We start from the raw sequence: 517,431 nt of genomic DNA, 5'->3' as shown, positions 1-517,431 counted from the left end.
CTTCTACAAGTTCAGCATTTCTTACTTACCAGTTTATGCGGACGTCCCCCAACCATAGGGATCTAGCTTGTTTCTGGTTCCTTGTTACCACAAACAAGAACTGCCGTGGGTATTTTGGCGTATATTGGACGTTCTTTGCGGCATGACCCCTTTCTAACTGTATCGATCGCATTAATAAGCAGGTCAGGAGGTGCAGAGAGTATCCCTCGCCATCATCAAGGGCAAGACATGGAGGATACCCAGAAAGGCAGGTGTTTAAAAACAAAATGCCTGCTCTGCGGTATCAGGAGCAATGATACCGAGGGAAATTGTTTTCAAAGCTAACTACTTCCCAGGTGACATCATAGCAATTATCCAGTGGCCCCATTTGGTGTCAAGGTTTATATCATTTAAAAGGGACTTCAAGCAGGGGAAGCAATACATCATATATTATATATAGTGTTATATATAGTGAGTTGTCTAGAGAGATTTGAGCGAGATCAAGATAGAGAAGTGCATTATTACTAAGTGTGCTGATAGGATAAAGCTGAGGAATGAACACGTTGGATCTCAAGAGGCTAAACATGGGGCTAATGAGATGAAACTTAATTAAATATAAAGTCTTGCATTGGAGTTCCAAAAATCAATTTCACAATCACGAGGGAGGAAGTACGGTTAGTTAGCAGTTTGTCTGAAAAAGATCTCGGACTTCAGCTCAATCCGAATACAAGCTATGATGTGTCAGCCAAAAGACAAAAACAAAAAAACACCCCCAAGTCTAATGCAAACCTGGGCAGCCTTAAGAAAGGGCTAACTTCTGGGAAGCTAAAAAATACTCATGTGAACTTGGTCAGCCTCAAGAAAGGGACAGCTTCTGGGAAGAAGGAGGAGATCGTCCCTCTGTATTCTGCCAGGACCAACATGTGTAGAGTATTATGTTGACTTCCAGGAGCCATATTTAAGATAGGACATTGATAAACTGGGGAGGGTTTTAAGGAGGGCAACCAAAATAGTGATGTTCTTAGGGAGGATGGGTCGAAGGAAATGGAGTGTTTGTTCTAGAGAAGAGAAGGCTCGGAGCACATGAGCTCTCTCCTCAAAGACTCGCAAGGTTGCCACGTGGAAGAGGGAATGCTCAGTAGGCTCGTTTGCTTTTGCTCCAGAGAGCAGAACTAGGAATCGTGAGTGAAGCTGGATGGAGAAGCAGCTTCATTTTCAGTGGAAGGAAAAACTTGATCACAATTAAATCTATTTCTAAGTGGATTGAGCTGTAGTGGGAGGGAGTGGATCCTCTCCCATGGGATGTCTCTGACGGGGATCTGGATGACTACTAGAGATGTGTGTGGAAATAAGAATCTCACCATTCCAAGCGACTTAAATGGCTGCATAATCAGTAGCTGAAAAGTCAGAGTGGGGAAGAAGCATTTATCAAGTGCCTACTATGTGCCAGGAAGTCTGCCAATCACTCTATAAATGTTATCTCATTCGATCAAAGAAATTCATCAATTCAACTGCCAATCGAGTGGAAGAGTCTTCTGCTAATCAGGTCAATCTCCATCACTAGCCTGGACCAGTGCCTAGTCAATGTCAGGTTGTCTCAGAAGTGGGTTGGATGGGGATAAGCTACCATTATGCAGACTCACCCATAACCCCCTTCTGCCATTCATCTACCATCCAGGAGCCATTTGGGCAGTTTCTTTATATATATATATATATATATATATATATATATTTTTATTTACAAGATATATGCATGGGTAATTTTTCAGCATTGGTAATTGTTTTGTTCCAAACTTTTTGTTCCAACTTTTCCCCTCCTTTTCCCCACCCCCTCCCCCAGATGGCAGATTGACCAATACATGTTAAATATGTTAAAGTATGTTAAATACAATATATGTATACTCGTCCAAACAGTTATTTTGTTGCACAAGAAGAATCAGACTCTGAAATAGTGGACAATTAGCCTGTGAAGAAAATCAAAAATGCAGGTGGACAAAAATAGAGGCTTTGGGAATTCTATGTCATGGTTCTTAGTCATCTTCCAGAGTTCTTTCACTGGGTGTAGCTGGTTCAGTTCATTACTGCTCCATTGGAACCGATTTGGTTCATCTCATTGCTGAGAATGGCCACGTCCATCAGAATTGATCATCAAATAGTATTGTTGTTGAAGTAAATAATGATCTCCTGGTCCTGCTCATTTCACTCAGCATCAGTTCATGTCAGTCTCTCCAGGCCTTTCTGAAATCATCCTGTTGGTCATTTCTTACCGAACAATAATATTCCATAACATTCATATACCATGATTTATTCAGCTATTCTCCAATTGATGGGCACCCACTCAGTTTCCAGTTTCTGGCTACTACAAAGAGGGCTGTTGGGCAGTTTCTAAAGAGTAAGCTTTCAGTTTTTATACAACTTACCATCCACCTGTGATTTTAAAGCATAGCATTTCAGTCTGTTTTTCTATTAGCCATAAATTCAGAGATTTATATGTAATTTAAAAGCATTTGTGATCTATTTTTTGAGAGGTAGAGATCATAATCTCTGTTTTACCATTGAAATTGAAGAGTAGAATTTTAATACACTTTGGTTTAGTTCTATAATGTATAAAAATACAAAATGATGAAGGAAAGAATAAAATGAGGGGGCTGGACTAAATCTGAAATCCATTTTAGTGCTAAATCTGTGATCCATTGACCTTCTGCCGGGTATGGGGAGACCAAGACAAAAATACCCCAAACAATCCTGGTCCTCAAGGAGTTCTGGAGTTGGCGTATCATGGAATCAGAGGCAGAGCTGGAGAGAAACTTGGAGATCATCTCATTCAAGCTCTGCCTTGTTACGGAGAAGACTGAGACCAGAGAGGAACAGTGCGGTGGCGAGTGACAGAAACAGGGCTTGGACGGGCAGGATGGCGTCATACTTGCAGTCAGTTTTATTTTATGCTGGTACAAAGCTGGGCACTTGGGTCACAAACAGGAAAACAAACTAGGCCTTGTCTTCAGGCAGCGCCCATTCTACTGGGGGAAAACAGCATTTACACCGAATTAAATTCAAATTAGACACAAAGTGATTTCTGGATAGAGAATAAGGAGGGAAAGGGAATAAACATATAGTGCCCACTCTGAACTGGGCACTGTACTAAGGGCTTTACAAAGCAAGCGCTCCCGAGGTGGTCAGAAAAAGCAATACAAGGACACCTCCAAGGTCTCTCTTAAGAACTTTAGAATGGATTAGACGGCATGGGAATCACTGGCCCAGGAGCACCCAGCGCCCTCGTCAGGGAAGGTGCTGGGCTCTATGAGCAAAGCACGATGGGATTAGCCAAAGGAAACATGAGTTACACAAAATTAGAGAAGCCCCTTCCCCAAAAAAAAAAAATATTCACAGGGACTATTTGTGTCAGACCTGTGGCAAAGCATTCCGCCTGAATTGGTCTGATCAGCCCCAGTTGGACACAGGGTGACTGGATTTCCATTCTAACCTCGTGATGTCATTTTGGTTCTTTTGGAAAATGAAGGAAAATGAAGCTGGGTGGCGCAATGGTTAGAGCCCCAGCCCAGAAGTCAGGAGGACCTGAGTTCGAATTTGGCCTCAGACACTTAACACTTCCTGGCTGTGTGACCCTGGGCAAGTCACTTAACCCCTAATTGCCTCAGGGGGAAAAAAGAAAATGAAGGACAAACAACCATATTGCATACGTGTGTGTGTGTGTGTGTGTGTGTGTGTGTATTAATTGGGATTAAGTGACTTCCCTAGGGTCCCACAGCTAATATGTTAAGTGTAAGATGGATTTGAACTCAGGTCCTCCTGACTTCAGAGCTGGTGCTCTAACCACTGCACCACCCGGCTGCCCCCCACTTTACAAATAGTGTTTCCTTTGCTAACAGAAATTTGGTGGGAGGAGAAGGAAGAGAAAGCAGGCCTGACTTCCTAAAGAGAAAGTGACCCAAGCTGATCCTTAAGAGAATCAAGGATTCTTCAAACTGCAGGTGGGAAGGGAGGGCATTTGAGACACGGGCAAAAGCGTGGAGGTGGGAGATGGAAGGTCGGGTATCTCGGAGCGGGAGCAGCAGGCCGGCCAGGTGACCAGGAAAGGCGTGGGTGAGAGGGGGAGGGTGGGTGATCACCTTGGAAAGATTGGGGCCGGTTTCTGAAGGGTTTTCGATGTCAAACGGAAGTTTGCCGTCTCTGTCACACAAGGCCGAGGGTGAATGAGATGATCCCTGAGTTTCTCTCCCGCTCTGTCTCTGATTCCATGATACGTCGACTCCAGAACTCCCTGAGGACCGGGATTGTTTGGGGTATTTTCATCTTGGTCTCCCCGGTACCGGCAGAAGGCGGGATCGTTGGATCTCAGACTGACATTTTGTCCTCCACAAAGGGTCACTAACGCTTCATAAATGTAAGTAATGTCGTGGCCAGATCTGCCGTTCTTTGATATTTCATGCTGTCCCTTAAGGAATGCCCACCCGGCAGAAGGGCAGATTGGAGAAAAGAAAGATGGACGATGGGGAAAGGAGCTAGGAGGCTGTTACATTAGCCCAGGGGAGAGGTGACGGGGACTCCAACTAGAGTGTGGCCGTGTGAGTGTTGAGAGGAGGGCAGCATCTGTCTTACCTTTTGACTTCAGTTTTCTCATCTGTAGAATGGGGATAATAATAGCCCTCACTTCCCAAGGTGGTTGTGAAGATCAAATGACAATATTTGAAAAGGACTTAGCACTTACTAGTCAGGTGACCTTACACATATAACTCAACCTCAGTTTCCTTATCTGTAAAATGGGGATAATTATAGCACTGAATCCCCATCACCTCTCATCCATACATCATAATCCCATCCTACAACAGATGCTCTATAAATGCTATCTACTATTTCCTACCTATCCATTTGTTTGATCTATTTACCTGTGTCTGTCTACCTGTCTATCCATCCATCTATCTACCTACCTACCCATCTATCTGCACCTAGGTGCTACAGTGGATAGAGCTTCTGGACTAGGATCAAGAAGATGTTATTTCAAAACCTACCTCAGACACTTACTAGTCAGGTGACCTTGCACATATAACTCAACCTCAGTTTCCTTACCTGTAAAATGGGGATAATAATAGCACTGAATCCCCAAGATTATTGTGAGGATCAAATGAAAATATTTATAAAGTGTTTAGCACAGTGCCTGGCACATAATGGGCACTATAGAAATGCAATCTATTATTGCTTCTCCATCCATCCATCTGTCTCTGTCTGTCAGTCTCTTAATCTGCCTACCTACCAGCCTGCCTATACAATGAACTTGCTCTCTCTCTCTCTCTCTCTCTCTCTCTCTCTCTCTCTCTCTCTCTCTTTCTGTCTTTTTCTGTTTCTCTCTCTCTCTCTCTTTTTTCTCTCTGTCTCTCTATCTCTCTCTCTCTTCTCTCTGTCTCTCTGTCTCTCTCTGTCTCTGTCTCTGTCTCTGTCTCTCTGTCTGTCTCTCTCTGTGTCTCTGTTTCTCTCTCTCTCTCTTCTCTCTGTCTCTCTGTCTCTGTCTCCGTCTCTCTCTCTCTCTTCTTCTCTCTCTCTCTCTCTTTCTTCTCTCTCTCTCTCTGTCTCTCTCTGTCTCTGTCTCTGTCTCTCTCTCTCTCTCTGTTTCTTTCTCTCTCTCTCTTCTCTCTGTCTCTCTGTCTCTCTCTGTCTCTGTCTCTGTCTCCGTCTCTCTCTCTCTGTCTCTGTTTCTCTCTCTCTTCTCTCTGTCTCCTTCTCTCTCTCTCTCTCTCTCTCTCTCTCTCTCTCTCTCTCTCTCTCTCTCTCTCTCTCTCTCTCTCTTCTCTCTCTCTCTCTCTCTCTCAAAATAAATAGGAGACCGAGAGAGAGAATCAAGGCTGATTCTGAGGCTGGGAACCTGGGTGACTGGCAGAATGATGCCTTCAACACAGAGAGAGTTTGGGGAGATGAAGATGCAGAGTTCTGTTTTGGTTTGGTCAAGTTTGAGATAGGCTTAAAACGGACTGAGAAGGGGCCAGACAGGGAGGAAGAGAGCAGTATCCCAGAAACTCCAGAGGGAGAGGTGATCAACAATGTTAAAGGGGCTTGAAAGCCGCCAAGCTGAAGGAGCTGGAAGGTCAAGATAGACCCAGCCCACCGGACTGAGCAATTTAGAAATCATTGGCAGTTTTGTGGAGAGGAATTTCAGATGAGTGAGAAAGTAGAGATCCGAACGGTAAGGGCCTGAGAAATAAGTAAGATGAGAGGAAGCAGAGGCAGGAAGACATTTTGCCTTTGCTGAGTAGAGAACCTTGAGCGGGTCGCGTACTTTCTTTAGACTCTAGGCAGCTCTCAGAGACAATGGATGATTCTGACCACAGCAATGACGTGTGTTTTGAAACACTGGGGGATTTTCTATCCTGTACCAGTAAAATCACATGTCCAAAATGATCGACTAGAAATAGGTGTGGGGACAAAATCACAAGGTCTGATGGAGCTGGGGACTATACGTGAATGATCCAAGTGTGGTCTAGAATGCCAGTCACAGATAGTATTTCTTCTCCTTTTTATTTCTTTCTCTTCCTCCTTTTCCCAATTTTTTTCCTCCCCAGTTCCTCTACCCTTTCCCTGTTCCTCCTTCTCTCCCTCCTTTTCCCTTCTCCTTCTTTTTCCTTTCTTCTTTTTTTCTCTTTTTTCTCCTAATTCTTTCTCTTTATTTCCTCCTTTATCTGCTTCTATTCTTCCTCCTTTCCTCCTTCTTTATCTGCTTCATCTCCTCCCTCCTTCTTTTTGAAAGGCAGATTGGCGTAGTGGTTAGGGTGTCAGACCTGGAGTCAGGAAAACCTGAATTCAAATCCTGCCTCAAGGACTCACTCACCATGTAACTGTAAGTCTTTTCTCAGCTTGACTTTGATCATCGTTAAAATGCTATTATTGTGATGATCCAATGAGTGAAGTTTTAAGTTATTAAAGCTTAAAATGTTTAAGTGTCCCCTGCATATGTAAAGTGCTTTGCAAACCTCATAGTATTCCCTAGGTGGTTTTGTTATTCAGTCATGTCTGATTTTCTGTGGTGCCATTTTGGAGTTTTCTTGGCAGAGATACTGGAGTGTTTGGCCATTTCCTTCTCTAGCTCATTTTACATATGAGGAAACTGAGGCAAACAGGGCTAAGACTTGCCCATGGACACACTGCTAATAAGTGTCTGTGACTGGATTTGAACTCATGAAGCCCAACACACTGTAGCCCACCACCTGCAATGAGGATGTTGCTATTTTCCCTCCCAATTTCTCTTCCTTTCTCTTTTCTTCTCCCCTCCCTTCTTTTCTCCTCTTGTTTTATTCCTTTCATACTCTTATTTCTAACATAACAGGGGAGCACAGAGCTTCATCCTTTGCTTGCCTCGCTTTTTCAGACTGACCCCAAAGACCAGAGTATCTGAGAGAAAGGCGTTAGCAACTTTGACAGTCTTAGAACACTATCAAAATTTGAACCTTCGCTCTGGCACCAGTCTAGGAACATAGTCATGAGGACTCACTGGGAAGGGTAAAGTTAATCTCCCAGCACTCCCAGGCACTAGTCCTGCCCTTTTTTGCCCCATGTCTTCCATGTCTTTCTTACCCTATGTCCACCCCGGACACACACACACACACACACACACACACACACACACACACACAAGCTCTTTTCTTGAAAGAAGATGAAGAATTCATCCATGTTCGAGGCAAATTGAAAACTCCAAACATGGAGTTACACAAGGCTGGGTTGTATCTTTGACAGCTCTAAACTCTGTAATTTGGGGTCAGTCACTCAGCACCTTTGAGCCACAGCTTCCTCCCCTTCTGGGTTAGGTTAAGACTATTTACCCAATCTTCTTACGGGGTTATTCTGAGGATCAAAGTAGGTACAAGTAGAATGAAAACCACAGAATGCTCCATTATTACATAACATTTTTATTAAGACATGGAGACCAGTGGAGCAAAGCTGATTGCGTTACCACCACTACTTAGTGCCTTACCACTAATAAAGCCGCACTTTTCTATACTTCACCACCCCTGTGAGGTAGGCTTGATTACGGGTCGTAAGATCAGAGGTTTAACACAGTGAAGGTTATCTCTCCAACATTTTATTTCAGAGTGAGGGAAATTATATAGAGAGTTTATGGGAAAGAAGTCAGAATTCAAATTCAGATCCTCTCTCTTCAAATTCGGGGTTCATTCCATTGTGCCACTCATCCCTGACCCTGAGAAATGAATTGATTGGCCCAAAGTCACCCAGGTGGTAAATATTAGACATGGAATTTGAAACCCACACCCTCTGCCTTCAAATCCAGTGCTTTTTTCAGATTATCAATAATGAGTTTTTTGGAAGGCAAAGGATCTCTCTCAGAATAAGTCCACCAATCTGATAAAGGCCTCATTTCCAAAATATATAGAGAATTGACTCTAATCTATAAGAAATCAAACCATTCTCCAATTGATAAATGGTCAAAGGATATGAACAGACAATTCTCAGATGATGAAATTGAAATTATTTATAGACATATGAAAATATGCTCCAAATCATTATTAATCAGAGAAATGCAAATTAAGACAACTCTGAGATACCACTACACACCTGTCAGATTGGCTAGAATGTCAGGAAAAGATAATGTGGAATGTTGGAGGGGATGAGGGAAAACAGGGACACTGATACATTGTTGGTGGAATTGTGAACACATCCAGCCATTCTGGAGAGCAATTTGGAACTATGCTCAAAAAGTTATCAAACAGTGCATACCCTTTGATCCAGCAGTGCTACTACTGGGCTTATATCCCAAAGAGATACTAAAGAAGGGAAAGGGACCTGTATGTGCCAAAATGTTTGTGGCAGCCCTGTTTGTAGTGGCTAGAAACTGGAAAATGAATGGATGCCCATCAATTGGAGAATGGTTGAGTAAATTGTGGTATATGAATGTTATGGAATATTGTTTTTCTGTAAGAAATGACCAGCAGGATGAATACAGAGAGGACTGGCGAGACTTACATGAACTGATGCTAAGTGAGATGAGCAGAACCAGGAGATCATTATATACTTCAACAACGATACTGTATGAGGATGTATTCTGATGGAAGTGGATCTCTTCGATAAAGAGAGCTTTAATTGATCAATGATGGACAGAAGCAGCTACACCCAAAGAAAGAACACTGGGAAATGAATATAAACTGCTTGCATTTTTGTTTTTCTTCCCGGGTTATTTCTACCTTCTGAATCCAATTCTCCCTGTGCAACAAGAGAACCGTTCGGTTCTGCAAACATATATTGTATCTAGGATATACTGCAACCTATTCATCATGTAAAGGACTGCTTGCCATCTGGGGGAGGGGGTGGAGGGAGGGAGGGGAAAAATCAGAACAGAAGTGAATGCAAGGGATAATGCTGTAAAAAATGACCCTGGCATGCGTTCTATCAATAAAAAGTTATTAAAAAAAAAAAAAGAATAAGTCCACCAAGGTCAATCATACTTCCCTGCCTTACCCAGCAGGCCACGGAAAATGGATCGTCAACCAGAAACTAAGGAGATGTCCATCAAATAGAGAATGACTGAGCAAATGACAGCGTAGGAATATCATGCAATATTATGCTATGAGAAAGAAAGAGGGTTTCCGAAAACTTGGGAAGACTTGTATGAACTGATGCAGAATGAAGCGAGCAGAACCAGAAGAACAATTTATATATAACAACAACATTGTCAAGACAATTTTGAAAAACTTGAGAATTCTATCAGCCCAATCCGTGATTCTAGGAAACCCGTGGTGAAACATATTGCCCATCTCTGGACAGAAAGATGATGCCCTCGGAGAAGATTTAGGCAATTTTCCAAACATAGCCAATGAGGGAATTCGCTTTGTTTGACTTTGTATATTTGTATATTCCCCCACCTATGGGGGGAAGGAAAAGAAGTTGTGAGTGAGAGAGAATATTTTTTGTTGTCAAATAAAAGAATGGATTTAATTTTAAAAGGTGGAATTGCCTCAATAGGTAGCATGGCCCTATGGAGAATCAGGAAGACCTGCATTCAAATCCTACCTCAGACACTCATTAGCTATGTGACTTTGGACAAATCACTTGATCTCTCCGTGTCTTAATTTGCTCAACTATAAAATGGGAATCTTATAGCTCTTCCTCCCCGTGATCCAGTCAGGTGACATTTGCAAACCTTCTGTGTCGGCTATTTGCAGGTCCACCCTATCTTTGCTCCGAACATATTGTCCAGGGCACAGTTCTCCCATCCCGGGAACCTCAGGTTGGGCTCTCGGAAAACCATCTGGGATTGAAATCTTCCGCACTGAGTCAGCCTGGAACTGGGAGAGCATCACAGCTGAGACAGTCCCCAGGCTATCGCTGACCTCCATTTTGCCTTTGAAGGTCTGCAGACAATAGAAACCAATTTACTGGCAGGAAGGAGGCAAGTGAGAACAGAGAACGTGTCACTTCGAGACCAAACATGACCCCAAACAGGTTCTGTATTCTATTTAAAGTTGAAAGCAACAGGCAGCTTTCCCTCAGTGCCCAGAAGGACTTTGAGCCAGCGTTTTGTCCAAGAGCCACAGGGCCCATGGATGGCCCTGCAAGATGCACCAAGTGGCTGCCCCAAGCCCTGGAGGACCAAATGACCTTTCTCGATTCAGAAGCAGAGCTCTCCATCTCCTCCTTTCTTTGTTATTCTCAATTGTCAGTAAGTTCAGGAGAGTATAAGGTCTTCTAACCGTTGGACCACTCTGCCCCCACATCATATCGATTTATGCTTCTCCCTTTTGGGAGCTGTACAGGAAGTTCAAAAATACTAGAGGACTGGCTCTGAAGTCAAAGGCCCTGGATTCGAATCCCACCTCTGATGTGATCTTGGGCAACTCATGACCTTCCAAGATCATATATAGAATGAGAGGCTTTGACTAGATCCTTTCCAATGAGAAATCAGCAATCCTATAATCCTTCTGGCCAACTGCCCTCTGCCCCTTTTGTCTCTATGACCTTTCGAGAATGCAGTGTGATGCTGCCCAAAGAATGTTACTCTCAGAGATCTGGGTTCGAATTTTAGCTCTATCACTTTCTGTCAGCCTCTTTTCTTCTCTGGGCCTCATTTTTCTGAAAAATGGGGAGAGGTCAGGACTAGATAATATCTAAGGTCCAGAGGTAAAATCATGCCCTGCTCTGAATCCCAGAATCATATAATCCCAGATTTGGAACTGGAAGGGATCATAGAGATCAGAAAATCATGGCTCTAGACCCAGAAGAAACTTCATTGAGTCCAGCCTTCTCATTGTACAGTTGGAGAAACTGAGGCCCACAGCTACTCATGACCCTCTCAAAGTCACACAGGTAAAATTGTAAAGCCAGCTTCCTTCCTTCCTTTCCCTTCTTCCTTTCTTCCTTTCTTTTTCTCTTTCTCTTTCTCTTCTTTTCTTTCTTTTTCTCTCTCCCCCTTTTTTTCTTTCCTTCTTTCTTCCTTCCTTCCTTCTTTTCTTTCTTTCCTTCCTTCTTTCTTTTTTCTTTTTTCTGTCTGTCTTCCTTCCTTTCTTCCTTTCTTTCCTTCTTTCCTTCCTTCCTTCCTTCCTTCCTTCCTTCCTTCCTTCCTTCCTTCCTTCCTTCCTTCTTCCTTGCTTTCTTTCTTTCTTTCTCTCTCTTTCTTTCTCTCTTTCTTTCTCTCTCTTTCTTTCTCTCTTTCTTCTCTCTCTCTTCTTCCTTGGAGGCTATTGGGGTGAAATAACTTGTCTGAGATCATACAGCTAGTAGACTAGACTTGAACTCAGCTGTTCTCTGTCTACTGCACCACCTAGCTGCCCAGACCTCGGATTTGAAATCCTGACTTTTTCCCACTGTTCCACCCTCCCTGCCAGATGCATCAAATCAGCTCCCCCACTGGAGCCCATTTTATACCCCCATCTCACCCCACCCACTCCAGGAAGTATATACCAGTTTGAACTACACTAAGATGAAAGAAACCCGGTTTTTCTTCCTCTCACTGGTGTCTAGAAGCTCCTGCAGCCTGTGAGCAGACCTGAGCCTGTGGGGCACCTGGGGTAGGTTTGGGGGACTCTTGAATGGGCATTATAAATGTCACACACATCCCCTCCAGCCCAGGCATAGTCAGAAAGGAAGTGACAGCAGGCAAACCGGCCCAGGGTTCCCCACTCAACAGAGTCACTGCTTTGAGGCTGTTGGCCTTCTGGGGTATGCAGAGCCAGTTCCTTTCTGGGAGGGTGTGACCCCCAGAGGAAATTGTCTCCCCCATTTTCTCCTACACTCTTTGCGAAGGCTTCCGAAGTGAGGGTTTTACAGAGCTGGGTGCAGCTGATTTTCCACTGGGTTTTTGTTTTGTTTTGTTTTGTTTTGTTTTTTGCTTCAGGGACACATTCGCAGCTGAGCTTTTCTGGGCCTCCTCCTTAAGGGAAACTCCTTGGCGTGAGGGCGGATTGTAGCCTCCTGACCACAAAGACGAGGAGAGAGAAAATTCGGAAGCCCAGGAGATCACCTCATGGGAATCCCTGAGCTGTGTTTCCACTTCCCTGTCCAGAGCCTCTGCCCCCACCATCCCAGAACGAGAAGCCCAAGGAACAGAAGAAGCAGACGGTTTTCCCGTGGGTGTCCATCTGTGCCATCTTTCCCGGGACACAATAGTGGGGCAGGAGGGGAGGCAGAACAGAGCTCAGACTGTCTCACAATAGCCCTCGCCTGGCCCAGCTTCCTTCCTTCTTAAAACAAAGGTTATTTTCAGCTAGATTGTACACGCTGGGAGGGCAGGCATCCGGCTTTGGCTTTTGGTTATTGTTATTTTTTGAAAATAATTCCCATTGGCCCTCCCTTCCCTCAGCAAATCAAAGGGACATCACACACAGAAGATGTTCATCAAAGGCATATGGCGGGGCTAACGGTTCTGCCTTAGTTAAATCCAATTTATGCACAATCCAAAAGGTTCCATAGAGGGGCAGCTGGATGGTGCAGTGGATAGCGCACTGGTCCTGAACAAACTTCAGATTCAAATTCGGCCTCAGACACTTACCAGCTGTGTGACTCTGGATAAGTCACTGAACCTGTTTTCTCCCCAAAACAAACCAAAAAACCTATAGAATGAGCTTGTGCTAGATGAGCCTTTCCACTTTGGAGGGAAGTTAAGAGAGCACAGTCAAGTAATTCCTTGCTTCTTTCCCCCAAAGAGGATTTCATTCAAACAAATTGGGTCATCCCAGAGTCAGAAAAAAACCTGAACTGGAAAATTACTTCATATATTTACTAGTTGTGTGATCTCGCACATCACGATCTCTCTCAACCTCAGTTTCCTCGGCTGTCAAATGAGAAGTTTGACTTACTGGTTTTTAAAATCTCTTTCAGCTCTGAATCTCAATATTTCATTTTTTGAGTTGTGTCTGAGCCTCTGTAACAGGATTTGGAGGGGCGTTCTTGGCAGAGATACTGAAATGCTTCCTTCTCTAGCTCATTTGACAGATGAGGAAACTGAGAAAAACAAAGTGACTTGTCCAGGATCACACAGTTAGTTAATGTCTGAGGCCAGATTGAACTCAGGTATTGCTGACTCCTGGCCTGGTACTTTACCCACTGCTCCTTCCATCACGGGATTATTTATGAGGTAAAAGTGAAATCATAGGGAATTATTATTACTAGCCTATTTTCCCATCAATCCCATAGAAGAGGCAGTATTGCCTAATGGATAGAGAACTGGTCTGAATGTCAGAAAATCCTGACTTCTGCTCTTGCACCGGCTGTGTGACCTGGACAGCCTCTCAGTGTCCTAGACAAGCCTCCTAGACCAGAAGGTGGAGGTAGGAGTCTTCTAGGTCAGGGAAATCACAGTTTCCATCCCTTTCATAAGTTCGAGGACCTCTCCCTGGGACCCCCAGATCACTCTTTGAGAACCCCTGCATTTGATCATTTAATCATCATCAATTCCTGTTCATCACTAATCTAAATAATAATTTTGGAGCTGCTTGTTTTCCATTTCACATGAGCTAAGTGGCTTTTTTAAGTTTAAAATTTTGTTCTTCCTGTATATGTCCTCTGTGACAATCTTCCTCTCTCCTCCCCTTAGTCATCACCGAGTGCTAACACCGAGAGGGAAATTGTGATCATTTCGCACTGCTCTGCAACTGACCGCTCAGCCCCCCTCCCTTCCCTTCCATCTTTGTTCTTTCCATCAGAGGCTCTTGGGTGCGAGAAAAGACCACAGGCACTCTCCAGTCGGTTCCTGGCATCTCACCAAGGAGGAAGTGGGTGAGGGAGGCTCCCGCCCACAAGATCACACAGCTGCTTAGCAATGGAGCGGAGGCCGAAGCCCAGGTCTCCTTGCCTCCCAGCCCAGACCTTTTTCCTCAACTGATCCTGGAGGGAAGGAATGGGATCATGGGAGTTAGAATACTGGCAGAGACATTCTGGGGCTGGTGGAAAGAACGTTGGATTTGAAAGGACCAGAGTTCAAATCCTGCTTCTATCATTTATTATATAATCCTAGCCAAGTCTCCCACTTTTTCTGTGACTAGTTTCCTTAGCTGTAAAGTAGAGGGAAAGGATTCTGACGGTCTTCAAGGTCTCTTTCAGCTGTAAATCTATGATCCCATGATCTAGTTGATCTGAACTGAGTTTCAGAGAAATGGAAGCTGAAGGGAATCAAGCGATCAGCATTTATTAAGCACCTAATATTTTGTCAGACCTCTGCAAAGAACTGGAAGTGACTTGTCCGAGGTCACGGATCTGGTTAGAACTGTTACCTTTCATGACTCGGAGGAAAAAGCATCCTAGGGGACTGTTGGCTCCATCAAAACATTATATCATCAAGACTCTGAAATTCCCACATTGGGCGGAGAGTTGAAAAAAGAGACTCCTACAAAACAAGCGAATATCGCAGTAAACAGCCAGACTGGATGATTTAAGGTCTTACAAATAACTGCCTGATGTCAGCAGAGCGTCCTATTTCAAAACTATCTTGGAAATGCCAAATTTTTGCATTTCTGATTTACAGAAAAAAGGCTTTGAGGTCTCCGGGATGCAGCCCGGCCAGCTGCAGCTCTTTCCCAGAAGGAGGAGGGGGACGCTGAGACAGAAACAGCTCCAGTGATGGAAGGCACCTCCCCACTATGCATCCCCAACTACTTTATAGTCCAATCTCTGCACAGTTGCAAAAGTGACTTCTTCTAACACAGAGATCGGACCGTGCCATACCCTTGCTCAAGAAGTCTCAATAGCTACCAATTGTCTCTAGGATCACATGCAAACTACTCTGGCTCCAGCCTTCCTTGTGTTGTGGCCAGACCAGTCAGCTTGCTGCTCCAACTCGGTATCATTTCATCTTCTCTCTCTGTGCTTTTGTAAGGCTCTTCCCCATGGCTGGAATGTCCTCCCTTCTTACCTGGGCTCCCCATAATCATAATTTCCTCCAAAAGTCATCTCAAATACCCCCTCCTATGGAAAGTATATTGTGTGATTGCTAAATTAATTTCTTGATGATATTTTATTTTTTCCAAATACATGTAAAGATAATTTTCAACATTCATTTTTGCCAGGCTTTGTGTTCCAAATTTTTCTATTTCGTTCTCTTCCCTCCCTACTCCCCAAGACAATAAACAATTTGACACAGTTAAATTGTGTAATCCTGTTAAACACGTTTCCATATCTGTCACATTGTACAAGAAAAATCAGACCAAAAGGGAAAAAACCATGAGAAAGGAAAAAAATAAACTATGTTTCAATCCACATTCAATCTACATGATTCCTTCTCTGGATGTGAATGTTTTTTGGTTTTGTTTTGTTTGTTTTTGCTGAGGCAATTGGGGTTAAGATTATGTGAATTGTATTTTTCATCCCAAATTTATTGGAATTGTCTTGAATCATCATACTGTTGAAAAGAGTCAAGTCCATCGAGTTGATCATCACATAATCTTGTTGGTGTTGTGTACAATGCTCTCTTGGTTCTGTTCACATCACTCAGCATCAGTCCCTGTAAATCTTTCCAGGCTTTTCTGAAATCAGCCTGCTCATCATTTCTTATAAAACAATAATATCGCATCATATTCATGTATTATATAACTTATTCAGCCACTCAATTTCCAGTTCCTTGCCACCACATATATATGTACTATAAATAAATAAATATAAATATATATATACACATATATATATTTATTTATAGTACATAATTTCCCATGCATAGGTTGTCTTAGGTTACATTAGAATGTAAACTTCCTGAAGGCAAAACATGTTTTTTGATCTGTTTGTTTTTTGCCTTTGTAACCTCAGTGTCCAGCACCTGCTTGACCTGTAGGAAGGATTTAATAAATGCTTATTCAATTGAATTTCTCATAATTTTTTGATTCAAAGGTCCTTCTTAACCTAAATATGCATATTTCTAAAGCTCAGGAAATCTCTTTCTCCTCCTGATTTAGAAAATTTAAATACCAACATGGACAAAATACTTCTGACACAAATAAAATCAGAGCTAAACAATTGGAAAAATATAAATTGTTCACGGCTAGGCCGAGCTAATGTAATAAAAATGACAATTCTGCCTAAATTGGTCTACTTGTTCAGTGCCATACCCATCAAACTGCCAAAACGTTATTTTATAGAACTAGAAAAATAATAACAAAATTCATCTGGAAGAACAAAAGGATAGAATATCAAGGAAATTAATGAAAAAATACAAAGGATAGTAGTTTAGCAGTGCCAAACCTAAAACAGTATTATGAAGCAGCTGTCATCAAAACCATTTGGTAGTGTCTAAGAAATAGAGTGGGGGATCAGGGAAATAGATTAGACACAACACAATAATCAAGGCTATAGTAATTTAGTATTTGATAAACCTCCACACTCCAGCTTTTGGAATAAGAACTCACTATTTGATTAAAATTGCAAGAAAACTGTGTTGAGAAACTCAACACAGACCTACAGCTCACACCCCATGCTAAAATAAGGTCGCTATGGCTACATGATTTGGGCCTAAACACTATAAACAAATTAGGAGAAGAAGGGATAATTTACCTATCAGATCTTTGGAGAAGGGAAGAATTTATGACTAAAAAAGAACTAGAGAACATTATGAAAGGGAAAATGGACAACTTTGAGTACATTAAATTAAAAAGGTTTTACACAAACAAAATCAACAGAAACAAGATTAAAAAGTACAAAGCTGGGAAAATCTTTACAATCAGTATTTCTGATAAAGGTCTCATCTATAAAATATATAAAGAACTGTGTCAAGTTTATAAGAATACATGTCATCCCCAATTGATAAATGGTCAAAAGATACAAACAATTTTCAGATGATGAAATTAAAGCCATTTATAGTTATATGAAAAAATGCTCTAAATCATTATTGATTAGAGAAATACAAATTAAAACAACTCTGAAATAATACTTCACACCTCTCAAATTGGCTAAAATAACAGGAAAGGATAATGTTAGAGGGGATGTGGGAAAACTGAGACACTAATACATTGTTGGTGGAGTTGTAAAATGATCCAACCATTCTGGAGAATAATTTGGAACTATGTTCAAAGGGCTATAAAACTGTGTATACCCTTTGACCCAGAAGTGTTTCTACTAGGCTTATATCCTGAAGAGGTCATAATGGAGGGAAAGGGACCCACATGTACAAAAATGTTTGTAGCAGCTCTTTTTGTGGTAGCAAAGACTTGGAAAAGGAAGGAGTAGATGCCCGTCAATTGGGGAATGGCTGAACAAATCGTGGTACATGAAGGTAAAGGAATATTGTGGTTCTATAAAAAATGATGAACAAGCTGATTTTAGAAAGGCCTGGGAAGATTTACATGAATTCATGCTGAGTGAAACAAGCAGAACCAGGAATAGATTGTACACAGGAATAGCAAGAGTGTACAATGACCAACTATGAAAGGCTTGGTTCTTCTCAGTAATTCAGTAATCCAAAGCAATCCCAATAGACTTTGGACAGAAAATGCCATTTGCATCCAGACAAAGAACTAAGAAAAAGAATTGAATGTAAATCAACACAAGTTATGTTCACTTCTTTCTTTCTGTATTTTATCTCTTTCATGGTTTTTCCCATTCGCTCTGATTTTTCTCTCCCAATGTAATTCATAAAACAATGTATATTAAAAATAAAATAAAATAAATACCGGCATAGAAGAGTTTGGTTCAGTCTGCTGCCCGGGTGGAGCTGGTCAGAGAAGGGACAGTTGGAATGTTGGTTGGTCACTCGTGTGTGATGGCATGTCCAGGAAAATCAGGACAAGGGACATCTGGGTAGCTAACTCACAGCTGGACCACAGGTTCTTCTATAACTGTTGCTTTGGGTCAAAAAAAACCTAAGTGAGTTATCTGTGTATGTGTGTGTATCTCTTCCTCAGATTCAAACTAATTGCTAATCTCATTCATTAATTAATTGAACTTAATCTTCAAATTGGGTCTATACCAAGGAATACTATGTCTTGGGACATCATGTATGAGGAAAGAAGACTGCAGTTAAAAGACCTGTGTTCAAATTCCCTTCTGATAATTACTACCCACATGACTTTGAGCAACTCACCTCTCCTACCTTGACCTCAGTTTTAAGAGTTGGATCGAAGGGCTCCAAGGTTCCCTTAGATCTCAGAGGACCTGATAATACTCCATCATGTGCTTGGGAGGTGAGCTTGATGAATCAGGGCTCTAACTAGGTGGTCCAGGTCATACTTGACCCCATCAATACATCTCTACCAACTTGGGATATCTTACTATTGACCTATCCTACCACTTCCACCACTGGAAGGCCCTCTAGCTCTTGTTTGGGGATCAGTAATCATGGGAAATGACATGACAAATGACTGACCTGTAATCTGCCATTACTGACTCCCCAGACCAAGTTCCTTTCCTTGGCTGCTTTTTCCCTGTAGATGATCATAGCAAGATCACTTGATCTCTCTGGGTCAGTTTCCTTCTCTGTAAAACGAGAGATTTGGACTATGGTGGTCTTGGCAGTCTTCCCCAGTTTTAGTTCATGGAGCCTATGGTTTCTCCCATTAGCCCATAAGCCCCTTGAGGGCAGGGACTTTCATTTTTACCTTTGAATCCCTAGTAACTAACGGGCTTCCAACACAAAGCAGGCTCTTAATAATTGCTCTTCATCATCCATTTATCCCCCTCACCCTGACTGTTCTAGGATCATATAGAATGCCGTGGAATGTTAGAACAGAACAGAATGATTGAAGCTAGAAAAACCTTTGGATATCATCTAGTCCAAGCTTAATTCACAAACAACACCCCCAGTAAGGGGGAGAGGGAAGAGTCTTCAATCATGGAATCCCAAACATAGAAGGATTCAGTCCAATGTCTTCATTTCATAGGATGTGAATCTTGTCATGGCGATGATGATGGAATCCGAGAATCCCCCACTCATTGGTATTTTGAAGCTGAGATTTCTGGGAAGAGCTTCATGAATATATTGAGGACTGCCTTAAGGGATTTTCTGTGGGGAGGGAAGGGTTTGAGCTGGTTGAGAGTATGGAGTTCACCTTCTATCTTGGGATCATGTTGCTGTGTTATTGAGTTCTGGGTTCAGCTTCCTAGCTTCCTCCTCTGGAGAAGAGACTAAAAAATTTTTAAATTAAGTCATTTTAGTACACATTGCTTTTCAAGTCATGTTGGAAGAGAAAAATCAGGACAAAAGGGAAAAACCACGGGAGAGGAAAAAGTCGGAAAAAAGAAGTGAACATAGCATGTGTTGATTTACATTTAATCTCCATAATTTTTTTCCTGGATGCAGATGACATTTTCTGTCCAAAGTCTGTTGGGATTGCTTTGGATCACTGAACTTCTGAGAAGAACCGAGTCTTTCATAGTTGATCATCGCACATTCTTGCTGTTCCTGTGTACGCTGCATTCCTGGTTCTGCTTGTTTCGCTCAGCATCAGTTCATGTAAATCTTTCCAGACTTTTCTAAAATCAGCTTGTTCATTATTTTTATAGAACAATAATATTCCATTACTTTCATGTATTACAGCTTATTCAGCCATTTCCCAACTGATGGGCATCCACTCATTTTCCAATTCTTTGCTACTACAAAAAGAGCTGCTACAGACATTTTTGCACATATGAGTCCTTTTTCCTTCTTTATGATTTCCTTGGGATACAGATCTAGTAATGGCATGGCTGGGTCAAAAGGCGTGCACAGTTTGATAGCCCTTTGAGCATAGTTCCAGATTGCTCTCCAGAATGGTTGGATCAGTTCACAATTCCACCAATAATGCATCAGTGTCCCAGTTTTCCTTTATCCCCTCCAACATTTATCATTATCCTTTCCTGTCATCCTTGCCGATCTGGTGAGACTAAGAATTTTAAAAACTGTTGCTATCAATGGACTGGTGCAGATCATAGTGGTGAAGTGATTCAAGTGTCCCCTCAGACACCTTTAAGTTGGGAAAGGAAGCAGCGATGGTTCATTCTACTCTAGTCTTCTGGATTTTTTCTTGACTCCTTCCTCGTTTTTGATTCAACCTGCAACTGAGTAAATAATTATAGAACCATATATTGTCAGAATTGGAGGGTGCCTTAAAGAAACCCCCCTCATTAGAATATAAGTTCCTTTGATAAATAGGAGTAAATATAATATAGTTTTTTATACATACACACACACATACACATTTGTGTCTAATGGAAACTTTCTCTAGTGCAGGTTGGGAAGGAAGGGAGAAAAAAATAAAAAGTTCACAGCAGAGAACAAAAGAAAACTTAGAAGGAAGCACAGAAAACAGGAGAACTTGAAAAACAATCTGTAGTATTTATTATGTTTTTTTTTCAAAAAAGTAAACAATATGAAGTGAAAGTTCATAGTTTTATAGTGAATCTTCTTTTTATGTTGTACTGTGTATATGGAAATGGCTTTTTGTCTTTTTGTCAAAGTCCAAAATGAACAAAACAGAATGGAATAAAAAGAACGTGAGAGATTTTGCCGCTCTTATTCCACGAAACAACTTTCCCTAAATGGAGTTTCCTATAATGTTTTCAAAGGATGCAGATTAATGACCACAGATATGAAAGGAGTTATAAGGGATTTTCTAGTCCCAAATCACTTAGGAGACCAGGATCCAGTCTAACTCCATCAAGAAAAAGAACAAATCAAAGAATGGGTCACTGCAGCCTGAGCACTTATGCTTCATGGTCTTGCTGAAAGAGAGTCATGTATGAGAGAGCTCGGCCCACTCCCTTCAAGGGAAAGTTTTCTAGCAGCTGTAAAGTCCAGCAGATGGTATCGGAAAGAAGCAGAGACGCCAAAGGGGCTAAAAAGCTGAAGATCAGTGAATAGTAGCAGAGTCCCTTAGATCCAGTAGGGGAAGGGGTCTCTGAGAAAAACGTCACAGACAAAACAGAACCGCACTAGGCTTCAACCCAGCAGACAAAACAGCATTCTCGATGCCTTCACTAGAGAACATCAATGCCCTTTAGTGACACACGTGCATGTTATAGAAGCAAATTGCACCTCTGTCACCAAACGTATACTTTTGATATATTTAAATATAAATGCTAGTGTGCCCTTTCCCTCACTCCCAGTGCAGTAACTTCTGAGGAAATGAACCTCCATGTTTACGACTCTTTCTTGTTTTTTCTTTTGAACTGATGTATCCTCTGATATTGACAGGTAAAAGAAACCCATTAGTGGGAGCTCATTGACTATGTTTTGGAATCGATACTTTAATAAGCCTTGAACACAAGATGACTTTCAAAAAGGGCCACCTGGGAGTGGTGGGGAAGGAGAGTTGAATTAAATTATATCATCAATCCTAAGGTTCTCATTTTCCAAATGAGGTCAATTTTATTGCACCCAGAAAAGAGAAGAAGATCAAGATTATATACTGAGTCTCCCGATTCCCAGATCCTCGTCCTTTTCATTGTATCATTCTCACTTTGTATTGGCCACACTCCTGCCCCATCAACATTTTATGATTTAGTAGAGTGAAAAGAACACTGATTTGGGCATCAAAGGACCCTGATTCCACTCTCAGACTTGCCATTTGCTAGATAGGTGACTTCAGGTAGTCTTAACCTCTCTGGACCTCAATATTTTCATTTTTCAATGAGAGGATTAGAATTCAAATCAATGACCCTCTGAGTCATGCATGGAACTGGTGCTTAATAAATGTTAGTTGGTGGCAATTAATCATAAATCTAAAGCCAGGATATCAGAAGCCACCAGGTCCAGGCTTCTCACTGACAGAAGACAGATTCTCCTTTATTGCTACTTCCATTTTTTATCGCTCACTGAAAGTTGGCTCCCTCCTGATGACCATGGTGCCTTTCCCTCATTTCTTGATCTCTCTTTGACTTTTCCTTGCTCCCTCTGCCAGTTGCAGCTTCTCCCTCTTTTACTATCTATCCCTTACTTCTCCTCCTTGGGGTTCATTCATTCCAGATTTATCATCCAATCAGGATTCTGCTGTTACCCATCAACTCCCAGGACACTTCCTTCCCTCCCTCAGTAAGTTCAGTTCCTGCCTTTCTTTCCAACCCAGCTTTTCATTTTAGGGCACTTCAATACACATATTGAGACTCATTCAACAAGTACTCCGACTTCCCATTCCTCCATTCATTCATTTCCCATGACCTGCTCCTATACTCGGAGATGGTCACACCCTCGATCTTGCCATCACCCACAAATGTTCCGCTTCCATGTTCACGAACTCTGAAATTCCTTTATCTCATCACAATTTGTTGTCGTTCCATCTTCCCCTCTGCCTTGTGACTTCCAACCTTGTTCTTCATCCTCATCGTGCCCTTAACCCTTCAGTTCTTTCCCAGGCCATCATCATCCCCGCCCTGGCTACATGCTCCTGTCTTCCCTATCTCTGCCCTTAAGGAACCAGTCTGAATCTACACTACCCTCTATTCTACAGTCCCTTGCCTTGCCAAGCCCCAAGCTCGGATTACTCCCACCATCCACTGTTTCTTCTGTTCACATGCTGCTCAGTGAAGCTGGAGAAAACATGATCCCTTACTTATTGGGTCTACCACTCATTTACCCACATAATCTCACCTGAGCTTCCAGCGCAGCAAGGCAATCTTTTTATGTTATGGTGGTTTAGTTATTTCTGTCATATTCAATTCTTCATGACCCCATTTTGGGTTTTCTTGGCAGGAATATTGGCGTAATTGTCCGTTCTCTTCTCCAGCCCATTTTACAGATGAAGAAACTGAGCTAGTAAGTGACCGAAGCAGGATTTGAACTCATGAACATGAGCCTTCCTGATTCGAGGCCAGGAGCTCCGTGCACTCTGGCGCCACCTAGCCACCCTGCAAGCTTTTTACTTCTCCCTCCTATACTCACTGTCTCTTTCACCAGAGCAGCATTTTCAAGCTTTTCCATCCCTCCTCAAAACTCCCCTGGCTCTCATCTTTGTCTCAGATTTCAATGAAAAAAAAAAAAAAAAGGTTCAGTGAAATTTGCTGAGAATTCTCTCTTCTTCCCAGATGTTTCTTCTTCTCTCTCTCTCCCTTCACCTGCCTCACCTGTCCCCTAATCAGGACCCCTCCATATTCCCCAGCAATCCCATTCTATCCCCTCTGCTTCCCCACTTTCTCACTAATTTTCAGTCTGCCTCTTCACTCTCCCCGTCTGCTGACTACAAGCATATCCGTGGCTCCCTCATCCTTAAAAGGTCTTCCCTTGATCTCACCCTCCCTGCTCAATATCACCCAAACCTCTCTTCCCTTCAGAGGCTGAACTTGAGAAGATTATATGGAGCCCTCCTCCACTTCTTTTCCTCTCTTTCCTTCCTTAACTCCCGACAATCTGTTTTCCAAGCTCATTATTCAACTGGAACTGCCCTCTCCAAAGCCACCATTGCTATCTTGACTGCCAGATCCAAGGGTCTTTTCTTATTGCTCATCCTCTCTGCAGCCCCTGGTGCTATTACCCCATCTCTTGCCAAGGTCAATTCAAGAGAATCGCAGCTCTTCTGACTCTTTCTAACGTACCACGCTACCTCTGAGGAGCTAGATTCCTTCTAGATTTCCTAAAATGAATCTTGTCAAATTTTCCAACGTGAAGCATAATAAATAATTCAGGGAAATGTTCTCGCTCACGTTTCCGTAGCGTGTTAAGATTTGCAAAACACTTTACATATGGTAATCACCTGGAAAATGCCATCCACATCCAAAGAGAGAACTATGGATACTGAATGTGGATCGAAACATAGTATTTCCCCTTTTTGTGTTTGTTTTCTTTCTCATGGTTTTTCCCTATGATCTGATTTTTCTTGCACAACATGACAAATACTTTTAAAGGATTTCCCATGTTTAACCTGAAGCAGATTGCTCGCTATCTTAGAGAGGGAGGAGATAAGAGAAGGAGGGAGAAAAATTTGGAGCTCAAAGTCTTTTTTATTAAAGCTTTTTATTTATAAAATATATGCATGGGTAATTTTCAACATTGACCCTTGCAAAGCCTTCTGTTCCAACTTTTCCCCTCCTTCCCCCCATCCCTTCCCCTAGCTGGCAGGCAGTCCAATACATAGTAAATATGTTAAAATATATGTTCAATCCAATATATGTATACATATTTATACAGTTATCTTGTTACACGAGAAAAATCAGATCCAGAAAAAAAAACTGAGAAAGAAAACAAAATGCAAGCAAACAACAGAAAGAGTGAGAGCGCTACGTTGTGGTCCACACTCAGGAACTCAAAGTCTTACAAAAATAAATGTTGAAAACTATTTTTACATGTATTTGGAAAAATAAAATATAAATGAATATGAAAAAACTGCTTTACATAGACTGACTTGTTTGATCCTCCTAAGAACCATGTGAGGCAGATGTTATTCGTATTCTCCCTTTTACAAATAAGGAAAGTAATACTTCTCTTTTGGGGAGTTTCCAGGAGGAAAGAAGGCGTTAGAGCACATTGAATCAGCCGCATAGGGCACTAATGGAAGTGGGCCCGTACGTGGCACTGTTTTGCCAGCCTGCCTTTAAAAATAATTTTTTTAAAAGCAATGCTTCTCTGAGTTAAAGGATTTGCCCAAATGACCCAGCTCGTAAATGTCGGAAATAGACTTGATCCTGGGTCTTCCTGATTCCCAGCCTCTAGTAAAGTTGACTTTCTGGTAGCGACTGGATTCAAAATCTCTCATTTTCTCCTTGGGTCTCCTCAGAATATTCAGAATCGTGGTATCACCAAATTGGAGCCTTGGGAAAAGCCGGCCATAGCCAATGATGGATGAAAAAAGGATGGCATTTGAAGCCCAATGACAGATCTCGCTAACACTGGGGGACCTTGGGTTCCAATTTCCCTTCATTTCATCTGTAAAATGGGGGCACTAATGGGACCTAACATATCAGGGACCATAAAGGCCTGGACCTCTTGGCTTTTAAGGTCCCTTCCAATTCCTAATCTATGATCCAGTAAATGGATCCTCTTGGGCTTCTCAAATGAGAATCTGCCCCAGTCTGCAGGGCCTGGCCAAGGAGAATGAAGTTTCAGGGGAAGTTCCAGTCAGGGTCTGTTGTTCTAAGAGCTGCTCCCCAGGGCAGGCGTGTGCATACGTGCATGTATGTTCACACACATGTCCGTGTTCACGTGTGTTTGTGTGCAGCATGGGAAGCTGGGAAGGAGGGAAAACAGACATCCCAGACGGCTTTGTCTCCAGGTGGCAGGAGGCAGGCGGCCCCTGGGGACAGGGGTGGATGATGGAATAGCACGTCCGCCCAGATTGGTCCCATCACGAGGAGTCAGCGAATGGTCAGCTCTCTTGGGACAGACCTAGGTTTCCTTTATCCCTAGGAACATGGGGCCCCCTCCAGTCTGTCCCCGCTTTCTGACCCAAAGAAGGATTCCATCTGGAAGCTGGGCGTCCCTCCTCGACAGTTCCCAGCCTTGTTCGTGCTGTCCGAGTGGTCTCTTGTGTTTGTGGGAAACTTGGATGTGAAACCACTTGGGCCAGAAGGGGAAGAAGAGGGGACCTCCGATGGCAGGTCCAGAGAGCCGAGCCCCTGAGGCTTTCACACGCTTCTCAGAGCTCCCGGCTGAAGCTACCAAGAGCTGAGCCTTCCTCAGCCTGACTCCCCCTCCCCCTGTTTAACAGTAAACTGACAAGACATCATGGATCCTATATGGGGGCATCGAGGCGGGGGGAAACATGTCATGGCCCAGCTTGGAGTCTGAGGGTCCGAATTCAAATCTTACTTTGGCTGCTGGACAGGACACTTGGGTCTCAGTTTCCTCATTTATAAAATGAGGAGATTAGGCTAGCTGACCTCTGGAGTCCCTCTATAGCCCCATTTGACATTCACCACAACCCTGAGAATTGTTAACACCATCCTAGTCTAACAGATAAGGGTCAGAAAAATTACTTCCTCAGGGTCATTCAACTGGCGAGTGTTAGAGATCAGATTCATGCTCTGCTAATGAGGTCACAGCCAGCAGGGCTTTTCCCACTACAATGTTAACATCGGGCTTTTTTTTTAGCCAAATTTTAAAAACAAAATGTTTTATGGAAAGCAGCCTTGAGCATCCATACCAACAGCTAAACTAGTTGGATAGATTTTATTTTAATTAATTTTTCTGCAATGTATCATAACACTTTTCAATCTCGCCCTCTAAGTCACCAGGAGCACTTTGTCTGCTTCCTACCGTTTATTTATTTTTACTCTCATTATTTACTCTGATTGATTTTCTCATGTCATTTTTTATTTGGAAATGAACAACAACAAAAACGAGAGCTTCTGTATACACAGCCATGAATTAGCGTCCTTCCTTCTCTCGTCCACTTCTCCTCATATGTGCTCACAGCCAGGCTGTGCTTGGTCCTTCCCGCTCCCCTCCTCCATAAACTTGACATTAATTCATAAAGGTCTTTCCAGATTTCTTTGCCCTCCTGTATTTCTTGGCATTTTTTATACCTGTCCTTTGTAATTGTATTCTCTTACATTCAGTGCCACAATTTATTACTCCTTCTCATGTTGTTGGACACAGATTACTTTTGAAGTTTTACAATTACATTTAAGCTTATTTTATCTGAATGAGTAATTTTTTTTATTAAAGCTTTTTATTTTCAAAACATATTCATGGATAATTTTTCAAAATCGATCCTTACAAAACCTGGTGTTCCAAATTTTCCCTTCCTTCCCCCAACCCCCCTTAGATGGCAGGTAGTCCAATATATGTCAAATGTGTTAAAATATATGTTAAATCCAATATAGGTATACAAATTTGTACAATTATCTCGCTGCACAAGAAAAATCACTCAACAAGGAAAAAATGAGAAAGAAAATAAAATGCATGAGTGAAAATGCTGTGTTGTGATCCACTCTCAGTTCCCATAATCCTGGGTGCAGATGGCTCTCTTCATCATAAGACCACTGGAACTGTCTGAATCACCTTGCTGTTAAAGAGAGCCACGTCCATCAGAACTGCCCATCGTATAATCTTGCTGTTGCCACGTACAATGATCTCTTGGCTGATCTCACTTCCCTCAGCATCAGTTCATGTGAGTTTTTCTAAAATCATCCTGCTGATCTGAATAAATAATTCTCTCTCTCTCTCTCTTTTTTTTTTTTTTTTTTTGGACAGGGTATATTCTTGACATTGGAATCATTGGATTAGAGGCTAGATTTTTGTTTCTGATAGTTTTAACGGTACATTGTCAGACCATTGTTTGAAAATATTCTATATAATCGCAATTCTACCAGTGACATATGAAGATACCTGTTTCTACGCCTTGCTTTTTGCTTTTCCTCCTTTTTGGCTTGAGGGAGTATCTCACATTTGCTTTGGTTTGTATTCCTTTGATTACTGATGAAGTTGAGTATTTTCCCCAAGCGGTCATATATTATTTGTGTTTCTTTTGCCCATAAACATTTTGGGGCTCAGGATCCAAAAAAGGGCTTGGCTCTGTCTTTGAGACCTAATAACTCATATCCAGAACTCAGAAGGAGATTTGCTTATTGGTAGTGGATGTTGTGATAGGCGCAAAGGGATCTTTTGTAGACTTGACTTGGGCCAGCTGTACCCGGTTTGCTGTACCGGTTCGCTGTACCCGGCACGTAGGGGTTTATAGAGTGGGTTTTGGCAGGGGTGAGAAGGTTAAGCAATAACTTGTGGTTCTAATTAAGGGAAGTACCACTTCTAATTATACCCCCATCCTTTATTCCTGCCCTGTGATCATTAGCCCAATGAAACTCACTGAGTCATGAGGAAGGGCTATATTTCCCTCTTGCTCTGTGAGGCTCCAAGCAGACCCCGACATTTTATCCGGAAAAAATTCTTGGGGCTCTTACTGTGGCAATAGCCAAATTGGTCTAGCCTGGGACTGTTCTCATTCACAGTAGATGCCCTTCATTACAGAGTTAGCTGAGGTCATCTTCCTTGTTTCTTCCTGCTGTTTAGTGCTCGGTACTGTGCCTAGCATATAGTAGGTGCTTAATAAATGCTAGCCAACTAAATACCTACAAATACAGACAAACAGATTTCCCAGCAAGGACCTCCATCCTCCTAGTACACCCAGTTGAGATGCTATATGCTACACCAATAGCATTTGTGAACAACTGCATTTGGAGGAACATACTGGATCACACAAGCGGATAATAAAGAGAATTTCCATGGTTATTAGTATATTGGATATTAGGAGATGGGGGAGAGCAAACATTTATTAAGCACCTACTATGTGCCAGGCCCTGTGCTAAGCATTTTATAAATCTTACCTGATATCTCACAATTGTCCTGGGCCACAGGTGCTGTTATTGTCCCCGTTTTAGAGGGGAGGAAACTGAGGCAAACAGGATGAGAAATTTGCCCAGAGTCACAGAACTAATAAGTATCTGTGGTTGGATTGAACCCAGATTTTCCTTACTCCAGGCCTGGTTCTCTATCCTTGGCGATACTTAGCTACCTCTAGGAAAGAGAACCTTTTCTACAATGTGATTTTTATTACTTCCTTTCTCCCTTTTTGCCCCTGTATGATTGGGTTGCTACATTTTGATAGCTCCCTCCTCTGGCTGTCCTTGTGCTAAGTGCCCCTAGTTTACTGTCTGATACTCGGAGTGAGAGAAGGGGAGAGGAAGCAGAAGTTAGTGGGTACACACCCTGATGTATCTACGACAACATCAGAAGTTCCTTAATGTCCCCTACCCCTGCCCTTGCACCTAGTCCATTGCTCTGTATATTTTTGTTGCTGTTCAGTTGTTTCAATAATGTCTTAAGTCTTTGTGACCTCATTTGGGTTTTCTTGGTAAAGATACTGGAGGGATTTGCCATTTCCTTCTCCAGCTCATTTTACAGATGAGGAAACTGAGGCAAACAGGATGGTGTGACTTGCCCAGGATCTGAGGCTGGATTTGAACTCAGGAAGATGAGACTCCTTGACTCCAGAATTGCCCTCTTTCCACTGCACCACCTAGCTGTTCCACTCTGTGTATAGTGGGTACTTAATAGGATGTTGTTGAAAAAGATGAGGAAAAGATGAGAAAATGCATCTCCCTCCATCTTTTACAGGCGTGGTAGATTATGAGCACAAAATAGGCAAATCACATCAGTCTCAGCTAAAGTGTTGCTTAGGATTCTTTGGGGGGGAAGGTCATATATATGCATATGATTTATATAATAAAATCTGAAATTCCAAAATTCTAAATAAACACATTTTATTTCATGAGCATCTGTTTTGTTATGTTTTAAAATTGACAACAGGTTTGGCCACAGCTCAAAGTAGTTTGAGTCATAAATTGGCTCCTGACCTAATATAGTTCTTGAGAAAGGAAATGACTTACTAATAAATGTACCTAAGTTTCTTCGTCTATAAAATGGGAATGATTGATGGATAATAGGGAATGTGAAGGAGAATAAAGTATAAGAAGACTAGAAACGGAGGAAAAAGCCAGGTTATAAAGAGCTTTTTTAGTGCCAAATGAAGGATTTCATATTTGATCCTGGAAGTAATAGGGAGCCACTAGAGTTCCTTGAGCAGGTGAGTGATGTTCTCAGACACACAATTTAGGAAAATCAGTGAGGTAGTGGGGGTAGAAACTTGAGGCAATTGGTCTCTCTGCCTCTAGGCAGTCTAGGCAACTAGGATTGTAGCCACATGAATGGAGAGAAAGGGATGTAGGAGATGTGAAGGTAGAAACAATATGATCAGTAATGGGTTAGATACAGAGGCAGGTGATCATTACTGGGCAGGAAGCAAAGGCAACATGGAGACCGGGGGTCTGGGGGGATGGCGGTCCCCTTGACAGTAACATAGAAGTTTAGAAGTCGGGAGAGTTTGAGAGAAAAGACAGGATAACTGACCATTCATCAGCATATGTTGAGGTGGACAAGCCTGCGGAGCATCTGAGTGGAGATGTCCAAGATGCAGTTGCAGACGAGTAACTGTGGCTCATCAGAGAGATGAGGGCTCCACAGGTCTGAGCATCATCTGCATAGAGATGATTGTGGAACCCATGGGAGGCGATGACATCACCCAAAGAGAGAGCGTTAAGGGAGCAGAGATGTCGGTCTACGACGGACGCTTGGAGGACATCCAGAGTTAGTGAGAGCAACGTGGAAAATGAAGCAGTAAAGGAGGCCGAGGAGAACAGACAGGAAGAGAATGAGGGGGCAGGAGAGAGGATCCGGGAGGAGACAGCGTCCGGTACTGCACACGAGTCAGGGCGGGGTCAATATTGAGAAGCATTAGATTTTGCATGGGACATTGAGCAGAAAATGTCAGATCTCAGGAAGAATTCAGAACGTGGATCGCCGAAGTGCTAAGAAGCGTTTGGGCTAAAGATGCAGAACAGAGAATATTTAGAACCCTTAGGACAAGAGTTCTTGACCTGGGGTCTACCCACTTGTGCTTAAAGTATACACTGGTAACTTTATTTCAGAATAACTGGATTCCTTCACCATGTTGGGTATTTTATCTTATGCACTTAAAAGCATGATTCTGAAAAGGGGATCCCCAGATCCCCAGACTGGCTACCAAGGGGAGCCATGACCCCGAGAAGGTTAAGGATCCCTGCCTTAGAACATAGAAAGTCAGGGCTGGAAGGACACTAGAGGTCGTTTAATCCAGGCCCTTTGTTTTCACACAAGAGATGGTTAAGGGAAGGGACTTTTAATCTTCATAGTGCTTTAAGTTTTACAAAGAATTTTACAAATATTACCTCAGTTTCTCCTCACAACAGCCCTGGGAGGGGGGTGCTATTAGCAGCTCCATTTTACAAATAAGGAAACTGAGGCATACAGTGACTAAGTGACTTGCCAGGGCCACCCAGCTAACAAGCGTCTGAGTTTAGAGTGGAAGTCAGGTCTTCCTGACTCCAGGCTCCCTGGGCTACTCAGCTGCCTCCTGACACAGAAGGGTTAGCGTCAGAGCCGGGACCAGCATCTGGGTCTCATGAACTCCAGCGCTCTCCCTGCCACACCAGCTTGACTCTAATAAGGAAATATGAAAGTTAATCCAAAAGGCCTGAGGACGTTACTTGATGTACTGAAGCGAGTTCCTAAGGGTTTTCCAGAGCTGATTGTTAAATCTTCAAAGGGAGCATTTACATCTTAGAAATCTACAAACCAGGGGTTGAATTATTGTTTTGTTGGTTGTCTAGAATTAAGAAAGTCATGAAGAAGAATACAGATTAAACTTAAAAGTGTGTCCAACAACAAAAAAATTAAGCCATTTATTAAACCTTTACCCAAAATGCTTCTCCCAGAGACTTATTTTTTCTGCTGGCTTACCCAGAAAGGACCTTCCTATGAGTTCCCATCAGTCTTAACCAATCAGAGTTCAGGGTATGATTTCCCTAGGGACCGGTGGGAGCATCACAGTGGGAAAATCTTTAAGGAATTGAGGTGGCAGCATGGGATTGATCCTGATCAAAGATTACAAGCTATAGGAGGAAAAGTACATGTGGCAAAGGATCCTGGGGCCGGGGCTGCCGGCCCTCCTTCCTTCCTCCCTGGAATCTCTGTGGCTGGGATTTGCAGAAAAAGTATTGAGGCTTTTAGGGAATTGGAAGATCAATAGAATTCTGACAGCCCAGCCAGAAAAGCTAATGAGCTTTTAGGTAGAATTAAGAATGGCCTAGTGGAGATTCAACAGGACAAAATGATGTCAGAGAAATTAATGATCTCTTAAGTGGAATTAAGAACAGCCTGGTAGACAGAGAACACAGTCAATGCAGAGATGGACAAGGAATCAGAGAGATGTTCCTGACTGTGTGATCCTGAGCAAGTCACTTAACCTTTTCATATCCCTTCCCAGTCCTCACTCCCCTGCTAGACTAGAACTTGCAGAACAGCTGGTGGAGGGAATTTCCTTGATGGGAGTTCCTTAGACCAATGAAATCATAAACTGAAGAAAAAATAAAAGAAAAAATTCCCAGAACCGGGAAGGTAATATCTTATGGTCAAATAAATGCTTCTAGAGCACAGTGCCCAGTTCCGGATACACTATTTTAAGAAGGACATTGCTGATCTGGAGAGCATCCTGGGTGGGTGAGCGGGTGGCCGGGCAGGCCACTGTGGAGAGGATCCAGAAGTGGGGGACCAGAAAAAAGCGCCACTTTAAGCAAAGGGCATAGAGATCATACCATACAGTGAATTTAAAGGAAGTGGGAATGTGTAGCTTGGAAGCCAGCCAGCTTGTGGGGACATGGTGGTTATCTTTAAGTCTTTCAAGAGCCATATCTTAGAAGAGGGATAAGATTATCCCATTTGACCTTATAAGGCAAAACCAGGTAGAATACAGAGGCAGATTTAAGCTTGATACAAAATGTGAAGGGAGGCATAGGGGAGGATGGGGAAAAAATACATGTGTGTATATGTATACATACACACTCACATATATATTTTTGTACACACACATATGTATAAATGCATGCACAAATTTTGCACACACATATATACACAAAATAAATAAAATATATAAATATATTCAAATATGTAAATTAATACTATATAGATATTAATATAAAAATAAATATAAATGTTTATAGTTTATTATATGATATATAAATATGAAAATAGATGTGTGTGTTAAGAGGTCAAAGAGTTGTAGATGAGTCAATGTGAAATTTTAAGCTATTCAGATCCGATGTTACCCAAAGGCTTTTGGGACTGAATAGACTGAATACTTTCTTCATGAAGAGAATCAGAAAGCATAGATCACTGTCACACAAACATAGATTTGATTATATCTTAATAAACAATAATAACTGGTTATTGATGTATAAGCAGTTTCCCAGTTGGATGTCAGACCATGGACTAATTGGATCAAAGATTCAAAATAAACATGAAATTCAAAGAAGAAAAAGAAGAAACACATACTGCATGAAATCCCAACAGTCTGATCTGGTCGAACAACATGAATATCCCCATAATAAGAAATAGATAAAGGAAGAGAAAGTGGAATTGGATCATGGGCTTTTTCTGGGACTGGATTTGTGATTTCGTGGGTTTGAGGAAAACACTAGTGAAAAAACTCCTCTTCTCAATGCAGATCAATACCAGCTGTGCCATAATAATGGCAGATTTCCTGGGGGAACTGAAAAGCTGAGTGACTTGTCCAGAATCACAAAGCTGCTATCTGTCAGAATCAGGACTTGAACACGGGTCTTCCGGATGCTAAAACGAACTCAGTGCCAGGATGCCTCTATTTCTCAGAAAAATGTAACTGATGAAAAGTGATTGCCACTCCCAGAACACACCTCTGGCAGCAAATACTTGATCTCTCTCAATTGAAGAGACATGGTGGCCAAAAACAACAGTTCTAGCACATTAAATTCACTTGTAAAACATTATCGAAAAGGCTGATGGAAGTTTAAGAGCTGTATCACTTCACCAAGTAGTAAAGGGAGGGAGGGGCAGAAGGAAACTCTAGACAGCTTTGCCTGAAACCCAACCAAACCAAATCATCTCAAGAACATTTGTAGCTGAAACTGGAAGGAGAACAACATGCAGACCAAAAATACGGAATAGATCTGTCAGCATTTCCTAACAAACTTTTTTCATTGCTGATAGCAATAGAAGCACCGTATTTAATACCTCAGTTCATCATGTGCTCTAGGAGAAAGTAGAAATATCTCAATGAAGAGGGAAAGAGAAGAAGTTTTGGTCTGAGTCAAGTGAAAGCCATAAAGAGAAATCTACTGGGGATGATAACAATCTTGAAAACATCGATGATTCAGGTTTGAAGATAGCAGAAAAAATGATTCAGGTTTGAAAATAGAAAAAAGATGATTCTGAATGATAGAGATGGGGGACGATAGGTGATTGGAAAACGCCCATATTTATTCATTAATATCTATACTTCCTCATCTCTATCAAATCCTTATGAAAATGATCTACACACATATCAGATGGTTCCTTGATGAGAATAGGAAATGAATTACAGCAAACCTTCTGTAAATTATTTTCTATGATAGCCACAAGTAATTGAAAGATATAGGAGATGTAAAGTCCTGGAATAAACGTTGCTTATAATGTATATAATAATAATAATAAAATATTGCTTATAATAAAGCGGTTTATCTCTCAGAGCAAAAAAAACTCTCTCAGTATTAAAAAATATGCCTCCTAAGAAGTGCCTCTAATGCATCTATTAATTTATACAAAATTCTTTGCTAGATGCAACGATTAACTTAGTTCTAACAATCTGATTATTAACATTCAGAAAAGTTTCATATTCAATTCAAGATTAAGGTCATACTATGTGCAAGCCCTTATGGTAGATGTTAGAGAAACATAAAAACAAGAGAGATAAATGGAGTCTACAAAGCTTTTGCCATTGTCATGCAGGATGTCCTGAACAGAGCCTAGTTGGAAGCAGGATTTCCTCCAGATGGTGAGGTCCCCCACTTGCTTCTATTTGGAGATGTCATTGTGTTGACTGTATCGAGCTTTAGGATTCTCTGTTATAGTTATCTAATAATAGTTCTTTATAATAGGCGAGAACTCAGTGAAATCCATGATTACCCAAAAGAGATCAGCTCAGCACTCCATATGGGAAAAACTAAATGGATAACAAGTGATTCTACTAGATGAGCAAATACTAGGGTTAGTCTATCAGCACATATGACTGGGACGGACAGTGTGGTTGGGCTGGATCCAGAATTACGAGGAGAAAGAAAACAGGATTGAATTGCATTTAAGAAAACGATGGGTACTTTCAACCATTCTAAGCTGCTCTCTAAAATACAGACCCATCTTATCAACATCTTTGCTCTTCTGTTGATGTAGGGTTATAGATCATGGATCACCGGTAACTCAGAAGACTCATGTTTGCAGGTAACCCAAAGGATGATGGGGAAGTCAAGCAATCAACTGACCAAACCAATGAACCAATTAATCAAATGCAATTACTATGTCCTGTGGCATGTCCTGTGACACTGTGACAAGTTCTAGGGATGGATCCAAGGACAACATATAGTCCCTAGCTTCCAGAAGTTTATGATCCTACTAGGGGAATAAAGACACAGGATGATAAGAATATTAATTATTGATACTCATCTAGCACTTTTTTATTAATTGGGGTTTTTGAGCTATATATGTGTATATTAACATTTCTTAATGAATCATGTTGGGAGAGAAAAATCAGAACAAAAGGGAAAACCATGAGAGGGGGGAAAAAAGAAGTGAATATAACATTCATTCTCCAGTTTTCTTTCTGGATAGCAGTTGGCGTTTTCTCCCCAAAGTTTATTGGGACATAAAGCACGTGAAGGGTCATAGACTCATGGGATTTTAGATTTAGAGCTGAAAGAAGCATTTGGAACCACTGAGTCCAGCCCCTTCTTTTTACAGATGAGGAAAACGAGTCATAGAGAGATTGAGTGACGTGGTTACCCGGATCTGTAAAATGCTTTACCCTCCTCTCATTTACTTTCAAGCCGTTATGGCATCCCACGCTAAGTGTCAGCAAGCTGCAGTGCATTGCCAGTGAAGACTAAATGATACAAAAGGTACCATCCGAGACAGGTATGATCAGCAAGGGAGGTGGAAAAGTCACAGAGCAGAGTCAGAGAACCCCCAAGTTGGAGGAACTGCAGCAGTTATTGGGGGCTATGGATGATAACAGCATTGGAAGGCAAGACTGCTGTTGGAGAGAAACCCCACAGATCCTTTCTAATTAGAACAGGCTGCCTTGGTAGGTCCCCTTCCCCAACATTGGAGGTCCTGGAACCCTCAATCCAATGACCATTTTGGAGGGAAGCTAAGGGGAGGGATTCTGCTTAGATCTGGGTGGGACTAGATGACCTCTGGAGTCCACTTTGACAGAGATTCTGTGATTCTGGGAGACAGAAGAAAGCACGTGTTTGCCTCCCAACCCAGGAGAGCCAGTGCCTCGTGCTCCTTGGATCACACCCTTTGCCCCTTTCTCTCATCCCACCCCATTCATACCCCATGATGTGGACATGAAGTTATCACCTCCTACCTTATCCCAACAGGTCAGAATGAATGAATGAATGAAAGTACAAAGCTTGGCGTGACGGCACTGTGCCAGCCACTGCAAACACAAATAAAAAAGGGAGACAATCCCTAAGCTTAAGGAATTTACGTTCATTTATTTTCTCATTTATTTTATTTTCAATTCACGAACAAAACAAGCCTTTCCATGTTACAGTCCAACAACCCAAAAATCATTGCACGTGGAACAGCAAACGTACCGCGTATAAGCTGCAATTCCCTCTAGACATACAACAGAACCATCATGTAAATGTCTTTTTTCCCTTTCTTTGCAATTTACATTCTAATATAAGGAGATAACGTATATGGGGGAGGCTAGGGAAGGTGCAGGAGCCAGAGCTGTTCGGGGCCACGGGCCAGGCAAGTTGATTCATAGGGCAGTTGAATGAGATGGGATATGAGGCACGGTCTGGGGCTGAGCTGGGTTTGTACACACCCATTCATTCACCCACTTGCTCACTCATTCCCTCTCTCACTTAGAAGCTGTTTGGAAAGGGAAATTGGGCCCTGATGTCCAGAAGACATCATACTCTATAGCTGGGAATTCTTTTCCTCCGCCACCCCCTTTTGGGGAGGTTTGCTTTCGGATACTGAACATGGGAATTTCCCAAGTGTTTTTATTGCAACAGAGCAGTCACAAAATATAATCATAGGAAATTGTCTTCATTGGCTGGCCTAAAACAGATCTATATTACTTGAGAGAAATGGACTGAGCCCTGATGTGAGAATCAGGACCAAAAGCTGAATCATTTGTCTTACGAAGACATCAATTTGTTTTTCCATGAGTCAGTTACTGTATTTATTTGTCCCTCAGTTTCTTTATCTGTACAATTCACAGCAAGGGTGAGAAGTTTTTTGCAGAGTCAGTCCTAAAATACTGGGCTTATAATCTAGGTGACCTCATTTTAGGCCTTGCTTCCACCGCTTAACAAGTTTATCCCTTTCTTAAGTTTCACTTTTCTAATCTGAGAACTGGGTATACAGGGGGTCAAAATCATACTACTAGTAGCTCCGTCGCTCACAGCGATCATAAAAAGGGGAAAAGAGCCACATGTTCAAAAATCTTTATAGCAGCCCTTTTCATGGTGGCAAAGTATTGGAAACTGAGGGGATGCTCATCATCTGGGAAATGGTTGAACAAATTGTGGCACGTAAATGTCATGAAATACTATTCAATGAACGGGCAATTTCAGAAAAACCTAGAAAGATTTGTATGAAGTGATACCAAGGGAAATGAGCAGAACCAGGAAAACATTGTACACATAATAGCAACAAGATTGTATGAGGATCAACTACGATTGATTGACTCAGCGCTTCTCAGCAACATAGTGATCCCAGTGCAAAGGACTCACACCAAAGAAAATGCTATCCACAGCCAGAAAAAAAAACTAATGGGCACGGGGAAGCGAGGTGGCAGAGTGGTTAGGGCACCAGCCCTGAAGTCAGGAGGACCTGAGTTCAAATCTGATCTCAGACACTTACCACTTCCTAACTGTGTGACCCTGGGCAAGTCACTTAACCTCAATTGTCCCAACACACACATTGCAGCTCAAAATATATCATTTCCACTTACTTTATTCTTTCTCATTTTTTCCTTTTGATCTGTTACTTCTTTCACAATTGTGATTAATACGGAAATGTTATACATGACAGCATATGTATATACTGTATCAAATTGCCTACCATCTTCAGAAAAGGGGAGAGAAGGAAAGAGGGAGGGAGAAAAATTTGGGACTCCAAATCTTGTGAGAATGAATGCTAAAAATTTTCTTTCGGGGGAAAATAAAATGCTATTAAAAAAAAAGAAAAAAAAAGCAGATAAATCCCCAAGAATCATCAAGTTTTTTAAAAGCATATTTCAAACTATAAAAAATACAGAGTGGGCCCAAAATATTAGTGCAATTTTAAGCTTCAGTACCTCAAATATCCTCACAAATAGGTTGTATTTTTTTAAGAAAGGAACTTATAGAATAGTATTTTACTATTATAATACTATTATTACTATTAATAGTAATTATTAATTATTTAATAATAGTATTTTTTGCCCACTACATGTAAAGATAATTTTCAACATTTACTTTGAGATTTTGATTTCCATTTTTCCTCCCTCCCTCTTCCCCAAGAATGCAAGCAATCCGATAGCAATACATCATCATATTAGACATATTTCCACATTCGTCATGCTGTGAAAGAACCAGAACAAAAGGGAAAAAACCAAGAGAAAGGGGGTGTGGAAGTGAAAATAATACGCTTCAATCTGCATTCAGACTCCTTAGTTCTTTCTTTGGACGTGGATGGCATTTTCCATCGTGAGCCTTTTGGAGTTGTCTTAGATCCTTGTACTGCTGAGAAGAGCTGAGTCTATCAAAGCTGATCATCTTACAAAGCTACTGTTCACTGTGTACAAAGTTTTTCTGGCTCTGCTCCTTTTCCCCAGCATCAGCTTGTGAAAATCCAGCTTTTCCTGAAATCCACTAGAAATGATGAGCTGGTGGATTTCAGTTTCCCCAAAACATGGATTTTCTCTCTAAAATGGACCCAGCATCTGTGCCCCCCCCAAACCACCCCCCTGGTTCAAGCCCTTGTCACCTCCCTCCTGCACTGTTACTGCACAAGCCTCCTAATTGGTCTCATTGCTTCCAGCCTCTGCCTTCTGAAACCTGAACTCCATATGGTTGCCAAAATTGATATTCCTAATCATGTGACGCACTTGCTGTGCGTTCTAGCCAAAATGGCCTGTTCCTCTAACATCCCGCTCCATCCCCCGAGTGTGTCCCTTTGCCCTGAGGGTCACCGGAAGGCTCTCCCTTTCCCGACTTCCTCAGACCCTCACTTGAAGTCTGGTCCTTCCCCAAAGCCTTGGCTGAGTCCTCCAGCTGTTCCTACTTAGGTGCTTTGTATTTACTGACCTGCAGACATGTTTCCTCCCCTACAATGTAAATACTAAGACGGGGCCGATCATTTTGTCATTTCTGTGACCCCGCTCCCCGCGTCACAGCAGCCGCTCACGAAAAGGGTTCTTGAGTCTGAATGAATTGTGGAGGTCTCGCTGACTTCAGGAGAGTCTCCCTTCTCGTCACTCCAAAAGTGTGTTGGGGTGAAGTGGGATGGACTGGGAAGCGGATCCCAAGGAGAAAGGGGAAGAGCGTTTGGAAGCTTTGCCAACCGAACTTGCCTCCTGCTTTTATTGTCAAAGGTTCCTATATCATCTTCCCCCCCCCCCTTTTTTTTGCTGGAGGGAGGGAGGAGAGAGAGGGCACTTGACAGAGAGATGGAGAGGAGGAGGTGCCCGGAGGTGACAAGTTTGACAGGACTTCAGTGTGTCCATCGATAAAGCCATAGGGTGGTTTTATGGATGGGTTCTTGGTACATTTCTAAATCCCTTCGGCACACGCATGCACACACACTCACTCCCTCTGTCCCTCTGTCTCTCTCTGTCTCTCTCTTTCTCTCTCTCTGTCTCTCTCTCTCTGTCTCTGTCTCTCTCGCTCTTACACACACACACACACACTCTCTCTCTTTCTCTCCTCTTTCTCTCTCTCTCTCTGTCTCTTTCTTTCTCTGTCTCTCTCTCTCTCTCTCTCTCTCTCTCTCTCTCTCTCTCTCTCTCTTCTCTCTCTCTCTCTCTCTCTCTTTCTCTCTCACACACACACACACACACACACACACACACACACACACACACACCCCTAGACACAAGCCTGCTTATCCTCCCCCTTCATATTTCCTTCTCCACCACCCCTCCGCTTGCGCTGACGTGACCACAGACTAGCAGAAGCAGAAAAGGGCAGGCCGGGGCGAGATGATGGATGGGGGAGCTACCACACTAGAGTCTCCTCCCAAGACTCTGAGCCCCGGAACTAGGGTTCGAGTCCTAAACATTAGCTGTGTGACTTTGGGCACTCGGCTTTCCCTCTCTGTGCCTCAGTTTCCCGCTCTCTATAACACCAGGGGGTTAGACTTGAAGATCTAGAAGGTCCCTGGATAGCTCTAAATCTGTAATCTTCGGAGCTGCGAGGTGGCGAGTTAGAGCGCACGGGCCCCAGCTCCGATCTCTTCCTGACCTCCGGGGGCTTCGCGGAAGGTGATCCCCCTCGCCTGCAAGTCCAGAACCCGGGCTCCTCCCGAAGACTCCCAAGTCTTGGCCTCCCGAGGAGGCTCCAGGAAGGGCAGGATTTGCCTCCGGGGGCAAGCGGCTTCCAGCGCCGGGAGGAGAAGGTTGGGGGCCGGCGGGGAGCGCGCTGTCCAGTCGCGCCCAGGTCCGGCGCCTCTACCCGGCCCCGGCTCCTTGGAAAAGCGAGCCCGGGCGCCCAGGGGGCTCGGCGTCCTCTCGGGCACGCCCATTGCCTTGCCCGATGACTTCAGGAACCTCGGGGAGCCTCGGGTGGCGGGTTCTTCTTGGGGGAGGGTTGTCTGCTCAGGATCGGGGTGTCTGCGGGTGTTGGGGAGTCCCCCGGAGTAGTGACTGAGGCTCCGAGTTCCGGTCCCGTGCTGCCACTTTGGAGAGTTCGAGGACACTTTATGATTTCGCCAGTCCTCCAGGGGTTACGGTAAGGAGGCGGAGCTTCAGCGGGGAATTGGCGCGAGGGACGGGCCGCTCGTCCAATCGGAAGTCTCGAGCTCTGCCTCCCCCGCCCGCGTCCCGCCCGCTGGGTCCATGTGCCTGCATCTGAGGAGCCCGGGCTGAGCCTGGGACTTAGTTGGGCGTCTCTGCCGGAGCTGGAGGGAGGGAAGGAGGAGAGGCTCCGGCTCCAGCTGCGGCTCAGCTCGGGACCCACGGGCGAACCCCGACCCCGACCCCCTCCAGGGAAGCGCGGAGCGGACCGGGCAGGTGGGGCCATGGCCAGGACCCCGGGACTCCGGCCTCGGGGACGCTGACGGGGCAGAGGCAGCCTCTCCTCCCCTTTCCCACGAGCCGGCACCGGACGCCCGGGGACCCAGCGTCTGCCTCCCCAGCCATCGAGGGCTGCCGACCGTCCCGCCGAACAGGGGCTTCTCCCCGCCGGGCTGCGGGCGGCGCCCGCCCTGCCTCCCCCCGGGGTCGGGGAGCCCGCCCCCCACGCCGGGCCATGCCATGCCGCCGGACCCGAAGGACACGCTCTACATAGTGCTGGAGCTGGTCATCGCCGGCCTGTCCATCGCGGGCAACGTGCTGGTGTGCTGCGCCGTGGCCACCAACAGCACCCTGAAGACGGCCACCAACTACTTCCTGGTGTCCCTGGCCGTGGCCGACATCGCCGTGGGGCTCCTGGCCATCCCCTTCGCCATCACCATCAGCGTGGGCTTCTGCACCGACTTCCACAGCTGCCTCTTCCTCGCCTGCTTCGTGCTGGTGCTCACCCAGAGCTCCATCTTCAGCATGCTGGCCGTGGCCATCGACAGGTACCTGGCCATCAAGATCCCGCTCAGGTGAGGCAGCCGGGCCGGGCGGGCGCCCCCCACCCCTCTAAGCAATCCCCGTGGAGCTGGCAGCGCCCCCATCCCGGCGGAGTGAGGGAGGCTTGGGGAAGGCAGCGCGAGGAGGATTCCATCCTCTGCGGAGATACTTTAGAGAGGGAACAGTGGGGGAGTTCTGTCTTCCTGCCCCCCCTAAGTTTCCGAACTTTGATTTGTCAAGGGGGATGTAGAGCAGGGTTCCAGGGACAGATCTCAGGGGGGCCAGGAACTTGAAATTACGTCTTTTAGTTTCAGTCACTTTTGTTTCAGTTGTCAGGCTGTGCGTTTTATTTTAACCATGATTCTTAGAGTGGATTCCATCACCGATCTGCCAAAGAGTTCTGTGATTCTAACACAGAAAAAAGGTCAGGGCCAGGGTTTTTCTAAATCAGGAGGCTGGGGGCCCTGCGGGGTCTCTGTGTGTTACATTTTATATTATATTGCAAAAGAGGATTCTGAGAAGAGGTCCACTTTAAAAAGAGTTCTTTAAAAAAAAAAAAAAAAAGGCACAAAAAAAGAACCCCTGTTTGTAGAGAAATTCGTGCTAAGGCAGCACCAGACCAGCTGCCTCTGAGGCCCCAGGAGCTTTATCGTTCTCAGCGGTGGTGAATGCCCCGAGATTGGCCTCTGATGCAGGAGGCTGATGCCAGGAGCACAGTGGGCACTTGATAAATGCTGGGTGGCTGACTGGGAGACACTCCTTCCATAGGACGAGTTCCTTTACTACTGCAACGGCTACTGCCTCCACTACAGCCTCCACCTCTACCTCAACTCCTTCTAGTCTGCTATTTCTGACCTCTATTCTACTACTTTCCCCTCTACCGCCACCACTTCTCCCACTACTAGTTTGCAAAGAACTTTCTCTATGTTTGAGCCACACACCTCCTGAAGTAGATGTGATTTGCAGAATGGGAAACTGAGGCTCAGTTGTGGGATTTTGTAATATCTGGGCCATAGAATCAGAAATCTCAGCCTAGAAGGAACTATTTAGTCCAAATCTCTCATTTTATAGATGGGAAAGGCCCAGATTATAGAATGACACATGTAGGAAGTGTCAAAATCTGGGTTTAACGTCACTGACTCCAGTGTCTGATTTTGTATACACTGGTTTAATGGCAGTGATTGAGATCTAGGTCCAAGCTTTGGCTCGGCTGATAACTACTTAGGCAAAATCACTTACTCCCTCTGGCCTCGGTTTCCTCCTCTGTTGCTCAGATGTCCAGCTCTTTGGGATGAGGAGAAGGAATGTCACCTTGCAGGTGCTCACTTCTCTTTGCCGTCAGAGACCCACCCAGCTGGACCTCTCGGTTCTGAGACTGCTCTTTGGCCCTGGGTAGCCACCCTGCTGGCTAATGAGGATACCCTGAGATGGCCACTAGGAATGAGTCTGTGGGTGGAGTGAGGGTGCCCTGATGTGAGGGGACTTTGGCCATCAAAGGCCACCAAGGTGGCCACTGATGAGTCACTTTGTCAGCTGAGGAGATAAACAAAGGGCTTCCTGGGAGAAGGAGGAGGTGGAAGGAGCAGCTCTGGCTAACTTTGCAGAGGAATGCTGGGATGGGGGGAGTTCAGGTGATCTCTGGTCACTATCCCCTTATCAGGAATGATTCCTCCTGCCCAACCAGCTAAATCTGGTCTTGGGTATTCAGCTTCAGTTGTGCCAAAGGTGAGGCACAATCAGCCTGGTAGCCTATTCTGTTTTCTCAGAAAAGTATACCCCTGTAGGTGGGTAGCACAGAATGTGGTAATTTTATTTACTTTTCGGCTCAAGGAATCACATACATACACAGGCTGAAAACAGGGAAGTTCCTTAAATGAAATCCAAGAATCTCAAGCTGTAGCTTAGTGTCCTCAGCCCTATGAGTTGCTCTTCATGTTTCCCCCTTTCTCCCTCCTCCCGTTTAGTTTTAAAGATTTTCAGTTGGACGAGATCTCAGAAGTTAGTTAAAAAAAAAACCACAAAGAGGGAAATTGAGACCCAGGGAAGGATCATACCTTTAGTGCTAGAAAGGAACTCGGAGGCCATAACATTCAAGCCCTTTGATTTATAGATGAGGAAACTGAGACTCAAGGATGTCTTAGAAACATAGCTCTAGAGAGGAGACTTCACAGTCCAAACCTCTCATTTTAGAAATGAGGAAAGCGATAATGAGGCTTTTGGCAATACAGTAATACAGTGGATCCAGGATTCGAACCTGTGCCCTTGTTGCTGCCTTACTGCTTGGGTATCTGCTGATTGAGCTGGCTTTGTGTTGGGGGGGAGGAGGGAGGTGAGGGGAAAAAACAGGCTTTTTCATCCTGTTTCTTTCCCAGTGTATCTTCCTGACAGATCAGTGGGAAGAGAATGGATTGCTGGGATTGAAGTGTTCAGAGCTGGGTGAGTGGCAGAATCTGGGTTGGAAGGACACTCGAGTAGCCATCTTGTCAGTCGGTCCAACGTCTGTTTGAAGTATCGAGTCTGTGCTGGGCACTGGGAACAGAAATATAAGGAATGAAACAACTGTGACCAGGACCTAAAAAAACATCCTTGTGGTGATATACCCAATGCATACTCACACAGACTGAGACTGTTTCTGGTGTTTACAGATGACTTAAAAGTGCTAGAAGCATCCTTTTTCATTTATAGAGGGGACAGTGGTTTAAAAAAAAAAAAAAAAAGGAGGCCCTGTTCAGTTCTGGAAAGAGATCCAAGAGATAACCTTTGTCCAAATGTTGAAATAATGTGCTATTGTCTTGTCTCTTCCTCCATCTAAATGGCGGTCCCCTGGGTATGTGTTCAAATGGCATCTGGGAACGGATGCTTACCCAGGACTTGGCTGGTTTATTTATACGGCACACTAGCGGGCGTCCAGTGCCAGCCCCAATAGGGAAAGGGGGTCCATGTTCTAGACTGTGGGAAACCATGGGAAAATGGCATTTGATTCTTCCCCTTCTTCCTTCTCCCCAACTTGCCCAGTGTGACAAAGGGAGCTAATCTGAGGTCTAAGTCAAGATCTGAACTCGGTCTCCCTTGACTCCAAAGTCAACATTAACTATCTCTCATGCTGCCTGATAACTCCCGAGTTTCTCAATTGCTAGCCCCCTTTCGTAGCTTTGAATGAGGAATGAACAAAAAAATAAAGGGGGGGGGGGGCTTTGTTTCTTTTTATCACAAGAGATGGGCAGCCTTAGTGGATGTGAAACCAGATATCTCTTGGGTTACTTGGGAATCACCATGAAGGGATGCAACTTTATGAGGCAAAAATGGAAGGGAAACCTCTGGTGGTTGGAAATTTTTCTCCATTTTTCTGCCCTTTGGGGTCTTTCTGGGTTTTCCCCGAGTGGTATCAGTGCAGGGGACATTTTCACTTGGAGCAACTCTGACACCGCAGAACAAAGAAATCTAATATTCCCAATGGAGTTTGGGAATTTGTTCTGGACTTTCCTGTAGGGCCATTAGGAACACTGGGAGAATGGATGATGGGAGTCTCCCAGGCCTTAGTCCTAAGCTTTGAGGAGTGCTTGCTGGGAAGGGTTAAAGTGGAGAAGGGACTGGATTGGAGTCAGGGGCCCCACCTGCCTTCCCATCCATGTGATTCCAGCAAATCATTGAACCTATTTCTTGGTATGTAAAATAAGGAGTTAGACTAGAGGGCCTCAGAGGCTGCTTCTAGTTGTAGATTCCTGGCTCTCTGTTGTTGCTTTTGGTTTGGGATGGGAAGATGATTTGAGCCTCAGTCTACCTTTCCAGACTTACCTGTTTCAGGGATGCCACATTCTAGCCAAGTGGGACTCCTGGCTATCTCCAGAAACTGGCATTCCATCTCCAGTGCCTGGGCCTGGGGGGCTGCCCACATTGCCGCCTTTCCCTCTTAGAAGGCATAGATACTTAGGCCCAATAGGACCAGTTCCCTATTCACCGTACCTCCCTGTGTCCTTCTTTTTCCCATTCCTCTCTCCCTTCCTTTGCTCTTTTCTCCCCAAATCAACTTGAGGGAGCCGGGAAGTATGGCAAATAGGGAACTGACTGGCGCCAAGAAGACCTGAGTTAGAATTCTGCCTCAGTCATTCACATGACCCTGCTTAACCTCATTTCTTTTCAATTTCCTCATCTGTTAAAATGGGGATTATAATGGCACCTCATAGGGTGGTTGTGAGGATCAAGTGAGAAAATATAGAGAACGTTTTATAAAATTGTCATTGATTATTATATATAGAATAGAGAATATGCATGTATGTATATAATATATTCAGTAGACTAGGGCTTTTTGAGTAGACTAGGATCAGGGCCATTTTTCATTTTTGTCTTTGGATTCCCCAGAGCTAACATGGAGTATTATACTCAACCGGTTCTTAGGCTCATAGATTAAATTTATATGGGAAAGACCTTAGAGGTCATCTATTCCAGTGCCTTTCATTTACAGAGAAGGAAACTGAGGCCCAGAGTGGTTAAGTATCTTTCCAAGGCCATACAAGTAGGAAGTGACAGATGTAAGATTTGAAATCAGGACCTCTGGCTCCAGAGCCAGTACAATGTCTTCCCATCACCTCCCTACCCCCTTAATAGAGGCTTCCAATCAGTTCTCCTCTTACTCGCCTCCTATTCTGCTCCTCTCTCCCTCCCTGGGTCTGCTCCCCTCTTACTTCTATCATATTTTATTCCCTTCTCTCTCTCTCTCTGGGTCTACTTCCTTCTCCCTCTCTGGGTCTGCTCCCCTCTCCCTCCCTGGGTCTGCTCCCCTCTCACTCCCATCCCATTCTGCTCCCCTCTCCCTCTCTTGGTCTGCTTCTTTTTTCTTCCTTGGGTCTGTTCCCTCCCTGAATCTGTTCCCTTCTTTCTTCCTGAATCTGTTCCCTTCTTCTTCCCCGGGTCTGCTCCCCTCTCCCTCCCTGGGTCTGCTCCCCTCTCCCTCCCTGGATCTGCTTCCCTTTCCCTCCCTGGGTCTCTTCCCCTCTCACTCCTACTCCATTCCACTCTCTTCCTCCTCCTCCTCCCTCCTTCCTCTTCCCGTCCTCCTCATGCCATCTGAGCCCACTGCCAAAGACTCGGCCCTGGGCTCCATTCTGGCCACATAAGCGCGTTCCCTCAAGAACCGCCATCCCTTGTTGCTCTGATGGGGTGCCTGGGAGCCGGAGATCCTCCCTTCAACCTCTCCAGACTGGTATTTCCCTGCAGGGATGCAATTCCGCTGCTGAGGGCGTGTGCCTTCTTGTCCTCCCCGGGCCGGGCCCCTGCGAGCGTGCCCTGCACATACCAGCCCGAGCCAGCGGGCAGGAGCACTGGGCCTCCTCCTCCTGGGCAGGGATGGTTGGGCAGGGGGTGGAGGCTCCTAGAATTGGGGCCCCCGCTCATTTAGAATCGTTCCTGTACTTGCCTTTCCCCCCCTCCCTCTCCTGGCCCATGGATGTCTGTCAAAGTGATTGATTTAGGGCTGGCAGGGACCTTGGAGGTCACCTAGCCCATCCATCACTTTACAGCGGCAACCGAGCCCCATTCCAGGTCAAGTTTCTTGACAAGATCACTCAGACAACAAGTTCAATTTGGGACCGGAAGCCAGGGCCTCTTCAGGTGCTTCTGGCCCCAAATCTAGAGGCAGGGGACGATGCCGTATCTCCCAGAAGTGTCAGAGCCCCACAAGGGCACCCACAAAACCACCTTCTGGAGGCATGGGGAGGAACAGTCCTGCCCTTCGGAAACGTTCCTGTGCTTTCATCTCCATCTCTTAAAACTAAAAGCTTAAATGACCTATGCATATGTTTTGAAAATAAAAAGCTTGATTAATAAAAATAAAAGCTTAGTTTTTATACCTGGGTCCTTAGGATTCTATGAAATGGTTGCTTGGAAAAGAAAGGAAAAAGGAGAATTTCCTGGGCAGACCATCCCCTGGTCATTTTCTTTCCTAAAGCTAAAGATGAGGCTGAGTGAGCTTTGACTGAGCGGGTTGAGTGATCTCTGAGAAGCCACCTCCCCTCCCAGTTTCACTTCCCTCTTTTGTAACAGTACTGATGATGACAACTGTAACAAATAGCTGACATGTGTGCAACACTCTCAGGTTTGCAGCGTGCTTTACGAACAGTTCTCACAACAGCCTTGCAGACAGAGGCTATTTATTATCTCCTTTTACAGAAGAGGGAAACCGAGAGAAATGCTGTGAATTTGCATCTCACATCTGGACAGAAGCTGGGATCCCATTTGAACTCGGGTCTCCCCGATTCCAAGGCTAATACTCTAATCCACTGCTCTGAGTTGCCTCTAAAAAAAGAAGAAATAATCTGCAAGGTCCCTTTCAGTCCTAAATCCTGGATCCTGAACACTGCTCTGCCCCTCTTGTAAGATGGACTAATACATTAAAGACCTGTCAAGCTCATTCATTCATGTTTTAATTCAAATATACCCTGGAGTTTCTGGAGATACTTATTCACTGTGTGATCCTGAGCAAGTCACTTAACCCAGATTGCCTTAAATTTTTTTTTAATTTTTATATAAAAATTTGAGTCCTTTAACGGTGAGAGCTCACTTTTTTTTTTTGAAGTGTCACTTTTTTCGGCTGTGGGAGAGCGGTGGTGGTTAAGGACTTTGTTTTCATTGGTAGGAAGGACATTTACTGGGGAAGTCTCACCCACCAGCTTAGACCCACAACACTTATGAAACCTGGTGTCTTTAGGAAGCCATAGGGAGTGGGGTGGGGGGGTGAGAGGGCAGATTAAGTAACTTGTCTTAAGGTCACAGTATACGTCAGACACGAGACTTGAATCCAGCTTTTCCTGCTTCTAAGGATGACTTTCCATTCCACGTGACACATCGTGGGCTTTCCCATCTTAAAGTCCACACATTAGCCCTATTTGAACAATAACCCTTGTGGTCTCCAGTTCCTTCTCTCTTTAATCCGTCCTCCACATAACTGCCAGATTGGCTTTCTTAAATTAGCAAAGGTCTCACTGTGCCACTCCCCTTCTCAAGAAGCTCCCATGGCTCTCCTTGCGTCAAAGGTAAAATAAAAATCGCCAACCTTGTGTTTAAGCAATCTGACTCTACCGATTTTCATGTCTTCTTTTTTACAGCCAGACTAGCCTGCTGCCATTCCCCTTACAGAATGTGCCATCCCCTGCCTTCGGGTCTTTGTGGCAAGAGTCCCCATGACCTGAGCTGATGTCCTCAAATCTCAAATTCCCATTGATCAGCATTTTCTTCCTCTTGACATGTCCCAGTTACATCTATTTTGTGTTCATTTACGTGACTGTGTTGTGGCTCCCTGAAGGCCTGAACTGGGTTGTTTTGATCTTTGTGATCTTAGGACTCGGCATATAGTAAGTGTTTAATAAATGTTAGTCAAATGGTATGCTGGAAAGAATTGGCTGAATGAAGAGACTTGGGACTTAAATTCAAATCTGTTGAATTACTATTTCTTGGGAAAAGTCACCTACCCTTGCTGGTGCCTCATTTTCCTTATTTGTAAAATGAAAGGGTTGGATTAGGTAGTTCTCAAAGTCCCTGTAACCCTACAAGATAATGATTTAAAGTATTATCTCTATTTTTGAGATGGGGAAACTGAGGCCCCGAGAGGTCTTGGGTTATAAGTCTAGGCCTGAAATGGACCATCTCTTCTAAGCCTTTCATTTGGCAGATGGGGAAGCTGAGGTCCAGAAAGATCAAGTATCGTAGAACCTTAGGATTCTAGATCTAGAACTGGAACGCAGAGATCTCATAGCTTGTGCTGCAAGCCAACCCTTCCATCAGCAAGTCCAAGGTTTTCCTCCAAGTCCTATCAGTTCTTTCAGATCCTGAGAATACAGACCAAGGTTTAGAGTCTTGTCCAAGGGAACTGATTTTGAGTCTGAAAAGGAAAGGAAGAAAGAGAGAAAAATAAAAAAGCCACGACCAGAAGCAGGAACAGAGTCCAGATTTGTAAATTTGCTAATTGTTCTGCCAAGAAGGGCTCGGTGGCTGCTGTTCTCATCCATTCTTTGGCAGGGATATAAAAATAAACACAGTGGACAGGAAGTGCATTTGTGTCCAAAGAGAGCGCTGGCACTCTGGGATCTGGGATCAACCACGAGCAAGGATGCAAAGTACGGGTCGGAGGCCTTGTGGATGCTGGGGGTGGGGGGCCCTCCTTGGACCGGCCAAGCCCCTGAGCTTGGAAAAGCTTTTGGGGAGGTTGGCAACCTGTGAAAATGGTGGTTGTGACTATGACCTTGTGTTCTTGCATCCCCCACTGTGCCCACGGGGTTAGCCCTAATTTCTGTGGGATGGGGGCTGGGCAGGCTGCTGATTCTCAGATGGGTCTCCATGTAGCACAGTGGGTAGAGGGCCCGTCTTGGGGTCAGGAAGATTTCCACAGACTCCAGCCTCACGTACTTGCTAGTTGCGTGGCCCCGGACAAAATATTTTACCATGGTCTCAGTTTCTTCCTCTGTAAAATGAGAATAATAATAATAAGCACCAAATAACCACTGAAGTTATTCTGAGGATAAATGAGATAACATGGGAAATGCTAACTGTTATTATTGAGTTCGATCTCAAGGTTTGGGCAAAGGGATGCTGGTTTCCAAACTTGGCAGCTGGGGGACTCGCGAGAATGATGGGAAGGGAAGGGGAGATGCTTTGGGGGAGCTTTTAAGTAGATGCTCATTTCTTCTCTAGCACTAGATTCGAAGTCAGGAGGTTTGGGTCCAAATCCAGCGGTCGACGCTTAAGTAACCATGAAACCCATCACAAGTGAGCTGGTCTCTCCAAGCCACAATGTCTTCCTTCCCGAGATGGAGGCGATCCTTGCACTCCCTACACTCCGAGTGGTTTGGGGGAAAGAGTTTTGCCAACACTAAAATGTTACAGAAAATTCAGCTTATTATGTGGGGAAGCTCAGCCAAAGCCGACCCGGACTGGCCTGTAGGGTGACTTCCTCTCTAGTGGGGCCCTGAGCTTTGCTTGGTCCTTGTGCCTTTCCCCTCAGGCCTAACTTGGGTAGGGATAATCTGATCCACTTGTCACCCCTGGACCATCCAAGCCTGAGGACTTGCCTAGATAGAGCTCATTCATCCAGACCCAGAACATAGGCCATTTGGCCCAACCCCCCTCTTTTACGATGGGGAAACTGAGGCCCAGAGGAGTCATAGATGGAGTCCTGGACTGGATCTAAAGACCATCTAACCCAACTCCCTCTTTTACAGATGGGGAAACTGAGGCCCAGAGGGGTCATAGAGTTCTAGAATGGATCTCAGAAGTCTTCTAGCCCAGCCCCCAATTTTACTAAAAAAAATAAAATAGAAAAGGAACAGAGCTCCAAAGAAATTAAGCACCTTGCTCAATATCACACTCCAATAAGTGGCAGAGTGAGGATTCCTGGGATTGCGGGCTCTGGGGCTTCTTGGCTCTTTTTTGGCTAAAAGCTCAGCCATTCTTTGTGCCATCCCATAACTGGGTCTTGGCAGCCCCTGGGCTATCTTCTCCCAGCATCAGAGACCAGATAGGTTGTTTGGCTCAGACTCCGGAGGGCCTGAATTCAAAATCCACCTCCGGCATTTGCTAGCAATGAAATCCCAGACAAATCTTTTTTTATGTCTGACTCTCAGTTTCTCCAATCATAAAATGGGAATAACCAGTGCTTGGCACATGGTAAGCCCCTAATAAATGCTTATTGATGGATTGACTGACCCACATCAGTTTATCTCACAGATAATCTATCCCTTTGTAAAGGGATAGATACTTGGTCTAATTTAATGACTCTTGGGATGTTCCCACATGGAGAGGGGCCTTTCTTCCAGTGTAGGTCGGCTACTTATAGTCTGGGAGCAGAGATCCTCCTTCTTCTTCTCAGAATATTTTCAAGTGCATAAAATAAAATGACAAATGAAACAGATTCTGCTGAATCTGCCCCGGGCCCCAAGGTTAAGAATCCTGATATCAAGATCATTGTCCCAATCCCGAGAAGATCAGTGATTTGCCAGGGTCACAGTCAGTATGTCTCAGGGGGTGGGACTGGATCCATTATCTCGCTAAAAAGACCTAATCCTTAAAGCTTTCTATCGGTATTGATAGGGAAGGGAATGGAGAAAGGGGAAAGATGGCCTAGAATCATCCAACCTCAGTCATGGAAAAGTTTCTCTTGGGGTCTTTGAACAAAGGACTCCATATGAAATTTCCCCAAATACTTAGAGGTGAGGAGAAGGAGTAGGGGATCATGGGAGAGAGGAATGAATCAATTTGCTGGAAATAGAAATTGTATTGTTTAAACACCTTTTCTAATGACCCAAGAGCTCAAAAATCAATTTCCTGCTGCTCAGTTGGCTTATAAAATGATCCAGAAGCGTATGGGACCATTTCTTCACACAACAATCTGCAACTTAGGAGCTGAAGTGACTTTTAAATGTTTTAGATGTTTGCTTCAAAGGCGGCTACAGGAAGCTGGAGTCTGAGGCTCCCCCATTTCTCTTGGGCAAATAGCCAACTTCATCATCACTTTTCCAGGATGGCTCCTGGCCTCTGAGGTCTCTAGTCAGATACAAAAAGCTCTTGGTTTCCGGTGGGAGGGGAGGGGGGAGGAAGGGCCCATATGCAAATTAATTTGAATACAGTTCAAATAAACTGTCTCTTAACTGCTGAGGGGTAGACTTGGTGGAGATGGGAGCATCAGCCTGGCCTAGAGGGAGGAGGGCTGGTTTGGAGAAAAGAGAACCCCCGCTTTCAGTTTCCCCTCTGCCACCAGCCAGTGCACTGAGCAAGTCATTCTTAAGTGCCCGGAATATCATATCTGGCCCTGCAAGCCTGGGGGGGACATATAGGTCTATGGGGTTCTGGTTGAAATCAGGTACAGTAAAAATGAACTCCAGGTTGTGAGTCTTGAAATGTTATAGAAGGAAGCTTTTTTTCCCATCCTTCTCTTTCTTCATCTCTTTCTCTCCTTCCTTTCTTCTTCCTTCCTTCCTTCCTTCCCTTTCTTCTTCCCTTCTTTCCTTCTTCATTCATTCTTCCTTCCTCCCTCTCTCTCTTCCTTTCTCCCTCTCTTCCTCCTTCCTTGTCTCCCTTTCTTCCCTCTTTCTTCCTTTCTTCTTTCCTTTCTTCATTCTTCCTTCCTTTCTTCATTCTTCCTTCCTCCCTTCCTTCTTCCTTCCTTCCTCCCTTCCTCCCTCCCTTCTTGGGTCCCTTTCTTCCTTCTTTATTCCTTTCTTCTTTCCTTTCTTCATTCTTCCTTCCTCCCTTCCTTCTTCCTTCCTTCTTCCCTTCCTCCCTCCCTTCTTGGGAACCTCTCTTCCCTCCTTTCTTCCTTCTTTCTTTCCTTCCTTCTTTCTTCCCCCTTCTCTTCCTCCCTTCTCTCTCTTCCTCCCTCTTTCCCTCCCTTTCTTCCTCCTTTGCCCTCTGATTTTATTGGTGTGGGAATAGTGAGATCCTCCAGGTCAGCCACTGTCTTTTGCCATTCTCTATATCCCCAGCACCTAACCTGATGCACAGAAGCTGCTTAATAAATGTTGATTGCCTGACTGAACTCCCGGGAAATTCTTCTCCCTCTCCGAATCTCTGTCTGTCTCCCTCTGTTTCTGTATTTATTTCTGTCCCAAAAGGAGCACTTAGCCCAGTCTCTGACACATTGAGGGCACTTAATTATTAATAAGTAATAATAACAGTAATGATTTTGTTGTCATCTTTTATGAAAATGCTTTATTATTATATTAATAACCTAATTAATAATAAACAATGGGGCGGTAAGTTGCCGATGTTCCTACTAACACAAGATGCCTCTGCTGGGATCCCTTCTAGTCCAGGGCTTCTGCTTCCTATTCATCCTGTCTGGATGCTCACCCATTCTCAGCCATGGCCAAAATCCTGTCTATGTTCAGGGCTTCCTAGTTCATGAAGATGGCTCCTGCTGCCCTGCGCACAGCAATCTGGAGTCTAGGATTTTGAACCAGGAGACATCTAATGTCTATACCACCAAAGGGGGCATTACTTATGCTGGAGGAAGCCATAATGTATTTCACTGGTTGTCAGAGACCCCTTCAGGTCTATTTAATGATTCAGATGAAGAGAAGACCTTGCCAAGAAGTGGATAGACTTTGGAGTCAATGGACCAGGTTCAAATCCTGCTTTCCAGTCTGTGTGAGTTAAGGTAAAGCACTATAGGACCACAAGTTTTATGCTAGACCTTTATCTAATCTAATCTGGCCCCCTTATCTTCCACATGAGAGGTCCAGAGAGGTTAAGGACTTCCCTGTGGTCACACAGTATGTGAGAAGGCCATAGGCGCTAAGTCTGAGAACAGCCGAGGCAGGGAGGCAGTCACCCAGTGCATCATGGATTCATATCCTGTCTTAGACACTGATTCTGAGCAAATCCCTTTCCCTTTCAAGCCTTATTTTCTTCACCTGTAGAATGGGATAACTAGAAGCTTCCTGCCACATCTGGAGCTTTGATCCCTAGTCTTCAAAAAAGGCTGGATGCCTGTGTATTGAGTACAGCAGTGAGGGGATCTTCGGGTATCAGTTAGAGCAGATGGCTTCCATGGTTTGTTACAACTCTCACATCCTGAGATTTCGGTTGACTTCTACAGCCTTCCCAGTAAGATATACTTAAGACACTGGCTGTGATATTCCTTATCCTGAAGATATGGGGGACCCCCACGTCTCCCAATTCTCTCAAGTGATGGAACAGAATACCTGCCTGCCTTTTAGGAAGCCATTTCCCCAAGAGATAGGGGGCAGATTCACCGGGTGCTTTTGTTGGGTTGGAGGGAGAGGCTTTATCTTGTTAACTTTGGATCTCCTGGATGTGTTCGGGCCTGGAATGAACCCTACCATTAGCCTCTTTGTATTCAGAGACACATGTGTGCAGTGCTCTTGCATTTACTGACTCACAAGTCAGTCAGCTGTGCTAGTCTTCTGCTGGAAAATTGCTTCGTGGTATTGTACAACACAGAACGGTGTTGGGTTTCCTGTAAAAGCTACCAAGTGGCACCATCTTGCACAGAGCTGGAGGCAGGAAGACCTGAATTCAAATAGCCATTTCACCTTCAGCAAGTCTCGGGGTTCCTGATCCGTCTGGGGTTCCTCGTGTGTAAAATGGAGGGCCCGGACCAGATGAAGGTCTGTTCTCACTCGAAATCCATGATCTTAGTCCTAAATACCTTACCAAAAGTCACAGAGGTGCGAAAGTAAGATTTGAAGCTGGATCCATTGACTCTAAAGTCTTTAAAATGAGGATAATAAATCTTATCTCACAAAGTTATCAGGAGGATCAAATCCATATCAGGAGACAAAATCCATAAGGCACTTTGCAAACCTTCAAGCGCTCTTCAAATATTAGTTACTGTGAGGTGAGAAACATTCCAGGCATGAGAGAGAGCCAGAGAAAAGGCCTGGAGCCAGGGGTAGAATGACTTGTTCTAGGATTGTCTTTGGACTGAAAGGTCAGAGGGTGGGGAGAGAGAAGGTATAAGGTCTAAAATTGGGAAGGTAGGAAGGGTACTAATAATGAGAGCTTTAAATGTCCGACAGAGGGTTATATATTTATTCCTGGAGGTGATGGAGAGCCCGTGGACTTTACTGAATTGGGGTGGGGATATGTGGGTGACATGATCAAGTTTAGCAAGATCAGTTTGAGAGCCACCAAGTGGAGGATGGACAGGAATTAGGAGTGAATTGAAGCAAAAAAGAGAAATCAACCAAAAGCTTATTGTAATCCAGGTATGGGGTGATGAGTTAACGTGTCAAAGGAGAGAAGGAGGCACAAATGAGGGGTTATAAAGATAGAAATGATAAAACTTTTGCATGAATTGGTTATGGAAGTGTGCGAGAGAGACAGAGAAATTGAGAATGAAGCTGTTAGCCTGGGTAGCTGAGAATTTGGTGGTAAACTTCCCAGTAATAAGAAAGTTAGAAAGAGGCAAGGGTTTGAGCAGAAAGATAGAATTTTGTTTTGGACATATTGAGTTTAAGAAACATCCAGTTCAAGATTTCTTATAAGCAGTTGAACGTCTATATCTGAAGATGTGGACAGAGGTTAGGGTTGGATATGTAGATTCATCCTGAAAGAGATGTTAATTGAATCCTGGGAGCTAATGAGATCACAAGAATGTGGAAGGAAAGAAAGAAGGAAGAAAGGAGGGAAGAAAGAGATCCAAGAAAGAAGGGAGGGAGGGAGGGAGAAAGGAAGGAAGGAAAGAAAGAAGGAGGGAAGAAAGAAGGGAGAAAGGAAGAATGAAGAAAGGAATAAAGGAGGGAAGAAAGGGAGACAAGGAAGGAGGAAGAGAGGGAGAAGGGAAGGGAGAGAGGGAGGAAGAATGAAGAAAGGAATAAAGGAGGGAAAAAAGAGAGACATTCCACTAGAAGAAGAGAAGAAGATCAGGATAGACTCCTCATAAGCAGCCTTAGGTAAAGAAGATTGAGAAGGAGCAATTAGACAGATAGGAGTATGACTAGGAGAGAAGGGCTTCATGCAAACCTAGAGAGAAGAGTTATTGATAGGCTCCAGAGATGTCAAGGATGAGGAAGATCAGTAGATCTGACAATTAAGAGATCACTGAAGATTTTAGAAGAGTAATTTTAGCTGAGGGATGGACTGGAAGCCAGATTATAGAGAATAAAGGGGAGAGTAAGAGGAAAGAAAGCGGAGGCATCCATTACAGACAGAATGCTCAGGGAGTTGAGCAACAAAATGATAAGGGACAGTAGCTAGCTGACATGGAAGGATCATTTCTTGTCATGGAGTAGAGAGGGGCGTATTTATAAGCTGTAAGGAAGCAGCCAATAAATCAGAAGAAATTGAAGAGAAGTGAGAAAATGGGGATGGGATGAAAGAGACAATATGTTGCTGAAGAGATGAAGTGGGATCGCGTTTGTGTAAATGGGTTAACTTTGGCAGAGATATAGTATCACTTCTTTAACAGGTGATGGAAGAATTAGTGGCAGATGTGAGCTGGGGAGATGAGGGAGCTCTCAGCTTTTTTTTTCAGTGAGATCTGGAGCAAAGTCTTCAACTGTGAGGATGGGAGGAGGAGAAGCCATGGGAGATTTAAGGAGGGATGAAAAGGTTTGGAAGCACTGCTATCAAGAATGGATTAGGGAGTCATTTAATGAGGTGCAAAAGGATTGCCTTGTTGCAGCAAATGCCCAAAGATTATGTAACACAGAGTGGTAGGACCCAGTCTGAGTTCTAATTAGTTGCTAGAATGAAGAAGCATATCTAAAATCCTTAATTATTATAATCCTTGAAGATAATAAAATAGGGGATCAAAGTAAACATTGCTAATGGAGAAAGTTCAGGAAACATTAAAGGTAAAAACCTGGTATATCTGTATTGTTACAAAATGCTGTCATTTGACAGGTATCCCAGTTGATACAAACAAAAACCCTGACATACAGTTGCGATGACTCAAATGCGCAAAAATAGAGTCCCAGAATCCTCCTTTAAGTAATTTGTTCTGGGTTAACGTTGCACATGGCATATGATGGATTAGAACTGAGATCTTCTAACTTTTAGTTGAGTATCACAAGTTAAATTTAGGAATGTTACCTCCTCCTCCTCCTCTTCTTCCATCTTCTCACCCCCTTTTTGTATTTTCTGGATCTTTTGTAGCATTTAGGAGGATTTATAGACCAGAAGACATGGATAATTTCTAGGTTTTCTCCAATGTAGATGGTTTCGGGGGGGGGGGGTCACATTCAAACTGGCTTTTAGAGAAAACCTTTCACTTTGCTTTGTAAAAGACTTGAAAACCTTTAAAGGGCAACTTCCCTTGTCGATTTCTACTTTTTAAAATCCCCTGCATCAGTGTGGCCATTTTTTTAAACCAGAAAAACACATTTAACAGAATCTATCCCGATGGTCTTTAAATGAGCAGAGAGAGTTCAGATCTCTTACCAGTGACCTTTGGGTGGGGGAAGGGATGGAGTGGAAATTTTGGGAAAAAAATAAATCTGAACATTTCCCCATCTCTCAACCTCCTCTTCCTCCTCCGCAACCCCTTCCCCAAGCCCTCCCATGGCTTCAAAATGTCTGGAAAGATTACACGTCTAATCCAAGGACCAGGATCCAGGAAGGGAAATTTTCTTTTGAAGCTAAAAAATTTCCATTGTTTTCTCTCTCACCTCCTTCCCATGTTATGATCTTAGATGAAAAGTGGCCTGAGAACAAGGGAAGGGGCTCCCTCTGTCCCCAGAAGGACCAAGGACTTAGCAAACTTAGAAGAGGGGGAGGAGGAACAACCCTTCTTCCCCCCCCCCGTGGCCAGTGTCATTTGTCCCCCTTTGCTAGAGTGGCATGGAAAGTTCACTGAGAAGAGTAAATAGTGCATAGATTAGAGCTTGGACCTGAAATGAAAGACCCAGATCCGACTCTGCTCTGTCACTCATTAGCTATGGGATCTTGAGCAAGTCACTTCTCTCAGGACCTGTTTTCTCATCTGTCAAATCAGAGGATTGGACTGGATGGTCTCTAAGGTCAGTTCCAGCTCCAGCGTCTATAAATCTGAGTCCTGGCAGGGAGGGACCTTTCCTCTACTTTATAGGGCCGGAGCTTCTCTGACATCAGTGGCGGGGCACTATTCGATGCCCTTGTTCTCAATGACCCTCTGGGAGTTATTTAAATGCCAGAGCCTATTCCATTGGGGAAGAAAAGGGGTCTGATCCAGATAATAAAAATATACCCATAAAATAAGTCAATAAGACATAAATAGTCTACTCAAGTTGACCTGGGTTCTCATTTGTTGGGAAGTTCCCTGTAATTATAGATTCCCATACATCCGTGACTACACATCCTTGGCAACTCTCGTCTACATCTTCCTCTAAGTTTCCCCCAAGAAGTTGGACGCCTTCCTCAGTTTCTCCGGGCGCCTCGGTTGTGAAGGGGATAGGTCACTGAACCTGGAGACAGAAAAGACCAGAATTCAAATCCAGCTTCAGATGTTTACTAGCGGTGAGGCCCTGGGCAAGGCAGTTCACCTCTTCCTCCCTTTCCTCCTTTATAAAATGGAGATCAGAACAGCGTGGACCCTGAAGAGAAATTCTGAGCATCAAATGAGGTTATATTTGTATTATCTCGCAGGACAGTATGTATAAGCACAGCAGCAGCAGAAGTAGTAACAGCTGTAGTAACAGTAGCAGCAGAAGTGGTAACATAGTAACAGTAGCAGCAGTAGAAGCAGTAACAGCAGTAGTAACAGTAACAGCAGCAGTAGTAAAAGTGTGTATAAAATAAACAGATAGATATTAATAGCAATAGTAGCAGCAACAGCAGCAGTAATAGCAGTGTATATGTGTGTGTATGTATGTATGTATACACACACAAACACACACGCATATACTGCTAATGGTAGTAACAACAGCAAAGGTAGTAACAGCAGCAGTAATAGTAACAGCAGAAGTGGTCATGGTGGTAGTAGCAGTAGCAACAGTAGTAGTAGTAACAGTAACAGCAGCAGTAGCATTGTGTATGTGTGTGTGTGTACTGCTAACAGCAGTAGTAACAGAGTAGTAGATACGTGCTAGTAGTAACATAGTATGACTATTATTAGTGTTACTCTGTCCCTTTATAAAAGTATAGAAAGAAGGACCCTGATTTCACTGAGAGACGGTCTTCTATTTCTGCAGGCAGAGTCAGGATTCGAACTCCAAGCTCTGGATACCCGGGCTGGTGTTTTTTGTTCCCTCCTGTTACACTGGCGATGCAGTCTGGGTGGGCAGTGTCCCTAAAGGCTCCTTGCTGGGTAATGTTACATTCCCAGAATTCGAGGTTCCTCAGTCTAGAGCTGACAGGGCCCTCAGAGACTGCTGCGCCCTCTCATTTTTACAGAGGAATAACCCGATTTGTTTAAGGTCACATAGGCAGTAAGTGACAGAGACGGGATTTGAACCCGGAGCCTCTGACTACCCGACAGTGACTCTTTCCCTGCTGCTTCCACTGTTGGTATATTTTAGCCATCTGTGACTCAGCTTCTCAGGCTTTCTCCTCCAGAAGGAGAAACTGCAAGGTCCTCACTCCACGTTGGGGGGTTCCCTTTTTATTTCTAAAGGTCTGTTGGCCTGTGGCCTGGCCCTCATTTCCAGGTACTGAGACAGTCGTGGTCAGCTGGGATGTTCTCTCCCAACCCAGCTGCCTGGGCAGCCAAGCCCACCACTGTCTTCAGATTCAAGGGGAAGGATGGAACTCTTCCAGCTACTTTTCCTGTGCTTCGAGTCTCTGTTTACTGGACATGGTGATATTCTTTAGAGCAGGGGCCCTCACACTTTTAAAATAGGGGGCCAGTTCACTGTCCCTCAGACTGTCAGAGGACCAGACTAAAAACAAAAACTTTGTTTTGTGGGTCTTTAAATAAAGAAACTTCATAGCCCTGGATGAAGGGGATAAACGTCCTCAGCTGCCGCATCTGGCCTGTGGCTGTAGTTTGAGGACCCCTGCAGAGGCTCTTCTAGCTCATGTTCCTCTCTGAGGGACTAAAAGGCCAGAAGCCCCAAGCCTGAGAGGCAGTTTGGCCTAATGGACAGAGAATTGAGCTCAAAGTCTCCCCTCTGACTCATACTAACTGTATGATCCTGGGCAAGTCACTTTATCCCTTCCCTTCCCTCCCCCCCCCCCCAGCAATTCTGGAGAACTAGAACTTACCGAGATGTTGCTGAGCTGTATTACTAGACCCTTCTATACTGAGTTTGGGAGTTTCCCACACTGATGAAATCCTAAATACAGATTAGAGAAAAAAAAAAAAAAACAAGCCGTACAATCAGGTCATCCAAAGAAATTCTTCTTAAAATCAGTGTGGAGTCTTTAAGCATTTCTTTATACTTTTTTTTTTAAGTGACTTGCCCAGGGTCACACAGCTGGGAAGTGTTAAGTGTCTGAGGCCTAACTTCAGGACTGGTGCCCTATCCACTGCGCCACTTAGCTGCGCCTATTTCTTTATACTTTTAAATATATTTTTAAAATATATTTTAAATAAGACTATAGAGGACTAGATCTAGTGATTTCTTTGGTACGGAGAGTTCCCAGAGGAGGAAACTTCCCCCCATCAAAGCTGGTTGACTCTCATTCTGCCTTGTGTAGTCTTAAGAGAATTTAAGCAGAGGTATCAAACCTACCACTTAACCAGCTTAAAAACTAATTGGAAGGGCAGCTAGAGGAAGCAGTGGATAGACAGGCCCTGAAGCCAGGAGGACCTGAGTTCAAATCCAGCCTCTGATACTTAACACTTACTAGCTGAGTGACCCTGAGCAAGCCTCTTAATTCCAATTGCCTTGCCAAAAAAAAAAAACAAAAAAAAAAAACCTAGAAGTAACTGGAAAATGTTTAACAAAATAAATAAAAATGCAATGCTACATAGAAAATATAAATTTGCTCTTTTCCAAGTCAGGAGGCGGCTGGCAAGTTTCCATCTGAGTGTGAACTTGTGGCCCAGAACGCTGAAAGTGAAAAGCCTTGAAGTGTAAGTGACCAGGATCACATGGCAGGCTGGGTCAGAGGCGAGATTTGAACTTAGGTCTCGTGACCTCAGGGCCTTGTCTCTACTATGTCACACTGAGTCTAAAGTCTTTAAAGTTTTTTTTTTTTTTTTTTTTTAAGTGCAGGCGACATCTCTTTGAGTCATTTTAAAATTGTGGGTATGTTCTGAGGATGGAGCGGTCCAATGTAGTGTAGTTCAAGCCTTATATCCCTGATGATTGCTGTCTGAGTGAGCAGGTCTCCTCACAGCCATGGGTGTTAGTTTCTGTAGAATGAGGGAATTAGACTAAATTGGAAAGGGAGGGGGGGTCACTGTCTGAGTTTTAGATCTTATGTTGTTATGACTAAAGATCTTGATCCGATTCCCAGCCTCTGGTTCTCTGACACATGTTCTCTCCCCGTTCTATCCTGGCTGAGGAAGGAGTGGAGTCGGGAAGGGAGCATCAGGCGAGCCGGGGCCTGGTGGATGGTATAGAACGCCAGACCCAGAGAGTCTGTCTGAGGCAGACAGAGTAAATAATCTGCCTGAGGTCACACTGTGGCAGAACTGGAATTCAGATCCAGCACTTCTAGGCCCATGTTCTTTCCTCTGCTTCATTCCCTATTTTGTTCTAAAATCTCCAGGCCCTTTTTTCTCCTAGATATTTTCTCTTTGTCTAAACCCTTAACTTCTCCTCCGTCCCCGGGGCAGCATTTAGGAGGCCTGTTTGTATATTCCAAATGTAGACTGACTGGTCTGGAACATACTACCTGAAACACTTTGGAATTGGCCCAAAGTGTAATGGGAGCCTGTGAGCTTCTCATGGAGGGAAGTCTTCCAGCGGAGATAGAATTATCTACTAGATAAGAAGCTTGGGTTGAATTGGACGACTTCTGAGGTTCTTTATGACCATGGAAGAATTACAAGGAACTGACAAAAGGCCGAGCCCAAGAATAGGGTGGTATAGCTTGTGGGGGGGACTTTAGCTGGCAGGTCTGGGAAACGCTGAACCCAGGAGTTCAAATGAGACAAAAAAGGCCTGAGTGGTAGAGACTCTCCACAGGCCAGAGAAAACTGGAGAGACCAAAACCACCCCCCAAAAACCCCAAACCCAGACACCTCTGCAGTTTCCTTGGGTCTAGAAATGTGGCTAAAAAGGATGTTAGCTTGGTTTCCTAATAAACATCACTATGCCCCATTTCTTTCATTTTTTTAGTTGTTTATTTTCAAAATATATGTATACTTTTAAACATTCACCCTTGTAAAACCTTGTGTTCCAAATTTTTTTCCCTCCCTCTTCCTCCCTTAGACAGAAAAATAATCTAATATATATTAAACATATGCAATTCTTCCATACGTATCTCACAATTCTCATACTGCGCAAGAAAAATCAGATAAAAGAAAGAAAATGAGAAAGAAAACAAAATGCAAGCAAACAACCACAAAAAAAGTGAAAATGCTATGTTGTGATCCACACTCAGTTCCCATAGTCCTCTCTCTGGGTGTAGATGGTTCTCTTCATCACAAGACCATTGGAACTGTCCTGAATCACCTCATTGCTGAAAACAGCCATGTCCATCAGAATTGATTATTGTCTTGCTGTCGCCATGGACAATGATCTCCTGGTTCTACTCACTCCACTCGGCATCAGTTCATGTCAATCTCTCCAGGGCTCTCTGAAATCATCCTGCTGATTATTTCTTATAGAACGATAATATTCCATAACATTGCTACTACAAAAAGAGCTGCCACAAACATTTTTGCACGTGTGGGTCCTTTTCCATTTTTTTATGATCTCTTTGGGTTACAAGCCTAGTAGAAACAATGCCGGATGGAAGGGTATGCACAGTTCGATAGCCCTTTGAGCACAGTTCCCTATTCTCCAGAATGGTTGGATCAGTTCACAACTCCACCAACAATGTATTAGTGTCCCAGTTTTCCCACATCCCCTCCAATATTTATCATCTTTCCTGTCATCTTATCCAGTTTGAGAGGGATTGAAAGCATTTTTTCATATGACTAGAAATGACTTTAATTTTTTCATCTGAAAATTATCTGCTCATATCCTTTGACCACATATCAATTGGAGAAGGACTTGTTTCTTATAAATTTGAGTCAATTCTCTATGTATTTTAGAAATGAGGCCTTTATCAGAACCCCAGGATGTAAAATTTCCCCCCAGTTTTCTGCTTCCTTTCTAGTCTTGTCTATGTTAGTTTTGTTTGTAGAAAAACTTTTTCATTTAATATAATCACAATTATCCATTTTGCATTTCATAATATATTCTAATTCTTCTTTGATTATGTCCCATTTTACAGATAGGGAAGGTATCTTCCCTGACAAACTGGGTATCATAATCCCAGGTCTGAAGCAGATTTGGCCAATTAAAGGAGAACGAAGATATTATTCAATTGATAGGGAATACAACAAAATTCTGCATTTTAAAAATAATACTTAGGAAAAATAAAAAGTGCACATCAGAGAAGAAAAGTTAGAAGGAAGCACAGAAAAACAGGGTAGTTTTGAAAAGGTGTCTATTACAACTATTATGCAAAAGAAATAAAGTGTGAAATGAAAATTTGTAATTTTATATTGAATCTTTTTTTATATTATGCTATGTACAAGGAAAGCTTTCTTTTTGGGGATCTTTTTGTATTTAAGTTCAAAATGAATATTTTTAAAATGAAAAAATACTTGATATAAAAATAGTGTTTCTAATTGCATAGTCCTGGAATAGGTGCTCTTCATCTTTTTTGAGCTTATAGACCCCTTCAGCAATCGTTTTAGATGCATAAAAAGAAACACAGAATTAGAAAAGAAGCTGATTATATTCAAGTACAATTTTCAAAATATACACAGACCCCTGGTTAAGAATTCCTATCTGACTTGGACCTCCATGTGGCACAAACAGTACAATGAGCATTTATTAAGTGCCTTCTGTGTACATAGGCATAGGAGAAGATACAAAGTTTAGATGAGATAGAATCCTTGCCCTCAAGGAACGTTGCATTTCCAAGTCTCCCTGATGTGTCTATGGGCTTTTCTTGACAATGACATGAAGCCTTTTGCTATTTTCTTCTCTAGCAGATTAAGGCAAACAAAGGTTAAGTGACCGTAGAGTCACGGTAAACATCTCAGGCTGGATTTGAACTTGGTTTTCCTCCAGGCCTGGTACTCTCCCCACTGTTCTACCTAGGGAATATAGGCATGGGAGCTGGGCTTTTAGTTTCCCACCGTAAGACTTCAATTGAGTCACTTCCCCTGTATGAACCTCAATTACCTTCTCTGTAAAATTGAGGGGGCTGGGTGAGATGGTCTATTTAAGATCCTCTTCGGCTCTAATGATCTGGGACTGAGGCTAATGAAGTGGGGAGACCTTGGGGCTTGTGATCACATAGCCCTTCGGTCTCTGCGGGAGCTCTCACTGCCAGAGCCGGAGGATGAGGATGTGGACAATTGGATTTCGACACTGTTGGCTGGCATTTTGTAATTACTCCTTGGTGCTTGGCGTGGTACCAGACGCTGAACAAAGCGAGCTAAGTGGGCGTGCCCGTTGGCCTCCAGGAGTTTACTAGTTGTGAAGCCAAGAAAACTTCCAAGAGAAAATAGAATTGTCTTTAAAGCTGCATCTTTTAGGGATTTATCTTGGACCGGTATCCAACTTGATGGGAGGCAGAAACCCTGAAGACTTCAAACAAAGATCAGTAATAAATACAGCACTTGGCACATGGCAAGTCCTTACCATACTCCGGATGACTGACTTCTAAAAGCTTCTTCTTCCTAAAATAATCAGGGACCTTTTTATTCTCAAATTCCCAAAAGATCAGAAGTGAAAGTGACCTTGGTCTATCGAGTCTAACCTACTTTGACAGTTAAAGAACTAGCCTCATTTAGGGAAACCATGTTACACATTGTGAATGTTGCTGTAGCTTCACATATTTCATAAAACCATAGATTTTTAGCTCTAGATAGCTGAAAAAAAAAGAGATTGAAGTCTGTCCTCAATATTGGTTGAGAAAGCGGGGTCCCAGAGATGCCAAGAAATCCAGTATATTGCTAGTGAATCTGCTATGGAAGATAATTGTCAATTACGTGAGAAAAGTGACTAACATGACTATATGCTTTAATCTGGTAATCCCACGACTGAGCAAAAGGAGGTTAAAGGCCATGAGATAATGGACACATGCTAAAATAGTCAGTTCCAGTTTCTGTTGTGGTCACAGTCGGAAATAACATGAAAGAACAAACTGTTGCTCTCCAACTCATTGGAGTATTTTTATGAAATTAAAAAAATATCCAATAAAAAAATCTAGAGAAACATTATAAAGTTTTATGAACTGATCCACACCAAAGAAAACTGAGACGATGGAATAATATACATGATGATCACAATTATGGAAGTGAAAGCAATTTTCAATGACATCGGCTTTTGTTAAATGTAGTGATCAATCTTAGATTCAGGAGATTGATGATAAAATACCCTTGCCTCCTTCCAGTAGAAAGACGGGGCTTTAGTGGAATTTGCACGTGCTGTCAGATGTAGGTTTTTTGCTTAACTACCTTTCCGTTCCAAGAACTTTCTCTAAGAGTGGGATTTGGAAAGTTAAGACTAACTTAAATAAAGAGTGCTTAAAAATACAGCATTTAAAAAAGATCAAGTCCTCACCCATGCCCATTTTACAGATGAGGAGACTGAGACAGGCTAAGTGAATTGCCAGGGGATACATAGCTCTCAAGAGACTGGAGAGATGTGAATCCAGGAGCCGGTTCCATGTCTAATCTTCTTTCCACTGCATTGCTTTTTATACTATCTCAACTATTCCGTCATCTCCCCCTAGACCACAGGAATACATGGTTGTCTGGATCATACTTTGGTTGTTACTATTTTTCAGTCATGTCAAACTCTTTGTGATTCTATTGAGGGTTTTCTCGGCAAAGATCTGGGAGCATTTTGCTATTTTCTTCTTCAGCTCATTTTACAGATGAGAGAACTGAGGCAAACGGGGTGAAGCGAAATGATTTGTCCAGGGTCATACTAAGTGTCCGAGGCTGGATTTGAACTCTGACTCATCATACTTACCCCTGCTCTTATTTGATATGTCCTCCCAGAATCCTCCTATGTTAATTTAGTTTCCTAAATTATTAAAGTGCCCTACTGAGAAGAGAGGCTGCCTCTGATAAAGTCGGGAATAAGATTTTGAGCACAAATCAGTCTTAGCTACCACTGCCTTCCCCTCTACTCTGTATGTGTCTTTTATGTACCTATTTAATAGCTAAAAATAGCTAACATTTAGGTAGAGCTGGTGAGCCAGGCACTGTGCCAAGTATTTCACAATTATTATCTTCCTTGATGCTTACAACAGTCTTGCTATTATTATCCTCATTTTACAGATGAGGAAACTGAGGCAAACAGGAGAAATACTTGCCAGGGTCACACAGCTGGTAAGTGTCTAAGTCTAGATTTGAACTCAGGTCCTCCTGATTCCCAGCCTAAAGCTCTTTTCATTGCCCCACCTATTGAACCCAGGTTTTCTATACAAGTTGTTTCCCCTATGAGACTCCTTGAGACCAGGAGTTAAGTTTTTAAAAAATCTTTTTGGGTATCTAGCTCAGAGAAAGTATGTAACCAATTCGGGTTGCTTGATTTGGGGGTAACAGGAGCCAGTGTTTCCGAATAAGCATTTGGGTTTCAGAACTATGGTGCTGGAGGAGCAGTCCGCCTCAAATGACCCTGTTCTGAGCATAATTGTGTGTGTTGTATTGCAGGAGCCACTAGGTGGCTCCACAGGGGATAGAGCTCTAGGTTGACGACCAGGAAGATTCGTTCTCATGAGTTCAGCTCTGGCCTCCGACGCTTCTTAGCTGGGCTGCCCTGCACAGCCTGTCTGCCTCCGTTGTCTCATCCGTAAGATGAGCTGGAGAAGTTTATGGCAAACCCCCGCATTATCCCTGTCAAAAAAACCCTGAATGGGGTCACGAAGAGCTGGATACGACTGGAAACGACTGAACAACAATAAAAAAAAATTGTAGTTTAGAATCTTACTCAGTCGATATCAGCTGATTAAATAAATGGCTGTTTGGCTGGCGGATAGATGAGACCCAGAATGGAGCCGTTGGGTCCGTCCGTCACCCATGTGGAATCCTGATTGGCTGCTCGAGGTGGACTTGCAGGAAGGGCCCTGGGGTGCCACCTGAGCGATGCTTCTAGCATCGCTATTTCTCCTCTGACAAGGTCACCCAGCTCGAGGCCGACTATATTTAGCTGCCCTTGAGGATATCTTTGGCAGGGAGGGCCGAGTTGTTTTTAGGGATTATAAAAGTAAACTTTCGTTCACCTTCAGGCGCGAGCCCCGCCATCTTCTTCCCGTCCCCAGGTTGAACGGAGGTTACCGAAAGTTTTTGCCCTTGGTGTGAAGCAGGGACAGATGGCTGGACTGGGCCCTGGGGTTCTAGCGGAGCAGCTGCCAGTTCCATCAGCGGTTCCTTCTAGACCCAGTCTGATCTAGACGATTCCTCCCCTTAACTGGACTTGGAGTTGTGGCCCAAGTGGGGGAGAGAGACTGCTGGATTTGGAGACACAGGACCAGGGTTCAAACCTTTGATCTGTCATCTGCTACCTGTGTAACCTTATTCATAATAATAGCATAATAATGATAGCCCACATTGGTTTAGCACTTAAGCTGTATTCCAGGCCCTGTGCCGAGTGCTTTACCATTATCATCACCCTTGGTCCTCATAACAATCCAGAGAGGCAGGGGCTAATTTAAAATTCCCACTTTACAGATGAGAAAATTGAGGCAAACAAGTGAAGTCACCCAGCTAGAAAGTGTTCAATTCAGGTCTTCCTGACTCCAGACCTACCTAGCTACTCCTTTAATACATTTGGACCTCAGTGTCCTCAACTATAAAATGGGTAGGTGGGAAACTTGGACTAGATAGCCCCTAAGCTCCCTTAAAGTTCTGGATCTATATTCCTATAAGCCTCTTACCCTCTCTAGGGCCAGTTTCTGCATTGGAAGGGATTAATGCAAGGTAAATTAAGATAGAGCCAATGGTCTCTCAGGCTCTTTCCAACTGTGATTCTTTGATTTTTCTCCCCATATAGTTGTAGAAAAGGTACCGACGTGCATCGGCGGAGGGACTTTCTTCATCTGGGAATTCTCTTTAATCAATGAAATCATGAGCCTGTTCTCTCCTCCCTGTCCCTTACTCAAAAGATAGTGAGACCCCCATTGAGAGAAGTCTCCCGGGGGAAGCTGGCTGTTCTGGGGATACTGAGAAGGGGATTCCAGGCCGTTGAGTTCTGATCGGAGATTTTGTGCTCTCCACCATCACGCTTGAAAGCTGGGGCAGAGAAGAGAAAAGCTCTCCACTTCTTCCCGTGCCTCTTAGCCCAACTTTCAGAGTCCCAGCAGCAGAATACAGAAAGGAGGTTCATTCCTTCCCTTCTCTACTAGGGAGCTGACAAATCTGTCTCTGATTGGGAGCCACTAGGTGGCCCAATAGACAGAGCACCAGCCCTGAAGTCAGGAAGACCTGAGTTCAAATCTGGTCTCAGACACTTAACGCTTCCTGGCTGTGTGACCCTGGGCAAGGCACTTAACCCCAATTGCCTCAGCAAAAAAAAAAAAAAAAAAAAAAAAAAAAAAAAAAAAACCAAAAACAAAAGAAAAATTTACTGGTTGGTTCCTGAAGGGTAGAGGCAATACCCGTCTCTGGTCCCTGGACCCAGTGTCGACCCCGGCCCACTTTGGGCAGGAAGTGATTTAGAAAGAGTTCTTCAGCCCAGTGCCCTGGGCATCTCTCCAATGCTTCATTCTGCACTTATTAAGCACCAACTATGTACCAGACACCAAGGCAGACAGAATGTGAGGTGAAGTGAGGGGAAGCTTCCTCGTGATTAAAGCTGTCCCAAACTGCTCTGGACCAGGGTAGGGAGCGCCCCGTCTCTCGGGCTCTACGCGGCCACTTGTTGAGAATCTGGTCCAGGCTGGGCACGTCTGAGAGTTCTTAGCCTCCGAGGGGCCGTGGCCCCATTTGGCCGGCAGTCTGGGAAAGTTTATGGACCTCTCCTCAGACTGAGGTTCACGAGATTACAACTGAAACCAACTACATTGAATTAAAAATGTCATTTTTCTCATCCAAGTGTGTGGAAATCTCTCATTGGACTCTTGGGAGTTTGGTGGATTTGGGTCCTAGAAGCCCAAAGACCTCCTGGACTGCTGCCCCTGAGACTGGTCACCCTGGAGATTCTGGCATCCTTAGTATGATCTGTCAGTCAGCGAGCATTTATTAAACCCTTACTATATACCAGGCACGTGCTAGGCTCTGGAGGAACAAACAAGGCAGACAAGAGTTCTTGCCTGACCTCAAGGGAGCAGTCCCTTGCTGCTGAGCTTAATTCTACACTAGCTGCAGCCATTTGGGACCAAACTATGAAAGTTTGAAATTTTTTTGTGCTTCTTGGGGACACTGTGGAGTAGAATATAGGATATAGAAAGCTGGGCTTGTTGTCAGGAAGACCAGAATTCAAATCCTGCCTTTGATGACTAGAAGTTGTGTGATCTTAATAAAATCTGAGACTCAGTTTCCTCATCTGTAAAATGGAGAAGATCATGGCAAGGTCCTTTGCATTTATGACGCATGCAAAATGTTTTGCAAACTTGTAGAGAGAAACGTCAACTGCTGTTATTATTATTAATTCTTCGGCTTAACGGTGGCCTGGCTGCCTCCAAAGGTAGCGTCACGTCAGGGATTCGGGCGTCCCCCGGCGCTGAGGAACATGGCGCTTTTGTCGAGGACGCGTGTCGGCCCCCCGAGGGCAGGCGGCTCCCATTCTCCCCCCTGGACCTCCCCGGTTTAGGGTCCCGCCGCGGGGGGAGGCGGGGGCAGGGGGCCCAGAAGCATCCTCGGCGAGAACCCTCCGCCTCCTTCCACCGCCGGGAGCCGGGGAGCTCCCAGACAAGCAGCATCTGTCTGGACACGCGTGTTTACTAACAGAGCCGGTCACAAACAGGGCCTGGGCGCAGCCAGGATCGCGCTGCCGCCTAACAGTTAGTGGTTTGGGAAGAGCCTTTTGGAGACAAGCAGAATATTTACCGTCCCTGGGCCGGGCCAGCCCCTGGCTCTTAGGGTTAATTGAAGGATGGCTGCCGTGGGGGGGGAGATTCAGCCTCAGAGACAACACAAACAAGAAAGCAGCTTTGTGGGGGACGGGGCAGGGGGAGGGAGCACAAAGGAACCTCTGGAAAGAGGCTCCTTCCTGGTCCTCATGCTTGTTAACACTCTTCTAATAAAATGGATGGGTTTGACTGGATCCTTCTCTGTGCCCTTGAGGGTAGGGACGGGCTCCAGTTTTTATCTTTGTGTCCCCTGTGTCTAGGACTGTGCTCGGACCCTTATAAATGTTCCTGGATGGGGGTGAGGAGGTTTCTCCCTCCTTATTGAGGGTGGGAGGTGGGCTTTGGGACTCACTTGCTTGGTTCTTGTATTCTGAATGCTCAGCGCTGTGCCTGGAACGTGTTCCCACTTTTCATGACCGCATTTGGGGTTTTCTTGGCAGAAATACTGGAGTGGTTGGCCATTTCCTTCCCCAGCTCATTTTACAATTTAGGAAACTGAGGCAAACAGAATTAAGTGACTTGCCCAGGGTCACCTAGCAAACAAGGATTTGAACTCATGACTACAGGTCCCGTAGTCTATCACTGTCCTGCCTGGCATAATGTAAAAACTTAAAAAATACTTTTCCCCCATCTTTTCCCTTCTTTTCTCTCTCTTTATCCTACCTGTCTACATATGTTTGCCTGGTTGGCTCTGAGATTGGGGACTGGTCAGATGATCATGGACTTCCAGAGTCGTCATCCAGCCAAAATCCGTGTTAACGAGAATGACCCACAGTCGGGGTCCTTGGCTCGACTGAATGTTAAGCAGAGCTCCCATTTTCATGGACAGTGTTTCTAAAAATATCTGTGAAGGGGCAGCTGGGTGGCGCAGTGGACGGAGCACCAGCCCTGCAGTCAGGAGGACCTGAGTTCAAATCTGACCTCCGACACTTAACACTTCCAGGCTGTGTGTGACCCTGGGCAAGTCACTTAACCCCAATTGCCTCAGCAAAATAAATAAATAAATAAATGAAAATAAAAAATCTGTGGCCACTCCGGAGCCCAGTGAAAGTGTCGGAAGGGAGGTCGGCAAGCTGAATAGCCACGATCTCTCCCAGGGCTGGATTTGGCTCACCCAGACTGGACCTGCCAGCGTCCTTCAGATCAGTTCCCAGCAGTCACCTGTTTTCTCATCACCGATTTCTTTCCTCTGGGAGGCAGAATTCAGTAAAACGTGTTTTTCCATCATTAGTGATCGGGATTTGGCCTGAGACGGCTAATAGCCGCTCTAGGTTTCTGAGATGAGGGCTCTTTGGGTAACCTCTGCAGGGAGAGGCCGGAGGCAGGGAGGCTGAGGAAAGTGGTTGTTATTGTAATCCAGTGGCAGCTGGTAAAAGTCTCAAACAGGGTGGGGCTATATGGGAACGAGGGAGAAGATGCCGAATCCCAGGGGAAAGCTGGTCAGGGGATACTGTGATGGGGACTGGGGCCACGTGGGGCTAGGAGGAAGAGTGAGCCGAGGACCACGAGGAGGTGGCAGTGCCGCTGATGGGAAGGTGGCGGAGGACCAGAATCCCTTGGGTTGGGGCAAGTATCAGGGATCCCCAAGGAAGGTTCTGGGAGATCCGAAACTAGAAGGTGGGAAAAGGAGAGAGCGGTGGTTTATATAAAAATGGTTAAAACTTTGTGCGTGGGGAAACAGATTTAGCGCAGGAAGAGATTTCAGGATCAGATCAACAAGCATTTATTTAGCACCTACTAAATTCTAAGTTCTGTGCTGAGCAAGGCAACCATTTCCTCCTCCCCTAAAAAAAATCAACAAAAACCCCAATCCCACAATCCTTTTTATTTTTACAGATGATAGAAATGAGAGTCAGGAAAGTGAAATCACTTAGGAGCATAGCGGGAGAGCTGCTCCATACAGATCTTCCCGAGTTTCTCCGAAACAGTCCCCTTGTACCATTTCCTTCAGCACAAGAGCATTCTATTGCATTCGCACTGGGGATAAGTGAATTACTCCTTCAATTAAGAGGAAACCCTAACAGCTCCTTCTCCCCAAATTCCAAGAAGCACGGGGTGTCCGAAGCAAGACAAGCCCCTCATTTTTTATCGTTTTTGACATCACATGTTACTTTTATTATTGTTATTGTTGTTTTCTTTGTTTTTATCCTGCATTATTCTTTTTTTATTAAAGCTTTTTATTTTCAGAACATAAGCACAGATAATTTTTTTAATAACCTTTACAAAATCCTGTGTTCCAAATCCCCTCCCTTCACCTGCCCCCTCCCCTAGATGGCAAGTAGTCCAATACACCCCCCAGTTTTTAGAAGGGGAAGTGGCTGCAGAGGGCAAATGACTTTTCCACAGCGACACAGCCAGTGGGTGGAAGAGAATGAGGGGGTTGGACCATGTGTCTCTCAGTTAAATCCTAGGAGTAGATGCCTGATTGTGAGCCGCCTTTGCCCTTTACTAGCTGAGTTATATTGGACCAGACTTCAAGCCTCAGTTTCTTAATTTTTAAAATGAGAGGGTTTGACCTTTCTCGGTCTACATCTGTGAGCCTCACACCATGGAGAGGGAGTCTGCGCTGACTCGTGAAGTCTCCACAAGGGCTGGAGCCCAGATCTCCTGGGTTTCCTCCATTACTCCATCCCCACTGGCCACTGGGGTCGGTCTGAGGGTAACAGAGGGATGCGGTGGCCCTTCTGCTTCGGAAATCCTGCCGGAGCCCGGGGTCACTGGCTGAGCCCGGCCAGACGCAGGCAGGAGTGTGGCCCCACCTCCGGCCAGAGCTGACCGCTGCGCGGTGACCCCAGCGGGTCAGAGGCCGTGAGCTCGGAGCGCCTGGTTTCTGTGCCAAGAAGGGGACGGAGGCCCCAGTGACGCAATGCAGCTATTGATGGATCCATGTCGACAGCCTAGGAGTGACCCCCAGGGCAGGGACGAGGCGAGTGGGCGTCCTTGGCACGGTCACGGGCGGCGGCGGGCAGGCTCGGCCCCTCGCCAGCTGGATTCTGGGGAATATTCCACACCCAGTGAAAGCTCCTCCTTGAAGAGCATCCTCTGGGCCCGGTTCTCACACGGCTCCTTCATATCCTCATCCACTCGTGGGGGGGCACCCCGACCCCCCGGACAGACTTTGCCATCACGGTCACAGAATGCAGAGGGAGACCGGCCCTGTGTGGGCTTGGTGGACCCCGGCTCCAGCCCTCCCACTGTGAGATTTGTATGAGTGACAAAGGCAGAATTAGAACCCGCGACTTCTGATCTCAAATCCACCATCTTCCCAGAATCCTCCCTGCACTCTTTCTGCAGATCAGAAACCTAGACTTCTCAGAGGTCACTGAGTCCAAGCCCCCAAACAGGGACGGAAACTGGGGACCTGGAGTGATTTGCCCAGTGCCACGGAGTTAATGATTCAGGAGTGGGATTCGAAGCCAGTTCCCAAGTCCAACCTAGCGGCCTCTTGCTCTGAAATACGACACACTCGGAAGTTGTGTCCTTGGGTTTTCCGGGGTTCTCGGTGCTGAACGGGTCTCAGAAACCCTCGGGAGGCAGGGAGGGGAAGAGGACGGGGGCAGCATGAATCCTGGGTTCGGATCCTGCTTCTGCTGCGCCAGTGGGGGGGGGGGGGCCTCCCACTGGCCTCCGGGCGATTCTCTAAGGCTCTCGGGTAGAAAAGCCTTGCTCACTCACACTGGGGAGGCGTTGCCCTCACTAGGGACAGCACTGAATGGGATCGTTCTCTGTTTCGGGTGGGAAGGGGCCAGAACGGCTGCCAGAGGCTGCACTTGCGGTGTCTTGCCTAGTGACCCGGGCACAGAGTAGGGCGGCAGCTCTGGGACCCATGTGGCTGGGGCTGTTCCTTATGCGCCCCAACTGCAGTCTGCGGGGCTGGCAGGGAAGCCCCCTCCCCAGCAGAAGGGAGAGTCCTGCACTTTATCCCATTCCCTCCTGTCCAGATTTCTGTCCTGACCCTGGAGGCTATGACTGACCCGTTTAACCTAGTGCTTCGCTCACTGACTTGCGGAATATACCCATGGGGTCTGCGGATCACTCAGCGGGGCACTTGAGGCGGGATCTGGGGGAAGCTTGATCGCTACCGTCTACACGGGTCTGAATCAGTGGGGATGAATGGAGGGGTTTCCTTTTGGGCTCAGAAATCGAATTTCCGAAGATCTGGGAGTCTGAGTGTGTCGCAGCCTTGGGACGAGTCAGCGGGGTGACCCGGGGGCAGGAGGGAGAACTTGGGGCACACCTCTTGCAGGAGCGAGGGGAGGAGAGTCCCCCTGGGCCTGCCCTGGCCAGACTGGGGATCGGGCCCGGGCACCGAAGAGTGCCGGGGGCAGGCGTGAGGATGGCAAGGAGCCCTGGGCTCCCCTCCTTGGAGGGCTTGTTGAGAAGCGAAACCTAGGAGCGATGGGGGATGTCAGGGAGAACCTTCCCAATGACTGGAGAACCCAGAAGTAAGGGGGGAGAATCTCCTGGGGGGGTTGGGTGGTGCCGTAGCATAGAGCGCCGGGGCTGGAGTCAGGAAGGCGAGGGTTCGAGTCCAGCCTCGGGCACTTCCCAGCTGTGTGACCCTGAGCAAATCCCTTCCCCCTGTCTGCCTCAGTTTCCTCATCTGTCAGATGAGCTGGAGAAAGAAATGACAAATCCCTCGGTATCTTTGCCAAGAAAACCGCAAGTGGGTCCCAAAGTCGGACACGGCTGAAAGTGACCGAAGCTTCTCTTTGGAGGTTGTCAGGCAGAAGTGGGATGAAGACTATGGGGAATAAGGGGAGAGCTTAGACTGGACAGGAAGCCCGAGTCCGAACCGGGAGATCTGGCTTCCACTGGGGAAGTGTGAGAAGGCCTTGGTCCAGAGCAGGCCCCGAAAGCCGGAGAGTGTGGCCCGAAGGAAGGCGGCCATTCAAGTCAAACCTCGGGGGAGAGACTTTGGAGGAGACTCGTCCTTGGTCCTCCACTGCTGGCTGCCAAACAGTCCCCTGGTTTTCTTCCCTTAAGGTTGTGAGAATAAAAGGAAGTAATTCCAATTCAGCCCGCTTCGAGAGGCCGTTTGGGGGACGGGGGGAGAGCCGAGTGCCCGGGCTGGCTTGGGCACCACCTCGGTGCATCCCCCCGGCAACTGCCAGCCTTCCTCTGGGCTGCGGAATGAGGAGGAGAAGGGAGGCTGGACTGAGAGTTCTGCCCCTTTTAGCTCCGGCATTCTGGGAGAAGGCGCAGGCCAGATTGCATAATGGGCCTTTTTTCTATCTCCCTGCCCCCCCCCCCAATACCATTAGCTAGAGCTGCAACCCTGAAGCAGATCCTTAAGTCAACTTAAAAAAAAAAAAAAAAAAAACAGATTCAGATGCCAGTGACCTGGGGGGTGGGGTTGGGAGGAAAAGAGAGAGGGGAGAGAGAGACAGAGACAGACAAAGTGACAGAGAGAAAGAGACAGAAAGAGAGATGATAGAAATGAGAGAGAGAGAGAGAGAGAGAGAGAGAGAGAGAGAGAGAGAGAGAGAGAGAGATGAGAGAGGGGACGAGAGAGACAGAGACAGACAAAGTGACAGAGACAGAAGGAGAGATGATAGAAATGAGAGAGAGAGAGACAGAGAGAGATGAGAGAGGGGAAGAAGAGATAGAGAACTGACTCATGACATCCCCAATGGTGGCCGTTGCACAAAGAAACCGGGGGCCTCTGGACCGCTACCTCTTGGGGCTCCTGACTGGCTTTACCAGGGAACACTTAGCCCCCCTTCCAGAAGCAGCAGGGGCCTCGAGTTCATTCCATGAACCCCCCATCCCAGACCACTGAGCTGTTTGCCTTTTGAGTCCAGTGTCTTGGGCTGTTTCTGCCCTCCCACTCTTCGGGGAGGCAGCCGACGGGCCCTCCGCAGGCACCTGGAACGCTCTCAGAAGCCCCCTGCATGGGCGAGGGTCACTGGGTAAGGCGATCCGGCTCTCGGGGCCGTCCACCTCCAGGGCCGGCGACCTGCCAAGCAGGCGCCGCGTCTCCTCGCTGCCTCTTCCTGCTGTGTCTCTCTTGGACGACTAGGATAGAATGAAGAAAAATAAAAGGAAAGAACTAAAAATACAAACTGCCCACAAACAGATACGGCATGTGCTCTCGGAGAGGGGCCCTGCTGGGCCTGGCTCGCTCCCACTGCCTTTGAATCGGTGACCTGGCTGTAGAAACGAGGGTGGAAACAGTGAGCTGGGTTTGGCTTGTGCTGTTAGAAATGCACAGAAAGTAAGGATGCTGGGTCCGGCAGTGGGGGGCACGTCTCGGGGAGGCGTGCCCGGGGCTGGCTAAAGTCTGCACCCCCCGGGGAACCCCCACCCATCGGGGTCTCCAACAGGGCTGGGAAACGGCAACCTTCCCTTATAAACCGTGTATAGGAAGCCCTGAATCCTGCCGCAATCAGTGATGCTTCCAAGCCCAGCGTACTCTGCCCCTCCCGGTAGTAATAGTTACAATAATAGTGATGCTCTCGCCCGCTCACCTTTACTCAGGGCTTACCATGTGCCGGGCTTTATAATCATTACCTCAGCTTATCCTCGTAGCAGCCCTGGGAGGGAGATGCTGTTATCATGCCCATTTTTCCAAGAGGGAAACTGAGGCTGAGTAAAGCTGCTTGCTCAGGGTCCCACAGCTGAACTCCATCTTCAGCACTCCATCCTTCCTGCCCGGATATGGGGCCGGACTCCCTTTCTTGGGACCTGATCCTTTTAAAACTCCTCATCCACTATCCCGGCTAGGGCCGGACTCAGCCAGGAAGACGAGTTCAAATACTGCCTCTCATTGGCTGTACGACCCGGGATAAGCCATTCTCGGCCGATTCCCCAGGACTCCGAGGGCTTTGTGTTTCCTTTAAAGGTCATTCCAAATTTCTGAGCTTATCTGAGTGTTCTTCATATGGTCCATAACCACAGGAGCCTAGAACTTTTATCTTCGCTATTTGTTTGTCTTCTGATTCCTCCACCCCCCCTTTGACCACTCAGCCTCAGCTGAGTCTCCTTTTCATGCGCATCTCCTTCCAGTGGTCTCCCCGAGACAGCACTTAAAAGGGTTCTGGGGGCTCTGGAACCAAGCTTCCTGTTTAGACCGAATATGATTGAGTGGAAGGGGAACCAGATTGGTTGTCTGTGAATCTGGATTCAAAACCTTCGTGATCCCGAGTTAATCACTGAATGGTTCTGGGTGTTTGTTTTCTCATCTGTAAAATGGGAGGTGTTGGAGCAATCCCACCGGGGGCCCTTTCCAGTTTTAAATCCGACCCAGCTCCTTGTTTATGGAATCGATTGGACTGGATTTTGGTGTTTCCTGGACTCCGGAATCCTGGTGATTCTGTGGTTGCAGCAGGCTATTCCAGGAGAGCTTTTCAGAGCCTCAGACCCCAGCCTGGCCTTCGGCCTGTGGTGCAGTGGGAAGGGCACCGGCCTGTGGAGTCAGGCTTCCAGTCCCAGTCAGGCCGTTTGCTTTCTGAGGGATTGTGGACAAATAGGTTCTTCTTTTATAAAATAATTCGGGTCTGAGCCAGCTCTGAACCAATGAACAGAGTCACAGCCCCGGCTTGGTGGGCGTCTCCAGTGGACGGGCTTTGGCCTCTACCCTCCCTCCGTCTGCCTTAATGGCACCGGCCTCCGGGTGTCCCATGAGCGAGACTTTTCTCTGGCTGGCCGTTCCCACTCCCGAATCCCTCTTCTTCCTTAATTCTGCCTACTGACGTCCCTGGCTTCCCTTAAATCCGGATGGAAATCCTTCCTTTGGGAGGCCTTTCCCAGCGCCTTCCCTCTCGTTATTTCCTATTCCTCCTGCACATAGCTTGCTCTGTATATATCTCCTCCAGGAGACGGCCTTTTACCTCTTTTCGTATCCCTCATTGAGCGCATTCCTGTCCCACAGTAAGTGCTTAATAAAAGTTTACCGATTGATTGACTGATGGGACCATATCACTAGAGCCAGGAAGCCATCTTTCCTAACTCCCCAATTTCCAGATGAAGAAACTGATGTCCAGAGAGGTTGAGTTATGTCCTGGGTCACATGGATCATCCCATCGAGGGGGGGATTTGAACAGAGACCCCCAGGGCTCAGAGCCACTACTCTATCCCTTGTCCCCCACTACTTCCTAAACCAAGGCCCCCCATCTACAATTCGACATCATTTTCTCTCTTAGTCTGAGTCAGTGGGATTCATGATTTCATCCTGAATACGGTATTTATACGTGACCTTTTGAGTGAGCAAGAAAGATTTTTTTTTTCTGCCATTATAAGCCGACAGTGACTCCCTAGAAAAATGCTGTAATGTCTAAGACGTTGTAGAGGGCGGTTCTGGAAACCTCTTGCTCCAGAGAAGCCCCAGTTCATTGTACTTTGTGCCGGATTCTCCCTGCCTACCATGGGCCCTTCCTTGAATGGACCCGTGCTGGGTCAGGGGATCGAGCTGGGTCAGGGATCGAGCTAGGACCTTCCCCCCACCCCACCCCCACTCCAGAGAGTCTCACAGAGCCGTTAGAAGGAAGCATCCTGGGCAGGGGATGCCTTGTAATCCAGCCCTGTTCCTTATCTGATAGGTGAGGAAAGGGGATCATGGGGGAATAGTGACTGCTTGGAGGCGCCAGGTGTCGGGAGACAGGATTGGAAGCCAGCTTTTGGGTGCTCGGTTTTGTACTGCATTGCCCTCTGGAGTGAGTTTACAGTGGAAGAAAATCCTAATTCAGAACTGTGGAGCTGTCCCATGGCCATGACGGTTCCTGTAGCCGGGGGATCGGGCCTGGAGTCAGGAATACCTGAGTTCAAATGTAGCCTCAGATACTTACTAGCCATGGGACCCGGCAAGTCACTTCCCCTTGTGTGCCTCAGTGAACCTGTTGGTCGAAGTAGCTGGAGGAGGAAAGGGCAGATCACTCTAGCGCCTTTGCTAAGAAAACCCCAAGTGGGGTCACAGAGTCAGAACCACGGAAGTGACCGAGCAGTGACCAAGCGGCGCAGAAAGCCCGGCTTAAAGACTCTGAAGGGTTGAACGTTTAATTTTTAATATCTCAGTGGGACGGTAGTAAAGTAGATGAAGCTGGGAGAGGGGACGCCTCTGAACTGGGGCAGAGCTCCCAACACCTTCCCTAGATCTGGCCCCGAGCAATGGCGGCCCCTCGTTGCACGTTAACATCTGACGCGGGGATTGTGTCCCCACTTTCAATCCTGCCTTTTGCCACAGAGAAATCATTCTTCCTTTCTGGAGTTCACTTCCATCTTCTATTAAAAGAGAGAGAGAGAGAAAGAGAGAGAGAGAGAGAGAGAGAGAGAGAGAGAGAGAGAGAGAGAGAGAGAGAGAGAGAGAGAGGGAGAGACAGAGAGAGAGAGAGACAGAGAGAGAGAGACAGAGAGAGAGAGAGACAGAGACAGAGAGAGAGAGAGACAGAGAGACAGAGACAGAGAGAGAGAGAGAGAGAGAGAGAGAGACGGAGACAGAGAGAGAGAGAGACAGAGAGAGAGAGAGACAGAGAGAGAGAGACGGAGACAGAGAGAGAGAGAGAGACAGAGAGAGAGAGAGAGACGGAGACAGAGGGGGCGGGGGAGACAGAGAAAGGGGGGGGAGGGAGGGGAAGAGAGGAGAGAGCATGCGCACTGGGTTAGAACGCTAGGGATACAAGAGGCAAAAGTCGTCCCTGCCCTCCAGGACCTTACAAGTGGAGACAACGTACAACAAATCTACACTGAGCAAGCCCTATTCAGGACAAATAGGAAATAATTAACAGAGGGAAGAAACTAACAGGAAGAGAGATTAAGGAGGACTTCCTATGAGAGGTGGGGTTTTAGTTGGGACATAAAGGAAGCCAGAGAGATCCACAGGCGGAGGGGAGGAGGGAGACCCTTCCAGTTGGGGGTCGGGGAGGGCACAGACAGAGAAAATGCCCGGAGAAACCAGGTGGGGTGTTTTGTCCTTGGAACTACCAGAAGGAGGGGAGTAAGGTGTAAGGAGGGGGCCAGCTTACATGGGGCTTTGAATGCCAGCAGAACATTTCACACTGGAGGCAATAGGGAGCCACTGAAGTTTATGGATTCAAGGGGTGATGTAGTCAGATTTGCATCAGATCTGCACTTTAGGAAAGTCACTAACGTGACTGATGGAGTGAGACCCGAGACGGGCAGAGCCACTAGCAAGCTGCTGTATTTACATGTATATAATACTGTACCATAGATATATGTCCACGCATGAGGTGACGAGGGTCTGCCCCAGAGAGGGGAAGGAGGGATGCAAAGGTGAAATCGCCAGTCTCGGATACCACTGGCTTGGACACGGGAACTGAGAGATGGAGAGGGATCCGGGAGGACTCCAAGGTTGCGAGCCTGGGGAACGGGAGGAGGGTTGCCCTCTGCAGTAAAAAGGGGAAATGACGAGTTCTCTTTTGGCTATATTGGATGTAAGATGTGGACATTTAGTGTAGGGCAGCTAGGGGGCCCAGGGGATAGGGCACCGGCCCTGGAGCCTGTCTGAAAGGCAGATAGAGATGCGAGATCGGAAGTCACCAGAAAGTCCGAGGGCAGGAAATAGTCATTTGAGAGGCATTAGCGAGGTAACTAACTCCATGGGAGCTCATGAGATCATCACATAATATATATGAGAAAGGGGGGGGTATTTATGGTAAGAGGGCTTGATAGGGAGACTGATCAAAGGAGAGAAGGAGCAGTCAGAGAGGTAGGAGGGGAACCAAGGGGGAGGAGAGACAGGAGGGAGGACGAGAAGAGTGACTGAGTGGGAAGTCAAGGTGAACGAGGCTAGAGAAAAGAACTTGGCAATTCAGAGATTGGTACCCGGAGAGCTCGGAGGAATAAGTTTGGAGCCCAGAATGTAAAGAGTTAAGCAGAGAATGGCCGGGGAGAATGCCGAGGCTCCTAGTGGGGATGAGACCCTGCCGAAGACTCCCAGGAGTCTCTTCTCCACTCCTGCTCTCCCTTCTCTTAACTGACCCCGCAAGCCCATCCTTTGCTGGCCTCCCGGGGGAGGGCCCGGCCCGGGTCAGGTGTGGGACGATTCCTTCGGTTAGGTTTATAACTTTTGGCAAAGGACCCCGCCCATCAGCGCTCTGGCAATCATTGACCCAAGACAACCCTCGGCTCAGAAAGTCCACAGGTGTCAGTTCCGCGGGTCCAGATCTCTTAGAGACGGACTCCGAATAAGCTTCAGCGACACTGGGTGGCCCCCACAAGTTGGTTCACTCTGTGGTTCTTTACTGTAAAATGGGCCTCAAAATCACATTACATTTACTTTGTACCTATTCTCCACATGTTATTTCCTCTGATGTAATATAAACTCCTCCAGGGCAGGGATTGTCTTTGTATCCTCAGCTCTTAGCACAGAGCCTGGCACATAGTAGGTGATTAATAAATGCTTGTTGACTGATCGGTGTCAAATCCCTCCTTTTCCCAACTAAAATATAAGCTCTGAGAGGGCAGGGACTGGTGTTTAATAGAGGGCTTAATTTTCCATTCCATTCTATTTCACAATAGAATGGAAACCTTTTGAGGGCAGGGACTTTTCATTTTTGTCTTTGAGAGGTGCTTTTTAAAAATTAATCTCAAAGCCTTTTTATTCAAACTCTTCCTGGCTAGAAAAACAAGCTATGACGCAGAATCTGCCCGTGCTCTAATAACGTATTCCCCTGTCATTATGTCCTCCCTGCCTCTAACTGGGCATGGCGCAGCCAGGGCCTTCTTGCCTCCCAGCAGACCTTTTTAAGTTTTCCATGTCCTAGATGTCCCTGGCTTATCTAAAAGAACCAAGATACACACAGAAACGCCCTATGGTCAAGCTGAGTCATTGTTTTATGGGAGTGGGGCTGGGAGAGCAGGCAGTAAAGTAATCCTGGGAGGACAGCCTCGCTCCTGATGCTGACAAGCAGGGGGAACGCAGGCCCCCCTTCTCCTAGAAGCTCCCTGGGAGTCAAGGACCCCAAACCTCTTTAAAAGAATGAAGAGTACCGAGGGCCTGGGGAGCTCATTTTTTAAAATTTAATTTTTAAAATAAACAAGCTTTTATTTCCTCTCTCCCACTCACCACCAGTAAAAAAGAAAAATCCTGGTAATAAACATAGTCAAAGCAAAACAAATTCCTGTATTAGCTCTCTAAAAAAAAAAAAAAAAAGTCTCTTCACCCCGAGTTCTGCCCCTTTATGGTTTCAGCATCAACTTTTGTACCGAGGCACCTCGGCCTCCCACTGCCAGGGGTCACCCTGCCCAAGTCACATGCGCCCCGAGACCAGGAGTCGCAGCACCTGGGGAGAGTGGGGCTGGGGGGGTTAATCTCGTCCTTGTGGGCTTCTGAGCCCATCCTGGGAATTGTTTCTCTTGGAACAAGAGCAGCTCGATCATTTTATTGGACACTTTCTTGGGGGAGGGCTAAGAAAGCGCCCGGAAAGGGGCCCCCGGGGATGGGCCACAGCTCGTCGCAGAGACCGGACTCGTTCTCATTATGTAACCAGAGAGGCTCAGCCCATTTTTTCCCTTTGTTGCTTCTCTGGCCTTGATTATTTCTGTACTGATTCCGCAAGTTAATGAGCCCCTCTGAGTAAAGAAAATGGCTCAGAACATGGGCCGGGAGGCCGAGGCGACCCACTTTTCAGTACTGGAACCAGGAGGAAGAGTTTGATGGGAATTCAGAGGTCGGGGTCTCTCAATGTGACGCCCTTTGGGTAGAGATAAGGGGGGGGGGTCCTCAGGCTCGGCAATCCGGAGACTCATGGATCACAGCTCAGACCTGGGACAGACCCCAGAGCCATTTAGTCCGACTCTTCCATTTCCTAGATGAGGAAACTGACGCCCACAGAGGCCGGGTCCTTTATGGGTTGGACCAGAGATCTGGAGCTGGGGCCCCAAAGGCCATTCAGTCCAGTCCTTCCTTCCACTTCTTTTTCTTTTGTCAGGCAATTGGGGTTAAATGACTTACCCAGGATCACACGGCTAGTAAGTGTCTGAGGGTCCTCCTACGCCTCCCACTGTCTCCCCTTCTTCCATATCATATGAGGAAACGGGCTGGGGAGAGGTCAGAGCAGCAGTTTTCCAGTGTCTGTCCTGGGCACTTTGGTGGGTACCGGGGACACAGGTGAATAGGCAGCTCTCGAGGGGCCTCCCATGGGCTGTGGGGGCGGGGAGGCCCATGGGACATCACGCATGGGCCGGTCACCAGTTTGCAGGCAATTCTGATACTCCTGTCGTTGGGTTGGCCCAGGAGGCAGGCGCCCATCTGCTGGGCATCGGAAATGCCCCAAAGGAGGCTCTTCGGGCAGCTGGGCTGGGGTGGAATGGACAGAGCCCAGGCCTCCGAGTCAGAAAGGCTCGAGCTCGAGAGCCAATTCTGACCGATCCTGGCTGTGGGAGCTTGGGTGAGACCCTTCTTCCCCAGGAATCTCTGCGAGGCCAGCTGAGTGGGAGGTGGCAATGGGCATTACTGGAGGGCATTTCTTCCCCTGGAAGTTCCTACCAGTGCAATCCAGGTTCGGCATCTGCCCTTAGTTAGCTGGGCTCTCCCTGGAGAGCTGCCCTTTTCATCCAAGACATGGACTGTTCTTTGATCACCAGTAGCCAAGAATGCATTGCACTGGTAACTCTATATTCATTAGAGAAAGGAAACTCCTGGGTCTGGAGGGACGTGAGGGAGGAAATGAGCATTTATATGGCCCTTACTATGTGTCAGACGATGGGGTAAGTGCTTCACAATTATTCTCTCACCTGATGATACAACAGCGGGAAGGAGGTGCTATTATTGTAATTATTCCCATTTTACAGGGGGGACAACTGAAGCACACAGCCGAGTGTCTGAAGCTGGATTTGAATTCAGGGCTTCCTGATTCCAGACTCAGATCTCTATCCACCATTCTACCAGGGGGGCAGTGGGGAAGATCATTTTGTGTTAAAAAGCAAAACTAAGTCTACCCAAAAAAGGGAGGTAATGGTATATTGGTTATTAGAAACCAAATGTAATGGATATGTGTGTATATATGTGATTTTTTTTTTTTTTTTTTTGGCGACAGGTACAAGAGCTTAGTGACTGGGACGCGGGCCAGAGGGGTGATTGCCGTGCTCTGGATCCTCGCTTTCGGCATTGGCCTGACCCCCCTCATGGGATGGAACAACAAGGCCGACGCCCTCACCCACAACTGCACCAACGGAACCGGGGACGACAAGTGCTGCTCTGTGAAATGTCTCTTTGAGAACGTGGTCACCATGCCTTACATGGTCTACTTTAACTTCTTCGGCTGCGTCCTGCCCCCGCTGCTCATCATGCTGGCCATCTACATCAAGATCTTCCTGGTGGCCTGCCACCAGCTGCGGCGCATGGAGCTCATGGACCACTCGCGGACCACGCTGCAGCGGGAGATCCACGCGGCCAAGTCCCTGGCCATGATTGTGGGCATCTTCGCCCTGTGCTGGCTGCCCGTGCACGCCACCAACTGCCTCACCCTCTTCAATAAAGACTTTGCCAAGACCAAGCCCAAGGAGCTGATGCACACGGTCATCCTGCTGTCGCACGCCAACTCCGTCGTCAACCCCATCATCTACGCCTACCGCATACGGGACTTCCGCTGCACGTTCCGCAAGCTCATCTCGAGGTACGTCCTCTGTCAGACGGATGACCTCCCCAAGAGCGGCAACGGACAGTCGGGGATGACGCAGACCCTGGACGCGGACGTATGACCCTGCGTGACCCAGGACCGGCACGGCGGCGAGCGCCTGGTCTTCCTCCGAATCTGAACGGACGACGGTCCGCGAGGGCCGACAAATGGAAACGGACCTTTGTGGTACCCGGTCCCGCCGCCGGTCCCACGTGGACTGGACGACGAGGCCGGGGGTTCCCGGGGGAGCTCTCGGCCGAGGCCGCCCCACGGCTGCTGACGTGCTGAGTGCTCCTCTCCAATGGGAAAGGATTCCAGCCGCTGTCACTGTGAATTCCCCCGCTCAGCAGGGACGTTTCCCTGAGGTGATGGGACAACCTGACAAAGAGGTTGGCTCTTCCGACACACGGGAAACTGCTCCCCCTGGAAGTGGCCAGAACAACACTACATCGGGGCCTGGGGATGGCCGGGCTCGGGAGGGAAGCTTGTTCAAGCTCGCCACCTAGTGATTCCACACTGGAGAGTGGGTCTCCTCCCTCCTCTCAGAAGGGCTGCCGGGGCCAACAGCAGTGGAGGAGCCGTCCTGCCGGCTTTCCTTTTTCTGGGGTGCCGGGGGGGAAAAGAGGGGGAAGGGTTGCCCACTTGGCCTCGGAGGGGAAGAGGAAGCTTCAGCAGCTGCTCTCTGCTTCTGGTCCTCCCCGCCCTGTGCAGCGAGCCTACCCAAGCATGGGGCAAAGAAATGGCTGAGCTCAGACTGTGAGATTTTCACCTCATTTGCAGTGTATGTGTCCAGATGTAGTATTAGCTCAAAGCTGAAAATAATTTAAGTGAATTAAAAATAAAGCTTTTTTTTATATAAAAAATTTAATGTAGCAAACCACATCCAGAATTGGCTCTTTCTCACGTTCCTGGGGAGGGAAAACACTGTCATGGGAGGGAACTTAACCGGTGGGATGTCGTCCAAGTTCTCCTTCCCTCGGGATTAGGTCTGAAATCATCCATTTGTCAAACTGGAAAAATAGACAGCAGCCGAGGCTTTCACACCCCCTTACAGTTGCTCGATAGGCGGTGCCACTGGCTGGGTGTCTTCCTACCCATGGCAGGAAGACCTGGGCCTCTGGGCCCACAGTGGGCATTTCCCACCCAACCTCTTACTTCTTTCAAAGCCTGGCTGAGATACTACCTTTACTAGGGCTCTCCCTCACCTGAGGGAGACTCGGATCTCCTGGGATTCTTATAGCACCTTATCTAACCCCTCCCCTCACCATCCCCTTACCATTTCTTTGTTTTTTTTGTTTTTGTTTTGTTTGGAGACCAGTAGCTGAGGCAGTGGAGGGCACCATGGAAGGGATCAGACTTGGGATTTCAGAGGTGTAAGGATCTCCCAATGTTTCAAGAACCATCCCCCTCCCTTAAATGCAGATCGCTTCGGAAACAAGGGCCCCTTTCCTGAGGCCCTCATGGGTAAATACCTTGCCCGGGGTCACAGAGCCAGGATGTGGGTGCAAATCCACTGCTGCCTTCCAGTTACTTGGGTTTAAAATATCTTTTAAAATTTAATGTGCAAAAGGAAAACCAATCCCGCTCGGGGCTTCCTGATGCCGACCAAGTGCTGCTCCTGGGAGCAGGGGCCGTGTCCTATCTCTCTTGGTAGCCCCGGCCCCAGGCGTACAGTCCTCACCCAGAGTTTGCTGAATGAAAGAATGACCCCTTCTCGTCATGCCCTCAAGTCCCTTTGCTTCTGGGTGATTCCCAAGGTATCGGCCATGTTCCCACTGGACTTACCTTTCCCGGGGGAGCCCTCCCCCCAACTGCTAATAAAAAAAGTTAATCTCACTAGGTCAACCCAATGGTTCCGTGGGACAGGCAGCCCGAGAACTATTATCCCATTTTTCTGGAGGTCTGGAAAGCCCAGCAGCAAAGGCCGTGCAGGTTTTCAGATTCCAAACCCGTAAAGACTTCTCCCCTGTCCTTTGGACAAAGACATGTGACTCTGAAAGAAAGAACCTTCCTCCCCTCTTATCCCACTGCTTCTGCTAATCTGGACATTGTTGTTCTCGTTTAGTCGTGTCCGGTTCTTTGTGACCCCATCTGGGATTTTCTCGGTTGGCCATTGCCTTCTCCACGTCATTTGACACATAAGGAAACTGAGGCAAACAGGTTTAAGGGAGTTACCCGGGGGTCCCACAGCTAGTATATGTCGGAGCTGAATTTGAACCTGGGTCTTCCCGGCTCAACGCCCAGTGCTCCATCTGCTGCCCTGACTCGCTGCCCCCAATCTGAACACTTCACAATGCCAACTAATAAGATTTTTCCCCCTTAAAAAAAGATCAGCTATTACAATCAACTCTGCAGAAGAATCCGGCTGCCTCGCTGGCATCCTGGCTGTAGGGGAGGGCCTTGTGCTTTTCTGGCTGCCTTGGCCAGAAGAGAAATTGCCATTCTCCTTGGAAGGAGACAACACAGGGTTAAATGAGAAAGCACGAGCCTCACAACAGGGCTTGGCATACAATAAACGTTTAATAAATGCTCACTTAGTCCTTCAGTCCAGCCTCTCTACTTCAGGTCGCAGACGCTAGGCCTGGTCTGGGTCTTCCTCTGCCAGCAGGAGGCCCGCCAGCTGCCTGTTAGAACCGCTCAGCTCCTGGCACAGCCCCAGGGCCAGGCTGAGGTAGGTGGCCAGGAGATGTTTGCACTGCAAGACACAAGACATGAGTCGGTGAGAAGCAGCTTGGGAGGAGGGAGCGCGTCACCTGTCCCGGAGCCAGAGAAACGGGGTTCACTCCTGCCTCCGAAGAGAGGCCTCGGGACCCTACAAAGTCAAACCGTTAGCCTGCCCGTGATGCTCCCGGCAGCTCACCAGGACAGCAGTCCCTGACATCACATCTGTTTTTATAACGGGAAAAGGGGTTTAATTTCCAAGATGATGTATGGGTTCTATGGAGCCATTAGAGCATGTGCCCATGACCCCTGGACCCCCTCTCTGCTGGGGGGAACAGGACACAGTCCCTCGGCACAAGGGGTCAGGAGCTAAGCTGCCTGAGGCTTCGGGAGGTACCGACACCTTGCTAATCATCCTGGGGAAATCGGCCATGGAGCTCTGGCCCTCCAAGTGTTCAGAGCCCCCGGGCTTTTGGCATCAGCCGGCTTCTCCTGCCAGTGCCAGGCTGGGACGGGCAGAGGGAGGGCGGGCACCCTCCTCAGACGGGTGGAGAGCTGAAACCGAAGCCATCACCTCGGGGCTCCCATTTACAGGGATGTGGTCCCAGGCTGACGCCCATGGTACAGGCCCGGAGCTGTCCAAGGTCGGCCTTCTCTTCTGGGCCCCGCTGGGCGGCTAGGGAGCTGTGGGCCGCCCTTGGGAAGGGCCCTCTGAAAGAGCTGAGGAAATGCCCCGCTGCAGTTGGAGCAGTCAGAGCAAATTAAGTTTTTTCCCATCCAAGTTCATAGAAGTTCAGATAGTTATTCATGAACTCCAAGGGACTTCTTCTAGGTCTTTCCACCAACCCTTTCCCTCTCCCCCCTGAAAAAAGCATCTGAGAAGAGGAAGAAACCAGAGGCAAAGGCCGGCCAGCCAGCAGACGGCTACGACTGTCCCATCAGCCATAACAACGTCTCCTAACAACCAAAAACCCCCCGCCCAGTCTCTAGCCCCAGGTGGGTCCTCAGTCCAGGGGAGTTGGGATCTGGTGCCGCAGAATCTCCGTGTCCTCGGAGCAGGCCCAGGGTCAGGACCCCCGGAAGCACGGATCAGCCGCAGCTGAGGCCAGAGGCCAACGTGCCCAAAGATCCTCTCGTACGCCAACCAGTCTAGAGAAGATCAGATTTTGCCCTGACGCCTAATCCAGATTCCTTCCTGACTGCACACCCGGCGAGTCCCTCTCAGAACCGGGCTGGGCCACGGTGCCCACTGCCGCTCCCGAGGGCTGAGCCGGGCCCGGGAAGAGCTCGCTTTCAGCCAAGATCCTCTGCCCTGGGACCCCAGGAGAGGCTGCCGGATCCCGATTCTCTCACGTCCCCGTGGCCCCCCGGCCTGGCCCACACAGAACAACCGAGCTCAGCCCAGGACAGGGGCAGAGCCGCCTTGGCTGGTGGCTCTGCTGGCCCTTAATTCTTTGTGCAGGGGATGGCCCACGGGCGGGGGAGGGAGGGTAATTCAAAAGTCAAGGCAACAACGGTAATGTCAGCGAGAAGCTTTACAGTCACTCTCTCCCTCAGCCCTTACAGCCCTGGGAGGGGGCGCTATCACTGTCCCCCTTAAAGGTGAGGAAGCGACCTGCCCACATCACCCAGCCGGAACCGTCTGAGGCCGGGTTATTCCAGGCCCGGCCCCGCCCTTTGCCACCAGCTATTTCAAGGTGATAAAAAACAAAATATAAAGTTTTAGAACAGGGAGATAAATGACTCGCTGCACAAGCAGAAGCCTGGGGCGGGGAGATGGTGTGGGTCAAGCACGTGGCCGTCCCCACACACCCGAGCGCTGACGCTGCCCCAGAGCATCCCGGGTGATGAGGGAAAGGTGGGCTCTCCACCAAAGTACAGGGAAGGGCGGCACAGACGCTGCTGCCTGGGGCCTTTCCAAGGCCTGATGCTGCCGCTTCAGGGCAGGGGCTAACCTGGTGTGGACGACAGGGGTCTCTGAACTTGGATGAGAAAAAACACCCTAAGGATTTCCTTTGCAATCCTCTGTATTTTTTTTATATACATCTAATAACACGACTCAGGAAAGGGTTCCTTAGCTTCAATGGCCTGTGGCCTGCAGGGTCCAGGGCAAAAAAAGGTGAAGAATCCCTAATCAGGGGGAAGGGAACAAACGTACGTCTCCCCTTTTCCTCAGATGCCCTGGCTCCCCCCCCCCCCAGGCTGACAATGGGAGAGACGTACTCCTGTGCCCCAGGACTGGCACGATGCCAGCCTAGCTTCTGGAGAAGAGGAAGGGCACGAGATCCAACCATCCTGGTGCAGTGGGAAGAATATTGTGCCACAGTCGTAAGAGCAGCACAAACCTAAGACCCTCTGATCCGGACAAGCCGCAGGAAGCCGGTCCCCCACTGACCATTCCTGGGCCCCCTCAGAGGGCCTCCGAGACCTAACTCCTAATCCTGGTTCCCACAGACCACCGGGCAGGGAAGCTGATGCTCTCCCCAAACAGAGGATGTCACCTACAGCAGCAGCTGCTCCCAACAGCCCCTCCCCTTACCAACAGGCTGTCGCTCTTCCGAAGCACAGAGAAGGCAAAGGCCGGGCACGAGCAGTAATGGCAGGAGGTGAAACAGGTGTACGCTTTCCCGGAGCTCCCAAGCACCTGCAGGCAGGACAGAAAGGGAGCTTGGACACAGGCAGCCAGATCCGGCCCTCGCCACGATCATCCGATGACACAAGAGTCACACCAGAATTGCACCAGAAGAGAAAGCTCTGGTGACATCCCCAAAAAGGGGAAATTCTGCTTCCAGGGTCAGAGGCCGGCCTGCCCCACAACGGCTCTGACTCACGTTGGTGAAGCCCAGGCAGTGGGGAAGGTTTCAGGGCAAAGGCTCTGCTGGGTGCCCAAGGGAGGGACCAGGAGGGCTGGGTCCCTCCTTCGCTCCATCCTTTCTTTTTCTTCTTTCTTCCCTCCCTCCCTTCCTCCTTTCCTGTCTTCCTTCCTTCTACCTTCCTTTTTTTTCTTCCTTCTTTTTTTTTCTTCCTTCCCCACTTCAATGCTGCACTTCTCACCTTTAGCCACATCTGGGAATTTCTGACTGTTTACACACACACACACACACACACACACACACACACACACACGCACACACGCATGCAGAAGGAGAAAATACCCCTGTCGCACCCCACAACCACATGGGAAATGTGGGGAATGGTCTATAAGAAGTGCCCTCTCACTGCCAGCACCCCAAGACAGAGATCTCCAGCTAAGGGGCCCCTCCCAAGCTAGGTGAGCGCCTTCTCCCTGCCCAGGGCATTGAGATGATGAGGAACTTGGTGGGGAGGTACCAGGGTGGGCCTTGACCCCAGATATTCTGACTTGAAGGCAGGAGCTGTATTACTATAGGAGAAGAACCAGATTTTGAGAATGAGAATCTCATTCTCAAAATGAGATGGGGTGGTCATGGGGCTAATGCCAGATAGAGTGGCCCCAGCTTTGGGATCTCCCAACATATCTTAAATAAAATAAAAATAAATGAGAGCAAGAGAGAAACAAAGCAGGTACACTGAGCACTTCCATAGCTATTATGGTGGTGGTGGAAGGGAGGAACAGGGAGGAGTGAGACCCAAAAGGGGGCACGGGGAGGGGGGCAAACCCTGATTTCAGCCTTCCTCGGCAACACGGAGGTAGAAAGAGCATGAATCTAGAGCAGGATTTCACACGCCCGCAGAGAATGTTTCTGGGGGGACGATACCAAAGTCAGTCATGGCCCCTACGTGAAATCAGACGGCTCTGTTCATGGGGGGTTGGAATGGAGGCAGAATTGGGGGCCACATGACCCTCGGTAGCTCAGAGACCCCATAAATCAGTGTCCTTCAAACTAAAAAGTATTGGAAAAGCGTGTGATACGACACGGCTTAAGTTACCAAGAGATGGGTTTAGAGTAAGGCAAAAATTCTAACAAATTAAGATTGCCTAAAAGTAAGAAGGGCTGCTCAGGAGGTCAAAGGACAATGGGCTGAAAGCTGGAAGGGCCCCTCTCCCACACCCCGGTGTCAGAGGTAGGATCCCCAGCCAGCAGAGAAGCCTGATTGGCCCTTTCAGGAATGGGCCAGAGACCCCCCCTTGCCCCTGGGCTGAACCTCCAAAAGTCGGCCCAAGTCAAGGGTCATCAGAAAAGACTCTCCCAGTCAGCTTTGGGCCTCAGGATGCCGACTTAAGGCCGGGACAAGCAGGCCTCTTCTGGAGCCGCTTTCCCTCCCAAGGTTGGTCTACAAAGGGCCTCTCAGCTGCTCCTGTGGGAGCCCACTGTCGGGACCGCCTTGAAGCCGAGACACTAAAGGCCTGACTGAACCCACCACATTCACCTTAACGATGGCCTCTCTTGGGGCCTCTCCATGGCCCAGCGCGGCTGGCCCTGCCTCCTCGGGCCTCTCCTACCCTTTCTCCTGAGGCATTCTCCCATGACCTCCAGACTCCAACCCCACCTTCTCCAACCTGTTCAAAACCAAGGTTAGCCAGAGACAGCCCTTCCTTTTAACTCCTTTTTTTCTGGCAGTGATGTCACCATTTGCCTCCTCTCCCTCTTTTCACAACTCTGGTCCTAATTAAGCTGATTGATTCTACCGCCTCAATACTGCTCACACCTGCTGCCACTACTCAAATATAGACCCCCTTGCCACCTGTCTGGGGAAGGAGCCTCAGCTCTCAGCTGGTCTGGGCTCCCCATTTTACAGATGAGGAAACTGAGGCAGGCCAGTGAAGCAGTCCATGGAAAGAGCCAGAATGAAGACTCTGGATCCACACTCCCCTTCCAAGGACCCCTCCCCATTCACCTCCCCTCTGTCCTCCCCATCCATCCCTCACACCTGGGCTGATCCATAGCTGGGGGCCTACAAGGTCTGTGCTGTCTCTGGAGCTCTCATCCACTCGGCAATCTCATGTCACTCTACCTACTATCTGGGCCTCTGATCACACCATCCCCTTTGCCCTGTGGGACTTTTCCCTGCTCTTTAAAGCCCCCCTTAAATGCACCTTCTCCATGAAGCTTTCCTTGATTCCACCGGCTGATAATCTCTTTCCCCCTCAAACTCACAAAACACTTTGTTTTGCACAATTTCCCCTAAAACGTAGCCAGAGACAAGTGATTGGCTTTGGGATTGTCAACTCTTCTCATCAATACCTTTTCTTTATCTTTGCATCATGGTCTTAATTAATCCACAATTAACGCTGAAATCCACACTAAGACTTCTGGGACACCCTCTCAACCTTCCTGATCATCTATTTTTTCTTTTTGGTCCAACTCATGTTCAACCTTTTGAGCAATTCAAGGTTTTATTTTACTCCCACTCAGTAGGCTAACATCCCAACCAGGAGTTAACCAGTTCTTAAGTGCCTGTGCTTCTGCCTCTGGAGCAGTCCAGTTCCGATGGTCAGACACGGACAAGGGTGGCCTTCTCCTTGGGAATCTGTTTGGGATTTTAAATGTCTGCCTTCCTCTTCAAATCCAAGAAATCTGAGCTTGGGATCAAGACTACACGAAGCAAAAAAAAAAAAAAAAAAAAAAAAAAAAAAAAAAAAAGGGGGGGGGGGATTTGGTTATTGATGTAGATTTGAAATTTGATAAGGATCTGCCTGGGTGGGCGAAATTTCAATTTTCTCATTGGAATTCTGGAGATTCTTTCTATTTGCATAGTGTTGCTTGTTCTTGATGGTTCTGGGAACGGTCCCAGAAAGTTTCTTGAAATAATATTGATCCGATTTTTTTTTTCTTTTTCACCATGTTCAGCGTCTCCAGGACTCGTCTGCCAAAAACTTCACTTAATTGCATTGCTTCGGAATGTGTTTCAGTTTAATCATTTTCCAACCTTTTCTTCCTATGAATTTTTCTCATGCATAGAGAGGATAGCGTGACATAGCAGAAAGAAAGCCAGATCCGCCTCCAACACAGCTGGACTGTATGACCCTGGAAAAGTCCCTAAAACTCTCTAAAGAGCAGGTTCTTAAGCTTATTCATGTCAAACAAAGATTTCTGGCAATATGGTGAAACTATGGACTTTTTTTCGAGAGAGAAAATTTGTCAGAGATTAATTTTTTTTAAATGACATTTCTTTTCTATTTGAGTTCATAGATTCCCTGAAATGTAACCATGGATCCCTTGGGGGTGGGGGATGGGTGCCTATGGCTACCATGATAAGAAACCTTGCTTTAAGACCATATGTTGCAGAGAAGGTGCTGACCCACACAGATGGAGCAAGTTTTCTCATGTGGGAGTGTCTTATACCAGAGATCCCAGATTCAGGATCCCTATACACTCTGCTGTTCTTTACCTCTACCTCCTTTATCTTCTTTTTTGATGTTTTCAGGGGAGTTTTCAAATAGTCTACATCACTTCCCATTTTTCTAAGTGATAACCTGATACTTGATCAAACTCGCAGGCCACAGAGTTGTGGGTAGGGGCACTCTACCTGTCCTTTCAGGGATAGCTTTGCCAAGTGGAGGACTCAGCACCAGGCAATGGTCAACAAGGGAAGACCCTGGGCTCCAACAGTTCATTAACAATCTCACTAACGGGAGAGAGGGGCTACAATCTGCGCAAGTGGAGGGAATGCCCACACTGAGGAACGAAAGTACAAACGGTATTCCTTTTGGTCATGTTTTAAAGCTACCGAGTTTATTCATTCTTCCTGCTTCCCCTCCTCCCCCTCCCGTCCCCCCCCAATTCATTTGAAACTTTCTCAAATTCCTAGAAGGCGTTTATTAGCCAGCTGAGGTTATCTCATTTCCATTTCCAATATTCTGCCAGCCAGTATATATCTCCTGGTAGTATTCCTTTCATTTCTCTTAATCTGTAATTTTAATAGAGAGTATCAGAGCTTTTCTTCAGCTTAAACTTTCTAAAAAATTGTCAGCTTTTCTGTTATCATTCTAAGGTCTGTGAGAGGCACAGATTCCCGGTGATCTCTCCCTGCCATCTTCTCAGCCAGGAATCCTCTCTGTCATGTTTCCTGTGATCTTGTTTTAGGGCCTAGGTGGCTTCCTAGAATATGGAAACCCCTCCGAGGCTGTCTCCCTGTTTCTATTCTTTTGCCCTAACCAGTTTATCCTTATTTACTGTTGAGGTAATAACCTTCTCATTGGATAGCCTGCTGTTTGAAAGCCTTTCACAGTGGCCCAAACTCCCCGGCCAAGGCACACAGTGGGCTTATAAAGAGAAAGGCCCGCCCTGGACTCTTCCCAAGACACGGACTACTGTGTCTTTCCCGAGCCTCAGTTTCTTTACCTGTAGGAATGAGGGTTAGTCTCCATCACTTCTGAAGTCACTTCCCCCTCCAGATCGAGGATTCCATCATATCATTCAGAAATGTCCACAACCTGGCTTCAATCCCTTCTGCTGGGTTCCAGACATCCTCACATTTCCCACTTTCCCACTCATCTTCCTTGGCTCCCAATCTTTCCTAATCCTGAAAGGCTCTTCCTAATATTTCTACCTGTTGAAATCCTACCCAACCTTCAAAACCAGCTAAAAGATGTTGGATTCAGAGTCAGAGAACTTTTGTGCGAGTCCTGGCTTAATCCCTATGTGATTGAACACCTCTCAGGATCCATTTCCTCACGTATCTCTAAGGACCCTCGGAACTCAATGATTTTCCTTGAAACCTACGCTAACCCACTCATCTGACCCCTTCCAAATCATTAAACCCTTCCAAATGTTCCCTTTCTCTGTATCCCACAATAACCTTAGAGCCTACTTTGCATTATAGCTATTTGGGGCACCCCCATCCCCATTGGCTTGAGACGGTAGAACAGTGGCTTGGTTAGCTACCTGGGCATCCTCAGCAGTGCCCAACACACAGCAACACTGAGTGATGATCAACTATGACAGATTCCGTTCTTCCCAACAATACAGTGATCCAAGGTGATTCCAATAGACTTGGGATGGAAAATGCTGTCCTCATCCAGAGAGAGTGCTATGGAGACTGAATGTGGATTGAAGTATACTTTTTTGTTTGTTTCTTCTTTCTTGTGTTTTTTTCTTTTTGTTGTGATTTTTCTTTTACAAAATGACGAATATGGAAAAACGTGTAATATGATTGTACATGTATAACCTATACCTGATTATTTGCTGTCTTGGGAAGGGGAGCAGTAGGGGAGGAAGGGAGGGAGGGAGAAAAAAAAAATTGGAACTCAAAATCTTACAAAATGAATGTTGAAAACTATCTTTATGTGTATTTTGAAAAATAAAAAGGAAATGCTCAGCATAGCAACGGCCCCAGTAAGGATTCAAATAGAATGAACAATCCAGCATTGGTGGCCCTGAATCCCAACTTGTAGGAGCTCACAATCTGGATATGTGGATCTGCTACTTACTCTAGGGAGCAATGGCAGAAAAATTTCCCAGATTGCATCTGAAGAGGAAGGAGGCGGCCGGTCCCCTGGACCGATCTGGGTTTGCTCTGGCATCGGCCATCCCACCTTGTTCTCTGGCTCCAGGCTGGACCAAACACTTCTGACCACAGTTTTGGACCTAGAATATTATCTTCAGGTGTCTTCTGGACAAATTACAGGGTCCTTAGAGGAAGGATGCCTTCATGTGGTGCTTCTTGGTATCCCCAGCAGGATCTGGCCAGGGAGTACACAGGGATGGACTGATTCTTCATGTGCTATAAAGAGCTTCCAACTCTGGGCACCGATCAACTGGTGGTCACCTTCCCTGGCTACAAAAGGCCGATAGCATCGAGGGAGATCACTTGGTTGTCTGAGCTGAGGAGCATGAGGGGAGGTGGAAAGCTCTGGGAATTATTTATTTTTACCCCCCTTCTATTCCAAGTCAAGTAAGGACACATAGTGGATGGAAAAGTGACCTCCTCTTCCCCAAATACACCTGGATCCTCTCGGGGGCAGCAGTAAAGGTCTAAATTTTGCTTTGTTTTTAAGGAAGGTATGTTAGCCCCTTGCTGACTCTAGAGAGGGCACATCATCTCCTCCAAAGGCTGAGGATCAGGAAGATGGAGTTCAAATCTTGCCTCGGTTGCTTATTCTTTTTGTGGCTGTGTCACTTAACATTCCTGGACCTCGTTTTCCTCCTCTGTAAAATAACGGAACCATAGTCCTGTGTTCACACCAAGCCAAGGAGGACCGTTCCCTCCTACCCCCCCACTTCCCAAACATGCTCAGAATTTTTGATCCAGAACCGGGGAGAAGAGTGGAACGTGCCAAAACCTATGGGGCGCACGCAAATTGTTGGGGCCAAGGAGACAGGGCAGTCAGCCATCAGACAGGTGCCCCGTGGGAAGACCGCCAGTTCCTAAAGCGACCACCGTACATCTTTTCAGGCTCCTCCTTCATCTGAAGCCCCTCGACACCAGCCAAGCACAATGAAATGGGACCATTAAGAACAATCCCAAGGGCGTAAAGTTTCCATAGCCCCGTTTAATTTCAAGTCTGGGCTGATTGCCACACTCCAAGGAAGTTAGCGTTTTTATGATAAATATCCAATATAACACAGGATGTGAATAATGAAAACTAAACAAATGAAAATAACCACTGGGAAAAGTAAAAAGTCAACTATGATGAAAAACCATCAAGCAAAATCATTAGGTTCTTAGCTAATAACTGGGTCACTGGTGAGCTGAGCATCGTAGCTGCAGAAAATCCAGTGTGAATGGCACAGCTGTGGGCAGCCCACTCACCAGGAGGACGTATGTGGCTGGAAGCCAGCCTGCCCCAGGTCGAGTGCTGCGCTGAGATTAGGAACCAAAACAAAGTTGACACATGAGGACGTGGGAAGCGCTCTCAGCGCTGTGGGTCTCTCTGCTTAAGAACTGGGGCCTTTTGGTTACATAAAAAAATGGGAGACAATCTGCAAATCCCAGCTGAGAAAGAAGGAAATGATCTCCAGCACGAAGCTGAAGAGGGCATCTATGGGCCTGGAGTTTCCATGGCCTTGGCTGGTGGGCTGACACACTTCCTGGCAGAGAATGATCCTACTGAGATGCCCCTTGACCCCAGGTGAGGTGAGAGGTGACATACAAAGCACTGAACACTACTGCCTTGGTCTGCATGGTGTGGGGATTAAGGTCAGGTTCTGTCCAGAGCCACTTGACATGAGTAAGTGGGAAGAGCTGTCCGCACTGGAGCCTGTCTTCTCGAAACCGTCAAGGGCTCCCTTTTACCGCCAAGATCAAAATTAAGTCCTTTTTTGGGGGCATTTAAAGTTCCTCCCAATCTGGTCCTTTCCAGGGATCTTTTACACCCCCTTCTTCCCTCCCCCATGACCCAGCTCACTGGCCTATGATCCCTCATACACATCACTCTGTCTCCCAATTCTACATCTTTGAACTGATGTGCTGACCCATGCCCAGCACTCTTGACTCTAAGCCTTGACTCGGCTCCTTAGAATCCCCAGATCCTTTCAACTATCAGCTCCTTCCCCACCTTCAGACATGGACCATTTTGCCTTTATTTTCTCATTATCTAGTACATAACGTGGCACACAGTAGGAGCTTAATAATTGCTCGTTGACTGAAAGAGGTGATGCTAAGAAATCTTTCTGAACTAAGCATGACTGTGGTCCTGTCCACCAAAAAAAAAACAAAAAAAAAACTGCAACTTCACCAAATGTCAGCAAGTTGAAAAAGAAGGAATGCCCCCCCCCACACACACACACATCTCACCCCTATGCATTAGCCAATCTTTAAAACTGCATTCATTTCCTGCTTTCTATTACAGGGGAGGATGCATCATTTCTGACATTCAGCTTGATGAGACCCAAGATTAAACGCCCAGCCTCTTAGTCCCACACTCATTCCACTGGATAATTCTGAGGCTACAAATGGATTCTGTTTCAATTACTAACAGTCAAATGTTTCCCATCCCAGCAAATGCTTTCCTAACAGTACAGGAAATCATTTGGCTGCAGCATTCCTCCATACTGCGTCCGGTAAACACACAATTTAAATATAAGGGGAATTTTCCAGCTTGGAAATTTCCCCAAGCCAGTTCTACCTGAAATACGGTTCTTCCGCTAGGAGAGGAGATGCGGGTGACAGAACGGCGATCCACAAGGTCCAAGGCCTGGACAGCTGACGGGCCGAAGAGAAATTTCAGCCTGAGGAAAGGAGAGAGACTTCAGATTAGATGGATCCTCTTCCCTTGCCAGCTTACCCCCTCCAAATGAATGCAACGAACAGGAAGAGAATGCACAAAAACAGAAGAGAGAACGGGGCCAGCCTTCGCTCTGCCGGGGTGTGCGCCATGGCTGAGCACCGACTCTACTGAAGGCCTAATTGTAGCATCCTCCAAGTTGGAGAGATGGGCTCAAAGCTCCCGGAAGGAGGCCCACCACTGCGTCTGCTCTGTTCCTTGCCCCACCTCCTCTGCCACATTATCCTCACCTTATCAACTCCCCCCTCCCTGCCAATTCTAAACATTTCCCTTCTGCCATGACCCAGGGGGCTGTGATCACTCAAAGGCAAATGTCCTTTACCTTGTGACAATAATTTATGAACAGTTCTGTGTCTCAGCTATGGAGAGATAGCAGTAGATGTAAAGAGTGAGAGAGGGAATGCATCAGGCTTCAATCCTAGGACCTCGGAGGTCCAAGGAGCACATCAAACCCGGAGCCTCTCTGGGCTACAGATTATGAATGCTGAGGGAGGAGGAAACAGAACCACCAGGAAGTGGCTGAAGCCCCAGGGGTGAACCTTCAACATCCTCTAGTTTTCACTGTGTTTGCTATAACTTTTCACCACTCACTGTAGGCCCATTGCAAACACTACCCAAGGGGACCAGCTGGGTCTCCACCCAATTTAGGGTTAATTAATTTTTTGCTGAGGCAATCGGGGTTAAGTGACTTGCTCACATAACTAGAAGTGTTAAGTGTCTGAGACCAGATTCGAACTCAGGTGCTCCTGACTTCAGGGCCGGTGCCAACTGGATGCCCAGGGTACATTTAAAACAAAGAATTGTTTTGTAGGCCCAAACTTTGCCAATGCTTGGAGGGGGGAGTTTCTTTCTGGTTCAGACAAGAAAGAAGATTTAAGAAACTAAGACAACCCTTTTGCTTCCTGCCAAGACTCCCCAGTGGGCCACAATTCTAAGGAAGTAAATCCACGTTTGGATTCCCAGAACTTGCCCCCTGCCTGAAAAGCTTCCTAAATCCTGGGCTTTTAGGGAAAGGGAGACACGGCTTTCAAGAAGCAGGGAGCTCCCACCGGCAGTGGATGAGACAAAGCCTGAAAACAGTATTGAGAGTGATTAATACCACACTGAATGTGGTCAGCTGACCTCCAGCCAATTCTCAGCCGCAACAAGTAGAGACGGGAGACTCCTGAGGCCGAGATGGTTAAGAAGAAGATTGAGTCACATCGCAGGCTGAGAGGACTTTCTATTTTTGAAGGAACGCTCCTAATTTAGAACATGTCTAGTAAAATAAAGCCTTTAAGACCGAGGCCTGAAGATGGCAGCGGCGTCCCATCCGGCCTTCCACCCGGGGACACTTTCTGAACTTCGCTCCATGTTAACGTGGACACAGATATGTGTATAGTGTATCACGCACACACACTGCATGCACACACATGTGCACCCACGTATGAGGCACTGAACCCCGATACACTCAGATATGCCCACACTGTGCACACCTATATTACACACATACATGGAAGCACCGAACATCAACAATATGCACACGCTACTGTGGTCACATGTGTACACACACAAAGGGAGGCTCAGAAAGGGACAGACTCCTTTGGAGGGAGGGGGGAAGGAAGAACTCTCTCCCTGCCCCCTTTCTGCCCCCGAATGCTTCCTTCCTCTGATAGGACAGTCCCCATCAATCAACATGCATTTGCCCGACAGCTCGTACATCACAAGCAATAAAGATCTCTAAAAGAGCCCAATCCCAGGGTCTCTTCTTGGAGCTTCCCCCGACCCTTCTGCGGCTGCCCTTTGCTCCTGGCTACTCTCCCATCGCCAGGTTTTCCTGTCCCTGGGCCCTCTCATTCAGCCCCCACCTACAGGGGAAGCCCTGGGTTCCATTGGAACCTCTCATCCACTTCCTCAGCTCCCTCAGGCTTAATTATGGCCTCCATCGCCTCTCCCATGAGCTCCAGGTCTGAATGACCAAGGGCTTATTTGCTCTCTCCTCTTAGATGTCCCAGATGTTCCAGAGGCATCTCAAACTCATCATGTCCAAAGCAAAATGTGGAAACTTAACACTCCCACGCCCCCTTTTAGTCCTTCTAAGGTCACACTCCATTTTCAACATTCGCCCAATCCGTTGCCAAGTCTTACTGATTCCACCTGCAGAGTGCCCGGGCCAGCCTTTCCCACCAGCCTGAGCCGCCACCCAGGCTTTGCACGGGCTGTCCCCGATGCCTGGGGGGGAGGTTAGGGGGGACACTCCCTCCTCAGCCACTTCTCAGACCATCCCATTGCCTTCCAAGTGCTTTTCTTTCACCCACACCTGGTACTGTGCATCTGCCTATTTGCACACATCACCTTATCCAACAGAACCCAACTGCTCTGAGCTGGGCGGACACCGATTCATGGTTGCCTTGTATTTATATACATTATGTATGTGTATAAACTGTGTGCACATATGCACACAACACACTCAGACGTGCATGTTAAATTGTATGCACGTATATATATACACACACATGCATGTGTGTGCGCAGCTCAGGACAGTGCTTGACATACAAGGAGTGTTAGCAAATGTTTCTTAGAGGATTTATCGATATAAAGGTTAGGAAAGACATGATCTGTGCCCTCTACTGTCAAGAAGAAGCCTCCAATATAGAAAGCTATGACACACACATAAGCAGGTGTGGAGAGGTAAGATCATTCCCAACCTGGGGGTAGGGAGACGTAATCTGGAAACGCTTCCTGAAGGAAGCGGGATTCAGGGTGGGCTTTAATGGCCCGGCAGGAATTCACCAGACAGAGAAGGAAAGAAAGGAATTCCAGATAAAGGGAGCAGTGTGCACCAAGGCAAAGAGGGGGTGTTTTATGTATTTATTTGCTTATTTGGGGGCGGGGTGCTGAAAGAGGTCAGAGTGGTCCAATTTGGATGGAGTATTTGGAGGTCCATAATAAGGCTGGAAAGACCAGTGGCACCAAATTGTGAAGAGCTGGGAGGGCCAGGCAGAGAGGTTTAAGCTTTTGTTAGCATGCAAGGTTTGAGCTCATGTTGAGTGACAAGACTGGATCTAGGAAAAGCATCACAGGCAGACATCACTGACGATAAAAGCTCCTCCCAAGTCCAAGAGCAAATACTCACGCCAACAGGAGTTTGTCAGGTACTGAAAAACAGAAAAGGGGAAGAAAAGTCAGTCACCTTTCTGAATCTAACTGATGAGCCTAATTAATGCAGATCCTTACACGAGGATACAAGCAGCTCCCCTTTCATCTTTTTACTTCTTCCTCCCCAATTAGAATTCTGAAAAACAAATGGACTCGATGGTCAAGAGTATAAAATTCTGACAAAGGGCCATCTCTGTAACCAATTTTCATTTCTTTAACTCTTCCATAAAGAGATGTTAATGTCTGATGGTGATAAAGAGTTTAATGATATACAAGGGATTGTGAAAGAACTAACTTGTTCAGTCACTTCTGGCATGTCCAACTCGGTGAATCCCTTTGATTTTCTTGGCAAAGACAGTGGAGTGGTTTGCCATTTCCTTCTCCAGCTCATTTCACAAACGAGGAGACTGAGGCAAAGAGTCAAATGAATCGCTCAGGGTCACACAGCTAGTGACCATCTGAGGAAAATGAGTAACATGTGGGCTCTACCCACACCATCCAGCCACAGTTCCTCCTCTCTCCTCCTCCCCTCCCCACCAAACCAATCCAGGAAAATGGGAATAAGGACAGAAGGGAATATAATCAACCTGTCTGTCTAGTATGAGCTCTCCCTTGCCCCAGCTCTTATTGATGGGGGATTAGAACCACGAAGATGCTGGGTGGATTCTCAGGTCGCAACCCTAAGATGGGATCCCCTAAACCAGGGGTCCTCAAACTACGGCAGCAGGCAGATGCAGCAGCTGAGGACGATTATCCCCCTCCCCCAGGGCTATGAAGTTTCTTTATTTAAAGGCCCACAAAACAAAGTCTTTGTTTTTACTCTAGTCCGGCCTCCAACAGTCTGAGGGACAGTGAACTGGCCCCTATTTAAAAAGTTTGAGGGCCCTTGTACCTAAACCTTCAGTCAATAAGCAAAAGGGAGCCACTTCGGTCTGAGCAGATAGGAAACAACAGTGGTTTCTCTCCCTGGATGAGCTCAGGGAAAATCAGCTGTTTTTCTTCTGGGAATCAGCCCACATGAGTGGGTCTTGTTAAGCACCATCACTCACAGCTGTTTGATTAGAAGCAAGGGAGTCGATTTGTTCTCGCACATTCCCTAGATGAGGGCAGCAGGTCACCTAACTCAATGAGCCTCAGCTGGCTTTGCACAAACGCTATGTTACCCCTAACCACAAAGGAGGACTCTCTAGGTCAAATACATATATATACATTTAACTTGTTAAACCGAGAAGTCCCTTCCTGAGCCCATAACGCATCTCTGGCCAAGGCTGTCCAGGGGGAGGAGAGCTCAGAAGAGAGCTGACCACAGACTCAAGGAGGCCCTTCCAGGACTTGCTGCCGCCAAGCATCCCACCCTTCGGTCTCCGTGGTTCCCCTGTGTCCTTGCTCATCGGGGCTCCCCTCGGCATATCCTCATCTCCTCCAAGGCAGCACCCAGCCAGCCACACAGTAATAAGTGAACGGAAGGAATGGGGCCACCACAAGACAGACAGCCCCTGTCCTGGAGGGGCCTACGCTGATGGGAAGAACAGAGGCCTGGAGTCGGAAGCCCGGGGGAGGGGTTAGGGAGGAGGGAGCGCAGACCCCGGGGAGGGTCCGGGATAAAGGCCACTCTGGCTTTGCCCACCGAACTTTAAGGCTCAGAGCCAGTCACTCTAACGACATCCTTATGTCCTTAGGGGGTGTCCCATCCAAGCCGCGGGGGGCGCCAGGAGCGCTGGCCCTCCGCTCCGAGGCCCGGCTGGGGCACGTTGGAGGCAGGATTGGAACCCAAGGCCGAGCACCGAAGGCCAGGCCAGGCCTGCCGCTCGGCCCAGGCTGGTCAGGGAGCATCCTCTGCTGGTCACTGCGGGGAAAGCTCCCAGGAGCTGCAGCAGGGAGAGATTCTCGGAACGCCCCGGACACATCGCTTCCCCGGGCCGCCGGACAACGGGCTCCCCCTCCCCGCCCCCCGGGGGACGCCTACGGCCTCGAGCTCCTGGTCGTCCAGGCTCGATGCAGCCCCTACCTCGAGACGTTTCCCCGCAGGCCGCGATCTCGCTCAGAATCTCCTCCACCACGGTGGGCAGCGTGGCCTTCATCCCGCTCTTGCACCAAACGGAGGCCACGGTTCAGCCTCTCACAAACATTCCGTGGAAAGGGATCTTTCCCCAACCCAAAGGCCTGGGCTCTGCACGCGGGACAAAACCTCGGGCAAGTCACGATACCAAGGGCTCCCTAAGATTTCATTCCTTTAGGACAACACGGAGTCAGAGGCCCCGAGTGCAAATGCTGCGTCTTGCCTTAGGGTACCTTCCGGACCTCAGTTTCCTTATCCGTCAAACGTGGGGGCTGGATTCTGAGATCCCCAAGTTCCTTCAAAACACGCGGGATGGAAAGTGGAGGGAAAGAGCCCTGGGCTCTGACGCTCGGGGTAAGCTCGAGCCCACGCTAGGAGCACTGAAAGCTGCGTTGAAATCCCAAGGCCAAGATCGGTCCCAGCCCCAAATGTTTACGGGTTAATGGGGTTAGGGGATCACGCTCCCGCCCTCCCGGAGCCCCGAGGCGACCAGTTTCTTGGGCTAGCGCTACGCATCCTGGGAGATGTAGTTCCCGGCCCTTCAGATCACGTGCTCTACCGCATAAGCTCTTACATAAGCCCGGAAGCAGGTTCTACCGTGGCCTTCCAGATAGGAGATGAAAGGTTTGGACCAATTCGGCCTCCGTCCCCGGAAGTTGGGCTGTAGCCAAGCCTCTTCGATGCGTGGGGGGAAGGGCGGGATTCCCTGGCACGTGGTAGGACCTGAGGGCGGAGCTCGGGAGAGTGGGTGGAGCCTGTGCCGGGCCTGCCTCGGGGACAGCAGCTCCCCGGAGTGTCAGAGCCGGAGCTCCCGGGCCGGTGCCACTGTCCGGCCAGGTGACAGCTCGCTCACCCCGTACTGCCGGGGAGCCCCGACGCGCCCGGCTCCTCCGGCCAAGGCAGCAAAGGCCGGAAGGCGGCCGCGTGACGTGCGGTCCGGAGCTGCCTGCTCCTTCCGGGATCGTTCCTCCGCTCGAACCGACCCCGGGATGTGGGGCCCGTTGAGTCGCAGCCTCGGCCGGGGCCTCCTGGCGGCCGCGGGCCGGCGGCGTCGGGGCTACGCGCGGCTCCTGCTGGCAGGACCTCGCGGCGGCGGCGGCGGCGGTGGTCGCCGGGGCACGGAGGTGACCACCAAGCCGCCCCGCGTCGGGCAGGGCCGTTCGGGCCGCGGGCTGTGCGTGGTGGCGCTAGCGGGTGAGCTGGGACCGGCGGGGGGCGGGGGCGGGGCCTGGAGCCGAGGGCTGAGGGGGCGGTGGCAGGGCGCCCGTTGCCATAGCGACGGCGCCGCGTTGCCGTGGTGACCAGGCGGCCCGCCCCCTTTTGCCCCGCAGCTTTGTCGTGGTTCTTCAAAAGCGCCCCCGCTGAGGAGGAGGAAGAGGAAGAGGATGACGTGAATGAAGTGGTGGAGAGTCCGCCCTCGGAGACAGAGCTCAGGATCATCCAAATGCTAAAGCGGGCCAAGGTGAGGCTGAGCTCCTCCTAACCCCCAACATGCTCACCCCGCCAGAACTGCCCGTCTCCAGGGTTCCCAGGCTACCCCTCGTGTGCACCCCCCAGGCTGAATAATCGAAAAGCTCCTAAAAGTCCACAGCCAGTAACGGGGCAATGTTGTGCATGAGCAACTTGTGATCATTGTCATGCACTTTGTCTTCTCTAGGAGGGAGTGAGAGTGGGAGAGCATTTGGAACTCAAAAACGTTGAAAAATTGAATATTAATTTCTAAATTTAAGTGGAAAAAGTTAACGGAATCAATAAAAGCATGTGTGTATATACGGGTATGTGTACATACATGTGTGTCCACACATTTTATTTTTCCTTTAGAGCCAGCCATGGCTACATTTCTCCATCCTTCTTTCCTTGTGCTCTCTCCTTACAGTTGAGTATTATGAAAAAGGACCCGGAGGAAGCAGAGAGAATTTTACATGAGGCCCTTCATCTTGCTCATAAGGCAAATATCAAGAAGGCCATCATCTACACCTACGATATGGTAATTCGCCCCACATTATTGCTGGGCCAAAAGCAGGAGAGGGGATGTTAAACTTCCTGCGTTCTGTTTCTGGGTCTCGAAGACAGAACCTATAAGTTGATTTTTGCCCGGTTTCAGTTTTCCCATCTGTAAGATGATTCTAATTTCAGCATTGTCGGGGGCTGTTGATAATTATAAGCTCAGTTCTTATGCGTAGAGTCAATTCACAAGCAGTAAGGTAGGGCCAGCTGTGTCAGGCATTGTGCTAAGACAAAATGCTGCAGCACATGTTAATTCTTTTGCATTTCTAAAACACCCTGAACCTTTTACAGAAAAAGTGCCAGGCTGGCCCTTCTCAGCAGTTTGAAATGCCCTTCATGTGCCTTTTACACAGTGATGACTATACTCAGGGACAGCCCTGTTGGTCAAGCTGATCTCTCATTTTAAGAGAATAGAGGGAAAAGAGCTTAGATTTTGATAAAAATTAGGGAGCAATGCACTAATTAGAAAAATAAGTTGGTTTTGGCTTCTCTTTCCTTTACAGATGGCTAACCTAGCGTTCATGAGGAATCAGCTTGAAAAAGTAAGCAAGTGTTTTGTTGGAATCTGAATCCATGAAAGATTTAGGCTTTAAGTTCTGGGAGATCTTTGATTGGAGAGCTGAAGAGCTAATTTAAGACTCAGTCGTACTGATTCACAGTGTTCCTTAAGATCTATAAATAGACGGTCTCTGGAGGCCTGGCATCTTATTTCACCTCATTGTCCTTTAGCTTTCCTTTTAGACAGTTATTCTACAATCCCCTTGTTGGGAACTCCCCATCTTAGTGTTTTCTCGGGCCCTTTGGGGATATGTACACATACATGTGTGTACATACATTTTATTTTTCCTTTAGAGCCAGCCATGGCTACATTTCTCCATCCTTCTTTCCTTATACTCCCTACTTACTGCTATTTGGGACCTGTTAAATGCAATTTTCTTATTTCTTATTTTAGGCAGAAAAGCTTTTTAAAGCAACAATGAGCTATCTCCTGGCTGGGGGCATGAAGCAGGTAAGAATAGTAATTCTTATTAGCTGTGAGTGGTTCCAAATCAGCATCTTCACAAAAGGATATTTCTCATCGTATACATTTTATTTATAACTAAAGCAGATCTGCCCTCCTAACTCTCCATCTCCCATCTCAAAATAGGCATTTCTATTTTTCTGAAACCATGCTGGCCTGATACCTTGTAGAACTGAGGAAATCACAGCTTGCCAACTTCCCGTTTTGAGCTCAGTGCCCATCACAGAGTGGGTTCTTAATAAGCAATTGTAAATTGAGCTTTTAAACCAGAGCTGTGACAGTGAGGAACATGCAAACCATGAGGAAGGACCTTGATGTATGTAGTCACCTGATATGATTTGGTACATGGAGGGCTAGAGGGAGACTTTGATGCCAGCTGTAGGACTCTGGACAAGTCATTTTATCTTTCAGCCTTCGTCTCCTGATCTGTAAAATGTATCTTCACAGGATTATTATAAGTTAAAATGAGATAATTTAAATAATGATCTTTGTCAGCTTTAACGTGATATATAAATGATAGGTATCATTACCTGGAGTAGTCTAGAAAAGAATTGTACAATCTTGTACTCATTGCATTCTATAAATGTCTTTTTCTTCAATAGGAGGACAATGCAATTATTGAAATATCCCTAAAGTTGGCCAGTATCTATGCTACTCTGAAAAAGTAAGTTGAGATAGGGCCCTCAGGGCAGCAGGCATCACAGGGCAGGCTTATTGCACTGGGAAGGCTTTCAACTTGTGTTGTCAGAAAAAAAAACATTTATAAAACTGCCTGCTTTTCAGAGGGTCAGGCACTGAAAACCTTGCCTAGCACTCAGAAATTAATTTCAGTTCAGTGGTGGGCTTCTTTACCATATGGGCTTGGATCATTATCCCGCCTTCATGAATGGAGAAAAAAACATTTACAATGAGAGTCTCATCCAAAAAGATACCATTGATTGATGTCAGAATTGGGACACTGCTAGACGTTCTATCAGGCAAATCAGGTGGCAAAGCATCTGGTGCATATCCATTAAAAAACCAACCTGAACAGTGACTTTTTCAAGGAGGTTGGAGTGGTGACTGGGTGGAAGCTCTCGGAGACTTGATTTACTTCAGTCTCCCTTTATGGCGGTGACTCAAGTCTCAGCTGGGTGAAAGAGAAATTTGGCCCCGATCCCCCCTGCAGAATGTCAGGGAGCTTGAAGGTGAGCTGCCCATCGTTGTTCATTGTGTTACAGACAAGAATTTGCTTTTGCTGGTTATGAGTTCTGCATTTCAACCCTGGAGAGAAAAATCACCAAAGAGAAGGCGTTATCAGAAGAAGCCATGCCAGGTAAGGAAACCAGATGTCTGAGGAATTTCCCTATGCATTGCAGGAAAGGGAAGCAAAGTGGAAGTAGAATGAGTTATGTACTTTGGGTGTTGCTCAGAGGGAGATTTGTGTTCTTTGCTTTGAGGACATTTTGCCCTTCCTTTAGGTTTAAGTTTTTTGCAGATGGGATCCCTTGAATTGTCATCTTTATACAACCTATCATTAGTCTGGTAGGAAGCTGAAGAAGGAAGAGATCAATGTTTTCCTTCCTGTAGTCAGCTCAGCCACAAGTCTGGATCTTTTAAATTAAGATAGTTTCTTTCCTACTCTCGAAAAAGCAGGAAGCAGGCAGGTAGCACTCAGAAAGAGGACAGCATTTCTCTGGCTAATGTGTTAAAGTTCATTCCATATAGCATATTAAAAGATGAATTAACTGGGAGTAGGATAAGTAATGTGAGAAACTTGAAATCCTGAATTCAATTTGAAATAAAGGGAATTTCCAGACCATCAGACAAAAACAGCAAGAAACCAAACCTAAAAGTCAGCTCTAAATCAGTTTCTAGGGATCCAAACCAGTTCTGGCAAGGAACTATAATTTGCACCAACTCTCTGGGCAGCAGTTTTCATCTGTGAATAGAACCCAGTTTGGTTCTGAGATTGATGATTACAGCAGGAACATGGTCCTGGTAGCATTTCGGGGCTGCTAAGTGCTGCTTACATCTATGTCTGGGAGCTGGGATTCTTAGAGGCTGACAGGTTAATTCCCAGGGGAATGAATGAGCACATGACACCAGAAGCTGGGAGGGAGGAGCCGTCCTTCATATCGCCTCCTCGGTGGCGATGTGATATCCATCCTCATGGTCTTGTTTGACTTTTAGCGGAAGAGAAAGACAACACCCGTCTCCTGCTTGGCATGTGCTATGACTCCTATGCTCGATACCTCCTCGATGTCAACCGACTGTCCGATGCACAAAAAATGTACGAAAAAGCGTTACAGATTTCCAGAGAGGTCCGAGGAGAACGACATCCACAGGTGATGATCTCTGCTTGCTGCCTTGATGGCTTGGAGCAGAATGTGCATTCATTATCCTGCTTTAAAAATCAGAGCAAGGAAGTATAAAGTGAAATGTCTGCATTTGAATATTTTAAGAATTTAAGAATAATAATTTAGAAGGGAGAAGGGGAAGACAGAATTGCTCATTTGGATCAGCAAGTTAAAGTAGAGTAGATGACCCTCAGTCTGGGTTTGGATGATGTACTGAGGAATTGTGGGGGCAGTCGCTCCCTGAAAGTGTGGATTGTGGGCATTGCTCCCGTGCAGACCAGCGTCAGAAGGGCCCTCAAACTGAAGCAGAACCCATGAGGCCGGGCTTGGATTTCCCAGGCTGCATGTCCCTGCTGTTTGCTACACATGAGACCAAATTGGGTTGGAAACTTCAGAGAAGGAAAATTTTAAAAAGGATTAACAATGGTCTGAAACCTGGGGAAGGCGAGAGGGGAGATGAGGGAGGTGTTCAGTGTAGACATTTTCATTAAAGGATGGGCAGGAAATTCGAGAAGCAAAAAGTGCAGTGATAACTTAATCTGGTATAATCCAAGAATGAAGGTGGTTTGTGTGGTTGACGAAAGGAGGGTGGGGGTTGGGCTTCCTTAAGCTCTCAGCACTTGGGGAGCTTTCTGAATTCTTTGGGTTTCTTTGCCTTTCCAAGAGTTGTACACAATTTCACTTTTTCTCATGGCACGGGAACTGCTGACCTTTTTCTTATATTAAACTCCAGAGAAGAGGAAAGAGGTGATTTATTCTGCCAGTTAGTAAATGTGTGGAGTCTGTGAGACTTCTGGGTGAAGGTGCAGCTAGAACCTGGGACCATTTACTGGAGGGAAAAGGTCCAGGCCTGGGCTGGGGAACAAAATGACATGCATTTCAGTAGAATCAGTTTCCATTATACTCCTTTGTATTTTATGTTAAAACATGACTGTGCAGTCACAGCATGACCGACAAATGAGATTCAGCACCTCTGTCTTGCAGGTTAGTGCTGTCTTCTTATGTGGGTTCCCCAAAGTGTAACTTGTGTGGGTCCATCAAAGATAGGAGTCTAGAGGCTTATAATTAATTAATTATTAATCTCTAGTAGTTCATTTTTTCACATAGAACGTCCCCTGGAAATAGGTGTTGACTCAGGCCTGGACCTTTGCAATATAAAAAGGACATAGGAAAGGCTTTGTTTAACTCACAGAAAGCACAAAGACTCATGTGAGCACTTGGACAAGTTTGTCCTTCCCTCTCTCCTGGGGGTCCAGATGGAGGGAGTGCAGAGATAGCCGCCCTTCTGGGGGGGAGGGGTCTGCACAGCCCCTCCAGGACCCGCTTTGCAGAGCACAAGGGAACCACTGGACAGGCAGAGTTGGGATCCAAGGCAGGCCCATACCTTTGCCCATCTGCCTCCCAGTATGGGACCCGTCCAGAGACCTGCCCATGACCCCAATGCCCTTTCCCTGGTGTGGTGATGCTGCTGACATGACCGGGGAAATGGGGAAGCCCGTATAGGGGTGCTAATAGCCGTACTCCCCAAGTTGCCCTTCGGCTTTTCTTTGATACAGACCGTGGTGCTAATGAACGACCTGGCCACTACTCTGGACGCACAGGGTCACTTTGATGAAGCCTACACGTATGTGAAAAAGGCATCGGAGCTGGCGAGGCAGATTGAGCACCCTGAGCTGCACCGGGTGCTCAGCAACATGGCAGGAATATTGATGCATAAAGGTACTGGAGAACAGGGAAGATTGGGGCCCGGAGGGAGTGTCTGGGACAGGGCTAGAGTGGAGTGGGTCAAGGCACCGGCTGAAGAGAGCACCCTCCTCCTCCAAATCAGAAGAGGGCACTGGAGTTAAGAAGAGCACGCTGTCCCCCTTAGTGCGAGGCCAGGAGGAACCTCCTTTGACTTTGTCCTGCAAGTCAGATGAGGGCCCTCTAGATCAGATAGAGGGGTCCTAGCTAGGCAGCCCGGGATGATGCCTTTGATGCTGGCTTCTGTCCCCAAACTCGGCTCTGGCAGAGGGAGGGGGTTTCCTGGCTCTGGCATCCAGTCGTTCATGAGCCTTTCTATTCGTGAAAATCTCTTCCTTGAGCTTCCTATTTTAAAAGTTTTCTGCTTTCCTTTCCTGATTTTAGCAAGCTATGTTGAAGCCAAGTATGTCTACGAGGAGGCCCTGAAAGAGGCTGAGCTCAAGGGAGACGAGGCTTCCATCGAGCACATCAAGGAGGAGCTGACTGAACTGGCCAGCAGCAGAGGCCTTTGACTCAGTTTCACCCGGGGTAAATCTCTCTGGGGGGCAGGGTGGGTAATATCAGTTAACAAAAGAAAGGCAGATGTGATTTGTCTGGAACATCTAAACAAATGGCATAAATCATTCATATTTGAAATTTAACTCTACCCTCTTTCCCCTTCAAACATCAAACAAAACACACTTTACACACGCCTTTTTCTAGAACAAGCCACTTAGACTTGAGCTTTGTTCTAAGTGTTGGACTTTTCATACAGCTCCCCACGTGGGAACAGACTCACTTTATGGTACAGAAAGGAAAGCGTCGTTTTTTGCTACTGAGCTACAGAGACTGATAGAGAAGAAATCTTTTTTCCAAGGCCCAACTCGTTTTGGGGGATATTAGCCCCAGCTCTCACGAGACTGAGATCACTGATTTGAGAATTCTGCAGTCTTTCTTGGCACTGAATATTTTTGTCCATAGCAGAAGATCACAAAAGGCCTGGCCTTAACTTTGGTTTTCATTATGATTTTTAAAAACACAACATTAGTGCTCTGCTCTTCTGTGTGGAAAGAGCAGCTGGATCCAACAAATCTAAGGTCAAAGTCTCGAGTTTCTTCTTTGCAAAGGGAAATTTTGTCTCATCAGGAAATCCACACTACATCAGCTTCTCCCGTGGAGTAGCCACATTCAGTTTCTTGCCAATGGGTACCAAAGAAAAAAAATGACTTTGGAAAAGGGCTTATTCAGGGGCTGCTAGGATTTCATTAAATTTTCACTTAAAAATACATTTCACTGGCACTTATTTGCCATGATCATAATCAGTGAATTAGTTCTACCCACTGTCCAGAATTAGGTTTTCACAAATGGGATTGGTAACCAAGACAGCTGGAAATGGAAAAGCTGCCTGTTCTTTGAAGGGCTCCACATTCAAAATGAATGGCTGAATAAGGCTTCAAACATTCTAACAATCCTGGCTACTGAGTTGAAGATGGAAGGAATTAGTGAGCTGTACTTCACTGGAGTGAGCTGTTCATTTCTGCAGGAATCCGTTTATTGATGTAAAATTGTGTCTTTCAAACCTCGAGAGCTTTAATTATTTATTGTTAAATGAATCTATTAGAATTTTCTTCCTGGGAGAAGGAAAGAAACCTGTCACTTCAGTCTCATCTAATAAAAATGAGATTGAATCTCCTCCCATGTACTAATTTAAACCTGTTAGACTTGAAATTGAACACTTAAGTGATGAAAATTTGTGTGCACATGTGCATGTACACACACACACACACACACACACACACACACATCTCATGAAATTTAGTCTTAACAAATAACTACTTGCCCAGGGAAAAGTTGATAGTTTATCTATGGATCTAGTGGCAAATGTAAATTTTATTTAACTATTTGTATGTCATCCACGGAATGGGTGTACTAGTAATATTTTTGGTACGTGTGTGGATTGGATGATCCTAAATAAAAACACCAAGATCATTTATGTATTGAATAATTTTTAAAATGTACTACTTTAAAGGAATCCAAGTAGGCTTTTTGAGATTGAAAATATATGAGAAAGTAGTTTAAGTCACATAGCAAATAAGAGGCAGGATGGTAGAATGGATGGAGCTGGCCTTAGAAGCCATCCTGGCCACTAGCTCTGGCCTTGGCCACATCTCACCTTTCGGGGGCCCCGATGCTGTTCCCTCTGGGTAATGGAAAGTCTCCTCTAGGCTCTCCCTGGTGAAATGAAATTCCAGGGCTGGTCCAGAAGAGGAAAACCAAAAATAGAATCTTAGGGATAAAGAGCATTAAGTCTAACTTATTTGCCTTTCTACTTCAAAAAATCCTGAAGAAGAGTTAATCTCTGTAAGTTTTGATAGAGATAAAGTACTTCACCAGCAAAAGTTTAAGTTTAGCTAACCAAGCCTCCCCTGGGGGGTTGGGTGGGTGGGGAAGTATCTTGCCTCTCTCTGCCCTCCCTCCCACCCTGGCTCTAGCAGAGTCTCAGAGTGGTTAGACTCAGAAGCTTTTACACACTTAGATATTTTTCCATATTAATCCAGAGATTCCCAGCGTAGCCTGGCCATCTCAGGGGTTTGGGAAAATTCTCTAGGTTCCTTTGAAGGGAGCTACAAATTCTAATATTGTTCCCAGTGAGGCTCATCTGCACTGTCGTAAAACGAGGCAACAAAGCAAATGGAGAACTAGCTGATCCCCTTTTATTGATTGGTCTGAATCCAGAAGTCACTAACTACTAAAGACATTGTGTGGGGAGGAAGGGAGAAATTAAATTTCACCATTACACATGGGTTTTCAAGTCTTAAATGTTTTCAAATCAGAATCAGTGAACATACCAAGATGAAAACATTGTGAAATCACGTATCATAAATCAGCGATGAAAATGCTGTCCAACTGCTTTTGTAAACCACGATCGGAACAAGACAGAACCAATTCTTAAGGCTCCTCACGTTTGAGCCAATCTCCACTTGGACCTGGGTGCTGGAGTCGATGAGGGGACCGGTTCAAGGTTCAGGACTTGAGAAGGCTGGGAAATCTGTGAGCAGAAGCAGCCTTCCTTGAGGGGGCATGCTAGTGGGAGGAAGGCCCAAGACCACTATTGTTTTCACAGACCGCCATGGCCACAATTCCCGCTCTACCCACAGGAGCAGACACTGGGGTGGCTCTGCAGGCAAAGCCACTTTAAACAAACCCCCACTTTATGTGTTTGTTAAAGAAGTAGGAATCGAATGGCCACCATGAGGAGGAGTGCTTAACTGTGTTCTGCTTGACCCCAGAGGACATAGACCGCACACAGAAACAGGCAGAAGTTGCTGGGAGGCAGATTGAGACTTGACAGGAAAACCTTTTTTTCCCCCTGACAAGGAGAGTCCTAAAAGGGAAATGAATGCTATGAGAAGACTAGCCCCTGGCCCTGGAGGTAAGTCACCTGCTTGGGGAGCTCGAGGCAGGATTTTTGATCAGGTAGGGATGGACTTAATAGGTCACCAAGAACCCCGAGGTTCTGTCCAAGGTTATATACAAAAAAAAAACTCCTCCTGGAGATTCAATATTAACTAATAGAACTACGTGGGCTTTTTGGTTTCCTTTTGTGAGAGTGAAGTAATGAATGTGGCAAAGCATCATGGGTCCACAATTTGATCTGAAAAGTCTCTATTTAGACCTCTGTGGCATTAAACAAAATTTTTTTTTACTAAGAAAACTTGGTCAAGAACAGAATTTTTTTTCTTTTTTGGGTGGGCATGAATTTTCAAGCATCTAGAAAAATACTGTAACAAGTTTGCTACCTGTGGACTAACGAATCAGTAAAACTGTTCAGATTCTAGAAATTTCCCATGGTTCAAACCGAAGAGATAATCAGATGGAATCATCCCATTATTAAATGTGAGGTAATCACAGAATCAAGCGAACACATATTCATCTTTCAAGTATCAGAAACGAAATATTTGAACTCCTTTGGAATTTTAGTAAAAACCTCAAGAGAGGCCCAAGTTTCTCTAAAGTGTATACACAGACTACCGTGGATACCCTCTTGAGAGTTCAGTGTATATTAATCCCAGCAAATTTTAAATTGTACCTGAACCTCCTATGTCCTTTTTACCCGTTTTTAACCCAAACAAACCTGGCATTTTCTTAACTAGTACCTAGATGCAAAGGGAGAGTGGAGATAGATTATTGCCTGCCTGCCTGACATTGTGATAAACACCTAAAATTCAGCAGGCAGTGATTAATGAGATCAGAAAAATAGTCTTGGACCACAAATAAAATAATTCCTTATTCCAATTTAAAACTAGCTTAATTAATTAGCCAGATGTTTAACATTAAGCTTGGCCCCCAAACCAGAAAGCGGAAAGAGGATAAGTACTAGTTTGTGCAAAGAATAGAAGACTGTTAAACAGTGAATCACATGGTTTTCAATACTGTAGAGCACAAAATCTAAAATATCTTGATATCGGCTAAGTAACTTGACTGTTCAACAAAATTCAAGGAAGAAAAAAAAAGCTCACATACCAACAAGGGAAAGGTTCCCTTGGAACCCGAGCCGGCCAGCCTTGCTTCAGCAGCGGCCCACTCCCAAGGGCCGGGGGCCGGGGGGTCAGTCTGCCCACAGCCTGGGCTAAGAGTTAAGTCACCAGTGTGCACCTCGTCTAATAGGCCTCTTTTCAAACAATCATCACATACCCATGCAATAATATTGCTGCAGTGCTCATTTAAGAAAACTTTTTTAAGACTGCACTGAAAATGTACAATATGACAAAATACTTTAAAGGAAGGAAATGTGTTTTCCTCCTGCTGGCTGATCCAAATATAATAATGTACAGATCCTGTCACAGGACCACTTACAGTCCACCTTTAGAGCTCAACATTTTCACAAAAGATTTTAAACATCACTGGGAAAATGTAAAGAGAAACAAGTCATTGAAATACAATGCCCGTGATGGCCAATGCAGTGTAACGAGGCCGAATGAGGTCGTTTGGAAGGCAAGGGTTCCGAAGTCACGCTTAAGTTGCTTTAAAAAAAAAAAAAATCACAAAATGACCCCCAGAGTCGATGCGCTGATTGGAACACAAGTACACCAGATACTATAGCGAGGGGAAAACACTGCAAAAAGGTAATCTATTTACAGAAGAATGATTTAAAGACATTATGCTTTTCTTTACAAATAGATGTAGAACAGGAATTGTCCACTTTTTAAAAACTCTTTACATATTTATCTTCAGGATTTCCACCCTCCACTATTAAAATCCTCTTCACGGGCTGTATATCACAGTCATTTTTCTACTTGACTCTCCAAATGAGATTCCATCATTTCTTCATTGTGTGTGGCCCTGGCTCTCCTGGAAAGTCTCTCTGGGCACAAGTCAAGAGACAGTTTTTTGACCCGCAATTGGAAAAAAAAAAAAAAAAAACAACACAAAAAAAGGAAAGATCCCTCCCCCCGGCGTCAATCTGTGCATAGTTCATTCATCACTGTCTGACAGCGTCTCATATTGTGAGGAGAGCAGCGGAGCGGGTTCTCGCTCCCACATCCTGTTTGGTGGGTGAGCAGCCGCCTGGCTCACGGACGAGGGGGCGCATGCGATCGATGTTGGCGGAGTACTGCTGAGCATCCGCATCGTCAAAGGGTTGAAAGGAAACTGTGTTGAACCTGCCAAAAATAAAATTGGGCTTTTATTGATAAGTGAATATGGTCTAGAGAAATGTAATTTCTTTCTGTACAACTGAACAAGAATTGTTCACAAAGCTATTGGGGGGGGGGGGGGCGGCGCGATATATTAGGAGTAATGGAGTAACTTCATACTGGGGAAGAACCACCATAAAAACAGGTAGGAACCGCTGGCTCTACTCGGGACTTCTTACAGCTCCACTGAAACGTGACTTGCTTAACAGCAAAGGTGTCTGCGTATCCCCAGCACATAGCACAGTGTTTGGAACTCAATGGGTCCCCTTAAATGCTTTTTTAAAATGTTGTTTAAACATTACATGAAGCCGGAACAAAGAACAACAAGATGACTGAAGACGCAAGAAAAAAATACAGCCAATAGAAAAATATTTCAATCTCTTTTATTGAGTATGAAAAAAGAAAACTGAATGGCTTTATGGCACATTATTACCAGAAGAATAGTGCTTAAGAGATATCTGAAGTTCATAACTTGAGGAAAAGGGTGTAAAGGTCAGGGATATAGTTCTCATGGGACAGTGAGGAAGAACAGGCTACAGGCTGGTGAAAGAACAGGCTATGGGGATCCTCAAGTTATATTGGTTTCTAAGTCCATTTCTCATAAATCCCTCAGCAACTACCACCCCTGCCATCTTCACCAAAGAACACAATTCTCAATTGCTTGAGAACTTGGAGACAGTTTCTCTGAGCTAGATTTTGTGAGACTGTTTTGTAGCCTGCTACTCCAGGAAGAAGTCTTTAGCTGATGTAGTCTAAGAATTTTGGAATAAGAAGAAATCACCCTTGGATAGCACTTTAAGCTTTAGAAAGCACTTTCTTCACTACAACTTTGTGAGGTAGTGAGGACAAAAAAATATTTGTGACTTGCCCATCATCACACAGGAATTCAAAACTGAGCTCACCAAGGCCCCAAATTCAAAGTTCTTTCCCTTCTGGACTGCTTATGAGGAATATTGACTAAAGAACTAAATCACCATGGTGTGACAGATATGTAATTCATGAATCGAGTGTGAATAACTTGGATGTTCAGTTTATTCTTTCCCAATGGAGACATTTCCTACTAAAAAGACCTAAGGTAATTCTAAGACTAATTTATGATCACTTTTATATTGCCATTAAAATGTAAGCTATGAGGGCAAGTAGAATTCTCTTCCTAGACCTATCATACACACAAGAACAGGCTATATGCCATAAAGCGGAAATTGTATTTTTTCAGATGACAGTTTATGAATTAAGCTTGTTGTACCAGGAAAATCTTATACAAAAAGACTACAACAGAAACAAAAAAAGAAAATTCAATGTTCTTTAATTATGAGTAAATCTGAGCCTGAACTGAGAGGAGAATGAGCCGGCCTTCTCTGTGGAGATGTGGGCCTGTGGGCATGGAACACAGCATACATACTGTTGTTTGAGCAACATGGTGATGAATTTTGCTGAATAATTTCCTCATTTATTACCTTATAAAGGATGGACCTCAAGGTGAGAGAACATGAAAGGATATATTAGGAAAGGAAGGTAATGTTAAAACATGAGGGAAAAAACATGTTTTTTGTTTTTTTTTTTTAAAATGACCTGTTCAGAGGCTTTGGGCTGAAAGAGATACCTCTTTATATATCCTTTCCCTTTCTGTGAATCTTTGATTTCATTATAAACTTCACTAAAGACACACTGCCATGGACTGATCATCTCTTTCAAAAGATGCCTCTTCCAGCAGTGTGGGTCCCAACACATCCACATACATGCGGTGTGATTTTCACATCTCTTCCTGTATATCTGTCCCAGTGCCACCATTCCTCCCCCAAACATGTTCTGAAACAGTGTGACTAGGCCCTGGTTATCCTGGATTTCCCTATGGAACCAAGCCCTCTGCTCATGCAACCTTAGATAAACAAAACTTCTGAAGTGCAATTCTTCATTTGTCCATGAGCCTTAATGCTGCTTTTTAGGTGATCCTTTACCATAGTCCTTTGGCAAGTATGTGTCATAACGAGAAGCCACACGTCATTACGGGAAGAATACTGGGGTTCAACATAGGCCTTTGTTTCAGGAAGACGACTGAGATCAATAAAAGCACTATATTTCCTTAAGTCTTTTGTCCACTCTGTCCCTCAGCTCTCCCTGGGCCTAAGTCATTGTTCCTATACATTATCTAAGACAGAAGTAATTCTAGGACACACGCTATGGAGAGACTAGCCATAGGCAGGCTTCATCCACTGGGCTTTTCTGTATGAAGAGTTAGGCTGAATTCTTTTGAGTGATTATGATCTCACCTGCAGTACTCTGGGACTTTTTGCGATCAGCATGATGCTATCCGAAAACAGATGTATCTGGAGGATCTCACCCTCTGTAATTTAGTCTGACCATGTGACTTTTCTGCTCCAGAGGCTACCTAGGGCTTTTAGGACAAGATACAAGGACTTCTCCATTGGGCTTTTGAAGCCCCCTCGGGCTCTTTGGCCAAATTGGCTTCCTTGCTCTTCTCCCGACTTCAAGTCTCTGCTCTCTGAACTCTTATGGGGCAACTGAAGTGCTGCTTATAAGAACCCCTTGGATTTCCTCCATCAGGAGTGTTCTTGCTCATCTGTTTACAAGTTCCCTCCCCTCAGTAGAATCTAAATTCTTTAAGTAGTCATATCACCAGCATCTAAGCACAGTACCTGGTAAATAGTAATCACTTAATAAATGCTTGTTGATTGATTAGGGTTTGCACTAGATTTACCTCTGTCACTTACAAACATCCTTTTTTAAAAATTTTCTTTGCTTGATACTAACAAATCAGGTATTTCTAATAAAAAAATCATGTTCTATCTTTCAAGGAATCCTTGACACATATGGGAGAAGCACTTTGCTGGAGAAGGGCCTTGAAGGTGGTATTTTGCCTCTACTGAATGGCATGCTTTTTAATAACCAACAAACAATAAGCAAGGCAGGTTCCTGTACATTCAGCTCCTTTCAATCCACTGTGTCACTAAGAATAGGTAGAACCCATTCATTTAGGAATGCCAGCCTGTTCCTTCTCACACCTCCAAAGGGGCCCTCAATGTGTGTACAGATCATCACAAGCACTGTGCACAGACAGGCAAGTAGGGCTGCTGTCCCCCTTTTTGGTCACAAGTCTGTATTCTTTCTCCGCCTTTGGTATCCCTTCCCTCTTACATATACCTGTGAATTGGGATGCCTCCAGCATGGACCTCCTCTGTGTACCCCTGGTTTGGTCCAGCTTTGTGTTCTTGGAGGGCCATTTCTGCTTCCTCATCATGCAGTACACATCAGAGACTAGGATGCTAGTCCAAAGGTGGTGGCCCCATTGGCCTTCATGATGAAAAGAGTTTGTGATACAAAAGTCTTTACAAATAGCTTCCATTTCTGTCTGTTTTCCTCCCAATCCCATCATTCCATGTCTTCAAGATGACTGCTCAGTCAGGTCTTTCTCCATGCTTCTTGTAATCTTGCCTTTCTCTCCACATCTCCTCACTGTCTTATGAGACGATACTGCTCATAATCTTCCACGATCCTCCTCCCTAAGATTTTACAAAGGCATTTATATTCTAAACCAACATTGCCGTTAGCTGCCGTACGTATCTCTCGGTTTGGTCAGGAGATTAACTGTATCGTGGTTGACGTGGTCTCTAGGCTCTCTTGGTTTCCCCACTATGGCAACTTCTTTACAAAAATGGTTATAATCTGGTTCTGGGGGCATCAACAAACATCTTATTTAAATAGGTCAGGTTGAATTTGTTAGTTTTTTTTTTTAATTGAACTGTGCATTTTTCTTTTTTATTCATTATACTAGTTTTCCATTAACATTTATCTTTGGTCTAGGAAGTTGAAGGCCTGACTGTACACCACACCTGATCCAGGCCTGTATGCCAAATCAGTTACAATTAATCTCCTGTCTGTTAAAATATAATCAATATCCTGTTAAAAAAAAAATGTCATCTGGTCTTTGGCATATGCAGCACTTCCCAAATCCACTTGGAAATATTTAGACAGGGGTTCTTAACCATTTTTGTGTTGTGGACAACAGTCTGGTGAAGCCCACAGACTCTTCAGAATCAAATTTTTAAACGCATAAAACAACATATATGGGACGACTACAAAGGAAACCATGTTGAAAGTTATCAAAATATCTTTTTAAATAACAGTTCTGAGACCCCAAGTTAAGAACCCCTGATTCATCATAGAAGAACGAGGCGTCTGTGTAGTGTACAAATCTTTGGCCTCTTTCTTGATTCCAAAAGCAAAATTTCCAACCTGTTTTTCACCATCTTCCCCCACACTCACCTTTGCACTGAGATCACTGAGCACATAAAGTGTACATTGCCTTAATGGGGTAGGGAGTCCTTCTCTTCTTCATATCACTTCTCTATTCCCTCATCTTCTGCAAATCATTCATGCACGTGCTACTCATCATTTCATGGTGATGTTGTCACAAACGCTTACAAAGAGCGTAAATGTAAGGTGGCCAAATGTACTGTGAAAACAGTTCTTGCAGTCTCTGGTCGTTCAATTGTCTGAGGCACCATTTGTTTTTCCCAGGATTTGGGACCTATGGGGCTGATGAAATTGTTATCTAGGAAGGGAAACAACGCTCTTCTACTTTTACTTCATTCCCTAGGGGTTACTGTCATTTTTGACTTGGGTGCACTGGGATAAGCAGGGATTTCCTTTATGAATATAAGCATTTAGTAATAGGATTCTTTTTGTTGTTGCTCTGAAAGTATTGTGGTGTCTCATTGATTCAATTTCTTAAGATTGTAATCTTGTACGGGGGGCAAACCTAAACCTAGCCTAAAACACCTGTTGTAGTCTACGGGACCTGACGAGATGGACAAAGACCTCACGGTTTGCTAAGGGAAGGGAATGGCAATTAGGAAGAACACTACTCCTATTGCCAGGATGGCTGGATATTAGTCCCTGTATTTGTTGACAAAGTAATTAGAGGCTCTGGGTGATGAATTCCAACGCTGGAACAGAGCTCCATATCCACAGAAGTTGGCCAACTGAACTCGGTGGGAAAGTTATCGAGGGGGTAAAACACCGCCGGATTCATTGTGCTGGCTGTTTCTAATGATTACTGAGAAGATGACCATGGAATGAACAAAAATGAAGTTACATGAGTCTGAGCCAGTGATGCTGCACAGAAGGTGGAGAACGAATTCATGGAATTGTGATAGTCAGGTGAAGATGGAAGCAGCTCCTTTCCCCCTACTGATGGGGCTCTAAAATAATGTGTTGCTCCAGAAAAATAAAGAGATGAAGGTTGGGAGAAGGATGGCTATGGAAGAAAGGAATATTCTCCTGGTGCGGCTTCTTCCTGTTCACTTGGCCCCAGGCCTTCCTCAAATCAAGGCATAAGCAAGCTACCACTATCCCAAAGTATACTTTGATAGAAGTGGGGAAGGAGAGGAGATGCTTGCCAGCTAGAAACTGCCAGCAGGAGGAGGAGGCGGCTTGAGGGGTTTGGCTAGCTGATTACTGGTCAATGGGAACAGACACTGACTTATTTAATTAAACAGAATTTTATAAGTTGGGAAAATTAACCAGGGACCCTTTTGTTCTGGTATGTTTTAACCTCCTATTTGGGAAAGATGAGAAACCTGTAACTTGTTCCGATGGCACAATCTGATGGCAGGCTAGGGACAATGTTTATTAATTGAAGAAACAAAGAGTTTTTTAATTGATTCTGTAACTCTTATTGGCTAAACAAACCCTAGACTCTTAGAACAGGCTACTTCAGAAATTACTAGAGCTAAGCTCTAAAGGGAGAGTATTCCTCCTGCTAGGTCAGATATCTGAACTGTTGATTTGATCTGATTTGAATTTCTCCAGGGTTAGCCTCCTGGACAGTCCGCAGACCTAAATGGTGATACTTTCTTGGATGGCTTGCTCTAAATGGACAGAAAGGTCAGGAAGGGTTTTCTAAGAGGGAGTTATGGACCTAATTATTATAACCAGCTCCATAACGTCCCAGGTGGGAAATACCAAAAGAAGAAAAGAAGAACCTTCACCCCAGCACCTGTTTATCCTCTGCCAACTCTCATGTAGCAAGGCCATACAAAGTTAGACTGTCCAGAGTACTCCCAAAACTCATTAAGTTCTTTCCACAGGAAGTTAAGGGACCAATATCCTTGGGGATTCCTTGGAAGAGAGGTTTCAGCAGTCAGCAAAAAGGGGCCAAAGACTTCTGGCTAGATCAAGATGATGGGACAACCAGTATGGTGGCCTCAAATACAGACATAAATTAGCCTGAGGATGGATTTGTTGAATGGGTGGAGGTGGCTCCATGTTCAGGTGGTTATTTTATCAGCCCAGCCCAGGACAGGAGGACAAGGTCATGGAAATTCCTTAGAATGCCCAAGCCTTGATGCACTTTAACCCTCTCTAGAGGGCAGGGTGGAGATTTCTAACTGAACTCTAATAGGGAAGGGAGGGTTGAAGAATGTGGCAAGCCTGAGCCCATTGAGTGCTCCGTGACTGCTGACCTCTGAAGGGCAGCTGACACTTACTCTTCTCAGCTCTGGCCACTTCCTTGGGATAACATGAATGCTAAAAAATGCTTTGATGCTTATGTGTGTGGACTTCTTAGTGTCCCTTGTCTGATCAGTAAGTGAGGTCTTCTTGTGGGGGACAGGAGAGGCCGGATGCTAAACAAAGGGTCCCGTCAGCATGCACCAACAACCATATTGCTCCCTGGGTAGCCACGGTAATGCCACAGAACAGAGCATGGGGAATGTCAGGCCTACTGGTTACATCAGGCCCGTGAAGTCATTTGCCAAGGCAATCACAGGCAAGGATGAGCTGAGAGCTAGGTACAGCAATCACAATGATACATTTATATGGCCTGTGAATGATGTTATAAACGCCCAAATGGACTCTGGCAGAAAAAAAAGTTCCCCATCCCTGCCATAGACAGAACTCACTTCACCTCTAGAACAATGCTGGGATGCACTAAATTTCATAGTAATAAGACCAGTTTTTTTTTTAATTTTCACTAAAACTAACTGCTCTGCAAAGGCAGTGTCTGCTCTCAGTCCCACACTAACCTTTTCTTCGTGGGTTTAGTGATTTAGATAAATCACTTCCCTGAAGTTCAGATGGCAAATCCTGCCCATGCAGAAGAGATTGGGTGGGTGGGTGTGAGAGGAATATGTGAGGCAGAGAAGTGGTAAAAGGGTGAGCTCCTAATTAGTCCTCCTTTCTAGTGACAGATAAAGGGGAGGGGGTGAGTGGGAGTTTCATTAGACTTTGAGCCAAAGAATGTGTTTTTATTGTCTTATAGATGGATGTCTCTTTCAGAGGGAAAGGATGGCCACAGGAAGGGGGCTACAGGCCGGAGAGCTCCTCTCCACAGGGCACAAGGCGAGTTCCAAGCAAGGGGGTGGGGTGGGGAATGGGGGAGGGTTGTGCACCCTTAGTTTCTGCAGATGTTGACCCAAAGATACCTTTAAATACTTCCACATCTGGTGGCCAGTTTTCTGGCTCAAGATCCTGTCATTTTAAAGCACCGACAACTAGCACAGGGTAACTACGCTGACCTCATATCCATAATCTATCAGATTTGATGGCTTTAGTTACTCAGATGTGGGAGACTGGCTATAACAGTTTTTCCTCTGTAGAGATTTTTCTCTTTTCCCCTACTGGGGTGTTCCCCCCCATGGCCACACGAGAACCAAGACCTCGGCATAGTAGCATGTCTTTGGCATTATTTATCTGCTTTGCTCAGGCCTTGGGCCCAATGGAAAAGGAACAGGATGCGTGCACGGCGTTCATGATTTTAAGCATATGCTTGGGCTTTAGCCATAGAGACCTGGAATGGGGATAGAGTGAAAAGGTCTTCCTAGGGAATCCTCTATAACTTGCAATGAAGAAAGGATGGCTCCTCAGATGGGACAAGCTCTTCTGGCAGGGGCTGCTCTTACTAAGCTGAGTGCATCTCTACTTGCTATGTGGAGCTGTACCTGCTATGTATCTTACTTGAGTATATGTAAAAAATATGTCTCTCCACATCAAAAATTTGCACTTGCAGGGACTTAGGACCTGATCTCCAATTCCTTTCTTCAGAGTCATTCTGTCAAATCAGCAACTTTTTTTTTCTTCTGCTATCATTTACATTATAAAAGGGGCAATTTAATTCCTCTAATATGTCAAGAGGCAAGTCCCTGGCTGGCTGGAGCTTTTCATCTGATTTCAGATTCTTACTAACTGCTTGTGTGACTGACTCACTTGATCTCTCTCTCTCTCTCTCTCTCTCTCTCTCTCTCTCTCTCTCAACCAGTTTTTATCATCTGTCAAAGGGGGAGTAATGATAATAATAATACTCCCTCACATGGTAGTTGTGAGGATCAAATAAGCTAACATATAAAGTACTTTGCAAAGTTTAAAGCTTTATATAAAGGCTTACAACTCCAACTATAGTAAGTAGAGTTGGTGTTTATAGCTATTTTTAAAATGGTCATGCCATCTTTTATGGAAATTGTTGCGACTTTGGCACCATCACTGTAGAAGAGGAAGAATGTAGAAGAAACTACATAGAGTAGAGGGCCATTTTTATTTTTCTTTGTTTTATACACTGCTATAGCCATAAAGGGTTCATCCCTAGGGGGATGGGCCTCCTAATACTTAACTAAGCTGGCCCTTGGAAGGCATATGCTATTTTGGCAGAGAATGTTCTCTCAAATCTTTCCAACCTGGCAAGCAGAATATGCCCTAACTTAAATGTATTCTACTGGGCACAGGCTTCAAGAACCCTTGGCCAAATCTATATCATAGTCAAGGTGCCCCAGTAGAACTTAGTAGTTCAAAACTTGAAGACACAGATGAAGGGAAATAGTGAAAGGTTACTGGTGAAACTGTCTCAGAAAAGGCAATAGCTACTAGGAACTATTTGCATCAGCTGATGAAAATACCTAAGACAAAAGCTTATGTCTATCTACAAAAACCAGCTAATTTCCTTGCTATGAATTGCCTGCTCATGAAGGCCTCACCTAGTTTCAGAGACACAGAGGGGATCAGAAAGACTGCTTTCCCAACCCGTCCCGGCCTGGCTCTCTCACTAGAAACTGAAACCAGGAATTTCTGTGCTAATCTACACACACAAATCTAGGCTGGAAAGTAAAGTGTGCAAGATATAGTGACTAGTGGAGAACACGGTTTTCAAGATATAAAATGATTGCTTTGGGAAGAAACAATGTCTATAAAGAATATAGATATACAGTGACAGAAGCCCTCAGGAAGTTCCTCACCTGTTGAAGAGGGCCTGTCTTCCCAGGCCCACACGGGTGTTTGCCTGTGGTAATCTCCTTCTGAATGGACAGATGAAACAGAAGAGGGGCGTTCAGCTCCTAAATAGCCCTGCCCAGGAATGGGTGATTTAGACTTCCTACTATTCGACTTGCCAATTAGCTTCGGTTTGCCAACTCCTCCACCTGCAAGCAAGATATATATATATATATATACACACACACACACACACACACACATATATATATACATATACATATAGATAGATAGATAGATATTTTTTTTTAATCACTTAGGGGTCTAAGATAAAAAGTACACACACATACACACACTAAATACAAATGAAAGTAAATTAATCTCTTGGAAAAAAATCTATATTTTTAAAAACTGCTTAAGAAATAACTAAGCATCCTTAGTGGGAGCACAAATACTGTGAAATACAAATTTCTGTTTTCTTTAAGGTCTGTGACATAGTAGAAAGATCATATGCTATTTCTTACTCTTTTCTTTTGACTTTCCAGCCTAAACACATTCTTCCTAAAAATGGAAGTGGATAAGGCTTCTTAATTGGTGGTATTGATGATAAAACATTGAACTTCTTTTACATTCCCAACACTGAAGAGAAGGGCAGTTTCCCTCAACATCCCAGTATCTCTGGTCTAAACTTAAGTGGACATAATAAGATTTTAAAAACTTTACCAGAATTAGGTGATGGGTTTGTTTCCTCTCTGCGTGTTTCATTATTGCCCAACATGGATGGGTTTGTACCACCTGGTACTACTGCCATAGGTTGTGTCAAGACAACTCCGTGATCTTCTCCTTTGTCATCAAAGTTTCCCATGAGAGCCTTCCTTATTATGTCTTCTAGACCCAGATTACTGGCAGGATCCGCAAAAGAATGACCTCTGGCACTGATTGAGCCTGAAGGAAAAACAAAACCCAAATTCTAATTAATTACTACAAGACTGGGGTCAAGAGAACAGCAGAAAAGGAGAAATTAATTTGGTAACACAGAAGTCTTAGATGCTGTCAGCATCACCCAACCATTCATGAAAAGCAGCTGGCTCCCTGAGAGCTCACTGATATTCTTGTTTCTTTTCCCATCTAAACCAGTGTTGAACATCTTTTTTCTTAAATCTTCACATGCTATGCTCTAATTTCCTGAAACCAAAGATTCTTTATTTTTAGTATGTCTAGCTACTAGTCTGAAGAATCCTATAGATCCCTTTTCAAAATTATGTTTTAAAATGCATATAGTGAAACATGCAGGACTACAAAGGAAACCAATTCTACTGAAAACAATTGTCACCATTAAACAAAAAAGTTCCCAAACCCCAGGTTAAGAACTTGTCTCTGTGCCTTCTCTTTCTTTTTGTTTTTAAATAATTAACATGCTAATAATATTTTAAGCTAATGATTCTCAGTTGATTCACTAGCACCACATTATTGATTTAGGGTTAATAATGTAGTCTCTAAGTTCTGTGATTCCAAGTTCATGAGATTTTTAGGTGAAAGAAACTTCAAAGATTATTTATTACCTTGTCCAATTAACTCCCTTAATTTACAGATATAATAATAAAAGCTCAGAGAGATCAGATAACTTTCCAAGGACACATAAATAGGAACACAAACTATGAGTTGAATGAGATCACCTAATCTGACTTATTCATTGTACAGATAAGAAAACAGGCCCAGAGAGATTAAATGAAGTCTAAAGTCATGTAAAAAATTAGTGGTCCAAAAGGTAAAATGAATAAATTTCTATTATATAAATCTGAAAAGTTTTTTGCACAAACAAAACCAATGCAGTCAAAATTAGAAAAAAGAGCAAGAAACTAGGGGAAGGAGGAGAGAGGGAGAGGGAGAGAATTTGTACAAATTTCTCTGATAAAAGTTTCATTTTTCACCAAATTTATAAAAATAGGAGCCAATTCCCAATTGATAAATGGTCAAAGAATATGAACAGGCAGTTTTCAGAGAAAAACTTCAAAGCTTTCAACAGTTAAGTGAAAAAAATATTCTAAATCACTAATCATTGGAGATATGCAAATTAAAATAACTAAGGAATCACATCACACCTATCATATTAGCTAATACAACAGAAAAGGAAGAAAAACAAAAGGAGGATCACTAATATAATGTGCTGTTGGGAGTTGTGAAATTGAAACTATAAGCAAAGAACTATAAAGGCCAGAAAAACATCTACTAGCTCTATATCCAAAGCAAATTTTAAAAAAAGAAAGAAAGAAAAAGAGGAAAAGGATTTATGTATACAAAAGTGCTTTAAGCAACTCTTGTGTGTTGGAAGTTGAAAACTGAGGGAATGTCCAAGTAAGTTATGGTATATGACTTGATGGAATACTATTATGGTGGAACAAATGATGAAAGAGACACTTCTGGAAAAACCTTTCATGAACTGATATAAAGTGAAATGAGCAGAACCACGAGAATATTGTGCATAATAACAGCAGTATCAGTAGCTATGATCAACCGTGAATGGTTTAGCAGTAAGATAATCATTTGAGCACAACTCAAAAGGACCAGGATGCAAAATACTGTTTGCTTCCAGAGAGAAAACCAAGGGGCTTGGAAAATACAGAATTTTCCTTTATTGTCCTTACTTGGTTTTTGGAGGGAGGGTTTTGTTTTTGTTTTTTTGGGTTGTTTTTTTTTTTTTTTTTTTTTGGGGGGGGGAGTGGCAAAACATGGCTACTTCAAAGGTTCCATATGACTTTCTTTATATGCAAAATGGATATTGTATTTCTTTCTTCTAGATATATGGATGAGAGGCATGGGGAGGGAGAAAGAACACTTGGAACTGAAAATATAAATTAAATCTAAAAAGAAAAAAAAGACAAGAAATGGTAGTAAGCAGCAGGGTCAAGATTTGAACTTAGGTCGTTTTTTCCATTGTGTTACATTCAGCCTCAGCAAAAAGGATAACTTATCATTATTTGTCTTACCTGAGGTAGTGACTGCTGGCAGATTAAAGATTTCTGTTCCTGGCTGAGCAGCTGCTGGAGTTAAAACATCAAATATTTACGTTCACTATGTGGAACCAATTATGGACGTCAAAACAGATAACAAGTACTCAAAAGCTTTACTGTTTCAGGGTCTTAGCGTCTCCTCTCTACCCTCCAGTGTACATTTCTCATTATAGGTACCACATAACACATTGATAATTCTTAAAATATTCCGCCTACACCCACGACATCTACCACAAACACAGTCATTTATTATTTAGCAATTATTTCTTAATTACAAAATTATTTTTAAAAACCTTATTGGTGTGTTTTGAGGGATGAAAGAGGTAAAATGTGACTTCAAGAGTGTCACTCCTAGTACATTTGAGTTCTATAAGTTTTGTTTTCAGCTAATAAAATAAGTCCCACTTACCCATGTCAGAGTCACCTCCACCAGAGGAGTTCAACTTACGAAAAATTTCCTGCTTCTTTGATTTCACCATGGGTGAAGTGTTTTCCAGCTTGGTGAAGAAGGAAGGCAAGTAGCTTATGCTTCCTGGTGAGCGGGAATCATTCCTACGAGGAAGACCATGATGTATTAATGCAGCGTTGCCCCGAAGAGGAATTCAGACATGTCTTTCATTGAGAACAGCACTATTCTAGAGCCATTAAAAGCTTCTCATCTTCGGGAACAATCAAAAAGTCCTCCCTGCCTTTGTTAGGACTTTTAACACTGCACCTAAGACAAAGATTAGCCTCGGTCTCTAAAGTGAATTATAAGCTCAAAGGGAACATTGAGGTTAAAGGACCTGTGCAAAGTCACATGGGTTCTAAAAATGTCAGAGCCTGGATCTGAAGTGAGGTCCCCCGCTCCCAGGTTCAGGGCTCTTTTCATCATCCCATGCTGCTGCTCACCTTGCTACACAAAATGAGGACATAACTACCAATGTGAGCTCTTGTTCAACACATTCTCACAAAGGGCTTGAAAAGCCCCAAGTCCAATGTTAATTCAAGGTTTGCAAACTACACTGTTCATATTAAAGATCACCAGAAACTACAACTCTGGAATAAAGCCATTTCCCAACTGGGGCCAGGCAGTATGTTACAATAATAGTCTAGTCTGAAGAATTATAGTCAGCTCTCTAATAAAGTAATAAAAAGGGCTGGAATGGGTTAGCCCCAAAAAGAAGAAATAAGAACAATCACTGATGCATTCTGGAGTCTAAAGATCATGGAATAAAGTTCTTACAGAGGAATAAACACAATCCTGCCATATGATTATTTCTTTCATTCATTCAATGTTAATTGATATAAGAATAAAAGAGATCTTGCCCTCACAAAGTTTACAGTCCAACAGAAGACATAAAATAGGAATAGAAGGCTTGGTAGTTAACAAAGCCCAACATATACACATTGACTTGCTGATGATCAGAGCAGCGCTGTAAAGGGTACTGAAAATATGATTTCCCCCATTTTACAGTTTTCTATGTTTCTTTTTCTGTAATGGCTAATGGAAGACGCCAAGGCACATGCTCTGGGCTCACCTCTGCTCCGCGGGCACTGCGCCCTGAGACAGTAGCAGGATGTTGTCCTGCTTCTCATGGATGACTGGAACCTGAGGTGGGGAGATTGGCTCGTAGGGTTCAGAGGAGACCTGACTTCTTTCTGGAGATTTTCCAGGCCTGAGATTATAAGACACACATCATTAGAAAAATGCAAAAGCCCAAAGTCTCACGCCTTTGTGGAGCAGGGTTTTAAGCCATCACTACAATTGCTGCTGCTGCAGGAAGGCATGTTACCCACCCCTGTGTCATGGGCCAAAGAAGGTCTTCTGCCATATCTGTTTCTGGTGGAAATTAGTTAATACTGAGAGCACTGGTAATAGGCCTGAATGCTCAAGGATGGTGAGAAAGGCCCCTTCCTGATACTCTACCCTCCTGATTGTGAGGCCCTCCTCTTTAGCCCCCTGTACAAGCACCTGGAAGACCTTCCCCAGTGATCACTGTGGTCTGTGATCCATTAACAACTCCTTCTCTGAGCCTAATTTAAAGTTTTCCTGTCTTTCAAAGAAGGTAAAGATAACTATGATGATTTAAACTTTATCTGAAAGGGAAAAAAGTATGAGAAAGGTCACCAAGTGAGCAGCTTCCCATTCAGCCTGCTCCTATACAGAACCAGTTGTATTTCAGAGTCAGGTAGTAGAAGAGTTGACCAAGGAAAGAAGTTCTTTTATGTCAAACTCCTCTAGAACAACAAACCTCTAACCGTGAAATTCAAGTGCTTGCTGCTGTTAATAAGCATGTCTCATCCCATTTAACCTTTTTGTGGCATTTCAACTGGACTCCAAAAGCAAAGATTCCTTTAGAGAGGTGTGAGCTTTTACATTTCTCTGCATAAGACACCTATTTCCCTGTCCTATACTCAGAGACACTCTTTGCTCATTTTCTGTTCTGAAATACATTAAAAAAAAAAAAAAAATCAAAGTCCAAATAACCACCACAAAGGGGACAAGACAAAAGGGGACATCTGAACCATCTAGGATTGTGAACAGAGTCCTCTTGTTCCTTGCCCCACCCTGATCAAAATAACCTAAAAATAACACTTTAATCATAATCCCCATGGCCCCTTTTCTGGACATGAGAGGTATAAAAACAAACATGTGGTCTTTGGGTATGACTACTAATGTACCAAGAAAACCTTGCTGAGAAGGCAAGGGATGGACAGGAGCAATCATTTTTAAAATGGGGAGGTTAATTTAACATGGAATTTGTGCAAATCCTTTACCTTGCCCTGGATTTATCAGAAAGATTTTCAGGAGACACCCTGGAGCTGGGCCGTGGATGAAGGACAGCTTGAGACTGGGATTCTGGACTGTAACGGCTCGATGTTTTTGTCCTCCCAGGAGTAGATACTAAAGGAGATGCTGAATTCTGGAATGTAGAAGTGGGAGGCTGCTGGGAAGCCTGCGAGGCAACTTGGTTTCTAGCAAAATCTTGTGTAATAATTTGCTGTTAATGGGGAAAGAAGGAGGTGGTTAAGCATCTGTAACACACCCATGCATTCTAACAGAAGAATCTGGTATTCAGAGAGGGGGGCGGGGGGAAGCGCAGGGGACTGGGGGTGGGAAGGATGCACACAAAGAGAGAAGGGACCTCCACAAACTCTGGGCCTCCTTGCTGGAGCCTCCCCTCGGGAATAAATCAGAAACCCCCAAGCCCAGCGTGATGCTTACACAGATGTGGTCGGCAAGTGTGATGAGGCGATGGGTCCGGGGAACCTGCCCCATTCCTTCTGCTTGCGAAGAAGGAGGGGGTGGCGGCAGCTGCTGCTGCGGAGACGGAGACTCTTGTTGAGGCCGGTATCGAGGCAGGGATCCATCATATTGTCTATTGGGATCACCTGATGTGGGACACCAAGGGGGTTTTTCAATGAGGATTTTCTCCTGAGACTAACAACGATCTGAGTTTAAGCTAACTTTGCAGGTGTCTCTTCAAAGAATTTAACATTTAGCTCATAACAGATTTAAACCCATTTTTAAGAGGAAGAAAGCCCCAAACATTTCTTCACCTACAGACTGACTACAACGACAAAGTGAAAAGCAGGATGCATCTGAATCAGGGTCCAAGCAGTGAACTGAGCTGATCTTAACAACCAGCCCTTGTCTCTTCTTGGACCAAAATGTCAATGATTCTCAAAGGAGAATGAGAAAGCAATGTTTCTTGAATTAGCAGTTATTTTCAAGAGTGCATATAAGTTAAGTTTCTAGATTCATTCTAAAATTAAAAAACTATATTTAAAAATTTCAGAAGCTTTTACTGAAAGATAACAATATGAAACAAAGACCAATTTTAACATTTTTAGCTAATGTTATAAATAAAGAGCATAGGCATATACTAGCATCTGTTCAACATATAAAATAAACTGGAAGGTGTGAGATATCTAACTTTAAAAAGCTAAGTTATAAGCAAAAGTGATTCGTAGTTTCATATATAATTCTCTTTTTCTGTAACAGGCAAATGCTCAGGCTTTTTGATGTTAGGCATAAACAAAAAGGGCCAGGGCCTTCAGAGAGGCTTACTTTCTGCAGAATTTGCCTTCGCAGCCTCCTGTGGGTAGGTCTGGAGTTTTTCTTGGGGTGGTGCTGGTGAGCTGGCAGGGCTTATCACCTCAATAGCATCTCCAGATGGTTCATATCGATGAGATGATACTTCAAGAAAGGGAATGAAGATTATTTGAAAACAAATCATCTTAGAAATTTAACAGAGCAAAATATTTTGAACCTGCTCACAAATTTTAATGGGTGACCCTTAATTCAGAAAGCTTACAATGAAACAGGGTAAAGCAATAAATTTGCTTTTTAAAGTTGTCTTTACCATAATCAATAATCTCTGTCACTGTTATAAATCACAAGAAACAGAAGATACCATTGCCACGGCCATTTCTCAAATCCTTTAAACAGATTACTAACTATCCTGGGATAGATACCTCAGTGAAAGACTTTTTAGAGCTGATTTAAGTAAAGAACATCTATCAGAAGGAAAGTGGCCAAGTCCAATTTCCAATGAGTGAGGTTAGTTAGTGTATCGTGATATGGTGTTGGATAGTATGCTGCTGCCTTGCGGTCCTCGTCCTGCCACCACATAGCTCTTAGGACTTTCCTTTGAACGTTCTCAGCCCATTTTCTACTCTTTCCTGCGCAGCTCTCTTGGCCACGTCACAGTGGGGCAGTTACTGTCATGGGACACACCTCCCTCACTGTTTGTCTCACTTTGCTGATCCCCTAGATCCTAAGTATGCCAGCCAGGCAAAGGCCGGGGAAATGATCCTGCTCATCCTTCTTCGGCTCAGATGGGGAAACCGAGGCAAAGAGAACAAAGTACTTGTCCAGTGTCACAAAGTTAGGAAGTGTCTGAAGCAGACTTGAACTCAGAGAGACGAGTCCTCCTGACTCCAGGCCTGATGCTCTGCGTACTGTGTGGTGGCGTGTACGTGTGTGTGTTGACATGTAATGTACAGCCAGAGTCCTCCTGACTCCAGGCCTGATGCTCTGTGTACTGTGTGGTGGCGTGTGTGCGTGTGTGTTGACATGTAATGTACAGCCAAACAAATAGTTCTGGGATTGTGGTGCTAAGGTTCAGCTCTATTATTGTGGCCAATAGAAAAGCACCCGAATCTAGGATCCCGCAGCTCCTGGCACTGTCCTGGTGTCCTCACCTGGGCCACCTTGGCTGGGGTTTGGCCAGGGCCTGACTGGACTGCTGACCCACAGACTCTGCTCCCACCACCTGCCCCTTCTTAGTAAACCCAGGACTCAGGAAGCCTCTGGCCCTCAAAGTAAGGACTACTCTCACTGGCCAGCACGCAGGGCCCAACCTCAGGCTTCAGAACTGTGGCTGAAATACGTACGACTGCTCGAAGAGTCTGAGCTCTGAGAGCCACGTTCCCGTGCATCCTTGTCCGAGGCAATCTGCCTGGTGATGATGACATCGATGAAGTTCGCTGCAGTGATAGTAGTCTTCCCCAGCGTCCTTAATTCCTCCTCGTACCGAGACTTAGGAGGAGGGGCTTTCTCTTTGCCAGCCTCCGAATAAACAATTGAAGACGTCTGGCCCTGGGGTTTGCCACTTGGGAAAGCTGAGGATGTATACGGGCACTGGACGGACCTCTTGTCCACCTCCAGGCCTGTCTTTGGCTCCGGCTGCGGCTGTGGCTGCTGCTCACCAGCTGACCTGCCTCTCAGGTTCTCCTCCAGCCTGGATGCTTCGTGCTTACTCTCCTTTGCTTTGGTCACTTCCATCTGAGGGGCGGAAGCAGCGGCATCCACCAGAGCAGCCAAGGCATCGGCAGCAGTGTTGTAGCGGGAGGCAGGTAAGCCTGGGGTTAGTGCGGGCCCACCGGGGGGCATCTGCCTGCAAATAAGAAACATTAACCAATCAACAGACATATGGGGGAAACAGGGGTCCAACAACTCCCCTACTGCCTAGTAGGTCGTCTCGCTAACACCTTGCCAGCTAAGAAGGGAGGGGCCCGGGCAGTCCTGAGCATGACAAGAGGCTGACAGAACCAGAAGTCGGGCTCGAAGCTGTGACTGCAGGTCCACTGTCAGCGTGACCCTGACTGGTGAGGAGCCAATGGGCCTATTCCTTGAGAGCCACATGAGAACATAGATTCACTGCACCACGATCAACACGTGTAGAGCAGAAGCTCATTTTTGTGTCACAATTCCACTTAAAATTCATCTCAAAGAGCTGAGTAGGAGCTGAAATGACAGTCCTTGGTAAGAGATGTATATGGAACCTACATGATGCGCAGCTGGGCAGCGGGATCCAAAGGGGTGATGACGCTGGTTCCGTTGGGTCCCTGGAAAATAGTGGATCTTTGCTGCAAAAGATTCTCTGGCGTCCTCACTGAGGGGGAAGGGGAGCGGACATAGCCATGGCTGCTGGGCCGTCCAGACTGCTCGGAACCTGCAGGAGTTCAGACAGAGAAGGAGAGAAAAGCAAGCAGAGGAAGGAGTTAGGGAGGGCCTCAAAGCTCCCTGCTATACTCAGAGTAAGAGAAAGGGAAGACCAGGGCTTTCTTCTCACCCCCCACCTCTTTTTTTTTAATGAGAAAACTTCAAGTTCTGATTACTGGAAATATTCAAACAGTTTAAGTACAGAGAAACAACAAGCCATCAATCACTTCTCTACCTACCTTCTTCCCACTGCCTGACAACCCTGAAAGATGTGCTGAATCCTAACTGCCTCTCCAAAACACTTTCAGGAAAGCTCCAACTGATTCCCCTCTCTACTCTCCAGGCATCTCCTCCCTAGCCAGCTCAACTATCCTGCTATCTCTTTTCCCAATTCCAGTTCTGGAACCATGAGCCACAATCCAATCATTCATTCATTCATTCAGTTACATTAAATATCTATCATTAATGGACAATTCTATAAAACTATAACTAGAATGAAAACATTAAGAGTGGTTTTTCTTTCCTAGCACAAGAGGAAAAAGACCAAAAACAAAAGGTCTTTTACATACTTTCTGGAAGACCATTTGATTAGGTGCCCTCTCCATCCCATTGCTAAATGGATCGATCAATAAGCAAATCACAGGAATATAGCTCTATACAAATGCATTTGAGCACAGACCAGTCTGGGGTTTGGAATATACTAGGAGAAATACAAACTGGGACTGGTGAGTTGAGGGAAGGGGGAAGAGAAGGGAAATAAAATATCCAATAAGAACTAGAGGAGAAACTGAGGGAAAAACAAGCATTTTCATTGAGAAAAATTACTAGAAAAAATTCATAATGCCATTTTAATATTTTAAAAAGGAAAATATAGCTTCAGCATTGCATTTTCTTACGAGAATTTCCTTCAGATTACTAGTTTGTGGGATCATGTTTTACATATGCTGGTATAAATGGAAAGAGCACTGACCAAAGAGGCCACAGAGCTGGCTTTAAGCTGAGCTTCTTCAACTAAACCTATGGTAACCTGGAGTGGGCCCCTCTCACATGCTTCTTCTCAAGCTCTTGCTCTATGACAGAAAATCTCAACTGAGATGTCATGGTTCCTTTTGGCAGGGCTAGTGAAGCCTCTGAATAATACTTTTAAATAATCAAAACAAATGACAAATTTCAGTTAGAAGCTCCTGAAAATAAAAATGTAAATTTTTTTTCCAGTCAAATTTGTGAACATCCTGAAATTTACCTATTAGACTAAAGGCCTCCAGGTTCAGAACTTGGGCTCTAAGAGATGAGAACTGGATTAATGTTTCCTAAGATCCCTTTCAACTCTAATATCCTACAGGTCTGACATCTTTTAGATTCTATATGTCTGATAGCATAAAACAAGTGGCCAGTGCTAGAAATGGAGTTAGATTTTGGAAAATTTCTCTTAGAATGGCAATAAAAATAATCATGCCTCTCCACTGAACAATAAGGAAATTAACATCACATCTTCCATTTCTTACCTGGACGAAGGTATAACTCTGAAGAGACAGCAGCGATCCGTTCTCTCTCCCTCTCCCTCTCCCTCTCCCGCTCCCTCTCCCTCTCTCTTTCTCTTTCCCGTTCACGTTCCTTCTCTCTCTCCCTTTCCCGTTCCCGTTCCGTTCCCTTTCAACATTTGCGGCAGCAGATGCAGTCAGATGTGAAGGGTGGCCTGTAAAACACAAATATCCACAGGCTTTCACATCTCTATGAGGAACATCAAGAGAATTTAAACTTTCAAATGCATGCAATTTTTACAAAATACTCTAGACCTGAAATCTATGCCTGTTTTATCATTAAAGGGATTCAGATGAAAATGTTAATAAATATAGTGATTTAATAATATTTTCCTAAGACACAAGCTCACTGTCAATGGAAAGATATGAACATCTTTCAGAAAGAAAACAACAAGAAAGTATGAAGCTAAGAGGGAAAGGTCTGAAGGAAGAGACCCCAGCTCTGATACTCTGTACCAGGATGAACTTGGACACCGCTGAACCCCTGTGTTCATTCAGTCTCCTCCTGTCTACAATGAGGAGGTAGATTAAACAAATGCCACAGTCCCTTCTCATTCTAAATTTATGCTCTTAAGGACATTGGGGGAAAAGCACTAGGTAATGCTTCTAATCTACATGAAGCAGAACAAGGATTCTTACCTGGAGACATTGAAGCAGGATTGTAAGGTCTGGGAGGGAAGGTCAGCTGGGTACCTGGTATGTAAGTGATTCTCTCCATTGGAGGAGTGCTTGTACCCCCAGGATGAGGCACCAAGATGGTGGGTGGCATATTGGTCAAGTCGATGATTCCTGTCAAAAAGATTAATCAATTAAGATGAGGATTGTAGTCCTCGTTTTCTCCAGCCACATAGAGGGCCTGCTATTCTTATATTTCTCAGGTTAATAACTTGTCGCCATCAAGGCCAGCTCTCTTCCCACTCTGCCTCTCCACTGCCACAGGGAATGCACACAAATGCCAATTGTGCACATCTTCCCCATTAATTTTCCAACTCATTCACCAATAGAACAGAACTTTCTTAAAGATTCTGTCACCTATCAGGCACTTACAACTCTAAGAACCCAACAAGGAGGTTGGGAAAAGGTTGGCTCCAAGATCTTTAACATGTAATCTGGAAAAGTCACACTCCTGGAGCTCCTTTATTTACCATGAGGTAAGCCTGGGGGAGGTAAAATGGAGGAGGGCAGTATGGTAGAGTAGATAGTGCTCAACTTAAGAGTCAGCAGATCTGGGTTCAAATCCTGTGTGTTCTTGGCAAATCCTCTGCTGCCTCAGAACCTCATCAGAAGCTCATTACTGGGTACTGATTCTCCTGCCCCAAAGTTCTACATGGGCTTCACTGATTGGGGCTGGGGGGAGGGGGGGCTGGGAGAGCAGGGGGGCGGACACCATAGCAATGTCTACCCTGACACACGTAAGAATAATTCTGCTAGAGCAATCACAGACACATACCTCTGGTTGCAGGATATGGGAGACCTAATTGTTGCTCTCTGGGGGAGAGTCCTCTGGCTACATCAGGGCGCAAGTTAACTTGCATCTGTTGTGAGGTAATATAATCATTTAGAATCGTCTGCCTCGTGTTTTCCATCGCATAAAGCTGATACTGACTTGGGTAACCTGGCGTTGGGGAAAGCTGTCTCTGGAACAGGTATGCAGCAGCCGCTATTGGAGAGAGAGAGAGAGAGAGAGAGGGGCAGACAGGAAGTTAAGTCTCTGAAGGAAGCACCAAACATCCATGCCAAGTCCAAAAACATTGTGAAGAGCAAGAACAATTGCCCCTCCCTCCCCCCTACCTCATCTCACCCATGTAGCATCACTAACCAGCAATCACTTAGGTATCCCTACTGTACACAAGAAGAAAGAGTAGGGAAAAGCTAAAATTATTCATTTTGCCAATACTTCTAACAATATATAAGAGAGTTCTCCAGGAGTTTTCATTTCTACTTCCAAATAGTGTAATTATAATGTTCTCTCCAAGAACCACCTACACCAATACTTTTCTTTAGCAGAGGTTTAATTCTGTCCCAAAAGATTTATGAGAACACTGAATCAGAATGGAATTTGTATTTTTTCCTTTGCACAAATATACCATGAATAGTCATCTTTATTATTCTTGGGGCAAAAAAAAAGCTAGCTGGATAATGAGCATTTAATCATGAATTACACAGGTACAGAATATCCAGATGTAGTGACTGCTAGGTGGAAGGGAGAAATGGATCTGATCTGTATTGATCAACAATCAGACAAAAAGAAATGGACCATCTTTAGAAAAAAGGCACATACATACACATATGTATATCATAATATGCAAGATAAAATTGAAGACTAACCTGTTTTTGATGAAGATTTAACTTCTGACCTATTACTGTATAAAAATATCACGCTAACACAGACCAAAGATGGTCAGGCTTTGTTTTTTTTTTTTTTTTTGTTTTTTTTTTGGGGGGGGGGGAGAAGGGAATGAAGGGGGGGAGAAAATAAAAGCTACCCTTTCTCTAAAACACTTTTTCACTCCAAAGGCCAATGTGGCTACAACTTGCCTCTGGTGAAGAGTTGGTGTGTGGGTGCCCTTTGAGTATTATGGAACTCTAGGAAACTAGATGATCCACTAGATGATTGAAAATAAGCTTCCCTAAAACCTGAGAAACCAAATTATCTTTCCAATGATTTTTATAAGCACTTGAAGACTTTTTCAAAATGTCAGTGACTGTTCTCTGTGGTTAGTTTTATTTTAGTCTGCTCAGTTCTACCACCACTAAAAAATAGCAAGAATGCAAAACCAAATTAAAGAAAACAATGATAACAGATCGACTTAATCAACCCTCTGTTCCAGTATTTTCTTTTGAGAGTTGTCAGTGTGCTCCTTCCAAATTTCTTTTTAGTCTGCCCTTATTTTGCATTTATTTTTCTCTTTGCAAGTTATTTCCCTTCAATAGAATGTAATCTCCTCAAAGACAGGAACTATTTTGTTTCCATCTTTCGCACCCCAGGAATCTAGTATGGTGTCTGTGTATATAATGGCCTCTCAGCTAATGGTTGCTGAATTGAAAGGGAGAGCAGATGCACATGTTTGAATTGAGAAAAAGGGGAAGGTATTCCAGACAAGATAGCAACATGAGCCAAAGTCAATGTGCATATGTAGCCTAGAAGGTCTTTGGCCCTCAGCTGATTCTCCTGGAAAATGTGTTATTTTAAGATGCTAAGAGCCAGTGGAAGGAATGTAAATCTAAGCCACAAACACAGAAGTAGCTCACTAGAGGCTGCATAATACCAAGAGACAAAATTAAAGAACTAGGGGGGCTTTGGTATTTAATGTAATTTGTGCTTCACTAAAACTTCTCAGAGAATAATTATCCTTGGAAAGGTCTCGGTTAATGCATGCTATAAATGTCAGTTGCCATGGAAATTGTCTCTATGAACAGATGATATTAATAGGTTCCTCATATAGTACAGGACTACCACAGCCTCTGTATTCTTAAGGAATGGATGAAGGGGAGGAAGAGAGGCAAAAGGACCTCCCACCTGATAAATGTATATTCTCTTCAAGAATTAAATTGCAAGCCACAAGTGCCTAAAACAACACTCACCAGGGTCCAGGGCCCTGTGAAATGGCATCGCAGGATCCAGGTGTGCAGGAAGATGGCTTCGATAGACTTCTCCTGGTGTACTGCCTCTGTGGTGGGGCTCAAAGGGACTGTGGGTGACGACAGGATCCACGCCTGGGACCGGAGACTTAGAGGGTAAAGGGACACTTTCTCTTTGGGTAGGAGTAAGTGTGGATTTCCTTTCATGATTTGAGGACTTCCCAGAAGAAACGGCAGCTGAAAAAGTAGCACCATCCATTAAGACAGATGACATAGCTTGCATTTACAGAATGGGCCCAATTATCAAGGATTCATGGGAACACATATATTCTATCATTTAAAAAACAATTCCATCTATAAGAATCATTTTCTGCTCATTCTGTGCAGAAATAGAGAAAAAGGGGAGTCTTTTTTTTTTGTGTGTAAGCTTACCAAGTGCTAAGAATATGGCAAACATCTTTAAATCCTCTATGGGACATGAATACAAGATCTTGTCCATTGGAGATGCTCAATATTTGAACTTCAACTCAAATGAGCTGACACAAGGGATTCTGAGAAGATTAACACTCTCCTTCCCTTCCCCAATGCCCCAGCACTTAGAACAGTGCCTACTCCACATCAGGCCTTTAATAAATGCTTATTGGCTGGCTGATTTTGAAATGAAACCTTGAGCACCACGTTGACTTTTTCCCACTCATCCCATCACTGATAATACGACCTTTGACACTGGCCCTTCTCCCAGCAGTGACTGGGAACCGCCCAAGGAGGTATTGCTGGGCACAGCCCCGTGGCTGGCACATAATAGGCTCTTAAATGCTGGGCTGAGTCTCACTGCCTTTAAAGCCATGCTGAAAGGTGAGACTCTGCGGCTCTAAGGGAACCCAGAGCACAGGATAAGGCTCTCCCCATTTATACAGACCATGCTGATGTAGATGATGGAGGCAGCCGTGAAAGTGCGCTGCCAGCCTGACCAGGAAGGGCTGCCACCCACACTTTGCTAGGAGGTTCCTGTGTTAAGGAATTTGGGACCCTCTGGGAGGGTGGAAAACAAGCCTTGGCTGAGCTAGAGCTGCTAAGCGGCAAAGGGTCAGAACAGGGGCTCCCACTCCCAGATGACCAGGGAGGCGGCTCCAAGGCCCGTCTAAGGGCCCACAGTTTTCCTCCCAAAATGGCACTCCTGTGGTTACTATCAAGCATTCACTTGGGTCTCTATTCTGTTTTAAATATTAGCATGCTCTCACAGAAGCCTCCAACTTTACTGAGGACTCAGGAACTCCTGATGACTGAATCATGGCTGCCTTTTGGTTTCAGGCAGGAGCTAGCTAAAAGAACAGAATCCCCCGAGGAAGTTCAGAGCCAGGCTCTCCTTCTAGTATGATCCAGAGACTGTGGGCTATCTATCTGTATGGCTGCTTGAACCTCAAGATTGGCCCTCCACACTGCACCCTCTATAGCTGAGGCTGGACTGGAAAGCTTGTTATTTTATTTTTGATGGAACAGAAGCAGAATGAGGTATAAATTTTACTTCTGAGTAATTTTACTGTCTATCTAAGCTCATTGGGAGTGATCTTGACTAACAGACATTTCTTCTTGTAAAGTATTAATAAAGGCACTAATAAGGCAGAATGAAGCAAATGGAGTCTACATCACATCATTTTAACATGAACAAAAGAAAGGATGTTTTCCCTCATTAAGGTAAGCATTCAAGTTATGTCAAACTGGGATAATTATCCAAAGGTATAACTGAAATCTAAAACAAGCTGTTTCCCCAATAGAATTCAGGCTTCTTGAGAGCAGGAGCTCCATTTTTGCCTCTGCCTGGACCCTAATAAGCATGCAGCTATGGTCTGATGATTAAAAGAGAAATGTAAGCATCCCTCAAAATTGCATTTCATTTTGGACTCATTTTAATTTAAAGATTCCATCCTCAAAACTGCTGCTTTTGACTGGCAAAGTTCAATGAGGAAGACAAGACTGAAAAAAGACCATACCATCAGAAGTTCTGTTCATCATGGGAGACCCTCTAGACATGTTCTGATAATTCACAGGTGTTCTTCTTGCACTGGAGTCATCATAAATCCCAGGACTCAGTTGTGCTTTGGGAGGTTCATGAAGGGTTGACCTTAAAACAGAGGGACCAGAGCTAACAACTGATGTATGCCGGGAGCGGATCGGTTCTCCTGCTTTGACATCTTCATATTTTCCTCGTTCGACCACCTTGATGTTCTCTGGGACCATTTCCAACTGAGACAATCCACGAGGGAGCTTACTAGGACCCGTGATGAGGGACTTGACATTATGCTTAATGGCAGATTGACTAGAGCTGCTTTCATACTTTATGGGTGTGCCCTAAAAAGAGAAAAATAACACTAATTTTTCCTGAGAATATGAAAAAGACAATTTAAAAATTAAATTGCTTTTATTTCCTATTTTAAGCATTTGACTTGAACCATCTAACTAGATTTTCTTGTTCTGAATCAAAAACTATTACATGCTATGAACAAAATAATTTTTTTTAATATAAGACGAGTCCTACATTTGTATTCCTGACCTCTTCTTCGCCAACTCTCCCCTCCCTCCCATTATCATGAAGTCCTATTATGAGCATTGAGTCTTATCTTCTGAGCTTTTAGAGAAATATAGAAGAAAAAATGCACTGGATAATAGAAAAAAATGCTACATTGAAGATCAAAGCATCTGGGTTCAGATCTAGACTCTGAGCAATTGTTGGCAAGTCATTCAACCCCTGTGGGCTTTGGTTTGTTTAAAATGTGGGAGCTGAACTAGATGATTCCAAAGTTTCTTTTCTAACTTCAAGTGGGATAGTGAAACTGAAAGATCAGGCCCATCCTTGCAAAAAAAAAAAAAAAGGTTACCTGAGAAATGGAACCTTCAATTATGGGTCTTGTACTCTGGATTACTTCTGGAGTTTTTCGGCTTTCTTGACTTAAAAGATCTTGCCTTGGAATTTCATGAATTGAGCGTCCCATTTCCTTGATAGTGGTGACTCCATCATACGGTTTTCCTTTTGTAATGGCTCCTTCAAATGCTCGGATGGGAGGACTCTCTCTTTTAATCTGTTTGGGATATTTAAGGCCTTCTTCAAAGCTTTCCGTTGTGGCTCTTGGTGTGCCTTCCAAAGAAAAAAGTAAATGACTATTTACTCCATGCCATTTGAACAATACTTAAAAAATTAATGTTCCTGCCCACGTTGGGCACTCAATTCCTTAAAATTATGAATGAGAAAGAAAAAGAATAAGACTGAAAATAGTATTTTGACTGGTAGTCAAGAGATCTGAGTTCTAGTCCCAGCTCCTTCATTAATGAGCTAGGTTGGCAGGAGAAAGTCACAAACTCTCCAAGTCTCCCTTTTCTCACTTGTAAAATGAGAAAAGATGGATTGGCTTGTAGCTGAGGCACTTTTCCAGATCTAAAGTTTTTGCAATCAGCATTTTAAGGCATTTTACATGTATAATGATTACCAAAATGTGGTTAATTAAAATAAAATGTTCATATATGTAAAAGAATGGGCACCTATAAATTTTCCCAAGTCAGAAAACTTTGTCCCTCCCTCCTCCCCCCCAAAATCAGGAAGAATATAAACAGCAAACTAGCAATTAGCTCCAGAGAATAAGCATCAGATACAACATATAACCTAAACCAGTTTTATCAGCAAAAGGAAAATGAATCTATCATCAAGAAAATGTCTGATTTACCTTGCATTATGGAGCCAGACAGCGCTGCTCTCTCTTTAAGATCAGAATGAGGGCTCCCCCGGGGCAGTGCACGGCATATCAACCCTTTAAAAAAAAACAAAAAACAAAAAGCAAAGACCATGATCGAACACAATGTACAATTCTGAGATCTCACAAACATTTAGTATATCACAACGACCATTCTTAAATGTGGCTTCCATGGAAGAATGTTGCTTTTTTGAAGATAACGTACCATGAACACTTAATAAAGAACAGTAACACAGAAACATTATAGGTCAATTTTAAATACACTCGTAAGTATAAAATGGCCGAGGCTAAAAACTACATTAGACCAACAGCAAAATATAAAGCTACAAAGACAAGACACAATCTCAATGTCCCTAGGGAAAGATAAATAAGAGAATGAGGGATACAACAATAGACTTAACAAATTTAATGAAAGTGGAGGAAAAAACAAGTAGAAAAAGACACTGAAAAGGATTACCAAGGATGGGCAATAATAAGTGACTGAATCGAGGCTATTCCTTACACCAAGAACATGATGCTTCCCTCTTTCTACCTTCAAGCTTCCCACTTTCCCTCCCAAACTGCTGAGTGCTTGGCTACTTTGTATCTGTCACACCACATTAATTCTTTGAGTATTTGCTGTCTTTCCCAATGGAATATAAGTTTCTTGTTTCTAGCACATGTCGCGCATTGTGAGCACTTAATAAACGCTTGTTGCCTCACTACAATCTTGAGGAAACTCTCAACCACAAAATAATTCTTTTTTCCCCCCACTGAGGCAATTGGGGTTAAGTTACCTGCCCAGGGTCACACAGCCAGGACATGTTAAGTGTCTGAGGCCAGATCTGAACTCAAGTCCTCCTGACTTAAGGGCTGGTGCTCTATCCACTGCACCAACATCCAATAGCTGCCCAACAAAATAATTCTTAAGAGAGTTCAACTCCAGCACTATGTATGTATTAAAAGGAAATCAGGCTCATTGTGTGCAAAGAAAAGATGGCGTCAGTGGGGCAGGGTTCAAGTCCTGGCTCCACCATTTTGGGTGAGATTCATGGAAAGCGGCTTTGCTTCCTGAGATCTGTTTCCCAAAGGGCATAGTGTGAGCTCTGAAGGCAATCATGTCCCAGTCCTTCCTATCTCTGACATTCCTTGGGGGTTTTCTCTGTGTGACTCTCCCACACTAGCTGCCCCGGGGCCCAGACTGAGGAGGCCTGAGCCCGCCCCCTGGAAGGACCCTCTCTGGAGGCTTTCTCCTGGTGAGGCGGACAGCCCTGCTAAAAGCCTTCATTGTCTCCCTGCAGTCTCCTGAGCCCTCTCCTGCCCTGCTCCCCTTGCAGGGGGACTCCAGGAGCTTCCCTCTGTCAGAATTCCCCACGGGCTGCTCTCGTGGGGCGATGCTTGTGCTCATTTCTCTGCTATGCTGACTCTGTCCCGGCCCAGGCCTTCTCTTCAACTTGGTTCTTCTCTCGGCACTTTGCATAGAGCCTCATCCACCTCATCGGTTCTGCAAGCTTTCTGAAACTGAAATTCTATACAAAGCAGCACCTCAAATGGACTTAATAGCAAAGCCTTACAAACTAGTTTTGAATAGTGACTTTCCCCTAGCGTTGTCGACCAAGATTTCCTTATAACCGCCGGCATTTTTTACTTGTGCTCTATTGTTGCCTGGCACAGACACTATCAGTAGTGAAAGGTACCTTACCCTCCAGTGGGGCCGACACAGGAGACTCTCTCAGCGACATCCCTTGTTTGATGGTTCCTTCCATGGAATCATAGCTTCTCTTTAAGCTGATTTCATGAGCAGCCCTTGGGCTCCTGGTTCCTTCCCGGGCATTCTTAATATCTGAAAGGTGCAAAAACAAATTAGCCCATGAGACAAAGGGGCAGTCAGAACACAAGAGCCTCCAAACCCACTGTGAATGGCACACAACAGGCCACACTTGCAGAACATCCCGAATAAAAAGAACACGGCTGGTCACAAAACATTCCTGCTCCGAACTGTCCCTAACTTTTCTCCAAATATAAACAAACCAAAAAAAAAGTACAAGTCTATACAGGAACTTTACTGGAGCTACTTATAGCAAGATTCTCAACTTTACATTCCAGGAAAATGATCAGAATTGAATTTTTACTAAGGGTTATGAAGAGAAGGATCCTAATTCCCATTTTACTGTCCTCTAACTGGCCTTCTATGGTAAATGAATGTTTATAGATAATTGTAAGAAAACACTTGCTCACAAAAGAACTGTTCGGTTCTGCACACATATATTGTATCTAGAATATATGGTGACATATTCAACATGTATAAGACTGCTTGCCATCTGGGGGAGAGGGAGAAAGGAGGGAGGGGAAAAATCGGAACAGAAGTGAGTGCAAGGGATAATGCTATAAAAAATTACCCTGGCATGGGTTCTGTCAATAAAAAGTTATAATTTTAAACCTGAAAAATACTTCTTATTGTTTGAAATTGATGAATAGGTGAAATTTCATTTACGTGTACACACACACACCCCTTTTTATGAAGCCAATACCATTAAATTAAAATTTAGTTAAATCTAGTTAAATTTACTTATTTGCACACATAGTAAAGCAGCTGAATCTGTAAATGACAATGTTGAGAGGGTGAGCCAACATGCTGCACAATGGTATAAAGAAGCAAAAATGCCCTGACAAGCTAGAGCTGAATCTAACAGTTTGAAATTTAATAGGAATAAAAGTCATGTCTTAAGCTTACGAAAAAAAAAAATCAGCTTCATAAGTCAAGATGGAGGCAACGTAGCATGACCTGAGTGCAAATCTTGCCTTAAGACACTTACTAGGTATGAGATTATGGGTTTAAGTCATTTAACTTTTCAGCCTGTTTCCTCATCTGCAGAATACAGCATCTCTCACACAGGGTTGGCGTGTGAACAAAATCCAATGAGATAAGATACATCGAGCACTTTGGAAACTTTAAGCACTATATGAATGTTAGCTAGTATTACTGTTGTTACTACTCTGCTTTAACAAGGTCACAAAAAAGTGAAGAATTTAGAGAAATGGAAGGAAGGAACTCACAGAAAGGTCTGCAAATCATTCCATAAGAGCATCCACGAAAAGAAAAAGGGTTAAGGAGAACACTTGAGAGGGTACAGGAAAGCTGTTTTTAAGCACAGAAAACATTTGTTCTGCTTGGCTGGGGAGGTGCAATCAGGACCCCCATATGCAGAGTGCAAAGATGCACCTTGAAGCTTCCAGGTTGGCACTAAGTACGTGCTAACGGCAAGTGGAGGGGCCGGAGGCCATGGGTGCCAGCTCCCCAGAAACCTTCCCAATCAGGCTGGAAGAGTGCTTCTCAGGGAAGCTTGGACAAGCGATTCTTCTTCAGAAAAAGATCTTTCCAGGGGGTCTCCATGATCTCTGCCCACTGAGATGTCGTGACATGACTGTCATTCTACACAGTTCACTTTCCAAACTTACTGTCATATGACAATATGTGTCCACTCTTTCCTTCATAAATCACATGGCCTTTGGCTACAGCTTCCTCTCGACTCTTCTCTGGGCTACCTTCTTCCATGGAAAGCCTGGCAATCGCTCCCTTCACCACTGTGTCTGTTTGTATACCAGGCTGGGACAGAGCTGGAGTACCCTGACAAAAAGAGAAGAAAACTGATTATCTTCTGAATGGACAATTTGATTTTAATTCTACATATGACAAAACAAACTTTAATGCATTTCATTTTTTAAAAATTTATTTGTTATTTTTTAAAAGCACATTCCTTTATGAATCATATTGGGAGAGAAAAATCAGAACAAAAGGGAAAAACCACGGGAGAAAGAAAAAAAAAAAAAAACAACAGGAAAAAAAAGTAAACATAACATTTGCTGATTTACATTCAATCTCTATAGTTCTTTTTCTGAATACAGATGGTATTTTCTTTCCCAAATTTGTTGGGATTGCCTTGGAAATATATTTCAATTAAATATTTTATAGATAACAATGAGAAGCAGCATGGGGTGGTAAGTGGAGAACTGGTGCTGGAGACAGAAAGACCTAGGTTCGAGTCCTGGGTCTGAATGAGCCAAGCAAATCATTCTTGTCTCCAGAGCTCCGGGTAGCTTTTGCTCATAAGCTGCAGAGGTGCTACACTCACTGGTGAAGAACTTCCTCCCCCAGGAGTCCCTAAGCCAATGGCTACAGCAGGCCAGCCCCCGATTCTTTTAGATAATAGGAATGGTGATCCTTTTAGATAACAGGAATGGTGATACTGAACCCTGTTTTCAAAAGGGGTAGAACTGAATAGAGCTGGGAAAGGATACGCGTATAAAAAGTGAGATGCCATATCTGTGTTATATTCAAGTCAGTAATTATGTCCTCTGGCCCTCAGAGTGATCATCTTTGTTCAGGCTGGTAAACCTGTGAGCAAATTTCTAACGAAATTAAAAATCCTCAATTCCACTATCATACTATTACCTTGTAACTTTGTTAAAGGAAATGAGTGCAATCTTCTTCACTGTTTCCCACCATGCCTTAGACATGGTAAGAGTTCAAGGAGTGTTCATGCAATGAATTAACATAATTACTTAAACCAACAAGAAAAATGCCTTTTAATCTTTGAATAATATGTACACTATTGCAAACATGCATGAATTCTAAAAGGTGTTTCAAATCATGTGACAATGATAAGTGTTTGTGTTTGGGGTTAGTCCTTTGATTTTTAGCCCACTGTAGAAATTTTCCATACCAATAAATATCAGATATTCTTCTGTAACTCACTTTTGGAGAATTGACCAAGGTACTACTGAGAGTGGGAGTGGCACACTCAGTTACATAAGCTTGAATCAAAGTCTTCCTGCCTCCTAGTGAGAGATACTCTCCATCCACTTGGCTGAGTTCAGGATGCCACTGGGAAATGAGCATGAGTCCACCTGCTACTACTTAACAATGTCTTTAATCAGTGCTTGTCAATGCTAAGTTAAAAGGATAAAGTGGGCATTTTCTCTTTCTTGGCTGTTGCTTATCTTAGGGGAACAAAGCATGTCCGAAAATTTATTTATTTATTTTTTGGGGGAGACAAACTGGATTTAGAGGGTGGGTGGGGATGATAGAAAGCTTGGAATTTGTTCATTTTTTTTTCTCAATCCTAACAATGAAGATTATGTAAAAACCCACTCCTTAGTTAAGAATAACCAAAAACATAGAGGTGTTTGGCAGTTCAACCACCACAGACAAATTAAAAGTCCTCCAAGTTAGGCTGTATGCACTGTTACTGTAAAAGGGGGATAGAAAGGTCTTTTAGAATGACCACTAAGACATAAAGAAGACCTGAATACTGCGCTTAGGATTCAATTGTAGAATTTTTAAAAATAAATCAATTCCTATATGATCATTCACAAAATAATTTATAGACTTCTCTTTCTGATCAAAGTCCCTGCTCCTCAAAAAAAATTTACAGAAAAGCTTCAAGCCCATAATCCTTCACCAAAAAGATTTAAAAAAAAAATCACATTTTCCTCTCCCTACTCCCTTCTCAATTCTACCTCTTTGTGTGTACCCATAAAAATGCCTAAAGCCAAGTCCTGAAAGGGAGACTATGTAGAAAACAAACTTCCATGGCTGACAAGACCTCCGGCCCTGCTTGCCCTCACAGTTTCTCTGAGGGACATAACTGCTTCTTCCCTCTTCCTAATTTTGAATCAGGGGCCAATCTTGTAGGATTCACCCCTACTCCCGGCATGCATAATAGTGCTCACATCGACTGCTCCCTTTCTGTCCTATCACAACTTCAGCTCTCTGATCCCAGCCCTTATCCCATCTCACCTGGATACTGGACAAGGCTACTAACTGACCTCAACCTCCAGCTTCTCCCCTCACCCATCCACCCTTTTCAAAGATGCCAAACAGAAATTGATAAAACACAGACCCAACTGTGGCACCTTCAAACTCTTACCTCAAACCACACTCCTCTCATACACAAACATTTTCAGTGACTTATTTATTGCTCCCCAATCAAGTTTCTATCCATATTTTCATTCTTATTTCCCCTTTATCCCCTTTATGTTCATTCTGTTCTGTCCAAATAGTCTGTTATAAAGATGTCCCAAGGAACCCCTCATGGTGGCAATAAACCAATATATCCTTGGCATCACCTCCCAGAATCCCAAGCTTCCTTCCAAATATGATTCAAGTTGTTAACTGCTCCCTGAGACCTTTCCCAGTTGTCTTGGGTACTTGCACCCTCACTCTATGAACATCCTTTTCTATTTGCTAATTTTTTACATGTATGGGATCCCCTAATGCCTAGCACAGTGCATTTCACAAAGTGGGTGGGAGTGGACTGAATTTGGCTTTATTGTCCATCTGGAGAAATTAGCCACAAGCCTCCTCCCTTTACCTGACAATGGGATACAATGAAAACGTTCCCAAGTGCGATGACTACCATCATAACCGATGACATTTTGTGTTCATCTCTCTCATAAAGATAAATGAATGGAGAATTGGCTCCATTAATTGTATGAAACAAAATTTGCTTTGCAATCCCCAACAATCTAGAGCTTTCACACTAAATTACCTGAGTAATAGAGCCTCGAAGGGAAGGGATATTTTCAACAGGAACTTTACTAGCTGGGGTTCCTCGAGTGATACTTCCTTCTTGGATTGCTGTTGTAGTACCTGGATCAAAATGAAATTAATGGCAAAATTATAGCCTTTCAGGGAAATCATTCAACTTGTAACCTTAAACTACCAGAATCATGGGGAAATAGGGACATGACATGATGGATTTTTAAAAATTATTTTAAAAGTATTATTCAATATATATTTATAACAAAGGGACATATAGTCTTACCAAATAACCACATTTAAAACAAAAACAGAATTAGAGAAGCAAAAGCTACTGTTTATGAACTACCACCGACTGACTTCCATTGGACCATCTCTCTTTTCTTCCTGAAAAAAATAACTTTTCTCCACCCATTTTGTTCCAGTATTTGTTACCTCTGACAACACCTTCATGCTGGGCCCTGACCAATAAGCCTTCGGGCTGGGAGGTTTGACCACGGGGAGAGAATTCCTCCTGTTTGATGTAGGGGATGGAGGCAGCTGTCAAACCAAGAAAACAAGGAAGTCATGATTCCAGTGATAGGGAAGGAATCTTCTTTCCAGTGCCCCAAAGCCACTGCCCTCAGTTCCTTACCAGGCTTTGTAGGTTCCTGCTGCCGTGGTAATCCAAGAGAGATAGACCCAACTGAAGGCTTTGCTGGCTCTGATGTGTAGGAAGCTTGGCAATGAGAGGTCAAATAGGTACCAGGGGTTCCCTGAAAGGATAAAGACCGAATGAGCAGGCTGGCTGCCCAAGGCACCTAGGATGGTTTGTGCTGCTGTGCAGGCTGTTAGTTAAAGGGCAGATTTCTTTCAAGGGAGTTCTTGATGCTGTGTTTCCCCCCAATTCTGAATATCTGTGAAGAAGAAGCTGCCATTACTGCCCTCTCTGGGACCAAATGAAGTGACAACTCTCCTTTGAAATGAGTGTAATTACCCGCACTTGGTAGCCATGCTATAAAATAACTCGTTTTCTAATTCCATAAACAATACATCACTGCAAAGCCACAGAGCGGGAAGGGCCCGTGGAGGACATTCAGTCCAAAGCAGCCATTCCCTACACTTCACTCGCAGTATTCAGTCAGCAGATGGTGATGTCCATTCCCAACACTAAAAACATTTTAAACCGTCTGTACCGGCAAGAACAGTCGTGTACTCGGTTATGTAAATTGCTCTCCTTGAGGAGGCCGAAACAGGACATCCTCAGATGGTTCTGTCCCTGGCACCGCAATGTCAGCACCCCAAACCTGAGCCTTTCTCTAAAGGTCCCTCTGCCGCTGGCCCTCTCTGGCCAGGGGCACCACGTTTACTCTAACTTGTATCGTGTCCTCCTCCTCCTCAGCCCTCGTATCTCATCTGTTAAATGAGCCCTAGGATTCTGTCTCTGCAATGTTTCTCCCTCCAACACTGTCCCTTCTGACGCCCGCAGCTTCCTTTACTACGCTAGGGTCCTACTGGGGACAGCCACAGTGTGGCAGTGGATAGAGTGCGGAACCTGATGCAGCCAGACACTCACTAGCTGTGTGACCCTGGGACAAGTCAAGTAACACATTTGCTCAGTTTCCTCATGTGTAAAATGTGGCTACAGATAGCACTGACCTCCTAGAGTTGTTGTAAGGATCCAAGAAAATCATGGTAAAGTGCTTAGCCCTGAGCCTGGTATAGAGTTAAGTGCTACAGAATTATCAGTTTTTATGATAATTAGCTAATAGATTTTTATCACATTTATGCTCTCCCACGGATAACAACTTTCATGTACTGGAAGTACACAGATCTGGTTGTGTCACTGCTATTCTCAAATATCATCGTTGGCTGCTAATAATTTCTATGCTGGGCATTCATGGTGCATTAGATAATAGAAAGGACTGGGACTCAGAAAGATCTTGTTTGAATCCCTCTTCAGACACTTCTGAGCTGTTCCACAATGCCTTTCTCCTGATGCCTGTGATTTATAGCCTCCCCCTGCAGACCTCACTTTACACATACTCTAACTCACACATAATTCTCCTAGATAATACTGTGTATGACACTTATTTGCATTTCTATCTTAATCCTCCACTTTAAGAGAGGGGACCATGTTATGTTTAAAATTTGCATTTCTCCTTCCTTTGGCTGTGTGCTATGAAAACAAGGAAGCAAATAATTAAAGGAATAAATGGTAAGTCCTAGTCTAGACACTGTTGATACTCTAGTTCTCCCTGGGGCATGCAATAGATACCACTTTCTAGACAGCGTTTCTGAAGGGTCCTTGGGGAAATTACTACTAACTAGGTATAATTAACTAGTACAATAAAGACAGAAAAACCTTTAAGGAAAAAAAAAAAAAGCAGCATTCAGAAAGAGTTATACCTGTGAGATTGATCCTCCCATAATAAAGGATGGCTTTTCAGTGGCCACGGTGCTTTTAGAAGAAGGAATGAGTGGAGGCGGCGGCCTGGTGGGTCGTGTTGTAGGAAGCCGTGCTGCATCGGGGAGACTTGTTATCACTTGATGTGGAGCAGGCTGGAGGACTTTTAAAGAAAAAGAAAAGCTTGAAAACCACATCAATTTCTTAGTCTGCTAATACGTATTAACCAACACAAGACTAGGTCCCAAAGTGAAACATGATTAATGGCTGAAGTACAGAATGGTGCTCCCTCATTCCTAAATGCATCTATTTCTGATGAGTTCTTGTTTTCCCTTCAGAATTTAGGTTACTGGTGGCTCTTGTGTGTAAAACACAAGTACCTTGTCTCCAACGACAACTTTTACCCACACAAAGCAAACACACAATCTAGCTTGTTTTGGTTGCTTAAACATCTCATATTCTTACCAGACCCTGAGCAGCAGAAGCAAACTATGTTTAGTTTTTCTCCAAAAGGCCTTCATCACTGCTCTGGACTTCACAACTCATAGAAACTCATAGAAAATTTCCTGGGAATAGTCTTAATTACTCTTTGGCCTGATTTCCATTTCCTTTTTATGTCCTACTTGATATGAAGAATAGGCAATGACTTTAGCTCCCAGTAAGATGCTGGAAAATCTATTGAAATAACTCAGGATTTCATACACAAATGCTTCAAGGAAAAGCCGTGTGGCCGTCATGAAGACAGTCAGGGAAAGCAGGTATGTCTGCTCACAGCAAGACATGGAAATGGGGAAGATGTCATCTTGGAAGTGCAGAAGGAATAAGGAAAGGTGCATTACTGCACAGCTAAAGGCAGACACTGGCCACCACTAAGCCCAGGAGCCACAGTTACCTGGCGGGGCACTACAGCGGGCGTCACTCCGACCAGGCTGTGGAGATGCCCTACTGACTCCTCTTGGAGAGGGCCTCGGCCGGGACCCCGCTGCGGGGCTCTGCATCTGCGCTGCCTGTTCTACTGCAGGTCTGACCTCAGCATGAGCCGGAAGGGCCACTGATTTTCCTAAGAAAGTTAAGGTTACCAAATGAGGGAAGGACCTTAAATTAAAACATTAAGGACCTAGCCCACATCATCCAAGGTCAGGGCAGTCTAACAACAAGTGAATGAACCAAAAGCCTCCAAACACCCCGCCCCCATCAAAAATCCACACTAAGATGGAAACCAGGAAAAGGAAAGCCAAACGAAAACTCTTCACATTATCTAAAAAGCAAAGGAAACATCAGCACACTAACAAAAAAGGCAAATGCAGCAATTATCTTGGGAACTCAAGACCAGGGACCAATGGCACACCACCAGGCAACCACGTGCCTCAGGTGGGGTATGTAGGGCTCAGGAGGCATCAATTGTCTCAAAGGCAACATGTGTCCTCAGGTCTTTTTAAGTATCTTTAGATAATTTTAGAAAGAGATAAAACTGAGCTGAGCTAAACCAACAAAATCAACATCTGGCTTTAGAAAAAAAAATTGAAGCTGAAACTAATTAAAACCAGAATATTTAAATGTAACCAAATATAAAAGTTTTAAAGGGTAGAACAGGCTACAAATTCAAGTTCAGAAAGCTGGCAAAGATTTTGTGCCAACTAAGATTTCCTTCCAGTGCTTACATATTCATTCAGTTTAAATGCAAAATTCAGCTATAGCAATTTTAGAATCAATCAGCCTACACAAGCACCTATCATCACTTACACCTTTCATAGAATTTGCTGTTTATTTTTATGACTTATGATTTTTTTTCTAACAAAAACAGACTGTAATGGAAATCTGCATCTCAACTACAGAGAATTTTTCCTATAATTTACTTCTTTACCATTTCATCCTCTCCAACTTCAGGATGGGATCAAATGAGTTTAAAATAGTTACTTTAGTTATTTTTATTATGTGTCCAGTGCTTAAAAAAATAAGAATATGTCACTCCTTTTACTCCTAACAAATCCCAGTCTTAAGACACAAGTGAGTGAGGAACTGAACAGAATTGTGCTTAGCTTCAGGAAGATCCTTCAGATGTTTGAATTTAATTACAACAGAAAAGAAAGGGCAAGAAAGAGCTTGGGTCCGAAGTATCCACCCATAGCTGGATTAGTGGAAGTTTTACAGGAAGAAAGCTGCTTTTAAGGGACCTCTTAAGTGAAGCTGCATTTCTAGACTACTGGGTTGAACAACCTCACATATATGGAAAAATCTTAAGTGGTAATTGGAGAGAAAACCATACATAAAATACATAGATCAGACACTTAAATTTTTTTGATTGTACTTTAGATTAGTCTTGACAACCTGATATTTCCTATTACTTGTGTGTATATATGCATGCGTGTGTGCATTTGTGTATGTGTGTGTGTGTACACATGCAACTTGGGGAAGAAAAAGGAAAAACAATTTCCCCCCAAACTAAAGAACTTTTAAAATAAATAAAAATTAATTGCACAAGAAACATCAAGTTGGAGTAGAAAGTGGCTAACCTGAGGGTCTCAATGGCCTTCCTCTACTTGTGGCCTGGTCATTTCCAGCCAGGAAGCCTATGGCAGACAATGCTCATTGACAGATAAGCTTCTCCATTTGTAAAAGAGGGTCATAATATTTGCACAGTTTTTCCTCACAAGGGCAGGTGAAAGTATCAAATGAGAACCTGTATGAAATGCTTTGCCAACTTTACAGGAAGAGAAAAATGCTATCTGATATTGTTTCTACCATGGGTTATTTTACCAACATTTTCCTGGAATACCTAAATATAAAGTTACATCATTACTAGTCATTTACCTTAATAGTCCGTGTAAATGATCTGTTTCTGCTGTAATTTTAAAAATGAATTTTAAGACTGCCTTTGATAAATTGACTACAATGCAAAGAAATTTGAATCAAAAGACTGGGGGAAGGAAAGTTATAGTGGATTAAGGAACTGAACTGTGACTCAAGCCCACAGAAAGCCCAATCCACACTGATTAATTACTGTTCAAGGAGCTAATATAAAGGGTAGAATCTTGAAAATTCCAGTATGAGGCAAAGCAACCCCACATGCATAGGGGTTACTGAGCAGTTTAACTAGAATTTACATTTCTTAAATTCATAACTTTTGGTTTCTATCTGGCTTAGTCATACCATTCAGATCCAGCCTCAAAATTCTTAAATATGTTTATTTGGGGGGAAAAATACAACAAAACACAAGAAAAAGGTGGGGGCCTAAGTTTCTCTTGGGTGTCTCAGATCTTTTCCCTTATGCGGAAGAGATTGAAATCCTCTTTTATTAGTAGTAAATTTTAGTCACACCCAAAATTTTTTAAACTTGTTCACTTTAAAGTAGAATGTTATGAGTTCAATGTATGTAACCATTTTGGATGATGAAGTTACCAAGGTTTCTACAACTTATCCTATACCACTTCAAAGTAATAAGTTTACAAACTCAATTCTCTGCACACGCCTTCATCATGTCTACCATGCAGGAAACAATGACCATCAAATCACAGATTCTAGTTCAAGAAAATCTTTATCCCTAGAGATTCTATTAATAAGAATAATCTATGTGTCTGTAGTAGGGGAAACTACATGGTTGAAATAATCTCAGATAGCAATATCCTCAAATCCCACAAGATGGGGACATTTTTATTTAGAAAGTAGATCTTGAATTCAAAAGATGCCATTGCTCCATTCCTCTTGGCTTGTTTCTCCCTCATTTTAAAATGATAAAGAGATAGGCTTGAGAAGGCCTATGCATACAATTCAAAATATAATTGCTTTTTGGCACTTTACTATAACAAATTCTGGCAAGACATCCATTTTTATTATTTAAAAGAAGGAACAAGCAGGATGGCTGAGTCCTGAAAATGCTGTTTTGCATTACAAAGCTTTTCACAAGTTTGTCATTGCAAAGCTGACAACTCTTATTTACATCCATAAATTCTTCTCAAGAGCCTTGTGAATCATCTTGATAAAGAGGAAACTGTTCAATAGAATTTTCTAAAATCCTGTTTTACCAAACTACATGATGTCAGAAGGTATATGACCAAGAACCAGGTCTCATCAACAGAGCTAAGACTTCATTCCAGACTAAATGCAGAATTGTTTTGTCTTGAAGCATAAATGTGGAAATTAGGGTTTCTTTCAAAAACATGAAAGGAAACCTGACTCTGGGGTTTTGTACAAACTCAAATCACTTAGATCAGCTGTAAACATTTTAGACTGCAAACCATTTTTATTTTGGGTGTTAGATGTTGAATCCTTATGTGCTCTTATAATTTAAAAGAATTAGAGGCTCTAACCATAGCTTTGGCAAAACACTCAAAAGATACAAATTAAGAATTAGCCATGTAATACTGAAAATATTGCTTCATTTTTTTTTAGTAGCTATAAGTATTCCTTAATAGAACTTTTAAATTTCAAGTTAATGAATAGAAAATACTGATCATTTTTCCTAGGTACAAATTTTTAGGTTCAATTCTAGGAATTAATTTGTCCATCAAAATGGGAGTAATAACCCACTGGTTTTTAATGATGGTTTAACAAAATACCTAGAATGTAATGATGGGACTAGCCATCCACAAAGCCCATTCTAGACTCCTTCAGTGGCTTCACTTAAAGGCGGGAGGAAAGATAGGGTGGTATGAATGTGCCATGTTCCTGGTCATGAAACCTACCTTCCCATTCGACACTGGGACTTGCAGAACGTCGACACTCTGGATCAAGTTGCTCTTGCCTCTGTCGTCCTCCAGGAGGGCTGACTCATGCATGGCTTTAATGTGCCTCTGATAAAGAGCATAGCCACTCACAGGGGCACCAACTGGCACGCTACAGGGGGTGCAGGAGACCTGCAAGGAGAACAGGGAAAATGTGCCAAGGAGTCCACTGTGGCAGAATTTTGTGAATCACTACTTACAGCAACGTCCAGTTAATCATTGTTTTTCTTTCTCTTAAACAAAACTTGAATTTTGGCAAGGATAAACAAATTTAATACTAAATACTACCTTCAAAAGTAAACACTAAAGATTGGGAAATACTGTCTACCATGTACATGAACACAGAATTACTAAAACGTTTGCTCTAATAAGTCTATTCCTTTTGATATCTGACATTTGGATAAAGGCTGACCCTGAAAAAGATGACATAACAGATATCAAAGTCCACTCCCATGAAGAAGCAATATACTGTAAAGCGATCATATCAAGAACTGCTCACAAAGTTAAATTCAAAGTTCAACACATGAAACACAGGATTCTTTTCCTCTGATGGTCCCTGGGGTGGGGGAGGAAGGCTGGGGATGTAAACAGGTTTCACTGAGGGTTATAAGAAGCTATTTTCAGATATCTGAAACACTATCATGTAAGAAAAGTCATTATATCTGTTCTGTATGGCCCAAGAGGGAAAAATCTGGATCAGTTTAAAGTTGTAAAAAGATAAATTTATGTGACAAGCAGAATGAATACAGAGAGGACTGGTGAGACTTATATGAACTGATGCTAAGTGAAATGAGCAGAACCAGGAGATCGTTATATACCTCAACAACGATACTGTATGAGGATGTATTCTGAGGGAAGTGGATCTCTTCAATAAAGAGAGCTAATTCAGTTCCAATTGATCAAGGATGGACAGAAGCAGCCAAACCCAAAGAAAGGACACTGGGAAATGAATATAAACTGCTTGCATTTTTGTTTTTTTTCCCGGGTTATTTCTACCTTCTGAATCCAATTCTCCCTGTGCAACAAAAGAATTGTTTGGTTCTGCACACATATATTATATCTAGGATATACTGTAACCTATTTAACATGTAAAGGACTGCTTGCCATCTGGGGGATGGGGTGGAGGGAGGGAGGGGAAAAATCAGAACAGAAGTGAGTGCAAGGGACAATGTTGTGAAAAATTACCCTGGCGTGGGTTCTGTCAAGAAAAAGTTATTTAAAAAAAAAAGAGATAAATTTATGCTTGATATCAGGAAAAACTTGTTAACAATTATAACTGTCCCAAAGTAAAAGGGGATACCTTGGGAGAGGACAGGCTTCTCTTCAATGGATGTCTTTGAGTAGAGGCTCTTCTGATTTCATAGAGATTTTCTCTAGTTCATTACTATGAGGATCAAATTCCATTAATTCTTCTTCTCTCCCTCGAGTTTCTATCTACCTCCACTACCACCACTTGACCCATCCATACACAATGAGAAAACACAAAATCTATGGCAATGAAAGAAGAGGATTTTCTGGAACAAATTTTCCTTTCTCACAGGTACTAGAATGAAAATCCTTCAAATAAGAAATGAAAAATTAAGATAACCTAACCTCAAACCCAGGTTAGATGGCGCTAAGGACTTACCATTGGTGGGATGACAGCAGCTCGATGATGAAGCTGTTGTAGGTCCATTGTAGCTGGTTTGATGGGAGAAGAGACTAATACAGATCCAGTAGGATTTAACAGTGAAGGTTTTGAATCCATAGGAAACATTCTGGAGTCAGGAAAAAAGAGAAAAAAAATTCATTTAAAAAAAGTTTACAGCTATTTATTTCCCTTATATTAATCTGTACAATTTACTTATGTTAATTAAAATATGATTCTTACAACAGTACTGAGGAAACAAAGATGAAAGCATGTCACTACTAACTCATAAACAAAGTTATTTGGCCTTATCCTGAATTTACATAAAAGGGGTTGAAAAGGTGACCTCACTATCTGGTGTCCCGAAGAGACAGACTGAAAATCTGGGCCTGGGGTCTGCAGCCAGCTCTGTCACTAACGGGTGAGCCTGGCAACACTGATGACTTGGACCAGGATTGTGATCAGACCAAAGGACTTACCTTTAATGGGTAATAGTTATTGTGGATTTTAGAAAATAAGCAATTATCATTTTATAGAATATTAGAGAAATCATTAGGAATGATTAAAAAAAAAGTGGCAATTATGCAAAACAGTATATAAACACAAAGATTTTTTACAGTTTTTAAACTGTAAAAGCTACATTTTCAGTCAACATTATACAAATATGTATTAACTCAAGGGTGATTTAGGTTCTTAAAAATATATTTAGAGGATCACTTCATGTCATTAAAGGACAATTAAATATAGCTATTTTCAAGGAACATATAAGGAACTTTTTAAATCAAGTTTTATTTTGAAATGAAGATTTCTCTTCTGTCCCTTCCATCTCCTATTCTCTCCTGCTATCTTGAAAAAGCTAGAAAAACAAAATAACTAAATAATGTTTAAAGTTAAAATTAAAAATCGTCAAACTGTTAAAAGGAATTCTAGGATGCCTAAAGAGTACTTCCATGCTAAATTAATTTCAATCTATAACCACCATTTTAAATATAAAATGGCATATTTTAAAGTTTAATTGACTCTTTTTGCAATTCTGCCTTTGTCTACTTGCTCCTAAATCTATTTATCTAGGCTCCAGCCTTTGGTTATAACCTCCCTGTTCTCCCAATAGAGCCATTTCCTCCCCTGCTCATTCTGGCCCTACTGCTAACCACGTCAATTGTTTTCTTTTGTGTAGCCCCATTACCACTTGTGCCTTAACAAATCTCAGCTCTCAAGATGCCATCATCTTGCTTTTTTGTTGCTGAAGAGCCCTGCTGGAAGTGGCTCCGCTTCTCTGTTTAGCTGCCCAGCCCTTCTCTTCCCAAGCTGCTTCTATCACTCCACTCCACAGCTCATCAGGGACATCCCTCTCCTTGGGCTGTATTACCACCCTCTAAAAAAGAACTTGTATAATGCCTCTCCCTCAGCCTTTGGGTATCCCCTAACTCTCCCGAGACCTCACTCATTCACTCTCCATTTTTCTCCAAATGTAATATCTCCACAGTCCCTAGCTTTCCCCTGAAGCTTACATTTCTGGTTTACCAGCCTAAAAAGACCTTCAGCTGACCCTACAGTTCCCTTAACCTATTATCCTAGATCTCTCTTTAATTTCCATTATCGAGAGAGAGAGAGAGAGAGAGAGAGAGAGAGAAAATCTGCTACTTCCACATTTCTTACCCTGTTGCCTTCTTAATCTTTTTCAGCTTAGCTTCTGATCCAATCCCTTAGCTAAACAACAGTCTCTTAACTGTAAAATCTGAAGGACTTTTCTGAGTCCCTAACCCTTCTTAATTCCCCTGAAACATGTGATCAGACCTTCTCCTTCCTTGAGCTTTCTGAGACTATTCTCCCCTGATTCTCCTGGTCAGTAAGCCAGCACTTCTGTATTAAGCACCTTCTTTGTGCCACACACAACACTAACTGTTGCAGTACAAGGGCAGAAGCAGGGGTCCTCCCTTTAAGGAGCTCACCCTAGGAGAGAGAACATGCAGAGAATTATGCACGTATAAGATAACATCTGCTTGCTGCATAGAACTAAGATGGGGGGCCCTGTAGACCCCCACGTACTGGGCCGTCTCCCTATGACCAGCCACCCAGCCCCATCTGGCCCCGCCCTCGCTCACCTCTGCCTCTCAGGGGGTTCTCCATCCACATCTTCATCGGCGCTACAGGTCGCGCTGGAATCGTTGTCAGAACGAGACTCGGGCCTCAGAGCACTGGAAGTCTGGGCTACGGCGAAGCTTGTGTCCTCTGACTCAGGCCTCTCCTTGGGCCTTGTGGAGTCTCCCTCTTTGGCGTCTCTTTCTGTTTTCACCTGGACATTTTCGGGCACCCTCACCTCTGTGTCACCAGGTTCTGCTTTGGTTTGCCCGACAGAGACCACCAAGTGGCTGAGTGTCAGCAGAGGGGCTTTCACCATCAATTTCCATGGGCTCCTCGGGGTCTTCAGTGACTTCCTCCTTAACCTGAGTTTCCATGGCTTCTTGTCCAGCTCCTGGCTTTGCACTCGAGACGACAGAAGCGGGAGAAGCGCCGGGGCCGCTTGTACTGGATTCCAGTTCTCCCGGGGCCTCGCTGGCTAGCCCAGAAGAGGCATTTTCCGTTGGGTCTTCGCCTGGTTTGGCACCCTCATCTGGGGAGGGAGAAGGTGCACTCTCTGTGTCAGAGCTATTTTCAGCACCTGGAAGATAAGGCAGAGTACACTCCTCAGGAGCACATTCAGGAATCAGCAAGGGTCCCCAGTCTAACTAATAGGGACTTGGAAAAGGGAGCTGTGTTACCAACTCGGAAGGGATGAGTGATATTAGCAATTTACATTTCATAATAAACAATGCTTTTGCCCCACAGAAATTTTCCACCAAAAAAATCCTTTTGAAAATTTTTTGAAAATCTCTACTTGATGGATCTCTTCAATAAAGAGAGCTAATTCAGTTTCAATTGATCAAGGATGGACAGAAGCAGCTACACCCAAAGAAAGAACACTGGGAAATGAATACAAACCGTTTGCATTTTTGTTTTTCTTCCCGGGTTATTTATACTTTCTGAATTCAATTCTCCCTGTGCAACAAGAGAACTGTTCGGTTCCGCACACATATATTGTATCTAGGATATACTGTAACCTATTTAACATGTAAAGAACTGCTTGCCATCTGGAGGGAAGGAGGGGAAAAATCGGAACAGAAGAGAGTGCAAGGGAGAATGCTGTAAAAAATTACCCTGGTGTGGGTTCTGTCAATAAAAAGTTATTTTTAAAAATTAATTAATTAATTAATTTAAAAAAATCTCTGCTTGAAAATTTAAGAGAGTTCCATAGGTTTTAATCTATCTCAAACTAAGATCTCTTTTCTAAATATTGATGTATCTGAAAATTATATATATGAAAATGAAATTCCATAAAGTAAAAAGTATTAACCTAAATTTCAAGGAATGAGTTCTCATCTTTTATTTACTATAGTAATTTCAGTTTTTTTTTTTTAAACTGAGAATTTGTGATTTCACTAATGTGGGGAATTCCACAAGGTAGAAATTTCCTCCTCAGATATTCAGCTTTTGAAAAGTGTCAAGGAACATGAAGGCAGGAAGGGACCAATGCTACTGCATTTCTTTGGGCTCCATGCTGACCATCCCCCACTACTGAAATCAAATTAAATGACATTTTTCTACATCACTGAGCATTAGTCTAAGAGACAATTACAACAACCAAACAAGGAAAATCTCTTGTTCCAAAGAAGCCACCTTATACCATGATGAAAAGGACAGGGCCTGATTTAACAGTCAAGTCTCATGATACTTTGCTAGTGGACAGAAAAGCTTAAAAGGAGCTATGTATAAAAGGTCTGCGCCAGGTAATGGTAAATCTACAAAGGGGAACAAGACAGGCTATTACAGGAGAAAAGATTCATGGAGAAATAACTCTAATTCAATAGAAAGAATTCATTTATTCTATAAACATTTATTAAATACCTACCATGTGCCAACACTGTGTTGTGTTAAAACTTGGCAACTGTTATAGGAAAAGTATTAAGTATTATTGGAACAGAAAAAATGAAAAGAGAAATTTTTTGTTGTTATTGAAAGTGTGAGAAAGTTTTCTAGACAGCATTTCTACAAAAGAAAGATTCTAGGAAGATACATGTGAAGAAAGGTATGGAACTGGGATAGTTTGGGATGCAAGAAAACAATTATAGTTGGTGACAAATTGGCTTTGATTCTGTAGGGTTGGGGTACCACCGATGATTTCTGAGCAGGGAAATGCTATTTTGATAGTATAATAAGCCTATCGGAAGGATTACAATCTGAGCAGAGAAAGAAAAGAGATATAATAAACACCTGTTCATACACTTCTTCCCCTGAGGTTGAAAGGCGCTCTCTCTCGGAACTTGCACAGAATTTTGTATGTCTCATGAGCTAGCTAACTATACTCTAGTTATGAAAAAATACCATCTTTTTGTATCACATCACAATCTATTTCACACTCTACTTATTTGCAATTTGTTATATTATTGTGACTTATTGTATAGTACTAGCTAGAACAAAAATTCCATAAAGGTAATGATCTTTGTATCCCTGCCAGTTTCTAACACTACTTCACACACAGTAGAGAATTAATTAAAGTAGAATGTTAGAAAGAAAAGAAGGCTGCTAGACAGAGAGGACTGGGGGAGAGACCACAAGAGCTGTTGTTAGTCCTTTGTTCTCAAAGAGGACCATGACATTGGGCATTCACATGCCATGCAAGTGAACTGAACTGAAATGAGGGAGGGCTGGGCAAGGTCCCCCGGCTTCACTGTCTCCTCTGGAGTCATCTGGGTCTAGTGGCCCACTAGAGATCAGGATGACAAGAGATGACCCTGGATGCAGTGGGAGACTCTGGCCTTTCAAAGCTGAGGTCGTCAAGAGGTCTCAGTCTGACTGAGACAGCAGCCATTCAATGAGTAAGGCTAGGTAAGAAATGAGACAAAAAATGGCCTCTTTTACAAAGATTGTTGCTGGCAAAGGAGACTGTAATCAGACTGAAGCCAATGGAGAGGCAATGCTGGGTCTTTCACTGCCCACTCATCTTTCCCCAAAGGCACTCTTCAGAGACGCCATAATCCTGCACCTATCCCAATATGCTTCTCCAATATACATCCTAGGGCCCAGTAATCATCCAACCTCCACTTTTCGCTTCCTATTTTGAACTGCCTGTACAATGCCTCTTGTTGAATGTTGCCTCCAACTCAACCTGTCATCAAAAATCTATTGAACAATCACTAAAACTCAAGGCACTGTGCTAAGTGCTTAGGGAAAAGAAAGAGAGATTGAAGCTGGGGGTCCCAGGCTGAGGAGAGGGGAGACCCTCTAGGAAATGTTAGCACTACAAGGTGGTGCCTCCAGAGCACCAGAATGAACCAGTTGGCAGTGGCTGGTCCACAGGGTCTGAGGGAGGCCTAGAAGAAGCTGGATGCTGCAGCAATACTTGCTAAAGGATGTTGATGAGGGATGAAAATCATCTAGCAAAAGGAAAGCTCAACATTATTACAAACACCATCTTTTCATTCTCTTACCAATGACGTGACAAAGGGAACCATCCCTACACTGTCCCTGCGCGCTTTTCAGAACCTTATTCATCACCCAGTGTTCACAATGGGAGAGATGAAAGGCTGGGGAAATGCAATCACAGATGTGTCCTTTACCAAGCTGCTCCCCATGACTTAGCCCATTGGGAAAGCCTGCAGGTCTGGGAGCCAAGGCGCCCTGGGATCCTTTCCGAAATCTACCTTCGCTGTCTTCTGGATTTTCTTCTTCATTGGAAGCTTCGATGTCTTCATCCTCCTGGGCAGAAACAGTAGAAGCAATGCTTTCACACTGGGACACGTCTCTCTCCTCCCGGGGCCTTCGTGAAGACTGAATCAAGAGAGAATGAGTTAAGGACAAACAAAAGCAGGAAACAGAGCTGCGCATCCGAACCAACACGAACAGGCAGCAGACACACACAAGACAGAATTTTCAGGCAGACCACTAAAAGCCACCAGCCGAGGCCGCATAGTCAAAATGACGGTGGCAGGTCTCTGGTGTACTGGAAGGAGCCCTGAACTCCAATCTGAGCTTGACTTTCAGGATAAAGAATGCTTTTACCACTTAATACCTCATGAAGTGGTAAGGATGCAACGAAAGCACTTTGTAAAAATTAAAGCTACAATTAAGCACAAGAGTCAGGAAACCCTGACTTTAATCAAACCTAGCCTCAGCCACTTCTAGGTTACTTCTTCTTGCCTCAGTTTCCCTGTTTGTATCAGCACCTACTTCTCAGGATTATTTGTGAAGATCAGATGAGTTAATGAGCATAAAGCATTTGCAACCTTAAAGGGCTAGCTAAATAATAGAATGAAAACCCAAAGCAGATCCAAAAATCCAGCCCAAAGTCCTGGCTCTCTCTTTTTGGGTATGTCAGCATTCTGCCCAAATGAAAACGCCATCTAAAGCTTTCCTATGGGCAGGACAACATCCTTCCTCTTTTCTTGTCTGAGACCAAAAAAAAAAAAGATAAACTGTTCTTTCCTAACATAGCATGATGCTTTTTATTTTCAACATCTCATGCGTGGCTTTCCCAAAATTCCTCCTACTCCAGTGCACTGTGCAACGCCACAAGGATACAAGATTGTCCAGATGTTACCCAAGCTGGAAAAGCTTTAAAAAATGGGACAAGGCCGTTCTTTTTGTACAGCAAAATAACTGTTAGGACATGTATACTTATATTGTATTTAATTTATACTTTAACATATTTAACATGTATTGGCCAACCTGCCATCTGGGGGGAAGAGATGGGGGGGGGGGGGGAGAAGGAGGGGAAAAATTGGAACAAAAGGTTTGGCAATTGTCAATGCTGTAAAATTACCCATGCATATAACTTATAAATAAAAATCTATAATAATTTTTTTTTAAATGGGACAAGGGCTGTGCCTGCTGCCCAAGGAGGAGGCAATATCCAGTGATGAAACATTTTCTGCTGCTGACCCTTAACCTCCTTCTTTACCTACTGCCTCAGATTCCCTCTTGGCACGACCCAAGGGCATTTCTCCACTAAGATGACCCACACAAGTTGCCAGGAAGGCCCCCAGCTTCCAGGGGCGCTGGCAGCCCTATGTTAATGAGGATTTCTTCAGCCTCAACAAATGAGAAGAAAAATGCTAGAGCAGAAAGCAATTCTCATTTTTGTTAAGGCAAAGCTGGACCTGTGGGGCTCTAGGATTATGGTTCTTTCACATGGATCCAAGTGCTTACACACAGATACAAGTACATTGGGTAATAGAAGCATGGGGCAGGGCCCACCCCCAAACACTGAGGGGCTCACCCTATATAAATGTATCCTCAGCACCCAGATATAATGTAGATGTATGTATATGTATGCATGTATAGGAACAGCACATAGTAGGTGTTGAATAAATGCTTGTTTCTTGATTGATGCATTTATCCACTGGTGGTGTTCTCTAATCCCTAATATATGTCCTACTCCCATTACCAGAGAGGTGTCACACACACACACACACACACACACACACACACACACACACACACACAAAGTGCATCCAGCCCTCTGCCCTAATGTCCCCGTTCTGGTCCAAGAGCTGCGGCGGTGGAGGCTGGGGAAGGAAGGAGCTCAGGCGGCCCAGAATCCGAGCTGCCATGCATCCCTTGCTCTCGAGCAGACCCTTTCTGCGGGGTTCTTTCCCCCAAAAAACCCCCGGCCTCCAGAGGCCGCCCCTACCTTCTGCTTGTGCTGCTGCAGCAGGTTGTCCAGATTGTGGCGCCTTTTGTAATTGAAGTAAAAGTTTTTACACTGGGCTTCACTTTTAGTCCCCACCATTTTGGCAATGGCTGCCCAGTTCCGACCGTGTTCCACCAAGCCTGTGGAAGAGAGGAGGCACCTGAAACCCGGGACTTGTCCCCGAGAGGCCGCGTCACCCCCCGAAAGGGGAGCTTGCTTTTCACGCGTCCACAGACACAGCCGTAGAGACCATGGACACCAAACTCTGGCTCCCCCTCCTACCTTTACCTGCTATAGGAAATGGAGCCAGGGGACTGGCTGAGCTCGGCCCAAGCCCAAAGTTAGGAATGGGTAAGGGAAGACGGGTGGAATGGCTGTTCAGAACTTGGTGAAAGAGGTCTTCCTAGGATACTGCTATTATTTCAAGCAGGGGAAACTCTTTCCAAAACAAATCCGGCCTTCCATTTCAAAGCTAAGAATAAATTAATGTAAAATGACCTCTTTGCATCACTGCTTCCCATGTATTGGCATGGCTGAGTTTTTGAAGGTAAATACTGAAGTTCAAGTTTAAGGTAAAACAAGATAAAGGATCTTATAAAAGGGGCTCATGACTAATGCCCAGTACAATAGGGTAATACTGACAGAACAAGCAGATCTATGCAGCAAATAAAAACTTCCTATACATATTCCCCAACATTCCAGCTTTTTGAAGAACTAGTTCTGGGGAGCAAATCCTTCTGGATGTTGGCAATCTGTCATTCCTATCCATAATCCATAAGCTGCTCCAAGCTTGGGCACTCTCTCATGACTTAGAAGAACTGATATAACTAAAAGTCTACTCACTGCAGATCCCCTCTCCTCCCCCGAAGATCTACAGTTTATCTGATGTATTTATTTGCATGTTCCTCCCTCTCCTCCCACTAAACTTGAACTCAATGAGAACAAAGGCTATACTTGCCTTTCTTTATATTTCTAACACCCAGATCACTTCCTGGGACAAAGTGCTTTTTGACTAAAAAATATTTTCCATAAGGAAACTCAATTTAAAAAGGAACCCAAGTTGGGATTAGGACATTAAATCAGACTCTTGATTTATGAATGTTTTCTTTAAGAGATCAACCCAGAGACCAGAAAGACTGATGTGATATTTTTTGTTCCTTCTTTTATTCATTCAGTGAAAGGAGCCTTCTAAACACATCCTACTCTCCTGGTCCTTCCAGGCAATCTACCTTGGTCTTTCCTAAACTGAATTCCTTCATCATTTAGAAAAATTCTTTGTCTCACAAAATGGCCTGGTTCCCAAAGGCTTTTGCCCAAGCAATCTCATGGGAAGGTGCAGCCTGGAGAAGTCTCTGAAAGGCTCCTCCTGCCTGGGAAAGAGAATTAGGAGCAGACTATAGAAGCTGCCCGGAGCTGAATCATAGATTGCCCCCAACCAGAGGGCTTTGATGGTCATTTTTATACACTGTAGAGGGAGGGCTTTTTTTTGGCAGAGGTCGGATGTTCAGCACAATTCACATCTGATCCTTTGCTTGAAGGCATGTCCTCTTCTAATAATTACTACCTGGGGGATATAAGTATTTAAAGCCTCTATGTGGGCTGGGGAACAGCTTATCAATTTCTTTGGATGAGACAGATAAACTGGAAGAGGAACAAAGGATTCTGAGCTACTGAAAAGGAGCAAATAGCTGACAAGGAGCCACTGAGGCTCCTTTTGGCTCTCTCTCTGAATTCTCTTAGTTACCAAGGTCATCAACTTTCCCCCATGGCTTGCATGAACATCTTTCTGTAAATGTAAATTCCCAGATCTGCCTTTTAGAGATGGTCCCTAGAGTTCTCAATCTCCACCTGCCTGCTGGCTGTGTCCACCTCCCAGCAGGATGCTCAAATTTGGATTGACTTAATTTAAGGGCGAATTATGGGTGTTCACAACTCAATGGAACAGCTCAGTTCCTCCCTCCTCCTTCCCTAAACCTGACTTTTCTTTATATCACCACCAGGCTCAAAGGTCCAAAATCACTGGGAACCATGTCTAATTCCTCACTTTCCACACTGGATCAGCTGACCAACCTCGCCTTGTTTTCAAAACCTGTCCCAGACTTTCCACCATCACTACAATGATTTTACTTCAGCTCTGATCTCCTCGAACCCAGATATTAGATTAACATGCTCACTGGTCTTGCATCCCCTGAACTGCCACTTTAATAATCTTCCTAATGCTCAGTGAAGATCACCCAACATCCTGCCTCCCTCACCATGCATTCAGCCTCACATGGCTCCAGCCTGCCTTTCCATACCCTCATTCCCCCACGCCCTTTACATTCTGCCCACACTGGAGAGCTGTGCACCACTTGTTTCTGTTCTGGCATCGCCCCTCTGTGCGCACTTGCTTCCAGTGTTTCCTGTACCTGGAGCTGACCACTCAAAACCCCATAAAAAACAATTTGTCTGCTAAGATGCGCTCAGCACTTAAGGTTAATTGAGGAATCAGCTCTTCCACAGGGCCCTCCCTGGCCACAGCCCCGGCCACTTGTCACACTCTGCTGTGGGCCAAAGTGACATACGGGTGTGTCTCCCATTAGACTCTGAGAAGAGAGCACAAGTTAGAATGATCTCTGTCTTCTCTGCCTTACAGGCAGCAAATGCTTAAATAGATTCTCTGAAGTTAAAGATGACTGAGTCGTTCAATAGTAATAAAATGTTCCTATTCAAAACTGGAAAAAACTGGTAAACAAAAAGCTGAGATAAAGGGTGCTGAGATGGCGCCCTAGGTCAGAGACGAGGGCAGAGGCCCATCTATTAGCCGTGTATCACTGACCTAGGAATCTTCATCCATAAAACAGAAACTGCTACAAAAATGACGTCGTTCCTTCCTCTGTAGAGTGCACAGGCCCGCTGTAACTCTGTAGGTGGCCTCTATGAATTGCTTTGGTTGACAAAAATCCATCTTTGGGGGTCAACGCTCCAGCAAGAAGCCTTTCTGAGCAGAGCCAGGCCACTCCTTGAATGGCAAAGACAGGGCAAGTTAGAAGGCCGGGGGCTCGAAGGCTTTGGGAGCTTTGCTGGTTTCACTTCCGGGAATCCAAGGCACCCGAACCCCATGATTCTACAGTGTTAGAATCTAGCTGCCATGAAGGACAGAAAAGGTGTATATGGTTGGGTGTGTGTATATATCCACACACATATCCATTCAAATAAAAAGACTTTGAGCCCCAAATGCTTTTAAATGCTTTATTTTTAGTGTATTAGACTTTTCTATCAATAAGCCAGGAAAAATGTGACTGAGATCATACCTCAAAGGTTTAATGACCAGCATAGCAGAGGAATGCTACGGCTGGAGAAGGATTCAAGTAGCCACCATTGCTAAAGAAGGAAAAACCTGCACAGATAAGTACGTTAAAATGCTATATTTTTTCTTCACATGTGTATGAAACAGTGTATTTACTTCTCCTACACAAGACAATTGGTGAAGGTCAGAATTAAAATACTTATTTATGCCTACATGGAGCATCACTTTCTTCCCACTGACTCTCCTGCCCAACTCTAAGATCCTTTGAAAAACCATCCCTGGGAATGCTACACAATTGTCCTCATTGCACAAGAGCATCCTGACAATCGATGCTGCATGCACACACTGAAAGACAGACTGAAAGCATTTTAAAAAAAGGTTTTTTTTTGTCATGCAAAATTCTTTTACAGTTCCTTTCAACAGATCTTTCATCTTGATTCTAAAATTCAATTTATTTTTCAAAAGCAACAGGTTTCCTTTGATTTGTAGTAGTTATCAAGTTCTCTTTTAGAGAAGGAAGAGAAGAATGCTGTGGTATTTGTAGCAAAATCTCCATGGTCACAATTACCAAGATGCGGAGCCCAATTAGGACAAGTTTTACCTTTCTTAGCAACTTCCATTTCTTCTTCTGTCCAACGTGAAGTCTCCACAGGTTCAGCAGAAGCTAAAATCAAAGCAAGGAGTCTGATCAGGAAAATGCATTTTTTAAAGTATCAATCCATCTATGAAATGATATGTCCATAATAGTAGGGGGAAAAAAAGTATGTGAAAGTCCCAGTTTCTTTAACAGAAGCCCTGCTTTTTATATGATAAAATAATATGAGTTCTTCATAACTGTTAGATGAGTGAAAATGAGTTTTTCCTTAAATTGTCATGACTAAGAAGGCTTTCCCCATACCTAACAAATGCATTTACACACAACTAATTTTACCATATGTTTAGTATTCTGTAAATTAACAACTTTGCAAAGATTTAGTATAGAGTAATAAGGTAAGTCCGGTGTTACTGGTATACTTGTAAATTACTAAACTGTTCGGTTTAATCCAAATTCTGACTTAAAAAAAATTTCCACACAAGAACAAATTTCCAATTTTCTAAGATTCAGTATCAGAAAATAAAATTAGAATTAAAATCATATTAATATTATTTAATACTTCTTTGGTAATTAGGAGGTTATTTCTACATATAACCCAAGATGATTATGAAAACAATCATTTTAGGGGTATATTTTCATATTTGCTGTTAACAGGCTCTATGAAAACTTGATGTTAGACAAAATAATAGGATAGAAGCCAGTTTCACACAGGCACAATGCTACCTACATGAAGAATTGCCCCAAAGATACTGGAGAGCATTTAATGATAATATATTGTTGATATTACTGCTAAATAACATTGGTTATAAGAAAGTAAGGTGGGGTGGATCAAGTTCCAGATATGAAAGTTGGCAGAGATTGAGCTGAACACAGAATGCTATGTTATGAACAAAATTCTGTTAGCGACCTGCCTTACATCTTTAATTGTAATCGAGCACCTAGAGAATTGAACTATCAGACCACAATGGGCAAGGGTGACGGCTACTCAATAAAAGCCACCGAAGCTTAAGTTGTGTCTCTGATACACAATGGCAAGCCATTTCCTACTTTAGTGTCCTAGGAAACTCATAGAGATTCTAAGGTTCAGACCTGTACTGGTAGAGAGTAAACTCATTGGATTAGTCTTATATCAAAGAACTATATGTCAAAGTGCACCACACATTTATAATAATTTTCTGTTTTCCAAGAAAAATCATTTATCTATATAATCCACCCTTTCTGATCCTAGAACATTCTAAGGTTAATCCATAATACAGAAACTCAAATTATCAGGCAATCTAAATGTAGTTTTCAAAAATTAAAAAATTATCAGTTACATAATATGATAATATCATATATATCAAATATTAATTAAATTAACATATATTATCATATGTATATGACAATAAGATTTGTCAAGTGTTTACATACATTATCTTATTTGATCAATCTAACAACTTTGTGAAGTGGGTGCTATTATTATCCTAACTTCATAAAGAGTGTAACACAAAACATTATTTGGCAGACATACAAAAATAGTTTTCCAAACAACTGATAACTACTAATGACATAGAGCACATTCAGAAAATGAGTTTATGCCCTAAAAATGCTCACTATTGAATAGAGAAATGCAAATTTAAACAACACTGAGATACCACCTCACACCTATCAAATTGCCTAATATGACAAATAAGAAAAATGACAAATGTTGATGGCAATGTGGAAAAACTGGAACATAAATGCACTTTTAGTGGAGTTGTGAACTCCAATCATTCTGGAAAGGACTTTGGAACTTTGCTGAAAGGGCTATAAAACTATGCATACCTTTAGACTCAGCAATACTACAATTGTTTCTATGTTCCAAAGAGATCAAAGAAAAAAGAAAAGGATCTGTGTGTACAAAACTATTCCTAGAAGCTCTTTTTTTTGGTGGGGGCAAAAAATTGGAAATTGAGAAGATGCCCATCAATTGGAGAATGGCTGAACAAGTTGTGTTATAGGATTGTGATGGAATGCTATGTGAGAAGGATGCTTTCAGAAACACCTAGAAAATCTTCCATAAACTGATATAAAGTGAAACAAGCAGAGCCAGGAGGACACTGTAAATAGTAACAATACTGTGAACTATTCTCAGCAATACAAGTGATTCAAGAAAATACCAAAGTACTTAGGATGAAAAATGCTATCCATTTTCACAGAAAGAACAGATTGGGTCTGAATGCAGACTTTTTTAAACTTTCCTTATTATCCTTGGTTTTCTTTGGTCTGCATTTTTTTTTCAACATGACTAATATCAAAATGTTTCTGGATGACTGTACTTGTATAATCTATATAAAACTGCCTGACTTCAAAAAGAAAGAGAAAGAAAGAATATGAAACTCAAAAATTTTTTAAATGAATATTAAAACTTTCTGTTTACATGTATTTAAGAAAAAAAAGTAAAAATTAAAATGTAAAAAAAAATAAAATACTTCTGTTACTTAAATGAATGATAGTTGCTTGACAGAAATTATACTGGCAAAATTCAATAAGTGATAAATTATATAAATTTACTACCCACACACACACACAAACAAAATGCTGGCTGAAGTGATCTAAATCTTTATCAAGCTGTTTTCAGTTAAATTTTCAAAAGAACTTTAAAAGTACTGATGTCAACAAGTCAAATGAATCACAGGAACACTTGGGGAAATTTTGTAAGCATAATGCTTTACATAAGATTTTTAAGAGGGGAAAAAAGTTTTCCTGAGGCATCTGGTAGAATCTAACTATAGAACAAATCATCTTTTGTAAATTCTCTCTTCACAAAGAAGGAACACACACACACACACACACACACACACACAAAATTCAAGTATAGAAACACATTTTGTCCTGCATTCAAGAAGTATTCTAAAATTTGGAAATCAACCTACCAAAGGACAATTTTTATGCAGAAATCATTTTACCAAAGTTAAAATGATAGAATGTCTATGCAGCAGGTGACATTATACGGGCATCAGAGAAAAAGAAATTGAAGGCTTCAGCAAAAGTGATATGTTCATACATCAGGGGATAAAATCTCAAAGACCAATTTTTTAACACTTGTTTTAAATAAAAATTCTTACAAAACACTTTACCACATAGAAACAACAACCACAATTCTCATAAAAGAATTTCAATGTGTTTCATAGTATTAAGTGCTTTGTCAAGAGTTAATTAAGATTCTTGCTTATAAAGAAGATTTCACCAAACTCTTCCAAGAAAATGGGTCATTTTGCTATGTAATGCTTTGCAAAATATAATAGAAATGTCCTTGGTAAATTGAGGGAAACAGGAGGAAGAAACAGTCATCCTTCTGTTTCAATGTTTGCTCTATAAAAGATGACTAGGGTTGGTATCACTCAGTAAACTATACCTGGACCTTAGGTCAATTCTGAGCCACAATTTTCCAGTGGACACCTACACCTGGATACCCCATTGGTATCTTTCCCTCTAAATTCACCCTTCCTTATTATTTCCTTATTTTTGTCAAGGACATTGTGACTTTCCTAACCTACTCAGGGTAGAATTCTAATCTAAGAATGGTCTTTGAACTTCACTTTTACTTCCCCATCCCAATATATCCACTCAATCTCCTCAATATCTTCTCTTTATTCACACCACCACCAACTTGAGAGTAGATCATTAGGGAGGGAATAACTTCCTAATTGGCATCCAGTTTTTTCTCTCTGCAATCTATAATCCATATAGATACCAAAATGATATTACCAGAGAACAAATCTGATAATATTCAACCAATTAACTTTTCTAACTCCCTGACACCCTTTGACAATCCAAGCCCCTCCATTTGGCAATTAAAGTCATTCCTAGCTCTGCTCAAGGTTAATTCCACCTTCCACTGACCCTCTCCTATTAAACAAATTCTCCACCCATTTTAGCCCAACTGGCCTGTAGACTAGTCAGTAAACATGATATTTAATCACTTGCTTTTAGGCCTTAGCAAAGTCTAACTTTCAAGGCTTTATCTTTATCTCGTTAAAATCTTTGTGTCCTTCAAGCTTATGTGAAGTACGTGTGTGTGTGTGTGTGTGTGTGTGTGTGTGTGTGTGTGTGTGAGAGAGAGACAGAGAGACAGAGACAGAGACAGAGAGAGATCACATAACCCCCCTCTCTCACACACACACATTGCATTTTTTGAAATCTATAAGCATGCCCCTTAGCATCATGTAATAAGCTTCAAGACAAGAGAAACCCTTTTATTTCTAGACCTGTATGCTTATGTGCCTGCTTAGCAGGAGGTTAATACATGTTTGTTAACTGATCACCAACTTTAGGTAACAGTGACATGGATGGCCTAGAGCTGACATATATAAACGGATCATAAAACACTCATATCAGATTAAATGGCTTTTTAGAAATGAAACCTAAGCAATGTGAAACAATACAAGTTTGGCTTTAGAGTACTAGGGTTCTTGCTGTCTTGCCTCTCCCCCTCTCCCCCCCGCCTCCTCTCACTCAATTTTTTTCCCCTCCCCTATACGCAATTTTGGACATTTCCCCAGAGCTCTGTATCCTCTATGTACCTAAAACTGGCTTAGCTATTGTTTATTTTGTCCTTTCCAGATATAATGAACCCTCAAAAGGAGCTTATATTCTAATGTATAAACAGGTTTTGGAGTAATTAAGAAGGCAAGAGATGTGAGAAGAAAGCTCTCTTTACTTTCTGTAAAAGTGGAAGATATCAGAAGGTAAGGTACAACATTGCATATATTTTCAGACTTTTTCTGAATTATCAATCAGTTTTGCTGGATTTTTTCCTCTTGCTTTTTTTTTTTTGTTTGTTTAAAAATATTCTTTGCTTTTAGAAATGGCTTTCTAAACTTGAGAGAGAAAAGGATACTGGGAGAAATCTAAGTGAGGTTAAAACAAAAACAAAAAAAGAAGAAGAAAAGGAAAAGAAAAAGAATGGCTGGAACAATAAGATTCACTCTTGTGAGTATAATAATATATAGACTCTGCCAGTAAAAAAAAGATTCCCTACTATTCCACCATGGCCTTATGCCAAGTCTCATAGATTCCAATGCAAACCAAGTCTATTTCTCCAGTCCTTCAGCACCCTATACTAATTCCTGTTGATCTGAGCACTGTTTTCCAGGAATATCCTTTATTTGTTCCATAGACCAACTTAAGACACACAGTAAGCACTCGATAAATGTGCTTTGTGAGTGATTCTATCAATTTATAATGATTATTGAGTAATTCAAATTAAAAAAAAATCTACCAATGTCTCCTTAGTTCCAATGAAGAATTCAAGGGACTAACTTAAAATCACAACGATCTCTCTCTTACAACAGAAGCCATTTAGTCTTTTGATCATAATACTTGAAAAATTCATAATTTTTAAGGGTCATGCAGATTCTACTCAATTTGTCTAAAAATAACTTTCTAGGTTACTGTTTAGAAGTCTGGATTTCTAATTATGCCCCTGACTGCACATCTGGGAAATACATGGATAAATACTTCAATTTCCTTATGTTCAAAAGGATGAAGGATGACACTTACCATGAATGTCAAAGAACCATGTTTGGAGAATTCAAGGGATGTGAAATGAACCAAATTCTGCCAGTGAATACACAAGATTACACCCTGGCAGACATGACTTTTTGAAGACATTTTTGAGGAAGTTCTCAAAGCTAATGGACTAACGCACGAAGCATTCTCCAAACTAATAAAAGGCAGCACTCTCAGCCCTGGATTCCCCCTCAAAAAAAAAAAAATAAATAAAAGCAGCCATACCTGAGGAGAAGCCTGAATGATGAAACGGACCACACCAATCTGTCCCCTTTTTCCTACTACAAGAAAAAAGATGGTCCTCCCACCACCATGTCAAACCCAGGCCCAGGGGCACTGCTTTTCTTTCACCTTTTCTAACCTGAACAGTCTGCGTGGCATAATGAGAAGCAAAGCACACGCAAATCTCAGGATTGGTTTACAACTGGAATTTAAATATGATTCTAGAAGAGTTTTTAGCCTCAAGGAAAATTCCCACTTTCAGAGCCCGTCATTTTCTAAAAGACGAGGAAAACATGAGGCAGAAGTCCTGTTCCCAGAAGTGGCACTATTCATTCATAAAACGAATTACTTACGATCGCTCCTAGGAACAAAAAGCTGACCAGAGCACAACTTGATCTGTCACTTCATTACTACAGCTACGAGTGTTGGGATGGAAAGGAGATCTATCCATAGCAACATTCAGGTTATCATGAGGAGTCCATGGCTATCACAGGCTACCTCATGGAGGCAGATGTACTCACATTCAAAGACAAATCTTTTCTAATGAATGTGCTCCTAAGTCACATCTACTCAGTAATGAATATATTCAGCCCACACGACAGCTTTTTGGAACAGCGAAGTCCAATGAATGCTTGTGAAATGTGAAATGTTTGAAAACCTTTAGATAATGTGGATTTGCTGTAATCAACAGAGGCAGCCAAGAGGCTGGAGAGAGCGTGGGGGCTCTGCCTTACTTCAAATCTGACCTCAGATACCTGTTCACTGCAGATTCCACACCTCACACCAATCAACAACACACAAAGGTCCCACCACAGCTCAGGTTGTCCCCTACCCAGACAAGGCAGAGCACAGTGCTGAGGGTCTCCTGTGAAGGGAGTGGCTTATAGACTGACTGACAACATGAATAGGAGTCAGGTGGGACCAAGAGGCAGGAGGGGGTTATCTGCCCACCTTGAGAGGACCCACAGATCAACTGAAACACTGTCAAAAATATTTAAAACAATTTAAGTGACTACTAAGTTCATAAACCTGAACTTGAAAGACTTTGGTGGTTATTTAATCTCACTAACTCATTTTATAGAGGAGGAAACCTCTTCCCCCCTAAAGGGAAGTGACTTGGCTAAAGTGACACTGTTAGGGAGTGAGGGAGGTCAGTGTGAACTCAGATCCTCAAAGTCGAATCCAGGACTTTCCCCCATTACTATACCACCTTTAATTGGTTAAGGAGAGATGCTTGTGCCTTTTTGTGTTCAGATCAGTGACTAATGGAGCTCTCTGATCTTGAACCTGACAGGACTAAGAAGGAATACGCCCTTGTCGCAAGGAAAAAAAGGTCTCCTGGGTTCATTTATTGAAATGCCAAGTCCTCATACCAGGAAATGGGAAGAAGCTATAAGTTGGCTAGGGCTAATCAGCTCAGAACAGAGCAATCAATCCTTCAATCAAACATTAATTAAGCACCTACACTGTGGCAGGAATTAGGCTAAGATCTAGGATTAAAAAAGAGACAAAAGATGTCCCTGATTGTCAAAGAAATTACATCTATTAAGAGAGATAAGGTGCAAACAAATTTGTATATAAAGCAACTTATACACAAGATAAATAGGAAATCATTAACAGTGGAATTAAGAAGAGTTGGGAAAAGCTTCCTGCAAAAGATGGGATGTTAGTTGGGATTTAAAGTAAGCCAGAGAGGTGAGGAAAAGACTCAAAATGTGTCATGGAGGAAAAAGATAAGGACACAGCTGGTCTTGAAACAACATGCAGGCTTTGACAAATCCCTTTCTGCTGCAAGGTTGTAGCCTAAGAAACCAAAGGGCTCTTTTTCCCTAAGCTACTCTCCAGGGAGAAAAAAAGAGAGACTCATTCTCTAAACAGTGCCAAATCATATGCAAATCACCTACATTAAAACACAGAGAGATCCCAAAGCAACTCTCACAATGTGATTTGCCCCAGATCCTACATACTTCTATGGGTAAAGACAAATACAAAGCAACACACACACACACACACACACACACACACACACACACACACGTCCGTATCATTTGCCCTTGAAATTGAAAACAGTTTGTACCCCAAGGAAGTTTAATACAGAAAATTGAAAAGAAAGCAGTAGCCTAAACACATCTTTCAAAAGATGATCAGATATTATTTATTGTTAATCCTAACTCAAAATTTAATGTGGGATGTAAAAAGCCTTAACGTCTGAAAGTGAATGAAAATTTGTCTTTACTTATAAAGAGAAATTTTATTATATATTAAGAATCTCTGTGTATAAATTACACACACATGTATACACCCATATCCTCTCTCTACTTAATATGAATTTAAATTACAAGGACTTCATTTTAAAACCACTTTAATTAAATATGGGGTAATAAAATAAGTCAAAATTCAGTTTTTAAAAGTTTTTGTTTCAGCCAAGTAAAGTATCTTATGATTCTACCAAAAGACCACTGAGACCACAAAAACTATTTCTATAATTACAAAATGACTGCAGAAGATAGTATTTTTCAGTACAGAAGATGAATTCCTCTCCTTTCTCCACTTCTTCTCAAAGACAGAATGATTTTTTGTGCTTTTTGGAAGGCAACAGCAATGAAGAACACAACAGACTATGCCTTTACTTACATTACCTAGAACTAATTTGTACTTATGCTTATCTAGAACTAAAAACATCAGCATTTTGATGAAATCTTCCTTCATCTCTCAGTTCCAATAAATCTAATAAATATCTAAATAAAAATAAGCCCACTTCTTCTGAAATCTCAAAATATTTTGTGTCTTCTTAAACTTTTCACACTTTGTACTTTGTACAAGTCTAATTTCCCTTTTTCCCCTCTTCCCCACCAGGGCAGGAACTGAAGATCATTCCACTTTATATGATCTAGCTAATAGTAATAAACACAGCTGAATTCTGGTGATGGACAGAGAGGACTCACTCACCAGGTTCGGGCGGCGGCGGCAGTGGAGCCGGGGGCTCTTCAGTAGCAGCAGCTGCGGCCGCACTCGCTTGTGCAGCTTCGTTTGTCATGGACCTGGTGATGCGACCCTTCCGACGACCTTGACTGTTGGCTGTTTTTCGACCCCGAGGTGTGGCTTGCTCCCTTTCTTCTGTTTCTTCTGATGTCCCTTCCGTCTTGTCCTTCTCTTTGGTGTTTTCTCTAAGGAAGAATAAGAAAATTGTATGATATTGAAGGTTAGCAGATATAAATAAATATCACAATTTAAAAATGCTACAATCTAATTACAAGCTTTTAAAAACTTAAGGGGAAAAAAGAATACTTCGATTATGTCCAAGACCTACTCTCAACAATGAGAGTTAAATCCAACTATTTCACAAATTCCATTTTTTCCATTAAGACAACCACCGCCATTTCCATGAAAGCACCCTTTCACAGCTTAATTATAAAAGGAGGTGGCCTATCCTTGATGAGGAGCGTTAACTAGAATCAGCAAAAAGAGCATTAGATTCATCAGGAGGTGGTAAGCCTTAACAACAAACTGAGCATGAGATCTCAGGCAATTCACTCAACCCTGCAGGCACAGACTTTGGTCAAATGGGGTTGAGAGACTCATGGATTTGTAGCTCAAACATTTCTGAGGCACATCTACTTGGAGCTCCTCTTTTTACAGATGAAGAAATAGGCTTCAGAGATAGGTATAATCAAGGCAAAGAGCTCTAGAAAGGGAGGATGTTGTTATCACAATCTCAAAAAACAACTGGGACAAAGGCAGTGGAAGGTTATGAACTAAAATATAAGAATATTGTTTAATATACAAATTATGTTACTTCTAAGTGAAGACTTTTAAAAATGGTTTACTATGCTAAAAAGGATAACAAAATGGCCCTCATTTTAGTGATAAAGATGTACCTGATAATTCCAAAAACACCTCTCAAGAAGTCTGGTCTCTAATAACAGCAAGTGATCAATAATCATAAACTTTTAAAATAATAATTGTCATATTAAAAAAAACATATTCTGTAGTAGTGTAATATTTGAAACTAATAACACATCTATTTCAAAGGAAACCTTATAAAATAATAAAACAACAGCAATATCACTGTCATCACTATTAGCTAAAAGGCACTCTCCCGTGTTTCTCACACATATATTAAGATCATACAAAAGTTCTGATAGATGTAAGCACAGAAATAATTCTTAGCAATTGTGCCAATTATATCAAAGGAAGAATCAAACATGGAGCACAATGAATGGCTGGCCAAATGAGTTCCCCAGATCTACACAAAATATTAAGCCAAGAATAAAACAGATTTTCCTATTTCCTGATCACAATGGATAAGAAGAGTTGATATGGTTCATCTTGCTAGGCTCAGTGCTCCCTTTTAATATCTCATGACCACAAAGGATCCAACTTTTCCCATTAGCAGTAAAGATGCACATATTTTTATTTAGCTTTTATTTAACTCACTTAGGTTCCTCTTTCTCATCTTTTTCATCTTCATCTTTCTTTTCTTCTTCTTTTTTTTCTGTCTTTTCAGTTTTATCTTCCTCAACTTTTTCTTCTACCTTTTCTTCTTGAGAAGGACGGGCAATTTGTTGCTGAAATGAAATATTTGTAAATGGTCAATATATAAATGAGGAAATAAGGTGACCCAATATGGCATACTGTAAAGCTACTTTGAAGATTAATTTCTTAGCTAAGCATTAGTAAAAGTCAAATAGCTATTACGCATTCTAGAATTTATAAATTTAAACTATCTAAGCCAAAGTCATACAATATGAATTTTAAGAATATATTTCTCAAAAATAAACTACAAATACATGTGACCTACATATAAAATATTTTCTCATCAAAAAAGGGTTTAAGAACAGATTACATTTATCAGATTTATCACTGCAGGCAAATTGTTTAACCAACCAAACCAAAAATTATATTATAAAATAAAATATAATTTATATCATGCAAAATTTTTTAAAAAAACCTTTTACACACACTATCATGCAGCTAAAATAAGTAGAGAAAACTATTAAATGGCAGATGACTTCTACATCAAATATCTGATAAAGTTCTGAGAGCTAAGAAGTCTGACAAGTGATACAGTTGTGTGTGATCACAAGACACTTCCCAGGTCACAGAATCACATATGCATTTAGAGTTAAAGGTGCATGCTGGCCTAAATCTATGCTCTTGCAAAGTATTTTGAGTTTTTGATGATGTAACAAAACAGTCTCTTGAGATTTCCATGGTATCTAATGGCTTAAGGATCAGCCAATGGATGGCTCCAGTAGCTAGAGCTTCAGGGACAATGCCCAATTTGACCCAGACTTTTAGGAATGGTTTCCTGATAAATCTGAATATCTGAGACAGATGGTGTAACACTGGCTATGGTCAGGGAATCTGGGGAGGAAAGGGAGCAAGAAAAACAGGAGGAAGAGGGGGAAGGGCCAGAGGATGGGAATACATAAAAACAAACCTGATAACCCTTTTTATTTCTTGGGATATTATGAGGAATAAATGCCCCATCACAGGATGAATTCAAAGAAAAGGTTAGTTCAAATGAAATAGAAATGCAAATAGGGAAAGCTAGGTAGCAGAGTAAGGAAGTCAGAAAGCTCTGAGTTTAAAACTGGCCTGATACTTACTAGCTATGTGACCCTGGGCAAGTCACTTACCCCGTCTGCCTCAGTTCCCCCATCCCATAAAATAAGCTGAAAAAGGAAAAGGCAAACCACTACAGTGTCTTTGCCAAGAAAATGCTAAATGGGAGCAGCTAGGTGGCGCAGTGGATACAGCCACCAGCCCTGAAGTCAGAAAGACCCAAGTTCAAATCTGATCTCAGACACTTAACACTTCCTAGCTGTGTGACCTTGGGCAAGTCACTTAACCCCAACTGCATCAGTGCAAAAAAAAAAAAGCTAAATAGGGCCACAAAGTGTCCGACATGACTTAATTTCAACTAAATTATAAGAAAGAAATGCAAATTGAACATTTAAAAATTCAAGAAAAGGAGGTGTGAGAAGTAAACACTACATGGTAGAAATCATCTTAATTATAAAATGTGCAATTCAATAAATTTAAACATTATATCACATCGGTGGTTATATGCTACCCACTCTAAATGACTAATATAGTTCATTAAGTGATGTCCTCTGGATGTAAAGTTGGCCACAATAATCAAGATGTTAATAAATTTCTGTTAGGAGCCTCATCCTGACACATTGTTTTCAAAGTTATTGTCCCAGTAGCACAGCCTAGCAGTCACACATCAGTTTATGCAGAGTAAATGAAGTCTGGGTTCTTCCAAGCTGCCCCAGGCTCTGGCCAGATCTTCAGGAAGTGATTCCACCTGGGTATTTGGCAGCCAGCCTTGGGGAAAGAATTAGCATGTGCCTTTAGTCACCATCAGGTATCTCTAGTCCTTCAAGCTAACTGATGGTAAACTAAGGAGTCAGCACAGAAGAAAGCAGCCTGTGCCATCTTTTTTAATATCAGGGAAGAGCTTCTTAAGCTTCATGACCACTGGCTAACCCAACAGAAGTGAAAATAATGAAATGAGGCTCTATATCGGAAAGGAGTTCAGTAGTACAAAATCATTCCAATATCAGAAATCATTTAGCTATTTGCAGATATTGTCCTTCTGCAATATGTCTAATATCATAGCAGAAAAGACATTGCTCTGGGAACTCAAAAGACCTGCTTCCTTTCAAACACTGAATAAATCCATGGGCTCTGTGACCCTCAGTTTTCTTATGGGTAATATAAATGCAAGGCCACTGGTACCACCCACAACTGAGTTTTCAGAATAGCACTTTGTAAAAATTCACAACATATATAAAGGCACACCACCTTTATTTGAAAACCATAATATGATCATTTTTAGCCATTGTGCCTCCTCCCATTCGGTAGGGAACAGTTTATAAGTCCCAAAGTAGATCTTGTAAACACAATAATATTTTGAGAGAGCGATATCTTAGCAACTTCTCTCAAGTCTGTCTTCCTCCCATATAATTTTCTTCCCCCAAATGGAGGCATCCTTAGTACTCTCTTTGCATCTGATCTCTACATATTATTATCTCCACTTATATAAAGATAAAGACATAGGGACAAAAATGGTGGCTGAGAAAAAAGGAGGGCAGTAGGAAGGTCTCCAGGAACTACCAACATTGGCATCTCGCCTGCCTTGCCAATGACAAGCCCAATATTTCAACCCCAGTCGGTCTCCCTGTTAAGGTGGGAACTTGAGCAGGTCCTGTGATGTGCCCGAGTACCCAGGCTGGCTCAATGTGTATAAAGTCCTTTCCTCGCAATACCCATAAGGTCACAGCTATTAGAATGCTTGCCCCCTCTTTTCATGGACCTTAGAGACTAAGTAACTATCAAAGAGAGGGTCTGGCTCGGCTCACTCTGAGTATTGGCAGGTCAATGGGAGGGACTACCAAGGTCTCCAGATCCAGTACTCCACCACTAAAACGTGACTGCTGAGACTTCAGCTGTGCTCCATAGCAGACCAGTCAAGAAGGATAACTCAGAAAAAAAAGCAATATATAAAACCCAAATTTTGCTGAGGTGAATAAGAATTTCAGTTGTTTTTGTCTTGTTTGTCCTTAGCCAATAGTCAAAGAATGAGTCAAAGAAGAATAGGCAAAGAATGATGCCAAATTTAATTCTAAAAGAAAACGGAGCACAACAATCAAACAAACCATTTATTCTCCAATGGAGTAAGAGTTTACCAAATATCCAGTACTATGAATTACTATCAAATTTTAATTTACTTTCACAAGATAAAATGACATTTTTAAAGATTATTGAGATATTACTGGAGAGAGAAAATTAAGGATGATTATTCTACTGTGGCTGCCTTTTTTCATACTCTTTCTTTTCCTAGGAAAGAGAATTTGACAATGTTCAAAGATGGATTTTTTTTTTTTAAAGAAAAATGTAAACTCTGAGATTCAACTATTAATGCCAAACATATGTAATTGGTTTTCTGATGTATCAACTTGTAAGATATATAAGATATGAGACTGCTAAGGAAGAAAGGATATCTGTTTAAAACAGGAACAAAACCCAAGACCTTTCAGATAAGTTAAAGAACACAATCACTACAAAATACCTTTTGTTATCGATAGCAGGGCCTGTTTCAGCCCCAATTAGAAGCACAACTTTTTTTATGTGTGGTGCTCCTGCCACCACAAAATGTTATAAAAAATTATGAGCAGGATGATTTCACAAGAAACCTGGGAGGACTTACATGAGCTGATGCAAAGTAAATGAAGAGAAACAGAAAAACACTGTATACAGCAACAGCAAGATGATGTTATGATCACTATGAATGACTTACCTATTCTCAACAACACAATGATCTAAGGCAATTTCAAAGGACTCGTGATGAAAACTACTCTCCCCCTTCCAGAGGGAAAAAAACGATGAAATCTGAATGCACATCAAAGCTTACTTTTTAAACTGTTCTTTTCTTCCTTTTTGTCTTTGCAATGAGAGGGGAGGAGAAGACAGAATTTGGGATTCACAATTTTAAAAGATTAATGTTAAAAATTGGAAAAGATTTAAGTATTTTAAAAATATTACTATTACTGTATATGATATATATATGATATTCTTCTAGTCCTACTCACTTCATTTTAGATCAGCTCAGTTAAGTTTTCCCAGGTTTTTCTGAAAACTGTTCCCTTTTTTTCTTCCAGTAAAACAGTATTCCATCACAATCACATTCTACAACTTGTTCAGCTATTCATCAATTGATGAGCATCCTTTCAATTTTTCAATTCTTTGCTACCACAAAAAATAGCTGCTATGAATATTATTGTACAAATATGTCCTTTTCTTTTTTCTTCAATCTCTTCAGAATATAACTGTAGTAATGTTATTGCTGGGTCAAAGGGTATGCCCAACTTTATAGCCCTTTGGACATACAGAATTTTGTTAAGTATCCATTTATTTGTGATTGGTTCCCTTGTGTGAAGGAGATTTTTTTTTTCCTCCCATGGAAAAGGATAAGGCACTGTCCTTTATGATTTATAAGGTCTTCAAGACTGGTGGTGACTTGGTCTTCACTCTATAGGCAACCTGAGAGGGAAATCTACAAAATAAAGGAAACTGGTCCTTGGACCCTAAACAGGCCAAGTCTGGGCCCTAGCTTGCGCTCCTCTCTCTTCTTCTTCATGGGACTCGCCAAAAAAAAGGCTCTGCTTTATTTGAAGATCTGGTAAATACTCAGGGAACAATAGGACAAAGAAGAAAAAGCTAAAAGGAGCTGAAACCTATTCTACTGCAAGTTCACATTAAAAAAAAAAAAGGTGAACAAAATACTTAACATTCAAAGGAAAGTAAAGAGTCAATTCAAACTTGCCATTAATAATATTTTTAAAATATATGAAAATGGCAATAACTGGCATGCAAGAAAGAATCTGCTGTGAGAAACCCAACTGAAGTCTTTATACAAGTTCTCTTGCAAGGTCAAGGTGTGTGACTTTGAGTAAGTCACTCCACTTGTGTTCCTTCCATTTTATCTCCAAACAGGCAAGCCTTTTCATCTCTAAAATTACCACTAAGAGGGTCTTCTGGGGTCTTGAATATCTATGAAGCCAAATTCATATATTATAAAAATTATTCTTGTCTACTAACAAATCAAAGCCATTAAATTATTTGCCACAGCATCATTGCCTTTTAGGAAACCGTCAAGCAATCAAAGATAAGACTATACTTGAAAATCATTCACAATACTGCAGTTTACTATGCACTTAAAAAAAAAGGGGGGAGGGGGAACTTAGTAAATTCTAAGTAATGATTTTAATTTGCTTATGCAGCAACTACTCTTGGATTTGGGTAATGTGTATAAGACCTTACACAAGTGTGTACTACAAAAATAGCTGAGCTGACTATTTTTCTTTAATAACATTTATTCTGTCTCTCCTCCCCAAAAGATAGCCTGATTTACTGCTAATTAATTAAAATGTATAACAAAAAATTGAACCTAGGGAGATCATAGCAAATTTAAATTAAGAGTTCACTCAACTGACCAGCAATAGATGCATAGATTCTTAAAGTTTAATCTTAAAATTATTTATTCTAATATTCCAAGAAACGTTAGAATTTCTTCTACAACATGATAGATAGCTGGTCATTTATTCTCTGCCTGAAAAAATACAGTGGTCACTTACATTTTAATGAAATACTCCTAGATAGCTGTCATAAAGTTCTTTCTAAGAGCTGACATTTATATAGCACATTAATGCTGGCAAAGCTTTCTACTTGTATTATTGCATTTGAAATAATCACCCTAAGAGACGGATACCATTGCTATTATTAAATCTATTTCTTATGAGGAAATTGAGGACCTAAGTGATTAGCTTATAGTCACAAAGCTAGCATCAGAGATGGAATGTAGTCAGGCTTTCTTGGTTCTAAGTCCATCAATCTTTTCAACATAATATTTTGCCTCCATTTTTATGTGCAACTAAATTTTGTTTCCTTTTAAGTCAAAATTCAAAGAAAAGTGAGGGAAATACTACAATTTTAAAAGAAAAAAAAGTAAATCAAGGACTCAAGATGTTATAAAATAATATCAGGAATGTCAGTACAGTTTAGTGTGTGTGTGTGTGTGTGTGTGTGTGTGTGTGTGTGTGTGTGTGTGTGTAAAAGCTCAAGAAAAGACAAATTTAATCAGGATGACTCAACATTTGTTAGAGATATATATTCAAAGTGAAGACAATTTAGGTTCAAAGTTTTCAATAAAAAGAAACAAAACAAAACACTGGCAGAAGGAATTCTTTAAAAAGAAAACCTGAAATAAATCAGGACAATCAATCTTAAGTTTTAATATGTTTGTTAGGCTGTTTTAAGTACATGGTGCTATACTATTAAGAGTTATATTTATGTGCTTTAGAAGCAATAATGTGAGTTATACATTGTAATATTCCCCTAACAATTACTTTTCTATAGAGGATTTGCTCAGATCTTAATAACATGTTACCCTGTGTATATGGAAGAAAAAAAATAGATATGTCTGAATTATTATCTGTATGGGACATGCCTTCTGGTGTTTTTCCAAGTAGTCTGTATTCCTCCTCCACATTCTCTTCCCTAGTAACCAATAGAATACATCAATGTCCCGAACTGCCTACCTATTGTCACTGACAATGCTATCTCGGGCCCTCAGTACCTCTACCTCTCCCACAGGTTTTTATGCCAGCTTCCTAACTGGTCTCTTTCTAGTCCCTTTTCTTTTCACAATACACTCTCTACATAGGCTAACCTTTTAAAGGTAATGTCTAAAAAACTGGTTTCCCCATTGGCTATAATATGAAAAACAATCTATTTTTCTTACATTTCATTCCCTCCATATCTGGCAGGCACTATACTGAGAAAGAGTTCTTGGATACTGAAAATATATAGAGGTTCCTCACAAGCTATCTAGTCACTGAGTGGTAAATCTATTGGTCACAGCCACCCACAAAACAAAGGAAAATACAAAATCATTCTTGGTCTTATTCAGCCTCTTTGGTTGAGCAGCAAGCAGGACAAAATAAGTAAAGATAATTCTTAGAATCTTACAGCTTTTAGATATTCTATCAACTTTACCAAATTGGCAGTTACTTTGCACTTGAAGTCCATTCATGGAATGGATGGATTCTCTCAACATGGAGATTATCAATGATGACTATCAGTATAAGTGAAATAAAGACAAGTTGTAGGGTGGAGCCAAGATGTAGAGAGTGGACAGGACACTGCCTTAACCCTACCCAGCTTCCCTCTAAATCAACACTGGATCAACAGATGTTGGCATGACAGAACCCACAAACATTCAGAATTGTCATAATTTTCCAACTTAAAATATCTTGGAATCTAGTAGGAGGGCTTTGCCAAAATCCAGCAATGCTGGTTACTCTGTCCTGGCTCAGAAAAACAACCTGTGAGACCTCCAACACAACTACAAAAAATAAACTGTGAGCCTCCAACCCCAGACTTGGTCAGGCCCACCCAGTGCAGTGGAAAGCCTAAGGACCACCAATCCCAGCCCCAGTCCAGTCCAGCAAAGGCAGTGAGAGGCCCCTGTCCCTGTACAAAAGAAAAAGAGAAAGAGAAGAAAAATAGGAAAAAGAAATGAGTGCTTTTCAGAAATATGAAAGCTTGGGGGAAAGAAACAACAGTATAGCAAAGAAAACAGAGAAACTGACTGAAGAAAACAACTCCTTAAAAGATAAATTTGCCAAAATAAGGAAAAAAATATACTGAAGAAAAAACTTTTCAAAGAATAAATTTGGGGAAATAGAAAAAGAAAACAATTCTTTGAAAAACAGAACTGACAAAATGGAAAAAAATTCAATGAACTAAAACAACAACTTTAAAAGTGCGATTGGACAAATACAAAAGGAAGTTAAAAGGTTAAATGAAGAAAATAATTCGAATTGGACAAATGGAAGTGGCTCAATTAGACATCAAGAATCAGTGAAACAAAACAACAACAACAAAAAGAAAAGAAAGAAAAAAGAAAATTTAAAATATCTCATTGGAAAAACAATTGAACTAGAAAATAGATCCAGAAGAGACAATATTAAAATGATTGGATTATGTGCATCCCATGACGGAAAAACAAGAACATGGACATCTTACAACAACAACAAGAAATACTGCCCTGATATCCTAGAACGAGAGGGTAAAATAGTTTTTGAAATAATCCACCAATCACCCCCTGAAAGAGACCCCAAAATGAAAACTACAAGGAATATTATAGCTAAATTCCAGAATTATCAAATCAAGGAGAAAATACTGCAAGCAGTCAGCCTGAAATAATTCAAATACCAAAGACCCATAATCAGAATTATCTAGGACCTAACAGCTTCCACTTTGAATGATCAAGGGCCTGGAATATGATACTCTAGAAGGCAAAGGAGCTTGAACAGCAGCCAAGAATCAACTACCCAGCAAAACTAAATATTATCTTTCAGAGGAAAAGATGGGCATTCAATGAAATAAGAGAATTTCAATTATTTTCAATCCTACCAAAGCTGAACAGAAAATTTGATCTTCAAAAATGAAATTCAAGAGAAACAAAAGAAGGTAAAAAGAAAAGAAAGAATAAACAATTTTTAAACGGTTAAAATGTTTACATCGACACATTTCTTACATGGGAAAATGATGCTTGTAATTCTGGAGAATCATATCTCGATCAGGGTAACTGGAAGGGGTATACTTAAGAGGGTGTAGGTATGAACTGACTTCAATGTGATGATATAATAAAGAAATTAGGGGTGGCGGGGGATTGTACTAGGAGAAGAGGAAAGGGGAGGTAAAATGGGATAAATTGTACCACATAAAAAAACCTATTAAGTTGAGGGGCAGGATAGGAACAGGATGAACATTGTTTGAACATTAATCTCATTTAATTTGGCTCAAAAAAGGACTACCACACATACTTAGCTTTGGTACAAAAATCTGTCTCACCTTACAGGGAAGTAGAAGGGGAAAGGAAAGAGGGAGGCTAATAATTGAAGGGAGGGCAGAAGTAGAAGGGGGAAAGGGATAAAAAAGATAGGGCAGATTCAGAGGGAAGTGGTAGTCAGAAGCAAATCATTAGAGAAAGGAAAGGTTAAAAGGAGAGAGAAAAGTATAACTGGGGAAAAATAGGGAGACCTAGTTAGTAATTTTAACTGTGAATGTAAATGGGACAAACTCTCCCATAAAACAGAAGCAGATAGCAGAGTAGATTAAAAGCCAGAATCCTACAATATGTTGTTTACAAGAAACATATCTGAAGCAGAGAGATACACACAGAGTAAAACTAGGAGAATTTATTATGCTTCAGCTGAAGTTAAAAAAGGAAAAAAAAAAAAAAAGGTAAGGATAATGGTCCTGAACTCAGATCAAACAAAAGCAAAAATAGATCAAATTAAAAGAGATAAGGAAGGGAACTACATCCTGCTAAAAGGTAGCATAGATAATGAAGTAATATCCATACTAAACATATATGCACCAAGAAACAGCACATCATCCAAATTCTTAGGTGAGTTGCAAGAAGAAATAAAGAGCAAAACTCTACTAGTGGAGGATCAACCTTCCTCTATCAGAACTAGAGAAATCTAACCACAAAATAAATAAGAAAGGAGTTAAGGAAGTAAGGAGACTTTCAGAAAAATTAGGACTTTCAAAAAAATTTGGAGAAAATTGAATGGGGATAGAAATATACCTTTTTCTCAGCAGTCTATGGTACCTATATAAAAATTAAAGAATAAAAAGGTCAAGAATTTCAAGGGAATTAATGGGGGGGGAAATGCATACAAAGGTGGCCTACTTATACCAGATCCAATAGTATATTATAAAACAGTGGGCATCAAAAACATTTGGTACTGATTAGGAAACAGAACACAGTGGATCAGTGGAACAGATTAAGTTCACAAGACACAATAGTCAATGACTATAGTAAGCTGGTGTCTGACAAACCCAAAGACTCAAACTTCTGGAATAAGAACTCACTATTTGACAAAAATTGCTGGAAAAAAAATTAAAGTCATTTCTAATCATATGAAAAAAATGCTCTAAAGTACTATTGATTAGAAAAATGCAAATTAAGAAAATGCTGAGATATCACTTCATACTTCGCAAATTGGTCAAGGAAAAGATAGTAATAAATGTTGGAAGGGATGTGGGAAAACTGGAAGATTCATGCACTGTTGGTGGAGTTGTGAACTGATCTAACCATTCTGTAGAACAATTTGGAACTATGCCCTTTTTTTAATGGCAAGGAACTAGAAACTGAGTAGGTGCCCATCAAGTGAAGAATGGCTGAATAAGCTGTGGTATATGAATGTAATAGAATATTATTTTTCTATAAGAAATGATCAGCAGGCTGAATTCAGAAGAGTCTGGAAAGACTTGCATGAACTGATGCTGAGTGAAGTGATAGAACCAAAAGAACATTGTGCACAGCAACAAGAAGATTGTGTGATGATCAACTGTGACAGTTATGTCTTCTTCGATACCTGATTTGTGAAATATTCATTAGGTTCAAAGTGAAATTCTAATGTAAAACTCAAGTTTGGCCTGCATCTGAGATCTTTGCTTTAGTATCTTTAAAGTACTTAAGAATGGGTTCATTATGTTTCTGAACCATATCACTAAGCAATTCAACATTTTAAAACCGGTCAGTCAGCCAAGGCTCGGGAATTCCTTTTGGGTCTTCTTTTTCATCATCTTTTTTCTCCTATTCAAACATAGCCTCCCCTTCCATTTCCTCTGAAATCTCTTCATCAATTATTTTCTATTCACATTGTTCCTCTGTAAGTTCATTAAATTGCATTGAAGATTACACTTTTTATCAAAAAGAATCTGGTAAAGAACAATATACTTTCTCTCAAGAACATGAACCTCCTCACAGAACTTGGCTTCTACTGGTGGACACTTCACCAGAAGTTTTTTGAAAACATTCACATATAGCTTAACATCTTTTGACAAGCTTTCAACATATACAGTAGAAGCTTGCACTAAACCATTCAATCTTTCTTGAAGAACTAGGAAAACTAAAGAATTTACTGATGAGTTTTGGTATTTGCATCTTCACCAGTTTCTTGTTCTTCCATTTCTTCAATATCCTCCATATCTTGCAGGTTAAGTTCAATTTCTTGGTAATCAATGTCTGCCATATTTTAAGACCTCTGAATATTTCAGATGGTGACTACTGTAGGGATCAAGCACCCAGACTGTGACCCAGAGCAATGACAGGAGAAATGGGAAGAGTTGGCAACCAGAGTAAGAGTGCTAAAAATGCTGAAAGTCATGCTGCAACTGATAAAATAACTGAAATAAGCTATTAAGTATATGGAAATCTCAGCCTTTATTAACGATGCAAAAAAGTGACCAAAAGAACAGAAGCATTACTAATCTTTCTTCTTATTCTACCATCTGAATATAATTATAAGAATCATCTACAGAAATAACTGACAACAATCTTATTAAGAATATTAGTAGAGAAGAGGGAGGTTTTCCTAAAAGATAAGTGATAGCAGACATCTTCATTATCACAACTAAAAGATCCTACAGAGAAGACAAGATACTACAGAAAGTCAGTTGAAGGCACAGCTAAGTGACTTTCATGAAAGGCTCTCCTCCAAAAGATACATGCGATTCAGTCAAAATTCTTCAAGATTAACTGAAAGATAAAAAACAACTTTATCAAATGAGGAAAGGCATAAAAGAAGGGCACTCCTAAGGTGCTTCCAACTGTGAAGAAATTCCAGCACAAAGTTCAAGGAAAATTCCCCATTGATGGCAGGGAGCTCCAGGCACTGCTGTTTACAGATGATGTCATGTCAGGTGCATCTACCTCGGAGCTACTTTAGTCCTGACAGAAAGTAGGTGCTCACTAAAATCCTATTAACCAATTCATCAAGCTCTGAAACACAGCAGAGAACTGTGGAAGAGCTCTTCTGTAGCCATATAAAAGAGCGTGGCCTAACTATCCACCATTAAAAAAAATAGTGGGCTAACTACATCAATCGACCACATTGTAACACACAATTAGATAGACAAATCTTAATTTGTCCATCAGGATATTTGCTAATGGTGTGTTATATATATGTGTATATATTATGTATATGTATATATTATGCATGTATGTACAATTTAATTTGAAAAATCAATAAGAAGCCAAGAATTGAGAAGATGAAAACAGGAAAAAATACTTTGGGGTAAGAGTTAAGAAGGATTCATTCATATTGGAGAGCTCTTAAGTGTGTCAAATATTTTTTCACACTCTAACACAGATGAAGTGAAATGTAGAGAAACTCTAATTAAAAAAGGAAAACCCAGACATATGTTTGCTTATTGTGAGGGCAAGCATCCTCAGTTCCGTAGAGGCAATCTATAAGTATTTATCAACAGCCCACTCAGAAAATAAAAAGACAAATGAGGGATAGTCCTCACCCTCAAGAAATAGCCATGTGACTTTTCTTCAAAAATAGTATTGGTTATATCACTTGGGTAAATAGTCCCATGAGCATTTTATGTAAATCTTTAACCTTCCCCAAAACCTGAAAAAATCTAGCAGGAGCTTTCTCATATAGCAGCAGACCTTAGCTACATTTGCCAAAAGTTATAAAAAAAAAAAAAATTCAAAATTTTGGCCTGTATTAATCATTGCTCTAGTAAGTAGATGATCTAGTAAGTAGATCATCTACTTCTTACAAAATCTTTATGGCTAATTGGTTATTACTTTGTCTTCAATGTTATTATAGTTCTTTTATTTCTCTGGCACCTCATTCCTCATTTGACCAAAATGCATTTCTGGATAAATGATAGTGATGAAAAAGCTTTTCAGGGACACAAGGGGGAAGGGGAGGAAGGAAAAATTCAGTCCTGGCAATCATGCAATCACAAAAGGATTGAGTTCTAAAAGTTGAACTGGAACTCAGCACTCATTTTCCAATAGTTTCCACTAAAGCATGCAGAGAATAGGCTAGCAAAGTTCATATAAATTCAACTGTAGTCAACCATTGGTCTCATCACTGATAAAACTATTTCTACTCTTTCCATTTTCTCTCTAGTCAGTCTCAACACAGAAAAGAGGACTGCCCTGCATCTCAGTTAAGAGAGCCCCTGAGGTTCTAATAGTAGCAGAAAAGGAAATGGGAAAGTGAAGTAACTCCCAGTCATTGCCCGAAATCATTTCCCAAACTAGTCATTTTTGGAGGAGAAACTGTCCACTGTACTAGAAGTAAGATACATGGGGAATTACTGACTCTTCAAAAGATTCCTTGAGAGCAGTACTAGTTGGTCACAATGAAGTGAAGAAATACACTTTGAGAAAACTGCAGAAAACAAAATTGGGCTATTTGTTTTATAGCAAAGGACCATTCTAATGAAGGAAATAAACCAAGGGAAGAGCACTAGTGTGAGGGCTTAATCTGGAAAAAGTATTCTGACCCAAGAAGAGAGGTTTCAAAGCAGCAGACTGCAAAGCAGTAGAGGCTCGTACACAACAGTGCCCTAGGCAGAGGCCGGACTAATTCCATCTAAGCACTGAGAGACTTTAAGTAGGGGACTGCCCTAGACAAAAAGGGAAGCTATATTCATTTGTGACACTAACACTGTATATCAGAATAGAACTTCCACATGTTGCTAATGATTTTTTTTTTCCAAGTACTGAGATCTTCATAGTAGTTGGGTGTCTCTGGCAACTGTGACCTATTCTACAAACAAGTTAGGCCGCACCTCAAGACTGGGGTAAATCCACAAGTCATGGAGGACACTTAAAGTCCTTCCATCAGTGCTCCTGGATTCTTAATGGCCTATCTCAAGAAAAAGCTGACACAACAAAATGCCAACAACTTCCCCTTCTTGAATTTCATGAGGCTCCACAGCAGAAAGAATGGCAGCTCCTCTTCAGTCACTTACATACACGACACCATCAGCAGCTTAAAATGAGAGTTCCAACAGAGAACTTCAATGAGCAACATACCTGTGTACTCATCGGGTTATTCAAAATTCCTAATCTACACCAGGGTGCAGGGGCTAGGGTCACATCTAAGGGAAAAGGGAAAAGGACCAAAACAGAACCAGAGCATCACGTAGCTCCAAGAAGTGGAGCTGCTGGGTCAGATTAACCCAGCAACATATTTATTCCAGGAAATTGTGTCATCCTTCCACTTAAGCTGTCCAAGGGAGAATTGCCAATCTCATATGCAAGTCTCTAACCCCCAAGGGTTACTTGGGGTAATCCCCACTGAATCCAGCCTGATTGGCTGGTATGGCAGCAGAGTACACTAGCTTTGGCAGATTCCCTCAACTAGAGACTTCTGCTGTGAAATCAAGACTAACAACTATATAGGTACACAATTCTATTTGGCATTGCAGTCAGAGTTTGAAAAATGAACTTTCTTTTTTATTTTTTTAATTTTTTTTTATTTTAATTAATAAAAAATAATTACTTATTTTCAAAATATATGCATAGTTTTCAACATCCACCATGGCAAAACCTTGTGTTCCAAAATTTTTTTCCTTCCCTTACCCCACTCCTTCCCCGAGATGGCAAGTCATCCAATATATATAAAACATGTGTAATTCTTCTATACATATTTCTACAATTATAATGCTGCACGAGAAAAATCGGATCCAAAAGAAAAATAAGAAAACAAAATGCAAGCAAATAACAGTTGTTGTTTTTTTAAAGTGAAAATTGTTACAACTCCCAATCAGTTAATTTGTTTCATCCAGTACGTAACCTCTCAACAACTTAATTGTAAAACTTTTTTCATTTTATAGTATTTTACTGGAGGCAGCTAGTTGGTGCAATTGATAAAGCACTTCATGAGTTCAAATCTGATCTCAGATGCTTATTAGCTGTGTAACCCTGAACAACTTGTTTGCCTCAGTTTCCTCATCTGTAAAATGAGTTGAAGAAGGAAATGACAAACCATTCCAGTCTCTCTGCCAAGAAAACTCCCAAGGGATCCTGAAGAGTTTGACATGACTGAAAAATAACTCAATAAGAGAATACTTTTAAAGTAATATCTTATTAATTGAACCTTTTTTTCTTTTTTCTTCTTTATAATTATTCAGTTGTCCACACACACACACACACTCATGCACGCACACACACATACCTCCTTCCTATTCTCTTCAATGTGGATAATAAAATAGGTCCCTTTCCTCTGGGTACCTGCAAACTGCTGATGAAACACATTCTTTCTTCTCCCTTTATTAAGTAAGTAACTTACAAATGGTTACTGATGGTTTGCACCTTGATTTCTCTATTTGTAAAATCATGAAAAACAATGCTTATCCCTACCCTTGTGCAATGGAACTTATCAGTGCACTTAACTACTGGCTTTGCAGGTGTTTATAATAGCTTATTTTATAGTAACATACCAGTGATTAAAAACTGACACAAAAGTCAAAATATTCTTCAGATAATCAAACTACATTTCTGGATAAATGATGCTAATGGAAGAACTCTTCAGGGATACAAGAAAAAATTCAATGCTAGCAGTCCTCCAACTCACCAAAAGATTAAGTTCTAAAACACTTTTTGGAGCTTGTCACTCATTTCCCAAAGGATACAAAATGAAAAAGATGTTATAAATTTGTTAGAATAGCCCAGCAAAATTCATGGAAACTCAACTGCAGCCGAGTTTGGTGCTATCATTAGTAAAACTGTTTCTACAGAAAAAATGTATGGTCCATGTTCTCTAGATCGAGTCTCAGAACACAGAGAGAAGACTGCTGAGGAGAATAGATCTCCTGAGGTTCTTTTGAATGGCAACAGAAAAGGAAATGGTAAAGTGAAGACTTCAGTCATTTTGATCAGTAACAAAGAGATGCTGGAGAATTCCCAGGAGCACTAGCAAGAGGGCAAGGATTCCAGGTATCCACCACAGGAGTAGAGACAGAGTCATTCTGAGAGCCAAAATAAGAATCAAAATAAGTGGTCAAATATACATATTATATTTGGGACATGTGTTAGTTCTTAATGAATGGTTACTTTGCAATTATACCAGAACCAACTCATAGCTTAGATCAAACTTGAAATCAACTTTGATAATTGCCAAAGTGGGTAGCTTTATGGACAAACCAAAATTATGTGCCAGATCATTCCTCTCACTGATGCAGAGATTTTTGATTGTCAATTCCTAGAGTTTTAAAACAACATTTTTCCCCTGGGGATGCAATCTGCAAAGTAGGAATGAAAGTCATACTAAGCAATCAAATAGTGTTTGCTCATTTCAAGGCTGACAACAATATGGACAGTTGGCTAAGGATAGATTGCAATTAAATGATCCCAGCATAGCCAATAATATCACATTTGTTAGAGAGAGAGAAAGAGAAAGAGAAAGAGAGAGAGAGAGAGAGAGTGAGTGTGTGTGTTGAGAGAGAGACAGAGACAGCATGTGCAATGGAAAATGAACGTCATTCATATGTCTCCAGTATCAGTCTTAGGAATCTACTCAACTTCTCCATCACACTATTTACTAACAACTAATATGCTTTTTCTGATAAGAGCTGACAGATATGATGCTTATAAAGGTCATAAAACATTTTCTTAACACTCATTCAAACCTCAATACAAGCCTGACATAGATAATTCAAGTACAAATGGAGGCTCAGAGGAGGTTAAATGACTACCAAGGAAAAGGCTAAACTCTAAACCCTAAGTTTAATCCTGACTGGTGGGGTGTCTCAAAAGGACACTGGGGAAAATGTCTGAATTATCAAAATGTTAAGATTAACGAGTGTCCAACATAATGGAATTTGTGAGCTCACTCTGCTGAGGAGATGAGAATTAGACGTAGAACAGAAATGCTTCTTTCCTCATTACAAATGGAAACAGGGACACAATTGGAAATTGTGTCAGACAAAAGGCCGATCTCAGTTTGCATTCCCCGTCCAGCTGCCCAAGTGCAAGTAAGAGACATGGATGCAGGAGGATTCCTTTCCTAACTTTTTCTTTTGTGTGTAAACCTAAATGTTTGTTTTACCCTAGTTTTAATTAGCCTGCTGCCCAGCTTTGTGTCAAATCCAATATATACTAGTAAGAAACAGATCAGGGGTCACCATTCCAAACTTAATTCTGTTCTCCCTCTCCACTCCACTCTAAAGCTGTCTCAGGGATTAAACAATTTCCGAATGATCTGTTCCCTCCACCCTTCCTGAAGTCAAAATCCTCATTCTAGGAAATGAGCAGTTAGAAACTTCGAGTCAAGAGGACTGAGAAAACTGAGCAATAGGCTCAAGATGCTTCTTGTTCTAAGTGTTTATTTTTACCTACTGCCTAACAGAAGGAAATTAGGACAATTAAGGTCGGACAAAAATTACATTCTACAATCATCCCAGTAACTCCTTTGCACTGGCCAGGCACCACAAAAATACATAGCAGGGGCCACAAAGAAATGACTGAGAGAACACAGAAAATTCAAAATAGCTTTACTGCTAATGAAAGATAATCATAAAACATAGTCCTCACTGACTAGCATGTCAGTGTTAGTACCTTCCTAAGCTAAAAGATTATCTGATTCAATGTTCTAATTTTGCAGGTCAAAAAAAAAAAAAAAAAAAAAAAAAAGGAAAATTACCAGTGCTACCACAAGGAAGGTACCACAAAAGAAAAATCAGTCTGTCAACTCAGAATCAGAAAACATATATTGAGGCTTAATAAGAAGAGGATTTTGCTTTGTTACAAAATAAAGGGAAGGCTGTCACCAGATTCCTCTGGATAGAGGGATTATTCCCTACCCTCACCTGAGTTAAATGATTATATTTACAGGCATTTGATTCACAAACAACTCTGAAAAAAGAGACATCCGCTGCTGACAACAAAAGGCATTAGTGGTTTTTTTCACTTTTTGATGTATAATTGTTTTCCACTAAAACCAGCACAAGAATGCCATTGCTTCCCATAGTTTAAAAATCTTAACTCTAGCTGGTTCCCTCCCTCCAGTATATGGTCATTAATCTCAAAGGACTACTTCCCACATCAGTGAGCTCTGCTTTCACTAACCTCTGGCTTCTGGAGCCAAACTTCTGACCTCACAACCGGGCCAACAGAGTGGCTTCCTAGCAGAGAGATGTTGGTCTCTTTACCTTTCGATCACTGACAATAGCCAGCCAGGTTGTCATTTAATTTTGGGGGAATATGCGTTTCCCTGATAACCTCAATCTTTTCCCATTCTCCTTCAAGTTCTCCCTGGTTCTCTGTGCTACAGAGTTAGCTCTCTCTGAGAGGTTGCAAAGTACAGGCTCTACTTTCTGGCAAATACACGTGGTGCTTCCAAGTTCACTCTTATTGACCCCATATGTTAAACGGAGAGGAGACAATTTTATACCTCAATAGCAAATTTCAGATTGATTAGGACCTAGCCAGCAAATAACCATTACTTTCTGCTCTCTAAAACACATAATTGTGATGAAAATATGGATTTTCCATAGAACACATTTATCTCAATATCTACTAGCATTATTCTATAGCTTTTTAATGTACCTTATCATAAACTCAAGACATAATGTACTGTTAAAAAGCCATACATTTCCAAAAAGAAGCTGGCTAAGTTCTAGGATCCCTAAAATTACAATTAGAATAATCATAGTAGTAATCATAATACATTCTCCATAATACTTTCATAATACATTTATTTGATAATATGGTGAATACATAAATATTCACATTCACTACTCAAAAAACACCTCTCTCTTTGTTACACATTTAGCTTACCTACTACACCAAACTGATTTTCATATTTAAGAAACAGAGACATTAAACATGGAATCCCAACTGCTCCATTCTAAGAGATATGTCTCAAGCAATAAAACAATCATGTATGGAAGCAACCTTCCATGAAAGGAACTCTCTCTCCAAAGAAATCTTTCCTGATTTCCTTTCTCCCTACCACCCCTCCCCACAACTAATCAGAAGGAACTTAATTCATGTTAGAGCTCTCACAGCACTTCTTGCCTCTCCCACATTTACACTACTGTGCTATTTGTGTTATGTGCCATATCATGCCTATTAGGCTAAGATGTTCGAAAGTAGGAACTTTTATAGCTTATTTTCTTTCTTCTTCGATGTCAGGGACAGTGATAAACAACTACTGAATTATTCAGACACTAGAAAAAAATATTTAAAATGTCAATTAAGACCAACTTTTGAAGAGTCACCCCCAACATAACATCAAGTATCTCCTTTCTTGAAGTGAAGATAAATTAAACTGAATATTTCCTGAAGAATTTAGTATTGCACCATGGAAGCTGTAGAGAGGACTTAACATCAAAGACATAGGTGAAAAGTTTGTACCTGATTTAGGTAATATTGTAAAAAGTGACCTTGAGTCAAGTAATCCCACATAAGGTGAAGAGAGGAAAAATGCTCGTAAACCTCAACACTGAGAGGAAGGAAGATTCAATAAAGGAAGCCTAATAAAAAGAGCCACACAGGCAACTGAACAGGACCTTTCACTAGCTTAGACTAGAGGAATTTCCCAGTAGTTACTTTAAAAAAAAAAGACAAAAAACCCCTACACAAATTAACTGATTTTCACCATAAATTTACCAATCAAAAATGTACTCTAAATGGAAAAGGATGAAGTGATATGATCTTTCAAATATATAAAGCTACTTAGCCTAATTTAATAAAAAATAGACCAAGCATTAAATATCTAAACTTAAGGTTTCATGTGAATTCTTATTGTAAGGCTTAAAAAGCCTCTAGAAGCAAGGAATGCAGTTCAAGGCATGTGGGAGGAACTGAGGGATGAGAGGTACCGAGGCGCAGGCGAGTTCTACCCAGGAGGTGGTGTCTGACCCCAGGTACCACGTCTCCCTCCTTAGTGCTCTCAAAGCCTAGCACGCCTCCCTCCTTCTTCTTGGGCCAATCCCATTATGCCAGGTTCCTAGAGGACCTCCCTTTCCCCCAGATCTTCGGGGGGGGGATAAATATGTACTATCTAAGAATAAAGCTCTCTTTCGCTTCACCCCTACCTACTGGTGGTCTGTCTCTGTGGGATCCGGGTTGGTGCCCGGAGACGGGTAAGCTGTGGCCTAGCTGTGCCATTGACAAACGGGCATTAAGAGTAGCTCAAAGAGGAGCTATCAGGATAGAGTAGTCCATAGGGGTGTAACACTTATAATATTCAGTTTTACATTTCCACAAAGAAAAACTTAAGCTTCTTGAACACAGTGGTTACACATACCTGGTTTCTTCCTCTGCGTTTCCCGTAATTTCTTCTTACTAGGGCTTTATAATTCTCATTTTTCTTGGTTAAATAATAATATAAAACACAGTCTGGCACACTCTAAAACGAAATAAGTCAGTTTTTCAGAGTTCAAAAAGATAAAGACTGTAGGCAAATACAACTGATTATACTTTGAATTTTTTGAAGATTCCATTTATAAATAGGTCATGGAATATACATACAACTGGCACAAAATGTTTTTATACTTGGGAAGTCTGTAGAATAATCATATTTAGGGTTCTAAAAAGCCAAAACACATAAACAATGCCCAAAATAAGAAAAACCAAGAAACCAAGACCCAACATTCCCTATATGTTTACATTCTCTTATTATATATTACACTCACAATCTCTCACAATTTAATCTTAAATCACAATTTAATCCCAATCTTAAATCTTAAATCACAATTTAAGAATTATTAGTAATGCCATGCTAAGCCAGTCTTAATAACTCTGATCAAAACTTGACAGGAACTGTGACACTTCAACTGGAAATTCTTAATGTGTTTGATTTTTAATTCTTCTAGAGGAATACAAGGCTATTTCAGTCCAGCAGTTTTATCTACATATACCTTATTTGAAACTGAGCAGTTTAGTCTAAAAAAAAAATCCTCTTTCTGCAGGTGGAAATGTTCATGATTATTTTTACAATTATCAGAAAGAATGAATACTGAAGAAGTACTATGCTCTTATATATTTTCCTACCCTAGCAACTACTTTGACAGAGGACCAAAAGGACAACACCATGTATATCATATTCTACTATTTCCTCTAGAAGAACTTCCTTTGTCTTAATTAAGAAATTCTGAAAATTGAAAAGAAAGTGTAATAGAAATAAATGGCAAATGGCTTACAGTTTCTTCACATAAATAAGATATCATCCTCCACTGGTTCTGATCTACTGGTCCAGAAGAACCAAGATCTAACCATAAAAGCCCAGTATGTTAATTGTTGCAAAGATCAAAATGGTTTTCAATTGAATTACCATTTTTCAGAGGGGCATGGGCACCCTAATTATAAATTATTGAATCAAATTTCTCCTCCAATAGAAAACTGAAAAATTATAGTGAAGCAAGAGAAACAAGAAAAGCTCAATATATCTCTTGCCACAGTTTGGACTCAAGTAAATAAAGAAAATAATAAAAAGGTGATTACTGATCTAAATATAAACTAGGAAAAACAAAAAAGTCTTTTTAAAAAAATAAATTATACATCTTATAAAGATTTAACTTACTGGCATCAAATTTTTTGATTTTATAATTTGCTATGTTGAAATCAATGAGCATTATCAGAATTCACTTGTCCTAGATGCTGAAATTGCTCTAGTGAAGTTATAAGCATTGATATTCATAACATCTCATCAAGTTTTTATTTCTAACTGAAAGCAACTCTGGTCTTATTTTCATTATGAATTAAAGTAGTGAAAGTCCATTTCATAGATTCAAATGTCTTACTTTCATTAAAAAAAAAAAACCAACAGCCAACTTTATAAATTTTTATGTCTTTGATATTAAAAATATATTTTATCTATTATAGGTATAAATAGCTCATACCTCAGAAACTACATCTAAGCAATCCAGTTCTAAAGTTATGTTTAAAATAACAAACAAAAACATATTGGAATAGTATAGCAATGATGACTTTTCTATCAGAATCAGCCAACAAGATTCCTAATGGAAGTGTTTCTATTGTTTTTAAATTGGCAATAAATACAAATAGATTTTTGTTGACCTTCTAGATTTAAATGTAAATAATGCACATTAATCTTAAAAGTGAATGTGGATATGTTTTTGAGAGAAGAGAACCTGGTTGTTAAATACTGATCAGCACACTCCTGTATTTCTCTATAAACACTGCTTTAGCTAAGCAAGATTATGGAAGAAGGCTCAGGGAATGAAGTCATCATCATAATGGAGGCCTGGTTACTATATTAAAGTGGCATTTGTATAGTGTTTAAAAGGTTTGTGAAAGAGAGAAACTGGTTGTAGGCATTTTTATTTAAACTTTTCTTAACGAATATTATTATGTGGAACAATTAAAATTTTGCCACATGATAAAATCTGAATGAGAAATTTTTATTACCTTTCTTTCCAAGTAGGAGGCAATAAGACCAAAGTTCTTTGGATGCTGGACAAACCTGTAATTGAGACAGATGTATTAACAACACTGTTCTTGAATAAGACATTAAGTAAACATACATACATACTCCCCAAATATTACCTAACAAATCATTTGGGATTATTGTGATGGGGAAAGAGGGAACATGTGGGAAGAGGAAGAAAATAATCTCCTGACATTCCCTTATGTTGCTATTATTTTAACATGAAATATTCAGTTAATTAATCTTCAAATGGTTTTTGTTTTTTTTTTAAGGTAAACTGTATTAATCCCTATAACTTCAAAACTCCAAAACATGAAACCAAAAATCTGTTCACACACAGGCAACGTAAGAAAACTAAGAAGCGAAATTTTAAAATTCACATAACAACGGTTACAATAGGATCACAGACTGAAAATGGAAATTGCCTTATGGATCAACAAGCCCCTTCCCTTCCTGAGACCTGTATGCCCCCACATCCAATGATTATAATTTGTAGGAGGGTACTAGTTACACTACAATTGATATAAACTATAGCAATTAATACAATTGCCAGCCCTCAATGGAAATAATAATCAATGCAAACATTCAGTTAACTCCTTTACTGTTTCATAACACTAGCTCTATTCCCACCTTTAAAAAACACCTGGCCACTTTTATCATATTATACATACAGATCCCAAACTGTGCATCTTGGTGCTGCAGGGAACTCAAAGGGGTACCATGGGATAACTTAAATTTTTGAGAGTAAAAGAGTGGTATCCATCTTGTGAACACTGCACAAATTACAAGCTCAAAGTAGCTTCCACTTTCAACTCAGGCTGTTCTACTGCTTGATAATGTTCCCAAATGTTTGAGACATGTTTATGTTTACTTGTGCTCTTGGTTACATTAGTAACTTCTCAAACCTTCTTGTTTATAAAACTGGGATTTTGGTGGTTGCTGTGAAAAAAGTACCATGTGAAACTCAGTGGAATAGGAAATGAGAGTAATGGTGTCCAATCAGATTCCAAAGGTTTGAGAAGTGGTGCTATGGACAAAAAGCAGATATGTTCCAATAGTAATAGCAATTGTGGCTATTTTAAAATGTAATTTAAAAAAATTTACATGAATTTTTTTTTTTTTTTTAGGACAGAAATACTTATGAAATTAAGTATTTTGGCCTAAAAGAGCCAAGAAAAAATTACTGTGCGACACTAAGCCCAGGAAAAAGTTTGGAGACTTCTGTACAATACCTCAGAACTGCGCTCGGTCTCTCTTTCCTTTCACTGCCAAAGTCCAAAAAGCTATTCTACACTTAATGTCTTAATTTTCCCATTTCCTACTCATTTCTCAAAACCTTGAAATCTCACTTGCAATCATGGTGGAACTAAAATTGCCTTTTTTGTTATGAATGTTCCCTTGTCAAACCCAATAGTTTATTTTTGGTCACCTTTCTTTATCCTTCTGCAGCAAAAGACACTTTTTGCCTAATACTTAGGCTCTTCTATATTTTTTCCTTCATGTTTATAAATAATTTTGTTCTTTTTCCTTTTCCTACATAAATGGATGCCTCATTTCCTTGATGGATCACCACCTATGTGCCAAAGGTATGCCTAAGAGGTACCACAGGGTTTCTTCAAGGTGCTACAATATTTTCTCTTTTTCTCTCTTTCTTTCTTGAAGCAATCAGGGTTGAGAGTGCCCAGGGTCACCAATGTTTTCTTTTATCCACTCTTGGTGACCTCATTAGTTTTTATTAGTTCAATTATCATTTCTGGGCAATCAACAGAGAAAGCGATATATCCAGTCTTGCTCTCTGGAATCAACTCTAGTCCCACATCACCAATTGTCTAACAGAAACCTTCTGGTAAATATCTATTAAGCATCAAAAACTCAACATCTATAAAAAGAACTTATCTTTCGCCCACATGCGTCCCCCACTCCCCACACTTACTAGCTTCCCTATTTCTGGGAAAGGCAACATCACTCTTCCAGGGACTTAAACTTGCAATCTTGAAGACGGTCTCAATTCTTCACTCTTCTCATCTCTCAGGTCCAATCTGTTAGCGAGTTTTGTTGACTGTACTTCCATAACATCTCTTACATCTGTTCTCATCTTACAACTGTCATACTACATCAGCCCTTCATCACCTTTTGCCTAAACTATTATAATAGTCACTGCATTTGGAGGCAAGAAAATCTGCATCCAAATTCTCTCCTTTCTTCCTAGTCATCCTCCACACAGGCGTCAAAATGATAATCCTATACATAGTTCTGGCAATGTCATTCTGTCATCTCCCAATTGCCGCAAGAATAAAACACAAGTTTCTCTATTTGATACATAAAACCCTTGACAACCTGATGCTAACCTATCTTTCCAGATTATACAAATGATTCTCCTCTTTATAGAAAAGTCAAGCCAAAGTGACTCACTGCTCTTCATCACACACGATGCTCCATATCCCATCTCCAGAACTTTGGCCAGTTATCCTCAGTGCTTCTAACACACATTCCCTCCCAACACATGTTATATTCTCCATCTGGTGGCCTTTCTCCTCCCATCCCCAATACTCTGTTTAGTGTGTACATAATCCCTCTCTACTGATATGCCGCCCTGTGATTCCCCAATAGAATGTAAGCTGCTTGAGGGCAAACATTATCTCATTTATGTATTTTGCTCTCCAATAGGGCACTTAATAAATGCTTGCTCAATAAATTTATAAAGGGGCATTGGCACAGTATCATGCAAGTGACATGTAATTTTGTAAAGAATTATTAAAAGTCTAGTTACTTTTCTTTAAAGATCTCCTTTTCATGGTCAGTCCAAACATTCATGAACTGTCTGTCTTTATACACTTTCATGGGATCCTCCATGAGACCATTCATGTTGATAAACTTCACCCTTCTTTGTTCGGCATCAAACATCATGGGTGGGATGACAGAAAGCTGACGCATTTGTTTTTCATTGTTCTACAAAAAGAAAAGTAATTTATTTGGGATAATATTTAAAGCAGCAATTTTAAGTTGTACTATAGAAAAGACACATATTAATGGCAGAAGTAGAACAACTTGGAAAGTATTGTGAGGAAGCAGTATATTGGGGCAAAATTAGCACAGGATGAGACTCTTGGTGTTTCCTCGATGCATAAACTTGAAAAAAATCATTTAACCTCTCAGAGCCTCAATTTTCTTCTCTGCAAAATGGGAAGAATGCTCATGCTTTTCTTCTCCTATTAGAAGGACTCAAAAAAAAAAAAAAAGATGTACATGAAGCACTTCCTAATTTAGAAGTGCTATATCAAAGTTGTCCATGCTAATAGATGCTCAAAGAGTATAGTTTAAAGATACTAAATATAAAGATCACTTTTAAAAAATGAAACTGAATCTGCCAAATAAGGATAATTTTAGTTCACTGAGAAAATTTTCAAGAAAATAGCCTGCTAAAAACTCCATGACTTCAAATATCTACACAAAAATGCACAAAGTATAGCTAATAATAAAAGAGAAGGGGAAGAAATGGCAAAAAACTGTACAGTAAGAAGGCACTGACATAAAAAGAAAACAGACACCAAGGCAAGGTACATGGCAAAAAGAATTTGAGTAACATTCTAGAAAAGGAAAACCTATTGATAGTATCATCAGAGAATAAATACTCTGAAGACCATGGGCTTAGAAAGAGGAACCCGATCATAAGCCTGCTTGGAGAAATGCAATACTCATTGGGATAATAACGATGAGTAGCTAGAAGGCAAGAAGGCAAGTGGAAAGAGCAAAAGGGTCCAGAGTCAAGAAGACTTGAATCCAGATGCTGTCTCAGACATTTACTAAGTGTTTAAATCCTGGGAAACTAACTTAACTTGTTCGTCTCAGTTTCTATAGCTCTAAATGGGGATAATAATATCAGCACCAAGGTTCCAGGGTTGTTATTAGAATAAATGGGATAATATTTGTAATATGTTTGGGACACTACCTGGTACATAGTAGGCACTATATAAATGTTACCTAATAACATTAACTAATACTTCCATTTTCAAAACAAATATGGAAGGTGCTACTAGGCAAAAAACAAAGTAGCTAGTAATTTGTTGACTTGTGTTACTAATACTTTTGTTCTTCAAGGGAAATTTAAATTTTATCTGATTCTTACCAAAATGAACTAATTTCTAGGACTGAAATGGAGGGAAACATGAGGCCTTGGAACTTGTGATAGAGAAAGAGAGGAAAGTCGGAAATGTTCTGATAAGCACTCCGAATTTTATGTGAACAAAGTTCAGAGAGCTTTGAGGAGAGAGAATTTAAGTTCTAGAAGAAATTAGGCCAGGAAAAGATAATGATAAATGTTGAAGGGGATATGGGAAAATTGGGACACTAATGCATTTATTGGTGGAGTTGTAAAATGATCTAATCATTCTGGAGAGCAATTTGGAAATATGCCCAAAGGGCTATCAAACATTTGATCCAGCAGTGTCACTACTGGACATGTATCCCAAAAGATCAAAAAAGAGAGAAAAGGACCCATATGTGCAAAAATGTTTGTAGGAACTCTTTCTGTAGTGGCAAGGAATTAGAAACCAAATGGATATCCCTCAGTAAGAATGAATAAGTTGAATAAGTTATGGTATATGAATGTAATGGAATATTATCTTTCTATGAGAAAGGATGAACAGACTGGTTTCAGAAAATCCTATAAAGACTAAAATGAAGTGATGCTGTGTGAAATGAGCAGAATTAAGAGAACAAGAAGATTATGTGAAGATCAATTATGATGGATTTGGCTCTTTTCTACAATGTGATGATTTCAAGGCAATCTCAATAGACTTGGGATGAAAAATGCCATCCACATCCAGAGAGAGAACTATGGAGACTGAATATGGATAGAAGCACAATGGTTTTCACCTTTTTTGGTTGTTTTTTCTTTTTCATGTTTTTTTTCCCTTCTGATCTGATTTTTCTTGCATAGACAACATAATAAATGTTGAAATACATTTCAAAGGAGTGCACATGCTTAACATATCAGATTGCTTGCTGTCTTAAGGAGGGGAAGTAAGGAAAGGATGGGGAAAAATTTGAAACACAAAGTCTTGCAAAAATCATAGTTGAAAACTATTTTACATGTATTTTGAAAAATAAAATGCTATTAAGAAAAAAAAAAAAAAAAAGAAAGTGCAGCCAGGCCAGAAGGGCAAGAACCCCCTAAGAAATTAATTCAAAAGACAAAGAGAAAAAATTCTGAGGAAGAAGCAAAAAGGAAGCTGCTAACCAAGAAAAATTGGAATTGCCATTTTGATAATTGTTTAGCCTACCCGTGAACAACGAGTCTATCTCCAATGATTTATATCTGTCTTTGTGAAATGTGTTTTGTAATCATATTGGGACACATCTTAGAAGGTAAGATTCCCAAGTATTTCCAATGTAGTCACAAGTTTAGCAGCAGAATACAGGTTAGCACCAAAACAATCTTGAATGAACTGCAAGATGTGCTTCCTGAGCTTTTCAGTAATCTTAGGAGAGTTAGTGCAGCATTGGAAAAAGGACAAATGTTACAATTCTCTAGCAGGAAGAAAGAAAAGTACAAAATACACAAGCCTGACCTCAAATTCTGACAAAACTCTTGAATGTCCGGTTCACCTAGATTTCAGCAACGCAGCTGATAATTGTTTCTTATGCTTCCTTTTTCTCTCTTTTGAGAAAAGATGTAATGATGTTGGATAAGCAATAGGAGAATTTAATCTATCTGGGACTAAAACTGCATGGCCTGGTGTCAAATGGAAAGGAATTTTCCTGTGGAGGATGCTAGGGATCTTGGTCAGCTTCTTACTCCCTAGTGCAAACATGTTTATCAATGACAGTTGATGATATAGGTGATTGCTTATTAAATTTGCTGGTGATACAGAAATTGCATCATTCTGGATAACAACCAAGGTTCAGAAAGATCTCTATAAGGCCAGAACACCAGGCAGCATCAAATAAGATAAAACTGACTAGGAATGAAGAGGTGAAGAAGGCGTAGACAAGAGTCCATCTGAAATAAGTCTTGAGAGATTTACTTAAAAGATTCTCCAAATATGGAACAGCTGGGTGGTGCAGTGGATAGAGCACCAGCCCTGAAGTCTTCCTGAAGTCAGGAAGACCCGAGTTCAAATTCAGCCTCAGATACTTAACACTTTCTAGCTGAGTGACCCTGGGCAAGTCACTTAACCCCAAATGCCTCGGGGGGGGAGGGGGGGGGGGGAGACGGACTGGGGAGGGGGAAGGAAGATTCTCCAAATGTGTCAACAGAATGACATGAAAGTCAAGCAAACACGGTCAAAAACAGCATTAAAAGAAGGTCCATGATAACACCTCATTTTAACAAGGGAATCAATCTTGACCACATCTGAAATGGAGTATCCAGTTCTAATACATCTTAGGGAGGACACTGCTATGCATTAACATTCAAAGGAAGCATCACTGGCATGGAGAAGGCTCTCAGGCTGAAAGAACTAGAGACATTTAGTCCCAGAGAAAAGGCTTGGTGAGTAGATGATAGTTGCATAAGTGTTTGAAGGAGGAATGACTAAATGAGCTTTGTTTGGCAGAACTACAAGTAATGTGTGGGAGTTACAATTCCAAAAAAAGAAATGAAAACTTGATGGAAATGCGCTGCTTTCACAGTCAACAGGTTCGCCCTCGGTCAATTTCTCTTAGCAAAAACCTGAGTGACCAGTGACCACAGAGACTGGAGAGCACGGTTTTTTTCAGGGTGACACTGGGTCCCCAACGTCTCACCCCTTTCTGTAGGATAAGGCATAAATGGGCAGCATGGAGGAGCTGGAAGGAATCTTAACATTCATCTACTTCAATTTCCTCATTCTGAAGATAAAATGAAGCTTCAGAGGGTTAAGTGACTTCACCAAGATCACACATAGAAAACTTTTCTGAAAGAAGTTCTGAGGGGAAGAGGGAGAAGAGCTCTGAATTATTATTATATTATCTGAATTATTATTCAGATAATAAACTAAACCAGACAAATAAGACTGCAAACCTTAGGATGCTTCATTTTAGTTTAATTTAAACATACTGAGGTGGGTATAACGAAGGCCTTGCTGCTCCTTCTGCAGAATATAAACTGTGGCTTTAGAAAGGTTAAGTGATTTGCCAAGGATTCCACAGAGGGCCAGTAGCAGGGGTAAGGTTGAAGCCAAATCTCTGTGTCCTGACTCAGGGTTTGGTCATTATGCCCAAGTTTAAACTAGCATCAAGTAAAAATTTGTCCAATCCCTTCAAATTACTTCTAAGTCTTTGTTTACAGTCATGTAGTCAGAAGGTTATATATTCACAGTAAGAGCTGATTTAATTTAGTAGTTTACCATACTTAAACAATTTTTCAAGGTTTTTCATTTGATTCCCCATGACACTATAAGGTCATCATAGAGTATGATTATTAAGCCCATTTTACAGATTAGGAAACAGAGGACACTAATGGTCACTAGAGTCAGAATTAAATGCACATTTTCTCACTCAAAATCCACTGCTGTTTTTTTTTCACCTATATCAAAACTACAGGTATGCCCTACATGCATTAGTTCTACAAACAAGAGATCAGTTCCATAGGAATACTTCCTTATGCCTCCATGGTAAATAACATGACAACCTTAAGCAGGATTAGGGATGGGTAGATGAAAGAACACGCAAGAACTGGGAAGCTAGAGTCTTCATGACTTTCAAGCTCTGTGAATTCCTAAATAGGCTCATCCATGAAGCAAACTTAAGTCAAACACAGTACTTCACAAATAGAGATGAAGTTTCCCAGGACAAATGCCATAACAAAGAGAATCTATGTTTTTAAAAAACTTCCCACTGCCAGAGAATGGTCCATGGATAAGTAAAACGTTATCAATTTAAGTACATGGAACCATTTCATATAATCCCATGCTTTGTTTCTTCAAGTATCTGAAAAGACAAATGCAAATGGCAGCCATCCACTGGGGAAAGTCCTACATTGGAAGTTAAGAGCCCAAATCACATGCATAATTCTGCAGTTGTTTCAAAGGCCCTCTAGTTCCAGGCCTTATCTCTCATATGGAGACAAGTTCAGAGGCTCATTTCAGCTCTAAATTATGATTATCAGATTAGAGAAGAATAGACCATCAATACAAGGTCTTATCATTGGTAGATGGAGCAAGTGAAGCAAATGGACAGCTAATGACTTGCCAATCACACAAGCTGATAGAATAGCTAGGATCTGGAAAAGCCAAATCCCACAAGTCCTTCAGAAAAGAGAGCTAAACTCTTGAACATGCTTCTGTCTGATCATAAGACCAAGCCATTCTTGGACTAACCTTACTACTTTACTTATCAAACAATCCAAACACCTAAATCACCATTCTCTCCCCCTCCCCCCCAAAAAAAACCAAATGTCTCCAATCTAAAGATTCAGAAGCAATGAAAATAAAGTGAAAAGGGTTAAAAGAGAAAAATAAGTGAGTAGATGCAGAAAGATTATATTTATAATTCCTCTACAGAGCTTACATCAAATTATATCATATCGCTTATAAATATATTACATTCTTTAAATTAGTCGCTCTTTCTGTGATTACCCTCACCTGACTATTCTTGATTTGTACAAACCACCAACTTTGTTGCTAAATCTGTAAATAAACTTGAGGTCCACCAGCGGGTATAAAGATCTAGTTAATCTTATAAGGATGTGAACAGTGAGGATAGAATCATTCATTCAGACTTGTCCTCTTTTCTGAATAACGTATAAAGTATTATAGTTCTCTAGGGGTTAAGACTGAAAGAGGCCCCATAAAATCTCCAAACCAATCACCAGGCTTACCTCCTGCTCAGAGAGGCCATCAATAATTTCAGAAATCTCATGCTCACTTCGTGCGATGGTGGCAGAAAGACCAGCTCCTCTCTGCCCAACCCTAGACACAAGAAGAAAAGTTCAAGCAGAATGAAAGATCTTTTACATTTTAAAGTATACAATCATTGAATTTACCATACTAATTTCTAGAGGAGGGTAATGTGTTTTGTTTTGTTTTTTAAATATCCTGTTTAAAACACAAAAATGAATGCAAAAAAACTTTAAAATATGACTAAATAAGCAGGCTAGGTAACATGAGGCGATCACCATGTAAATGAGTAACTATTTAAAAGCTGATCCAAACATTTAAAGGCCACATGCTCAACAAGTGCACATATGGGAGAACCTTCTGGAAGAGTATTCTTAGAGTCGGGGTTTTTTTTTTTTGGCTTTTTTTTTTACAGCTGCTGATTTCATCTAAACTTCAGACAGGAGCCTCTGGTCTGTCTTTCAGCCAAGAGTAGCATGGCTAAGGAATATGACAAATGTTTTTTTTTTTTTTTTTAAATACCCTCCAATATAGAAACTTAAGTGGGATGAAAAGGATTTTCATATTTCTGGTTTGCAAAAGATAATAAAAACTAAAGAACTCAAAAATCTTTACCAATAAGCATTTTGTTTTCTAAAAAGAAAAATAAACCAGAGATTATCCAAACAAATGAAAAGAATCTCTTAAGCTGGATAACTTGTTATCAATTAACATTACCATGAACCTTTTTTTAAAGTTATTGTTAGAATGACTATAATGTGGAAATTCAGATGCTCTGCATGGCATTGTCATCCATATTCACAGTCATTCCTAAAGAGGGTTACATGTTCAAAAACTAGAAAGCAATTTTAAAATATTCTCTTCTACTCAGTTTTGCCCCCCAAAAGAAAAATTTATAAAAATGATAAAAGTGGATGACAGCCAACTATTTGATTCTAAATAAATATACTAGAGCTATAATTATTTTCCTTAATTTGATAAAGTGGTACACTGTGTAGTGATAGTCAAATTTTTCATTGGAAAAAATATTATAGACATTCATTACTACCTCTGAAATCTTTCTTGTTGTTCCCGTTGCTTTCGAATTTCTGGAAACTGTTTTTCATAGTATTCTCTGGTTTTACTCTCTTTAGCTTTCCTCCGGGGATTATTCTCTATTCTGTCCACCTTTTTCTCCCATGCCTCCATAAGCTGATCATAACGCTGGCAGATTTTTTGTTCCTATTTAATATGGAAAAAAGAAATTAATTATGGACAAAATATAACTGAAAGGTTTTGAATAACATTACCCTGATGTGTCACAAATATGTGACTTTGTCAAAGGGATTACACTTTAAATAGAATTTGAAAAGGTAGGTCACTCAGTGGTGATGTCGCTATTCTGAAGGGTCAAAGTAAATGATGTTTCATTACCCAACTCAATTAGATAAAAGTACTTAAGAGAATATTATTATTAGAGGGTGTGCGTGTATAGTATTATACTTAGCTTGTCTACACTACAGGTTACACTGGTTGAAAAGGCAGAAGAATATTTAAAATATTCCCAAAAGCAGGCTAGTATCAAGGAATAAGTTTTTTTTTTTTTTTTTTTGTTTTTTTTTTTTGTTTTTTTTTTTTTTGCTGAGGCAATTGGGCTTAAGTGACTTGCCCAGGATCACACAGCTAGGAAGTGTTAAGTGTCTGGGGCCGAATTTGAACTCAGGTCCTCCCGACTTCAGGCCTGGTGCTCTATCTACTGCACACCTATAGCTGCCCCAAAATATCTTTCAAAAGCACAAGACTCTTACCATCACAAACTAGAACTGTGTCAAAAGTTTTTAACAGAGGGTGACAACTTCAAATTCATGCTCAGTTAACAACATTGCAATTTTAAAAAAATTTTAAAGTGTTCATTATTAAATAGTCCTCCAAAAAGAAATTTGATTTAAAAGCTTTCCAAAAGTAAAACACAAAATTTGTGCTCAAATTTCAAAGACAGATAAGCCACAGGAGCAAGTTAAAGTGAGGAAAAAATAATTTGTCAGAATCTGAATGTTAGAAATAAAGGTTCAAAGGCCAATGAAGACAGTATTGTTTAGTGACTTGTCCCAGATGATCAACCAGTGAAACTTACATTAACATTGGGACTCGATAGATTCTAATTTCGTCAAAAGCTCTTTATATAATGTCATTCTTTCTATTAATTTTATTGTCACAATTAGATTAATAATTAATTCTATTAACAACAATAACTATATATTAGAAGAAAAGTTTTGAAATTATTTCATTAGAAAAATTATCGATTTAAAGGTCTGAGGATTAACAGGAAAAAAAAATCTTACAAATGAAGCTCTCTGCTGTCTTCTATTTAGCAACAACTCCTATTCTATGTTTTTCTTAAAACACCACATTCAGGACCTTAACGATAAAGCTACCAATTCATTTTGGTTTAATTTAAAAGACTAACATTTTATTTTGATATTTTAAATAGAAATAGACAAACTATAGTTTGCCTATGAAATGTCATGTGAAGAATACTATAAACTGAAAAATAGAGATTAAAAATTGCAATAAAACTTATATACAAGAAGAATTAGGCTAGTTAAAAATCAAGGCATATATTTTTTTTTGCTATTTTCTAGTTAAGTTCAAATTAAATCAAATTAAAAATATTTCTATCATATGACCAGGTTTTTAATACAGGGACCTTCCTTTAAGCAAAATTATTCAATTTAAAAGTTAGGGAGAGGAAAGCACAGCCCGCCCCATTCAATCTTCATAAATATTTTTAAAACCACTTACCAATAGTCTTATTTTGGCTGGATAAAAAGAACATAAAATATCGAACCAATCTAAGAATGACACACACAAATATGTAAACTACGACCCCACAACGCTGGTGGAAGTTTTTATTACATATAAGTCAACATCCTCATCAGCCCAACTCTGCACACAGTTGTTCCTCCTGGCCATGGTGCGGAGAATAGTGGCTGCCTACGCAAACAAACAAAAAGGTTTGTACAAATCTCAGAGACATTAAGTCAATAAGGAGAAGCCCTCACCCTTTGCTTTCTTGCATGATTTCTTCTTTTAAAAAATAAGATGAGTTTTTTCCTCATCACCTGGTTTCTAGAAGAGAAAATATCATTTGTGAAAGTGAGAAAATAATACAAGTCAATAATTGATATACTCTCTTCATCAAATAGCTTAATGACATGGGAAATCAAGTCAAAATGACTTGAGAATAATTTTCATATAATAAAGTTATCTTAAAATTATTTTTCAAAGCCAGAAAACTGATATTTAACAATTATAACTGCCTAGAAGGTTTCCTCTTCAAGATTGAGGAAACTCATAAAAATATGGTCAATTCTCAATTATTCCTGTTCAATTAAATATAGAAAAATCAAGCTTTCAAACCGAACAAGCTAATACCTATTCCCCTTCATCATGCCATAAGCAGGCCCTTTGTCTGCTCTAAACTAGGAGAGACTGCAAAGGCAGGAGTATCTAAAGACCCCAATCACCCCAGGAAAGGCTCAGCTTTGTAAGCTAAGAGTTTCCCTTTTACACAAGAAGCATGTGTTCCATTAGAGAAAGTTGGTAATAGAGAAATAACAGTCCATTTCCAGCAACTAATTAGAAATAAAGGAAAAGAACTGTGCAGGAGGCCGCTATGAGGAAGCACATTTTCATCATTTTGAAGTTTTGAGATTTCCCCAAAGAAAAGCAAGAAATTTGTGCAAGAACAAAAATAAATCCCAAAACAAAACTGAAATGACCTTTGGATTAATTATGTCACTGTTCCATTGCTATAGCAGGAATATTTGAGATTAGACTGTATAGGAAAAGGAGTCTAGAATCACAAAGAATCATTGTAGTATACTTCACCAATTCTATATAAACTAAAGTACTGGCCATAGAAAAACAATAATTATGTACATCATACTGTATATAAATTCAATTACTGTATGCATAACATACACATATGTATGCAGGTCAAATAATTCACATACATTCAATTTTATCTAACTTTAATCTCTTGAAAAATCAGAAATAAATACACATTCATCACAATTTGTAAGTTCTATTTGAAAAGGTAGTTTACTAAGAACTCAAATATATCTTAAAACTCAAACAGATGAGTACTGAATGTATGAGAGAATACAAATGAAATAGAAGACAGTAACTGTCCCTCAGGAAATTTACAAGAGAGATATATAATGCACAAAATAATTAAAATGAGGTGATTGAAGAAATTATCTAGATTTTTGTTTGCTCCTAATTTTGTAGGTATCACAGATTTATTCCATGTTCCAACTTTACGCTGATGCTAGTCAGTCATTTCAGTAATGTTCGACTCCATTTGAGGTTTTCTTGGCAAAGGTACTGGTTGGTTGGTCATTTCCCTCCCCAGCTCATTTCACAGATAAGGAAACTGAGGCAAGCAGGGTGAAGTGCCTTGCCCAGTTAGTACCTGAGGCCACATTTGAACTCCCAAAGAGTCTTCCTAATTTCAAGCCCAGAGCTCTAGCACTGTGCCAACTAGCTGCCTTTCATATTTTATGTTTAAAATATTTTAAATACTTTTTAAAAAAAATAAATCTTGTTAACCTCTTTCTTCAGTTTAATGCCATGTGTCCCACAAGAGAAGACAGTAAGAATGTATAATTATGTTCGTGATCTTACAAATCTTATATTTATGAGGAGCTTTACCCCAGACCAGAATTCAAGTCAGTAACTGTTATTCATACATAGTCTTACACATTCTTGGCTAAATAATCTTTGCCACCAGTATTTGAGTGAGCTCTTGCTCATGGGTGCAGTGGGGTTTTCTGTTTCACTTGTACTCTCAGCAAGAAATGAGAAAAATTAACAACAACATGCCACGGGCATCAATATTAGTAAACAATATCTTCTTTGTGGCTAGCAAAACATTGAATAAAGTATATGAAAACATTATATTGGAGCTCATCTCATTTTTTTGGTAACTTACTAACAAATAATTTACCAGAAAGCATCTTAAAATCACAAATTAAAAAACAAAATAAAAGAAAACAAAACAAAACAAACAAAAAAAAAAAGAGCAAGATCCCTAATGATCCACACCTCACTGCAATTATTTTACGCAAGTCATTTTCATTTCACTTAAGCTCTGAGCCCCCAAACTGGTATCCATCCAGGTCTCATCCTACAATGAGCAAGGATAAGGACTTTGAGGGAGCGAGCAGTCTCCTCGCGCTTCCAAGGCACGAGGCGCCAGGACATTAAATGGCAGAAGGGTCTACAAATACCGTAGCTGGCAAGAGGCATGGAAGGGATTTCCCTAGAATAGGATTGTGAATAATGATAAAATGATCCGTGGCGCTTCTACTTTGCAATGGCAGATGTGGCTTGGTGGGGGACGGTGTCATCACTAGTCTTAAATGAAAAAGCTTCATTATCTTACTTCATCATGCGCCTTGCAGGTGCTCCACTGAAAAAAAGACAAAACAGGAGGCAAAAAATTCAAGCCTCAAGGTAAGCCATTTCAAGGTTCAGTATCCACTCTCTACTAGCGATTACAAAACCAGCCAGGTTATGTCACAGTCTATGTCACTTTTGATCTTGGGGAACTCAAAGCTGCTTGCCCAACCCCCAAGAAATCAAAGGGAGCTAACACAATGTGAGAGCAAAGGCCTGAGTCTCAAAGGCCTCTAGGATTTTATCTTACAGCAAGCAGTGACCAACAGAGGACAGCCTCACTGACAGAGAGCAGTGCCTTATGGGTGGCCTCTAAATGACAGGATTCCACGACCAAGAAATACTTACGTCTTGATGTTTTCATGGTACACCTTGGTGTCGGACGGCTGGTTGTAAAGTGGCTGTAAAATTTAAAAAAGAAAAAAGAAATCACTTCTGATGTCTATGGAAGATGCGACAGAATATATCCCATGAAGTGTACTCTGAGAAATCTGATATCTGCCCAAATCTGAAACATGCCCAAAGAAAGATAACTCTTTGCCATGTTTTTCCTCTTTTTAGTGAGTATGTTGTTTTGTATTTTTAATCCAGAAATTGGGCTCATGTCTGATGATAAAAATAAAAATTTCATAGGTATTTTAGATTTCAAGTTAAGTTTAGGGTAGCCATTAGCATCATTACTGCATCTTTCCCTCCCTAATAATCCAAAATTACTGTCCTGCCAAACAGGATAGATGAGATGCAGTGGGTTCCTCATATACATAGGACTGCCAACCCTCAGTTTTCTTATTCACAATGAATCAAGAGAGATAGGCTTCCTGGGCAGTGGGCCAGCCCGAAGGCAGCAAGGTTCATGTCCTAACACTGACCCTTCTCGGCTGGTCAAGGTATTTAACTTTCTGGAACCCTAGCAAAAATCCTTAGATCTCAGATTACAGAAAGGTGCCAAACTACATGGGGAGGAGGTTCTAGCACTGATGAGCTAATCAGTCTAGACTGATAAATGAAGGATCCACCAGGTTTGGCTAGAATGCCTTTGCACAGAGGGTAAACTGAAAAAGCACAAGCTGAGAGAGGCCCTGTGAAGATGCAAAGGTTTTTATTCAAGACCACCAACTTCAATAGAAGTTTGGGAAAGCTGACTGTGGAAAGGCTTGGAATCAGAGGAGGAATGTTTTGCAGCCCTAGTAACTCCAAACAACTGACTATTAGGATATGGAACAGTTAACAGAAGTACCCACAATAGGCACGACTAACTCATACTAAGAATAAGTTCTACATTGTTCTGTTTTTCTTTTTAAATTTTGTTATTTAAAAAAAAAAAAGGTTCTCTGGGTAAAAAGGATGTGGATAGTAAAGTTCAAAAATGTATGAAGTTCTGCCTTATAGGAGAAAGGGTAGGGGGAAGGGAGGAAAAAAAAATTTGGAACATAAGGTTTTGCAAGGGTGAATGTTGAAAATTACCTATGCCTATGTTTTGAAAATAAAAGGCTTTAATAATTAAAAATAAAAATAAAAACCCTTGAGGAAGGGGAAAAATTATGTATGAAGTTCTGTTTTCTAGGGGAAAGGGGAAGGGAGGGAAAAAAAATTGGAACATAAGGTTTCACAAGGGTGAATGTTGAAAATTATCTGTGCATATGTTTTGAAAATAAAAGGCTTTAATAACAATAAAAAAAATTAACCCTTGTGGAAGGGGGAAAAATGTATGAAGTTCAAAAGACATCAATTTTTTTAAAAAGAAAAATATGAAAAATAGAATAAGGAACATATAGGAAAACCACATCGGATAAAGGCAAAGGCTCACTCACCAGCTCAACTTTGGGGCCAAGACCTTCAAAAATTTTATGAGCTTCTTCTGCTTTTTTCTATAAGTGATAAAGATATTGTTGTATTGAATAATTATAGTTGAATTACTGAATATAATTAATTATAAATAACAAAATAACCACATATTGAAAAGCATAATTGAAATACCTATCCTGGAAAACCTCATTTCCAAAGATACTGCTCTTGTTTTGTGGAGGGAAAAGACTTCATCTCTCCTTAATTTGTAGCATGTATCTTCCAAGCCCATACAATTAAATAGATCATTTTGTTATTAACATCACGACCTAAAGCATAGACAATTTTAACGCATTTTGCATTGACGTTTTTAAGCGTATCCCTTCTCTGTTATCTCCAAAGAGCCTACCCCCTTCTAACTAATTAAGAAGAGAGAAAAGAGTTCTGTTAAAGGCCTACTTTGGACAGCATATGCATTCTAATACTAAAATCCTTGTCTGCTACAACAAAGAGAGGTGTAATATATGTCTAGCCTGATCATTTTAATTCCTCGATGGTCGATTTCAAGTACTTTCAGCGGTTGCTCTTTTAGTTTACATTATTGGAAGCACTAAGCAAAATGGCTTTCTGGTTTAGTTTACCTGGTTTAATTTATCCTAGACATCCATCCACATAATTCTTCCCCTTTGTCTGAATCTTCATGTCTGTCATTTCTTACAGCACAGTAATATTCCAATACCTTCATATAGCACAATTTGTTTCCCAATTGAATGTCACATTAATTTCAGTTCTTTGTTACTACAAAAAATGCTGTAATAAATATCTTGGCATATATGGGACATTTCTGTCTTTGACCCTGCGCATGTGTATATACACACAGATATATACGGGGCATAGATATAAGCAATGGTATCTCTGGATCAAAGGAGGAAGATGTTTTGGTTACTTTCTTAGAATAATTCCAAACTTTTTTCAGAATGATTAGACCAATTTGCAAATCCACCAACACTATAATATGCCTGTTTTCCCACCAGTCCTCCAATATTGTTTCATGTTTTGTCAAATTTAACAATTTGTTAAGTCTAATTATCTGAGCTGTGTTGACTTGCATTTCTATTTATTATTAGTAATTTAGAATAATCTTTCATGTGTTAAATCACGTATCCACTGGAAAATGGCTCAATTTTAAATATGTTAGTTCTCCTTACATCTTATTTCTCAAACCACTAGGAATATTTAATGCAAAGATTTTTTAAAAACAAGTTTTGCTATTATACTTGTGTTGCTTCTGTCCATAGAAAAGTTTTTCAATTTTATCTTTCAGAATGTCTTATATCTCTTGTTTGCTTAAGAATTTTCACTCTAACTGAAATCATGGAAAATACCTCTATTTACTTTACTCCAATTACTTTAAATGGTGACATTTTATATTTAATTGAAATAAACATTTGAAACTTATTTGTAGTACATGGTGTAGAATGCTGGTTTAAACCTAATACTGAGCCAATCTACTTTCTATTTTTCCCAATACTTCTTGTCAAATAGGGAATCTTTCCCCAAATAGTTTATTTATGTTCTCAGATTTCTTGAGGACAAAGTTAAGAGTTTAGTTGTTTCTGATTCATGCTTATCTAGTCTATTCTTCTGATTTATTTTCTAATTTTTTTTTTGCCCAGTATTGTAGTTTTAGTGAGTCTTGCTTTATGATATAATTTGAGATCTAGAAATACTATTTTTTCACACAACCCTAGAAATTCTAAATTAATTTCTCCCAATGAATTTCTATTATTTTGTCTGCTTCTATAAATTAACATATAAAGTAACTTGTAGATATTATATTCATATAGTATATCTATGATTTAGGTAGTATCACTATTTTTAATATAATGACAAAGTTCAAACTTGGGCACTGAATAGCCTTTCAATTATTTCATTTGTTCATCAATTCTTTAGAATATTTTGTAATTAATTTCTATTTTGTTATTATTTTGAATAATTTCACTTTCTATTATTTTCTCTTTTTAAAAAATTTTCTACATAGAAATACTATTCATTTTTGCAAGTTTAATGTGTGCACTGTTATTTTCCTAAAGGTAAAAGTCTCCATTAATCTCTGCCAATTCTCTTAAACTTTCTAGGTAGACCATCATGTAATCTACAAAAGGAAATAATTTCCCCCTAATCTCTGCCAATTCTCTTAAATTTTCTAGGTAGACGATCATGTAGTCTACAAAAGGAAATAATTTCCCTCTTCCTTCCCAATGTTCATACAATTAATTTCTTTCTTATCTTGTAATTATTGCGACCATTCTAAAACTACATCAACTATTAGCGAGAAAGAGCATTCTTATTTTGCTCTCCATGTTTATTAGGAATAAATAAAGCTTTGAGAATTAACAGCAAAACAACTTTAAAAGGCATGCTAGATATTTTAGAATTTTCTCTAATTAAAATTAATTGACTGTAAACTCATTTTAAAAAGTAAATTTGAAACACATTTCTGGCCCAAATACTGGTTTCATTTCTATATATAATAAAGTTTATTGATTCAGGCTATACTGAAGTCAGATTAAATTAGGGAATAGTCACAAGCATACAGGAGATATTCAATATTGATCAAAAGAGAACGATACTTCTTTCTAATAAGTATTATAACTTTAACATGAAACTAGAATAAAAAGGATTGCGTGGTGAAGATATTTAAATAAAAATTACATTATCAACATAACAAATCAGGAACCTAAATAAATCTCACTTCTATTAGTATTGTTAATAATATGTATTAATGTATGGAAACAAAATAAGTCTTTTAATAGGTAGACTGTCTCCTTTATGATTTCAATTTAGTACACAACAAAAATCAATATTTGAATATCTATTAACAAGATGAGGTTAAGGTGATGTCTTCAATAATATTAACATAAGTCTTTGCCTTTAATAAGTTTGCAATTTAATTTGGAAAAACAAAATATAAACATATGGGGAAAAATCATGAGAAAAATATGAAAAGGGAATATAACATTTTACACTATCTGCTTGGGAAAACACCTTAAAAATAGTGCCCAAATATCAATTCAACCAAGTCCCTGATGAACAAGAAAAGAATCCCATTCATGAGTAATCAAAGGAGGGTGACCCAAAGGACTCCTGGTGAAAAACACTCTTTGGCCTCCAGAGGGAGAACTGAGGGCGTCTGAATACAAACTAGAGCACACTCATTCTCTTTCCTTCTTTCACTTTTTTTTCTGGTCCACATCTTCTTGTACAAAATAATTGCGTATGTTTTATCTACAGCAGAATTAGTCATAATGTAAGGAAGGAAGAAGAGACCTCAAAACTTTTTTTTTAAGGTAAAATTTGATTTTATATGTAGTTGGAGAAAACAAAAATAAACTATTATTTAAAAACAAACAAGCAAAGGAAAGTGACCAGAATGATGAAGGGCTCCAAGAATCACCAGAAGTGACTGATGGAAGACATGGAAAGCCCAGAGAGGAGAAGACCTCAGTTTTTTCTCTTGGGGTAATAATAAGGGAAGAGCAACATGGTAATTCTGTTGGAATGCCTGACCAGGCACCATGTGCAGTGGGCTCAAACTTGTGCTGCTTAACTCCAGAAGGCAGAACAAGGACAAACATAGGTGATGTCTGCTGCCGCAGAAAGTAGTAAGCTCCCCATCGCTACCAGCAAAGGTTGGATGGCCACTTACCAGGTATGTGAGAATGGAAATTCTTATTGAATTTGATGGCCTCTAAAGTCCCTTCCAACTCTGATGAATTTGTATGAACTCAAGTTCAAAACCATTAGCTTAACTGCTAGTAAATATATCAAGTTCCTAACAAATTCAGGCAAAATTAAAGTCTCATTTTCCCATAATGCTTTAAATCATAAGGCAAAAAATTATAATCCATATTTATAGTTCCTACTTGTTCTGAAGTCATTCATTTGCAAAATATTTCCTCCCTCCCCCCTCAAAAAAATAGATAAACAAATAAGAGTATTTGGAGAAATTTCTCTGCTCAGCTCCAATAACTACTTTCCAACATGTATTATTCTGAAACTTGAGAACCAATGAATTATTTCTGGAGTCCACAGCTGTGTGAAGTAATTGCAGGTCATGAGACTGTTTTCAATATTACCCTGCTAAAATGGTATGTTTGGCAACCAAAAGAATTCTAGTCTGAACTTTAAATCTAACTCAAGTAGAATTTTCTTCCAGAATAGCTTAAGTCTATAATGTCCAGCTTTGGTTTTCCAATCATCCTCCTGAATATTTCTCACATAAATCCTTATGAACACATCATCGTATGAGGAACTCAAGTTACATGTACTTAAAGTCCATAAAATGCAGGGTGGAGGAAATCAAGAATATTTCTATTATCTGTCTCACCAAAGGCTGGTGTAAAAATAAAATGAAATGTGTTTTATAAACTTTAAGATTCTTTCCTTTCTCTCTGTACTTAATTCATCTATCTTGTATCTTGGTTTTCATTTTATCTTTGTAACCTCAGTGTGTTATACAGAGTAAAGGGCTTAATAAGTATTTCTTGAATTCAGTTAAATGTCTAATCCTGTCCTATTGGTAGGACAGGACAGTGACTTAGTACTTAGTACTTAGACAGGACAATGATTTAGTAGATACTTAATAAAGGGTTTTTTTAAAAGTAAATAACCAATAAAGTGCTAAGTCAGCATTATAAGCCATTAGCAGAAAAACTAATAATTTAATAAGTCTGACAAACCCAATCTGTAATCAAATTGGAAGACATAAAAAGAATGAGGAAGAAAATATTTTATTTCTTGACTTTACCCCTAAAATTCTTCTCTTTTGGTGCCCCACTATTTAGAATTGATCAATAGAGATTTTTAAAGCTACTGAGAGTGGATCCACAGGGCAAATAGTAATCAAAAAGTATGCTATGTATGAAATATATAATTTTGTACTAATTACTAATGAGGAAGTTAACGTCTTCACTATCAGAGGCCCTAATATTACAAATTTTACATTACATCTTTTAGGATTTTAAAGAATAGCTAGACTAATAATGTTACAGCCTAAGAGAATGAATAGTCAGGTGAATTTTTTTTCTGCTGGGCATAGGAATCAGAATGACAAGAAATACTTCTCTAGCTATCAAAAAGACATACAGCTATGACTAAAATTAAATTTAAACAAAATTTTCCACCAAATCTTTTTTTCTGAAAGAATTTCACTAACACTTGATTCATGTCTGTTATATTCATGTTTCATTCACACTTACATAGATAATGAGTCAATGACATTTGGCACAAAATAAATTAAAAAGAAAAATGATAGCCTGTCATGATACCAATTCCCTAATATACACAAAGTAATAATAAACTTAATATTTATCTCTTAAGCAAACTATTTTTTTTAAAGTTAGGTTTTGGGGAGGGGGGAAATTAACTATGAATCTAGTTTATGAACCTACAAAGAAGCTTTGTACATATAAGCATTCTCATCAGTTTTCCATTTACAAATATCATATTAATTTACAGCAGACACTTATCGAAGGAAATACTATCAAAGGGGAAAATCACATACCTCTCATCTTGAATTGGACCTGATTTATTCCACCATAGCATTTGTTCTGAATCAAGCCTAATTCCTCTTGGCCTCTAAGCTGGTTTATTAGACATGACCCTTAGCTTTTTTATATAATGAGCAATTATTTTGATGGCTGCACTTTTCATAACAGCAAGTCAATTGAATAATCACAGCTTTTATAGAATACCTTATGATAGCTTCAAGCTAACAATTTCTTTTCATTTATCATTTAAAACATTATAAACTATTGGCTAAGACAGACAGTATTTAAGGAAATAGTTAATTTTAAAGCATGGATCTGATTAAAATTATAAATTTTACATATAGGAATTCAAACAAAGCCACAAATCTTGTTACATAACTTCTGTAAGTGTTAAAAAGCTGACTAACATAGAGAAAAGGTCAAAGATTTATAAATTCACATGTATTACAATTGTGTATATACAAATGACTACCATTATCTACATCAATTTTTTTTAAAATCACAAATAATCTTTTGTTACAATAGCTTGAACAAAAATGGGAGGGTGAGGGGATCACATACTAACACTATTGTAACTGTAGTCCATTTCAAACCAATTGAAATTTTTAGTTCAAAAGAAAACAAGAGATAAGGAAGTTATTTCATGAAGCAATGAAAGCTGAAATTGGTTTGAAAGATCCATACTCTTTGTGAATCCCAAGCATAAGTTTTAAAGTGTATAATAATAAAGTCCAAAGACAATTTCCACCTGTGATACTAGTTTATTAGCAATGAATGTTATACATGTTCCCTAAGAGTTTAAATAATGAGAGAATTCTCTGTGACTTGGGGCAGTAGAGAATGTACACTGCTACTATGAGAATCTAATTAGATGATTTCCCCCAAGCCAACCAGATAAATTTCTTGAAACAAACTGTACTTAAGAATCAGGGCTGCTTCCTTCCAAAAGGTGCCTATCAAAGAGCTTTCAATCTAATCTGATGAAAAGGGGGAAAAAAATCATCTTCAAGTCCTGAAAGTTTATGAATCCTAAAAGATTTACAAAAATTGATCATTTTAAATACTCACTGCAACTTACACTCAAAACCAAGAATGGAATGCGTTTTAATATAACGCTGAAGACTACATTCAACAAGCACCTCTCGGCAAACATCGGCTTACCCGATTTTCATCATAAATAATTTGGACAATACTGCGATGTTTCTGCTCCACAGGAGGAGGGGACACAGGCTTCTCTGGCTCTGGAGGTTTAGCAGCTTCTTCTTCAAGTTGTTGCTAAGAAACAGAAAGAAAAAAAAAATCAAACATCTGCAACATGTTACTCCAACTAATAATTAGTCACTAGAGATAAAGCAGGCCACTGAGCAACAGTTGGCTATTTCTGTCATATAATCATTTTTTAAAAATTAAATGAACACAATTACAATAAGAACCATTATTTTTGATTAATAAAAAAAACTGAAAAAGACAATGATGGGAAACAATGAGCACAGAAGGTACTTTTATATTTTTATTCAAGTAAAAATTACCTTAAAATTTTTTAAAAAGGAAACAAAAAAGGAAATCAAAAAGATTGGTTATTTCTTCATAAAACTAGGTCATAAATACTCCCCCAAATGGTTTTAAACAAATGTTTAAAAGTACAAAAAAGCAAATCAAAAGCATAATTCATGATAAAGACAAAAAAATTTTTTAAGTAATATAACACAGCATAATAATGGATAAATTTTAAAAGACATATTATGTTATAATCATATATTCTATATGTACTTCAATTACCATAAAAATGATAACCATTAAATAGGCAGGATAAATAGCACAAAATAGTAAAATATTTTTTAAAACATCAAAACTAGAGGAGGCCGCAAGATTAAGATTCCAGAACATAAACCTCTAATATGTATGGATCTGTGACGCAAGGGTTTTTAAATATTTTCTCAAAAATTTGGAATATAAGAATGAATGATGAATGTTGAAAACTATCTTTGCATGTATTTGGAAAAATTAAAAAACTATTTTAATTCTATGTGCTCAACTCAACCTTGTGATCAACGGCTCCATTAAGTAAGCAGAATCATTTTGTTCCATTGTAAAATAAGACAGATAGCTACTTTCTCAAACTTTGGAATATACCTATTTATACTCCCTTTCCAGTTTCCTCTATATCTGATCTTGAGCCAATTCATGGAATCAGCCTATCCGTACATGTGACATCCCTCCAATCATAGCCTCTATAAAATTCTCCCAATCACACACATTCTTGTGCCAAATTTTATTCAATCCTCCCAGGAAGATTTCATGGAGTAGAACTGCTCCACTAATTATTATCAGTAAATATTTTCTTTCTCATCTTTCCCTATTACATTATAATGAATTTTTACATACGCCTGTACAAAAAGTTTTTGATTTCCCTATGTTTTTATATGTCACCAGAAGTTCTTAGTCTTTCTTTCTGAACACTCTTTAATTCCTGTCACCCTTGCAAAGTATCTTGTTTTTTTTTTTCATCTTCAGGGTTTGACAGAATGCTAGGTGAAGAGTAGAAGCTCAATAAATGCAGATGAATGGTGAAGAAAAATTGGAGCTGTTTCAAAAAAGGCAATAAAACTGAATCAGCACCCATCATATTGAAATACCATACCATATAGAAATGGGGAAAAGTAAAGAGTTAAAGTTATTTCATCTATATCACAAAGCCTAATTATATGTAAAATTAATAAAGAGGAAAAGTAATGGAATATTTTTACAAGTTAGAAATTAAAATAATTAGCAATTAAAAGAGATAGATTACAATTGTGACAAACAAATACAGAAAGTCATTAGTCATCACTAAGACACACTTCTGAACATGTCTTACTAAATTTTACTTAAAAGGAAATAATACATCAAGATATTTATAGAAATCCAAGAGTTGACCAAGTCACTTGAAAATAGTGAGGCTATGCAGATACTTCTGGAAAGTATCTTCTCAGAAACAACCAAAAATAGATCCTTCTAAATGATATTTCCTCCAGTACCATCCCATGGACCATGGAAAACAAGGACTAATTATTATTAAGAGTGTGACCTTTAGGAAGTCACATAACATTAGCCTTAAGAGTTAGAGTGGACTACTTCTTAGGGCCCTTCCAATTGTGGAATCACACAATCCCAAGACTTATCTACACTAAAACAAAACAAAAAAATTAGCATCCCCTCAAGCTCTCTTCCCTTCCTCAGCTAACTGCCCAGAACAACAATCTGATCATTGTCCTCACTAGCCCCTCAAACTTTTACTAGAATCTAGTTTGTGATTTTATGAAACTGCTCTACGAAGTGACCGATGGCATCTTTAATTCTCAAATCTCTTGTTTCTGTTCAGTCCTAATCTTCCCCCATCTCTTCAAGGACCGCCTCTCCTCATCTCTTCCTGGACCATTTTCCCATCCATGTCCATGCATCGGTGTTGGGTATACCCCAAGACTCCCCCTCATCTATACACATCCCTCCCAGGGGCTCTCCAGGGGAAGACAATTACGAGTGAGTAGTTCCAGGCAAGGCATCCAGCCACATCCCCCTCACTGCTTCTCTCCTTTTTCCTTCCACCCTGGACCTAACTCAGGGACTGGAATCCTCTCTGTTCTCACCTCTGCCTCTCTGAATCCCAAGTTCCTTCAAGACTTAACTTGAAAACCAGTTGCTAAGAGAAGTTTTGCTGAGGTCCTCGGATACAAATGCCTCTATCCCCAAACTATCTTGGATTCATTTTACATGTGATCTGTATTATCTATTTATATACTATGTGTCCCCAACTCCAATGTAAACGTCTTGAGAACAGGAACTAGTCTTTCTAGTCATACGCCTTATCCCATTGCCTGGCACTTCTTAGGTATTCATAATAAATGCTTACTGACTGAATTATCCACCTGTCATGGTCCAAGTCATCATTTCAAGTTCAGAAAATTCCTGGAAAGACAGAATAGTTCTTGCAGCAATTCTGAGGGGACTGGGATTGTGTTTTGTTCAATCAAACCAGATCCTAGTCCCTTCAAGATAAGTGTTTCTAATCTAATCTACTACATCCCAAATGACGATTCTTTCCTAGACTTTACTAACTTCACTGAACATTCAGCATTCATGCCCCCTGATTTTACCTTTTCTTATTAAATCTAAAGACCAAAAAATCAGATTCGTACTTAAAAGGGATTTTAGACATCATCTAGTCCAACAACTTTATTTTATTGATGAGGAAAATGAGCCTTGGACTGGTTAATTGACTTGCCTGAGTTTATATATTAAGATGAAAAGAATTAAATCATTACCATATGCCATGCACTATGCTAAAGTCCTGGATATTCAAAAAAGAGACAGTCTGTTCACAAGGAGCTAACTAATCTACTGGGAAGAGATTGCACAGATGGGTGACTAGTGAATGAGGAAGTTTTCTGGATTGGAGAATCACAAAGACAATGAGTTGATCCACAGTATAATCAATAAACACTCCTTTTCAGAAGTAAAGGTATTATTTATATGATCACCATGCCCACAACAAGAGGTGGAGGAGAAGAAGAGATATACAGAGTAGTAGTCAAGATAGCAAGATGGCTCAAATGGAAAACTGGGAAGACTGGGAAGTCTCCTCTGCAACATGGTCACCCATCAAGGGCAATAGGACCCCACCAAGGAAGTGCAAAAGATTCAAAAAATGAGTGAAAAGGTTTGACAGAAACTTGGGACCTAGATTCTGGTAATTCAATGAATAGAAATGATAGTCTGAGAGGGAAGAAGCAGCATTGCAGAGGCAGGCAAATGGCAAGCTGGATTGAGTAAATGGTTAGAGGGGAAGTAAGGGAGCATGGTCTCCAATATGAGCCAGTGAGATACAGCAGAATAGGGACTATCATTGAGAAAACATAGAATTAGAAAACAGGGTGAGCTAGCCACAGGGCATAAGTGAGAGACAACTCAAGGACTCTGCTGGCACCCTCAAAATGTCAAGCAACCTAAAGGGCAGGTTCTGGTACATTGAGCCGAACCAAGCTGTAATATTTATTAAAGGACATAATATAAAATAATAACTGACATACATCTTATGGAGAAAATGGAGAGATATCAACCAGATAAGACAGAGCTTTAGAACTGGAAGAGTGATTGGACTTTTAAGAGGGGTTACTAATGTTTCGATACAATGGGGCAGTAGGTTTCTGGTAGAGAACCTGGTGATGACTGGTGGTAATGGATGATAACCCAACAAAAGTTTTATTCTTTTAACATTTTTATCAATAAATAAAGGTATAGATAGCATGCTCATCAAATTTCCAAATGACAAAAATTTACAAAGCATTATCATATCTCTATAAAATCCCAGCCACTTGGCAAGTTAACCAGATGGCATTGTAGGCCACAAGGCAATGGAAGCATGTTAACTGTATTCTGATCAAGGAGACTTCCCATAAGAACCAGAAGCCTACTTCTCCTAAAAAACAGATTTCTTTAGACTTGTCCCTGGGATGGGGCAGAGCACGGAGGAACAGAGAGAGAACTGGCAGGCCTGGGCCAGCCTCCAACAAGCCCTGACAGCGTGACCTTTGGCAAACCCTAAGTCCTTCAGTGCCCCCAGCAGTGCCCTAAAGCTACAGAGGCAGGATAGGCCTGCACTGAAGGAAAGATTCCTCCCTCTCAGCAGCAGATTAGACCAGCAAAATCAAAGCTCTGAGGCCCCAAAGCATACCACTGAACACTGTATCTAATTTTTTTTATTTATTGGGTTTCCAACTATTTTATTTCACCCTTAATTTTTAAATTTAAAAACATAATTCATTCCTTATTCATTTCTTTATTTCTTTCTTCCTTTTACCTTGTTACACCATGCACTGTCCTATGAAGGCTGTTCTATATAACAATAAATAATCTTTCTACCCAGAATATGGATAAATTTACTTTTAAATATCAACAACTAGCTCCCTTGGGTAGCCTTCTCCTACCATTCCTGTGGGGTGCCCTCCCATTGACACAGGCTAGCCAAAGGTGATGGAAGCCGAGCCGGGAGGCCTGGAAGGTCCCTTTGAGCTCTGGAGGTGCAGTCCTTCCTCAAGCTTTGTGCATGTTACACTCTCCTAAGCCTCTGGATGGGCTCTATGTCTTTCAAGGACTTTACAACACATCTACAATTACACTCAGGTTTTCACTCTAAGCTTTCCTAGTAGAATTCTTCTAAAAAGGTTCCCCTAAACAACCAGTGGCATTTACACCCGAAATGATCTGTGAGCTCGAGAAAAAAGCTGACTCTGCTCCATAACATTCAGCAAAAGCCTGACAAGAGAAAATTGGCCACCATGAAGGCCAGAGAGTTTGCCACCCAAAACACACAGGAATGGGGCCTCTGGATTCAATAAGACAAAGAGTTGCCTACTGCTTCACTATTTTTTTCTTGTTGATAAAGCTTCCTATTCCTTCTTATCTGACATTTCCTTGAAATCTCATAAAGCTGGTCTACTAATCAATTAGCTCTAAAAGGATTAGATAGAAACTATTTTTAATTAAAAGCTTACCAACTTTTCAAATACATTTAAATGAAATATTATGAAATATAAAAGGTTTTTCCATTAATGCATTAATAAAACTACTCTATGTTTCTATTAATGGAACTGGCTAGTCAATTACATAAATCGGAAATAGCATTGGAAACTAGTTCATCAACACTATCACTCAGAAGAACCTAGTTTTAAAAACACCTTGTCAATGATTTAAACCATTTTACTTGTAAAATAGGCCAGGTCACTTGTCTATATCCCAAAATAACCATGCCCACACCTGCCTAGTAATATAATTAATACCATGTAATTGGCACTCACATTCAATTCAACACAGGGTAGTAAAGAGAGAGATGGACTTGGAATCAGGGAAGCCTCTATTTAAATCTTGTTTCTGAAATACCCCACATTGCTCTAGGGCAGTGATGTCATTTCTCAGGACCTTCTAAAAGTGCAGAGGGAATTGAAGGTATAAACATGTTTCACCCAGATAGTCCCACACCAGTGAGGTTATGGGTCCAAGCAGACCCCACCTCTGTTCAGATCTAGATCTTCATTACCAAAGGCCCATGAGTTAATAAGACAAGTAAGCCAACTCCTATGCTCAGAGAGCTCCAAATTTTACTGGGTACAGGCAGAGCATGCAGGTAAAAGGTCAAGGGCAACTCTTGGGGGAATCAGAACTGGGCTTTGGAACAATACAGAATCTCAAAGGAAACGGCAGAGAAATTTTTGCACAGAAGAAGCAACATTAAAAAAAAACAAAACAGAGGAATGCAAGCATTCTGCTCAGGAAGGATCAATAATTCCTTTCAGCTGAAGATGTTTTTGTCTAGAAGATGAGTAGAGCTGGAGACTTCAAGGCCAGGTGAAGAGGGCAAGAAGCCACCAAAAGTTTCTGATGACCCCAGTGTAACCGGCTGTGTTCTAGCACCCATATGTCAGAGAAGGAAATATAGGAAGAAAGTGGGGTGGCAGTGATGACAATACGAGCAATGTGAAAGGCTACAAAACGTACTTACCTGCTTCTTTTTCAGTTTGAGAATCTGCTGCTCTACCTTTGCAATTTCTCGATCCACCCGGTCCATGCTCTGTATTAACTCTTCCTTAGAAAGTTTGGAAGGAGAAGCATTCTGGTCATCTCCACAGGGCTGGCCAGAAACAGGCGAAGATGGGGCTTCATGTTTGCTTCCAAAAGCTGGCTCCTTGAGAAGAAAATCAATGGCCCAATTATGAAAACAAGTTTTTCTCAAATAAACCCAACCAAAATTTGAAAAAAGAGACCACAAATTGTCATGTTATGGACATCATGCTATCGTAGGCAACAAAGACTTACCTGAATTAATGGTTCAAGAGATAAACGATCTTAAGAGATGATCTATGCCAACCTACTCATTTTTTAAATAACAACTTAAATGTCAAGTAAATCTGTTATTACAGCAACTTTTCTTAGAACATCAATATACTCTGGGATAATTCTTTTTTAAAACTTTTGTATTGATATCTTGTTTTTACATCACCTTTATTTTCCAATATAGTCCTTCATCTCCCTTTCCCAAAGTCAATCCTCTTAACAATAAATAGAAAAGGTAAAAAACAATTCAGGAGAATTAATGAGCCCATTAAGTCATAACCCACAATCTTCTACCTCTACAGCCTCTCTCCATTTGGGATTGATATTTTGCTTTCAATTTCTGCTGTTATGTTTTCTAATTATATTACTGTTGTCATTGTTTACATTGTTTTTCTGGTTCTGCTTCCTTAAGTTCATATAAATCTAGTCATGCTTCTCTATATTCTTTATATGCATCATGTTTTTACAATACAAGAATATTTTACTACTTCCGTGTACCAAAATTTGTTTAGCCATTTCTTTAATCAAGGACTTTGTTACTACAGAAAGTGTTGCTATAAATATTTTTGAGCATCAATGGACCTTCCCTTCACAGCATAATTTCAAATTCGCTTTTGAGAATTGTTGGATTATTCATAGCTCCATCAATAAGGTATTAGTATCTGCATTTTCACTGGCACTCCCTCAACATTTATTCTCATTTTGTGTCACTTTTTCCAATTTTCAAAATGTGAGGGGGAAACCTGAGTTGTTATAATTTGCATTTGTCCTAAAACATTAAATATTTTAGGCAATCTTGAATATGCTTTTTTTATAGCTTTTGAGATCTATTTTTTTCATATTCTTTGACCACTTACCAACTGGAGAAAGGCTTTCAGTCTTCTATTTTTGTGTCAGTTCCTTATATATCTTGGATGTTAGCCCCTTTTCTTATTCAAAGATTGTTTCCTCCAACTAACCACTTCCTTTCTTACCCCCATTACACTAATTTTGTTCATGTAAGATTTCAATTTGATGTTATCTAAACTACCTATTTTATCTTTCATTTTTCATGATTACTTCTATCCCTTGTTTGGTTAGGAATTTTCCTCTAATTCAAAACTATAAAATGTATTTGATCTAATTCTCTAGTTATCAAAATTTTGGGGGGCAGCATTTAAAAATATATATATTAAAGATACATGTCTATTTTGAACTTAAGTGTGGCATGTGGTCTAAGATGTTAATCTAAACCTGAATTCTGCCTAACTCCTGTATAGAATCTTCTCAAACAGGGAGTTATTATCAATACTTTTTTTTTTTTTAAACATAAAGTCACACATCTCATCCATCACTTTGAGAATCAAAGAGATAAATATTGGTAAACAGAGAAGGAGCAAAGTGAGCATGTATCATGAGGGCAGCTCTGATTTTGGAGATTTAAGGAAGAAGACATCTTTTTCCCCACTTCTTTCAATTTCAGTAAGTCTGACAGCACAGGTAAAAGTGTGTCCAAAGTGAGATACAGCAATCAGAGAATGTGAATGCCAGTGTTTAACTCCTCTTCCTTCTGGGGCTTACATTAAGCATCCTAATGCTTCTTTGCTCTTCCTCAGGCTGCCCTGCTGACTGTCTACCACGTCACAAATACTCCTCACCTTTGAAGCTCCATCAACCCTTGGATTATTTCTCATTCTGGAAGTACTCAACCCTCTAATTGGCTGGTCCCTTGCAGAAGTTTCTCAGTCCCGAGCCTTAACCCTGAAGATTTTATAATTTTGCCCATTCCACCAATTAAGAGAAAACAATGGCAATATGGCCATGGGTGGCTGCTGACATTTAATCTGTCCCAAATCATAGTGCAGAAATGTAAGCAGATACAGCAAATAAGTTACATTATGAGGACAGACTTCTACTATTAGACTAGTGTAATATAAATCCCAAAAAAATGCATAGAATGTCTCACTTTGTTCAACAGAGACTACACTAAAACATTTCACACACCTCCACTGTGGTAAATCAAATGTTTTCCCATTGGTTGGATAATAATTAAATAATGCTTTAAGATCTGAAAAGCATTTTACACAGGGTATCTCATTAAGCAGGCACTATTATTAACTCCATTTTAGAAGAAAGTAGAGACTAAGAGTGGAATGACTAGCCTGGGGTCACATGGGAAGGAAGGGTACAAGGGATGATCTAACTCCTATCTTCTTGCACCGAGTCTAGTGCTCTTCCTGCCATGTTACCTAGCTGCTTGGATTATCAGTATTTGAAATTCTCAGGCAAATTTTTAGAATTTTGGGATTTAGAAAGGAGTTCAGAGGTAATCCCAGTTCTATCTCCACAGGAAATCTCCTTTAGGAGATCAGCTGGCCTTTTCTTAAAAACCTCCAGAAGGACCCCACTCTTTTCTCAAGGAGGACTTAAGTTTTAACTCAGAAACCTTGTGGTGCTTAGAAGAGGGTCCTGGGACACCAGTCCATGGAGGATGCAGCATTGGCTTGATGACCAACTGCAGCCCAAACTGAGAAGAGTCCCCATTCACTGCTGCTCTGCCAGGAAGGATTTCAACCACTCAGGGAGAAACAGGACACAGAAACTGTCAGGTAACCAAACAACCACCAGCGCAATGACTACCATTTCTGCCTTGCACCCTGATGGAGGTGACCCTGGACACAGAATACAAGAGCCTCAGAAATCACAGCGTCTCCTAGGCCACTGAGCCTGCTTCCAGCCTAGAACCTACAGCTGAGAGCAGAAATCTATGAAGGGAGCCCACTTTTCTCACAATCAGCAATGGCTACTGGCTAATTGTCACCCAAAGGGGTATCTATACAAAAGCATAGCGTGCCAACCCCTAGACTACCAGTCCAACTTCTAGTCCAGCCCTCACAGCCATCAACGCAGAAACCAAATATTGTGGAGAGGGATCTTGCTATTCCCACCAACTGCCAACCAATGACATTCATGAGCCAGGCAAATCAGTCTAGCTGATCCAACAGGGAACCCTGAGGGAGAAATGAAAAGCATCATGTACCAGCAAATTAAACCACCAGTATCATCATAACCTGGATCACTATCTCCATTCCTTGGACCAGGGACCTGGGCCTTGGGTACGGCAGGGCTTCCAAGTCCTATGAAGGTACAATCTGACACCTGCTTCTACACATGCTGTAGCCACTTTGATTAAAGATCCCAAAGAGAAAGCTGCTGTCAAGTCCTCAGCACTGGCAAATGGTTCCAAGCGAGGCTAAACAAGCAATGCTCTGTGCTTTGCTGGGACCTTTCCACACAATCGCAGCCAAGACCTCCCACTGATGTAGCCTGCCCCCTTAAGAGTACAAGCTGCTTGTGAGCCGGACCTGTGACTTTCCTACATGCACCTTTGATGTGTAGCTCTCAGGAATTTGGGTGGCACAGTGGACAAAGCACTGGGCCTGACAGCAAGGAGACCCAAATGCAAATTTAGTTTTAGACTCTTGCAGGCTATATTTCCCATGGCAAATAACTTGACCTCTGTTTGCCTCAGTTCCCTCAACTTCAAAATGAGATTAATAATAACACTTACTTCCTAGAGTTGTTGTGAGGCTCAAATGAGATTGTCTTTGTAAACACTCATTAGAATATTGTCAGGCACATAGCCTTTCCTCATCAGTCACAGCATCTCTCAACTCCTTGCCATATGGCTTCTGCCTTCAAAATTCTACTGAATCTGCATTCTCTTTTCAAAATCCTATTATTCCAAACATAGTGATCCAGGAAAATTCAAACAAAATAAAAAATGACTGTACATAAAACCACATATTCCTAATTACTAAAACTTTATTTTCAAATGTATAGATTTATCTTAAACAAAATAGTAAGAGAATAATCCTGCTTTCTAGACTTCCTCATGTGCTTTATGTATTTTTAAAGATTTTCTTAGCTCCATAAAAGAGTAGCAGCTTAGATCCACGTCTCTTTGGCTTTCTTCATTCTACTTTATTTCATTTAAGTTTTTCCATATCTTTGTATTCTTCATGCTTGTCATTTCTTATATAGTGGTAAATATCCCTTTCCATTTGTGCATCGCAATTGTTCACTCACACTCCAGTCACATGGCTATTGTCATTTCTTTGTCACTAAAATAAGCCGTGATGAATATCTTTTTTATCAGAGGAAGAAGTCTGATAGTTCCTTTTAAAAAATGTCTTATTGTTCTCTAGAAATACTACATAGCAATGTAAGTTTCATAGCAATATAAATCTGCCAGTTTCACAGCTCTACCTACAATGAATTTTATCCTTCTTTAAATCTTTTTCCCAATTTAACAGTAATCATCAGATGATATCACAGAACTGATTCAATTATCATTTCTCTTTCTCTCTCTCTCTCTCTCTCTCTCTCTCTCTCTCTCTCTCTCTTTTTTTTTTTTTTTTGGTGGCTGTTCAGTAGCTTTCGGTTGTGTCTAACTCTCCATGACCCATTTGGAGTTTTGGGGCAGAGATACTAGAATGATTTTCCATTTCCTTATCCAACTCATTTTTACTGATGAAGAAATGGAGGCATTTAGGGTGAAGTGACTGGCCTAAGATCACACAGCCAGAAGTATCTGAGACTGGATTCGCATTCAGGAGAAGTCTTACCAACTCCAGGCCCACCGCAGCACCTAGCAGCTCCATCTCTCACCATCAAAACTTGCAGCCTTCCTCATAGCTCCTCCTAAAGTTTCTTCTGATGACCCACATCAAGGTCTTTGTTTTTTGTCCTGGTCACCTGGCTGACTAGCCCCTTTTCCTGAATTTGAGAGAGTAACTACATTTTTCTGATGCTTTTCCAGCCCGTCTCAATTTTCTTTCCTCGTCTACTTTTTGGTCACCTCACCTCAAGGTCAGGACTGGCCATGGTCTTAGGAATCTGGATTTCTCCACAAGTTTTGCTCACAATGGAGCACTTCTTTTTTTTTTTTTTTTTTTTAACTTGAACTAATCTTTATTTTGGTTTTGGTAGTCTAATGCTTTTTTTTTTAAATAACTTTTTATTGACAGAACCCATGCCAGGGTAATTTTTTACAGCATTATCCCTTGCACTCACTTCTGTTCCGATTTTTCCCCTCTCTCCCTCCACCCCCTCCTCCAGATGACAAGCAGTCCTTTACATGTTGAATAGGTTACAGTATAACCTAGATACAATATATGCGTGCAGAACCGAACAGTTTTCTTGCTGCACAGGGAGAATTGGATTCAGAAGGTAGGAATAACCCAGGAAGAAAAACAAAAATGCAAGCAGTTGATATTCATTTCCCAGTGTTCTTTCTTTGGGTGTAGCTGCTTCTATCCATCCTTGATCAATTAAAACTGAATTAGCTCTCTTTAACAAAGAGATCCACTTCCATCAGAATACATCCTCAAACAGTATCATTGTTGAGGTATATAATGATATCCTGGTTCTGCTCGTTTCACTTAGCATCAGTTCATGTAAGTCTCGCCAGTCCTCTCTGTATTCATCCCGCTGGTCATTCCTTACCGAACAATAATACTCCATAACATTCATATACCACAATTTACCCAGCCATTCTCCAATTGATGGGCATCCTTTCATTTTCCAGTTTCTGGCCACTACAAACAGGGCTGCCACAAACATTTTGGCACATACAGGTCCCTTTCCCTTCTTTAGTATCTCTTTGAGGTATAAGCCCAGTAGTAACACTGCTGGATTAAAGAGTATGCACAGTTTGATAACTTTTTGAGCATAGTTGCAAATTGCTTTCCAGAATGGCTGGATGTGTTCACAATTCCACCAACAATGTATCAGTGTAATGGAGCACTTCTAATGGCAATGATGATGACATTAGTTTACATTCATTCAGCTATAAATGAGAATATGGATGTGCTATGCCTTCTAATTTGAACATTCAACAATGATAAACAAATGAATGTTTTCAAAGGCTGCCTCATTTGATTAGAACTAGCACCTAACTTGGGTTCTGGTGACATGAGTTTGAATCCAGCCTGACTGAGCAGTTGTGTGGGAAACATAAATAAGTTATATTATTTTTTTAAATAGCTTTTCATTTTTTCAAATCCATGCAAAGATAGTTTAACATTCACTTTAGCAAAACCTTTTGTTCTAATTTTTCTCCCTCTTTTCCCTTTCGCCTAGATAGCAAGCAAACCATTATAGATTAAACATCTGCAAGTCTTCTAAATATATTTTGATATTTGTCAAGCTACACAAGAAGAACTCAGGCAAGTTATGTTATATCTTTGAGTCTCGTCTCCTCAGCTGTCAAACTGTTGCAATATAATAAATGTGCTACCAATGTTGTAAAGGCTGTTGTGGACAAGACTTTTTGAACTTTAAAAAACAATAAAAATGCAAACTATTGTGGAAAACAAGCTACATTCCCACTGGTAACTAGTGGTTGCAGTATTTAGCTATATGATGTTTAACTGTGACAGCAAACAGTGGGATAAAGAAAGCTCCAAAAGATGAACAAATTCTGAAATTCTAAAGTTCTTATTACTTTCAGGTTGCCTCATTTTTTTCTCCCATCATGTGTCCTGCAGACCCCTGAAAATGTGACAGGTTTTCCTTTAGCTACAAAGTCTTCTTCATTTCCAGAAGATCTGATTATTCAAGACCTAACTAGGATATTTGCCTCCTGTGACTTCCTCCTTACACAGCCACTGCAACCATTTCTATTTTTAATAAGTTGTAGATAAAATGATCTTTGTTTACCTATATAACTTTTCTCTGTGGTAAAGTTTCCTTCTCTCAGAGTTAAGTGGATGCAAAGGGCTAGATAAATCAGGCTACTGCTCATAGAGATGAACATCCTGGTTATTTACCAGATCATGAGTCTAAAAGTGAAAGTGCCCACATTAATGTCTTCAAAAAATTCTAGTAAAGAGATTCTAACTGTGTCACTTTTCTATTATTCACAATGAACAATATTCCCTATTATAGGATAGATAATGCTTTTGGCAGATTGGAGTGTATGAAAAGGGAAGAGTAAGTGAAATTAAGTTTCATTAAGTGGCATTAGCAAGAGAAACTTACAGGTAAGAAGCTGAATGGCCTTCAAACATATGATGGGAACAGAAGAATACAACATAGCAAATTATTCTTCCATTTCCTGAAGGAAAGAAAATGCTCAGAGGTGTAGGGTAGGGTTCAGATACAGGGGAGAATTTATGAAACCCAGACTAGGTTAAAGTGGCAAGTACCTAATGCTTCTAAAATTATTATGGGGTTTAATATTATATTCATGGCTGCATTTATATGAAAGTTATCTATATGGAATTACTAAATAGGATTTCAAATCTTTCAACTTAACTTGTCTGTCACATGCTATACTGTTACTTTATTTTCCCAGGGTTTGGGGAATTGAGATACAAAATAACCTAAGTAAAATTCCAGTAACAGAGAAATAGGGGTAATTCGAATATAAGCTGAGTTAGGTTTTCTTTATGTTATCCATAGGGAAAATGCATTAAACAAATTAATAATAACAGATAACAGTTGTCATAGGAATATTTACAGTAAGAGAATAAATTTTCAAGTCCTTGACACATACCCTTAGAGAAACACTGCTGATTACCCATCCTAACTCTTTCTCATTTGCAGCAGATCTTGGAGTGCTTTTTATTCAGCCACATTTCCATGACTTGGTATGCATAACTATTTATATTCAAAAGCAATAAAATTACAATCCAGATGGGCTTGCCCATTTCCCTCCATAAATGACTTCAAATCCATAAAATGTTAGTAAACCTGCAGATTGATTGGGCAATATTTGATGGATGGGAAAAGTTCATGTGGAGCTGAAAAGGAAACAAGTAAGGAAAGGAAATGTTTTGTCTAGGGCAGTATTACGGCCAGGCACCTCGAAAAGGGCTGCCCAAGGAAGAAGTTGGTTGTTTTGTTTTGTTTTTTGTGTACCAAGATCAATGAAATGCAAAAAATAATATGGAAGTATCCATCCTGCATTTCTGAGCACTTGTGCAATAGGACCCGGTCCAATGGTTTTATAAGAACAGACATCACCAATCACTTAAGCTACACTAACCCAACTGTTGGTATTCTTAAGGGCTTGATTAGCCACTTTACTAGAGGAAAAGAACAACATCCATTCGACATAGAGAGAGTTACACAGACACCAAGGGTCAATACAAGGATTTTCCTCCACAAGATTCCTGTATAATTTGGTACCAAAAAAAAAAAGTTTGTGATATTCCTGGTCATTTTGCTTTGCAATGCTCAAAATAAGACACTGGCACAACAAGAACTGTAGCTTATGATCTAACAGTGATAGCACAGAAAAAGGGAGAGGTATAGTATGGCAAATGTGACAAAAGTTCACTGATCTAAGTGATGCCAAAGTAAGCAAAGAAAACAGCAAAAACTCTTAGAAAAAGTGTTGCGGGAGATATGGTGCAGAGGTCTTGGGCATATGATCAGGTTCTCTACTTCAGAGGAAACCCAAAGGAAAGCAATGAATGGATATGATGGAGAACAAACTGTTGACCTTTGAGAAGTACTGCGTTCTCATTCATGAGAGAAGTGAAACTTTCGTGGATAAACTACCATCTTTCATGACTGAAAAATTAGGAGTACAAAGGCATTTAAGAGGAAATGGGGACAAAAGAGTGGCAATGAAACATTCAAAAACTACCCAGAAGAGAACCAAAGACAGCTCAGAAGGGAACACTGACAAGTCCTATAGTGTTGTGCTACATCTACAATACGATTTATACTTTTAGAGGAAATATGTAAGAGAATCTTAGTCTATTATCCAATCCTTTTTTTCGTTGCATATGAAAATATTCATTTGTTGATGTCTGCAAAGTTCATAATTAGAATTTTAAAAAAGAAAGTGTAGATAGAAAAGGATAAAAGAAATCAGATGCAATGGATACTGGAGAAATCCACTGAGGGGATGACACAATTTTCAAGGAACTCATTCAGGGATCAATTTTCAAGTTTTTTTCAAAGAAAGGAAAGATTCTAAAAAGAATGGGAAACATCAGGGGCAGCTGGACAGAGCATGAGCCCTGAAGTCAGGAAGACCTGAGTTGAAATCCAGCCTCAGATACTTAATACTTCCTAGCTATGTGACCCTGGGCAAGTCACTTAACCCCAGGTAATCAATACCCCAGGCCTTATCAATAAGCCAATGAAAGTGGAGGGCAGTAGTAAAGGTGCCCAATACTTTATCAGCCCTGTACCAACATGGCCATCTTCAGTAAACATTTCTGACAGCAGCTAAGTCAAGCATTGGGGTTAGTCCTGATATTAAAAAAAATAATAAAATAAACTATGAAAAAGGAATATGTCATAAAACTGAAAGTGGTATGAAAAAGATAGAATTCACCTATGTCTATGTTCTCTATTGATTTTTTAAATTTTTTATTGTATAAAAAAAAAATTTCAGTCTTGGAAATCTCTTCAAATGAGGTGTTTCCAGTACATTACATTTATAGAAAAGCCTATATAATTAAGAAGCAGACCACTGAGTAGACCATATACATGCAAAAAAGGAGCTGCCAACCAACACTGAGTAGGTTTAGAATGGAGAAGAATACTTTTAGACTAGATTACATTTAAGAAAGTGTGACATGCTATATATAATTATGATCAAAAACTGATTCCTGCTTCAAAAGTACTATATACCAATCTCCTCCTACAGAGGCTATGAAACAATAAAATACCCTAATCTCAGGAGAATAACAATTATAAATAATTTAAGAGGCAACAAAAACATGAATGTGGTGGGCACAAAGAAGTTGCAGCATATAGCTGACACTCCCTTGTGACCAAGAAATGTAATAAATTATTCTAATGATGAAATATTGAACCAGAAAAGAAGGTAGCCCAGCCATACACCAAAAGAGAGAGACAACCAGCACTACAAAGGAATCAGAAGGGCCAGACAAGGATCTTTGGTCCCTTTGGCGTTAAGAGCCACACAATAGCACAAGATCCCTAGAGCATTAATAGGTGACACTTGAGGGAGATCAGAGATCTGACAGTTCATTAATGTAAACCATTATAAAACAGTCATTTTCATTATAGGTTATGTTTCCAAATAGGATTTACTAAGCTGGAAAGACTCCAAATACAGGAGTTCATCACTAACTTGTCTCTGGGTAGAAAATCTTTGGCTATGTCAACACCACAAGAAGAGTTGTGATCTACATCTTTGGAAGGCCTCTCCACCCTAATATGAACTCAGAAAATGCTTAAGTATTGAAACAAAATGATTCTATCAGCATAGCTTATTTAACAAAATACTGGGTTTCAATTTTTAAAGCAAAAGGAACAAAGATCTATGTTGGTTATATTGAATTTCTAAGTGGTTCATTTGTAATTCTTCTATTTTTAATATAGGGAGAAAGCAAAGAATTTTCGGCAAAACCTAATGCTCAAAATGAACCATACAAAAAAATCTACAATATGTTCTTGCACATTGAACACATCTCACTGATGCTTTTTTTTTTTTAAAGCTTTTTATTTACAAGTTATATGCATGGATAATTTTACAGCATTGACAATTGCCAAACCTTTTGTTCCAACTTTTTCCCTCCTTCCCCTCACCCCCTCCCCTAGATGACAAGTTGAACACGTTAAATATGTTAAAGTATAAATTAAATAAAATATAAGTATACATGTCCTAACAGTTATTTTGCTGTACAAAAAGAATAGTGTACTATTAACCTGTGAAGAAAATCAAAAATGCAGGCAGACAAAAATAGAGGGATTGGGAATTCTATGTAGTGGTTCATAGTCATCTCCCAGAGTTCTTTTGCTGAGTGTAGCTGGTTCAGTTCATTACTGCTCTATTGGAACCGATTTGGTTCATCTCATTGTTGAAGAGGGCCATGTCCATCAGAATTGATCATCATATAGTATTGTTGTTGAAGTATATAATGATCTCCTGGTCCTGCTCATTTCACTCAGCACCTCACTGATGTTTTTTTAATAGAAAATATCCCACCCTTAAGATCACACTCTACCTATGCCACTTTCAAAGGGATGCCCCAAATATTTCAGTTCATTGAAATTTTGTTACATCAAATAGATGCAAATTAGCACTTGGAAATATTTATTATAGCCACTCTTTCATTGAAACAAAATTAACTTGTACTAATCTTACAGAAGTAGAAAGAGCAGAATAAAACTAAGAAAGCAGATCCAAATTCTATTTATTCTTTCAGTAATACTTAAAAGAGAATTCTACATTTTATCAATGGAAGATATTTCTTGATTTTTTTTTTTTTTTTTGCTGAAGTAATTGGGGTTAAATGACTTGCCCAGTGTCACACAACCAAGAAGTATTAAATGTCTGAGGCAATTCTGAACTCAGGTCCTCCTGATTTCAGAGCTGGTGCTTCTATCCAATTTCTTCAAATTTACTCAAAATTTATTATCTTTGTGGGATCAAAATAATAAACCTGTTTCACATAACAAAAATGTGTTTTAAAATACAAGTGATTTTTGTTATGTTTATTTTCGTCAGTTCCTTTACCAAAATGTGTTACCTCTTCTAGATGAAATCATAAGATCAGAAAATAAATCGCCAGAAGGGAAAGAATCCACGTAAAATGTTCCATGTTCTAGCAATAATATGAGATGCACTAAGGACCCACACTTAACACCATATACCAAGATAAGATCAAAATGGGTCCATGATCTAGGCATAAAGAACGAGATTATAAATAAATTAGAGGAACATAGGATAGTTGTTGATCTCTCAGACTTGTGGAGGAGAAAGAAATTTGTGACCAAAGATGAACTAGAGACCATTACTGATCACAAAATAGAAAATTTTGATTATATCAAATTAAAAAGCCTTTGTACAAACAGAACGAATGCAAACAAGATTAGTAGGGAAGCAACAAACTGGGAAAACATCTTTACAATTAAAGGTTCTGAGAAAGGCCTCATTTCCAAAATATATAGAGAACTGACTCAAATTTATAAAAAATCAAGCCATTCTCCAATTGATAAATGGTCAAAGGATATGAACAGACAATTTTCAGATGATGAAATTGAAACTATTACCACTCACATGAAAGAGTGTTCCAAATCACTATTGATCAGAGAAATGCAAATTAAGACAACTCTGAGATATCACTACACACCTGTCAGATTGGCTAAGATGACAGGAAAAAATAATGATGAATGTTGGAGGGGATGCGGGAAAACGGGGACACTGATGCATTGTTGGTGGAGTTGTGAACGAATCCAACCATTCTGGAGAGCAATCTGGAATTATGCCCAAAAAGTTATCAAATTGTGCATACCCTTTGATCCAGCAGTGTTTCTATTGGGCTTATACCCCAAAGAGATACTAAAAAAAGGAAAGGGACCTGTATGTGCCAAAATGTTTGTAGCAGCCCTGTTTGTAGTGGCTAGAAACTGGAAAATGAATGGATGCCCATCAATTGGAGAATGGCTGGGTAAATTGTGATATATGAATGTTATGGAATATTATTGTTCTGTAAGAAATGACCAACAGGATGAATAAAGAGAGGCTTGGAGAGACCTACATGGACTGATGCTAAGTGAGATGAGCAGAACCAGGAGATCATTATACACTTCGACAATGATATTGTATGAGGATGTATTCTGATGGAAGTGGATTTCTATGACAAAGAGACCTAACTGAGTTTCAATGGATAAATGATGGACAGAAACAGCTACACCCAAAGAAGGAACACTGGGAAACGAATGTGAACTATTTGCATTTTTGATTTTCTTCCCGAGTTATTTTTACCTTCTGAATCCAATTCTCCCTGTGCAACAGGAGAACTGTTTGGTTCTGCAAATATTTATTATATCTAGGATATACTGCAACATATATAACATATATAGGACTGCTTGCCATCTTGGGGGGGGGGGGGGGTTGGAGGGAGGGAGGGGAAAAAAACGAAACATAAGCGAGTGCAAGGGATAATGTTGTAAAAAATTACCCTGGCATGGATTCTGTCAATACAAAGTTATTATTAAACAAAATAAAATTAAAAAAAAAAAAGAAAAGAAAAAAGAAAGGGAAAAAAAAATAAAATAAAAATAATATGAGATGCACTTTCCAATTTCCAGAGCATGTTCTTTACAATAATCTCGTACAAATGAAGAAAATGATGTTGAAAGGGGTCTAGCCAGCTAGAATTTGAGCCTGAAGCTTGTGATTCCAAATCTTCTGCACACTAAGACTGGACCAAACTGCAGAGGCGATCAAACTCAGACTCTCCATTTTACAGGAAACCTAGCCACAACTTTTCCCACCAGGCCTCTACTGAAATTCTCAAAAGAAGAAAACCCTTGTGCTCAGTTTGGTTCAACCCAAATATTACAGGAAAGAAAGAGTCAAGTTCAGTCCCTCAATGGCCTCCTTATTCTCCTCAAGATTCGCTCAAATGGATCCTGTAGACCACAAAATCTTCGAAGAAAAGTTAAAATCCAAACCTGGCTTGGGCCCTAGCCAGCTCTTGCAGATCACTTCATTAAAGCTATAATCACACTTCCAGTACTGTAACCATTGGAAGACAATCATCTTCTGAAAAGATAATCAAGAACATTTCTTCATATGCATTGAGAATGCTTCAATAAAAAAAAAAAAAATCAAAAGTCTACATTGTCCAAAATGGCATTTTAGTTTGAGGAGAAAGTCTTATGAACACTTCAACAAGTCTTACAGTTATGCTAGTTGTTGAACAGAAACTTTTAAAGCTAACATTTAAAAAGCTAAATTTCACTTTTTTTGGCAATGAATATGGTGACTTTATACACAATATAGAACTCTAGGCTTCTCCCCCCACTACAGGGATGTTAGGACAAGGATGTGAATGGGATTCTCAGTATAGGAACATAGGTTAGGGATGTAGGCTCCTTAATGGTGGATGAAGGAAGTGTCTGGGGATGAAGATCCATGGTTTTCTACTTTACTTCTTGGAGGCTGTGTATACCATAAGGTCCACTATACAGTTGCTATAACCATACTGTTGTCATACCAGGAAATGAGCTTGACAAAATGACCATAGAAGGCAATACAGCACCAGCATTAAGGGTAGAAGAGTGGGTGTTGCTCTTAAAGTCACAGGATACAACCTGGTCCTCTGTGTAGTTCAAGATGCCCTTCAAAGGTCCCTCTGCTGCTTGTTCACCAATTTCTTAATATCATCCTTTTTGGCAAGTTTCTCAGACGGCAAGTCAGATCCACAACAGATACATGGGGAGGCCAGGCCCGTGAGCTTTCCATTCAGCTCAGGTATGTCTCTGCCTACAACCGGTAGCAGCATCAGAAGCCCCATGCCCATCACACCACAGCTTGCCAGAAGGGCCATCTACTAATGGCATGAACCATAGTCATGAGTCTTTCCACAAGGACAAAGTTGTCATGAGTGACCTTGGCCAAGGGGGTCAAGCACTTAGTAGTGCCAGAGGCAATGCTGATGATCCCAAATTTCTCATGGTTCACTGCCATCATGAACACTGGGGCATCAGCAGAAGGGGCAGAGATTAGGACTTGCTTGACTCTATCCTTCAAGTGAGCCACAGCCTTTTCCATGGTGGTAAAAATGCCAGCGGACTCTACAACATACTCAGCTCCAACATCTCTCTATTTAATATTAATGGGATCCCACTCCTGGAAGATGATAATGGCTTTCCCACTGATCACCAGCTTTCCATTCTCAGCCTTGACGAATACCCTTGAACTTGCCATGGGTGGGATCATATTGGAACATATAAGCTATGTAGTTGAGATCAATGAAGGGATCATGGTGGTCACAATGTCTTCTCCTCCTGAGTTGAATGCAGCCTGGTCATCAAGTGCCCAATACGGCCAAAGCTGTTAACGCTGTCCTTCACCATCTTCTTTCAGGGATGTTAACAAAGTAGTGGCTTCTAGCACTGAGCTTGGAAGAAGAGCTGAGAGCCTTAAATTTTACTTCCCAAAATATTACTGCACTTCAAAGGCCATGCCACAAGGCTTCCCTGCTATTCCTTAGGTCCTAAAACCTCCCAAATGGTTCTTGACAAACAAAAACAAGGATGGAGAATCACTATCAGCTGGAACATACTTTGCACATCTGCATCACTACACCAGACCTTCCCGAAAAGCACACCCTTTGTGTTTTCATCAATTAAAACCTTACCTATGCTTCTGAGTCCGGCTCCCATGCCATTTCCCTTGAAGCCTCTCAAACAACCCCAGTCTCTCCACTGAAATATACCTTTATCTTTTACATCACTAATTTGGTATGAATAAATCTATTCAAGTCAATAAATATTTGATTCTACCAAAGTGGATGACATACAGTTCATGTCCTCAAGGATCTTACCATCCAGTTGGAAAGATATGGACACACAATATTAGACAATGTATTAAGAGGAAGTACCATGAGATTGTCTAAGAACTAAGGCCACCTCTGTCTTTCTTCCTCTGAGGGCTATGCATCTCATTCTCTTCCCTGATTTTTCCTACAATGCTTTTTCCTCCCGCACCCTTTTTTGTACTTCTTCCTCCAGATCAGGGCCAATCATTTTACCTGATTGTATTGGTATTCCCAACACTTAGGAGCCTAATGCCTAAACCAAAGTAAGTACTGGATATATATTTATGGACTTGACTTAATGTCTGGGTATATATATCTTATCTCTCCAACTAAAATGAAAACTCTTAGAGGGAAGGGCCACATTTTATAGTGCTTCCTATCAATCATAGCTCTATGAATACAAATATGCAGGTAATAAATATGGTGATTCTCTTCTGACAATCTTTTGCAGTAATTCTGAGTAAGATAGAAGTAGATATATCTACTATAGCATCCCTACTAATTACCAATGATACCCAGCCAATTAAAACAGAAAGCTGGTATTTATTTTCATATATATTCTCCATGTATAAGAAAACTAAAATTTTTTGTTCTTAATTCTTGCAATGAGCTTTTCCAACAAAATCTTTTGAAATGAAATATTTTCTTTTAACATTGGGCTAACTGTTGTAGTATAAAAAGAAATAAACAAACATTGTTAATCTGTGTTCGGTGGCCAAAAATTGTCAAAAGATGCTTTCACCTTACATTCTGGCTACTATGGAATTTTTTAAAAGCTTTAAAGACAATTCATAGAGATATCTCTTTAATCTCCAAACTTTCATTAACAATTTCCATTTGGTCACTAAAATGAAGAACTCTTAGATGACAAACACACTCCATTTATAGTTAGACTTTTTATTTTTCATAAAATGTTTTCCTGCCCATGGGCTAACTAAAGTTTGAAAGCCTGTTCTAACTGTACTTTTCCTCCAGTGGACACCAAGTTTCAGCATAGTTAAACAAACAAACCTCCAGCTCTTCAAATTAAGAGACCAAATATTTATTTACCTTCTTAACCTCTGTAGATGCCCGCAGCCCCTCTGGCAGTGTGTGTACTAAGGGCAAGACAGCAGCACTGACCCGCTGAAAATGTGTGTCAGAAACCTGGTCCAGCCGAGGTCGCTTAGCTTCCAAGGAATCATGGTCCACCTGAGAAGGACCTGGATGAAATTGTTCATATCCAGCTCTCCTTTCCTGAGGCCTAAAATAAATAAAACAAACATTTAATCTTTTGAAAAGGGTACAACCTGCCTCCATAACAACTGCACTTAGGCTTGAAATAAATGCTGTGCTTACTTTCATATAGAGATTCAAAAGAGACCCCACTATGTTGTTGATTTTTTTTTTTTATTCCAAAGTTATATCTGAAAGGAGATGACAATAGTATGGACTGGTGATTCACTGGTGCAGGGGATTTCTGTTGTGGAAAGTTCCTCTACCATGGCAACTCCTCTAAACTCCCAGGCTGGGGCACTAAGAGGTTAGGTGTCTTGTCAGGAGTCCAAAGACAGTCAGAAGCACGGCTAAGACTTGATGCCAATTTGGGCCCTGCCTCCATTATTCTCCTGCCTATCAGAGCTATGCAGAGCTCAGCATAGTGGGGACAGAATGCCTGAAACATGGCCAAATCCAAGAATCACTGACATTTGACTTTCAAATGTAACATATGATTCAATAACAACAGATGAAAATAACATTCTTTTGTACTCCCCAAGACTCTCACTTGAGGCCTGGGAGGGAGGGGGGGAGAAGCCTCCACAGGAAATAAAGGAAGCCCGTCAGCCCAACAGAGAGTGATGACAGAGATGATCCCCAGAGTAGATAAAACAGACACAGGGAACCTTATGTGGTCTGAGAATGTGAGGGTGTGCATGTGTACACACAAGCGCATTTGTCTGTGCACATCTGCACATATCTGTGTCTTGGACCACTAGAGGGACCATTTCCACCCTGAAATGAAAGAGAAAACCTGATACAGAGTCCAGACTCTATCAGATACCAGATGCTCACTAAAGGAAGTCAGAGTAGCCTAAGGATATAAAAAGTGGTAAGAGCAGAGAGGACGCAGGCGAGAAATCATTATTTTCAAGTTTGTTTGAATTCATACTTTTGTAACCCTATTCTGTAAGGACTTCTATTATCTTTTGCTAAAGGGTTTGATAAAAGATTTAAAAATGTATAAAATGAAAAGGATGAGGAAATGTGAGTTTTTTTTAAGTCCCATCAATTTTAGTTTCTTTCATTCTAGTGCCTAGATCAGCAGCTACTCCTGCCCAGGGATCAGCAAGGGAGGCTTCCCACCTTCAAGCTCCCCCTACCAATCAACTAAACATGTAGTAATCAGGCCTTACATCTTTGAAGATTTAATTTTTATATGCATCTGTGTTTTTTTCTCCAGATAATATTATAAACCTCTTGAATCAAGGCAGGATTAGACTGTAAATCCCATTCAATCTGATAGAAATCAGTGCTTTGCATATAGATAAGCTATCCATCAATATTTGACTTAATTTGTTTTATTTGACTGACAATTTAACTTCACTATTATTCAGTCACTGTTTTGCTTTAGTACCTAAATATTTCTGACTCACATCTCCCAAAACATCAATATTTCCCTGAAAAAGCAGACAAATTTTTTAACTTTTCAGGTCAGAAGATGAAACACCACCAAAGTGATAGGAGTACCATTTCAATGATAATAAATTTTCTATACTCCTAACAGCATTCTGTCAATATTCAGAATCATCGCATTTCATGCCCTCCCCCCACACACACACACACACCTGATCTTAGATTATTATTATCAAAGACCAGCAGAAATCAAAGGGAAATGATAAATTTTAGACATAATACTTAACATGACACAAATAATTACAACTTAGTAGAACATATGATTAATATGCCAAATCCCTTGGTAGTTACAACCCTTATGTAAAGTGGCTCTAACATATATAATTGCTTTTTAAAAAATATCTTGAAAATAAAAAACTCTAGGTATGAACAGCTCTGTTTGCCTCTAGGGAGGGAAATGGCAAATCATTCCAGGACCTTTACTAAGAAAACTCCCTGCAGAAATCTGAGGGGTCACCAAGAATAGGGCACACCTGTATTAGCCACACTATCTACTGTAGAGAGAGCCATTAGGAACTGATTCATTTTTATCTTCAAGTGAAAAACAAATTAATACAAAATGGTAAAAGGACTTTAAATTTAACTTTAAATAACCAATGACAAACTGTTGTTTAAGTATGAACCCAACTATTTAAATTTCTGCAACCATGAAGTACTTTCATGTTTATGACAAGCTCTGCTGCTTCATTCTTACCTGGAGAGAAAAAATTGCCTTCTGGGGAACATGCAAATATATGAATTTTTAACAAGTGAAATCTAGGAAATCTGTGGAGAGTAATCACGCTGTAAGGATTCCTTAATGTAGCTGTATCATTTCACCTGGCATAATCTCAACAGTACCAACTTTGCTGAGCCAAAACCCTAAATTTTTCAAGTATTGGAGGCAATATGATTCTTAATGAGAGTTTGCCAAGTCGGAAGGTTAAGAAGCCAGTGGAGCAATGCCACTGCGTGAGGTAAATTTAATTTAAAATACTTGAGATTGACTGGAACCTGGGAAGAAGGGATAATAAGGCATGACCAATGACAGGCTAGAACTTTTAGTCATCACTCTATCAGACTGATATTTACAACTAAAAGAAGTCCAAATAAAAGAAAAAGATATGAAGAAAGGTAGCTGAAGAGGTAAATTAACAATTTTGTAGATGTGTGTCTATGTATATGTGTATGTCTACATACACACACGCACACACACACACTCACTCACTCCTCCTTCCCTCCACCATCCAGCCTTGGATGCAAAATTAAAATTAAATTACCTGTCGGAGCCTGGGTGAAATTCTGAAAGTAAGGAAGGTCGCCTCCTCAGCTGCTGCTGCTGTTGCTGCTGCTGTTGCTGCTGCTGCTGCTGTTGCAGAAGCTGTGATGCTTGACTGACTTCAAGATGAGAAGACCGATAATCTGGCACAGCAAACTCCTAGTATTCAAACAATAATAACTCATTAGTGTGTTAAGAAAAACCATAAAGTGCCATGAAATAGAGCTGCACAAAGGAATACAGATAATCATGTTACAAACAATGTTTAAGGAAAAACTGCAAACCTGAATCTTTGCTGTTACTACCTCAAAGTTTCAGAAATGTTCCTTAAATATTTCCCATATTTCAGTAAAACACAAAGTATTTAGGGTTTGGCTCATATTAGCATTTTAATTCTTGCTTCCTCTCAACAGTAACCATTTGAGTCCTAGATAAAATCCCATCATCTCTATGCCAAATGAATATTGAAAAGCAGGAATGGCTTTAGTATCACACACACACACACTCTCACTCACACTCTATTTCTCTCTCTCTCACTCAAGTATTTAAAGTAAATGGCATTTTTCATTTGAGATCTCCAAAGCTGGAAACAGACTGGCAGCTAAAGTACAACTGAAGACACCTACTGAATATTTGTGTGTAGACCTAACTATACATCACTACATCAGGAGAGAAAATCTGGGGCTCTTCTCACTTAAAAAGATCTGGAACATGAGCAACACCTGAGCTAGGGGAGGAAAGAAGTATAGAGGTAGTCATGGGAGCAGACAAGTTATGTCTTTAAATCTAGTTGGTGGCACTGTTTTAACAGAGGCACTAAAATGCTCGGTGAAAATGGCAAATTTAATCTTAGATGTAAATCAAATTAAACTGTTGGAAAGTTAAGGTTTCTAATGCTCAATAAGTAAACCTCAATTTAATTCTTAACTAACTACAAGACCAAATGCTTGTAAACCAGAGGGTGAGAGCTGACCAGCAAAATTAAATCTATTCCCATTTGTTCCACAGCACAAGGCAGAAACTTGGAGAAGGCTTAAAAAGCCTTCTGCACTGGTAATCACTGACCCTTTACCATAAATGGTTGCAGTGTCCCCTGAACTGCAGTACTGTGGTTTGAAGGGGCAGAAAGGTTTTCTCAAAGTCAGTCATGGTCGTTGTTCCAAGTCAGATGAGCCCCCTCCATCCTAGTACCATAAACAATGAGCAAGACAGTCTTAACTTTCAGTCTACCCACAAATCACTCAGGCTGATATTTGTACTGATCCAACTTTCCAAAGTCCCAGAAGCAAGTGGAGATACCAGGGAGCCAAAAAGCACTCTATCTGCAAACAGTTCCCATCCACTTCCAAGCTGCAGAAGCCAAGGCGATGTTGATCCTGTGCTGAAGGCCCAGAGCAGAGGGAGGGCAGGGGCCTGAGCATTTAGGCACTGCTGCTGATGGCTGCTCTGTCACACCTCCACCCTTTACAATCAGGCTCACTGCTTAATTTTTCCCCCTTCTTACCTGAAAATAGGATTTGATCTTTCCACAACATACATATGAAATAGAAAAGAGGAATACATTTGTAATACGTGGAGTCGAGAAGTGCTTTTCCTTACCTGCTGGTGGCGAGTGGTAGGAAAGGTATACTGGGCAGAGTGGGCAGGATAGCGACTCTGGTCAGTGCTGAAGGCTCCCTGGTTCGGAGGGTAGCCTGAACTTGACATTATCAGGAGAGAAGTCTTCACTGGGTTGTGAGATCAAGCAATCATGGTTCTGGGAAACCGCCTAATTAAAGGGAAAAAAGAATACTGATAAGAACTAAAGCACCAAGGGTACCTGTAATACATTGTAACTCTAGTTACTTAAACAAAACAGTAATTACCAGTAAAAGCTTTTTCTAATGTATTTATTTAAGATAATGGAAGATCCAGTAGTTTGGAAAATGTTAATAGTCTTACACTTTTTTTAAGTGTCCTAATATATCATGAATAATATAAGTAGTTACATAAGTGTCTGAAAGGTAGCATAAGATTAATTATGAAGGCTGGCAATCCTGTTAATAAACAAAATGACCAGTTCTCTAAAAATGTTTTCAGTTTTAAGTTGGATTGAGTTTTTTTTAAGTCTATAAAATGTGTTATTTCAGGCATTTCTAGAGTTCCACAAATGACGATAGGGATTAGGCCCATGATTTCTTTGGTACAGGACATCCACCCAAACAGGTCAATACCTTCTCTACCACTGTACCCAAGGTCACAGAGTGAGGAAGTATCCTAGACATGAGAGTCCTGCCAAACACATTAGAGGCTACCTTATTTTCTTTTAAGAGAACATTAAATAGGATAAAGTGTTCAATGTGTTTTTCTTTTTTCCCCTTATAGTGCTTTATTTTTCTAATGACATGCAAAGATAGTTTCCAACATTCATTTTTCTAAGATTGAGTTTCAAATTTTTCTCCTCCCTCCCTTATTGCCTCCATCCTCAAGATAGCAAACCATATAATAGAGGTTATTCATAAATAATCCTTTTAAACCTATTTCCCATAGTCATATTATGCAAGGAAAATCAGAACAAAAGGAAAAACCACACGGAAACACCCCTCCCCCCAAATAGTGAAAATAGGATGATTCGATTCAAATTCAGTTTCCATAGACCTCCCTATGGATGCCAATCCATGTTCCCTCAAGTCTATTGGAATTATCTTGGATCACGGCACTGCTGAGAGAGCTAAGTCTGATAGAGTTGATTACTGCACAATCTTGCTGTTACTGTGGTCATACAATTCAACGTGCTTTTCAATGAAAGGAGAAAGACAGGAATAGGGTCCCTAGCTTTTACCTCCATACTCAACTGTAATGTTAGCTTCTGTTGGCAACTGGCCTCAGGGCTGAAACCCAGGGCATAAAACAGTCAACTCTGAATTGTTGGTGCTAGGAGAACAGAGATAGCATGGGTCAAAGTGGGAACTCACAACTGTACTACCCCCCTTCCTTAAACATCCCAGTGAGGTATTATGTAATTAACAGCTAGATTACATAACTATTAAGACCTGAAGGCAGAATTCAAACCCAAGTCTTGGGATTCCACGCCCCCAGATCTATCCCCAATAGCTTGTGGCATGGGGAGGGGGTGACAAGCAGGCCAGTAAACACAATCACTGGCTAGTCCCAAGATGGGAAGACAGACACATCTGTCATAGGAGGAGCAGTTTGTCTTTATAGGTGCTCATCAGAGCTTTGATTCTGGCTGGCAAATCCCAGATCCTCCAAGCAGGAAACCAAGGCCAATGGCTCTGCTATTGGAGGGGACTTCCAAAGTGGGTGAATCTACAGATTTGACAGTGAGAAAACGAGCACTCAGAGAAGTTAAGAACTTGTCAAATGAGAAACTAATATTTCTTTTACTGCCCCATGAGCCTTTCCCATGAAGGCTGCTACTAAGAAGATCCAACAAATACATCCACACACTTTTCTCTGCATTAGGATAGGAAAGCACATGTAAATATCTGTAAGAAAAATAAACTAAAGACCTAATAAGCTCTTAAGATAATATTTCCTAAGTTGTTTCTAGTATTCTATATGGCCTTGGTGTTCTTTGAAGTGCAAACAAGGGTTCAGGAAGAAAGTCTCAAAACTTCTGATAATTTCCTGGGACACAAGGGGGAGGGAATGTTCAAATGATAGCCAGTAACTTTTGTCTCTATACAGATGAGCAGGACAAAGATAAGGGCATCATACTTATGCTTAAAGGTTGCTGTTAAATAAGTTATTAAGGCAAAAGTTTGCAAAAATACTGTAAATGAGCCAAAGATCTCAGCATAGTTTTGTATAAGACTAGACTGGTCCAAACTTAAGTCTTTCAGAGACAGGCTGAACAAAAGAAAAACAACCAGGAATGAGGAACAAAAGATGATACACCATTAAGTTTTTCCTTTAATTCAAGAGAGACTTTTGGCATGCTTGTGCTCTGAATCTTTAAACCTCTCAGTCCCAGAAGTCATATACCTCTTGAGTCACTGGCATCTAACTCTAATCTGGTTTCTGTCAAAAATAAATTACAAAAAAAAAAAAAATTATCTACATATTTTTCCCCTCTACTAAAACAGGCACAATCATCTCTATTTTGTCACTCAATTTCTAAGACATCCCCCTTAATTTCATCTACAGGAGTTCCATTTCCCAAGACAAGCAATTATAGTAGTCAAGTACTTGTACTTGTACAAATGAAGTCCAAAAGTATATTCCCTAGACAAATCAGTTTGGGGACACTGATTAGCCATTGGCCATTCAAAAAATTAGGAATAAATTTGCATCTGCGCCTATCTAAGAAAAGATCTTTTCCTATAAACAGCTACTTCTCAAAATTCAAATATGCAAATAAAAATAATTTATGAAACAAAAATCTGTGATTTCCAATGTGTTTTTTGTTGTTTGTTTTTTGCTGAGGCAACTGAGATTAAATGGCTTGCTCAGGGTCACACAGCCAAGGAAGTGTTAAGTGTCTGAGGCCAGATTTGAAGTTCTTGACTTCAGGCTGGTGCTCTATCCATTGTGCCACCTAGCTGCCCCATTTTGTTTGTTTTTTTAAGTAAATTAGCTTTAGCAAGGCAATAAGGTGGTCTGTGTTTCTATGACCTCCTCAAAACAATTTTTCCCTTTGGAATGGCTCTTTTTTTAATTTTAATTTTTTTAAAATTTTAAAAATTATTAAGGATGAAAATGTTTCTATTATGTTTGCATTTAAGTATTTGTTTCAGATAACTCATTTATTTTAACCTACCCTGATACAAAAACAGCCATTTTGTTTAATATTAATCACAGACTAAAGTCAATTCACCAAGCTTTTATTCAACACTTGCTTTATTTAGAGCACTAGGCTAGGTACTAGGAATGAAATCCCCCTCCTCAGGTAGTTGCCATTCTATCTCTGTTCCTCTCCTCGTCATTTTCATGAAAGATCCATGTACTTGTCATCAGCACTATATTCTGCTTCCAGATATATAGATTTATAGACAAATCCTAACACTATATAGCTTGTATTGATATTTTCAACTTAATGGAAAAATTTAAGTTTTGAAAAACTTGCTTAGCAGGAAAAATTTCAGCCCCACCAAAACACCTGAAAGGAAAAGAGAAAGCAGTGGTTTCGAATTTCTATATATGTAGTTCTCAAATTAAAAAAGGAAAGCTTATAAATTATTTCCTAATCAGGATGCATTCATAATGTCTTTAAGTATGCTACTAAATTTCAACTATATTTAAACAGCATTTTAAACCACTGTTTCTATGGTAAAATACATTCTGAGAGCTTCAAGTAAGGACCACAAAAACGCATCCATCCATCACTCAGGCAAAGACTGGACCAGCAAAAAAGAAGAGATTCCTACATTTGCAGTACAGAGCACTAATTAGAGTAGTACCCCATAATAGTACCAGATTCATACATACTGAGGCACTTTGACAGGGGCAAGTGCCAAGTGGGAGCTTTGTCATCTACCATCTAGTTCTTGCCTTCGAATGCATGGTAGACTGAAAAGACCTGTGCAGCAGAGGTGGTTTTCCTAGGTAGGAAGGGCCGGGGTAGAGTACCAAGAAAGGAGGAAGTCTAGAAGCTGCCAGCTGCAGCAGCAACATGTGGCTCAGACTCCAGGTACACAGGAGGGTCTCATTAACAGCATCTAGTCCACCCTGCAGAGGAACAACCAAGAAGGAACTGTAAGAACTCAAACCAAGCAAGTAGCAACCAGAATTGAATCATCTGGGAAGCACTGAACAATTATGTTGGTCTAAGACAGTCCCTAAGATTCTAGGAAAACACAGTATTCAATAACCTGAGAAAGCAGAAAACAAAAACAACTAGCCCAGACTTTACTAAAAGAAGCGTGGCAAAGTCCTGCCATAACTATCAAATCCAAAGTCAGAAAGTAACCTTTGGGCAAATGGGCAAAGAGGCAAATTATAATGAGATATTATGTTGACAGAGATGTTCAAGACACAAATGCAGAAAAGAATGACTCCAAAATATCTACAAGCAATGTTTCAGAGAAAAATCACAACCTGGGCACAAAATCAACTAGAATTCCTGGAAGAGATGAAGCAAGAGCTTTAAAAAGTTTTAAAATATTTTTATAAATGGAGTGAGAGCACAAGAGGAAAAAAATTGGAAAGGAAATGGGAGCTAAGTAAGAAAGAATTGGAAAGGGAATTAAAAGCTTGGCACAAGAGGCATAAAATCTTGCTCAAGCAAATCTGAAAGTCTGAATGGGCCAAATAGAACTTCACAAGACAAAAGAAATTTTTTAAAATAAAAAGACTGAAAAAAAATTGAAGAAAATTTAAGTACTTCATTGCAAAAAATAACTGACCTGGAAAACAGATCAAGAAGGGGAAAAAAAAAAAAAAAGCATCATTGTACTATCTCAAAGCTATGAATGAGAAAAAAAAGCCTTTTAATATTTAAAGAAATCTTAAAAGAAAATTGTCCAGATGTCTTAGAACTAGTAGGCAAAGTAGAAATAGAAAGATTGCACTGGTCACCTCCTGAAAGAAATCCCAAAATGAAAACTCTCAGAACATACCTAAAATTGAGCTTCCATGTCAAAAAAAAAAAAAAAAAAAAAAAAAAAAAAAAAAAAAACAACAAAAACAAACACACTGCAAAACAGCCAGAAAGAAAGAGTTTAAGTACAGAGACGCCACAATCATGATCACATGTGATTTAGCAGTCACTAATATAAAGGAACAGAGAACCTAGATTATGACATTGCAGAAAACAAAGGGTATATAGACTTACAGACAAAAATAAACTACCCAGCAAAACTGAGTACAATGCTACAGAAAATACTGGACTTTTCTGTGCAATAAAAAGAAAAAAAAATGGATCCTTAAAGATATAGAAAACTTCCAAGGATTTCTGATAAAAAGAACTTAGCTGCAGGAAACATTTAAAGTTCAAACACAGAAGTGAACTATTAAAAAAAAAAAAAAAACATGAATAATCAATGATAAAGAACCAAACTGAGATAAACTGCTTATATTTTAATACAGGGAGATGTATCATTTGTCTTCTTTGAACCCTAACATCTTAAGGGCTCATACAGGGAGTTGAATTAGACTTGCCTTGGGAGAGTTTGTTATGTCTTGACGACCTTAAAAAATGGAAAGAGAGAAGAGGAATTACATTGGGGGCGAGGAGACGGGAAAAGGTTAGCTAAAATTATCTCAACAGCAGGGCACACAAATAAGAAACCAAACAAACAAGGAAGTTGATGGAGAGACTGACACTTGAACCTCACTCTCAACTGAATGGGTCAAAAAGATAAAAGAATAAATATTTCACTAAACAGAAAAATAAGGAAAGGGGAAAGAAATAAGGAGGAACTAAGGGAAGGACAAATTAAGGGAAAGAGTCATGCTAAGTAAAACAAACTAAAAATGTACAAAAATACATGTAGCTCTTCTTGAGGTGGCAAAGGATGGGAATCTGAGGGAGTGTCCATACATTGGCAATGGATGGATGAATTATGGCATGTAAATATGATGGACTACTAACTGGTATGCTGAACTCTTATCAGGACTTCAGAGGACTAATGATGAAACATGCTACCTACCTCCTGAGAGAGCTAAAGGACTCAAGGCAGAATGACCCTAATTTCTTTTAGGATATGGCCAATAGGAACATTTGTTTTAGTTTTCTATACATGTTACTAATGGGTTGTGTGTATGTGTGGTATATGTGTTCTCAATTGAAGAAAAGTTGATAGGGCTATGAAAAGATGGATCTTGACTGATTAAAAAAAAATTTCCTAAAATATATAATTCTCTGATTAATAAATAACCTTTCTAAATAAAGGTTACATTCATTTTCCAAGGAAAGAGGTTTATGATAAAATATACAAATCTTTATAAAATGCTTTTGGGAGATCTCTAAAACCATCTTTCACATAGCTATAAAACTAATGTTTCTTTAAAAAAACAAAAACAAAAACAAACAAAAAAAAAAAAAAAAAAACTGATCCTAAACCTTAAAGGTTTGAATGGCTCCAAACTATCTTTAGGATGTTCCCTAAATTAAAGGAATTTTTTTTTAACTTCACACTAATTTCCTATTTTATAAACTTCTTGAAATTTCTCACTAATTTTTTTTTTTTAATCTCACCCATCAGAAGACACAGCACAATGCACAGAATAAAGAGCCCTCTTCGTCAATCACTATTATTCATCTTCCTGGCTCAAAGTTTTCAAAGGAAGTCTGATGAAGGCCTGGCAGCAGGATCAACCCAAAAGCATGACTAAACACAAATACACAACACATTTGCAAATTTCATTTTAATCATTTATTTCAAGCTCATCCACCAAATCTTCCTAAGTGCTTTAAGAACTAAATACAGGGTTAGGGATAGGAAGAAGACAAACATGTGGTTTCATCAGTATGAGGAAGTCTGGAGGGAAGGATACTTCTTCCACCAATGAAGGAACACTTTCTCTGTTATTAAATTGCCTGGAGCATCGAGAGATTAAGTGACTCACTGAAGATCACACACACTAAAGAAGTGACAGGGAGAGACAGAGACACAGAAAGACAGAGAGCGACAGAGAAGCAAGGCTTAAACCCATCTTCTTGGCTTCTAAGTCAGCTCTCTCTATCCACTGCCACTTTACAAAGTAATGGACAATCTTTCCAAATGTCTAACAGGTGCTAGTGCTCCCTACAAAGCACCACATTAGATGTGATGTTAGGTCACACAAGGGAATCCATGGTCCCTAAGCTTGAGGTTGTTATAACACTGGAAGATTACCAATGGATTGTCATAAAGCAGGTCTGGATCAACCACCAATTGGTTTGCAGCCTTATTAGATGACTGGCATGTGCCACAAACTATGATAAGCACTGGGAATTTAAAGAAAATCTGCACCAGTCCCTGACCTTTAGAGGCCTCTGTCCTAGCAAAGAGAAAACAGCTGCACACATACAGATATAAGATAATTTTGGAAGGGCAGGATTCCTGCCTTAAAAGGGGCTTTTGGAAAAACTGGGAGGATATCCTGGGAAAATGAAAAACTTGGGAAGCAGATCAGAAACAGGGTGGAAAAATGCAAAAGGTAGCTAGCTGGTCAAATATAGACACTGAGCTTTTGGGCTGATCAACAAACATACATAGACCCAGATATCTCTTAAAGGGGGACAGGGACCAGACCTGTGATTTCAGATGGAACTTCCAGGTAGACAAAGTTCTTGTGCTGATGAAGGTCTGCACCTTCTTAACTGCCTGGAGAAGTTGTATCAAACTCAAAAATAAACAGCTCTCTACAGGCCTCCTACTAACGCAGAAAACCACAAATTAACATTATTTTATTGTATTATTATTGATTTTGTTAATTTCTCAATGATGTTTTAAGTTGGTCACACCTGGGTTTTTTGCAGGCCACTTGTGGCCCAAAGCCCAAAGAAGCAAAGTGCCTCAGACCCAGGACTTCCTAGTTTTGTGCTTCTCACTCTACCTACTACACTATATTACCTCTCATAAGTGCTGATACCAAAAGCAATGTCTTAACACAAACCAAAACAACAGATGAGAGTGAGATGTATTTAGGTTTGTGCTTAAATTTCATTATGCACCTGATCTACAACCAGTTTTTAAACCTGTATGCCCTACTCGGCTCCTCATGTCAAGTTTCAAGACAATGTTCAACAAAAACCAAGGCAAAACCTCATTATAAACATATAATACATAAATTTAAAAATTAAACCCATAGCTAAAAAGAAATTATTTTGGCACTGGCCACTTTTTCACTAGCATGAATAATAGAGTTAGTTCTATTTATCTCTGAGCACACCACATTTATTCATGCATTTCTTCCCTCAAGCATCTTTTTTCCCCATGCTTAAATGCAGATAAATTAAAAAAAAAAAATCTCTTTCCCATAACACTTCAAACACAATATTTTTTCCTAACAAAAAATAGCAAGAAAGGCAGTGACAATAGCATATTGGACAGAGAACCAGCTGCCTTGGTTAAAAACCTGGGTTCAAGTTTACCCTTTTGGTATACTTTGTGTGCCTAAGCAATTACTGGAGGTCGTACTGTTCTAAGGTGCAGAGAAGGCAGTTTACTTACACCCAAGAATTCCCTACACAAACAAAATTACAAATCTAGTCTCCATTCCTATCCCTGCAAACATGGCAGCCACAAGTTCATCAGAACAAGGCCCAAATATGGCTCTTCTCACCTCCTTCTCTCTCATCTAGCTTCTCCTCTTCTTACCCCAGGGCTAGGAATTCAAAACTAGTCAAAGAGTTTCCCAAATCTCCTTCCACTCCTGACAAGAGACCCTGGTGGGACAGAACAGCAGCTGCTAAGGTCACCAACCTGAAGGGAAGGAAAGGGAAGGAAATCCCTAATGCAAACACCACCTTCTAATTGCAAACTACCTTTTTCTTTTTTTTTTTCTTTATTTTAAAGCAAGATTCACTCAAAAGATATCCTTTGCTCTACAAACTGGGAGATCTTAATCATAAAGAAGTGATCACAAATTTCTCAGCCACTTTGGGTAAGTAGATCCTTTGGGAAATGGCGGTGAGATTCTCTGGAAATTAAGAGTGACTGGTCCAAATGGCAAAAGACCAGAGAATAGAGTTGAAACTACCTTCAACGGGCACATAGCTACAAGTTCTTGGACAAGTCATTATAATCTTTTTTTTTCCTCCCAGGCATTTCTCAAATGAGAACAGGGTTAGATAATCCCTGCATTGGGAGAAAAAAATTTCCTCTTCCCATACCAGTGAAATCTTGTGCTCCCTCTTCCCATGAAAAGGCAGGAATCTGGTACTTAATAGTTTGTATCCCAAGTCTTTTTTTTTTTTTTAATAACTTTTTATTGACAGAATCCATGCCAGGGTAATTTTTTACAGCATTATTCCCTTGCACTCACTTCTGTTCCGATTTTTCCCCTCCCTCCCTCCACCCCCTCCCCCAGATGGCAAGCAGTCCTTTACATGTTAAATAGGTTACAGTATATCCTAGATACAATATATGTGTGCAGAACTGAACAGTTTTCTTGTTGCACAGGGAGAGTTGGATCAGAAGGTAGAAATAACCCGGGAAGAAAAACAAAAATGCAAGCAGTTTATATTCATTTCCCAGTGTCCTTTCTTTGGGTGTAGCTGCTTCTGTCCATCCTTGATCAATTGAAACTGAATTAGCTCTCTTTATCGAAGAGATCCACTTCCATCAGATATATCCCAAGTATTAAAAAAAACCAGGGTGGTATTGGCTGCCTGAACAAATTTCGTTTCCCATGGGGATACTGAGTCAGTCCCTGGTCAGCTACTAGCTCAAAAGCACTGTGTTTCCAAGGAGGCTGGAAGCCAACTCCCTGTGATAGGATAACCAGAAGAAACTGGGACCCTATGAAGTATGATTCTAGTGGAGGGAGTGTATGAAAGGAAAAGTTGATCTATGTCCCTGTTTAAAGAACAGCTGAACAGAATCTGAAAATTGGTATAGAGATCTACTGTTGGAGGGAAGAGTGCTCATAAATAAAGTGACTTTCGTAAGAAGCTACAGGCTTCATCTCTGTAAGTCCAAAGGTTAGGGCCATTGCCCGATGTGTAAAGGCACATTTTTATGCTTGCACATTTTACCTTATAATAAGGGTTAGGTAAATGATATGTTCTACTGAAAAGCAATTTCTAAATTTGGACTCGCATTAGTATTTTTTCTTTTGGTAGCACTGGGCACGCCCTCAGTTTCTGTCTCATAAATCCCCTGGTAACTAGATGATGTTTTGCCTGATTTCTCCAAACAGAGAAGCAGCAGATCATAAAAGAGAGTGAGAAAGCATGAGGGAGGGGGCACATTTACTAATTATTTATTTTATGCTGGGCACTGTCCTAGGTGCTGGGGGATGTAAATATGTAAATACAAGCAAGCAAGATTGCACTCAAGATTACATTTTCATAGGGAAAGGAAATAAATAAGGAAAGCTGAAAAGGGAGGAACAAAAATGAAATAGCATGGTGCCAGTCCAGGGAGTTAGCCTGGAAGCCTAAACCCTGGCAACGTGAGGCAAAAGCTGAGCTATGAGAGTCTGGGGACCCATGGTTGGAGAGGAAAGTGGAAGCAATGCTCCGAATAGAGGCAGCATGGAGGAAAGAACAGTTCTGCAAGTGTGACTTTGTATGTACTTTTTATTAATTATTCTATGTACATTATTTTCCAATAAAATGTAAAATCCTTGAGGGCAAGGGAAGCTTTTTTTCCCCTTTGGATTGCCAGTGTACTTGGTACAGAGCAGAAAAACTTAATGAGGGCTGACTGCATGATTTTACTGGTCCAAGTGTGATTCTTTACTGATGCCGTGAAAAGTAGAGAGCAAAAAGTAATATTAAAGTGACTGAGCTTTAGATTTAGGTTTGTAAAGCACTGAGAAATTTAAAGCCCAAAAAATTCCAGAAATCCAAGTTCTGCCCCATTTCAGTCCTTAGGAGCTACAATGAAGGTGGCCATCATGAAAGCTTATCTCCCTCAGTTAACCAAGGGCTCTCACAGACCTGATCTACCTGGATCCCTACAACTTGCCCAGAAAGTAGGTACTAGGACATCATGTTCCACATTTTACAAATGAGGAACTGGTGGGGGGGGGGGGGGGGGGAAGAGAGACACGCGCAGGAGTCAGAGGTTAGATGACTGACAGAGGGTCATAAATCTAGGTCTCTCCACTCCAAGTTGTCTTTTCATTAAACCAAGATCTTAGCCATAAATTCTGGCCTTTCATAAAATGCTGAAGCCACAAGAGCCATCAGGATACCAGGAGGTCCTGGCTGTTTTCATATGTGCCTACGACCAAATGGAGTACTGCAGAAACAATGATGTCACGTGCTTGCATGTAAGAAGCCTATGGGTGCATGCCAAAAGATGTGTCCCTCCCTCCTCGGGTGACAGCACCTGAGCTGACCAAGGGCCTCATCCACACAACAGGCTCTTATGGCTTAAACAGGCCAAAAGAGCAAAGGAAAGCAAACAAGCTCGGGGCAAGAATGCCAAGCCCCTCGAAATGATTCAATAATAACTTCAGCAATGGAGAAAAAAGCCATTCTGCATTTTAAGCAAACTTTTAAAAAAATTTCTAGAGGAAAAAAAAGCAACTTAAGAATATGTAAATCAAGGAACACATTCATTCTGGAATCTGTCAATGAACAGAAGGACACATAGTTCTAGTTTCCAACAGAAACTTGAGCTCACAGATCAATTTATAACATGTCACTTCATTTCAATCGGTACCCAGCCTATCTGAAATGCTACAATAGGCATTACTGCAGTTTTTCAAAACAGACATGATCTGAGATTTAAGGGCTTGGAAATTAGTTGGGCAAACTGTGACAGATACACACACTCCTATACATACACATCTGGTTCGCAACCTGTCTGAAAGACACTGAGATAATAAGAATGCATGCTCCCAAAGCGCACACTTGTCTACCTGGGAGTTACAGATACCAACCAACACCATGATAGAAAGTGAAACAAGATCCAGAAGGAGAAACCAAATGCTCAGTATGACCATGGAAGGGAAAGTTCCTTAGCCACTTTGGGAGCAGGAACATATGGTACAGGAATGAGTCTGGGGCAAGGCAACCAGGTATTACTTAAGAACTTAAGATGTACTAGGCTTAGACTTGGATCACAGACCTATCTTTTCACATTTTTATGGGTTTTTTTTTTTTTTGGTCACCTTCATTTTCAAATCTTTCCCTTTACCTCTGCTCTAAGCCACGCTCTCTAACAAAGAAAAAGAAAAACGTTCAACAAAACTAACAAAGAGGCTGATTCCATCTAACAGCAAACGTAATGTTCCATGCCCAGTTACTCATCTCTGCAGTGAAGGAAGCGAGGGGCATTTTCTCATCTCTTTGCTGAAGTCAAGCTTGATTTCTCTAATTTCATAATGTTCTTTCCATTTACACCGCAATAGTCATCACGTAGGTTGTCTTCCTGGTTCTACTGACTTCACTCTGCATTAATTCATAAGTCTTCTTAGGCTTCTCTAAGTTCTTTATACTCATTTTTGGAGGGCAGTAATGTTCCATTATGTTCACAGTAATTTCCTCATCTGTAGGCACCTACCGTCTTAACAAATTCTTTGCTACCATAAAAATTGCTACTATGAATATTTTTTCATATACATGACCCTTTCTTTCTGCATAAACTCCTTGGGGTGTGTGAACTAGCTGGATCAAAGTTATGGACATTTTTGTCGTATTTTTAGTATACTTCTACCACACTGCATCCCAGAAGAGTTTCTGCAATTCACAGTTCCATCAATAGTACATCCATGTGGCCTGTCTTTCTCTGCCTCTTCTTAGCCCTATATTAAGCAACATTTTCATCAAAGATTTGGCACTGAAAACATAAGCCATGTTGATTAAATATTCAGATAACACAAATCTGGAAATAGTATCATAGGTAGTGAAATTAAAGTCCTAAATGATTCTCAACAGGATGGATTCGTCATTGAAACCAACAAGATAAAAATGCAAAGTTCTGCACTTTGAGGAAAAAAATTGCACAGAGAATTGGACAATATTGGCTGCAGGGGCCACACAGGCCTAATTGTGTTTCCAAGGGCCATCTGTGGCTCTAACAAGCAATATATGCAGCACCTTACACTACCATCCATGGAAATTCAAGTGAACAGCACCAGAGCGTACAGTTTGTATCAACCATTCCCAAAGTTTTTGCAATGACAGCCTCAGACAAGTTCCAGCTTCTCACCTCTTCTAGAGATGAAACACATACTTGGATGCATGATATGCTGGAAACTCTGATTATGACGGCTTATTATTTCAGTCACAGCTTTTAAAAAAAAAAAAAACTTTTTAAAAAAGTATTAGATTCTACTGACTATTTGTACAATTTTTGTCTAGTTACAAAACTCAAAACCACCTAAAAGACCAAAAATTTAACAGTCACTGAGAATGGGCAAGGAGCCATTGTGAAAAGAAATCCAAAAAGGGGTCCCCAACTCCCCCAAAAGGGTCTTCAGTACTCATTTCACTGGAACAAGTCAACTTTAAAGTCCTCTAATCATTAAGTTCAATTTATTAGTTCACAACCTCCCTGTAATCTAAGCCCTCAGAGCTGTACTTCCAGACTTTTTTTTTTAACCACATCCCAGAATCCTCTTCCCCAGGACATTCCCTCCTGCCCAAAAACTCACATCCTCTGCAGCCTCTCCCTCTGACTGGATGGCTCAGGAGGACCTACAGACCAGCCAAGTTTTCATTACTCTCCAGATTTTCTCTGCCAAGAACCTCCCACTTCAGCTAGCTCCCTAATAAGTGTTATTTCCCTCATTAGAACATTAAAAAAAAAAAAAAAAAAAACTCCTGGAGGACAGAGTAAAGAGTTCTGTCTGTATTTGTATGAGCAGCATCCAGCACAATGAAATTCTTAGGCAATACTTGCTGACTGACTCTCTCTGGACCCCAAGCAAAGACCAGCCTACTGCTGTCTCAAATGTTTCCTGCTCCCCAAAGTCACCGAGGAACTTTTCCTTCTGTGGTCCTACTGAGCATTTGGTGTCTACCCCTCTGGATGCTGTTTTACTTTATACCCAGTCTGGGTGTCTGTAACTACCTTCAAGGACCAATTCTCCCAGAACTGAACAAAGCCTTTCATTGACATAAGGAACTCCTAAAGAGCAAAGCTCCCTCTCCCAATGCAGGTCTGCAAGAACTCAGTCTTAAAGTGCCTTAGGTGCTTGTCCATCTCTGAGTCTGCATATGGGAGTTAATAAATAAAGCTCTGGAACACTGCCAGCCTGCTTCATTCCCATAGCTGTTCTGCCATCTTAAAATTCACTTACCAATAAACAATCTTTCATGGTTATTTAAATTTTCAAATGTAATTTTTCTCAAAGAGCTCTTAAGTTTAAGAGCAGGGATCACGTTATACTTTTTTGTACCTTTCCTCCTCTCCAGCATAAACCCAATACAATATTGTAAACATAAGAAAGTAAACTTTCAAACAGTATCTGGTGAATTATTGAAATCTTTAACAGAAAAAAAAAATAAGGAAAATAAAATGCCCTGGGAACTACTGATTTATTTCACATGATAAACGTAAACGAAATTTATACATATTAATGCTTTCACATTCTTTTGGCAAAAGCAAAAGTCAAGCCTAGGAAGTCATGAAAGAAAAGTAGAATGAAAGGTGCCTCTGCTGACAGGTTATCTTCTTCCTACTTATCCCTCTCCCTTAAAACTTTGAGAAAAAAAGAAAATCAGGCTTTCAAAAGTTCTTCAAAAACTTTCCAAAAACTCTTCTCAGCCCTAGTCTAGTCTCTTCCTATTCACTAAGGAAAATTAGACCCAGAGATGATCATCTGGTTTAAGGTAGTTAACTGTAACTGCAATTACAGTAGTTACTAACAGACCTGCTTTTAATACCTAAGCTTTCTGACTCTCAGTACCAGCTTCCAGCAGGCCACAACAGCTCTTAGCAAGGACTGGCCTCGGTGTGGCATGGGGCAGATGTGACCAAAGGGCAGGTTCTTTCATCTTAGATTCTATTCCTTTGCTCAGGCAGTGAAAGACCAAGAAGCCTTGCTGGGACAGGAGCAACGAGGGGAGGCTCTGTGGTAGATGGGACTCAGAACCTGAACTCCTGTCACTACTAGCCACGAGATCCAAAGCAAAGCACTTGAACCCTATAGGAGCAAAGCTCTAGAGTAGTGAAGAACCTTAGATGTCATCAGGTCCAGAGAATGAAAGCGACTTATATGCCAGGTCAGACAGGCAAGCAAGAAGCACTGAGTGCCTACTGTATGCCAGACAGCTAAGCCAAGGGAAGGCAAAAAGAGGCAAAAGCCGGTCCCTGCCCACAAGGACCTTGCAATCTAATTTGTCTGTCATGCAAACAAATCCATATAGACAAGCTGGTCATTGTCCTTTCTCATGAAGAGGACCAAAACAACCATGTTAGAGTCAAGTTAGTGCATCTGACGGGCTGATCAGACCAACATGAGCTCGGAATGCTCTGCCATAGGCTGGACACAAAAAATCCTTATGAACATTGAGATGACTTCTAAACCTTGTGTATCTCGTGTTTTCTCTGAGCTACGTCAATTCTGCTTTACCTAGAGTCCAGCACCTTCTCTGATGGACGGTCCTGGGCCAGCGTCTCCCATGTCAGACAACAATTCTAAAGTTCTTAAGAGAGACCTTGATTCAGATTTTCATCTCCAAGATGAAGAGACTGGACTAGATGACTACAAAGTCTGGTCAAAGCCCCTCCCACCACCCGAGCTAACAAATGCCAACCAACTTATTCCCAATGTATTCATAAAGATTCCATGAAACGTTCCATTTGAAAATCTATGATACACAATATACTGTTAGTAGAGCTATAAGCTGGCCCAACAATTCTAAGAAATTTTTTAAATGCTACAAATGTCCATAACCTTTAACCAAGATTTGACAGCTAAGGATACGTCCCAAGAGAGGGAAGGACATAAAGTTTTGATAATTACCAAAAGAATAATGGCTCTACTTTTTGTGACAGCAAAGAACTGGAAACAAAGGAAGCACCCATCAATTATAGAAATGCTAAGTAAATCATGATATCTGAATGTCATGGAATATTATGAGTGACAATAAAAAAGAATATGAAGAAGTCAGACAGCCTGGGAATATATGGAATGATGCAGAGTAAAGATAATAGAATCAGGAAAACAACATCTACGACAACAAAAATGGAAGATGAAAACCCCAAACCAACTGAATGCTATGTAATTAAAATGACTAAGCCTAACCTGGAAGACAAGAAGAAAAGCACCTTCCTTCTCTCTTAGAAGAGGACGAAAATATGCCAATTAGACTGTATAGAAGGATTAGACAGTGGCTGCTTAGCTTTGCTGAACTACTTTCACCTTTTTTATTCCTTATTACAAAGGATGGTTGCTGGAGTAGAAGTGGCGGAAGACAGAGTTGAAATGAAGGTACTATCAAAACAAAAGACATTAATAAAAATTTAAATTTAAATGACACACATAAAGCTGGTCAAGGTTTCACAGGAGAAAAAATATCTATTAACACTGTACTAAAATGAGAAACATATGTTGTTGATATAAACCAGGGGTCCTCAAACTATGGCCCTCGGGTCAGATGCAGCAGCTGAGGACGGTTATCCCCCTCGCCCAGGACTATGAAGTTTCTTTATTAAAGGCTCACAAAACAAAGTTTTTGTTTTTACTATAGTCCAGCCCTCCAACAGTTTGAGGGACAGTGAACTGGCCCCCTATTTTAAAAGTCTGAGGACCCCTGATATAAACAATAAAGACCTCTTCACATTTTATCCTCTCAAATACAAAAACAGCTTTTTGCAATTGTGTTCAAATGTTCATATAACAATATGAATTAACCATTTTAATTCCTCCTTAAATCTCCCACATAAGGATATTAAATTTTTCATCCTTTCTAGATTATATATCATAGAAAAACTTATCTGTTACAAAGTAATAGCACCTCTCCTCCTGCTCACCCTCACCAGAATGCCTCGCTTTTAGCCTACTGTTTGTTATAGAAAGCCAAAAATATATCTAGATGCACTTTTTCAAGGTGACCAGAGCTCTCTTTATTCATTCAGCAAACATTTATTAAGCATCATGTTATCTCAAGAGAAAGGATAAAAATCTCCTTCACTTAGGAAAAGAAAAATGCCTCTTACAAACAGTTGGTGTCTTCAGATAAGAAAGTACATCAAAGGCTCAAAATAGAAAAAGAAATCCAGCATTTCTCCACAAGTTCAAAAGCATCTTCTAAACAAATCCAAGCAGATCACTGTATGAGTGATTCAACAGACAATATATATCTTTTGAAAAGGAGGGAAAAATTATGCTGCAACAGTGCAGTCAGTGATAAGACCATGACAGAGTATCCATGAAAGTCACTAGTCTTATAAAAGCTATTATTAGGTGAGAGGGGTTAGCAAGAGCCCGAAGAATTCAAACCCCTGCACTTCGGATAATGAAGACCTTCAGAAAACACAAAGGTTACAATCCTACTTCAGAAGAGAGCTTCGATTCCACAGTGAAACTTTCATGATGCTTTAAGAATAATCCTGGGTGAGGAAAATTCCTGCCACAAATAAGTTTTCTCTCTAATGGAGCTAAAGTAGTTTGGAAAAGCAGTAGCGTGTGAGGTTGGTGGGACTTCAGAATGGGCAGTGAGATACCCAATTCAAATCCCACTTCCACCACATTAGCATGGGCAAGTGCCCCAATCCCGAGTCTCAGTTTCTTCAGCAATAAATTGGGATGGATTCTTACATCACCTACCTCCCAGGATAACCGTTCATAAAAAGAGCTTGAGAAACCTTAAAGTCTATTAGTAAGTCATTATTAGAATCAGTTTCCCTTTATTACAAAGTAGAAAAGTACAAATTCCTGCTGCCTCTTTTCTAGTGTCCCTAGCAAAACTTAGAAATGATTACAATAAGGGAGGCACTGCTCCCCCTCGGTTAGAAGGCCTTTAATAATCAGACACATTTACAGGGCTCATCTAACCTCTCAATCTGCTCAATATGACAATGAAAATTTTTTCTATCTTTCTGCTCTGTCAGAAGTCCACAATGGTAAGCATCTCCCTTAAGGAATATAAAGAAAATGTCTAGTATTTTATGAAAAAAACTAATTTTAGCAAATGTAAAAAAAAAAAAAAAAAAAACTTGCAATGAAAGCACAAGATTCAAAATGTAATTATACATTTCTTTTTTAAAAAATGATAAATTTTATCATTCTACATTAAAATAAATGACATTTTTATTCCCTTCAAAAATAAATATAGAAATATTTTATTCTGACTTTTTATAACCGAAAATATTATTAGAAATGAATTAACATTACCCAAGTTCAGTAACAATTTAAAAATTTCTGATGCCAATAAAGGCTCTTCTAATCATCACTCAAAGTCATAAATAACTGTAGAAAGAATACACATTGTGACTTTTATCCTCTATGAGTGATCATTCAACTGAACTACAGAGATGCAAAAGTGGACTCTAATCACCATCCATGCAGATGTCATCTAAAAGCCTGAAAGTATGTGTGAAAACACAAAATGTTGAATTACAAAGAACAACATCCCCTAAGTTCACCTAACATCATCAATAAGATAAGTGACAATACCATCTTTCAAGTTGTTCCCATTTATTTTCAGTTCTACATTGGGGAGGTGGGGGGGGGGGGGGGATGGAAGATTATCTCAGTTTTTTTTATCAGAGCCTTAGAAGGCTAAATTTTAACCTTTCCAATGCTAACACTCATTTCATAACAAACTGTTTTTGCTAGACAACTCCAGTAAAATATGGGATGGAGATAAAATGAAAAGCAAAACATAAAACAATCTGCTGAATACAACAAATAACTATTCTTTTAGGGCAGTTTAGGTGGTGCAGTGGATAGAGCACCAGCCCTGAAGTCAGGAGGACCTGAGTTCAAATCCAATCTCAGACACTCAACACTTCCTAGATGTGTGACCCTGAGCAAGTCACTTAACCCCAACTGCCTCAGCCAAAAAAAAAAAAAAAAAAAACAACAACTTATTAGTTCAATGTCAGAGGTGGCTTTTGAACTGAGTTTCTGATTCGAGACAGTCCTTTTTTTACCCACTAATATCTCTTTGAGGTTACATCAAAAAAGATTCTTCTCTATGGGTTGACTGGATATTTATATCAGTCAGGAATGCAGAGATGATGTGGCATTAAGAAAACTACAAATATAATAAGCCATATAAATAAAACCATAAAAAAGACACAATCATAGCAATAGATGCAGAAAATGCCTTTACAAACTGTAGCTCTCATTTAAATTAAAAACACTAAGAAGAGTGTTTTGACAAATTACAAATATTATATTATCTATATAAACAAGAGCAGCAGCATCTAGATAGAAAAACACTAGAAGTCTTTAAAAACAAACAAAAAATCCCCATCAACTCTTTTGTCATGAACTTAACAAAATCAACAATTAAATTCAAACAATTATACAAACAAAAGCTAGAAGCATTTCCAGCAAAAATGAGTTAAAGCTAGGACACATTGCCATCTTCTAAAAGTTTTGGAAAAGACAAATTGAGGAAATACAAACCACCAAAGGAGGAAAAAACAGTAATCAATCCTGAACATTTGGACATTTAACTTCAGGAATTCACATGATTTTACATAATTCCACGCTGGTAACTTGGCACATTTTTAACTATGTACAGTAGAGAGAAAAAATTAATAATGCCCACAAATTTGTGGAGTGGCTGGTATTCTTTTGGGCACTTCACCCTACCACTGTAAACTAAGGAGCAGAAAGAGGCTCCCTAGTTATTCATTGCATATTTTCCTTGTTTACTGTGCTGCAAATTCTGTGCTGCAGTTTTGCCCCCAAAGCATAGTACAAGTACTTTGGGCTCTCGGCCCAAGTGTGCAAAGTCAGTGATGTGGCCTAGTAAGAAAATAAAGGTGTTACCCTTAAAAATCTCAAATAGTCCACAAAACAGACCTTCCTGGGAATTATTTCAAGCTGATGCATCCTTTACCATCTCCAATGCCATCTACCATGAAGAGAATGGCAGGTCAGAAGTGATGTTGAAGCTGGTCTAGGATGTACACATCATCAACAATAAAGGCCTCAGTGACCTGTCCCTTGGTTTTCAGAGAGTAGCCAAGGCAGACGACAGTGTACAGTACAATAACCTTATGCTACAATCTGACAAAGTAGAAGGTAAGTTTCAGATTTAAAAATGTTTTAAGTTTTAAGTATCTTATTTACTATACAGTATTTATAGCATTATAGATTTCATGTGGTATAAAAAGTGAATATTCTCTGAAATTAATTATCTTTTTTAGGGAATTAATGGCAAGAATTATTTACATGTACTAATTTATTTTGTGTACTGCATTTTATGAGTTATTTCAGTTACTATGTTAGGAAAAGTGTCTATTACCAGAATTAATGTTGTGTTATAAAAAACTATGCAGAAAAACATTTTTTTTTGACAATGTCTAGCAAAAGATTACAGTTTGTGTGGTCACGGGAAGCAAAGCTCCTATTTCCCATAGGTTCAATGTACCAACATTTATGGATTTTTTTCCAAGCTGTTTTCTAGTAATGTTATACCTACAAAAGTTAAAAGACTGCCTGTATCTCTTTGTAGATATTGTATGATCATTTATTTAGAAAATGAGAGGCTTAATGAAAAAATTAATCAAATTAATCAAAACAATTAACTACTTCAATAAAAGAACAGAATACAAAATACTCCACACCAAAACAAAAAAAATCACCTTTCAATAGATAAGACAAGGAAAAAAATATTAATGAGGACACAGAAAAATTGAACATGCATAAAATATCTGGGAATGAATCTACTAAGATATATTCAGAATCTGACGTAAAAAACACTCTACAGTTGCCATTAGGTTACTGATGGGGGTAATACAGATGATTAAAGGTGAATATATAGAGGTGAACTTTATTGTTTTTTCAAAATTAAAATCACATAAAATATTTTTAAAACTCTACAAAAGTTTTAAATATTAATTGTTCACAGTTGTGCCACATTAACAAAATCTACTATACTACTGCCTAAATTTACTTATAGATTTAACATTACACCAAGAAATCACTTTATAGGATTAGGCAAATAATATAATTCAAATAGAGAAACAAAAGAAAAAAAATTTTGAAAAAAAAATTTTTAAGAGTGAAAAGAAGAGTTTAACATTGCCAGATTTCACTAATCACAAAAACTATTTAGTTTAAGTCAAAAAAGAGTTGATAAATCTAGGTAAGTAAGACCAGAAGCAATCAAACACAGCAACCCAGTGATTAATAAGCTCAAGACCACCAATTACTGGGGTATAACCTCCCTATTAGACAAAAACTGGTGAGAAATCTAGCAGAACTTACAATACATGCCACATATGGATACCTGATCTAAAATTTCAAATGGATACATTATTTAATTATAAAGAGTCACAATCATTTAAAAACTAAATGAGATGCAATTACATATGTTAGGGAGAGAATTCTAAATTAAACTAGGGTTAAATGATCAAAAAAGATAAAATAGAAAATTTTAATTACATGAAATTGAAAAGGTTTGGTTAAGAACAAAATGAATATAGCCATAATTGAAAAGAAAAGCAGCTAATTAGGAATAATATTTGCAGTAAATCCCTTTAGGAAAACTTGTTATCCAAGGTACATAAAGATCTGATTTAAATATTTAAAAACAAGTTTCACTTCTAAATAGTCTAAACATGCAAAGAGAAAAAGTCTAACCAATTAAAAACTTTTTTTTAAATTACAAATCGCTAATAAGGGAAGTGTTAATTAAAACAACTCTGAGGTTTTATCACATGCCATTGATCAGTTTGACAAAGATGACAAAAGACACAAATATATTTGTAGCAGCATTTTCTTGGCAGTAGCAGAGAATTGGAAAGAAAATATGCAGCTCTCAAGTGGTGAATGGCCCCAGAAAATGTAATCTCTGAATGTACTGCCATATAATGCACAATAAGAAATGAGAAATATTAAGAATTCGGAGAAATGGAAGAGACTTCTATGAACTAGTAACAGAGGGAAATAAGCAGAAAAGAACAAGTCACAAGATAATGTAAAGGAAAACACTGAAGGATTTCAAAATCGAATCAATGCAGTGACCAACCATGACGTCCCAAGAGTGAGGGTAAAGACCTAAGGTACAAAAAGGAGCAGAGATGGCCTGTGTGTTTTGGTTTGCTTAATTATATTTGTTACATGAGAAAGATCTATTGGAACATGACAAATCAGTACAAAATGATAGCATTTTTTTAAAATTACCAATATCACTTATTTTAAATTGCTACTTTAAAAGTTTATGAAATCATAAAATTTGGATTGTTATTACTACAGAGTCCTCCATTACAAAAACGATTTTGCTACCATCATGTTAAATATTATTATCTGAGTTAATTTATTCTTACAGCAGCCAACTAGATAAATGGCATTGTTTTAAATTAGTTGTAAAAAATGTTTATGAAAAATTACCCATGCATATACCTTGTAAATAAAAAGCTATAATTAAAAAAAATTGTTTGTGGCAGCCCTTTTTGTAGTGGCAAGAAACTGAAAGCTGAGTATATGGATGCCCGTCAACTAGAGAATGGCTGAATAAATTATGGTATATGAATGTCCATATTATTGTTCTGTAAGAAACGACCAGCAAGATGATTTCAGAGAGACCTGGAGAGACTATATCAACTGATGCTGAGTGAAGTGAGCAGAAACCAAGAGATCATTGTACACAACAACAAGACTATTCCATGATCAATTCTGATGGACATGACTCTCTTCAACAATGAGATGATTCAGACCAATTCCAATGGTCTTGTAATGAAGAGAACCATCTACACCCAGAGAGAGGACTATGGGATGTGCAAACAGCATTTTCACTCTGTTGTTGTTTGCTTGCATTTTGTTTTCTTTCTCAGTGTTTTTCCCTCCTTCTTGATCTGATTTTTCTTGTGCAACAAGATAACTATATAAATATTGGATTTAACATATATATTTAACATATTTAACATGTATTGGACTACCTGCCAGCTAGGGGAGGGGGAAAAGGGAAGGAGGGGAAATTTTGGAACAGAAGATTTTGCAAGGGTCAATGTTGAAAAATTACCCATGCATATGCTTTGTAAATAAAAAGCTTTAATAAAATAAATAAATAAAGTTAAGCTAGTTGTAAACACCTACTAAAAGCAGCATTGGCACACTTTAACAATAGCACAGTACAAGGAGATTAATTAAAATAACATTTTGATGCTTGTATGGCATAGTCAAATTTTCTTATAAGTAAACTAGAGGAGAAAACAATCCAGCAAGGAAGTTATGGATGGCCTTAAGAGGGGGAAGTTCAGAGATAAGCCTCTTAAGTAAAGCAGACTAAGAATGAACCATACTCTACAGGGCTTCAGAATGTTTATTATGTCATTGGCCTCTTAGAGCAGTCAGGCAAAGCTTCTCAGAATGTTTTTTAAATGCATAGGACACATAGAATTGTAAGGACAATTTTTTTTTAAATTCATAGAGATACCAAGCTAAGAACTCCCAAATAACCTAATCTCCCAAAGTCCTTACAGGCCAAGTTAGGACCCAAAACTAGATCACCTCTCCTGACCTCGTTCTAGTTTGGGCTCCAGAAAATGAGGGCAAGCAGTTTTATTCTAAGTGAATTCTCTGTAAAATCCAAAAAATTTTACTAAATTGAAGCTATCAAGATAAACTGCTATAAATAATTAGTTTTTCTTTTGCAATAAACTAATTTTTTTTTCCTTTTTTTAAAAAAGGCTGGTATGGGACTCTTAGTTTTCAATGTTTGATCATATTACCTCAGTTTAAACAACAACAACAACAAAAAAAAACCTATCTCCTCAATCTGAATCAAGTGACCCTGAAAAACTTAAGAGGAAATCTATTTCTACTCTGGGATTTTAAGGTAACATAAGGATGTGTATCTATGTTAGGGGTATAGAAGATATGAACAAGGAAGCTAGAATATTTTTTAGCTCTTAGAATAAATCTTCTCAATGTGGTTTGTTTTGTTTTGTTTTAAGTAATTTCTGATCAGTTAAATCAGTTACAAAACATATTCCGAAACAAAATACATGTTTTTGTATAATCTGTTTCCCTCCTTTGGCACCTACAAAGAGCACAATGCATTTAGAATTTTTAAATTTAAACTATTAAATTCAAATGCCAAAGTTGTACTATTGGTGACTGGGGAACCTAAAATGAGACCCTGCATGACAGTGACTTAGGCCAAACAGAAAATGCTTAATATGACAACTACCACAGTTAGGGGTGGCACTAAGACAAGTGATCTGGGTTCAAGTCTCAGCTCTATTTCTATTCAGCAGTGATGTAGGTTAGTCCTATCATCCTTTCTGGTCAATGGAACAATTAAGTCAACCTTTCTAACCTCACATTACACTGTTTGGCAGATCAAATGAAACAAGATACACCTCCTCTCAGCTGCTTCTTTCAACTGCCTTCTCTCTTCTATTTGTAGTCTACTCTTTTATTTTATAAACGAGGAAAACAGGATGATATTTACTTGGCTGTACTTCTTCCTGGTTCTTAAAGCAGCCCTTTCCCTGAATCTATCCTCTGGCTTGACTATCCTTGATCCTCTCTGCTCCTCTTTTCCATGACATGGTATTCACCTATCTAAGACCTCTATTAGATCCTTCACCTTTCCGTAGGTGTTGCCCAAGGCTCATTGGTCCCCTTCACTTCTTTAGGCCATCCCAATAATCTTTTTTGAAGTTCCATTCCCTTGACATCCCATCTCTCACCTCCAGGCATTTTCCCTGGCCATGCCCCAAGCCTGGAATATTATTTATCCTGCTTCCTCCATCTCACCTCTTAAAGCTTTCTGTTTCCTTTTCCTGGTTTCTTTTCTGCCAAAAACCATTCCCAATCTCAGTGCCTCCCCCCCCAGATTGGTTATTTCCAATTCATCCTGTGTATACTTTGTTCGCAAATAGTTGTTTGCATGTTCTTTCCTCCATTAGACTGTTTTTTAAAGCAGGGAACTGCTCTTTACCTTTCCTTGTATGATCTGCACAGTGCCTAGCACATAGAAAGTGCTTAATATCTGATCTTATTCAGGGACACACTTCTAAGGCTGGATTGGAGTTGGCCAAATCAGACACTCTATCCATGAAGTCCCCGTGCTACCTTAATGGAAAGAATTAAAAATTGGAAACTGAATGAGCAAATCTAACTACAATGAAGAGATGATGTCCTTTTCTTTGCAAAGGAAGGAGACTATGCCTATAGAACACCGTAGGTATTGTCAGATTTGGTCTCTATGTTAATTATTTTTGCTAAACCATATGTCTTCTCTCTCCTTTTTTTTTTATTCTTTTCTTAAATCAAGAATGGACCATTGAGTAGGAAAAGATTTCAGAAATGAAGGTAATATACAACAAAATAAACAACAAAACAAAAAAATTTGAAAATCCAAACTTTTCCAATGTCATGCTCCTAATGTGTTGGGGCTTTATATTTTGATATTTTAAAAAAAAATTTCTGCCAATTTAATAAAAATAGAAATAGCTTAAATCGAGATTTTCGTTGACATAGTTTACATGTTTTGACCATTTATTTACTAATGTTTGCTTTGAATATTACATATGAAATATAATACAATTTTAAAATCATCTCAACATACAACTTTTCAGGAACGCATAAAGATATAACACAAGGCCCATCTATAACTCTTGCAAAAGAAGATACTCAGATAATCAGCAGCAAGAAATTATCATGGAAACAGAACAGAAATTAAAACGTATTCCTGTCCTTTGATAAAATGTCTGTGAATTTATAGATGTAAGCCCTCTGATAAAAGGCTTATCTATATTTCTTTTGTACTCTAAACTAAAAGATAGAATAAGTTAAAGTTATATTGATTAGTTGAAATTACTGAGTTGTTTCAGGCATATTTCACTGGGGTTTTTTTGGCAAAGATACTGGCATGGTTTGCCACTCTTTCTCCAGTTCATTTTACAGATGAGGAAACTGAGGCAAACAGGATGAAGTGATTACTCAGGGTCTCACAGCTGTTGGAATTTATATTTGAAATAAGAAAAAAAGAGTCTTCCCAACTTGAGGCTAGAGACTCTGTCCATCTAGCTGCCCTTAGTTGAACTAATACCAGTCATAGGGATTTATTCACCATTTCTCAAAACACAAAAATAACTGGATTCAGAGCCAGCAGACTTGAGTTAGAATCCTATCCTACCCCTTTTACTACCGGTGTGACTTGGCCAAATCAATGGGATCTGTTTTCCCATCTGTACAAAGAGAAAACTCACACCAGATTATTTTCAAAGTCTCTTCCAGCTCCAGATTCTTTCTATGAGCTTACAAAATGGCATTGTGGTATCCTGGAGAGAACATCAAACCTAGGTCTAGAATTCCAATCTTGGCAATTGTTCTGCGTCCCCCAGCAAAGCACTCCACCTCTTTGATTTAGTTTCCTCATCTGTAAAATGGGAAAACATTTTTACTCCTTGCCTCTCAGAGCTGGTATGAAAACCTTAAAAGTGATAGAAAGGGAGCAGTAACATCTCCATCTTTGCCTTTGGTCCCACTATTCCACATATACGTGGAATAACCCTCCATTTTCCAATAACAAAAATCCTCCTGAATGAAGTGCTCACTCCAGTGTTTCCTCCTCCCTAAATAATACTTTCCCTCATGATCCCAGCCAAAAGGAAGTCTTTCTTTTTCAAACTCTCCAAGTACTTTATTGAGCCCACATTTCTCATTTGAAATTACAATTGGTTAGAAATTGTAGCCCCATTAGGTTGTATGCTTTTTAAAGAGAGTAGCTCCATCTCATTTGATGCTTTCTATATCTCTCTTTGGCGTTCAACACAGCCAAAGTTGGGAGGTATGTAGTAGTAGATTAGCTCCCACCACTGTTCTACATGCAACTAGATGCCTCACATTTAAGTCTCATTCAGAATTCACTAGAAAAAGGAGATTATCAAGTCAAGTTCAAATGATATCATGCTCAATACTGCTGCTAGTTACTACCTAAAAAGGACCATGATCTCAAGGAGGTGATGGCCATGACTCGTAAAGAAATTGGAGTTAAATGAGGGAGGGCTGTGCAAAGTCACCAGCTTCACTCATTCCTCCATACTCATGTGGTTCCAGAGGCAAGACATTGATCAGGGCAACTGGAGATGCCCCTGGATGCAGTGGGAAATCTTGGCCTTCTTAAGTTAAGGTCTTCAAAGGATCTCAGTTTGACTGAGGCCATACGCTGCCACCTAAAATACATATGGAGATATCTAGTCCATATTATATTGTTATGAGAAAAAAATGAGCCTGAAGGGGATTATCTTTGAGTCTGGTGGATGAGAGAGGAGAAATACAAAGGATATGTCAGTAAAGATGAGATCTATTTTCTGTGGAACCAACCATAGGCTTCAAAGTATTCACAGCAGCCAAGAACCATAAACTTGGCATGGCACTCTAGGCAATTCTAAAAATAAAAGACATATCTAAAGGTCAACTTTTCCAGGAAACATTAACTCAATGATATGATCTGACTTGATATCAGTTAATATATTAGATGTTTATCTGTAATGATAATCTTACAAAAGAAAAAGAGTAACCAAAGTAGCACAAATGGCAATCCTGAAAATATCTGTAGAGGGGAGAGGAAAGCTGGAAGAAAATACTAGAATAAACTGGGTTCAAAAAAAAAAATTTCTAGTCATAATTTATACAGTACAGGATTTACTAATCAATAGGACCAGGAATGACACCAATTTTTTTTCTTTTATTTTGAAACGACAATCCCCATCATCACCTGTACAAGTCAATAAATATTGCTAGTGCACATTTGATTTTTGTTTTGTAGAATTCTATGATGAACACAAGATACTTTGCATACAAATGAATACTACGTCTAATAACAATTGGCTGAAAATACAAACACTATTATAAATTATATATATTGTTCTATTTCACTAAGATTCCTTTAAATTTTCTGCTTAAATTGCCTTTTGGGGATTTCCAAAAACCACACTCAACATTAAACTGCTGCTTCCAGCATATAGCCATTGCTCTAAGGCAGCAGTTCTCCAAATATGGGGGTCCTGAGACCCTTTCAAGGCAGCATGAGGAAGGTCAAAACTATTTTCACAAAAACTAAGTTATCTTTTGCCTATAAAATGTCTCTTTTTCAGCTACATGGGAGGCTATTTCCTTCACATGCTTCAACCAAAAGAATACACTGCTACTGAATGAATGCAAAAGCATATAGAAAAATTCAAGTGACTTAAGTCAAGAGGACTTCAAGAAATTTGTAAAACTATGAAAAACGTGCCATTCTTCTCACTAAAACATTTGTTTTGGAAAAGTTATTCTTTAACGGTTTGGTCATGTATACTTATTGTGTATCTAATTTATACTTTAATATATTTAACATCTACTGGTCATCCTCTAGGGGACGGGGTGGGGAGGAGGGGAAAACTTGGAACAAAAGGTTCGGCAATTGTCAATGCTGTAAAATTACCCATATATATAACTTGTAAATAAAAAGCTATTAAAAATTTTTTAAGTTATTCTTCATGAAAAGATTATGTAATTAACTTATTTTCAATGAATAATTTTTTTTAATTATCAGTTTTAACTTCTAATATGGAAAATATCAAGTGATAATCTACTATGGGGGAAAATAACCCCCACAGTACTAAGGAATTTTCCCCTGCTCTCAAATCAGTACCTTCAAACACAAGAGTCTTCATTCCTTTTAATGGCATAACATAGGATCTGTTTTTTAATTGGATAAATGGAAAAGAAAAAAGAAAAAGGCTTCACTTTAGTATTTACTTGCAATATCAATATACAAGAAACAAATCCACTTGAAATGTTTTAGGGAGAAGGCATCAGATGAACTTCATTTTTATCTGAAATGCACAAAGAAGGACTGAACACACATTGTTATAGAACTACACCAACTCAAAAAGGAAACAAGTTGGGACGAGGTAGGTAATGTGGCTAAGGAATTATAGGGAATAATACCATTGGTATCATTATTATTATTATGGGTGGCAATAGTCAAAAAAAAAAAAAAAAAAAAACTTCCTTATCCTGAAGATGGGATTAAAAGGGAGATGGGGGCAGAAAAGAACCAGAATCGAAACAAGACATTCCAAACTGCATGATACACAACTGAATAATGGCTAAACAAATTGCAACATATGAATGTCATGGGTATTATTGTGCCATAGGAAATGTGGAAAGAAACCATTTCAGGGAATCCTTGACATTAAAAATATTAAGAATGAAGTGAACCAGAACAACATATAAAAGAACAGCAACAATGTAAAGAAAAACAGCCTTAAAAATTCTTATCAAACTTATAATCCATTTTGGGATAAAGCATGTTCATTACCTCCCTCTAGACTGAGAAGTGATGGACAGAAGGGGCAGAAACAAATTTCTGTCATGGGACTGAGTAAATGCATTTTGCTTTATTATATTTATTAGATAAGGTTTTCTTTTTCTTTCTTTTAGTTTTTAATAGAAGCAAGGGTTTGGGAGAAAGATTGGCCAGCAATAGTGATGCCCCATCCAAATGGCTACTAAATTTTTTTTTACAACGCACAAAAATAGAAGTTTATTCAGAAGTAAGATGGTTTGAAAAGTAACATGTGAAATTTATTACATACACACACACAAATATATACATTTATTTGTTTTAAAGTACAAAGAATAAAATGGAGATTATGGTTTCTTACAGAATCCTCTTTTTATGTTCTGCTCTGTATATGGAAATCTTTTTGTATGTATGTTTTAAATTCAGTATTTTTAATTTTAAAAGAAAGCAATAAAAAAAGAGAAAAATGTTTTAAACTCCCTGCTTCATATCCCTGTTATAAAAAATGCATTTTTATAACACCAAAACCAATTTTAAAAATGTGTATCTCTGCGCATCTCTGTATGAAAATGAGAATAGAATAAAGTTCATGATTTTATGTTAATTATAAAGACCTTATTTGCCTCAGTTTTCTCATCTGTAAAATGAACTAGAGAAGGAAATGGCAAACCACTCCAACGTCTTTGCCAAGAAAATCCCAAATAGGGTCACAGAGAATTGGACATAACTGAAAACCAACTAAACAATGACCAAATCAAGACCACTCCACAGTATGAGAAAAGGTATTTCATTTAAATACAAAATAATGTAAATGGTAAAATGTAAAACCAGACCATCACCCTCCCTCCCCCCAAGCAGATATTCTTTTTACTATAAGGTCCAAAACTCAAGAAATACAAGCAATTGAATAGTTTGCATAAGAATTTAATATAGACAGTTTCTTTGGTCTAAGGGATAGATTAAATACTAGGCTAAATAGATCTTTAACAGAATGATTCTAACATCTTACAACCAAATTTATCTAGGTCCAGATGACCTCAATATTTTTGGTTAATGTTTCCTTATAAGCAAATCGAAGCAACTACTGCTATTTGCCATAATAAGATGCAAATAGCCCCCCCTCCCCCTCAAATAAGAGCATTTCTTTTGCTCTTCCACAAAATTCCTATTCTAACACCTCAGTCATAGTCTGACCTTTTGTGTGCATTGGACTCCTCAGAATAAGGTTTAGAAATGCATAAAACAAAATGTACATAGGATTACAAAGAAGACCAAATCTATTAAATAAAATATAATTATCAAAATATGTATTTTTTTAAAGTTAGGTTTCAGGGACACAGAACTACTCTGAGGGGTTTTCAAAAAAAAAAAAAAAAAAAAAAGGTGGGGGTGGGGGAGTGGGGAGGAGTTCTCTATGCCTACGAGCACACAAGCTTTTGCAGATCCTACCAAGTTGGAAAGGGTTTGAATATAAATCTGAAAAAAAGCTACATTGACATAGTGTTAAATAATTTGACACATGGTTTAAAAAGAAAGGTGGCTAAATCTGACCTTGAGCAAGTCCCTAATTTTAATGAGCCTCAATTTCCTCATCTGTCAAATAACAGCAATGGCCCAAGAGACCTTCAAACTCTAAATCACGATCTCATGATATTCATTCTACCCACTACTATTCATATTAAATACAAAGAAGGCCAAAACCATAAATGTGTATCTTTTACTTTCCCACTAAAGTCCTATTCGAATGCCTCAACCACAGTCTGAATCAAAAATCATTTGAGATTGGAAGTACTGAGCTGTATTCATTGAAAATGAACAATATATATAACCTGAAACTTTATCTACACCAACTTCTTATCCTGCCAAAGTACTTGAGCATTCTACTGAGAGCAGCAACATGAAATCCATTAAAAAAGCACCTTACAAGTAACCATTCTGATGACAGAAAAGCCATTCACCTTTCTCCCTCTCATAAAATCCATGTGCCCTAAACTTTCTGAGCACTGGAATAACCTTTCATCCCACTAATTTTCAATGGAACACACATTCTCTCCAAATGTAATATACTTCCTTTTCATGGTAATTTAAAAAAATAAGGTCAAAGCATTAAGGTTTCACTATCATCTGAATCTACCTGTCCATTAAATTAATCCATTCATATTCTAAAACCACAGCAAAATGGAAAACTTGTTTTGGGAACAAAAAACAAATTCATTCTTTAATGAAATCCAGATCTTTAAAATGATTTGCTTAAATAAGTGAGACAGCAATTAAGGGGGCTACAGTACCACAAGGATGAGAAAAGAATAAGAAAAAAAAGGCTCCTAATGGATTTAATTTTACATATACTGAAGGGAAATTAAAATATATTGTTTCTTCAGTAAATTCCACTGACTTCTTTAATAAGTCATCTAAAAACAGGTTGCTAATACTTATATTCAGCTTTATTCATTCAATAAGCATTTACTTGTGTACTAAGTCCCACGTGCTAAGGAAAGAGACAAAAATGAAACAGTCCTACCCTTCAGAATCTTATATTCTATGTATACAATATGTACACAAGTATACGTGGAAGCAAATATAAATACAAAATATAAGGATATATATAAATACATGTTTGCAGAGCAAACATATACAAAATAAATACAAAGAAACGGGAAGGGAAACACTGGCAATCCAAGGAAATCAGGATAGGCAGGTCTGTAGAAAAGGTGGCCTTTGAGGGGCATCTTGAAAGGTGCTTGGAAACGGAGACAAGGGTGCAAAAGGCCTGGAGACAGATAATGGGACACCCACAGGAAAATGGCTAGGGATCTACTTTGTCCAGAACCAGAAACAATGAGAAAGAAGCTTTGCTTATTTATTCTCACAATTCAGAAAATCATAAAACCAAAAAGCAGCTTCATCTGGATCAATTCATTCATTTGAAAGATGAGAAACCCAAGACCTAAAGGTCTGGGCAACTGCTCAGGGGCACTTGGCTATGAAGTAGCCAACCATAGCAAACATCTCCTACCTCCTACTTTGATTCTGCTTCTACAATTCCACACTGCCTGCAAAATAAAGTGTTAAAAATGAACACAAAGCCCTTCCTCCATTCTGGGAGTGTGCAAGTTAACATACTGGACATGGGAAAACACTACTTTGTGAATATCTGCAGGTCATTTCAACCCAGGCCAGTTCCTATATGCCTTTTTCTTACCTCTAAAAGCCCTGCTCATCAATATATCTTTGCAGAACGTAAACTAATATTAACAAATGATAAACAAGAAGCTCCTTCTGTTGAGAATCTAATTCTAAAAAAAATGTGGGATTCTTGCCTGGAACAGTTAGTTGAGGCAGAGTTCAGTTCAATTTAAGAAAGCTTTGCCCAAGTGTTTACTCCATGCAAGGCACTCTACAAACAAGGACCCGAACAAACCAAGCAACCTTGCATTTCATGCAGGTACCACGGCTTCCGCCACTTTCCCTGTAGCAAGCTCCCACGGCTGAGAGAACTAGACAACAACCTTATGTACCTCGGGTATATGCTTAAACATCGCTAACAAACAGGATACAGCACTCACTCCACACCGTCACTAAATCTATACTTACAGACCGTTTCTATTCCTTTTCTCACAAAGACAAAATTGTGTTTCTCAATTGTAGATTTCTCAATCTCCTCTGTCATCCAAAAAAGAAGAAGCTGCACTCACTGACCGGAGACAAAATTTTAAAGGGGAAAAGAGCGTACTGTGTGCGCTGGATCCCGAAGACTACAAACTCCCAGAAGCAATGATGTCGGGAGCGGGACTTGGGAGTCTAAGGACCGAGATTCAAAACGTGGCTCGACTTGTTCTCCGTGTGACCTTGGGCTAGTCCCTTCCCTTAAGATCTCAGTTTCCTCATCCGTAAAATTAGAGATCCTAAGATATGACCTCGAAATCCCTTCCCACTCGAAATATAAGATCCCATGACCTTTGTGATCTTGGCTAGTCCTTGGCCCCTTTCTAGGTCTCAGTTTCCCTCCTTGCAAAGTTCGGAATCTGGATCCCGGAGTCATCCTAAGAGGTCCCTAAGGTCATCTCTGAGCCTTACGATCCACAATCTCCCTTCCACCCCGCGCTGTAAAGTGGGGGGCCGGTCTACCGGGTACCGGATAGCTCGGGCGTTTCTGGCGGCCTTTGTATCTCTCGCCGGGCGGGCCAGGGGCAGCGCCCAGGCGGAGTCCGTTGGGTGGGAGCCTCGCCCCACCCCGGGCCCCCCTCCTGGGGTCAGCGGTCGCACCCCTCCTGCCAGGGCCGAAGAGGTGGGGGAAGGGGGCACCGGGGCTCTTCACGTGCTGCTCCCCCTCCTTCCCTGGCCCTGCCCGGCCCGCTCCCCGGGGCCCCGGCGCTAGCACGCACGGCTCCCACTACCCCCCCCCCCCCGACGACGCCACCACCCGGGGCCTACTCACCGGCAGCGGGCGGACCGGGGCACGAAGAGGGGAAGGAGCGGCGGGCGGACGGGCGGGCCGGGGCACGGCGAGGCAGGGCGAGCAGGGCGGCGGGCGGGCGGGGGCTCCCCGCAGCCCCTCGGCGGGGCCGGCGCGCGCGCTCGCCCGTCACTCGTGTCGCCGCCGCGGCTGCGAGCCCCGTTGTTGCTGCTCCTGCTCCTGCTGCTGCTGTCGTCGCTGTCGCCACTGCCGCCGCCGCCGCCACCACCGTGGGCCCTGCTGCTCCGCCAGCGCGGCCGCCATCTTGAGTGCGCCCCTCCCCCCGCGCCGGCCTCCGCGCCGGCCCCGCCCCCGCTCCCAGGTTCCGCCCCCTTCCGGGGTCGGGGGCAAGAGGGTGGCAGCTCCCCCCATTCGGCAGTCCCTCCCGCCCGCAGACTCCAGGCGCCGGCCTCGCGCTGACCTGCTCGCTCCCCTCCCCCCTGCCGGGGCTCCTGGTGCTACACGTGGGGAGCTCCCGGCTCCCCCGGGGCTTACCCACCTGCTCCTCCTTCCACTCTGTCCCTGTGGGTCGCCTTCGGGGACCCCGAGGGGCCTGCTTTCATCCCCCGGGCTCGAGGCCGCCTGACGGAGGCTTCCCCAGCTTCAGGCTGCGGGGTGGGATCAAGGCCGCGCGGCAAGCTGGCCGAGAGCATTCGTCCTGCCCAGGCTGAGTCCCCGGGGGCAGCCCCTCGCGCGTGGCCGTCTAGGCAGATGCCGGCGCCCACGCCGTGCCCACAACATGCTTTTCTTTCCCTACCCCTTCCCAGCTTGGGAACGCACCCCAAAGGGAACCAGCCTGGACCGCATTGGGGCGAACACCGAGGGGCAGGAGCGAAGGTCCACCTGTGACCCGCCCGGGACCGTTGTCCCCCGAGAGGCCTCGAAGGGAGCAAAGAGAAAGGAGCGGCGGCCCGGGGGGTCCTGCTTGGGCCGTGGGGGCTACTCTCGACACGTCTAGTGGGAAACACGTTGCATTAAAAAACCGAAGGAAAAGAGAAGGTGGGGCCAAGCGTCCAGGCTCCCCGGAGGGAGCTCAATGAACAGGCTAGAGGGCCTGAGATCTCCCAGGAGGGCAAGGTGGGAAAGAAGTGCGGCCCACAGAAGCTAGCACGCGGGACGACCCGGAGCGGTTTAAAACGAAGACACAGCGGCGCAGCCGGCAGCCCGAAACTGAGGCTGCTTCCACTGCCTGGCGGGGCGGGCCGGGGCGGGGCCGGGCCGGAGAAACTGACACCTGCCGGGCCCGCGCAAGAAGGGAGGTTCTGCGCAGGCGTGCTGAAGGGCGGCCCCCGCGGACAGACGGAACTCGCTCTCCACCGAGTCCAGTTTCCGGCAGGTCCCTTCCGGCAGCCGGCGTCGCCATGGCGCTACCGGTAGCGGTGCCGCTCGCCATTTCGGCCGGCCTCGGGTTGTTGCTGCTCTGGGCCTGGGCCTGGGCCTGGGGCTGCTCGGGGCGGACTCAGGGCTTGGACGAGCAAGTGGGGCGGGAGGGGTCCGGGAGCAGGGTCCTGCTGTTGACCGCGCACCCGGACGACGAGGCCATGTTCTTTGCCCCCACGCTCTTGGGCCTGACCCGGCTGAGGTACCGGGTCTCCCTGCTCTGCTTCTCCGCAGGTAGGAGGCTCCGGGCGGGCAGGGACGGGACGGGGAGCCAAGCGGAGCTGCTCCCCTGGAAGTGCGGGGGGTGGGAGCTGGGAGTCTTCCCGCGAGGGACTCGGGGCACGGGGCAGGCGCCCCGCAATAAAGTGTGTTCATCGGAGCCTGTCTTGTTCGGCCTTATTCATTGTGGGAGACCCAAGCCCTGGTCGCTTCCCCACGGGACCCGGGATATCCCCTCTCTCCCCTCCTCTGCAGGGACCCGGGACGCCCCCGCCGCCTTTGGATGAAACACTTCCTTAGAGAATTTAGATCAAAATGAAGAGCCTGAAGCTGGACAAGATCAGCCAGAGGCTCTCATCAAGTACATCTTTGGTTCCATTGGTAGTTCTACCAGGTATATTAAGTATCAAAAACAGTATCTGCCAGCTTTTGAACGATCGCTGTAGAGGTGAGATACGTTGTTTTCTCCGAAGCGGCTGTTAGGCTGCTGGCCGCCTCAGTCCACAGTCTGAAGAAATGAAAAGGGACTTCCCAGCCAAGTAGGGTTTGCCTCCAGCATTCGGACGCCCCAGGCCAGACACTCCCAAGACTAATGGAGAATAGGGACTGGTTCTTGCCTCTCCCTGTAATTCCAGAAGTTTTACTTAGCACTATGCCTAAACGTAGTAGCCACTAAATGCTTATTGACGAACTGACTGTCTCAACTAAAAATCTGGGAAAGTAATGAAAGCTTAAAACTTAGAGATCTTCATAGGGATTGGATTCAGACTCCCTAGAACCTACACCCAAGAAGTGAGAACAGGGACTGGGGTTTGTCTCTTTTTTCTTTTGTAAGAACTCCGGTGCTTAGAACAGCACTGGCACATAGTAGACACTTTATAAAGGCTTCTTGACTTTCCAACTGGTCTAGTCCAATCTCCTCATTTTGCAGATGTGGAGATGTGGCTAGTCAGTTAGATAATAAATTATAATTGAAACCCCTGTCCTCTGATTCCATAACCACTACACAATTTGAATGTTATGTTCCTAAGGTATCCTTGTTAAAGCAAATGTCCCTTCAACAGTGATTTCTTTTGGTGGCCTGGTAACCCAAAAGAAGTAATCCGCGGTTGTATAGTTGTAATTATTATGATCCATTTGTCAGATTGTTTAAAATACTGCAAGAGAAATTTTGTTGTGATATTAAGTTCGAATCTATTCACTTTGACCAAGCCAGAAGTAAAATAAGAATATGGGACCCAAAAATCAGGTTTGTTTCTTATGTATCCTCAAGAATAGTACATCTTTGAAAATAAATGAAGGTGTTTAATAAATAGTTCAAACTGTTTGAATGGAATCATTTAAAACATTTATGTTTTCAAATTCCAAACCAGTTACTAACCAATTTGAAAAGTTCATTTTAAAACAAAATTAATTATAAAATAGATAAATCTCCTATATATGTGCAAAGTAGAGACGTGGATTTATGACTGAATCTATAGAAAGAACTTCCAAACTGAAATGGGGCTTTGGAAACCATTGAGTCCACCACCCTTGGTCATTAGACACATAAGAAAACAGCATCTGATGTGTTCTTTCACACAAGAGGTGGCAGCAGGTCCTAGATTAGAAGTGCAGTAATTCAGGTTTCTAGTCCAGCATCTGGTATTCTACTCTACCATTAATCTCTCAAAAAATTAGGCAAAAAAAAAAAAAAAAAAGCTTATCCAAGTAATTATAACTAAAATTTCTTTCTTTTGAAAGTATATGCTAGCTTAGTTATGGTTTCAATCATTTTAATGATGAACTCTCCAGTATTATTGGGATTTGAAATATGTGATGATGGTGAGGGAGGAAACAAGGAAAAGAATATTTTTCTGTATGTTGTTTTGACACATTTTAAAATTTAATTCATTTTTCTTCGTGGATAGAATGTAATGCACATGGATGGTACATGGATTCTTTCGTAGGCTTTATTCTTACATTGGCATTCAAATAAAACCATATTGCAAAGTGCCACTAAAGTTAATTGACCTTTCTAGTGGCTGATATGTGTCTTATCGACCATACATTTAGCTGCCTCATGTTATTAATCTTTTCACATATGTGTCTTCTCTGAACTAAAATGTTAGCCTCTATAGGACAAGTATTCTTGGAACCTAACAATGTCCAGACCTTGAGTGCTCAGAACTGTAGTAGCTATCTGTTAAAACGTTAATAACTCACTTCGCTATCTTACAGATTCTATAGATCATTTAACTTATTTGGTATAATTTCCATAAAGAACCTTGAAAAAAGGCTTCACTAGTTTCCTTGGAATTGAAATCTACAGAAAAATTGCGTTAAACACACACACACATACATATACATATATCAATACATTCTGAAACTGTATTATATATTTTTCAACTTAGTATCAAAAGTAGCAGCTTTTTTCCCATCCCCAACAATTTAACTATGGTATCTCAGGATTGCTGGAGTGTTTCCTGTTATGTTGTAAATGCTAAAGAGTGTCTTATTAACAATTGCATAAAAGTATTATTTTAATAGAAACTGTGTTCTTTCTTCTGGTCCTCTTTTCTGGTTTTTGGTTTCGGAAGTTTTGTATCTTTATGGCCTATTATGGTGAAATTTGTGCCAGATTCCCATTTTTTGTTTGACTAAAAAGCAAATGTAATGTGTTTTATGGCTAAGAAGTGACCCAAATGGTGTTTCTATTTCTAAATTACACTTTGCCCTATTAGGATCCCTGATATTTACCCAGGAGCCTGGGGGGCTGAGTTTCTAAAGAGTTAATCCCATAAGTAGAAGCCATCCCATCACAGAAAGCCAGGTGCTATTTTGTGATCTTTGTGCTGTGGCCTTGGACAAGCTAACCTTTCCACTGAAATGAATGGGTTGGACTAGGTGAATTCTTAAGGTTTCTTCTAACTCTTTCAAAACAGACAAATTTACAATGCAGTCAATGGAGAAACAATTTTTTTAATTGCTTAAAAATGTAGCCGAATGATATTGATTTAAATATATTGTTGCATTTCCTACTCTCTGTCAACGTTCATCAAAGCATTGCTGGACTTTTCTCTCACAGATGGAAAATAAAAGCTGGGCATTCAATTTAGCTAAGGTTATGCTACTTGTTATTATAAACATGTGTTTTGTACCAGCAAACTAGAAGAAGAAATGAAGGGTATCCCTGGAGGAAATGGGAAAAGGTCTTGATTCTACAATGCTTGAATGGTTAATCTATTTTAAGGTTAATTTTGTTTTAATGTAAACTTTAAAAAGTTTGGAATTTGAAAACAAATGTTTTTAAATGATTGCATTTAAACAGTTTGGCTGAATTATTAAACACAATTTGTTTTTGAAGACTTACTACTCTTGAGAATAAAGATTTTTGAATAGAAATCTGATTGTGAGTCCCATATGTTTGGGGTTTTAAATGATCATGTCTGAGAACAGTCAGTTTTAACTCAGCAAAAGTCATCATTTCCTCCTAACAGGGTACTGTGTTGGGTGCTATGCAAAGTAAATCAGATAGGCCAACCCCAATTCCTGTTCTCTAAGACTAGTATCTGAGAATTGCTAAGACTCAACTCCTCTCCAAGCTTCATGTCATGTTTTCTTTTAAACTCCCCCAAACTGCCATAAAAACTTAAAAGCATTCTGTTTTCTGGCAGAGAGAAGGAAAGGAGAAAGGAAAGTATGATAGATACTAACCTTCCCCACATGCTCCTATATCTTAAGGAACTTTCAATCCTGACATGGGGCCTTGGGCAGATCAGTCTTAGAATCAATCTAACGTTTCCTGTGTCATCAAAGAACAAATATATATTGTGCAGTCTGACACAGAATACTCTTAAACAGCATTTAGGTGTTATAATATTTGTAATGGAAAGCAGTTTGTAGATATGACTTAAGATATAAGCCCCCCAAAAGAAAAGGCTCCATTTTCCAGATATTGAAAATATGTGCACCCCACATATGAGGATATTGCCTGTTTCAGCTTCAGTCTCTTTATAGAATCTAATGGACCGACCACCTAAAGGCTGATTTTTAAGGCCCATTTCAGACCTAAATCTGAGAGCTTATGATCTCACCATACCTTGATTCTCATTCATGTATTCATTCAGCTAACATCATAAGCACCTCCAAGGGCCTCCCATGCCCTGCCTTAAAAATATAAAGACGAAAACAAGAGTCCTGGTCCTTAGCTTACATGTTCTTTATGACAGAGACAACATGTACAAAGATAAAGCAATGGAAAACACTTAGAGATAGGGACTGGGCTTAACATTTTATAATAAAGGGAGCCCCTAGGTGAGGAACTCATTTCTAGCAATGCTTGCCAAAACCCTTCCCAACACAGGAAGTCTTTATGCGAAGAGGCTAAGTGGCTTGACTGGGCTTGACCTAGATCAGAGGCAGAATTTAAACGCAGGCCATTGGGGTTTTGAGGCTAATAATGATGCCTCTCACAAACTGGATACAGAATGAGTGTGTGTGAATGCAGGTGTACACCTGTGCTCACACACACATATATAGGTAGTCAAAGTTAATGTCAACCAAAGCAGGTGTGAAATGTTTTGCAATATCTTACTTTGAGACAGCTTTTTGTTTTTATTACATAGTTACAAGCATTTCCCCTACAATTGATCATCACAACTCTATAGACAAGGAAACTAATGCTCCAAAAAGTCAAGGAGCCTGCCCAAAGTCTCACAGCAAGATGTGATGGTGACAACGCGATGTGTGATGATTACCTTGCTTCTGAACTTTGTCACAGCCTTCTGTCATAATCACAAAGATGGCCTAAAAGCCACCCCCTATCTCCAGTGTGATATAAACTCGCCCTGGATTTATTTGTTATCCCCAGGCAATTACTACAATCAAGGGACGATTCGTAAGAGAGAACTCTTGCAGAGCTGTGATGTTTTGGGGATTCCACCCTCCAGTGTAACAATTATTGATCACAGGTAACTTCTCTTCCACAATCCTTGAATCCTTTTAATCCTTTAAAAAAAAAAAAAGATAAATTAATGCACAGGGGGATGTAAAAAGTTGCAGTATTTTGACTGCATTTGAAAACAACTTTTAAAAAAGATGTAATAAGATACAAAATGTCTCACTTGAATGCTTCAGTTTTTAAACTAACTACCCACGGTTTTATTGGGACCCGTCACTCGTCCTCTGTCACTTCCTGGGCACTGCCAGGCCCATACCCTGCAGCCAGCCTGGTGATGAGGTGATACAGATGGGATGCTTTCAGATCCTGGCCCAATGTCTCATGGTGACGTGTTGGTGAGGCTGCTTCTCAAAGGCCATGGCAATGCGAGCCAGTTTTGACTCTGGCCTTCCCGATCCACCCTGAGAGGGCCTAGAGGGCAGGCCAGTGACAGATGCTGCCTGTTCTTTGGAGAGCATCTGGGCAAGGTTCAGAAACAACTCACCCTATTGGCAGCAGGTTGATGAATTGCTGGGGTGATGGAATTCTCTAACTAGACTCAAGTATTTTAAGTAGTTTTACCTATTGCGTGACAGTGTAAATGATTAATTAGTGGCTGGGGTTAGATTTTAAATTGCTTTCTAACATTTAGCATTTTGTAACAGTGGCTAATTTTCTTTTTTAATTACATAATTTTAATTTAATAGTTTCCATTTATGTTTTAACTTTATATTTATTCATATAAATAGGTTTAGTGAAAAGCATTCTGGGTTTGGAGTCAGGAGAAATCTGAGTTTTAATTATGCCCAGATACTACCTGTGGTAAATATCACAAGCAAAGTCATTCATCTCTCTGAAACTTTCTTATCTATAAAATGGGGATATTAATATTTATCTCCCTACATTGAAGGCAGAAGTCATGACTGACAGTGTTGATTCTAAACTGCCTCTAGAAGGCAGAGAGGAAGTCTCTATTGTGAGAGAAGCAACATGGCTGGTAGAGAACAGGCCTCAAAAACAGGAAGATCTGCAATCCGTCGTCACACAAACATAACCTGATTATGTGTAAATGATCCTGGACAAGTTATTTCTAGGGCCAGCTCCAAGCTGCTCTCTATGACCCTACAGAGTGTTTGCAAGTCTTCCTTACCTTCCCTCAGGACTTTCCTTATCTGGGAGCTGTCTGTGACGCTGCAGTCACAGCTCAGAGCAGGAGTGTCTGTAAAGCTTGTAGTAAACCTAAAAGTCCTCCATGAATCAGTGGCTGTGATCTCTAAAGGAGAACAAATACTCTTTAAACTTTATAACATCATCAAAAGTTATAACTTTTCCAAAAACTCAGCACATATAGTAGAAGCATATACTCAGAACACTCCTCGACCTGTTTTGACCTGTACCCTGCTTTCTTTCTTGACCTCTAAAAAAATAATAAGAAAAACCTAAGGGCAAGAATCAAGAGCTAAGGGGGTGTGCCTGCCATCTCTCTCTGCCTTCGGAGCTGCTTCCTGGCTTTTGTAAGGTTAGTCTAGCCCTTCCCAGGGACAGCTTCTGTGGGGTTCACTGGCAGTGAGTGTCACGCTGTCTTCCTCTCTTTGAGGTTTTCCTCTTCCTGTATTGGGTAACACCTAACAAGGGGGTCACATTACAACACAGAAAATGTTGAAAAGTGCAAGTCCCTTTAACTAATGAGCAAGGAGAAAAAATAAATACAACAGGACAGATATAAAAGGCAGAAACGGGAAGTGGTGCCTGCTGATGGTATTGCCAATTCAGGCCTCTAAACTGGCCGTTCTGTTTCTTTTAGAAAAGAAAAAACAGTGTTGATTCTGTTCTATACCCACTAGGAGCATTCTTTTCAGAAACTTCTTACCTAGTAAGTAGCCCAAGTTAGGGTGATCTCATTGTTGATGCAATTCACCAATTCCCAAGATAAACCTCCTGGGTTTTATCTAGTAGATTGCCATGGGGACTGTTGTCTTAACAAAATTTTCTGGCTTCTGCCTAATGCAATGCACTGCACGTAATAAGTAATTAGAAGCAGAACATTAAACACAATAAGTGATTATAAATGAGTTAAATTGAAGGGAAGTCAAATCAGGTAAACAGTTAGCTCTATATTTCTGGAAGACAAAAGGTAATGTTTCTAGAAGAAAGAATACCCAGTTCGTAACTTAAGCTACCAAGAAGAACATGGCCAAGAGCAAGGAAAGAAGTAAAAATTACCCAAATAGGCAAAATTGACATCACAGAATTGTCCATTAAAGCTTCTGTATTTTACTGCTCCCAGAGCCCTACTTCCCTCATCTAGAGCCTGTTGCTATTTCTTTAAACTGACTCACTGTTTACACTTCTAACAAGTTTGATTATCTTGTTTCCCAGGCCATAGCACATTAGAACCAGCAAATTAAAGAAAGCAAATTATGGAAAGCAAAGGAGGAGGGGAAGCATTGCTAGAGACAGGTCTGTTAACAGAGGGGAGGAATGAGAGAGTTTAACAGCCAGGGAGGAGGTCCCAAAATCCCAGTCATAAAAAGCAGCTTCCAGAATTCAAGAAATACAGCAATCTAGAACTATTCAGTGGAAAAACAAAAAAGTCCTTCCTACTTCAACAGCCTCTCATATTACTAACAATGACCGTGAATCATTAAAGAAAAGATATCCGATATATTCTGTTCTAAGAGACAGTATGGAATAATGGAACAGCCTTTGTGATGGTGGGCAACTCTTAAGCTCTAGGTGCTAGAGGCCTCTCTTAACCATTGTATGAGTTGCAGAGGAGCTTGCCTCTGTGCATTTCTTACCTTTAGGATCCCAAAACCAATGAAATCACAGTCTAGGTACCCATATTCATTTTGATATTGTCATATCATCTAGAAAGATTTCCATTTAAAATCATTAAAACTTTTAAAAACTTTTTAACTCCTAAAGCTTCAAAGTTATTGCTTAAGGAAATCTAATATATTATCCTGTTGGACACAATAAAGTGCCCTTAAACATTTGCTGATGTTTAGAAGCAGAGTGGGAAATTATTATCTCACTTGATTGAAATAATCAAGGGATATACAACCTTAAAAAAGGCTTCGACTAAACTTTTGTTAGTATCGGTTCTGGTCTGGTCTGATCCTACTCCAGTTCTGAGTTCCACATAGCAACAACAAAAAGAACTTAGAAGAGATTCAGAGGAGACCCACCAAAACGGCTTAAAGGATGAGAGGATGGAACCAAGAAGGAGCATTTTATTGGGACAGGGGATAGAACACCAGCCCCAGAGTCAGGAGGACCTGAGTTCAAATTTGACCTTAGACATGACACTAGCCATGTGATCTTGAGCAAGTTCTTGCCAAAAAAAAAAAAAAAAAGGAAAAGAAACCAAGATTATTTAAAGACAGTACAAACAATAGAGGTCATCAGATTGAAGGAGGGAATGAGAGGATAGGAACCAGCTATCTCCCACCTTCCTAAAATGAAAACAAGAAGAAGCTAGCTCTCACTTCAATCCCAAGGGCTGTTTAAGTCTAAGGAATCCTGTTCCTCTGACTGGAGTGACTTCAGTGTCCTGTTCACCACTCAGCTTAGCTTTGCTAAAGTAGGTCACAGAGCTATACAGTGAAACAGCAAAGCTGGCAGCCACTTCTCCAGTCAGGGAGAGAATCTGCTGCCTGAGCGTTCCATGGAGGGGAGGTAAGGGCAGATGAGGGAATCAATTGTTCTGACGGTAACTGATGGGACAGGCCACTTCTAAGAGGCCTGCCACCGCTCTGAGAATTTAGGGAATTTAATTTGCTCATCGTCAATCATGGCTAAAGTCATCAAACACACGGGCGATCCCATGAGCCCCTTCCCAAATCTGAATGTTCTTCTCAAGTCTCCGGTTTCTTCAAAAAAAGGAAACCTGTCCCCTCTCAAGGTCCTGTTTGTTTTCTTCTTGCCATGCTATGGACAACATTTCTCTACGCTCCTCAAACTGCTTCAGGCTCATATTTTGGTGAGGGAAATCCAAAGAATTGTTAATCTTGGATTGGGGCCAACCATTGTAGGGCCTGACTGAGTCATGCAGCCCGGGCTTCCTCTTTCTTTTCATCATCTTGTACATTAGTTATATTTTTAACATACAAAAGGGCAGACATATTTTAGGTGAGCTAGAAATTCATTTGCTCGATGCCTGAAGATTCAGCTAAAAATCAACCTTTGCTTGTTTAGACCTTCCCTGCTCCTCCTGCTGTCCCTCATCTATCAAATGGTATGATTAAAAAACAAAATACATCATCTCAGAGCATTTGCTCAGGTTTCAAGTAAATTAATCTCTCTAGAGTCTTATATATGCAGCAAAATCTCATTGAGTGAGCTCTACATAATTCTGCAAATGCTCTTCCCCCAGACATCCAGATGTCCTATTTGTCTTAAATTCAAATATCAGCTAATCGGAACCCAAGTAATTTCAAAGTTCATTTCCCCCACCCCCTTTTCTTAACATTTCAAACCAGCCAGGCTTTAACATGCGTACTTGCTATGCCAGAAGCTGTTTAAGCATCTGTGGCAAGGCTCTTTTTACATTTGTTCTGTTGACATCCAGCATCTCTGCATTTATTTAAATATTCACTTTAGATGAGAGTTCTGTAATCTGAATTGGGAGGCAGGCATGAGATAAGCAGTACCCCTTATGAAAAGCTGATATGATTATCTGAAACAGTCACACATGAATGATTCCATCATTTGGCGGCCTCATAAACTTGCTTAGGTTTGGGTGTGTGAAGTTTAGTGTGTGATGCATTTGATTTTTGATTTTGCAATGAGAAAGAGATGGAAAAATTTTCCATCACTCTTCTATCTTTGTAACACATTCTAATCTTATCCAAAGTCAGCTTTGTTTAAAGTTTAAATTGGCATAGTTAATTTAAAAGGAAATTTTCAAAGGACCTCTCTCTTTGAAGAATTCTAAGTCATCATGTTAAAATAATTCTAATTACTGGGCTCACCACTAGATACATTTTCCATGTTTTGTGAGAAATACGTTCCAGATTCTATGATTCTTCTTGCTAGAAATGGGACTTTGTAAGGCTCACCCTGCAGAGTTCCAATCTGTTTCCTTCAAACAATCATCTCATTCTCTGAGGTTAGGTTAGTCCCTAAGGTAAAGAAGATGCAGAGAAACCAATAAACTGAAGGCAAACTAATTAAACTGAAGCCAATGTGCTCTGGTCCTTCTTGTTGAAGCATATGAATTCATCCAGGACACCAGAGAACCATTGGCTGGAATAAGGAGGGACTGGGGAACTAGGAAGTCTCTGGCTCAGTCACTTGGAGTTAGGTCTTCAGGACTGGAAGAGGCCTAAGAGATTAGCTAGGCCTTTACCCTCATTTTACAAATTAAGAAACTGTAGCCCTGGAAGAGAAGGTAATTTAGCAATTGAGTGGCAGAACTGGGTTTAGAACGCAGCTCTCACACCAAGCTTGTTGTGTTAGTATTCTACTACAAAACAAACTGCAGGATTCATCCTTGCTTCCTTATTTTCAGAAGATAGATTTTGTATTTGGTACCCTTTGAAGAAGTTTATAAAGTAGAATATTCACTGATATTTTCATAAATTCCCCAGATTCCAAATCTTCAGCAAGAAAAAAACTCCATTTTTCTCATTTTCTATCAAACATCAAACATATTTTTCTGGGGGGAAAATTCCCAATCACTGAAGAACACAAAGCTCACTAATGGAAGGGTTCAGAATCCTTACCTTACCATAGAAAGCCTTCTTTGTCATCTATGGCTTCAGTGTTATCTCCAGTGTTACTCCCCATAATGAACTTTTTTGCCTCAGCAAATCCTCTCTTTCCTGTTCAGCAAGCATGCAGTACCAATTCCCAACTCTTAAATCTAGCTGCACCCCTTGCCTAAAACTCCCATTACCCATCATAGAATTGTGAGTTGGAAGGTATCTTAGACCTCTAGCATCTGTTCCTGAGCAAGGTCATCAGGCACCTCCAGTGAATGGTCATGTAGCTTCTGTGTAAAGCTTTCTGACCTTGTTTGTATCATGGACCCCTTGGCAGTCTGGGGAAGACCATGGGCCTCTCAGAAAAATGTCTTTACATGCATAAAAGAAAATACATAAAATTACAAAGGAAAGCGATATTGAAATTAAGACTAAGCTGAGGGGTTTTCCCCATTCAATTTTACATACCCCTTGAAATCTATCTTAAGGTTTAAAACTCCTTGCTAGTGATTTTTTAAGACTGCTAGTGATTGAGAGAGACCATTATTTCTTAAACTACCTGCTCAATTCCTTTCTTCCATCTATCCAAATCTTATATATCATTCTAGTGCTATGTGCCCCACAAAGCTGCTCCCAAGTGAATTCCCTCTTATCTAAACTCATTAGAATGTTTATCTAGAACCTACTATGTAAGTCTTGTCTTCCCAACTAGATTCCCCCCACTATTTGTGACTATTTTACATCCATGGGCATGATGGGTGCTCAATTCTTCATCTGTAAAATAGAATGGGTGGATCATTTACTTTTATAGTATCTTTGAAGTCTACACCAAATGAGATCATTGAATTTGGAGGTCCTGGTCCTTTTGAAATGATAGAGTCCCACTTTCCTCACTTTCATGGAAGAAAAAAATGAAATTTAAAGACATCTAAGGGATTGCCCGGGTCCCACAGATGTGTGTACGTGGCAAAGATGGGCTTTTCACTTAAACCCAGTGGCTCAGTGACCTTTTCAAAACACTCTACATTCCCCTCTTGAAGAAGGGATTTGATCAGACCACCCTGAGACAGGCTTCATAAATTGGCAAGCAGACAAAACCATGGATAACGGAAGAGCTAGATTTGATTGGACTACAGGCTGTCTCACCTCCCCAGTGACTTGAATTCTTTTCAGAAAAATTCATGTTGTAAAGAAAAAGAGGAAGGAAGAAGAATAATTTAGTACGTACCTACCTGGCTCACAAGGTGGCTATGAAGGAGATATAAGAAGAACATGTGTGAATATGTGTTTGTGCCCTCTTTGTTTACAGACCTAAAATCGTATATCTGAAAGCAGAGAGAGATATTTTCTAGTCAGATTATAGCCAAGGAGTGAGTGCCCTACACACACACACACACACACACACACACACACTGATTGGAAATTAAAAGCAGAGGAAGGACTCTGGTGGACTATATTTTGGCTTGGAGTTCCTGTCATTGTTCTCCTTGTGATTATACTCAGGAATGGGCAGCTACTGGGCTAAGGTTAATTGAAGTGACACCTCCTTGGAGCTCTGCTTTGCCCTAATGATCTCCCTATCAGGCTCACCCAGCCTTGATCACTGAGTGGGTGTTGCCTCAGTCAAAGGCAGACCTGTTAAAGACCTGAGCGTAAGACTGCCACAGTCTCCCAGTACGTCCAGGGCCCTCTCAGTCGTCCTGATCTACATCTGGCTCTCGAGGGGGAGGGGAGGCAGGTGACCCTGCCTGGCCCTCCCTCTCTTACATCCGACTTACTGGCCTATCATGGCATCCCATCCCCGATGAGGACAAACAACTCTATTGTAGCAACACAGAACTGGAAGGGGGCTGGGAAATCATTTAGTCTAGAGTTTTCATATTGCAAATATGGAAACTGAGTCCCAGAGAGAACGAGGGACCTGCTTGGGGCCATATGGCAATCTAGGATTTGAAGTAGGTCACCCATCTCCCAGCCTGGCAGCCTGCTGTCTGCTATAATCTATCTTAGCATGTGTGGTTCAAGATCTTTTGTTAATGAACAACCTGGATAAAAGCTTCACATGGACATCAAATTGTACCCAGCCAGGGCTTGTTCTATAAAAAGAATTATCCGGTGCCCTGTGATTATCATTCGCATCCACAAATATTTATCGTGTGCTTCCTGCACACATGGTGCTGTGCTCCAGATTCTGAGACTGCAGAAAGGGATGGGACAGCCTGGTCTTAGGGCAGCTTCCTATTACCTCGAACATCCTGGGGGCTTACAGCTGAGGGGGGTAAACAGGCCGTTAAAAGGAAGGCTATGTGCTCCCAAGTGCCACCTGGGGGATACAGACAGACTGTTCTGGTGTTCAAGGGAGACCGAGGTCACGTAAGGATGGCGAGGGTGGGGAGGACATAGAGCTTGGCCTGTGCCTTTAAGGAAGGTTCCAGCTTAGAGTAAGGAGGAGGAGGAGGGGAAGATTTCAGTAATCAGAATGCCAAAGGCTAGAGAACATTGGCTAGTGGCAGTGGGGGCCCACTGACACAACCCGACAGAGCTCAGCCATTGGTGGCAGGTTTGCCCGTGTCCCTGTCCCCACCATCTTTGTGGCCAAACAGGCTCAGACTCCCGTCAGCCCCTTCCCACTAAGCAGTTCCAAGGAGGCACCGAGAAAAGTGCCAGGTCAGGACGAGGTTGGGAGGGATATATTCAGAGCGACAGACATGCCCACGAGGCCTGTGGTTAGTCATTATGTGACAGGTCATCTTTCTCTGTGAGATGCCTTGAAGACTCTCCACAAGTTGATCTCTCTATTGGATTCTCTGCATTTCTTTTCTTCTTGATCCAAATACCAGAGAATCCTAGCTTTAGGGCTGAAAGGGATTTTAGAGTGCTTCCAGTTCAGGCTCTGTCTTCTATGGATGAGAACCCGAGACCGACAGAAGGGAGGTAGCCTTGGCACTTGTTAGTCCAAGGGAAGCAGCAGATCGGAGGCTTTGAGCCCCAATACTATAACCTCCCTTCCTCCCTCATTGTCTTCCTGCAAATGCATACTTACAGTTCTCAAAAGCGTTTTTAGATAAATAAACCTTATTTGAGCATATGACATATGCTCAATATAATATAATAAAAATAAACTATAATGAGCAAATGCTCATTTCAGAAATTCTAAGTCGAGCCTCAGAGCACTTTTGGCTTTTTTTTTTTTTTCTGTTTTTGCTTTCGGCTACACGGACAGCCATGATGGTCCAGGAAAGCAGGAGAAATGTTCTCCTTTGCATTTCCCTGCCATTGCAGCCAAGGGGCTTAGTTGGTGCTCTGCAGCGTCATCGGTGCTATTCGCATCGACTTTGTCTAGTGGCTCTCTCTGAGAAGCCAATGGAGCCATTTTCCCAGGGGATATACTATGACAATAGGCAGGGAAACTAGCCGGGCTGAGGAATCTGCTTGTGTGAGTAAATTTATGAACTGCCCTTCAGAGCTGCAGTCTGTCTGCCCTCCTCTCCCCCGCCCCCCAGACACACAGGGCCCAGATTCCTGGCTCGGCCTTTCCAAATAATGCAGCCATCTGTAACAGCACAAATGACACGGGGAACTGAGCACCCTTTCTGACCAATCAGGGCTTGGCTATTTGTGGTGGTGTTAATATGTGACTAATAATGTCCACAGTGCCTGATACACAAAAGATTATGTAAAAGAAACAGTCCCTTCCCTAAGGAAGTTCCAGCTCAGAGAGTGACAGAGTGAACAGACAGGGACTGAAATCTTCTAACCTTGCACAATGAATTAATGAGGAATTGGGGCCACAAGTGAGGCTTTTTTTTCCCCCACACACAAAATGTTGATGAAGAGAAGTTCTGATATTTTTTTAAAATTTGGCCACAGAAGTTAATCTTGTTTTCTACTTTTTATTTACTTGACTAATTACAGTACTGGTGGAAGAGAAGCTTCCTGAACTAATTTGCCAGATGGCTCTCTATGCCTGATTGTCATTTGTTGAGGGCCCAGTGGTTTGATCTGGAAGAAGATGATATTCTGGGGTTGGAAGCTATGAGGGCCTCTCCACCCCTACCCCACCCCCAGCCCTGGCTGTACTTCCTCATCGATCCTCTGCTCCTACAGTCTCAAAGGCAAGCTCTTAGTCGAACCAATGCAAAGCCTAGAGGACACTTGAGGGCAGTTGGGAACTTGCCTGGTGACCTGTGATGTGACTGGCCCTTTGTGAACTCTTCCAAAAGGAGATAGAACAGAAGGTCACCTAAGTCACACTCACATGAGAAGCTGTCCAGTTTGCTTTGTGAAGACTTCAGATTACCAGGTCAGGTCGTTCTTGGTGATGACCAGACTGGGGAACCATTGAAACCAGCCAAATGACAGGGTTCGACTCAGGGTGACTTTCCACAGAAAAGAATAGCTCAACTTTAAAAAAAAAAAAAAAAGAATAGCTCAACTTGTATAAACTTGAAAATTTTCCACTAATGACACAAAGGTTTGTCTTACAAATATCAGTCAATCTAGTTCCAGGTTTCTATGGAGATTCCCCCATCCCTTCCCTTTTTGGGGTTACCTGCAAGTAGCCAAATGAGTGTTTATCCTAGATAACTGGCACCTGCCCATGTAAGCACACAAGTTTTCCCAGGCCTGGTATCAGGCCCTCAGGGTGCTCTGCTTCCTAGGCCAAGGATATTTCACTTATCATCCCCACAGGCCTTGACCAAAGTCCACTCAGCGCTTGATTCAGAGCTCACTCCACCTCACTTTATCCCCTGAAATATAGGTCCCTTATGAAGCCAGCAAACCTTGAAGGTTACCCCATCGAGCCATGGAGAATTGTCTCAGAGAATGTGTCATTTGCCAGCTTGAGTGTCACAAACATGATCCAGGGCCATAGCGATTTCCTGCGGTGTACCCTAGGCAAGGAGAGAGATCTGATTATTGGGGGTATCCCCACTGTGATTCTCAGAATTCCTCTGTTATTTCAACAAGAAATCCAACAATGCACCAAAAATAAGTTGCTTTTTAAATGAAGGTTGATTTTTTTTTTTTTTGGTTTGGTTGTTTTTTTACAAGAATAAGATAATCATAGTTCAAACCCTTTATTTAAAAGGTGATTATCATTTCCTTATCCATCAATAAAAACAAGTACCCAATAATCTTATGAACTAAGGACTAAGATAATTATACATAAAACCTTAAACATTTGGGGTTTTTTGTTTTTGTTTTGTTTTTAGTGGCCCAGATCAAGGGCAGATGCAATTTTATTTATTTTTTGATAATAGCTTTTTATTTTCAAAATACATGCAAAGATAGTTTTCAACATTTACCCTTGCAAAACCGTGTTCCAAATTTTTCTCCCTCTCTCTTCTCAGAGACAGCCTCACCCAGACAACAAATAAACTGTACACAAAGTAAATGTTAAACATGTACATTTCTTCCATACATAGTTCCACATTTATCATGCTACACAAGAAAAATTGGATCAAAAAGAAAAAAATGAGAAAGAACAAAAAGCAAGCAAACAACAACAAAAAAAAAGAATGAAAATACTATGTTGTCATTCACATTCAGTCCCCGTAGTCCTTTTTCTAGATGCAGATGGCTCTCTCCATTACAAGTTTATTGGTATTTTATCAGACATTTTAACAAAGTAAGACCAAATACTTTGACAAAAAAAAAAAAAATGAGATTGCTTTTTGTCTTTTCCAAGATTTTATTTTTCACTACCTTTTTTTTAGTCTATTATGTATATATGGGGAAAAAGACAAGACCTGTGATTTCACTGGTTTAGGGAACTATCTCCCAGTAAAGAAATTCCCTTTAGGTAGGTCACAACATAGCATTTTCACTCTTTTTGTTGTGGTTTGCTTGAATTTTATTTTCTTTCTTATTTAGTTTTCCTTTTTGATCTGATTTTTATTGTGTAGCCAAGATAATTGTATAAATATGTATTCCTATATTGGATTTAATATATATTTTTTTACCCTTTTTAACATATACTGGATTGCCTGCCATGGGGGGGAGAGGGTGGGGAAAAGGCGGGGAAGAATTGGAACACAATTTTTGCAGGGATCAATGCTGAAAAATTATCCATGCATATGTTTTTAAAATTAAAAACTTCAATTAAAAAAAAAGAAATTCTCTCTACCAATGCAGTTTGGCACCTTCTCTCCAACATGTAGTCTTAAACAATTATGAGAGAGAGAATGAAAAGGTAATTGAAATGCCAGATGTTTGCTTCCTGAAATTGAAAAAGTCAACAGGCATTTCTTAAGTGTCTTGTATGTGCCAAGTATTGGGAGCTACAAAGACAAAAAATGGAAATAGATCCTGTTTTCTCGAGTTTATATTCTACTGGGGGAGACAACATGTCTACAGATGAGTTCACATAAACTGTACACAAAATCGTTTCAGGACTTGGAGGAATGCCCTAACAACCTGGAAGGGAGCTGGTTAGAAAAGACCTCCTGTTACAGGAAATAGCACTTGAGCTAAACTTGGACTAGGGTTAGTGAATTTCAAGAGATGTAGCTGAAAAGGCATGGTCTGTACAAAGGTGTGGAGGTGGGAAATGACATGTCATGTGTGGCAAATATATTCAATCGACCAGCAGGCATTTATTAAATACTATTTGGCACCCTTCTGAAGAGAAGGAATACAAAGGTTAGAACAACTGCTGTCCTTAGGATGCTTACAATCTAATAGAGAGGTCAACAGAAATATAAATAGACAAATCCAGGATGCATATAGAGTAGATTGAAGGTAATCTTAGAGGGGAAAAGCTCTAGAGAATGGAGAGACTGGGAAAGGCCTCCAGCAGAAGGTGACATTTGAGCTGAACTTTAAAAGCAGCCATATGTTCTTAGGGATATAGGTGAGGAGAAAGAACATTCCAGGTATGGAGAGGGGACAACCATTGGCAAAGGCACAGAGAGGGGAGATGGAGTGTCATGGTCAAGGATCAGCAAAAAGACCAAGTACATCCAGTTCATAGCAGAAAAATGGGAGTAAAGTCTCAGTCAACTAGAAGAGGAGGAAGGGCCCAAGTTGTGAAGAGCATTGAAAGTCAAAATATATTTGATCCTAGGGCACTGGGGAGCCATTGTAATTTAGTTCCATGAGTAGTGGAGGGAGATAGCCAGACCTGTAATTTGGCAAACTCTATAGAGGATAGATTGGAGTGGGGAGAGACCTGACTTGTATTCATAATGAGCTTTCTTCATAAGAACCCTATATGAATGTAGCACTTCCTGAAACTGAGATCCACTCGGTGTTTTAAAACTTTTGTATTCCAGCAACACATCATGGAAGAAAGAGAGCTGGATTCAGAGTAAGAGAATGAATTTGTGTTCAAACCCACTGCCTGTTGGCTTTGGGGAATGAGGCAAAACACATTTTCTGAGCTGCCATTTTTCTTCTCTTCACAGTGATGGAATTAGATTAGATCAAAGCTTCTTAAACTGTGGGTCGTGGCCCCATCTGGCTTTGTATAACTGAATGTGAGGGTCATGAAATAATTTATTACCAGTAAATGTTTGATTTTTATACCTATTTTATATGACTATATACCCAGGGTTGTGTAAAAAAATTACAGTTAAAAGGGGTTGAGATTGGGAAAATTTTAAGAAGCCCTGCCTAGATGGCCCTCTGAGGTTCTCTTCAGCTCTAAAATTTGTGCTAGATGCAGATGAAATATCTGTCCCTAACATAAGGTAATTGATCCTTTTTTGTAATCAAGGCCCAGGTCTCTAGGTTATCAGTCAGCCAATTTTGTGCTCTTCTTTTTCTGGTTACGATATGCTCATTTTGACTCATACCTAACATTCACTTAGGGGATTTCTGGACTTTAATGCTCTTTCCTAAAGGCTCAAAGACCAGCTTTTCCATCAAGTCAACTTCCTTTAAAAAATGATAGTGATCTGAGTAATAACCCTGGCTCACAAGAGCTGAGGCACCCAATGCAAAGTACCTTTCTGCTTAGAGGACAGCCGGCTCACTTGTGGCACAAGATGGGAAGCACTTTGGAACTTGGATCTGTGGCCAACCTTTCCATGGTTTTTTGGTGACTGCCAAGTTCAGGCTTCACAGAAACTTTTCTGCTCCTTCTTTCCCCTCAATAACGCCTTTATTTTTCCTGGAAGAATAATACAAGCTCACATCTGGGTAGGAACTTACAGTTTATAAAGGATCTTTGCTCACTAGCACTATGAAATCAGTATGCAAAAGAGGACCAGAGTCATAGTTAGTTTTCTAAAATCATTAGGGGAAAGAAACAACCAAGTCAACAAACAACAAAGAAAAGCCTTCTGACTCAGCCCCACCCTACCTCTGTCTACAGAACTAGCGTCGGACCTTCCCACTCCCCACTTCCACCAGCAGCATTTCTTTCCTCTCAACTTGTTTTGCTAAAGAATAAAAGACAAATAAATTCTGAAGAATCTTATAAAAGAACTGAGGCATCTGAACAATAAGCCCAAAGGAATACAAATTTAAAAAGCTCTCAGAGATGCTAGGAAAGCTCTTGATTTAAAGTCTTAAGGTTCTGGATCCAAATATAGCTTTGCTGCTGCCTCCCTTTTGTATTTCCCTCCCCTGGGCTTAAGTTTCTCCATCTGCAAAATGGGAGGATTGGACTAGATTGCCTCCAAGATCCCTTCTCATTTAAAATCTGCCATTTTGGGGATTTCATTGGCATAGTAAATTCCTGTGAAGAAACTTCCTTAGCCAGTGCAAATGACATTTGCTTTTGTAGTTTTGAATCCTCCTTGTCTGAGAGCACACTGGAAAGTTAAGCTAGGAAGTGTATGAGTCAGGATTTGAATTTAGCTCCTCCTGACTTCAAGTCCAGGATTCTATGGACTACCTAGTGGCAAGTAAACTATTGCGAGTAATTGTGGGCATGTTACTAACTATTGCGAGTAATTGTGGGCATGTTACTAACATCTGGGTGAATCAGGAGAGGCTTTGTGGAAGAAGGAGGCATTTGAGCTGAGTTTTGAAGGAAGCAGACTAGAGGGAGTGAATTCCAGGCCTGGGAAGAGTTTCTATAAAGACCCAGAGATGAGAGCTGGACATCTGTATATGAACCAGCAAGAAGACCTGTTGGGCTGGAAAGGACTAGGCGTGAAGGGAAGCAAGGTATAGTCAGCCTGAAAAAGGTCAGGGGATGTTGGCTGGAGCCGGACTGGGAAGGACTTTCACTTCCCCTCAGAGGAGTTTGTAGTCCATCCTGGAGTCCATAAATGCTGCCTTTTACTTTGGGCATGGAAGGGAGAAGTACAGAGGCCCAGCTTCCAGCCCCAGCTCCTCTGCCGCCGGCCTCGGTCACTATGGAGCACCTTCTCCATTTCCCTGGCTTCTCTTTAAAGTGAGAAGGTAGAACTGGACTGACTCCAAGGTCCCTCCTGGAATCCTATGATAGTGGAGAACATCATGTTGCATTAAGGTTTCACATAACATGGAGAATGTTGCCAAAAGGAGCTGAGTCAGAAGAGTCATTCTGACCTTACCTTGGAAGCAGGAAGCAGCCAAAGTCATAGGAAGGAACCAGCCTGCTCCTCTTACAGATCAGGAAATTGAGTCAACCAATAATATCACCCCAGCTTTTCTGCAAGCAGGCTAGCTTTCTGGCCAGTATATACAACCTTTGCTGTTTTTCAGGATAAAAGGTCAGAGGAGGACAGCAGGGGTGCTTACTCAGAATATATGCAAGCCAGAACAGACATCCTATGGCAGCATTGATTCCCATCCTTTCTGGATTATTGAAGGCTAAGGAAAACCTCTACACATCAAATGGAGGATCACCAGCCCATAAATTCAGAATGGAAAGACCTAGTCATCTATCCCCTGCCAAGAGAGGAGTGAGACCTTGAGTCATTTGTCACAATTAATATAATTAGTCATATTGGGCAGAATAAGACAATTCTGGGAAAACCAAAATACTGGATAGAGCATGAATATTTTGGGATTCTCAGAAAGGCAACCTTGATGCTGAATCACAAATAGAGTGAGAATGTGGAAACAGGCCCCATTTAAGGGGGAAAATGTCCAGTCAATCAGTCAGTAAGCATTTATTACATGCTTTCTGTGTTTCAGGTAGGAGATAGCTAGATGGCTGAGTGAATAAAGTGCTGGGACTGAAGTCAAGCAAGCCTGAGTTCAAATCCAGTGGCAGATACTGTGTGACCCTGAGAAATCACTTAACTTGTGTTTGCCATAATCCATGGAGAACCTGGCCAACCACTCCAGTATCTTTGCCAAGAAAACCCATGGACTTTATGCTCCACAAGGTTATGAAGACCGAACAACAGCAACGATGTCCCAGGCACTGAGCTAAATCCTGGAGAGACAAAGGAAGGTTAAAACACAGACCCTGCCCTCAAGAAGTTCATATTCCAAAATTACAAGATCATCAAGATTATTTCAATAAAGAACAATTTCTGTTGGCACCTGATAGAGGGCCTGCGATCAAGCGCTGGGCAGCCAGGCATAGGTGACACTTCAGAGGTGAGCTGGGCAACTAAGTGCTGCCACAGTGCACAGGAGTCAGGAAGACCTGAGTTTAAATGCTGCCGAAGACAATTACTAATTGGGTGGCTCTGGATGTGATACTTAACTCTCTTGGTCTCAGTTTCCTCCCCTGTAAAATGAGCTAGAGAAGGAAATGGGCGACCACTCCAGTATGTCTGCCACAGGGTCACAGAGAATCAGACAAAACTGAGATAACTGAATAGCTACAACGAGGTCATCTCTGTTAAACACACACACACACACACACACACACACACACACACACACACACACACACAGTCTCTAAAATGAATATCAGTATTTCATTCTGTGTTAAAATACAGATATTCCCAGAAGGAGGCAGAAATGACATTTCTCAGTGTCACTTAATAACATGAAGTGAATGAGCTTAAGATTCTTCCCTGAGAACAGGTTTTGGTTGGGGGCGGTAGAAAAGGAGGGAAGAATTTCAGGACATTAAGAGCCTGACACTAGAGGAAGTGAATCGCTGTCCTTGATTTCAAGGAGTTTATTCTCTTGTTAGTGAGACAAAGCATCCATACAGAAATCCAACCCCTAAACTTGTGTCTGCTTAGGTCGTCTCATAGAGGCCAGAAAACTGCTCCTTGAGGAATTTTTCTCGTCTACCTTTCAAGGTAAAGATCTGGACAAGGCTTTTGTTGTTGTTGCTCATCAGGTACGAACAGGACAGGTTGAGTAGAGGCTCAGGACAGCCTCTAATGTGCTGAGAAATTAGGATCCTCTACTCTCTGTTGTAGCTATTCAGTTATCTCAGTTTTGTCTGATTCTCTGTGACCCTGTGGCAGACATACTGGAGTGGTCGCCCATTTCCTTCTCTAGCTCATTTTACAGGGGAGGAAACTATGACCAGAGTATAGGTACAGTGGGAAAAGAAGAAAGAAGAAGAAAGGAAGAAAAGGAAAAGAAGAAGTAGAAGGTGGGAATCTAGATTCAGAGCCCAGCTCTGCAGCTTAGTACTGACAGGACTTTGAGCAAGAGATTTTATCTCTCTGTGCCTCCTCTGTAAAATGAGCAGAATGAATTAGATGATTGTTAAGGTACCTTTCATCTTTATTTCTAGGATCTAGGAACCTCGGCTCCTTCTGGGCCAAAGGTAAAAAAAATCCCAGGAAGCAAATATAGAGCAAAAGGAAGCAGCCTCCAGACCCTACACAAAGATGATCTCTAAATCAGGATGCAATAAATAATCCTTGGGCTGGTTACTCCCATCACACAGCCCACCCCACCCCCAGCTTCTCTCAGCTCTGGTTTGCTAAGAGCTGCTGCTTTCCAGACCAGGATGGCTGGCAAAGCAATGACTGCACTTCTCAATAGGGAGTCATCCATGTTCTCCCCCTTTCTTTAATTCATGAGACTTGGTGCCTCTTGTACCGTACCCTAAGGCACAGTGTTGTTTGTTTGTGGGCTGGGAATGATGGCATCTTGACATGCTATTTTTAAAGGGTTGCTCTCTGTTGTATGACTTACATGTGTTTTGTAAGTCCTGTGTTCCCTTCTTTTAAGACCTTTTGAGAATCACCCCTCCATTTTACAGTCAGAATTCCCTCTAGACTAAGGATTCTCAACCTGGAGTCTACAGATCCACAAGGGCTCTGCAAGATAGATTTCAGGGGGCCTTGGATGAAGGGAAATGGCATCTTTATTTTTGCTAACCTTTGGTTTCCTTTGTAATCCTGTGTATTTTATTTTATGCATTTGAAACTATTGTTCTGAAAGGGAATTCATAGGTTGCACAGACTGCAGCAGAGGTCTGTGATACAAAACCAATAAAGAACTCGCAGCCTACACAACTAATCCAGAAGGGCGGAATTTGTCCCATTTTTCCCTGCTGCAAACTTGGTGTCTGAGGTTGGTAGTGGACATTGGACTTACATAAAGGCAAGAGCAGACATCCCTTTCATTTTCCATTGACTGGTTTGGTTGGGTGTTAAGCGGTGGGCTCTCTGGGTCTCTTGCCTCTGGAGACATGTCTGCTTTGTGTGTCCCCAGGGTCCGTCATTCACCTCCCTTGGTACTTTGCGCAGGCCCCAGCACACAGCAGCTGCCTAGTAAATGTGACTGACTTCAGTTCTGGTCTCCAGGCAGATGACTTCCAGATATACTTCTTCATCCCCGACTTCCTTGACTTCCAAGGCGGCATCTCCAGCTCTTGAAGGCATTTTTGGCCTGCTTTCCTGCTCTCTTCTGTAACTCAGAATGTCTTAAGATGGCACCTTTCTTTCTCCCAGATTGCTCCTGGTCCCACTACCTGTCTCTAATCTTGATACATCATTGTTCCAAGAAACTAGGCTCTGAGTGTTGAATCATCTTGAGCTCTTTCGTTTCTTTATCCACCTCGGCCATCAATAAGCATTTGTTGTGCACCAAGTCCTAGAGATCCCCCTGTAATCTCTCCTATTTTTTCATTCTCACTCTCCCCACCCTAAGAGAGGCCCTTCTGAACTTGAGCTGGATTATTGCCACCGACCCTAACTCCCCCTCTCTGCTCTTCCTCTCCACACCATCCGCCCAAGGTCACAAGGCTGACAGTTCTAATGTTTTAGAAATTCAAATCATGTCACACTCCCGTACAAAAGCTTCCGGCATCTTCTCATTGTCTTCAGCTGGGGTCATGACCAGAGGTCAGTGATCCCCTGGGGTTTCTTGCCTCCTCTTCAGTGTAAGAGGGAAGAAAGGCCTGACTTCACTGTGCATATCAAGTGAAATCCTTTTTTTTTTTTTTTTTTTTTTTTAACAAATATCTTGCTTAGTCCCTCAAGGAGCTTCTTCAAGTAACAGGAGTGTGCACCTCCCTAATTGGGAAGCTCAGCCCAGTCTAAACTCTATAGGCTAACACTGAAGGGCCCCATGGCCACATTTCCGGCTTTCTCCTCCTCCTTTGTGAGACCCTGCTCTAGACATGTCTCCCCCAGATACCTTCTATATTCCTGCCTGTCTCCACTTCCATGCCATCCCCTCTCCTTGTCTCAACATAGTTTGTGAAGAATAGGAATGGACACCTTAGAACATAGAGGTTGCGAGGTGATGCAAGGGTTATAGAGCTGGGCCTGAAGTCAGGAAGATCGGAATTCAAATCCAGCCCTCCAGTACTTAATGCTTGTGACTGTTCACTGCAAGTTACTGTCTGCTTCAATTTCCGACTATAAAATGGGAATAATAATAGTAACTGCCAAATTAGGACCAAATTAGATAGTATTTATAAAGCTGCTTAGCACGTACATAATAGGTACTTAAAAAATGCTTGTTTCCTCCCTCCCTCCCTTCCTTCTCTTAGAAAAAGGAGGTCTGTTCTGGAACCAAGAATAATTATTGCTGCTTCCTCTTGCAATTGGACCACCTCTCCCAGTCCTTGTCTTACTTCCACAGCCTACAGCTAGATATAGGTTGACAAGGACCTTTCAAAGGGCTCTTGTTTTCCAGGAACACGTAGAGGAGACATGGCCTGGAACCCATACTTGAAACATCAAGTTTCAAGGGAGATACAGCAAGTCACCAGAATGGGGAGAGGCTGTCTCAGTCCTTTAGAAGAGGGACTTCTGGGTACATATGATCCTTCCCACTGAAGTCCTCCATCACAGCAGGTTGGCAATGCCAAGGTTGGCTTTCCTGTAGACTTGACTGAGGGAGGGATCAAGTTTTTTCCTAGCCCATCCCAACCATGTAACGGCCCGTTCCCTTCCCCCTTCCTATACCTGTGCATCTTTGCCTTTTCCACCCAAGTCTTCAGTGCATCCTTCCACTCCCCCTTTCTTGAACTGTCTTAGGGCTAAAGAGAGAATTCTAAAAGCACACATTACTGTATTTACCCTCTGACAAAAGCCAATGTGCCTGGTCCAAGAAGGGTGAAGTTTACATCTCTGATAGTTTCTTCACCTTTCCTCAATTTTCCCTGCCTGCAATGTCTTCCACCTTCCCTCCATCTGAGTTCTTCCTGGCTTTCAAATCCCACATGGTTTATGAAGGACTTTCTGATGAGCCAGGCTACAGGATTGCCTTCTTCTATCATTCAGCCATTGGTGAATTAGAGGGATGTCCCACGCATGTGGAATGGGTGGCTAAGAGCAATTTGTTCCTGTGACATAAAGGCAGCTGACCAGGTGCTGTGGAGCTCTTAGTTTGGCAGAACATCCTCTGCCTTCTGGCCATCACCAGTCATCTTGGCTTTCATCTTGCCATTGGATTTTGATGCCTCTGGATGAGAGAGAGAGGGGCTACTGATTTGTGCAATTCCACCTCACTTAAATCCAAGTCACTTAGGATGTCATTGGTCTCGGAAAGTAAAAGACAGTCAACAATTTGAACACTTGTTGTGCCCAGTGTAAGACCATGTGCTGAATGCTTAGGCAGGTACATCAAAGGATTGTGGGTTTAGAACAAAGAGAGACAGAGATACCCAGACCAACCCTGCATCTTATGGAGAAGGAAAGGGAAGTCCAAGAAAAGAGACTTGCCAAAGTTCACAGAGATCATAAGTGACAGAGCCAGGAGCTGTGCACAAGGACTGCACTTCTGACATCATCTTTGTCCTCAAAGAGTTTATAATAGGAGCGATAAGGTTGGTTCACAAAGAGCTATAAACAAGGCCCTGGATGGAAGGTCCCATGCAGGGATCAGAAGCAGTGTAATGAAAGCTCTCGGAGGGAGAGGCCTATGGATAAATTCATGTGCCATTATCTTTGTCACTCATTAGCACTTAAAAAGCAATGAATTTAGACCCCAGAACCCAGGCCGGGGAACATGGCATCAAGTCCCAAACCTGCCCCTCACTCCCTGGGAGGCCTTGGACTGTCACTGAAATTCCTTGGGCTTCAGTTTTCCCCTGTGTACAATAAAAAGGATGGGACTGCATGGCCTCTGAGGTCCCCACCAGTGCACCTAAGACACTGAAAAGAGCACTGAATTGGAGGCGGAGGTCCTGGGTTCTGATCCAGGCTTTCAGCCATAGATAAATCCCCTAACGTGTCTAGGCCTTGGTTTCAGAATGAGGGATTTGGACTGGAGACCTCTGACACTTCCTTCTAGCTCGGAGGCCGGGATAATTTTCTGTCTTGTGTTGTATTTGTGTGTGCCTCATTTTCTCAAGGCAGAAGTTTCTAGAGGTGGGAAGCCATGTCTTAATCATCTTCGTATTTCCCATAGTGCCAAGGTATTGGGCAGCTGGGTGGTGCAAGGGTTAGAGCACCAGGCCTGGAATCAAAAATATCACTCAGACACTCACTAGCTGTGTGACCTTGAACAAGGCCCTTAATCCTCTTTGCCTCAGTTTCCTCAACTATAAAATGAGCTGAAGTCTTTGCCGAGAAAACTCCAAAGGAAGTCACAGAGTCAGACGTGAAGACTGAATGATGGATTGATTGGGATTTAACCAGGAATCCTCCACTATGATCCTACTCATCATGATGTGAAGTAAATCCAGGATTGTTGAAAGATATAGCAGCAGAACACAATTCCTGGCCGTTCCTTCCAGACTGGTTGGGCATAGGCTAATTAGCTGCTGTTTGGGGACCCACCTGGCTCCGTCTGGCTCATCACCAGGTGGCCTGAGGGAGGATGAGTTTTCCAGTCACAGCCATTCTCACCGACCTCTCTGGAAGCTTCCTAGGGAGTGCCCACACTATCAAAATTACGTGTCATTGCAGGAGGAAAGTAAGTCATTGGGGTGATCATCCAGCTTTCAGTCATTCAACAGAAGTTATTTAACACCGACTGTGTTGGAGGCCTGGGCTAGGAGCTGTGATACGTAGAAGTCAGCTTCAGCCCGGCGTGTGTGTCGGGAGCTGACATGTTCTGCCTTCTCGTGAGCTTGACTTCTCCCAACTCCGCTCCGCTTTGCCATCGACCCAGAGGTTCCTGTTGCCCACACAAACTCGATGCTACCAGTCTGCCTTTCAGGAGGATTTTAAGCTGCAGTTACTTGTTTCCCCGGTGGTCCACAGAAAGGAATTTTTTAAAGGAAGCTGGGGGTCAGTCCATAGCAGGGCAGACCAGTGGCGTCAGCCTCACGAATCACAGATTCTAATGAAAGGAAGGATTTCCGCCCCATCCGAATTTGGTTTCATTGGGATAGAGATGAGATGGACAAGGAGACCCGGACGAACAACTTCCCCATCCTAAGCCTACATAAAACAGAGGAACTGTATTAGCTCCAGCTCTAGACAGGATCTTGGGGTCCAAGGGTTTACTAAGTTAATAGGCCTAGAAAGCAGGCCCACGGCCTAATGAAGAGAGAGCCTTCTTCAGAGCCAAGAAAAGCTCAGTCCTTGCTGGGTGACCCTGGGCACGTCGCTGAAACTCTCAGGGTCTCAGGAAGCCCCAAGACTATCAATTGCAAGGAAGGTGTTGGCCTGCCTGGGCAGAGTAAATTGTTCTTGTGGGAGTTACTCTGACAAGAAAAAGCAGCAGGAAATGCCAGAGGGACTGGCTGCAGCTCTGCTGGCCACAGGGGGTGCTCGAGAGCAAACTGGGCTAGGCAGGGCTGGCCCAGACAGGGATCCCAGGGGTGTCACGGTCCCCAAAACGGTCCCCCCCCCACTCTCAGACGTCATTAATCTTATCCTTCTCTTTCGCTGACATTGGCCCTCATTTCAGCATTCTTACTATTAGACCAATCAAGAGAGCCAACCAGCAAATGCTGAGTTAGCTGCCATTCCTACGATCCAATAAAATCCCTGAACTTTCATATTCAAATGAAAACTATCTGGACTCACCCATTCGTTGTTTCCCTGGAGAATCAGTTATTGCGGGAAGCCAGCCAGTATGATTGACTAAATAACCACAAGATTCTGCCCCATCCACCTCCACCAGTAGCAACATGCTCCCGAGTTAAGAGCCTGGTCTCATTTTGTTGGAAGTGTCTCATCAAGCCTGTAACGGTTAGAGAATTGTGGTTTCAGGCCTGTTTGGGAGGACCCCCAAATAGCAATGTGACCTTGTTCACTGGGTCAGCAATTCTCTCATGTAGTGGTACCGCCATGTTGGGGGTGAAGACAAAGGTCCTGGTAGTAGGGGATCGAGTCCTTGCATAGGATAGAGGAGTAGCCAAGGAAAATGGTCACATCCCCACAGATCTGGCACTCTGGGCCATAGCCCTATTCACCTCATAATAAGTAATCTGAATTTAGGAGATGGGGCATAGTTTACTGGAAAGAGCATTGGATATGAGACCAGGAAAAACCAAGGTTTAAATCCTAACCCAGACGCTGACTAGCTTATTAACTATGACCCATGAACAAGTCACAACATTGCTCATTCTCACTTTCCTGGTCTATAAAATGGGGATAATAATACCTTTACTATATGGTTATGGTGAGGCTGAAATGGGATAATAACTGTAAAAACCTTCTATAAATGTCAGTCATTGTTCTCATCTTGTCATTTGGCGTTAAGAGCTAATTCTATTTTACTAACAACCTGCCTAGAATGATCTTATGAGGACCAATGTATGTGGTACACAGATGGATATAAAAATACATTTCATAGAACATGGAAATAGGAAGGAGAAGGAGGGAAGGAGAAAAGATTAAAGGGGTGTTAGGCTAAGAAAATACCAAAAATATTTCTAGCTCTGGAGGTAACAAAATATGGAAATCTGAGGGGATCCCCAGAAATAAGGGAACAGCTGAACAAGTTATGCTAGGGAACGCTACCCCTTCTTCCCCCTAAATCTACACTCTAGAGCCAGGGGCTTGTGAAAGAGCTCCCAGAGCCAAGCCGCTCCCTACTCACTTCATCATTTATTGAAGACTGGAACAATGCTAAAACCAAGGTGTGGTTACATGGAGAAAAGGCCCAGCCATCTGGGGTTTCCCAGTGAGGTACAGGACTGGGGCACTGTCGGGAAGAAATCTAGACCGAGGAGAAGGAACAGAGGCTAATAGGCCTTTGGTGAATTAAACTATGAAAGTAAATGAATCTTAGCGGGACCTTTAGAAATCCTCAGAATGAACCTGCTCCTCCCACCGAGGAACAGCCCCTAGTCTGAGAGCCACAGAGACCTAAATCCCCGGTCTCCAGCTCCGGCCACCTTCCCTTTGTGACATGTGTGTGTGAAGAAGCCAGCAGATTAGCACATGGTTACTTAGTCATTTATGCAGGCGCGCGTGCGCACACACACACACACACACACACACACACACACACACACTCTGCAAGCTCTTAAAACTACACTAAAAATTTTAGACACCCAGTATCTGTTAAATATAAAATTAGACTTAGTTGGTTCCACCTACTTACTGAGTAGCCTGAAACAGTTTGGAGAAGTCAAGAGATTATTCACAACTGTAAAATCCTGGGCTGCTCTGGAAAGAGAAGTCAGTAGAACTTGTTTATGGGTTCAGCCGGGCCCAGATCAGCCCACTCCTACCCAAGCCATGTCTCCTCCGCAGGTCTCACTTTTGGCTCCTCTGTAAAATGAGATGTCTGCAGCAGATGATCTCCAAGGTCCCTTTCTAACATTTTATGATTTGAACATTTTCCTCTATAACATAAGAAAGCCAAATCATCTAATCTATAACCATTTATTGAGCAGGTACATAGTGTTGCTCTCTTCTAGAAATTCTAGAGGAGAATTAAAGTTGTGGTCCCTGCCCTGCTCTTGAGCTTACAAGTTGTTTATGACAATTTTGAAGTTTTAAACATTAAAAACAAATTTGAGAGTTTGGCATCTCCATGGGTAATGCAGCATCAACAATTCAAATTTTGAGAAATATTTTATTCTATTATTTATTTATTTGGGTTTTTTGCTGAGGCAATTGGGGTTAAGTGAGTTGCCCAGGGTCACATTACTAGGAAGTATTAAGTGTCTGAGGCTAGATTTGAACTCAGGTCCTTCTGACTTCAACGCTGGTATTCTTTCCACTGTGCCACCTAGCTGCCCTTTATTTTTAAAGTATTTTTTAAAAATAACAGTTAAAATGGAAAAAAAGAAAAAACAAAAAAAAAGTGTTTTTAATACTATTTTATTTTTTCAAAAACATGCAAAGAAATTTTTCAACATTCACCTTCGCAAAACCTTGTGTTCCAAATGTTCCTCTCATTTCTCTATTCCCTCCTCAAGACAGCAAATAATCTGATATAGGTTAAACATATGTAATTCTTCTAAAAATATTCCCATATTTGTCTTGCTGAGCAAAAAAAAAAAAAATCAAAAGGGAACAAAAACATAAGAAAGTAAAAAACAAGAGATAAACAAACAGTAGCAACAAAGGTGAAAATACTGCACTTTGATCCACATTCAGTCTTCATAGTTCTCTGGATGTGGATGGTTCCTTTCATCACAAGTCTATTGGGACTAGATTGAATCACGAAAGGAATATTTTAGTTTAGATACATGACAGGAAATATAGACTGGATTTAGTTATCCTTGTATACAGCTGATCATTAACCACTTGGCTATGTTTTAAATTTATTTTGCTGGTACTAATGGTGATATTAAACTGACTCATCACCACTCTCTAACCTAAACTGGCCTTTAAAAATTACTGGTTTAGATTAGGGATATAGCTTGGGGCTCTAGAACAAGAGGATTTTTTTTCCTTTCTCTGCTGGAACTAAGGGGCCCAGACAGGGACTAAACCTATGACGTGATTCTCATGGCACTGCCCTATAACCATTTGAACTACTAGTCTAGGCTTGTGTATGCTTAGCACTGCTTAAATCTACTATGTGACTGCTCTTGGAGCTTTCTCTTTCTAACTTATACTGCTGTTCATTCTGACTGTAGCACTACGGGAAATGGAACCTGGCATGTGCATATTTCCACGAAAAGGGGTGACATGTTTAAAATGACCAACAGGCTTTAAACCAAGTTTCCCAAATAAATACCACAAAAAAACCAGTTTGATTGGTTCTGATACCCACATAAAAGGTTTCTTAAGCAGAACAAAAGCAAATCTAGACACTGTCTACCTCCTACATCCTCAACCTTAGAAATGGTTCTTTACCATTTTTACTCCTGGTCAAGTCTCATAATCTCTCTAGGTTATAATTTCCTTTATGTGTAAACTGGAGTTGGACTCCATGTTCTCTGAGAAGAATCTCTGGATTCAGAGAACCTAGGTTCAAATTCTGTTTCTGGGTGATCTGGGGTGAGTCACATAATCCCAGGAGCCTTAGATTTTGTATCTGCAAAATAAATTTGGGGATAGTGAGGGGGAATCAGGGAAACTTCCTTCAAAGTCCCTTTACTCTTATGATTCCTTAAATCCCTTCATCTCTAAATATCTGATATCCTAAAAAAATTAGTTCAGAGGGAAAATGGCCAAATTGGATTGTACCTTAATGATTAGAAGGATTAATCTTGTAATAAACTGGTCATTCATCTTAAACTTTTTTTTCTTCTATGTATTTTCCCCGTTTCTCAAGTGTCAATGTGCCATTTCTCCAAAGCTGACATTCTGTACTGAAAGGAAATCTTACACAAATCATTTAAAACTTACATCAGTTTGTGAGGTTTTTTTTTTTTCTTGCATTTAATAACCACTTGCAGAAAAACCCAACCTGTGATGAACGCAGCTCAGGAAGAATGTCTTCTGTGGGTAACTGGAGGTTTCCTGTGAACGACAGATAACTTTGTAGATAGGTTAGCAGGTAGATGTTTTTATCTACAGACTTCCTCCCCTCCTCTTATTTTTCTCCCCCATTGTATTTCCACTTCCCTACTCGCTGATCCCAGCATTTTAGGGAAAGGAGTTGAATCATTAGAACTTAGCTTTTTGAGAGCCATTCTGCTCCCTTCTGGGTATCAGGCCCCTAAAATATTGATTAAAAAAAAAAAAAAAAAGGAGCACAGAGTCATCTCTAATGGTATGTGAGGTTGGAGCGGATCATGATATGTGGCTCCTCAAAATCTGCCCCCAGGATGTGGTCTCAAGATAAAGTCAAAATCAACCAATCAATTGACAAACATTTATTGTCGTTATTTTGCTGAATAGTTCTCTCTTTCTCTCTCTCTCTCTCTCTCTCTCTCTCTCTCTCTCTCTCTCTCTCATTCTTTGTTAGGAATAGTTCTCTGGAAAGGGTAGAGCAAATGAATGCATTGGAAAATATAAGTAATATAAAAACAAAAGACCCATAAAAATGTATTCCCCCATACAGGAAATTATTAAGCATGTTCTATTGGCCAAGCACTTAGAATCAATGAAATAAAGATAAAAGTGAAATAGTTCTTTCTTTCAAGGATTTTATATTCTAAAGTGAAGATAATAGGTATATAATAAAAGTATGGGCAAAATAACTTATAAGGTGCATTAAGGAAAAGTTTTCATGTGACCTGAGTCTTCAGGGAAACCACAGACTCTAAAAGGCAGAAGAAGAGGAAGACAGCTAGTGGAAAGGCACCAAAACAGAAGAAAAGAAATGTTGTGTATGAAGACTGCAGCAACTTGACCCGTATGTCTGGACCATAACATTGGGAGAGATGTAATATCTAATAAGACTGGAAAGATAGTTTTTAAATATAACAAATTTTAACTTTAGTGTTTTTTTTTTTAATTTGGGTTTCAAATTCTCTCCTACCTTCTCTCTTCTTCTTGGCACTAAAAAAAAAAAAAACAAAAAAACAAAAAAACAAGCAATTTGATATAGGTTATACATTTACAGTCATACAAAACATATTTCCATATTAATCATGTTGTAAAAGAAAACACATTTAAAAAGAAAAGAAAAGTTTAGACTTCATGAGATCTTTCTCTAGGAAGGGGTAGTATTTCCTATCATTACCCTTTAGAATTATCTTAGTTCATTCACAGTTGACAGTACAATATAGCAGTTACTGTGTATACTGTTTTTGCTGGTGGTTCTTCATTATTAATCAGTTCATAGAAACTTTTCAAACTTTTTCTGAAATCATTCTGCTCATAATTTTTTTTATTATAGCTTTGTATTTACAAGATATATGCATGGGTAATTTTTCAGCATTGACAGTTGCCAAACCTTTTGTTCCAACTTTTCCCCTCCTCCCCACCCCTTCCCCCAAAAGGCAGGTTGAGCAATACATGTTACATATGTTAAAGTATAAGTTAAATACAATGTAAGTATACATGTCCAGACAGTTATTTTGCTGTACAAAAGGAGTCGGACTTTGAAATAGTGTACTATTAGCCTGTGAAGGAAATCAAAAATGCAGGCGGACAAAAATAGAGGGATTGGGAATGCTATGTAGTGGTTCATAGTCATCTCCCAGAGTTCTTTCCCTGGATGTCTTTTCACAATTTTTTATACCACAATGGTTTTTCATTACAGGGGCAGCTAGGTGGTAGAATGGATAGAGTACTGAGCCTGTCAGATACTAACTTGACCATGTGCAAGTCACTTAACCTTGTTTGCCTTAATTTTCTTAGTGTGACCCCGGATAAGCTGGCCAACCTTGCCTCATTCTTCATCTGTAAAATGAGCTGGAGAAGGAAATAGCCAACCATTCCAATATCTTTGCCAAGAAAACCCAAAATGGGGGTCATGACGATCCCCACAACTGAATAACTTTTCTATAACAAACATATACTGCAACTTGTTCATCCATTCCCCAACTGATGGGATTCTTTGCCACCAGAAATTTGGAAATCAAGGGGATGCCCATAAAATGGGGGCTACCTACATAAATTGTGATTTATGAATGTGATGAAATTATTACATTATAAGAAATGTTGAGCAATATGATTTCAGAAAAACTAGGAAAGACTTACATGAATTGAGGCTGAGTGAAGTGAACAGAATCAGGAGATCATTGTACACAGTAACAGCAACATTATACAGTGATCAACTATGATGATACTTCATTCTTTTCAGTAATACAATGATCCAGACAATTCCAATAGACTTGGGATAGAAAATTCTGACTACATTCAGAGAAAGAACTGTGGAATCTGAATACAGATCAGAGAATTCTATTTTTACTTTTCCATGATTTTTTCCTTTTGTTCAAATTCTTCTTTCATAACATGAATTACGTGGACATATATTTATCATGATTATACATGTATAACCTATATCAGATTGCTTTCTTTGAGGGGAGAAGGGAAGGGAGAGAGGGAGAACAATTTAAAACTCAGAATCTTATAAAAACATCTTTACATGTATTTACTTTTTTAATCTCCTTGGGATATAGATCTAGTAGGGGTATTACTGGATTGAAGGATTAGCCCTGTGTGCAAAGTTCCACATTGCTCCCCAGAATGGTTTGATCAGTTCACACCTCCACCAACAATTTTTCAGTGTCCCAGTTTTCCCACATCCTCGCCAACATTTGTCATTTTTTTTGTCATATGAGCCAATCTGGTAGATATGAAGTGATACCTCAGAGTTTTTTTTTTTTCATTTCTCTAATCAGTAGTGATTAAGTAGTAAGTAGTCATATGACTATGACTTCTTCATTTGAAAATTACCTGTTCATATCCATTGACTATCAATAGGAGAATGACTTGTGTTCTCAAAAATTTGACTTCATTTTCTATTTGAGAAATTAGAATTTTATCAGTGAAACTTACTGTGCGATTTTTTTATATAATTACTGTGTATTTCCTTCCATTCTACTTCTCCATTCCCCTTTTTTCTGAGTACATCCTTTTTTCTCACCCTTAATTGTTTTTTAGATATCATCCCATAATAGTCACCTCATACCTGTGCCCTCTCTTTATGTATACCCCTTCTAACTCCTTAATAATGATTAAATTCTTAGGAGTTGCAAATATCATCTTCCCATGTGAGAATACAAACAGTTCAATCTTATCCAATCCCTTATGATTTCTCTTTCTTACTTAATTTTCTTTTTATGCTTCTCTCAAGTCTTATATTTGAAAGTTAAACTTTCTATTTAGCTCTGGAATTTTCACTAAGAATGCTTAAGAGTCCTTGATTTCATGAAATCTCCATTCTCCCCCTTAAAGGATTATACTTAGTTTTGCTGGGTTGTAGATTCTTGGTTTTAATCTTAGCTCCTTTCACTTCCAGAATATCATATTCTAACCTTTCCAAAACGTTAATGTGGAAGCTGCTAAATCTTTTGTCAATGTGACTGTGGCTTCATAATATTTGAATTGTTTCTTTCTGGCTTTTTGCAAAATTTTCTTCTTGACTTGGGAACTCTGGAATTTGTCTATGATATTCCTGAGAGTTTTCATTTGGGGAATCTCTTTCAGGAGGTGATTAATGGATTGATTTTTTAAATACTTTTATTTTCCTTCAGTTACATGTAAAAATATCTATTTTGTTATTCACGTACATTCATTTTTACATATTTCCATATGAATCATATTGAGAAAGAAAATCAGAACAAAAGTGAAAAACCACAAGGAAAAAAAAAAAGAAAAAAGTGTGTGTGGATATATATTCAGTCTCCATAGTTCTCTCTCTGGATGTGGATGGTGTTTTCCAGCCAAAGTTTATTGAGATTGCATTGGGTTACTGAATTGCTGAGAAGAATCAAGTCTATCCTAGTTGATCATGGCACAGTCTTGCTGTTGCTATGTATGATATTGGGGGAGTTTTCTTTGATAATTTCTTAAAAGTCTAGGCTCTTTGTTTTGGGGATTTTTTTTGATCCTAGCTTTCAGATAGTGCAATAATTCTTAAATTATTTCTCCTTGACCTATTTTTCAGGTCAGTTCTTTTTCCAGTGAGATATTTCAATTTTATTTCTTTTTTCTTCTTTTGATTATTTTATTATTTCTTAATGTCTCTTCAGTCTTTGGCTTCCTTGTCAAATTCTATTTTTTTTAATTTGGGGGCAGCTAGGTGGCACAATGGAGAGAGTACCAGTTCTGAAGTCAGGAAGACCTGAGTTCAAATCTGGTCTCAGACATTTAATACTTTCTAGCTGTGTGACCCTGGGCAAGTCAATTGCCTCAGCAAAAAAAAAAAAAAAAAAAAAAAAAATTAATAATAGCTCTGCAAAACCTTGTGTTCCAAATTTTTCTATTTCCCTTCCTCCCTCCCCTCTCTTGGACAGCTAGTAATCCAATACAGGTTAAACATGTGTAGTTCTTCTAAACATATTTCCACAATATGATGTTGCACAAGAAATATCAGATCAAAAAAGAAAAAAATAAGAAAAGAAAAGCAAGCAAACAATAAAAAAAGTGAAAATACTATGTTGTGATCCATGTTCAGTCCCCATAGTCTTCATTCTGGATGGCTCTCTCTATCACAAGTTTATTGGAATTGGCCTGACTCAGTCCTCATTGTTGAAAAGAGTCACATCCATCACAATTGAGCATCACATAATCTTGTTGCCATGTACAATATTCTCTTGGTTCTATTCACTTCATTTAGCATCAGTTCATGTAAGTCTCTCCAGCCCTTTCTGAAATCAGCCTGCTCATCATTTCTTACAGAACAATAATATTCCATAACATTCATATACCAGAACTTATTCAGCCATTCTCCAACTAATGAGCATCCACTCAATTTCCAGTTCCTTGCCATCACAAAAAGGGCTGCTCACAAACATTTTTGCACATGTGGGTCCTTTTCCCTTTTTAATGATCTTTTTGTGATACAGACCCTATAGAGACACTGCTGGATAAAAGGGTATGCACATTTTGATAGCCCTTGGTTATAGTTCCAAATTGTTCTCCAGAATAATTGGATCAATTACTCCACCAACAATGTATTGGGGTCCCAGTTTTCCTCCAACCTTTATCATTATCTTTTCTGTCATCTTAGCCAATCAGAGAGGTGTGTAGTGGTACTTCAGAGTTGTCTTAATTAGCATTTCTCAAATCAGTAATGATTTAGAACATTTTTTCATATGACTAGAAATGGCTTTAATTTCATCTGAAAACTGTTCATATCCTTTAACCATTTATCAGTTGGAGAATGGTTTGTATTCTTACAAATCTGAGTCAATTCTCTATATATTTTAAAAATTAGGCTTTTATTAGAGCTCTTGGATATAAATTTCCCCCCCAGATTTCTGTCTCCCTTATAAGCTTGTCTGCATTTGTGATGACCGCGTATTTAAAATCAGCTGGAGTCAGGAATTCAGGTTAAGGGAAAAATCTTCAATCTTTATTTTTGAGGTGAAGGGGGATTGCTATAGCAATATGGGTAGCTGTGACAGGAAGCCAGCCAGCAGAGGTGAAGGGGGGTTGCAGGTGAAGAGGGATCGGAGGTGAAGGGGGGTCGTGATAGCAATGCGAGCAGCTGTGTCAAGAAACCAGCCAACAGTCTCTCTTTCCACTTCCCTTTCCACTTCCCTGCCTCCACCCACCAAAATCGTCATTTCCTCTACAACACATCAGGACTTGCACAAAGAGTGGGCGGGGGCCATTCTTACTCCGAGTATATATATTAATAGAGTATGATCCAATTACTGTTTAGCCTCACATGCTTGGGACCTCAGTGCATCAATTCGAGCCTCAGCCCATTACATGCATTGATTTTGTTTGAACAAAATCTTTTTATTTTCACACAATCAAAATTATCCATTTTGCATTTCATAATGTTCTCTAATCCTTCTTTGGCCATAAAATCCTTCCTCCTCCACAGATAGAGAGATAGACTATCCCATGTTCTAATTTGCTTATAGCAGTCCTCTTTATTTCTAAATCATGAACTCATTTCGATCTTATCTTGATATAAGGTATTAGGTGCCCAATTCTAATTTTTAAGGAATTTTTTTCTTCAGTGAGCTTTTTATACTTCCTTTTATATTTGGCTAATTCTACTTTGTAAGCAGTTTTTCTCTTCAGTAGCTTTTTATGCCTCTTTTATCATTTGGCCTATTCTATTTTCTAAGATTTTTTTCCTAAATATAGTTTATTCTTCCTTTATCAAGCTATTGATTTTTTAATGATTTTTTTTGCATTATTTTGACTTCTTTTCCCAGTTTTTCCTCTACCTCTTTTATTTGTTTTCTTAAAGCCTTTCTGAGCTCTTCAAAGATTTTTTTTTTTTGGCCTCAGACCAATTTACATTTTTCTTTGAGACTGTTAAACTATTTTGATTTTGTTGTCTTCTGAGTTTGCCTTGAATTTTCCCTATCACCATAGTAACTTTCCGGTCAGGTTCTTTTTTCATAGTTTGCTCATTTCTTCAGCCTATTTCTGAACTTTTTGTGTAGCTGTTTTCAGAACTAGTTCTGGAAGTCTGTGAGTTTTCAGTTTTTCTGAAGTGATATGACCTAAAGAGGTATGGTCACTGCTCTGCAGACTCTTGCCTGTGAACAATTCTAAGCATCCTTTTCTGCACGGGGATTGTGACAAGGATCCCAATTCTCCTTTGGCTTCACTCTGTATCTCTAGTGCTAGTGCTCGTCCTGGCCCTGCAACTTTGACCTGGAACCATATGGGCAAGGCAACAGTCTTATGCCCGGGAACAGCAAAGGGTCCTCATAATCTCCTTCTGACCAGTTGTCCAGCCCCCTTAACTCTCTGTGGGTTGAGAGCTCTGAAAGCCAGCACCGCTGATTCACTCTCCCCCAAGGCCTGTTGCCTTGTGAGATAGAACTTTCCTGACAACCTTCTAAGTTTTAAAAATTGTTTTCCCCATTTTTTTTTGTTGGTTCTCCTGCTCCAGAATTCATACTGAGACATTGTTTTAAAGTTTCTCTGGGGGATGGGGAATTTGGGAGAACTCAGGAGAAATCCTGTCTTTACTCTGCTATAAAGGGGTCAAGTTTTAAAATACTTTAAATGCCAAATGTTCACATTTGATTCTAAAGATAATAGGGAGCCTTTGGTGTTAATTGAATAGAAATGATATGATCAAATCTATACCTGAAAAATCACTAAGGCTCCAATGTGGAATATGGTAGAAACTCAAGATAGGAAGATTAAAGAATGGATACTGAGGGTCTGTGTGAGCAGAGAAAATAGAGTATATGTGAGGGATTTTTCAGGGAGAGAAATAAGATTTGGCAACTGTTTATATATTGGGATGACTGAGAGTGAAGACTGAAGATTCCCCAAAATTGTTAATATGTGGTGGGGCCCTTGACAGTAATTGGTAAGTTCAGGAGAGTGATTAGTTTGGAAGGAGAAATGATGAGTTCTGTTTTGGATAGACTGAGTGTGAGAGGTCTGTGGGACATCCAGTTCAAAATATCCAACAAGCAGTTAATGATGTGAAACTGGAGCTAAGGAAAGAGATCTGAGAATCTTTTGCATAGATATGATCATTGAGCTCATGAAAACCTATGAGGTCACCAACTAAGAGCATGGGAAAAAAAGAGAGGAAAACCCAGAGGCTTAGGGTAGACCCAGTACCCAGAGGCTAAGGTGGACCCAGTACCCAGAGGCTTAGGGTGGACCCAGTATCCAGGGTTAATAAATGTAATTTAGGTAATGATCCAGCAAAGGAAACCTGAGATGTGATTGAACAGGAAGCAGAACCAGGAGAGGAAACTGACACAAAAGCCCAAATGACAGAGTATCCAGGAGAAAAAACATGGTCACAAAAGTCAAATGCTAGAGAGAGGTCAAAGAAAAAGAGGTCACAAAATGGCAACTTGAAGCCAAAGCAATGTGGAAGGGATAATCCCATCTCCTTTGCTTTACTTTGTAAAGCAATGAGGACCTGGCAAAACAGAGCCTAGAGTTAGCTCTAAAAAAGTGGGGAGGTATGTTTATCTTTCAGCTACCATTTATTTATTCTGTTTTCTTTTATATTATAAGCTGGAGCAGACTCCTTTGGTTGAATTCCACAAACCTTTATTAAGCACCTAATAGATACTAGGCATTTTACCAGGCTTGATTAAGTTACAAAGGCAAAGCAAGAGTCCCTGCTGTCATGGAGCTGACTTTTTATTGGAGGAAGGGATATCTACATAGAAAATTAAATGGAAATATGATTTCTGGAGGGAGACACTTGTGAAATTCGAAGAACAGCATGTTAATAATAGAATAACCATTCCAGAAGTGCAATGGAAAGGTCAGATAGAGCAGGACGGGGCCAGCATGGATAACTATTGAGAGAGTTCAGAGAGCAGTTGGAGAAGGGAGCTCCAGTCTAGGTAGAGCCACAGGACAGGAGATCATCACAACCCTCAGACTAGCCACGATCATATACATCATCAGTTCCTGAGCGAGAGGTGTAGAGGGAGAAACAGGAGCACAGTTTGTTGTAGCCACACTGGAGACAGCGAATCCCTGAGTCCACCTGACCAAGCCAACAGTGAGTGACTGCTGAGACCTGACACTTTAGGGGAAACGTGCGTGAGGAAGGTGGCCTGCAGTGCTCAATCACGGCAGCTACAACTCAGGGCTCTCTTCCAGGTTGGGTAGACTGTCTGCCATCTACCCCAAGGTGGGGAAACCCAGGAGAGCCGTTGGTATCTAACTCCACATCTTTGTCCATGCACATACCCCTGCTCCAGTTGCCTGACTTTACCTCCACTGGTTCATTCTAGCAAAGTCATTACATATTTTACTGGTTATTGAATAACCTCAAGTATAAAAGCCTTGGGAGCGAATCCTTAATTAGCCGAGCTAATGGCTAAAAGATTGCCTGTTTCCAGTTACAAGACATGAAAAAGAAGCCTGCTGAGCTGGTTAAATCATAACTCAATGTGACTCTGCTTGTGCCAAAATTTTAAAATATGATTTTTTCAAACTTTAGATTAACAACCCCAAACCGCACCCAGAACCCCTGCAGCTGGGCTGATTCTAGCGGTGAGGGTAGGGAGACTGTGACTCAGTGGTAATACCAGCCTCCTGTGGCAGGTATCTCTCTCTTTAGAACCTTTGAGCATCCTATGATCGGACCAAGCTGTTCTATCTGCCATCTCTGTTTCTTTGTTCCTATGACTGCCCTTTCTAGAATAGCATTCTCTCCTATCCCCCCCACTTTTTCCTATCTAAATCCTAGCTAGCTTAAATGTCACCTTGGTCAGGAAGTCTTCTGTAATTGCCTCATTTCATAATGAATCTTTCCTGTGGTTCTCATTATTTCCACCAGTTATCTGGCATGTGCAAACAATGCCTTGTGTTTTGATTACTTGTATTGTTTCAAACATAGACTGAAAACTTCCTGGGTCAAGAGGAGAGGAAGGTAAAGTTTGGGAATTCTACTTTCACCTTAATATAACCACAGAATGCTCAGACAACTGAACTGAAACAGCCAAAAATAACAGCAAGCTGTGCCATATCCTAATGGATTTGTTAAGAATCAAGTGCTTTGAAATCCCACAAGAAAAATTTATGAATGGCTGAAAGAAATGGCCAAATCCCTGGGCCTATATATCATGCAGAAAACCAGTTCAGAATTGAAAAACTCCTTAGAAGTGGGTGGAGTAGTCATGGAATCTAGTTGTGAAGCATTCCTGGCAGGAATTTCTCTTGGGGGAGGATCAAGTTTCTCTCTTCCCTCCCCACCACATCGACCAGGTAAACTTTAAAGATCAGAAGGGCTGACGTTTCCATCAGCATCAGGAAAAGTGTTCCTGGAGCAGCAATGGCTGATGGCAGAATTTGCACGCATCCGAAGCTGAGATCAAAGGAGACACATTGCGGAAAAGCAGCTTCAGCAGCAAACTTTTAGAACCCAGCAGAGTCCCAGAGGACTCTACAAAGTAAGAAAAGGACTTTTGGCATTCAGGAATTGCACGTTTACTTTTTAGCTACATGTACTCCATAAGTTTGAGCCCACTTTCCCCAGGAACTTTATGCATGCAAGAGGAAACTATGTTCCTGGTCTGGAAGAATGCTTCTGTAGCAACTATCTTTGTTCTATCTGCTTATCTTTCCTAAGAACAAATTAAGTTTGGTTGTTAATCAATGGAAAACACACTCAATGGGTACTCATGAGTGACTTCACAGTGAGACTTCTCATCTGCATTCTCTTGTCCCATATTTTGATGTGATAAATCCTATTTTTTTAAAATCTCATGGCCATAACTTCCTAGTCCCTCAAGGTTGCCCCTAGAATTCTAAAGGGAATAGTAATCAGTCACCTTCTGGTGATCAGACATACAGAATGAAAGTGAGAGAAATAACCTAGACGGAGGTCTACATAGGAAAGAGTAAAAACATTAAAAAATTTGTAGATTGTACTCAGTGTACAATCAAGTATTTTCATATGAGTCACACTAAAAAAACCAACAAAACAAAAACACAAAAAAACCTCCAAAAACCATACAATTTATATAAACACTAATTTGATATTTGTATAACATGGCAGAGGCCATGATTGTCTTCAGGTATAAGATTAATCATCAGGGACAAACTCTCCAAGACCACCCAATAAGCAGTAGAGGTATTGCAATCTCCCTTAGAGCAAGAAGTGCAAAAAATCTTTGAAGTTGGATAGTGTGGTATTTGTCAAAATGTCTTTTTTACCCTTCTAGACTAGGTATAAACTCCTAGAAGTTAGGGGTCTCCTTCCTTTTCCCCTTCCTTTCTTCTTTCCTTCCAGCTATATAATATAATAGAACTGTATTTGGAGTTGGACCTGGTTTCTCATCCCAGCTTTGCTACTCACCATTTCTGTGACCCTGAGCAAACCACTCCACTGCTCTAAGGCCCCAATTGTCAAATGAGAGAATTGAACTGAATAATCCTACAATCTCTTCCAGGTCTAAATCTATGGTCCTTCAGGAAATATTTATTAGTAAGCATCTATTCTGTGTGACACTAGCTAAGTGTTATACTGCCAATCCTGCCTTTAAGACGTTTATGATCCAGTAGGGAGAAATGTGAAGAGAGAATTATAATAGAAGGCTGTGCAAGTACAGTGAACAAAGGTCCAAGGGAATTCTAGCTAGGAGACCAGAAGAGGTTTCCTACAGGAAGTGGCAGAGCTCAGTGGAACTTGCATCAATTCATCTGGAGAGAAAGGAATTCTAGGAAGAACTCATTTTTTATGCAGTGCTTTATACCATTCTTTGCTCCCTCACAGGACAAGTATAGTGCCTTGTTTGCACATGGTAAATCTTCAGTAAATATTTGTTGAGTGAATGAATGAACTGTGGGAGGAAGAAAAAATGAAGAATCCTTCATGTTCCTAAAATAAACAACATTTAAGTCTTTTCTTTTGGAAGTTTTCCCATTGATGTAAAGGCCACTGGCTATGCTTTAAACAGGATCGTTTTTAACAAATACCCAAAGTCCTGCAAGTCTGGCCACTGCCTTGTTAGAGTGTATCCATTAGAGATACTTAACAGAAGTAAAATAAAACAAAACAAAAATTATGAAGGAGAAACAGCAGCTGAGTCTGAACCCCTGACTTCAAACCTGCCAGATTTACTTCACCTCTGACTTCCTTGTAGAATCTCCCTTCAATCACAAAGCACCTTGGGAAATTTAGTTTCCCAAGTGCTCCTGACCTTCTGGGGATGGGCCACCCCCTTGTCTGCTTCTGGGTAAACACTGGCTTGGTTTTGAGAGCCCAAGACTTCACAGTGAGACTCCTCATCTGTATTCTTTTGGCCTATGTTTTGACGTGGTGCATCCTGTTATTTTTTGATATCCTGTGATCATGATTTCTAATTTCTGCAGATGGAGAAAGAAATGTTGCATCAAGAAGGGAGTAAATTCATTTCAAAAAGAGCTCTGCTAACAGTTTGGAGGGTCAGCAAAAACGTAGCCTGTGGGTCAGAAAATAAAGGATGTAGAAGCTCATCTAAACCCCTTGGGTGCCTTCAGTGAGTCACAGCAGAGAAGCTAGAACTGATCCATTTTCTCTAGTCCCTTTGAACCACCACCGGCCATTAGTGACTGTCATGGCTTTTGTACTACCTCTAGATTCAGTTGTCTGGTTAAAGGGTTAATTCCTTTAGAAAAAAAAAAAAAAAAAAGACTAGTTTGGGTTGGAAATGAGAGCAGTAAAGGAAAGAGATTTAATTCTGCAGGAAACTAGGTCAGCAGATTGTTATTATCGTGCTTGAAAGACCAAGATGGTTTTCATTTAGCAATGAACTCAGTTGACATTGTGTATGGTCAACTTCCTCTTCCCAGAAACCCATCTTTAATTGTTACTCTGTACATCATAGATGGTTTGAGGGAAATGTTGAGCCAAGGGAACTCAAGCTTAAGCTCAAGTACAACCAACCTCCCCAAAGCTAAAAGAGGTTTGATATTGTAGGCAGGAAAAGCTCTCAGGTTCTAGAAAATCCGTTTATTCTCCTTAGCCTCCTAATCAGAAAGTTATTGATGTTAAGGTGTTCCAATGTGTTCATCATCAATTGCTAATCAAGGAAGAGGGGACCAAATATGGAAGAGGGGAGCTGGGTTTAAATCCCATTTTTTATGATCCTGTGTAACCTCGGGCAAGACACTTTAACTCACTTTACTTATCTGAATAGACTAAGTAGCAGTTCATCTGTGGGGATTTTAGAGACAAATACCGTTTCTGAACTGTTATTTCTTTTCTACAGGATTATTTCATTTTGCCCGTGTTTTTCCATTTGGTCTCCCTGTACCCTGGGACACATCTGTCTTTGTAATTCTTTGTTTTGTGCTTGTCTTTGTTTCTTTATCACTATAATTAAGCCATGTTCACCGAGCCTAGCCATTAGCACTTGGTTTTCCAAGACCTTCTCTAATGCCATTCAGAAGTTGAACTATATGAAATAATGACTTTTCCCTTGGGAATCCTTAAATTCTGTAGAATGCAACCCAGATACTTCTCCTTCACTCATTTCTTTTATAGGATAAATGTCCCCAACAGCTTTAATATCACTTCCTTCCTTTTCATTTAAGTGGTGTTATATGAGATATAATTATGTCATTTTGGTCACACAGTGGGATTCCTACTTTTCTACAAATGAGACGTCCAGGAGAGACATTCTGCTTTTGTAGTCTTTGTGAATTCTGCCATCTTACAACACCGGCTAGGAGATAAAGTATACCTAGTTTCAACAACAGGGATTGATGGGGATTTTGAGCGTAGCAGAAGCCAAATTGGCACGGTGGATAATCTTGGTGTTCCAGGTTGTAACCCGTGCCCATCAGATAGCTCTGGGACACATTTCCGAAATTAAAAACACAATTACATAACCCCAACTCGGGCCACCTTGCCTTCTGTGGACAGAGTGTAAGCATGTGGTCTCTGAGAATGATCCTGATTCTCCATCCCCATTTCCTGCACTCTCTCCACTCCCCCAGAGAATGGCAAATTAGAAAAACACTTTCTGAGACTTAAAAGAGATACTTGTTTTGAATAAAGTTATCAGATGGAACAATCTGTTGCACTGGTTTGCACAGTTATTTTTAATCCCTTGAAAAGTTGTATGTTATTTAAGGTTGAATGATTTTTTTTTTTTTTTTTTGTCCCTGAGTGTCTATGTATTTATGTAAAGGAAGGGATAGGGACTGGAAGGGAGTGGATCCGGGATTTAATGGATCCAAGTTACTCTTGGGTGAGGCATCTCCCACTACCAATGCAGCTTGGCACCTTCTATGCAACTTGAGAATTTTGAGAGGTTGTTCAGGGTCACACAGACAGTATGAGTCAAACAGCCAGATTTCATTAAGGACTCACTACATGCTAGGCACTGTGTGAAGAAGAGTCAGAAGGATGACTTGAAAGGTCTTCCTACACAGATCCACATGTGGATGGATGGATGGATTTCTTCAGGCTTCACTCTACAGATAAATCATAAATAAATATGTCTCACACTGTCTCGGTCCCCTGGCTGATCTGGTTCTGGCAACAGAAAAGACTGGCCCAACCAAGTATAGCTTTTTTAGAGCTAAACAAGGAAAATACAGCCCAATACTCAGAAGCCTAAGTGAGCTGATTTTCCAGTGGTTCCTGGAAGGCCTAGTGTTACCCAATCAGTCCACATAAATGGGGCGGCAAGGGAGAAGCATTGTGGCTTTTCCCTGCAAAGCTATGAAAATGCAGAGTTGGGGGAAGGGAAGAATTATTCTTGTGATTGACTGAGAGGAACTGCCCATCTCCTTCTGGGGTCTGGTAGAAAGCTAGGGAAGGTCCTTCTCCAGGCTGAAAAAGGGAGAGCTGCAAATCTTGGGCTCATTTTGGAAATATAGCTTACCTATGAGGAATCTCACCACAGGAACTTGAAATAAAGCCTCCTGGTTTCTTTCTCCCCAGACAGATCCTTGTGGCCCACTGAGAGGAAAAGAGCAGCTTTTTGGCAATAGACCAGCATTACCTCTACACTGAGTCAGGAACAGAATCCAAAAGCCAAGACAGATTTCAAAAGATCCAAAATCTTCCACCAGGAGCATATTATCAAGAGACTTAAATTTACCCTTAAATTTATCCCACTTCTGACACTTACCAGAAGTAACCTTAGTAATCATTTAAATTTTCCTTGACCTCAGTTTCTTTGTAAGATGAAGAGGTTGTACTTTATAACTGACCTCTGAGATCCTTTTCTCAGAGGATTCCAAAAGTTCCCAGTGGTCTCTTTTATGCTTAACTTCTCTTACAATCAGAACAGCATTTTCTTCTATTTGCCCTAAGTTTCCCATAACTACATGTTAAGTACTTAGTTAGCTTCTCTTTTCAGCAACAGTGAAAACTGTTAATGTCCTTTTTATAATAAATAGCTTTTCAAATGTTTGTAGACACATAAGTAATCTTTTAGTCTTTTTCTTCATCCTTTCATCTCTCTTATTAGATATCATTTTTCTAAGCTTTCAGTCTGGTGGCATAGGAGTTAGAATAATGACCTTGGAATCAGGAAGGTCTAAGTTCAAATCTAACCTCAGACACATTATGTGACACTGGGCAAGCCACTTAACTTCTGCCTCAGTTTCCTCAACTGTAAAATGGGGATAATAGAACCCACTTCCCAGAGCTGCTTTGAGGATCAAATGTGATAATATCTGTAAAGAACTTAGCACATAGTAGGTATTATATAAATGCTATTGTTATTATTTTTTAAAGTAAATTTTGTTGTCTTTTGTTTTTATTTCCTTTGTTGAACTTCTTTGTTATTTACTTTAGTTTTTTTTTTTAATTTGTGCATTTAATACTAAACAACTAGAAGGTAACATGAATGGCATTAATAATGAATTCATATATATTATAACTTCCACTTCTATAATGCTTTAGAATTTAGAACATACCTTCCTCACAGTTATTCTGTGAGCTTTAGGTTCCTTGGCTATAAAATGAAAGGATTAGGCCTGATGGCTGAGAATCCATCCAGTTTCTCATGTGGTGATCCTTCAAAGCTTGTAGTTTTTGGCAAAGAGACAGCTTAGTGGTCTTGTGCTTACTGGACAGAGAGGCAGGAACTCTTACAGTCTTTGCTAGAGGGGGTTCCTTTGTGTCTCCTTTGTGACACTCCCTAGGGCATCCTGGCCAAATAAAACCCACTGACAACCTGTGCTAGTGGGCAGCTGGGGAAGGACGTCCACATTCTGCTGAAAGCATTGCTTCTTCCATACTTTTATCTATAGTCATGAATGGCATGGATTGGATGAAGTATTTCTCAATATTGAATTACATGATCCCTGTTCCCAGAACTGGGACCTTGGGGAGGTCATTTGATCTCTGGAGGAATGAACTTTGAATCTGAAGATACAGGAGGTTGCAGGAAGTGACGTGACCTGTGGGAGGCAGCCAACACTGGTGACCATTGGTCAAGGATGGTTACGTCCTTTTAGTCTGTCCAATGAGAAGGCTTGAGTCTTTTGCTTTTAAACCCTTGATAAGCCGGAAGCTGGCCAGGTTCCAGGAGCACATGGCTGAGTTGGGATGGTTCCCAGGTACGTTTGAGCCACTTCCTGCAAGAATTAAATAAATGCTTTCTCTTTGTACCTGTTGATGCCTCTGATTAGTTAATTGGGAAGGGGGTCTTGCACCCGACCTGTCCCACACAGTCATTTATATCATTTTTCCTCTTTGTTCCTCCAGATGTCTTTCTGATTTCTATTTTATTCCTTACATTTATAACTTTATTGATGTTGTATTCATTTCCATGGATAAACAGTAGCCAATAGTCCAAGAACTCATGGATATTTAGGTAGTTTTCATTTACAACTTTTGATAAAACTGATTTATTCTTACATTCATCCAGATTAATGATTTCATGGTGAAGAGTTGTCCCAGTGAGGAAACACCCTCTGCCAAGGGAGATCCTTGTTCTCTATCTTTTGTCTTAGGGACTCCCCAGGGGCACAAGGACAGCCCTGGTTGTCACCAGGTGTCACCAGCCCAAGGATATCTGGTTGCTATCAAAGACTGGCCCTGAACCCGAACTGGGTCTTCCTGATCCTCTGTCCTAGGAGGCCCCTCCTGCATGAATGTGTCTTCTCCCAATCAAAGGAAACGTTCTTGTTTCATCCTTGTCTCTATTTCTAGTTCCTGGAGCACAGACCTGGCCCTTCTTGGTGCTTCCTCAGTGGCTAATGACCGAGAGAAATGCAGGCCCTAGAGTTCAGACCTAAGTGCCAGGGAAGCCTGGTACAAGAACGTTGTGCCCAGCTGGACACCTCCCAGATCTGCTGGGACGAACCTGGGCAGAATTCAAATCCCAAAGGATTCTAGCTTAATCCCCATCTACCTGATGGGAGGGTTGGGAGAGTTGGGTCATCCTAAATCTCCCAAAAGCTGGGAGATCTCTTAAGCAAATTAGAGTCATAAGTTTGGTCTTATGCATAGACATGGGGAGAAAATCCCAGGAAAGTGACTGTGTGTGTGTGTGTGTGTGTGTGTGTGTGTGTGTGTGTTGCTCTGAGGGACTGACTTTTCTGATCATGACTCTGGGATAGATCTTGAAACTAGGTCATCAGTGAAGAACAGTATTATATACATCTGAGGAAAAATAAAATGCTTACAGCAATCTACCGGCTAACAGTTACTGACTAAGGATGGAAAGCAAAATAGCCATTGGTCCCGCTGTGGGAACCTGACTGTGTAAATGATGCAGAATAACAGCATCAAGAGGGCTCAGGCAGGAAATGAATGCCAAGCCCTCCTAACTTCCTACACTAAACCGGCAGCTACAGAATCGAGTTCGTCCATAGCTCTTTTCCAAAGAAAAAACTGTCTTTCTTAACCCATATCTAGTCGTTCAGCTGCTCTTCTGGTATAAAGCACGGCTCGTACACAGACAGCGCTTCGTACCGAGGGCTGGCAGGTACTCCTTGGGTTTTAGTTGATTTTTCCAAGGCTGGATTGGGAGTTCCCTTCTCTGTAAAACGGAGCTAGACTAGATAACTTTTAGTTATCTAGTTATAACCTCAAGTAAGCTCTGAGGTACCTTCCAGTGCTCATGAATCAGTAGTAAAGATCCATAGGTAGAACCATCGGTTCCTAGATACTTCCCTTAAGTTGGAATTCTAACAGGAAGAAGATTCAGGCATTATCTCCCACCACCACTCTCAACACCCCTCCTCTCTCCTCTAGTTTTCTTAAGCATTAACAGGGAAGTGATGACGCCATAAGACATACCAGCCTGTGATTTGGGTCATGAACCCTAGACAAGCGTGTGAGCTGGCCTCTAGGAGGTGAAGGGAGGGCCACTAGAATGAGGGTTACGGGTAGGGGTAAGTGAGGACTAAAGAAGGGAGGGAGGAGACACTTTTAGGCCTTGGGAAAGCCTTGGCCCAAGGTAATAATGGAGGCTGTAATTTCCAGACCTCTTGGAAGTATTCTTTAGAGGTCTAAATCTATCCCAAACATATCCTGGTTCCATGTTTAACTAAGTAATAGCTGTCATTGAGGAACAGCTGAAGGATAAAGAAATTGTCCCAGTCCTACACAATCTATCTTACTTTTGAATCTCATCTTCTAGGGCTGAATCTAAAGCATGCTGGGTTTTTTGGTTTTTGTTTTTTTAATATATTGCAATTTTTGTGTTTTTACTTCACCTTCATTTCTGAAAATATTACTTCCCAATCCTCTCTAACAAAAAAAAAAAAAAAAGAAAAGAAAAGAAAAATTTAAAGAAATAAATAGAAGTTGGGATTTTAAAAATGCAGTTCAGCAAAACTAACTATATATCAGCCAAATCTGAACAAGATATAAAGTGTTCCACTCCCATAATACTGGCCAGTGATAAGTAGAGGTAAAGTTTCTCATTTCTTTCTTGAGGACAGCTTGGTTATTATGATTTCTTTTAGTTGTTCCTTATATGTACATTATGTCTGTGGTTTTCTTGGATCTTCTTAATTCATTTTGCATCAGTCCATATTTCTTTTCTTGCTTCTATATATTCATCATGTCCATTATTTCTTACAATACAGCAATATTCCATTACATCCATATGCCACAAATTTTCTTTAGCTATTTCCCCAGTTGATGAGCATCTCTTTTATTTGTATTTCTTTGCAGACACAAAAATTTCACTTCCACTTTCAATAAACTCTAAAGGATTTGTGCTAAAGCTTTACTTGCACTAGAATATTGTTGTTGTAAATGTTGTTTGATATGTGAACCATCAGCTAATGTTTGATCATCGGTTTTTATCACATCAAGATTTTTCTTGATAATGGTGTTTCTAGAATTTTGATATAATCTCTATTACCCCTTTACTGAGAGAGCCATCGCAAAGGTGAAGTCATTCCTAGGAGCAAAAATAGTCCAAAAAGCCTAACAAAATTCAGGAATTAAAAAAAAGATGCATAACTTTTGGAGAGAGACTTTGTGCTATTGTGCTCCTCAATAACAGTCCCACTCCCTAGACCATCTCTTGTTGCAAAGAAATACAGTTAAGCAAAGCAAATCAGCATGTTAATCACGCCTGACAACATATACCTTATCCTTCACCTTTAGCCCATTATCTCTTCCTTGGAGTGGAGCTTCTGGAGTCAAGATTGGTCATTGCATTTATCTGACTTCTGGTGACTTGTAGTGTGGTTTTCTTTTGCATTGTTGAGATTATTCTGTATAACATCCTCTCGATTCTGCTCCTTTTGGTGCCCAATGCTTGAAACAAGTCTTCTCAAGTTTATCTGAACTCCATATGCTCATGTTTAATATGGCACAATATTATTCTATTATGTTCATATACCATGGTATATTTGGTCATTCTCCAGTGAGAACTGATGGGTATCTATTGTGTTTCCAATTTTTTTTTTACTACCACTGACAAGTGTTATTGTGAACATTTGGGTGTGTTTGGACCTCTCTTTCTGCCTTTGAATTCCGTTAGGGTAGATGGTCTGTAGTGTTGACTACAGTGTACAGTTGACTACACTGTAATTGTTTTTTGGTTTTGGTTTTGGTTTTCTAAAATAAATTAACAAGTTTTGAAGAACTGTTGTGAACCATATCACTCTGGGGGAAAGTAAAGAAGCCCTATGACCTACTATATACCCATTCTTCCATTTTAGTCTGAGGTAATAGGGAATCCTTGGAGTTTATTGAGTAGGAGAGTAACTTGGTTAGATTTATACTTTTATAAAATTACTTTAGCAGCTGTTTAGAGGAGTGATTGAAATGGGAAGAGAGTTAAAGCAGAGAAACTAATTAGAAAACCATTACAATAATCTAGGTGAATTAAACTGGTAGCTGTGTGAATAAAGAGGAGATAGAAATGACTAGATTTGGCTGCTGATTAAATATGTGGGATAAGAGAGAGTAATGGATCAAAGACAATGACCTAGTGACTGGAAGGATAATGATTTCTTAAATTTGAGAAAATCTGTATAAGAATAATAGATTCTATTTTAGACATAATGAACTTGAAGGGACATTGTTTGAATTGTCCAATAAGGAACAAGTAATGAAGGATTTAAATTCATGAGATATACTAGCTTTGGATATATAGATCTGGAAATCATCAGCTTAGAGATGATCTTTAAAACCATGGAAAGTAATGAAGTCATTGAGATAGTATATAGAGAGAAAAGTAAGTAACCTAGGACAGAGCCTTGGGAAACACTCCCAGTTAAATGGCATGAGATGACCAACAAAAAGACTGAAAAGGAGCAATCGTGTAGGTAAGAGGAGAATCAGGAGAGAGTCAGTCAACAAGCATTCATATAATGCTTACTATGTGAAAGATACTGAGCAATTAGGAATGGGTAAAAAGAAAGGCCAAAAAATGGTTCCTGCCTCCAAGGAACTCACATTCTAATGATGGAAGCAGCATGCAAATAACAAAATAAATACTGTGAAAATGGAAGGTAATCTTGGGAAAAGGTCATGGGAGGAAGTGAAAGGAGAAATGAGGGCAGCTTTCTCATCTCCTTGGGAGAGCCAAGATAGTTCCTCAGGATGCTTAGTCACAGGAAAAACTTCAATACAATCCAACTCAACAAATATTTATCAAACAACTGCTAAGTGCCTACTCCATGACAAGTTCTGGGGAAAACAAAGGTAAAAAATAATTAGTCCCTGCCCTCGGGGAGTTTAGATTCTATCTGAGAAAACAACATGTACATATATAAACATGTGCAAAATAAATCCTAGGTCATTTTGGTGGGGGAAGATCTTAGTAACTAGTGGATCGGGAAAGGCTTCATGTGGAAAGTGGGGCTGGAGCTGACATTTGAAAGAAACCAAATATCTAAGAGTTAGAAATGAGGATTTAGTGATGGGGTCAGCTTTCGGGCCAGGAATAGGGAATAATATAGCCAAACTTCCACTTGGATATGAATTGGGCTCTCTTGCTCCCTGGGGGGGAAGGGGGGGATAGTACTAATGGTTCAAGCCATCATTCTGACATATTGTCCCCAATATTACTATTTGATACAAGTTTTTTTTTTAGTTGATATAAAGCTTTTAGGAAAGGTATTTATTAAGATGGTATAGTTGGTAGAAAAGGTAAAATCCTTTCCCTGTATTATGCTTTTGCATTAATAAATGCAGGGTCCAAATAAAAGTGCTCTCAAGCCAAGCATGACTCAAAGCTCCTAGAAATTCCTTTTGTTCTAGTCTTGAAAATGTCCTCTTTAGGCATGGTGTGGTTTTCTGTTGGGTTCTGTGTAAAGCTATAAAGATGTATGTAGTCTCTCTGGTTTCTGAACAGACTCGGCCCCAGATGTTGCTGTCTCAGACGATGGTGTTGGGCTGCTGATGGGAAATCTAAAATTCTCCAGACACTTTGAATATGGAAAACTCCTTCCTTAGCCAGTGGAAGAGAGGGGAAAGGAAGGAGACCTGTCATTGGTTTGCTGAAATATCCTCTCCTGACTTGAGCTCACTCCAATCTCTTGAGCCAAACTGGCTTGATATTTTACAAAGGACCTCCGTAGGGGTGACCAAGTTTTATTGGCCAATCAGAACATACTTCCCATTCAATGCCACATTTGTCTAAAGTCTTTGACTGAAATATGATTTTTCTCTTTCTCTTCATTAAGGTATCACTTTAAGTGAGATAAGAGGATTTCACTGATTGACCCAGTTAATTCCTATCCTTACAAGTATGAAGATAATAGATTTTTGACTGGAAGGAATCTTCAAGGTCATCTAGTTCAGTCCCTTCATTTTACAGAAAAGGAGCCCAAGGTCAGATAGTTAGTAAGTTACAGAACTGGAATTTGGACACCCATCCTCGGTTTCCAAATCCAGCCCTCTTTCCATGGTATCATGGTATCCACCCCTAGGTCAGCCTTCATCACCTCTCACCTAGAATAATGCAATAGTCTGCTCATTGATCATTCCGCCTCAGGCTTGCTCTTCCTTTGATCCATTTTCCACAGCCACTAATGTGCACATCTAACCCTGCCTTACCCTTTCTCTCAATAAATGCCAGCAGCTCCCTGTTAACTCTAAAACTATAGTCTCCTCTTTGCCCGGCCCTTTCCTACCTCTCCAGTCTAAAACATTACTCATAGGATTATAAATCTAAAGGGAGAAAGGAGTGCTTAGAAGCCATTGAGTCTAGCCCCCTCATTTTCTAGAAGAGAAAATAGAGGCACAGAGATGTTAAGTAGCTGATCAGGATCACACAGCTAGGGTCACATATGGGAATTAAACCAACATTTTTCTGGCTCCAACTTTGGTGCCAATCCTGCATCATAGGAAGGCTTCATTGCACAGAAGGAGCATCCTGTGGTCCAGCATACTGGCCTGTGTGCTGTTCCTCAAACACATGTGCTTCCATAGGGCTGACTCCCATGCCTCCAACGCTCTCCTTCCTGATTTCTGTTTCTTAGAACTCCTGGTTCCTTTCTCTTCTCACCCCAAGTGCCATCTTCCCAGGAGGCCTTTCCTGTTCTACCCAATTGCTAAGGCTTTTTTTATCAGGGTTACGCCCAGTCTTTGTAGATGTCTTGTGTGCATGTGTGCAGTACCTAATTAAAAGACCGAGAAAACCTGCTTTGAAATGGCTCTTCCAGTAATGTTGCAAAGCAGACACCTGGGTTGAAATCAGGCAGAGCATGTTGTATGTATTCCCTCCTTTAAAATTTGAATTTCCTAGGGAGTTGGCCCAGACTTGTGCTTTCCTGAGCACTAATTGCTCTCAGGTAAGGAAACTCCCTCTCTCAAAGCAGGTCATCACCTTCTCTGAAACTTATAGTTCTTTTCTCTCTCTTTCTCTCTCTCTCTCGCTCTCTCTCTCTCTCTCTCTCTCTCTCTCTCTGTCTCTCTCTCTTTCTCTGTCTCTCTCTCTGTCTCTCTCTTTTTCTTTATTATAGCTTTTTATTTTTCAAAACATATGCATGGACAATTCTCCAACATTAGCCCTTGCAAAGCCTTATATTCCAATTTCCCCCCGCTCCTTCTCCCATGCCCTCCCCTAGATGGCAAGTAGTCCAATATATGTTGAACATGGTAGGAATATATGTTAAATCCAATATATGCATACGTATTTATACAATTATTGTGCCGTACAAGAAAAATCAAATCACAACAGTAAAAAAGAGAGAGAAATAGAGAGAAGCAAAATAAAATGCAAGCAAACAACAAAAAGGGAAAGCTATGTTGTGATTCACACTCGGTTCCCACAGTCCTCCTTCTGGGTGCAGACAGCTCTCCATCACAAGACCATTGGAACTGGCCTGAATCCTCTCATTGTTGAAGAGAGCCACGTCCATCAGAAGTGACCATCGTATAATCTTTTTGTTGCTATGTACAGTGTTCTCCTGGTTCTGCTCCCTTCACTCAGCATCAGTTCATGTGGGTCTCTCCAGGCCTCTCTGAAATCTCCCTGCTGGTTGAAATTTGTGGTCTTAACTAAGCTTTAGTTACCTGTGGGCTTGCCCCCCAGGGTCACACAGCGGGTCCAACGTGTTGCATCAAAGCCTGAGCCCGATGCTCTGGCTTCCAAGTTAGCTCTCTCTCCGCTACTCCACGATTGCCTCTCCTTAAGGGCAGGAAATGTTCATTTTTGCACCCAGTAAATGCTTGTTGCTTGTCTGGCCACGTGCCTGCAAGCTCCTAAGGGATTGTGGTCTCTGCACAGTTTAAGCCCCGAGAGACCCCATTCGCTTCTCTGTAGAGGCAGAGCCTTGTAGATGCCCAAGTTTAGAGAGCCCACCCAGAAGTTCACGGGGACCCATGCCCGACCTGTGGCGGAGCGCTCCGAGCTCCCGTTGTCTGATCAGCCCCATTGACACACGGCAACTGGCCGCTAACCAAGCGATGCCATTGTGGTCCTCTTGGAGAGCAAAGGAGAGCGACCCACCTAAGCTACGGGCTCCGGGTCAGAGGAGCTGGGGGCCCTGGCTCTCCCCTTAGCCTCCGACTGTTCTGAAAGCCCTGGGCTGGGGGCTGTTGGGCTGGCTGCTGGTCTTTTCCCAGCCTGACCCACGGTCCAGGAGCCTCACAGCTGTTGGCTTACCTGTATGATCAGCGCCTGAAACTGGCGGAAGGAAGTTGCCTTAAAAGTAGCTTCGGGAAGGCTTCCAGGCCTGCAGCTGGACTTCTTCGACTTAGACCCCACGGACCGAGCTTTGTCCTGGATTTCTGTCCTGTCTGCTTGTGAAAACCACAGGTGGCCGCAACTACCATTTACATGGGAGGCCCAGCCGATAACTGAGGGATTCAACCTTTGACCTTTCTAATTCATAGTCATTAACGCTTTAAAAACCATCATTTCCCTTCGCCTGCTGTTCCCCCCCTTCCTGCCTACCTGAGGTTATGCACCCTGGACCAGATCAGTCAGTAAACATTTATTCAGGGCCCACTATGTGCCGGGCACTCCGCTGAGGGCACAAAAAGGAACAAAAAACAGTCCCGGTTCACTAGGTCTGATGACAAGCTGTAGACAGGATAAATAGGAAGTGATTAACAGAGCTGGGAAAAACTTCCTGTAGAAGATGCGATTTTAATTGGGCCTTGAAGGAAGCCAAGGCAGCCAGGGGGCAAGATGAGGAGGTAGAACTTTCCCTGCAAGGACAGCCAGAGAAAATACCTGGGGCCAAGAGATGGAATGTCTTGTTTATGGAAGAGATCATGGTTTTTAAAAATGTCTGTCTGCCCTGCCGTGACCGAAGCCTCTTATGTAACCCTGGGCTCCCCCTGAAGTATCTGTGACATGAGGGCGTTAGAGGTGCCTTCCCTTCTCCTCCTCCCTCCCCACCTCCTGCAGAAAGCAGGCCGGACCCCTGAGCAGAACGCCCAAGGCCAGTGGTGGGTGAGGTCTCAGCACTGAGAGGAAGCTTTACTCTGTCACAGAGACAGAAGAGAATAAACTTCCTTAGGAATCAGGGATCTTGGGTTCGAATCCCAGCTCTGTGAGCTTAGGAAAGTTTAGGATTCTTACAAGGTGCTAAGTAAGTGGAATTGAGGAGACAGTGGTTAAATCTAGTTTAGCATTGATTTAATCCTACAACAAATAATGGTTTCCTAGTGATACAATGATTGATATATATTCAGTGTGGGGCATAAAAGGAGAAGCCCACTAGAAGCTCATTCGGAGGGACCTAGAGGCAGAAGCTGGCAGAGACAAAGGACTAGCGGCAGGAGCCCTTGGAACCAAGACTACAGAAGGCCTCTAAGAAAGCTAACTGGGCCGCAGGAAAGAGGCAATAAAGGATTTGGACTTTTAACTCCTGCCTGCATTCGGGGTGGTTAACATTGAACTGAAACTAAGGCTGCCTCCAGAGCCCCCAAGAAACCTGCTCCCAGAGAGCATTACATTTTTAGAGAAGAATATTACAGGAAAGTCCTATTATCTTGTAAGTCTCAGGTCCCTCATCTATAAAATTAGAGGGGAAAGGAGGGGAAGAGGGGCTCCATGGCCTCCAAGATCAATTGCTATTATCCTTCCCAGCTCTGGAAAAGTCCTAGTTCCAATTACCCCCGAGCCATGTCTACTACCCGTCTTTTTACAGCAATCTGTGAAGAAGTTTAGTCTGCCTGACTCCAAAATCAGCACCAGCCATACCAAGCTGCCTCAGCCTGTGACTGATTACACAGTAACCTGGTAAACAGTGTTTCAGGATTGGCACCAAAGACTGGCACTCTGCTACCCTCGGTGGCAGGGAGCTTAGAGGCCAGTCAGTGCAGGCTCCTTGTTTCACGGAGAGGATAGTCAAGGAATATTAAGGGAAGCAGCTCGGTCAGGGTCCTAAAGAAAGGGGATTTCAACCCCTACTTCCCATAACTAACTCTAAAGGTACTAATATGGGGCCTTCAGAGAGCAGCCTACAGTACTTATCCTGTCTCATTTCTTAGTTTGACCTTCAAGACCCCCAGCTATTCATGTCTCCCCCTTGTCCAGTCTGAGTTGGATTGTTCACATTGTCCAACAGGTTACGCTGTTTGTAGGGTTTCTCTTCCCTAACAATTCCCCTTCTCTGATTTCATTCTTCTGGGGCCAGCCAAGTAAGGTCCACTTCCACAAAGCCTCAGCTGGAAGCAGCGGCCAACAGCAAGAACTTTGCTTTCTCTGAATTCAGGTTCTTTTAACAAGCATTTATTAAGTTCCTGCTATATGCCAGGACTGGGGCGAGGGAGACAAAAATGGATGGCAGATCTTGCCCTTGAGGAGCTTTCATTTTCCTTGGAGATGCAAATAAATAAATAGATCACAGGATCATGACCTAAAAGTGGAAGGGACCTTTGACCTCTCATTTTATAGATAAGTCAACTGAGACCTAAAGAGATGAAGTGACTTGTTTGGCTACACAGATAACAAGAAACAGAAGTAAGACTTGAACTTGGATCTTCCAGCTCCAAATGCCACATTCTTTCCACTATATTTTGAGGGGAGGGAGAACACTAATAACTAGAGAGATCAGTAAAGGCTTTGTGAAAGAAGTAGGGGAAAACAGTTAGGGATTCTAAGGCGTGAGGTAGAGTGAAGAGAAAAGGACTTCCAGGTATAAGAGGCAGCCCATGCAAAGGCATAGAGGTGGGAGATGTTCTGCGAAGTTGTTCTCTCAGCAACTTGGAACTGACTTAGCAAGACTTTGTGAGCCCCATCACTGACTATCCCTTGGGGACATGGCAGACACTATCCTGGCATTACGTGAGCCTAGCATTGAACTGGAAAGGTCTCGGAGATCAGGGAGAGCATATGAGGTCTCATAACTGAATGTGGGAGTCATGGAATTAGGGTTTATTATCAATAAATGTTTGATTTGTACACCTAGTTTGTGTACCTATATACTCAGGATTGTGGAAAAATGTCTTGGGCCAAAAGGGGCCAAAAGTGGAAACAATTTAAGAAGTCCCACTCAGTCCATCCTCTGCCCTTTACAGAGGGCAGAGCTAGGTTATTACAAGCCAAGGCCTTAGAAGGAATGACAGCCTACAAACCTAGACTTCTTCCAGATTCTGGGGTCTTTCTATTAGACTACATTGTCCTTCCAGCTCTAACAGTCTGTCATTCTCTAAGTTCTGGGCTCTGTCTTAGGGGGAAGGGACTCTAGAGAGGAGGGGGCAGTCATCAGTCGGCCGGAGCCAAGGCTCCTCTGGGAAGGTGTAGGAGACTAGGCCCAGAAAGCCCATGGGGCCAGGCTGAGGACAATAGCGAGTGCCAAGCTCAGGAATTTTTGCTTTAATGCTCTTGGCAGTGGATGCCACTGAGGGTTTCTGGAGTCCTGGGGCAGTTCCAGCACAAACACATGGTCTGCTTTCCTTCTTGGACTTCCTTTTTACCCTTCATCTCTTCAAACTGGACTGGATGAAGGCTTGAAGAAAACAGACCTCAGCCACTCAACACAATCTCTATGGTACTTTCCCCCCAAAGCCGTCATCACTGTTCTTTGCTTTTTACACCATCTTCTCCCTGACCATCATGAAACCCTCTCATAGAAAGAGAAAACAAACAAAACCAACCAACAAAATGACCACAATGGACAACCAGTGTGACTTTCCACACCCATACTCTCCCATTCCTCTGCCAAGATCAAGATCGTATCCAAACATTTTTTTTCAGACTGTTAGAATTGTATTGTAGAATTGTAGAATATGGTAGAATAGAATTGTAGAACAGAATAGTTAATTGTGTTATCCCAGAATAAGGCTCATTAGTTACTGAGAAATGAGAGCACTACCTTTTTATGTTCTTGGAAACGCACATAGTTTCTCCATAATTTTCTCAAAGCTCTTTGGTCTATTAGTATCCTACAAAACTCTTCCCATCCCCTATCCCACCCAGCCTTTCCAAGCATGATGTCGATTTCAGACAAGTTTAAAAGGAAAAAAAACTCCAAACCCCCCACACACCAGCAACAAAAAGCAGCCTTTCTTTGTTCCCAAAACTACCCTCATGGTTTTTTAAGTCAATTTAATAGTCTTTATTTTTAGTATACTTTATTATGTTTACAACAAAAAGCTGAGTAACAATTTCCAAATCTGGTTCAGAGACGCTGCCCCAGGCTGCTTTGTTGAACTTGCTTCATTTTACTATTCATGTGTATTTTTAACTTTTAATTTTCATTCTTTACTTTTCAGCCACCTCCTACATTACAGTTTTCTATAGGTTTCACTCACTAGCTGTTTCCTCCCTTTTCCAGATCCCATTAGAGCTAACCCAAGTCCCTGCTAGCCCTGGATCCTATTTTTGCCCTCTAAATGGATAAGCCTTCATTATCTTGATTTTTTCATCTTCGGTACTTTGGCTGGCTTGCAATCCACAAGACTGGAGAACATTTGAAATGCTCCAGCCACTGTTCTGTGAGCCCAGGAGTGTTTACTTCTAGCTGGGGAAAGTCAGCATGTTCTTAAAATCTATATCAAGAACTTTCAACTTGGACTTGGAAAACTGGACCCTCGAAAAACCCTACCTCTAGGATGGTAGGATCACAGATTTAGTGCTGAAAAGGACCCTAGAAAGCATCTAATTCTTGTGCAGATTTATGATGTACACAGTCCAGGGGCTTATGAGAAGTGCCCCTGTCAGAAGAGACTCTTACATAACTTCCCAATAACCTGGATCATTTCTGCCTTCTCTTAATAATCTGAGCATACGCTGGCCTGTCATGTTATTTTTAAATCTTAGTAACATGTACTTATGTTGTCTGCCTATGACAGATAGAATTTCTTTTTTGGAAGATTTAGTAATTCCTAAGAAAGTCTTAAGTTTTAGGAAGTCTGTGGCCTTGGTGAAGCCATCCTGTCTCTCTGAAACTCAATTGAGGTAATAAAGAGTCCCATGATGTCTCACAATTCAGAAACCTCCTTCTAAGTGAAGTCTTAACTGATCCCCACAACATCCTTCCCTGGAAATTGCCTTTGATACTTTTGATGGATAGATTTTGTGTATAGTTTTATGTACATCTACCATCTCCCCCAATAGAATATTCAGTCCCCGAGGGCAATAATTTCACTTTTAACAGTTTTCCCAGTGCTTAGCACCATGCTTGACACAGAGTAGGCCCTTAATACTTGTTTGATAGAATGTAAATTGTAAAATGATGTATAATTGGGAATGAATATTTGGTTCATACCTTTCCTCTAGATGAATATTTAGGTCAATTATTTTTTAAATGTATATTTCCTTATTACCTAATTGTTACTTTGGATAGAGCCATTTTCCCTCCATACAATAACTAGTTTCAATAACTCTTATTGTGCTCTTTAGGATAGAAAAATTAGGGTCACAGAATGTGGAATCTGGGTAAGATTCTATCCCTAACTAGTTTGGAAACAAATAGCAAGTTATTCACTAAGTCCCAGTTTTTTCCTTTTATTTATAAGGTAATTTTTTTTAAACCTCCTATATATTAGCCATCATCAGTAGGTACTAGAAATACAGAGATGAAAATAAATCCTAGTCTCTGCCCTCAATGAGTTTATTTTCTACTGGGGGAGAACAACATGTATACATGGAAAATTAAACCCAAAGTTTATACAAAGTTATTTCCAGATAGATGACACCGGTAGAAGATCAAGATAGGAGGAGACCCCCTTAGCTGAACTTTGAAGAAAACTGAGGATTCTACAAGGTAGAAGTGAGGGGGTAGGGACCATTTCAGGCATGAAGGACAATCTAGAATGATATGAGAATAGGATGAAATGTCCCATGTCAGGAATAGCAAGGAGCTCAGGCTGGAACAGAGCCTGCAAAGGTAGAGGGGAGAGATTAGGAAAGGCTTTAAAAATTGCCACAAGAGCTTGTCCTTCCTGTATGTGCCAAAATGTTTGTGGCAGCCCTGTTTGTAGTGGCTAGAAGCTGAAAAATGAATGGATGCCCATCAATTGGAGAAAGGCTGAGTAAATTGTGGTATATGAACATTATGGAATATTATTGTTCTGTAAGGAATGACCAGCAGGATGAATACAGAGAGGCTTGGGAGACTTACACGAACTGATGCTGAGTGAAATGAGCAGAACCAGGAGATCATTATATACCTCAACAACGATACTGTTTGAGGCTGTATTCTGATGGAAGTGGATCTCTTCGATAAAGAGAGCTAACTCAGTTTCAATTGATCAAAGATGGACAGAAGCAGCTACACCCAAAGAAAGAACACTGGGAGATGAATATAAACTGCTTGCATTTTTGTTTTTCTTCCCGGGTTATTTCTACCTTCTGAATCCAATTCTCCCTGTGCAACAAGAGAACTGTTCGGTTCTGCACACGTATATTGTATCTAGGATATATTGTAACCTATTTAACATATTTAACAGATGACTGCTTGTCATCTGGGGGAGGGGGTGGAGGGAGGGAGGGGAAAAATCGGAACAGAAGTGAATGCAAGGGACAATGCTGTAAAAAATTACCCTGTTATGGGTTCTATCAATAAAAAGTTATTTTTTAAAAATGTCCTTGTTCCTGGGGGCAGGAGAGAACCCCTGGAGTTTCCTGAGCAGGGAATTGATATGTGAGAGATAGGGTTGGGCCAGAACTTTAGGAACATCACTGACAGTTATGTGATGGATGGATTGGAAAAGGGAGAGCCAAGGCAGGGAGGCCATGGAGGAGGCAGGTGCCTCCTGTTCCCAGTGATGAGGCCTTGTCTGAGCAGGCCCAAAGGACTGGGTGTGAGACATTGTAGAGGGAGATTCTGCATAAAATGAGAGGACACAGAAGAAATTGAAGAAACAAATGACTACTTTTAGGAAATTGGGCTGAATTCTTGGCCATCTACTTCAACTCATCAGCAAAACAAACCAAGATGGGAGACAGCTTTCTCCAAACTCTAGCTCTTTCTGAGAATATATGAATGGGAACTCGGGTACCTCAGAGCATTGTTCTTCATGTTAGTAGTGAACAGTGACATTCACAGTATTTCCCAAGCATGTGTAAGGCTGAGCACTGAAGGAAAAAAGGAAGTATTTTTAAAAAACCAGTTTCACCCCACATTCACAGAAACTGAGTCTAATTGGAGAGTGGTCTATTTGATTCCTTAAGCACTATGATGACGATATTAGCTGGTATATTTATATAGGGCTTAAGATTTAAAAAGCACTTTATTCATTTGTTCCTCTCAGCCATCAAGTGAGGTAGGTGTTGTTATCCTTATTTTACAGAAATTGGGAGAAATTAAATGTCTTGCCAGAGGTCACAGCCATTGTAGACGCAGTTACCAAACCTAAGACCTCAGAGACCAGATTCAGGGATGGTTTTGTTTGTTTTTTCTCCCTCCAATCCCTTGTTTCTGCTTTCCTTTCATTTTCATCTCCCATTCTTTGGTTTTTCTCAATCTCAAGCCTGCTGTAGTTACCCTTAGATATTGTCTAACATGCTTGCAGTCATTCAGGAATAGAGGTTACTGAGTCCTACTCATGTCCATCCATTAAGCCCCCACTAGGAGCAAGGCTACTTTCTTTTTTTTTTTTTCCTTTTTAATAATGATAGTTTTTTATTTTTCAAAACACATGCAAAGAGAGTTTTCAACATTCACCCTTATAAAACCTTGTGTTTCAAATTTTTCCCTCCTTTCCCCCACCTACTCCCCTAGATGGCAAGTAATCCAATATATGCTAAATATGTGCAATTCTTAAAACATATTTCCACAATTACCACGCTGCATAAGAAAAATCAGATCAAAAGAGAAAAAAATAAGAAAATAAAGCAGGCAAACAGCAACAACAAAAATGAAAATCCTCCATTGTGATCCACATTCAGTCCCCATAATCCTCTCTCCATGTGCAGATGGCCCTCTCCATCACAAGTCTATTGGAATTGAAAGCCACTTTCTAATAAAGGCTCCCAGTGAGTGCTGGATGTGGAAGAATCGGGGTTCCCCTCTGCTAGTTCCCCCCTGTGTGACTCTGGGGCAAGTCACTCCTGTACTGGGCCCTTAGTTCCCCCTTCTTTAAAAGAGAGGATCTTTCCAATTGTGCTCCTCTGAAAGGTAGGAAAACCCTAGTGATGAATTGCCCCCAAGTGCCCTCTCCCGGATCCTTGTCTGTCCCAGCCAGTTCTGCAGAGGCCCAGGCACTTGAGCAGCTCACTGGGCCCTTTCCTGTGCTCGAGCCTCTAACGGGGGCAGCTGGGGGAGCCTTAGCCCAGACAGACTCCAGGTAAGCACTCACTCGCTGTCTGCAAACAGCTAACCCCGTCTCGGACTATGCCAGTTTTGTACAACCAAGGAAATGAGGACGTTAGACGTTGCCTCAGGCGTGGGGAAGGCTGTGGGGGCGGCCAGAAGATCCAAGGAGCCACACTAACCACAGCTGGGAATGGAGGCCTGGCAGCTGGAGTTAGAAGCCCGAGAGCCAGGGCCTGCCGAGGAGAGCCTCGGTTGTCAGCAGAGAAGCCAAACTCGTGGGCAGAGCCAGCCAGGGGCCCAGAATCTGCCTTTCCGGAGAGGACACAGGTGAGGCCCGGGAAAGGCCCCTGCCCAAGGGGACAGCCCTCAGTATTCCTGTGAGGAACTGCCCCTTGGACCGGGACCCACGGAGTGACCCACATTCATTCCCAGGGCTCGGCCGATTCTGCCCACTCCGGGGTTGGTCATAAACAATACCAGCCAGTGTGAGTCATTAAAATGTGTATGAAAGGTCAGAGTTTGAGGACATTCAGCCAGGAGGAAAAACAAACTTTATTTTTATGAACTCTTGTTCAGGCTGAGAGGCCCAAGCTTGTTTACGGAGCACCAAGGTCTGGAGCTGTGTGAGGGATCTGGACATTTTCCAGTGAGATTACCCCTGCGTTCACTAGGCAAAGAACAAGGACGGGTTGTCTGGAGAGTGGGTATTGTGATACTAATAATGATAGCTAGCATTTGCACTTTGGGCTTGGCAAGGTGCTTTATAAATATTAGCTCATTTCATCCTCACAACAGCCTTGAGGCTGACCAACTAATGACCTGCCCAGTCACAAACCACAGGGAGAATTTGAACTCATTTTCTTCTCAAATCCAGTACTCTTCCTACTATGAAAAGAAGAGACAGAATTGACCATTTGGGCATTATCTAGATTAGGGGAAATTGAAGGTTTTCCTTTTTCTTACTTTTTTCCAAGACAAATGTGCTCACACGCTCAAAAAGGCCACTGCTCAAATGGATCACATTTGGATCAAATGGATTTGAGTAAATTGTTCCTGAAAGAACAGCAGGAAGTATGAAAAGGAAGGCCCAGCTTTTTCCCTGTTGCTTTGGCCAGGGCCCAGCCTGTCACCTCCTTGAAACCTACCTGACTCCTTCAGCCTTCAGCAGACATGACATCCATCTGCATCCCCTATTCCGTGGTAGACATTGGGGAGACAAAGACTAAATCAATCAGCCAGACTCTCAGGCAGCTCTCTGTCTACTAGGGGAATGTACCTAATATGTATACTGATAAACAAATTTTCAGATGAAGAAATTAAAGCCATTTCTAATCATATGACTAATGCTCTAAATCATTACCGATTAGAGAAATGCAAATTCAGACAATTCTGAGGTACCTCTACACACTCCTCAGATTGGTTAAGATGACACATTTTAATCTTGAGGCTGCAGACACAAAGTGGGGGCGGGGGGAGGGGGAGGGGAGGTGCCAGGCATGGGGGAAAGCCTGGGCAAAGGCAGGAGAAGGGCAAGATGAATATGGTAAAGAGGCCAGGTTGGCCAGAAGACAGGGTGGGTGATAGGGAAGAATGTGAAATCGGTTTAGAAAGAGTTTGGCACCAGAATGTGAAGACTTTTAAAAGCCAAAGAGAGGAGATTATATTTGACCCTAGAGGCAATAGGGGAGCTATGATTCTTGTATAGAACAGTGATCTGGACAGACCTGTACTAAAAGAATATAGCTGGTGGGGGCCCATATGTACAAAATTGTTTAAAGAAGCTCTTTTTGTGGTGGAAGTGAAAATTAAGGGGGATGCCCTTCAATTGGGAAATGGCAGAAAAAGTTGTGATATATAATTGTGATATTATTGTGCTTTAAGAAATGATGAGCAGGATGATTTGAGAAAAACCTGGGATGACTTATATGAACTGATGCAAAATTAAGCAGAACTAGGAGAATATTTTATACAGCAATAAGTGAGAATATAACAATGATCAACTTTGGAAGACTTAGCTACTCTGATCAATACAGTAATCTACAATAATTCCAAAGACTTTTTTTAACCAAAATATTTTTAATAATAGCTTTTTATTTTTGAAATATATGCAAAGATAACTTTCAACATTCACCCTTGCAAAAACCTTCTGTTCCAAATTTTTCTCCCTTTCTCTATCCCTTCTCCTAGACATCATGTAATCCAATCTTTGTTAAACATGTGCAGTTCTTCTATACATATTTCCATATTTATCATGCTGCACAACAAAAATCAGATCAAAAAGGGAAAAAATGAGTAAGAAAAAAGCAAGAAAACAACAAAAAAAGGGAAAATACTATGTTGTGATCCTTTAGTCTTCTTTCTGCATGCAGATGGTTCTCCCCATCACAAGTCTATTGGAATTGGCCTGAATCAATTCTCACTGTTGAAAAGAGCCAAGTTCATCACAATTGATCATCACATAATCTTGTTGTTTCCATATACAATGTTCTCTTGTTTCTACTCACTTCACTTAGCAACAGTTCATGTAAATCTCTCCAGGCCTCTCTGAAATCATCCTGCTGATCGTTTCTTATAGGACAATAATGTTCTATAACATTCAAATACCTTAACTTATTTAGTCATTCTCCAACTGATGGGCATCCACTCAGTTTCCAGTTCCTTGACACTTTTAAAAGGATTGCTAAAAATATTTTTGCACATGTGGATTCTATTTTTATGATCTCTTTGAGATACAGATTCAGTATACACTTCTGGATCTCCAGAATGGTTGGATCAGTTCACAATTCTACCAACTATGTATTAGTGTTCCATTTTTCCCATATCCCTTCCAACATTTATTATATTTTCCTGTCATCTTAGCCAATCTGAGAGTCATGTAGTGGTACCTCAGAGTTGCCTTAATTTTACAATTTTTCTAATCACTAGTAATTTTGAGCATTTTTCCATATGACTGAAATGGTTTTAATTTCTTCATCTGAAAATTGTTTGCTCATATTCTTTGACATTTATCAATTGGAGAATGGTTATATTCTTATAAATTTAAGTCAACTTTATTTTAGAAACAAGGCCTTTATTAGAACCCTTGGATATAAATTTTTTCCAAGTTTTCTGCTTCCCTTCTAATCTTGTCTGCTTTGATTTTATTTATACAAAAACTTAATGTAATCAAAATTATTCATTTTTGCATTTCATAATGTTCTCTAGTTCTTCTTTGACCATAAATTCCTTCCTTCTTCACAGATCTGAGAGGTAGACTATCCCTTGTTCTAAATTGCTTATTTTATTGCCCTTTATGTCTATATCATGAACCTATTTCCATCTTATTTTGGTATAAGGTGTTAGGTGTTGGTCAATACCTAGTTTCTGTCATACTATTTTCCAATTTTCTCAGCCTTGTCAAATAGTGAGTTCTTATCCCAGAAGCTGGAATCTTTGGGTTTATCAAATACTAGATGACCACAGTCGTTGACTATTATATCTTGTGAGCCTAACCTTTTGCTCTGATCAACTATTATTTCTTAGTTCTAAATGGTGTTGATGACTGCTGCTTTATAAGATAGTTTCAGGTCGTTCCAAAGACTTCTGATGAAAAACACAATCCACTTCCAGAGAAAGAACTGATAAATGCTGAGTGCAGATTGAAGCATTTTTTTCTCTAATAATTTTTCTTTCCTTCTCTTTGTCTTCCTCCCCCTCCTTCTTTTCCTCCTTCTTCTTACAATGTAGCTGATGTAGAAATATTTTGCACGACTTCATATATATAATGAGTATTTTATTTCTTAACTTCTCAGTGTGTAAGGCCCTCCGAAAGACAAAAGATGACAAAACTTGGCTCCTCCGCCAATGTAGGGATGCAATGTACATGAATAAGTACAATGTGCAATATGACAGAGGCAAAGAAGAGATTAAGACAGAGAAATGCTGTGAGAAATTTGGAGGGAAGAGAGAACTCACTTTTATAAATGGAAGGGGTCAGTGTGGATGGGAACCACTGTTGGTCCCGTCATAGGAGAAGTCTCTAGGACTTGATCTGGGCAGAAGGAACAGCATAAGTAAAGGCTCGTCGGTGACTTTGATAAGAAAGGAACTTGGGAAATTGGGCATTTATCTTCCAGAATGCTTTGAGAGATTTCTCTAGGATGGGAAGGCCCCTTTTTTCATCCTTAGCTCTTTCCTTTCCTATCTTTTTCCCCACAAGATAGAGGGATTTTCTGTCAATTCATGCCCTGTTAAGGTTTATCTTTTTGCAGAAAATAACTCTAAAATCCCACTAAACAGATGTGTTTGATCCAACTAGTTAGAGAGAGCCAATGAGCAGATAAAGTTCTTAGGTTCTAGTCTACACCCCTGACCACAGCCTCACTCTGACTCCTGTGAGTTCCCTCTCCATCTTTATTTATTCTCTCCAAAGAAGGTAGTCCTCATTTGCTAAGAATCAGAATCCTACACGTTCTGGGTCAAGTTCAACCCCCTCAGGGAAGTCCGCTACTTAGTTCAGGCTTTTCATAAATTGCCTTTTTATGACAAATAGTTTATCTCTTCTATACTCCTTTAAAATTTTTGAGTTGTCTTTTTTAAAATATCACTGGTACTTCCCAAGGACTGGTGCCTAAGCTCAATAGAACTTTGCCGGTTAAGCAAGTCAACATCGTGGATCAGCCTTGGTGTCTGAAAATGTGCCTCCTCCCGCCCCTGTAGCCCCCACCTGCGCTGCTCTTCCCCCCCCCTCTCTGAACACACGGGGGGCTCTACAGTGACCCGAGTTGGGAAGTTTCTCGGCACTGCTTTTCTGGCGCATCCGGCAAAGTTCTCGTCATTTCGCCTGCGTCACTTCATCACCTTTTAACTTCCCGGGTTCCCCCTGTACCGTGCTTGCAGAAATGGGTGCCCAAGCCTTCTCGGGCACTGACCCTACGCGGTCGCCGAGGCTTCCGCAGAACCAGCTCGGGGAGCGAGGCTGCGGGGAGAAGGGCGCTTGGGGGCCCGGCGCTCGGTGGGCCGCTGCATCCGGCTCGGCGGGGCCGCCGTTTTTCTCAGCAGACGCGCTGGAATGGTTTGTCGGTTCCTTCTCCGCTCACTGTACAGACGAGGAACGGAGGGAAAAGGTTTGGTGACCTGCCAGGCTCTGGCGCTGGGAAGCACGAGGCCGGATGTGAACTCGTGAAGCCGAGTCTTCTTGGCGCCAGGCCGGGGCTCGGGCACTCTGGCGCCCCCTCGCTGCTCCAGGTGCCAGAAGTTCTTTTTCATAAGCGGGGCCTTGCCCTGTGTTTGATTTCCTAAGGTCTGTCTAAGCAGCCGCTTCCCTTGGTGGGTGGGTGGGTCCACTCCGGTGCCGGGCTTTACTAGAATCCAAGTCGTTGTTCAGAACCTTCCCACCGATTCCGGATCCCCTAGCTCTGGATCCACGTGCCGGTCTTCCCCCGCAGCTCTTCCCAAGGGGCACCATGTTGGTCTTTGGTTTTTTGTCAGTTTGGTGGGTCCTCGGTCCCCATTTCTTGGCGTCTTCCATGACGCCCCATGATGCCGCGTAAAATAGCTAACTAGTAGGAGGGTTTACCAGCGTATAAAAGGACGGGAGCCGGCCGGGAGAATGCCCAGGAGCAGGGGCCCGAGGCTGCCAGGGGCCGCCGACTGAGCCCGCCCGGTGGGTTCGGAGGTGGCCCTTGCTGCTGTTTGGCCGAGGGATTCCCTCGCTCCCCGCCTCCCTTAGCTGAGAGAACCCACTGATTTGTGTATTGGGGGCATCGCTTTGTGCTTCCGGATGAGTGGCTATGATGTCCTCCCCGCCTCAGGAAGGCCCGGTCTACTTGACCCCATAAGAGACTCTAATACTCTCAGAGTAACAGCCCGGCCCGTTAGGTGGGCGCCCAGTCAGCCCCAGCTTCGGGATTATGGAGGCCTTGGGCGCGCCCGACAGGAGGCCGTAGCTCTGAGAAGGTCCTGAGGCAGAATGTACTACGGAGGGGGGGAGGGAGGGGGAGGGGCAGGCTGCGGAGGGAAATCTGAACTGGTCGTTTCCACAGGGAGCAGATTATCGGCACCGACTTTCACCGGCGCGGCCTCGGAGCAGAGTCCTGTGGGCGTCAGCCACACCGGGCCGGTTTAGGGCGCTGAGATGTGTCCCGGCTGTAGCATTTCACTGGAGAAGGGAAGCCTTGAGTCTTTGTCATTTTGCCTTAATGAGGGAGATGGGGGTGGATTAGGTGAAGGAGCAAGCCGGGAGCTGTGACCTGGAGCTCCAAAAGGCCTCCCCGGAGATCAGAAACGCCGCCACCGCTTCCCCAGTCACGTTGCCAAAGTTTGGAAACTAGGTTTTGAGGCCTTGAGTGAAGAGAAAGGCAACCTGGTGTAGTGGAAAGAGTCTTGAACTTGGAGCCGGGTCTGAGGCCCGACTGCCCTTGATCTTGTTCACACTGCATGACCTTGGGAAAGAGACACCTTTTCTGGATCCCAGTTTCTTCGTCCACACGATGAGTGTTGATCAGGAAATATTGATTGGTACTGGGGATGCAAGTACAAAGAATGAAACGGGCTGTATTTTCAAACTACTTCAGGCACAGGGAGGGGGCACAGTGGCCAGTGTGTCAGGCTTGGAGTCAGACCACCCTGAGTTCAGATCTAAGCTCAGACACTTCCTGGTTTTGTGACCTTTGACAAGCCATTTAACCTCTGCCTCAGTTTCCTCATCTGTAAAATGGGGATAATAATAGTACCTACTTTGTTGTGAGGATGAGATGAGATAATAATTGTAAAGTACTCAACTCAGTGTTTGGCATGATAAATTTATATATTTAGATATTATTATTTAATTTGGGCGGGAGCTGGCAAAGGAATCAAGAAAAGTTTTCTAAGGTGGTTAAGCTGGGTCTTGTGGACTCCATGAGGCAGTAGTGAGGAAGAACATGGAACTGGCACAAAGGCAAGGAGAGGAAAATGGGAATGCCACGGGTTTGGAATAGAGTTTGATCCAATCCAACAACATTCAATAAGTGCTTATTATTCATAAGTGCAAGCATCCTGCCAGACTGTGACCCCTAAGGACAGTTTCATCTCTGGAATCTCATTTTCCAGATCCAAGGGCCTCCCTCCCTGCAGGCAGCCTAGGCTTTGGTGGCAGTGGGGTAAGGTTCAAGCCCCCCTTCCCTCCCCAATCTGGTACCTCTGGCTTTGGAGTCCAGACTCCCTGATCACACCTGGAACCCAGCCTCGTGCCCTCTGCTCTCCTTAGCAACTCCTTTTCCTCCTCCAGGTCTAGATGTTGGACTGTCTGGCTGTCACCAGGCCCAGGTGAAGAACATTCACCCCATTTTTTGGAGCCTATTTCTATTTTTGAAACTGTATTTGGTTTGGTCCAAAATGCCTCCAGGTGGCTCTGACAGGGAGATGTTGAATGTAGCTAAAAGGGAGCAGCTTGCAACACTTTGATGTTCAGTGGCTTCAGCTGTATCTGACTCTTTCAGACTATTTGGGGGTTTCTTAGCAAAGACTCTGTGCTGGTTGGCATTTCCTTCTCCAGCTCACTTTACAGATGAATGAGGCAAGGTCAACCGGCTTAGTCGGGGTCGCAGAGCGAAAAGTGTCTGAGGCCAGATTTGGATTCCTGAAGATGAGTCTTCCTGATTCCAAGTGCAGTGCTCTGTCCACTGTGACGCCCTGTGACAGGGACGCCCTGTGTCTCTTCCCTTCCCTGTCTCCATTGGTGTTCTGCAGTGGCTGCCACCACTTCAGTCTTTCCCCTTGCCTTATCTCCCGTCGACACAGAGGAACCATGATGTCTGTCCAGTTGGCGGCAGCCAACATAGTTTTCGAAAAAATCATCTTGGACTGTGCAGGCAGTAGTGTCTGGAGGGCCTTGCCATTTAGGGAGAACCCCTTCTCCTCCTAGTCTAGGGTAGTTCTTCTCCATCACAAACGTGTTTGTGAGCTTATACTTTCAACAAGTATACATTTCCCTGTCTTATGCCTTCCTTGATGATTCATGACCAGAGCTTGTTTAACAGCATATTCATAGGGGACAGACAGATGAACAATAGCCTGGACCCAGAGATTAAAAAGAGGAAGACAGCGGACTGACCCCAAGTGTCCCGTAACAACCATGGCTCACCTTTTCAATTCAAACATTTTTACCACTGTTGCTATATGAAAGCAAGAATTGTCCACCATGACTTCCAAAGAGCAAAAGCTGTCCGTCACTTTACAAAGGCCAGCAAAAAGTTGGATAGTGGGTATGAGCAGGCTCCAATATGCAACCAGTGAGGAATTTTAGAGAAGAACAGGAAGAAAGGATGTCTGGCAGAAGGAGAAGGTGGGCTGGTCATGTAGCTGGTGTAAAGGATGGGTGTATGGCCTGGGAATCCACAGGTCCCCTCCCAGTGTTGGAAGGAAACAGGAAAAGACTCCAAAATATTAGGTGGAAACCGGTAGGGAAACTGGAGGAGGCTATGAATGAAAACCACACAGGATAGGAAAATCTGAAGGGCTTGTTCTGCATTAATGGAGGAATTCCAGAATTGATGAGATCACAAATCCATTTGAGTTACAAGCTGCATGGTGCAATATGGCACTAAAAATGGTTAGTTCCATTTTAGACTACATTAAAAGAGAGTGTTGAGACTCAATAGCTTGGTCAAAGTACATCTGAAGTGTTGTGTTCTACTCTGAGCACATTTTTGAAAGCACATTGATAAACCAGAGAATGAGAGGATCATAGCCCAAGAGCTGGAAGGGGTTTTAGAGACAGATCAACCCAAGCTGCTCATTTTTGAGGTACCTGAGGCCTAGGGAGCTGGAGTTATTTGCTCCAGGCTGACCAGATGGTGAATGGCAGAGAAAGGCCTGGATCTTGGTCCCTGGTGCCAAAGCCATTGGGCTTTCCATCCCACTAGACTGCCTCCTGACAAAGATAGAAGATGATCCCAAAACCAGGCCATTTGAGAAGCAACCAAAGGAAATAGGTTGTGTAACCTAGCGAAGGGGACCTGGAGAGCTCCTGATAGCTCCTTCCAAGAACTAAAACAAAGTGCTGTCCAGATCCCTTCCCCAGCGGGTAGCAGTAACCCCCCTCTGAACAAAGTGTCTCTTCCTGTCTTTGCCCACATCTGGTCCCTGCAGAGTAGTCCACCTGGTCTTGTGAGCCAGAGAGAATTAATTGGCTTTGAACTTTGGACAGCTCATCTTAGGCTCATGATTGGTTTCCTATTCTTCCTCTGTCCCATTCTCCTCACCCTCCATGACTCCTCAACCTTCCTGAGCCCATTGGCAGACTAGTCTCAAGAGCCTTGGAAGGGCTTGGTTGACAAAAGAAGTTTCTGGTAAGACAAAGTTCAACAACTATGGCCATCCCAGTCGGCAACCTGCCTAAAATGGGCTCCTTTAGGGCACTTTGGATAATACTGCTGCAAATCCCTTATATAAGAGGCAACAAGTGGGAAACAAAGGGTATGACATCTGCCCTTTTTCTTTTTTTTTTCTTTATTTAGTCCCTTTTCAATTGTCAGGAAATCCTATGAGATTCCCAAGGAGACTTTTCTAGGTGTGGTTAGGTGGTCAGATTTAAGGACAGCTATATGACACTGTAGATAGAGTGCAGGACCCGGAGTCAGGAAAACTCATCTTCCTGAGTTCAGACCAGCCTCAGACACTTCCTTTTTGAGTGACCCTGGGCCAGTCACTTCATCCTGATTGTCTCATCTGTCAAATGAGCTGGAGAAGGAGATGGCCAATCCTTCCAGTATCTCTGCAAAGAAAACTCTAATTGGGTTGGGGAGGAGGCATTTGAAGAGTTGGACCCTGAAATGACTGAACAATAACAAGTTATATGTAAATATTTGTAGCTAGCCCTCCCAGGAGTTCCTTGTACCATAAATGGAGCTGAACAGCCCTGAGCCAGTTTCTCCATCTGCTAAATAGGGTTAATAAACCACTCTTCTCTGGTAGGCTTGAAGACAACAAATATTAATTACAGCAAAAAGAAGAGATCCAAACATTGGTAGTATATTGGATTATGCCAGTTAACTCCCTTCCCACAAATTTAGAACAGCTGGGGTCCTCAAAGTAAGAGATCTCTGAGAAGTGAAAACCTGTCACAAAGCTCATGCCCTTGAAGAAAGGCAGAGCCTCCCTTAGGCCATCATCACCAGACACATGTATGCAAAATAAAGCAACAGATTATAAGGGTAAGACACGACATTAGAGTGCAGTGATGAATAGGAGTAGAAGAAGAAGAGAGGAAAAAAATCCATGAAAAGCTTACTAGTTAGTTCTTTTGCCAATTTGTGGTATTTCAACCCAGAAGGCAGTTCAGCACAGCAACAGAGACCAATATTATCTGCACAGTTCCACATTCATGTCTTCTCCTCTACAAAAAAAGGAAGAAAAATTGGATTTTTTAAAAAATAATTTTTGTGGTTATCTTATTTTCCTATTACATATATTTCCCATTGCACCATTCCTTGCCTGTCCCAGAGAACTATCCTTTAAGACCATTTTTAAAAGAGAAAAAAATAGTTCAGCAAAACACTTCACAAAAATTCAAAATATATCTATAATGTTTCCCATCCAGAGTTGCCAACCCCTGAAAGAAGGTTAGGTAGGTGGCTAGTTGCCATATCTCTTCTTTGAAGCTAATCTTAATCATTGTGATGTCACAACGTTCAGTTCCATGTTTTGTTCTTTCCAATTACATTGTTCTTTCCAATTACAACAATTATATGTATTGTTTACCTGATTCTTGTTACTTCACTTTGTATCCGTTCATATAAATCTTCCCATGTCTCTGGAAGCAAATTCTTCCTTTAAAACAGTTTTTAAAAACCTTAATGAACACCAAATAAGCCATTTTTCCATATGAAGTGGAGCAGATAATGAGGCTTGTACGTGAGAGCACAAATCTCTATTATATACATAATTTTCTTGTAAGTCTGTAATAAATTCAATATGTTACTTAGGAAGCAGCCCTGCGCATGTTTCTTTCTGAACTTCCTCTGTTAGTGCATTTTGTAAATGCTTTAATGACTCTATTTTCTTCTTTATTGGTATTACTATTGCCAGCCCCCTTTCTCCCCAGTCTGTCTCTCCCAATTAAAAAAAAAAAAAAAACTTGAAAAAGCAATACTCTTGTGTTAGAGGGGGTTTATTGTTGGGACAAAATGAGGCACTAGAAAGTCAGTGAACAGTTAGCAAAGGCAAAGTGACTTTGCCTTAGCACAAGGATAGGCAATACGGGTTAGCTTTACTGGATGAGCTCCCCTCTTCTCTATATGGCAGCATGCCTGGTCATCCCCTCAGGATTTGGCAAGGGATTTGGTGATTGCTTGGTCTTCAGAGATCCACCAAGTGGGAGGAGCCCCAGGTGTGGGCTGGGGGGAGGGAGGGTGCTTTTTTAATGCCTTTAGGTAGCCAGGAAGCTGTGCTGGGGAAGCTGGGACCCATCAAGCTCCAAGGTCATTTTGTCTCCTAACAGGGAGTGGGGAATAGTTCTGTCCCCTGTTATGGCTGCTGGCCATTCCTGGATCCCCCTCTTCCTCTCTGCCTCCTAGCTTCCCTCGCTTCCTTCTGGTTCAGCTAAAGTCCTGCCCTTTGCAAGAAGCCTTTCTCAGGCCTCCTCGGTTTTAGGGCCTACCTACTGAAGTTACCTCCAGCTTATCCTTTTTATCTAAGTTATTTGTACGTTGTTTGTATGTTGTCTCTCCTATTAAACTGTGAGTCCTTGAGAACAGGGAAAGTTTTTCTCCTTGAGAAAATTGGTTTTTGCCTTTCTTTGTATCTCTCCTCTCTGCCCCTTCCTCCTCTCCCCCTCCCCCAGGCACAGTATGTACAGCAAGCAGGTGCTTATTGACTGACTGGATAGAGAGAAAGAAGCCACATCAGGGGAGCCCTCATAAATATCAGTCCTAGCATACCCGGTGCACTTGTTAGCATAGTTAGTAAAAGCAGACACACCGTGACCATGGGGGCAAATGTCTATGTCACTCTTTACTCCAATCCATTACCCACGTGCTAAATCATCGAGCTCCCGAGCCATGATTCATGGAACCCAGCACTGACCAGAGTTCTTCCAAAGCTGTTTCCCTTTACAATTTTCTAAGTCACTGTAGAAGTTGTGGTCTTGGTTCTGCTCGCTTCATCCTGCATCATTTCATGCAGTTCTTCTCAGGTTTCTCTGAAACTCTCCCTTTTATCATGTTTTACCAGGCAATAATATCCCATTGTGTTAACATACCATGATTTGATTATTTGTTTTAGCAGCTTTTCATTGTAGCAAAGAACTAGAAACTATTGGAACACCCATGATTAAGGACCAGGTGAGGGACATTGGCCCAGGGCCTGGCTTTGTATGTTTTACTACTGAAGTTACATAGAGCCTAATATGTGGTTTGGTGCCTCTCATACTGAACCTCATTCTTTGTTAGAGGGTCTTGTTCTTTCCCACTTGGATCTCTCTGCTTCGGATTAGGATCGTCACAGTAATTACTTGATTCCTGGAGTTCAGCATTAGAACTCAGTAGACTATAAGAAAAGCATACAATTATTTACATACAGAAGTAACATCAGGATGTCCCAATAGGGACATTAAGAAACTAAAATAACTCAGCAGAGATTCGGGACTATGTAATTTATATGTTATATATAAATGATGACCTGAGAGATAGCATTAAAGAGGTTAAATTATGCTAGATGTGGCTCTGTTGAACCAGTGCTGCACCAGTGGTAGCTGTGGCCTGCGTCAGCCATCCTGAAAGTTAATTTGGACATTAAAAACTCACCAAAGCGGACATGTCCTTTGACCCACCAAGTACCAGCTGTATGGCTACGACCTGAGGATGTTAGGGAAGGGCCAGACCAAACTCTAGACTCTTCCAGCTCTGAAGCAGACATCTGGGCAAGTGCTGCTGCTTTAGCTTAGCTCCCCCACCCCCGGCGCCTTCCTCCCCCCATCTCTTGCCGGGCCTTTGCTCCTGCCACCTTCCATGTCTACCATGGGCTCTCATCCTCCATCTCTCTGCTGAAACCCTTTGCTTCCTTTGCAGCCCATCCCAGGGGCCACCTCTTTTATGAACTCTTCTCCTCCTGGAAGCAGCCTTTCCCTTCCCAGATTTCTCACAGGACTCCATCTGGTGCGAGGAGGAAATCTGGATGGGCAGGAGGACCTCCAGGGAGCGGGGCGTCCGGCAGCGGTGAGAAGCGCAGACAAGGAAGCCATCGTCATGGGGAGATGATAGAATGTGAGAGCCAGAAGAGTCTGCATCTCATCTAGCCCCACCCCCTCGGAGGCCCGGAGACAGGAAGGGCCTGGGCAGAATCCCAGAAATGGTTTCAGCAGCTCTGCTCTAATCCCCACCTGAACAACAGCCCCTCCAGACACATCCCAGGCAGCCCCTCTGAGGGCCAGCAGGCTCCTCCCCACAGCTCCTTTGCAACTCCTACCCCTAACTCCTGGCTTGCCCTGGGCACCGGGGAAGGAGTCCCATCTCTTCCACGGGCCTTTCCCATGCGGCCCCCCAAGCCTTCCCTCTGGGGCTAAACACCCCCGTGCCATGAGGCATGAATTTGGGGCCCTCCTTGTCCTGGCCGGCCCCCTCCGGGTGCTCCCCGGCTTGTGAATGTCCGTCCTGGAATGGAATAGCCTCAGAAGTGGGCCCGGTGCTCCTGCGGGGGCTGACCAGGACAGAGTGCACAGAACTCCCGAGTCTCTCAGCCATGTCGAGACCAAGTAATCATCAGCAAGCATTTATCGAGAGCCTGTTGTATGCTAGGCACCGTGCGAAGCCCCAGACATACAGAAACAGTAACATGTATTTAAGATATGTGCGTGTGTCCATATGTGGGTGTGTATACAGGTGTGTATGTACATGTTTGCACATACAGGTGTGAGTGTGTATGGAAGGAAACGGCACTTAATATTAAACGGACCAGGAAAAGCTTCTCGCCAAAGGAGGGGCTTGAGCTAAGTTTGGAAGCAAAGCAGGGGATCCAGAAGATGAGGCGTGTGTGCAGGGCAGCCAGTGCTCAGAGACAGAGGAGAGCCTGGTTTATGAGCAGCAGCAAACAGGTCAGCACGGCCATACAAGTATATGGAAAGGGAAATTCCCACCTCCTCGGGGCTGACTCTCCCCACTGTGCTCAGGGTTCCAGGGCTAACCCTCATAACCTATTGTTCAAGAGCCCTACCAGTTTGTTTCTCCTTAGCAATCAGCCAGGAGGCCCAGTTCATTGGGAAAGACCTTCACTGCTGAATGTTTTAGCCTTTTAGCCTCCCCATTTCGACTTCCTTAGAGCCTTGGCTCCCAAGTTTGAACCCTCCGGAAAGTAGGGGCTTGGGGTGTGTAGGGGGGGAGGAGGGCGGGGTGCAGCTAATTCTGCTGAACAATTTTTCCTGGTTCAGAAGTGCGCTTTCCTAAGTCAGGGCCTCTTCTTTTGTTTATAATATGCCCATCCCAGCTAATCTTACAAGTTACTCTTGAGTCTTCGGCAGCTGAGTTACTGATACCAAAAGTCTGGGGACAGTCTGGGCAGCTGAAGTAAATTCTTTGTTTATGATGGTCTTTCTTGTACAGTTGAGCTGTGAGGTTCTCAAAGGGCAGAATGCTGCCTTTACACCTTAAAGCTCTTGCTCTTTACATCTCCTTGCTCATGTTTTGCTTAATCTCAATTATTATTAACTAGAAAAGAAAATTATTAAGAACTTTCTTCACGTGCCAAATAGTGGAATTTGGGATTATTTCCGAACTTGGAGGTAAGAGGGAGCCAGGCGAGTTTGTTGAGAAGGGCAGGAGAAGGTGATGTTGTCAGACTTATACTTAGAAAAATCACTTTGGCTCTGTTGTATGTTAGCTATACATGCATTAAAAAAAACTTTATCCTGAATTACAAGAACTTAAAAAAAACTAATAGCATTTCTATGAGCAAAAGAGATCACAAAAGAGGGTTGTGTATGAAACTGTGAGTCTCTGTTCTCTGCTTTTTTTAAAGTACATAATAAATATAAAACATTACTTTCAAAACTATCCTGCTGGCCTGTGCCCCTTTCTGAACTACCTTTGGTATACCCCTTTGTGCACTAATTTAAATGTTTCAAAGGTCTTTTTTCTTCTCTCTTTTTTTTTTTTTTTTTTTGGCACCACCACTTACTATCTGCTCTCCCTCCTCTTTTCCTGCAATCCTCTCTCTTCCACTCTCCAAGTTCATATTTATCCAAATCATTGATAAAAATTAGTCAGTAAACATTTATTAAACATTTACTGTGTGTCAGGAACTGTACTGAGTGTTGGGGATACATAGAAAGGCAAAAAAGGGCCTGTGCCTCAGGGAGCTCACATCTATTGAGGGAGTGACATAGTGCAAATGACTGTGTACATATGACCTATACTGTGGAAATGAAAAAGGAAATTTAAATAGCACAGGGCCAAACCTAAATCCCTGGGGCCTTTCTTCCAAGGTGAAACTGAACCATTCGGGAGTATTCTTTTGGTCTGGCCCAAGATCACACAGATAAGCGTCTGCACTAGGGTACCAATAGAGGGCTGCCAAGTTGCAGTCCCCTGTGGCACAGGGCCATAGGGAGCCAGCCTGGATTTAACTTTAAGATGAGGGCCTTGATCACGATGAATAAGGCTCAAGGAGCCAGGTCCTAGAACCAGCAAACAAGATGAGAGCAAGAACTACAACAACCCTGACTTGATGCAAATTCAGTCAATTGATAAGCATTTATTAAGCATCTCTTAAGTGCTGGGCACTCTTCCAGGCCCCACAAATAGAAAAACAGAAATGCAGCAGTCCCTGACCTCAAGGGTTTTACACCACCTGGGCTTGGAAGCCAGAAGACCTTCTTATTCTCCGATGTTGTTGTCATTCAGTCGTTTTGATCCATTTGTACTGTTCAAGGCCTCATGTGGGGTTTTCTTGGCAAAGTTACCATTTCCTTCTGTAGCTCATTTTACAGATGGAGAAACTGAGGCAAATGGGATTAAGTGACTTGTTCAGTGAGTGTCTGCAGCAGGATTTAAACTCAGCTCTTCTTGATTCTAGGCCCAGTTCTGTGGGCCTGTGACTTCTAGCTGCCCTACATTCCAATACCATTTTATTCTCCAAGCATCCCAATCATTTATCTTCCTGAGCAACAATCTACAGAACATGAAATTCAGAAGAAGAATAGCAAAAAGGCTCACACTGCTTCCATCCCATCCCCTTCCAAAAAGATAAGAGATCATCAAATCCACGCGCTGCTAGAGACACAGCCCCCCATCTTGTGCAGGGGCCCGACCGACACCACAGTTCTGAGGCAGACTTAACCAGCAAGAGGGACTGTGGCACTAGTGAAGGGAAGTCAGACAGACTGCGATGAGACCATCTAGGCCCTCGAGGGGAAAGGGTGGGAGGGGGGACTGCAGAGAGCAGGGAGCAGGAGCCGTCATGGAGAAGGTGCAGGTTGGGGTCCTTCCGCTCCCACCCAGGCCCATCCCCTCCCTTCTCTCTAAATGGGGGTGGGCTACATGATAGTTTAGTCCCAGTCCCCTTCCTAAATCTGGAAGCCTCTGAGCTCACGGATGACTGGCAGGAAAATATTCTCATCCCTTGGGCAGAGTTGTGAAATTGGCAAAGACAACTTGTACCTCTTCCATCCCATCCCAGACGTCGGGGTCCTCCTCCTTGGTGACTCAAGGTGAGCGCCTCTACCCTCCCGGTCCCCACACGGCCCATTCCAGGCCCTTCCTTCCCGGCTCCAGGCCCCCCCGCTGCCCTGCTGGTACTCACTGAGCCAGTTATTGTCTGGTAATAGCTTTATGTCTTGTCCCTCCCGGGGAACACATTGACATTTTAACAGCAGCCCCCGGAACCTGCCCTGTCCCCAGAGGACACTGGGCCAGGGGGGCCAAGCTACATAGGGACAGGAGGCTCCTCTCTGTGCCCCTGAAACCCTACACATGTGCTTCCTCCAGGTTCCTCCCAGAACTGGCGTGCCTGCCCAGCCTGCCCACGCCCAGCTCTTTGCTGATAGAATCTGCCCATGTCGTGGCCACATCTGATTCTTAATTTAAGTAATAATGCGCAGAGAAAACTAGGTGAATGGGAGGCTCCAAGTCACCTCTCCCACGCCACCAGAGACATGTAATTCCCTGCTTGGCAGGCCAGAGCTTGGAAACTTGGGCTTTCTGGGGGTAGCCTGTGCCAGGAAGCTCGGTGTCTGTCTGTCTGGAGACAAGGAGATCCGATTTCCACTGCGGGCAAAGCCACACGCCCAGCGCCACATGCCTCCGCTTCCCCGTTCCCTGACCTGAATTCCCTCTTCTGGCTCCCTCCGAGCTCCTGTTTTGCCCCCCACATCGAAATGCCACCATGAGGTTGGCTGTTTCAGAAGCCTTTGAAAAGGGATCCGGAGAAGCCTCCAACAACTACCCTTTGGATCCACTAAAAAGCAAGGGCCAGGGACAAACGGTGTCTCCTCGCTACTCTGGATACGCTTTATGAAGGGAAGCATCTGTGTAAATATTGCATTTCAAAAATTATTATGATTGTTGCTGGTTCAAATATTTGTTTAGGCAGAGTGCTTTTCAGCTATAAATAAGGAAATGAACTTTTTCAAATTTGACTGTCAGGAAAATTCAATAAAATCCCATGTACGGAGCTATAGCCTCGTATGTCATGTCTCTCACCGCTTCTTCCAGAAGACTTCAGGGCAGTCCGCACACACACTCAGCCCTCCAAGGCAAAGGGAATTGTTTTTTCTTTCATGAAAAGAATACAGCATGGCCGGCCTTCCTGGCTGACACTGCCCGAATAACACCACCCCGCTAATGCTCCCCAGCTAACATTTTCACATTGGGTTTTCAGGACTCGGCCTACGCGAGTCAAACCAGTCAGTCTCTCCTGAATGCTTGCTTCAGGCCCAGCCCTGGTGGGTGCTCTGGAGCTCACAGAAGTCTGGTTCTGGGTCGCTGCTCTCAGCAGCTCTCCGGTTAGCAAGGAACACTGGACTGATGTCAGAAGACCCTGGATGCAAATTCTGGTTCTACTGTGGATTCCCTGTATTCCCCTGAATAAATCAGCCTTTGTAAACTTAAGTGATGGGACCAAGGGATCTCTAATGTTCCTGCAGTTCTAAACACTAGGATCCCAAGCCAGACAACATGAAATGGATAGGACTTGGACAAGGCCTGGAAAAGGAGCTGCCAGGTTGTGTGGGAGGATGTATCGGAGCTCTACAGATCCCCCGACTCAAAGGAAGATCAATGGAGGCGAGAGTTCCATGACCAACAACCCAAAGCATCCCACACAAAACTTTGCAAACCCCAGCTAGGGAGAGACTCACTTATTTCAAATCCTATTTAATGCAACAAAATGGCAGGACAGCCCAAGGATCTGAATAGTCATTAACCTACTTAATGCAATGGGGAGAGGAAGGAGCACTGACAGAGGAGATGACTTCGGTTCTGTCTCGTACCAAGATGAAAATGCCATGATCACAATCCAAGGACATCAGTAGTCAGAACCTGTGAAATCATGACCAAAAAAATCCAAAGCCAATTCCTCATGAAGTACGAAGGACATGAGCCTTCTACCCAAGGTGGTCCCAACCTGCACACACCTTCACTCTATACAACTTTGTCAAGTGTCTCCCTAATGTGCTGTGGGCATTCTGGGCCAAAGCAGCACTGGGCCTATCCCTCAGTCTTACTCCTTGTCTGGCCCACCTCCTTTTCTGATTATATAAGTCTTTAAAATCTTTTAGACCACTTTTTATGCTGTCTTCATCTTCATCTTCTTTTCCTCCTCCTCCTTTCTTTCTTCTCTTCCTCTTTTTCCTTTCCTTCTTCTCCTCTTCCTTTCCTTCTCCTCCCCCTTTTTCTTCTCTTCCTATTTCTTTTCCCCCTCCTCCTTCTTCTCCTCCTTCTCCTCCTCCTTTTTCTTTCTCTTCTTCTTCTCCTCCTCCTCCTCCTCCTCCTCCAACATCATCTTTTAATCTTGCACATACTCCTTTTTGGCCAGAACCCAAGATTTTATGGATATGGAAACTCACCAGTGTAGAATCTCCCTCTGCTCTTGGCAGATCAGTAACTCCTCTGTAATTTCTAACCCTAGAATGTTGCTCGGCCCCATCACATAGCCCTTCTGGGGCAGCAGCAGGACCTAAAATCTGGATGGTCCTGACTCCCAAGACTATCCTTCTGGCTTCCTTACCAGGCTGCCTTATGTTCTTGTCATTCTTTTTAATTTTTCAAAGTACTTTCCCCCTGTCTCAGGACCCCAGCTATGAAGTACTTTAACTATATCTGCAGATTACATCTCCTTCTCTTCCCCTGTCACATTTTGCAGTACCCTTAATAGGAATAGGAATAGGAAGAGAGCCTTCCCTATTAAAAGTCAGTTCCTGGGTCTGCTAGTTGATGTAGTAGACAGAGCACCAGCCCTGAAGTCAGGAAGACCTGAGTTCAAACCTGATCTCAGACACTTAACACGTCTTGGGCAAGTCACTTAACCCCAATTGCCTCAGGGAAAAAAAGTCAATTCCTTCAGAGTAGTAACTATCTTGTTTGCTTCTATTTCTCACAGGGTCCGGCACATAGTTGGTGCTTAATAAATGCTTTTTCTACCTTCCTGCTACCCTGTGAAGTAGGGAGCTCAAGTATGTTTCCTCACTTTTCAGGTGGGGAGAGAGGGCTTGAGAGTCAGTGGGCTTTAGTGGAGAGTGCCAAGGTTGAAACTCAGAAAGCTGGCTTTGAGCTGTTTGCTCACCATCAAATCACTTCTGAGCGTCAGTTTTCTCCTCTCTCAAATAGGGAGAAGGAGGTGTATGTGTGTGCGTATTTCTGTTTATATGTGCATAGATACACATGTGTATGTTTGTGCACATTCACACACACACATTCTCATACACTCACACACACACATATACACACTCACACACACATACACACACACACACTCACACATACATTCTCACATATACTCACACACACATACACACACTCACATACATTCTCACATACACTTACACACACACATGCACACACTCACATACATTCTCACACACTTGCACACATATTCACACACACTCACACACACATTCTCTCACACACTCACACTCACATATACATTTTCACACACACACACACACACACACACACACACACACACACACACACACACACTCACACACACTATAGTCCAGGGTTGCAAAGAAAGCGATACCAAAAAGTGAACCAGACTTGCAGATTTTTTAAGCCACTTGTCCAAAGCTAATAAGGGGGAGACTCAAGGGCAGAGTCCTTCCCTTCTGTCTTGCTGCTTCATTACCAGCTTCATCCCCATTTACGGTGACTGCTGTCCTCAGCACTTAACAAGAAAGGCATCTGATCTCAAAGAACTAGTCATCTAATTGGGAAGAAAGTGTCGCTGGGTATCCATATGTGCATTATATATATACATATTTATGAAAGATCACTACCGCGGGCTAACGTATGCTAAGCAACGATATTTTTACTTTAGTCAACTTGAGCTAAGTGTGGGAGCAGAAATCGGGGCCTGCTTTCTGGGAGCATGTCACGGGAAGGAGGTCACAGGGGCTGCAACGAGGCCTTAAGGAAGGCTGGGGGAAGGAATTCCAGGAAGGAAGAGGGGTAACTGAAGGTAGGAAGGCGGGAAGGCTCCCGGGGTGTGCGCTCACCTCAGCGGAAGCAGAGGTGCCTAAGGGAGGGTTGAACAGTGAGGGACTGCACTGATCACAGGCCTCGGACAAGAGAAAGGCTGAGGAGATGGCGGCTGTGAGAGACTTTGGATGTCAGGCTAAGGCCCAGAACTTCATCCTGTTGGTGGGGGGACCACACGAAGCCACCGCAGCGCAGGGAAAGCCCATCTCCTCCTCACTCTCAGCCCTCTCTTCAGCAGAACCGCCCTTGTCAGGACTGTCTGAAAAGTGACACCCTTTTAGTCCCTTTGGATCTTGACTGGCTGCATGGCTCCACCCACCTGAATTATGACACAGTAATTAATACACCAGGCTGCTCAAATGGGACCCGCCCAGATAACAAGAGCAGGGGCTACAGTAATCTACAGATCCCATCAGGTAATTAGGATCGATTAATTTGCAAAACGCATTATTTGCATCCCTACCCTGGGTCATGCTGCCATGGAGGCAGGGAAGAGCACTTGCCAATCCCTTTTTGAGTTGGTTGAGTTGGTTTGAGTTGAGTCTGGCCGATCTCAGTGTGCCAAGCCAGGTGCCAAGGATATATGTCATCATCACTAAACTAAAGAGCTATTTGTTCAGGGGACTGTCCTTTCCAGTGTGGCTTCTGGCTTCCTAGAAGGCTTAGTTGGCAAACAGATGTGGGCCAGTGTTGATACATAACCATGGGACGCTTTTGACCCCCTCTCTATACGAGGGCATTGGGCACAGGCTCCATTATCTTTCTTTCAGAAAAAAAAATCCTGACCTTAAAAACCCTGCCCCTTCTTCTCCCCCAACACACACACACACACACACACACACACACACACACACACACACAGAAAAGAGCATTTCCATATACATAGCCGAACACAAAAAGAGGATGCTATTTGGGACTTGGAATCTCCATTTCACACCAATTGCTCTTTTTTTTTTTAAAGTGGTATATTCTACATATTACTTTCAAGACCATCCTGCTTCTCAGGGCCTCCTTCTGCACTTCCTTCTGTTTTCTTCTGTGCATTAAAAACAAGATTTCAGTGGTCCTCTTTTATCGACATCATTATTGCCACCCTCTGATCTCCCTCCAGCTAAAAATCCCGTCTCCGAAACTTCTTCATCCTGAAAGATCACTTCAGCCTGCGACTTGCCTACAAAGGTGCCATCTCCCCTTGGGGCTTTTCCTCAGAAGCCCCATTTAAGAAGGACTCCCAAGCCATTCATCTCTTCTGCTTTCCCAGCAGACTGAGCACCTGAGGCTTCCTCCTTCAGATCAGGAGCTCCTGGGGGACAGCAGCTGGCTCTCCAGCTGATACTTGTATCCTCAAAGCTTGGTACAGTGCACGGAGTTAGTGATGAATAAAAAGCTTTTTCCATGTGAATATTGGTATAGATACAGATAAAGGTAAAGATGGAGGGATCGGGATAGATATAAAAAGGTGGTGGTGTATCTATTGATAGATGTGGATATAAAGAAAGTGGTTTTTATATATAAAATATACATAAAACTGCAGAGTTAGGCTTGGCAATAAAGAAGGTTGTATCCCTATGGATAGATATGGATATAAAGAAGTATGTGTGTGTGTGTGTGTGTGTGTGTGTGTGTGTGTGTGTGTATAGAAAGAAGGCTGCATATCTAGAGGTAGATCTAGGGAGGATTGATCCACGCCTTACTTCATTTTGCCCATGAGTAATTCGAGGTCTAGAGGGAGTAAGTACAATTTACATGGCTAATCAAGTGCTGGAATTTGGATTTTGGACCAAGGGCCTACATACTCACCAAAATTGTAAGGGGTGGCTAGGTGGTGCAGTGGGTAGAGCATCAGCCCTGGAGTCCTGAGTTCAAATTCACTTTCAGACACTTAACTCTTCCTAGCTATGTGAACCTGAGCAAATCACTTAACTCCAGTTGCCTCAGGGGAAAAAACACTAACTAAAATATTATAGGCACATCACAAATTCTTATTGCCTATTTCTTCTTGACTTCAGTCCAGTGCTCTTGCCTGTCTCCTGCATTGTTCTTACCATTTTTATTCTATTTCCATCCCAATGACAGATTATTGTTATAAATTTATTTCTCAGCAAATAAATGAAGGAAAAATTCATTTATGAAGTAGTTCTTATATGCAAAGAAAGCCCCTGGCATAGAAATAGACAAGAAAACCAGCCCTTGCTCTCCAGGAGCTAGCATCCAGTGGAGAACATATGTACCTGAGGGAGGTTTCAACTACAAATCAGAGGGAAAAGGCCCCGTGGTTCTTAGGAGACAGCAACCAAAGCAGTGGGCCAATGCATCTTCGTTAATGCTATTTCCACTGATAAAACTATATTCCTTCTGATGTTGGCCCATTTGGCGATTGATTTTCTAGATTGCAAGGCTTGGGGTTACAGAAATGGCCAAAGCAGTTGGCAGGGAAGCCACTTAGTGAGACTTGATTCATTGGATGGTGGCTATGGGGACCTGACTGGAACAAGACTAGGGATCTAAGGCAAAGCTCCCTAAAATGTCAGTTGTGATGCCATATGGGGCCACATAACAAAATGTGGAGGTTGTAAAATTATGATTTATTGTCAGTAGATGTTTTCTTTATCTACCTATTTCATATAACTATATACTCAGGGTCATGTAAAACTTTCTCAGGTGAAAAGGGGTTGCTAGTGTAAAAAGTTCAAGCCTCTCTGGTCTTAGGTCCATCGCTCTTTCTTGGGCTCATGGACTCCAAGAGCCGGGCCGGAGAAGGAGGGATCAGCCTGGGAGCAGGAGAAGAAACAGGAGAAGGGGACCACCTCTTCCTCCAGTTTGTGCAGACAAGGAAAGAACAGGGACCTCGTGGGGGGGGGGGGGGTGTGAGGTGTGGAACCGGGGACATCCGGACGCTCACCGCCGAGCGGGTCAATTTTCGATGAAGTTGAGGGGAAGATGCTCGTTGGATTCCACCGGAGGGAGGCAGGGAGGGACCGTATCTTATTCTCAACATAGGTTCAGGGCCTGGACCACAGTAGGTCCAGGAGCCCAGAATGGAAGGAGGAGGAGACTTAGAGCCCAGCAGCCAAAGTCGAGAACTCAAGGAGGATCGGGCATTGGCCAATCACTGAACAAACTTTGATTCAGCAGAGAAGAAGCAGTCGCAGGCTCACCAAAAAGGGCACACTGGGAGCCACTTTAGCAGGAGCAAAGAAGTCCAGTGGGGAGCTGAGGAAGCTGCAGGCTGTAAATATTCTAGAGTTGAACAGTAAGAGGGAAGCAAGATCTGGGACAGTCTCTGGAGAAGATGATAGGGCCAAGTGGAGGTTCCTTAGGAGACTAAACGTGTGTTTAGAGAGTGTGGCAAAAAGGACCACCTCTTCCTCCAGTTTGTGCAGACAAGGAAAGAACAGGGACCTCGTGGGGGGGGGGGGTGAGGTGTGGAACCGGGGACATCCGGACGCTTACCGCCGAGCGGGTCAATTTTCGATGAAGTTGAGGGGAAGATGCTCATTGGATTCCACCGGAGGGAGGCAGGGAGGGACCGTATCTTATTCTCAACATAGGTTCAGGGCCTGGACCACAGTAGGTCCCCACTAAGAAATAATTAGTGAGTGAGAGTGAATGTCTCTGCTTTATGAGCTGCCCACAATATTTACAGGAAAGGAGCCAGGGATGGGAGTGAGGGTGGGGAGGAGGAGGGAAGCCAGTGTGGAAAGGGACTGTTACCAAAGACAAGTATGAAAAGAGTCCCTAGATCCCTGCACTTATTGCAGATCCCCCATGGGGTCTCTGAAGCACAACTTCAAGTACTGAGGCAGCATAGAAACGGGGAGGAAGTTTTGGAGGGAAGTGAATCTTGGGGGCGGTGGGAGATGTAATTCTTGCCATCACTGGGAAAACTACAGGTCTCCTGAAAATTGCCATCCCATCCCGGGAATCCAGCTAGGGGATTCTGGATTTTTCCTTCTGATCTGACCAAGCCATTGGCTGGATGTCTCATTGGGAACCCCTCGTGGTCTCACCTTTCATCTGAACTCACTTTCTACTTTCTCCTAAGATAAACTGAAAAAAATGTGAGTTTTCCCACCATGATCCCAGAAGCAAGAGGCAGTTTGGGGACGGGGGAGTGGAGAGATGGCCTCAGATGTTCCAGAAAGTCCTGAGCTCACCTTCCTTCTCTGGTACATGCCGCTTGTGTGACTCCAGCCAAGTCCCTGCATCCCTCCGTGTCCAGGGCAGCTTGCTAAGACCACCAGTTACCTGGTAAGATCAAGGGCATTTCCTTAACCTGGCGTTCCCTCTGCTAGTGCCCCCAGGGATCATGTCCCAGAAGTAGGACTGGTCAGTTGGGTGCCCTCAGGACGCCGGCTGAGCCACACTCTTCCCGACGCCTGACTTTTCATGAGTCAGGGGCGTCCCCAGCAGGCCCCGGGGCCAGAGGTTCCTCTTCCCATCACTGCTAGCTCCGGCAATGAGCATGGCTGAGGGCTTGTCCATTCTTCCGGGGTCCTTCACTTTCTGCCATCACTTCAACCTCACAACCTTCCTCTGGGGGTCAGGGGACAAGCACGGTGGTCCTTAAGGACTCTGAGAGGAGGGGCAAGGCCGCGCCGCAAGCTGGGCCAGGGCCAAGCCTGACCCCTGCGAGTCCCTTCCCCAGATGGGTGTGGGGCCTTGGTGCTGAGAAGTGGGGGCAGCATGTCAGAGCTTGTGGGGGCGCGGCGGGCACCGCGAGGGAGCGATGTGTGGACCGGAAGCTGATGAGTTAGGGAGACTGGGCGTGACCAGAGAGTAATGGCACTGATGGGTCAGTAAGTGCAAAGAGACGTGGGACACACATACAGATGGTAAGAGCAACAAGGCAGAAAGGGCACCGGGCTGCCGGCCAAAAACCTTGGGCTGGAATCCCCTCTGCTCATCCGGGGCTTGGGGCAGCTCTTCCGCCCTCTGAACCCGTGTGCTCACCAGTTCTGGGGGAGAGAAGAGCCACAAGCAGGAGTTGGGAGTCTGGGGCAAGTGCACAGAAGACATTCTAAACAAGCGGCACAGAACTGGGACGGAGAGGAGTCCCGGCCCCCGCAGGGCCAGGGCCGCAGGGAGAGAAGCTCGCTCAGCCATCCGGCAGCTTCCTGTTTTAGCCAGTTAGTCTAAACTCGGTACTGAGGCCTGCTGCTTCTACCTGCCAAAGCCCTGCCAGTGTTTCCAGTAATCTCCAGGCCATCACTGTCCCCCAGGTTGTGGCTACGGACCCTGAAGGGCTGGTTGTTGGGAGGGTCAGAGGGGATGTGTGCGGGGGCCGGGCTGGGAGAGCAGCAGGGGATCCAGGAAGGGTCTCAGCAAGCCAGGATATGGAGGTGATGATGGGTTCAGAGCAGACGAGAAGGAGCCATTCCCCTGTAGAAAATACTGGTATCAGACTAGCCAGAAAAAGGGCAGTGGAACCGAACCACAGACATCTAGCTAGTCTTTCTAAAGTAGAAATCCTTTAAAATCAGTCTTAGAATCATACACTTCAAGTTTAAAGGACTTAGAGATCATCTGATCCCAACCTCTCTTCCTCCCCCTCCTCCATTTTCCTCCTTCCTCCTCCTTATTTCCCTCTTGTTCATTCTCCTTCTCCTCCCTGTCCTCCTCCTCCACTCAGGAAGGGGCCATACCTGTGGTCTAGGGAACCCCCAGTGCAAAAACTCTGAGAGATTAACAATGGACCAGTAACTTAAGTCACTTAAGACCAGTAACTGTGTGTGTGTGTGTATGAGTGTGTGTGAGAGTGTGTGTGTGAGTGTGTGAGAATGTGAGTGTGTGTGTGAGAGAGTGTGAGAATGTGAGTGTGTGAGAGAGTGTGTGATAGTATGTGTGAGAGTGTGAGTGTGTGTGAGTATGTATGAGAGTGTGTGTGTGAGAGAGTGTGTGTGTGTGTGTATGTGTGAGAGAGTGTGTGTGAGTGTGTGAGTGTGAGAGTGTGTGTGAGTGTATGTGTGAGAGTGTGTAAGAGTGAGTGTGTGTATGTGTGTGAGTGTGTGTGAGAGTGTTTGAGAGAGAGTGTGAGTGTGTGTGATAGTATGTGAGAGTGTGTGTGAGAGTGTGTGTATGTGTGAGTGAGTGTGTGTGAGTGAGTGTGTGTGTATGAGAGTGTGTGTATGTGTGAGTATGTGTGTGTGAGAGTGTGTGAGTGTGTGTGAATGAGTGTGTGTGAGTGTGTGTATGTGTGAGTGTGAGTGTGTGTGAGAGTGTGTGAGTGTGTGTGAGAGAGTGTGAGTGTGTGTGTGTGTGTGTACCCTGACCCCCTGCCTGGGATTCCCTCTCCTCACCTCTGCTTCTGAGCTTCCCGGACTTCAAGTCCCAGCCAAAATCCAATCTTCCACAGGGAATCGTTCCCAAATCCCTTCATCTGCCTTCCCTCTGGTGATTATCATCATTTTACCCTTTTTATATCTTGTTTATGCTGATTTATTCTCCATGAGACTGGGAGCTGCTGGAGAGCAGGCCTTGTGTTTTGCCTTTCTTTGTATCACCAGCATTTAGCACAGGCACTTAATAAATGTTTGTTGACTGACTAGGCTCTTTCTTCTCCACCACACTGATTCGTAAATGGAAGTGACATTTTGTGCAAGGAAAGCAAATAGTTTCTGTTGGCAGCTCAGGCGGTATTAGATCATTTCAAAAAGAAAATGAGAATTTTCTGTTGGAATAAAGGAGATATATATGCACATAATTTCCATTCAGAAAAAAATGAAAAATGTTAAAAAATACATATTTAGCTTTTCTGAGATGCTTCCCCTCTGCTGATTTTATTTTAAAGTTTTATCTTTTATATTTACATCATCTTAATCATTAGATTTCATCAAAGATATCCCTCCACACTCCCCTATCCCATGAATCATTCCTTGTAACAAAGAGGAAAAAAGCACTTAAATAATAGCAACCAGCACATCTGCTGCATTTAACAATATGTGCGATGTTCCACACCCACAGTCGCCCTCCTCTGCAAAGAAGAAGGGGAGATGCATTTCTTCATCTCTTCTCTGGCACTAGGCTCGATCATTATAATTACACAATGTTTTGCTTCAAGTGTTTGGGCTTTCCATTTATATTGTGGTTATCTTGTACAGTATTCCTGGTTCTGCTTAGTTCATTCCGCCTCACCTTGCATTTTGGTATCTTCATATTGATCATTTTTTGATACAGTAACAGCATATTACATTTATGATCCACAGTTTGTTTATCTAGTCTCCCCCGCCCAATTCTTTGCTACCTTACAAAGTGCTGCTAGGAATACTTTGATGTATATGGGATCTTTCTTTCTGACTGACTTATCCGAGATATATCACTAACAAGGGATCAAAACATGTGGAAATTTTGCTTACTTTTTAATATTCTTTTACAGAATTGTAGGAGTAATATCAAGCTCTACCAACAGCACATAAGTGTAACGATCTTCCCGTAGCACTTCCAGTATCGACTATTACCATCTTCTGTCAATTTTACCAAAATTGCTGGGTTTGACATAAAAGTCAGGGTTGTTTTAATTCTTCTTCCTCTTATTAGAGATGTAAAACTATCTTTCAGATGGTGGTTAACAGTTTCTAATTCCATGCCCTTTGACCATGTATTCACTGGGAAATAGTTCTTGGTCTTATTTATATTCTTCTATTAGTATATAAATACATAATGCAAATATTTAATATATGTATGTTAAGCCAAGCATGCCAGTGTATTTGAATATTTTTTCCAGAGATACTTGATTTCCCCCAATTGAAAGCTTTCTTTCTATCCCAGATGCATTGATTTGGTTTTGGCAAAAGCTTTTTAATTTCATTTGATATAGATTACCTGTGATTTTTGTGTGTGTGTGTGATCATTTCTGTTCTTAGTTTCATTAAGAACTTTACCCATAACCATAGCTATGAAAAATACCTAATTTGATCTTCTCCTAATTATTTTTATGGTATAATGTCTAAAAGTGATCAAAACATAATTTCTGTCAAAGAATCTGCTTTCCAGTTTTCTCAGCAGTTCTTGGTGTTATTTCTCTAAGAAATTTGTATTTGGGAGTTTAACTGAACACTAAGTTATTGAATTTGATGGTTTCTTATTCTTTTTATCGAATCCATTCTACCAATCTGTTGTTTTTAACCGGTACCAAATAGTCATGATGATGATTGCTTTATATGTGTCATATTTATATGTCAGGAACTTGTGATGGAAAGTGTTACCCACATCCAGAGAGAAGAGTATGGAGACTGAATATGGATTAAAACATAGTATTTTCACGTTTTTTTTTTTTTTGTTGTTATTATTTATTTGTGTATATTTTTTTTCCTTGTGTTTTTTTCCCTTTTGGTCAGTTTTTTTGTTTTGTCTTGTTTTAGTTTGTTTGGTTGTTTTTGTTGTTGTTGTTGTTGTTGTTGTTGTTTTGCGCAGCATGACAAATATGGAAATATGTTTAGAAGAATTACATGTTTAACCTATATCACATTACTTGCTGTCTTGGGAAAGGTAAAGAGGGAAGGAGGAAAAAAAGTTAGAACACAAGGTTTTGCAAAGATGAATGTGAAAACTATCTTTGAATAGACTTAGAAAAATAAAATACTATTAAAATATATATACATATAATGTCAGGACACATATTTCTTAATTCATCCTTTTTTAATGCACCTCCAAATGAATTTTGTCAAAATTCCTTGTCAAAATTTGATTATTATAGCAATAAATGCATAAATTAATTTAAGTAATATGATCAGTTTTATTATATTGAATTGTTTCCTCTCTTTTTAAGGGCTTTTAAATTGTACTATATGTCTTGACAACTTCTGATAAGTTGTGATTACTTCTCTTCCTGGTATATTTTATACAACTTAATAGTTCTTTTGAATGGAACTTTTCTTTTTATTATTTCTTCCTATAGTTTATTATTGGGGTTTTTGTGGATTTATTTTATATCCTGCCACTTTACTAAAACTATTAATTATCTTTATGGGGGTTTTTGGCTGATTCTTTCTGGTTTTTCTAAGTAAGCCTTATCAGCAAGTAGTTAATTTTGTCTCCTCTTTGGCTATATTTATATATTCAACTTTTTTCTTATCTTGTTAGCTATTGTTAGCATTTCTAGAAACAAGTCAAATAACTGGGAAAAGGAAACATCCTTACTTTATTCTTGTATTTACCGAGAAAGCTTCTATTGTTTCTCCACTATAAATAATGCTCTGTGCATGTGTAGAGAGAAATTTTATATATCTACATACATCTATTTATGTATATATTATATATGTGTGTGTTTACATGAATTATATATATATAAATTATATAAAATCATATAGTTGGTGTTTTAAATGAGCTCAGAAGCTAAGTCTCATAGTTTAGTTTAAATTATACACCTGGAAGAAATAATTAGGTAGCTATTTCATTTTACAGATAAATCAACTTAGATTTGGGGAGATTTTGAGATTTGGCCAAGAGCACCTAGCTCATGAATATTTCAGGGAGAATTAAAATCCTGGAACTAAAAACTTTCTACCACTCCATGCTGTCCCCTCCTCCCAGCTTGATTTCCTTATCACTTCTAGGAAACTGTTGAGAAAGAGAGTTATATAGTACAGCCCTGCCCTGCGTGTCAGTGTCTGGTATAATATTTTGATATTCGTAAAACATGTCTGAGCATGTCCTTTCCCTCCAGAAGTTTCAAAGGCTTCTTATTGCTTCTAGGATGGATGAATGGATAAATAGGTGGTAGGTGGTAGGTAGGTAGATAGATCAATTTATTTTGAACGCATAATCAGCTAGACAGGATGATTTATTAAGCAATTACTATGTACTAGGTCCTGTGTGTGCACATAAAAGATAAACTTTCCTACTTGGCTTTTTGAACCCTTTGCAGTCTGGCTCCAGTCGTCCCATTGTCCTCCCACTCACAGAGTCTATATCCTAACTATCTGTATTGTCTCACTTGCTCTTTTCCATATAAAACCTCTATGAAGTTCTTTCTGTCCTCACTTCCACCTCTTAGAATCCCCACCTGAGCAATATGTACTCATTTCCAACAAAAACGCACTCCTCCAGTTGTTACTATTCCTCCCTGTCCTCACTCCCAACAAAAGAGTTTATTTCTCTTGTATTTACTGCTCTGGTTATTTGGCTTCCTCTTCCCCCAGTGGAAGGGAAGTTCCTTGAGCACTGGAATTTTGTTTTGGTCTCCGTTTGCCCAGCACCAAGCCCAGAGTCTGGAGCAGAGAAGGCTTATTGAATTAAGTGGAATACAGGCCCTCCCGTCCCCAGTGACATTAATGGCATTCTCATCATCCCTACGCAAGTGGGTTAGACTGACTGATTTCTCAGATTCCTGAGAATGGGCAACAATCTAATCCCATCCAGAGATCAGACCCTAAGGGTGGAGACCTCGAAGGCCCGGCCTCTTCTCGGCCTGACTCCATGCAGAGAAGGAAATGAAAGACTATCAGCCCTCAGTCAAAACGGGTCTGCTGAACCTCCCTGGGGTTGGGGAGGCTCATCTAGGGATGATGGGAAACTGAATCAAGGAAAAACGCGGGGTCTTCCTCCTTCAAGAACGAGTTGGGAAGACAAGACTGACCTACCTAACCGGCAAGACATGAAGGCCAAATGGACGGCGGTAATGATGAGGTTAGTGGCAGGCAGAGAACCAACCCCCTTTTGGTCAGCGCAGATTTAAAGTGAAAGAATTCGCTTAATCCCAGATAGTAATTGGCAAAAATGAAAGTTTATTGTAAGACAGAAAGACAGTTTTGCTAAAGTCCTATTCGGGGAATGGAGTCTGGCCCTGGAAAGAGAATGCCTTCTCAGTAGGCAAAGGATCCTAGCAGCTGAGCAAGCTATTTGGGCCCCTGCAAGGAGTGAGTCCAGAAACTGCCCTTTAAAAGGAGTCTTGAGGCTTCAGGACTCGGGCTTAGAAGCTTATCAGTAAACAGCCCAGATCTCCTATTGGAATTAACAACATTTCAAAGGGGAGCTTTTTGACCAGAAATTTCTAATTTCTAATCTAACCAAGGCTCTGGCATCCCCGAAAGATAACTCATCTGGGGGGATATGCCTTCCCCAGGAGGGATCCAAAAGGGATCACAGAAGGAAGTAGAGTTTCAGAGTGATCATCTTAAAGGGAACAGTTTCCCTCCCACTTCAGTAAGACCTGACGCACCATGGGAATTCAGCGGAAGAAGAGATTATTGTGGACTGTGAAGGAGTGACGTTGTGGAACACGTGGAATGTATAGTTTTGCTGTCGTGTCTGACTCTTCATGACCCCTTTTGGGGTTTTCTTGGTAGAGATGCTAGAGTGGTTTGCCACTCCCTTCTCCAATTTATCTATACATGATCCCGAGGCACACGGGGTTCTGTGAGTTGCCCAGAATCATATAATAGGTGCATATCTGAGGCTGGATTTGAATTCAGCTCTTCTGGACTCCAGGGCTCTCACCTTATCCATTGCATCACTGAGCTACCCTGAGGATGGAGAGGCATCTGATAAGTCATGAAGGCATAGAAGCATTCCAGTCATGATTAGAAAGATATAAAATGTCTTAAGAAATTATCTAGTTCCCTTCTTCCCTCACTTTACAGAGAAGAAAAGTGAGACTCAGAGAAAAGATGACTTCCCTGAGATCCCACTAGTAGGGAAGAGTCAAGAACCAGCCCCCCAGTACCATTCTCCTTCCTCAATGCCCCCCCACACCTGGGAAGGGAACACGTGTAGCACAGGCACTGGGGCAGAAGGCAGCTCATCCCGGGAAGGATTGCAGATAGATCAAAGGTGAGCAATGGGAGATGAGGTTGGGAACTTGTCTGTGAAGGGCCTTGAATGCCAAGTCTCAGAACTGGAATTCTATTGTCTGTCCGATGAAATGAAGGCACAAAGAATCAACCCCTACCTCCCTTCCTAGAAGCCTTTATTGCCCTTATTCCTACAGAAAAAAATAGTTTGCTTCCTTCTCCACAACTAGGCTTACAGTAAAGCAAAGAATATATTTCTCTGAAGATCATAGTAAGTGACAAAAGAATTTACCATTGTTCTGGTAATCTTTTAACTCCCCAGAACCAAGCATTAGAGGGCTTAAATAGGCTTTTTCCTCATTCTTATCTTACCTGACTGATTCCTTATTTTGTGTGGAACTCTCTAAATGAATACCAATGTCTTTACCAGGCTATTATTTTCATATATCCCATTTCCAAGATGGAGCCTAATGCTTTTATGTGCGGCTCCTCAGCTGGAAGACGCCAGCCGTTGTCAACGCTGGGTCTTTCCCCCCTTTTCTCTCCATTTCCTGCTCATCTCCCCTCTGCCCCCGCCACCTTGGCAGTTTGACTCCTCCAGTCCCTCTGAGCCCTTGATTTATTCCCCAATTCATCAGAGTGATTGGCAGGATGAACAGGGACACAGAGGGCGAGGGCGGGAGTTGCTGGGCATCTCCTAGGAGGAGCTCCGGTCTTCTGGAGAGAATGTGCTCATTTTCAGGCCTTTGTCACAACCAGGAGCTCCCGCCATCATCTGCCCGGCCTGCTCTTCTGATCCGGGGATATTATCTGCAGCCAATGGGCTGGCCCCACCTACAGTCGGGAGTAGCTCCAGGACCGGCCCCCACTGTCTGGGTGCTGAAAGAGCCCCTGGATCTTTCCAGGTTCCGGCCCCGCCTTGTCCCTCTCCCTCCCAGCCTGCTGAGCTCCAGCTCTGGGCTTTCGTTCTGGATGCTGTTCTCCGTATTCTTGCTGGCTGAGCTGGCTCAGGCCTTTCTCTTAGGCTTGGGACTAGTCAGTTCTGTTTGTTTGCTGCCTGCCCAGCATTCCACACATGCTCATTAGGGTGCAACGAGCCCTTCCTGAGGGCCCGTCCCAACACAACACCCTCCGTTCCGTGCCCGGTTTCTGGCCCCACTCCCAGTCCTGCTATCAGCCACATCTTGGCACTCCAACGTGGCAGAACAACATTCTGAGAATTCACATTACTTTCGGCCTCTCCCCGGCCCATCCGAACTTCAGCCCCTGTCCAGTCTCATCAGAATTAGAGCACAAGCATCTGGTTAGCCCCCAATCATCCTGTAATTAGACACCTTCTGTCTGCCAGGTAGGGCCGTGGGTAGTACTAAGGCCTGGAGTCCTAAAGATCCAAGTTCAGATCTTTCCTTGGATACATATTTTACTAGCTGTGTGACCCTGGGCAAGTCATTTAATCCTGTTTGCCTCAGTTTCCTTATCTGTACAAATGAGCTGAAAAGGGAAATAGCAAACCAGTTGAGAAATCTTTGTCAAGAAAACCTCAAAGAGGGTCACAAAGAGTTGGGCATGAATGAAAAGTGACTGAACAGCAACAAGAAGGAAAGAGAGCCTGAGTAATATTCCATGCAAACGTTAAGGAAGTGCTGGATTGTGTGGGTTCAGACCATATCAGAGTGTGGACTGCAGTGCTTGGGGAAGATTTTGGGTGGGAGCTGGAACTTCAACTGAGCCTTCCAGAGTGGGTGGGATTTAGATGGGTGGGGGATTTTAGGTGAAAGAAAGCATACTGTAGCCAAAGTATAGACATGAATAAGACTGAGAGGTAAGAAATGAGCCAGACGGAGTGAATTATCTATTGATAATAACATGATCTCATTTGGCCTATTTGGGGATTTTCCCCTTTCTAATTATCTTAGTCAACCTTGTGATGTGTCAGCCAAGAAAACTAATTCAATATTAAGCCACACCAGGAGAAGAAAGTATCACAGGGTGAGGAGGTCTTGGTAGTAGGAGATCATACATTTAGAGCCAGAGGGAACTCAGAGCCACCTAGTTCTCCTCCCTCATTGTACTGATGAGGGAAAACTGGAGCTGACGTGACTTGCCTAAGATAAGATGCCTGGTCAGACTACAGCTGGAATCTTGTGCTCAGTTCCTGGCGCCATGTTTTAAGAAGGATATTAAGCTGGAAAATATTAAGGGAAGAAGGGCAGCCTGGGTGGTAAGAACTTTGAGGTCATGGCAAAGGAGGAGCATCTGAAGGAACTCGTTCTGGCTGGTCCCAGACCAGCGCTAGGAATAACAGGGTTGCAGAGAGACTAATTTAACTTTGAGGTAAACTTTGTCGCCTTGGGATGGCTGCCTTAGGGAGAGATGGCCACTCCTCTGACAGTAGTAGAGTGCATGGAGTGGGCTAGGCTAGGATCTTGTGACCTCTGCGCTTTTCAAAGTAAATCCAGATCCCAAAGACTGTAGTCTTAGTTCTTAGTTCCCTGTAGACACAACTTAGTAGTTTGGGTGACATCCAAGTTGCTGTTTCCTCCATGCAGGGTGATAGATGGCAGGGAAGGCCTCACTCCAGAAAGGGATGACCTCTCTCCAGTGCTGTGGACAGGAGAGCTGTACAAGAGGCGGCTGAAGCTCCTGCCCTTTTATTGGATGTCTGAATCGGAAGGGAGATTAGAGATTACCTGATCCAAACCCAGGTTTTCCAGAGGGGGAAAATAAGTCTCAGAATGATCATTTCACCTTTCAGTAATGCTCAGGATGAATGACTGGGTAGATACATGCTTGGAAAATCCTTTGATGGTGAAAGACATTCTGGAAATTATTGGTAATGCTATTTCTAACCTGCTCAACTACAGGGATGATGCATTTTACTTTATACAGATCACCGATGACCTTGTTTCTAGAATTCCTCCTAACTTCTGGCACAATCTTGTTTCACTTCCCATCACTTGTGATCAATGTTCTTTAAACTAAAGAACTTTTTCTTTTTCTTAAACTTTTTCCACTTGAGACCTCTTTTTCCCTTAGAAATTTTTCATGATTCCGGGTACGTGTATAAAATAGGTATATAAATCAAACATTTACTGATAATAAATCACAATTTCATGCCCTCACATTCAGTTAAGACCCTGTCTAAGGATCCACAATTTAAGAAATGTTGCCTTAGAATTCTAATCTTCTCCTGCAGTTCTCTTCAAAGTCTTACTAAGATCCGGTATTTACTTTGAACTGTGTACCAAGTTCTGTAGAAGCTGCAGAAGTCAAGACCATAGTCCTTACCTTAAAGGAGTGGGGGAAATAATCCGGAGACTTGCAGCATCTTACCTTCCCTGGCCCCAACTTTCCTTATCTGTTACATGGGGATAATCATCTCTTTCAGTGTTGTTTTGTGATAAAGGTGCCTTGTATAGTGCCAAGTGCTATATAAACATGAACTTTGATTTATTGTTTTTATTATTATCTCTAAACCTCTTATAAACAAAAATTTCATGAACATTTATTAAGTGCTTAATACGTACAAAGTTCTTTGGTAGATATTGGGGAACGAAGACAAACAAAAACAACAAAAACTGTCCCTGCCCTCAAGGAGTTTACATTCTACTAGGGACAGAATACCATGTATATGTAGGCAAATGCAAAGTCACAGAGAATGAGATCAAGATAGGAACCTACCAGCTACAGCTAGGGAGGATCCAAAAAGGCATGTCGTGGAAGGAGGTCTCTGAGCTGCCCTTTAAAGGAAGGAGGGTGTCTGTGTTTCTGGCTGTCTTTGTTGTCTCCTGCTTGGCACACTGCCTGCCATATAGTAAGCACTTAATAAATACTTGTTGACTGACTGATTAAGAGACGGAGGGGAAGAGAGGATGCCTTCTAGACAGAGGAAGCACCTGTGCAAAAGCATGGGTGCGTGAGCTGGACTGTTTGATACGGAGAATCATATCAGAGAGGTCAGTTTGATTAGAACAGAATGTTCACTGTCTGAGACTGGAGAGGGAGGTATGCTTCAAGTATTAGGCTGAGGATTTTGCATTTTCTCTTAGAGTCAATAGGGAGCCACTGAAGATTTAGGAGTAATGGAGTGGCATGGTTATATCTGTGTTTTAGGAATATCCATTTGGTAACTATGCAAAAGCTGGATTGGAGAGGGAAGGGATTTGATGAAGAGGGGCCAGTTAGAGTCCTTTAAGCTCTAATTACTTTTGAACTTCATATTCTACACACTGTTGTTATGGAAGGTTATCATATCTTCCTAGGTTGTGAAACAGTTGATGCCCACAGGATCCTCCCCACTACCTTTTCTTTTTAGTGAAAAATTACCCAGCTAGGTTTTCATGACTCAATTGACATTCTTGCTCTCAAGCATTCGAGGAGTTAATTTTTCCTTTCCCTCTCTGGGGAACTGGTTTGCAAGGGTTTCTAAGCTATTGATTTCCACTGAACTAGAGTGACCTTTATCTATGCAAACTAGTTAAAAGCTGCTCTGTCCCAAATTACCCCCTCCGATCTCTTTTCTCTTTTCCCCTCCCACTCTCCTATTGTGTATGTGTGTACATATATATGTGTGTGTGTGTATGATATGTATGTATGTTGCATTTTATGGCTTACCACAGTAGATAACATCTTTACTATCACAGAATTGATTGGAAGACATAGGAAATAAAAGATTCCATTATGTTTATTAATTGTAAATATATATATTTGATTCAGGAAAACAAAACACTACCTTAAAGGCTTCTTTAACAGGCTATCCCATTCATTCAACAAAAGTATCCCATATCCTAGAAAGATAAAATAATTGGTTTACTTTATTAGATGAACTTTTCATCATAGACATCAGGAAAGTTATGAGATGGAGGTATACTCACCAAAGGATTTTGTCACTGTCCACTAAAAAGTCCAAGTTGAAGAAATAATCCCCCATGATGAAGAACTGAAAGTTGCCTGTGCAGACTAACTAGATGTTTTGTTTTGTTTTACAAAAAGAAACTTCACATTTTGTGGATAAGCTCTTTGAAAGAGCTCTCATCAAGAACTACCTTCCTCCAGTGGAACCAGTCAAACCAGAGCCAAAACCTACAGTTTAGGAAAAAGAAGTCAAAGAAGAGATATTTCATGAGTCAGCATGGAAAGAGCTAGAAGTCAGAAAAAAAAAATGTCCCAGTCCCCAAAAGACCCGTTCAGAATGTAGTGAACAAAGGACACATGAGAGAAAAAAAAAAGAAAAGATGGAAGTGGAGGGAATATGACAGGTACTACGAGAGAATGAATTCTACATGATAAGTATGACTGGAGAAGAGGCAGGAGTAAAGGCCTTAGTAAAGGCAGAGGATGCAGTCATTGTTGGAGCTGAAGTAGGGGAGGAGACAAAGACTGAGCTTCAAATAGAAATGTTGAAAGAGGATTTTGTGTAGTTGATGACCTTTGTCACTTTGATCTTGGGAATGATCCTCTAGTAGCTGATGGAATTGTTCTGCCGAGCCCGATCCTTTTCTTACCTCTATTACCTGGGCTTCCTCCTCCACTACTACCTGACATATTAATGCCTCCAATGCAGGGCCAGGGCCTGACCACAGTTTCACGAGGACATGATCAGCCTCCACCTTCCATCATGCTTTCTGTACCAAATGTGATGGAGACCCTTCAGCCTTAGCAAACTATGTTGTAGCACTGGTCAAGAAGAACAAGCCAGAGAAAGTAATTCCTCTTGATGGATGGTAAGTGCTTCCAGATGCTGTTCTTTGCTGATGACATTATTCATGAAGCCCTGAAACACTGAAGAATCTCCTGGAAGAGATTCATCACTATTCAAGAGATTTAGGTTTAACCATCCACATAGAAAAAATCAACTGGATCAAAAATAGACTGCTTAGATGATGACATGAAGTTAGATGAAGAGTCTTTATAGAATTTGGCCTTTAGAACTTAGGAATGATAGTAACAGATGGATAATGAGTTGATCCCAAGAAGAGGAAAACAGTCTGGACTGCCATTACAAAATCATAAAACTCTTTGCAGTAGCTGTCCCAATAAGGAAGTAGAGCACAGGGTGGAAAGAAGCTGTTTAGTTTTTCATTAGGAGAGTTTGTTGTGTAATTGAAGACACCAAGATCATCTACTGCATTCTGGGCCAATCATCCCAACTTTTGCTACTGGACTTTAATGTCTCTGGAAGAGAGAACGAGAGCGATGATTTTGTGCAATTCTGCTTCACTTAAATCCAGTTTAGTTGCAAGTCATCACCCTATGATGTCATCAGTCCTCTTTGAAATTGAAGAATGATTTAGGCCACTTCCAATGGACTTCTGATGGAGACAGCCATCTGCATTCAGAAAGAGGACTGTTGGGATTGAATGTGGATCACAAATAGTTTTTTCTCCTTTTTGTTGTTGTTTGCTTGCTTTTTTTCCCCTCATTTTTCTCCTTTTTGATCAGATTTTTCTTGTGTACCAAGTTAAATATGGAAATATGTATAGAAGAATTGTATATGTTTAACATATATTGGATTACTTGCTGTCCAGGGGATGGGGGGGGGGGGAGGGGAGGGGAGAAGAAGACGGAGAAAAACTTGGAACACAAGGTTTTGCAAGAGTTAATGTTGAAAACTATCTTTGCATGTGTTTTAAAAATAAAAAGCTATTATAAAAAAAAGAAAGAAATTGAAGAATGAACAACTATAACACTATCAAAGCTTTTTTAATGACTTCAGACTTTCCTGGGGAAAAAAAGATCCATCTTTTCAATGCCTCTGTATCCTATGGCTTTAAGTCATGGAACATTAGAGACACAGAAGAATTAAAAATGATCATTATTCCAAAAGCAAAAGAAAGATGCATGGTGGGTGTGAGCAAGATGAAAGGGAGACCCAGTGAGAAATTTTGAACAAGGACTGCCGAGAGGGACAACATCACAGAAAATTTTTAAAGGCAAATGAGACTAGCTGATCATGTGGGGAGGATTCAGGCTCATAGGTAGACAGTCTGAGTGAGTGTTCTACTGGTAGCCTCAAGAGGACAGGAGACATAAAGGAAGACAACCAGCACATTGGGTGAATGTACAGTGCTGTACTTGTAGGGAGATGTGGTCAAGAATTGAGCCAGAGGATCTGCTTTGTAATTTCAATCTACCTGGGTGCCCGTATTTTATATTTACTTATCTATGTATGTGTTGCTTCCTCTCTCAAAGTCCCGCCCCAGTGGAAGATCAGCTACTTATGAGAAAAACCTTTTTTTTTTTTTTTTTTTCCATTTTTCTTAAGGGATCCTCAGTACCTCATATGGTACCTACCTGGAAAGAATAAGCACTTAATTGAGTTCCTCATATCTCACAGTTCAGAGCTAAAGAGCCAGAGGGAGAACAAATGCTTCAGAATAAAATCATCTAGTCAGGGAGAAAAATGAGGCCTGAAGGAGCTGAGACAATGACTGCCCAAGGGCTTTCAGCTGGGAAGTAAGTCAACCTGTCAGTCAAATCTCCTGGCTCCCAGGCCAGTGAGTGACTCTGTGGCAAAAAGCCTTCCTCTTGGTGTCCCTGTCCCACCACTTTCTGTTCCCCACTGCTAAACTTTCTGCCTCTCCAAACTCCATCACTACTATCGGCCAGAGGGACCTTCTGTGCGAAAAACACCAACTGGGGCTTCAACAGGGAAAGTGCTGCTGATGTTGGAAATAGCTCGAGTAGTCATCTCAAGGGTTCCGGCCAAGCTGTACACATACAAGAGAACAGCCTCCAGGCTGAGAGGGAAGGAGACAGAATGGTGGATGAAACAAACTGGAAACTAACCCTAACCCCTTTATCTCCATCAGGTAATTCAATACCTTTTTGTGGCTAGGGATCTCCAACAGAAAAAGAGATCAGAAGCCACAAGAAAGTCCCAAACAATTTAATTCGATTCTGGCACATCTTTTTGAGGAGGGAAAGATTAACAGTAAGAGGGGAGACAGTGTTAGAACACCTGGATCTGAAACTTGACTCCTTGTGTGACATCTGGCCAGATGTCTGCCCTCTCCTGCCTTCAAGCTCCTCTCTGCCATGAAGTCATCGCTAAGGCACTCCTCCAGCACCAAGCCCTGTGATAGAATGAAAAGATTAAATACATCAAGTCTTTAAATGGAGAACAAAAAGAGGAATGCTTGATTGGATAAATTCAGCAGTTAGGAAATGTATATTCAGTAAAATATATTTTCATTATGTATTAAAGGTAATGAGGGAAAGTGGAAAGAAAAATATAGGAAAGCCAGGTGGGCAGGGTCATGTAGAAAGGTCTCATTTTGTTAGAAGAAGAGGAAGATCAGCAGAGTAGGGAAGAGGGAGATAAACACATATAGGAGAGTGGAAAGGACAAAAAGGATAAAATGCGCTTCCAAACCTTCTTTTTTTTCTTCTCAATCTTCCTATATCATCTTTTTTGTTCCTCTCCCAGTAGATGACCTCCACCTCCTGGTGTTGAATATCAGAACTATTGTGAATTCGTTTATTTTCCTTTCTAAAACCTCAAAACTCTCTATAGCTTTCCCTTCCCCATCACCCTTTGCTTCAGCCTCTGGGGAGAAGTGACACTTGTGTAGACAAATCCTAGACAATTTGTTCTCCTGATCCCATGTCTTCAATCATTCTTCCCCTTTCTCCTAATTTCAACCTCTCCATTTCCATTGGCATCTTTCCTGCTGCCTACAAACAAGCCCAAATATCCCTCACTCTTTAAAAAAAAAAAAAACCTCTCCTTTGAACCGCCATTTCTCAAGTTAAGTCTCTCCTCCCTTTTACCACCGAGCTCCCAGAGTCACCTATTCCTACTGCTCCTGATTCCTTATCACCTACTTTCTTCTTAGATCCTTATAATTAGGGCTCTAACCCTATCACTAGATGGAAAGTGTTCCTTCCAGATTACCCACAAGGTCCTAACATCTACATCTAATAGCCTTTTCCTCATCTATAAACTACTCCTTGACCTCAGCTGCTTTTGACAGCCTACTCTCCTGTCCCTGAGCTTCCTTGACACTGGTGTCTCCTGGCTCTCTTCCTACCTGTTCGAACACTCATTTTAAGTCTTCTTTAAAATTTCACCACCTCTCTCCCAGCCCCTGAGTAGAGGAGTCCTTCAGGTTCAGGATTATAATCTTTTCTCTTTCTTGGGGAATCTTATCACCCTTCATAGGTTCAATCATCATCTCCATACAGATGATTCTCAAATATCTATGGCCAGTCCTAATCTCGTGACTTTATGGCTAGTTGTCTGCTGGCTATCTTCACTTAGATAATTGCCCTTCAGAACTGAAAAATCAAAGTTCTATATACCAAGGTTTCTTAAACTTTTCCCACTCATGACTCCTTTTCTCCAGAGAAATTTTTACATGACCCCTGGCCCATAGGTATAGAAAATAAGTATCCAAAGCAAACATTTACTGATAACAAATCATAACTTCATGTCCCCCACATTCAGTTATGCAACCCCATATGGGGTCACAACCCACAGTTTAAGAAACTTTTCTATAGAATTTGGAACTATACTTCAAAGCTACAAAATTGTCCATAACTTTTGATCCATCAGTGACTCTACTGGGTCTGTATCCCAAAGAGATCATAAAAAAGAGAAAAGACACAAATGTTTGTGGCAACCCTTTTTGTTTTTATTTAAGGATGGGAGATATTTGGGCTTGTTTATAGGCAGCAGGAAAGGTGCCAATGGAAATGAAGAGGTTGAAATTAGGAGAAAGGGGAAGAATGATTGAAGACATGGGATCAGGAGAACAAATTGTCTACACAAGTGTCACTTCTCCCCGGAGGCTGGAGCAAAGGAGGATGGGAAAGGGAAATCCCCCAGGAGAGATGATATAGGAGGATTGAGAAGAAAAGGTAGGCAGCTACCTTTTTGTGGTAACAAAGCATTGGAAAATGAGTAGATGCCCAGCAATGGGGGAATGGCTGAATAAGTTGTGATAGATGAAAGTAATGGAATATTATTGTTCTATAAGAAATGATGAACAAGCTGGTTTCAGAAAAGCCTGGAAAGAGTTACATGAAGTGATGCTGAGTAAAATGAGCAGAACCAGAAAAAACACTCTACACAGCAAGAGCAAGTTTGTGTGATGAGCAGCTATGATAGATTTAACTGTTCTCAACCATTCAGTGATCCTAAATAATTCTAATAAATTTAGTATGGAAAATGTCATCTGCATCCCGAGAGAGTACTATGGATTATGATTGTGAATTGAAACATAGTGTTTTCACCTTTTTTTTCCTTCTGTTTTTTTCTTATGGTTTTTTCCTCTTGTTCTCATTTTTCTCTCCCCAATATGAGTCATGGAAATATGTAAAAAAAATAAATAAATATATCTGTATAACATAAAGAAATAAAATTTAAGAGAAAAAAAGAAGCTTTGTTATACCAAACTGATCATCTCTTCCCCCTTACCCCACCAGTCCTCCCACACTTGAGTAGGTTCTCGTCTCACTGCAGTTCATAATCTCAGTGATCGTTAAATCTTTTCTCCCCACCATCATCCACCATGGCCAATCCATTGTCAAGCCAGAGTGAAACCCTGTCTTTTGGAGCCTCTTTCAAAGATCATAATGATGATGGCTCCTGACTATAAGGGAAGCCAAGTTGGGAACAAGAGAGCCTCCACTGGACCATAGGATTTTCATGTTCATGGTATTTCTCTCACTTGAACTCTCCTCCCCATCTTTTCTGCCTCTGAATCCCCTTGTCCTTCCAGGGCCAGCATCCATGAGGTGGAACCCATGCTGATGCCCCAGAGCCTGTAAAACCAAAGTCTAGTACCCGGTTCTGCTGCCACTGAAGGCCGAGCTGGAGGAGTTTCGAGCTCTTCCATGTAGACTGGAAGCTCCTCATTAGGCAGGGCTGTGGGGGGCAGTAGGAGGAGGGCTGGCTTGGGAATCCCAGGCCCGCGTTTGAGGTTCCGTCCCACCCTGCCCTGTCGGCCAGATTTTGCTAGATGACCTCTGTGCATCCATCACTCTTGGCGCCTCTGACTCCATGATCTCAGAACCTGTGCAAAACCGAGCTGGGCTGAGAGTTCTTCTGCCATAGGCTAGCAAGCTGCGGTCTCATTGGGGGAGCCCTCCGTGCTGGCAGCCCCCTTACGGGGGATCACCTCCCCACATTAGTGCTGGGGGGGTTTGGAGACGAGACATCCAGGCTTGGGACCGGGGAGACCTTGATTTGGGTCCCTAGCTGTGTGGCAGTGGGCAAGTCATTGTGCCACACACAGAGAGGAAACTCGTGGAAGAGATAGATGTTGTACATGTGGGAGGAGACAGATGTTGTACAGGTGGAAGGAGACAGATGTATGTGTGGAATAAGACAGATGTTATGTGTGGAAGGAGATAGATGTACAGGTGGAAGGAGACTGATGTACATATGGAAGGAGACAGATGTGTGTGTGGAAGGAGATAGATGTACATGTGAAAGACGATGTACTGTGGAAGGAGACAGATGTTGTATGTGTGGGAGAAGACAGATGTTGTACATATGGAAGAAGACTGATGTATGTGTGGAAAGAGACAGATGTACGTGTGGGAGGAGACAGATGTACGGAAGGAGACAGATGTTGCACATGTGGGAGGAGACAGATGTTGCACATGTAGGAGGAGACATGTTGTACAGGTAGAAGGAGACTGATGTACGTGTGGAAAGAGACAGATGTACATGTGTGAGGAGACAGATGTACGGAAGGAAACAGATGTTGCACATGTGGGAGGAGACATATTGTACAGGTGGAAGGAGACTGATGTACGTGTGGAAAGAGACAGATGTACATGTGGGAGGAGACAGATGTTGCACATGTGGGAAGAGACTGATGTACATGTGGAAGAAGACAGATGTTGTATGTGTGGAAAGACTCCCCCCGGGTGCTATACTGGAGAATACTGACTCCACAACCCCTCACTCAGCATCTTGTGTTGTACATGGCTCTCAAGGTGTGAGGTCCTACCTGTGTTGATGGAGGAGCTTCCCCATATGAGAGTTCCTGCCAGTGATGACATAGGGTCAATCTCTGGCCTTCTTCCGATTGGCCGGTTTTCTGGCGCTGAGTTTCACTGACCTTGGGTGGGCTCTTCGACAAGACCCCAGACCGCCATGCTGAAAGGCTGCCTGGCTTGGGAGGATCTCCCAGCCTACTCTGGGGTGATCTTTGGGGGTCTAGCCGCCTCTTCTCCACAATGACAGATGAGGAGGGGGCTTCCAGAGGGACCTCAGCGAGGACTCCCCAGGACTCCGCTCACTCTCCTGTGCTTCTCTCTTTCAGCCATCTCCCGGACGACCCGAATGTTCAGTGGAACACAGAGCTCTTGGCTACCCTTCTCTTGAGGCACATCAAGGCTAACCACATTGACCTGGTAACGTAACCCCAGCTGTTCACCCGCGCGGGGCGTGTTCTGGGATCCCCGAACTTGGAGCCAGCAGACCTGGCTCTGCCATTCTGCGAGCTCAGGCACCTTCTTGGCCCCTCAGTTCCCCCAGCTGCAAAATGGAGATGATCCCGTTGAGGGTCCCAGGACTGTTGGGAGAGGAACGCCACAGAGCACCAGCAGGCGGGCAGCTTTGTGGCTTTTCACTGGCTGCTGCTTCTTGCGTTCAGGCAGAGAGCGGAGTCCCTTTGTCCGTTCCCCAGCTCTCAGTGACTCTAGCAGAAGGGTTCCCGACGCGGTGCCTTTTTCCTCACTGGTTACACGAGCCTGGGCACCAATCACAGCTCAGTACAGTTGTGGTGACAAATATGTCTACAAGAGCCCCTCGGAACATGTCAGTCTCTAACACTGTCTTGTTTGAGCCTCAAAATAGTCCTATGAGCCAAGTATCAAGGCACTGTTACGCCCATTTTATAGATGAGAAAATGAAGACTCAGAGAGGTGTCAGAGGTGGGATTTGCACTCAGAGCTTTCTGACTGTCTGTTAGCTGCCCCTGGCTGCGTGCCCCCCTCTGCAGCGTTCCGCCAGAAGCGGCTGTCCCCAGGATTTCCCTCAGAACCAGTGAGATCAGTTTGTTAAGGCGAGATACCAACGAGGGTTACTTAGCCCACATTCACACAGTGCTCTCCTCACTAGGAGCCGGTAGTTAGAGGAGGCGACAGAGGTGATGTTGGGGCCAGGTCTGGTCCTCCACCCGTGAGCCCCCGCTGCCCCCAAATGCAGAGGGAAAGGCTGTGGTTGGGGGTAACCTTGCCCGCCCAGCCCGGCTCGCATCCCTTCCTGGAGGGCCTCTGCCCGAGGCAGGGCTCACTTTCACCTCCGACGGCACAGAGCCCCGGTCTGTGGGGTTCCAATGCATGTGTGGTGGAACGTGGCTCTTCCCTGGGGCCCATGTGGCTGGGTCAGAGCTCCCGGAGGCCAGGGAGCACGTCCGAGCTGCCCTCTGCCCCTCCCGCCCGGGGTCTGCCCCTCGCTGCAGACCCGGTGGGAATCCGGAAAGCCCGACACTCGCATTCGGGGCGGGATTCTCTGGGGGAAGATCTGCTTGGTCTGCCCTGGAAAGGTCCTGCCATTACTCGGCTTCATTTGGCTGTAGAGCGTGACCTCCTGGTCTGAGGTAGACGCAAGAGAGCCGTCCCAGGCTAAGTCCCACTGCCCGCCTCGCCTCCCTGGGGACCCCGGGGCCACTTCTCCCGGCCCTCGGGAAGCCCAGAACCACCGAGAAGGGGGCCAGACCCTGCACCAGACAGCCGTGTCGGGACCGAGAGGCACCCGTAAGTCACAGGGCACTGACGGGGCACGAAGATGATGTCAGATCCAACGCCCAGAATCGTCAGGGAAGCCATGAGGTGAAAGCCGCCACCGAGTGACTAAAGAAAGGGTGGGTGCCCAGGGTCCGAGAGCTGGGGGCGTCTGCAGGGCCATGGAGATCCCTGATCCAGGCGCCAGCTGGAGGAGGGAGGAAAAGGCCCATCTGTGATAAATAAACTTAAACCACAGAGGAAAACAAAACAAGAGGCAGGTGACAGCCCGAGACCTGAGTCCTGGTCTAGTCACTTCCCTCAGGAATTTTGTCAACTGTAAAATCTTTGTAAAATGAGGAGACCAAAAGCTAGCCTGCGGGACCTAGCCCTTTCCTAGCACAGCCTGCAGATTAAACAGGATTTTTTAAAACCTGTGCTAATGTCCTTTCCAACTGTCAATCGGATTAGGCGCACTCACCTCTCCTCGCTGCTTTTCCTGGCCTGCTCTCAGGATCACTGTGGGGAATCAGGGTTCAGGAAGTGTTTCCTGCATATAGGAGGAGTGTGCTCTCTGACCTGAGGCACCTCCCACTTGGGATTCTGGGGGATACCCCGAAAGGGAAGGGGTCTTCCTTCATACCATCAGCTTGAGCCCCCATTCTGGGTTCCTCCCACTGTTATCCCCTAGGGAGTCATGCCCCAGTTTTATTTGACTAATTAATATAATTTTAAAAAACAAAAACAGAAGTGTAACATTCTACCCCCCCTCCCCCGGCACTGGAAGGGCTCACTGTCCCCCTTCCACCCTAATCTCTGGGGAACTAAACTCAGACTTTGTTCAGTGGCCACCTCCAGAGGCAGCAGAAAGCTCAGTGAGCTCTGTTCTCAGCTTTCCCTGGATCAGGGCCCACCATGGACCGCTCCCGGACTCCCGGACTCCAGACGGGCTTGCTCTCCTGACCTTCCTTGTAGCCTCCCCCAGCTTCCTTTCCCTAAATGAATGAGCCAGCGCTGAGGCAGGTGAAGGACCCGGGACCCCCTGCTCTGTCCCCTTTCCCTACATCACAATCTAACCCAGGGAGAGAGAGCCCGGCCGGCTGTTACAGGTCTGCAGACCGGAGCTGCTTACAGCGTCTACACGGGCTCAGAGCCTCTCCTGTACCGGGCCCCGTGGGGCTAGACCGGAGCTGCTTACAGCGTCTACACGGGCTCGGAGCCTCTCCTGTACCGGGCCCCGTGGGGCTAGACCGGAGCTGCTTACAGCGTCTACACGGGCTCGGAGCCTCTCCTGTGGATTTTCACAACCTTCCATCACCCACTGTCCCTCCACATGGGCTCCTCGATCTCTTACCTGTGGGAAGTTACATCAGTGGGGCTCTGGGAGGGCTTCCAGGGTCTGGCTTGTCGGCCAGCCCCTCACCACATACGTTCTATTAGCACTTGCTTCTTTTTCAAAATACTCCATCATTTATTGTCCAAATGGCAAAAGTGACAAAGGTCACACACTGGATTAATGGCAGAGTCAAGAACTGGACTCCCATCTCCTTCCTCCGGGCTCCTAGGCCATACGGTTCTAATGGAGGAGACAGACACTGCTGTGCAGTAGGTGAGGGCAGCCCATGGAGACACTCTCTAAAGGTGGCAAAACCTTGCGTGAATGAAGATTTCTTCTGAACATTCCAGCTAAAAGTATTGCATGTTTCCAGGAGGCAGGGGAGAGGGGGCCGTAGAGTTGGCTTGGGATGGGGCGGGATTCTGGAAACCAGGCCTACCTCGGGCTGAGGCAGAGGCGTTTCACCGAGCCAGACTAAAGAACGATTCAGCCCCTCCGCCTGAGAAAGACCTGAGAAAGCAGAGGGCTCGCCACGGGAGACAAATGCTGCATTTGTTGGAAAGGAACTTGGATCGGAATCCTAGCTCTACCTTTTACTACTTACGTGACCTTGGGAAATATAATCCAATAAGCAATCCAACAAGTTTGACTTGTCTATAAATATTTGTTTTAAGAGCTTTTCTTTTCTTTGCTCTTCTTTCAATGGGTGAGGCAGATGGGAAGTAGAAAAAAATAAATTTTAATTGCAAGAAAATTAAAACAATCAGGAAGAGATATGTTTAAAGATAATCCAAAAAGCATTTTTTTTTTAAAAAAGTCTCCAAATGCTGAGCACAAAGATCAAGCACAAAAATCATGGGTCCTCAAGGGAGTTTACTTTCTACTGGGGAGATGAGAGAGACAGACAGACAGACAGAGAGACAGAGACAGACAGAGAGAGAGAGAGAAGAGAGACAGAGACACAGAGAGAGAAGAGAGACAGAGAGAGAGAGAGAAAAGAGAGACAGAGACAGAGAGAAATAGAGAGACAGAAAGACACACAGAGAGACAGAGAGAGACACAGAGAGACAGAGACAGAGAGACAGAGACAGAAGAGAGAGAGAGAGACAGAGAAGAGAGACAGAGACACAGAGACAGAGAGACAGAGACAGACACAGAGAGAGAGAGTGTGTGTGTGTGAAGGCTGATGCAAAGCCCATCAAGATATTCTTCCCATGTCTCTCATACTTATCCTTTTCATTCCCACCCCTCTGACATCATCTATCATCTGTACCATCATAATTCAACAAACATTTAATAAGTATCTCCTGTGTGTAAGGCTCCATGCTAAGTCTACGGTACACAAACATTTTTTGAATGACAAGGATGAAAAAATGGAGGTGACGCTTGAGCTGCATCCTGAAGAAATAGAGGATTCTGTGAGGTCTTGATGAAGAGGGAGTGCAGTCCAGGCGTGAAGGGCCAAGAGGGCATGGAAGTCAGCAGCTGGCAGAGGGCCCCATATGAGAAGGGAGAGGAGTCTTGCCAAACCAGAGAGACCAGAAGGGGAGAAACATAATTAGGCTGAGGCAAGATTGCTGAGTTCATTAAGAGCCAATCAGAGGAGTTTATGTTGTATCCTTGAGTAAAGACTTGAGGCAAGGAGACCAGTTGAAAGGTCATTACAACAGTCTAGGCCAGAGAGGATTGAGGGCTCGGTTATTGTGAGAGTTAGGTGACCAGACGCTGGAGGAGCAGCAGAATTTGGCCTCCGATGGTGGGAAGGAGGAGGAGGGGGGGAGGAGGAGGATCGTAGCCCATCAGAAGAATGGCGGGGCCTTTGATACAAGTAGAGAAGCTTGGAAGAATGGGGGAGGAGGCAAGGAAGGGTTGTGTTGTAGACACACTGGCCTTAACGGGCTTCGCTCATCTTGCCAGCTCTGTCACGGCAGCCTCCCCTCCAGGAGTCCACAGGCCTCCTGACTCTTCACTGATTTCATTGTGTCTCCGGCCTCAGAGAGAGCTTCCATCAGAGAGGGGAACCTTCTTGATTCAGAAGAGTCATAGAGAGCACTTCTCAGACCTTAAACTGCTCTGTCCATGTTGGTGTTTGTATGTGTGAGTGTGTGAGTGTGTGAGTGTGTGTGAGTGTGCGTCTATGTGAGTGTGTGCATGTGAGTGTGAGTGTGATTGTGTGTGAGTGTGCGTCTGTGTGAGTGTATGTGTGTGAGTGTGTGTGTGTGTGTGTGAGTGTGCGTCTATGTGAGTGTGTGCATGTGAGTGTGATTGTGTGTGAGTGTGCGTCTGTGTGAGTGTATGTGTGTGAGTGTGATTGTGTGTGTGAGTGTGCGTCTGTTTATATGTGTGTGTGTGTGTGCACGCACAAGAAAACTAGACTTGAAATCTGACAAGACCTGAGTTCAAAGCTGGGAGACCTTGATCAAATCACTTGATCTCTCAGTCTCTGTTTCTTCCTCTACAAAACTGCAATAATAGTAACTGACATTTCCTCAGAGGATGGTGAGAGCTGCTCGTGAGATAATTCCGTAAAGCGCTTGAAGTGCTACAGATGTGTCAGGGATTATTACAAAGATTTTAAAGAGATGAAAAAATGGAAGTGTGCAAACAGTAAGGAATGGAGACAAAAGAGTACGGTATGGGAAGTCTCAAGTGTGGTCTGGTGATCCCGGGGTTCCCCGAGACCCTTTCAGAAAGGCTTCCACATCAGAACTATTTTCTTGATAATCCGGTAAATATCAGTAGGTGTGACCAATATAAAGAACAGCTCTGGGGGATCATCAGTTATTTAAGAACATAAAAGGCTCCTGGGAATTTTTGGCAAAGTAACTAGAGAGCCAGCCTCAAAATCGGAAAACCCGCCTCCGTTACATGCTGGCCGGGCGGTCCTGGCCAGATCCAAGCGACTCTCCAGGACTCTCGAGTGCAAGCAAGTGGTGATCTGCATTGGCGAAGAGCCTTTCCTCGCTTGGAGTGCTCTATACCAGCGAAGGCCCAGCTGCAGTCCAGAGTGGAGAAGTAAAGAGAACACCAGGAAACATGGGCCAGTGCACGCGGTTAGTCACAGAGTAAACAAAGCAGAATTGGGAAAATGGACGTCGTGCATGCAACCCTGTGTTATAGAGTTATGATAAGCACCAGGAAAAGTCTATGGGAAAAAACAAATCAGAAGAGGCTGGAAACAGGGTGGCTCCATTCATTAGATTGTACACATTTGTGATTTATTTGGCATTTGCATTTTTTGGTAACTTTTTTTTTTCATTTTGTGTAATTTAATACTGGTTTTAATTGAATTAAGTTCTTGAGGCGTTATCTGGATGCCCGCTCCCGGAGCTGTAGCGGGGATTGTCCTTCAGGCCTCGGCCGGCCCAGAAGAGCCCAGATGAGCCCCTGGCTCCCCCCCAGCTCTGAGATGCTGGGAAGCTCTCTCTGGTCCTCCTTGCTCTCCCCGCAGTATTTCTAGGCTCTGTGATCCCCCCCTGGAGCAGATATCATTTTCTAGCTTGTGTTTGGACATTGGCGTGGCTAGCTGTCTGTCTGAGGGTAAACGCCGTCTTATTCGCATTCATCTCCTCCATCATCCCTGCCTATATTAGGCTCTTGGTGTTTATGAGTCTCAGTTCCAATGTCATCTTCTGTACCTGAAGCATGCAGTAGGTACCCAATAAAGAGTTATTTCCTTCCTTTCCTGCCCATCTTGTTGGCCTTCGCCCCTGCCTCAGGACTTTGGCTTTGTATCCCCTTAATGTAGCGGGCGCTCTTCCAACAGGCGCTAAGCTCCTTGGGGCAGGGGCAGTTTCATTTTTATCTCTGTCCCCAGAACCAGTGACTTGTATTTGATAAGTACGGATTGATCATAGGAATCTGCTGTTGGGAACAGAAATATTAGACAATATTCACAGTAATGAGGACATGAGGAGAGCAGTAGAGCGATGGCCACCACTCCACAGGCAGGGATGAGTTCTGGGAGCAGCCCTGGAGTGCACGGATGATCCCAATTCTTCATTCCCTGCAGCCAGGGCCCAGCCCACTGAGGCACCTCCTGAATCCTCCCCAAGGGGACCCATGTCCTGCCTAAGCGTACCCAAGGCGTTTGGATTCCTTAAAAACTGGTGATGAGGGTCTCTGGGTTGGAAGGGGAGGCTATTCCTGGCCCTTAGCTCACAGACCCAGAGTGTACAGTCATTATGGCTGTCTTTGAAGAAAGGGTTTGGTTTTTATTCTGGTAAAAATCCCAAGTCCCTTCTCCCCCCAACACAACTGCTTCCTGTCGTGAGGCGCAGTGGTCAGCTCAGCCCCTGTGAGAAGCATTTAGCCCCCATTCCATCCTGGTTGTGAGCAGGTCTGGTCACCCCCACTCCCATTCATGGGACCCCAAAACTGGCCCTCATTGACCTCAGCACCTTGATTGGCCCTGGCCACCAGCACCCCCGGCAACTCCTGGTAAAGTGGAGTGGAGCAGGGGTCTCTCCTTCCCCTTCAGCTGCTCTGCCCACCTGACTCCGGCCTGGCTTTCTCCACAGGTGGTGACCTTCGACACTGGCGGGGTGAGCGGTCACGCCAACCACATCGCCCTTTACTCCGCAATAAGGTAGGACATGGGGAGAAGGGGGGCGCGCTTCTGGCAGTGTCTCCATCCTCTCCAGGGCTGACCAGAGATAGGAGCCATGTGTGCTTGGGAGCTGGGAGAGAGGTCATGTGGGCCGGGGGGAGAAGAAAGGGGGGGGAGGGCACTTGCTGCAGTGTCTCCTACCAACCAAAGCAAGGAGCCACCTGTGCTGGCAGGGGGAGGGGACCCAAAAGCCTTTTCTCTTAAGAGTAGGCTGGTCTAACCACAAGCAATTATAGCAACTGTGCCTTGGAAACCCAGAGCCACCTTTACTTCATCCTTTTTTGGGGATGGGGGGAGAGAACTGTAGCTGTGGTTTCATCATGTAGGGAATTCCCAGTGAGGAAACTTCACTGCCACCTGCTCCACCATCAGTAATGTTAGAGAGTTTCCTAGACACTGAGAGGTGGTTAGGTGACTTGCCCAGTATCACCCAGCCAGCGAAGTACAGGTCAGAGGGACCGGCTTGTACCCAACTTTTTCTGACCCCGAGGTGACTCTTTATATACCATCTCGATTACCTCTTAGACTGGGAATCATCAGAATTCCGGAGGAATTTGTAGTTTCCAAAAAATAACCATTAGTGCACATTATCTCTTTAGACTTTGCAAAACACCTGTGACAAGATAGTGTTAGGATTATGATCTCACCTTTATGGAGTCTGAAATTTGGAAAAGTCACGTGATGTGTCCACGGCCTTCTGGCTAGGAAGTGACCAAAAACAATACCCCAAGTCTTCTGACTAGTGAGTCAGGGCTCCTTCCTCTACAAATGGACATAACTTAAGATATTATTCTCTCTCTCTCCTCTCTCTTCCCCTACTGCTCTCTCCCTATATTATTTATATATATATATATACACTATAATTTCTATATATTGAATATGGATATAATATATAACTATATATTATATTATAGTGTATATGTCATAATTTCTATATATTGAATATGGATATAATATATAGTTGTATAGTATATCCATATTCAATATATAGAAATTATAGTGTATAATATACTTACATATAATATGCATATGTTATTGAAAGCGTAAATTTTGTAGTAAATAACCTTTTCTAAAAGTTCTTTAATTCTGACTGGCAAATTGTTTATATAAAATACGCTGATGGGGGCTCAAGAGCCACAGAACTGAAATCCAAACACACGGGCTCATTTCTAAAACTCTTGAGTTGTTGTAGTCGAGTGTCTCTCTGAGGAACAGATCTTTATAGAGTGACAGAGAGATTGTTATTTTTCAGTCATGTCTGATTCTTTGGGACCCCTTTGGGGTTTTCTTGGCAGAGATATTAGAATGCTTGCCATTTGCCTCTCTAGCTTGTTTGACAGATGAGGAAACTGAGGGAAACAGGGATGAGTAACATGCCCAGTGTCACACAGTAGTAAGTGTCGAGGCGGTATTTGAACTCTGGTCTTTCTGATTCCAAGCTCAGCAGTCTAGCTAATGGACAACATGGCTGCAAATTACCATTCTATAGCTGAGAAACTGAGGCTTGCAGCAGGTCACACAGCCGGTAAGCTTCTCAAGCCCAGATTCTATGACCCTCAAGACCAGTCCTCTTCCCATTATTGTACCCAGCACTGAGAAGCTGCCACAAAGTGCCAATGCTCGATTCTTTGAGTACATGTACGAGCCGAGGGATCATCCTAGTCCCCCGGGATAAATAGGTGAGCCAAAACTGAGTCATAAAGAAAAAATAGAAATCGGGGCTGAAATTTATAGCAGTTCCCATGGAGACACGAGTGTATTGAAGAGTATCCGACTTGGCTTTGGGAAAGTTCCGCGTTTAACTCTTTTCAGCTACTTCCTACGTGTGCTGCATGTATGTACATGTCATCTCCCCGTTAGGATATAAACTAGTGGCCGGGACTATTTTTGACCACATGGTACTCCCAGTCCTCAGCCCAGGGCTCTTAATACAAAACTGTTCTTTGCTAAAATTGCTTCTGGCCTCTGATCTCTGGGCTCTTGGGCAAAGCGACCTCTGCACCACAAAGATGGCGATACTTGACTCTTATCTCACGGTGTTATTTTGAAAAATGGGTTTTGAGGACCTTAAAGAGCTGCAGAGTTGAAGTCATCATTACTCTCCAAATGAGTCCAGAGGGAAAACCGGGCAAGAGACTGGGCGGTGGAGTTAGATTAGGAGTGGTGAACTCCCCTTCCTGGGGAGGGGAGCCTCGGCTGGCATTGCCAGGCAGCGACCTGTTGAAGACAGGCTTAGGGGTCGGGGTCTCCTTCCGAAGCAGCCCCACGGCCTCAGCACCACGGACAGCCAGCATGCCAGACTGAAAGTCAGACCAAGGGGCAAGTGGGCCCTTTCCTTCCCGCCTGCCCCTCTCCCCAGGGGACCTCCCTCCTCAGGAAGATGGGGATGTACCGACTTGTAGGAAGCCAAGAGTTAATTTTATCTGTAGGGCCCTTGGTTTTTCATGGCTGGTTTCACAGAGGAAATAGAGCGTGACCACATGGCTGAGGTTCCTGCCCTGCACAGCTAGCTCTGCCTGCCATCTCCCGGGCCGGGGTGGCTGAGCTGAAGCCCTTTCCCACAGGCCTTCTCAGCAGACCCCCTTCTCCTCCCAGTGAACCGAGGCAATCTAACTGGCCTGGAGCCTGCCTCCCTCCACCGATCCCCTGAAGGGGCAGCCGGCAGCCACAGAGTGAGGGGAGACCCTGTGCCCCTCCCCTCTCCCCCCTCATCAATCCCTCCTCCACACAGCTTCCAAAATAGCCTTCCTAACCCACAGAGCCAGAGAAGGGCATGAAAATGTGCCTCCCTCCTTCCTCTGCAGAGAGGGGGAACTGCGGCTCTGGAGGACTGAGCCTGCTGTCAGAATGGCTGCACTCCGTGGGCTTGGCTGGCCTGATGAGGGAGACCAATTCGGCTGAGGACCACAGTGCCCAGGGAGGCTGGGAGGAGAGGCCGAGGCCGGATTGGGAGGGGCTCTAAGATCTTAAGCAGCTTTGAGTTTTTGGGGTTTTTTGAGGAAATTGGGGATAAATGACTTGCCCAGAGTCACACAACAGCTTTGATTTTAACCTAGAAGCAATAGGGAGCCACTGGAGGTTTTTGAGTAGGGAAGTATCATAGTCAAATAAATCACTTTGGTAGCAAACTGGGGTCAGAGCGTCCGATCAGGTCACTTGGTCCTAGGATATTTGGACCAGGACCTAATCAATTGTGATCCAGCCTTGTAGGTAAACCCCGGGAGGCCTGCATCTCACGGGTATTTTGGATCAACTCCCTCCCTAAACCAGAATCGGGCAGTGAATACAAAAGCAAAAAAGATCTTCTCAGCCGCCCTCCAGTCCTGCATCAGAGCTTTATCTGTGAATATTGGCCTTCCTGTGGGAATTTCAGGCTCCATTTACAGAGGAGAAATTTGGAGGGCTGAGCGTCCAGCAACATGCTCCCAGGGATCTTAGGTCGAAGAGGCCTTGTGGAAGGGAGGGGATGGTGGGTCCAGATTCAGGTCCCAGTCCTGGCTCAAGTCCTTACCAGCCGGGTGAGTCACTTAGGACCTCTAGACCCAGTTTCCTCACCTAGAAAACGAGACAGGTGAACTTGACCCCCAGCTCCTTCCTAGTTCTCTGTCACCCAACATCTCCTGGGTGAAGGGTCACTGAGCAGGGCTTGCCTCTGCCCGCTTCTCCCCAAGGCACCCAAAACACAGATGAACTAGATTTCAGAGCTTTGCGCCAAAAAGGGCAGGGAAACTCCTCCCTCCTGATTCCCCTCTGGAGTTCTGCTCCTTAATCAGAGTAGAAAGGTGCTTCCACTCATTTTTTTCCTTTTTCAGAATTTAATTTTTTAATAACTGTAAATTTAATTATATTTATAATACAATATATATTATATATATGAATATATATGTGAGAAATGTGTTTACTACATATATGAATTATATAATTATAACACGTAACTATATAATATAATAATGCATACTATTAATTATATTATAAATATAACCATAACTCATTATATAATATGATAATTATAATCTAACCATTAATAATTTAATATATGTACAAACAATTTTTCCCACTTGTTTTTAAAACTTTTGAGTTCCATATTTTCTCCCTTCCCTCCACCCCCCACTGAGAACAGAAGTGATTTGATATAGGTTATACTTGGGAGGTCATGCAGAGCATCTCCCTCATACTCATGTAGTAAAAGAAAAGCTTGCCTGCCTGGCTTCTTTGCCGAGGTGAGGGCCCAGGAGCGTGGAACGCTGCACACACGTCAGATTTGGTTGATTTGCCGCCAGTCATGCTTTCCGGCCTTTTTTTCCACTGTTATTTCCTGAGGCAGAGATCCCACTTTGAGTGGACAGAGTGTGGAAGGGAGAGGGACAGACTCCAAAGAAGGTGATAGAAAAACAAAGGTCTCAAAAAGGGGGAGTCAAGTGGCCGGGCCTGAAGGTCTCCCCATTTCCCTGGCAGAGCGATGGCCTGGGCCCGGCTGCGGGTCTGTCAGATGCTCCAGGCGTCATTTGGGGGGCTCTGGGCTCACTCCCCATGTAGGGCACATCTAGTCTGCGGCGAGCAGGGGGGTCCCCCGGGTGGAGCCCTGGATGTCCCCAAACTCAAGGTCCCTCAGGTTTCTCACAGACCGGCTTTTCTCTTCCTTGCTCCCGGTTGACATTGGCTCAGTTGGGCAGAGAGAAGGCTGCCTTATGGAAGATAGTGGCCCTTCCTTCCCTGTCCTGCACTTCCCCCAGCCTGGGGGGACATGGGATATCCTGGAAATAGAATGACTGGAGAGTCGTTTTTATCTCCAGCTCCAGCCTCCCTACGAATGAAGATTCTTGGTTGTTTCCCCTGAAACAAAAATGCTTCATTAATGCCATCACCACTGAAAGGAGCACATTAACGAGCACATTTCCTGGAACCTGGTGGGAGCTCTGGGAAGGGACACGTGGACGCTGCTGAGGGGCTGAGGAGAGGGAGACGAGAAGCATGACCCGGCTCCTGCAGACTTGAGCATTATGCCCCACCAGAAGCGGGTCGGTGCAGTGGGGAAAGCCGGCTTCAGAGTCAGAGGGACTCGGGTCCTCCGGGGACCCAGCTGGTGACACCATCGCAGCCTCCCAGTGACAGCTGGCAGCTCTCTGAAGCAATTAAACTAAGAACGGGGGTCTACCTTGGTGAAGATAGTCTCCACACTGGGAGTGCCTCCTAACTGTGACAGATCCAGTTAAAGGGGAAAAAATGGGTGCTGATAAAAATGTTCAGGATGATGTCTCTGAACTAAAGGAGACCGGGGGGAGGGGAGGCAAGGAGAGGAGGAGGGTCCGTGCTAAATATTTAAATGTGAATGGGGAGCGCGGTTAAGCAGGGAGAGCTTCCTAGTGAGGGAGGTTGAGGTTGCACCTTGAATAGACACTAGTCCTGATTGGAGCGAGGCGGCGCCCAGGGGGCACAAGGTGGAGGCCGCGGCAGCCTAGGAACAGAGCTGGCAGGGTGTGGCAAGCACGGGCACTGGAAGGCCTGGCCCTGGGCAGCGCTCCCCCTCTAACTCTTGGCTGCGGGCTGGTCCTTCCCTTTCCCGGGGCCCCACTCTCTTCCTGTAAGATGAGGGGCTGGACAAGGGGCTTCCAGGGGTGCCCTCCAGCCCTGATGTTCCATGATTCCCCTCTGTGGGAAAACAAGGCACGGAGGAGCTCCACGGAGGAAGCACAAGGGCAGAGGTTAGCTGTGGAGCAGGGAGAGCCTTGGCAGCCCCACAGATAGCCTGGAACATGCTCAGGGCTCCCCAAGAAAGGAAACCCCGAGGCATCCAAGATGAGTTGTTGTTCCGCAGGACAACATCCAAGGTGGCGGCAAGAGATTGGGGAGCTCTGGCTGAGCAGCAGCATCTGGGGTGAGCTTCCACTGGGAACATCTTTGCCTGGAGAAGATGCTGATTGTTGTTGCAGTGGGGGAAGAGAAGCCTCCTCACCCTCAGCCAGTTCTGGGAAGCGGAGGCTGCTGGGGGCAGAATGGCCACCCTTTGCCCAGCGAGTGGGTGTCCTGAGTAGTGTGGAAACTTCACTGGAGTCCAAGGACCCGCTTCAATCTAGCTTCTTTTTCCCCCCTGAGGCAACTGGGGTTAAGTGACTTGCCCAGGATCCTGTAACTACCTCAGATTTGAACTCGGGTCCTCCTGACTTCAGGTGCTCTCTCTACTGGGCCACCTCACTGCCCCAAATCTAGCTTCTTGAGCAAGTCACTTAGCTCTCCCAAACTGGATTATTTTAGCTTTAAGATCTCTTCCAACTCTAAAGATCCTGTGATCCTAAGCCCTGTCCTTGTATCCAATTACCTGTGTGACCTGGAGCAAGGCACTGCCCTTTCTGAGCCTCAGGTTCCTCCTCTGTAAAATGGGGGAGAGGGCTAGACCTACATCTAGGCCAGCTGGTGGCACCACAGTGCAGAGAGCATCAGGCCTCAGACACTGGCTGGCTGTGTGACCCTGCGCAAATCACTTTACCCTTTTTGCCTCGGTTTCTTCCTCTGTAAAATGGGTTGGAGAAGGAAGTGGCTGGCCACTGCGGTATCTCCGCCAAGAAATCCCTGAATGGAGTCACAGAGAGTCAGACACAACTGAAACGACTCCACCACACAGGACTCTATGTCCCGGGATCTTGGGAAGGAAGTATGGCCAGTTAGGGGGTGCAGCCGACTTCATTCGTTTCAAGCTTCCGCTCAGTGGCTCGAGGCCAGCGCGATTCCGCCCTTCTGGGCCCTCTCCCCCCTTCCCAAACCTTGGCCAACAATTCTCTAAACATAAGATTCCCGAAATGGCCTCAGTGAGCGCAGCCACCTCTCCCCTACTTGGAGCTTCTCCAGGAAAGCGTTCCAGGGCCCTGGAGATGATTGGTTTGGGAAAGCTCTTATTAGCATGTGTGGCCTGCCGAGAGCAGGAAGAAGGCCGAGCTCTCCAGCCTGGCTCGCAGCCCTTCCTGGGCTAGAAGGAGACTCCCGCATGTGTCCTTTGGCATCTTGTGGGAAAGGGGCTCAGGGAGCGCCGGCAGGTATGGAAAGACCTTCTCGGGGGAGAGCTAAAATCGCCCCCCTCCTGTAGGAATAATGGCTGACACTGAAGGTTTCATATGAGTTACTTGACATACATTACTTTATTTGGTCTTCACAACCACTGGGAGGCTGTCGTTATCCCCATTAGACAAATGAAGATGCAAATCCCAGATATCATAGCCAGGGAGTACTTGAGGAAGGATTTGAACTCAGATCCTCCAATCAAGGACTCTATTCATTGCACCACATAAGGAAGGATTGAAAGGAATTAAAGAGCCCACAGGGCTCGTGTCCAGGCACATGATGCCTGTTCCAGCACCAAATAACCTCTCCTACATGTCACAGAGAGCAAGTAAGTACGCGTCTTTTCCCCTTCAATTTACAAATTATTTCTTCCCAATTAATAATTTTTATTTATAACCTTTGGACCTTTTAAACATCTTTTAAACCTTTCCGCTATACTTCTACCTATTGTCTCCTCCTTTGGAGCAAAGAAAAAAATTGAGCAAAACCCACTCAATAAAGACAGAACATCTGACCCTAGGCTGTACTTCCTCCTACCCCACCTCTCTCCCGAGTGGAAACACGTTTCTTTCTCTTTTCTTTATGACCGCCGAATTATTGAATGAAAAGAATTAAATGCCTCCTAGGTATCAAGCATTATTCTAGCTTCCACTCCCACAGAGAGACAACACTTACAGGGGAATTGGGAGAATTACTGGAGAATGGGACGGTAGGGCCATAGATTGTCATTCCCCTTCCCAAACCAAGAATAACTTGGATCAAGGCCTGCTCCCAGAGTAGGAGGTAGATGGGGAAAGGGCCAAAAGCATCAATGCAAATGGCGCCAGGAAGGATGGAGAGGAGGCATGGACTGTGGCCAGCTAGACGGAAGCAGTGAGGTGACTTCATACACACTGACTGGTCAGTCAAAAGCAGCTTTGGGGCAGAGTTCCAAGTGTCCTCCAGGACACTCCCCACCTCCTTAGGGCCGCCTCTGGGGAATAGAACCGGGCAGCTGCCATCCCTGTGCTCCCTCATCATTCTGCCATCCTCCTCTCTCTCAGCCTTATTGACTGCAAGCAGACGTTAACCCAGAGTGGTCTTTGTGACTGGACCGGGGAGTTAAAACAAGGGGGCCTACGGTTCCCTCTGGGGAACAGGGCGCTTCCCCAAATAGCACTTTTGTATGTTCTGTGACCCACTTGGCCCCGGCTGGCCACTGGACAAAGCAATTAGCCGAGGACAATCTGGGGAACCCGAAAGCCTTCTTTGCATCCCCTTCCCGCTCTCCCGACCCCCGGTACACACAGCACACACACACTCCCAGGGCCTCGGCTCCCAGCGCCGCGTCCCACGCTCATTTTCTAGATGAGCACATTACTGTACATCTACATCTCATTTGATCCTCGCAATCTCCCTGTTGTCCCCAGGCCAAACACTGGAAGTACAAAGTCAAAAAGCCTGCCCTCCCCGAGCTCCCACAGCTCCCAGAGCACGGGGACGGCAGCCGCAGAAGGAACGGGGAGCAGAGCGGGGAGATGGGGAGCAGAGCGGGGCACCGGCTTCAGGGGGTGCAGAAAGGCTTCTGGAGCAGGGCGGACCTTAGCTGGGACTTAGGAGAGCCAGAGCTGGCAGGTGAGGATGGGGGCCACAGGACGGAATGCCAGGGGAGCAGAGCTAAGACTGGGAAGGGCTTTGATGGGGAACAGGATTTCACATCTGATCCTGCAGGTGATGGGGAGCTACTGACAGTCATTGAGCAGGGGAGTGATGGTCAGGTCTGCTCTCAGGAAGGTCACTTAGAGTAAAAAGTGGGCTGAGGAGGGAGAAATGAGGCGGGGAGTCCGGTCACAAAGATCCTTATTGAAGTATGTATCGAAGCAACATTCAAGCATTTTTTTCACAGCTTCTAGGGTTACTCTCGCCATCTGAGAGGAATCTCAGGTTCAGACCCTCCTCCTGGTAGGATGCCCACGTTCTTCCCGTGAGGGACCCTGGCTCCTTGCCTGAGCCAGCTTTCAAGCAGACCCCCCTTGGCCCTGGGCTCCCCTCTCCCTCCGGCTCTCCAGGAGTTCTTTCTTTCTGTTTCCTTCCCTTCCCGGGGTTCCGGGAGCGTGTGCCTCGATTTCCCATCTTGTCTGCCCTTGGCACCTACCCTAGGGAGAGTCCCTCCTCATGCTTGTGGCCCGGGGTGAGAGCAGGGCAGGCCCGGGCAGGCCAGGTGGGCCCAGGTGGCAGGTCTCCACCCCTTCCCCGGGCCCAGCTGATTGGTTCAGAGATCCGGGCGGAGCCTTTGGGAGCCTTTGCCCTAGATATGGCACCAGAATGGATGCGGGCCCAGAGTCTGGGAGACTCAGGATCCTGTAGTTATGGGGATACGGGCAATCCCAGTGAGAGCTGTCCTGGTTGGGAGGAGGCGGGGCTCCCACAAAGGGGGGGAGGGCCCGGCTGCCCCCCAGGAAGGGCTCGGCCCTTTGACTCATCCCCCTGTAGCCCTCAGTTTCCAAAGCTGTCAAATGGAATCAAGCACACCTTTTTACTGTGGCTACAGAAAGAAAAGAACCTACTGTGGTAATAGTTAAACAAGTATCTGTAGGTTTTTCCAGCAGGATGCCCTGCTGAGCCCGGGGGCTCGGACACCCTCATTGGAGGGAACTCCTGGGGCCCGAGCTCCCTCTCCCACTCAGGTCACGCCTGTAGGTTATAGAGGGGGAGCCAGCAGGAGCCCGGAGGCCATTGGGACCAGACCTCTCTGACAGATGAGGAACCGGGACTCGAACCCGGGCCCCCGACTGACTGGATTCCCACCCACCTGGGCTGAGGCAGGGACCCAAAGCAGGCCAGACTCCCTGACTCCCTGAGCCCGGGACGGGTCCTTGCCTCCCTTGCTACCACCTCAGGTACTTAGAGAGTCAGAACCAAGCAGGACACGTCCTCCCCTCTCAAGGAGTGTGCGTCCTTTGTGGGGGGAGGGACGGGGGGAGCGAGGGAGGGGGGAAGCCTGGAGAGACTGTGGGGAAACGTAGGGAGGAAGGAGCTGCCCTCAGGGGAGGGCTCAGCCGGGGCTTCCTTTGGGGGGCCCTCAGCGAGAGCTCCGGGCTGGGAGCCCCCTCTGTCTACTACATCATGTGAAAAATTAGATCTTCAAAAACGTACGGAGGGATCCTTATAACAAAGGAAGATATTTTGAAACGGAAAGCAGCGCCCGGAGCCGTGGGGTGGTCAGTTGGACTGGGTTCAAGTCCTGCCCCCGACGGGGCCTTGTCCCGCGGTGTGACCCTGTGGCCCTTGGCCTCTGACCCCCACAGATGAAGCTCCAAGACTTCAGTTGTAATTGGGAGCTCCCTGTGCTAATGAAACCGCGGTGGGGGGGGGGGGGGGGCGGGGGGAGATCTCCTGATCCAAATGTAAGGTCAGTCCTTATAGAAAACTTACGCTTGGGTCTCCTTCCCTCTCCAGGTTCCTGCGCTCCACGGGAAAGCTGCCCAGAGGTAAGGTCAGCCCCTCGGCCTGCCCCTCCCAAGCATTCTGTTAGCTAGGAGCCCCGGCTGGGGTCAGCGGCAGACCCCCCGCAATCAGAGGGACCCCCCCAGGGTCGCCCCCTCCATTTTTCTGAAGCTTGTGTCTGCAGGCCCAGGGCCGTCCTGAGGCAGGATCATAGAGTGCCAGACCTGGAAGGGGCGCCGGACATCAGTCCCGGCCTTGGCCAAGGAGCCGGCCTCCAGCCCACCCCGCCCCAGTCCCCAGCCTCCAGCCCCTCCCCCCCAGGCCCTAAGCCAGGCCGCGGAGCTCCCACCCAAGATTCTCTTCAGTTCCTTTGGCTCCCGAACCAGGGGCCCAAGCTCTCGTGTCCTGTAGCCAAACCGCCCCGGGCACGGACCCGGTATCTGCCTCCCCACGGAGCTCTCGCTCTGCCCAGGACAGAGCCCGGCAGCCCCGAGGCGGCCGCACACGGTTCCATGGGGGTCCCGGGTCTGCACGGGGCATTCCTTCGAGGGGTCATGCGGGACAGGAGGGCAACGTCCCCATCCCAACCCCGTGTGGGCCTGGTCCCCGCAAAGCAGCTCCTCGCATCCCCGACCCTCGGCGGGGCAGAACGGACGAATCGGAGCCGGTGGCTCTGGTCCCTCGGGACCACCTGCCCTCCCTGGTCCTCGGTCCCTCCTGTGCAGGATAAGGGCGTGGCCTGGTCTCTGTGAGGTCCCTTCGTGCCCCAGCTCTAGTGATGCTGCTGGGATCAGGCCGAGCCCCGTCCGGGCTCCTCCCTCCATCCTGGGATCACTGCGCGGCGCATCAGGAGGCAGCGGGGAGGAGGATGCTGGGGGAAGGAGGATGGCAGCGGGGAGGAGGATGGCAAGGGGGAAGAGGATGGCCATGGGGAGGAGGATAGCAGCAGGGAGAGGAGGATGGCCATGGGGCCCCAAGACCCTCAGTACAAAGTGAATCTGCTCCCCACTGCAATATCAGGAGCAAGGCTGGGGGGAGGACCCAGAGCTCTGTCCCTCTGATATCCCTGCAGCCAAAGGGCATAGAGAGATGCCAAGGGAAGGGGCAAGGCTGAGACCCAGCTGCTTCGGACCTGGCCCTGCCCCCCCTTCTGGTTGCACAGGAAGCACTTGGGAGCCGGGAGCCAGGGCCCCCGGAGGGCGGTGACTCCCCAAGGGAGGGGCCCATTGATCTGGCCCACGAGGATACCTGGGCGGCCCTGGGCAAATGAGTCACCTCCCAGACATCCTGTTTCCTCCTCTGTAAAAGGAAGAGGGGCCAGGTTGGTAACCTGAGGACTGTGAACTTTTAAAAACCAAACAGACACGCTGATGGCTGCCCGTCAGGGACTGTTTCCTCTAGGATTCCAGGTGTTCCGTGTCCAGAGCCCGGCTTCCGAGAAGGGCCGCAGGCTGCCCCAGGTGTTGCCAAAGGGGTCCCTGGTACAAACAGGCAAAGAAGTGGGGTCTGGGGCCTGCGGGTCCCTGCCGGCTCTCAGCGTCAGGGCCAGAGACCGCCGCTGGCCCCAGTGGGCACCGAAGTCCCGCTCTGTGGGCTCCACCTCGGCCCCAACTGTGGGAAGGAGAAGTCACAGGAGCACCTGTCGAAGGGCACACCCAGCAGCGGAGGCCAAGGAGCCCGGCTCTGACGCAGGACTTAGGATGGGTCTTCCTGAGGGCAAACTCGGGGCCTCTCCCCATTAGTGAGATGAGCCCCCAGCCGCCCCAGGGACGGGCTCCGGGCCGGCCCCTCCCCTCCTGCCCATCAGGGTGGGTCCGGCCCCGCAGGTCCCTGCCCTCTGCCTGGGTTGGCCGAGCAGCCCCGGCCGATGGGAGGGATGACATCGTCCCTCAGCCTGCGCTCGGCAGCCGCTGGGAAGGCTCCGACTGGGGCAGCGCTCGATGCTGAGCCCTTCCAAATATAGCCGGGCAGCGCTGCCCCTGGCATGTGACGGGCAGGCCCAGGGAGCCGGCGCTGGCCGAGGGGCTGCAGCACAGACACCTCCTGGGGGGCCTGCTCTGCTCCGTCCCCGCCCGGTGCCCTCGTAAATCACGTCCAGCACAGCCAGCGGAGCTCTCCTCGCAGAGGTCAGGGAAGGGCGCCCGGCCCCACCCAGGGCTCCATTTTCCCTGGGATCCTTCCTACCCCGGATGGAAGTCAGCCTCCTTGCCCTTGAGCAAGCCCTGACTTTGCCCAAGGAGACACTCCCAGCACCAGGGATCGTTGCACTGCCCGAGGGCGTCTCTCCTGGGCCGTCCTATCCCCGGGTCAGGTCTGTGGGCTCCTTGTGCCCCAGCCGGCTGAGGGGGCCTCAGAGAGAGTCTGGGAGCCGGAGATCCCCCCAACACCTCAAGTTCCCCCGCCCCCAACACGGTCCATGGAGACCCCACCAGGTCTGCGGGTGTAGACCACACTGCTAGGAGATGAGCACCCACTTCTCGCTCCCTGACTCCCTGCCCTCCCTCAGCCAGCCCCTTCCTGCCTTCCCTGCCTCTGGGTTCCTCATGGCGCTCTGAGAAGCCCAGGGTCTAGAATCCACCCCCGGGCCTCAGTGTCCAAGACAAGGAGGCCGGACCAGTGGAAGGGCTCTCCAGCTGCCATTCTTCCTGCCTGGGTGGGGGGGTCCCTCGGGCCTCCAAGAGGAGACGGCCCATCTTTTACTGACCCCCAGTGTGGCTGGAAGGGAGCTCCAGCTTCCAGCATGGCCGAGGCGAAGGAGCCCTGATGGCTCCACAAAATGGGCCCCATAACAAATAAGCCACAGGCTCGGAAGGTGAGAACGAGCTCCCAGCCTCCATTTTCTCCTCTGAAAAAGGAGGCCGCCCCACAGTGGTCAGGGAGCCCCGAGTTCAAATCCAGCCTCAGACACGTGTGACGACCTCTGCCAGAGTTTCTTTGTCCATAGTCTGGCTACATTAGGAAGTCATGAGCTCTGGACAGGCTTTCATGTGATGCTGTATGATTCTGCCCAAGGGCAGGAATATCCCTGGCACAAGGAGACATTTAGAAATAAGTGAAGGGGGTCAGGGGGATTTTAAGGGGAAGTGATTTGAGTGCAGGGCCCGATGGCAAAAAAAAAAAAAAAAAAGTTTTTAAAAATAGATTTTATCGCTGTCTCTAGCTCTTACGGCTCCTGGATTTCCCCTGTCTCTCCTGGTCCACTCCGCAGCCTCATATCAAAGAATAACACGCTTTAAAAAACATCCACAAGCCACAGTCACTTGGTTGTGTTTTTTAATCTCTCCAGTTTTTTCCTTTTGCTCTGATTTTTCTCTCCCAATATAATTCATGAAACAATGTGTGTGATAAATCAATAGGAATATCCTCCCAAGCCCCGATCCCGGCCCGGCAGTCCCCCGCCAGGGCAAGGATCCCAGAACCCCCCCAGTTCTGCCCGGGCCTCCCATCTGAGAAGCCCCCCCAGGAAAGGAGAGGCCACGTGAGTCCTGCCTATCCCGGAGCGGGGCCCACGTGGTCGGCTGCCCATGAGGGAGCGGCACCGAGCGCCATCTGCCGCTCCCGGACCTTAACTGCAGGCCGCTCCCAGGCCGGCCCCCGTGGGGTGACCTTCACCTTGGCGCCTCCCCTCCCCTCCCCCTCCCGAGGCGGGGCGGGGCCGGGCCACGCGACCCCGCCCTTCTCCACCGCAGGCCGCCGGCGGCCTGGTTCCCGAGCGTCCCCACCGCTGCCCGGAGGGAGCAGGGCCCCAACGGAAGCCTGCCCGCCCCTCCTCAGAATCCTGGGCTTAAATGCGTAGCATAGTCTAGAAGGAAGCCAGGAAACGGGCTTTGAAATCAAGTCCAGAAATCAATATTATATAATAATTATAATGAGAAATAAAAAAAGAAACAAAGTCCGGGTCTGCAGGTTCAGAAATGCTGAGACTCTCGGCCGGCCCGCGTGGCTCCGCCACAGAAATGCCCAAAGTTTAGGCAGGAAGCAGGAGGAGCCAGGCCAGGTGCCCGAGGCCCGGCGGGCGGGAGAGAAACGGGCTGCGCTGCGTAGTCAGAGGGAGACTCCTGGGAGGAGGGCCGGCAGGGAGGGAGGAGCCAGGGCCAGCGTGGTACCGAGCGTTTGGAGCAATGTGGGAAACGCAAACGAGGGAGAACATCCGGGAAGCGCTTTGCCGCCCTAATCTAGATCAACCCCCGCCCTTATTTGCCTGTGAAGGCGTAAATGCGGGAGCGCCGGTTGTGAGCGCACTTATGGGAGGAGCCGGGGCTCCGCAGGCTGGAAGGAGCCCTTCCCTTTTAACAGTGGGGAAACTGGGCCCCAAGGAGCTTCAGGATCCGCGGCTGGGAATTAGTCGGGTGGCCCAGCAGTGCCTCCCACAGGGGAAGGAGGGACTCTCAGGGAGCCACGGACAGTGAATGTGTTTGTCCACCTCCCCCCCCCCAGGCTGACAGCAGCCCCACAGCCCGGGGAGTAGCGGGGAGCAGGGACAGCCCGGGCAGCTTCAGTTCCCACTGAGAATGTCTCGGAAAAGACGGACCAGTGGAGGCAGAAGCCGCTGTAGATACAGCTGGCCCGGTCCTCGCCATTTTACAAAGGGGTGAACTCGTGTCCCTGGGAACTCCATGACCTGCCCAACGCGAGGCGCCCTGGGAGCGCTTTATTCCTAGTCCGACGCCCTTTTCGTTGTCCCTGTTCCCTCCAGGACGCAGCAGGCGATGCCGCGTAGGACTGAACTGCCAACGGAGGGAAGGTGGTTGGGAAAAGCCACGATCCCATAACAAGGGAGCTAACCCTCTTTCCCCTTCTTTTTCCTTCCTGCCTCCCTCCCCCAATCCCTTCTCCAGAGTGTTCGGTCCTTACCTTGGAGTCTGTGAATATCCTGCGGAAATACCTGTCCGTCTTGGATCTGCCCTTCACCTGGCTACAAACCCAGGATGTCCTCTTCGTGTTAACCAAGAAGGAAGCTGAGCAAGCCAAAGTAAGGGTCCCTTGCCCCCTGCCGTGTCGGGAAACCCCTCAGCCTCCCGGGTCCAGCAGACTTAGTCTCTGGCCGCCTCTGCTAAGGACCATCGCCTCCTACTCCGTTCCGGGTTAGGGGGTCCTGTCAGAAATTTCTCCGGGAGGCGGGGAGGTCAGGGAAAGCGTGTTGGTCCGCATCCGGTCCCAGAAAAGGTAAGTTACTCCAGGAGAAGGCAAGCTCCCTGAGGGCAAGGCTTACTGGTTTCGGGGAACGGAATGGCCCGCCCGGGATTTTGCCAAGAAAGCCCTGTAATGGGCTCGGGAAAAGTTGGACGCGAATGAATGACGGGGCAGCCCTCGGAGGCTCACAGGGCGACCAGTCCCTGCTAAGTGTTGAATGAGCAAATCCTGAGGCGCTTGATGAGGTTGTTCAGGCATTTCAGTCCTGCCGGCGCTTTGTGCCTCACTGGAGGTTTCCTCGTTGAGGAGCCGGAGGGCGGCCATTTCCTTCTTCGCTCATTTGGAAGATGAGGGGCTGAGGCGAACAGGGCTAAAGGGCGAAGGCCAGATTTGCCCTGGGGACCGTGAGCCTTCCCGGTTCCAGGCCCAGAGCCCTGTCCGCCGCAGCACCCAGCTGCCCACTGGGCAAATACAGAATGAATAAATGAAGGCATGGGGTGACTCGGGCAACCAGAGGAACTGACACAATGAGTTTCAAGTGTCTATGGGACAGTCAGTCAGTGATTCAGGACCAGGATTCGGGGGAGAGGCTTGGAGCGTCTCTAAAGAGCTGGGGATTATCAAGAAGTTGAACCTGAGAGAACTGAAAGAGGAAGGGAAGAGGGAAGAGAGAGGTCATGGAGGGGCTCCCAGAGGACCCGTGGGGTCCAAGAGCAGCACTTCCAGGTCATCCTGGCCAGCACCCTGTCTCTACAAATGGGGCAGTGAGGCCCACAGAGGGCTTCCTACAGGCCGGTCCCAGCAGTGCCCAGATTCCAGCCCAGGCACTCTGGCTCTGGAGGCTTCATGGGCCCTTCGGGCAGCTACCAGAACTGCTTTTCAGTCTCCTCGTCCCCCAAAGTCTCTGCCTCCTTCTCAAGCCTGTTTTTATGGTGAAATGAATCAAGGGCAGCTGTGATGGGGAAAGGCAGCTCATGGCCTGAGGACGCGTGGGCAGGGTGAAGGAGGAGGGCTTCCCACAGCTGCCGGGGCCTTTGCTCTCATCGCTGTCCTTGGGCCTGGGAAGCCGCACCTCAGTCCCAGCCCCACGCTTGGCTGGGGAACGCTGCACTAGCTGCTTCATCTCCCTGGCTTTCCTCCTCTATAGATCGGGGGTGATCATGGTAGCGCAGCCCAGCTCACAGCATTCTGTCCAGTCCAGTGAGCATCCACTAACCACCACGCCCCGCCCTAAGCTCTGGGACCCCAACACAGGAGGGGAGCTTGGTCCCCCTTCCGGGGAGTGCCCCCCCGGCTGGTGGTCAGGCAGACACGGGCCCTCATCCTTGTCCTTCTTCCTCCCTCCAGAAGGCCATGCTCTGTCACAAGAGTCAGCTCCTCTGGTTCCGACATCTCTACATCATCTTCTCCCGCTTCATGGTCATCAACTCGCTCAACTTCCTCTAACACAGCAGAGAGTCTGAGCATCCCAAGCAGACAGGGCTCTCTCCAGCCCTGGACCCGGGGCCGGAGGCTGCTCTACAGCTGTTCCGTCTCCTAAGGTAGAAGGAGGGCGCCGGGAACCCACAGCAGAGCTCATCTCCAGTGGGTTGTCATGGGCAATAAGCGTCTGCCCTTCTCCACCCAGCCTGGGACTGACTGTACCAAAGAACCGGATCTGCAGGAAACTGATGGATCTGAGCCCTCCAGCTCAGTGGTTTTCTGTGATCCGTGTGGCCTGATAACATGGGAGGGAAAGGGCAGGGGGCCCATCAAGCGAGGGACAGAGAGCTAGCTTCTTTCCTTTCACCATTAAAGCTTTGATATTTTCACATTGGTTTTACTATTTCCTGTGAAAGAGCACAGAGGGCTGAACTTGGAGGCAGGAGAGCTGGCTCTGTTCCTGCCCCGCTGGGTGAGTCCATGTTTGAGCCTCAGTTTCCCCATGTGTAAAAGGAGGAACAAACTCATTTTACAAGGCAGGATCAGCCTCACAAAGAGACTCAAATGAGCTCATGCACAGAGGGGCTCTGGCCAACCCTAAAGTACTACGTGGCTGTGATACAATTTAAACCAGCCAGCCTTGAAATTAGAAGCCCAGGGTTTAGGTCCCACCTCAAACACATCTGGGCAGGTCTCTAAGACCATAAGTGGCAGGAGGAGCTTCGACCTGTATCCATGGAGGGCATTTGGAGCCATGGAGCTCCTCCTCAGGAGCTCCAGTGCCAAGGGGATCCCAGGTCCGACCTCCCAAGCAAGCCCGCTGGAGAGCTGCAAACCCCCAGTGCCAGGAGAGCTGGCTGCCAGCCGGCAGATTGGCTTGCACTGGAGAGGCAGCCTCCGGGTCCAACTGCCAAAGCCTGGACCGGCTGCAGAGGGAGGAGGGGGGAGGATTTGGGGGACGAGGAGAGGGCAGAGACCCGCCTGTTCTAACAAGGAGCGTGGCTGTGTGGAAGTGACACCCGATTGTATTGGGCCTGAAATACCAACTGGGCAAAGGAGTTTGAATGGTGCTTTGTGGGTACTGGGGAGCCACTGGGGATTTTGGAGTGGAGGAGAGGTGGGCTAGTCTCTAGATTCTCTTCCAGCTCTGATACTTTTTGATCTGTGAACAGGAAAAGGAAATTGTGAGACTACTAATAAAAACAGGAACAGGTGAAGCCAGGCCAGGAGCAGTGCCCAAGACTCTGCGAGATTCCAGCTCTCCTGATCTCACTGCTTTGAGGGGGTTAAGTTGGAGGTTTGTGAGCCCAGATTTCTCGGGGTCTTTTTACACGTAAAATCCATTTTAATTATATTCCCATATTATTCTCATTGGGAAGGAAAAGTCAGGACTACAGGGGAAAACCCAACCAAAAGGGAGAAAAAACAAACGGCTACCAAGAGGTGAAATTATCATTGATGAGGTGCTGGGTCACTAGGTGGGATTGGGAGAGAAAGCCTGAAGTACTGACAAGCTCACTCCCTGAGACGAGTAGGGAAAGGAGCTGAGGATCAGTTCAATCTTACAGTCCTACCCCCCTGGGGAGGTCTCGGGGCAGAGGACTGGTATTCAAATACTCCTTTTACTGTCTGTGTAATTTGGGGGAAGTCATCAACCTCAGTTTCCTTATCTGCAAACCAAAGGAATTGGACCAGATGGCCCTTGAGGCCCCTGTCTGCTCCGGATCTGAGCCCTTCATGCAAATAACTTGTCGGAGAGGAGATGAATCTAGTGGCCCCGAGATCTCTCCCAACTCAGATTCTCTGATTCTCTAATTGCCTTGATCACCTCCAAAATGCCAGATGTTTCTCAGATGTGAAGGCTAATGGGAGGGCTCCCCAGAAAGCCTTTTAATGACTTCAGACATAAATCAGTTTCCTCCCAAATTAATTCGTCCGCAGCAGGCCCACTCCTGCTGTTTAAACTGAATTTCTGTAAAGTGAACATGAATTTGAGGGATGGAAAAGGGGGCAGAATCATCATTTAAAGGAATTTGTGTATGACAAGTGAGAGAAAAGGCATCAAGGTGAAGTCTGTTTGGAGAACAATGAGGAGGAGGCTAGCAGACGGGTGCCTGCTGGGGAAGCCGTGAAATATGAAAAGACCTAGAGAGGAGCCACTTCCCGCTGCGCGCCGCCTCTGTGAAGGATTTTGGGAAGGACACAATGAGAAGGGCCTATGGCACGGGGTAGGATGGTTGGGCTTGGTCATACCCATGGAGGACAGGGCCAAGTCAGAACGTGAAGACAATTCTTTTTTTCTTTTTTCTTTTTTTTTGAGTGCTGCATTGTACTTTATTTTTTTTTATTAAAGTTTTTTTATTTACCAAACCATATGCACGGGTAATTTTTCAGCATTGACCCTTGCAAAACCTTCTGTTCCAAATTATCCGCTCCTTCCTCCCACCCCCTCCTCTAGCTGGCAGGTAGTCCAATACATGTTAAATATGTTAAAATATATATTAAATCTAATATATGTATACATATTTATACAATTTATCTTGCTGCACAAGAAACATCAGATCAAGAAGGAAGAAAAAAGAGAAAATAAAATGCGAGCAAACAACAACAGAAAGAATGAGAATGCTGTGTTGTGATTCACACTCACTCCCCACAGTCTCTCTCTGGGTGCAGATGGCTCTCTTTGTCACAAGATCATTGGAACCGGTCTCAATCATCTCATTGTTGAAGAGAACCACCTCCATCAGAATTGATCATCGTATGATTTTGTTGTTGCCATGTACAATGATCTCCCGGTTCTGCTCACTTCACTCAGTACCAGTTGATGTCAGGCTCTTGAGGCCTTTCTGAAATCATCCTGCGGATTGTTTCTTATAGAACAATGATATTCCATTACAGAATTAATTCTTTTTGAAGGTTCATCACCTTCATGTCCCATTACATCTGTCCCTTATAACAAAGAAATTAAAAAGGGGTAGGATAGTTCAATAAAACTAACCAACCCACAATCCATTCTGCTATGAATGCAGAATTCCTCACCCACGGTCTATGTTCCTGTTTCCTCTTGATTTTTTTTCAGTTTCAGTTAAAAGTCACTCTTTTCCAGCATAGCTAAGACCCCATTGATTGCTCTGAGGGTCTCAATCACTTTCCTATAAAATCCCATAAATAATTTCTTTTTCTTCTTAAAAATGGGTTTTGCTTATAGTTCTATGAAGGGTGAATGGCAGCGTGGTGTGGTAAGTAGACTAGGGATTCTTAAACTTTTTCTACTCTCGACCCCTTTTTGTCTGAGAAATTTTTACATGACGCCCGTTATATCAGTATATAAAAATGGGCATACAAAGCAACATTTACTGATAATAACTTATAACGTTATAAGTCCCCATATGGGGTTGGGAACCCCAGTTTAGGAAGCTGAAGACTAAATTTGAATTCAGGAAATTCTGGGTTTAAATTCTGATTCTGACTCTTCATGGCCACACATACACTCACACACACACACACACACTTGTGTGTGTGTGTGTGTCTGTGTGTCTGTGTCTATATGTCTGTGTGTGTATGTGTATGTATGGGTCCAGAGCTTCAGGTTTGGGGTTGGGATATTCCTGCACCATCCAACATTTAACAAAAGACATTTACTTAAAAATAGTATGAGATTCAGCCATGTTGACACGGAGAGCATTTGCCAGGGGTGCCCCTCGTCAGAAGGCTCTGTCACCTTAGGGCCCCAGGGGTCTCTCAAGTCTGAGCAGCCCTGCTTTTGAGCATGGCTCTGTAGGACTTGAGCTAGACCAATGGCTGAGCCTTAGTCAGTCTCTTCTCTCTCTTTCTCTGTATGTTTCTCCCCCACAACTGAAGAGCTGAAAAGGAACTAGGAGAATAAATGAATGAATGAATGAATGAGTGAATGAATGAATGAAGAGCCACTGACATGCCTGAGGCGAAGGCTATCCTGAGGGAGGCTGCATTCTAATGGAGGAGACAGCACGTCCATGTGGGGGGTGTCCGGTGACTTTGGTGGCCAAAGTTCAGGTGGAAGGGAGGCCATGGCCTGGGAGGTCAGTGCTTCAGTGATACAATGATTGGATTCTGGATCCAGAACTGGAGGGGAAGGAGACCGCGCATGGGCAGCCTCCTGGAGGCCGTGAGAGGCCGGGGGAAAGCTGGATGTGGAAGGCCACAGAGAGGTCAGCCCTGTGGGGTCCCAGGCTCAGCTAAGGGTCAGCGTCTGAGAACTGACACTGAGTGAAATGAGCAGGACCAGGAGATCATTATTTACTTCAACAACAACACTATATGATGATCAATTCTGATGGACGTGGCCATCCTCAACAACCAGAGGATCCAAATCAGTTCCAATGATCTTATAATGGAGAGAACCAGCTACACTGTGGGAACTGAGTATAGATCACAACATAGTATTTTCACTTTTTTATTGTTTACTTGCTTTTTGTTTTCTTTCTTATTTTTTCCATTTTGATCTAATTTTTCTTGCACAACATGATAAATGTAGAAATATGTATAGAAGAATTGTACATGTTTTATCTATATTGGCTTTCTTGCTATCCAGGGGAGGAGGTGGGAGAAAAATTTGGATCACAAGCTTTTGCAAGGGTGAATGCTGAAAACTATATTTGTGTATATTTTTTAAATAAAAAACTATTATTAAAAATATTTTGAGAGAATGGTATTAGATCCAAGGTGCACATTTTCAAATGTGGTTAAAGTATAGGTTTATTTTGCTTTAATATATTTGTTATAAAACTTCCCCCCTTCCTTTTTTTCCTTTTGCAATTTTGGAAGATTTGGGGATAGGGAGGAAAATGCCAAAAAGGAAAGAAAAACAAAGGGACATTGAAACATTTTTTTAAAAATGTATTAAAGAGAACAGAAGTTTAATAGGACACCCAGAAAAATAAAGCTGCTATTATGTGCTTCTTTAGAGAAGCCATATATAATAGTAACAGTTTCATATAGTTTGCTGTTTTGCTTTTTATTTGGAAATGCTCATTGTGTATATTTGTTATATATAAAATAAAATAAAAATTAATCAACAATAGAGAAGGGAGGAAAAACAAGCATTTATTAAGTGCCTACAGTGTTCTAAATCTTATGCTAAGTACTTTATGATTGTACTGGCCCAGGAAGCCTCAGGAAAGCCTCCACTCTGAATGATTCTGGGAAAGAGATTTAAGCTCCTCGTGCCTCAGTTTACTCAGTTGTAAAGTGAAAGGGCTGGCCTGAGGGCCTTCCAGTTTTAGATCTGTGACCGAGAACAGATAACGGACCGAGCTCCCTTTCCTTCTCAGAGGAGGCGTTCCTCCCACAGCAGAGCCTTGCGCACATCTTGCCTCTGTTACCTTTGTTACAAGGGAAGGTTTCATTTTAGGAAGGAGAAAGATACTTGGGAGAATTTTAGAACGAGAAGAATCTCCCAGTTCGAACTTTTTAGGAAACCTGCTGAGCCCCAGAAAGGAGGAGTTTGGAGGCTGGTGGGGAAAACGCTGAGCCCCAGGTCAGTTCTGAGGTCAAACGTGGCTTCAGCCGCTTTACTAGCTGTGTGACGTCAGGCAGGTGACGTAACTTCTACCTCGGTTTGCGCAACTGTAGCGTGAGAAGGAGGACGCCTTCCTGCGGGTGTGAAGCTCACGGGAGGTCATGTTGGCAAAAATCAGTGCAGCGCCTGGCGCACAGTAGGTGCCGTTCACTTTCCTAATGGAACTAAGGAAAGCGTCCTCGCTGCGCGCACTCGCCCCTTTTCATTCCTGATCTCTTCTCACAGTAATTCTCTGATCTCTCATGGAAAGTGGGGCCTTTGGAACCCCACCCCCCTCTCCGCTCCCCTCCCCTCCGGGCCGATCCCAGCTCCCCTTTCCCACAACGGACCGAGAGAAGCCCGGACCCGCTTGTTCCGGCAGCCCGCACTCGGCAGCCTCCGGAGTTCGGGCCTCCGGCTCTGTCCCGCCCCGGCTCTTCCTGCCGTTCTGTCCCGAGCCCCTCCGTCCTTGGGTGTGGTTTCTGGGGGCGGCCTTAGATTCAGTTGAGAATAATCCCTCCACATGCAGCCGGCTGGAAAAATCCAAACGTTTATTTTCTCCTTCCAAGTCTTGTCTCTCCTCGGGCCGGGCAGCTTTCTTAGGGGCCTCTCTCCCTCCTCGGTTCCAAGAGCTCTTGCAGCTTGTCTTTCAGCTCTTCCAGCTTCTGCCTCCAGCCCAGCTCCAGCTCGGGGCTTCTCAATCTCCAACTGACGCTCCTGCCTGAGCTCAGCTGTTTTTATGCTCTTTTAGCGTCAAAGGCTGCCTCCTCTGAGAGTGGGATTGTGGGAGGAAGTCTCCCAATGTGGGAGCTAATGCGGGGGCTCTCAAAGGTGTTAAGCTTTGTTTCCACCAGTTCTAGTGACTTCACACCTTGTAAGGATCCGCTCTAACGTGCGAACCCATAAGCATTGTTTCCGTCAGCCCCACTGAGCTGTCACCAGGATTCTAACACTGGGCGCTTAGTCCTGGCGCCCGGGCCCCTTCCCGCACTTGGAGACTCCAACTAAGCCGCAGTTTGGGTTTGTTCCCACGCTTTTCACTGATGGGGGACATCGGGAAGCCTCCAGCGAGGAGCTTCCTTCTCCGCGCGCGAAGGAGCGCGGGCGGCGGGACCCCCAGGGGTAGCTTCCCGCCCGCCACCTCCCTCGGACCCCACAGCCCAGGGCCCGGGTCCGAGGGCCCGGCAGCGAAGCCCCCGACCAGGGCCTGCTTCTGGCCCGCCTCCCGGCCGCCGCCTGCAGCTCAGGCCTGTGGGGAAGCAGCCCCGCCAGAGGAGGAAGTTCTGGCCCAAAGTCCGGGGCTTCCCGCCAGGGTCTCGGCGCGCTCCCCTCCCGTTAGTGACGATGGCGTCACCGCGGGGAAGGCAGGGACGTGGAGACGGACGCGGACCGGCCGCCACTGCGCCGACCAGGCTTCATCTTCCCCGTGACAGCCCCCGTCAAGCAGCGAACGCGAGCGGGGTAAGGTCCCGCGTGGGCGCGAGGCGCCGAGGCTGCCGCTGTGGGCGTGAGCCGCGTTTCGGGAAGGTTCATCTGGCCGCTGGGGGTGGGGGGTTAAAGGCAGGGACATTAGGGGGCAGACAGGAACGGCGGGCAAAGCACCCCCTCAGCCCCCAGGGGAGAGACTCCTTGGCCCCCAGGTCACTGGGCCTGTCTCCAGCCTCAGTGAGGGCGGCCGTCCCTCCCCGGAGAAGGGGCTCGCCCGCCTCCCCCCTCCCCCCCACGGGTGAGCCCGAGCACCAGGCTTGGCAGCCGTCCCCTCCCCCTCCCCTGCGCCATCTTCCCAGAAGCGCCCCCTGGAGGCCTGGCTTGTCAGTCCTCGGCCCTGCCACATGGTCCAAGGCATAAAAGATGAAAAGCGCCCCAAAAAGCCGCGGGACCCTCTGCCTCGCCACCCCCTCCCTCAGGACCTGGGGCCCCCAGCCTGTGCACACAGTAGGGGATTAACAAATGCTTTTTCATCCACTCCTTCATCCTGCCACATGCAGGCCGGCCTGGACTGTTCCAAACTTCCACTAACCACGGGCCGGAGCCTCTCTCCCCGCGCCTGGGCCCAGAGCTCCCACGGCGGCCCCCCCCATGGCGGCCGGCCTCCCACTCCAGCGTCGCCCCCCGTCTCCTGCGGCCTCCGCCCGTACCTTTGGGATCTTGGTTGCTTGGGGCTCAGTCTCTGGTGAGCCCCAGACCTCCCCCAAACGCTCCGCGGAATCAGGTTCCTCAGCTAGACGAGGAGCCAGAGGTCATCGGGAGGAGGAGCCGGCTGCTCTGGACTCCTTGGGCCCGCGGCCCGTGGCCAGAAGCTCTTTCCCTCATCCACCCACTGGCGCCTGTGCAGCTGACCTGTGACCTGACTCAGTTTACCTAAAAAGTAGGTTTGTTTCTTTCGAGGATGGATGAGATAACGTCGGTTAACTTTGTCCCACTTTTGCGGCCCTGAAGGATGCCTGGAACTGCCTCTTTTCAAAACCTTTTATGTTCTAAGAGGAGCCCCAAGGCCACAAAAGGTAAGCCCCTCGTTCTGTCTGGTCTCATTTTGCGGACCAGAAGCCTCCGCTCGGGTGACTTCTCTGTCCGCCCCCCCCAAAGCTTAAGCACAAGAGAGCCTCGCTTTCCCCTCCCCCGTCCGGGCTTCGGCAGCAGGACTTGCCCCAGAGAAGCTTCTCCCCTGACAATCTCCCCCTCTTCTCCCAAACCCATGCCCTATGGCTCTGCCCGGCTCAGACCAAGGCCCCCCCTCCCAGGCCCCCTCCCCTCCCACTGCGCCCATCGCTGCTGTTGAATGACTCTCCGAAGCAAAGGAAGTGAGGAACCACAGTAATAATTATCTTTAATAAAAACCAAAGGAGGCTCATGTCCCTAAAAGCTCACATGAAAGTGGGGAGGGGAGGGGGAGGTGAAATGATCTGGCCCACGGACTGGGCTGAGGGGGCCCGTGCAGCCCGGGGAGCCGGGCCCAGCCTGCTTGGTCCAGGAAAGAACAGCAGCCTCCGGCCCGGCCGCCTCGGCTGCCTCTCCGCACGAAGTGATCCCTTCTGCTTCCGACACGGGGGTGGGGGGGCCCTGGGACCCCCGCACGTGTCATGGCAGGCGCCCCCGCCGGGCCGCTGGGCTCACTCTTTGGACTTGCTCTGAATGGTCTTATGCTCCTTTATCGCCTTCTCCCATTCGCTCCCGTTGAACTCTTCGATGACGATGCTGCGCACGCTGCCTTCGTCCAGACAGTGGGGGGCGATTCCTGGGCAGGAAACATGAGGGGGCTCATGTCAGCATGGGGAGCACCCACCCCCGGCCGCCCCTGGGAAACCGCCCCCCAAGCGCATTCGTGCACTCTGAGCCCGGCCTTCGGGGCGCTGGAGCCCAGGGTCAGGCGGAGGGATCTGAGGGCTCAGAGGGGGCTCGGGCCCAGGAGGGGTCTGAGAGCTCTGGCCCTGTGACTGGGGGGTTCCAGCCCAGTCCTGGCCCCAACTCCCCAGCTAGTGAAGGACCTTAGAACCAGCTAGTGGGACCCCATTCTGCTGCTGGGGCTCATTCGTGCACTCTGAGCCCGGCCTTCGGGGCCGCTGGAGCCCAGGGTCAGGCGGAGGGATCTGAGGGAGCTTGGGCCCAGTAGCGGGGATGCCTCCTGCTGCCCGTCAGGCAGTTTTACTCGAGCCCGACTCCTCGTGGACCCACTTAAAATGTTCTGGACAGACACAGGAGCCCTCCTGCCCCGGCCCCTTTCTGCCGAGCTCCCCCGGGCAGCCTGACCTCGGTCCTGCACCTCACCAGCTTCGTAGGGTCAGAGTTAGGAGAAGGGGTCTCCGTAAGGGGGACAATCAGCTGGGGCAGTGTGAGCTGACTCGGGGACAGTCGCCCCCCCAAGATCCAGAGGTCAGGGCTGAGGGTGACCCCGAGGGTGAGAGAGGGTTTCTTTTCCTGTCTAGGGCCCTGTCTGGGCCAGTCTGCCTCCCCCAGGAACAATTCCCTCTTTGCCGGGGGCTCCTGGAGCCCCAATGGGGCAAACCCAAGCAGCGGCCAGGCAGGCAGGGCCAAGCACCGACTGCTGAGAGACGGCGGAGAGAAGCCGGGGTGCAGAAGGGCGAGACACGGCTGGGTCCGAACCCTGGCCGGCTGCTCACTCTGGGTGACCCTGGGCAAACGCTCCTCTTTGGTCCCGTTCCCCATCTCCCTCCCCCTACTGCCCACGGTCATTATAATCACGATCCCTCAACCTAAGGAAAACCCCCGGCACTTTACCAAGGGCCGTCCTTGGTAGCCTTAAAGGTGGGCAGGACAGGGCAACTATCGTCCCCATTTTACAGATGAGTAAATTGAGGTTTGGAGAGTTGACATCCCAATCATGGCTAGGAACAGCACTTAGAATCTGGGTCCCCGGGGTCTAATTCAGACACCACGCGGCCATAAGAGCTCATGGGTCTCTGGGGCCTGACCGAGTTGTCTAAGCGTCGTTACCTCCATTCTACCAGGGAGGAGCTAGGTCAGAAGTTGGGGGCCGCCCGGAGCCACAGAGCTCGGAAGGGCTGGGACGGGCCCGACCCGGCTGCTTCCTGCCAGTCACGGATCGGGGCTCCCTGTCCCCCCAGCTCAGAATTCACTCGAGCACCTTCAGCTGGCGGACGGAGCCAGAAAAGGCCTCGGGGTCCGGCTGTCGGGACCCAGCCCCGCTCCCCCACCTACCGTAACCGTCGGGGTTGGACCGAGGCGTGTAGAAGCTCTGCACCCCACAGCTCTTGCAGAACGTGTGCTGGGCCTTGTGGGTGTTGAAGGTGTACGTGGTGATGTTCTCAGCACCCTGTGGGAACGCAGACACGGTTCCTGGTCAGAGGAGCCTTTCTCCTTCCTTCTCTCAGCCACGGACCGGCACGTGAACGAGTGCAGAGAGAAGGGGGGACCCGAGGACGCGGCCCCCACACTGAGGGAGGTCCGTAGGACCGCCAGCGGAAGGGAGCAGGGCCCGGCAGACGGCACGGGACGGGGGGAGAGCCTGGGGCCCGACGGGGCAGGACGGCGGGGACCCCACGACATGCAGGGACCGGAGCGGGGGGAAGGGATGCTCTGTCACAAGGGAGCGTCAGGACAATCCGTGGTTAAAAGTGTGCCACGTGCCTGCCACAAGGGCCCCGCTCTGCCCCCAGGGAGCTCCGGCTGTAGTAGCAGGAGGGGACACAGGCAAGTAATGCATATGAACTTAACCACGCCGCGTATGGGAAATCAAACCAAAAAAGGAAAAATGGTTTTAAAAATAACGACCCAAGAACAGTGAAACACCGTGCTGTGGGGATGCAGGGAGGGAAGGTTAATCCCAGCAGGCGGAGGGAGGGAGAGGACCCGACAGTACCGGGGGAGGGCTTCATGGCAAAGGGAGCTGGGTCTTAAGATGGGGATGGGGGACCCCGGGCACAGAGAGACACGGTGAGCGAAGCAGAGGCAGGAGCACTCAGGCACAGTCCGGACAGGCCCAGGAATAAAGTCCAAGCTGAGCAAGTCTGGGAAGCTACTGCAGAATCTCAGCGTCGGGAAAGAGCCCATCGGACACTCGCTCCGAGCCCCACGAGTGGGGACCCGCGGCCCTCGCCCGGAGCTGGAGCCCCCATCTGCGAGACGGCCGCTGCACTTCTGGGAAGTCGATAGACTAGCTGGGAGCTTAAGATGAAGCTTAAACCGACCCTGGCAATTCCTGCCCCTGCTCCGAGTTTCCCCGTGACATCCCTCTGAAGGTCTACAGACAACTCCCACTAGGCCTTCTCTTCTCCAGGCTCAACGTCCCCACTTATCTCAGTCCTCAAAACATGGACCCCAGACCCTTGGCCGGACCCCTCAGACGCTCTCCTACTCATTCACGTGCTTCCTAAAACAGGATGCTCAGAGCCGACCCCTCGCTGCAGGCGGTTCTGACCAGGACAAGGTACAGCAGAGAATCACCTCTTATGCTCAAAGCAACGCGGCTCTCAGTGCACTCCAGGACTGCACCAGCTCTGAGGCTAATGCCTCATCGTGGCCATATGGGCCACAACTATAACCCCCAGATTTTTTCTTTTATAATTTTTTTTTTTTTTTGGCAAGGCAATCAGGGTTAAGTGACTTGCACAGGATCACAGCCAGATCTTTTTCTTTTAAATTTTCAACTTTTAAAAATTAACATTTCTTTTCCTTTCCTCCCTTTTCCCTCACCCTCTGTCACAGGAAAAAGAAAAAGAAAACCCTTGTAAAAAATACACTCGGACAAATAAAGTGAATCCCTATGCTAGTTGTGTTCCAAAATTTGCCCAAGTCTTTGAATTTAGTCTAGCCTGCCCTGTCAGAAGGTGGGAAGCGGGAGTCATCAGTGGTCGTCTGGAATCGTGGTTGGTCACTGCAGCCATGAGACCCCTCAACTCTTGCAAAGCAGTTCGTTTTTCTATGTTCTTGTTACAGTATAAACTGTTCCCTCGATTCTATTCACTTCTCTCTGCATCAGTTCATGCAAGTATCTCAGGCTTCTCCGGGATCCCTCCCTTCAATACTTATAGAACAAGGTCTTTTCAAAGGGCTCCCTAAGTATTCTCCCCCCACCTGGTAGCACCACAATAAACACGATCAGCCCAAGTTAAAGAACTTACTCTTTGATCTTTACATCTCCTCTTACTTGATTCAGACCAGTCACTTAGCCTATTAAAATAGCACAGCACAGAAACAAACACACTCACACACATTTCGCCCTCACAAACACATCCATAATCTCCCAAACCCAGGTTTGTGCATATACAAACACACACTCACAAACACACACACACTCACAAACACACACACACTCACAAACACACACACTCACAAACACATACACACTCACAAACACACACACATACACTCACTTACAAACATACACACACTCACTCACAAACACACACACACTCACATACAGACTCACACTTACACCCCAGCTCTGCGACTTAATACAAGTGTGACAATGAGATGAGAAACTGAGGCCACTTTCAATAATCTCATGATGGAAAGAGCCATTTACACTCAGAAAGAAACTGTGGGAACTGAGTGTGTACCACAACATAGTGTTTTCACTCTTTTTGTGGCTGTTTGCTTGCTTTTTGTTTTCTTGTTCATTTTTTTTCCTTTTTGATCTGATTTTTCTTGTGCGATAAGAGAATTGTATAAATCTGTTTTCACACGTTGGATTTAACATACGTTTCTACCATGCTTAACATATATTGGATTACTTGCCATCTGGGGGAGGGAATTGGAACACAAGGTTTTGCAAGGATCGATGCTGAAAAATTATCCTTATGTTTTCAAAATTAAAAACTTCAATTAAAATAAAATAGTTGCTCAGTGGGACTGAGCAACTCGTGTAACTTCTGGGACCTGTTTCCTCACTTGCAAAATGAAAGGTTTGTATGACTTGGATATGGCCTAGCCATCTGCCCTGCTGTTCACTGTCAGGCCTTGGGCACTGACAGCCGAGCTACCAAGGGACTCCCAAGACCTCTGGGCATTCCCAGCTGTCCTGCAGCTGAACTCTTGAGGCTCCTCGTTGTCTCCCTCAATTAGAATATGAACTCTGGGAGGCAAGAATACCTTTCTCTTTCTATCCCTAATACTTCGCACCATGCTTGACATACATTGGGTATTTAATAATTGCTTTTTTCATTCCTTCTCCTCCTTCTATATCATACATCTAGGAGGGAGTAGTCACTTCTCCTCTATGGGGAAAGGAGAGAAGAGAAGTGACCTTTTCTCTCCCAGCAACCACTGATCTTTACCCAAACGCTCTTCATGTCTAACTCTCTTATTACTGGATTTCGCATGAATACACCTTGTAATACATGATGCTACCTCAGCCCTGATGCTTTTTATCGATCGTGTTTGTTTTAAATAAGGAATATTCAGCACCGGATCTCCTACCAATCCACAGCAATACTCTGAGGTCAAATCTACCTCCCTACACCTTCACTGTGCTTGTGCATTTTTGGCAAACCTTGGAGCCCATGACTTTTACCACCGAGTCCTTTTTTGGATCCCATCTTCTATCAAATTCTGAATGTCTCAAATGCCATTCTTCTTCCTATGTTGGAGCTGCTCTCCATGGCATCTAGCTCGGTGAAAAAATGCAATTTCACATATTTAATGTATACCGGATTGTTTGCTGTCTTGGGGAGGGGAAGGTAAAATAAAGAGAGAGGGAGAAAATTTGGAAACACGAAGTTTTACAAAAAATGGATGTTGAAAACTATCTTTGCAGGCGTTTGGAAAAATAAAAGACCGTTTTAAAAGATGGCAAAAGAAAAAAAAGCTGAATACAAATAAATAAATAAATAAATAAATGTAGTTTCTTCCTTTTTCATCCTCTTCAAATTAAGACGCTTTTGTTTAGATTTTCAAAACTCCTAGCACATGTGGTTTTACTAGCTGTAATCTAATGCCTTTCCTCCATAGTCAGGAGCCTATCTTTACTATGTTTTAAAATCTACATTAATTCTCAGATATCATCTTCTTAAACATATGTTCATTCCCTAAGCCTGCTTTGCCCTTTTGGATCTGTTGCCTTTGCCTAGAAGCATCGATAATGACACTACCTGTGGTCCTAATGCTACCTTTGCCTCCAGCTTCTTGCCTAAGACTCTTTGACAGCACTTTCTGGTTCCTTTAGGAAATACCATAGGTATCCCATGAATCACCAGGAGTGTTCTGACAGATTTTAGGAGGTCCTCTGCAAACATGCCCCAGGAACAAAGCAGGAAGCTACTGGAGACTACTCCTACTCACTGTCCCTTGAGGAGAAGATCTCTTACCCAGAGGCATCAGCCATGGATCTGGTTTCCTATTCTTTGAAGCACACACAACTACTGCTTCCTCAGAGCACTCAGCTATGTCTTTTTCAGGAAGATTTCAAATCTAATTTTAATTCCAAGTTGGCCCTTTTTCTCTACCCCTTCCAATTCTCCACCCACCAGATACAATCCTCCTTTTGTTTTCTGATATTCTTTTTTACTTTTTTTTTAAAGCACTGAATTCCCTCTCCAAATAGGGAAAAAATACATTGCCTTGATTCCTTCTCTCCTTACATCACAGCACTTTGTGAAAAAAACCCCAGGCTGAACCCTAAATTGTATGAAAAACAACTAAAGTATCTAATACAGAGAGTGCAACAGTCTCCTGCCTCAAGCCCTGGCTTCTGCCTCAGGGAGGGAGGGAGATTTCATTGCCATCCTCCAGGACTGATTTCGGTGCTCCTTATTTCATTCTGTACCATCATGATCATAATAATCCTCCCTTCCTTCTCTCTTTCTTCGGATTTCTCCTTGATCACTTACAGATCACATGAGATCATTTCACCCTATTTTTATACAGATGAGTGTTTTCCAGCTTCCTCATTTGAGGGCTGTCTTTCTTCAGTTCTGGGCACCTTCCATTCTGCTCAGGAACATCGGTTTCCTGTTGCAGCCAGATCTGGAATGTGGAGGTGTGCTTTGGGCATGATGTGCTGTATAGTGCCCTCAAGAGCAAGCTGAGGGAGCCCAGCCTTGATTCAGGAGGCAATAGGGAGTCACCAGAGGATTCTGAGCAGGAAAGGGACATGCTCGGGGCTACGTTGTCCTGCTTCACATGCATGGCCCTTGATAAGTTCTTTAGGGGAAGGCTCAATGCCTTCTTGGATCGTTTGAGACAAAATGAAGAAGTCTCACCTAGGCGATAGGTTCCACCTAGATAATGCTCTTAGAGCTGCAAAGGACCTTGAGATCAGAAACCAACCCTCATTTAACAAATGAAGAAACTAAGACCCAAGGTTACAGTACTGCTAGGATTCAAACCAAGTCATCTGACTCAAATCCAATGTTCTTGCCTCTATTCTCCACCATTCTGCTTCTCAAATTGTTGACAGAAAATAAGGAAACATAGCCTAGATGTTCACGATCATCAGAACCACGATTGCCACATATAAAATGGGATCCTCATAAATGTCCCTCCCTTCCTGAGCTGCCAGAGCTGCCTGACTGTGGGACCCAGACAATGAATCCAGTGATTGGCTTACCTTTCTGCTCAAGGGGTCCAGGACACAAAAAAGGGGAGGAACCCTTGCCTAACTGCCCTTTGTTAACAGAGTGGGATTGAGTCAAATTTATAAAAATAAGAGCCGTTCCCCAATTGATAAATGATCAAAGAATATGAATGGGTAGTTTTCAGAAGAAATCAAAGTTATCAATAGTCAATGAAATCACAATCTAAATTGTGATTTATCTAAATCACAATTGATTAGAAAATTAGAAAAATGCAAATTTAAAAAAATGAAGTCCCACCTTACACCTATCAGATTAGTTAACATGACAAAAAAGGAAAATGATAAATGCTGGAGGGAAAGTGGAAAAATAGGGACACCAATGCCTTGCTGGTGAAGTTCGGAACTGGTCCGAACATTCTGAAAAACAATTTGGAACTATTTCCCAAAGGGCTATCAAACTGCACTCTTTGTTCAACCCAACAATACCACTAAGAGATCTGGATTTGACTCGGAGAAAAAAAGGGACCTTTATGTACAGTATTTATAGCATTGTATTGGGAAGGAATTGGAAATCGAGGGTTGTTCTTCATTGGGGAATGGCTGAACAAGTCGTGGCACATGAATGCGATGGTCCTATTGTGCCATGAGAAATGATGAGGGAGATAGATGGCTTCAGAAGGACTCTGTGCTTAGTAACAGAAACATGTCATGATGACCGACTGTGAAAGATGAAGCTACTGTATTCAGGACACTGACCCAAGGCAATTCCAAAGGACCCAATATGAAAAATGCTATCACCTCCAGAGGCAGAACTCTGCATGCAGACTGCTAATTTTTTTCACTTTCTTTGTGAGAAAAATGTAAGAAATGGGTACATGTCCTTTTGTTTTCCACTTAATGATGCTTTCTAAAAATTCCTTAACATCCCTTTCCATTGATTTGCTTTCTTCTCCTCCCTTCCATATAACAAATACGTACAGTAAAACCAAACAAAACCTACGCTGGCCAAGTGTGAAAATGCCGGCTGGATCCGGAGATCCGTCCCTGTGCCCGGTGGGAGGCCTCTGAAATCCCCAGGTCAGTGGAATGATTAGCATTCTTACGTTTTCAGAGTGGATTCCCTTTACATTACTCAGGACAGAAAGGGTTATCCTGATCCATCCCCTTTCCACCCCAGGGCACCATCACAAAATAGGAGGGGAATGAAGTTTTATGGGAGATGGGAGATGGAGCAGAGGGAGCCAAGGGCCTTGGAACTCATGCCCAGAGAAAGCTCTCCTGACATTCCCAGCATGTGCTCTAGATCTCAGTTGCTTCTCTGTTATTTCCCTCTCTGCAATTCGAGTTTTCTTAGCAAAAACAAAAAACAAAAACAAAAACTGGTTTGTTTTTCCTTCTCTAGCTCATTTGACAGATGAGGAAATTGAGGCAAACAGAATTAAGTGCCTTGCCCAGGGCTACACAGTTGACTGAGGCCAGATTTGAATTCAGGAATTTGAGTCTTGCTGACTTCAGGCCTCGATTCTATCCACTGTACCACCCACCCCTTTGTCCCTGTGCTCTACATACTAAGCTTTAAAAAAAAGTGTGGGCAGCAGACCCTTCCCCCCACCAAGCAGCCGTGCCCCCGGATGCACCCCTCCAACTTACCTTCAGAAGCTTGAACCGAGAAGCTGGAACGATGAAGTGTCGGTTCTGTTTCTTTTTGCAAATGCTACAGCTACGGCAAAGTAAGAAAAGTCACCATGTCAGCTAGAGCCCCCATAGCCTCCACCATTACTTTGGTTAAACCCAGCACACTTTTAATGATCACTTCTGAGGGGTGAGGAACTACCCAAAGTCCTGGGGATCCCCAGATGGAACCTCTCCTTCAGGGGGTCCAAGCCGGGGTTGGGGTTCTGAGATTTTGTGTGTGTGTGTGTGTGTGTATGTGTGTGTGTGTGTGTGTGTGTGTGTGTGTGTGTGTGTGTCCTATAGGAATACCTGGCTTCATAGTATGAAGAAAATCTATCTTTACAGAAACCCCTACTGTGGATTTGGGGTCCATGAATTTATCTTTCTTTTTTTTTTTTTTTTTAACATTTTGATAACTGTTGTTGTTTAGCCATTTTTTAGTTGTATCCAACTCGTTGTGACTTCATTGGAATTTTCTGGGCAATGATACTGAAGTGTTTGGCCATTTCCTTCTCTAGCTCATTTTACATATGAGGAAACTGAGCACACTGGGTTAAGTGACTTGCCTAGAGTCACACAGTCATTAAGTGTCTAAGGCTGAATTTGAACTCAGGTCTTTGTGACTACAGGCCCAGCACCACCCAGCTGCCTCTGAAAAATTTGACATAATTTGTTTCTTTTAAGATCCTACGTGTTATATTCTGTGTGTTTTAAGACATTCTTCTGAGGAGGGTCCCTGGACTCCAGTAGATCACCAAAGGGTCCCAGGACACACACAAAAAGAGGTGAAGGAGCCCTGATCTAGTGGGGAAGGCACTGAATTTGCAGCAAGAGAGATCTCTTCCAAAGTCTGTGAGAGCTGGGATAAGTCACAGCCAGACTCAAAGGGCCTGATGCAAAGGCCCAATTTCTTAAACTGTGGTTCATGTGATCCCACATAGGATCTCATAACTGACAGTGGGGGTCACAAAATGATTTATTATCAGGAAATGTTTGGTTTATATACCTATTTTATATACCCCAAGTCACACACACACAAAAATTTTGAGTCAAAAGGGGTCATGAGTGGGAAAAGTTTAAGAAGCCCTGCTCTAAAGCCAGGGTATCCTTATATAAAATCCTGAGAAAAACTGTTGCATCAACAAACGATGCTCCTAGCACAAAGAAGTTCATTGCAGTAAGACAAACAAATGCTGCAAATAAAAAACAAGTATATGGACAAGTGGAGAATGCTTTATTGTAAAGAATCATTCAGAACATTTAAGCAGTCTAAGCCAAAAATGCATGTCTGCATTTCCATTTCCCCCCCTAATCCACAAAAGGCAGGTGGATAAAGGCTTGTCTGTGGATTCAGATCCTCCCTCTCTCACCCTCCAAGGTCCCTTAACTCCTGAGGGTTTTAGGCATCTAAGACACCTGGATGCAGGGAAGTGGATGGCTTACATGGTGGGAGGGAGTGTCCTCCCCTGGGAGTTCCTTGCCCGTCCCAGGGAACTCCGAAGGCCAGTTCCTATCCCTTGGTGATGTTTATTTTCATGAATCCCCGGTGGAGAGTCCCGGTTGCCTCCCCCAAGCCTGGCGTGCCCTCCGGAGGAAAGGAAAAGGGTCACTCACTTGCAGTCAAAAACATGCAGATCTGCCGAAGCCCAGACTTCAAAGCGCACGGCCCCGCAGTGGCAGCCTCCAGTGTGTTTCACCAGACCTTGGTATTCACTAGATGGAGAAAAAGTCAAAAAGGGGGGTGAGACAGAGCCCGGAAGTGGGCTCCCTCCTGGCTCCGAGGCCGGCCCTTCCCAGCAGTCAGGCCCAGGCCCCACAGCCCAGCTCCGGCAGGACCATGGACAGCGGCCTCCTGAGCACACACCCACTCGCAGGTGGGCTTGCTTGGGGAGTGAAGGATACCAAAGGGGCTGGGGGGGAGAGCGGGGAGCCTCCCAGGAGGCACCCCCTGAAGTTCAAGGATGGACTGGCTGGGAGGGTTGCCATGTGCTACTTTTCCAGTCCCTCCCTCTTGCTTTTTACCCAATAATCTATATGGGAAAGAGAACAGAGCTGAGAGATCTTAGACCTGACTTCCTCTCTCCACTCTTCAGTTTCCTCAGCTATAAAAGGGGCCAGGGGCTTCCCTCTGGCTCCATGATCCGTTTGCTAACAGCATCCTAACATGAGTGGCGGGTCAGTACCAAAAAAAACCCTGGATTGCATCAGCCCTGCCTGTAACTTCAGGTGTGGGAACGCCTTCCACTCAGGCAGATCGCAAACCTTTGAGAACTCACAACCCTGCAGCAGCCGGTGGTCCGGAGGTAGTACAATTTGCCCGGACAGCACAGCAAAAATCTGAGGTGGAATTTAAACCCGGGGCCTTGGGGAAGACAAGGCCAGCATTCTACGTAAACGAACCAGCTGGACTCAGTTGGCCACCGGACTCCCGGTTCTATCTTCTCTGGGGATGGGGTAGTTTGCTGGAACCCCTGAAAATGTTCCCAGCGGCCCTCTGTACACAAAACACGGCTGTTTTCTGAAAGCCCCTCCTAATGAGACTCACTGGGGCCTGCCCTTCCTTTCTGCACTGGGAGCATTATTATCTTGCCTCCGCGCCAAAGGCTGGGGGAGGGGTGCTGGGAGAGAGCTGTAATTGGAGCTTAATTAGTTCCAAACATCTGAGGCCTCCTCCCCAGAAGTCTTTCAACAGCTCCAGCCCATCCAGAGCAGCTCTGGACTCCTCCCAGCCTCCCTCTCTCCAGCTGTGCCTTCACCATGGTAACGGAGCACAATGGCCCTGCCCCCACTCTTCCACCCACCACAAGGATGCTCAGGAAGGAGCTGTTCACGAATCCATTTTCCCAGGCTCGCACCAGGATTCCTCCCTGCTAGCGCAGTCAAAAATGACCCAAGTTTTTTTTTTTTTTTAATGAAACTGTCCTCCATCATCACCTGTGTCTTATTTAGGGTCCCAGGAAAAGCAGTGGGAAGGGGCTGGGGGGGCTTGGGAATTCAGCGGAGGAGCAGCTTCCAGCTCCACAGGGGAAGGCACCCAGAGATGAAATGCAAAAAAGAGAAATGGGGCAGTCTGGGAATTCCTGGGAAAGGAGACTCAAAAGTGCCAATTCCCCTCGCCTGAAGTCCTATCAAGGTTCTTTCAATATAGGCAGAATAAATAATAAATCAACCCCTGAAAAGTGGAGGGGGGGGGGCAATGGGGAAGCACTTTAAAGCTCAGCTACTAAATCTCCTCAGCTAGTAGGAGGGGAAACAGATCCCTTCCCCCTCTTTCCCTTCCTCCCCATCAAAAAGACATGGAAAAATCTGTTTGTCAAAGAGATTTGTGGGAGAGCAAATAGGAGCCCACGGAGAAGGGGTAGATCTTAGTCATTTAGTCAGTCATCCAGCATTTATTAAGAAATTACTGTGTGCTGGTACTATGCTTGATGCTAGGGTTAAAAAAAAAAAAAAAGTTCCTGCCCTGAAGGAGCCTAAATGTTAACATTTTATCAGAAACAAAATGTACCCATAAAAATATTTACAATATAAATACACGGGAACAAGGACACTGGCACTTGGCAGGGAACCATAAAGAAAGGCCCCGTCCCTATTCTGGAAAAATGTCTGACGAGAGCCACATTTCTATTATTTATAACATATATCACTTCTATTGTTTCTATTATGATGATATTCCCAATTATGGCCACGTTTCCTCCGCTTGTTTCAGGGTACCGATCTCTGTTCAGATAATGGCTTACACGGGGTGAGCCTGTGCAGACCAGTACTTCCATGAATTATCGGTGTGACTACGTGGCAGCTGCTGCTTTGTGATGAGCTCTACGCTTATTAGAAACAACAATAATGATCAGAATAGCAAGAGGGGAGAGGATGGAGAAGTAGGCAGGGCTGCCCCCAGTGAAAGAGCCAGGCCGGGCTGCTCAGGGAAGCAGCTCCCTCAGATTTGCCCGTGACAAATGGAGGTAGCTTCCCATTCACAGCTGGAACGGCCCACATTACTCAGGTTTCCCATTAGACTCTCAAATGTTGATTAGTGCATGTACATAAAAGCTCAATTTTTTTTTATGAGCTAGGAATGTGTTAAAAGGTTTTACCAGAGTGAAAATGAAAAGGCAATGTATGGCCCGAATCTGTCAACTGGGTGTTTGGGGAAGAAATGACCTTGGCCTGTTAAATGAGAGAAAATAAAACAACGAGAAGCTGTTTCACACACACACATACACACACACACACACACACACACACACACACACACACTCCAGGTAACAATGTGTGAGAGGTAGAGAGGAATAAGTCACTAAAGAAAACCCAGAAAAGGGCTGTGACACAGGGTTTAGAGGAGAAAAAGTATTTTATACATAATCCTTTCCCTAAGCTAATTATTAAACAGGAACTATGGACTTTCATTCCTGGTTAGACTAGCTTTAATGATCCAGTGATTAAACATCTGTTTTTCTTATAAGTGCAGAGGGTCCCAAATAAGTCTTTTCTGTCAGTGGGTTTGGGTCTGCAATTCACCAGTCCCTCTCCTCCAAATGTCCGCACCAAAGGATGGGGTTATAGGTGAAAGTACCAAGTCCCAGGGCCCCCTTGGATAGGATTCGACTTGGTAAAGAATCCAATTACAATGGACATTCTGTTTATCAAAACTAGGTCCCAGTAGTAGCTTCATGGTATTCTAGTAGAAAGAACATTGGGTTCTAGTCAAGACAACTGGGTTCTAGGCCAGGCTCTTCTACCTGGCCAGGCTAGGGAGGCTGGACAAGTGGCTTGACTTTCTGGGCTTCCATTTCCTCCTCCACCAAATGGGAGCTGAAGCCCTTCCCAGCTTTAAAATGCTCTGAAGTCATTGAGAAAGTCCATTTGCCATTACACGCGGCATCCCAGCCAAGACTTCCCGTAACACTGCTGGCCCCCAGCTAGGCCAGTGTTATTATCGCTCCTGTCCAGTACAGAAAATTAGTGTGAGGGGAGGCAAGACAACCCGACTGTGCCCACTGAAGAGCTCTCTGAAGTGAAGTGGGGACGGGGAAGGGAGGCCTTTGTTTCCAAAGCCGCAGAGTTTCCTTCCCCTTGGCAAAATTAGCTTCCAACTCTCTCTCTCCTCAAAAGGAGTCCCAGATAGGATTCTTATTTTCGAAGTCCTTGCTCTCATACCAACGGGCCATTTTCTGACAGTCTGCTGTACTGTGCGACTCCCGCTCTGGACTCTACCTCTCCCCTGGCCACCTGGTACCTTCTCCCTTTGCCTCCTTCCCTTTGTGTGTGGTCTTCTCCCACTGCAATGTCGCTCGCTCCTTGAGGGCAGGGACTACCTGGTTTGCTGGCATTTAGGACCCCACGGTTAGTCCAGCCCCTGGCACACAGTAAGTGCTCAAGAAACACTGAATGAATCCACCAGAATGGACCCCGCACACGCTAAAGAGGCCGAGAAAGCACACGCTAGAAGGCTAGTGTGAGGTGGGGGGCTCCAGCTCGAAAGCAGCCCTCCCCAAGGGCCGGGCACATGCAGGGGCCCAGCTCTTGAACATCTGGTCTTGGCCATCTTGGAGCTGCAGCTTGCCCGCCTCTCCATCAATTGTCCTGAAAGCATTCATCGCCTGCACAAAGAACCATCTGCCACTCGACCCCTCCAGAGGCTCCCCTCTCCCACAATGGAGGGGCTGGCTCCGTGACCTCCAAGGGCCTCGCTAGCTCTCCCGTTCTAAGGTCCCAGATTCTAAAGAATCTTCAGCTTTTTTCTTTGAAGACTCAACAAATTCCAGGGGCCAGGTCTGGGGCCAAAGCAAGGCCGACGGACCGAGCAACCCGTTAGAACGCCCCCTAAAGCTTCGCTCTGCGCTTCCCAGCATATGGAAACGCAGGGTTTTGTTTCACTCTGGGCAGCTTAAGTTGGGAGCATCAAACACACTCGCTCTTGAGTCGCTTATGGAGAATCCTTCTGGTGGCCCAAGGACCCTAAATACGAGGTCTGCTTTTGCCTGGAAACTTCCATGTCCAAATAAAAATGGCTGGGAGCAGGTGGGACGGGGAGGCCGCCGGTCTCCCTCACCTAGTCCCGTGCAAAGTGTATGAATGCTCACCGAGGCATTCGCTGGGAATGGAGGCCAGGCCCCACTTTTACCAAAGAAACCCCCCCACGGACGGGCCCGGAGGCCGGCTGGCCGCTGGGTCGGGAGCCCGGGCGGACACGGGGCTGGCAAAGTGAGATCCGTCCTCCAGCACGATGCAACAAGCCGCGGGCAGCAAACGCGCCATGTGTCTTTGTTTAAAGCCCCGAGAAGCCGCCCTCTCCGACAATACAAAGGAGGCCTCCTCCGAGCCCGCGCGGGCGCTTCCAACCCGGCAGCCCGAAAGCGGGCTCCGCGGCCCCGCGGCCGGCCCCTCGGCCAATCCCGTCTCTCTCCCGGAGGAGACCCAACTCTCGCTCTCTCTCGGCTCTACGTCCCCGGGCACCCAGGGGTCAATCCCGTCCCCGAACCCGTCCTCCCGCGGGCCGAGGGAGCCCGGTCCTGATGCAATCCGTCCTCGGAAAGGCTGCATGCACCACTGGGAGGTGGGAGGTGGGGGCGGGGGAAAGCAGGCCAGGGCGCGCGGCACCCCGGGGTGCCGCGCGAAGGGCGGAGGGCTCCGGGCCATACTTACAAGGTGTCCAGGAGGAGTTTGGCTGCACCCTCGCAAGTCAGGCTCTGGCGCTTCTGAAACTTTACCCAGCGCTCGCGCTGCCCCCCGAGATCCAAGGAGCAGCTCTCCAAGGGGCCCGGAGGCAATGGCGCCTCCTCCGCCTTCTGGTCCGGGAGCGGCAGCTTCCTCTTTCTCCCCGGCCGGCCCTTGCTCTTGCCCGCGGGGGCCGCGAGCGGCGCCTCGGCGGCCTCGGCGGCCGGTCGGCTCCTGGCCCGCGGCTTCGCGGCCGCCCCAGCGGCGCCCTTGGTCTTCACCATCCTTCGCGCATCCCCCGCCGCCGCCGCGGCCACACCGTGCGCCCCCACGCCCAGGAGCCTCCCGTGCGCTCGGCAGAGGCGGCTGTGCGGCGCGCTGCCCCGGGCCCCCGATGCCCCCCTCGCCTCCGAGCTGGCCCCTCGCAGGCTCTGGGTCGCGCCGCCTGCCCGCTAATTGCCACCAATTCCGTGCTGTCTGCGCTTCAGTCACCAGGGGGCGTCGGGAGCAGCCCGAGCCCAGGAGCGGGATGGAGACGGGCTCCGGCTCCCACCCCGCAGACAAAGGAGAACGGGGCTGCCGGGACGCGCGCGCGGGGCCCGCCAGACCCGCCTGGGGCGCCGAGCCGAGGCCGACCCGGGGCCGGGCCCACGCGGACGGCGCGCCGCGCCCGGGCCGGGCCTCGGCCAGAGCCCTAACAAAGGCCCGGCCCGGGCTCTGGTCTGGCAGCCGCTGCCTTGGAGTGGGAGGATGGGGGGAGGGGGGTTGGGGCCGGGCAGGCGGCCTGGAACCGGACGGTGCCCGGGCGAGGGAGCCCAGAGGACCGATGGCCCCGATGGGCAGGAAGGCCCCAGCACTGCCCCAGGATAATGAAGGCGCTGGTGCACATGGGGGGTGAGGGGCGACATGGGGGGTGAGGGGTGAGGCGGACCCAGCAGGGCCGGTGCCTTCTTTGACCCCCCACTGAAGTCAGGCCAGAGCTCTTCGCGCTGCCTCCCAGCAGCCCCCGAGGCTGAGGGATGCCCGGGGACCCCACGGGCCTGGACCCCTAGAACAGGGCAGGTGTCCTGTCCTGCCCTCTCCTAGGGTAATGAGCCAGCCCCGGCGGGCTCACCCCCTGGGCTGAAACCCTCCACACTCTGCCTCTCCTCCTGACTATTGTATGAGTCTCTTAGCGAACTTAACAAAGGCTTATGGCACAGGGACTGTTCAGGCCTGATCCCATCGGGGTGTTTGCTGTTCAGGCGGGTCCCACTCTGTCAGCCCCTGCGGGGTTCTCTTGGCAAAGCCACTGAAGTGGATTCCTTTACAGATGAGGAAACTGAGGCAAACACGGAGACTTGTGCAAGGTCACACAGCCAGTGAGTGTCTGCGACCCGATGGGAACTCAGCCCTGACCCCAAGCCTGGCACTCTGCACTGAGCACCTAGCTGCCTCCCTAGGGTGTACCTGTCTCTGGAGTAACACCCACCCTGCCCCCACCCCATCACAGCAGCCTTATGGTACTTATTCGATAAATGAACTAATAGACCTCACCCCAGATATTTATCTTTTACTGATTTTGCCCAAGAACAAACCAAACCAAGCTTTATTTAAAAAACCCCAAACCACCCGATTTAAGCCTACCCACTTCTAAGAATACTGAACAAAATCACAACAGTCAAATCACATCCAAATCAATACTTCCTTTAAATAGAGTTAATGAATAAACGCTCTTCCTATTTTGATACCCAAATCTTTTCAGTTCAATTCAACACATTTCGTAAACACTTTCTATGAACCAGGAACCGGTGCAGCAATGAGAGGAGACTCTTGGCCTTCAGAGGCATACGACTGACTAGGAGTACACATTCCCAAACAAAAGTAAATGTCAATTAATTCAAGGCAGAAGGGGGCCTGGACAGGCAAGGCTTTTAGTTAAAAGGTGGAAGCTGAGCTTTGAAGGAAGCTAAAGGTTCTGAGCAAGCCCTCGGTACTCCATAGCCCCTGCTTCTGCCACCTCTGTAGCTATTGGAATAAATTGTTCTCATCCGCCTGGAGAGATCAGCACATCCTTGGGGTAGCCATCCCCCAACTCACTGATGGTTTGGAAACCAGTTGGTTACCCCTGATCTTGCTTAGCTGTGAGTACTTAGAGCTTGGTCCCACATTTAAGATGCCCAAAACATCCACTGCAACCTGGGCCATCACCAGGGGTCTTGCGTTTTGGTCCTGCCGCTGGACTTCAATGGCTTTGGAAGAGGAAGTTAGGCTGACAACTTTGCACAACTCTGTTCGCTTAAATGCAAGTTTATGCTCAAGTCTAGACATTAACCATGAAGTCATTGGTCTTCTTTTTTTTTTTTTTCCATTGGTCTTCTTCAAAAATGAATAACAAATGTTCTAAGAGACAGACATGAGGAAGGAGTGCTTTCCTAGCATGAAATGCAAAAGGGGGGGGGGGGGAGTGAGAAATAGAAAGTTAGGTATGGAGAAAAGTAAGAGAAGGACAGTTTGGAAGGTAGAATAAAGAGGAGTAACATGAAATGAGTCTGGAGAAGCAGCTTAGAATCAAACCATGAAGAACTTTCAATTCCAAGCCCTCCCTTCTTGAACTCTTTGATCTCAGTTTTTTCGTATGTAAAATGACAATGTTGGATTAGATATCTCAAAGCCTTGCTAGTTCTAAATCCTTTGGTATTCCTCTTACTAGCCTTCTCTTTCTCCCGATCTGCCTCCTCCTCCCATTCATAAAATCTCCATAGCAAGGGACCTCAGAGGCTGTTCCCGTCCAGTCCACAGCTGAATATAATCCATCTACACATCACACACAAGCACTCAACTGTAAAACAAGGAAATGGCAGTACCTACCACTCAGAGCTGTGAGAATCAAACGACATATTTCTAAAGTGCCTTAACCCACCAGTGCCTGGCACATAGCAGGTGCCATGTAAGTGTTTATTCTCTCCCCCTCCATAATCTCCTACCCTTCTGTCTCTCTGTCTCTGTGTGTGTGTCTCACTCCTCCTAATCCTGTTCTTTATCATTATCAAGACTTCCAATTGTTCCACTATTCCCTATTCTCCCAGTCAATTACCCTTGCTCTTGCCACATTTTCTTCCTTACACAATATGACCCTAAAATCTACCAGTTCAGTTGCATGTTCTCTCTCTCCTTTGACTCCATCACTCCTTTTGTTTCTGTTTTAGTGACATCACAGAAAAAGCAAGGAAAATCAAAGTAAAATTTATACTTCAACTAGTGCTTAGAGATCATGAGTTCTCTTTCTGAAGATGAAGAGCATTTTTTCATCTTTTGAAATTGTCTTAGATCTGTATTGCTAAGAATAGCTACTCATTCACAGCTGATCATCATTACAATATTGCTGTTACCGTAAACAATGTTCTCCTGCATCTGTTCACTTCACATTCTATCAGTTCATAGAGGTCTTCCCAGATTTTTCCAAAATCATCACCCTGATTATTTCTTATATTAGTATTTCATCACAATTATATGTCACATCTTGTTCAGCCATTTCCCAATTGATGCAATCTCAATTTCTAATTTTTTGCCATCACAGAAAGAGCTGCTATAAATCTTTTTTGTACATATAGACACTTTTCCTTTTTTCTTTGATCTCTTTGGGATATAGTCCAAGCAGTAATATTGCTGGATCAAAGGTATTCACAACAGTTCATTCGTGTTCCTATTTCCCTTCATCCCCTCTGATAAGTGTGGGGTGGTACCTCAGAGAGGTTTTGATTTCTATAATCATTAGTGACTTAGAGCATTTTTATACAACAACAGTTAGTTTTGATTTCTTCTGAAAACCATGGCAAACCACTCAGGCTCTAAAAATGATTTACTGTAATCCTCCTTCCCCCCCATCCTTTCCCATTCATGATTTGTGTACAAGATCTCTACCTTTTTTGCAAATGGAGGATGTCTCCTGCCAAGAATTTCCAGTTTGAAAACTATTCCTTATTCTGAAAGTGATTAATTAAAGTGCTACTTGATTTCTAATATCTGTCTCATGGTTTTGCTTTGTGTAGCACCAAGTATCCTCAGTTTAGAGACCCAGACAGTAAAATGTGGTTAACAAGATCTTTACTGTAGAAATTTTCTGGTACTAAAAATGGTAGCTATAGCAATAAGAGAAGAAAAAGAAATGGAAGGAACAAGAACAGGCAATGAGGAAACAAAGCTATCACTCTTTAGAGATGATAATATGACATAAAGAATCCTAGGGAATCAACTAAAAAACTCATCAAAATAATTAAAAACTTCAGCAAAGTTACAGGATACAAAATAAACCCACATAATCCATCAACATTTCTACATATTACCAACAAAGTCCAGCAGGAAGGGATAGAAAGAAAAATTCTATATTAAATACTTGAGAGTCTACCAGGAACTATATAAACAGAATGGCAAAAAACTTTTCACACAAATAAAGTCATATCTAAAAAAGTGGAGAAATATTAATTGCTCATGGACTGACTGAGACAATATAATAAAAATGGTAATTCTGCCTAAACTAATTTAATTACTCAGCATACCAATCAAACTCTCAAGAAATTATTTCACAGAGCTAGAAAAAATAATAACAAAATTCAACTGGAAGAACAAAAGGTCAAGAATTTCAAGGGAATTAATGGAAAAAAATGCAAATGAAAGTAGCCTAACTATACCAGATCTAAAACTATCTTATGAAGCAGCAGTCATCAAAACCATTTGGTACTGGCTTAGAAGTAGAGTAGTCAATCAGTGGAATAGATTGGGCTCACAGGACAAAATCATCAGTGACTAATAGTAATCTAGTGTTTGACAAACTTAAATACCCCAGCTTTTGAGATAAGAATTCACTATTTGAAAAAAACTGCTGAGAAAATTAGAAATTAGGATGATAGAAACTAGGCATTGATCCATACCTTACACCCTATACCAAGATAATAGCTAAATGGGTTCATGATTTAGACATAAAGAGTGATATTATAAGCAAATTAGAAGAACAAAGAATAGTTTACTTCTCAGATCTGTGGAGAAGGAAGGAATTGGTGGCCAAAGAAGAACTCGAGTACATTACTGAATACAAAAAGGATAATTTTCATGATACTAAATTTAAAAGTTTTTGTACAAACAAAACCAATGCAGATTAGATTAGATTAGAAGGGAAGCAATAAACTGGGAAAAAATTTTACATTTCAGGATTCTGATAAAGAGTTCATTTATAAAATATATAGAGAATTGACTCAAATTTACAAGAATTCAAGCCATTCTCCAATTGATAAATGGTCAAAGGACATGAACAGGCAATTTTCAGATGAAGAAATTAAAACCATTTCTAATCAAAGGTATTTTTAAAATTATTATTGATCAGAGAAATGTAAATTAAGACAATTCTGGGGTACCACTACACCTCTCAGATTGGCGAAGATGACAAGAAAAGATAATGACAAATGTTGGAGGGGATGTAGGAAAAATGGGACACTAATACATTGTTGGTGGAATTGTGAACTGATACAACCATTCTAGAGAATAAGTTATGCCCAAAGGGCTATCAAACTGTGCATACCCTTTGACTCAGTAGTGTTTCTACTGGGCTTATATCCCAAAGAGATTATAAAGGAGGGAAAGGGACCCACATGTGAAAAATTGTTTGTAGCAACCCTCTTTATAGCGGCAAGAAACTGGAAACTGAGTGGATGCCCATCAATTGGAGAATGGCTAAATAAATTATGGTATATGAATACTATGGAATATTATTGTTCTATAAAAAATGACCAGGAGGATAATTTCAGAGAGGCTTGGAGAGACTTATATGAACTGATGCTAAGTGAAGTGAGCAGAACCAGGAGATTATTGTACATGACAACAACAAGATTATGTGATGATTAATTCTGACGGACGTGGCTATTTTCAACAAAGAGATAATTTAGGCCAGTTCCAATGATCTTGTGATGAAGAAAGCTATCTGTACCCAGAGAGAGGGCTATGGGGACTGTATGTGGATCATAACATAGTATTTTCACTCTTTTTGTTGTTATGTGCTTGAAATTTATTTTCTTTCTCATTTTTTTCCTCTTTGATCTGATTTTTCTTGTGCAGCATGGTAATTGTGGAAATATGCATAGAAGAATTGTACATGTTTAACATATATTGGATCACTTGCCGTCTAGGGAAAGGGGTGAGGAGAAGGGAAGGAAAAAAATTAGAACACAAAAGGTATATATTGTAAGGATGAATGTTGAAAATTATCCATGTATGTATTTTGAAAATAAAATGCTTTTATTTTAAAAAATGAAACTATCTTTACATGTAATTGGAAAAAATAAAAACACTATTAAGTGAAAAAATAAATAAAACCATGCATACCCTTTGAGCCAACAATATCACTAAAAGATTTATATTACAAACTGATCAAAGAAAAGAGAAAATTATCTATCTGTATAAGTTTTATAGCAATTCTTTTTTATTTTTGTGATGGCAAATATTTGGAAAATGAGGAAATACTCATCAATTAGAAAATGGCTAAACTAGTTGTAATATTTGATTATGATGGAATATTACCATCATAAGAAATAATGAGCAGGATGGGTTCAGAAAAAACTGGGAAGACTCACACAAATTACTGTTAAGTGAAGTGACCAGATTCAGTAGAACACTATATACAGCAACAGCAATATTGTGTAATGATCAATTATGAATGACTTATTCTCAGCAATACAACATCCAAGACAATTCCAAAGACTTATAATGAGAACTCTAAAGAACTGATGGAGTCTCAATGCAGACTGAAACCTACTTTTAAATTTTTTTCTTTATTTTTCTTGTTTGAAGTTTGAGGGTTGTTGTTGGGGTTGGGGTTTTCAGGATTTTGGGGGGAGGGGTCTATGTTTTTTTTTTCTTTTACAACAAAGCTATTATGGAAACTTGTTTTGCATGACTGCACATTTTTAATATATACTATATTCCTTGCCTTTTCTTTTTTTCTTTTTAATTTTTGCTAAGGCAATTGGGGTTAAGTGACTTGCCCAGGATCACATAGCTAGGAAGTGTTAAGTGTCTGAGACCAAATTTGAACTCAGGTCCTCCTGACTTCAGGGCTGGTACTCTGTCCACTGCACCAATTAGTTGCCCCTATTCCTTGCTTTTTCAATGAGTGGGGCTGGAAAAGAGAGAATTTGGAACTCAAAATTTTAAAAAGAATGTTTTAAATTGTTTTTACATGCAATTGGAAAAATAATATAAAATTGTTTAGATTTTAAAAAGAGAAGCTTGTGGTAAATTATTTTTTATATTACTTCATTGTCTATGATACCTTTTAAAGCAAAATATATTGCAATTATCTCTTTTAACTAAGTCTTCCTTTGTTTTGTTTATTACTCCTGTTTATTTTACTTTAACTAACGCATAATATTCTGTACCAGCCTCTAATTTTAACTCTGTATTTTTCTGTTTTAAATGAGTCTCTTTATTGGATCCTAATTCCTAATCCATTCTGCTATCCACTTTCATTTTATGGATAAATTCAATAGATTCACATTTATAATTATGAATACCAACTGTGTATTTCTCTCCATCCCATTTTTGTCTGTTTATCCTTCTTTTTCTTTTTATCCTGTCCTTTTCAAAAGTCTGTTTTGCTTCTGATCAATCCCTCCCTTAATCAGTCTTTCTTTTTATTATTCTTCCTCCTTCCTCACCTCTTTTTGGGCAAGATGAATATCTATAACCAACTCTGTGAGTATATGTGTGTGTGTGTGTGTGTGTGTGTGTGTGTGTGTGTGTGTTTTCTCTTTGAACCAATTCCAATGAAAATGAGGTCCAAGAGTTGCTTGGCATTCTCCCTACACTGTAAAAGCTCTTCCTTGTGTGCTTTTTTTGTGGGAAATGTTCCCCCATTCTGCTTCTCCTTTCTCCCTTCTCCTAGTGCATCCCTTTCTCATCCCTTCAAATTTTCTTTAGCTCATCCAACATAATTGACTCATATCCATGGCCTCTGTCTATGTAGATTCTGTCTAATTGCCCTAATGATTGATATAAAGATCTTAGAAAGTATATGTATCATCTACCTATATAAGAATGTAAACAATTTAACCTTAAAATTCTTAAAATTACTATTTTATATTTTTTTATGTTTCTCTTGGGTTTTGTGTTTGAATGTCAAGTTTTCTATTCAGCTCTGATCTTTTTTTAAAATCAGGAATGCTTGAAAATTCTCTGTTTAATTAAACATCAATTACCCCCTTCCCCCAAAGGATTATACTTTTACTAAGTAGATGATTCTTGGTTGTAATTCTAATTTTTTCAGAATATTATATTCCAAGTCTTCTGCTTCTTTAATGTGGAAGCTGCAGTGTATGATTCTGACTTGTGGCTTGATGATATTTGAATTGTTTCTTTCTGCCTGCTTAAAATATTTTCTCCTTAACCTAGGAACTCTGAAATTTAATATTCCTGGTAGTTTTCATTTTGAAATCTATTTCAAGAGAAGAACAATAGATTTCTTCAATTTCTATTTATCCTCTGGTTCTAGGTTATCACAGGAGTTTTTTCCTTGATAATTTCTTGAAATATGATATTCTCTCTCTCTCTTTTTTTTTTTTTTGGTGGGGGGGGGGATTAAGATTGGCTTTCAGGTAGTCCAATAATTCTTAAATTATCTCTCCTTAATCTATTTTCCTGGACAGGTTTTTTGTTTTTTTTTGTTTTTTTTTTTTTTTATTCTGCTGAGACAGTTTTCATTTTCTTTATTTTTCATTCTTTTGTTTTATTGCTTGGTGATATCTCATGGAGTCATTAATTTCCACTTGCTGAATTTTAATTTTTTAAGAAATTGTTTTCCTTCAATGAACTTTTTTTTTTACCTCTTTTTCCATCTGGCTAATTCTATTTTTTATTTTATTTTTTGCTAAGTAAGGTTAAGTGATTTGCCCAGGGTCACACGACTAGGAAGTCTAGCTGCCTCACAATTCTATTTTTTAAAAAGCTATTTTCTTCAGTGAATTTTTCTGTCTGCTTTACCATTAGGTCAATTCTATTTTTTAAGGTGTTGTTTTCTTTATTTTTTTTTATCTCTTTTATCACACCATTAATTCTCTTTTCATAATTTCCCTGCATCATTCTCACTTCTTTCCTCATTTTTTCCCTCTACCATTCTTACCCTTTTCTTTAATTTTTCCAGGGATCCTTGTTGAGTGTGTCCAATTAGCATTTTCTCTTTGAGGCTTTGCTTGTAATTGTTTTCACCCCAATCTTCAGATTTTTTTCAGGAGGATTGTTGTCTAGTTATATTTTCCCCAGCTTGTACTAGGGAAGTTGATTTTTTGAATCCACATAAAACCTTCAATTAAATGAACATCCTGATAATTAGCTCTGAAAAACACCTGACTTTTTATCTAGTCTCATTTGTCACAATATAAAAAACTTGAGAAGTGTCTGGCTAAAATCTAAGTATCCTCTGCCTACAACACTCACTTGAGCTATCAAAAGAAAAGGAGATTAGACCAACCTGCTTCTTTTAGATGCTGTGAACACATAGTTCTGTTTCCCCTTCAAAAATGCTCACAAAGTGGCAGCTAGATGATGCAGTGGATAGAGTAGCAGCCCTGAAGTCAGGAGGACCTGAATTCAAATCTAACCTCAGACATTTAACACTTCCTAGCTTATGATCCTGGGCAAGTCATTTAACCCCAATTGCCTCAAGAAAAAAAAAAAAACCAAAAAACTCACAAATCATAATGACTTTAATCAAAGCTAGAATTTTCCCAGGAGGGAAAAATCACTTTTTCACTAACCTCTTTCATCTTCCCTTTTGGGAAAAGTGGAACATTTGTCCTTCTCCAGTCCCCAGCCACCCTTCCATTCGCCAGGATTTTCCAGATCCCTGACAGCAGGTCAGCAGTCACACCTGCAAATTCTTTCTGCTGCTTATAAGCTAGGATGTCATTGTTTGGGACCTTGTGACTATCACTGATGTAGGCTGGAGTGTGTTCTCTATATTGGGGGACTTTTCGCCTTGAGTTCCTGGAAAATCTCACTCCCCTGCTATAAGAATGGCGGTTAAATAAATTGGAGGACTTATTGAAAAGAAAATAGCCAGATTAGGGAGCCACTCCCTACAAAGTAACTCTCTAAACAGAGAATTCGTCTTGCTTTAGATAGAATTTTTGCCCTAAGGCTTAAGCCTCTTCCGCTAAAATTTCAGTCAGTTAGATTTTATTCTATCTAGTTCAGCCTTCATGACCCCATTTTCCTTGGCAAAGATACTGACTAGAGTGATTTTCCATTTCTTTTCCCCCAGCTTAGAGTCAAACCGTGAAGAACCTTCAATTCCAAGCTCTCCCACAGATGGGGAAACTGAGGCAAACGAGGTCACACAGTTTAGTTAAATGTCCCAGGCCAGATTGGAACTAAGGAAGAAGATTCCTGACCCCAGGTCCAACAGGCTATCTATTGCGCCACCTAGTGGCCCTCTGCCTGCAAAGGTCACACAGTCAATTCATTGAGCAGTTGAGATAGAAATAGATTTCATAAGAGAGGGAGGAGTAAAAGGGAGAACCAAATGGGGAGAGAGCAAGAGCTTTGAAGGAGTATTTGGAGGACAACTGCCAGGAGTTCTTATCAGAATGATAACCGGGAAAGAAAAGGAGCAATCAAATGTTTTGCAACTATTAAAGAATCCTATTTGCTCTAAGATAGGAGGGTTGAGGTAATTATTAAGAGAAAGGTCCCCGTGTCCTCTAGGTAAGGACAGTAAATAGTTTTTAAAAACTTTGTTGTATACTTCTATAATTTGTTATATTTTATTTCTCCTTCACTATCTCCTAACTTATCTTAGGTTTCAACATCCTGGGTTTTTTTCCCCTACGTCTTAGTTTGAGGATACTTCTTCATGGAAAAAAGAGACATATTCTATGTCCTGAAGTTTTTTCTGCCTTCCAGGCATGGTTTTCTCCGTACTTTGGCCTCCAAAAGGTTAAAGAGGCCCTCTTATTGTGTGGTACATAACCTGCCCAATAAATCTCAGAGATCTCTCAAGGTGTAAAGAAAAAGTTTTATTCGTTTCTCACAAAAAGAATTCGCCCCTCTCACCATACAAGAGATAAAAGTCAGGCCTCAGCATAAATATCATAAGCAATATATATGTTCCCTGACGCAATATTAACCTCTCCCCCCTCTCCCCCCCCCCGCTCACCCTCATTGGCTGAGAATGTGACAGCCTTACATCCTAAGCACAAAAGCTATTTTTTTCAAATTATATTAGGAAGCATCAATTATTAAAATAATCTGACACTGACCAGGAAAACAGGTGCTAGATCAGTGGAAAACAGGAAAACAACACTTAAATTCGAATTTAAACAAAGGCATATCTTTTGCTGATTCTAAGATATGTGTTCTCAAATGTATGGAATGGGTAAATATGGACTGGGTCAGTTTGTTCTATCCCAGAATTGTTCTGTCCGCTCAAATCCTGGGAATTGTTTGTCAGGGAGGAAAGGCAGGAGGGAATGGCAACCTGATCTTATAGCTTGGTTAATTTATAGTTTCCTTTTGAAGAAATATCAAATTTTCCCAATTCATTATCATTCATCCCCAGCTTTTACTTTCTTAGCATTAGCACCCTAACACTTTTCTTATTATAAAGTTGAGTCTCTAGCCAATTTTTAGCATTCATTTTGACAAGATTTCAAGTTGCAGATTTTCTCCCTCTGTCCCTCCCCTCTTCCTAAAAGCAACTTGATAAGTTTTTTGGTCTCTAATTCTTCTATTCCTCTTGTTTCTACTTCCCCTGCTCCTTCTCATCTTGCTTTATTTGACTACTCCTTTCTAGAACCACTCAACCCCTGGGTTGCAATCTGGGTAGCAATTTAAGGATGAAATAACCAGATTACAGTGGAAAGACACTGAAGAGATTATTTTCTCTTCTATTGTGACGTGTAATTTGGGGGTGAGGAACAGAAAGTGGGTACAGAGAAAAGACTTTGGAACTTGAGTGTCCCCAGAAAGGCTGATGTGCCCAAATTCCCGGGGAGGAAGTGACTACCTTTAGGACAGAAAAGTCCTTCCGACAAACAATACAAATCTATATGAGACCTTTGCCATCAGGGATCACAGTGCTCAGAACAGGTCTTACCAACCTAACTAGGAGAACAGTTTATGTCATTACATGAGTCATCTGGAGTCGTTAATTATGGCTGCCTCCATGAAAAAGGATTACATGTCCTTTTAATGAGATAATCCCATTCTTAAACTGCCTATTGACAAAAACATCTCCAATGAAGTTTTAATCAATCAACAAATATTTATTTAGGACCTATTCTGTGCCCGATCTACACTGGGCACTCGAGGAGATACTGTAATGCCGGAGAAACTGAGGCAGGAGAGAGATTAGAGAGTTTTAATATTTTATTAATGGGAGAGTAAGATTGACTGGACAGGACTCTCGTCTCAGATTATCCAGTCAGACAGAGATAAGTATAATGGGACCAAGGAATCCATATTGGTCCCAGGGCTGGAGGACCCAAAGAATCCAGCGTCCAGCATACAACTGCCAGACACCATTCTCCAGCAATGAATGGAAAAAACCCAACTTCTTAAATACCTTTTTGGAGACAAAGAAGAGAAAGGGAGGGAAAGTTTTTTATCAGGGAGGGGAAGCCTAAAAATTCCAGAGACAAAGAAGTAAAGATATCATGGGTTGGTCTTGGAATATTTTAAAGGAATATTGTAAATCCCTAAAAGAGTCAGGAGATCTACTCTTTTATCTTGCTAATTTATAACCCGAGAGCGAATAATCCTTAGTTTTACTGGGTCAGAGACAGAACAGTTAAGGAAACTGAGACAGGGAAACTGAGTCAGGACAGTTAAAGAAAACTGTGGCATAACAATACAAGAGAATAATGTAAGGACGGCCATACTAATTAGAGCAATGACAACAGCCCAAATTGCTTCCACCAGCCCACCTCCCAGTTCTCCCTCTTCAGCTCCTGGCTCTGAATCAAGTAAACACTATCATCCCAGGATGATCCAATCACCACTGTCTGACCTCCCTTGTCCAAAATATTCCATTTACCTCTTCCATTATTGTGTCTTCCATTATTAGAATTCAGTTTTCTTGAGAATGGGACTTATCTTGCTTGATAAACATTTGTATATCAAGCACTTAGCACTAGGCTAGGCACAGAAAAATCATTTTAAAATGCTTTTTTATTCATTCATTCATCTCAATGTATAATGATAATCAGGACGACAGCTGTAAGCATCCTAAAGAGTTGATCCCTTTATTTTATGGACCAGGAAAATAACTGCTTAATTTGGGGCAGGAGCAGGAAGAAATGGAGTATCTGAGCTGGGTCTGGGAGGATAGATAGACTGGATAGGTGGAAAGGGGAGCGTTGGGGAGGGCTAGAGTAGAAAAATAACTGAGACCAACTGACTGACTGCTTCACGTGAGTCTCATGGAATACCTGCACAGCTGGGTGGCTCAGTGGGTGAAGTACAGACGTGGAGTCAGGAAAACCTGAATTCATATCCTCAGGCACTAGCTGGGAGACCCTGGACAAGTCACTTTACCCAGATTGCCTCAGTTTCCTCATCTGTCAAATGGACTGGAGAAGGAACCGGCAAACTACTCCAGGATCTTTGCCAAAAAAAAAAAAAAAAATCCCAGACATGACTGAAAGATGGAACAACAAATGGAATCACTGCATCTTACTCAGATCACTATGAGTCAGGCAACTTGTTCTCAGCTATGAATGCTCAGAAATTTTATTAGCTTAACTAGGAAGATATCTGGCTCTGGCCAAACACTTGTTCCAACTAGATTTACAGGAGAATGCTTTATAAACTTCAATACAAGTTTATTGTATTTTCAGTGGGAGAAAAATAGTTAATACAATGGTCTGTATCAGTCATCTGCACAGGAAGCTTCGGGTTAATAGATAGACCAGTTCAGGAGACTGAATTACAGATCAGAAATGTGGCTTATTAAGTACTGAATTAAATCCAAGAGAGATAGATGCTCTCCAGGAATCTCCAGTCAACTTATGGTAGTTTATTGTTATTGTTGTTTATCCCTTTTTGTTGTCATTCTCAAAGGACAACCGTGACGTCAGAGAGGTGTCATGGCATCTAAGGGCATTGGATTTGGATCCAGTGGCAAGATATAGATCAGATATAGACCCTGGCTGCAGTGGGAGCTAAGGTCTTTTAGGCTGACTTTTTTTTTTTTGCCTGACTGAGGCAACACCTCAGTGTTTAGGGATAGGTAAGAAATGAGGCAGAGAATGGCTTCTTTTACCTGGTCAAAAACCCCAAATCCAATCTGGGAGGAGAAGACCCTCAGGGTTTCCAGCCAAAACAGATACAATATCCCTTTATTCACTCTGAACCCAAGGAGTCCCCCCAAAACTATGACCAACTGGGGGTTGGCCTGGAACTTTTTTTTTTGGAAACTTACATTACACATCTTTGTTCCAGGAATAATTTTGTTTTTATCTATAGTGATGTGGGAAAGATTCCTATTTTTGATTCCCAATCCCCTCTAGTGACTCACAAATCCTGGTCCCTTTGAATTCCAATAGAAGATCCGGACCTGTCCCAGCCCCACCCAGATCTGAGCCAACTTTGGGGCTACACCCAAAAGCCCCTCGAGCTAAATTTCCCATTATAAAAGGGAGAAGCTGGGACACCTTCTTGGCAGGGATTCCAAACTTGCCAGCTATGTGAGGACCTTCCTTATCTCTACCTTCCCCTATCTCCTTACTTCCAAATCCAATAATAAACCTCTTTAATCAATCTAGCTCTGGGGCCAATAAATGCCTTTATTGGGCACGCCCGCTGCTACTAGACCTCATTTACTGCCGTATCCTTGCGCCGAATCCAGGGGAGTTGCAGGGGAGCTCTGACTCCCTGTACCCCAAACCTGCCACTAGATACCTCAACTATACTTTCATTTCATTTAGACCCCAAATCTAGATCTCAACACTAGTACTGGGCATTAGGCACAAAGTCTCTTCTAGGTAACAAAATCTTGTGAATTCCCCTCGTAGATAAATCCTAGAAAGGTTACCTGAGGCACAGAGGTTAGTCAGCAAACACTTAAGTGCTTATTATTGCAGTGTGGGAGAGGACAGGTATTCTACTGACCTGAAGGACCACAGAGCTATTATGGTGACTTCATTGTTGAATGCCTGGGGAACCTGGACAATCCACCTGCGCCATACCGGAAACCGAATCACTCCCATTTGAATCATCTTAGGAAGATTTTAAAGAGCACCTGGCAGGATAGGATGCCAGGCACTGAGGTCCTTATTCACACTAAAATGCTGAGCATTCTGACTCTGCTGGAGATTTGGATTGACCCCATTGTTCGAATGTCAATTGTACAGTCACCAAAAAGAGTATTTTATGGGAAATTTACGCAGGGCAAACCCTCACCAGTAGGTCTGAAAAAGCAACACAAGGACACTCTCAAGGTCTCTCCTAAGATCTTCAGGACTGTATGACATGGGAGGCCCTCGTCAGAGAAGGTGCTGTGCTCTATTAGCAAAGCAGAATGGAGTTAGCCCAAAAGAAACACAAAGTGCGCAAAGTTAGAGAATCTGGCCCAAATGTTCACAGGGACTATTTGTCTCTGACCTATGGCCGAGCACTGGGAACTCTGTCCGTCCAAGCAGCCACAGTTGGACAGATTAACTGGACCCTAACATAATGATGTCATTTTAGTCTTCTTGGAGAATAAAGGACAACAATAAACCAGCGTTCCGGGCACTTTGTAAGTGCTGGTGATTCAAAGAAAGGCAAAAAAAATTGCTAAAGGAATTCATATTTGAATGGGGGAGAAAACATTCAAATAAGAGACATAAAAGTGAGATGACCCAGAGGGACGGGAGTAGGAATGGGGGTAGGGAGAAGGAAGACCAAAAAAGGCTTCCTGCAGACGGTGAGATCTGAAATAAATCAAAGATAATCCAGGAAACTGGGAGGCAATCCCAGAGGGAGGAGAGCATTCCAGGCATGGAATATAGATATATAGAATAGAGATAGATGGATAGGCTGTTGTTGGGAGCAGGTGACTGGATTGTTCTAGATCCAAGTATACTTTCCTCAACTATGAGTTCCATGTGTGGGGAAAGGTAAAGAACTTACAGATTAAGCACATATTGATTAGAGACTGTTAACTAAAGTAGATCAGGCCTATAGGCCCCAGTCACATGATTTTAGATGAGACCTGGACTGCATTCCATTGTCCAAAGAAGGAATTAAGTGGCCCAAGCTGTAGATCACCTTTTTCACTGCATTCCACTGACCAAATAGGAGATAAAGGCTTATGTAACCAATCACAGCCTGTAAAGGGTGGGATTTTGGGGGTTCTTTGTCTGAAATGTATAAAAGTTGTAAGCATTTTCAAGTGAATGACTCTCCTCCTGTGGGTATCTTTGCTGTCCTTTTGGGCCCATAGGCCAGGACGTTCCGCTTCTCGAGAGTCTAATAAATTCTTTCTGTACATCATTTGGAGTGACTCCTGAGTAGTCAGTTTGGGTAGGTGCAATTGCCCCAAACACATGGAATCCAACACAATATATCCATGGTTTGATACTATATTTTTCTTTAAAGATTCAATTTTAGAGGCAGCTGGGTGGCACAGTGGATAGAGCACCAGCCCTGAAGTCAGGAGGACTTGAGTTCAAATCTGACTTCAGACACTTAATACTTCCTAGCTGTGTGATCCTGGACAAGTCACTTAACTCCCAATTGCCTCAGCCAAAAAAATTCACTTTTAGATTATATATGTATCAATAGGGCAGCTATCAGTGGACAGAGTGCCGGGCCTGAAAAAGACTTTTCATAGTGAATTCAAATCTGGCCTCAGATACTTGCTAGTTGTGTGAACTGAAGCAAGTCACTTAACCCTGTTTGCCTCAATTTCCTCATCTGTAAAATGAGATGGAGCCAAAAATGGCAAATCACTCCAGCGTCTTTGCCCCAGAAAACCCCAAATGGAGTCAAGAAAAGTCATTCTTTACTAAGCGACCACACAACAAGAAGTATATCAGTAACACACGGCAGTTCAAGAGATATGAAAATAGTCTTAATTCTATTTTAGTCCAAAATTTCCTGAAACTTCCTTTTTCTCAGAGACCTCATATTCTCTGGCTCCTGAATCTGATTTGTGAGTAGAGTCGATTTATTTGAAAGCCATGTGCTCCACAGTCCAACTAGTTGGAGAAATACAGTTCTCATGACAACCCTTCATTTTACAGGCAGGAAACTGAAATCCAGAGTTGTTAGGTGACTTTTCCATAGTCACACACCCAGCATGTGGCAGAACTAATACTAGAAATGAGGGAGAATGGCAATGTGCTCTGAAGAAGTAGATTAAATTCAGTCTCCAAATCATGGCTCTCACAGGGCCTGGCACACCACAGGTACTTAACAAACTCTTGTTGAATGAATGAATGAAAAAGTACTCTCATAACACTCAAGTCTAATCAACCCCAACCCTTAGTCAAATGGCTGGGAAGTCAACAAGAAATCAGGCCCAGTTTTGTCGTGCTCTTGTTGTTATGCCACAGTTCTCTTTAACTGTCCTGACTCAGTTTCCCTGTCTCAGTTTCCTTAACTGTTCTGTCTCTGACCCAGTAAAACTAAGGATTATTCGCTCTCGGGTTATGAATTAGCAAGATAGAAGAGTAGATCTCCTGACTCTTTTATGGATTTACAATATTCCTTTAGAATATTCCAAGATTAACCCATGATATCTTTACTTCTTTGTCTCTGGAATTTTTAGGTTTTATGGCTTCCCCTCCCTGATAAAAAACTTTCCCTCCCTTTCTCTTCTTTGTCTCCAAAAAGGTATTTAAGAAGTTGGGGTTCCTTCATTCATTGCTGGAGTATGGCGTCTGGCAGTTGTGTGCTGGACTCCTCCAGCCCTGGGACCAACATGAATTCCTTGGTCCCAGTATATCTTTATCTCTGTCTGACTGGATAATGAGACGAGAGTCCTGTCCAGTCAATCTTACTCTCCCATTAATAAAAATATTAAAAACTCTCTAATCTCTCTCCTGCCTCAGTTTCTCCGGCATTACATTGTTAGCAACAGCACCGGCTTCTCTGAGTCAGCGAGGAGAGCACATGGAGCTGAGCAAAATCCCTTCCCATGAACAAATGGCTTCAGTTCAGCAAACCCAGAAGAGACAGAGATAAAACATGAGAATTCATTCACGAGCCACAAGTTGTGATGCCCTGAAGGCTGAGTCTGCTCTGTAGGACTCATCGCAGTCATGGGACACGGGATTGTGACAATGAGATGATTCAGGTCAGTTCCAATGGTCTTGGGATGGGGAGAGCCCATCGGCAGCCAGAGGGGACTGTGGAGACGGGAGTGTGGACCACAACGCAGCATTTTCACTTTTTTGTTGTTGTTTTCTTGTGTTTTGTTTTCTTTCTCATTATTTTTCCTTTTTGGTCTGATTTTTATTGTGCGGCAAGATAATTGTGGAAATATGTATAGAACATGTATATACATGTTTAACTGGATTATTTGCCATCTAGGTGAGAGGGTGAAGGAAGGAAGGGAAAAAAAGATTTGGAACACTAGGTTTTGCCAGGATGAGTATTGAAAATTATCTATAATGACCAGCAGGATGAATACAGAGAGGACTGGCGAGACTTACATGAACTGATGCTAAGTGAAATGAGCAGAACCAGGAGATCATTATACACTTCGACAACGATGTTGTAAGAGGACATATTTTGATGGAAGTGGATTTCTTTGACAAAGAGACCTGAGTTTCAATTGATAAATGACGGACAAAAGCAGCTACACCCAAAGAAAGAACACTGGGAAACGAATGTAAACTATCTGCATTTTTGTTTTTCTTCCCGGGTTATTTATACCTTCTGAATCCAATTCTCCCTAAGCAACAAGAGAACTGTTCGGTTCTGCAAACATATATTGTATCTAGGATATACTGCAACATATCCAACATATAAAGGACTGCTTGCCATCTAGGGGAGGGGGTGGAGGGAGGGAGGGGAAAAAAAAAAATCGGAACAGAAACGAGTGTCAATATAAAGTAATTATTAAATAAAAAATTTTAAAAATAAAAAAATAAAAAAATAAAAAAAAAATCGTAACAGAAACGAGTGTCAATATAAAGTAATTATTAAATAAAAAATTAAAAAAAAAAGAAAATTATCTATGCATGTTTTGAAAATAAAAAACTTTAGTAATAATAAAAATAAAGATAAAAAAAAAGGGGGGGGGGAAGGGATACTGTCATAGCTTAGGGCTGGTTTCCTTGGAAAGTATCTGTCTTCAAGAAGAATTGGGAAAAGAATAAGGAGAGATATATGCTAATAAGAGATTGTTCCAAGCATTCATCTTCCTTAGGAAGAAGGAAAAAAGAATGCAGGACTTAGGAAGAGCTCAGAATCACAGAATCAGAAGGGACAGCCAACTGAACTTGAAATAGATCCTCTTCTATAACATCTCTGACAAGTGCTCCTAGACCTCTGTTTAGAGGTCTCCAATGAAATGAACTTCAACTTAGCAAGACAATGCACTTTGCTTTGGGTCAGCTCTAATTGTTAGGAAATTTTTCCTTATTAGAAAGGAGTGATCCTTGGCAGTTCACCTGTCTGGGGGCAAAGATCTGTTCAGAGTTCTGCAAGACTCTAAAATAGTGACAAATCATTGAATATTGGAATAAATGAAGGACACTGCGTTTTTAGTGATGTGTATATGAAGAATTGACAAACTGGAAAACTTTTAGGTTCATAACTAGGGAAATGTGGATACTAGAATTATTGAGGGATCATGAGACAAATGTCAATCTGTAAATCTTTAAATCTGACACTAGATAGGAGATGCCAATTTGGTTACTATCATTAATCTAAAGTCATGTCATTCTCTGTAATTAAGATTTATTTTTTGCTGAGGGAATTGGGGTTAAGTGACTTGCCCAGGGTCACACAGCCAGGAAGTGTTAAGTGTCTGAGACTAGATTTGAACTCAGGTCCTCTTGATTTCAGTGCTGGTGCTCTATCCAGTGCGTCAGCTAGCTACCTCAAGTCATGTCATTCTCAAAGAGGATCCAGATCCTGAAGCCATAAAAAAAAGAGATGAAAAATCAGATTTCAGAATTATTTGAAAGATAGACCATAACTCTCTCTTTGTACTGTCACTTGTTGCTGAGAAGAATAAATTCAGCTGAGCAGAGGAACAGCTTGGAAGTAGAAAAATCAGAGATTTCACCGAGCAGATTGCCTCCTTTGGCTGAGACTTGTACCCAGTGATATGTTAGTCAAGCACAGAATAGATCAAGTCAGCTTAGCAGGAGAAGCATCTGTTCAACGCAGAAGCTATGTTCCTCAAGGAACTTTTATGGATTGTTCCTGAAATAGGAAGAAAATACTGAAGCTTACAGTTCCAGAGCCGTGAGTTGTTCTGCACATGTGGGTTTTCTTCCCTAACTGAGTTTCTGTGCCAGGTCTCCGTAAAGGTGTGCCCAAGAAATTGGATGTGTCGGTGGGATAGGATGACCCAGTTCTGTGTGCCTATTGAGTTCCATTTATGACAACGTCTTACTTACATAAGTACCAATGGCATTGTAATTATTTTCATTTTGTTGTTAATAAGTGTTTCTATATAAGATCTAAGAACATCAGCACTGTGACTGGCTGGTTTGTACAAATGGAAGCCCATTAGTGGGAAGGTTGAGAACTAAGATGTTGAAAAGGGAGAATATATTCTGCAACTACAGTGGAAGATCCCAAAGGGGTTTGAATGTAATGATGTGGTGGGGGTTCTCAGGAAATCTAGACCTGCCAGTGTATGGGCAGATTATGGTGGGCAAAACAGAGAGTTAGTAGTGAACATGAGAGATGATGTGAGTCGCCATAGCGGGTAGAGAAATTCCACCATCTGGGCACTGTGAGGAGTGAAAGCTGAAATAACTGAAGAAAGGTTCGAGCTTCCAAGCCTATTGATTTATTAAGCAATGCAAAGCAACCCTATAACAAATCAGGGCCAGTTGGCATGGGACCCCAAATAAAGGGGAAAAGACTTTTATGCATGAGAACAATTATAACAATAGGATGTTTATGTATTAAAGGAAAACAACAAGCTATAAACCAGGATATAAGATTGGGCAATCTGGTTTCTAATTGAAGGAAAGATTAGGGATTTTCTAAATTGGGAAGGGGAAAACGGGTACAATTTCCTAAGATCTTAAAAAAAGACGTCCCACTCTCCCCCCATCCCAAATGTTTGTATTCAATCAAAGGAAACAAGGTAAATGATGGACCAGTACAGGGCAAGTCTTCAGATAAGACATATGGGATTCTTGAGATGTTTAATTGTGAGAAAACTCCTTGTATCAATCTAATAGGACTGAGTTTCTGGTCAGCATATCCTCTTAGTTAAAAGTCTCTCAGCAGACAAGTTCCAATGATCTTGTGATAGAGAGAGCCACCTGCTCCCAGAGAGAGGCCTGTGGGAACAAAAGGAGGAAACTACTATGTGGTGGTTCACAGAGGAACTGAGTATGTTTAACATATATTGGATTACTTGCTGACTGGGGGAGAGGGTAGGACAAGGGAGGGGAAAAATTAGAATACAGGTTTTGCAGGGGTAAATGTCAAAAATTATCCATTATGAAAATAAAAGGCTATAATTAAAAAAAAAAAATCTCTAAGCAGCAGGTGATAGTAGTCCAGCTTCCCAGACACACAGGACTAGGTTCAAACAATGCAATAGTTTTGTTTTGTTTTTTCACAATTCCCATAATTGAATGAAGTTTTCTTACAAAACATAAATTGGACTAGACCCACAATTGAATAAAGGGAATTTAGATCCATTATTGAATCACAAGACAGTCAGTGTAGTTCACTCAATGCCCACAGAGTTATATTGAGCTGAAATCTACTTCTATGCAAAGCACTGGATGTATAAATTGATGATAGTCCCTGCCCTCAAGAGATTTACATTCTATTAGGGGAGAGGAGAACATACACAGGGAAGTATAACATGGGGTAGACTATGATAGGAACAAAGATAAGAACCAGGCAAAATGCTCCTGGAAAACTGGAGGAAAGAGAAAATACTTTCAGCAGAGCTGTAGAAGGCTCCACGGAGGAGAAGGAAGGACTTAACCTGAGTCTAGGAGCCAAAGCAGGAATATCAGAAGCAGCAGAGGAGGAATGGGTTTCGGGTACAGAGGGGAGAGACAGCATGTCAGGGTGGGGATTATAGTTTGTGTTGGTAATAGTGGAGTTTGGATGGAGCAGGGAGCACTTAAAGGGAATGAGAAAAGGTGATAAAAGGGCTAGCAACGAGCTAAGGAGGTTGTATGTGATGCTAGAGGCAACCCAGAGCCACTCACTGAAGGCTTTGGAGCAGAGGGGTGAGAGCTGGGCCACAGGACAATGATTCTGGAAGCTGAGGGATGGATCAGAAAATAGAGAACAGTTGGGGAAAGTGCAAGAAGAAAGTTGTGACTCAGAATATCTCGGTAGGATGGCCAGGTTTAGGAGAGAAAGGTTACGAAACACAAGCTAGAGCAGAGAGAGATCGCTAACTGGTGGGCGGACTTGTGGAAATGGCCATCAGTGGAGAGGTTAGGCCTGAAAATATAAATCTGGAAGTCGTCCATGTGGGAATCAAGCGGGGCAGCTGTTTGGGTGAGGCGCTGGGTCTGCAGTCAGGAAGACTCATCTTTCCAAGGTCAAATTCAGATACTTACTAACTGGTAAACCAGTTTGCCTCAGTTTCCCCATATGTCATAAGTGTTGGAGAAGGAAATGACAAACCACCCTTATTTATTATTATTATCAAGAAAACTCCAAATGGAGTCACCAAGAGTTGGACGCAACTGGAAAAGACTGAACAAAAGCCACTAACATCATAAAAAGGAACAAGCTCATGCAAAGAAAGAATGGGAATCTTTTCTATTCTATTTATATTTATATGAAAAAAAAGAATAAAAAAGTCTTAGGTGACATTTATGATTTTGGAAGCAGTAACTATGAACCAATAAAAGAGAATGAAAGGAACTATATTTACATGGGAAGAAAACCAGGAGACAGAAGTATCGGAGAAAGTAAAGGAAGAAAGGTTGTAGAAATGTCTAGGAAGATGAGGCTGAGAAAAAAGCATCAGACTTAGACCCCAAAAATCAAAGATTATCGGTGACCTGGAAGAAAGCAGTTTCAGTGGGAGGATCAGGGGCACAGATTGTAAGAGGCTGAGGAACGAATGGGTAGTGAGGCAGTAATGACAGAAAAATGCGGGTTATGTTTTCTAATTTGGGAGAGAATGTAGAAGAAATAGGATAACAGCACAAAGGGATAGTGCTGTCAAGGGAAGAATTTTTAAAAGATAGGGGAGACCTGAATGAGTTTGTGTAGGCAATAGAGAAGGGCCAGAAGATAGGAAGATGCTGGGGATGAGAGAGGGGGATAATCAAGGACATAAATTAAGGGATTAACCTGGGTCAAGAGAAGATTGATCAAATTTTCTAAAAGGAGAGGTAAGGAGAGAATGAGTAAGGGTGAGTGAGGATACAGAGAAACTTTATGAGGAAGCTCTTAATGAGGACGGCTTTAAATCTTGACCTTCCAGGTCCCTTCCAGGCTGAAATCTCTGTTCCTAAAATCTCAGGCAAGTGGGAGGTAAAGTCATTTGCTGAGTGTGATAAATAAATAGGGCTGGGAACTTGAGGACACAAGGGAAGAAAAGGTTTGTATGGAGTACAAGGGGTCAATTAAGGATGATCAGTGCTGAGGGTTTAGATGAGGTTTAATGGCATGAATCTGTTGTGGGCCTAGTGTTCAAAATTTCCAAACGTCTTCCAGGGTCTTAGTAGCAGCCTGGGGATGGGAGAAGAAATGAAGTTGGTGGGAGTGCCCTGGCCCTTGAACACTGGGTGCTGGGAGGAAAGGTCTTGTTGACCTGGTGGCCCAAAGGTAGGGTTAAGACCAGAAGCAAGAGGATGGACTAGGTGAGCTGGGAGAACTCTAACAGTTCTAACAGACTTAGAACTAAGATAGTAGGAGAAGAGATTGTGATTATAGAAGAGAAGCTCAAAGATCTTGGAGGTACAGCAGTTTCAGATGATAGTGAGGTTTAAGGAGTGATCACTCCTGAGTAACTGAGAAGGGGGATAAACTGGGATTTAGAGTATTAGAAGGGTCATCAACATGAATGCTGAAGTGACAAAAAATTAAAGTAATTTTAATCTGATTTTTCTCACACATGACAAATATGGAAATATGTTTAAAAGGATTGCACATATTTAATCTATATCAGATTGCTTGCTATTTTGGGGAGATGGGGTAGCAGGAAAGGGAAGGAGAAAATTTTGGAATACAAACTCTTACAAAAATCAATGTTGAAAATGATCTTTACAAGTATTTGGAAAATACTACTGAGAAAAAAAAAGATTGGGTTAAAAGTTGGAGTAGAGAGAAGATTATTTAAAAAGGAAATATGTCATGGATAATAGTATAAAATCAAAACAATAAAAATCTCAACAGAGAAAATAATCAAATAGTGTGAATATCAGAGAAATTACCAATAAAAATGGTGGATGGAGAACTGGAAGTGACAGTGTGGAGCCATGCTGCCTCATGCCACTTGCCCTTTGGGAATGGATTTAGGGGATAGAGGGAAAGAGAAGAGGAGGGAATAACTACAGAGAGAATCAAGAGATGGAATGTGTTTACCCGTTTATGCCAATTTTTAAGTCATGGGTCAGAAATTTTTCAAAAGTAGGGTGACAACTTACAGATCTCTTTCTTCTGGGCTATGTGCCAGGAGATCTTTTTTACATATTAAATCTCTAAAGAGTCAAATACCTCTGGGAGTGAAAAGTCTGTCAATAATTCACATCTTTTTAATGAATTACTTTCACTCAGTTAAACTACTGCCAGAATTAAGAACTACTTGTCTGGCAGAGAAAAAAATGTGAATTTTGAAGAAATTAAGGGATGAGGGAGGCAGGCATTGCCCAGAAGAATGATTTTTAAGCTTGGTGATGAGGTCGAGGCAGCAATTCCTACTTCAAAATACAAGACACAATATGTGTGTGAAGAATTCACAGGGGTCCCTTTGTCAAAAGGTGCCTTTATTTCTGAGAAGAGGTTACAGATAAAATGAAGAGGTATAAATAGCAGCGGTGGTGAATATTAAATAGATCTGGGAGAGCATATAGTTAGCAAGAAAAGGCTTTTAACAATTAACAAGGAAAACTCACAATTAGAGAAAGCGAATATGTCATGAGGTGGGGGTACATGCGCCGCTGACCAACAGGCTCAATCCACAGGGAAGCTCAGCAACCTAAAAGGGTTAGTGAGCTTTTCCTTGCGGAGAATGAGACACAAGGCATGGGGCAGGGTGAGGAGAAAGACACTAAGAGGCAGGACTCCAGGACCAGTTAAAAAGGATTTTCAGCCAAGATGGCAAGGGCCAAGAATAGATTTGTTGGGGAAATTTAGAAACTTAACCTTGGGAGTTTAACATAATCGGGCTTTCGGATTGGATTCAGTACGGTGGGCTTTCCCAAGGCCCCCCAGAAGCCAGGCTGAGTGGATTCTTCCCTGTTTGCCTCTGGGAGTATTATAATCTTATCAGCACTTCCGTTTTCTCTGCCATCCCCTACCTCATCATTGGGATGTTGGGGACAGGGCAAGGCAAGACAGAGCTGGGAGAAGGAGGAGGAGGAAGAGGAGGAGAAGAGGGAGAGAGGGAAGGAGGGAAGTGCAGCAAAACTAACCCCAATTCCCCAAAATCTGGGGTCACTTGCAGCATTCAGGGGCCACATGGAAGTGCGGGGTGCAGGGTGGGGTGTGACAGATTAAAAGGGGGGTAGGAGAGGATCCCAGGGGGCACACAGCTTTGTATGGGATCTCTGCTTCACGGTCAAATGGTGAAAACCATAACCCAAAGCAAACGCTGCGGGATGGGTTCTTCCCTTGGAGGACTGCTTCACTCCCAGAATCTGGGAAACAAAAGATCAGAAGCAGTTGAACAAAGATCTGGACTGGGCAGACCCACTCTGCTGGGCTCAGGACAGGTCCTATATGATTGCTGCGCTCAGTGCTAGGGCTACATTTTAGGAAGGATAAATTATAGTGTCCAAAGGAGGACGGCAGGAAGAACGATGAAAAGCCTTGAGTTTGTGTCATTTAAACATTTGTAAAAAGAATTGTGAATGTTTAACCAGGAAAAAAATTCATCTTGGAGAAAAGACATTGATTTGGATCCTTGAAGTGATATTACTCCAGTTTTGGTTTTACTTTTACTTTTACTAGTTTACTTTTAAAAGCTATTCTGCTAAGCTCTTTTACATTTTGCTATAAACCATCTGATGTGTGTTAATTTATTTACTACTACCCAAATCTATCCTTTAAGGACTAAGGAGGTTTTAAACTTCCAGGAAGATGCATACTTTCCCTAAAAAACCTTTTCGTGAAGAATCTGTTAAACTATTCAAGTGAGACCTCTCACGTATATCTCTGTGTTCTTGGTAGATGAGACCAAATTGAAACAGATTTGAAACATTTTCTGCCTAAGAATATAAAGAAAAACCAGTTGGCTTCTTTCAAATCCAAAATAATTTTTTTCAAGTAAGAAAAATAAAATGTTTATTTCCCCAAAGCAGCAATGTTCAGTGAAATGAAGGAGGCAAGAGAGACATTAAACAGTATCTTTTTCAAAGGGAAAAGAATTAGAAAATTGAATTCTTAATCCTGAATACTCAAAAGAGATCCATGGATGGCTAAGGGACCATGTGTAGATCTCAGGGGGTCCATAAACTTGGATGGAAAAAAAATGTTTTTTCATTGTCATTGATTGAAATTTAGCATTTCCTTTCATTATTTATCAACATGATTCTGAAAAGGGGTCCATCAGTTCCACCAAATAGTTGCTAAAGGGGCCCACGTTACAGAAAAAGTGGAAAGTCTGCTCTGCCTCATTATTGGTGTGTTGACTATTGACCATTCCTTCTCATAACAAGCTCATTCCACTTCCTAAGACTGACTGTTAAGAGATAAAGTAGAATCGCCACCTTCAGTATTCTGACTGCTGGCTCCCATAACCGCCCTGGAGGTAAGTTGGGTTATTGGGACTAAGCAGCCGTTTAGACAGAATTTATAAGAGTTCCACTGGACATCTTTTGCCCACTTATTTCTCTCAGAGTAATCTTCCCTGACTTCCCAATTTCCTTCCCTAAATTGAAGCTCTTTTCAGTGCAATAAAATAAATTTCTCAAAATGGGAAAGCTGGCTAGAGTCAAGGTTACAAAGGAATGGCTGGTCTGTATCTGCTTACTTCTTTCCTCCCCTCCCTTTTCCCTCCTTTTTTCCCTTTTTTCTGTCCTTCCTCTCCCTTAGTCTACATAGGGAATTATACCCTTGTAATGCCGGAGAACCTGAGGCAGGAGAGAGATTAGAGAGTTTTTAATATTTATTAATGGGAGAGTAAGATTGACTGAACAGGACTCTTGTCTCAGATTATCCAGTCAGACAGAGATAAAGATATACTGGGACCAAGGAATCCATGTTGGTCCCAGGGCTGGAGGAGACTGTCATCCCAAAGAATCCAGTGGACAGCCTCCAGCCATGAATGGGGGAACCCCAACTTCTTAAATAAACAAAGGAAGGGGTGAGAAGGGCGGGAAAACTTCTGTCAGGCTGGGGGAGGCCATAAATCCTAAAAACCCAGAGACAGGATGTCTGAATACACAGAAGTAAAGATGGCAGTGAGGTATCCTGGAATATTTTAGAGGGATATTGTAAATTCTTGAGGAAAGAAAAGAGTCAGGAGGCCTCCTCTCTTGTTTGTCTTGCTAACAATTTATAACCTTAGAGCAAATAGTCCTCAGTCTTAATGGCCCAGAGGGGGGTTTACAATGTAGGGATTGAGGCAGAACAGTTAAAGAAACTGAGACAAGGGAAACTCATACAGGGAAACTGAGTCAGGACAGTTAAAGAAAACTGGCATAACACCCTTCCTGTAGATTCTCTGCCCAAAGGAAGGAAGAAAAATTTTGATCCTTGAAACCCCGAGAGAGATCCTGGGACGGGCTAGATTTCTTTCCCAAGGACCAGGCCTAAAGCCCAGATCACCCTGACTCTGCCAACAACAGGTCCCTGCCAGAACCGCACTTGGGCCTTGGGATAAGATTGCTGAGTACCAGAACCCAGGGGGTCCTTCCCCTCCCGGACTGATTTAGGTTTTTTGCTTTTTGATTGGGTAAAAGAGGGCACTCTTTCTCAGCTAGCCTTAGAAATGAATGGGAAGTTACCTCCCTCAAAGTGAGACCCAGCCCAAAAAGGCCAGGGCCCCCCTTGCCACGGGAGCCCGAGGCTGCCGAGGAGGAGTCCCCGAGGCTGGTGACTCCACAGCCTTCCCCCACCCAAATCCGATTCATTTGCAAGTCAGGACATCCCCTTCCTCAGGGCCCTTCCAGAAAGGACAAAAACCAAATTAAGGAGTAATAAGCGAAGTTTTGTGGTCTCCCCAAAACGGGAGTCCAGGCTCCTGCCTTACACAGGTCCATGGGCTCCTGGAGGCCCCAGTTTTAGACACGGGGGTGCTTGGGGGTAGAATAATGCCCCGGGGCGTCACTGGTAAGAAGCCAGCGCCATCTCCGCCAGCCCCGCCCGCGGCCTTGGGCCCCTCCCCCCTCCCTGCTCTCCCTCCCGCACTAACTCTTGGGTGATTTTTAAGGCCGCAGCTTCGTGGCTAAAAAAGGCCCGAGCCCCGCATGACGCAGACACAGCAGGAGCGTGTGGCAGGAGCACATTCACAATGACCCAGAAACCTCCCCGCGCTGGCGCAGCTCAGACCGGGTTATTTTTAGTTCCTGGTGGGGGTCTGAATGGGAGCCTTCGGGAGAGGGGGAGGCCGCTGTGCGAGGGAGGTGCAGCCCAGAACCGGGCAAGTGCAAAGTACCATCAGCGGCAAAGGGACAAAGGCGGCCTTGGTGAGTGGGGGGCGGCTGTGACCCCACCTGCATTACAGAGACTCGCAGGGCAGAAAGCAAAAAAAGCATCTATCGCAGTCTCAGAGAAAGGGCAACTCCCGCCAGACAACGTCCCCGGAGGAGGGCGAACCACAGACTGAAAAACACCAGGTGATGCGGCTGGCCAGAAGCCCCTGCCCTCCTGACCTCTGCTCCCATTGGCTGCGAGTCCAGACTCACCCCCGACTGACCCCAGACTACTGTCAGTGACACGCTCCTCACCACGTATTAGACACTTAGATGCCGCCGGGAAGGTCAGGGCAGGGGCAGGAGGGGAATGGAAGTGTAAGAGAACCCCACCCCTGCAGCTTGCGGCCTCGCTCGGTTTGTCTCAAAGTCTCGAGTCACGCTTGGGGCCCCGCTGACAAGGACACCTTGGGGAGGAGGGAGGGAGGAGGGGGAGGGGGAGGGGGAGGGGGAGGGGGCCCTCCCGCAGCTCGTCCCCTCCGGGGACCCTGTGAACAACTTTTTTTTTTTTTTTAATTTTAAATAACATTTTATTGACAGAACCCATGCCTGGGTAATTTTTTACAGCATAATCCCTTGCACTCACTTCTGTTCCGATTTTCCCCTCCCCCCTCCCCCAGATGGCAAGCAGTCCTTTACATGTTAATATGCCGCGAACAGCTTTTACCGCGAAGTTTAAGTTTCGGGGGCTCTTTGCGTCCCGGGCTCTTTGGGCAGTCTAGGAATGCCCTGAAATGCCTCAAACACGTCGAAGTGCAAAGGGGCCCGGAAAGAGACCCAGAGGGGCCGGGAGGGAGGCCCAGAGAGACCGGACAGGTCCCTGCACTTGTTCCTTTCCTAGTCTGTGAGGCGACCTGGAGAAGGAAATAACCGGCCCCTCAGTATCTCTGCAAGAAAACCCCAAATGGGTCGCAAAGAGCCGGACACAACTGAAAAAATAGCTAACCAACGAAAACATGGGAATCCACGTGCCCTTTGATGAAAACTAAAACAAATTTAGACAAAGTGAATAGTGATTTGACACGCGTGTGAAAGTGAAATAACAATCAGCCGCATTTAGTGAGCAGGAGGTAGCGCCAACACAATAGCTCGGGAGGAGTGAGGGATTCTGGGGGGGAGCGTTCTAGACAAAGGCTCGGCGGCGGGAGATGGCCGGCCGCGTGGGGAAAGTAACTACTCGCTGCTGTCTGGAATTGTGTTTCTGAATTTCCCATGCAGCTTCCCACGTGTGGTACCTTCCAACAAGGTAGTTATAGGGGAGAACGCTGGAGATGAGGGCATTGTTTTCTCATAAAATACCCACAACTCCTAGAAATACTGTCAGTTGTATGATGATTCTTGGGCCCGGCTAGCCAGTGCTCTCATGATCTCCGGGTCAGGACTTGTTCCCCTGGAGATAAGCAGCCCGTATATTAGAGAGTTACGTAGCAAAAAACAGAATCTCCAGCCCAGCAAGTACATTTAGCGATCTTTGCTCCTATCATTCGGTATTACTCCAAATAATAAAATTTCTATGGTAACTGAGCAGCTCATCTGTTCCATCACTTTCTTTATGAGTTGCTGAGTGGCTGGTGCCTAAAAATACCTCACATGATATTTCCACATGATAGAATCCCACGGGGCAAAGGAAGAGATCTCCTTAACTTTTGTTCTCATGGAGATCCGATGATATCAAGAAGTTCTAATCGAGAGAACTGCCCCCAGACAAAGCAGCAGATTCTAACTCTTGGGGGGTGGGGGCGGGGTAGCCCCTGGGTTCCTGGTTTTCCTGCTTTTATTTTATACCAGCCCAAGGCCTACAAGGAATGTGAAATCCACTCAGTAACCAGCAGTAATGGGGGGCTGTTCCTTAACACTCAAATATACCAATGGCCTGTTCCCACCCCCATTCCTTTCTCTTCAAGATTACTTTCCTCTCATAGTATAAACTGGACTTTTTTACTTACAATTTTGTGTGCATGTAATCTCTTCACTAGAAAGGAAGCTCCTTGAGGCAGGAACCTTTTTTTAAATTTTTTTTTGCCTTTCTTTCTATCTCCAGTTGAAAAAGAGACTCTAAACTCTAGATTTCCTCAAACTCTAAAATTCCTTGAAGGAGAAAGTCTCCTTCAACTGTGCCTCAGTGAGGGACCGAGGAAGCCCCTCAATCTGGGACTTGAATCCTTGAATTCCACCCAAGGGAAACGAGATAAACAGCTTCATTCTGTTATCTAGGTGGGGTGGGGTCAGTCCTAAAAGAATTCCAACCCTATTCCACCCCACTTCTATTCAATTCAACTCCACCCACCAACTTCCATGGGAGGGGGAGCAGGCCTCCCTTACAGCCAAAAACCTCCTAATAAAAATGGCAATTAAAAGCTCATTTCTTTGCAGGGGTCCTGATATGCCAGCTATGCCAGGCTATGCCAAGGAAGCCTCTGCATAATATTCTCTCCCAGTGCTACCCTCTCTTTATCCCCACCATTCCCCTAACCAGACTTTGTCTCTCCGTCAGGATTTCTAAGCTTACTTCCCAATCCCTATAATAAATTTCTTTTATCAGTCTAGCCTTTTCGGGTTTGTAAATTCCTTTACCGAGAACCTCTGCGCCGCCAGAAGCAGGGGTTCCCAACCCTTGTGTCGAATCCCAGTGGGTTACAGGGGAGCCAAACCTCTCCATTTGGTTCCCTGAACCCTGAACCTGACACTATGTTATGCCACAGTTCTCTTTAACTGTCCTGACTCAGTTTCCCTGTAAAAGTTTCCCTTGTCCCAGTTTCCTTAACTGTTCTGTCTCAATCTCTTATAAATTAGCAAGATAAGAGAGTAGATTCCTGACTGTTTTGTGTCCTCAAGGATTTACAATATTCCTTTAGAATATTCCAAGATAACCCACTATATCTTTACTTCTTTGTCTCCGGATTTTTTTAGGGTTTTATGGCTTCCCCTCACTGATAAAAACTTTCCCTCCCTTTCTCTTCTTTGTCTCCAAAAAGGTATTTAAGAAGTTGGGGTTCCTCCATTCATGGCTGGAGAATGGCGGCTGGCCAGTGGATGCTGGACGCTGGATTCTTTGGGTCCTCCAGCCCTGGGACCAATATGGATTCCTTGGTCCCAGTATACTTATCTCTGTCTGACTGGATAATCTGAGACAAGAGTCCTGTCCAGTCAATCTTACGCTCCCATTAATAAAATATTAAAAACTCTCTAATCTCTCTCCTGCCTCAGTTTCTCCGGCATTACAACTAAACCTTATTATTTAACTCCCTGACCACCAGGAACCCTAATCTCATTTTGATTCCCTAAATCTAGACTTGATGTGGGAAAGATTTCTTTCCAGATTCCTACCCCCTCTGAATGAATGTAATTACCCTTTAATTCACAAATCCTGGTCCCTTTGAATTCCAATAGAAGATCCGGACCTGTCCCAGCCCCACCAGGATCTGAGCCAACTTTGGGGTTATTCCCAAAACCCCTCAAGCTAAATTTCCCATTATAAAAGGGAGTTGCTGGGAACCCCTCTTTGCAGAGATTCCAAACACGCTAGCCATGTGAGGACCCTCTCTCCACTGGACCCTCTGTCCTGTGCCCTCCTTATCTCTACCTATCTCCTTACTGCCAAACAATAATTAACCTCTGTTATCAATCTAGCTCAGGGGCCAATAAATACTTTTATTGGGGACTCGGGCCACTACTAGACCCCGTTTACCGCCATATCCTTGCGCCAAATCCAAGGGAGTTGCAGGAGAGACCTGTTTGACTCCCCGTACCCCAAACCTGCCACCAGACCTCACTAAACCCTAATTTCATTTAGGTTCCCCAAATCTAGATCTCAACAGACTCATCATTTGGCTCCCTGAAAGGGAACACCAAAACCTAAGCCTAATCAGTGACTACAAAGCCTGGTGCATAGTAAATTCTAAGTAAATGCTGTTGACACTGACAGACAAGAAAATACCTGGGAAAAACTGCGTACCCATCAATTGAAGAATGACTAAAAAAAGGTATGTATATGACTATTATTGCCGTACAGTAAGAAATCAGAAATATGAGAAATTCAGAGAGATCTAAAAAGTTCTTTATGAATTAATGCAAAATAAAATAAGCAGAAGCAGGATAACGAAATATTTGAAGGAATACAGCAGTGTAAATGAACTATAATTAGATGTAATATGATATAAATGAAAACAATTAAAAGGAAATTTAGAGAGGCAATACAAGTAGAATCTTGGCTGCCTGGATGATCTGGATTCAAGTCCCAGTTGCCTCATCCTGGCCAACTGACTCTGGATAAACCACCTAATCTCTCCATGCCGCTGTACTAATCTGTACTGGTGTGGAGGGTGTTTTCTGTTGGAGTTCCCCATTTCAAAGTTCCCAACACCAATTAAATCAGTGATCTGATGCCCCTAAATGAGGAAGTAGAACGCTAAGTAATGAAAAACCCAGTAAAGTTTCCTGAAAAGAAATACTGACATATATCTTCTATTCATCATATCTATATATCTATATAAGGCAGCCATAAGGTGGTGATGAGTTCAAATGGAGCCTCAGATACTATTTGTGTCTGCTAGAAAACAGGGCAAGCCCAGACTTTCCCTGGGCAGAAAGTCACTTAATCCCATTTACTTCAGTTTTTTCATCTGTTAAAAGCTGAAGAAGGGAAATGGAAAATCACTGCAGAATCTTTGCCAAGAAAACCCAAAATGAGATCACAGAGGACTGAAAAATAATTGCTGGACAACAACAACAACTCTGTGTGTGTGTGTGTGTGTGTGTGTGTGTGTGTGTGTGTGTTCATGTGTTCAGAATCAATCCTGGTCTCCATATCAGATTTTTTTCTTAATTTTTTTTTTCTGGTTACAAGGGCAAGTTTATTCAAGGAGTAGGAACTGTTTCAGAAGGAGAAAGGCCATCGAAAACAACAAAAAAATTTTTTTAAAGAAAATTAGCTAAGAAGCACAATTTCTCTTCCTGCTAATACTGTAATTGTCCACTGTAGGCCGGAATGAGACTGAAGAACTGCTTCCTTTTCCCAAGGAACAGACCCAGGTCCTGAGCCCCCCTCAGGCCTAGGTGGAGACCGAGAGATCTCTAATCTCTAATCCAGTTCTCAGTTTCTATTATCTCGGTGGGACCTCCAAATTGTAATGCCGGAGAAACTGAGGCAGGAGAGAGATTAGAGAGTTTTTAATATTTTATTAATGGGAGAGTAAGATTGACTGGACAGGACTCTTGTCTCAGATTATCCAGTCAGACAGAGATAAGTATACTGGGACCAAGGAATCCATATTGGTCCCAGGGCTGGAGGACCCAAAGAATCCAGCGTCCAGCATACAGCTGCCAGATGCCATTCTCCAGCCATGAATGAAGGAACAACAACTTCTTAAATACATTTTTGGAGACAAAGAAGAGAAAGGGAGGGAAGGTTTTTTTTATCAGGGAGGGGAAGCCATAAAACCTAAAAATTCCAGAGACAAAGAAGTAAAGATATCATGGGTTGGTCTTGGAATATTCTAAAGGAATATTGTAAATCCATAAAAGAATCAGGAGATCTACTCTTTTATCTTGCTAATTTATAACCCAAGAGCGAACAATCCTTAGTTTTACTGGGTCAGAGACAGAACAGTTAAGGTAACTGAGACAGGAAACTGAGTCAGGACAGTTAAAGAAAACTGTGGCATAACAATACCTGATAGATTCACGGGATATTAGAATTAGAAAGAATCTTAAAGATAATCTAGTCCAGCTAGGGTTAAGAATTGGCCAAGGCCACATGACTATCTAGAAGGGAGTGGTTTAGATTCTAAGTATGAATAATCCCTTCTAGTAAAAAATGTACAGCAGTTGGTAGAAAAGCCTTAAAACTTTTGAAACTATTAGCAATTAGCTTATAAAAAGCAAACCTCTATTTTATTTGAATTGCAATTGCCGGATGGATAGAACTACACAAGTTATTTCTCTCAGTGAATTTTATCCCTATAGTTATTTTACTGTACTGGTTATTTTCCAGCATGACTCAATACATACAAACTCTTAACTACTCCAACTCACCATCTGTCCATCAGCTGATATTTTGGAAGACAATTTTTAGCTGCAGTTTTTTAAAAGCCAAGTACATGCAGCAATGATTTTAGCTGATAGATTTTTTTTTCTTACTCCCTCTTGTCTACAACAAATGCTAAAGTATGCTACTTGGTAGTAATAATAATTCTGTTTCTTCTGAAATGGATATTCTCTTCCAGTTTTAAAAGATCTAACCTGCTTTATAATCTCCATGTGAAGCAAGTGAAATCGTTTTAGAATTAAGAAGGAAAAATGAAAGCAGAGAGGCCATGGTTTACTTCTAAAGGGTATTTTTCACATTATAGTCAACATTTATAAAACTTTATAAAGGAAAACTTGGTGTGGGTTAGAATTTAAGAGGTAATTTCTAATTCTTATATATATCTAGGTTTGACTCTGACTATTTTTACATTCAGGGTTGGAAAAGGACTAAAAATCGGCCAACCTTTGGGTAAAGTCTATTTGTTCAATGTTTCATTAACCCTACAAACAGTGGACTAAATATTTCACATTTCTTAGTTGTGGATATTTCCATTAAAGAATGATTTTTCTAGGCAGGAAATAGAATGTTCTCTGGATTATTCCTAAGAATGTTGTGGTTTTCCTAAATCTAATTTAGAGTATTGAGGCTCAAAGGAGACCCCACAAGATTGGGGTTTCACACCAGTGTTCTGAGGTGCCTCAAAAGAATTTGCACGTTTGAACCCATATCCAAGTCAAGGGTCAAAGTTTATTGTAGCTGTAAAGTCAATTGAAGTGGGCTAAGTTCCAAAAGGATTTAGCAAAGAACCAGAAGCAAGGAGATAAATTTATAGGAAAAAATTGGAGACACTAGGAGCTTCCTGTTATTTATTTGCTAGTTTTTTGGCTTACAGGTAGGTTTGAGGGGTGGTTTATTCACTATTGTCTCAGGAACTTTGTTATTACTGACCAACAAATTGTTTATCTGACAGTCAGCAAGGTTTGTAGGGTTAATATAGTATTCCTAAATAATATAGTATTCCTAAAACCAGGAGACTTTGGGATCATTGACAAAGAGATTATTAAAACAATAATTCTCCTAAAGTCAAGGAGCCTCAGGATTACTGCTGTATCTTCCCTAGGGGAAGAAATATATAACTATATTATTATATTACTCATAAAGCCAGGAGACTTTAGGATTATTGAAAAATTGTTAGAACAGTAGCATTCCTAAAGTCAGGGAACCTCAGGATTATTGCGACAAGTACCATAGAAACTGCACCCTCTTTTGGCCTAACATTCAGTTTAGATGGTCAATCTGGCCCCAATTACAGGACATTTTCTAACACTGTGATCGAGGTTGAAAAATCTGTGAATGACGAAAATTGGAAAGTAACTTTATAGAGGAAGCCTGAAGGACTCTGCTCAAGGTTACTTAGTAAAATTTATCTCCAAAACATCCTGTACTTGCTGTTCACGATCTATCTGCCAACAACTGCTGTAACCAGACCTACTTGTTTGGGAGCAACAGGAGAGGGGACAAGTATAACTGGAACAGCGGCGGCAAATTGGGAGCAGAATTAAAATGGGCTCTTTTGCTACGTGTCAGCTGGATTCGCTGCAAGAAGTCAACAAATACCTTTACATATCAGAGAGTAAAGGTTATGTTCCTCTGGACCAATCCAGAGAATTAGGGCAAAGGCTTGGTTGGATGACTGCTCCGACTGAACCTAACCGGTATCTAATCTGACTCAGCTAGCAACAAAAATACAACTTCTTAAGCTTTCTCGGTTTGATCTTTTCTATTTTTCTTAATTTTCACTTAAAGAAAAATAGGACATAATATGAAATTTTAACATTTGGTGATTATTAAATTGAAGAATTTCAAAAAGTAAATTTTGAAGAGGAATAAAAATAGTGAAATATAATAGAGGTTAAAAGAAAACTATAGATACAAAAGTATTTACACATTGTTAAGTTTTGGTTATGTCCATATTAGCTGGGGAATCAGCACAGAAAATATTAAGTCTCTCCTAAGAATGGGAGAATGTGGGAGAAAAGAAATGATCAACCATTCACAGTTTAGTTCTGTGAAGGAGAAAATAAGTTGAGTTATTCTCAAAAATGAATTATTTCAGTCTGATTTTTTAACTATTTACATTTCAGCTTTTAATAAAATATTTTCTTACATAAGCGTTTAAAGGAGAGATTTGTGAATGAAAGAAAAACATTTGACTCAGTAAATGTTTATGTAAGATAAATTGGATAAGGAAATGGCAAATCACTTCAGTATTTTTGCCAGAAAACCCCAAATAGTTAGATATGTCTGAAATCAGGGCAAAGAACTTTGTGTGACGCACTAGAGGTACAAAAATAAAAAACTATGTGTTCTCAGAGAGCTCACTCCTTAAGGGTGGAGATGTGGGCACCTATAAGAAGAATGGGAAAAAGAAAAGGAGCAGATAGAAATACAGTGGTATGAGAACATTTGAGGGAGAGAAAATTCCATTTGGATAAACTGTGAAGACCACATTGAAGGCCTAAAACATGAGTTAGACCTTTAAGTTAATAAAGAAAAATGTCAGTAGAGGGAAGATGATTAGAAAATAGATAGTAGTCCAGTGTAGCTAAAATGTGGAATATGTGAGGGGGTATTAGGAGAAATAAGTATAGAAAGATACATTGAAATCTTCATAAAGAGATTTGGAATCCCAGGCTGAAGGAAAACAAGATAAACAGCTTCATTCTGTTATCTAGGTGGGGGTGGTTGTCCGGAGCTAAAGGAATTTCAACCCTATTCAATTAAAGATCTTCTATTCAACTCCACTCACCAGCTTCATTGGGAGGGGAGCAGGCCTCCCTTGCAGCCAAAGACCTCCTTATAAAAATGGCAATTAAAAGCTCATTTCTTGGCAGAGATCCTGACATGCCAGCTTTGCCAGGCTATGCCAAGGAGGCCTCTGCCCACTGGAATAATATTCTCTTCCAGCGCTGCCCTCTCTTTACCCTCACCTATTTCCCTACCGAGACTTCATGCCTCTGTCAGGATTTCTCTGAACTTCACTGAGGAATTCAGCCTTTCTATTCTTGCATAGGAAAGGCTGGCTTCCAATGCCAATAATAAACCTCTTTTATCAGTCTAGCTTTTCCAGCTTTGTAAATTTTACAGAGCATCTCTGCGCCACCAGAAGGGGGTTCCCCAAAACTCCCTACCCTTGCGCCGAATCCCAAGAGGGGTGCAGGGAGCCAAACCTCTCCATTTGGTTCCTTGAACCCCAAACCTGCCACTAGACCATATCATTTAACTCCTTGACCACCAGAACCCCTGAATCTAGACCTTATCATTTGGTTCCCTGAAAGGAACTAGTAGGAAAATATGAAATATTTAGTAAAGGAAATAACAATTCATAATTCAACATCACATAAAAAGTGTCTACAGATATTTTTACTGGAAATTACAATAATTTCAAAATTCAGTAATTTCAAGTTTTTCCCTACAGTTTAAAATGAAGCTCCTAGAAGTACCTAATAAAATCACTTAACACATCAGGCTAATTGTTTTTCAAAAAAATCTGTCTTGATTTAATCAATCAATGATTATTAGGTGCTTACTGTGTGTGTGGCAGGCATTGTGGCTAATTGTGCTAAACATCTGGGAGGCAAAAAAGAGGCAAAAGACAGGGTCTGAGCTCAAGCAGTGCATGCAAACGAGTCCATACAAAGCAAGCTATGTTCAGGATAAGGTGGGAATAATTAACAGAAAGAAGGCACTGGGACTAAGAAGGGATGAGGAAGGCTTCCTAAAGAAGGTGGAATTTTAGTTGAGATTTAAGGGCAGCCAAGGAAGCCAAAAGTTGGAACAGATAAAGAGAGGGAAAGGAGAGAAAATGGAGGCACCTGTTGTAGATGACCTTTATAGAGTTGAGCCACAAAGGGCAGAAGAGATATAAGATGTTAGGTAGATAGAAGGATCAAGTGAGGTTTTCCCCTCCCCCCAGTATGGGGAAGACTTGGGCATGTTTGTAGATTTTTTTCCACCTGCAGCACTTATGTGGGCAAATAGGCAAACTGAGACTTGACTGGGTTTAACTTGTGGTCTAGCTCTGTTAAAAGTCCCTATCTATCTTCTTTGAATTTTAGTCTCAGCAAAATAGGGATATTAAAACCTAAAATACCTCCCTTCCTGGGGTGAGAATCGTGAGAATTAAATAGGATGTTTTATATATACATACATATATATATATAAATAGGATGTTATATATAAAATACTTTAACAAGCATTTTGTACACTCTAAAGACTACCTAAAAGATACTATCATTATTACATGATGTTAAAAGGCATTGCCTACGGAAATGCATTAGGAGTGTAGAGAATGAATGTCCCTTTTTTTGGTTTTTGCTTTGGACATTTTTTTATTTTTAAAAATCAAGAGTGGTCACAAAGCCACCTTTACAAGGTCCTATAAAAATATTTTGCTGCTAAGACTTTCACTTATGCTGAAGAAGCACATATAAATTACCTGCTCTAACCCATAAAAGTGCCTCATATTTTACCATATAATCATGTAGACTCACATAATATCCTCCTTTTGGAAAGTAGTTTTCTATGTCACATTACTAGATGACCTACTTTTGGGAAACCTTATCCAAGGAAACTCTGTTCTAACTTGACTCCAAGTTTCTGGCAAATGCTAGAATCATTTGAGAAATCACCAGTCATGAGCTTTGGATCTGGGCCAGCCCCCAGCTCAGTGTGTGCATGACTCAGTGAACATGTTCAGGCATGAATGTTACAGCAGGCAACAACAACAATTTTTTTTTTTAATTTAGTAAACTTATATATCAGTAGCCAAGACCTCTGAAAAATTCTATTGTTGGGCCTAATCTAGGTTTTATTCCATTTGTGAGTGACACTTAAATTTATGAGGATTTAGTGATAACCACATAGAGGAATCTAGATATTTTTATCTGCATATACTGTATATTCATCCAGAAATAATTCTTTCTTTTTTAAAAATAACCTACTAGAAAAGTCTAAATTTTATAAACGATCAGGAATTACACGTATTTCTTCGGAAAGTTACAGGAAGGTACATTTTAGCTTCCTAGAAGAGTTTTTACATTGCTTTCTACAATGTAATGGGATCTTCTTCCTTCCCTCCCTCCCCCCACTGTTTACAGAGTTCCTTATCATTCCACATATGAAAGACTAGACTTGTCGGAGATGATTTAAAGAATTCCGGTTTGGAGTGTGGCAAATAGAATTAAAAGAATCTAAAATTATTTCCAACTTGGATCTATGACTCTAGAACTCTTGGACACTAAGTCTAAAATTTGTAAATTAAGTTACATTTTTGCGTTTGTTTCCTTCCCTCCTCCTCCCCTCCCCATTAGTTTCTTGGTAACCATTGGTTTTCACTGTGAACCATAATTTCCAGAAGGTTAGATTATTCAATGTGAACCGACTTCTCCTGCTTGCCAGAGGACCTTAAGCTAAAATTACAATGAGGCAAGTCACTACTTTTATCTCCTTTGGCTGACCCAAATAATTTTGCTGAAAAAATCCTCCTAGCAATGCAGTTTTCTACTCAGAAAACAGAATAGCATTCCCCCCCCACCCTTTTTTTGTACATTCAAGAAGAACAATACATATTGTGATTTTTCTTTCATAAGGCTACTTACCTACCCTTTATAAATTAATTATACTTCTTTTATAAATCAACATCTCATCAAAATTTTAGTTATTTGATTATTACTTAAACAGAAATTTCAATGTACAAAGAAGAAGATTTAATCAACATTTATTAAGTGCTCAGTAGGTCCTAAGCATTGGGTTAAATGCTGGGAACAAAAAAGAGGCAAAAGACAATCTTTGTCTTCAAAAAGAGCTCACAAACTTCTAAAGACATCAGGCAAACAAAGAGGTACAGAGGAGCTATATACAAGATAAACAAAGTAAGAGAGAGAAGGTACTCAAATTAAGATTTGGGAAAGATTTCCTGAGAAAGATGAAATTTAAAGGAAGTCAGGGAAGGCAGGAGATGGAGATGAGATCATAGCTGAATAATGAACTCCTATTCCTCACATTACCCAAGTTATAGCTGAGTATACCTGTCACTCCTTACATTCCTCTCTAAAAGCAGAGGTTAGAAGTAAATTTCCACAGCACTCATTTAATCGTCCATGTGGACTTGGAATAGTCCAAGTATTTATACTTGATCAATTCTTTGTGTTTTCCACTTGCCCCTTAAGATAAAATAACAAGTAAATAAATTCAGTATGAATATGTAGCCGTTGGGGGAGGGAGGCTCTCTGGGAAGTCTAAGTGGTGTACGTGTAACGTGGAGCCTGTAAAATCCTAAATTCCCCCCTCCCCCAGCAAAAGCATTCCTGCTTACTCATTGTGAGACGTCATCTCTCCTAGGAGCCATCAATGTCGAGTCCTAACTAAACTAGCCACGAATATGATAAGCACAAGCTTCTCTCTGGGTTTATGCAAAGTTGTAGTAGGAATTTTCTCTAGTTTCCAGGCAATTGTTGCCAGGGTGAAGCTAATCCAGATCTCAGCTAAAAACAGGATCCAGAAAAATTAAATTAGTGGAATAATCTTAGACTGCATTTGCATCTGGCACTCCCCTAGGTGATAGTTTTGCTTTCCCCTTTCTCTGCCCTTGGAGGTCCCCACTTTGTTTTCTTCTAGAAAAATTGCATCAGCATTTCTCCACCGAGAACCCGGGCGAAGGGCGTCACTTTGGCGAGTACTGGAAGCCAAGGGGGAAAAGACCAAAGTTCTGTTTCTGAACACATCATTTTGACCTGTGTCAAGTGATTGAGCTCGGTTCCCATAAATGGACGTTACCTTTCCTGCCCAATCTCTCAAAAGAATTAAAAATCCCGAGCTACAGAAATAAAAATACCCTATAAAATCCACCTCCTCCCCCAACCAAAAAAAGACAAACCAGGATTTCCCTATCTTTTCATACTTTAGTTACTGATTCAAGGGTACTTCATTAATAAGGCTATTTACTTAAAAACTTAATATTAAAAATTACCACACCAAGGGTGGGACAGCAAGGGTTACCACTTAGTTCCCTTTTGGAGTTTCATTGAACCCTTTTTCACCTTCTCTCATTCATTTTTTTTACCCCTGTTTTCTGTCACCCCCCTCCCCCAATAATCCACAATTTATCTTGGGGTTATAGATTTATTCACAGATCGGGGACTAGTTGGACTTTTTTTTGCCGATTCAAACATTACAGATCTACTGCAGAGCAGGGACCCAAAGTAAAAGAGGTAACTCTCCTCTCCTTCCCCCCCCTTTCGACAACAGTCCCCGTGCTCAATGGGTTTGCAGGCTATTTTTCTCCCTTTTTCGAGTTTTTGGAGAAAGTTGGGGCTTTTCACGGCCTGTACCAAAGACCCAGACACAGCCCTGGGACTCAGTTTTCTCTTCTGCTTTAAGGAAAAAAAAAAAAAGGCAGCAGGCCTAAGTGGAATCTTCAGCTGGGGGGAGGGGCGCACTAGGCCTCAGGCCTGCTCCCATCCCCCGCACGCAGGGGGTCGGGACGAGAAGCCCGGCAAGATTAGGTTAAACAAGTATCGCCCAGCGACCTCCCCGCCCCCACCCATCCCAGCCCGGTCTAAAGGGGCCCGAGAAGGCTTCGAGAACTTTTAGGAAAGAGGTTATAAAAATAGCCACTTTTCCCAGGTTCTCGGAACCCCTTTTCGACCCCTGCCTAGTCCCCCGAATTCCCTAGATACTATTACACAGAGTTCTCTTCTCTCCATTCTCCTGTCTGAGCAGGCGCATTAAGCACTACCCTACCCCCTCAGATCACGTCAGCTCCTTCCGCCAGGTTCTAGAGAGCCCCAGCAACAAGGGAGGGCTCCGGGTACTACCCCGCCCCGCCGCGCTGACCAATCAGCAGCCTCCCTCGAATCCTTTCCTCCGCCCTCCCTTCCTTTCTTTTCCACAGCTGTGGCGAAGGTTCCAGAGTTTTCTGCAAAGGGCCGGCCCCTCTGTATCAAATCCATCCGCCCTTCGAGCTTCAAACACCATCTAAGGAAGCGAGAAGGGGCGGGAGGGACCTTCGTCACTCTCCAGTCTGGCGCCGGGTGGGTGGGGTGGGGATAGTCATCTCACCTTACTGGATTCCTGAGGGGGCGGGAACGGGACTACTTTTGTCCGCGCGCGTATACCACGCCTGCGCTCGGGGTGACGCGTCTCTCGACGTTGCATAAATAGCTAGCGCCGGCGGTGGCAGTGCAGCATCGAACGCAATCTTCTCGGGGTCTGCTTCTCTCAGAGTTTGTTGCGCGTTGAGTCTCCGGTCCTAGCGTCCTTCTACAGAGGTACTGGTGAGTTGGGTTAAGATCTCGGGTTGGGGAGAGGCTATTTAGTCGGAGCCGCGGGTGTTCGGGGAGTAGAAGGACTGATGAGGAAAGTTAGTGAACGTTCGTTGAGGCAACATGGCGTGAAGCTTCCGGTGTCCTTAGGCGTAAAAACGCTGAGTCACGGGGGACAGGACGGGAGGGACGGGTGTTGGGGGACCTAGCCCCGGACTCGGCCCCTGATTGCTTCGGAGCACCCCGGGAGGAATTTGTGGGACCAGAAGTGGGGATGTGGGGCTGAGCAGGTCCAGGGTCTTGGACTTGTCCAAACTTTGGTCCCGTCATAGGGAAGTTTTCCTGGGCCCGCTCTGGGGGAGGGATGTCCAAACTCTCGTCGGAATTGTGCTGCCGGCGATAGTGACCTCAGAGTCTCGCGAGATTAGCATAGAAGGAGGGGAGAGCTCGCGCGCCGAACTTTTTTTTTTAAATCCGGAAGACATTAACAAGCTTAGCGTTCATTTCACTGGAATTCGTGTCTGCTAACCGCCTAGTTATGGTGTCCATAAGCTTTGTGTTTGCCAAGGTTGTTTTTTAAAAATTTTTCTCTAGTCCAGCCTTTAATTGGAGGGGGAATAAATGGGTCTGGAGAAAATGGCTCATCCTAGGTCACATGGGGTATCAGGAAGCACTAATATTGTCAATTGTCATAGTTGCCATTTCAATCCAGTAGTCTAAATATCCTCTCTTGGGATTGGGGTTTGTTTTGAGCTCGGCCTTTGCCAGTATGCTTAGTTTAGGCAGCATTTAAATTAATTATAGTCTATACTCTCTTGTAGACATTGAGAAACCAAGTTACTTAAAATAGAAAATGGGTAATAGTGGGCAGGTTGTTTCGATATCCTTGATTGTCTTCATTCCTTGACGGCCTGGGAAGGAAGAAAAGACTGATCTGGTGTTGATCTGTTACTTGATCTCTGATCATTTGAATTTATTAAATAAAAATCCGTGTTTAAATCAGTAAGACTCAGAGGCAACTTCCTGCTAAATAAGTTTAAGGGTTAGAATTTGATTAAGACATCGATTTAATTTAATTTAAAGAATAACTGTTTATGATTTTATTTACAGATCACTATGCAGATCTTTGTGAAAACCCTGACAGGGAAGACCATCACCCTGGAGGTGGAGCCCAGTGACACTATTGAGAATGTCAAAGCCAAAATCCAAGACAAAGAGGGCATCCCTCCTGACCAGCAGAGGCTCATCTTTGCAGGCAAGCAGCTGGAAGATGGTCGCACCCTGTCTGACTACAACATCCAGAAAGAATCCACCCTCCATCTGGTCCTGCGTCTCAGAGGTGGTATGCAGATCTTTGTGAAGACCCTGACAGGGAAGACCATCACCCTGGAGGTGGAGCCCAGTGACACTATTGAGAATGTCAAAGCCAAAATCCAAGACAAAGAGGGCATCCCTCCTGACCAGCAGAGGCTCATCTTTGCAGGCAAGCAGCTGGAAGATGGTCGCACCCTGTCTGACTACAACATCCAGAAAGAATCCACCCTCCATCTGGTCCTGCGTCTCAGAGGTGGTATGCAGATCTTTGTGAAGACCCTGACAGGCAAGACCATCACCCTGGAAGTGGAGCCCAGTGATACTATTGAGAATGTTAAAGCCAAAATCCAAGACAAAGAGGGCATCCCTCCTGACCAGCAGAGGCTCATCTTTGCAGGCAAGCAGCTGGAAGATGGTCGCACCCTGTCTGACTACAACATCCAGAAAGAATCCACCCTCCATCTGGTCCTGCGTCTCAGAGGTGGTATGCAGATCTTTGTGAAGACCCTGACAGGCAAGACCATCACCCTGGAGGTGGAGCCCAGTGACACTATTGAGAATGTTAAAGCCAAAATCCAAGACAAAGAGGGCATCCCTCCTGACCAACAGAGGCTCATCTTTGCAGGCAAGCAGCTGGAAGATGGTCGTACCCTGTCTGACTACAACATCCAGAAAGAATCCACCCTCCATCTGGTCCTGCGTCTCAGAGGTGGTATGCAGATCTTTGTGAAGACCCTGACAGGCAAGACCATCACCCTGGAGGTGGAGCCCAGTGATACTATTGAGAATGTCAAAGCCAAAATCCAAGACAAAGAGGGCATCCCTCCTGACCAGCAGAGGCTCATCTTTGCAGGCAAGCAGCTGGAAGATGGTCGTACCCTGTCTGACTACAACATCCAGAAAGAATCCACCCTCCATCTGGTCCTGCGTCTCAGAGGTGGTATGCAGATCTTTGTGAAGACCCTGACAGGCAAGACCATCACCCTGGAAGTAGAGCCCAGTGATACTATTGAAAATGTCAAAGCCAAAATCCAAGACAAAGAGGGCATCCCTCCTGACCAGCAGAGGCTCATCTTTGCAGGCAAGCAGCTGGAAGATGGTCGCACCCTGTCTGACTACAACATCCAGAAAGAATCCACCCTCCATCTGGTCCTGCGTCTCAGAGGTGGTATGCAGATCTTTGTGAAAACCCTGACAGGCAAGACCATCACCCTGGAGGTGGAGCCCAGTGACACTATTGAGAATGTCAAAGCCAAAATCCAAGACAAAGAGGGCATCCCTCCTGACCAGCAGAGGCTCATCTTTGCAGGCAAGCAGCTGGAAGATGGTCGCACCCTGTCTGACTACAACATCCAGAAAGAATCTACCCTCCATCTGGTCCTGCGTCTCAGAGGTGGTATGCAGATCTTTGTGAAGACCCTGACAGGCAAGACCATCACCCTGGAGTGGAGCCCAGTGATACTATTGAAAATGTCAAAGCCAAAATCCAAGACAAAGAGGGCATCCCTCCTGACCAGCAGAGGCTCATCTTTGCAGGCAAGCAGCTGGAAGATGGTCGCACCCTGTCTGACTACAACATCCAGAAAGAATCACCCTCCATCTGGTCCTGCGTCTCAGAGGTGGTATGCAGATCTTTGTGAAAACCCTGACAGGCAAGACCATCACCCTGGAGGTGGAGCCCAGTGACACTATTGAGAATGTCAAAGCCAAAATCCAAGACAAAGAGGGCATCCCTCCTGACCAGCAGAGGCTCATCTTTGCAGGCAAGCAGCTGGAAGATGGTCGCACCCTGTCTGACTACAACATCCAGAAAGAATCCACCCTCCATCTGGTCCTGCGTCTCAGAGGTGGTATGCAGATCTTTGTGAAGACCCTGACAGGCAAGACCATCACCCTGGAAGTGGAGCCCAGTGACACTATTGAGAATGTTAAAGCCAAAATCCAAGACAAAGAGGGCATCCCTCCTGACCAACAGAGGCTCATCTTTGCAGGCAAGCAGCTGGAAGATGGTCGCACCCTGTCTGACTACAACATCCAGAAAGAATCCACCCTCCATCTGGTCCTGCGTCTCAGAGGTGGTATGCAGATCTTTGTGAAGACCCTGACAGGCAAGACCATCACCCTGGAAGTGGAGCCCAGTGATACTATTGAAAATGTCAAAGCCAAAATCCAAGACAAAGAGGGCATCCCTCCTGACCAACAGAGGCTCATCTTTGCAGGCAAGCAGCTGGAAGATGGTCGTACCCTGTCTGACTACAACATCCAGAAAGAATCCACCCTCCATCTGGTCCTGCGTCTCAGAGGTGGTATGCAGATCTTTGTGAAGACCCTGACAGGCAAGACCATCACCCTGGAAGTGGAGCCCAGTGATACTATTGAGAATGTCAAAGCCAAAATCCAAGACAAAGAGGGCATCCCTCCTGACCAGCAGAGGCTCATCTTTGCAGGCAAGCAGCTGGAAGATGGTCGTACCCTGTCTGACTACAACATCCAGAAAGAATCTACCCTCCATCTGGTCCTGCGTCTCAGAGGTGGCTGCTAAATGACTTAAGAAAGCATAAATTGCCAATGATAGCATTTTTTGCACTTATTAGCTCTTAAATCTTAAGTTTTGAGATTACCTGGTTCAGTAACAGCTGAGCAAAATGCTAATAAAAGTTTTTGTTGCACATTGATTTTGACTTCTGTTTTGGTGGTATTTTATTCTAAATTTAAAGTGTTATTCTTTATCAAAGTGTGTTTAAAGCTGGGATTTGTCCAGCAATTGACAAAAATTTAGTTTACAAAGATTCCTGGAAGTTTTCATTTTTAAGCCACAGAAGTAGTTTACATTTGAGTTTTTAAAATCCCTTAAAATAATGTCCATAGAACAGCCGGCATAATTCATGTAACACTTAAGATTGCAGTCACTCCATCTTGGGAGGGAGGGAGATTTCCTGTTTTACAGAGGAAGCTGAATTGGCCAAGAAAACTAAATGGGAGACTAGTTTTGAACCCTAAATTCCTATCCTTCAGTTAATAGAAAGTATTCAATCTTCCCTTTCACATTTTTCCATTTCTGTACCAAAAAAACCTGATAGAAAATGCCCCAAATGGTTATTAATGACCCTGCAAGGAAGGTTATTAATGGACCCATGCAAGGCCAATTGGCCTATATAGCAAATCTTTCAGTGGCAGACCTCTTTAAAAATCTCTAACCCTTGGAATTGAGTTCTTATCTGGAGAACAAGTACTTTAGATGACTGCTTCTTACACTGATGAGTGGGCCCCAGAATTAAGTTTCAAGTTCACTATTATGTGTCAAAATGAGTTGAATCCCAATTTGGGGTCTTGTGCTCTTGAATCACTTTGAAAGTTTGCATCTTTGTGCTAAAGGCCACTATTGGGACTGTCTTCAGAGATCAAAGTGCCTGAAGAAAGTAGTCCAAGGTCACAGGAAATATTGGGGGGGAATGGTTATTGAAAGGACCTTGATTCCAGTATCTGTTCTTCTGCCTCTTAGGTTGTAGATGACTAAGCTAATTTTCTAGATGTAGGGGTGGGTAGTCAACTTCTGGGGTTAGTGGGATGCAAGGGACAGGTAGCCCAAATCCTTGGCTCTACTTTGCTCTTGCCTTGGAATTATTGTGAAACTATTGGGGTGATTGTAATAGTTGTTAACCATATCATGGGGTTTGGGGGAAGAGGAAGATTAACTTTGTACTTAAATTAAGAATTTACAAATTTCAGATTTTCCATGAATGGTGTCTTCTGTCAGTGTCCTTTTGGGGAGTATTTTGAGAAACTGGCTTTACTCTGTGGAAGGCATGCCCTCATTTGGGATTGCATTTTGTGTAAGTGGGGGGTGGGGAATGAAGTGTGAAGTTTCCCATTTTCCTATGATAGTATAAACATAATTGATTTAAAATCTCTTTTGGGGCCTACTGGCCAAGTTTGTTTTGAAATGGAGGCTCAGGTGAAAAAGTTTATTTAAGCATTAGTCTCGGGAGATTTCCATCACATCCTAGGTAGAAATCTACTTTTACACCTGTAGTATTATCCTGTGCTATCCTTCAGTTAGGCTGCTTTAAGCCAGTGTCTTTAGAATCCTTTCCACAGTGTCCTCTTTCATTTCTCTTCATAATCTTTCCACTAGACTTCTTTTGGCTTGGATTTTATACTTTAAAAAGTCTAGCTTACCCCTTCCTCCCCCAAGATCTAAACTTGAAATAAGGGGATTGCATTAGTAATTTTCACAATAATAGGAGGTTCACAATTGAAGGTAATTTTTATTGAGCACTATTAACACTAGGCACTAAGGGAGGTAAGACAACAAATCTAGTTGGGACCACTGTGGGTCATTAAACAGTGTGGATGAGTGAGCGCCCTTTGCGGAGGTCATGGCCATTCTGTTTTACTAGAGCTGTTTATTTGTCTCAAATGAAAAACACCCATGTTTAAAGCCAGCGTTGGCATGTGGGTGAATTAAAAGTCTCAGTATGTCCTCACTTGTTAGCAAGCTTCTGTGTAACACGGAGACCCTGTGTCTGGTATTCCTCACTGAATCATGGAGGTCCCCATATAGGTGCCTCTTTTGTAGGTGTAAGCCTCTCACAATGACTTTTTTTTTTTTTTTTTTTAATGCAAAACAACCATTAGGGCCTGGGATAGAAGGAAGTGATTTGTCCTTGACTTAAGTTTCTTCAAAGTAGAAAAGGAAAAACATTTGCAAAATACAAAGTTAAGTTAGGTTACACTACCCATTGAGGTATGTGATCCACAATGTAGTAAAAGACAATTGTCCCCCTCTCCCTGACCTAATATTTAATATAAATGGTGACATAGGATGGTGAGTGTGTCTAACTTGAAGCCATCTAAAGTAACTTAAAATTTTAAAAAGAAAGTCTGCCTTTCTAGAGGACCACAAATCAGTGCTGTTTACCTGACAGAACCTATTATAAGTTTCTATTCACCAACTTATTTAATAAGGAATCAATCCTACTGAAAACACTGGTTTGGATTATACACCAATAGCCCACAACTAGTGCAACAAACTACAATCTAGGTATTTTAACTCAGCTAGATGAGCTGAAATTCAGCTAGATGAAAAGGATTGTGATTTTAATACAATTTAGAACAATCTTCTGATAATTCCTGAAGTATTCAAGAAATTGTGATATAATGAGATAGACTGGGATAGCAAAACTTAAGGGGCAACTAAAGATGTGAGCCAAAGTTGTGTAGTTTTTGAGGGGATAGATTGGGAAGGTAGGGAAAGAAGCATGGAATTACTTAGGGAAGAGGGACTGAATTGTGAAGTAATGAAAGAAAATATGGCAACCTAAGGTTGTAAGGAATGGAGAAATCCATTGGGTGGCAGTATGGTCCCACCGAAAATTAACCAAGTCCTCTTTTTATAGCCAAGAGAGGTGACAGGGCTCTTCAGTTGTTCCATTCCCAGCACCTTTCACATCCCACTCTTACAAAGCCTGAACTCTAGGTCCTCATTCCCGAAAGAGCCCTGAATTTTCTATAATCAAATCCATCAATCTTGGCACCCAGCCAAAAGCTGCAAGTGCAAAAACCAAAGTGGAAATGTCCCTGTTACAGGGAGTTTACAAATTCTATCAGGAAAACATTCATATTAAATCTGGATAGAATAAATACAATTAGGTGGCACAGTAGCTAGACAGCCTGGCCTGGAGCTGGAAGACCTGACTTCAAATCTGTCCTCATTATGTAACCCTGGGAATTCATTTAAACCTGTTTGCCTCACTTTCCTCATCTGTCAAATGAGCTGAAGAAGGAAATGGCCAGCCACTGGACCATCTGCCAAGAAAACCCCAAGTGGGGTCATGAAGAGTTGGGCACAAAAACAAAGAATTAATTTGAGATATGAGGCAGTTTTATCAAGGAAAGGTACTAGCTGTTGGGAAGGGAAAGAACTTTTTTCTTTTTTTTTTTTTGGTTTCTGTTTTTGTTTTTGCTGAGACAGTTGGGGTCAAGTGACTTGCCCAGGGTCACATAGCCAGGAAGTGCTAAGTGTCTGAGGTTGGATTTGACTCAAGTCCTCTGGACTTCAGGGCTGGTGCTCTACCCACTGCGCCACCTAGCTGCCCCTTGAAAGAACAATTTTTGTTGAATGATGAGGTCAGAAACTGGACCATGGAGGATTGAAAAAGAGATGAGAGGAAGTTGAGGCAAGAAGTTGGCTGAAAAAAAGATAAAGGGTGATAGTTTGAGGGGCTGATGGGATCTAGAAAAGATGGAGGAGACTTGAGTATGTTTATAGGCAGTAGGGGAAGACAAAAAATTAAAAGGGGTGACTGAGGGGGCAATCTGCTTTCTGATGGCGTTTCTCATAGATATTCCCACTCTTCAGCTCATCTTCACCTCTCACCTGGGCTATTGCAATAGCCTCCCAATCAGTCTCCCTGTTTCAACACTCCTCCCTGTCCAAACCTGCCATCTGCCAAACTTGTAATTTTTTTTTAAAAAATTATTTAATTAAATATTTCCCAATTAAAAATTTTTACTTTCTAGTAACTACCCCTTTTTGCTCAAAAAATTTTTACATGATTCTGGGTATAAAAGTATATAGACTAGATATAGAAATCAAACATTTACTGATAATAAACCGTACTTTCATGACCCCCACATTCAGTTATGATATCCTCTATGGGGTTGTGAACCACAGTGACAGGGAGAAGTTCGCATAACTTATATGTCAAACTCTATTGATGAGACAAGATGGCATAAGGGACAGGGTTAGATATGAAGCCAGGAAGACATGAATTCAAGCACTTAGTACCTAGTTCTGTGACTCTGCACAACGCCCCTTAATCTTTTTCAACCTCAGTTTCCTCAACTGCAAAACAGGAATAATAATAATAATATGTTACAGGGATGTTGTGAAGATCAAATGAAATTTTACATATAATATATACACATATATAATCATTAGAACGTATCTAATACATGTATAACATGCTATATATGACACGTACATATTTATTTATAATTTTGCATACTTCGTGCTTATTCTTTTTTTCTCCTCTCTTACCCCTAACCCTCAAGGAAGCCCCTTTCTAGAAATCACCCCCAAGCCCTTCTCTAATATCTATCAGGACTAAGACACAAAGGCTTATTTCTAATTGATTATGTATAGACATTACATGATCTTAATTCCCACAATGCATTTTGAATACTAACCCTAAGAACCCATGTCCTCAGTCAATTATTCTTATATTTTCTGTACTGTTGTATCTTTGGGACTCTGTAGATGAATAAAGCAGGATTCCTGCTCTCAAGGGCCTTCTTGAGGGGAAAGCATAAACACAAATAGTTATAAATTAGAGGACAATTAGAGAAGCATAAAATATAATGAAGGTCTCCTCCATCCCTCCTTTGCTATATAACAATTGGTGTTCATAAATAATCATAGGATTAGGTGAGCTAGAGCTGGGAATTACATCGAGTCAAATAGCATCTAATCTTTATTTATTTAAAAATAATAACTTTTTATTTATTTTCTTTTTTATAGCTTTTTATTTTCAAAAGATATGCAAAAATTTCATCACCTCTGCAAAACCTTGTGTTCCAATTTTTTTCTCCCTCTTTTCCCCCAAACCCCATTCCCTAGACAACAAATAATCCAATATATGTTAAATATGTGCAATTCTCTATATATATTTCCATAATTATTGTAGAGGGCCAAGATAGTGTGAGAACTCTGGGTGAGGTATAAGACCCTTCAGCCTAGAGGAAACCTGCTGATATTGTCTGATTTGACTCCCCCTCTCCCCTAAAGGGATCTCGGACTTCCTGAGAAGTCAGAGAGCGGTGACAATCTATGTTGGAATAAAACAGAGTGATACCAAGTGGCAAAGACTCATCTACACACAATAGCAAGTTGTTTATGTGGTTCCACATGGGCAATATATAGTGTGCTATAGTTATCTAAGGATATATAAGGCTGAGAGAATTTGGAATAAACAGACTCCATGTTTGACCATCCACATGAGTCCTTCTTCACTCCTCTTTTAAGACCAAGGATTCAGACTGGTACCAAGATTCTCCAGAGAGTTACTCTGGACTTTATAAATTATCATGGTTCACAAGAAAAATCAGATCACAAAGGAAAAAAATGAGAAAGAAAAAAAGCAAACAAAACCAAAAATGGTGAAAATACTGTGCTTTGATCTACATTCAGTCTCCATAGTTCTCACTCTTGGTGCAGTTGGCTTTCTCCATCCCAAGTCTATTGGAATTGGCCTGAATCACCTCATTGTTGAAAAGAACCCAGTCCATCAGAATTGGTTATCACATAAACTTGTTAGCATCTAATTTTTAACTGATTAACTAACTTAAAATTTAAATAGAATTAATTTAAAATGTAAATAGAAAAAGAAAAACATCATCATGTACACAGTAGTACATAAGAGACTATTCAAAATATGAAACAATAAATTTCCATTTCAAGTATAAGAAATACTACACTGTTCAGAGCTGCCATCTTTGCTTCGCTTTCTTGTAGGTTAAATTCTTTTGTTCACTGTTGTGCACTTTTAACTTTTCCCTTGTTGTATAAGAGCTGATGCTCATAATTAATAAGCATTTATTAAGTGCCTACTATGTGTTAGGCACTACATTAAACATTAGAGATACAAATAAAGGTGAAAACAACCTCAAGGACTCTCTAAAGGACCTTCAGAGGATAGTTTGTCTACTTCCCTCTTTTTCAGATGTCTGGTTAGATTACATGATATGCTGGCTGAGCACTGCCCCTGAGCAGAGCTGAGTCAGGAGATATAATCTGTGGTTGGAATTTTGTCATTACTTTGGACACGTTATATGGCCTTTCTAGGCCACGATTTCTATATCAGCAAAGAAGGAGTTGTACTAAATTAACTGAATTTATTGATCTAAGGGAAGATACATGAGAAGCCATCAAGTCAACTTCTTCATTTTACAGATGAAGAAACCTGCCCTTGGATTGAAATGAATTGCCCAAACTCATATAGTTAATAAATTGGAGAGCCAATGGATTCGAATCTGGGTACTATGAATGCAAACCCAGAATGATTTCTACTAGGTCATGTCATTTCTCAAGATAATGTTTGAGAATGGGCAAAAACAAAAAACCACATAAAGAAAAACAAAAAAAAAAGTCTCAAAACCAAAACATCCTGTGGCCAAAACTGTCAACGAACTTCCCCAAACATAGTGAGGCTGGTCTTTAAATGATAGATTGCATGCCTATTGTTAAGCCATGCTTAAAGGTTTTATACTGCCATTCCACCATGATGGATCTTCTGGGTAGAATGTGAATGGAGGGATTTGTTCATAATAATAATCTGACACATCCTGATTGTGTGACTTTAAAGAAGTCACCTAACTTTTCACTGGCTAGACAATAGCAGAAAAATTGACAGTCAATATTGAGAGAAATATCCTTTCATTCTATCAATGAAACTGAAAGTTTCCAAAAATCTCAAGCCCAAAGTCCCTATAAAAGTAGTAACTTACTTATTATTTATGTAATACTAAGAACAATATTAATAGAGAACTTTAAGGTATGCAAAGCACTTTGTACATATTTTATCTCACTGATCCTCTCAATAACACTGTGAGGTAGCTCTATTATTTTCCCCTTTTTATAGATAAGAGAACTATTTGTTCATGATCATGTAGTTAGTGAATGTCTGAGGTCAGATTTGAACTCAGGTCCTCCTGCCCCCAGAGCTGGTGCTCTATCCACTGTGCAATCCAGCTGCCCCCAAATAAGACTATTAAAGAAGAAGGCTATTGCCGAGGGGATAAAGGCCCGAAAGAAGACCCTATCCTCATGGCTCTGGAGCTAGAAGAGCCTTGTTGGCTATATACCAGCCAATTTAACACACGAGGAAACCCAGACCAAAGGGGTTTAGTGGTTAGCCTGAGGGGACAAGGATAGTGATTGTCAGAGGAAAGATTTGACCCCAAATCCTCTGACTCTATAGCTCTTTTCCTACTGCTTCTCTGCAAAACTGAGACCAGTCAATATAACTAAAATGACAATGCTAAATTAATTTATTCTATACTATTCTATATTTATTATATATATAGATAAATATATAGATAATATATAATGTATATTATATATAAATGTAATACTAAATTAATTCACTTATTCAATGCCAGGACAATGAAACTACAAAAGGATTATTTACAGAATTAAAAAAAAGTAATGCAATTGAAATGGAAGTTAAAAACAGTCAAGAATCTCCAAAGAAATAATGAAAAGAGAGAGAACCTAAAAGGAGCTCAGCAGGGTTAGATCTTAAACAATGCTGTATTTAAATTTTTTTTTTTTTTGGATTGAATATGTATTAAGCACATGCTATGGACAAGTCTCTATTACAGAGATGATGTAAGATACAGTTCCTTCTCTCAAAAATCTTAACGGGGAGATACACAACGTTAGATTTGATATATGCTATAATTATTTGGGGTGTCTCCAAAGGCTTAGTGAAGTTTTAAGCTATAGGAGATTGAATTTAAGCTATTAAAAGTATACAACTATACTATGACTTTAAAAAATAATAACTTTTTATTTTCAAAATACATGCAAAGATAGTTTTCAACATTCACCCTTGCAATACCTTGTGTTCCAGTTTTTTTCTCTCTTACCCCAATCCAATCCAATATATGCTAAACATATATAATTCTTGGATATATATTTCCATAATTATCAGGCTGCACAAGAAAAATCAGCTCAAAAAGGGAAAAAAATGAAAGAAAAACAATAAGCAAACAAACAACAACAAAAAAGGTGAAAATGCTATGTTGTGATCCATACTCAGTTCCCACAGTCCTCTCTCTGGGTGTAGTTGGCTCTCTTCATCACAACACCATTAGAAATGGCCTAAATCATGCCATTGTTGATGAGAGTCACTTCCATCAGAATTGATCATCCTATAATTCTGATTCTGCTCAGTTCCTGTAAATCTCTCCAGGTCTCTCTGAAATCATCCTCCTGATGATTTCTTACAGAACAATAATATTCCAAAACCTTCATATACCATAATTTATTCAACCTTTCCCCAACTGATGAGCATCCACTCAGTTTTCAGTTCCTACCAGTAAAAAAAGGGCTGCCACAAACATTTGTGCACATGTGGATCTGTACCCATTTGTGCACATGTGGGTGACTTTTGGGACAATCTGTGCATAGAAGAGTGGATCAGGACATTATGTCTCTCTAATGTATTTTTCATCTTTTCTTTTGTATTATAGTTACTTGAAAAAAATTATCAAACAATACTTTGGAAGCTGTCATTCTCAATGCAGTTGGTACCAGTTCAAAAACAGAGAGATGTCTTTGTGGGAACAGAGATTAGAAGATAGCATACAGAGGCAAATGTATCTAGTGACATAAACAACTCTACTACTGGAGAAAGAACTTATTATCTGATTAAAAAAAAAAAGCTGCTTCAAAAACTGAACAGCAGTATGGAAGACATAAGATTTAGACCTCCCTTACCAAGCATGTGATTGAGAGACGACCACATTGTAAACAAACTAGAGAAACATGAAAAAAAATTTTCTGTCTCATCTGTGAGATAGAAGAAAAGCTCATAATCAGATAAGGAATAGAGAGAACATAGAAGATGAAATAGATAATTTTGAATACTCAGAATCAAAAGACTTTTAGCACAAACAAATCCAATAAAGATAAGATTAAAGGACAAAGAATTACCCAGGGGAAAAAAATCTTTGCAGTGAATTTCTCTCATAAAGGTCTAATTTCTGAGACATATAAGGATTAAACTCAAGTTAATAAGAATTATCCAGACTGAATGCAGATTGAAGCATACCATTTTCACTTTTTTTTTTTTTTTTGGTTTGCTTTTTCTTTCTCAAGATTTTTTCCTTTTTTGTTCTGATTTTTCTTTCACAACATGATAAATACACAAATATGTTTAAAATGATTGCACGTGTATAACTTGCATCAGATTACTTGCTGTCTTGGGGAGGGGGAAAATAGGGAAAGAAGAAGAAAAATTTGGAATTCAAAATCCAACAAAAACCAATGTTGAAAACTATCTTTACACTGGATATTTAATAGTGTATAGAAATTTACCTCCGGTTCATAGAGAGGAAAAAAATTGATAGCAACTCAGTTCATCTGATCTGAGTACTGCAATTTTGTATTAATAACTTGCAGGCTTTTATCTAAGGTTCACTCATGTATAGTTTCAAGTGTAACTAATTAATTAGTACTTATTTAACCATTGTCTTGATTTTTAAAAATGGAAATGTAGATTTCTCTTCATTTTTTAAAATAAGAGGGACCTGGTTAAGTGAATTTTTATTTTACTTAAGGTATTTTTCAGGTAAAGCTTCATAATAATGTCTTGTAAACCAGCTAGTTTAATAAGTATTGACTCATTTGAAAATCTTACATATTGTAATTGATTTTACATAAAATATTCAGTAGTGAGAATTGTATGCCTAAGATCATGTACAATTAAAACTATTAACCAGGAAAAAAATTTTTTTAATTATAGCTTTTTATTTATAAGACATATGCATAGATAATTTTTCAGCATTGACAATTGCAAAACCTTTTGTTCCAATTTTTCCCCTCCTTCTCCCCACCCCCTCCCCCAGATGGCAGGCTGACTAATACATGTTAAAAATGTTAAAGTATAAATTAAATACAACATATGTATACTTGTCCAAACAGTTATTTTGCTGCACAAAAAGAATCAGACTTTGAAATAGTGTACAATTAGCCTGTGAAGGAAATCCAAAATGCAGGCAGGCAAAAATAGAGGGATTGGGAATTCAATGTAGTGGTTCACACTCATCTCCCAGAGTTCTTTCGCTGGGCGTAGCTGGTTCAGTTCATTCCTGCTCCATTGGAACTGATTTGGTTCATCTCATTGCTGAGGATGGCCACGTCCATCAGAATTGATCATCATGTAGTATTGTTGTTGAACTATATAATGATCTCCTGGCCCTGCTCATTTCACTCAGCATCAGTTCGTGTAAGTCTCTCCAGGCCTTTCTGAAATCATCCTGCTGGTCGTTTCTTACGGAACAATAACATTCCATAACATTCATATACCACAATTTATTCAACCATTCTCCAATTGATGGGCATCCATTTGATTTCCAGTTTCTGGCCACTACAAACAGGGCTGCCACAAACATTCTTGCACATATAGGTGCCTTTCCCTTCTTTAAAATCTCTTTGGGATATAAGCCCAGTAGAAACACTGCTAGATAACTGGATAACTTTTTGAGCATAGTTCCAAATTGCTCTCCAGAATGGCTGGATGTGTTCACAATTCCACCAACAATGTATCAGGGTCCCTGTTTTCCCATATCCCTCTAACATTCCGCATTATCTTTCCCTGTCATTCTAGCCAATCTAACAGGTGTGTAGTGGTATCTCAGAGTTGTTTTAATTTGCATTCAGGAAAAAAACTTTACATGTAATTGGAAAAGTAAAATACTATTGAGAAAAAAAGAATTAGATCTAATAAAACCCAAGTTATTATTAAATCACTACTAATAAAAGACATACAAATTACAGTATATGATAGAGACAAAGATGATAGAGAAAAGTAAAATTGAGGGACTATGGGAAAACAGGTATACTGATGCACTATTGGTGGACCTGCAAATGAGCATAACCTCTTCAAAAAGCAATAAGGAATCATTCACAAACCAATTACTAAATGGTGTATGCTCTTTGACCCAGTTACATCACTGCTAGATCTATTCTGTCAAGAAACCAAAGAAATAGGAAGGGGTATTATAAGTACAAAAATATTTATAATAGATCTTTTTGTGGTTACCAAAAAAAAACAACCCCCAAACCCCTGGAAATGGAAGGGATGCTCATCAATTGAGAAGTGACTGAATAAACTGTAGCTTAAGAATATTGATGGAATGCTATTATGATGTAAGAAATGAGGAAAGATATGATTTCTTTTTTTTATTTTTTAAAAATTATTATAACTTTATTGACAGAGCCCATGCCTGGGTAATTTTTTACATTATCCCTTGCACTCACTTCTGTTCTGACTTTTCCCTTCCTCCCTCCACCCCCTCTCCTAAATGGCAGGCAGTCTTATACATGCTAAATATGTTACAGTATATCCTAGACACAATATATGTGTGCAGAACCATACAGTTCTCTTGCTGCACAGGAAGAATTGGATTCAGAAGGTAAAAATAACCCAGGAAGAAGAACAAAAATGCAAATAGTTCACATTCATTTCCCAGTGTTCTTTCTTTGGGTGTAGCTGATTCTGTTCATCCTTGATCAATTGGAACTGAGTCAGATCTTCTCTTTGTCGAAGAGATCCACTTTCATCAGAATACATCTTCATAGCAGTGGTTCTCAAACTTTTGTTTTCAGTATCTTTATCCTATTAAAAATGATTGAGGATCTCTCCAAAGCGTTGTTGTTAATTTGGGTTATATTTATAGACATTTACCATATTGGAAACAACTATTTTTGAATTTGTAGACCCTCTAAAAGGGTTTCAGAGATTCCCCGGGATTCTCTAGACCATACTTGGAGAACCACTGTCATACAGTATCGTTGTTGAAGTGTATAATGATCTCCTGGTTCTGCTCATTTCCCTCAGCATCAGTTTATGTAAGTGAAAGATATGATTTCAAAGAGATATATGGAAAGGCATATGTGAACTGACGCAGAGTGAAGTGAGCAGAAGCATGAGGACAATGTAGGCACTAACATCCATATTATAGAAATGAACATAAATGGATGAAGAAAAAGAAATGAGCAGAATCAGGAGAAAAATGTACATATTAATATCACGTTAGAAAGCTGTAAGAACTATGACCATCACAAGGACCATTCAAGATTCTGGTGTACTGTGGTCAAATCCATCTTCTCACAAGAGAGATGTGGATATGATAATCACATATTTTATATAATATATAATATGCAAATGTACCATATATATATATTCTGTACCTTATATATATATACACATACACATATAAAAATAAATACAGATACACACACTATATGTGTATCTATATATATTTATTTTATTTTACTGGGGGAAGGTATATTGACAATGGGAAAAAATGATTTATCTTAACTTTGCATGTTTGTTGCAAGAAATTTGTTTTTCTTTTATCTTTTTTTTTTTTTGGTCCCAGCGGGGTGGGAGGTTAGAGGAAGAATATGTATTTTTTGTTAATTTTTCTGAAATTGATAAAAAAGAAAAAAGTGGGAGGGCAGTACAGATACAGAATGTTACATGCAATTTCCAATAATGTCCCTGTATTGTTCGTTTTCCTTGATATTTTTTACTTTGTTACAAGAAATATGTCATGGAATGGGAATAATCTCAAATACTGGTATCTTTGATAAAACTTTTTTTTAAAAGAAGAATGGTGGAGGAAACAGCTCCTGTGCCTTATGCACACGGGGGGAGCCCCCATGGTGGAGATGCTGCTGCTTACTTCTCTGCTCTCTCCCTCTTAACCCCTTCTCTCCCCCTTCCCCGCCCCCCAGCTTCTGGTCCCCAGTTCAGCCTCTCCCCCTCCCCCACCTTCTCTGGCTCATCTCTCCAAAGCCATAAATGCCCAAGTCTCTTTTAATGGGAAGCGTCTTGGCTCTGCCGGGCTCTCCTTCCTTCGCTTATGCTCTTATTGCAAATGGATGTCATGCTCTTTAAATAATTCAGGTTCTTTATTTTTTAAGGCTGCCCTGCCTGTTAACTCACACCCTTTCCCCAGCTGGACTCCTTCCCTCGCCTTTATATTCATCGGGTGGATCCAGGTCTGGGACCCTTCCTAGCTGGGTCGTGTCATCTCTCTGAGCCTCAGTTTAATCATCTGGAAAATGGGGGTAATAATAGGACCTACTTCCCAGGGCTGTTATGAGGATGAGATGAGATGGGTAAACTGAGGCAAACCGGGTGAAGGGACGTGACCAGGATCACACAGCTGGGAAGGGTCTGAGGCCGTATTTGAACTCAGGCCTTCCTGGCTGCAGATCCACTGGCCCATCATGATCTAGACCCGGGCAGATTGTCCAGGCCCGGCCCGTCCAGCTGCTTCCCGGTCCGGGTAAGCGAACAGACACACCCAGGGCAAGTGCCCGCCCCAGGGGACGCAGGGAGCGAGGCCGGGGAAGGACCCGCCCGCCTTCCTCAGGGCTTGTCCCTCAGTTTTCGCCACAGGGCGGAGGACGGGCTGTCAGTCCCTCCTCCGGGGTGGGCCCGTCGCGCTCCCCGCTCGGGCAGTTCCCCGTGCCAGGCGGGTGCCCACCCACGTCCTCGCGGTCGCGGAGCAGCGCCGCCTGCAGGCTCTGGAGGAGGCAGCGACCGAAGGAGCAAAGGAGGCGAGGAAGGGGCGGAGGCAGACTAGGCTCCCGGCGCCACATCCCTCCCCTCCCTGCCCGCAGGCTCCCGGCCTGGTCACTAACTGCGCCCTGGGCGGGGCGTGCCCCCTCCCCCCCTCCCCCCCCGGCCCCGGGCCTGGAACGGGCTCCTTGTCCCCTCTGCCTCTGCCCTCCCACGTCCGTCCTTCCCTGAGCGCCGGCCGCTGCCCACGGGCCCCCCTCTCTCTGGGAACGCGGCGGGGCCCGGAATTCTGGGGGCTGTTCTGGGTGCGAGATGAGCCTCCCAGGGCGCCCTTGTCAGAAGGAGCAGAAGGACGGGCCGGCCCGGCCTGGCCAGAAGCGGACCCGCTGGCTCCCTGGCGAAGCCTGACGGGAACGAGCTGGGGCTGGGCCCCCCGCGAGCTCCGGGAGTCCCTGCCCCCCCCCCCCGGGGGCGCTGAGGGGAAGGGCGGGGCAGCATTTCGGGTTCGGAGGGTTTGTCTTTGTCAGTCTCTCGTAGTTTAAGCGCCGCTTTTGTGGGGAGGAAATAGTCACCACAAGCCCAGCCTGGACGGCCTCTCACAGGGAGGCGCCCGTGAATCCCAGTAAGGGAGACCCGGCAGGAGCGGAGGTCAAATGCTGGGATTTTCCCTGCCTCAAGCCTCTCCCCAGTCCAGTCCCTTCTTCATATCGCTGCTAAAATCTCTTTCCTTCACAATCCATCTTGGGAGCAGCTGCCCCAGTGATACCCGTGAAATGTAGGTCTGACACGGGACAGCTCTACTCAGCAGTCCTCAGCGGCTCCCCAGTGCCCCTGGGACCAGAATCAAACCCCTCTTTGTGTCACGGAAAGTTCTTAGGCTGGCTCCCGCCTGCCTTCCCCGCCTGCCTTCCCCACCTGCCTTCACCGCCTGCCTTCCCCGCCTGCCTTCCCCACCTGCCTTCCCGGCCTTTTATACATTGTTCTCCTCGTTCTGCTTACTTTCCCTTTACTTCCGTTCGTGTTCATCTTCCCACGGTTCTCTGAATTCATTATAACCCTAATTTCTTATAACGTGATAATGTTCCATCACATTTGTTCCACTTCTTTAGCCATCCCCTGATTGACAGGCGAGGCAGGTAGGAGGTTAGGATACGGCACTCATCTTCCCGAGTTCAAATCCAGCCTCAGACACTTACCTGCTGTGTGACACTGGCCAAGTCCCTTTACCCTATTTGCCTCAGTTTACCCATCTGTAAAATGAGCTGGAGAAGGAAATGGCAAACCAGTCCAGCATCTTTGCCAAGAAGACCCCAAACGGGGTCAGGAGGTGTCAGATACAACTGAACAACAACAAAATGTTCCCGGCACCATGCCTTCACAAATATTATCTCATTTGATCCTCACAACAGCTCTGGGAGGTAGATGCTACTATCACCTCCATTTCACAGATAAAGAAACTGAGGCAAACAGAAGTGATTTGCCCAAAGTCTCACCACTAGCATCTGAGGAAGGACTTGAACTCAGATCTTCCTGAAGGCCAGCATTTATCCACTGCACACCCTGGTTCTACTATTTCTACTTTTATCTATTTTTCAGCCAGTTCTTCTCTATTGATTCGTATCATATCCAGCAGGACAGTTCCCAAGGCTTTTTCTTTTTAGAGAATGAAATTAGTTTTAATTAGCCAGATTTCAGAAAAGCCTCAAAAGACTCACATGATGGTGAAGTGAGCAGAACCAGGAGAACTTTGTACACAGCAACAACAAGACTGTTAATGATCAACTGTGACAGACTTGGCTCTTCTCAACAATAAGGGGATTTAAAGCAATTCTAATGGATTTGTCATGGAAAGAGTTATCCACATCCACATATATGGACACTGAACATGGATTGAAAAATAGTATTTTCACCAATTTTTGTTGTTTTTTGTTTGTTTGCTTTTTTCTTTCTCATGTTTTTTTTTTTCCTTTTTGATTTGATTTTTCTTGCCCAATATGATAAAAACAGAAATATGTTTAGAAGAATTGGATATATTTAACTTATAGCCAGGAGCAGGTAGGTGGTTCTGAGGAGAGAGCATCAACCCTAAACTCAGGAGAACCTGAGTTCAAATGTAATCTCAAACACTTACAAGCTGTGTGACTCTAGGCCAGCCATTTCAGTCTGATCGTTTCCAAAAGAAAAGAAAAAAATCTATCTGCTTCAGCTACACCCAAAGAAAGAACACTGGGAAATGAATATAAACTGCTTGCATTTTTGTTTTTCTTCCCGGATTATTTATACCTTCTGAATCCAATTCTCCCTGTGCAACAAGTGAACTGTTCGGTTCTGCACACATAGATTGTATCTAGGATATACTGTAACCTATTTAACATGTAAAGGACTGCTTGCCATCTGGAGGGGGTGGAGGGAGGGAGGGGAAAAATCGGAACAGAAGTTAGTGCAAGGGATAATGCTGTAAAAAATTACCCTGGCATGGGTTCTGTCAATATAAAGTTAAAAAAAAAAAAAAGAATCTATCTGCTTGTCTCGAGCTCCGGCAGATGGACAAGGAGCTGCTGTCCTCCATCACATTACAAACTGTTCCAGAGATGCTAGGTTCTAAGTTTCTTATTGGTGAGATTCTTCTGTCTGGGTATTTTGTTATTGAAAATTGTGGTGTTCTGGAAGGTTTTCGAAAGTTTCTTGGACAGAAAGTAGATCCAATTAGTCAATACTTAAAAGAAATTTATGCAGGCTATTCATTGAAGGACAGATATTAAAGCTGGAAGTTTAAATACGTTGACTTCATAATGAGAAGACAGGACTCGGATAAAACAAACAAACAAACTTGGGAAAGATTGAAAGCAAAAGGAAAAGGGGATGACCACTGAGCCATCCAGCTGCCCCATATGGTACATACTGAGCACTATATAAAAGTTAGCTATTATTATTTTTACCACTACTACTTAATCCATGATAGAAAATGAAAGGAGGGCCAGGATAGGCTGACATCAGATTTGGGGAAAGTAAATAAAAGAGAAAGGACAGGTAGATAGGAGCTTATCTCTTTTTTTCATTAACGCTTTTTATTTTTCAAAACATATGCTTGGATAATTCTTCAACGTTAAGTCTTGCCAAACCTTGTGTTTCAATTTCCCCCCTCCCTTCCCTCACCCCCTCCCCAGATGGCAAATAATACAATATTTGTTAAACACGGTAGAAAAGTATGTTAAATCCAATATATGCATACATATTTATACAATTATCTTGCAGCACAAGAAAAATAAAATCAAAATGGATAAAAATGAGAAAGAAAATAAAACAACAACAAAGAGTGAGAATGCTGTGTTGTGATTCACACTCAGTTCCCACAGTCCTCTCTCTGGATATAGATGACACTTTTTATCACAAGATCATTTGAACTGGTTTGAATCATCTCATTGTTGAAAAAAGCTACATCGGTTTTTCAAATGAGAGGAGTAAAATAGGAGAGAGGAGAATAGGGTTGCCAAAGAAAAAGAACTGAGAATCTTATTTCTTAAAATACTACAAGGTTATCAGCCCAAGAAGAATGTCTTGAGGGAAACTCTCAAAAATAAAATTAATTTATTTTAAATTTATCCTTTGTAACAATGATTTTTTTTTGCAGAGGCAATTGAGATTAAATGACTTGCCCAGGGTCACACTAGGAAGTGTTAAGTTTCTGAGGTCACATTTGAACTCAGGTCCTCCTCACTTCAGGGCTGGTGTTCTGTCTACTGCACCACCCAGCTGCCTCAACAATGAATTAAAAAAAAAAAAAAAAAACAGCAGTTTGGCAAAATATTGTTGTATTGTTTTTTTTTTTTTCCCTGTTTCTGTTTATTTACCTTTGCATCAGTTCATATAAGTCTATCATGCCTTTCTTTTTCTTTGGAAAATTTTTAACTCTGAATTTAACAAACACCAAATAAACATAACTAAATATAAACGTGAAACTGCAAATATCTAATGTGAACAGTTTGCTTTTTAAAAATTACATAATAAATTCAATATAATGAGTCTTTCAAAACTATCCTGTTTGTGATTCCTTCAGTCCTTTCTGTTCTTTACTATGATTCTCTTTTCTTTTTTTCTTTTTCTTTGGCAACCCTATTCTCCTCTCTCCTATTTTACTCCTCTCATTTGAAAAACCAAAAACCAAAACAAACCACCAACAGCATTTTGACAAATATTCACAGCCATCAAAACAAATATCTACCATGACTATATTCAGAAACATCTTCCATCATTTTTTATGATAATATTCCTTTACATTTCTGTACCATAATTTGTTTAGTCATTCCCTATCTTATCAGCATCTACCTTTTTAAAAAACAATTACAAAAAGATGCGGCTTTATATATGTATGTGTGTGTGTATATATATATGTATATACATATATACATATATATGTATATATGTATATACATATATATGTATATATCTAGTAAAAGTGAATTTTTCAAGACACGGATTTAAACTACTTGAATGAAAAAGAAAAGAGCAACTGTCTAATAAAATCAATGTGGATGCCCAGGGAACTCACTGACCATCTAAAACAGGGGTCCTCAAACTTTTTAAACAGGGGGCCAGTTCACTGTCCCTCAGACTGTTGGAGGGCCGGACTATAGTAAAAACAAAAACTTTGTTTTGTGGGCCTTTAAATAAAGAAACTTCATAGCCCTGGGTGAGGGGGATAAACGTCTTCAGCTGCCGCATCTGGCCCATGGGCCATAGTTTGAGAGCCTCACATTTGTGAGAGGAATATATGGAAGATGAAAGCCTGGATGGTCATTCAAAAATATAAGAAAATTCCTATAAGAAATTCTAAAACTCAGAAAGAACCAAGGCTGGAGGTAAATGCTGAGGGGTTATTGTTGGAGGGTTTTTTTTACTTTAACTATATGATAGATTAAGAGGAAGTTCAAAAGGATAGGGCATTCCACTTGGGGTATATGAGTCAATGATGATAAATGAGTGAACTTTTCCATTCTAATTTTTCTTTTTTCTTTACCAAAGAATGAAAAAGAGCCAAAAATGGAGCACAGAAATTTGAAAGTGAAGGTAAGTGAGAAGAGGGTAAGAGAGAACTTAAATCCATAATCAGCTTGAATTTCCAGGTCCTAATAAGCAATCGTCAAGGGCACTATTTCTTTTAATTAATCAAAATGTGCCATTTTCTTTCTCTCCCTCCCTCACCCCCATTAAAAGAAAAAGAAATCAAGACAACTAAAGTTTTTTATAACAAATGGTTATAGTAAAGCCCAGGAAATTTCCACTTTGGCCATGCCCCCCATATATAAATATATGTATTTATATGTCTGTATGTAGGCATATATGCATGCACATACAGACATACATATACATGTATGTTCAATATACACATGCATACATACTTTGAGTCTATCTCTTTTAGGTCAAGAGATATGTGGACTGTCTCACAATGACTCTGGAATCAAAGTTGTAATTTTGTTGAGCAGAGTTTTTAAGTCTTTCGAGATTTTTTTTTTGTAGTGTTGTTATTGTTGTTTATATTGTTCTCCTGATTCTGCTCACTTTATTCTGCATTGGTTCATACAAGTCTTCCCAGTTTCCTTTGAAATCATCTTCATTATTTCTTATGGCACAATACAATTCTATCACATTCATACCATGATTTGTTAATCCATTCCCCAACTGAGAAGCATTTCCTCTGTTTCCATCTTTTTTTTTTTTTTGGCCACGGAAAAGAAAGAGCTAATATAATGTTTTTACATATGAACCATTTTCCTCCCTCCTTCTTTCCTTCTTCCCTCCTTCCCTTCCTCCCTCCTTCCCTTCCTTCCCTCCTTCTTTCCTTCCCTCTTTCCTTCCTTCCTTCCTTCCTTCCTTCCTTCCTTCCTTCCTTCCTTCCTTCCTTCCTTCCTTCCTTCTTCCTTCCTTCCTTCTCTCTCTTTTTCTTTCCTTCTTTCTTCTTTTCCTTCTTTTTTCATACTTTTTTCTTTCTGGTATAAGCTTAATAGTGGTATTTCTGGATCAAAGAATATATAGAATTTAATAACTTTGGGACCAAATTTCTAAATTGATTCCCAAAGTTAGACAAGTTTATGATTATTGAACTGTCTTCATTGATCTTTGAAAAATCATGAAAAATTTGAGAAGTGACCCAGGATAGACATGAAGCAAATATTCTATTTTTCAGAAAAGGAAAGAAGATCAAGCTTTCAAACTGTAGTGTGGTGAACTTGACTTCTTGGTAAAATGAGGTAGTAGTCTCTAGCCAAGAAGACAGGTTCAAATCCCATTTCTGATGCATGTTGGTATGTTACCCTGGAAAAGTCACTTAAACATTCTAAGATGCCTAAAGGTTGCTGATCTGCAACCATTTATATAGTAATTTCCATATATATTATATATATAATTATATACTATTAGTATATAGTATACTAATATATAGTAATTTCCTTATACATATAGTATATGTGTAATTATATACTATTAGTACACAGTATACTAGTATATAGTATGTAGTCATTTCCTTATATAGTAATATAGTATATAGTAATTTCCTTATATACTATTAATTATAATATACAATAATATACTATTAGTACATAGTATGCTAGTATATAGTATATAGTAATTTCCTTATACATATAGTATATGTGTAATTATATACGATTAGTACAAAGTATACTAGTATATAGTATGTAGTCATTTCCTTATATAATAATATAGTATATAGTAATTTCCTTATATACTATTAATTATAATATACAATAATATACTATTAGTACATAGTATGTTAGTATATAGTATATAGTAATTTCCTTATACATATAGTATATGTGTAATTATATACTATTATATACTATTAGTACAAAGTATACTAGTATATAGCATGTAGTCATTTCCTTATATAGTAATATAGTATATAGTAATTTCCTTATACATATAGTATATGTGTAATTATATACTATTAGTACGAAGTATACTAGTATATAGCATGTAGTCATTTCCTTATATAATAATATAGTATATAGTAATTTCCTTATAAAAGTTCCCTTCAACATTAGATTCCAGGGCTGCACCAAACCAACATTTTGAGGGATGGTTTCTGAATATTTGGAAAGGGAAGCGGTGACCAGAAAGCACCAGGATGACTTCATCAGAAACAAGGCTTGAAAGGTTAATTTCATTTCTCTTTTTTTTGGCAACACGAAGAACCTGGCATTGATTTGGCTGACCTAGACTCAGGAAAGCATTTGCCAGAGACTCTTGTGTTCTCATGCTGTTGGAGGGGTGTGGGCTGGACAACAGTACCATGATTGGATTCAGAGCTGGTAACGGCGTTCCTCTGAGAATTAATTAATGTTATATGAAGGATGATCATTTAAAAAATCTTTTGCTAATAAGCATTTGACAATCAATTCATCCCTTTGCCGGTTTTTGTTTTTAAATTTTACTTGTGCTTTAAAGAAGGCGTAATTTTAGGGAGTCTAAAGGAATATTGAAGATTATCTGCTACCTTTTCTCCGCTCCAGCCCCTACCCTCCTCTCCCCCTTAATTTTCCTGATGAGAAAAGACCCACAGGTCCCAAAGACAAATGAGGGGAAGAATCCAAACTCAAACTCAAATTTTGTTCATTTCTTTGCAATGTCTACTACCTAGCTCTCAAAACAAAGCAAAAATGACTTTGCATATTTGAATCTCCAAAAATCTGCTTCTGCAGAAAGCTTATATTAGCTTGGCATTTTTGTAAGTGGGGTTTTGTTGTTTTGGCAAGGCGATTGGGTGTAAGTGACTTGCCCAGGATCACACAGATAGTAAGTGTTAAGTGTCTGAAGGTGGATTTGAATTCAGGTCTTGCTCATTCCAGGACTAGTGCTCTCTAGCTGCCCCCATTAGTGGTGTGTGTGTGTGTTTTTAAGGGGGTGGGGGGCCACAGGAAAAATGGTTGGTTATGGTCTGGACCTGTGATTTCACTGGTATAGATCAAGGGTATCAAACTCAAGTACAAACAGATCCCTGACTTAGAAAACTACAAATGAACCTTACCTCTGTTGTGTTTTTATTTATTTTGTTAAACATTTCCCCGATTACATTTTAATCTGGGTTCAGGTGCTTTCAGGTGGGTGGAGAGTTTGCTGTCTCTGCTGGGGAGAATTCCTAGGTAAAAATATTCTCTTTAGCAGAGTAGATTGGCTTCTGTTCTACAACTCATGAGATTCCTTTCCTCAATTTTGGCCAGAGTTTCATGTTTGTAAATTAGAATGTAATCTCTCATTAGGATGTAATTCCCCATTAAGGTGCAAAGTCCTTGAGAAAAGAGACTGTTTTTGTTCCACACCACCATCAGGGCTCAACACAGTGCTTGGTACACAGTCGGCACTTAATAAATGCTTGATATTGAAAAAAAGGATTGTGGGAAGGTGGCAAGATAAGGCAGGAAATTACTTGGCTTTCTAAATTTCCCCCTCCAAATGACTTAAAATAATGCTTCAAATTGAATTTCAGAGTGGCAAAAATAATAAAAATCAGTTTTATAAATAAATTATCAACAAAGCAGTTGTCCAGCCTATGATGGCGAGATCTGACCTTCCTGAGTAGTGGGCTGGATAGAAACAAAGGAAAGAGGTACTTTAGAGTCAACAAAAACCAAACCTTGGGGTCAGTTGTGTAGCTTCAGGAACTTTTGTCCTGCCAACAGTGGGGAAGGGGGGATCCCGCAGTTGATCAGGGCAACCCTGGGGGTGGAGGTCTTCTGCTGGCAATGGACGATGGGTGAAGCTGGGCTGGGCTATGGTGAGGAGGAAGGAGCATATGTCATTGAGGGTTGCACTGGGGCAGGATTCTGCTTCTGGTTCTGAGATAGAGAGGACAGCTTGTCGTCCCTCGAGTCCCTGGTTTTGATTTAAATTGTAGAGATGAGAATTCACCATTTGGTAAAAATTGCTAGGAAAACTGAAAAGTAGTCTGGCAGAATCGGGTATAGACTAAGAAAAAAGGGATAATTGAGGCAGAAAGGGAGATATCCTAAGTAACTTTGAAGAACATGAAACATTTTACTTGTCAGACTTATAGATAGGAGGAGAATTTACGAATACACAGGAGATAGGAAGCATTGTGGGATGTAAAATGGATAATCTTGATTACATTAAATGTAAAAAGTTTTGTACAAATAAAACCAACGTAGCCAAGATCAGAAGGAAAGCAGAAGAAATTTTTATAGACATTTTCTCAGATAAAAGTTTCCTATTTCAGTTATATAGAGAACTGAGTCAAATTTCTAAGAACCTGACTCATTCTCAAGTTAATAAATGGCCCTAGGACATGAACAGGCAGTTTTGGGAAGAAGAAATCAAACTATATAGTCATCTAAAATGCTCTAAACCATTATCGATTAGAGAAATGCACATTAAAACAACTCTGAGGTCCCATCTCACACATCTCAGATTGACAAAATGATAGAAGGGGGAAATGACAAGTGTTGAAGAGGACATGGAAAAACCGGGATACTAACGTACTGTTGGACGGTGAACTCATCCACCATTTCGGAGACTATAATTCTGCTCAAAGAGTTATAAAACCGTGTATCCCCTTTGACACAGAAATACCACTGTTAGGTCTGTTTCCCAAGGTGATTAGCGCAAAAGGGAGAGGATGTATATGTTCTAAAATATTTATAGCAGCTCTCTTTGTAGTGGTAAAGAACTGAAATTGAGGAGATGCCCGATGATTGGGGAATGGCTAAACAAGTTGTAGTCTATGATTGTGATGAAATAATAGTTATCCCTTCCACCTCACAACTTTCCCCATTATGGTTTTAATATATTATGGGTCAGCATAAGAAACTAAATGGGAATTTTGGGGGAATTTTATAGAAGTCACAGATGATAGGCAAAGGCCAGCAGATGTTAGACAAAGTTTAGAAACTCAGAAACATATAAAGTATATGGATAGCATTGTATTTTGTCTTTTATTACCCTAATAATTTAGACTTCTCTGGTATAAAGGGAGGGCCAAATTTTTTTGCAGTGATTTTCCAGCTTTTGGGGAGAGTGCTACATCCCCAAACTCATGATGTGGAAGAGATAATTATACTATGTTGTAAGAAATGATGAACAGCTTGATTTGCAGGATATAATGAAGAGTGAAATGAGTAGAACCAAGAGAATGTAATAGCTCTATTGTTCAAAGAGTGAGGATGAATGACTAAGTTATTCTGGGTAATATAAATATTCAAATCAACTATAAAGGACCAATGAAGGAAAATGCTATCCACCTCCAAAGAAAGAATTGCTCTGTGGCAGTATGACTTGTATGGTTTGACATCTATATCTATATCTATTTATCTATCAAGTGTTGGCTTTTTCTAATGTAGAGTTGGCAGGGAGGGAGACAATTCG

General features: G+C 42.6%; 7 protein-coding genes, 2 long non-coding RNA genes and 2 pseudogenes across 40 annotated transcripts; 6 read left to right on the top strand and 5 right to left on the bottom strand.

Annotated features, from left to right (window-relative positions):
• The first annotated feature begins 40,728 nt into the window (after positions 1–40,728).
• On the top strand, positions 40,729–85,774 carry ADORA2B (adenosine A2b receptor). Its single transcript, XM_051992085.1, has 2 exons — positions 40,729–41,785; positions 84,311–85,774. The coding sequence occupies exons 1-2, from the start codon at positions 41,451–41,453 to the stop codon at positions 84,972–84,974; spliced, it is 999 nt and encodes a 332-aa protein (XP_051848045.1). The 5' UTR covers positions 40,729–41,450; the 3' UTR covers positions 84,975–85,774.
• A 1,619-nt stretch (positions 85,775–87,393) lies between these two features.
• Positions 87,394–104,414, bottom strand: ZSWIM7 (zinc finger SWIM-type containing 7). The gene is made up of 5 exons (XM_051992087.1): positions 103,849–104,414; positions 101,818–101,839; positions 98,544–98,646; positions 90,093–90,197; positions 87,394–87,587 (listed from the first exon to the last, which is right to left on the bottom strand). The coding sequence occupies exons 1-5, from the start codon at positions 103,919–103,921 to the stop codon at positions 87,468–87,470; spliced, it is 423 nt and encodes a 140-aa protein (XP_051848047.1). The 5' UTR covers positions 103,922–104,414; the 3' UTR covers positions 87,394–87,467.
• An 8-nt stretch (positions 104,415–104,422) lies between these two features.
• TTC19 (tetratricopeptide repeat domain 19) lies at positions 104,423–116,319 on the top strand. Of its 3 annotated transcripts, none has more exons than XM_051992084.1 (11): positions 104,423–105,093; positions 105,231–105,361; positions 105,776–105,886; positions 106,410–106,448; positions 106,859–106,915; positions 107,530–107,591; positions 108,148–108,242; positions 109,100–109,254; positions 110,823–110,985; positions 111,394–111,537; positions 116,224–116,319. In XM_051992084.1, the coding sequence occupies exons 1-10, from the start codon at positions 104,517–104,519 to the stop codon at positions 111,519–111,521; spliced, it is 1,518 nt and encodes a 505-aa protein (XP_051848044.1). In that variant the 5' UTR covers positions 104,423–104,516; the 3' UTR covers positions 111,522–111,537; positions 116,224–116,319. The 3 variants fall into 3 exon arrangements, with proteins under 3 accessions (XP_051848044.1, XP_051848042.1, XP_051848041.1); XM_051992082.1 differs by lacking the exon at positions 116,224–116,319 and adding an exon at positions 112,337–112,977; XM_051992081.1 differs by lacking the exon at positions 116,224–116,319 and having other exon boundaries at positions 111,394–112,977.
• On the bottom strand, positions 113,681–287,864 carry NCOR1 (nuclear receptor corepressor 1). Its single transcript, XM_051992080.1, is given in 49 exon segments — positions 113,681–116,651; positions 125,930–126,112; positions 126,627–126,848; positions 128,891–128,944; positions 129,324–129,466; positions 130,435–130,572; positions 131,675–131,898; positions 132,123–132,289; positions 132,969–133,097; positions 134,297–134,799; positions 135,192–135,357; positions 136,853–136,994; positions 136,997–137,043; positions 137,528–137,677; positions 138,339–138,548; positions 140,474–140,707; positions 142,462–142,819; positions 143,347–143,603; positions 144,187–144,270; positions 145,895–146,035; positions 147,652–147,820; positions 150,744–150,844; positions 151,169–151,273; positions 151,368–151,488; positions 153,122–153,282; positions 157,802–157,870; positions 157,873–157,972; positions 159,468–159,597; positions 161,573–161,821; positions 161,823–162,129; positions 165,209–165,335; positions 167,197–167,336; positions 171,087–171,149; positions 179,784–180,001; positions 181,272–181,402; positions 201,494–201,595; positions 203,617–203,671; positions 206,406–206,584; positions 212,436–212,526; positions 213,503–213,675; positions 215,496–215,562; positions 218,245–218,297; positions 219,708–219,764; positions 226,395–226,508; positions 232,768–232,950; positions 249,455–249,647; positions 252,337–252,494; positions 253,935–254,103; positions 287,759–287,864. Coding segments are annotated over 48 exon segments (7,464 nt in total). The 5' UTR covers positions 254,043–254,103; positions 287,759–287,864; the 3' UTR covers positions 113,681–116,463.
• On the top strand, positions 175,575–179,777 carry LOC127558778 (uncharacterized). The gene is made up of 3 exons (XR_007952977.1): positions 175,575–175,789; positions 175,907–176,033; positions 179,691–179,777. It is a non-coding gene; the product is annotated as an uncharacterized LOC127558778 (long non-coding RNA).
• On the bottom strand, positions 191,783–192,460 carry LOC127562270 (nucleosome assembly protein 1-like 1-A; annotated as a pseudogene).
• LOC127558775 (glyceraldehyde-3-phosphate dehydrogenase-like) lies at positions 246,486–247,940 on the bottom strand (annotated as a pseudogene).
• A 234-nt stretch (positions 287,865–288,098) lies between the features above and the next one.
• On the top strand, positions 288,099–422,594 carry PIGL (phosphatidylinositol glycan anchor biosynthesis class L). The gene is made up of 7 exons (XM_051992086.1): positions 288,099–289,390; positions 294,228–294,327; positions 397,822–397,912; positions 405,083–405,150; positions 415,663–415,694; positions 420,489–420,622; positions 422,131–422,594. Exons 1-7 carry the CDS (start codon positions 289,138–289,140, stop codon positions 422,227–422,229), a joined length of 777 nt encoding a protein of 258 aa, XP_051848046.1. The 5' UTR covers positions 288,099–289,137; the 3' UTR covers positions 422,230–422,594.
• A 7,952-nt stretch (positions 422,595–430,546) lies between these two features.
• On the bottom strand, positions 430,547–448,376 carry CENPV (centromere protein V). The gene is made up of 6 exons (XM_051996487.1): positions 448,146–448,376; positions 446,055–446,518; positions 441,024–441,122; positions 439,386–439,455; positions 432,422–432,536; positions 430,547–430,979 (listed from the first exon to the last, which is right to left on the bottom strand). Exons 1-6 carry the CDS (start codon positions 448,374–448,376, stop codon positions 430,855–430,857), a joined length of 1,104 nt encoding a protein of 367 aa, XP_051852447.1. The 3' UTR covers positions 430,547–430,854.
• Positions 448,377–474,785: 26,409 nt separating this feature from the next.
• Positions 474,786–478,241, top strand: LOC127558771 (uncharacterized). Its single transcript, XR_007952976.1, has 2 exons — positions 474,786–475,195; positions 478,027–478,241. It is a non-coding gene; the product is annotated as an uncharacterized LOC127558771 (long non-coding RNA).
• Positions 478,242–489,291: 11,050 nt separating this feature from the next.
• On the top strand, positions 489,292–493,392 carry UBB (ubiquitin B). 30 transcript variants are annotated; one of them, XM_051992062.1, is made up of 5 exons: positions 489,292–489,409; positions 490,514–490,742; positions 491,427–491,707; positions 491,936–492,110; positions 492,337–493,392. In XM_051992062.1, exons 2-5 carry the CDS (start codon positions 490,520–490,522, stop codon positions 493,257–493,259), a joined length of 1,602 nt encoding a protein of 533 aa, XP_051848022.1. In that variant the 5' UTR covers positions 489,292–489,409; positions 490,514–490,519; the 3' UTR covers positions 493,260–493,392. The 30 variants fall into 30 exon arrangements, with proteins under 30 accessions (XP_051848022.1, XP_051848020.1, XP_051848028.1 ...); XM_051992060.1 differs by having other exon boundaries at positions 489,299–489,415; XM_051992068.1 differs by lacking the exon at positions 489,292–489,409 and adding an exon at positions 489,927–489,971 and having other exon boundaries at positions 491,655–491,707.
• Positions 493,393–517,431: the final 24,039 nt, after the last annotated feature.

The sequence above is a fragment of the Antechinus flavipes genome, chromosome 4, assembly GCF_016432865.1.
Source record: "Antechinus flavipes isolate AdamAnt ecotype Samford, QLD, Australia chromosome 4, AdamAnt_v2, whole genome shotgun sequence".
NCBI classification, from domain to species: domain Eukaryota; kingdom Metazoa; phylum Chordata; class Mammalia; order Dasyuromorphia; family Dasyuridae; genus Antechinus; species Antechinus flavipes.
Note: the sequence above shows the minus strand (reverse complement) of the source record. Positions and strands in the feature narration are given on the sequence as shown.

Coding starts and splice junctions, on each gene's coding strand:
- ADORA2B (XM_051992085.1), top strand. CDS start 41,451: ATGCCGCCGGACCCGAAGGACACGCTCTACATAGTGCTGGAGCTGGTC. Junction 41,786..84,310: donor GCCATCAAGATCCCGCTCAG/GTGAGGCAGCCG, acceptor TTTTGGCGACAG/GTACAAGAGCTTAGTGACTG.
- ZSWIM7 (XM_051992087.1), bottom strand. CDS start 103,921: ATGAAGGCCACGCTGCCCACCGTGGTGGAGGAGATTCTGAGCGAGATC. Junction 101,840..103,848: donor CTGCGGGGAAACGTCTCGAG/GTAGGGGCTGCA, acceptor TCTGTTTTTCAG/TACCTGACAAACTCCTGTTG. Junction 98,647..101,817: donor CCTGACAAACTCCTGTTGGC/GTGAGTATTTGC, acceptor TCCTTTCCTCAG/GCTGAAATTTCTCTTCGGCC.
- TTC19 (XM_051992084.1), top strand. CDS start 104,517: ATGAAAGGTTTGGACCAATTCGGCCTCCGTCCCCGGAAGTTGGGCTGT. Junction 105,887..106,409: donor TCATCTACACCTACGATATG/GTAATTCGCCCC, acceptor TTTCCTTTACAG/ATGGCTAACCTAGCGTTCAT. Junction 108,243..109,099: donor ATCAGAAGAAGCCATGCCAG/GTAAGGAAACCA, acceptor TTTGACTTTTAG/CGGAAGAGAAAGACAACACC.
- PIGL (XM_051992086.1), top strand. CDS start 289,138: ATGGCGCTACCGGTAGCGGTGCCGCTCGCCATTTCGGCCGGCCTCGGG. Junction 405,151..415,662: donor GCCCTTTACTCCGCAATAAG/GTAGGACATGGG, acceptor TTCCCTCTCCAG/GTTCCTGCGCTCCACGGGAA. Junction 420,623..422,130: donor AGGAAGCTGAGCAAGCCAAA/GTAAGGGTCCCT, acceptor TCCTCCCTCCAG/AAGGCCATGCTCTGTCACAA.
- CENPV (XM_051996487.1), bottom strand. CDS start 448,376: ATGTCTAGACTTGAGCATAAACTTGCATTTAAGCGAACAGAGTTGTGC. Junction 446,519..448,145: donor AACTGGTTTCCAAACCATCA/GTGAGTTGGGGG, acceptor GGTGGCAATTAG/CGGGCAGGCGGCGCGACCCA. Junction 439,456..441,023: donor CTGCATGTTTTTGACTGCAA/GTGAGTGACCCT, acceptor ACTTTGCCGTAG/CTGTAGCATTTGCAAAAAGA.
- UBB (XM_051992048.1), top strand. CDS start 490,748: ATGCAGATCTTTGTGAAGACCCTGACAGGGAAGACCATCACCCTGGAG. Junction 491,708..491,935: donor GCAAGACCATCACCCTGGAA/GTAGAGCCCAGT, acceptor ATCACCCTGGAG/GTGGAGCCCAGTGACACTAT. Junction 492,111..492,336: donor TCTGGTCCTGCGTCTCAGAG/GTGGTATGCAGA, acceptor TGCGTCTCAGAG/GTGGTATGCAGATCTTTGTG.